We start from the raw sequence: 565,538 nt of genomic DNA, 5'->3' as shown, positions 1-565,538 counted from the left end.
CTCCCTCACCTGAACACGGGGCTGACAACACCTTCTCAGGAGTTAAACGAGACCCTGCCTAGTCCCACCTTCTCTGCTGCGCTAGTCGTCCCGACAGAGGCGCTGCGTTTGACGCTCTGGCTAAACACCCAGTGAACCAGCCTCATCCTCTCCCTCCTACAGGGTTAGGCCCTTCACCTCTCCTGCCCGGTTGCCTAACTGCAGGGATGGGGCCGGGCTGGAGCGTCGCACAGTGAGTGCTGGTGGGCTCTCTGGGTAGACAGGAAGGAACCAGGGCTCCGCCCCAGCAGATTTGGGGCTTTGGGGGCAGAACTGAGGCTCAGAGAACAAGCCCCCTCCTGTCCCCAGCTTGTGCTTCTGCAATGGGAAGCAAAGCTGGCTCCGGAAGCGGGGAAGGAGAGGGACCAGCCCTCAGGGGGTGAGGGAGGTGGGCGCAGGGGAGAGCAGACCCCTCCTCAGGGCACGGGACCTGCCAGGATGCAGTGGGTTAAGTCAGCTTAGGACATTCCCACAGCTCGGGGTCAAGAGGATGCTTCCAGGGAGGGAGAGGATGGGCCAGGGTGGGGGCTAGCTGCTCATAATTCCTCCAACAATTTGAAGTTTTAACTGTTTTACTTTGATAAAAATGTCAAATGTTTTAAAATATTTTAGCAAATCACAATCAAGGGAAGTTAAAGGATTTAGTTTGGAGTTATACATCTACGGAGCCCTGTCTCCCACCTGGACCCTCACCTCCTTTCTCACTCACCCCTCAGGAGTCCCAGCTGAGGGGGCAGGCTGAAGCTAGGAAGGAACCGGCTGGGACTGGCCCCAGGCAGGAAGGGAGGCCGTGCTTACCCTGGAAGGGGCCCGGCGGTTCCCGTGACGCCAGCCCCAAGGGGCGGGGCCTCATGTCTCGTGCCCATGGTCCCCGGTCCTCAGAGTAGCGCATGGGTGTGTAACAGAACAAGCGGAGTGGAGGCTCGCCCATCTGAACCCTGCTGTGTTCAGGGCCCGTCCAGTCCTCCGCAGAGACGAACGTACTGACCCCACCAGCCTGCCACGAGCTCCCTCCTCCCCACCTTCCCCCACGCCTGCCATCAGGGCCCCACAATTTACTGCTGTAATGACAGGCTGTCTTCCCAAGTGTCCCCTGTAAAAGCCGTGCCCTCCCCAGGGAGAGCAGCGCGTCTTTAGGACACGATGCTACTCTTGTGCCTGGCACAAAGCACGAGGCCAGGACTCGGAACGGACTTGTCGACAGTGCAAGGGCATCCTCGAGGGCCCCAGGGCCGCTCAACAGGTCAGCGGCTCGACCGCTGGGTTAGCACCTGTCAGTGAGGTCTCTGCCCAGCTGCAGGACAGGGAATTTTCAGCACCGTGGAATGGACAGCTCCATGGCTAATGCCCACCCCCTGCATCCCACCCCCAGTCCAGGCCTGGGCAGGGGTCAGCTCGTCAGAGAGACAGACCAGGCCCCTAGCAAGAGAAACCAAGATAAAGAAAACCCAGGCTTGGGCTTCTCTGGAGGCACAGTGGTTAAGAATCCGCCTGCCAATGCAGGGGACACAGGTTCGAGCCCTGGTCTGGGAAGATCCCACATGCCGCAGAGCAACTAAGCCTGTGAGCCACAACTGCTGAGCCTGCAAGCCACAACTACTGAAGCCCACGCACCTAGAGCCCGTGCTCTGCAACAAGAAGCCCATGCATTGCAATGGAGAGTAGCCCCCACTCGTCGCAACTGGGGAGAAAGCCTGCACACAGCAACAAAGACCCAACGCAGCCAAAAATAACTAAATAAATAAACTAAGTAAATTTATAAAAATAAAAAAAAAAAAAAAAAGAAAACCCAGGCCGGGCTTCCCCGGTGGTGCAGTGGTTCAGAGTCCACCTGCCAATGCAGGGGACACGGGTTCGTGCCCCAGTCCGGGAAGATCCCATATGCCGCGGAGCGGCTGGGCCTGTGAGCCATGGCCGCTGAGCCTGCGCGTCCGGAGCCTGCGCTCCGCAACGGGAGAGGCCACAGCAGTGAGAGGCCCGCGTACTGCAAAAAACAAAAAACAAAAGAAAACCCAGGCCATGTTAGACTCCACTCTCAAACAGTTGTGCCCAACAGAAATAGAACTTTCTAGCAGCCACATTAAAAAATGGAACGGGTGAAATTAGTTTTAATAATATCCATATATTGAAAATATTGTCATCTTAACATATAGTTAGCACAAGAATTACTAATGCGCTATATACGACTTCCTTTTTATTTTTTTTTGTACTATGTCTTCAAAATCTGGTGCGTCTCTCACACTGACGGCACATCCCCGTTCAGACAAGACGCGTATCAAGACACGTATCAGTGGCGGGGGCAGTGGGTGGCGCGGGCAGGAGATGGAGGTCAGCGGGCCGGGTCCGCAGGGTCTCAGGGGCCAGGGAGGGACTCCTGCCCCCACCTTGAATGAGACGGGAAACCACGGGCGGGTCCTGAGCACAGGGCACTGCGGCTGCTGAGCGGCCAGCACCGGGCACCATGGCCTGGGAGGTCTGCGGGGTGATTCCCAGGACAATGGGGTCTAGTCTGTGCTTTCTAAGCAAATGGTTGCCTCTTCATAGCCACCGGACGTGCAAGGTAAAAATTCCCGTTGCAGTGATCATGACTACAGCAAATATTTACTGAGGAACCGCCAAGTGCTTTGCCAACGTTGTTTCATGCAGCCCCGGAGCAGCCCTGCTCTTATTCCCACGCTACGGATGAGGGGAGGGTGGGGAAGAACCTCGCCCAGGCTGCCTCGGCTGGGACGTGTGAGCCCCGGTGGACGGCCCACCTCTGTGCACAGGGCGGCACACCGCACCCTCCTCTGGGTCCGTCCCACGAGAAGGGAGACTGGCGTTCACACCAGTCCGCCCCCAACCTTGTAAGTGAGAAAACCGGGGTTCAGACAGAAAGGGTGCCCGCTCAGGGTGCAGAGCGGGGTCTGGGGACCGGGCCCTGGCAGCCCCCACTTCTGCAGCAGTGCGCTGAGTGACCAGCCTCCCGCCGCCTCCCACCACAGCCAGCTGCAGCCTCCCGGCCCCTCCCCCTCCCCTGCCTCCAGTACATTTTTTCCTTTTAGGGCATTAAGCACAGAAGTATTAAAAGGGATTGTTCAGGCCGGTTAATTAGCTCAGAAGAGTCCTCCTCGGCAGCCCAGGTCACAGCCGTCCCCCTCTCTTTATTAGCCGAATGGATGCAGACAGCAGGGCCCCGATGGGAATAAATTGAATCCGACGGCAGAGAGGCTCTTGTGCGAGCTCTTAACAGGAGAGAGCCGGCCTCACACTTCACTCGCCAGCTTTTCATAACCCCTCCTCCTGCTGCTGCCCAGACGCCCACTCCTGGAGCCCCCGTCGGGGGAGCAGCTGGCCCCAGGAGAGCCCCACCTGTGCCCTGAAGTCCAGCCTTGGGTTGCAGGGCAGCCCCAATCTCTGAGGGACATGCTATCCGGGAGGGGGGAGGCCCCACCACAAGGCCAGAGTTCCTGGCTGTTCCCCTCACCGCCCCGCCCCAACTAAGGCTGCAGAGACCCAGAGCCCAGGGGCCCGTGTTTCCTGCCCTTGGAGGAGGGGCCCAGCTTTGGCACCTGCCCATCACCTTGTCCTGCCAGCACCATGCTCAGGACGCATCTCGGTGCCCACCTCCGTGATGGGCGGTAGAACCAGGGCTCTCAGGGCAAGAGGCTTGTCCAGGTGGCACAGCCGGGAAGGGCGGAGCAGGGAACCAAACGCAGCCGCCGACCTGTGCGTTGGGCCTGCCTCTTCCCTAACAGCCCGGGTCGGGGGAGCCGTCACCCCACGCTGCGGAGAGGAAAGCGCAGAGCGGACCTTTCAGCACCTTGGACAGGGCTGGGCCTGGCCCCGCAGCGGAGACCCCACCAAGCCCAGCAGAAGCAGGCCGTCAGGAGGGCAGCGGCGCACCCCACTCATACGCACCCTGCTCCGGCCACGTCCACCTCCCTGCTCTTCTGCAACGTGCCGGCAGGCTCCTGCCTCGGGGCCTCTGTTCTGCTGCTCCCTCTTCCCCAGGGCTTTGCCCCGCTGGCTCCTCCTTGTCACTCGGGTCTCAGCCCCTTGTCACCTCCTATGAGAAGCCCTCCCTGACCGCCTGAGAGTAGACACACAGCCCACACTGGCTGCTGACACACTCTCCTGCTGACCTTCCCCGAGTTCTCTCTGGAACGGTCTCACCCCAGAAGGAGGGCCCCCGTCTGCCCGTTCTCGGCCATGTGCCCGGGCCTGGCAGTAGCCAGCTGGTAGTAGCCACAGTGTGAATATCGAGCATGTGGGTCTGCTTCCACGTGCAAACCCTGAAGAGATTTAACCCACTGCATGAACACAGGGCCTCGGGACACAGGTCCTGCTGCCACTCTATGGACCGGGGAGCGAGGGCTCCGCAGGGCCATGTCCCCAGTGCCTCTCGGCCAGCTGTCAGCCCAGAACCTGTGCCCTGGCCCCTGCTCTGTCCTCCCCCAGCTCAGACCTTCACAGGCCTGATGGCCAAAGGGGACTTCAGGCAGATGGCCTAAGAAAACACTCCCGAGATCCCAGAAAAGTTCAAGAGGGCAAACCAAGGAGTTTTATGCCCCCTGGGAAAACGGATGGTTCTCTGTGATTCACAGCAGGGAATCCGACTCCGGCCCCCCCAGTCCCTCCTCTCGCCTCTTCATGCTAATCCCCCAGCCCTGTGCTGTTCCTGGAAGGCATCTTGCCCTCCACGTGCTGTTCCCTCCTCCCTTTTTCTATACCGGTGAACTCCTACTCAACCTTCAAGGCCCAACTCCACCTACCCGCAGTCATCCCACCCCTTCTCCCCTGAACGCAGACTCTGCCTTCCACCGTGGGGCTGGAACAAGCTGGATATTCATTTCCCAGCCTCTGTGGCAGCTGAGGGGGACACAGGCTAGTCCTGGGGGTGGAGACCCCTGGCAAGTGTGCCCTCCCCATAAAAGAGCCTCAAGGGAAGGCGTGCCCCTGCACCCCGCCTGTGGTTCTCGGCCGGGCACAGATGCATCTGAGTGCTGTGCTGAACAGTGCCTGTGACTGTCCCACACACCTCAGCGTGAGCCGCCTGCCCCCCCCCCCACTCATCCCCACAGACACCGACGTGGGAGGGATACCCAGTGGTGGGCACTGCAAGGGGAGCTGTGCAACCTCAGAAACCGCCAGGCATCAACGCTGTGCTGTGCACCGGGCCGGGGGTTAACTGCCCACACACTCAGCTTGCACGGGTCTCGCTCGCCCCCGAGAAGCATCTCCTCGGAGCGCTTACAAACCACCCGGAAACCGGTGACAAAGAACCCGCTCCCCACGTTCTCCAAGCAGCTTCCCACGGAAGTCAGAGCCACGGACCCAGGGCAGGCGGAGGAGAAGCTGGCGCGGGGCTGGGAGGGTTTCTGCTCCCCCAAGAGGGGCGGCCGCTGCCCTGCGGACAAGAGCACCTTGATTGCCTCCACGGGGGCTGCACTGTGGGTGACGGTTTGGCTGAGACAGAAAAAAGGAGCTTGCCCGGTTCAGCTGCGGAGGAGGGGCAGAGCCGTAGCAGCAGGCACACGGGGGCCACTGAGCCGGGCCCAGGACACCTACCCCCACCGGATCCCATCACAGCCACGTTTGATGGACGTGGCCCATGCTCAGCGCCAGGCTGCTCTGATCAAACTCAGCAAGACTTGAGCACATGTCTGACCCCCGCGTGTATCAGGAAGGGGGGCCGCGAGGGGGGTGGGGGAGGGGAAGCCAGGAGAGCACGGAACACTGGGGAACCGCTTCGAACCCTGCACTGTTCTCATCCCCGTGACCCTGAAACTCATTCCCACACCCCGGAAAGTTATGTGCCCCAGAAAACGTGTGTGAGGATGCTCCCAGCAGCATTGTTCTCGAACAGAAAACAATTCCTGGAAGCAATCCATACGTCTACTCACCACAGAGCCGACAAGGAAACAGGGCACCTTCAAACAATGGGATTCCAGACAACGCTGAAAGTGACGGATCTCTGGGTACACACGTCACTGCGAAGGACCCTCAGAAACAATGGCACCCAGGAGAACCAGGTCACAGAAGAGTACACAGGCCCAATTCCGTTTACATGAAGTTAAAATCAGCCAGAAAGCCTGAACGACACGCTGCCCGGGTGCTCCGCAGGGCAGGCTGCACGGTGCACGGAGGGCGTTAGCGCAAACTCGACGACGGTCGGCACGGTTTGGGGGTGGGAGGTGTGATGGGGAGGGCACACGGAGGCCCCCACAATCTGGAGACGTTCTGTTCACTACAGGCTCGTTTACTGATCGACGACACACACATACATTTTACACACTTTTGAACGTGTGACGTGCTCCACAATAAAATTGTTTTAAGACAAAAATGTAAAATTGGGGGGCGGTTTAAGGAAGAGGAGAGGAGACGGGACCCGCCAGGCAGACACACACACGCAGACACAGCTGGCAGCCGGAGCAGCTGAGCCAGGCCCGGCCCTCTTCTCCCGCCCCGCTGCCCGAGCCCCACAGTCACCGTCCCCGCCCCTGCTGCTGCCGCGGCCTGCTCCCTGCCAGGGCCCTGTGTGAGCTCCCGCTGTGCCCTGCACCTTCTCCGGCGTGATGCCCTTGAGCTGTGGATGCCCGCCCTGGCCGGGCCCGCGCTGCACGCACACCCCGCCAGCATCCCGGCGACGGCACACTCAGCAGCGTGGAAGGAACGCCTTCTGCCCTCCTCACAGCACCTTGCCGATGGCTGGTGTCACCAGAAGATGACACAACTCTCCCGGGAGCCCCAGCAAGTCACTGGTGGTGCCTCTGAAGCCACACGACCCACAGACAACGCACCTGGACGGGGACTGGAGCCTCCCACGGTGCCCGTTTCAGAGCCAACCGCCAGCAAGGAGGGGAGCCTTCAGAAGACCAGGCTGAAGGCAGGAGGCCAGAGCCGCCCCCCAGCTCAGCCAGCCACCCGGGGCCCCCAGGACCTACTGCCCTCCCCGCTGCCCGCGCCTGCCCACGGCCCTCAGGCTGCAGGCAGAGGAGCCAGGCTGGCGAGGCCTGGGTCACAGTCACGTGCTGACATGACGTGAGTGTGGCCCAGCCAGCCTCCGGCTGCCTCTGCTCTGCACCAGATCAGCATGTGGCCCAGACTGGGACCCAGGGAACAGGCAGGAGGAGGACACTGGCTGGTGCCCACCCTCGGGGAGCGGGGAGCTGTCAGCCCAAGGCATCCCGACTCCACTCGGCCGCCAGCCGCCCCCTCGTGGCCCGAAGCTCCTGTCAACGGGGCCCTGCAGGCTGGTCAGCCCCCATCCCAGGATGCCCCGGTCAAGGGACCACTGGGGATTGGCCACTGGGAGGACGGCCCCTCCCAGCGCTCAGGGCCTGTGCTGCCAGGCTGGACTCGACCGTGTGTGACAGAGCCCGTGCCCTCTCAGGGGTTGGCCCCCACCCCACCCCCTTCCAGGGCCGGGGGCGGCAGCTTCAGGGCAGAATCTGGGGCCTTCTGCCTCTTGCCTGCTTCTGTGAGGACCTGCCCAGCACCCAGTGACCCCGACACTTGAAAAACTAGCGAACTACAACAGGCTTAAGTCCACAGACCTGAAGGCACTGCTCAAAGAGAAACGTCACGTGTGTGTCACCCTTGTCACTGCTGCCCGGACCAACACTTCAAGACAACACTTCTGTGCCGTCTGCTCCAGGCATCACTCCCGCCGCTGTGCCTGCCTCGCAGCGCCATGTGGATGGAGTCCCCCCGTGCGCTCCTCCGCAGCCGTGCTCTTCTGCGTCATCTTCTGTCTGAGATGCCTCTGGGCCGCGTGGGACAGCAGCTCACCCTGCCATCGCTGTGTAGACACCGTCGCAGTATTAGATCACAATGATCTTCCCCTTTTGCTGTTTTTGAACATCTGGGTTGCTTCCTCTGGGGGGCTATTATGAGTAATGCTCCTAAGAATACTACTGTCCATGTTATTTTGGTGAAAAAAAACCCACCCATGGGCACAGTCCTATGGGTAGATACCCCTATACGCAATTTTACAAGAAACGGTCAGTTTTCCAAAGTGGCCGCACGGTTTCACGCTGTCACCAACCATGAAAGAGCTCCGGTCACTCCTCATCCTCACCCGTACCTGTCACTCCTCGTTTTCAGGGACTGAGATGTAATTCACATACCACACAATTCACCCTTAGGAAGTACACAGTTCCCTGGTTTTCAGAATATTCACAACGTTGCACAGTCACCATCATCACCATCACCACGGCAAACATTTCCATCCCCTTCCAGAAGGAACCCTGCCCACTCCCGCCCACCACCACCCCGCCCAGCAGTGACACCAGTTGCCTCCTTCCCCAGCCTGGTCAGCCACTCATTCCTCTGTCTCAATCCTGGATTTTTTTTTTTTTTTTTTTTTTTGCGGTACGCAGGCCTCTCACTGCTGTGGCCTCTCCCGTTGCGGAGCACAGGCTCCGGACGCGCAGGCTCAGCGGCCATGGCTCCCGGGCCCAGCCGCTCCGCGGCATGTGGGATCTTGCCGGACCGGGGCACAAACCCATGTCCCCTGCATCGGCAGGCGGACTCCCAACCACTGCGCCACCAGGGAAGCCCAATCCTGGATATTTTATACAAATGTGGCCTTTCTTTATTTTTTATAAATTTATTTATTTACTTTTTGGCCACGTTGGGTCTTCGTTGTTGCTGCGCGCGGGCTTTCTCTAGTTGCGGCGAGCGGGGGCTACTCTCCGCTGCGGTGCGCAGGCTTCTCGTTGTGTTGGCTTCTCTTCTCTTATTGCAGAGCACCGGCTCTAGGCACGTGCGCTTAGCTGCTCTGTGGCGTGTGGGATCCTCCCGGACCAGGGCTCGAACCCGTGTCCCCTGCATCGGCAGGCGGACTCTCAACCACTGTGCCACCAGGGAAGCCCCAACGTGGCCTTTCTTCACCGACTTCTTTCACTTAGTGTCTGTAGGTCTGCGGTGCTGTAGCACGAATCAGTGCTCGTTCCTTTTTACGGGCTGCATGATATTCCGTTGTGTAGATCTACCACACTCTGTCCATTTGTAAGTTGATGGACATTTTTTTTTTGGCCACGCCGTCTGGCATGCGGGATCTTAGTTCCCTGACCAGGGGTCGAACCCACGCCCCCTGCACTGGGAGCACGGAGTCTTAACCCCTGGACCGCCAGGGAAGGCCCCAAGTTGATGTACACTGGGGTCGTTCCCACTTCTCGGCTGTAATGAATAACGCTGCTATGAACATTCCCGTACAAGTCTTTGTGTGACATTTGTTTTCAATTCTCTCAAGTATTGCTATATATCTAGGAGTGGAAATGCTGGGTCGTATGGTGACTCTGTCTAACTTCTTGAAGACTGAAAACCACCAGACTGTTCTCCACAGCGGCTGCACCATTTTCCATGCCCACCAGCAGTGATGAAGGTTCTGATTTCTCCACATTTCCACCAACACGTGTTATTTCTTATCTTTTGAACTATAGCCATCATCGTGAGCATGAAGAGGTATTTCACGGTGGCTTTGATTTGCATTTCCCTGATGGCTAATTATGTGAGCATGTTTTCATGTGCTTATTAGCCGTTTGTATATCTCTTTTGAAGAAATGTCTATTCAAGTCCTTTGCCCATTTTAAAATTGACTTATTTGTACTTTTTTTTACTGTTGAGTTATAAGAATTTAAAAAATGTATTTTAGATACATGTCCCTTAGAAGACGTGTGATTTCAAAATATTTTCTTCTATTATGTGGGCTGTCTTTCCACTTTCTTTATAATGTCCTTTGAAGCACAAAAGTTTTAAATTTCAATGAAGGCCAATTTATCTACTTTTTTGACTGGTTGTTTTTGCTTTAGGTGTCATATATAAAAAAACACTGCCAAATCTAAGGCCACAAAGATTTACACCTATGTTCTCTTCTATTTTCATAGTTTCAGCTGTTACATTTAGATCTTTGATGCATTCTGAGATACTGTTTGTGCGTGCTGTAAGGTAGGGGTCCAGCTTCATTGTTTTGCACGTGGACCTCCCATTGTCCCAGGATAGTTTGGGAAAAGATGCACTTGCACCTCTGTTGAGAGGCAGTTGGTTGTAGATGTAAGGATTAATTTCTGGACTTCCAATTCCAGTCTATGCATCTGTCTTTATGCCAGTGCCACACTGTCTTGATTACTGTAGCTTTTTTTTTTTTTTTTTTTTTGTGGTACGCAGGCCTCTCACTGTTGTGGCCTCTCCCGTTGCGGAGCACAGGCTCCGGACGCGCAGGCTCAGCGGCCGTGGCTCGCGGGCCCAGCCGCTCCGCGGCATGTGGGATCTTCCCGGACCGGGGCACGAACCCGTGTCCCCTGCATCGGCAGGCGGACTCTCAACCACTGCGCCACCAGGGAAGCCCTTGATTACTGTAGCTTTGTAGTAAGTTTTGAAACTGGGAAGTGTGAGCCTTCCAACATTTTCTTTTTCAAGATTGTTTTGCCTATTACAGGTCTCTTGCATTTCGATAAGAGCTTGTGGTGGTTAATTTTATGCATCAACTTGACTAAGCTATGGTAGCCATGGTACCCAGGTTTTGGCCAAACACCAGACTAGATGTTGCTGTGAGGGTGTCTCTTAGACGTGGTTAACATTCAAATCAGTAGGTTTTGAGTGAAGCGGATGACCCTCCATAATGTGGGTGGGTCTCATCCCAGGGGTTTAAGGCCTCAAGGAAAAAAGATGGAGGGAGGTCCCCTGAGGAAGAAGGAAGTCTGCTTGCAGACGCCTCTGGACTCCACGTGCAACATCAGCTCTTCTCTGGGTCTCCAGCCTGAGGGCCTGCCCTGCGGGAGGCAGACTTGCTAGCCCGCACGATCGCGTGAGCCAATTCACTAACATAAATCTCTAGATAGACAGATAGATAGATAGGTAGCTAGCTATCCACCCTACTGTTTCTACTGCTCTGGAGAACCCAGACTAATACAGAATTTTAGGACCAGCTTGTAAACTTCTTCAAAAAAGGCAGCTAGGATTTTCACAGGGACTGTGTTCAATCTGCAGAACCAGTTAGGGGGGACTGACATCTGCACAATATGAAGTCTTCCAATCCATGAACATGGGATGTCTTTCCATTTCTGTTGGTCTTTTTAAATTTCTTTCAACAATGTTTCGTAGTTTTCAGTGCACAGGACTTGCACTTCTTTAAATTTATTCCTGAGCATTTTATTCTTTTTGATGCTACTGTAAACAACGTGTTTTCCTAATTTCATTTTGGATCGCTCGCTGCTAGTGAAGAAAAATACATTCGATCTTGTATCCTGTAACCCTGCTGAACTTCTTTTTTAGCTCGAATAGTCATGTGGGGCATTCCTTGGGGTTTTCTACATGCAAGATCATGTTGTCTATGAATAGGAATTGTTTTACTTTTTTCTTTACAAACGAGATGCCTTTTATTGTGTTTCTTGCCTAATTTCCCTGGCTAGAACCTCCAACACAAAGCTGAAGAGAAGTGGTGAGAGCAGACAGATACATCCTTTTAGTTTTAACCATCCTCCCGGGGTGTGGCAGTATCTCACTAGTTTTAATTTACATTTCCTTGATGTCTATGACATTTTGTTTCACTTCCCCATCAGATAAAAAACTGGAGCCTGCACCTCAGTATCTGCACACCAGTATGTGTTCTAGTGTCTATGTAATGTCTAATTTAGGCTGCATTTTCTGAGGCAATCCCAGTGTTATCTTCCTGCACCCCCATGGCTTGTTGGGGTGCTCCCAGGATGGATGCACCCCTCTCTGGGGCCTCTGACTGGTACTGTGCCAATGGCATGGCCCACTGGGACCCTTCCTGAGGGACACGGAGCTCCCGGCAGTGGAGAGGGACTGTGGAACCATCCCAACCTGTCACGTGGGCTGCCCTCGCGAGGTGGGTGGCCGCATGGACTTGGGCTGCTCAGGCCAGGGTCCAGCCACAGCCACTCACCAGGCTCCTTAAATGGAAGGCAGGACTAAGAATGCTGCCCACCCCTGAAATGCTTCCTGCCACGCAGCTCGGTGGGGAGGACAAAACGGGTGAGCCTGTATCAAGTGCTCAGAGTGGCACCAGGCACAGAGCAAACGCTCAGTGACAGGTGGATTGTGATGGCCGGTGACGGAGCGGGTGACGGAAGCAGCGGCGACTTCATGCCGATTATAAGATGCGCGGAAGTTCCCTGAAATCTTTGCTTGGTCCAAGCACGAACGATGGGGTGGGCGTGCAGCTCACCGTGGAGAAGCGAGGTGTGGGGGAGGGGTCTGTCAGGCCGGCCTGGGCCCCATCCTCCTGGCTGCCACCTGGCCTTCCTGCTGGGAGGGGGACGTGGACCCCAGCTCAGAGGCCTGGAGTATCTACAGACCGTGTCCACTCCTGCCATCCTGTCTCTGACCCTGGCTTTGCAGGATGTGTTAAAATCTGCTGGAGCGAACTGAGCCTCTTTGCTCTCCTCCTTCAGAATGAACGTCACTATCTGAACTACTGTAGGCTTACACGCACATTTTAGAACAAGTTTAAGTTCTTTGAAATCCTGCGGCAGAAACTTCCCTGGCGGTCCAGTGCTTAAGACTCCACGCTCGCAACGCAGGGGGCACAGGTTCGATCCCTGGTCGGGGAGCTAAGATCCTGCACGTTGCATGGCACGGCCAAAAACAAAAGGATAGCTATTATCAAAAGGACAAGAAATAAAGCTGGCGAGGATGTGAAGAAAAGGGAACCCTCACGCATGCACCGCTGGTGGGAATGTAAACGGGCACAGCCGCTGTGGAAAACAGTGGGCAGCTTCCTCAAAAAATTAAAAATGGAACCACCATATGATCCAGCAATCCCACTTCTGAGCATTTATTCAAAGGAAACAAAACACTAATTCATAAAGATATATGCATCCCTAGGTCTACTGTAGCGTTATTTACAATTGCCAATATATGGAAACAACCCAAGTGTCCATCAATGGATGAATGGATAAGAAAGATGAGATATATATATATATATATAAAATCCTGAGGCAATTCTGTAATTTTCGTGTGTTTGTTTTGGAAATTGGACCTCAGGGGTGCAGGGCTGCATTAACCACCCTCGTCACTCTGTAGCTGATTAGCATGGTCGGGCCCTAGAAGGTTCCTCCCTTTCCGGCTATTAGTAATTGTCCCCTCCCCCTGCCACTCAAGGTGACCGGTCTGTGCTGGACGGGTGTGCTCTGTACGTGTGCTTTTAAAGTGAGCGCTGCTCTCCCGTGGGTATTTTAATTTATGCAAACAGTATTACGTTTGAGCCTCGCGCTGTGTGTTTTTCCCCACCAACAGCTGGTTTTAGGATTGTTCCATGTTGTCAGGGGACCGGCCTGTCTGTGCGACTCTCTCCTAACCACCCCCATCCCCGCAGGACCCTGCAGGCACTTGTCTGCCCGCAGGGCGTGAGGTCTCAGGGATGGACGTGGACCAACCGGGAGTGGCCGGCTGGCTCAGGCCATGGGCGAGCGCTCTCCCCGACCAGGTGCCGTGAGAGCTCCCTCCTGGTGCTGGGCCCACCTGCTTCTCACCTGAGGTCCCTGCAGCCCCCCAGCACACGCCACACATCCACTGGCTCCCGTTTTCATTGGTTTAGCAGGGGAAACTGACACGTTCTCCTGTCGTCTGAACCCGTGTTCCTCTGAGTGGTGGTGAGTCTGGTTTCCTGTGGTTCCCGACTGGGCCTTTGCCTATTTTCCTCCGCTGCTCTAGTTCATTTGCAGGACTTTCCCCGCAGACACTATGCGGTCAACGCACGTAGCGACCAGCACAGATCCAAGTCCCATCAGGGTAGACGTCGCAAAGATCCTCCCCAACCAGCCGCCTGTCTGCGAACCTTCTTCAGTGACCTTCAGAGCAAAGAAGCCCTTATACTGATGTCAACACACTCACACCTTTTGTTATCTTACAGCCTGTTCGTCTGCAATTAAGTTCCAGAAGACACATCCAGCCCCTAGTCACACAGACACTTACCCAGAAGGGTTTGAACACAGTTTTGAGGACAACTGATACTCTTCAATGTTAGGTGACCACATCCATGCTGAAAGTCCAGATAAACGCCAACCACATTTAGCTGAAGTTACTGAAGGAATGAATGATCCTGCAGCCACCCCGTCAGAGACCACAGGTCCTGTTCACCCCCTGCCCTGGACAGCCCCGCTGAGGCCAGGAGACCTGCACTCACCCTGAGGCAGGTCCTCACACCTTTGCTCAAACAGGAGTGACGGTGTATCTTGGAGGATGTCCCCAAGGTGATGGGGACATCGTGGGGACAAGGAGCTAGCTGGGCCGTGGACGGGAGACAGTGTTTAAAAACAACACAAAGGTCATTGTAAGCTGTGCTCTGCATGTTGACCCCGGCGTGTTCAGGAGTCTACCTGTGTGAGCAGCCTCTGAGCTGCACACTTAGACGTGTGCACTTGCTACCTGTGTGTAATACCTCAATTAAATGTTTCCGAGCTCCCGCCACGAAGGGTCAGGACAGGGGACAAAGCAGAGCCTTCCAGGAGACGGTGGAACAGAGACTCCTGCATGCAGAGCCAGAGACGGCCTGGGATTGCCAAGGGTTACGGCATCCTAACCAGAGGCAGCTGATACTGGGGGTGGGGGAGTCAGGCCGCCCTGGACCCCAGACTCAGCTCTGCCACTCACGAGTGTGATCCTGGGGAAGCCGTGTAAGCCCTGGGGCCTCAGTGTCTCCATCCACAAAATGGGTGGTGCCGGCAGGCCACGCCCCTCGCTGTTCCCTGGACCCGTGTCACAGGCATCCTGGGTGACCACAGGGAACCAGCTCACAGACATGCCAAAGGCGTGAAGAAACCAAGTGTCGGCCTCACGGGGAGCACTCACTGAACGCCCGCTCTTTCTTCTTCCAGAAAAGGCCTCAGGTACACATGCTTTACAGCAGAGTCTCACTCGCTTACCCAGGCCAGGCGTGACAGGGGAGAGCTGGCAGGTGCAGCCCCCCTCGCTGCAGCGAGGTATGGCCCCAGGTGACAGACAGCAGCCCCCAGAGCAAGAGAACCATCTTCTTTCACATACAGCTGGAATCTGGAACTTTCCATGAAATCTCCATATTTTTCCATTTTGCCAAGCCACTGAAATTGCTTAAAACGCTGTGTGAGCCACACGAAACTCATGCCTGGGCTACCAGTCTGCCATGTCAAAACATGTCTCCACCACCCTCATGTAACAAGGGGCAGACAGAGAGGCTGGTCAACTTGGCCAGGGTTACACAGTGAGCAAATTAGGCAGTGGATGCGTGGGACCTCAAAGCCATCCATCGTCCAGCCATCCATCCGTCATCCTTTATCCATCATCATCCATCCATCCATCCACCCATCCATCCAACCATCCATCATCCATCCATCCATCCATCCATCATCCATCCATCCATCCATCATCCATCCATCCATCCATCATCCATCCATCATCCATCCATCATCCATCCATCATCCTTTATCCATCATCATCCACCCATCTATCTATCCATCCATCCATTATCCATCATCATCCATCCATCTATCCAGCCATCCAGCCAGCCAGCCAGCCATCCATCGATCATCCTTTATCCCTCATTCATCCATTATCCATCCATCATCCATCCAACCATCATCCATTACCCATCCATCCATCCATCATCCACCCACCCATCCATCATCCATCCAGCCATCCATTCATCCATCCATACATCCACCCATTATCCATCCATCACCCACACATACATTATCCATCCGTCCATCCATCATCCATTATCCATCCATCCATCCATCATCCTTTATCCATCATCATCCATCCATCCATCTATCTATCCATCCATCCATCATCCAGCCAGTATCCACCCACCCACCCATCCATCATCCATTATCTATCCCATCCATCATCCATCCATCATCCATCCATCCATCCATCCACCCATTATCCATCCATCACCCATACATACATTATCCATCCGTCCATCCATCATCCATTATCCATCCCTCCATCCATCCATCATCCATCCATCATTCATCCATTATCCATCCATCATCCATTATCTATCCCATCCATCATCCATCCATCATCCATTATCCATCCATCATCCATACATACATTATCCATCCGTCCATCCATACATCCACCCATTATCCATCCGTCATCCAAACATACATTACCCATCCGTCCATCCATCATCCATCATCCATCATCCATCATCCATCCATCCATCCATCATCCATCCACCCGTCCATTATCTATCCATCCACCCATCCACCCAGCCATCCATCCATTCATTCATTCAGCAGATATTTGTTGAGTGTCCACTGCATGCGCCAAGGATGGTGCAGTGGTTAAGGGCTGGGGCTCTGCAACCAGCTGACTACGCTCAGATCCCAGCTCTGTGCACAACTGCATGACTTGGGCATGTAACTCAATCCCAGTGCCTTGGTTTCCTTGTTTGTAAAATGGGGAGACTAGTCCCTTCGTATTGAGCTGTCTGTAAGGATTAGAAAAGTGGATATTCAGAACAGGGCCTGGCACACAGCAAGCCAGTGCTAACTGCTGGTGTTTAATGAATACCCACGTGAATGGTGAAGGACCTGTCACTCCACAGAAGGCACGTGACAGTCCCGACTCATCGTTGCCCACTCCTGAATCATGCTGGTGGGTCCTGGACTAGGTCTCCTGTCCCTTCTCCTGGGGTCCCCAGCCCAGCTCCCTCTTTGGCCCCCGCTGGGGCTGGGGCCCCCACTTCTGCTCCCTCTGCCTGTCAGCTCCCCTCTGACATCCCGTCCTCCCCTCCCGTTCTCACCTCCTCCCAGGAAATGTCGCTGCAACAACACTGATAAATATTCATGAAAGCAGCAAACAAGCCAGTGAACAAGCACATTAATAAGCACGTTTTAAAACCCGGTGCTGGACAGGTGGCCTGCCCCAGCCGAGGCTGTGGTTCACACACATGCACACGCTGCACGTGCTCACGCCCACTCACAGAGGCCAGCTCCTTGCCCAGGATGGCCCAGCAGGACAGTGGCAGGTGGGGAGCAGGCAGCGTGCCGCCCCGTGAGTGGCCTGCGGCTGTGAGCAGAGGACAGCTGTGTGCAAACGCGCTGAAGGGCCCCGTCTGCTCTGCTCCTGCCTGAGGTCTGTCCCACAGGCCCGCGTGCTGACGGCCTCAGCACACCTGCGGTGCCTGCAGCATCCTGGTGGGGTTTCTCAAGGAAGGACAGTTCCCATCTGGGTTCAAGGCCGGATTGTCCTTCTCCCGGGAGCTGCCAGCAGGCGCCTGTGTTTGGGGTGGGGGCCTGGGCCCTTGGAGAAGGCCTCCCCCCTGGGCCTCAGTTTCCTAAGGGACCCTAAGCTAGCACCCTTTGTGTTGAGTCCCTAGTTATCACTCTACCCCACAGAAGAGGAAGCCCAGGCCCAGGCTACACGTAATGCTCAGAAGCCCCCGCTCTACAGAAACCCACACTGCGGCCTCCCCAGAGCACCCCAGCGGCTCACGGAGAGGCGAGGCAGGGAAAGCCTCCTGTGCGCGCGCTCCTCATTCCTTCTCCGCGACAGCGGCACTGGGCTGGCTAGCAGTTTTCCTGGGAGCCGACCTCACGGGGTCTCGTGTTGGCCATCTGCTGGGGTGGGGGGGCCTCTAGAGGAGGGGGGTGAGGGAAGGGAGGGGCCGGAGAAAGACACAGAGGGACGGGTTCCAGCTCATCTGCCTCTGCCGATGAGGTAGGGGTGATGGAGCCTGAATCGCCCCACGGCCGTCCCACCCTGAGGCCAGGGGACTGGAGTTTTGAACCCCGAACCCCATGTCAGTCAACCATTGGCTGCAGGCCACCCATCCCACAGGGAAGGGGGAGTCACGACCCCCAGAGGCCTCTCGGCAAGGGGGCCATCAGCCCAGAGCCATGGGAGAAGGCCCACCACTGACAGCGCCACCTGCGTTCTCTGCAGCGCCCGTCCTGTGCCCGCTGCTGCCGTCCTCAGGCCCGGGCTTCCCATCAGCCCAATTAAGGCACTCGGTCCAAACCGCCGGAAGACCCCAGGCCCCAGCGGACAAAGCCTCCCAGGGACTGAGGCTGCGGAGAAGGCCTGGCCCTCCTGTCCTGGAGGCGGAGCTCCCCTCTGCGGAGCTGGGAGCCAGCCCAGGGTCGTGGAGGAGATGCCCAGCAGCTGCCCCCAGGGAGCGAGGACCCTCCCACTCCCATAACACCTCTGGCGAGAAGACGCAAAGGACATCTGGGGAGAAGACTGCAGGGTCGCTGACAACGTGGCCCGGGGCCGGCCCAGCAGCTCATGGCCAAGCGAGTCTGACCCCTTGGGGCACCTCTCTCTCCTTCTGGACGAGGGCCATCTCCTGCCCGCCCCAGACAGGACCCAGCTTGCCTGTCCCCACACCAGGCCAGGGATACTCCAAAGCGCCAGAGTGTGGCTGGGCCCAGCGCCATCAGCCAGGCGTCCAGGTGCTTCCCCGACCCCTCCGGCCCCAGGACCCGCCCCTGCACTGACCCCTCAGCCCCCCCCCCCCACAGCATCCTCCTCAACACAGCGGGAAGAGAAAAGGGGCCTCACCGAGCCCCACTAAGCCCTGCAAGGGGCCCCATCCCCTCCCCAAAGCCCACCTTCCCCCACGACTCCCCTCACTGGGCCTGAGCACGTGCCGCCCCTGCTCTGGGCCCTCCCAGAAGCCTCCTGGCACCTACGGCGCTGGGTTCCCTTGGTGGCATGCCCACGGGTGGGATTTTGTGTCTGTCTGTGTTATCTGTTTCGTGTCTGCCTTCTGCCTCTCGATGTCCCGCCAGAACACAAGCTCCAGGAGGGCAGCACCAGGGCGGGGGTGTCCCTGCGGCTCCCCCAGCACCCAGCAGCCCACCTTATGTGGAGCAGCTGCTCCGAAGTGAGCAAATGGGAGGGGCGGGGGCGCCCTCCGTGGACAGAGCACCCTCCCACATCCCCTCCTGGCCACTGTGTGCAGAGGGGGAAACGGGCTCCCCAGGGGGCAAGGTGTGGCCAGAGCCGCCCAGCTGGGTCAGCGTGGCCCCAGGATGGCCCCTGCAGGGTGGGGCAGGGGTCTGCGTGGGCAATCGGAGCAGGTGGCTGTCCCCGATTTCTTGGGACAGTCCTGGTTGGTGCCTGTTGCCCTGTGTGACCATCAGCGGTGCCTTCTTTCATTCACAAAAGTGGCCGAGTCCCATGGCAGGACGACCCTGTAAGACCAGGTCCTGCAGGCCCACACGGGCACGAGGACCAGGGGCTGCCTGAAGGCCCCAGCGAAGGCTCTGCTAGGGACCCTGCCATCCAGTCTGACGGTGTCCGCAGAAACCGCGAGCACGCCCAGCGTGGAGGTGTGGGCTTGGGCTGCCAGGGACCCATGGAGGTGAGCCAGGGTGAGGCCGGAGCCCAGAGAAGGGGCAGGGCAATCAGGAGGCCACGGGTGGAGGGGGCCAAGGGAGCTGGAGGGGTGCAGGCTGTCGTTGGGCTGCGGCTCCAGGGGACAGTCCCCCATCCCCATGTGGAAACGGGGCCTCTGCACCGGGGGGCGGGGGGTAAGCAAACACACACACTTCAGTCACTGCTCACTAGGTATGCCTCACTCACACACACACGGTTTCAGATACACACACACACACACAAACACACCTACGAGGCACCAACAACAGCCACGCGAATAAGCATACACACTGGAACAAGCAGACATGTCACAAAAGCAAGTGCTGAGAGACACACAAATTCAGACACACACACTGACACACACAAGGCACATATGTACTCGTGCTCACAGAAATAAACACATACACAGGCACATACCTGCATTCACACAGAGACGCAAGAGCACACACACACGTGCAAACGCACATGCAGAGCTCAGTCACAAGGCCAGATGGACCCGACACACAGACCCACACCACGCGCACACGTGTACAATCTCCCTGCATCGCGGTCTGTCTCACCACCGTCAGGAGTCTGGGCCCAGAATACAGCGCACCCCTCTCTGGCCCCCGCTCCGCTTCCCCAGTCAGCCCAGGAAGCAGGGGCTGCGGGAACAGCCAGTTCAGCCCGGGCCGGGGGGCGCCTGCAGCTGAGAAGCACCTGTCACTCCGAGGACCCCTCTCAGCTGGCGCGGCCCAGCCACGATCGATCGCCGGAGCAGCCCCGGGGACATGGCCCTTCCCCGCTCCTCCCCACACCAGAAGCACCTGGAAGTGCATTTGTCCATCTGGCAACTATCTCCTGGGCACCTCCAACGCTGCCCTGCCGGCACTCACCAGGTCCAGGGGCGGCACCGTGGTGAGCGGACAGCCCAGCACTCGTGGAGCTGATGGTCCAGTGCAAGACACGCGCTTGGCAAACCAGCACGAAAATAATCCCCGAGCGCCACCCTGGGAGGGACACGGCCCTGTGGGAGCCCCAGGAGGGCCTCTGACCAGCTCTGGGAGTTCGGGGACCTTTCCGGGCCTGAAGCATCTTGATCTGAGTGAGGTGGGGGGAGGAGGATTCAGGAAGGGGCTAAGGCAGGTCGAAAGCCCCAGCTGGTCTGCAGGGCGTGACACAATCCCTCCCAAAGCTGCAGTTGGGGCAGGCTCTATCCGTCCCCACCTGCTCTCGGGGGCCCTCGTGCTCAGGCTCACAGCTCTGGTGCTTTGAGGCCCAGGAGGCTGCACGCCAGCTCTGCAAACCGGGACGGAGATTTTGAACCGGGAGACCCACTGCAGGGAAGTGGAAACTGAGGCCCAGAGACCAGCAGCACCAAGGCACGCAGCGGCACTGCGGGAAGAAAGCGCCCAAGGAGTAGAGCCAGCTGGTCAGAGCCCAGGAGAGCAGCTGGTCCAGCCCCCTCAGCGAGCCCCATGCGGAGCTGGGACAGAGACCCCGGCTGCATGGGGGGAACCGCAGAGCCCCACTGTGAAGCGGCGAGCGTGCAGGGCAGGGCGGGGTCTGTGGCCAGTTTTGCAGTCAATCCATCCATCAATGGGCCACACTGGAGGAAACAGATGTGGAAATGAGACGGCCCCTCCAGACCTATGGCTGACGTGTGGCTGACAAGAGCTGTCTTCAGGGGATGACAAGGACAAAATGAAGCCCAGTGCTGGGGGTGGGGGGCATCTGGGGGCACAGATGTCCCAGGGGTGGGGCTGGAGGGCACTGTCTGGCCGGCTCACGTGTGCGGCGGCTGCGGTGACCTTGACCTGGCGGTGGACGGGGTGAGGAGTACCCTGCCCAGTCCAGCCGCCTCCACCTCCTCCAGGGCCGTGGGGGGACCAGGGGCAGGAGGGACCCACGGGTACAGATGTCGCTTCTCTGGAAAGCTGGCCTTGGCCAGATGCAGGCTGGTCGCAACATCAGGCCTAGCGGCCCCGGGTCCAGGACCGCAGGACGGCACTCTTGGGCTTGGCAGGAGCCAGAAGCCCAGACTCTGTGCTTCCCAGAGTGACCGAAGTCCAGGCACCAGAGGGACACGAGTGGAGTGGACATGGCCCGAGCTGGTCCCCTGGTAGCTGCTGACCCCCTGGGGGCTAAGAGCATCGTTCTGACAGTGTGGGGCACAGGCACGGGAAGAGGCAGGGGCTGGAGGTCTGCAGGACAGAGCCCACGCCAGCAGCCACCTGAGACCCTGGGGGCAGACGGTCCAAGGGTCCGGGGGTCAGAAGGTCAGGGAAAGGCTGAATTAAACACCAGAAATGCTCCCAAACCACTGGCAAGCTGCTCCCTGGGGTCTTGCCCACCAGGACCTCCTGGGGGCCTGCCAGGACAATGCCGGCCCCTGTTCCTGCCCACATTGCTGGGCACAGAGGGTCCTGGGGAAGGAAGAGGCTCAGAGGCCAATGTGAGGGTGGGGAGCTAGGGGCTGCAGCAGGTGCTGGGGAGACCAGCTTGCCGACCTCAGACCCCAGCAGGAAGAGAAAGCCTCTGGCCAGTCCATCCCTGGGGGCCGGTAAGGGTCCAAGTTCCCACGGGGGGAGCTGCCCAGAGAACAAAGAGCTTTTGTTGGTGGCTGTACTTGTCAGGATGCCCAGGTCAGCCCTGGGTCCACCTGGACAAGCGCAGGAGGGACGTCTGTCCCGGTGCACCTCAGCTCAGCCTGTCAGGCTCAGGCGGGGACACAGCACCCAGGCACACGGCCGAGAAGTGGCTCGTGGCCCCCTGGTCCCCCCAGACCCGCCCAGAGGGGAGCAGCCCTGCCTGAGGCCACCTCCCCACGTGATGCGGTGGGAGTTTGGGAGAAAATGACAGGGTGGAAATTAGGTCAGCATCTTCGGAGCAGGAAAGAAACGAGAAACCGTGTGACGGCAGAGACAGTGGTAATGGGGAAACTTTCTTCGATTACGTGAAGGCAGTGGGAGGACAGCGGATGAGCCAATGACAGACAGCGGGAGAGGGGGTGCTTCATGGGTCCCCTGCCATCAGTTATCCACGCTCGTGGCGTGGCTGACAGCGAGGGCCCCGTGCCCTGCACGCCCGTCTGTGACAGCGACAGGCCCGGGCCCCGCCCAGGCCACAACTGGATCCCCGGACGGCCAACCAGAGCACTGCCCGGGCTACACGCACGCTTATACACGCACGCTTATACACGCACGCTCCAGCGCACAGGACCCTGGACACCCAGACCCAAAGACACACTCACACGCTCACTCCCAGGCACTCACTAAGCACCCAGACACCAGCACACACACGCTCACAAAACACACCCAGACACGCTCGTGCACAGACACACACGCCCACGAGACACAGACACACATGAACACACGGGACATGTCACACACACACGCTCGTGCTCACAGACACACACCACTCATAATCACATGAAGACACACACGCACACAAGTCACACCGGGACACACCCCTAACAGGTCCTGCACACATGGACATGGTGACCAGACCCCTCCCACTCGGGGCACGTCCACACAGCCACACACTATGCCCCCGGAACACAGCCCTCTTCACGGGGCCCACGATGGCCCTGCAGGGCCCCCCCGGCCCCCAGTATCCCAGCCGTGCAATGCCGCCCCTCCCTGCCCTGTCTGGGATAGACCCCATCTCACCCTGGCGGATGGGAGGACCATCCTCAACACGGCTCTGCCCTCACGCCCACCATCCCGTTCACCGAAGCTCTGCGGCCCCAGGCAGCCTCACCCGGGCCCCCAGGCCTGGGCCCGCCCATGTCCACTCCCCGGTCACCGGCTCAGCAGCATGTCCTGAACGTTCCAGGACCGAGCTCCACCCGGGGTCACTCGTAAGCAGCGAGGCCAAGGCCCCCTCAGGAGCCGCAGTGAGTGGAGCACACGCGTGTGGCACGTGAGAGGGGATAAAGGCCACAGAAGAGCAGAGCGGAGCGGGTGGGGGGTCAATGGTGGTCCTGAAAGGCCTCAGGGAGGAGGCGGCGGGGGCTCCGGGCAGAGAGAGCGGGGGCGGGGCAGGGGGGCAGGAAGTAAGACCCCAAAGGAGCAGACGGCCCTCGGCGCGTGGCCACTGAGGACCTGCCGGCCGAGCCCAGCAGGAGGCCGTGGCATTAACCCAGGGCAGCTGGGAGGTGGCCGGGTCCCGGTGTACCTCGGGGGGGCCGTGAGATGGTGCCGATGGGCTGCTGGGAGAAGCGGAGGAGAGGGAGGGGCAGGGCTGACCTCACCACCATCCGAGATGAGGGAGACTGAAGGGTGGGTTGGGGGGACGCGAGAGCTCCAGGAGGTGACTCTGGAGTATCGGGGTGGCCCATGGGGTCACGTCCCCACACGGGGGCAGCGGCTCAGACTCACAGAAGGAAACAGAGGGGTCGAAGCTGCCGTGAAGAGGCGGTGGGGCTACGAGCCCAGGGTGCTGGCAAAGGCCAGGAAACAGATCCTATGGGGCCTCCGGGCACCTCGATGCCGGGAGCCTGAGCCCCAGAACCGTGAGAGCGTTCTACTGCTCGACCCACCAGGTCCGTGGGCAGCTTACCGCGTGGCTAATGCAGACACACCTGTGCAGCGGGGCTGCTGAGGGAAAGCTGCGTGCACAGGGCGGGTCCCAGGAGGAGCAGGGGACACTGGGGAGCTGCGGGGCTCTGGGAGGTGTTGGAAGCCCCCGAAGGAGCCTGTGTAACAGATACAAGAAGAGGCCACAGCCTGACCCGGGGCCCCACGTGGAGAGTCAGAGAGAGAAAGACACCAGACAAGGCTGAGGGGGGCCTTTCTCCTGAGACCAAGTGGAGAAGGTGCTTCAAGGAGGAACGCGTGGGTCGGCGGGGCGTGGTGCGTCCACGCAGCGGAAACCGCTCAGCACACTGCGGTACATCTCAGAACCACCTTAGCGAGAGCAGCTCACACGCGAGAACACGCCCCAACCCCACTTACCAACCCCAGGGGACGCAGAGCATCGCTGGGGACAGAGAGCAACCGCGGGGCCTGGGGACCGTCCTTTCATTCAGACCACACAGCTCGCTGCCCGGGAGACCGCCAAACACACGTGCTGGGAGCGGTCCTAACAGAACCCCCCTGTTAGTGCCTCAGCCAGACCTCCAAACAGATAATTACAAAGTAAATGTGCGCGGGGCCCAAGGTGCCCGCCCTGGCCTCGGCCGAAGCTGCCACACCCCTGCGAGCCAACGCCCCCGCTGGAAACTCAGGCAATTTCAGCTGGATTTCTGTCTCTTGCAAGCAAAAAAGTCCCTAATAGTTGTCTTAAGTAGGGAAACCCCCAAAGAGGCTGCGCTTGACTGTTGTCTCTGACATCTAGAAAAAAAAGGGCTAAAGAATGTGTCTGAAGAGCTGAAATGAGTTCAGCTAACAACAGAACATGTGAACTTCCCAAACCTTGACATACATAAAAAGCAAATAAAATAGCAACAGACTCTTACGTGGCTAAAAAGCAGAGACCAGAAAAGAAGATGACGGAAGTCAGCCTGACATTATTCATTACAACACGCGCTGAACTTAGTGTTTCACAACAGGTATAAAGCAAACCCAACTTCAGAGTCCACCTTCTCACACTGAGTGAAACAGAATCAAACTAAAGCCTGTTCACGGCAGACACGTGCAAAGCGAAGTTACAACAGATCAAAATACACCAGGATGTAAAATCAGAAGGAAAGCGCGGGTCGAACACCAACTTCAGATACGGCCACATGTAAGGGAAAAAGCGCTCCACAGACAAGAGGGCCAAACCGTCACGAGCTGCAACGCAACAACTCACAGCACAGTCAAGTACAGGGAGTGAAAACTCCCAGAAACATGAGAAGGGCAAAAATACTCCACTGACTGAGAACTGCAACTCCCTTCGTCCAATCTTCAGAGACCACACGGGCAAAAGAAAGCAGTAACGGTTCTGAGTAATATTAGTAATAACATCGCGTGGGGGGGCTGTGTGAATATGGAGGGTCATCAGGGGTGGGGCAGAGGGACGGGCGTAGAAAACTTTGAACCTTGCAAACAGAAAACTCGCCTTCCTTTGCAACACCCCTGGAACAGACTGTTCGGACCATCAAAATGCCTCAATCAACCCTGCCAACAAAAAAACAAAAATGGAGAAGCTGTCCAGTTCTCTGTCCTCAAGGCCATACAACTGAAGAGTTCATTCTTTACTACAGAAACTTTCAGAAAGAGCCTTCAGAAAAGTTCAAGGAAGAGTTGAGTACTTATCGAGACGTGCCCTCTTCCTTGTTTGGAAGGTTTAATCTTAATGTGGCATTTGTATAAATTCAACCCAAACTGACCTCTGAAGATGACACAATTCAACTCGAGACCCAGTTGGGATTTTTATCTTTTTGACTTGGAAAACATCATTGAAAAGTGGCCCGGGAAGATTCAGTTCACGGATGGACAGGGAACTGCTGAAAAGACGGCCACTGAGGAGACGCTGGGTGTCTCCGGCGTCGCAGCTCCTTACGAGGCCCCGAGGACACGCGTGCTGGGGACGCTGAGCTGCAGACCCCGCTGGGGGGAACGCGGGAGGCCACGGCCCTCCACCACCTCCTGGCTGAGGACCGCCGGTCAGGGGGGGCAAGATAACGTGGTTCTGTTCCATAACGTCATCTAACCACAAGGAACTAAGCTCCAGGAAAAAAATGAAAAATTAACTTAAAAATAAGCCATAAAATATAGCTGAGCGTACAAGATGGGGAAAGCTTCCCTGAGCACAACACGAAAAGCAAAGATCACAAAAGAGCACCAGGGGTGACGTCGTCAGCATCTCAAACTGCTATCAAACGGATGAAGCAAACAAAGTGGAAAACAGAACGAAATGAAAAAGAGAAAGATTATTTGAGGAAATAATCGTAATATATGTGTCCAGGGAAAGGGTTAATATCCTTTACATGTAAATAATCAAGGAAATATTAACATACAAATAGAAAAATGCGCAAAGAACATGAACAATTTCCAACAGAAGAAATACAAACACCAAAAGGCATCTGAAAACCTGTTCACCCTACTTAGCATTCAAGCACATGCAAATTAAAGCCAGCTAACGCCTTCACCTATAAAATCGGCACTTTATTATTGCTATTATTATATTCAGTGTTAGCAAGAGTGTGGGCACAGGGGCATTTATTCCTTCTTGGTGGAAACAAAGTGGTGTAGCTTTTCAGATTGTGATTTCACCTCCCATACCCACTTTGTGTCCCTTTTGACCCACCCATGCTTCTGGTAGAAATTCGTCCTAAACAAGTAATTCGCTACAAGTCTCTTTATCGAGGTCCTCTTTTGAGTGGCAAATAAGAAGCCTAAATCTCAACTAAGAGGCAATCGCTGGTTATATAAAATCACATATTTTCACGCAGCGGCATTCTACGCAGCCATGGAAAATGACGTCGTATGAGTAGGTACATCAGTGTAGTATTGTTACGTGAAAAGAACAAGAGGTGAACTAGGACATGCCCCCCACATCCGTTTCTGTAAGAAAAGTAAGAAAGGCTGTATGCTATGAACATCGATCACCCACCGCTGGTGAGGCTGTGGGGGATCCGTATACTGGCTACGTGGCGGTTATTTCCATTTAAAAATGTTCCTACCATAAATATACATCAATTGTGTAATAAGAATACATGTTTTCAGGAGGAACGGTGAATGACTAGATTATCACACAATCACAGTCACACCCACAGCCAGGAAAGTCTGGGCTGTAGGATCACATTCACTGACATGAAAAGATGGTCAACATCCATCGTTAAACGGAAACAGTCTGTTACAGAACGGTGTGTGCACTGTAATCTCCTTTTGTTTAAAAATAGAAAATATGTCTATTTATATGCACAGACAATGACAGGAGATTATAAAATGAAATATTGGGAATGAGTATCTCTGGAGGGTGTGATGGGCTTTTTGTTTTCTTTGTGCATTTCTGCATTTTCCAAGTTTTCTGCAGCTATAGTGTATTAATTTTATAATTAGAAATTATATTTACCTCTAAGAAGATATTTACATCCCTGCATCCCATAATTCTAAGGTTTCTGTGCCGAGGAAATGACCCCTCCCCGTACTAGTCTCCTTAAACCAGCCATCGTCACTCAGGAGGACGGCGTCCCCGGGCGCTGGCCATGCCTGGGAGCTTCTGGTTGTCACCCTGGGGATGGGAGCGCTCTGGCATTGACTGGCTAGACGCTGCTGAACATCGCACGACACGCAGGCTGGTCCCCACAGCAGACGACGGTCTGGCGCCAACGTCAGTGCTGAGGTCGAGACCTGCCTTCAACCATCATTTCTTCTTTTACTACTTAAAGGACAAAACATTCCCCCACGCAGCCCTGCGTCTCTGCAGACGGTCACACTCAGAAAAGCCCAGCAGCTAAAGGCACTTGAAAGGGGTGTGCAAACTGGTCCTCCGCCCACGAAGAAGCCTCGACGGCTGGCTTGTAATCCGGGACGCTTCTCAGCCTCACCAACCAGCAGCCTGCACAGCCAGCCCCTCCCCCGGGGCTCTCCACTCATCCCCGCAGCTCTCTGCCTAAGGGTCCCCCTTTCTCCAGCCTCTGACTCTACCCGCTTCCGCTCAGCCTCTGGACCCTGCACCACGCAGACACACAGAGGCAGGTCAGGGAGGCAGAGACAATAGTTTTTCTACCTGGGTGCAGGAGGGCCAAATAAAGTACCTGGAGACATATAACCTAATGAATAAGGAAGAAACTAAGCTTTGCTAATATTTATTGCATGGACTGACTTTAGAATGTGCACGTAACTCACACACAAATATACAAATGTCAGGGCTGCGGTGCTCAGAAAACAGCTTCTGGTGAGCTGTGCACACCGGTGGCTTGGAGGTGGCTGGCGTGGAGGGGCAGAGGAAGGAGGTCTCTGCTCTTTGGGGGCTGACTGGGAGAGGCGGTGAGAAGACAGACGGTAATAACTCTTGACCTGTCACAACCTGGCTCTGAGCGTGAAGCTGCAACGCCCAGCACCTGGCATCAGCCGGCCGGACGCTGGGCTTGCTTCCTGGCGCACACGGGGCTCCGTGGGCAGCAGGGGTGCAGGGGTACATTTTTTTTTTTTTTTTTTTTTTTTGCAGTATGCGGGCCTCTCACTGCCGTGGCCTCTCCCGTTGCGGAGCACAGGCTCCAGACACGCAAGCTCAGCGGCCATGGCTCACGGGCCCAGCCGCTCCACGGCATGTGGGATCTTCCTGGATCAGGGCACGAACCCGTGTCCCCTGCATCGGCAGGCGGACTCTCAACCACTGCGCCACCAGGGAAGCCCCAAGGGGTACTTCTTGGGGAGAACTGGCACCCTACTGCAAAGACACTGGCTCACGGGAGGTCATTCCAGGGTCTTTGAGAAAGAAAAGGCTGGTCTCTTCAGATGGGGAGAAGAGGCTGTTTTCAGACAAGGGGCCCTGTTCTCCTCCTCAGGGCTCCCCTCCTTTCCAACCAGCGCCTGGCATTTACGTAGCAGGTCTGTTGTGGCTGCTAATTCGATGTAGGCTGTAATTCTGCGACCCCACGATCGAAGCTGGAGTCTCGTTTCGGCTCTATCAGCCCCGTCACTTCAAAGGAGAAGGGACTGCTTTCGGAACATGGTGGCAGCTCTCTAACTCCTTGACGTGCCTTCAGCTGAGATTTTAAAGCCCCGAGCTTTTCCACTTTTTCCTGTAAACCCCCCTGAACCATCAGAAGCAGCCAGCCGATTGCAGAGTTCCTGCCGTCACTCCCCATACAGCCCGTCACTACAGCCGTCTCGCCTCCCAAAGCTGGGGCATTATCCCAGGAACCGCATCCGTCTTTGGAAGGTGACACGATGGCCCACGAGTTGATGTGGGGACAGAGTGTAAGTTCCACGAGAGCAGAGACCCTGCCTTCACTTCTGCCCGAAACCTGTACCAGGTACACAGTAGGCACTAAATAAGTGCAGAAACCCAACCTGAGCTGGCCCATCTGCGCTCACGTAACCGGGAGGGCGGCCTGACCCAGCGACCGAGAAGCGCAGGGAGCCCCCTGTGACCACCTCGCTGGCCTCTGCTGCCGACACGGCGGCAGCCTGCAGGGGCCCTGGGGTCCTCCCGACAGGTGGTGAACTCGCTTCTGTATGGAAATTTCCAGAGGGACCCTGATGGGCCCGGCTTGAGCCCAAGACCCTCCGGGAGCCCACACTTAAGTGGCACACGGGGTCGAGTCCCAGGCCCACCACCTCGGAGGCCAGGGCTGGGGTCCCACAGAACCTGACGGGCTGTGACGGTGAGCAGCTCCCAAGGAGGGCCACCTGCTAAATGAGAAGGGAAGAGGAGGTACTGGGCACACACGTGCGTGCGCACACACTCACCACACACGTGCACAGGGGCACACATACACACACAGAAAGGAAGAACTGGAAACAACTTATTCACTGATTAAGGAACTGTTAAAAAACTATAGTATATTCTTAAAAAGACTGCGATAAAGGTACACAGATTTAGAGAGATCTCAGAGGCATACTGTCAACTGAAAAACTCGAATTATAGAGTAATAATATAACGTGATCCCGTTTATTTTTTAAACTACAATTATATATGCATATGTATGCGCATTTTTAAAAAGGTCAGGACAAAAACAGATCCTTTAAGAGTGATCACCGCAGGGAGGGCGGTACAAAACGGCAGAGGGGGGCTGCGAGGGCTTCCGGGCTCGCCCTAACCCTTCTCCACCGCTCGACCTGGCGCGGTGAGCAGCGTTCAGCTCTGCGTTTAAAGCTGACGTGGGCTTCCAGGTGCGGGGCCCCCGCCTTCGCGCCCCGGCCTGCCCCGCGGGCCTCCCGTCTCCCCATAACCCACTTCTGTCAGCCAGGGTTGGCCAAGGGAGCAGGGCACGTTTCTTCCGACGCCACAGAGCTCTGGGTTTGCTGTTCTTCCTGCTGAAAGCAAGCCAGCGGGCCTCTTCCTGCTCTCAGGACGGACCGCAACCGAAGACAGGACTGCGGCTTCTGGCGGGCGCGGCCATGGGGGCGCACGCCCGGCACCTGGACGCGCCCCCTTACGTGCTTGCCCCGTGCAGGCGTGGCCGGGCACGGGACGCGGCGTGGGGACGCGCAGGCTGGAGCGCAAACCTGACCTACCCCGTGGAGGGCTAGTAAGCAAGGAGGCCAAGGGCGAGGCCCAGGGCAGGCCACCGGGGGTCCGACCTTCACCTGGAGGTGCAGGCGGCAGCGGGCTGCCCCCAGGGGTTTAAGCAGGAGGTGAGCTGTGTGCTTCTCCGAGATCCCTCCGGTGGGGGTGGGGGGTGTCTGAGGGGGCTTGCGGTCTGGTTCCCCCACTCCCGGGTAGCCCTGGCCCCACCCAGGAGGCCTCTCCAGTGCCCCTGGGGTGCCGTCTTCTCTTGACTTGTGTCCTTACCTACACACTGCGCCCTGGCCCCCCTCGCTTCCCACCTGACACAGGACTAACCCAGGAGGACTGGGAAGCGTCCAGGGTCCCGAGGAGCAGACACCTGTCATCTTCACCTGCCCAGCACCCTTCCCCCTTCCTGTGGCACCAGCCCGCACTTCCCTTCAAAACCCCCTTTCCCTCCGTCAGCCAGTGGCTCAGGTGCAGCTGACCCTCAGCGCCTTCGGCCCTCTGCTGCGCAGGAGACGCTCTCTCCCTGCTCCGCTGTGAGCCTGGAGCGGCCGACGGCCAACTCAGCCAACCTGGAAGAGGATGAGCAGAGCCGAGCTGGGGGAGGGGGCGTGAGCTCAGCACCTCTGAGCAGCAGAGCGTCCCTGCAGCCTGAAGCCTGACGACATCCACCCTTGGCCTTTAAGCAACTCAGACCAACATAAAATCACTCTCTGCTCAGGCGGTTCTGTGGTGGGTTTCTGCCGCCTGCTGCCACGTGTCTCCGACAGATCGTGCCCCCAAGCAACCGCTCTGGACCAGGCTCCCGAAACCTGAATGTCAGAGCGTCCGCTCAGTCCCTGCGGTCCTGACGATGCTCGGTCTTCCCAGATCACTTACAAAAAGAGGAGAGGGGCCTGGGCCCCCAACAGTGCGGATTTCTGCGCAGCCCAGGGACTCCACGTGGGAACTGGCTGTGGGCCAGCTGGGAGCACGTTTCAGGGACCAGGTCACAGCAGAGGAAGGAGGGCAGCAGGAGGGAAGGAGGGGTCTGCCCTTCACCAGACGAGAAGCCCAGAACGCAGGACACCCAGCTCAGCAGGGCCCCCAGCCACTGGGCTTTCTGGGCCTCTTTGGGGAGCGGAGGCCAGCATCTCACCCCAGGCCCCCCGCAGTCAGATGAGAAACTCTGGGCTCAAAGGAGAGACAGGACTTCCCAAGTCACACGGCCAGTCAGCGTCAGACCTGTGGCTGGCAGCTGGGTCCCAACCCTACACCTTTCTGTCCCCACTCCTGGCCCAAGCCCTGCCCGCCGCTCCTCCGAGGCAAGCTGAGGGCCTTCCTCCCTCTCTCTGCAAGGACTCCCGCTCCCATCCCCCACCCCTCGTGCCCTTTTCACACTGCAGATCCCATGTCCAGGGCAGCAGCTCTGGGCCCCCAGGAACACTGGGCACAGGGGCCTGACCTGGCTGCTCCCTTCTGCTCATCCAGGCTGGGTACCCAGCACCAGGTCTGGGACACAAGCGGCCTCGACTGCAAACCCAGGCACAGGGGTGGCCGGGGACCCTGGGCCAGCTGGCTTTCGCGGCAGAATAAGCCTCCCAAACGGGGAGGCCTGTGCACGCGTAGACGGCCACTTACTGAGCTCGTGATGTGGGCTCGCCCCCTCGGCGCCCGGCGGCCGAGGGCAGCCCGAGCAGGAAGCCCTCCCGACACAGCCTTGCTCTCCACGCGTGTCCCGTCCTCCGCAGGCCAGCCTGGCCGGCGCACGCGGCAGTGGGCAGTGCAGGAGCCGCGGTGGCAAGTACAGGCCTCCTGAGACCTGGGCTGGGAACCAGAACACCGCCACTTCCGCCACATCCGCTGAGCAACGCGGGTCCGGCGGCCCGGAGGCGGGGGAGGGGGCCCTATGGGAGGGGCGGCACCACAGGGCAGGGGAGCAAGGGTGCAGGAGGGACTGGGATCTTTCTGTGAGCAGTCGACCACAAATTCCAAATACCTGGCGAGCATCAAGGGTGTGCTTTCTGCAGAGCACCTGCATCAGGCTCTAACAAACCGATTTCGGTTCCATTTTGCACAGAAACATGACTGAGGGCCAGATCCTCTCAGGGCTGCCAGCTCGAGCCCTCTGCAAGACACAGCTAAAGCCTGACAATCCCCTTCTGCAAACACACAGAAAGAGGAGATAAAATCCAACAAAGATGCCTCTAAAGGCAAGAGGAGCTGGTAGAAAACGGGGGGTGGGGGGGGGGCGCCAGGAGGCAGACCCGGGAGAAGAGCGAAGCAGCCACAAACACGGGGCGAGCGGCAGCCGCACGAGAAGCGTCGGTGGGAGGCGCGGCTGTGCGAGGGGCGACCTGGTCTCGCAGGAGCAGGGCTCAGGTGCCAAGGCTGCTGCAGCGGAAGCCGTGGCCTTGGGCAGATGTGGGTGGAAACTGAGACCCCTCACAGGGCAGAGGCTGAATGTACAAACAGACCACGGCCAGACCACATACGGAGACAGAACTCGGACCCACCGTCCGCAGCAACCAGCCCAGGGGAACGGACCGCCACCTACAGACACGGGCCCAGGGGGCCAGCCTGCCACCTGCAAGTCAGACCACAAGCTCCAGCAGCCAGTCCAGGAAGCCAAACAAGAGCCTGTCATGACAGGCCCCAAAGAGCCAGGACTGCATCAGTCACGCACAGCTTCCCTGACCTTGTCCCTGCTTCCAACCGAGCCCCAGCCGGAGGACCTGCCTGACCCCGAGGGTGTCATCTCCAGCTTCCCGGGCCAGAGGCACGCCTGGAGCCGTCCCTTCTCCTGGGTGAGGCTCCCACCCCTCCGCCTGCCTCTGCGTCTCGGCCAAACGCAAGGGATGGTGGCCGACTCCCCCGCCACAGAAACCTCTGTGTAAACGGCCTTTGCTTCTTCTCATGCAGACGGCCTTCATTTATTTCCACGGAAGAAAAAACTGCCCCACAGGCCGGACCACTTCCAGACAATCGTCTCCAGATATGTGACCCAAATAACTCTCTTCCAGCAATGTAAGGGTGTTACATGAAAAACCACTATTACCACATTTACTCTCAAGAGACTAAAGGAAAAACCATAAGATCATCTTCATATATGTAGAATAAGCACTTTAATATGATTTAATGTCCATTCACACAAAAACTCTTAAGAGGAATAAAATAGAACTCCTAAGAGTGATACAAAGTGTATACAAAAAAACCCACTACAGAGTCACGATTAATGACGAAGTATTAGGAGCATGATCCAGTAAGAGCCAGGAATGTGGCAAGGACACCCACTATCACCACAGCTACTCAACGCTGCACGGAAAGTCTCAGCTTGTGCAGTAGGACAAGAAAAAGAAATTAAATGCGTAAGGACTGGAAAGGAAGCAGTGAAAGCTTTCATCGTGCACAGATTGCAAGATCAGCTCCACTGAAAGTCCCAGGAACCTACAACCACCTGGTGCAGCTGATGAAGGACACAAGGCCAAAGCACAGACATAAAGCACATCTCCAGACCACAGCAGCCGCCAGTCAGAACGCTTAACTCAAAAAGGCACCAAGAACAGTAACACCACATTTATACAATTGGAAAGAACTCGAACAAAAGCTGTGTATGATCTTTGTAAAGAAAACTGTAAGACTTTATCGAAAAACATAAAAGACCAAAGTAAATTAGGCAGATAGGCCACGTGCACGGATGACAGGACTCAGCATCGTAAAAATGACAAGCCTCCCATGTTGATCTATAAATTTAATTTAATCTCCATTATTTTATTTATTTATTTTTGTCTGCGTTGGGTCTTTGTTGCTGCGCGCGGGCTTTCTCTAGTTGCGGCGAGCGGGGGCTACTCTTCATTGCGGTGCGTGGGCTTCTCATTGCAGTGGCTTCTCTTGCTGCGGAGCATGGGCTCTAGGAGCGCGGGCTTCAGTAGTTGTGGCATGTGGGCTTAGTAGTTGTGGCTCGTGGGCTCTAGAGCGCAGGCTCAGTAGTTGTGGCGCATGGGCTTAGCTGCTCCGCGGCATGTGGGATCTTCCCACACCAGGGATCAAACCCATGTCCCCTGCATTGGCAGGCGGATTCTTAGCCGCTGTGCCACCAGGGAAGTCCCTATTTAATCTCAGTTAAATCCCACTAGGGAATTTTATAGAACATGACAAACTAATCCTAAAATTTATGTGGATGAACGAAGGACTAAGAATAGCTATGACATCCTGAACAAAGGGGTAGGGACCTGCCAAGATGGCTATTAAGATCGACCACAAAGCTTTAGTACCTAAAATGGGGAGATGTCGGCACAGTAAGAGGACACCAAAGGGACAGAGCAGGGAACCCAGACGCAGATCACACAGAAGGAAAAGACCTGTAGACAGTGGGGTAGGTGACAGAAAACAGACACGGTTATCCCTGCAGAAAAAGAAGGAAACTTTAATCCAAATCACGCAATATTTTAAAAAGATACATTACAGAATTAAACTGCAAAGAAGAACTTTAAGGCTTATTAAAAAACATGAAAATATCTTTATGTTTTCTGGTGGGGATTTATTGAATAAGACACAAAATCACAAACTACCAAAGAAAAGACTGAGAACTTTGTGTACATTAAAATTCAAAGCTGCTGTAAGACAAAAGGCACAATAAACAAAATGAAAACACAAGCCCCAAACTGGGAAAGATATGTGCTATGCACATAACTGACAAAAGATTATTGTTCAGAATATGTAAGGAACTGCTACAAATCATGAAGAGGATGCCTAACAGCCCAGCCAGAGGACAGGAAAAAGACAGAAACACGTAGTTCACGGAAGAGGGAAGGGGGTGGCCAGTGAACAGGAGGAAAGGCAGTGGGGCTGTAGGAACCAAGGAGATGGGGGCTAAAGAGCATTTCGTGGGGCTTCCCTGGTGGCGTGGTGGTTGAGAGTCCGCCTGCCAACACAGGGGACATGGGTTCGAGCCCTGGTCCCGGAAGATCCCACATGCCGCGGAGCAACTAAGCCCGTGCGCCACAACTACTGAGCCCACATGCCGCAACTACTGAAGCCCACACGCCTAGAGCCTGTGCTCCGCAACAAGAGAAGCCACTGCAATGAGAAGCCCGTGCACCGCAACGAAGAGTAGCCCCCGCTCCCCGCAACTAGAGAAAGCCCGTGCCCAGCAATGAAGACCCAACGCAGCCAAAAAAAAAAAAGGAGCATCTCGTGCCATTCTCTGCATGTTTACTGAGCACCTACAACGGGCCAGGCATTTTCCTGCCACTGGAAGTCTGGGATTCCCAGACAGTCCCGCCTTCTATGCAAACCCAGGCCGGATGTGGGAACTCACCCCCCGCGTACGTGAGCCTCAAGATCACAGGTCTGTGGACCTAAGGGAGCAGAGGAGGCCTTGTGAGCTTTTAGACTGGGTGGGGTGACCGCTACCACACCCCAAATCCAGACCTTCGAGTGTGAGCTTGGGGCCTCTCTGCATGAAGGGATGGGGCAGGCCGTGCTATGACCTTGGCAAACCTTTGAACTATGACCCCAGCACCGAGACTTCAGTACGGGGGACTGCTGAGTTCAGGTCGGAGCTGCTATGGCTTCCGGTAAAGGCCTGGACTTCGGGGGCGGGGTCGCCAGTCCTCTGGGGGCTGCGGGGGCCCTGGCACTTCCCTAGAGTAATGTGCAGGGCTCAGCTCCTCAACGCTCCAGAGCCTTCCTCCCCGGAAGCGGGAAGGCCACGGCTGCGCTCAGCTGGGCAGTGGTGCAGGCTCTCTCCCAAATCACCCACGCAGTGGGAGGACAGCTGGGACGCAGGTCCCCATGGGTCCAGGCCTGGGGCTCCTGCCCCATACAATTAAATGAATGTCTGGAAACATCGGCCACTGGTGAGAGTGCAGAGAAAGTGGAGCTCTCCTGCACTGCAGACAGAGCATCTGCGGGTCCGCCCTTTTGTGATACCAGGGAGCGAGACCCTGAACCCACGACCCAGCAGCTCCACCCTAATTCTCACACGTGTAACAAGGAGACACCCACAGACACTGTCGCTGCAGCTTCGTTAATACAGAGAAAAGTGGGGAGCGACCCAGACGCCCACCAACCAGGTAACGGAGCGCGAACTGTGGGGAGCGACCCAGACGCCCACCAACCAGGTAACGGAGCGCGAACTGCGGTCTTTCACTGTGTGGAATATCATGCAGCAGCTCAAGGGTCAAACCTAAGACTCACGCTTAGAGCAGAAAGAGTAAGACGCGAAAGGCGGAACTACACATTATTTAGCGATGCAAGAACCCAGGCAGTCAGAGAATAAGGGTACGCGTGGACAAGAGAAATACCAAACTCAGTACAGAAGGAGGAGGGTGGGAAAGAGACTCAGGCGGCTTTTGGCGAGGTTCCGCTGCTTCAAATCACACACGCACACACACACGCACACACTCTCTGAAACACACAGAGGCAGAATGCGGACAAACCGGGTTTTGTTTACTAGTGTTTGTCATTTTATTCTCAACGCTTTTTGTGTGCCTGCAGCATTTACAATTTAAAACATTTAAGTCCGTTGTGAACACATGTGGGACCTGGTGGGTGCAGTCTCAGGACACTGGGGTGACGTATCTGAGAGTGGACGCCTGTCCCTCGTGTGCTGGCAGCGCCGCGGTCCAGGGCTGAGCTTATCAACCCGCCTCCATGAGGGCTCTACTGTCATCACAGGACAAAAAGGGGCTGGAGGTTGTGTGGCCAGAGCAGCTCATCAGACACTGGACTTTCCTCGCTGCAGGACTTCTCAGAGCCTTTAACAAGCCAATATAGATGGTGTGTCTCCAAGAATGGGGACCCACTTCCTGCAGAACAGTGTGGAAAACGCCAGTCCGAGGACAAGCGTGTTCCCACATTTCCCAAAACACCCAGTCTTCTGTGTGCTGGGATTCCTGCATCACAAACCCCAAGGCTGTCAGGTTTCCCTCCAGTCCCTTCACAGTGCTGACCTCACATGAACATTCCCAGCAAATTCAAAGTCCATCAACAGATAATGAGTGTATCTGTACGATGGGGACCACTCGGCAGCCAAGGGCATGAACCTCAAGGGAACTGTGCTAAGTGAGAGAACGAGACAAACAGGAGTACAGACCGTCTGCTCTACTTGTAACAATTTCAGGAAATTCAAACCAACCTGTAGTGGCTGAGAGCAGACCAAGGCTACGGCCTGTGGGCGGGGGAGGGGCAGGAGGGAAGGAGGGCAAACCGACAAAGGGACGGACACATGGAAGCTCTGGGAAGTGGATGTGGCTATGGTCTTGATGGGGTGGTGGTTTCACGGGTAGGTACTAGGTCAAAACATCAAACTGTACACTTCAATTACACATACTTCATTGTGTGACAATAGCATTTCAATAAAACTATCTTTAATGGATCAGCTAATGTAGGGCCTGGCAAGGAGAGGGGGTCCCCTTGCTTTGGGGCCGTGAAAGACCAATTTGTCTAAGCTTCTCCATTCCCTAGGATGGCGCCTAACTCAGTCACTCAGTGAGGAGTGGCTGAACGAATGGACGGACACACAAAGGAATACACGATGAATAAGCAGATTAGCCCCGGCCTGAGTCAGCAATGGCAGATGGCTCTCAGCTGAGGGAGCAACGAGGGAGGACAAGCTCAGACCCCCACGTAAAGCCAAGGGCCTCCCGGAGGCCAGGAGGATGCAAAGTTGGCTGCACACAGCCCCGGGGGGTGGACCTGGTTATGCCACGCGGGGACCTGTCATGTGTCCCCCAAACTCACATGCTGAAGCCCTAACCTCCAATGTGACGGATTTGGAGGTGGGGTCCTTTGGGAGTCATGAGGGTCAGATGAGGCATGAGGGTGGGGCCCTCTTGGTGGGATTAGTGTCCTCAGAGGAGATACGTGTTCACTCTATCTCCTCCATGGGGGGGACACAGGCAGAGGTGGCCTTCCGCACACTGGGAAGAATCCTCACCAGAAACTGAATTTGCCAGCTCCTTGACCTTGGACTCACCCGCCTCCACCCTGTGAGAGATGAATGTCTGTGGTTTACGCCCCCAGTCTAGGGTACTCTGCTCTGGCAGCCCGAGCAGACGGATACAGCACCTGGTGGCTTTGCCCACCCAGCACCCTTCTGGTAACGGTACCCCAATCTCTTGGGGGAAAACCACACCCTGCTTTCACTTCATGTAGTATGAAAAGAGCCGAGATTCTCCCATCCACCCTCAGCCCTGTCCCCACTCCCTTCCAAGAAGAGGCACTGTAGTCTAGGCCTGAACTTTCAGAGTCAGACAACTGGCTCCATGATGGACACAAGACCCTGGGTCGACCAGAGGGTCAGGCTGGGATTTGAGGGCCCACTTCCCCGGGTTTGGGAGCTGGTGGAATGGAGGCTGTGGCCATCGGGACCCAGAGTGAGGAGAGCCTGCCTGGGAATGAAGCCACGTAGAAGGAAGGAGGAAGACGGGGTGTGGCGGGACCCACTCCTGACGGTGCCAGCCTGGACCAAACAGCCTCACCAGAATCTCAAGACTTTCAGCCACGTGTGCTATCACGCCTGCCCTCTGTTAAGCAAAGTAAGGTTTCCTTCGCTCGCAGCCGGAGGGGTCCTGACAGACACAGGACACGCTGGCCAGTGCAGGACGATGCCGCATGGTGAGCTGCCTTGGAGCAGTGTGCAGAGTGCAACCCCTGCTTCTCTCTGGCCTTGGGCTTCGTAAAAGTGAAGACCGCTATCCCCATATCAGAGACCAGAGGCTGAGGCCCAGAGAAACAACCCAAGTTCAGGCTGAGGGTGTAAACCCCTTGCTCCCTTCCACGGCGGCAGGCGTCCCCCGGGCAGCTTCTCCCACGACCTCTGCTGAGACACGACCTCTGCAGTCTGGGCCCGCCGGCCCCTCCCAGAACCTCCTCGAATCTGTGAGTTCTCCCTCTGCCCTTCCCGACAGCACTCGGGAGTGTGCTCAGACCCCCACGGCCCCTGTGTGGAAGCTTCGGGGGAACGTGGGTCCTTATCCTAGACGCCCCCCCCCCAGGCCTCTGGATGCTGACGCATGCCCAGACCCCAGACGCCCACTCAGAGGTGGGCTCATCCCACCAGGCAGGCAGACCCACAGGGCTCCCTCGACTCCATGCGGAGGATGTGGCCTCCCTGCAGGTCAGCCCCCAGACCCGAGAATCAGGTGGGCCTGGAGAGCAGCCACTGTGAACCTTTCCTGGACCCCACCCAGGTGTGGGCAGATGCGACCAAACCAGCTGTGTGGCTGCAGGTAGCAGATTTAGTCTTTCCTAATGGACTGACATCCTTGGGGAATTAAGTGCAGGATGTACTTAATAAAGTCATTCTGCCACCAGCTGTGCAGGATAGGAAGATGACAGGGAGAAGCGGGGGTTTATGCTAGGAGGTCTCCAGAGCGGGACAGCTAGTTGCCAGAGCCACAGACTCCTCAAACCTCAAAGAGAAAAGGGCCCGGGCCTGCAGACAGGGGTCTGCAGAGCACAGGACTCATTAACTGGAGCAGGTACAGAAAACGAGGAGCTGGGAAGCAGGTCTTTCCTGACTTTCCCCGCTCAATACAGCTAGACTCCTGTTCTGATATCCAAGCAGGTCTCTCTGGCCTGAAAAGAAATGGGAAGAAGGAACACTCACTGTGGTAAAGAATGCACCACTATAGCACCAATGCATCTCTGCAGCACTGATACCTCACTATAGCACACATGCACCACTATAGCACCAATGCATCTCTACAGCATGGATACCTCACTACAGCTCAGATGCACCACTATAGCACCAATGCATCTCTACAGCACTGATACCTCACTACAGCTCAGATGCACCACTATAGCACCAATGCATCGCTACAGCACTGATACCTCACTATAGCACAGATGCACCACTATAGCACCAATGCATCACTACAGCACGGATACCTCACTACAGCTCAGATGCACCACTATAGCACCCATGCATCTCTACAGCATTGATACCTCACTACAGCTCAGATGCACCACTATAGCACTAATGCACCACTATAGCATGAATGCACCACTATAGCACCAATGCATCTCTGCAGCACTGATATCTCACTATAGCACAGATGCACCACTATAGCACCAATGCATCACTACAGCACTGATACCTCACTATAGCACAGATGCACCACTACAGCACCAATGCATCACTACAGCACTAATGCACCACTATAGCATGAATGCACCTCTACAGCACTAATGCAACTCTACAGCACTGATACCTCACTACAGCACGGATGCACCACTATAGCACCAATGCATCACTACAGCACTGATACCTCACTACAGCACGGATGCACCACTACAGCACCAATGCATCGCTACAGCACTAATGCACCACTATAGCACCAATGCATCTCTACAGCACTGATACCTCACTACAGCACGGATGCACCACTATAGCACTAATGCATTGCTACAGCACCAATGCATCGCTACAGCACTAATGCACTACTTTAGCACTAGTGCATCACTACAGCATCCACTTTCTCGCCTTCCAACGTGCTGCTGCCTAGCCACTGGGGGTGGGAAACCAAACTGATTATAACTGTATGTGAAGTAAGAGTCAAAAACCACTCAGAGATGTTACAGCAGCAAAAATGGCTAAGGACCTCCAACATTTCTCTCCTGCATAATAGTGATGAGAATCCTGGCAAATGTGGTCGGAATCAACATCTCAGAATTCTGGGGTTTAACCAAAGGTGTGCAGCAATCTAAAGAGTGGTTTTCACTGACTCTCAGTAAGAGCAGAAGGAGCTTTGTGCCTCCTAGCTGGTCCTAGTCCGTCCCTCCCTGCCTGTAGCTCCACGATACCTTGGAAACCAACAGCCCACCACTGTGGTGAAACCCAGCAGCCAGGCAGGCGGGGGGTGGCAGCACAGTGTGGGTGCTCCTTTAAGGCCCCATCATCATTTGGCCTGTCCAGTGGCTACCCTGAAAACCCCACTATCAAAACTGTCTTCATTTGAACTGACTCAGAGCCCACCCCGAGCAAACAGCCTGTCTCCTGGAGTTATTTGCAGAAAACGTCAAAGGCAACTGTTGAATGTCGCAGATGCCTGAGTAACAGCTGAGGCAAACAACAGGTTAACCAAAAAGCTTAAAAGGAAAAGCTAGGGAGCGACATGTCCACAGGGACACTGAACCTACAGAGTCCTGGGATTCTAGATGACCATGCAGGTGTGCAGGACTGTGTGGATGTGCAGCGCCGTGCACTTGTGCAGGAAAGTCCTGAGGAGTCCCTAAGCTCTCACCTCTGGCCGACTCAGAGAATCTGCAGGGGCAGGAGGTGAACGCTGAGATGGAGTTGAATACTGCCCGGCCAAGAGCTGAGGCCCTAAAGCACACACACAGCCCTCAGCAGGCACTGGGAGACGCACTGGTTCCGTGAATAGAAAATCTCTGTCCAAACATAGGCTGACCACTAAGCTAACAAAATGGAGAATTCAGTAACCACACATGACAAAGAATACACACATTACAGAATTAGTTCAGAAAAGTCACAAATAATTTTTTTAAAGCCACGACCAAAACAACTTCTGTGATGGCAAGAGAATATGATTTCCAGAGCTGATACATTAGATTATTTTAAATGTCCATTTTTCAACAAAAAATGAGGAGACATGCAAAGAAAGAAGAAAGCAGAAAGAAAACAAGTCAACAGAAATATCCCTGAGGAAGCCCACAGTAGGCTTACTTGACAATGGCTTTAAGTAAGCTATTTTTATTACGTTCAAAGAGATAAAAGAAACCATGTTTGAAGAACTGAAGGAAAGTATGAGAACAATATCTCACCAAATAGGGAATAAAAATAAAGAGACAGAAAAAAGAACCAAATGGAAATTCAAATAACAATAATAGAAATGAGAAATTCACTAAAAGGGCTCAAGAGCAGATGTGAACAGGCAGAAGAAAGAATCTGCAACGATGAACTTCCTATTTGGTAATCAATTGAGATCATCTAATCTGGGAAAGAGAGAGGAAAAAGAATGAAGAAAAAGCCCCAGCAGCCTGTGGGGCGCCCTCAGGCACATCACCGTAAATAGAATGGAAGAAGCAGAAGAAGGGGAGAAAGAAAGGAGCAGAAGGAATAGGCAAAGAGAAAAATGATTGAAACATTCCCAAATCTGATTTTAAAATGCTAACCTACATCTCCCAGAAGCTCCACAAATTCCAAGTAGGATTAACTCAAAAAGATCTACTCCTAGACACATCATAATCAAAGTGTCAGAAGTCAAAGACAAAGAGAATCTGGAAAGCAGCATGAAAGAAGCAACTCTCCATATACAAGGAATTCTTAATATTATTAACAACTCATCAAAAGCCATGCAGACCAGAAGGCAGTGAGGTGACATATTCCAAGTGTTAAAAGAGACTTCCACCCAGAGCCCTATAATTATTCTTCAAAAGTGAAGGAGAAATTGAGACATTCCCAGTTAAACACAAACAGAGAATTCATTATCCCACAAGAATACTAAAAGGACTCCTTCAGACTGAAATGAAAAGACAGAAATTTGAATCCACATGAAGAAACAAAGAGTGTCAATAAAGGTAACTGCTGTACATAGGTAAATACACAAGATGGTGTAAATGTCAGTATAAAATATCAATTTTCCATCTGTAGTATTTTTTTCTCTTAGCTGACTTAAAAGACAACTGCATAAAGCAATAATTATATGTTGATGGGCTCAAAGTGTATACAGACATCATCTGTATAACAGTAATGGCACGAAGGAGGGAGAGGAAATAAAGCTATATTGAGCAAAGATTTTGTATACTATTGAAATGAGTTGGCATTAATCCAAACTAGATTGTGGTAAATTAATATACTGTGTTCTCCAGACAAGCCACTAAGAACATAACTCAGAAAAATATAAAGGAAAAGAAACAAAGGAACTAAAATGACACACGAGAAAACATCTATTTGACACAAAAAAAGGCATTAGTGGAGGAATAGAGGAATAAAAAACAAAGAGCAAAATGGCAGAAATAATTATAATCTTACCTAATCGGTAATTATATTAAATATAAATGGATTAAACCCTCCAATTAAGAGACAAAGACTGGCAGAATGGATGTTTTTAAAAAAACATGATGTCTACAAGAGACACACTTTACATTCAAAGACACAAATAGGTTGAAAGTAAAAGAATGAGAACCCCTACTTCACAATACATAGAAAAATTAATTCAGAATACCAACTGAGTCAGAGGTTCTGAGACAGAGCTAAATGTAAGAGCTAAAACTATAAAACAATTAGAAGAAAACACAGGGATAAATCTTGGTGACCTTGGATTAGGCAGTGGTTTCTTAGATATGATACTTACGGTACAAGCAACCAAAGACAAACAGATGAATTGGACTTCACCAAAAATTTAAAGTTTGTGCTTCAAAAGAGGAAAGTGAAAAGACAACCCACAAAATTGGAAAAATATTTGCAAATCATATATCTGATAGTGTCCTAGTACCCAGAATATATAAAGAGCTATTACAATTCAACAATAGGAAGATAAATAGCTCAATTAAAAATGGGCAAAGGATTTGAAGAGACATTTCTTCAAACATATATACCCAGCAGTTTTCTCTGTGGGTCTCATGGCTCTCAGCTGTGTGGGCCACAATCTCCATTTCAGGCCAGCTGAAACTTTATGATTTTTCCCATTGTTCCCAGCTGTCTCGAAACCTCCAACCCACTCGGTACTCCATGTAAGATGGTGCGTCCTGCTGAAATCAAAGTATGAATGAGGGTCCTGGTCACTCACTTCTGCCTGCTGGTCCTTTCAACCCCTCCAGAAACGCTGCCTTTCCCACTGCGAGGTGGACAATGCAGGTGGGACATAACAAGCCAAGCACGAAAGTGCACGTCCTTGGGGCTCGGGAGCTTATCCAGGCCAGCCCAGCACCCTAGAGTCCACGTGCCCAGTCCCAGAGACATGAGGCCAGGTCACCCGCTGCAAGGGTGTGCCCACACACCCCACCCTTCTCTGCTCAGAAGTACAGATTCCTGCTTCTCCCAGAGCAAGCCAAGGAGCTGGGGGGACGGACGAAGTGGGGCTTTCACCCGACAGTGGCCGGCGGGCTGTCACTCTATCAAATGGCTCACGCCAGTCCTCCCTGGAGCCAGCCCCCCTTCTCCCACATGCGGCCCTGCCTGCTCACCCAAGCTCCGCCTCCTCCCTGACACGCGCTGTGTGGTCACCGTGTGCGTCGGGGGCTTTTTGGTGGGAAAAGGGTGCCAGGCTCCCCCCGGCTCCAGCCCCAGCCTCTGACCCCCTGCCCCCCTCCCGACTGAAGCCCTTCACTGTACCCGCTGACAGGCGCCCTGTTCCTCGTACCCGAGAGCTGTCACGTCACCCCGGGCCTTCGGCATCACAACCACCCATCACGCAGCCGCGGGGAAAGCCTCCGGCGTACCTGTCTCATTATTTCTTGGCCCAGCTGGTGACAAGAGTCTCATTTAATCCTCATAACCACACCGAGGACAGGAGCTGCCACCATCCCGTGAGCAGATGTGAAAACTGAGCCTTGGACATTGGAGGAAAGTCTCCGGGGACCCAGCCACAAAGAGGCCTGGCTGCCCCAGGGGCACGGGGGTCCCACAGGGGCCGAGCTTGTTCTGAGATTAGTTCCTTCTCCCCTTCAAGGGCTCACCCATCAAGGGGCCACCCGTCCTCACCCGCAAAGACCAACAGGAACAGGTCACACTTGCAAAAAACAAAAAGACTAGCCAAGTCCCTTTTCATGATGGATTTGATTTTACTGAATGTGTCTGAAAACTACTGCCTCAATATGTCATCAATGCAGAAATTCCCAGTGAGATATCCTACATCCTCTTTGTCACACTGAGTCTTTGAACCCTGGTGCCTGTATGCAGATCCGCTGCATCTCCCGTGCTCAGGGGCCGCTGGAGGCCGGTCTGGACCCAGAGCCCGCCGTGCGCTGCAGGCTTCGCGGCAGCAAGCAAAGCCCCTGCGCAGCCTGGCTCACAGAGGCCTAGGCGACTGTGCTCCTCCTGCTTCCCTTCCTGCTGCTCTTCTAGGGCGTCTTGGTTGTAAGAACTGATGACTCTGCGGCTGTCAGGCCCTGATCAGCGGCTTTTCTCCGGTGCCCTCGGCAGCGGCAGCGACTCTGCTCCTCCATTTGCACACAGTTGAGCTCCTTTCTACCTGGCTCTAAGCAACCTGCTTTCTGCTGACAGGAGCTGTTCCTTTTCTTAAAGCAGCAACACAGATGTCCTCCCTAACGCCTGAAGTTACATGGAGGCGGTCTGCGTTTTGTTTTTGCAAAAGGACGGGGTGATTTCCTCAGGGGCTCGGAGCGGTTGGAGAAGTGACCAGGAATCTGGGCCACCCCTGGTCTTTTCTTTCGAAACTGCCCTATTGAGGGCGAGGCGGAGTCTGCCTGGCTTTGTGGCAGTGGGGCAACCCCCTTCTTTTCCCCCACAAGCAATGCCCACTGTGGATGTCTGCCTGCAGCCCAGGACAAGGACACAAGGACAGGGAATTCAGTATTGGAGACCAGAGCCCCAGAAGCAGCAAGGCCTCACGTGCCTTGGGATGGGGCCAGCCCCTCCCTCCACGCAGGTGGAGAGGGAGGCAAGCCCACCCGTTCCCGGGGCAGGGATGCTGTGGGCCGCTGCCAGTGAGATGCCCGCAGAGTCGCACGGCACTGACAGAGCTGCTTATTCTCGTTCTCACTCACCGACAAAGGCTCTGCTTGGCCAAACTTCAGTCAGGCTCCTGAGACCACCCGGACCCGTCCTGCACCTCCTTGTAAAACCCATTTTTAGCAAGAAAACTGCTAAGTCGGTTTAACCAGGGACCCCCACCCTCGATATCTGCCGGCCCTGGGATCTGACTGGGCTCCACCCTCCGCCGCTCCCAGGGGGTGTCTGATCACCTGACTTGAACAGTTCAGCCAGAACTCCCCACCCTGAGCTTCCTCACCCCCAAGCTGCACCCACCCTGCTCCTTGGCTGTGAACCCCCAGTGGTCCACGCATTCAGAGTTCAGCCCAGTCTCCTTTCCCACCGTAAAATCCCTACACCCATCGCAACGGGCTGGATACAGCCTGCCGTACCATCTTTAACGAGTGTCACTGAATTTTTTTTTTTTTTTTTGCGGTACGCGGGCCTTTCACTGCTGTGGCCTCCTCTCCCGTTGCGGAGCACAGGCTCCGGACGCGCAGGCTCAGCGGCCATGGCTCACGGGCCCAGCCGCTCCGCGGCACGTGGGATCTTCCCGGACTGGGGCACGAACCCGCGTCCCCTGCATCGGCAGGCGGACTCGCAACCACTGCGCCACCAGGGAAGCCCCTGAATATTTTTTTCTTAACATCACCTCGATACTTCCTAAGCCCTGAAATCCTGACTTCAGCTGTTGGGCATCCTTTACGAAACTCTACGCAGGTAAAGGCACAGCTACTGAAGACAGATGCTCTTCGGCAACCACCCAAAGCTTCCCGGTTCCCGAGAAGCACATTCTGCAGGGATGCTCCAAACCGCCGTGCGTCAAGGGCAGAGGCGGGAGGAGGGCTCTGGGCGCTGCTGGACACGGAGCCCCGCCCACTGCTCCCAGAGCACCAGCTTACCAGCCCCTCCTGGCTCAGGCCTCGCCCTCCACCCAGCCCCTTCCAGTCCCAGCTCCCCTCAGATTCGGAACTCCTCACTTGGTTCCTGTCTGCTATCTATTCCTCCAGCCCGGACCCACCCCAGGGTTTCCTAGAAGCAGAGGCTGAGCAGAGCCTCGGAGGCAGTGAGGGCCAGGACAGGGCTGGGCCAGGAAGACAAGGGCCAGAACACCGTCCCAGCAGGAGCCGCATCCCAGTGTGCTCGGGAACGAGTGGAACCGCAGCACACGGAGCAGTCCCCAGGCAGAGGGCTGGCCCTCTGCCCCCCGACATCCATCATCACTGGCAGTGGGGCTTCGGAGCAGGGGAGGGAGAGGCGACCCCCAACAAGCAGCTGCCCTGAGGCTGAAGGCCATCTTCCCAAGGCAGGGGGCTGCCCAGAGTCATCAGGCCTCCCAGCAGCTGACCCCCAGGCGCCTCATTACCCGCCCCACCTGGTCCCCTGCACAGCTGAGCCCACCCTCACAGCCTGCAAACAGGACCTTGGCCCAGACATCCCCTGGACACGTCCTGGACTCCAAGCCTAACGTGTGGTCCGCTGAACACTAGCTTCTGTTTGCTACTGAGGACAGGCAGGCGGGGGACAAAGCCCAGACAGACAGGAGGACTCAGGACAGGCCTGGGAGAGCCCAGCCTGGGCAGCAGACACTGTGGCAGCTGAGCAGCTAAGTGGTTAAGGATCTGACCCTGGAAACTGGGTTTCGTCAGGTGGGGAAACCGTCCTGTCAGCAGAAAGCCAGGTGGTGAAAAGCAGGAGGGCTGCAGAGACCCAGCACGAGTTACGTGGCTCTGAGGATGGCTAAGGGCCCAGAGGAAACGCTGAGACCATCCTGAGAACAGTCCAGCACCGCCCAGACCTAGCACCTGGACCCACAAGTTACCCCAACACAGGACGAGGCCGAGTGGCAAAGACCGCGGGCCCTGCCGTGCACCCCGACCGAGAGCCCCCATCCGGCCGACGCCCGCGGGGAGAGCAAAGCAAAGCATGGAACCGCAGGGCCGCGCACGAGATCTGAGGGTCCTGACAACGCGACCGCTAGGAAGTGCTAGAAAATGCTAGAAAAGTCAGCATCTCATCAGGCAGTGACTGAACCGGCTGAGTTTCGTGGAAAAAAAGGTACTTACTTTACGCGCAGGTGTTTCTGTTTCTTTCAATATTCTTCTATATTACAGTTTAGATTAAGTTGCTAAAAATTAGTCTTAATGACTTAGTGTCATTCTGGGTGCAAGTGACAAAATCCCCACTTGAACTTGCTTGGACAAAAGGACGGTTATTAGATTGAGGACATTATGCTCAGTGAAATGAGGCAGACACAAAGGACAAATGCCGTGTGATCCACTGATACGAGGCTCCAAAAGCCCTCAGATTCACAGAGACAGAAAGTAGATGGTGGGGGAGGGGAGGGGAGGGGGGAGGGGAGGGGGAGGGGAGGGGAGGGGAGGGGAGGGGGAGGGGAGGGGAGGGGAGGGGAGGGGAGGGGAGGGGAGGGGAGGGGAGGGGAGGGGAGGGGAGGGGAGGGGAGGGGAGGGGGAGGGGAGGGGAGGGGAGGGGGAGGGGAGGGGAGGGGAGGGGAGGGAGAGGGGAGGGGCGGGGAGGGAGAGGGGAGGGGAGGGCAGGGCAGGGGAGGGCAGGGCAGGGCAGGGGAGGGCAGGGCAGGGCAGGGGAGGGTTAGTGTCTGATGGGGACAGAGTTTCAGGTTGGGAAGATGAGAAAGTTCTGGACATGATGGTGCTGAGGGCTGCACAACAATGTGGACGTGCTTCAGGCCACTGAACTGGGCACTTAAAAATGGTAAATTTTACCACAATATTTTTTAGCTAAAAAATAAACGTTTTTTAAAAGATAGACAAAAAAAGGATAGTTCTTAGAAAGATCCAGGTATCTCATGCAAAGCGGGGTGGGAAACATCAGGAAGAGGGGGTCACCAGCCATGGGACCTGTGCCTGCCCCCCCCCACGGGATGGTCCCCTCTCTCCCCGGCGACCAGCTTCCTCCATGTGGACATGTGGCTGCTGAAGGACTGCCATTCCTGCTGAGTTCCAGTCCTGACACGTCCCAGGGAAGCCCTCGGGGGGGGGGGGGGGCCAGACTCAGGCTGAGGACCCGCCCCGTACCAACCACGCCCAGCGTGGTGCGCATTACAGAAAAACATGCTGCCCCCTTTACAGCCACAGAGAAAGGGAAGGGACAGGCAGAGAGTGCTCAAGATGGCAGTGACAAGCCCACCAGGTCTCACGTGAACAGGCCCCCAGCCAGGACCAGGGACTCGCACTGCTCCAGGGGACCAGCGGCTTAAGTCTTCAGAATGGAGGACACAGGAGCGTGTGTCGCATGGAGCTCGGGCTGCAGGGCTTGCCGGTCCTGACCCAGGTGAGCTCCAGCGTCTGTGGAAATCGCGTCCGTGGGCCCGGAGGGTGTGTGCATGGAGGCCGGTGCCGCAGGGGGGCGGACGACACAGCACCACTCACACCCTCCCGTCCAGTTCTCTCACCTCCTGGTCACCAAGAAGCCCACCAGCAGGTGTCACCTCAGCTTCCCCAGTAGGGACACCACGGGGCGCCACGGGGGTTAGTGAGATCGGGGCGTGACATCACCCTGCGTGGGGCCTGGTTCCTTGAAGGGCTGTGCCCGCACCGTGTGTGACCTCCCTACTAGAACATAAGCCCTGTGTCCAGGGCCTCCATGAGCTTGACAGATAACTGACAGATATGAACAGGCTTATTCTCGCCCCCCTCCCCCTCCACTCGGTGACCTCATCACCCTCACAGGTGAAGGGAGCCCACAGGCCTATTTTCGTAGGACGCACTTAGTGTCTTATAAAAATCTGAGTAAGTTGCCAACATTTAAAAATGGGAAGTCTTTGTTTAAAAATCAGAATTACCAATTTCTTTTGAAATATCTAAAGATTTAGCCCCCTGGGTAGCACTCCTGTGTGGGAACAGGTGCCTGGACATGAGCATGGTCCCCATCTAGTGGGGGTGCTTCCCAGGCTGCCCCAGGCCCCACCGTTCCCTGTAGTCTCATCTCTGCCCACCTCCCCATCAGTGTTATCTACTGGCCTCTGTAGGCATCAGACAGTGTAAGTCCTGGACTCAGGTGTCATCCACGATTAGCCCAGTGTGTGCGTGCATGTATGTGTGTGCACGTGTGTGTATGTACGTGTCCCCAGAGTGCCCTCCAATACTCATCTCAGGGGTCCCCTCTCCAGGAAGCCTTCCCAAGTTACCTGTTAGTTAACTGTCATCCCAGCACAGTGGACCCCCTCAAGGTGGCTGGCGTCTCCGTGACCCCAGAGTCCAGCATGAACCCTCTTAGATGGCCCCACAGCTCACCCTCGAGATCTTGCCTGGGCAACCCCACGTCGCCCACTGCTGGCCACCTCTGAGTTCGCAGAATCCTGCCAGCAGCTGAGGAGCTGTGCTGGGAGACTCAGGGTTAAGGTGGCCCTGACAGGAGGGTGGGGGTCAGGAGCGGGGAACCAGGATGAGGTGAAGACTGCATGGCAAGGCGGGGCCCCCAGGAAAGCAGCCACAGGGAGGGCCGCCCCGGGGTGATGCCAGGAGTGCAGGGCTGCTCTGTGTGCCCTCCAGGCCCTGTCCCCTTCTGTTCTTTCAGGAACCCCTGCCCCCCAACTCTCAGTGCTCATGGCCCAGGTGGAACTGACCCAGCGCAGTTCCTGACCCACACCTACTCAGCCCATGGCCACAGTGACCAGTTGAGGGTTTCAGCACATAGCCCACTGTGAACCGTCTTCAGGACTTTACAGCAACTACTGGGAATGAGACACTTTCTTTCTCGAGGAAGGCTACTGGCCTGAAGTTACCACTGGTCCCCTTGGCTACCACACGGGGAAAGCCTGCCTGAGAGTGAATATGACCCAGAGGAAACCAGAACTGAGAGGCAGAGAGATGTCATTTGAGCACCTGGATCCAGCCATGCCTGAAGCCATCATCCTGGACTTCTAGTTACACGTGCCAGTACGTTTCCATTTTTGTTAGAGCTGGTTTGAGTATTTTGTCACTTACAACCCAGAGAGCCTGAAAGAACACAGGTTCTATTATGGGTGATTTACACGGTCCTGAAGGACTCCAGAGGGATGAAATGCTTTCAAAATTCAAAGGAATCTTAATGATGGTGTTTTAGGCATAAGGACAGGTGGTCGTTGGTATAGATCAGGGGTTGGCGAACTTTTCAGCAAAGGACCAGACAGTAAATATTTTTGGCATCGCAGGGAGGCCACACAGCCTGTGTCACAATTACTCAGCTCTGCCATTTACGGTCTCGTGGAAGCGGTGTGAAGGGGTGTGGCTGTGTTCCAACGACACTTCGTTCACCAAAAGAGGCAGTGGCCCCCGCTCTGCATCTCCAACTCTGGTGGAGAGGCCTGCCCCGCCTGCTGGTTCTGGATGAGAGGTCAGTGAATGGGCATCCCCTCCTTCTCTCAGCCCCTGGGCTGCGTGGTGGTGGTGGGGGGTGGGGCGAGGGCACGACATGCTCGTGGCTCCCCCCCCGTGCCACCTGTCCTTTGGAGGCTCACTGTGCGCCTGGGCTTCTGTCTCTGTCATGCTCCCAAGCTCCCAGCAGAGTGCAGAGTGTGCAGGTGGACAGACCTGAATTTGAACCTCTGTCCCTCCTCTCAGGAGCTGTGTGACCTTGGCAGGTGACTTCCCCTCTCTGTGCCTCGCCCGGCAGGAAAGAATCACAGCCTCCTCCTTACTGACCCCTCAGGGCCACTGGACGAGGAACAGGGCTGCCAAGGGCAGTGGACACCTACCACTCGTGGCTGCCCCAACCTTCTGCGCTCTCTCTTATGTTCACTATCCATTCCTCCACCATCAGCTCCCTGGAGCACACATCCAGTTTTCCAAATGGGGATCTTAAACACCCGCTTCCCAGCCTCCCTGGCTGCAGCGGTGTCAGCCGGGGTGAAGGCTCTGACACTGGCCCCACGGGTTGCTTCAGGCCACAGGCACGGCCTGGCTCCAGCACCAAGAAGGGAAGGCGTTATGGAAGCTGCGATGCGCCCAAGCCCAGCATGGGGCCAGGCTCTGAGCAACCTCTGTCCTGCTTCCAGGTCCAGGGTAAGGCAGGCACGGAACCCAGACGTGACCCCAGGCCAGCCTCCTGCAGCTGTCATCTCGGGCCCGGCACTCACCCTGGGGAGCCCCGCCCCTTTTGCCAGACAAGGGTTATAAGCAGCACCTCTCGGGGTTGCCCTGGTGGCTGAAGGATGGAGAGTGTAAAGCGGCTCATTTGAGGTTTCAGAGAAACAAGCCCTCTGGAAAGGCTGACAGTACAGCAGACGTCTGCTTAGCAGCTACTACGCGCCGGGTGCCTGCGTGGCTTCCCAAGGCGGACCCGAGACAAGGACTTGGGTGCAGGCGGGCCCCTGGAAAATGACCCAGAAAATACAAGAGGGAGAGGCGGCGAGAGCAAGTGCGGGAGCTGGCACAGGGTGTGACCGCGGGCAGGGCCCCCGAGAGCCCGTGGACAGCATGCCTCAGAGCGCCCGCCATGGGGGTAACCACTCGGGTACACGGCCAGCTGGGCTCTGACGAGGGGCCAAGGCCGTGCGTGGGGAGGGCTGTCTTCTCCACAACTGGTGCTGGGAAGACTGGTTGTCCACAAGGGAAAGGATGAAGCTGGGCCCATACCTCACATCATGTACAAAAGTTACCTCAAAAATATTAACTCAAAAAGACCTAAACGGAAGAGCTGAAACTGTAAATCTCCTAGAAGAAAACGCCAGGGAAAGCTTCACGACACTGGATTTGATGACAGACTCCTAGATGTGACACCAAAAGCACAGTCAACAAAAGTAAAAATAAGTAATGTGGACTGCTTCAAAATTAGAAACTTCGGCGCATCAAAGGACACAACCAGTGGCGCAGCGGTTGAGAATCTGCCTACCAATGCAGGGGACACGGGTTCGAGCCCTGGTCTGGGAAGATCCCACATGCCGCGGAGCAACTAGGCCCGTGAGCCACAGCTACTGAGCCTGCGCGTCTGGAGCCTGTGCTCCGCAACGAGAGAGGCCGCGATAGTGAGAGGCCGGTGCACCGCAATGAAGAGTGGCCCCCGCTTGCCGCAACTAGAGAAAGCCCTCGCACAGAAACGAAGACCCAACACAGCCATAAATAAATAAATTTTTAAAAAAAAAGTTTAAAAAAAAAGGACACAACCGAGTGAAAAGGTAAGGTAACCTATGGGACAGGAGAGAATGTTTGCAAATCATATATCTGATAAAGGGTTAATATCCCAAAGTACATAAAGAGTGTCTACAGCTCAGCAACAAGAATAACCAACAACCTGATTAAAAAATGGGAAAAGGACTTCAATAGATGTTTCTCCAAAGAAGACACACAAATGGCCAATGGACAAATGAGAGATGCTCCACATCCCTCGTTATTAGAGAAATGCAAATTACAGCCATAAAGAGACGTCACCTCAGAACCATTAAGGGGCCACTGCCAACAAGAAAGGAAGGAAGGAGAAGAAGGAAGGGAGGGAGGGATAAAATAAATGTTGGTAAGGATCTGGAGAAATTGGAAGCTTTGTGCACTACTGATGCGGATGTAAAATGGTGCAGCCACTGTGGATAACAGTATGAAGGGTCCTCGAAAAGTTAGTTAAACACAGAGTTACCATATGACCCAGCAGTTCTGAGTGCAAACCCAGAAGACTCGATAACTGGGATTCAGATATCTCTACACCCACGTTTACAGCAGCATTATTCACAAAAGCCAAGTGACCATGGAGGGATGAATGGATAAGCAAAGGTGGTCCATTCACACAACGGAATATTATTCAGCCTTAAAAAGGAAGGACATTCTGACACGTGTGACAACATGGATGAACCTTGAGTACATTGTGCTCTGTGAAACGATCCTGCCACAAAAAGGACAAATCCTGTCTGATTCCACTTACAGGAGGTCCCTAGAGGAGTCACATCCACAGAGACAGGAAGTAGACGGTGGGGCCGGGGGCTGGGGGAGGAGATGGGGAGTGACTGTTTAATGGGGACAGAGTTTCAGTTTTGCAAGATGAAGATTTCTGGAGACTGGTTACACGATAATATGAATGTACTTAACATTACTGAGCTGTCCACTTAAAATTGGCTAGGTCTGGTACATTTTACATTATGTGTATTTAACTACGATTAAAATTTCTAACAAGCAAACAGTAATCAGACAGTATATCCTTAATGAAATAAACCTAAGAACTACATGAGGAAATAAGGGAGAGCTATACAAGAAAAAATAAAAATAACAGATTTAAAAAAAGAACTGCCGCAGTGGACCGCAGTGGGGGGGAGCTGGGCGCTCATCTCCCACCTCCCGTCCTGCCTTGACTGAGGGCTAACCTTCCAGGCCACCCTGTCCCCCGGCTGTTAAGCCCGTGACACAGGAGCGCAGGAGCAGAGGGACGCAGGAACGTGGGCGGGTGGGACGCAGAGGGACGTAGAGGGACGCAGTCCCGGTGCAGCCCAGCCCTGGGGCCGCAGAGGTGGGGCGAGGACACCCCTGGGGTTACCGTACTGCCCATCAGTCCGTCCTCGAGAGAGGCTGCCGTGCTCCTCCCACTGTTCAGATGAGGACCCCTGATCAGGGAGATTGGGTGACTTGCCCAAGGCCACACGGCCAGGAGCTCGTGGGCTCAGCCTCCGCTCTGTGGTGCCCGGTGGATAAGACTCTGGCGTTTGGGAGAAGGACCCCACTGGCGTGGCTCACAGGTGCGCCAAGGATGAAACAAAGGTGGGCCATCCACAAGGAGGCGTGTTTCCAGGAAAGGGCAGCTCCAGGGCTCATGTCTTGCTCTGTTTGCAGTCAACAGATCAGAAAATAACAACCCAGCAACTTGGCCCAAACCACCCCCGTGTGCCAACTGCTACCCTCTGTCCCTCAGTGTGAAGGCACAGACCCACCCCCGCCCCTGGACAGTCAGCTGGCCATCCCGTGGTGTCCGCGCCAGCCCAGCTCTGCCCACCAGTGGGAGGCAGACAGGCTGAGTGGGGCTCCTGGGAGCAGTTCTTTGTTCTTAATTAAAGCGTGCCGCGGCTAGGGGGTAGCCAGGGCGGGTCAGTGCCACGGGGGCTCCTGAGCGGGCTGTAATTAAACCTCTCTCCTGCCACTTGGAAGCTCCTGACGAAGAGAGACCCACACAGCAGTGCTAGGAGGTGGCATTCCTTCCACTGAGGGGGGCAGTGGCATGAGGGACAGGTAGGGTGCAGCCCAGTGTCACCCACTCCCACCCATGGTGGGGCTGAGCTGTTGGGCCCCAATACCCAGGGCAGTGGTGGTGGTTTCTGGGGTGGGAGGTGGGCATGCAAAGGGTCTGGGGGTCTGGCGGGAGGCTGAAGCCCATGTCCCTGTCCTTTGAAACGAAAGGCTTTCACTTCAGTCTCCCAGGCCTCCTCTGGGCCTCAAAACAGCTGGCTCGAGAGTCAGTGATTAAGGAAATGTAAAGATGCAGAGACAAAGCATAGCTGTTGGACCGGGCAACTGGTAACAATGTAGACTCCGGACCAGCCACGCAGTAGAGTCCCCAAACTCGCAGTTCCCTGAAAAGTACAGACAAAGGCCCGAGACCCCTTCCTAAGCTGTCCTTACAGAAAGCCGGCCCCCAGGTGAAAGCTGCTGACCGCACGCACGCAGACCCCAGACCACTTCAAGCCAGAAGGTTCGTGATGCTCGAAACTGCACCTTGATGCCAGCCGCTCTGGGAATTGTCCATGAGCTCCTCACACACCTGCAGCCCCTCCCTCACACAGCCTTTAAAAACTCTCCCCTGAAAACCATCCGGAAGTTCGGGTCTTCTGAGCAGGAGCTGCCCGATCTCCTTGTCTGTCCGTACGATAAATGCTGTACTTTTCCTTCACCACAACCCGGGGTCAGCAGATATGGTTTGGCAACAAGGGTAGACCTCAGCCTTCAGAAGCGGGGGTCTCCCCACTCCTGGCCTTAACCCAGCCAGGGACTTCCCAGAGGGAGGGCTGGGGCCTGCTATGTTGGCAGGGGGGCCGGGGGTACACACACCCCTTGGCCTCGGCCTGGGGTGTCCAGGATGGTGGTCACTGCAGTGCAGGTCAGGCTCCTGAGGTCAGAGGCCAAGTGGGCGAGAGGGAGTGAGTTTAGAGATCACCTTTCCCCAGTGCAGGTAGGAAGAAAGGAACTGTGCGTTTCCAGAGCCCACCTGGCTGGGTACTTGGTGTGGGGGCAGGAGGCTTTCCCAGAGGCTGGGGGTCAGGAAAAGTGATAGCCATGCCAGGTGCCCGTGCCTCCTCCTCCTCAGCTCCAGGCCTCCCACCCTGGGCCCCGGACCTCCCCGTCCCGGGCCCTGGGCTTCCCCATCCTGGGCTCTGGGCCTTCCTCTCCTGGGCCCCGGGCCTCCCCGTCCTGGGCCTCCCCCAGCTCACAGAAGTATTAAGAGGCCTCTGTCCACTCAGGGTGAAGCACTGCTGGCCTCGTGCCCACAGGGCCAGCCCGCTCAACCCGGGCCCGTGTCCCAAGTGCCGAGCCGGCTGAGTGGCTCCCATGGTTTAAGGGAAGCCAGAAATCAGGATTTTTATGCAAACTACACGGAAGTCTGTCAGCCCCAGATTATCACAAACAAACCTTGGGAGGAAAGACACGGTGTCTAGCCACCAGGTCCCAGCCCCAAGCTCAGGAAGGATAACTGTCCAGGATGGGGAGGGCTCAGAGGGTGAACCAGGGACGGCAACCCACCGCGGGGAGGGGACCCGTGGCTCAGGGAGGCTGTCGTAAGCGGGGGGACAGGCCCAGGCGGCGGAGCTGCAGCCCCAGCACACCGCTCTGGTGACGGTCAGCACAGGCGGGGGGGGGGGGGGCTGGCCCGAGTCTGAGCTGGGTGCTGGGTCGGCTCCCCACTGGGGGGAGTGCCGTCAAGGCCCATTTCACGGACTGGCCCACCTCAGCCTGCTGCTCCCTCTACAGCAGGGGAAGGGAGCCCTCGCTCCCCGAGGTGGCAGGTGCTGGGGCCTATGGTGACTGGCCAGCGCCCAGGTCACCAGGTGTCACACACTGGGGCCATCTCCCCGCTCTGGCCCACAGCAGATGGTCCACTCAGGTCGGCGTCCCCCCCCACACCCAGCCTGTGAACCCAGACTCCCTCTGCGTGTCCACCCACAGTCCTGGGCTCCCCAGGCACTGCGTCAGCATTGCCCACTTGACAAGAGATGGCTTGGGACCCTGCAGCCCTCAGCCGGGCACAGCAGGTGCTGGCAGGGCCTTTGAGCTGGGTTTCGGATCAGAAAGCAAGCTGACGGAGGGCAGCTGCCTGTGGGCTGGTTGGTAAGGAAACCATCAGAGGAGACTTTCCAGGCCTATTGATCAGCGGAGAGGAAAGGACCTGGGGGAGCTTCCCGGGTAGAACTGGGGCGGGGTGCAAGGAGAGGCTGCGCCAGAGATGGTGGCGTTCGGGCAGCAGCAGTGTAGCTCAAGGGTGGCCTCCGCCGGGATACCGACCACACCTACCCCCGGCTGCGGTGAGGACGGCCCGCGCCAGCGATGGGAACACGCTTAGAGCGGAGCCCAAACTTGGGCGTTGGTCAAGGGCCTCACTAAGCCAGGCTGACCGCGCCCGGGGCTCCCAGGTGAGGGAGGTGCCGAATCAGCGAACAGCATTGGACCATACGCACGCATGCGCGCAGGCAGCATCCCTGTGCAGGGTTCTCACCCCGCTTTGCCAGAGGGAGCTGGCGGGAGGCCTGGGGAGAGAATGGGCGGGCCCTGCGGAGGAGCGAGGCGTCTGCGCTGCTGAGCGCAGCACAGGCCTCCTCTGGGCACAGGGAGCTGGGACCCAGGGCCCGATCACACCTGGCCTCCTCTGCTGTCGGCCCACAGGTTTGGGGGCCCCAGGGGGGTACAAGCTTCAGGCGCGGCTCAACAGCACCCTCGGCACCCACCTCAACCTCCCACCTCCCGGGCCAGCCTGTCCCTCCTGCCGGCTTCTCCTCGTGGCGGACGGGGCCCCTACCTGCCCCAGGCCCAGAGTCTCCAACCTCACGTGTGGGAAGAGTCCTTCGCACACCTGCCTGCCCCCCTCTGAGCCGGTCACTGCAGCCAGGAACCACGTGTTCTGACCCGGTGCCTGGCAGACAGGGAGGATGCCAGGGCACCCACCCCTCCCCAGGGGCATCCTGACTGCAGGCTGCAGGAGGACCTCAAGGCTTGCAGGGTCGTCAGGGCCTCAGGCTCTTGCACCTGCCGCCTGCCCCAGGGCCCGCACCCTTGCCCCGCCCCCTCAAGTGCATCCCTTCTTCCTGCCATGCACTCTCACTCAGTTTCCGTGGTCTTTGCCTGCCTGACGTGCACAGTAACTGCCCCAGGCGTTCGTGGGGTCCCCCCAGCTCCCAGGCCACATGGTTTCCTGGTGCGGCCTTCATCCCCAGCTCCCACGTGTGACGTGCCCTGGCCGGTGGGGGCGCTGCGCTTCCTTGAGTTGGCATTTGGTCACGGGCACGTGACCCTGTCAGAGCCAATCAGGCACAATCCCGGGACGTAAAGGGAAAGTTTCCCACTTTCTCTTTTTTTGCTGGAGGGGGTGAAGAGACCACAGTCAAGCCCTGGCCTGACCTGGGGGGAGCTGCCCCAGAGAAGAGCCGAGAGATGGAGAGAGGCCTGGGACCCCTACAGAAGCAGCTGCTCCAGCCACCTCCAAAGGCCCCCCCTGTTCTGCCCTGGGGCCCCATATATGCTTTTCTTGGGCCACTGAGTTAGGTTACCATCCCTACTGTCCCTGGAACCAAGAGTTCCACCCAGAGTCGTCTCCGATGCTCTGGGTCTCAGTTTTCCCACATATAAAATGGGAGGGACAGAGATCCTCTAAAGCCCTCCCCAGCTCCAATGCATGGAAGGCAGAAGACCTGCGATCCGGGTTGACTTATCAGGACCCTTTTGGTTTCAACTGGCATAAGCAGAAAAAGGAGGAACAGATTGGCTCATGAAACTGAAAAGTCCAAGGAAAAGCTTCAGGTACGGCTTGATCCAGGCGCTCACCCAGTGTCATTAGAAGCTCATGTCTCTCGTCTGCATCCTCCTCGGGGTTGGCTCACATTTCAGGCAGTGCATGCCCGGCTCGGCAGCTCCAGGCTACTGTTTAACCCTGGGCTACACCAGACCCCTTGCATGCTCTGACTGGCTCTGCATGGCTCACAGAAACCAACCAACCAACACCCACCCACCCCCACCCACCCCCAGAGACGAGGATGCTCTTGGCAGCCAGCTTGGTCACATGGCCGGGCTAACAAGAAGATGGAGGCTTGAAACCCCACCAGCTGGGGTGGGGACACTTTTGAGAAGCAAAGGTGCCCACAGACGCCCTCCACACAGGCCCCCCTCCTCCTAGGTGACTGTGAGGTCAGGATGGTGTGCAGGCCACCCAGGGTGGGGTCCCTGGAGCCTCCCACCCCCACCCACGGGCTCCCAGGTTTGCAGGGCAGGATCAGAGACGCCCAGCACGGTGCTTCCTGCTTCGCAGGAGCTGCCCAGAGCTCTGTCTCCAGGGACCCCGCTAAAGAGATTACTGGCCTGTCTTTCAGTGAAACCCCGGGCCTCTGGGCTGGCTCTGCTAATCCCACAAAGGATAACAGGCCCCTAATTAATTCTCCGAATCTGATGGCAGCGCCAACGCCAGCCCGTCCACCCGCCTTAATGAGTTTAATCGACTGGACTTGATGATTTTATTTGAAACCCAGGGCCGCAAATTAAGCTCTTAAAAATGCACTTGAACTTGACTGGCAGCAGTAATCCTAACGAAGTCTGTTTAATCCTTGGGCTGCCTGGTCAGGAGCTGCCAGTACGGGACCGGGGGCTCCGGAGCGCCTGCCACGTGCACACAGGCTCCCCCTTCCTCAGCTCTAGGCTGGGTGTCCTCTGCCTTCTGACTCCAGGCTCAGGAGGGGGACCCAGGAGTCAGGAGGCCCCTGCCCCACCCTACTGTCACAGGTGAACTCCTACACATGCTTCAATCCCCTGCCCAAACCTCTCCCCAGGGATCCTCCCCACATCTTCCATCAGATCCACGTGCTCTCCCCATCCCCAGGAGCCACAGCCACATCGTGCCCGTCACCGTGTGCTGTGTCCTGTGCGCTGAGTGCTGGTGGTCAGCTCTGCACAGAGGGCCCGAGCACGCCTGTCCTGCTGCAGGAGATGGGTCCCAGTGTGGCCGCACGGCTCCCCCTCCCTGTGCCCACAGCCTGGGCCATGTAACGGCATAGAGTGTCCATCAAGGAGTGGAGTCCACGTCTCCACCTGAGAGTCTGGCCTGTGACTCACTCTGGCCACTTGATGGGGGCGGGGGGGAGTGGAGATGACACTGTGCCAGTGCTGAGCCCACAGCCTCTGTCCCAGGGCCAGCCTCTGCCCGAGGACAAGCCCAGCCAGCCTGCTGTAGAGTGGGAGGTCCCGTGGAAGACATCCAGCTGTCCCCGCAGAGCTGACCTAGACCAGCCAGCCCCAGCAGGCCTGCACCTGATCGCTGGTGCTCAAGCAAGCTCGGCCCAGCCCAAGACCAGCCCAGACCAGTCCACACCGGCCCACACCAGCCCAGCTCAGCCCACGACCAGCCCAGACCAGCCCACACCGGCCCACACCAGCCCAGCTCAGCCCACCCTCCTCCACTTGGAGAAACGGTAAGCGCTCCGGCTGAAAGCCCGATGTCCGCCCCAGCAGCACACCGCCACGCCTCCCCGGCAAGCGGGCGCTGCCCCTGGCTCCAGGGAGCGCCCCGCCTCAGCACACTCTCCGCCCGCCAGGGCCAAGCCAACCCCACAGCCCAGCCCGCACTGGGGCTGGCCCCTCGTCACGCAGACGCGCCAGCCAGGTCCCCCAACTCATCTCGGGGAGCAGGGCTGAGGGCACGCGTTCCCTCCCCACAGGAGGCAATAGGCTCTGCGTTCACATTAAGCCTCCTTCTGCTCCGTGACTGGCCCTGCAGATTCAGAGGTGGGCATGTCTGAGTAAGACACGCACACACGTGTGCAGGCACATACACCAACAAGGTTAAACAAGCTTGTCATCCTCCGGTCACCGGACAGCTCGTCCTGCCACTGTCTGCTAAGAACGTGGCTTGAAGAGGACAGGGAAAACCAGCTTCTTTACCCATCAAATTGGCAAATCTCCAGGTGTCTGCAAAGCGCTCTGTTGACGAGAACACGGGAAACACACACTGCCTACACTGCTGCTGGGGGCGCCCCACGGAGCACCCTGTGTGAGGGAAGCCGGGGGATGCCATCAAACGGACCCCGCGACCCCACCTCCAGAGCGCCCTGCGGACGCACCTGCCCACCTGCAATGGCACCTGGGCGAAGGTGTCCCCGCGGCGTTCGTGGCAGCAAAGGAACAGGAACAGTCCAGCATGTCCACCCTTGTTTTTAAACTGTGTAAATGCATTATCTGTTTTTAAATAACAAAGAAAAAAGCTGCAGAGGACAAGAGAGTGGACATGTGCTGTCCAGTGCCAGGGGACACCGCTGCCCACTCACTGACCCCTACTCCTGCCCACCCCGCTCCTCAGCCCCGCCACTGCGCATGTCTGCACACCAGGGGCTCCTCACCTGAGTCCTGTGAAAACCCAGAGCAGCGTCTAGTGCTAGCCAGGCAGCGTGACGGCCCTAGGCCCCCCGGGGCTCCCAGCACCGCCCTCCTGCCTGTGAGGCCGGGAAGCACGCAGCTTTGATGAAATTGTCAAACCCCACGCACCTTTCGGGAAGAGGACCAGGATGGGGGGAGTTGGGTGTGGAGTGGGAAGCTTCGGGGACACTCCCTGCAAGGTCGGGGCATCGGCGGGGGAAGGGGGCGCTCCAGCCAAGGCAGACCAGCCCCCCGACCTTCAGGCCTCCACCCTGTAGTGGTCAAGGGCGCTGGCCCATGACACGGGCAGTGGGCAGGCAGAGGGCCAGCTCCCGGGTGCCCGTGTCCCGAGAGGTGCTCCCGATGTGGTTCCAGCAGCAGCGACCTGCTCACCTGCAGGCCTCAGTGCGGAACCTTCCCATCTCCTGGGGCCGGGCTCCACACGCCTCCAGGCAATTCTGCCACAGGCTCGCAGCTGGGAGCCCCTCTCACCCGGTCCTCTGTCCGTCCATCCGTCCATCCGTGACATAACCAGGACGACCCAGTGGCTGTAGTTCGGGGAGTTCCGCAGGGTCCACACTCAGAGGGAGGGGGACGGGTTGCAGGGGCGACAAGATGGCCAGGGTGGCAGCAGGGCAGGTAGAGCACTGGGCCAGAGTGGAGGGCTTTGAATGCTTCTGGAAATCCCCCCCTTTGGGGCTGTGGGCTTTTGGAGGAAGAAAATAGGATTTTACAACTTTTAAGCTCATTATCTGTATGTCACTTTATTGATGTCTGTGGTATGAACTGACCTTACTTGCATTCTTACTTAATCTGCCCTCTTCCAACTTCCTTCCTGGTTTTATTTGAGGATGGCTGGGTTGCTTTTGTGTTACGATGGTGGGTTGGGGGGGATCGTTTAAAGTATTGTTCTTTTATTGTATTTTTATGTTCATTTCCAGTCATAACAACTCAGCCCTTAATTCTCATGTTCAATCTACAGCTTCATCTACTTAAAACATCATGTCGTGGGTGTTAACTCCAACCTCATTCATCTTTGCTCCAGCACCTCGCTGGTTTCTTCCTTCATCTCTTTACCTTGAATCTCATTTTCATATCTTTTGTGATTTTTTACGTTCTAAAGGTCTCATCTTTCCTTAAACCCCTTGTTTCAAAATCTTACGTTACACGTTATAGCAAGATCCATTCTTTTACTGTTTCGCTTAATTCTTTATTTTACCCTCACCAGCCTCCCTCCGAGTCACCTAATCTGCATCCCCTCTTCCCACTCTGTGCCTCAGGGGCTTCTTCACAACCGCAGGTCCACCTGGGACCAGGACGGGACTGGCAGGGAAGCAGGGCGGTGGGCGGAGCCAGCACGGCAGGTGGGCGGGGCTGTGGGCTGCACCAGCACTGAGGGGCCACGGCTCCTTCCCCTCTACCAGCAGCACCTGCGGCCTGGGCCCCTCTCTCTGGGAAGAGGCCCCCATGGTTTTCTAGGACTGAGGGGCCTCCACCACCACGCCCAGAGGACACACTTGGGTGCACATCCTCAAGCCCAGGCTCGCCCGCCCATCCATCGTTCAGATGTGGCTGTGGGGCAGGGAGGCGGATGTGCCAAGTCCTTGACAGACAGCCGGTGGAAAGGAGCCTGAGCCCACGGGGGACCCGGCCCAGCCTGCCCACGCCCTGACCTCGGAGTGGATCTTCCTTCAAAGGCTCAGAGCAAGATTCTCTCAAAATGCAACATCCCCAGGCTTCATTTTTAAAGTATTTGGGTCAGTAAGGCAGAAAAGGGGGGGACACCTAAATTCCATCACTGAGCACATGCGTCCAGAGGAGGACGATGCAGCCTTGCAGAGCGAGGTCGGCCCACCTGAGTTAACGTGGGAAAGGTCTGCGCGTCAGTGCACAGTCGTCTTGGGTCCTTCCTTCCTCTCCTCATGGTCCTGGCGGCCAACTGCAGCAAGGCCAATCCTAAAAGCTGATCCCCACCCCGTGCCCCAAGGCGTGCGTGTTCGTTTCCTATGTTGCACGAATCACCACGAATGTAGCGACTTAACACCCATTACGATCCCTCAGCTTCTGTGGGTCAGGTACCGGCCTGGGTTAGCTCGTCCTCTGCCCGAGGGCGTCCCAGGCAGGATCAAGGTGCTGGCCGGGTCCTCCTCCAGCTTCACTTGTTGTTGGCAAGATTCATTCCTTGCAGGTGTGGGACCGAGGTCCCGGCCCCTTGCTGGCTGTCAGTGGGCACAGCCCCACTTCCTCACGGCCCAGGAGAACGCTCTCCAGCTGCTGGGATGGAGCCTGCTGGACTCAGCATGGTCGGGGAGTGATCATCCTACACACCCCTCTGCCACGTAATGTAACCTAATCCAGGGAGAGCTATCCCACTGAATCACAGGCTCCGCCCATTTTCGAGGGAAGGAGATCACACAGGGGGTGTGCCCGTGGGCACAGGCATCTCGGGCCGTCTCAGAATTCTGCCCGCCGCAGCCTGCAGGTGTCTCGGCATTCCTGAGGGCTCACCATCAACAGCCCTGAACTCTTCATTAATTATGAATTTTCGCCTAGCAACCATTGCCAAGCAACAACTCTTCAGAAAGAAACGCTGGAAGGATCTGGTGGTTGCTCCATGGTCGGGATGAGGAAATGAGTGTCGCCGGGTGCTGGGCCGGCCTGCATGTGGGCAGGTCTCTGGCCAGGCTGGGCTGCCTTGAGAAATGCCCATTACCAGCTCTGGAGGTCAGGTTCTCACCTGTCAAACTGGGATCACGTCTGAACTGTCTTACTTGAAAGGATGAGGGGAAGCCAAGACGGGATAAAGGCAGAGCCACGGCTGCACGTGGGAGGGGCCCCGAGGGTCCCCAAGTGCATCAAGAGAATGACTGGTCCCAGCATGAATGTTCTTTCTTCGACACTCGCTCAGCACCCGCTCTGTGCTGGGCCCTGGGCCCCAGTGATCCCTCATTCTCTCACTTACTCATTCAGTGACTCGTGACTAAGCACCTACCATGTGTCCGGCATTAGGGCACAGTCTCTTTTAGGGGAGGGGAAACAATGGACAAAATAAGTAATTATATAGTATGTCAGTCGGTAGAGGTTCAGCGAAGATAATTAAAGCTGGAAGCGGGGAGAGAGCGTTATCAGGGGGACATGGGGCTGTAATTTTCAAGAGTGGTCAGGGAAGGTCTCCCTCGAAGAGGGAGCTTTGAGTAAAGACCAGACAGAGGTGAGGGAGCAAACATGCAGTGCAGGCACCTGGAGAAACAGTGTCCAGGCAGAGGGGCCAGCTGGTGCAAAGGCCCTGAGGCACATGTGCCCTGCCTGATGGGCCAGAGGCAAGCAGGAGGCAGACCTGCCCGGAACACGCTCTGCTGGGGCACCTGTAGACAGAGCCCAGGAAACCCCGCAGGGAGTGAGGAGCAGTTGGCATCCTGGCCCAGGTGCACCTCCGCTTGGGAGGCAGCCTCCCCTCCCGCCAAGACAACCCCGAGTAGGATTCTGCCAAAAGGACGGCAGGTGTAGGAGGAACGCTGTTCACCGAAAACAGAGGAGCACCCAGAAACAGACCCACATGTCCGTGGAACCTCGTTTTATAACCCAGGTGATGCTGCAAGTCAGCAGGAAAAGACCAACTGGTCAAAACACAGGATGTGCTCATGGGTGACCCACACGAAACTCAGAATAAATCAGAGCCTGCCTCATACCCTGAGCAGGAATCAGCTCCAGGCGGCGAGAGGCAGAAATGCAGAACTTCCAGGAGGCTGGCCAGGAGCGTATCATGACTTCAGGTTACAGCCGCTCCTCCAAGGAACAGAAAACAGGAAAGACAAAGTCAACTGCATCAAAATGACGAGTTTCTGTTCACAAAACCCCACAGAAAGTGAAATCACTAGCCACAAACTAAGAGAAGATATTTGTAACACGGGCAACTGCAAAGGATTAATATCCAAAATCTATAAAGGAGGCCAGAGGTCAAGAAAGAAACAGTGTCGTAGAAAAACGGGCCTTTCACACAAAGGAAATCTCAATGTCCAACCAGCCTTATTAGTAACCTTGGAAATTCACATGAAAACTACAGATCCATTTCACACCCATCAAACGGGTAAAAAATAGAAACTGGACAAAAACCCAGCGCGCTGGAAGTGGAACACCGGAGGTGCTGGTGGGAGAGCAGCTGCCTCGGCCCCTGGAAGACGGTGGTGCGCGGCGGCCACCGTGCTGCGCAAAGAGCCCCCGTGTCGGCAGCCGGTGAGTCGAGGTGTGGGCCGGGCGTCTGCTGCCGGGAGACAGCAAGGCCTCCCTAGGATGTTGCTTTGCGATGAAACTACTGATAAAAGCTGTCAACTTTCGGCACAAGTTATAGAACCGGGCGTTGCTTTGGGGGCCGGGGGCTCACAGGGCCTCTGCAGGACCACCTACGCCCCTGTGTTAGCCTGAGAGTGACGCACAGGTATTTGTTCTGTTACAAATGTAGATACACGTATGCGCTATACACACACTCTGATGTAACGCCACATAATTTCATAAAACAATTCAGAACAAAGATGACTGTAATGTGCATTTGCTACTCTACAGTTTGAGAACATACAGGAGAAAAGTTTTATGAGGCACTACGTCGGCCACTCACTGGTGACACCCATCGGGGCCCCTCTGCTCCGAGCCTGGACATCGGGGCATCGCAGAGCAGATGCAGGGAGTGTGGGCATCCCTCCCACCTCTAGCCCCTTGCTTCTTCTTGTGTGGTTTTTATTTATTGAACAAGCTGTGCGCTTTGGGCATCTGCTATGGTCCATGAACCTCTGCTGGTAACCTCTGGGTATGCACGCCCACCCTACAGACAGTGTAGTCCCACTGCATCAGGTAACTTTCCACACAACACCCACTAAACTAAAAGTAGGGGGGGAGGGCCGGTGCTGGACTGCCAAAAAGAACACTGTCCAGTGTCCACTCCTGGCTATGTTGGGGAGGAAGGGCAGAGTCCATGAAAGGGTCCCCAGGAACAAACCCCTGCCGGAAGGGGCGGGATGAGAAAGGGGAGCCCCCTCCAGACACTGAGAAGAATCAGGGCTATGGGGGGGGGAAGGGCGGGGCTCAGGGTCATAGGAGGCAGGGAAGGAGAGACCAGATGACCAATTTAACCGCGGGTGACCAGCATGGAAAAGGGAAAATATTTTTAAGAGTCAAAATGGAAGAAATACCTGTCAAAATCCTGCAGCAACATTTGAGGAGAATAAAATTCATATTTTTAAAATTCTCTGATTTGTGTAGAAATTCAAACAGAGCCAAGAGAGCAGCGTCTTCCCCGGGGCCTCTGGGGCGGGTTTAATGAGTGGGCAGGAGTGGCATGTAATTACCTTGTGGTTGGTTTGTGTGTAAACAGCTCTCCAGAGCCAGGCCGGCGCAGCGAGCGACAGCCCTCGTGTGCCTCCGTCCCCGGCCCGCTCCCCGCCCTCTGAGCACAAGGGCTGCTCTACGGGAGAGGTGTCTTGGGGTCTGCTGTGCATGAATCCTGAGTGAGAGGTGCTAAGAGAACATCAACAGAGGCACACACTGCTCGGGCACTAGTCTGTTGTGTTGAAACGTACAGATTTTAAATATCACAAGATTTTTAGTAAAAGGGAGAGAGCTCTAAAGGTTCATCCAAAAGAGGAGGGTGAAATAATTACACTACTTCTGTGCTACAAAGTACTATATGGATGTTAAGAAGGATGGGGCGGTGGGACTTCCCTGGCGGTCCAGTGGCTAAGACTCCACACGTCCACTGCAGGGAACACGGGTTCCCCCCCTGGCCAGGGAACTGAGATCCCACGTGCCTGGGAGCACAGCCCAAAATTTTAAAAAGAAAAGAAAAAGAAATAGGCAGGGACAGACCCACGTGCACTGACGTGGAAATACGTCAGGGTGGAGAAAAGAGCAGGTCTGCTGGACCCCACAGGCGGCAGCTGTGCCAGCAGGGTGGTGCCGAGGCCTGGCGGGAGGGCCCGCCGGGGACGGAAGGGCGACGCAGGGCTGGGCGGGGGCCCCCACCTCCACGCAGCCCCCCAGTCCGGCCGCCCGGCGGGAGCTCCGGAGCCGAGACGGGCAGGGCCGGAGCCTCCTGCTGCTGCTCCTGGCCCAGGCTCCCCAAGAAGGCACCATCTTGCCTTAGCACCAGGGAGCCCCTTCTAGAACGGGAATCCAGGGGGCACGCCACACGTCGGCGCACATGCTGTGGTCACAGTCTGTGGGGATGTGCCCACACAGGCGTGTTCTCTCAGTCTGTAATCACCCACGTACATCGACAAACACCGGACATGGTACATTCCTAACAGTTGACAGTGTGACATCTGGGACGTGGAAAAGTGGCAGAAGGTAGTGAGAAAATGTCACCTTTTTTCTTTTCCTTTACATGCGGCTGGAATGTTCGAAGTATTTCTCTATCTACTAATTTATATTTATAAAATAATTGAGGGACTGGGGTTAAAGGTGGTGAGTTTCTTTCTGCTTTCACCCAAGACCATACTAAAAGAATTTCAGAGGTTTAAAAATTTAAACCCATAAAGACATAAGAAACATCAGAGGGAACATCAGTGGCTAGAGATTTTCTCGCCCTTTGGAAGGTGTGGAAAAGGACACCTGACTTAACAGGTCAGGAAAGTCCCGACCCCAAGGGACAGTGAAGAGACCTGCTGAGACTGAGCCCGTGTCCCCACAGAGGCGCGAGAGCCCCAGCAGGAAAGGGAAGGGGCGCCAGGAAGAAAACCAAGGCTGGACTGGAGTCTCTACGCATTACAGCAAGTCCCTTGAGAGGCCCACGCCCGACACCTGGCAGACGCCAACCCCCCCCCCCACCCCCCACCCCCCCACCGGGCAGGACTGCAGACTCCCTCTGTGGGTGTGCTGAAGGGGGAGGTGAGTGCATGAGGCCACAAGGATGAGGCCCAGGGCTGATGCAGAGTGGACATCCCCACCAGACTGCCCCTCCACCCCACACACAACACCAGCAGGTGGAGGCTGCCCAGCTCCTCCACCCAGCAGAAGATCAGACATCTGGCCTCCCCCCAATAAAACAGCTGCTCCGGACCACTCACCAACCAAAAGCCCAGCCCGAGAGCACAGAGCATCCAATTAGCTCTTGACTGTGAATGGAAAGCCAGGGATGACCAGACATATGCAGAAAGCCCCAAGATGCAGGACAACAACAAAATGACCATAGAAAAGAGAACTGAGGCCAACAAAGTAAGGTAGGAAACAGGACACCCGCAAAGAAAGGCTAATTAGAACTGCAACGGAGACAAAAGAAATGCTGCATCCAGTCCATAAAACGACGGCACTATGCTCGGTTTTCTTGGGGTTTTTTTTTTGTGGGACGCGGGCCTCTCACTGCTGTGGCCTCTCCCGTTGCGGAGCACAGGCTCCGGACGCGCAGGCTCAGCGGCCATGGCTCACGGGCCCAGCCGCTCCGCGGCATGTGGGATCTTCCCGGACCGGGGCACGAACCCGTGTCCCCTGCGTCGGCAGGCGGACTCTCAACCGCTGCGCCACCAGGGAAGCCCTATGCTCGTTTTAAAAAACACCACCACCAAAAGCTGGTGACGGTGTGGAGCAACAGGAACGCTCATTCGCTGCTGGTGGGAACGCACAACTGTAGAGCTCTTCTGGAAGACTGGAGGTTTCTTACAAAGCTAAGTATAGTCCTCCCATATAACCCAGCAACCACGGTTCTAGGTATCTACCCAATGGCGTTGAAAACTTACGTCCAGACAAAACCTACTGCTATGTTTATAGCAGCTTTATTTATAATTGCCCAAAATTGGAAGCATTCAAAGTATTTGTCAACAGTTGCGTGGCTAAACAAATGTGATACATGCATACAAGAGAATATTATTCAGTGGTAAAAAAGAAGGGAGTGGGCTTCCCCGGTGGCGCAGTGGTTGAGAGTCCGCCTGCCGATGCAGGGGACGCGGTTTCGTGCCCCGGTCCGGGAAGATCCCACATGCCGCGGAGCAGCTGGGCCCGTGAGCCACGGCCGCTGAGCCTGCGCGTCCGGAGCCTGCGCTCCGTGACGGGAGAGGACACAGCGGTGAGAGGCCCGCGTACCGCAAAAAAAAAAAAAGAAAGGAGCTATCAAGCCACAAACACAGAAGTATATATATGGAGGAAACTTAAATGCCTATTGCTAACTGAAAGATGCCAGTACGAAGAGGCTACATACCACGTGATCCCAAATCTATGACATTCTGGAAAAGGCAAAACTACGGAGACAGTACAAAGGTCAGTGACTACTAAGCACGGGCGTTTTTAGGGCAGTGAAACTGCTCTGCATGGGACTGTAATGGTGGACACACAACAATATGCATTGTGAAAACCCACAGAATGTACAACAGTAAGTGTGAACTATGGACTTCAGTTAACAATAATGCACTAATATTGGTTCATTAATTGGAACACGGGCACCACGTTAATGTAAGATGCTTATAATAAGAGAAACTAAGTGTGACAGAGGCAGATGATAAGGGAACTCTCCAAACAATTGACTCGATGTTTCTGTAAATCTAAAAGTGTTCTAAAAAAAAAATCTAATAATCAACTTTTTCAGATGACAGCTGCAAGAAAAAATGAACTTCAACCTCACCTGTTATATAAAAATTAACTCAAAATGGATCATGGGATTTATGTAAAAGGTAAAACCATAGAACTTTTCAGAAAATAAAACAGAAGAAAATCTTCATGCTCTAGAGCCAGTGCTTACACCTGTCACCAAAAGCATGATCCATAAAAGGAGAAACTGATAAACTGGAATTCATCAAAATCAAACAGTTTTGCTTGCAAAGGACCATATTAACAGAATGAATAGAAGGGCTACAGACTGGGAGAAATATTTGCAAACCACAAGTCCAGCAAAGGACTAGTCTCTAGAACATATAAAGAACTCTCAAAACTTAGCAGTAAAAAACAAACAATCCAATTAGAAAATGGGCAAAAGACATGAACAGACATTTCACTGAGGAAGACAGACAGACGGCAAGTAAGGACACAGAAAGATGTGCAACATCGTCGCCATGAGGGAGATCCAAGTTAAAACTGCAACAAGACACACCTACCACAATGGCTAAAATTTAAATGGTTAGAACATCAAATGCTGGCGAGGATGCAGAGAAACTGCATTGCTTTGACATTTCTGTGAATGGGTGCAGCCTCTCAGGAAAACAGCGGCTGTTTCTCATAAAACTAAACGATCGTCAATTGCACTCTGGGCATTTGTCACAGAGAAATGAAAACCTACGTTCCTGCAACAGTCTGAATAGGAATATCCACGGCTTTATTTACAACAGTCAAAAACCGAACCAACTCAGATGTCCTTCAACAGGTAAATGGTTAAACAGACTGTGGTCCACCCGCACCGTGGAACCCTGCTCAGCGATGAAGGAACAGACCACGGACACACGGGACAACCAGGGTGACTCTCCAGGGGATTACGCTGAGTGGAAAAAAGCCCATCACAGAAGGCTTCACACTGCGTGATTCCATTCACATTCACTCCTGAAATGGCAAAATGATAGAACCGGAGCACAGCCAAGTGACTGCCTGGGACCAGGGAGGGAGGGAGAGGTGGGTGTGGCTGTAAACGGGGAGCACAGGGACCCTGGTGGCGGGAGGTTCTGCACTGTGACTGCATTCACGTCAGTACCTTGGTCTTGATGCTTTCCTGTGTCACCGCTGGGGGAAACTGGGTAGAGGGCACATGAGATCCCTCTGTATTATTTCTTATAATTGCATGGGACTATCTCGAGATAAACAGTTTAATTAAAAATGTAAAGCTATGACAGCTGTTTTTTAAACATCTACATGAGGACTGGAACATAAAGCTGAGGAAATCTAATAGGAGGTAGAACAAAAGGAAAGGGAGTTGAAAATATGAGAGAAAAAAGAAGTCCTAGAGAATCAGTCCAGATGGCCCCTCACTCACTAATCGGAGGCCCAGAAAAACAACCGAGAAGATACGGGGAGACGAACACTGTTCGGATGCCGGGACTGGGAAGCCACGCAGAACCACCTCACAGTCAAGAGTCCCAGAAGGCTGCAAACTGGAGATGCCGGGTTCCCTGGAGACGGGTCTGGCGGCTGGATGGCACGGTCCCCACCGACCTGTGCAGCCAGGGGACCCCCTTCCCCACCCCAGAGAAGACAGCAGCTGTACTCTCTGCAGAAGGTGAACCAGAAGCTCTCTGGGGCAGACGGGCGCCTCCTTACTGAGAAAGTGGGGAGCAGGAGAAAGTCTGCACACGGGGTCACGAGACCCCAGACCCCTGCCTGGTGCACTCACAGCACATGCGCCAGGGGGAGGGCGTGGGGTCACCACCAGGAGGGGCACCCATCCACAAGCCCCTCCCCAAACACACAGTTTCATTCATGTGCTTTTAACTGTGTTTAAGTATAATCCATGCACGGTGGTGTGCACACATCACGTGTGTCCGGCTGGATGGATTTTCGCTAACCCAACACACCTGTCACCAGCATCCCAGAAGCCCCTCATCCCCTGCCAGCCCCACTCTGTTTCAAGGACAACCACTGTGCTGATGTCTGGTGACACAGATTCCTTCTGCTGTTTTTATGGTTCTGTAAGTTGAATCGTGTGTGCACGGCTTCTGTCGAACATCACATTTGTGAGAATTGCCTGTGCGGATGTGTGTACAGATCACACTCTCACTGCAACACAGTATCCGTTGTGGAATCCACGGCTTCATCCACCCTACTGTTGATGGGCACTGGGGCAACTTCCAGTTTCAGCTCTGACTAACGCTCGTTATGTGTTTCATCAGCTTTGAGTGCCTCCCTTCTAAATATGAACAGACGGGCGAGGATCACCGGGAGAAAGCTTCAAACACGGAAAACAGAGAGCAAAACAGAGGGTCTCAGAACGGAGTAACATTGGTTTCCACACTGAGAGGACTCGCGAAGGGCCAACGAATGAAAAAGGACCCCAACTAAGACACATCAGTGCCACAGACGCGCGCGTCGGGCCAGCTCGGGGCCCACAAGCTCAGGAGGCCAGGGGCGTCCACCTTCTCCGCAGCAACACGGAAGCTGGACGATGCCCAAATACTGAGGGAAAACATACTCCCACCTGGAGTTCAGGGTAAGTGGAAAATACGCATTTTAAAGAGTATGTAAAATACAGTATTTCTGGACACCAAGGCCTCAAAACTTCTGCCTTCCCACATACACACTTATGAAGGAGCCCCGAGAATGCACTCGGCTACACGAGGGCACAAGCCGGGGAGGGAGAGGCGCGGGGACCCCAGACCCGGGAGGCACCCAGGACCGAGGCGGCCACCAGGTAAGCACCCGGGGCTCCGGGGCTGTCATCATTTAAGTTGGCGGATTACCTGATGTGTTTGAATAATAATACAACAAAAGCAAGGAGGGCCATTCCAGGGGAAAAGTGCCTAAGAAAACAATGGGGTCAGGGAGACTGTGAACACATCCACACCCAGAGCAGTAGAACCTCGGGACATTGACTTAACCCGAGATGTTTCAGGTTAAGTGCAGGACACGAAGGGGGCGTGTGCATGAGGCAGCAGGGTATAAAAAGCGGCAACCTGATCCTAGAAAGATGACCTCAGCGGACTATGCCTAACACCCAAGTGCCCAGCATCAGCAGTTCTGTCCTTGAGACCAAGGAGGACACACATCTGAAAGGACTGCGAAGAGTTGTCGCGGGGGAGGGGGCTGGGTAGGTCAGGGCACAGGGCTTTTGTTCTAAGCTTGATACGCTACAGTCTGAATTTTGAAGCTACACCCATTTTATTAGGTTTAAAAGTAAGTACAGGAGAAGTCTCTATTCACAGTTCAATACAATCACGTAAAACCAGTATAAAGGCCCTTTACCTGGAAATTTGAAAGCTCTCTCTTAAGCAACATTTGGATTAAAGAAGAAATCAAAACCCACATTTGGAATATCCAGATATACTACAAACAGTACCTCGGAGCTAATGTTCCTCAGAGGAAAATTCATAGCCTTAAATATTTATGTTAATAAACAAGAAGCAATGAAAATAACTGAATTAAATACCCCTACAATTCTGATACCAATTCCAACGTATGTGTTTTGTAACACAACACCAAACAATCTCCAACACCAGCTGGGGATCCTGCAATGCAACTCAGTTCCCACACTCTCTACCTGGAGGGAACGTCAGGTTAAGGGCTCAGCCCCATGAGATGCCCCGGGCCCCCGACCCCAAACGCAAGTCCAGGTTGTCACCTGTGCTTCCGTCCCGCCGGCTGTAGACTGGAGGTTCCCACGACCCCCGCCCGGCTTCGGTTAATTTGCGGGCATGGCTCACGGAACTCAGAGAAACCTGTTACCCATGAGATTACGGATTTACTGTAGAAGGAGGTGACTCCGGAACAGCCAGACGGAAGGGACGCACAGGGCAAGGCAAAGACAACAGGTCACCAAACTTAGACGTCACTCTGGTCTCGGCTCGCCCAGCAATGGGGTCTCAAGCCAGACCACCAGCACCTGCCTGGGAGGCCCTGCCTCCCCTAAGGGGCAGCGACCGCGCCATAACCAGCCTGCTTTCTGCCTGTGTAGTTCCTTCCGCCTATAAAAGTCCTGCCTGCTCAGCCCCTCAGCTCCTTTCCATCTGCTAATTGCACGCTGCCCGCCTCACAAATCCACAGTACAGCCAATCGACGCTTTCAAATGGACTCAGCTGAATTCTGTTTTTTAACAGGGAAAGGGCACGGGCTTCACGACCCTCCCCAAAGCCACACCTGTCCGTGAATCACCACACGCCCACCCGCCAGGAAGCTCTCCGAACCCTCTCGTTGGGGGTTTAATGGAGGTCTCATGACACAGGCATGGCTCATTAAGCCATTGGCCACCGGTGAGTGGACTCCATCTCCAGCCCTCTGCCCTCCCCTCCACGGTGCGGGGCGGCAGCGGGGGGGGGGGGGGGGACTGAAAAAATTCCACCTCTCTCATCATCACCCCACTCTTACGGGACCGTGAGACTTTCCAAAAGTCACCTCGGGGGCAGAAAGACATCCTCACCCCTGTCTTCACTCAGGAAACTCCAAGGGTTCTAGGAGCTCCAGGCCAGGCATGGGAACAAAGAGCAAACACAAACTTCTTACGATAAATCAGAGTATCACCAGCCCACTTAAGAGGTGAGGAAAGGACAAAATGACCCTGGCGGGATTTTTTGGTCGTCCCGCCCGTGAGCAGAGCCCCCCGAACAGCGGGGCTTACCTTCCAGCCCCCCGGGCGTCACGGTGCGAGCTCGCGGGGAGCTGGTGCCTCTCCACCTGGACCGGGAGCGGCCGGCAGCCCCGTGTCGGCCCCGGGATCCTGTCCGTCGGTGTCACGGCCCCGGTCATCCTTCCCGGTCGGAGCGGCCGGACTGGGTGGCGACACAGGTGACTCTGGAGGCGCCGGGACTTCGTCCTGGCTCTCTGGGCCACCCGCTGAGTTGTAACGACACTCGAGAGGTCCCATGGGGCGGACCGGCGCTGCAGTCAGGAGCTGCCCCACCTCCGGCCACACCAGCAGCGACGCTCCGAAACGGCGCGACTCAGAGATGTTTCCGTCTTTAGCACCTGTGGCTTGGAGTGACTGGTCGCGGCGCAGCAGTTAACTGGGAAACCAGGGCCGAGGCGCACTCGCTCACGGGCCGCTGCCCCGGGCCTAGGAGTCGGCAGTGCGGGAGGCGCTGCCCCGGGCGCCCGCGGCCCAGCGACAACAGGCGGCCACGCCGCAAGGCCGCAGCCCGCGCCACGGAGGGTCAGAGCAGCCCGCTGCGAGGACGGGCGGCGACGGCCCAGCAGCGCGTGTCCAGCCGCCAGCACCGGGCCAGCGGGGCAGGGCTGCGTGGCGCACTCGAGAAGGTTCTGTGAGCCCAGAGCCTCCCGGGGGGCTCTGGTTGCCTTTTACTCAGTTTGCTCCGCGGACTCCGGAAGGTTCTGGGAGCCCTAACCCTAACTGCGAGGACAAGAGGTGTGGCCGGCGGGCGGGCGCCACACCCCAGAGCCGGGGTAGGCGGCCAGGGCGGCCCAGCGAGCGCCGGGCTCGACTCCGGACAGGGTGACTGGAGGTCCCGACCGCGGGGGCGGGGGCGGGGCGGGGGGGGAGGGCGCGCGCGCGCGCGCGCGCGCTGTGCCGCGGGGGCGGGGCCGCGCGGCGGCAGCAGGAGGTCGCACGCAGCCAGGTGCCCGGCCTCCCGCCTCCGGCAGCCGGGATTTCACACCGCCGCAGCTGCTTTCAGGGTCCAGCTGTCCCCACGGCATCTGGCGACCCAGCTGGGGGGGGTCCTGAGGAACACGCTCATCCACTCCCCCATGGGGGGGGGGGCCCCAGCGCGAGCTCTCAGCACAGACGTAGATTCGGTTTAGCAGAACCTTCCAAGCAGGAGCAGAAATCGGCCTCTTCAATTTACCTGCACAGAACTGGCCGCTTAGCAGTTTGCTGTTAAAGGCTGAGAACTAACGGTGCAGCCGCCAGGGCTCTGCAGACCCAGCCTCGACTGCGACGGGGTGATCCTTGGGGTGGAGCAGGGGCCGCAGAGGGGAGATGCGGCGGACCACGCCCGCCCATGAGAAGGCAGCCCCACAGCTCAGTCAGCTGCTGCCTCTGCGTCAGCTGGGTGGTCGTTACAAATACCACACGAGGGGCGGCTTAAGCAACAGACGTTTATTTCTCTCAGTCCTGGAGGCTGGATGTCGGAGATGCAGGTGTCAGCAGGGCTGGTTCCTCCTGAGCCCGCTCTCCTTGGCGTGGAGATGCTCTTCTCCCTGTGTCCTCACACGGGCCACCCTGTGTGCGTGTCTGTGTCCCGATCTCCTCTTATAAGGACACCAACCAGACTGGATTAGGGTCCACACCGATTAACTTATTTTAAGTTAATCATCTCTTCAAAGCCCAGTCTCCAAATACACTCCCATTCTAAAGTACAGGGGGTTAGGGCTTTAACGTATGAATTTGGGGGGGAGACACAGTTCAGTCCATAACACTGCTGTTTAACTAGGGGTGCCAGATTTAGCAAATAAGAACACCACGACACCCAGTTAAATTTGAATTTCAGATAAGCAACCCATTTCTGTAGTTTATCTGGGATTCAAATTTAACTAAGTGTCCCGTGTTTTCTCTGGCAACCTTATGCTTAACAAACCACTCCAAACTCTGTGGCTTAAAATCACAAGCACTAATTATTGTTCACAGGCCGGCAGGCCAACTGCCTGGGGTCAGCTGGCTGCAGGCTGGTCCTGGCTGGCCTTTGCCTGGGCAGCCAGCCTCTCCTCCACATGGTCTGTCATCCGCTAGCAGGTTGGCCCACGTTTGTTCCCGTGAACCAGGACAAAGTGACCGCTGAAGGCCCTTGAGGCGTGCCTTCAGAACTGGCACACCAACACTTCAGCCACATTTTCTGGGTCAGAACAAGTCACGGGGCCAGCCCAGACTCCAGGGGTGGGGGGGTGGACCCTGCATCCTCAAGGGAGGGGCAGCCTAGCATGTCACAGGGAGGAATAAGGATGGGGGACCCTTTTTTCTTTTTTCCATTTTATTGAAGTAGAGTTGGTTTAGAATGTTGTGTTCATTCCTGCTGCACAGCAAAGTGACTCAGTTATACATACATATATATATACACACACATACACTCTCCTTTATGTTCTTTTCCATTGTGGTTTATCACAGGGTATAGTTCCCTGTGCTATACAGTAAGACCTTGTTGTTTATCCATCTAAATATAATAGCTTGCATCTGCTAACCCCAAACTCCCAATCCATCTCTCCCCCACCCCCTGCTTGGCAAGGCAACCACAAGTCTGTTCTATGTGTCTGAGTCTGTTTCACAGATATGTTCATCCGTGTCATATTTCATATTCCAAATATAAGCAATATATGATATTTTTGTCTGACTTACTTCACTTAGTATGATGATCTCTAGGTCCCTCCATGTTGCTGCAAATGGCATTATTTCATTCTTTTTTATGGCTGAGTAATAGTCCACTGTGTACATGTACCACATCTTCTTTGTCCATTCATCTGTCGATGGACATCCAGGTTGCTTCCGTGTCTCGGCTACTGTAAATAATGCTGCTATAAATGCATGTATCTTTTTCAGTTAGAGTTTTCTATGGATATATGCCCAGGAGTGGGACTGCTGGATTATGTGGTGGCTCTATTTCTAGCTTTCTGAGGAACCTCCATACTGTTCTCCATAGCGGCTGCACCAACTTACATTCCCACTAACAGTGTAGGAGGGTTCCCTTTTCTCCACATCCTCGCCAGCATGTTGTTTGTAGATTTTTAATGACGGCCATTCTGACTGGTATGAGGTGCTACCTCACTGTAGTTTTGATTTGCATTTCTCTGATAATTAGTGATGTTGAGCATCTTTTCATGTGCCTATTGGCCATCTGTGTGTCTCTTTGGAGAAATATCTAGGTCTTCTGCCCATTTTTTGATTGGGTTGTTTGTTATTGAGCTGTGTGAGCTGTTTGTATATTTTGGCAATTAAGCCCTTGTCAGTCACTTCGTTTGCAAGTATCTTCTCCCAGTCTGTAGATTGTCTTTTCGTTTTGTTTATGGTTCCTTTGCTGTGCAAAAAGCTTGTAAGTTTGATTAGGTCCCATTTGTTTATTTTTTGCTTTTATTTCTATTGCCTTGGGAGACTGACCTAAGAAAATTTGGGTATGATTTATGTCAGAGAATGTTTTGCCGTGATCGCTTCTGGGGGCTTTATGGTGTCCTATCTTATATTTAAGTCTTTAAGCCATTTTGAATTTATTTTTGTGTATAGTGTAAGGGAGTGTTCTAACTTCACTGATTTACATGTGGTTGTCCAACCTTCCCAACACCACCTGCTGAAGGGACTCCTTTCCCCATTGCATATTTTTGCCTCTTTTGTTGAAGATTAATTGACAGTAGGTGTGTGGGTTTATTTCTGGGCTCTCTGTTCTGTTGATCCATATGTCCGTTTTGTGTCAATACCACACTGTTTTGATTACTGTAGCTTTGTAGTATTGTCTGAAGTCTGGGAGGGTTGTGCCTCCTGCTTTGTTCTTTTTCCTCAGGACTGCTTTGGCAATTCTGGGTCCTTTGTGTTTCCATGTAAATTTTAGGATTATTTGCTCTAGTTCTGTGAAAAATGTCATGGGTAATTTGGTAGGGATCACATTAAATCTCTACACTGCTTTGGGTAGTATGGCCATTTTAACAATATTAATTCTTCCAATCCAAGAGCATGGGATATCTTTCCATTTCTTTGAATTACCTTCAGTTTCCTTTATTCATGTTCTGTAGTTCTCAGCATTACGTCTTTCACCTCCTTGGTGAGGTTTATTCCTAAGTGCTTTTCTGAGGTAATTTTAAAAGGGATTGTTTGTTTACATTCCCTTTCTGATATTTCATTGTTAACGTAAAGAAATGGAACCGATTTCTGTATTTTAATCGTGCATCCTGCTACCTTGCTGAGTTCATTTATCAGTTCTAGTAATTTTTGTGTGGAGTCTTCAGGGTTTTCTATATATAGTATCATGTCATCTGCATATAATGACAATTTTACCTCTTCCCTACCAATTTGAATACCTTTTTCTTCTTTTTCTTGTCTGATTGCTGTAGCTAGGACTTCCAATACTATGTTGAATAGAAGTGGTGGGAGTGGGCGTCCTTGTCTTGTTCCAGATTTTAGTGGGAAGGCTTTCACCATTGAGTATTATATTAGCTGTTGGTTTGTTATAAATAGTTTTTACTACGTTGAGATGTGTTCCCTCTTTACCCACTTTTATAAGGGTTTTTATCATGAATGGATGTTGAAATTTATCAAATGCTTTTTCTGCATCTATTGAGATGATCACGTGGTTTTTAATCTCTTCTTTTGTTGACGTGGTGTACCACACTGATGTGTGTACGCTGAACCATCCTTGTAACCCTGGATGAATCCAGATTGGTCACAGTGTATCATTTCTTTATGTGTTGTTGGATTCAGTTTGCTAATATTTCATTCAGAATTCTTACATCTATATTCATCAAAGATACTGGTCCGTAATTTTTCTTTTTTGGTAGTGTCTGTGGTTTTGGTATCAGGGTGACTGATGGTGGCTTCACAGAACGTCTTTGGGAGTAGGACAGGGACACTCCTGCACTCAATCTACCCTGGCAGCCTTGGAGCCGCCCGAACTGACTCCATGGTGACTTCCGCGTGGGATGGTGGAGCTCGGGCCCAGAGCTAAGTGGGAGCCATAGTCATGGGGTTGGGGGAATGGTCCTCAGTGTAGGAGGGCACATGATTTCTCCAAAGCCCAGAGCTTCTGCTCTGAGATGGGAAGTTATCAATCACAATTAATAACGGGCATACCTTGGAGCTATTCCAAGTCTGGTTTCAGACCACCTCAATATAGCGAATATCTCAATAAATCAAGTTGCGTGAATTTTTTGGTTTCCCAGTGCATATGAAAGTTATGCTTACACTATACTACAGTCTATTAAGTGTGCAATAGCATTATGTCTAAAGAAATGTACTTGCCTGAATGAAGACATACTTTCTTACTAAAAAATGCTAGCCATCACCTGAGCCTTCAGTGTTTTGTAATTCTTTTGCTGGTGGAGACTTTGAAACGTTGCAAGAATTACCAAAATGTGACACAGAGGCACAAAGTGAGCAAATGCTGTTGGGAAAATGGCACCGGTAGACTTGCTCCAGGCAGGGTTGCCACAAACCTTATTTGTAAAAAGCACAATGTCTGAGAAGCACAGTAAAACAAGGTCTGCCTGTACAGGGTCCTGCACAACCATGGGAGCAGGCTGTGGAAACAGATAATCCTGTCTCTGAATGGGTGACATCTCTGCTCACCTGCAGGAGAAACGGATGCCAAGGCACTGGCTGAAGACGGGTGAGGCGTCCACACGGAAGCGCAGCCGTGCATGTGCAGAGACTGGGCATCCCCGCGTCACTCATTCCACGGACATTTCCTGAGGGCCTACTGTGTGCCAGGCACTGTTCTAGGTACAGAAGACCCAGCAGGGACCAAGACAGACAAAGCCCCTGCCTCACAGGGCCATCAACAAGACAAAGAAAATGATGATGACCTATGCTTGGGAGACAAACAGCAGAGCAGAGGCTGAGACAGCTCTGGGGATACGGTTGGTCAGAGGTCTCGCTAGAAGGTGGCACCTGATTAAACGGATGGAGAATTCAGACTCACAAACCTTAAAATAACTAGACTTGATGCTTGTTCAGTTTCTAGAATCCAGCGGTCGTAACCCGGGACCCCGCGCCAGGGCAACAGCCCATCTGCTCAGCACGCCGGCCCTCCCAGCGGGTCTGTGAGCCCCTGTGCACGGAGCCGGGGACATTCCTTCTCCTGACTCCAAGCCAGCCTCCCTGCAGGAGGGGTGCTGAGAGTCAGTTGCTATGGAACTATTTCAACTGGCAGGGATCTGGAAGTGAAGAGCAGCTGCCTGTCCGCCTTCAGGGCCCCACCCGGGAGATTCAGGGGCTTAATCAGGCACGCTGGGAGCTCGCCCTGCAGTGGCGTGGCCCTGAGGCTTAGCAGCTGCTCCCTGACCCAGAGCTCCTGCCATAAGGTAGTCCGAGGCTTCACAGCCTTCTCAGTGATGTCCAAGCAGGATGCCCAGCTGTCCGCTGACCTCAGTGCATGGAGGCAGAGGGGACAGTCTCACCCAGTGGGGAGTTCAGCTGAGGGGCACTCCAACTTCTCAGCTGCTCGTGGCCACGGCGGCTCTGGACAGATGCCCCCGACACCACGCACGTATGGGCCAGGGGCTGCAGGCAGAGAAGGGACTGCTGGAAAAGACTCTCAGATTTCAAGAAAAGCCACGGTGGAGCCCTGGTGGTTTATAAGCAACTGTCAGAGGCTGGGGCTGGGCAGTGACACTCCTGGACAACATCTGTGCCTTGGTGCGGCTCACCCAGAGAAATAATGGTGGTCTGTGGGGTGGCCAACAGGGAGCGCCCTGGCCTCCCCCACCATGCTGCATGAGTAGGGGGTTACTAGGAACAAGGGAGGGAGAGAACTGGAAGCGCATGGGGGAAGCGCATGGGGGAAGCGCATGGGGGATGCAGGCTCCCCAACCCCCGACCTGGGAACCATAAGCCCCGCCCCCCACGACCTTCCTCAGAGGCACTGGGGTCGGAGCTGGTGCAACTCAAACGAAAGGCAAAATGCAGCTCAGGGCAGCGTGGTCACGGGTGAGGCCCCATGGCCATGAGGGCCCCTTACACAAAACAAACACCCCAGCAATGCCATGAGAAAGGTGTTGAATGAGGGGAGCAAAGCCCCAGCACCATGGCTGGAAAGGCCAAGAAACGGCCTCTGGATGGCCCCCACTGGAAGTGTCGATATCCAGAACATTCTGCCATAGCTGCGGTGTGACGACCAGGCAGACATGGGATGGAAAGTGCAGAACACCAAAGATGGAAAGCAGACGCTAAAGTAGCCACTAAAGAAGATCACCTTCGAGGAAAGACAGCCAACTTCTTGAGAGGAATGACGGAGGCCATGACAATGGCAGAAAATAAGAACAGAATTGTGTACCTGGTCAAACTATCTTTCAAAGGAAAGGATGAACTAAAATGAAGATAATTTCAGGGAAAATAAAACAGTTTTTTCTTTGCACAGGCAACAAAAGAGAAAATAGACAAATTGGACCCCATGAAAATTAAACATTTTTGTGCATCAAAAGACAGTATCAACAGAGTAACAGGCAACTCACAGAACGGGAGAAAATACTGACAAAGCACGTGCTGATAAAGGATGAATACCCAGAGTACAGAGAGAACTCCTGAAACTCAGCAGCAAAAGTCCCACTGAGAAGTGAGCAAAGGACGTGAATAGATCCTAAGCAGATACGCACATGGTAATAAGCAAACGCAGAGATGCTCAACATCACTAATCACTGGGGAAATGCACATCAAAGCCATAAAGAGACACCACCTGGTTACAAAGGCGGCTATTTGTAAAGGAGGAAAACAACCACACGGAAAAGAACAGGTGTTCACAGGGAGGGGAGAAATCAGCACCCCAGCACGCTGCTGATGGGGACGTAGTGGCGCAGCCGCCGTGGACGCCATTAGAGCAGTTCCTCAAACAACGAAACACAGAACCACCATGGGACCCAGCAATTCCACTTCCGGGCACGTACCCCAAAGAACCGAGAGCTGGGTCTCAAAAGAAGTATTTGCTCTCTCACGGCATTATTCGTTCACAGCTGAGAGGTAAAAGTACCCCACGCGCCCATCCTCAGATGAAGGCAGAAACAAACGTGGTCCATACGCACAATGGAGTATCAGTCAGACTTACAAAGGAAAGGAATTCTGGCTCATGTGACAACATGGATGAAGCCTGAGGATGTTACGCTCAGCGACGTGAGCCAGTCACAAAAGGACAAACACTGTGTGATCCACTTAGATGAGGCCCCTAGAGGGGTCAAATCCACAGAAACAGAAAGGGGCTGGTGGGGGCCGGGGCTGGGGAGGCGAGGGGAGGGTTAGTGTCTGATGGGGACAGAGCTTCAGGTTGGGAAGATGAGAAAGCCCTGGGCCTGACGGTGCCGACGGCCGCACAACAGTGTGAATGTGCTTAAGGCCACTGAACTGCACACTTCAAAATGGTTAAGATGGTAAGTTTTCTTATATGTATTTTACAATTTTAAAAAAATTAAAAGAAACAGAGTTTATCACGAAGTGGCAGTGTGAGGGCCTCAGGGTCCTGTTTTCCTGAGCTCATTCTCCTGTCTTTCCCAGGTACCACTCTGCCTGCTTGCTCTAATCTGCTTCCTGGCTTCCATCCTTCCCCCCGAACCCAACATCAGATTTCCCATTCTTTTATGAAAAGTTAAGCATCTAAAACACATCAAGAAAGTGGGAAAAAAATTAAAAAAAAAAAAAAAAGAAAGTGAAAAGAGGGAATTCCCTGGTGGTCTAGAGGTCAGAACTCAGCATTTCCACTGCCGTGGTCCTGGTTCAGTCCCTGGTCCGGGAACTAAGATCCTGCAAACAAACTGTGTGGCACAGCCAAAAAAAAAAAAAAGAAAGAGAAGAAAAAAGAAAGAAAGAAAAGAAAACTCAGAATGGGAGAAAAAATTCTGCACATCATGTATCTGATGGTGAACTTGTATCTATAATATATAGAGAACTCTTACAATTTAATAATGAAAAGACAAATAACCAAACTTAAAAATGGGCAAAGGATCTGAGTAGATGTTTCTCTAAAGAAAATATATAGCCAGTAAGTGGCCAATAAGCATACGAAAAGATGCTCAGTGTCACTAGCCACCAGGGAAATGCAAATCGAAACCACAATGATACACGACTTCACACCCACTTAGGCTGGCAATGGTCAAAAAGGCATACGATCACCAGCGTTGGTGAGAACCTGGAGGAATGGGGACCCTCGTGCACTAATGGTGGGCACGTAAAATGGTGCAGACACGGTGGAAACTAGTCCGGCAGTTCCTTAAATAACTAAACACAGAGTTACCATATGATCCAGCAATTCCACTCCTAGGTACAAGCCTAAGAGAATGAACGTATATCCACATGAAAACGTGTACACAAATGTGCACAGCAGCATCGTTCATAAGTCAAGAACTGGAGGCAACTCAAAGGCCCTTCAACTGATGAACGGATGAACAGTGTGTGGTCCATCCATGCAGTGGAATATCATTCAGCCATAAAAAGGAACGAAGCACTGACACAGGCTACCACAGGGAGGAACTCTGAAAACATTACACTAGGGGAAAGAAACCAGACACAAAAGGCCACATGTTGTGTGACTGCATTTATGTGAAGTGTCCAGAACAGGCAGATGGATGGAGACAGACAGCAGATGAGTGGGGCAGGGGCTGGGAGTGCGGAGAAAGGGAGGAAGTGGAATTTAAGGAGTATGGGGCCCTTCTGGCGCAACGACTGGGTTCTAAAAGGGATTACAGTGGTCACACAGCTGTGTGAACATGAAGCACTGAGCTGTATACTCTGAATGGTGAACTGTGTGGTATGTGACATGCAGCTCAGCAAAGCTGTTTAGGAAACAAAAATGAGCATTTCCTCTCCTGCCCAGTTCTCTCCCCGAACTTGCTGAGATCCACCACAGCAGTAGTTAAGACGGACACCTACACACACACACACACACACACACACACACACACACACACACACACACACACACACACACACACACACACACACACACACACACACACACACACACACACCATGCTCTTTTCATCCCTAGAATCCCTAGAAAACTGGTCTAGTCCTACTCTGTGCAGTGGAAACAGAACACAAGCCAGAAATGTAATTTTAAATTTTCTAGTGGCCACATCTGAAAAGTTAACAGAAACAAGTAAAACTTAATTTAATATCATCTTATTTAAGTCTGTCTCTCCAACAGACTATCATTTCAGCACATCACCAACGTAAACAAGTTACTGAGATATTTTACGCTGGGTGTGTACCCGCAGCACGTCTCAGGCCAGGCGGCCAGTCTAACTCTCCCAAACGACCAGCGGCAGAGCGTCAAGCAGCGTGGGGCTCGTTCCCTACATCCCACGTGACAGATCCATTTGGGCAAAGCCGTAAAAAAGAACGTGTTGGCTAATGTAACTGAAGGCCACGCAGATCTGTCTACAGGTGGGGCTGGGTCCAGGAGGTTTGTCTCCCTCTCCCTCATCTCTTGGGTCCATGTTTTTGAGTTGGTGTCACTCTTAGGCAAGTTCATGAATTCTGCCCCCCCTGCCCCCAGAACACCCCACATTAAGGAGTATTCTCCCTTTTTAACAGTCTCAGGGAAAACCGTCATTCCTATCAGGTGACATGCTGAGCCTGACCCGAAGGGATGCTCTTACTGGCCAGTCGGGGTCATGTGCCCATCAGAGGCGTGGCAGCCCCACTGGAGCATCCCCCCAGGTGAGAAGCGAGGAGCAGCTCCAAAGACCAAGGACTCAGGCCACAGGCAGAGTCCAACACCCGCGCCCTGAATCGCAGCCCAGTGCAGCCTCTGGGGTTGAAAACGCACACAGCTCTGCTGCTGTTCTGTTAATGTAATTTCTTAATTGTCCGTAACTTATCTAATCTTGCTCCCAAGCTTCTGCCCTGCTGAGAAGTAGAAACAAACCTTAAACGTTCAAACGTCTCAATCTGTGGTATTTAAACGGTGTCTTTTGGGAAAATGGCAAGTCCAGGTCGCAGTTCAACTCCCTAACAGGCCCTCCCTCCTTTTTGCTTCTTCCCAGGAGAGTGGTGGGGTCTGAGGCAAAGCTGACAGGGCTTCCTGACGCTGGGAAGGGGAGGTCTGTTCCTCTGCCGGCCTCCAGTGCCAGTGTCTCACGCGCTCAGGGCCTCCCTGTACAGCTGCACAGGTTGGGCACTGCACAACTCCATGGGGAACCGTCAGCTCAGACTGGAGTGCAAACAGGTCTTCCTGTAATTGTGTGGGCGGCAGCCCCGATCCCACTCACCTCTGGTCCTCGGCCTCAGTCCTCACTGAACGCCGCGGCCCGCGGGCAGGTGCTCCTCTGTCGTGGCTCCGGATGCGGCTCTGGTCCCCGCCCCCGCCCAGCAGCCTCCTCTTGCTGACTGCAGGCTCCTTCCTGCTGCTGCTGCCGGGCCCCTCAGCACCTCTGTGACCCAGGCCGCTGTCCCTCAGGCCTTCATCCTACCCCTTCCTCACCGGCTGGAGCAGGGGCCTCAGTCGGCCGGCCCCCAGGCCCGCGCCTGCGGCAGGGACCCTGAGTCCTCTGCACACTGAAACTCTGCTTGTGCCACGTGAGGAGGCCTACGGGGTTTAGGGCCCCTCCCTTCAGGCTGCGGCGGAGCGCGGAGGGGATTCCTTGGCTCGAGGCGGCCGCCACCCTCCAGGGTAGCGACTCGAACCGTCGGCCCGCAGGGTCCGCTAGAGCTGTTCTCCCCCTTTACCGACCAGGAGGCTGAGGCCGAGACACACACCGGCTCGCGGTCGCACGGCACTCGGTAGGAGACCCGGCTTCCAGGCCAGGAGGGCGGACTGATCATTTTAGAGGAATGTGTGTCTGAGAAACTCTATCTGAGAAATTCATTCAAGGAAGAGAAAAGAGGCTCTTTCTTGCCCTAAAAGCTGCTCCGCGCCCTCCCCCGCATCCCCTCCGCGGCGCCACACCTGTGTGTGTGATGTCGCAGGAGCGACCAGCCCACAGGGAGATACAGGCAAGGGGCGGGACCGGATGGACGAGGCAGGAAAGGCCCTTGGGCCGCGGGGCGGACGCCTGAGGGCGGCGGGGAGGGGGTTGCAGGGGGCTTCGGGGCACAGACCTGCCATCCAGGAGGCTGCGCCGTCCTCCTGTCGGGAAGGAGAGGCCGGAGGGCCGCGGCGCAGAACCTGACCGGAAGCGGAAGTGCAGGGTGGGAACTCGGGGGCGGGGCGGAGGAGGGCGGGGCCGGCACGTGGTAACTTCGCGCAGACCGCTGCTGGTGGTTAGAATTTCGTATTAGTTTCACTTTCATCGTATTATTTTTATGGCCATTTCCTATCGAGGGCAGGCGATACCGGTCATCCAGTGACGACAGCGCCATAAAGTTTCCGTTTAACAAATGTCTTCGAGTTAAAACGGGACAAGTGTGTTTAGAGGAGGCGGTTTGAAGGACCCGCGAAGGGAGAGGCCGCCGGGGTGGGGGCGGGGCCGCCAGCCGAGGCCTCGCGGGCCAAGGAGGGCGGTAACCGGAGCCTCGGACCCAGGGCCTTAGAGGAGGAGGACACAAAGCCAAGGGGCCTCATTCAGCAAACCACCTGGGAAAACTCAGTTTTGAGACAATTGAGATTCAAATATGCAAATACTAATTTTGACAATGTCACGGCGTTACATAAGGAAAAAGTGTTTATCCACTAAAAGTGAACAGGGCAAGGAACACGTGCTGGGGGGTGGGGGGATCTTCAGCTGGGCGCAGCAATGATGCCTGAACAGCCGATTTCTGAAACTAATTAGACCCCAAGCAAGCCGGTGGACAGACAGCTCTGTCCCCAGGTCCTCCTGTGTCCTGAATGCTACCAGCTTATAATAGTCGGTGTGGTCTGGGCTGTGCTGCAGAAACAACAGTTCTCCAAATGTCTGTGTCCTGCACAAGCTCACGCCATGCCCCCAGTGCATGCTGGCTGGCGGCCCTGCTCTCTGGAACCCTCACTCCAGGAGAGAGATGTCCGGCGCAGATGTGACCCGAGCATCTTCCACTGACACCCCCACAGTCAGAACGAGTCCCAAGGCCCCACCCAGCCATTTTCAGAAACGCCACACATGCCATGAAGCAACATCACCTGACAGGCTACGGGGTCTCCAGGAGGACCCGGAGGGGTGCAGCAGGGCCAAGGCCCCCGGAGACACACAGCCTCCAGATGCGAATCAGAGCCTGCCCTCCTTGCTTCCCAAAGAGCCTAGAACAGCCTCTGCTCCTCTTGGGCCTGAGGCCCCCTCTCAGCGGGGACGATCCTTGGCCTCACATGCTGCCCACCCCCCAGGCTCTGCTCCCTGATGGAGCACGCCTGGGTCGCCCCCGCCCAGGGGACAGTGTTCCCTCTCGGGTCTCCACGCTACTGCCCCTCCCCAGATGGCTCTCCCTGTCTGTCCAGCTGGCTGCCACCACATTCCCCCTCTGCAGTCACCTGGGTGCTACCTAGCCTTGCTCAGAGTCCCTGCTCCGCCAGCCACCCCATCACCAGGGCTTAGCGCAGAGCTTGGCACCCAGAAGGGCTCAGCCCGACATGCTGGACCGTCAGCCAGCCTCACCGCTGCTGCCCGGACACTCCCACCCCGTGCCCTGCCCAGAGCGGCTGGCGAGCCCCGGCCTTGACAACTGATGACTAACAGCCGGGAGGAGCCCACGTGCACGGCAATCAGAAGGCGCCACCCGCCCTGCCGCGTGGCGCTCCCTGCATAATCACACTTGATCACCGTGAGCGCTGATTGCGCCCAGAGACGGCGCCTGCTCTCAGGCTGGTGGGGCTGGGGCCCTCGGCAGCCTAATGAGGGTAATTGAGGCAGGGCTGATTGTGCCGGAAAGCCGGAGGGGACAGAGCTGTGGGGACAGGCTGCGTCACACCCCAAACAGGTCCGTGTTTGCTAAATCTGTTTCCGATGCAATGTCATGCTGATTACACTGATTTCCTTAGTGATTGAGCCTGGTGCCGAGCTCACTGCCTGCAGCCCTGGCTGTCAGGATGGGCCCATTCTGGAGCAGGAGGTACTGACGATGATTTATGGTCCACTGTCAGAGCTCTTGGGTCGGAGACACTGCAGGAAGGCAGGCTGGAGTGCCGCTGGGCTTCTCTGGGGACCTCTCTCCTGTGAGGCGGTGGCCGGCTTCCACTCCCACGAGGCCACTCCCCACCATGCCCCTCAGCTTCCTGTCTGTCTGGGTCACTGTGAGGTCCACACAAGTTCACTGGCCACGACAGTGGCTGAACCACGAGTGGGCCGTCAGCCTCATCACTGTAGCTGCCTGTGTCCGCCTGCAGAACAGGCACAAGCAAACGTGCAGGTCGCCCTTTGGGATCCATCACGCTCATCCCGTCCACACCCAGGCCTGCCTCTCCCAGTTGTCACCTCTGATAGCCACGCCCCCCCCCGGGCAGGAACGGCTGAGCCTATCGGGCCCTGGAGGAAACAGCCAGGGACAGATGGGGTGCTGCCCAGAGCCACACGCTGGGAGAGCCTGCACCGACACCTTCTCCGTCAGGGCAGGAAACCACCTACCAGAACCTTCATGGGACGGATTGATGGGCCTGTGCTGGGAGGGCCAGCACTGCCCAAACTGGGGCCCTCAGCTGCAAGGTTCTGAGTGGGGTGCTCCTAGCTGAGAAAATCTGGCACGCGCAGCTCCAACGCTGCTGCTCAGGGTGGGGACCCAGGCCAATGTCCAGGCTTCCCCAGGCCCTGGGGACTTTAACACGGTCTCCAGGGACCGACTGCTCTGAGCCGAGGCAGAACACCCAGGGGACCTGAGAACACTGTGTGGGCCCAGGTCAACAGGACCCCCTGGGTGGGGCTCGGGCCCTGTGTTTTCAGTCTCAGCTGATGGTTCCCCGGTGGGCCGGGGGCCCGGAGCACAGGAGCTCTGTGATGCCACGCCCCCTGAAACACAGCTGGCGGAGGATCTGCACCTGTGGTCCTGGGGAGGCCCTGCTGCACTGGCCACGTCCTGAGGGCAGGAGTCCCGGCATCTCGGGTAATGCTGAATGCTGCCGCGGGGGCCGGGGGGGGGGGGGGGGGGGCGCGGGCTGTGCCTGCTGCTCTGCTGGCCGCGTGGCCCCAGCCCAGGACCCTCCCCCTCCCCCACCCCTGAGTAAGGAGAGCCCAGAGCCACGAGTTTTAGCAAAAATGTTTATTCTCTCCTTAATGTGTGTGTCTTTACAAGTACTAAATCTGAGACAGTAAACTAGGAAACGGCCGTGTATTTACACAGCCCGCGAGCCACGCCGCCCCCGGGGAGAGGCAGCGGCAGAGGGGCCGCTCAGGCTGCCGAGCCATCGCTCTTCTTTTGGGTGGGGGTTTGCGGCGTCAAAGGACAGCTAATCGTGGGCTTCGTCTTAAAAATATCTCTCTCTCTCTAAATATATCTATTCTAGCTTGTGTAGCACCAACGGCGTGAGCCCTCAGCTCCAGCACTGGCGGCAGAGCCAGGCGGGGCTCGCTCAGCAAGGGCAAAGCGGGGAGGGCGGGGGGACCTCTCCCGTGGGCCTGGGGCCTGGGGCCCGGGTCGGGGAGTGCGGGCAAGCTCGAGGTATATGGAGAGGCCAGGCTCCCGACCGAGGCCGAGCTGTCCCTGGCGCTCCTGAGACGCGTGTGAGCGAGGGCGGGAGGGGGCCCGGGGCGGCGGGCAGTAGCAGCAGTGTCGGGGCGGGCAGGCATCCTGGCACACCGCCCCACACCACAGTCCAGAGCCCCGGCCCTGGGGCTGCAGAGGGGCCTTGGGGGCCACCCACCTGCACAGAGCAGCGCTCCCATGCCACACTCCAGCCACCCTCAGGCCAGAGCCGGAGCTCGGGGTCCGAGTGCCCGGCAGGAGGACGGGGATGTGACGGCAGGCGCCTGGGCCCAGTGCCGGAGGCGCGGTGGAGCCAGCAGGACCCTGGAGACGAGCCAGGAGGAGGACTTGGCCCGAGTCCAGCCCCGGGAGAGGAAGGTGCGGCCGTGCTGCGGGGTGGGCTGCAGGCGTAGGTCAGCGATCGGCTCGTGTGTAAACAGACGGCGCTAAAGTGCTTGCGCAAGCACTCCGTGAGGCCTCGCGCCCGCAGGGCCGGCTCCCCTCCTGCGTCACCACCGCCCAGCCCGCCGCCCGTGGGGCAAGCACGGGGCCGGGGAGGCCCGAGGAAGGGGGGCTGGGACTGGGTTCTGAAGACGGCGGCGCAGCGGCCCAGGAGCCCCCTGACCCGAGCGGGGCTGGAAGAACGGGGGCTTCGCTCAGAAGCAGCTTCAGGGAAGACTCGGGGGGAGCGAGACCCACACCCGGACGGAACCCTGCCCCGGCCAGCGCCCGCCCGGCCTGAGCTCCCGCTGGACACCCGCCATGCGGGGGGCCCGAGCCCTGCTCAGTGCCCACGGGGCCCAGGGACCCCTGCACCCCGGTTCCAGGAGCTTCCTGAGTCAGGAGGGGGCGGATTTCACCCCTCCTCCCGCGAGGGAGCAGCTCCTCAGCTGACGGAGGTGTGCGGTCTGGCTCACGCTGCTTGGGGGGGTACCCAAGACGGGCGGCCGGGGGCGTGGGGCCGGCCACAGCTAGCTGTCCCTTAAAGTCCGCGGGAATCTGTAGTACCGTCGAAAAAGTGAATTGAAAAGGGAACAGGCCACTGCCTTCACAAGTGACTGATTAATTAAAAAACATGAAAAAAGGGCCTAACCACCTCTAGTATTCAACACTTGCAGTTTTAAAAAGATCAAGTCAGACTAAACGCTAGCACAGTCATGCAGGAATCCACGGCCCGCGTCCGGGAAGCTCTCGGCCCGAGAAGTCCTCTCCTTCTCACGTCAAAACGAAAACAGGACGACCCGCAGGTCGAGGGCGGAGGCCTCGGGGGTGCTGCAGCGGGGAAGCTCTGGCCACTTTCTCCACGACCATTTGGTATTGCTTTCCCGCTACCTTAATTCTCTTATTCTAAAGTGTAAAATTTCTCCTTCTCCAGGTAACTATACAGGACCCCACTGGGGCTGGAGACAGGCTAGAACCACATATATATGTATATATATATATGGATATATATGTACAGATTTTTTAATTAAAAACGCGCTGTTTTGCTCGCTGAGAGCAGGACGGGCAGACCGGCTCTGCAGGCCCCCCGGTCACTGCGTCCTGCTCCCAGCCAGGCCAGGGGGTGTGGTCCGAGGCCCCCGTGGCCCCGCTGCTCAAGCAGAGCACAGCAGGACCCCCTTGCTCCCCTAAAAGACGAGCAACAGCCCCCAGATATCCCTCCACTCCGAGGGACCAGCACGCTGCTGAAGGGCCAGACTGACGCCGCTGGGAGGCGGGTGGGGGCCGGGGAGCGGGGAGGAGGGTGCTCGGGGCTGCTCCCGGGACCTCCACAGCCAAGAGCTCAGCCCGGGACGGGGGCGGGCGCGGTGGGGGGAATAAATAAGGGGAACGTGCACGCATGACCCGCAGCCCCAGGCCCCAGCGGCTCCCAGAGGAACAGCCCTGAGGACGGAACGGGATCCGAGTCCTTCTGGAAGTCACTTGGGCCCCGCGTGGAGCCGTCCTGCAGCCCCTCCATGGGAGGGAGCCGGGGGCCTCTCTCTGGGCGAGGTCGACGTGGCGCTCTGGCCTCGGCCGCGGAGAGCACGCGGTGAATCGGAGGATGGTGGCGGCGGTGCACTGGTGCGTGTGGTGTTGCCGGAACGTGGCAGGTGGGTGGTGACGCCTGGACCCACTTCAGCTCGCTGTGGCTGGGCCCTGGGCATTCAGCCTCCCCGTCCGGCCGCCAGCCACGCCCCAGCCCTCAGACTCTGCCTAGGGAGCCACGCCCCAGCCCTCAGACTCTGCCTAGGGAGCCGGGCACAGCTGACCCCCTCCCAGCCCCTGGGCCTGGCCCTCCTGGCCTCGGCAGCCCAACCTCTCCCTATAGGAGAACTCCTGCTTCACCCCCGGGGCCTCAGCAGCAGTCACCCACTGTCCTGAGAAGGCCCCCGGCCACACCTGGGCTCCCCAGCCCCACGGCAAGCAGCTCTGGGCGTGGAAGGTGCTGCAGGGCACCGTCTCACCAACACCAATTAAGAACCGGGACCCCCGCAGGCGGGAAGGGGACAGGGGCGGCGAGGGGGGCCAGGACTGCACACCCGGCCCCCAGCGCAGGGCACCTGGTACGGTTGGGGCGAGGCTGCCTCCGTGGACCTCCCAGCTCCGGCTGCTGCACAGGGCCGCCCCCGAGGGCCCTCTCACTCTCCTGCTGGCCAGGCAGTCATGGCCGATGGCTCAGCTGCTCAGGGCCATGGTGTCCACCACCTGCTCCAACTTGCTCCGGAGCCGCTGCCGCCGTGCCTGCTCGTCCTTCTCCAGGGCCGTCAGGATCTGTGGAGGTGGGAGGCGGGCATCAGGCCTGTCCGGGGCTCGGGGTAGCACACAGCGGCTGTGTCCAGAGTGGGCTCCAGGCTGAGGCCACTTTGTCCCACCCACTCTCAGCTGAGGGACCTGGGCCTGGAGCCGGGACCCCCAGACCCCGCGACCCCGGGGTCTCCATCCGCCCCTCATCCCCCAAAACCACCCGAACAGGGCTCAGGTCCCCGCCGGCCCTCCAGGCCCCCGAGCCCCAGGGCCTGCCCCCTGCACCCGCGGGTCCTGCTGGGCTCTGTGCTCACACCCCAGTCTCCCGCGGCGGCCAGTCAGCCCCCAGCACGTGGCCGTGCTGCCGTCTCCCTCCACAGCCCCATCGCCCCGCGTCTCTGCACCCCTCATAGCACAGCCCCTCGGGAAGCACCGCAGCCCGCCACCCCCATGCTCTGACCTGCCACCAGGTCTCCTGCGCTCACCGCCCCATCCTCTCAAACCCACACAAAAGTTGGAGCTGGCGCCTGAGCCCTCCAGCTCCTGACGTGGTCCCTGCAGCCGGGCAGCCCGGCCACAGCCCCTGCTCCCCCGCTCCCCGCACCTGGCAGTCAGGCTCCGTCTCTGAACCCCAAAGGCCGTCTCCCTCGGGAGCAGCCCAAGACCCTACAGCCTGCACACCCGGCGACGGCCCCGCCACCCCCTCCTCCCAGGACATTCTGATTCAGCCTCGCACGGCCTCTGCCATTCTGCATCCGGCCTGCTCTGGCCTCGGGGCCTGGGCTCTGGCCGGGCCCGCCCTGCCCCTCCGGCCCTGCGCTCCGTCCATCCAGTGCAGCCCACGAGTCAGTCGTCCGTCCCGATGTCTCAGGGAGGCCCAGCTCCACGCGCGCCCGGCTCCAGAAGCAGATCGGGTGCCGAGGGTCGAGGATGGCCTGTGCCCTGCCCTGGAGATGCGCCCAGACCCATCAGGCAGCCCGGGCTGGGGCGGGAGCACGCTCGGTGAGGCTGGCGAGCTTACCTCGTCCTTGTACTTGCTGATGTAGGAGTAGATCTCGTGTAGGGCACTCATGCTGTTGAACTGGCTCAGGTGCAGCCGCGACTGTTCAGCCAGGTACGCGCTCATGTCCTGGTCGCTGATGGCGGGCATCTTGGCGATGTCCGCGTAGTACCTGCAGCGGGCGGGCGTGCGGGCGCGTGAGCTGGGTCCCGGCCCCTCCCCCGCCCAGCCCCGGGCCCGCGCCCCCACCTCTCCACCCAGCTCTTGTAGTTGGGGATGTCCTTGGCGTAGAGCAGCTTGTTGGAGGGCGAGTCCTTGCCCAACTTGTGCTCGGACGTCGAACAGGAGTCCATGAAGGTCTGGGCCACCACCGACAGGCAGGCGTCCGTGATACTGCTCTTGTGGATGTCGAAGACGAACTGCGGATTCTTGATCACGTTCACCCAGAAGCGCAGGGGCAGGCTGCGGGCAGGCGGGCGCACGGTCGGACGGGCCTCGGCGGCCCTCGGGCCGGCGGGGAGCGGGGGCTGACCTGTGGCCTCACCGTCCTCCCGGCTCTGGCCTTCACGGTGACCGTGGATTTCCATGCAGCCGGGGACACAGGCCCAGAGAGCTGGGCCGTGAGCGAGGGCTGCTCCTGCGGGCCAGCCCCTCCCCACGGGCCCAGGGCTGCTCCTGCGGGCCAGCCCCTCCCCACGGGTGTGCACACCCACAGGCTCTCTCGCCCTTGGGCACCCACTGTGCTCGGCTGCAGTCCTCCAGGCCTGAGTGCCTGCTCACGGCTGGGCCGGCTCCCCTCGAGTCTTGGTGACAAGACAAGGAAGGGGGCCAGCAGACGCAGCCCCACTACAGCTGACCCCGACCCAAAGGCCACCTCTATGACAACCCTCAGCTGGGCCAGCGACAGCCTCTGGCCACGTGTCGCTGTTTAAACTCAAATAAAGTTAAAGATTCAGGGGCCCGGCTGCACCGGTTACGTCAGATACCCCTAGTCACACGTGGCCACGTGCGTGGCACAAACCTAGAACTTTCTATCACCCCAGAAAGGTCCCCTGGACAGTGCTGACCTACACGTGCCCGGCGGACCCCCTCAAGGGCCGCGGGCAGCGCAGGTGGAGCTGCAGGCCCAGGGTGGGTCCGCTTGGAGAGGACCTGGGCTGCATCCCAGGTGGGGGGGCAGCAGTGTACAGGGAGGAGCCGGGTCGCGGGGAGGAGAGGCCAGAGGCACAAAGCTTGTGAGGACCAGGCAGGCCCCGCCAGGGGCCCGGGCAGCTCTGGAGGCAAAAGCCGGACCGGCAACGAGGGGGCGACGGGACTGAGCCCCAGGAGCGTTTGCTGTCGCTGCAGCCAGCACGGGACGGGCCTGCCCCACGGAGCCCGCTTCTCACGCAGAAGCCCACACACCTGCACGCAGCCGCGCACGCCCAGAGGCACGCACAGACACACGTGTGTACACCGCCCCCACCCACATCCGGTCCCACAGGTGGGTCAGCGGATGCCCCCGATGGCTGAGTCAGAGAAGCCCAGACGGAGAGGGACCAGCCTCCTGGCACTGCGGCCCCCAGCCGAGCCGGGCTGCCCCCAGGTCCCAGGCTTCCTGCTCCAGCGGGGACCTCGGCCCCGCCCCCGCCCCGCCCCCACCCCAGGCCGGTACCAGTTGCTCTTCCAGGTGTGGCGCACGTCCGCGTCGTGGATCTGGTGCTGGTCGGCCTGCTCGTCCAGGAAGTCGAACATGTACTTGATGGCCAGCGGCAGGGCCGAGCCCCGGTGCGCCGTGCTGAAGATGGTCTCGAAGAGGTCGTCCACGAACTTCTGCAGCGTGCCCTGTGGGGGGGCGGGGCACAGCTCCAGCGGCTGCCCCGGCCCCGTGTGGCCCGCCCGGGCCCCCGCCCTCCGCCCACCTTGGTGGCCAGCAGCCGCGTCAGGTAGATCTCGGAAACCATCTTGCTGCCCCGGTCGCCCTCTCGCTGGTCCAGGTGGTCGTGGTTCTTGACCAGGTGCCACAGCTTGGTGCCGCTCTCCAGGTCGGGCGTGATCATGGGCGTGCGCGAGCGCAGGCTGTCGGGGCTGCTGGCGGTGCGCAGCATGCTCTCTGCGGGCACCGTGCCGTCAGCTGCTGCGTCCCGCCCCCCCCCCCCCCCGCCCGCCCGGCACCAGGTTGCTGGGCAGGCGGCTCCCCGGTGTGAGCCTCAGCTCCCCCCCGACAGCTGGGGTCGTCCGCCCCCACCTCCCTGGGTTTCTGGGGACGGTGCTGCCCGGGGAAAGGCCGAGGGTCCCCGGGACAGGCTGTAACCAAGCCGTCCCAGGCTGCCGCAGCAGCGCCCAGAGCGGCATTCTGTCCAGGTCGGTGGTCTGCCCGTTGCCCCCACCGGCCCTCTGCCCCTGCCGGCGCTCACCGTATCTGCTGAGGGACTTGGTGAAGGTGGACGAGTTGGAGATGTTGTAGGCAGACGTCTGCTTGGGCACCAGGGCCACCGAGGACCCATCCGTCACCTACGGGCAGGGGGCCGGGTGATGCGTGACCCACCACCCGCAGCTGGTCTCTCACCTGGGCCTCAGCCTGCCCCCCAACTCTGGGCGACCCCCACATGTGACCGTGCCCTCTCCTCCTGGAGTGTGGCCCCCAGCCCTGAGCCCCGTCGTGGAGAGAGGGGCCCGAGCCATGGCCGCAGGTTGGGGGTCACCTGGTAGTGCGCCAGCGTGTTCAGCCTCTTCCAGTCGTTATCGATCTTGGTGGTGACGTCCTCATCCTGCAGGATGATGCGGGCCATGCGGCCCTGACGCCACTCTGCGGGGGAGGGGAAGGCTGGAGTGCTGCCCTGCCCCTTGCTCCCTGCATCAGGACAGGCCCGGGGGGCAGGGTCCCAGGGGCCCGAGTGAAGGCTGGGCAGCAGAGGGACAGGCCCGGCCCAGGGCAGAAGCCCAGCCCCTCGGGCAGCCCCCCGCCCGCCCAACCCTGGGCAGCCCAGCCTTCCGGAGCTCCTAGCCTGGCACTCAAGGCCTCCCTCCATCGCGGCCCCAGCCTCACCCACCAAGGGACCAGCCCGGTCCAGCCCGGCTCTGCCCCCCAGGCCCTTCCCACTTAGCAAGTGCCCCTGCCCACGCCCCGCTCGTGAGCCATCTTGAGAGCCCCCACCCGCTCCAAGGGCCCACCTGCTTCCTAGAGCGCACGGGGACCCCACCCCTGCCCCCACCAGCAGGGGCGCAGTCCTCTCAGTGCCACCCTGCTTCCACCACCCCGGGGAGCAGCCTACAGACCCAGCCTGGGTCACGCACCCCTTCCCTCCAACCCTCCGGGCCAGCGCCCAGTGCTTGGACGACGCGACAGAGCCCCTGCCGGGCTCACCCAGGTCCATGTCCCCGGCCTTGGGCCGCTGGGAGTAGGGCACGCCCTTGTACACGGCGTCCAGCAGCTTCTCCTTGACCTGCGTCACCGTGTCGCAGTTCAGCCCCTTCACCGGCACCTCGGGCGCGTTCTCGTTCTCGGGGTTCACGCAGTTCAGGGTCTGCAGGTGGGAGCGCAGGGCGTCAGCCCCCTCCCCCTCCCTGGCGGGCGGGGAGGGGCGGGTGGGCGGCGCTCACCCGTCAGCCCCCTCCCCGTCCCTGGCGGGTGGGCGGCGCTCACCAGCGTCTTGTAGTCGATCTGCTGGCGGATGAGCTTGTCCTCGCTCAGGGAGTAGCGCGCCTCGCCCGTGATGGCGTCGATGGGGCCCTTCTCCATCTGCTGCTTGATGGCGCAGAACAGCAGGAAGAGCGGCTCCCCGGCGCACTCCTGTGGGCGGGCGGGCGGCGTCAGGCTCCGCCCCAGCCGCTGCCCCGGGGCCCCCCCCCCCCCGCCCCCGCGGAGATGGGCATGAAAATCCCGGAAAACGACCTCAGCAAAGGGGCCAAGCGGGGAGGACCAAGGCCGGTCAACCCCAGCTGAAGCCTCGCCCGGTTCAGGCCTCGGCAGGACCACGGCCCAGGCGCCACTCTGCCCAAAGCAGCCAGTGTTGCATGTGGTTGAGGCGCAGGCTCCGGTGCCGCCCCCACGGCCCAGGGGACTACAACGGGTGTGACCATCATCTATCAGATGGGGGGGCCCCCTCAGCTAGGACTCGCCTGCAGGAGAGGGCCGCCCCTCCCTCCAGAGCACGTGGCCGACGCACTCACAGGTGCAAACGCACCAACCCAGGGCAGGAGGCTGGCAGGGCGGCTGTCCGGGCACTCGGGGAAGGTCTGCGCTGCCCATCTCCGACCACGTGCCGCCTCCCGCCCCCACCGCAGCCACTGGGAGCGTCCCCACCTCAGGGCCTTTGCACCTGCTCCCCCTACAACCAGAGCTCTCCCCCTCAGGTCTTCACTGCCCCTTCCAGACCCCACCCGACATCCCTTTGTCAGAAAGGCTCTCCCGGGCCCTGGGCCGAGCCCGCTGGCCCTCACTGCCATCACGCAGAGCCAGCCCTCTTCGATGGTCTTGTTTGCTTCCCTGCCATTTCCCCTCTGGAGTGGAAGCTGCCTGCCGCAGCCCAGGGCGTGCCTGGCCCCGCCCGCTACATCCCCAGTGCCCAGCACGGAGCGGGCGCGTGGGGGGCTCTACGGACGCTGCTGGACAACAAACACCGTTAACAGCTGCGGAAGGAGGACTCCCGTCCCGCCCCCGCCAGAGGGCTGCCCCGACTGCAGTGACCAAGCTGCTGCGTGCCCTGCACAGCTGAGTCCCCACCTCAGCCGGACACAGGCCCCTCTCGTCTCGCCCCCCCCCCAACGGAGCTGGGAGCGAGTGTGGCCCTAGCAGGCAGCTGCCGGCCTGCTCCCTGGCCCACCAAGAGTGGCTCTGCCCGGAACCAGATGCTCCAGGCAGCTCGTTAGCATCTGCGGTGATTAAAGAAACAGCTGCCAGGGAGTGGCAGTGAGCACAGGTCATCCGGAGACCCTCCAGCAACACGCCCATCTCTGAAATCGTTTCATCTGCAAACTTGGCTGCATTACATCAGCTAGGACAGAGGCCCAGCCGTTAACAGCTGCTTCTCCCTGCAGACGCCACGAGACTTACTCCCCTCAGAAGAAAAGGGGCACCTCAGGAGGTCAGAGGGTGAGGTTACACAGCACATCACGAGAAGCCAGGATTCGAACCCAGACAATCTACCGCTAAAGCAGCTGGTCCTTAAAAGCCAAGCGTCCTTACAGAACATGCAGGCTGAGCAGGGTGTTCACTCCCAGCCTGGCTGGCAGGCTCTGACCCACTCCCACAGGCCCGCCCAGATGCCGGGAAGCAGGAACCGAGGAGCAGAAAGGCTCTGAGACTGGGAAGGCCCAGAACGCAGCCCTTCCCTGCTGGGCCCACTTCCTGCCCAGGGAGGAGGGCGACCTCGGTGACTCTCAGGCCCAGCCGGAAGAGATGTGCAGAGACTGCCAGTGAGCCTCCAAGTGAAAAGGTGACACGAGGACAGGCTGTTCGATAAACGTTAGAACAAGCCCTTCTCCAGTCGGGAAAGAAAATCGAGTGAGATCCCTGCCTCGCGCCGTATACTAACAGAAAACATTCCTCGGCGTAACACGAGAGCTGTAAACGACAGGAAAGTTCAACATTCCCTTGGGACTTCCCTGGCGGTCCAGTGGTTAAGATGTCACCTTCCAGTGCAGGGGGCGCGGGTGCGATCCCTGGTCGGGGAGCTAAGATCCCACATGCCCCAAGGCCAAAAACCAAAACATAAAACAGAAACAATCCTGTAACAAATTCAACAATGACTTAAAAAAAATTCTCGTAAAAAAATTTCTTTTAAACTTCTTTTTTCAAAGAAAGCGGGCCTCCTCTGAACCCCCTCCTCCAGGTTCCCAGAGACGACTTAATGAGCACGTGACCAAGTCACGCGGTCTGCAAACAGGTGCGCTTTACAGGAAAGGCACAGCTCTGTTACTGCCACCTGTCCTACACGACGACAACGTCGTCGTACTCTGGGCATCACTGGGCCACCACCCACTGGGCGAGCCGCACCCAGCCCGACCCCCTCCCCTCGGGACCTCGCGCCCACCTCAGGGCCTTTGGTCCCCATCTGGCTACCTCCTGCCCCGCCTCATGCTCACATCTCACCACCCCATCCACGCTTTCACGCCCCTGTGGACACCCCGCCCCCTTCCCCATCTGCGCCCCTCAGCCCAGCCAGGACTCTGTCCTGAGCACTCTGCGCCGCAGCAGCTGGGCTCAGCATATCCTCCATGGAGGACGGAAAGCCCCACCGCCATCCCCGCCTCGGGACACTGCAGCGAGCGGAGCCGGCAGAGCCACACGGAGAGCAGACCCAGGCCGCCTGCGTCACGAGGCTCCACGGCCCGCTCCCTCACCCACCGTGGAGCGCTAACCAGGGGCCACCATGCGAGGACCGGGCCCGGCTGCCAAGCCTTCGGGTTTTTCAAGGGAAGCCAGACAGACATCTGGGTCTGATGACCTCCCAGTTCTAAAATGCAGGCGACCCATCTCGCTGCTCACGGCCCTGACAAAGTCCGCCTGGACCCACGTCTAGCCGGCCTGCAGGCTGTACCCGTTCTGAGAACAGCCTGGCTCCCCGGGGTCTGTCTGGGGGTCGGGGCTCTCCCAGCCCGAGAGGGAACTGTCTGGGCAACAACAGTGGAAGCCCAGGCAGCTGCCCGCCTCCTCACAGCAGGGCCAACAAGACCCACCGCCCCCAGGCGCCTCCTCAGGCTGGCCCACACACACGCCCCTGCCCGGGAGCTCCCTCCGACCTCAGGTCTGGGCCACGGGCACTGCGTGAGCCCCACCGGAGCCTGGACGCACGCCCCAGCTCCGTCACGTGCAGCTGCGGGACCCACGTCGGACCCCGGCGGCTGAGTGAGGACAGGACGGCCTCCAGGAGGGGCAGGGAAGAAGCGAAGGGACAGCCGCGAGCCAGGGGGGGTCCTGCCGAGGTCCTGGCCCCTTGGTGTCTCGGCTGAGAGCCCACCAGTCACCCCTGGCCTCCCACCCCCACCTGGGGCCCCCCGCGGCCCACCCACCTTGAGGAATTTGTACAGAAGGAAGGTGAACCAGTTGGTCAGCATCTTCTCTGCCACCGACTCAGTCCTGGGAACAGAACACACGCAGGGGCGGCCTCAGTCCTACCGCCAGGCCCGCCCACACCACCACCTCGCCACCCCACCCTCCCCGGGGCCAAAGGTCAGGCCTCGGCCTCAGAGCAGGTGTCGCCTCGCGCCGAGGGGTCCCAGACGAGGCAAGCCCCGGAGTGGGTCCCCAGAACTGCAGCGGCGGCGCCTGGGCTGCGCCGGTGGGCGCACTGCCGTGGGGGCAGGCACGGGGCGCAGACTCACCGCCGCAGCAACAACTTCGGGTGGTTCTTGCTTTCCAGGTTCTTCTCGATGAGGTCGGACAGCAGCTGCTTGAGCACGCCCGTGGCGTACTCCATCTCGCCCTGCAGGGCCGTCATGACGAGCGAGGCCACGTTGCCGCGGTCCCGCATAGAGAAGCTGCGCTGGGCCTCCAGCGTGCGGATGAAGGTCAGCAGGAAGTGCTTCTTGGTCAGCAGCTGCCCGAACAGCGTCAGAGACTTCTCCACGTTAGCCTGCACCTGGGGGGCCGCGGGCCTGCTCAGACCTCAGAGAGCATCGGCCCCTGCTGGCTGAGGGCCCGTCTAGGCTCCGGTACAAAGGGCGGGTCCCTGAGCTGCAACTGTCCTAGCAGAATGGACGGGGCCTGGCAGCTGCGTGAGAAGCCACAGCAGGCAGAGGCCCGGGGCACAGCAGCGTGCGGGGGCAGAACGGAAGCCTGCTCCAGCCACCCTCTGTGTGGCCCAGCTCGTCCACCGGGCACCAGGAGTGCCCGACAGCCCCTCCCAGCCGGCACCAATGCAGAAACCACCCTCCCCCTTCACAGAGGACACTCAGGTCCAGAGAGGGGAGCAGCGCGTTGCAGCCACACAGCATTGAGGTGGGAAAGGGCCGACGGAATGCCAGGCACGGCTGGTTCCAGGTCCCCGCTCACTCTTATCTGCCCCCAGGCTTGTCATAGCATGACACAAGGCTCCCAGCCCAGGCAAGACAGGTGACAGGTACCAGAAAGGACACACAGTCACAGCTAAGAGAACGGTCAGACCGGCCCGGCAGACGGCAACGCCGGGAGAGACACCTGATGGCGGATGGGGAAGCCCCAGCATGGCAGACACCCCAGCAAACAAGCAAGCAGTGAGCAGCCCAGGGCGTCCTGGGCCCGAGCCAGTGTGACAGGAAGGCCCGCTGAGGTGCAGCTCGAGAGGGAATGTCCCACCACCACAGCCACGTGAGGGGGCTGACTCCCCAACATCCGCGGGGTGCAGGACGCGACACACACGCCCCCCACAGAGCGCAACAGAGCAGACTCGCTGAGCCCCTACCCGTTCCGAGCTGGGGGCCCTGGGCGTCTGGCCGGCTACTGGGCAGCCCAGGAGGACAGGGGTGCCAGGCGGCTTCCCCTCGGCAGGCTCGGGGGCCGCGTCGGCCGCGCAGAGCCCAGCTGAGCGCCCGCACCTCCCGACACTCATGGCAGCAGCCCCCCTGGCTCAGTGAAGCTTGGCACCCAGGCCCACCCAGGAGCCAGGCCGGACGAGCTGCAGGTGGTACACAGTAAGCTAGGGGCCCAACGAAACAGAGCTGGGCCCTGGGGAGCCCAGGCTAAGGGTGGTTTGCTGGGGCAAGGCCCCCCACACCCGGCCCCCCTCCCAGCAGTCTCGAGCCCGCCCCCAGGACCCTGCCGCCCCAGCACCCAAGGAGCCCCCACAGGCAGAGGCAGCGCCTCTGGAACCCCAGCCAGCAGCCCACCTCCATCTCCTTGAGCACTGGGTGGTCCTCGATGCCGGGGAAGAGGACCCGCATGGCGTACGTGCGGTAGTCAAGGAACGGGATGCCAGCACCGTCCAGGTCGTTGGTCAGCTCGTGGATGTCCGTCTGCAGCTCCGCAAAGGCTGCGGCCAGACGAGGTGTCACGGCAGCTGCCCCGGCCCCCGTGGCACCCCCCACTCTCCCCCAACACACTCAGGGTCGGGCCAGCCCCTGACTCTGCCACTCGCCAGCTGGGTGAACTTGAGGAAGTTCCTGTGCCTCCGTTTCCCCAGTCCTGACACAGAGGCTGAGCCCTCCACCCCTGACCTGCTGCAGAATTCACCAAGACGAGAGCAGAGGCAGTGCCGGGATGGGGCTGGAAGGGGCCTCCACGTCCCGATGGGGCAGAGCAACTGTGGCCCCCTGGCTCCAGCCACAGGAGCGGGGATGAGGCTGGCTGGGAAGGGGCAGAGCCCTGCGTGCCAACAAGCAAGCCCTCCCGGCTCAGGCCAGGGGCCCCCTGACACGCCCGCCCACTGCTTTCAGAACATTCCTGAGCCGTGAGGTGTGAGCCCTGCGGCAGCCCAAGGATGCACTGTCTGGTCAGGAGCCGGCCCTTCCCCCCCCCCCCCCCCCCCGGGCACTGCTGCCTGGAGTCTGGTCGCCTCCACCTGGCTGGCCCTGGGGGCCCGCACACACGCTGCCAGACACGGGCATCACAGGTCAGTCCAGACAGGACAGGCAGACGGTTGTCCTTGTCCCAGGAAGGCCCAGGCCGCCGCCTCCCACCCAAGCCTCCAACACGTGCCGGAGCCCCTCAGGGCGGCAGTCTGCCAGGGACTGAGGGGGCGCTGGGACACGGGCCTTTGTCTTAAGACGGGCCAGGGTCCCGGGCAGACCGGGCACCCCAGGCCAGTGGAATTAGGGACCACCCAGAACGAGGCCTGTTAGGCATGAGGTCCCCCAGGCGAGGCTTCCGACCCTGCCCAGCCCCCTGCCCTCATCCCCGGGCGGGACGATGCCTGTCGTCTGCCCCAGGGCTGCCAGCGTTCACTCACGGACCCTGCAGGACACTCAAGGCCTCCCCTACCCCGGCTCCTGACACGTGAGAGACCGCCAGGCACCACCCGCACCGCCCTCTTCACCCCTCGTGACAGCGCTGGACCCTGACGGGGCTCCCAGAGGCACAAGTGAGCTGGGGCTCAACTAGAGCCCCCCGCCTCCAGCTGGCTGGGGACACCCAGCCCTGAGGCCCATCTCACGCCAGCCAGAGAGGCCAGCCGGGCTCAACAGAGACCAGCACGGGCGCGGGCTGCTGCCTGGAGCCCACACAGGCACACAGGAGCTGAACCCCCAGGGCCCCTGCGGCCCCGGCCTGGGTGCCCACCACTCAGTGCCCACCCGCTGGCCTCCCAGCAGCCGCGACCCCAGTACTCAGCACCGGCGGGTACGGCAGCACCTGCTCCACGGGGACCAGCCCTGGGCCTACGGGTCTCCCGGACACAGCGGTCCCCGGGAACAGCTCTGTTCCAGCTGGAGGCCACCGTCCTGGCCCTTCCCGCCGACCTGCCGGCCCACCGTTCAGATTTCCGACGCTGCCTGCGGCCCCTGCCCTTCTCACTCCCTGGGCCGCCCCCACCTGCCCTTGGGGTCCACCTCTCAGTCGGGAGCTCCCGGGGGAGCAGGCTTTGGGGAAGGGGGCATGTGACCAGGTGTGGGGATGCCGAGCCTGTCCCCGTGGCCGTCCTAGCACCACGGGGAGGGGGAGCCGCAGAGGAAGGGGGTCCTGGGAGCGGAGTGAGGGCCTGGCTGGGCCCCAGACCCCGGTGAAGCCTCCCCGCCGAAGTGGCCTGAGCTGGTTTGCGTCACGTGCACCCCAGGGTGAGACAGACACACGCCCGACCAAGCACCCCGAGGGCAGAGGCAGCCCGGGCCCGGGTCTAGGTGCGCACAGGGAGCCTGAAGACGGGCCCCTCCCTCAGTGCCCCCCACCGGCCGCCGGAGGCGTCCCCGCACCTGGTGGTACGTCCGTCCTACAGAGGAGACTGAGGCACAGAAACGCCGTGTGCCCATCTGGGGTCCCACGGACAGGCTGGGACGCAAAGGGGGCTCTCTGGACAGAGGCTGCGTTTCAAGCAACGCCCCGTGATCGCGCCCAGTCGGGCCCCAGCCCGGCACAGCGAGCTCCGCCCCCCCGGCGCCCCCCACCCCGCACCCCTCCCCGCGGCCCCCACCCACCTTCCTTGCACTCGAGGGCCACGCGGGACTCCAGGTTGTCCATCTGCAGCTGCAGGCGCTTGAGGGTGCGGTCGGCGTCCCGCGACTTGCGCTTGTAGGCGATCAGCACGGCCACGATGACGAGCAGCAGGAGGCCCCCGCCCCCGCCGATGCCCACGATGGCGGGCAGTGTCAGCAGGCTGTCCGAGTACACCTGCAGCACCCCCGGCGAGAACTCGAAGCCGCCGGCCCGGACCTGGGGGCGCAGGCCACTCAGGGGGCGCCCCAGCCCCGCACGGTCGGCGAGGTGGGGGCGCGGGCACCCAGGGCAGACGCTAGGGGCACCAGGGAGGGGCTCCCTCTGGGTGGGAGGCAAGTCTGGGGCTTGCTCAGAGCGGGGCCGCCCTACGTGGGGCCCAGGAGGCTGGAGCTGCCAGGACGCGTGGACGCACCGTGACCTTGTGCTGCCCGGTGAGGTTGGGCGACTCGCAGAGCAGCTGCGTCTCCGACACGGTGAGGGCGCAGGGAGTGGAGCCGATGAGCACCGTGTAGTTGAGCCGAGAGTTGCCGGGCGCTGGTGGCAGGAGGTTGCGGCCCTGCGGGGCAGCGTGGGGTGAGCGGGGGCTTCGCCGGCCCCCCGCGCCGGCCCCCCGCACAAGCCCCGCCCCGCCGAGCAGCCCACCTTGAGGATGAGGGGCGAGCTGGGCTTCAGCTCCAGGAGGCCGGTGGGGCTGAGCGGCTCCAGCACAGGGTCCGGGTAGTAGAGGAAGGTCGAGGTGTTGAGCACCAGCAAGGCCCGGACGTCGTCCATGACGAAGCCCAGCTCGTCTGGCCGCTCGCCCAGCTCGGGCGGGCTGCGGGCAGGGTTGTCCACCGACGGGGCCCGGCACACCATGGTGGTGTCGTTATACACCTGGCAGCTCTGGGGATGCAAGACAGGGACACTGGGCTGGCTGACCCGTGCAAATCCAGGCTGTGGCACCGCGGGGCTGCGGCCACACCCGCGCACGGTCCCCACCCCTCCCAGGGCCTCCAAGTGCAGCTGGGATGGCAGGAGCTGCGGGGGCCGGGCCCAGGGGGACTCACGTTCTCCCTCTCGACGCCTCCGTACTTGGCCCGGATGCGGGGTTCCCGGACGGTGGCCAGGTTGGTGCCCGTGACCGTTAGCAGGGTCCCTCCGCTAAAAGGTGAGGGAGCTGGAAGTCAGGGGTGGAAGTTCCGGGGCCCTCTGCCCCGGCCCGGCACAAACGGGAGGGACCAGACACACCACCCGGCTCGCGGCAAGACAGCGAGCGGGTTAGTCTCTCAGCACCACGTTTGGCGGCAGGGCCACAGCGGGGGAGCGGAGGGCCTGGTGCAGGAGCCCCACACCTGGTGCTGGTCTTTGGTGGCTCAGGACAGGGGCGTGGGGCTCAGGGTGGGCGGGACGGGGTTCGGGGGGGCTCAGGGCGGGCAGGACGGGGGCCCAGGCGGGCTCCCACCTGTTGATGCTCCACTCGGGGTCGATCCTCAGGATGGTGGGGTCCTCGGTGTAGTTGTATTTGACCTCGGGGTTGGTGAGCTGAGCGCGGTTGATGTTGATGACGATGGGGGCACTGCCGGGGCTCTGCCCGGGGGGCGTCAGGCATCGGATCTCCCGGGAATTCCTCCTGAGGACGCAGGTGCTGGAGCTCACCTCCGATGCCACCGAGCGTCCAGGCTCCACCACCAACAGGCTGAGCGCGAGTCACCAGCCCGCCCGCTGCATCTGCCTACCTATGGCACAGGCCACGGCGGGCCTGTCTCCAGGCGGGGCCCCTTCCCGTCAGCCCCTGCGAGGGGCCGGGTGCTGTCTGTGCCTACCTGGGCCGCAGCCTGGCCCTCTCCCCCATGCTGCCCTGCGTGGGCGGGAGGCTGTCCTAGGCTCAGCGTGGCTGAGGGGCGGGTCCTGCCTCACCAGCTTGCTGTCCAGGTGGCCCCACCCCCAGCTCCGCCTCCTTGGCAGCGTCAACCGGCAAGCCTGCCCGCGCCCCAGCTTGCGAGAGCCTGGCCCACGGGTGCCGAGAGCAGGCCTGCCGGGCGGGAAAGGGCTCGCGGGCCTCACAGCAGCCCCGCAGCGGCCCCATCAGTCACCCGGGCAGCCGCAGGGCCCCTCCACGGGCGGGGCTCCTCCACGGGCGGGGCCCACGGCTTCAATGTCCTGGGAGGGCTGGAGTACCACGCTCAGCGCCAACTGCCGCTCCGCGGAGGGACGCACACGACACACGCACCCCCCGCCCCCATCATCCCTGATCTGAAAACAGGCTAATCGTGGGCCTGGGCCGTGAGTGGATGAAACGAGCTGGCGGGGCTGCGGGCGCTAGGTCCCCCCCAGGGCAGCGGCCAGTCAGCGCCGGCACCTGCCCCATCCCCTCAGTGCCTTCACCACAGCCGCCAGGCCCGCGCACAGCAGGCTGCAAACACCAATAATTAGTCTGATAACAGGTAATTACCGCAGGAAAATATTTAAAGGCCCGCTCCATTATCATCCCTAATCTAAAATTATCCACTTCAGGGCTCCGAGCTTTTGTCAAGTTTTCCTCTTTCCCTCTTAAGAATTTTTCTAAACGCCCTTCTCACGGTCCACAGGACTCCCCCAAAACCCAGGACAGAGCGGCTGTGCCCGCCCCTCAGACCCAGGCCCCACCCACCACCCTGCCCTCCCCGCTCCGGGGTAGCCTGCCTGTCTCCATGGTAACCTTCTCCGCCTCTAGGTTTCCATAGCGATCACCCCAGCCCAGCTCTCCACAGCCCTCCAGCTTCCCAGGCAATGGGAGGGGGCACCAGCCATCTGAACCCACGACCACAAGGGGAAGGCAGCCTGTGCCTGGGGTCCCCACTGCCCGTCCGTCCACACCCCGTACCAGGAGAATGAGCAGGGCCGGCCGCCGACAGACACAGCCACATCGCTGCCTGCGTTCAGGTGGCTACCCTCGATGCCGATCCAGGTGCCCCCCGAAAGGGGCCCGCGCGCAGGGCTCACACGGTAGAAGGTCGGCGTCTAGGGGGAGAAGGGACCTGCTGCAGCCCCAGGGAAGCGCCGGCATCTCCAGCCAGGCCCAGGCCCGCGCTCACTGGGTGTGAGACACCGCCCATGGGCGCGGCTACGGCGCACGGGGCCGGCATCAGGCCTGGGGGCGGGGGGGGGAGGGGGCGGGGCCCATCACTCGAGGCTGCCCGTGGCCCGGGCCAGCCCCACAAGCGAGCCCTCAGGGCCAGGCGGGCGGGCTTACCACAAAGGTGAAGCGCTTGGGCGACAGGGCGCGGTAGTGGGGGGAGCAGTCCCGCACGCACACCTCCACCAAGGCATCGTGGGCCCGCAGCGCGCTGGCGTCCCCGATCTCGCAGACGATCCTGCGGGCACAGGGGCCTCAGCAGCCGTGGGCGCCAGGCCACCGCCAGCCCCGCCCCCCCCGGCCAGCCCCGCCCCCCCCCACCCCCGCCGCTCCGCCGGCCGCACTCACTGCTCGGCGCTGATGTACTCGCTCTCCACGGGGCTGCACAGCACCTTGCCCACGCGCACGCCCAGCCGCACGTCCTCAAAGCGCAACCCCAGGTTCTCGCCCGTGATGGTGAGCCGCGTGCCTCCCTGCCGCGGGCCCGTCTCAGGGGACAGCTGTGGAGGCAGAGGCTGGGATGCGGGCCGGGCGCTCGGAGCGCCCCCCGACGCCCCCCAGGCCCGGTAGCCTGCCCACCTTGAGGATCTTGGGGTCGGCGCAGCGGCTGCTGCCGTGGCGGGCGTGCATCCAGGCGGCGGGCGAGTCCGCGGGGCAGTGGGGGCGCAGGGAACAGCGGCGCTCGGCCACACACCAGCCGCACTCGAAGCGAGGGTCGGCCTTGAGGCAGAGACCGCAGCTCTCCCGCAGGGCCGGGCACTTGTACAGGTGGGCTGCAGGGAGGGGCTGGGCGTCAGCGGCCACCCTCGGCCCCGCCCCCCAGCCGCCCCACCCAGCTTACCCTGGATGTTCTGCGGGTTGTCGATGACGAAATGGCCATTCCACACCACGGACAGGTTCACGGGCAGGTCACTGACGTCGTTGCCCTCGTAGGAGTACTGTGGCGGCAGGAGGAGTGGTCAGGCCACACGGGCCGAGCCCGGGCCGCTGCCCAGGGCCTGTGTGTCCCTTGCGGCCAGCTGCGGGACTGGCCGCTGGGGGCCCGGGCTCAGCAGGGCGGGGTCTGGGGGCCAGTCTGGAGGCAGGCTCCCCACAGCGCTGCCCGCCTGCGGGCCCGCGGAGGGGGCCCCAGCCAGGTCCCCCTCTGCACAAGGACGGCCACGGCCCTCACCCTCCAGCGGCTATAGGGGCACAGCCTCCAGGGTGAGCCCCCGCCAGGAAGCCAGGACTCCCCGTACCCCTTGGACACACGTCAGGGTTGCTCTGTGAACCTCGGCTTCGTCTCCAAACGGGCTCAACGAGCCCTCCTCCGGGACTGCCCTGAGGTGTGAGACGTGTGTCCCCTGTGCCCTGGCACCCCCGACCCCAGGCTGGGCTGGGCTCAGGGTCTCAGCCCTCCCCGGAGAGCCCAGGCCCGGACGCCCAGCTGTGTCCCACTTTCTGCAGTTGAAGACTTGCGCTCCACCCCAGGGCAATTCATCATCATCTTATCTGCAGGAATGTAATTGGATCCTATCAAACTCTCTGACGCTCCCTTTTCCCTTTACACAAGGGCTGCAAGAAAGATAAATGTGGGCCTGGGGGGGGGGGGCGGGGGCACAGGGACAGAGGTGACAGAGGCTCGGGGATGGGGGAGAAACCGAGACAGCTGGCCTCGGGGACGCGCAGAAAGGAAGGAGAGGGTGCAGGCAGTCAGGCCAGGGGAGCCAGAGTGAGGCGCAGGCGGAGGGTGCAGCGGAGAGGAGGCAGGACTGGACAGGCCGGCAGGCTCGGGGAGCCTCGGGCCCGGCCAAGGGGCCGACCTGCGCTGGGAGACTGTGGCGACCGCTGGACCCCAGCCCCCCCGCCAGCACAGAGCTGGTGGGCCAAGGGTCCACTGCCTCTGGAATGGAGCCTGACCTCTAACCTTATGCCCCTCCCCAGGGTTCTGGGGGCCTTGCAGGTGGCCCAGAGGTACCCACTCCCTACTCAGGGCCTTGGCTAGCCCCGGGAAACCCACTGCTCTCCTGGACAGATAGGCAGACTGAGGCCTGCTGGCAGTCACGGGGCGAGCCGGGGGAGCGAGACACAAGCCGGCCTCAGGACCACCAACCGGGCCCTCTCCCCTCGCCCACCAGGAGGTTCTGGCCCTGCAAAGACCACCATCCCTAATTCGTGGGAGGAATCAGATTTGAGGCTCCGACGGTGACTGCCTCTTGGCACGTCTGGGTCGGGGGAATGCACCGGCCACCGTGCACGGCTTCTGTGTCCGGACACAGTACGCCTTAAAGGAGCCGGCGCCGTCACCCTGACCTCGGCCCCCAGGGTCACTCCCCCGCGCCCTCACCCCCAGCCCCCTCACCCAGGTCCCCAAGACGGCACGCAGAGCCACGTCTGAGACACGCTCCCTCCAAACGCGGGCGTGGCTCTGGACGTGGCCCCTGCAGCCTGCTCACCCGGCCCGGCTGAGGGGCTGGCACGGCCCGGGGGCCAGAGGTGCCCCCTGAACAGGGCGTGGCAGACCCGACCACGCGCAGCCCTTCTGCTAAAGCAGGAACACGACCCACCGAGGAGTTCTGGCACTGCAGGCTGGAGCTGTTGAAGCGCAGGGCGGCGACGCGGGCCGGGCCCCCCGGGAGGTGGAACAGGCACTCATAGCCCCGCTGGCCCGACTGCGGCTGCGGCAGGTTCCGGGCGGCCAGGGTGATGGGCTTCACCACACCCACCGGCACGTAGATCTGGGTGGAGGGCAGGATCTGCGGGCAGTCCTGGGGGACAAGGCTTCAGCTGAGCCGGGGTGGAGGCTGGCGGGCGGGCTGCGCGGAGCCCGAGCTCCTCCAAGACAAGAGCCCTGCGCCCATTTTACACGCCGGCACACTGAGGACGTCGATGACGGCCAGCCGGGCCCGGGTTCCGGGCTGCACACTGTGAGCTGGGCAGGCCCGCCCCGGGGCCCGAGTGCCCTGCCCCAGGGTCCTAGGACCCCACCAGAGGGGCCCCATCTGGAAGCAGCCGAGAGGCCCCTGAGGCAGAAGCAGAAGCAAGCTCTCAGCTGGGGGCCCGGGGAGTAGGTGAAAATAGCCGGAGCGAGCACAGAAGCAGCCCGGCCCCCGGGACCAGCGCTTCAGCAACACTAACTAACGCAACGGCCCGGCTTCCCTGCAGCAGGGCTGCAGCGACCGTGGAGGAGCCGGCCCGCGGGAACCCTGCGGAAGGTGCTTTAAATAGAGACGCTGAAAACGGACTGCGATCCCCATGCCCCACGGCAGCTCCCGAGGCACCACGGGCCGGCTCTGCAGAGGTTCTGGGGGCCCCTGGGGGCACTGGGGGAGCAGAGCTAGCAGGGCAGGACTGGCAGGCTGACTACTGACCACCGGGTCTGCGGCTGCCCTGACGGCCACCTGCACACGGGGCACTGACCGGCACGTGGGCTGCGTTTGGAGCTCAGGCTGCAGCCCTGTGGGAGTTGCCGGTGTGCACGGTGGCCACCTGAAAGGGCACCCGTGCCAGCCCCCAGCCCAGGGACGCCCCTGCTGCCCCTCCACATCCCTCAGCAGCCCCAGCTCGTCCTGGCCACCAGGCCCCGCTCCCACTGTCCCCCAACCTCGCACTTCCCTCTCCACTGACACCAGCTCTGCTGCCGGGAGGCCAGCACCGCTGTCTGTCCCCCTGTGGGTCTTGGGGTGCAGGCTCCACGCCCCTGTCGGGCCATAGCCTCCCCGTGGCTGGGCCTCGGCACCTCATGATCCCAGCCATGGACGGGCGTCAGCCCGGGCCTGGCCCCAGCCTCCTTGAGCGGCCTGAGACCAGGCTGAGCCAGAGGCAGCCGGGAGCTGATAAGCAGCGTGGACGCAGAGGCTCTGCCGTCCAAGAATTCGGGGCCTATGAGCGAACAAGGCACCGCGACTCTGTTTTCATAATTCAAGTTAGGTTCTCCTAACCTAGAACCCCTTCTTTCACACAAAGCAAGGAAGTGTCTGGAAGACTGACCTCCATTCCGCTCGCAGGGGCACCGGCCTCAGGCCCAGAGCCTCCTGGTGACAAGGCTGCCAGGGGGAGCACGCGACCCCCTCACTCCTGATCCTGGGGAGGCCGGGTCTGGGTGCAGGCCACCCCCCGGGGCTGCTCTGCTCTGGGGGTGCTCCACGCGGGACCCCTGCTGGGCCACCCCGTCCCCACCGTGCTCTGGTGGCCACCCCAGCCAAAGCCGACCGGGCAGACGCGGGAGCACAGGGACCCCGTCCCATCCCGGGCGGGAAGCAGAGAAACGCTGGGACTGGGACCCTGCGGCCTGAGCACGAGCTGGGGAGGGGTCGCCCCGGGGACCAAACCTGAACCAGGGATGGGGGGACTGTGGAAACGCCACGCTCCTTAGGGGCGTCCCCACGCGACCTGGGACTGGCTGAGGAGGGACCGTCTGTGAAGCCCATCCCCAGACAGCCCCCCTTGACCCCGACCAGCTCCCCGGCCCCGCCTGGCGCAGGCGGGCTCCTGAGCAGGGTCTACCCCCTGCCGCTCCCCGGGACGCCCACGCCAGCCCTCCCCGAGGGTCCCGCCGGGCGGCCTGCTCCGCTGGAACGGCTCGAATGGGCACAGAGCTCAGAGGCGGCCAGGGAAGACCGGGCCCCCAGCTCACACGTCCATTCTGCTGCCCCCGCCCCCTGCCCCACCCCCAGGACCCCCGGGCCAGCTCCTCAAGCAGGCCGCACACCTGGGAAGCCCACCTGCCCGCCCCATGTCCCCGCCTGCTCCTGGCCCGCCCCCGCCATTGCCGTCTTGTCCCGTATCTGTCCCGTACGTCGTCACCAGGGAGTGGAAGAACCAAGGCCCGAGGGAAGGGGGCGGGGCGGCCAGGGCAGGTTCTGTGACGGGCAAGTCCAGCCCAGATGCAGCCCCCAAGCGCCCCATGGCTGCTGGGACTCACACCCTCCTACCCCATCCAGCCAACAGACGCGCTATCTACCGGTGAGGCAAGGCCTGGCATCAAGGCCTGGCTCCGCACCCGAAGGCTGGACACGGGGAGCCCTGCCTCCACCCCCTGCCTCCACCCCCTGCCGGGCAGGCCTGGCTCAGGCCTGGTGCTCAGCCCCACTGCTCGCTCGGCTCCGAAGCAACGGCTACCTGATGGCTACTGACGACCACGCAGCCCTGCAAGCGACTCCGGGAAAGACCAGCCGCCTGCACCTCGCCCAGCCAGCTCCGTCCACGTGGACCCAGCCAGACACGCTCCCAGCTAGCTCCCGGCGCACTGGGAGGACGGTCCCTGCCCCCATCGTCCCCGGACGTGCCCTGGGTGTGAGGTCCCCAGGCCGATACAGCCCCAGAGGGCATCCCCCTATACCTTCCGGCCAGCATCCCCACCACCCCAGGCGGCACCCAACTCCTCCACACCTCCAAACCCAGCCCACGGGACGCCTTACCTCAGACACGTTGACGCGGCCCTCCAGGAAGGCACAATCGGCGGCGTTGTGTGTGCACACGTGGCGGTACTTGCACCAGTGGCAGGGGAAGGAGCCGCTGACGCAGGACAGGCAGCTGCAGGCAGAGGGCGCGTGGTGAGGCCGCAGCCCGGGCCCCCACCTTGCTGCTGATCAGGGAGCCGCCCCAGGGCCTTTGCACAGGCCGCTCCTCACTGCTCAGAGCTGGTCTGCTTCTGCCTGCCGGGGCTCCCCTCCCTCCTCCCTCCATTGCCTGACAGTCCACCCCGGCGCCAGCCAGCAGAACCTCTCAGAGAAGCACACGTGTAAAGCCGGTGCCAGGCCACGCGTGACCATCAGCGCTGGAAACGCGTTAGTGCAGCCGAGGAGCACGTTTTAAAGTCCACCTTGTTCTAATTCGCTAACATTTAAACGTAGGTGTTGAGTGGCCGCTGCAGGCTGGACGGCCGTGGTAGACGTCACCTCCCCGACCAGAAAGCAGGCTCGCCTGGCAAGGGCCTGATTCGTTCCAACGTGTCTCCAGGGCCTGGACGGGCCGCACAGCCCGCACCTCACCTCACCTCACCGTCCCTGTAGCTCCACATAACCCACCGCCCTGCCTCTACAGAGACCTTCGACCCCTCCAAGCCTCGGAGCACAGCCCCTGCCCCAAAGATTCCAGCCCGCCCAGCACGGGGAGGCTGGACCCCAGTGCCAAAAACACCCAGGCCCACGGTGGGCGCCCCACGAACAGCCAGGAGTGCGTCAGCCTGCAAGTCGGTTGACAAACGAAAACACGATTGAAAAATTAAGCGCCTCGGCTCGAGGCTGACCCCCTCCCGGCCCAGGGCTCTGGCCGCTGCGGGACACGCAGGGGGCCCTCAGCAATTCCTGCTCTTCCTCTGAGGCTGGCGCGCTCGCAGAAGACCAGAGGCCCAGGGAGAGCGCCCACACCCAGCTGTCCGTGCCCCAGGGGCTGCCCGACCCAGAGGGGACCCGGACCCCTCCTGCCCCAGAGCAGCAGGTATCCAATGCCCGAGTCCCGGCTGGCCGTGCCCTGCCTGCACGACGCAGCAGCGCCCCCAGCTCCCTGCCTTGCTCTGGTGCCCGCGGCCCACTCCCCACTCGAGGGGAATCAGCACATGTCGCACCCCAGCTGCCGCTCCCGCCACCCGGCCTCAGGCCTCCCCCTCGAGGCCCCGTCCTGGCTCCTGTGACCCGACCAAGTGCTGCCCCGCGGGACTCTGTGCAGGAGGCCAGAGACACTCACGACTGGTGGACGCTGCAGTTGTAGAAAACGAAGTCCACAGACGCGAACTTCTTGCCCGTCTCCTTGGACTTCAGGTAGAGCTTGACCACCCGCTGGTCTCCTGTAACAGTGGCACAGGTTCCGTCACCAGGGCCCCGGGGCAGCCGAACCCAGGAGGCCCGCGCAGAAAAAAAGGCCTCGCCGAGGACCCTCCCAACGGCCAAGGGCACCGCCCCCGCCCCCACCCCCGCCCCGCCTTCCCCTGACGCCCTCCGCGGTCACCACGGGACGCCCGCCCACTGTCCCAGTGACCGTCTACCCCCGACAGGAGGCCCCCCGCGCTGCCCAGGCCGGCCCACTCGGCCTCACCCTGGCCCCGTGTGATGGGCGCCACCTCCTGCGCGGAGGGGGAGTGGCAGTGAATCCGGCCATCCTCCAGGACGCCCTCAGACTCGGTGAAGTCCTCAAAGGAGCAGTTGACGCCGGCTGAGAGGTCGGGCACATTCCAGGCCTGCAGCACGAGCTGGGTGGCAGGGGAAAAGGGTGACTGGCCAATCCCCCTGCGCCCCCGCGCTGCCCCACCCCGGCCCCAGCAGCCGCGCTCACCGGAACGTGAAACGTGGTCACGGACACGTTGCGGGGCTGCACTGTCAGCTGTACACACTGCAGCAGGTCCGCGGCGAAGCGCTGGGGCTCAGCCGCCCGCTCGCAGGCGTCCCGGCGGGAGCAGCTGTGGGCGGAGGCGTGGGGCGGGCTCAGGCGAGAGGCCAGCGGAGCCCCTGGCCCACCCTGCACCCCATCCAGACCCGGGAAGCTGGGCTCCTGCCACTCAGCGGGCCACGGGAGCCGGGCCCCCAGGCCCCCTGCCACCCCCACGGCCTGCACGGACTCACGTGCTGTGCAGGACACACCAGCCGCAGTGGGGGTCCCGTGACCCCAGACACAGCTCACACGACGTGTACTGCACACAGCTCTCCACGGGCACCCGCGTCACCTGGCAGGAGGGGCCTCAGCATCAGGTCCCCTCGGGCCTGTCCCTGTCCCCCACACCAGGCAGCCCCGTCTCGGGCCTTCCTCACGCTTTGTCTCTCCAAGGGCCAGTCCTGGGTGACCCTGACCCGGCCGAGCCAGGCCAAGCAGACCGGGCCAGTCTCCAGGGAGCGAGTCGGTGCGGGCGACAGCTCTGGCCAGTCCCTCTCGCTCTGCTGCACTCCGAGCTTCCCAGGGGAGCCGTGGGCTCTCCAGCCCCAGTCCTGAGCCCGGAGGCCGGCAGGGCACCGCTTACCCCAACCTCGCCGGCTTGGCCCGAGACACAGAGCGACCGAGTAATAACCCGATGGCGGGAGGGGGCAAAGGGGAAGGGAGCCGGCGAGGGTCACCAGGTGGAGCAGAAGGGCAGAGGCTGGCTCCAAGCAGGCTGGACCAGAAACACGGCACGCGACCTTGACGAGCCGGCCAGGTCAGAGACCGGGAACGGGGGGCCCCAACGGACACCCCAAACCCCCCAACACCACTCCCCTGAAAACGCTCTCGCTGGGCATCTGCTCCCGCGGGTGTGCAGTCGTCCAGGGACGAGGGGCAAGCCTGGAGGCTGGCTGCACAGTGACGGCCCCGCCCGCTCTCCGGGGCACCCACCTGCTTCTCCGTCATGGCGTACAGGTACTGGCGGTCGGGGCTGAGGACCAGGTCACGCAGGATGGGGCTGCCCTCTTGGGCCACCACGCTCTCGTAGGCCAGGGCCGGCCAGACGCCGGGGTTCGCCAGGTCCACCAGCATCTGCGGCAGTGAGAGCCACGTGGTGCTGCCTCAGTGCCTTCCAGCCGCTGCCCACCCCCAGCCCAGGTGTGGGGTTGGGAGCGCCCCAAGCAACCCCCCCCAAGCCCTTGAAGAATGAGGCCGAGGCCTCCCCACCACGCCCAGGAGCTGGTGCGGCCCAGCCCCTTTGCCGGGCGTGGGGGTCTCTGGGGGCTGGAGAAAACCACAGCCCTCCAGCCACCACCCGTCCCGAGCCGCACAGCCACGTCCAGGGCAGAGGCGGCAGGAGCCCGGGGCGGCCTTCCCTGGGGCCAGGCTGGGCATCCCCATCGCCGAGGGGGGGCTGTTTGTGCAGAGGGGAGGGGGCACGAGGGGCGGCGGGCCCGCAGGGACGTCCAGTGCAACTGAGGAGAGAGACCGGGATCCTCCCAAGTGGGAGGCGGGGGGGCCGGGGCCGAGAGAGCGGGCACCGCCAGCACGAAGGCGGGAGGGGGGCGGACGGCGCAGGCATGAGGAAATACACGGTCTACGTCCCAGACACGCGGGGGCTCACTCAGCCAGCTCTCGCCCGCTGCGCGCCACGCTGCAAGTATCTTTAGCTGCTCTTACCAAACAAAAGTATTTAATTAGCAGCGAGAGCCGGGGGGCTTTCCAGAGACAGGACTCGTGGGGCGGCCGGCTCAGCCCGCAGGCAGGCTCCCAGGGCCGCCAGCCCACCTCCACCTCGGCCCAGCGCCCCTCCCTGGCGCCTCACGCTGACTGGACAGGGCAGGGCAGGCCTGACCGGCCAGGCGAACACCCCCGGCTCGGGCCAGCTCCATGGCGGCTGGGAGAGGGCGGCCGGCCGGGGAGGCCAGGGGGAGGGGGAGGGGAGGGCCGCATTCCTGAGCGCCCGCGGCCACCCCCCCACTTCCGCTCAGCTGCCGCCCCGCCGGGCAGGCAGGCTTAAGTCAAACCAGACCCGGAAGAGCCGAGTCCAGCGCCTGCCGGCAGGGGAGGAAGCCAGGACTGGGCCAGGAGGGAGGAGGGGGGCAGGGGGCGTGCAGCAGCCCAGCCTCAGCCCCCCGGGTAGGGCCTGGAGGAGTGTGCCCGTCCAGCTGTCCATCCGCCACGCACCCAGCCTGCACCCCCCCAACCCCAGAGCCTGCTGCCCTGCTCTCACAGGGAGCTGACTGGGCCCTGGCCACAGAGGCCGGGAGGCCGGGAGGCTGGCCTCTGCACCCACACCACCTGGGCCCAAGCCCTAGTTCAGGCGCGTCCCGGCTGCGGGGCCTCTGCCTCAGGGTCCCCCACGCACCCCGGGCGACGGGAGCCTCCCCCAACACCAGAGCCACTGCGGGGACTAAATGACCCAGCAGAGGGTGCCCGGGGGGCCAGGCCCCGAGGCAACCCCCAAAACCCAAGGGCCGGCCACAGAGGCGCAGCAAGGCCAGGCTGGACCACAGCCAGGGAATGGGCACTGGACGGCCAGAGGGCAGGGCAGGGCACCAGTGGGGACCCAGAGCTCCAGACTCATCTCAACACAAATGGCCCCAACCAGGGTCCTTTGCGCCTCTTCCCTGCAGGCGCCTCCACCCGCTGCAGCCCCCCTGGAGCCCAGACCTGACACCCCCGGGGCCCGGCCTCTCCCACCCGCTCAGGGCCGAGGGTGCAGGCTGGGGCGTGGCCGCCGCATCAGCGGTGCCCCCACCACCCCGTAGGGGACAAGGGGGACAGTTCAGGGAAGGGGGCACCCAGGGGAAGGCACAGTCCCGGGCAAGGTGGGAGGGCGGCCAGCCCGTCTCTAGAGTGCCCCCGCCCCCAGGCCCGCCAAGTGCCGCGACTCGACAGGTGGCGCCCAACAGCTGCGGCAGGAGTGTGCTCGTCCAGCTGTCCATCCGCTACGCACCCCTCTACCACCCACCTGCCCTCCACTGGGCGGCCCCAGCCCTTACACTCGCAAGGCTCCCATTTCCGGAGGGCACAGAACAAGGGGCGGGGGAGGCCCGGCCCACTGGCCAGTGGGTGGACATGCCCCATTCTGTGCGCCGCGCAGCCCCGTCCAGGCTCCGCAGGAGCCCCGCACACACACATGACAGACCGGCTTTCGGCCAGTCCTCGGGACACACCTGCCACGGAGCCTGGTTTTCGGGCTGCAGGGCCCAGGCAGCACCGAGGTAAACGAAGGCCCACAAGGACCTGCCAGAGAAACCCCGGGCTCCAGACCGCCCGCTGCAGCTGGGGACGCGGAGTCTGCTCCAAAAGTGGGAGGAGGGGTGCGGCAGGCCAGCAGGAGGGCACTCCGGGGAGAAGGGGCGCGCAGGGCGGGTACGGGGCCCAGCAGCTGGCAGGACAGCGGGACACACACCACTGGCAGCGCACGTGCTGACGCCACACCCCTGCCCACAGCGGTCACTCGAGGGCCACCCACCTGGGGCGGCCCACCCTGGGCAGGAGACTCCTCATTCCCTGGTGTCCTCCCTGACCTCCAGCTGTCACCTCTGTGCTCTGCAAACCTTCCCCCCACGACCACCGGAACTCTCCACTACCAGCTGAGAGCTCTCCCTCCCCAAACCCAGCTCGGTCCCCCTGGCTTGAGCGGAGCCGCCCAGCCGCCCTGGCACGCCTGCCGGCCCAGAAACCCACCCAGCCCGGCTCTGACCCAGACCCTTGGACCCTGCTCCCCTCTCCACCGGGGTCGTCCCTATTTTTCTGTACAAGGGGGAGTCCCCTGGATTCTGAGCTGAGGCACAAGGGCTGTCAGTGCCCCCACGAAGGGTTTGGGCCCCAGCAGCCTCTGGGAGCCAGGGTCAGGCAAGGCACTGACCACGGGCTGGGTACCTACCGCCACCACGGGCCCACTGCACCCCACAGACAGGCCAGGGAATGGGTTCCCCTCAGCATCCCCAGGCCAGCAGGACCCTGGGGCCCAGGGCCCAGCAGACAGGAAGTTCTGCACAGGGGCCCCTGGCCCTGGAGGCCCCAGCCCTAGGCTGGGCCAGCTGGCTGACCCATGCCCACCACTGCGAAGCCCTGGCCAACGGCTGCGGGCAGGCAGCTGATGGCCCGGCCAGGTCAGCTGTCTGTCCAGCCCAGAGCCAACAAAGGGTCCATTCTCTGGGCCGAGGGCGGGTGTGGGCACCAGGGAGGATGTCTGGGCCGTCCAGGCTGCATGCCAAGGCCGGCACGCGCCCTAGCCCCCGGAGGCAGGGGGCTGCCCAGCTCGGCCCCTACCGGGAAGGGCAAGTTCCCTGTCCTGCCCACCCCTGTCTATCTGCAAAGTGGGGCTGCCCTGGCTGAGCGAGACTCCTGGTCTCCGGACGAGGATGAGGGTAGGAGTAGGACAGGCCCTTGGGTGGGGGGACAGGCAGAGAACGGGCAGCGGCCAGCAGGCCACCGCGGTGCTGGGACTTCACGGGCACCCCCTCCTCCTGTAGATGCAGCGGCCAAACCTGCTCCCAGCCCCCAGGAGGCAGCGTGGTCCCGGGAGGGGCTACAAGGGACGGGAGCCCCTGCCACCCCTTCCTTCCTGGACGGGGCTGAGGCCGCCCGATGGGTCCAGCTCCCAGACCCCTCCCCACCCCCTCACAGGCCACCACAGCATCCCCCCTTCTCTGACGGGGGGCAGGTTCCAGGCCCCTTCCTGGGTCCGTCCTCAGAAAGGCCAGGAAGAATCTGATACCGGAAAAGCAATTAGCAATTTCCTCTTGGCAGTAATTAGGTAATTAAAACATGATTTGCAGGAGGCCTGATGGTTGTAATTGGGCCAGATACACCTGGTAAGGTTGGGGCGTGGGGGCCCAGGAATCTCATCCTTCCTATTCTCAACCCTCAACACGCAGACGGGAGAGCAGGGACCAACCAACGCAAGCAGTGGTCCTCCCTGACCCTCAGTTTCCTCATTTGCCCACAGACACCCCACTCACAGAGCTGTGAGAATTAAGAAACTCACGGCTCCTAAACACAGAAGGGCCAGCCCAATTGGGAGGTGCTTGGAGGGGGGCCCCCACAGCTGAGCCCTGCCAGGGGGGAGGAGGTGACGGCTGTCCTGGGGAGTCTGTCCCCCTGCTTCTGGAGGCTGCAGAAAGTTGGGCCAGGAGGCAGCAGCAATCGTACAGCCTTCCGTCACACGGCAGTGACACGGCCAGGGTGCCGCAGCAGGCAGCAGTGACCACCCGGCCAGACGTCCTTGTCTCAAACCCGAGACCCCCCCATCCACTCTACCCCACCTGCACCAGCAGCTGACACACCTCCTCCACTTTCCCAAAACCACCACTGCCCTCCAGCTCCGTCCCCAGGCCTGACCTCTGCAGCCTCTGATGACCACTGCAGGGTCACCAGTGACGTGTCCACCACACCCAGAACATCCTTCCCGCGCACTGCGCAGCTCCTTGGCCTGTTCTGGCCTCCGTACCCATCTCCTGGGCTGCCAGGGGCTCCCACACCCCACTGCAGATGGGCCCTGGAGGGCAGATCCCTGTCTGCCCAGGGGGCAGGGGTCCTGCACTTTGTGGGTGGTAACCTTGGGCCGTGTGAGGCCACCCCCACCAGGCTGGCCCTGAGCCTGGGCACTCGGGGGACCGGGCACAGGAAGGCCACTGCCGGCCTGCACCCAAGGGCATCGTTCTTTCCAAAGGTGCCCCGGTGCTGACGCCGGGCCTAAGCCTGACCAGCCAGACCCTGCAGGGAGGTGGACCTGGGGCAAGACCCCTGTGGGCAACCCCGCTGGCCGTCACTGCATGTGCCCTGGTGCAACACTGGCTCTGGGGTGAGGGCTGAGGTGGGTCGGACAGACCCACAGGGTGACCAACAGGTCCCTGTGCCCGCTGGCTCAGCCTGCCGCAGCCAGCCAGCCTCGAGAGCCAGAGACCACATCACGTCCCCCAGGACACAGCAACATCGCGGGGCACCATGCGATGCCACTCGCGGGTTCCGGGGACCCCCGCCCTGGGTGGGCAGGGGCAGTGCACCCACGGGGCCCCACGGGCACAGCAGCTGAGACACGCAGGAAGCAGGCGGCTGAAGCCCCTCCACTCCCCACCGACGACTCCTCGGGCAGGGAGCACCGCAGGGACCCAAAAACTGTCCACGAGGTGGGCTGCGTGCTGACCGCTGACCCACCCACCGCCGGGTGCTGGAAACGGCAACACGGACAGAAACAACGTCACGTCCACCCAGAAGAAGGCGACGTCGTCAAGAGTGTCTGGAGCACAGGACGCCCCCACGGCACAGGACTGACTGCACAGCACAGGTGAGTCTCGCAGGGTGCTGAGCAGAGGAAGACAGACGACGTCCCGGGGGACTCGGGCCACGGCCAGGCCCAGGGACGGATGGTCAGGCCTTGAGGGGACCCACGGGAAGGGCAGCGCCCGAGTAGGCGCCCGCCGTGCTCTCCTGTGACACCTCCCGGGCCGGGCGCTTTCCTGAGGGTGAGTAACCTTCAGAGCGGATGCTGGAAATCTACGCGTCCTCCAGACTCCCGAGACGAGCCCCAAGGGGGTGCAGGCAGCAGGCCGGGGAGGCGGCCCAGCCAGGCCCTGCCAACATCTCTCAACAGGTCAGCGTCCCCAGCGCCACGGGGCCTCCCCCACCCCCCACCCTCGCACAGGCCTGGGCTCTGGGGAGCAGGGGTCTCCACAGACGCACCAAGCAGGACGTCGGCCCGGGACGGGGGCGCAGCAGGGACCCTGCGGACAGGCCGCCCTGACGCAGAGACCTACCCACAGCCACTCAGCTTCCAGGGCCTCTGAGTTTCAGAATCCTGGGGCGGGGCGGGGGTGGGGGTGGTGCGTGAAGGGAAGGGCTGCCAGGAGGCAGCTTCTAAGACCAAGATCTCTGGAGGGTAAGGGACGTTTCCCTCCTGGCAACCCAGGCCCAGAGCGCTGCACTCGGCAGGCACGCGGAGCACTGATGGCCGAGGGGCCGGAGACCAGGCCAGACCAGGCCCGCTGTGGGGACAGAGCACTGAGACCGCAGCCCGTGGTCTCTCCTCCCTACGGGATCACCGCACAGGCAGCAAGCAGTGTGAACCCACTGGTGGGCCCAGCCTGGGAGTCCAGCTGCGCGGCCCCGGGGCCCACCCCGCGGCCCGGTGCCCCGTGGGCCCGTGATGCACCCCCGCCACTCAGGCCGGCCCACGATGCTGTCTTAAGACGTAGATTAGCTGCCGACACTTAACCATCGAGACGTCACACAACACAGATCTTCAGGTTCTCTCGGAAAACCGGCTAACTGGGGGGACGGGGCCACGTGCCTGCCTGGTACGGCCACCAAGCGGCAGGGCCAGCTGCGTCCCCAGCGCAGTCCGGCCCTGCAGCAGTGGCAGGACAACCACTCTCACCAGGCCCATGCCGCCAGCTGTGGACTCGCAGGGCAGGCGCCCCGGCAGGAGTCCACAGGCTGTTCTCCAACCCCCCACTCCCCCGCGGGCACCCAAGGACCCGGAGGCCACCAGGCAGGGGAGGCGCAGGAGGGGACAGGCAGGGCGGAGGTCTGGGGGTGTCAGCACAGGAGGATGACGGCCTCGGTTGGGGTCGGAGGGGCAGGTGGCGGGCGGGGCCTCTGGGGAAGGGCAGCGGACTCGGGGCACCCCAGCCAGCCCTCAGCGGCTCAAGCGGGCAGCGCTTAAATTAATCAGCTGCAATTTTACACAACACCGTTTGGAGATGGCCCAGAGCCAGCCACGTCCCTAGGGCTGCCCAGTCGCTTTTTAAAGCCCGGGAAAGACCGGACGTGGGGAGGATGGGGTGTGTCAGCGCAGCGGGCCTGTCCCTGGGTGCAGGCGAGCCCTCAGGCCCAGGCTCCCGCTCGGGGCAGACAAAGGACACGAGACAGGGAGCCAGGGCTCGCGGCTCACGTGGTGGGGCCAGGCCCCGGCAGGAAGGGCCTGGATTTCAACCCCGGAGACAGAGCCGAGGGCCCAGCCCGCCCCAGGCTCGGAGGAGGCAGCCAGGCGGGCCAGCAGGGAGGGGGCACCGTGCCGGCTGCAGCGCCCCCTGCCCCGGCTCCGGCCCCCGGACCACGGCCGCACCCACCCCCGGGCTGGGTCAGGATGACACGAGAGGGACGAGGCAGGGGTGGGAATTCTGCTGCCGAAGGCCAGGCCCGGCCAGGGAGACGTGGGCGCCCGCAGGGAGCAGCGTCCTTCAAGCGGGCCAAGGCCAGAGGCCTCGCCTGGGGACCTCAGGAGGTCCAGGAACCGGTGGGCCGAGGGGAAGGGAGCCCAGGCCTACGGGCAGAGAGGGGACACCCCTCCCCCCCGGCCCTCACACCGCCCCAGGCCCCAGCGCGGGACAGGGAGGCCCGGAGAGAAGAGGACTGGGCCACCCACGAGACCTGGTGCCCACGGGGCAGGGGCGCGCAGGGAGGAGGGGTGCAGGGGGCAGAGCCTCAAGCCAGCGCCGCCCCTGGGCGTGGCCGACCCCACACACCCGGAAAGGGCGCCGTCCACTCACACGGTGTGTGGTGCCCAGCTGGACGCACCTGGTGGACGCACCAGGACGATGCCCTGGTAGGCAGGTGCGGGGGAGGTGCGGAGGGGCGAGGGGACCGCAGCTGTGGCTTCCTCACTCCCGAAGCAGCCTCTTCTCACAGGCGGGCCCAGGCCACCCCCGTGGTCCACTCTCGGGGCCTCAGTTTCCCCTCGGTGGGACTGCGGCAGGGAGCGAGACCGGCAGGCAGCAGAGGGAGGCTGCGCTGGACTCACGCCTTCCCCCAGCCTCACAGGGTGGCTGGCTACCGTGGGACAAGACGGTGCCCGGCCAGCTGCCCGCCAGCCCACCCGCCATCAAGAGGGCCCCTCCCAGCCCCTGGAGTCCGGCCTGCGGCCAGGTGACAGGCTCTAGGGCCCCGCAGGAAGGTCTCCAAATGTTTCACCTGCAGCCGAACCCCATGGGGGCTCTTGCCGCAGTGGCGCACACCCACGGGGGTCCACGGTCCCTCTCCTCTGCTCCCCCAGCCCTGCGGCGGCAGCAGCGAGCTGTGAGCTGGGTGAGGCCCCACCCCTAGGAAGGGAGAGTGCCCTTCAGCCAGGGCGCAGGCAGGATCCGACACCAGGGCCGGGACGGGGGGCACAGGGGCTGGCCCGGAGGGTGGCAGGGGCCTGAGCTGGGCTGCCACCACCCCAGGGGCCCCCAAGTCCTGTGAGCAGAACTCCACAGCACCCGGCCCGGGGGGCCCTCGGTCAGCACAGCCCCCACTGCCCGAAGCCCTTGCTTCAGGCTTGTTTCACAGATGGGGAAGCTGAGGCTAGGGGCAGGGCCCTTCCCAGAGGCCACAGAGCCAGCCGGCGGTGGGACGTGATTCCCAGGGCACCCAGCATGGCAGGGACAGGAGACACCCCACCCCGCACGCTCTGGGAGCAGGCAAGGCTCTGGCTGGCCCCGGGCCCAGGCCCACCCCCGGGCGCACGCCGGCTGGGGAGCTGTGTCAGCAGCAGCCTCCGCAGGGCTGTTATTTCATGCACGAGGCCCCGCCCCTGCGCTGATCCTTGGGGCTCCCAGGCACCCCCACCCCGCTGTGGCCCAGGAACTTCCTCCACAGCAGGGCGGCCCTCCCCTGGCCTGGCCCCTAACCACCCACCAGGTCGCAGCTGAGCCGTGGGGGGCTGCTGCCCCAGGAAGCCCGCCCCTGCCCAGCTCAGCCCCAGCTCCGCTCAGCCCAGCACCTGCCGGCGGGGACAGAGACCTGGAAGCACGGGACCGGCCCGTCCCAGGGGCCCACGAGGGGCCCAGGAGCTGACCTCCACCCCAGAGCACCCCAACACTGGCGCTCCAGCGGGGGCGGGGCGCCCCCTTGCCCTGCCCTCGGCCCTGCCATCTCCCTGCAGGATGCGGCCTCCCTCCAGGGCAGAGTGCTGCCTCAGCAGACACCGGATCCGGGAGGGGAGGGGGCCCCACAGGCCTGCCCCGCCCCCGCCGCCCACACCCGTGGGGAGCAAGGCCAGCAGCTCCGGCAGCTCTGGCGTCACCGGGCCCCGACGCCCAGCCAGGGCCTCGGGCCGGACGCGGAAGCAGCCCACAGGGAGCGCTCAGGCCCGGACCCGTGAGCCCCTGGAGGTCCCCGCCCCCGTCCACGGCACAGAGCGGGGCAGCTCGCTCGCCGGCCCAGGCTGACCTTGCGGATGCGGCCGCTGCGCGTGCCCACGAACACCACAGTGCGGCCCCGGTAGTCGTAGGCGGCTACAGCGGTCAGGCCGTCGTCCTTGTCCACGAACAGGGGCGTCCCCTCGATGGTGACCGTGCCGCCCAGCGGCTGGTTGAAGTCCTGCCCGCAGAAGTCGTCGTCGATCTGGAGGGGCTGCGGGAGCGGGGGAGGGTCGGGGGTGAGGCCAGGAGCCTGGGGCCTGCGGGGCGGCGCAGCCAGCACCGGCCGGCCCCCCTCCCCAGGCTGGGGCGGGGGCTCAGGGGCCGCTCTCCAAGGCCTGCACAGGCCACACGTGGGGCAGCGGCCTGGGCGGGGGGGGGCAGGGGGCAGGGACTCCTGGACCCACTTGACAGATGGGGACACTGAGGCCCTGGAAGCCGCTCGAGGCCCAGGAGCAGGCGCCGGGGGTGGGCACCTCTCACACACACCAGGCACAGGCCCTGCGTCCACCGCTGAGCGGGGAGCAGGCAAGAGGCAGCCTTGGGTGTGGGCAGGGAGGGGCCAGGCCTGCTGCACAGTGAGGCCGCACAGGCGGTGGCCGGGGACTGGTGGGGCACTAGGACGGCTTATTCAAGACAGGACACAGCGTTACACCTAAAAGGCAAAAGGAGGGGCTGGCTGAGAGGAGATGGCTACGGTCAGAGAGGAAACAATCGATAGCGTGAGGTTCCGGAGAAGGGCCTGGGAGGGCAGGGCGGACGCCGGGGGCTGGGGGAGGGAGTCTGCGCGGCTCCCCTGCAGCAGGCTGGGGGTCTGAGGTTTGCAGTGCGCGAGGTCACCAATGCAGAAGGAGCACAGGAGGCGGGGTCAGGGCTGGGCCAGGGGAAGAGGGGCCAGGGGAGATGCGGGGGGCAGTGGGGACCAGGCCCAGGCAGGGGGGACCAGCCGTGGCACAGGGCGCGCAGAGCACACGGCGATCTCGGCAAGCGCTGGCCCTCCGAGCCTCGGTCTCTCCACCTATACAATGGAGAGCAAACGCCTTCCTCGAGAGGCCGAGGGGAGGATGGGCAATGCACCAGCCTTGTGTACCCGAGGCCGACGTCTGGAGGGCAGCCCTGCTACGATGGGGCCCTGCCGCACACAGCAACAGATGTGAGAAAGAAGGGCCAACCCACACTGCTCTGAAGACAAACCAGGACGGAAGTGGGAAAACTGAGGCCGGGGGGCGGGGGCGGGCTGTCCCTAGGCCACCAGCGCGTCCCAGGCAGCAGCATCAGAGGGTCTAAGGCCTGGCGCTGGAGGTCCTCTACCCAGCGACCCTGAACAAGTCCCTTACCCTCTCTGAGCCTGGGACCTTACTCAGAGAAACAATGGGTCCTACTGCCTGGGGGTGTGCAAGAGACACCCCTCAAAAAGCAGCTGGCCCCTAGAGGACCCCGTCAGGGCCTAGAGATGGGACTGCCGGCTCCTGAGCGTCCAGCCCCCGGGCATTCGGGCCGCTCCCAGGTCAGGTGCATGGCCAGGCGCCCAGCGCAAGATTCAGAAGAGCCTATCAACAGGACCCAGAGGGAGGACGGTATCTGGTGTCCACCTGCCCCTGGTGTGGCCCCAGCTCGCCCCTTACTGGCCGTGTACCCTGGGCAAGTCACCCCGCCCCGGGCAATCCTGTCTCTGAAATGGAGACAAGATGGGGCCCGCAAAAGCACCCACAACGGCACCAGGCGCGTGGTCAGAGGGGCTCCGTCCAATGGCCGCGGGGGCTCGTGGACTCGTGCACGCGGTCACGCCACCCCGTCTTCTAACGGGCAGGACAGCCGCAGCCCAGGTGCAGCCCTGACCCTGGGAGACGGGCCAACAGCCGCCCCCAGCGCAGGGTGAGCGCCACGCAACGAGCGGTCGGCGCCTCGCTCCGGGACCGCGGGACGCTCACCGAGTTGATGCAGCCCAGCTCTTTGTTGAGCAGCCAGGGCAGCGAGAGCTTGCCCTCGCCGCGGTAGCAGGACTGGATGCGCTCCTTGATCTTCTCCTTGATGGCCCTGAGGGTGAACAGGCACAGCACCGACTCCCGGGGCGGCTTCACGCGGTTCTTCTGGCCCTGGGCAAACACGGTGAACAGCACATCCTCGTCCTCGGCCAGGCCCAGCTGGCGGGCCAGGGCGCGGCCAGGCCGGCTCAGGTAGGCGTCCTGCACCAGGCGGTACTCCACGCCCGCCTGCTCGCAGCCGATGGGGAACTCGACGTAGGAGTAGAACTTGGGGTCGTCCACGCACAGCCGCACGATCTTGGACGTGAAGAAGTGCTCGCCGGCGGCGTCAGGCGAGGTCAGCTGCGTGTCTAGCTGCAGGGTGAGGTAGTAGACGAAGTGCTCGCTGCGGAAGCTGTACACGTAGTAGATGTCGAAGGCCGGGAACTTGGACAGCGTGTCCGAGGGGATCTTCAGCTGCGAGGACACGAACTCGTCCTGGTACACGAAGCCGAACATCTCGGCATCCTCCTCGTTGGCCATGAGCCGGCGGCTGGACAGCGTGGGGAAGTACTCGGACTTGCCGTCGATGGGCGTGCCCACGAAGAGCTTGGCCTGCGCCTGGCCGGGAGGCCCGGCGATCAGCACGCCCGCCATGCCGCCCGCCTCGCGCACGCCCGACAGGTAGTGCTCCTTGCGGTGGTGCGGCTCGCCCAGCTTGAAGAGGTCGTCCAGCCGCAGGAACTGGCAGATGCCCTGCGAGGCGCTGCCGCAGGCCAGCAGGCGGTTGGCGGCCTGGTCCAGCAGCAGCAGCTTATTGACGTTGTCGGTGCTGCCCAAGCCGTGCGGGCAGGACTGCACGCTGGGCGGAGGGTAGCACTTCTCGTTGTCTTCCACGGGGCCCGTCACGTGCGCCCGCAGCAGCGTCAGGTTCCCCGACAGCTTGTAGATGCGGTTCACGGCGCCCACATACACCTCGCCCGTCTGCTCGTGGACCACCAGGTGGGTGAGGGCCCACTCACCGGCCGTGAAGTTGCGGAAAGGGGGCTGTGGACCCCCGCCCGCCCGGGGCGCGGCCCCCAGCAGCAGCAGCAGCAGCGGCAGCAGAAGCAGTGGCGGCGGCAGCGCCCGTGGGCTCAGATGTGGCGGCAGCATGACGGGCTGCGGCCTCAGGCTGCGGCGCTCAGGTCCTGCAGGGATGCGCATCACGGGGCCGGGAGCCTCAGCCCTGCGGGGAGAACGGGGGACAAAGTGTGTAAGCGCTAGCAGCCCTCGCGTGCCCCCCCACACGCACACACGTGCCGTCACGGAGCTCCACGCGCCCGTCCTCCCCTGGGACATCCCACTTCTGGGGCGTGACCCACCCCTCCAGGAAAAGCCCGAGGTGCAGGAAGCACACCTCCCCGCCTGGAACCCTTCAAGTGGCTACACCGAGCCTAGGACCTGCGGGCAGCACGGGCCACACACGCTCCATCGCTGCCTGGGCCACCGTGGCCGGGTGGAGGAGAAAAATGAACCCAGAACAAGAAGGCGGGTGACAAGGGTTCAGGGTCTAGATCGGGAGCCCCACCGACACCCAAACCTGGGGGCCATCACCCCGACTCAAGCCTCCCCACGCCTTAGGGAACAAGACCCCCAGCCCCAAGCTCCCAAGGGGGGTGACCACCTCTCTGCCCGAGGCCCTGGGCAGTCCTGCTCTCAGCTAGACAAGGACGCTCGGGCGGGGCCAGCAGAAGGGGGGCCAGTCACACTGACCCCAGGGCCGCTCCCTGCTGACCCCGGCCCAGCCCCCAGCCCTGCACCTCCCACCCATCATCCCCACCCCCAGCCCACCGGTGCCCCCGCCCCGTGCGTGAGGCCCCCGAATCCTGCCCTGGCCCTACTTCCTCTCGGAAAGTCTCAGCTCCCCGCAGCCTGGAAGTTGGCAGTCGGGCACTAGGGTAAACCTAGACCCTGCTGCTCTGCAGCCACGTGGCCCCGGTGGGGGCTACTCCTCTCTGCCAGCCTCGGTCTCCCGATCCGTGCAATGGTAATGACGACAGCTCCTCTCCCGGATGAGGTGGGGTGCCCGCTCAGGGCCAGCAGGGGTCCCGCCCTGGCTCTGCTGGTCACACCCCCAGACGGGCTTGCTGGGGCCTCACCCCACTCCTGGATGGAAACCGACCACAGCAACGCCGGGTCCCCACTGCAGGCAGGCACTGGCGCGCGCAGCACACGCTCTTTGCCCCCAGACGACGCCTCTCGTTTTACAGGTGGGGAAGCCGAGGCCCAAAGGATAGGTGCCTCCTGCCAAGTCCAGGCTGGGAACTGGCCCCAGAGCCTGTGGGTCTCCGGGCCCCCACGTCTGCCCCTGCAGCACAGGGCTCCTCTGGCCTCCTGCCCCTCTCCTGGGGTGCTCTTCCCTCCCTGCCCACAGCCCTCGACCTGCTGGCCGAAGGCAACAGCCGTCCCTCTCAGTCACCCAGTTTAATTTGTGGCAAGGTGCTTGCTAACGGTTTTGTTACATATTGTTCCCCGATGCTCTCCCCACCAGAGTGGCAGCTCCACGAGAGCAGGGCCTGGCTCTGTGGTTTCCCGCTGAACCCCAGAGGCTGGCCCAGGACCCAGCACTTGTGAATGAAAGAATGAACGACTGGGTCCTGCAGAGCAGGACCTGCTCCCTCCCTGTGTCCTCACTCCCCACTCACCGGATGCCACTGAAAACCTACACCTCTGCTCAGGTGGTGGGGAGGGGGGATGCTGAGGCTTAGGAAATGCAGGCCTTTGGCCAGGATCCCGCAGTAAGGGGACAGGGCTGTGCTGCCCGCAGGGGCCCCCCCAGCAGGCTGTCAGCTGCCTTCCTGCAGATCTCCGCCCAGGAACTATGGCCGCCCAGGAACTATGGCCGCCCGGTACCTCGCAGGCGGCCCCTGCCCCCAGCTCAGGAGCCCAGGGCAGACCTGGTGGCTCCTCCCGGTGGCGGTGAGGCCTGGGCTGACAGCCTGGGAACTCCAAAGAAAGCATGAATCACTCACCGTTTATCAGTTCAAAGAAGGCCTGCAATTACCAAGGGCTGGGCTCTCCCCTCCTCTGGCATAATTATACCCGTCTTAACGCATTTACGGACCCTACTTTTTATATTAAACGGGAGGAACCCAGCTGAAGAAGCACCATCCAAACTCCAGCCTGGCCGGGGGCCTGCTGCCCCTCCCCCAACAGAGCTGCCCGAAAGGACCAGCCAGAGGCACGGGGCTGCAGCCAGGAAAGGGGCACCAGGCCTGGGGCTGAGTCCTCCCGGCCACCACCTCACAGGGGCCACTGAAGACTTTGGGTGACTGCCCCTACCCAAGAGGGACGGGCCCGCAGCTCCGATACACCCAAGGTCACCCAGCTAGTTCTCAGCACTCCTACAGGGACCTGGACTCCCACAGGCCTCCGGTCTGCCCAGGAGAAAATGCATTCACTCCATGCTGGGCTGGGGGAGGGGAGCAGCAACAGATGCGCGCTCCGGGCTGGGGTGGGGGGGGCGGTGAAGCAGCAGCAGCGCTGGGGTCTGGGGAGCCCCTTCCACCTGCCCCAGAAGGACCAGGCCCCAGAGCTGGCGGGGGAGGGGCATCCTGGGCACAGAGGAGCCAGAGCAGAGGCCGGGGGTGGAACCTGCTGGACCACGCAGAGGGTGGTGAGAGTGACCGCAGCGCCCGGCACAGGAAGCGGGCTGGGCCTGGCCAGCGAGCAGCAGACCGGGAAGGAGAAGCGGCCTGGTGCCGGGTGTGCCGACTGGAGGTGCGCAGGGCAGGGAAAGGCCAGACGGGCCGGCACAGTGGCCTCCACTCCTGCACAGGACGGGCTCAGCTGCCCAGCAGAGCGTGGAGCGAGCGTCATCCCCTGCTCTCTCCCGGGCCCAGCGGCCACCACCACTCCTCGCCCTGAGAAACAAAGGCCCTCAGAGGCCTCTTCACGGAGGAGCGGCCCCAATCTTGCGCCCCCCCCCCGCCCCCCGCCCCACCAGATCTGGATTCTTCTGGGGCACAGACAGGTTGAGGTGTGGGGGACCGAGAAGACACGGCCCTCCTACCCAAAGGTACCTTGTCAGCAACTGGGACCAAGAGCTGCCCAGTCACCCCACCTCCCCCAACAGAGGCCCTGGGAGGTGGTCCCCAGCCGCCCGCTCCCCCTCCAGGCCTGCCCTATGGGACCAGCATGCACAGGACCAGGATCCAGGGCCGCTGGAGTCCTGCTTCTCAGAAAAAGCACCTGCCCTCGGGCTTCCCTGAGGGTCCTCTCCTCCTGACGCCATACTCCAGACGCTGGGACCTTTAGGGGTGCGGGGGAGCTTAAAACACACAAGCCACAGCCAGGAGCCAGCAAAGGGCTGTCTGCTTTGTCCAGAGCCCTCATCCGCTCCCACCCCCAAGCACACACCTCAGCCACACCGGGGCGGGCCAGGCCTCGGCAGACCTGTCTCCCCCGCCTGAAATGCCCTTCTGGGGCCTCCAGGGCCCCCTCCCAGGCCCACTTGCTGCCCGGCCCTGAAGGGAATCACTGGCTTCCAAGTCCGCCTCTGGCACAGGACCGGGCATGCTCTGGGCTGCCTGGCGCAGCACCTGGTCTCTCCTGCACACCCCAAACCAGCAGGGAGCCAGGGGACCTGCCTAGGGTGAGCTCCCGAGGGCCCAGGGCCTCCAGAGGGCCGGAGGAGCAAAGGCTGAGCCCACCCCCGCGCAGACCCAGAGAACCGGCCTCAGCTCGGAAGGAGGTGGAGCAGCGCGGACGGCCGCGCTACCGGAGCCCAGGCTCACGGGCAGAGGCTCGGTCCACGTCCCCCAACACACACCCCTCTTTCTTTCAAGGGGCGTGGCCCCAGCACCCCACAGATGAGCCAGGGGCAGCTCCCGGCTCTAGGCAGCCACCGGAGCCCCTCTGGCCCTCTCGCCCCCTTCCCGGGATCCCCTAGGGTCTCGGAACGGGCGGGGGTACCCGGAGCCGCAATCCCCACCCCGAGGCCGCTCGATCGCGCCCCGTCGCCGCCAGCCCCGCCGCCCACCAGGCCCGGGGCTGCGCAGCAGCCCTCGGAGCGGCCGCGGGAAGCGGCTGACCCTGGAGAGGCCCCGCGCGGGGCGGCGAGGAGGCCGGGCGCGCGGCTGGCGCACCGCCCCTCCCAGCCGGCGCGGGCCTGCGGGCCTGGGCGGACCGGAGCCCACTCCGGCCGCGCGGGCCTGCCGGCGCCGGAGATCCAGCGCACTCCGCCGGCCCGGTCCGGCCGCAGAGCCCTCCCGGCGGCGCGGCCGCGAACTTTCTCCCTGCCCGGCCCGGAGGAGGCGGCGCGGCCCCGCGAGCGCGGCGGGCAGGGTCCCATCCCGGCCCGGCGGGGACGCGCGGGCTCGGCGCCGCGGCCGCGCCCGGACACGCGTGAACCGGGCCAGAGACGCAGGGACACGCGGGGCGCGGACACGCGGGGGCGCGGACACGCGCGCCGCCGCCCCCCGCGCGACCCCCGCCCGCCCGCAACCCCGCGGAGGCCGCCCCGCGCCCGGACCCCGGCTCGAGGCCGCCCCGCGCCCAGACCACCGTGGGACCCCCGCCGGACCCCCGCCCGCCCCGCTGCGGGGAAAGTTGCACCCCTACTCACGGGCTGCCCCGGGGCGCGCCCGCCGCCGGCCATCGCCGCCCGCCGCCCGCGCCGCCGTCCGCCCCGCCCCGCCGCGGGGCCGCTAAAGCCTCGCAGGCCACCCAGGCCGAGGCCGCCGCGCCCGGGATCCACTGCGTGGCCGCCGCCGCTGCCCAGCATGAATGGGGCGCCAGCCGCGCGGATGCGGACCGGCCTCGCTCTCACCGCCCGCGGAGCGTCGCGCGCATGCGCCGCCCGGGCGGGCCGGGCCGGGGCGGGGCCTGAGCGGGGGCGGGGCCTGCGCGGGGCGGGGCTCTCGGGGGGCCTCCAGGGGGCGCTCGATCCCCGCCGACCGCCCTAGCCCATCGCTCGCTTCAAAGGGCAACGCCGCTGCCAGGAGCTGCCGGAACCTGGTCCAGATACGGCCGAGGACGGCGCTTACGGCTCGGGGTCCTCAGGGGGCGGCGGGGCGTGGGGCGCGCGGTCCGGGACGAGGCCGGCGGGCTGGGCACGGGGCCGGGCGGCGGGGCGACGCGGGGCGGACAGTGGGTCCGGGGGGCGCGGGTCCGAGCTCGCCTGGGCGGCTGGGCAGACGCGATCCCCGTGGCCGCGCTCCCGCAGCGGTTCGCGCGCCCCAGAGCCGCCCGAAGGTGAGGCCACAGGGACACCTGGCCGAGGGGGGGCGAGGCGGCCGGAGCCATGGAAACAACCAAAGGGCCGGGGGCCCGTGCGGGAGCACGAGCTGGGGCGCAGCGAGGGCCGCGGGGGTGGCCATGAGCCGGGAGGTCACCCCTTAGGAGAGGGACCCCCGCAGGCCCGGGTGAGCCCCCGCCCCTGCCCGCCTCACGCAGCCGCGTCCCGGTTTCTGAGCTGGTCGTTCTCCATTTCCTGTGGCTCCGGCGTGGCTGGCTTGTCGGGACGTCGCGCTCGTCTGGGGAGGCGGGGACGCGGCCGCGTGGCCGACGGGCAGGCGGGCCGTTCGCTCTGCTCTGCGGCGTCCCCCGAAGGTGCGCGGATCCCAGCGTGGCTGGTTAAGCACAGCAGTCCCACCGGTTCTCAGAGCCTCCGCCGGGCCCGCACCCGCCAGCTCCAGCCCCAGGAGTGTCTCTGAAGACGTCCCAGGTTACACGGCTTCCTCCACCCCTGCTCCTCACCTGTGGTCCGCTCCCCAGAGGAGACCTGATGAGGCAACACTCCGCACCACGCAGCACTATCAATCCAGGTGGGCCCCGCAAAGGCACTCCAGACAGTGGAGCAGACTGTCTTCGTGACCCTGGGCCAGGGAAGGAGTTCTTCAACCCCAGATCAAAGATATATAAAAGAGAATATGGGTCAATCTGACTATCTTAATATTGGTTATTTTTGTTCATTAAAAGTTAGGAAAGGAAATATCAAGATAAGCCAGGACTCAGGAAAACACATCTGCAACACACGTGCACTTGACAAAAGCTGCGTATCCAGGATTTATGAGAAATTCCCAAGAATCGACAAGGAAAGCCCACAGTCCAGCAGGGACACAGGGCTGAGACCCCAGCACCGCAGTTTGTTGGAGCAAAGATGGCAAATTGTTGCTCCTAAAAGCCTTGCACAGTGGGTCCCTGCCCCTGAGGAGGCCGGCCGGGTGCAGATGGAGGGGGAACCACAGCGGGGGCTCATGCGGGATGGGGACTGCAGCTCAGGCGCCCCCCCATCCCACCTCACAAGGAGGGAAATGAGTCAGCGGGCGCTGGGCTCTTCCTCCTTGGGTTTCCTGTGTGGGTTTCGCTTCTGTCACCCTCCAGGAGGGCAGGCAGTGTGTGGTGAGGCAGGGAAAACAATTCCTAGAACCAGAAACATGGGGGGGGGGGGCGGGGGAGGAGGGCCTTTCCGAACCTCTAGTGTTCCTGCCTCTGGAGCCATGCCAGGGCCGTTTCTGCTTCTGTGACTCAGAGCTTTGTGCAGAAGTAGACTTGGGGGGCCTCTCCCCTTCCCGAGGCAGAACCCCACCGCTGATGTGGCAGGAGGAAGAGGCTCGGGGTAGCCTCAGCCCCTTGCGGGTGGCCCTGACTCCTGCCTGGCCTTCACCCCCACCTGTCACCTCCTGCCCCGAAGATGCGCCGGCTTGCGCCCGCCCCTCCCCACGCAGCTTTCCACACAAATGGAGAGAGATGCGGCTGGAGGAGGGTCTGCGAGGAGGGAGGACGCAGGGTGGGGCCCGCCCTGGGCAGACCCTCCAGGGGCTTGCTTCACACACGGAGCCCGCCGCCCTGCACCCATGGCGTGTGCACGCACGGACACGTGCACGTGTGCGAATGCACACCCGGGGCTGGCCCTGGGTCCCCGTGGCTACCCTCGCCCACCCCGTGGGGTGGGTGCCGCCAGCCTCAGCCCCCCGGCAGCTGCCGTGCACACGGGGCGGCCGCAGTCACTGCCGCATTCTGGGAAGCCCACGCCGGCCGCTGGGTGGAGACGGGAGCGGGGGTCTGTCGGGGGTCTGTCGGGGGGCCGGCGTCACAGTGAGGCCGATGGAGGGATGTGCACAGAGCGGTCCCCTAGAGCAGGATGGGGCTCAGCCTGGAGGCGCATCCCCACCCACCCCGCCCTCCCCAGCGGGTGCTGTGGTCCAGGAGACAAGCCTCACCTGGGCCCGAGCTCCCAGGGCCGCTCAGGTGAGCAGCAGGGAAGCGTGGTCATGGTGCCGCCTCCCCATGTGTGGGCTCTGCAGGGCCCCCCCCACCCAGCCTCTGTGCCCAGTGGCCTTTGTAGCTCCAGGTGCTTCTTTCCATTAGGTCCAGAATATTCCCAGAATGGACCCTCATGAAGTGGGCTGGATCACAGGGCCCCCCTGAACCAGTCACCTTGGCTGGGGGTAGAACCTGACAGTGGGCTGGCCGGCACAGGGAGCTCTCCAGAGCCGGGGGTGGTCCCCCAGAGAAAGTCCAGGTGCAGGTGTTAAAACAAGGAGGCCAAAGCAGGACAGGCAGGGCACGCAGGACCCCGTGGTGTCAGCGGACCACCGCCTGCCTACCTTCTCCCCCACGTGCCCAGCGTTCTTGCTCCAAAGATGCCTTCACGCCTCAGGCCTGTGCCCACGCTGTGCCCTTGACCAGGAGTGCCCCCACTGCAACCTTTCATCTCTCAAGGCCCAAGTTCCCTCCCCCACTCCTCCAGGAAGCCTCCCTGACTACAGCTCCCTCCCCACCCGTGAGCCCTCTTTGGGCTTTCTGCCCCACTCAGGACCAGCGGTGACCAGCCTGGGCTGAGAGTCCCGACCCTGGGGACAGAGCCAGGTCACTGTCAGCACTGCACTGTATAGAAGACAGCAGCAAAGCTCCTGCCCACCACCACGCGGAGCCCTGGAGGCCTCAGCGTCACCTTGTCCCGGGGCTGCAAACCGAGATGACTTCAGGGGCCGATCAGGTGAGGGATGTAAACAGTGAGACAGGCCGGACCGAGGGGCTGGCTGGAGGGCACCTGCCCCGCAGATAGCAGCGTGGACGTGCTATCAGGCAGGGCGGAGGGAACAAGATGCACCAGCGGGAAGAGCCCGGCCAGGGGTCTGTAATTGGTGCAGCGCACGCCACGCCCAGGAGGTCCAGAGTGGGTGCTTGTCGCCTTGGGGCTCACAGTCAGCTCACGGATGTTCCCAAGGATGGACGCCCTCGGCAGGGCCGTGGCCTCTGGAAAAGCCACCCCTCCGCCCTCCCTGGGACACAGTGGCCCTTGCAACCCGCAGCCCAAGGAGTGAGAACCTGGGGACGGGGAAGCAGCCCAGGCCTTCTCACTCTGCGAAACACCGTGGGCTGAAGCGGGAGGCTGGACTCCCACCCAAAGTAACGGGCAGCCCCCAGTCTGCCCACCCACGCAGGGTCAGAGGAGGCCAGCCGCGAACCCCAGATGGAGGTGCAGCTGAGGAGCTCAGCACATGGCCCCCAAATGTGCGGGACCCCATCCAGAGTCACCGTCAGAGCAAGTACCATGGAGCCTGCCTGGGGGCGCAGGACCGACAGCTGCCAACACGCAGGTGACACAGAGGGAATGGCTGGCAGGAGCCCTCCCCCCAGGAAGCAACGGGGAGAGGGTCGGAGAACCGGGGCTGCGCTGAAGCCGCCGCCACTCCCGCCACCGGAGGTCTCAGCGCAGAAGACGGCGCACCTGGGACAGCTGCGACGTGGGCGCAGACGTGCAGACAGGGCAATGGGGAAAGGCTGCGCGCGGGACTGGGCCCCTCTCCTGCGGAGCGGAGCCTACAGCCCACAGCTACCGCTGAGCATCAGACACGCGCTGACCTACGTGCCACCCTGCACGCGCTCCAGCCACGGGAGGCAGCAAACAACACAGATGAGAGGACAGAGTCGACCCCAACGCTTCACAATCCACCCTTTTGGAATCTCTCTGAAACGACAGACTGGTGGTGCTGAACAGAGTCGTGGCTTGGGGGGCGGGGAAGGCTGGTTCTGTATCTCCTTCGCGGTGACCGTTCCAGGAATCCACTTGTGATGAGGGACCCAGAGCTCACACACACCTGGTGTGGACGTGGGCGTCCTGGTTTCCACGTTGTATGACAGCCTCCTGAGATGTGAATGCTGGAGGCCAGGAGAGGGTATGGGGCCTCCGCACTATCTTCCCAACTTCTCGTGAAGCTACTGTTACTGTAGGTGATGATGATTTCACAATCAGAAGGTAAGAGGTACCCCTGCTGTTGCTCTGACCCAGGCCCAGCTCTGCTGCCGCCACCACCTCCGGAAGCAGAGCTGGCCCCGTGGACGAGCAGGTTAGACGGCACATGTCCCACCGGCAGAGACCCCGCAGGTGTCCTGGGGCTGCCCTGCCGCCGCCCCCCTGCCTCCAGCCGCCCTCGTCTCCTGGTCTCCAGGCTCAGAGCTCATGTCACCTCCTCAGGGACACTACCGGCTCCCTGTAGGCTGGCCCCACCCACTCAGTCACGACAGCACCAACGCCCTGGTATTTCCATCGTGGGGTGGGGCGGGGAGATCCCAGGAAGCCAGGGCCTCGTCTCAGGGTGGGGACACAGGTACCAGTCTGCGTATTCACTCTGCCGCACGACAGATCGCCCTGAATCCGGTAGCTTCAAACAGCACCGTGTGCCGCCTCTGAGGGTCTCTGCGGGGACGTGGGGGTGCAGCGGGGCAGGCCCGGCCCTCCAGTCGGCTGGACAGAGCCTCCCCAGCATTCAGCCACAGACCCGCCTCCTGCCCCGTCCCACGTGCCCCTCGGTGGCTGCCTGCCCCGTGGGCACAGTCGGCCTCAGGGTGAGCACAGCAATGGAGAGGTAAGTTGGAATTTCTGGGGAGGCTTTGAAACCACCCACGGTCCCCTCGGTGTCACCCCTTCTGGCAAAACCCTCCCCTGGAGGACGTCCCTGTGCCACTAGGGCCCCATTCAGAAGAGCACAGCCTTCAGGGGCAGAGACACAGGCTCCGCTCCCATCACGTGCCCACCCCTCGGTGCGTTTTCTGGGTCACGGGGCAGATGGCATCGCCCCCAGGGTCGCTGTGGGAACCACAGAAACACAGGGCAGGGAGCTCTCCCGACAGCTCTTCCATCCCCAGCCCAACCCGCCGGCCAGGGGGGGGGCTGTTACCGTCCCTTTCCACAGCGAGGAACCCAGGCACAGGAACCCGTGCCCAGGGGACGTGCTGAGCCCGCTGGGCACCCCCTTCCTGCACCCGCCCCGCTTTGTCACAGATGGAATCTCTGATTTCCCCAATCTACCACGAGCTCTGCATGTGATGCTGTTCCTCTGCGCCCACGAGGTCACCCTGCTGACCTTGCCCGTGGCCCCGGGGCAGCCCCTCCTCTCCAGGGAAGCCTTCCTGAAGCACCAGCCCACCGCCTGGTCGGCAGCAGCCCTGGGCTCGTGGGCTCTGGACCTCAGCGTGGACATCACCATCTGTTTCTGGGCCTGGGTCTCCTCCACAGAGAGCCGTCACAGGGTCCCTGGCAGGGAGTGTGACAGAGCCAGCCCGTATCTTCTGTGTCCTTGGTGGGGAGGGCAACAGTCAGCCATGCTGCTTCCCCATCCTGGGCACAGGCCTTGCAAGGAGCAGGGGGCAGCAGAGAGGGGCCGGTCGGGGGCTGGGCCCGGAACAAATAAGCTGGCTCACTGGAAACCCTCCAGGGCCGGCAGGGCTGTTCTGGGACAAACACCAGAGGTGACATTCAAAATGTTTAACAGCCAGAGTGGACACCAGACATAGACAGAGGACAGGACAAGCCTTGATGAAAACCTCGCTTTGCTTCATCCAGCAGCACATTCACTGACTTGCTTCTCTGAAAGGTCCAAGGAGGTCTGAGCTTCAGGCATGGCTGGATCCACAGGCCCAGACATGTCACCAGGCATCTCTCTCAGCTCTGCCTGCCTCTGCAATTCTCAGGTGTGCTCTCCCTACCTGTTGGCCAAGACAACCCTGGCAGCTCGCTGGATCTACTGGAGTCGTGTGACTGAACCCCCCTCCCCCTTGCTCACTGTAACGTTAGGGTCAGGAGGGGGCAACCCCTCTGGCGACAGCTGCTCCAGAGTCCTTTACCTTCCAAGAGGTCTGGCCTTTCGAGGTTTTTTAACAATTAAAACAGGCCTTTTAATTCTTAAAATATTATGCTCATGGTAAAAAGAAAAATCCAAGTGGTGCACGGAAGGACCCCTAGTGAAAAGGTATGGGCCCCCAGGTCACCTCCTGGGAGGGAAAATTGTCCCCAGTTTCCCGCGTCCTGGCAGCAACATGCACAAGGATATTCTCGCCTCTCTGTCTGCTGAAAGATGCACCTGTACACCTGCTCCGAACCACCTTTGCACGTCTTCTTTTCTCACTAACAGGGTTTGGAGACCGTCCCACAAGAGCCGCCTCAGGACCCCTCCCTCTCCCTCTCGGAGGTCACACAACTGGATGCACCCACTTCCGAGGCAGACACGCCAGGCGCCCCGTGAGTCACTCTGCTGTGTGACTCTGATAGGACAGCAGAGGGGGAGGATACTGCTGGACTCCTGTAGGTCTCCAAGAGGCTCCGCCGCTGGCCCTGCTGCGGGAGGGGAGCCCACCTGGCCACAGCCTGACGGCAGCCTTGTGGGACACTGAGCGGGGGACCTGCTGGGCTGCACCCAAGCCCTGGCCACAGAGACGTGGCTGCGAGCTGCCAGGGTCAGGTGGGAAGTCCTCTCCGCCCGGCTTCTCGCGCTGACAAGATGCCTAAGGTGCGTCCAGGCAGTTCCGGGAGCTCCGGTTTGTGCTTCTTCGTGGAAGCACGGACCTCAGGGCACCCATCGCTGGCCCTGGACACCTGGGTGGTTCCAACGCCGAGGCTGCCACCGTGCCAACAACCCTACATCGCCCTCACGGCGACATACGCCCTCATCTCGGGGTGTCGACCCAGCAGAAGCACCCACAGCTGCGCTGTCTGGCCTCCAACTCCAGCCATCGCGTGGGTATTTCTCTGCAATTCCCTGATGCATCCAGGCTGTGGGGCACTTTTTCATGTTTCCCGGGCTCCCCAGAGGTTTCTGACATTCCTGTGTCAGCTCGAGGGTGGTCTGTTGTCTGCCCGTAACCCCCAAGCTGGACCTAGAGGGAAAGAGAAACTCTTTGGAAGGCAAGAGTCCCTGGGCCCTTCCTGGAGCCCGAGGACGAGGGCAGAGAGCAGGGCTGAGGTGGAAGGAGACCGGCCGGATCCTGACGCCTCTGTCTAGGCTCCTTGATCCAGCTACGCCTGAACCGTCCTCTGGACTCTTCCGTCACACAAGCCAGCACTCTTCTCGCTTGTCAAGTCGAGTAGGGGTTTGTCCCTCGTGCTGCAGGGTCCTGGCTCGTGCAGGGCAGGAGTCGGCGCCCGTCTGGGTCCACCCTGCCCGGACTCCTGCGCTCCAGGAGCCTGGAGTGTCATTCCAGGGTGACGTTCTGGGGGCCACCAAGCCCTGGGGAGGAGGTGGACTGTGGTGGGGAGCCTCCGAGTCCCCGGGCTCCACCAGCCCTCCCTGCTGTGGCCTGCACCCTCCTCATGGCCGCGTGTGTTTTGAGGCGGAATAACCGTGTAATTGGTTTATCCGTTCCACGGCCAAACCTCAGCAAATATGTTTTTCCTAATTAGTTCATGTTTATTTAACGGGAACAACCGGCCCATTAAATTTAATGAGGCAGGTTGTCAGGTACGAAGCGGAAGTGTCTTCCTTAAGCGCGACCCGGACCTGGCAGGGCTGGGTCCCGGGCCGGGGCCGCGCGGAGCTCCTGGTCTGGGTGCCGGCAGACAGGCAGCGGCGTGGGTGTGTGCGGGCAACCCTCGCTCCTGGCCCCCCGGCCCCACGTCTTCTCCACTGCGTGGCACCCTCTAGCCTGGATTTCATCCGGTCCGTCTCCCCAGCGACCTCCGGGCCCCCGGGGGAGGGTCTCCCGTCTGCTCAGCGCTGCACCTCCCGTGCCAGGGCCATGACTGCCAGAGTGGACGTTCGCGGCCAACGCTCGTCTGAGTAGCTTCAAGACCCCTCCTGCCGCCTCGGTTCCCCGCCCCCCAACCCCGACGTACCCTGGACCCTGCCTGGTCTCCCCACGTCCCTCCGGCAGGCTTCACACCCCCACTGCCCCCTTAGCAGGCGGGAAGCTCTTTGCTCAGGGAGATCCAGGCTCTGCTGAGGGGTCGCCCCTGGGCCCGACAGCCGGCGGGAAGCGAGGGCCGGCACCCTGGACCCACGCCCAGGCGCGAGGCTGCACCCGCCACCTGCCTTGGGAGGCTTCGAGCCGGCGGGGCGAGGCGAGGCGGGGGGCGGTGGTGTTAGAACAACGTTCTGGTCCGTGTGGAACAACGGAAAATACAGTGAATTACGAAAGCCCTAACAAAACACACCGTAACCCTAAACCCCCGAGGAAAGCACGGGAACGTCTCGGTGGGCACGCCCTGGCCTCGCTCCTTATCTCCACGTGTGTACAGGTGGTGTTTGTTCCTCCAGACAGCGGGCTCACGCAGCTGCCACGACTGAGTTTTGAAACGGACTCGCGCTCCAGGCTGAATCGCCGTCAGTGGCCACAGAGCTGGTGGGCGGAGCACGTTTTATTGAACACGTCCTCTGCTGCTAGGCAGAGGTTACTTCCAGCGTGTTGCCGATGTCACTGACACTATGATACACCCAGTGGGGCCCAGCTCCCCAGAGGAGCCCCCTCCGGCCACTGCCCGGGCCTCTCCCGAGGGCCTCGCCAACTGACGTCCGAGGTCGGCTCTCCCGCTGCACCAAGGCCTGGGGCACCGACCAGGTGTCGACGTTGCTTCCCAGCACCCGGATGTGGTGAGGACGGCAGGGTCAGCTCCTCGGGCCTCCCAGGCAGAGAGGAGCCTGCAGGACTTCCATGAGGGACTGACCTTGGGGTCGGCACCTGCCCGTCAGGGGAGGGAGCAGAGGGCGGAGGCGCAGCTGGGCTGCTCTGGGACGCGGCGCGGCGGCCCGGCCTGCGGGCCGCTCCCCCAGGCAGTCGCTGGATGCGGCTCTGGCCCTCCAGTGTGACTCCGGCCAGGTAGTTCCTGAGCACAGCGACTTCCCCGAGGGAGCGGACTCGGGTCAAAGGCTCGACGCCGGCGGGGTTCTGGGTGGCGGGCCCTCTGCTCTCACACTTGCTAAGCACTGGCCGTGGGCCGCTTGTCACACGGCCCCGGGAGAAGCGCCTGTGAAGGCTGCAGGGCGGGAGGAGGGGGCCGTGGGCCGCGGCCACATCCCTTGTGGTTCCAGCTCCCTGAGCCAGCTTCCACTGGGTGACCTGTGCCCTCCCTTCGTCCCTCCGGCCCTGGGTGACGGGAGCTTCATGCTCTGCTAAGTTCTGGGTTATCACAGCATCCCATCCGAGGTTTTAGCTCCTCTACCTCCAGGGCCAACACCCTGGACTCAACTCCTCTGTTTAAAGACTCAGTGCTTTCTGGCTCCTGGTTGGACCCTGGATGTCACAGCCAACGTCATGACATTTAATCCCCAGCCCCAGGGTAGGATGGGTATAACTCCCCAACAGTCACACAGCCGGGGCCTGGGCCCAGAATGCCTGCCTCGAGGTCCACACCCACTGGACACAGCCTCACCTGTGCCACACTCTCTCAGGCCCCACTTCCTGCCACGTATGGCCACGTGCAGGGGCTGGAGCCACGGGCCCACACACGGGCACGTCGCGCACAAAGGCCCACACACGTGCACACAGAGCCCGCACCCTGAGCGCACGCAAGCCCCCACCAAAGTGACGCTCGGACACACAGCCCTACGGCCACAGTAGGGGAGGCCACGGAAGCTTGGCTCCGGCGCCGGGGGAGTCCGGGGAACGAGCTGAGGTCCAGGAGGGAGCCAGGGGCACGAGCAAGTGGACAGCACGGCTGGCTGCCTGTGAGAGACACAGGCACCAGTGCACACGTCTGCCCACACACAGGGACCTACACACACACAGGCACAGGTGCACACGCAGGCGCTCCGAGGCTGCCTCCTGGGTGGGAGAACAGGGCCTGAGACTAGGAAGCTGGACGCGGCCCTGGACGCCACGGGCTCCGACCGAGTCTCAGAAGGGCCTCGGCGGCTTCCGGCTGCAGGGTGGCTCTGATGTCACTTAGGGTCAATGAGCCGTGACCTCGCAGAGGGCCGCTCGCTGGGCGCCCTGCCACCCACCGGGCTGCTGTGTGTTTGACTGGCCCCCGGTGTGCTGGGGACGCTGACCAGGACCTGTGGCTGGGCATCTCCTTGGCCAGCGTGCAGCTGGGCTGACTCGGCTGTGGGCAGCTTGTCCAGCCCCCCGGACACCGACAAGCCCCGCGGACCTCCAGCTCCGCACGTGAGAGCCGGGGGAGGCGCCGGGGCTGCAAGGCCGGCATCAGGAGCGCCGGCTCTCAGCTCCAGAGAACTGCGGCAGGAAACCAGGCTCACCAGCCGGGCGTCCCCCTCCTGCTGCCCACACAGCGCTGGGCGGGCAGGTGCAGCCGTGCGGTCAGGGCGCCTCAGGACGGGCCGGTGGGCGCTGACCGAGCAGAGCGCACCCCAGCCCAGCCGTCACCTGCCCTTCTCGAGCCGCATCCCGTCACCCGCCCTTCTCGAGCCGCATCCCTTGCTCAGTCTGCAGAATCACCCACACCCAAGCCAAACACCCAGAAACCACCCAGGTCCCCCCCTTGCCCAGTGAGGTCCCCCCCTTGCCCAGTGAGGTCCAGTCCTGCCAGCTCCAGCGCCTGAGGCTCGGCCTGCTCTGGCCCCGGACCCACCGCCGGACCCCCTGAGGGTCACTCAGGACCCCAGGTGTCTACAAGGCTCTCCACTTGAGCCCACCTCCCCCCAAGGCCAAGGCGACACCCCTCAGAGGGACTGGACTGCGCTGGTCCCTCAGGAGCACCTCCTCCCGGCCTGGCACCCACCCCCGGCCCTGCGCCCCAGCTGTACTCTCTGTGCACGGTCTGTGCCCCGCCCCCGGCCCCCATCTGGGCCCCCTCTCTCCCAGCCTCTGGCTGTCCCGGAGCCCTCCACCGGCGCTGGACTCAAGCTCCGCCTGTCAGGAAGCTGGCCCGCTCCCCTGCTGCGTCCCGACGCGGAGCTGCTCCCCTCGCGCACCTCCACCTGCTCTGGGCACGGCCAGGCCCGCACCCGCCTGCCCCACTGGCGCCGGCGGGTGCCCGTCCTCCAGCCTGACCTGGGGCCGCGCTCCGGGCACGGAGGCGGCAGCAGGCCCGCCTGGCAGCCCAGACACGACTGAAGACGAGGACGCCTGCTTTATTTGTCTGCGGACAGGGGCACACACGCTACTTCTCCAGCACGGGGGCATCCGGCGCCTGCGGTCTCTGCACTGCGGTCCCACGGCGCGTCCCCTCTTCAGGCCCCAAGTCACTGCCAGGCCCGGAGTGGGCCTGCGTCAACCCTACAAAGGAGAACAGAGTTCAGGCCCCCAGGAGCGTGCGTGTCCCCCAGGCTCGCTCCACGAGGGCCCGTTTCATGGAGAGGGTCCTACCCCGTGGGTCCCCAGGCCTGGACGCGGCCTCCTCACCTCCATGCCTGGTGCCCACACAGCACGTGCCCGTGGCCTCCCGCCGGCCTCCCGCCTGCACCCTGTGCACACGGTCTTGCCCGGAGACGCAGCTCTCCTTCGCCCCTCGAGGTCTCCCCTCTGTTCTCTTCTCAGCTCAGAGTGAAACCGCCTGGAGAGCCCTCACACCCAGGCGCTGGCCCGTGGGACACAGCACCTCGTGGGGCTGGAGCTCGCCCCGCAGCCCTGGGGGGGAGCCTTGCGTCTAAGACCTGCTCCCTCCCTGCTGCCCGGCAGCTCCCAGGAGCAAAGTGCTCTCAGGGACCCTTTAAAGCCGGAGGCTCCTGAGGTGAGACTGGCGGGACCTGGGACCTTGGGGAGCTGGCAGGGAGGGTCAGGAAGGAGGTCCACGCCTCAGGCCAGGGCCTCTAGGACAGCCTGCAGTGCCCCCAACGTGGGGCTGGGAAGCGTGTGGCACCCGGACCACCATGACCACCTCCACTCACCAAAGGCTGGGCCCCGTCAGGCCAGCACAGGAGTGGCTGCCCTCTGCCCCCTCAGCTCTCCCCCTTCCACAGGGCAGCCCGGCCCTTTCCACGACCCCGACCCTGCACCCTGGCCTCTCCACCCCCCGCTGCGCAGAGGTCAGGACGGGTGGCCCCCCTGGACAGCAGGGCCTGACTTCACCCAGGGCTGACCTCGGACATGGCCTAGCCGCGCCCACAGACCCCTCCCCGCCCACCGCCGCGGAGCCCAGGGGGGTAGGAGGCCGCAGCTGACGCCTACCTTGTGCGCTGAGCCGACGCAGTGCTGGTAGGCCTTGGCCAGGTCCGCACACAGCAGCACCTCCTGTAGGTGCTCGCGGTAGCAGCGCAGGATCTGGGCCTGCAGCCCCGAGCACACGGGCTCCACCCTGCGGGGCCTGCGGAGAGGAGGAGGCAGTCTGGGGCAGCGCCACGGGCCAGGCACGGGGGCCACGGCATCCGGTCGCCCCCAGAGAGGGACCGAGGTGGCCCTTGGGGGACCCCCCCCCCCGCCCAAGGCCTCCAGGGCGCCTCCCACCCGGGTGTGGGCCACCATCGTCTCCCCCAAAGCTGTTTTTCTGATTTCAAAACTAATACATGCACGATGAGGAAAACTGGAAAAACACAAAATGTTTAAAAAAAAACTAAGGTGTTTTCAGACTCTCACTTCCTAGAGAATATCACTGCAGCATTTTAGAGGAATTTACTATTTTTTCTTTCTTTGTTCATCAAGGTAGGTTTAGAACCTAAAGCTAGACTCTAAACGTACTCATCTGAAGAATGATTTTATGTTCTCTTTTTAAAAATACGAAACAAAGATGAAAAAGGGAAATAAAGCTTATTCTCATCGGTCACCAGGGTCTTCTTCCTGACGCCTCGCCCGCCGCCCCTCCCGCCCTCCCCTCTCTCCGGACCTCACACATGCTCCCCTGTACACGCACCCTCTCACGCTCACACGCGTGCACACAGCTGTACACTCACACACGTGCACATATACACACGCACATGCACTCACGCCCCCGAGCTCCTGCGTTCACGGGTTCAGGCCCATGCTCCCCGCGGCTCTGGGCGGGGTTGCCGTCTCTCACCGCCCGCCCCGACCCCAAACCAGGCAGCAGAGGACGAGGAGGCAGGTGGCCGGCCCGGGTCCCACACTAGGATGCAGGGGCGCCGGGACACACACTCACAGGGTTTCCATGGTTTCTGGCAGGTCCACCAGGAACCTCGGAGCCGCGGCTAAGCCTGGGCCCCGTGTTGCCCTCCCAGGCTCGGGCGCCGGGGAGGCCTCGGCAGCGGAAGGACCCCTGCTCCCGTCACCCGGGGCCTGCAGGTCGACAGCTCCCCGGCCCCGGATCTACTTTCAAAAGTCCAGCCTTGCGGCAGGTGCTGGGCTGGAATGCTGGTTTTAACACAGCTCAGCCTCCCACATCCATCCGTTAGGACCAGGAACAGAGGGCTCAGCGGCTCTCGTTACCCAGCTGCGGCTGACACGCCCAGCGCCGCCATCCCGGCAGCGATGCCCACAGGACTCCGGGCCCCGCGCGTGGGCTTGGTCCTCAGGCCTGCTGACCACACGCTGCAGCCCCCTCCCTTCCCACCGCCGCCCCCCACGCCCAGACAATCCCTGATCAGCCAAGATCCATGGCGTGGACGGAACTGAGGGTTTACAAGCTGAACAGGCAGGAGGCGGGGTGGGGAGCAGCCGCCACGCCCGCGCTCAGGTCCACGGCTCCAAAGGTCAAGGCTGTGCTGGGAGAAACGGCCCCCTTTCCCCGAAGGCCCTGCCCACCACCCAGGATTCCACTGGGTCCTGAGGGCGCAGCCAGGGGACGCAACGGCCCTACAGCGCCACACGGCCCTGCTCCTGTCTGCACAGCGCACACGGGCTCGGAGGCTTCCTACCTGAGGAGGACACGTGTCTCTCCTGGGCGCTGACCTTCGCACAGGAGAACAGACGGGCTCCCAGGCTCACCCTCTCCTCCCGGGCCCTGGGGTCCCCTCACTGGGTTCCGTCTGCCGCTGTAGTGGGGTGACCGCCTGGCTGCCCAGTGCTTGCAGGATGCCCCTCCCTCCGCGTTGAAGACCCTTCTGCCACGGACACGTCCAATGGTGGGCCTTCTAAATGCCTCCGGACGGGCATCTCCTCTCTGCTGCCCTCGCCTGGAAATAGCTCCCTCTGCATTTCCCTCCGGGCTCCTCCATCCCACCTGCCCTTGGCGGGGAGCCCCCGAGGCCGCATCTTTCGGGCTCCGTCCTGGCACCCGCCGGCTGTCCTCCCACACAGACCTCCCGCTCGCCCGGCCCTGCGGCCCCTGGAGCAGCAGCTCCCATCCAGCCCCGCTCCCGACGAACAGTCCCCCACCCGCGGCCCTTGAGGGTGCGGCCAGCAGAGCTGTCGGAGCCGCAGATCTCATGGAAAGAGGCGTCGTCGGGGGCAGGACGGCCGGCAGCCTGGCCAGTGATGTGGGGCTCGTCCTGGAGCCGCACCCTCTCCAGACCGACGGCGGAAGCGACTCACCCGCTGGCTGTAAGTGGGCAGAGCAGCGGCTTCTTAACTCTGCCCCCCACCTTCTGTCTTCAGGTCCCTGGACCACGGCCCCTGTGCGTTCTGAGGGCAAACCTCTCAGAGGACCCAGGGGGCTCCCAGTTCAGGAGAAACAGAGGGAGGGGCCGAGCAGAATCCAGCCCCTCACACCAGGGTCACCCGTGGGCCTGCGGACACCTCTGCGCTGGCGTTTGTCAGCCACAACACGAGGAGACAGGGTGTCAGGAAAACGTCAATCGCGAGAAATTTCACCTGTCTGCCTGCAAACGGGCCGTGAACGGCACGGGGCAGGGAGCAGGCGAGACTGGGTCACACAGCTGGGGCCGCGGCAAGCCCGTCCACTGCATGCAGAACGGCTCAGGCTTCATCGGCTGCCTGGAAGGTACCCAGGGCAGTGACCTCTCCAGGGAGGGAGAGAAGCCCTGCCCCCCCCCCCCCGCGCCCCCAGCTGAGGGACATGTTAGGATTCCCGGCTGGGAGGCTCTGGCCCACTCAGAGGTCAGCTCCCCTTGCTTGCCAGCCTCTCCTCCTCTGCACGAGGGGCTGAGACGCCAGACACGAGCCTGCAGGGTGAGGGGGGCGGAGAGCGGGGCAGGCCTTTGGCAGAGAAGAGTGACGACAGGAGGCGTTGGGGCTGGGCCCAGGTGCGGTGCTTCACAGCTCACGGCTCACCCAGGCCCGACGGTGCTCCCTTCCCAGGAACCTTAAGGCACCCATCGTGGGGTCCCTTCTCCAAGGAGCCAAGAGACCCCAAGCAGGTGCCCTGGGGGCCAGTGGGGGGCACACAGGTTTTGGGGGCTTTGCCACGTGCTGCTGCGAGTTCAGTGTCTGGGGCGAGGAGGGGCCACTGTGCACAGCAGACCAGGACCGGCTCGTGGGGTCAGTTCTCAACACCCACACGGCCGCCATCTGGCGGTGTCACAGGTACTCAGGGACCCAGCTTCCGGCCCTCCTCTCCGACGGCCCAGAGACCACCAGGCGCTGTGGGGAGTGAGGGTCTCACACGGGCCAGCTGGCCTCGGCACCGTGGCCACCTCTGGGAATGGAAACCGTGACCCCAGTGCCACCTGTGAACCGAGCTCTACCCGCTGGTGGGAGGGACACGTTTCCAGAAGGAGAGCTGTGATAAAAGGCTCACACGAGCCAGGAACCAACCCTCCCCTCCCTCCGTCCAGGAACCAGCACTGCCCAGCAACCCGGCAGAGGGAAGAGCTGGCCTGGGCGCTCCGGACCACTGCCCCTGCCCCTGCCAGCTTCGGGAGACCGGCCATGCCGCTCTCACTGACAGGCACCCCGCGCTGGGAACCCGGCCCCCCCACCTGCGTGGGCACAGAGGGCCCTCCTCCCTTGCCTTTGTCCCAAACACCCTAAACTTCTCCCCCAGGGCCAACCCCAGTCGATCCCAACAACACACACCCCAAACTCCAACGCTCGGACCCCCCACCCCCGGTTCCCTGGAGACTTCCAGCCTAGCACGTCACCCCCAACCCGCCGATTCCTCACCACGTTCACCAGCAAGCGCCAGGGAACCCACTTCCCGCCTAGTTTCCATCTTGGTGAGTGGAGTCCGTCACTCCAGTGACCTGCCTAGTCAGAAACCGGGGGCCGCTCTAGACGCGCCCCCCCCCATAGATGCCTCCCTCTTACCTTCTAACTATAACGTTCCTGCTTCCCTGCAAGCTAACCGAAAACCGCAGACGTATCCACTGCAGCTCCCAAACAGCAGGGCGGTTGCCCTCTCTCTCCCTGGGCCTGACCCACCCCACCTGGGTGGCTCTCGAGGCCACTGCTCGTCCTCCCGCCCCCCCTCTCCTGCATCCCCCCTCCCCGAGGCCTTCAGTCCCCGCGGACGCTCACTCGCTCCTCTTGGCCCCGGGCTCAGGCCTGCGGAGGCCAAACCCGCCCGTGTCCTGCCTCCTCTGCACCCCCTGCCGGCTGCAGCTCTGCGTGGTTCCCAGAGCGCCACCCCTGGGCCACAGTGACCCTTCCAGAAGGGCCCCCTCCCCCTCTGGTGTTCAGGGCTTTGGGGCCCAGCTCTCCTGAGCTCTCCGTGCCACTCCCCACTCAGTCTGGGGTCTGCTTCCTCATCCCCCTGCCCCCCAAGGGCCACCAGCACCCTAAGGGCACAGACACCCCTCCTCGGCATCCCAGCCTCACTACCCCTGCCTCCTACCTAGAGGAGGGGTCCTTCTGCAGGGCCAAGGGCACCCCCATCGGCCACCCCTTCTCTCCCCCAGCACCTGGGTGGTCTGTCCCAGTGGCCCTTCTCTCTCGTACCTTCGCTATTCCACTCTCTGCTGAAGACACACTCATCTCTGCAGAGTCTAGGAAGACCGCAAACCCAAAGCACTTCTACTCATGGCCCTCCCACCCCCAGCCCGCTCTCCTCTCCCAGAAGCTCTGCCCGGGGCTCTGCTCCCACCGCCCAGTCCAGCCTCACAGGTTCTTCCTGCTCAGGGGCCCATCGCAGCCCACCTGTCCCTGGAGGCTGGAGGCCTCGTCCTGACTCCGCTCCGCTAGCGCTCTCCCGCCACGCGTGCCCCCGAGCCCCACGTGGGGCCCCCGCTATTCCCACAGTTCTGCGCCAGACTCACGGCCGGTGTGGTCACTGCGGGACGAGCGGCCCAGCGGGTGCCCACAGGGACCCGACCCCCTCATCCTCCTGCACCTCATACACTGGGCACGTTGTCCCCGACATCCCCATAGCCCACCCTCTCCACTGCGAGCACTGATTGTCCTAGAACATAAAGCAGCCCACGGGTTTCTGCAACTCCAAGGAGGTTCACAAACCCATTTCTGGGGTGATTACAGCTCGCTGGACCCTGTGCTAAGCAGTCCCTCCTGTCCGCGTCTGTCCCTTCTCTCCGGCCCTGCTCTCCCCCTCCTGAACTCGGGAGGTCCCCTGTCCGCGGCCAGTCTGTCCCCACGAGGGCGCAGGGCCCGGGGCGGCTCGGGGCTGCAGGGGGAGCCCATGATGGGTGTGGCCTGGAGAACCACCCTGCCACCTTGCCGCGAGGGCACCAGGACGGAGGGGGACGCAGCTTCGTGAGACAGCAACTGCACGTGCTCACCCGTCATTCACCCGAGTCACACAGCAAGGCCACTGGGGAGGGACCTGCCCTCTGCAGCCCCCAGCATCTCCCCTTCGCTCCCAGCTCTGCCCTCCTTACCCCTAGGGGCGGGGGGGTGTGGTCCGCATGGGGGGTGGGGGAGCCCAGTGAAAGGGACAGGGCTGAAACCACGCCCCTGCAGGGAAGACACGGCCATGGCCCTGGCCCCAGGGAATTGGACCCTCACACCGTCTGAAGTTCTCGGTCCGCGGCTGGGAACCGCTCTCAGCTCTCCTGTGGCAGAGCTGGACGCTCGTCTGTGCCGGCCCAGAAGGGGCGTCTGCGGCAAGGTGTGGAGACAAGGCCCTGGGAACCCGCTGTGCACGTGAAGGCCAGCGGGTAGGGGCACCTCCCCCAAGACACGCCCTTCCTGGAGACTCAGAATGTGACCTTGATTGGAGATGGGGTCCTGGCAGGTACAGTTAGTCAGCATGGGGTCACGGTCGGGCAGGGAGGCCCCTGATCCAACGTGGCTGGTGTCCTCCTAAGAGGAGGAGAGAGACACTGACCACGGACACAGACCAGAGGAGAAGCCACGTGACGCCGGAGGCAGAGGCTGCAGTGATGCGCCTACAGGCCAAGGACGCCAAGCCTCCCGGCAACACCAGAAGCTGAGCAAACGCCCGGGAGCCCTCCAGCTTCAGAGAGAGCCGGCTGTGGGCCACAGCAGCCCCAGGAAACAGGCAGCCGGCCATGCAGGAAAGCGCTCAGTGCCGACGGGCAGAAGTTAGTGGCAGGCAGACGGCTCACCAGTCACCTTCTGACAGACAGAAACACGCATCTTGTGTGACAGAGGCTCCGCGGTAAATGGCTCAGGTGGGAGGCCTTTCGTCCCAGGTTGCATCTCAGGCCGGGCCTGAGGTCCAGGTCATTCTGAGGACCAGTCCCTGCCAGGTTCTAACCCGGCACAGCAGCCCATCCTGCAGGTGGGGACACCAGTGTCAGAGGGGTTAGGTGACTTGCCCAAGGCCACACAGCGAGACACAGAGCCAGCATAAGAGCCCGGTTATCTGGCTCCACGCTGCGTCCATTTAACTCCATGCCAAGTTTGGAAAATTCCCCCAAAATTCCAAAGAAGAAAGAACCAAGGGTACAGAAAAGAAGCAAAAGACACATGGGATTCAGGCTCCCAGGGGAGCCAGAAGTTTGCCAACTGGAAGGGCCGACACCGGCCAGCGCGGCCGCAGGGGCGCCCGTGCCAGCGCGGGGCCGGGCCCCCTCCGAGCTCACGCAAGCCCGGCTGCGCACAGGCCCGAGCGCGACGCCGAGCACGTCCCTCTGTGGGCCCTGCTTCTGACCGACATCTCATCACCTCAGCCTTCTCCCATTACCACCGCTGGTGTGGAACTGGGCCATTAGACATCTTCCTGACACTTCATCTCAGAGATGCGCTGGCGGGGTGAATGCACAGAGCAGGCTTTCCATCACGGCTCGGAGGCGAGGTGCGCAGGTGCCACGGAGCTGCACATCCGTCTCTGTCAGGACCAGCTGAGCCGTGGGGCGGGCTCCGCGGCGGCCTGGCCAGGGCCCAGGGGCTGACGAGACCAGCTGCTCGCTGAGGACCCGCTTCGCTGGCCGCTGCCGACCACGTGCCACTCAGCCCGGGCGGGTGGGGCCCAGAGACATGCCGTCGCTAGAGGCCACACGGGACCCCCCCGGGGGGGGGGCAGCTACTCTGGGAGCCCAGGCCTAGCAGAGCTCTGCTCCCGAGGAAACGAAGCGCAAACTGGCCCCCACGGCTGCTTAGCCAGTGACAGGATTCCTCCCTGGGACTGCCACTGCACGCACACATGCACTCGTGCACACGTGCACGGAACAGGGAGGCTGCTCCTGGCTTTGGTCCTTTGTGAGAAAGCCACAGGGGAAGCACACGTCCCCCGCAGGAGCCTCCTGGTTCATCACCAGACGTGTGGGGTGGACGCAGCCCAAGGAGGCGTGGGTCGCGGGGGTCTGGGGTCCACACCAGGACCACTGGAGCCGCAGAGCCACCCCTCACAGTCCCTCAGCGGCCGGGGGGCTGGAGGCTCCAGGGGAGGGAGCGGCAGCCGCAGCGCCTGAGGACCCCCAGGACCCCGTCTGCCGGCATCCTCTGGTTTCCCTTCCCCGAGGCCTCCCTGTCTCCTGGGCAACGGCACCTGCTGGCGGGTGTCCCCCCCGGTCTGCCTCCCCCACCTCCTTGTGACACACCTGGGGGGGCCTCTTCAAGCCCTGCTGTGCCCCCTCCTCCCCGTGCAGGCCCGGCCACTTGCCTGCTGCCCAGGGACGGGCCGGCACCTCCTGCTCTCATGTAAGTTCTCACCGAGGCCCAGACCCCGCAGGGACCCCGGCCCACGTCCCTCTGCTGCAGAGCCCTGGCCCCAGGAAGAGCGCGGTGCCACAAACACTGGCTCAGGCCTCCTGCCTGTCCACGCCTGCCTGTCGGTCCACAGTACACGGAGCGGCCGAGGCCACACGGAGGCTTCGCCTGCGGCGGGGGTGACACGGCAGGGGCGACTCCCCAGGCTGCTCCTTGGCCCCCAAGCCCCCGGGATGTGGCCGCCTTTCAAGGGCCACTTCTGGGGGGTGCTGGCTGGTGTCCCGGTGGAAGGGTGCCGTCAACGGCGCCGTGTGAGCCGTGGTCCTGCGTGCACCCCCTGCCAGCCTCCGTCCTCCCGGCCCCTCTGACTGGAGCCAAGTGTCCCCGATCAACTGTGTCACCTCTGCTCACCCACGAGGGGCTGGCACGGCGCCCACCTACAAGGGCGCCCAGCGGCTGGGGCCACACCTGCGCGGAGCGGCCCCATTGGACTGGGAGTGCCCCGCGGGCAGGGACCAGCTTACTACCTCTGCGTCCAGGCCGGCGCCGAGCTCAGCAGACGACCCAGCCCAGGGAGACCGTGTCCCCCTGGCCGTCCAGATGTCTGCCTGGTCCAGCCTGTTGCCTCTGTGGCCTGTGGGTGGGCCCTGGGCCTGCTCTCCAGCTGCCTCTGGATCCACTTCCTGGGGGAGCCTCCCCGTGCCCAGCCCCGGGGGTGGGGCCCTCGCAGCAGCCAGGAGCTCAGGGTTGACTGGAAACCAACAAACCAAGGAGCTTCCCTCTGGGCTGGGCCGGACCACACAGCCCTCCACACGCGGCAGTTAGGTTGGCGGAGAGCATAAGCCTCGGTGCAGGACGGGAGCATTTCCCAGCCCCCGAAGAGGTCTGCGTGTGGTGTGCTGTGCTCTGGTGACAGGGGACACGGGGGCAGAGGCAGGAGCTAACCTCCGACGCCGTCAGGTGAGACTCAGGCACAAATACCCCCTGGTGACGTGAGCAGGCGCAGCTGCTCCTCCCTGGGCCTTCCCTGCAGTGACTCTGAGGCTGGGCTGTCCCTCGTCCCCGCTGTGACGGGACCGAAGCCGAAGCCTGGAGCCCCTGGCACTCCCCACCCCTGGTCCTGCCCGGCCCTTGCGTCCGGCCCCCACAGGCCTCCTGTCGTCACGGGAACTGCCTCCCCGGGGCCTCCTCCCACCCGGCCCCTGCGTCCACTGACTCAGACCCTTCCCGAAGTCCTGCCCGCCGCCGGCCCAGCAGACCTTATCCCTCCCCCAGCCACACAGCTTCCCCCGCTCAGCCTGCAGAGACGTGTCCTCAGCTGAAACCTGACACATAATCTCAGTGAAGAAACAGATTAGTGCAGAGCTGGCGCGGTGCGGTCTTCGCAGGTCCGTCCCCCACTCTACGGTGTCCCAGCACATTTGGAAACCGCAGGGGCCTCTTCCTGGCTGACCCGGGGTGTTCTGAGGGGCGTCTCTGGACGCTGGGGCTGATTCGCTCTGTGGGCCACACCCCCGTCCACTGTCGCCGACGCAAGAGGCGCAAAGGGCCTCAGGGCGTCACCCATCCGTGCACCTCACACGTCGCCGAGGGCGGGGAGGGGCCAGAGTCTCCATGCAGGAAGCACTGGGACGGTCAGCCCCCTCCTAACCCCAATCTGCGCTCTGAACCGCAGCTGACCCTCAGCAGCATCAGAGTCGCTTGCGGTCCCCGGAGTCCAGCAAGACCCTGGCGCCACCAGACCCGAGGAGAGGGAGACAAAGCCAGGAGGCGGCGGACGCGGCCCCCAGCCGTGCAGTGCTGGGCTGGCTGTGCTGCCCGTCAGCCTGGAGTCACCGAGCACAGTGCACGAGGGTGGGCGCCCTCCTGCCCTCCTGCCCTCCTGCCCTCCTGCCGGAGGGGCCGCAGGGAGTGGGTGGTGCAGCCCAGGGCGGGGAAGCGGCCAGAGCAGTGGTGAGGGCGGCTCACACTGAGCACAAAAGGTCGGTGACGGAGCAAGTGAGGGTGTAGCACGTGGAGGACAAGGGAGCCAGGCCCGTTGAGGAGGGAGCTCCACACATGGCGCAGCCGCAAGAACCCGAGTGCCGGCACCCGGGGAAGCCGTGTGGACTTCCCGTGCTCAGACACACGTACGTGAGTGTGCGGGAACTCACACACGTAAACGTGCGTGCCTGTGCGGGAGCACCTGGGAACACTGACAGCCCAGCAGCAGCGAGCACGCCCAGCGCCCAGACCTGGGCCTCTGAGCACCACTCCGCAGTAAACAGAACAGAGTGGGGACAGTTGATCCCAGGGCTGGGGCCGGAGCACCTGTGCCAGAGAGGGAAGGCCACCCAGAGCGCGAAGCCATACCTCGAAAGGACAGAAGAGACTGTCTGAAGGCAGAATCCTGGGCCACGTGAACAACAACATAAACGAGGGAATTTATTACAACCCAACAAGGCACTGTGACTCCCTGACTCTTTCCTAACATAAACAAACACGCGAACACCTCAGCGGGGGAGAAGGGAAACTCCCTTTAATTCGATTCATAAACGTAGAGGAAACGATGTAAGTGAACAACCGTCATGGGCCACCCCGACTGTGGTGGCTGGTTCAGGGGACAGTAGTCCCTGGAGGCCGAGGCTGAGGCATCAGGATCTGGACACACCCTGGAGAAGCTCCCACAGAGCAGGGATCAAGCACAAGGGGACACAGCCTGTGCAGAGAGGCCAGGCAGGCCCACCGTGACCGGCTCACGGTCCACATCCCTAGTGGAGGGATGGGACCCACCAGGAAGGGCACGGCACCATCTGGGGGGCCTTCCTGCCAGGAACGCACAGCCTGAGGCTGGCCATGAGGAAACATCGGGCGGACCCAGGCTGGGGTCACCCTTCAGAAGGAGAGGCCTGTAGCCTGTTAGACTGTCAAGGTCACGAGAGACAGAGAAAGACCAAGGAACTGTCCCCACTGGAGACTGATGGTCACGGAGGTGCAGCACAAACTCCTGGGCCAGAAAGGAAAGGGCTGCGGCGGGCAGCCGGGGAGGGGGGGGTGCCTGTGGCCTGCGGCTGAGTCAGCGAGGGTTTCCCGACCGGAAGAGCTGTGTGTGGTCACGGAGCACGGTCCTGGGAGGTACACGGTGGTCTAGAATACTTAGCGGCAACAGGTCACCATGTCAGGAAAAGACAGTGTTTTTGTCTAGAGGGAGGCAGTGAGGACGCGGCAGGCTCTAGTGTGGCCGATCGGGTACCTGGCTTAAGGCAAGTGTTCTTATTCTTGTGACCTTTCTATGGGTTCGAAATTATTTCAAAATAAGGCAAAATAAGGATGGCAGTTTGAGAGGACTGAATGTATTCAAAAAGATGTATTTATCCCAAAAAAGAGCCCACCAGGTTTTCCTTTTTTTTTCCAGCTGGGAGTGGGAGAGGGAAAGTTTGACAAAGTGATTCTAAATTCATTTGAAAAAGCAAGTTGGAAAATAATCACCAAGGTAGAAGAACTTGCTCTGATGGATATTTAATATTTGAACTTAGTGTAGCTGCGTAATATGTTTTATACATATCTAAAACGTGCAGGCTTGGCCCCAGAAAAGAGTCCAGAAACAGGCCCAAGGACGTTAGCGCAGGATTGGGTGGACTTCTACATCACTGCTGATGGGACAGAGGGCTCCCCATTTGGGAGAGAACCAAGGTGGACCTGCACGTCACACCCCACACCTAAGAAACCACAGTGGGGTCATGTGCAGCACGCCTTAGTGGGGAGTAACTCAGAGCGGTACTCATCCTAAAAATATGGGTATGGTGGGAAGGAGGGCCTTTGTGATATAACCTAAGTCACAAACAGAAACATTAACAACAACAAAAATGCACTGGGTCCCTATCCCCCCATCAACTGCCAAAGGGCAAAAATTAAACTCAAAGAAGAGTCACAACAGAAATAAAAGGTTAATAACACTGTTACACAAAGACCTTTTAAAAAGAATTAATAAGGAAAAAAGGGCGAAGGCCATAAGTAAGTAATTCACAAAAGAAGAAATGCAAACAGCTAGTAATTTCTGGAAGGGTTTAACCTCACTGATCCTGGAAGAAATGAGGAAGTTTAAAAAAGAGAGGTTTTGGGGCTTCCCTGGTGGCGCAGTGGTTGAGAATCCACCTGCCGATGCAGGGGACACGGGTTCGTGCCCCGGTCCGGGAAGATCCCACATGCCGCGGAGCGGCTGGGCCCGTGAGCCATGGCCGCTGAGCCTGCGCGTCTGGAGCCTGTGCTCCACAATGGGAGAGGACACAGCAGTAAGAGGCCCGCGTACCGCAAAAAAAAAAAAAAAACAGAGGTTTTGTTTGTTTGGTTTTGGTTGTGAGATTGGCAAAGATGTTTTTTAGAAATATTGTTAAAATCCTGTGCTTGGGGAAACGGACACCGTCCAGCATCACTGTTTGGAGTGAAAATTGGTACAGGACCTCCACTGTTCTGGAGAGCCAGTAAGTAAAATGTAAACACGTAAATATACACATATAAATACAGTGTGTGTGTGTGTGTGTGTGTGTGTGTGTGTGTGTGTGTTCTCTGACCCAACAATTCCCTCTACAAGCATTTAAATAAGTGCACGACGACAGATAAACCTATTTGTTGCAGTTATCATTACATTGGTAAAAAAAGATCAGAAAACTCCCCAGGATTCATCAATAAGTGATCGATTACATAAATTCTGACCCTCCAGAATAACAATGTGGTATTAAAAGTGAACATGTAAATGCAGATTTACCGACATGGACACAGGCCCACAGAATGCGGACGAGGGAGGTGACGTGTGTTTCCACGAGCCCACTTATGTCCAACTGTGTGTGTGCTCAGCTCAGAGTGACGTCCCCACAACTTAAGCAGGGCGAAATCTGGGCTTTTTTAACTTTTTAATACTTTTCTGCCTCGTTTGATTTTTTACAATATTCACGTCTCGTTTTTCTAAGCAGAAGACAAAACTATTTTTCATTTTGAAAAACTGTAAAGAGACATAATCGTCTGGATACTTTCATCACTGATGACTTCAAGATGCTACAGTAAACAGCAAATCAAACCATGTGCAGACGCCACGTCCACACGTTATAGATCTGGATGGACTCTACAAGTGCACTGCAAGTTATCATGTATATCTGAACACACACACACATAATCAGAGGAGACGAAGACAGGTGGGTGTGGAATGCAGAGCAAATGGGTACGTGCACAGAGTAGGAGCTAAATCTTTGCTGAATTAGGAGCAAATAAAGAAACGCTTCTCTCTGAAAAGTCTGAAATAGAAACCAAGATGCTCACAGCGTCAAAGGAATGCACGCCTATCCTGGTGGGTCTGTTACGGGACCAGCCGTAGGGCTCCGGCACCCCACCTGCCCCATCGCTGCTCAGGAATGGGAAGGATGTGACCCTTGCCTTCACAGGTGTCACGGGCACCCTCTCTCCTTGCCCCTGGCGCATGCACCCGCCCCACCGCGCACACGCAAGCACACACACTGAGAGACAGGCTGGTACAACAGGCTGAAACGAGCGTGAATCAGGGCAGAGACACTCGGCTGTAACAGCAATCAGCCGCACAAGGACAGGACGGCAGCCTGAGCTCGGCACACTTCATCTGCTACCGCTAGAGCCATCATCCTGAAGCACGTCCACTCCCATCAGTTCAGAGCTTCCCAAGCCTTCAGAAAGGGCCCAGACCCCGGCACTCATGCCCTCTCCCCTCGGGTGGACTCAGCGGACGCGGGAGGCTGGCAGGACCAGCCTGGGCAACGGGCCTCTCCTGACCACTGACGCTGTCCCCTTGGGAAGCCCGTTCACAGCACGACTCCCCATGATCCTGTCCACAGAACGAGTGAGGTGACATCGTCCAGGTGCCTGGGCCACAGGCAGCATCCGCTGAGTGCCAGGGCCTCCCTCCCTCTGCCTCGCAAGCCCACAGGAGCTGCGGCCCCCGCTCCGGCTGGGCTCACCGTGCGAGGTGTCGTGTGTGACCCACTCTGCACAGGCCAAGCACACACACACCGCACGGGAGGGGCCCAGGCCTTCCTGATGTGGAATCTACGTGGGCTCCTGGGCCTAGCACCGGCGACTTCCTGCCACATCGGCCCCAAGCGAAAGCCGGAGCCCAGCTGTCCCCACCCGACCCAGCACTGTTTGGCCCTCTCTGGAATGCATTTTCCCTCCCAAACGGTTCCGTTTAATCTGTGTTAGAGATGTGCTATGCTGCACAATCACCCTTCGTAACTTTTCTTAATTCCTCAAGATGCATTCTGCTACCTTTGAAGAAATAAACACAGCTTCCCTGCTCATTTTTACCATACGGAAAGGGTCATAAATTTTATATCCAAGACAAATGGCAAGCTTTCTATCATAAAAACCCTATTTCTCCTGTTATAGCTTCAAGCAGACATTTGGCCTTTGCTTAAATAGGCATTTGGACTGAGCTGCACATGGTTTTGAGCTGATACACAGAAGCTACAGCAACAAACCCTGAGAGCAAAGAGCCTTTTGTCACCATGGTTCCCACCCTACACCCTCCAGCCAGGCCCCAGACGTGGCCGCACCTGGTTTCACCGCGCGGTGTTGCCCTCCTTCTGGGATCTCAGCCGGGGCCCTGAGGACTAGTTACCCTGTAGGTCAGTGTCTGGAGGACTTGACATCGTGAGACTGGGTCAGGGCGGATGGGGCTGCCTGCCCGGGAGTGCTCATACCTGGCTCAAGATCACCTAGTGGTCAGCGTGGCACAGGCTGTGCCGGGCCTCAATGCCCGGTCCCTGGACGGAGGGAGGGGGGCTCTGAAGAGTGAGAGGCACAGGGGAAGGGGCATCACAGGGAGACCAGGGCCCCCTCTGCTTCACGCCAACACTGCCGTCCTGCCACCAGAAACCAAGATCCAGGCGGAAACAGCGCCGACGGCTGCGGCTAGCATCCTGCATCACCCAGGACACGGTGGGGGACATGCAGTCACCTGGGAACCCCAGAGCCACGTTCAAGATACACGCTCTTCCCAAAACGACTCCCAGATCTGAGCAGTCGTGTCCTTCAAACAAGGAACCATGTGTCATAAACACATTTTTCTCATCTAGGACCGAGGTGACCGTATTTTTTTACTTTTAAACCATTTTATATTTCTAACCCATATTTAGAAATTCGTACCTGCCTGAGGTAGAAGCTCGTTCACCTGACGAAGGAGACAATGTCAAAGGAAAGAAGGGGGCAGCACACCCCCTCAGCGCAGCTCTGACAAAAGCAGGGCTGTGACAGTGATGCCCTAGGGGACAGTGCCAGCCCTGCCGGGGCCAAGGACCCCGAGGTGACGGCTATGAGCCAATTCACCGGTCGGGCCGCCTGCAGGACAGGTGGGGAGGGAAACCGTGTGTCAGCCCAGGCGAAACTCCTGGGCAGTGGGACAACTGTCCTCACGAGACGCCTGAACGGCGGTCCATCCACCGCGGGAAATTCACAGAAGACTGGGACGGCCGGAGTCAGAGCGCCACGACCGCGCCAGGAGCGTCTCGCAGGAGCTGGGGCTCGGTCTGCCGGAAGCGCGGCATGGACCGTCAGTGCGGTCCAGCTGACCAGGCGGTGGCAGCGAGCTAGGACGGCGCTGCGGCCAGCGAGGCGCTGTCCACGGGCCCTGTGGTTTCGGGGGTGCCTCCACACGGTGGCTCACGGCCTCCCCTCATTTGTGCGTGTGTTGGGTGGGGGCAGGGGGCAACAGCGGGAGTGATGGTCTGGGGACACTTTAAAGAGTTCCTAGGAATCACGGCCCAGCGTCTGCACCCTCAGCTTCCCGGAGACTGGACTGTGGAGAAGCCTTGGGGTAGTGGCTCTCGATTCTCTGCGGTCTGACCTCACCAGGAACACAGGGCCTGTCCTGGACGATACAACCAGGATCCACTCCAGCCTGGACCCACAGCCGTGCAGTGGGGGCAAGGGAAGCCCCAGGGTGGCACGTGGCCAGCCCGTACCACACACGCCGCTTCTCCGGAGGTGGACCCTCAGGACAGAGAGCTCCTGGGTGGGGTGGGTGGAGCCCCCGCCCCTTCAGACCCTGCAGCCTTTCCTCCAGGGGTCTGGAGGCTGCCGGGATGCTAACACGTAACCACGAACCTCTCACGGATGTGCTGGCAGAGGCTGCAGAGATCACCCTTCCTGGAGCCCCCGCCCTGGTCCTGCAGCACCTGGCACCCGGAGACGGTGCGGCGTCCCGGGAGGTCAGCAGAGCCCTGCCCTTGTCGCCGACGAGGGACGGGAGCCCGGTCCACGGGGCCCGGATCTGAGGGGCTCTGAGACCTACACAATGACCGCTCGACTGTCCCGAGCCCTCGGCAGGGCTGCCTCTCGGGAGGACAGGGCGTGCGGTGCTGGCACAGATGAGCACGCGGGACCCTAAGCAGGGCTTTCTCTCGGGAAGCGGAACAGGGAGGCAACAGACCCAATTGGAAGAATAAGCCCAAGGATGACGCTGCTCAGTGGTAACCCCTTCACTGACTGAAAAGGGAAGATTCCTCCACTGTAACAGCATCTAAGCCCCAGAGGCTGATCTAAAACGTGACACTCCAAGAAAAACGAACGTGGCACAAAGAACGGAGCCTTTCGGGACAGTGGCTTTACTGCCGAAGCGAGTCATTAACAGAGCTGGGATGCAGGGCCGTCTCGTCTTTGTCGAGGGGAGGGATTAACAGACTGTCGTCTCTGAGCCCAGCTTCCTGAGTCACAGGTCTCTGAGCAGTAAGAAGGCACCGGGCGGAGGCCAGCGGCCCCTGGGGGCTGCGGCCACGTGGGGTGGGGTCCGCCGGGGACCTCACAGCCCGCAGGACAGGCTCTGAGCCCACCACCTGCGGTCCTCAGGAGGCTCCCCTGCCCCTCCTGGCTGGGGGCCCCCAGACGCTGTGCCCGGTCAGGAGTCTCCTTCCTGCTGGACCCTGGCCTCCCTCGTGGCGCCCTAGCCTGGGGGTCTGCACGGCCCCTTCTCATCTCTCGGTTCTGCTCCGGAGTCAGGGACAGTCCCCAGAGTCTCAGCCCCCCTCCGCCCGCTGTCCTACTGTATCCCCCTCGCAACGCGTTGCATAACTGACCGTTTGTGTGCCGGGGGCCCAGCTCATGTGCAGGGGCCTCGTGTGTCTGCCAAGAGGGAGAGTCGCCGGCTGGCGGTGCCAAAGCGGGTCCCACGTGGGCTCCCCACCTCCACCTCAGCACTGGCGCCGTCTCAGCCTCTCCCAGATGCTGCCAGGCATCTTTCTAAAACACGAATCCCTTACAAGCTTTCTCACGGCTTGCCGCTGCCTGCAGGACGCATTCCAATTCTCTCACACGCACAGAAGGCCCTTCACACCTGCGACCAGGCCGCCCTTTCAGCCGCACCCCTTGACACCTGCTTCCCCCCACGCAGGTCCCTGCTTTCTCCGGCACCGCGCCCGGGTCTCTGCCCACACGGCCCTGACGGCAGAGCCGAATCAGCCGGGAAGCCCCGCGGCCTCTGCCCGGGAGGGCGTCATTCACGCGGTGGTGAAGCAATGATCACACCGAATATACCATGCGGGTGCTACGGTCCGGGGCCCGGGACACAAAGCGGCAAACACGGCTCCTGCCCGCAGAAGCCTGAGGGCCAGTGGAGCACGGTGCGGGGACAGAAGGGGCGCCCAGCAGGGGTCTCGGCCCCAGGTCCACCCCGGCGATCCCAGAGGGCGGTGCCGCCTGGGGAGATGTGTCCGTGCGCCCTGACACGTGGCACCAGCCATGGGAGAGGGCCCAGGTCACCGCCACCTAGTCCTGTCTGCAGAGAGAAGCGACGACGGAGAGCCCTACGGGGGCAGCGAGTCACATGGCAAACACACCCAGCCGTCTCTGTGGATGTGGCCCGGGCCGGGGCAGGCGACAGGGAGAGGCCCTGAAGGGGGAGCCTCCCCGCTCGAGGCCAGTCACGAGCAGATCACAAGGAGGCTCTGCCCAGAGAACCTGGTGGCTCCCATGGTCCGCGGGCCATGGGAGCCAGTCAGCCTGCCAGCCTGCAGCGACGTCTCTGCCGGACGTCTGTGAGTGGGCACCGTGGCCCAGGAGGAAGGAGCAGGTCTGGACCCCATCGGACCTGGTTCGGATCCCGCGCTACCCCTGCCGTGGGTCCTGAGCACCCGTGGGGACCACTCGGCCCTCGCAGGAGCCTGAGCAAAAGAGGCACCATCCCCGCCCCGTTTCCCAGTCCAGGAAGCGAGCCCGCAAGGCGCCGGACGCGGCTTCGGCCCCTGCCACGCACTTCACACCAGGAGACCCTGAACCACACAGGCTCCAGCACAGCCGCCGCACGTGATACCCTTAAAGAAACGGATTACCTGCACTCTGTCTTCTGAATGAATTATTCAATGGGTTTTGATTTGTCAACCTCTCAAAGAGCCAGGTACACCCGTTTAAACCACGTGTTTTGGTAAATTTCTGAACAGACGACGCTCCTTTTAACAGGTTAGGTAAGGTAAGGAAGTCAGAGACAGAAACATCCTCTGAATTCAGGCTACTACAGCAGCACCTGCACTAGAGGATGTTTGAACCCGTCTCATTCAGGATTCAAGCCCACAAGCACCGTCTCCACAGACAATCACCGTTCCATCATTAGGTCCCTGACAGATGCAGACGGGGAAGCTCACACACCTGAACACCAGCCCCTCCCTCAGCTGGGCCCGCGTCAGGCAGGAGCCCGGCCCAGGTGAGGTGGGCAGCCCAGCAGCTGTGTCCTCGCGGACCAGACCTCTCTGGTCGCAGTCCCTGCAGCACGGTGGCTCGGTCCCAGGAAACAGTTAATAACCTGCGTCTTTCGGCTCCCCTGTGCTGGCCTCTTTGAGGGCCGCCCTCTGCGGGGCCGGGGGCCGTACGAGTTTCCTGCCAGGGGCGAGCCGAGAGCAGCTCTGGACGACTCCCCCAGGAAGAGGACAGAGGTTATCATAAAAACTAGATGTGACAATAAATGCAGGATGTTCCCCGGGGTCTTAATCTCTTCCTTCAGGAAACCTGAGCAATTCCGCCTTCCGTGCTGTTGTGAGGTAGAGGGTATGTGCATGCATGCGTGCGTGCGTGCGTGCGTGCGTCCTGGGTTACTTGCTTCTGCCCCAACAATGGAATCCTTCCGAAGCCAGAGCCCCAGCCTGTGGTGTTGGCCTCGCCGCCCATATGCTCCTCCTAAGGCCAAGTGCTTGCTGACCCCCGAGGGTACACTGGGCCTGGCAGCCTCAGGAAAGCTCGAGAGGCCAGCGTGAAGTTGGGAGGGTCACCGTCCGTCAGCGTCTAACACGGCCAATGTGACCCACGGCGCTGTTTTCTGCTTGGCAAACTCTAACCCCTTCCTCCCCCAGCCACGGGGGAGTAGCTGGTGGAAGAACTACGCTCTCCTCCAGGAAAAAAAATTTAAAGTTGGACTTTAAACATCTGTGTGAAGGCTTCTAAGGACAAGACGAAGCAGGACTCGATGGCCAAGGCTATGAGGAGAAGGGAACCTGGAGGTGAGCGTTCATTCCTGGAGCTGCCTCCCCGCCAGCCCCCTGAGTTTTCGCCAATTCTTGGTGCTGGGCAAACAGCTTCTGCTAAAAGGCAGAGAAGCCAGCAGGGTCTCTGGAGCTCTCTCGGGACAGTAGAGGCACAGCATGGCTGGGACTCAAGGCATCGGGACTCCAGGGAGAAGGGAGGCACACTCAGGGGTCTTCCTCCTTTAAAGCATTCTTCAGATCCTTGAGCTCAGGAAGCCTCATGGCAGGAAACTCAGAACCTAAGTAAAAAGCCACTGAAGGGCGGAGTAGAATTCTCAGAAGTTTCATAGAGTTGAGGAGGCAAACATAGGGCTTTCGAGCTCGCCAAGAACAAGGAGCCCTGGACAGCCAGACCCTAGGGACAGGGGTCAGTCAAGAAGCCTGAGCTCCACCAAGACTGCAGGCAGGACCCAGTCAGCTCAGTCCATCAGGGTTTACGTGACCTGCCTTGACACTGGCCCATCCAGGAAGGGGGTGAGCACCTCTGGGGAAGCCTCTGTACCTTCTCTATAATGCCTGGCATTCAATCAAGAATTACCAGGCACACGGAGAAACAGAACCACGAGGAAAAAACAGGCAACAGAAACAGACCTGCAGATGACTTCAAAATAGCTACAATTAATACGTTCAAGCATTCATAGTTCAAATGCATATATCGGGAGAGAGGGCAGGCTGGGCCTGGCTCCAACGTCCGGGGCTCTGGCTTCTGCCCAGCCCCCTCATCCACGCCCCCAGCAGCCCAACGCCAAGGCCCTGAACATGCTAATCGCCTCCTGCCCGGGGCCCCCGCACCTGCTGGCCTCCTTTGGAGAAGCCCCCTCTCCGTCCTTGCTTGCTCTGGCCCGCGTCTCGGGTCCTGAGGAGTCAGTTTCAGTGTAGGACACCCCCACCCCGTGCCCGCCCGGATCTGGGGTCTGGGTCGGGGCCTCAGACTGGGCTTCTTCACTCGCTGTCTTTCACGGCTCATCACCGCCATCAGCCATTGTTTGGGCAAATGGTTTCTGTGCAGTTAGTTTTTTGTTTTGCTTTGTTTTGTTTTAATGAATTTATTTATTTACTTTTGGCTGTGTTGGGTCTTCGTTTCTGTGCGAGGGCTTTCTCTAGTTGTGGTGAGTGGGGGCCACTCTTCATCGCGGTACGCAGGCCTCTCACTGTTGTGGCCCCTCCCGTTGCGGAGCACAGGCTCCGGACACGCAGGCTCAGCGGCCATGGCTCACGGGCCCAGCCGCTCCGCGGCATGTGGGATCTTCCCGGACCGGGGCACGAACCCGCGTCCCCTGCATCGGCAGGCGGACTCTCAACCACTGCGCCACCAGGGAAGCCCACAACAGCTTTCTTAGTGAACTCAGTTTACATATTAAATCTGTTCCACGCCATGCCATGCTAGGTGTGGTGAAGGGACGACTGAATAAACGACCACCATCACTAACCTCTGTCACGCAGGCACGGCAGCAGCCACTGACGGCCCACCGTGGACCTGGGCCCACCCCCAGGTCCACCGTCCACGGGGGTCTCACCTGCAGACAGGAAACCCAGCAGGAGGCAGGGCCGAGGTCTGAGTCCAGGTGTGTCCACAGGGGCCTCCACGGGACAGCAAAGCCGCCGAGACAAACAGTGAGGCCCAGAGGCCCCGAAGCTGTCAAAGCTGGGCTCGGCCCCCCACGTCCAGGCGCGGCTGCGGGCAGGTGAGGGAGCCGCCCAACAGCAGACGAGGGGCACCGACCCTTCAGTCACACACTCTACAGGAAGCGCCGTCCAGGATGCCGCCGCACGTCCAGGCGCGGCTGTGGGCAGGTGAGGGAGCCGCCCAACAGCAGACGAGGGGCACCGACCCCTCAGTCACACGCTCTACAGGGAGCACCGTCCAGGATGCCGTGAGCAGACAGAGTCCCCCCTACACCACACACGCCATGGAACCACCGACAGCAGACGAGGGGCACCGACCCTTCAGGCACACGCTCTACAGGGAGCGCCGTCCAGGATGCCGTGAACAGACAGAGTCCCCCCTGCACCACACACGCCACCCGCCTCTGCCTTCAGAGGGCACGAGAATGAAAAAGGAGGTGACAGTCAAATCCGCCCGAGTCCCCCCTCAGGATGGGGCCACATGGTGGGTGACACAACGCGGCAGCACTGACGGCAGAGCCCTGGCAGCTCTCCAGCTCCTTCCCCTGCAGGTAGGTTGAGATCCAGGGAAAGAGGGCGGGCGCTGCCCACTTCTGGGGGTCACATTCCTGGGTGGCTGTCACCCAACCTCTCCCTGTCACCCACTGCCTGTGATTCCGGTGAGCCGGAATCTCACCTGGGAGAGGTGGGGACCCCACCGGGGCAGCGAGAACGCTCCGTCCTTGGGGTCCCAGGTCTCCGTCGCTCCCCGGGGAGTGGGAGGGTCCCGCTCCCAGCTCCCGTCACTGCCCCAGGGCTGAACTGCAAGAGAAGATTCTCCTCCCCACACCCTCCCTTCAGTCAGCTCGACCAGGACCCGCAGCACCTCCCCGGCTTCGGGGGTCCCTGCGGCGCCAGGTCTGGACGGGATGTGCCCCCTCCGGGCACCCCCACGGCTTTCAGCAGCGGCCTCTCACCCCTGGTCCCCCAAACCTCCATACGCCGTCACCTCGAGGTGGCAGAGCCAAGCTGGTCCCCCCTGCACTGGGCCGGGGGGGGGGAGGGGCAGGCACGGGGGCCCCAGCTGATTGACAAAGGTCGACGGGTCCCCAGGGACACCTGCACACAAGGGACCGGCTCTCCCTTCCCCACGGGGCCCCTGCAGACCTTCCTGGACCTGCATCCGAAGCAACAGGCGCGTCTGCAGCGGACAGGCTGCCGCACCCCTGTTCCTGACGCTCGGCTCCCAGGCCCCCAGCGCAGGAGCAGGACAGGCGGACAGAACACTGGTGCTCAGCCCTGTGCCGCCCGACCCTGTCCTTCCGGAGGCAAGACAGCCCCCGGACCGAGTGTCACGCAGAGGCTCCAGGCTCAGGGCCAGGCCACTCCGGAACCCGCCCAGGGGCGGGGGGGCCAGCAGCACCCCTTCTTGACTCCCTCAGGGGCCTGGGCGCAGCGCCCAGCCCGGCTCACAGGACACGCAGGACCTGGTCCTGGAGTGGCTGGCTCTGCCCCGACCCCCGGCGCGGGGATCTGAGCCCCTCGAGAAGCTTGCAATCAGGCCTTGGGGCAGGGAGATTTTACAGACGCAGGCGGAGTTCAGGAGGAGGAAGCTCTTACTTGATCGCACCCTCCATCTTCGAGGCTGCCTTGTGGAACTGCTGTGAAGACTGTCTGTACGTCTCGACATTCTGCAACGAGAAAACGGACCCGACGGGTTACCAGACGGAAGCTTCTCTCCGGCCGCAACCCCACCCACAGCCGTGCTGAGTCCACACATGCCGGCTTCCTGGCCAGGACCGCAGGGAGGGCCCAGCTCCTCATGGACCAGCCGCGGCCGCCAGGACACATGGAGCCCCTGGCTCAGGGGCCACACCCCCGCCACGAGCGAGGCCCGGCCCGGCCTGCCCCGCCGTGTAAAGTTTTATGGGCGCACGGCCATGCCCACGATTTGTGGCCGCACGGCTGTGGCTGCTCCTGGGCTACGACAGTGTCCACAGAGGCAGCGAGGCCCACACAGCCTAAGACAGCCACTATCTTAAAGAAGAAGTTTGCCGTTCCTTCGTCTGGTCCAACCCCACCTTTCCGTGGACTCTGCTGCCCAGAGATGTGAAGCAACTTGCCCGAAGCCACACAGCAGGCAGCGGTGCCGGGACCACAGCCCAGGACCCACGCACTCACCAGCACTGCCAGGCAGTCCCAGAGGCACGTGCTGCCCTCCTTCCGAGGGCACCCCGTGTGTGCTCAGGGCCGGCAGTGTGGGGACGGCAGCAGGACAGAGCTCGGCTGGAGCCTGGGGCCACCGCAGCATCCTTCCGGTCAGTCACGCCACTTCTTTGTGCCCCAAGGCGAGTGGCTTCAGGCCACCCAGGCCCAGCACCCCGCATGCCACGTCTCCAGAGGAGACCAACGTGAACACAGCTGCCCCCCAACACCAGCTCCTGGCCGAGCCCCGTGAGGCTCACGGGTGGACCCAACATCTCCAAGGACGCAGGCTTGAGGACGAAACCACCCAGAGGAAGCCCGACACGGGGCTGGCGTCGGACGCCCCAGCAAGATGCCCTGTGGAGCTGCTGGGCCCACACAAGCCTGGGGTAGCCCCCTTCCCACCACAGATGGGCAAACGCAGCTTCAGGGCTCCCGCGGGGGCCGGTCAGTCAGGCCCTGCAAGCAGCCAGTGAGGCAGGTGAAGGGACCCGCGGAAGTGGAGACCCCACGGCCTGTCGGCCTCCAAGCCCGGCTCTCCCACTCCACCTCCACTGAGTACACAGGGAGCCTGGCCCAAAAGGAACGAACCAGTCGGACCAGAACAGGTGACAGGTGCCCAGATCAGAGCCGCGCGGGGCAAGCGCCGTACCCCATGGGCCCCATCATCCACCTGCAGGGAAGGTAACCACGGCAGGCGCGGGGAGCACGTCCCCGAAGCACCTGCAGGGCATCGAAGGCGGAGTCTGTACCCGGGTTGGGGGGGCGGAACCAGGCCAGCAGCCCTATCCTGGTACCACGGCCTCTGGGAAGGGCCAGCTGGGAGGGACGCGGAAGGGTGTTCCGAGGCGCAGCTCAGCCCACGAAGGGCAGGGGTTCTGCTCTGGGCTGTGCTGGGGCGAGTCCACTGCCGGGCTGCCACCCCCAGCTGCAGACTGAGGCCACCCCGCCGCTCCCTGGCATGTTCCCCACCCCTGAACCAGGGAGACAGCCGAGGCCCCTCTGATGGTCAATGGGAGCTGCGAACACCCAGCGCACAACAGGCATGAAATAAACGGGGGCTCTCCCCACCCAGCCCGGCTGCCCCCCTCCACAGGGACGTGCTGACGCCCAGCCGTCCAGCCCTGACGATCCAGCCAAGAGATTCCAACTCCACCTCAACCAGTGGATGGTCAACCAACACTGACCCTGGGGAGGGAGTAAGGACACAGGTGAATCAGGCCCGGCCCTCTCCGCTGAGCAGACGCTCCCCTGGGATGTCCATGTTTTAACGCTCTCTGCACGCGGCGTCTGCTCTTTGGGTCACTTCCTCCCTCGAACCCTGTCTCCTAGCCGTCAGGAGGGCAGCCCTCCCCGCGGGGCGCCGAGAGGGGCGGGCTCACGGGACGAGGGTACCACCCACACGCCACCACTGCCTCTTCTGAAGTCACAGCCCCCAGCCACGCTGCCCGTCCCCTCCCGCAGACAGCCTCGCGGCTGAGGCCTGCCCTCCTGGGAGAGCAGCCGGGCGGTCCCTTCCCGGGGAGCACCCGCAGCCCAGACGGGACCCTGCACCTCCACGCACCGCCCGGCCGGGGAGACCTGCGTCAGTGGCTGCACTGACTGCGACCTCAGCCTGAACCTGTGGTCGGTGAGGCTAGTCGCAGGAAGTGCCCGCGGGCCAAGAAGTGGTGGTAACCCCAGCGCGGCTTCCTCTACAGCCTCAGGATGACTCAGAGGACAGCCCCCGCTGCGCCCTCTGCGCATCTAGCCAGCCTGAGCAGGTCAGGCACCGCCAGCGACCCCCTGCCCCCCAATGCCCCCCGCACGCGCCCACCCGGCTTCCTGGGGCCGTTGGAAGGCCTCAGCCAGTGAGAGCAGGGCCCTCGCAGACTCCACCAAGGGGCTTCTGGAAGGACCGGGGGCCCCCCACCGAGACCCTGCTGAGCGCTGGAGGTCCCACGGCAGCCCGGCCGCAGGCAATGGGGCCGAGCAAGGCTCCACTCTTCAGGGTGTGAGGAGTCGTGGGGCGGCCGCGTGGACGACACAGTGACCCCCGCAGCCCCGCTGCCCCCTGCTCCCCCCAACCGGTGATCTCTCCCCCCCTAGATTCAGACCCCACGATTTCAGGGCCCCTCCTCCCCCTCCAGCTGCTGCGAGCGAGTCTGAAACCAGAAGACCCGATCTCGATTAATTAAGCCTGCCATTAAAAATTAAATAACGTGAGCGAGAAGGTGTGAGCCTTATCTCAACAGGCTTCAAGAGTCCCAGTGTTTCTTCAATTACTTCCCAGCAGTTTTCATATTTCATACTGTCTGATTTCTCCAAGGGCCTGGATTCTGGAGATCAAAAGAGAGGGCAGGGGGAGGGGGGAGGCTGGGGACCGAGGCGGGCTGTCCGTCCCCACCGCAGCCAGGACGGGGGGGCCCCTAAGGCAGAGCTCGGTCTGCCGGCCCGGAGGGGAGCCCCAGGAACGGTGAGAGGCCGCCGGGCCATGAGGGTGGGTGCAGGCCGCGGGGGGGGGGGGGCGTCTGGCTCCCTGGCTTCTGTGTGAAATAAAGACGGTCCCAGAGCATCCTCCATACAGCGTCGTGGGAATTGCTACAAAATGCCGCTGAAATGGCACATATAAAACGCTTAGAGCTGGTGGGGTCAGGCACAGAGGAAACAAAAAATGTCTTAAAAGCTTAACACCCAAATGCGCGTCAGCCAAGGGAAAGAGAGGGGCATCTCCTGGAGGAGGCGCGCTCCACCATGGGAAGGGTTCTCAGCCCCTCTGCCTGACCTATCCCCAGAGCCGCCGGCGCTGCCGGCACAGAGCGGCCCCACCAGGAGTGGCTGAAAAAGGGGAGCAGGCGCAGATCCGCTAGGGCAGATCAAAAGCGTGAGCAGGACGCGGCGTCTGTCTGGTCAATGGAAGTCTCTGAGCTGCCGCTCCGTGGACGCAGCCCCACCGGGAGCTCGCAGACCGGGCGGGGACGAAGAGCAGGCTGGGGGCCAGGCCCAGAGAGGCCGCAGGGGCCACATGAGGATCGCGAGCTTGGACCCCTCCCCCAAGTGAGAGCAGCTCAGCAAACACTTCGGGAATGTGTGAGAGAGACAGTCACTGGTTGTGCTCCGCGGCCGTGAGCACTGAACCATCAACCGGGGACACAGGGCCCACGGGGTTCAAGTGGACCCCCATGCCAGGCGCTGTGGCTGGGACCAGTCACCAGACTGGCCCTTCACACCCAGAGCTATGCTTCCGGTAGGAATGTCTATCCCTCTGCCGGGTGCAGACAGATGGTCAGAGGCAGACGATCCCGCCCAGGGGCCAGAACCTCGAGGGAAAGAGGCAGGCCCCAGAGCCGACCCAGCAGCTTCCCATACGCGCATGCCTCCGGCAAGGGATCCAACATACCGAGGGCCACACAGACCGGGCTCAGAGCAGACACACGGTTGTGCCTAGAGGCACCTGAAGGCCCAGAGCCGGGAGAGTTCCAGCAAAATCCGTGCAGCTGTCGGAGCCGGGGCCGGGGCTCAAGGAAGCACCAGAATCTGCAGGGAGCAGAGTGAGGATGGGAGACCCCAGACCCTGCGGCGCTTCAACACGTCCAGGCAGTCATCGGGGGTACGGAACACTCACCAGCCTAGTTACCAAAGGCTCTCCAAGCCCACGGGAACGCAAGGGCACGTGGAGAACTGTAAGAAGTCCGAACAGTCAACATAAAGCTTTGAAAGCTGCTGGGCGTGCAGTCGGTGACACAGTAGGTGAAGGGACAGAAATTCCGTTTTGTTGAGGGACTGAACAGCTGGCTCTTCGTGAAGCCGGTTCAGCATCTTTGCCCCTCCCGCGCGTTGGTGCCGGCCCCCTCCCCAGTCGCCAGACCCCACCCCGACCCCACTCCTCCCTCGCTCTGCTCCTTCCCCCGACCCCCTGGCGCTGCCCTTTCAGCCAGTGTTATTGCTAAAAATGACCAAGTGAAGCTGGCCGGCTATGCCCTACTCTGCTGAGTGGAGAAGACACCCCTTTCCAGACTTGCTCCGGCACTCACCCAGGATGGGTAAGGGCCAATCCTGCCCCCACTGCCTGCCCTCAGGGATGTCCACTGAGATCCTTTCAACCCCGGGGTCCCTTCCCTCCACCGTTTCCTCATCCCCAGGCACACCGTCCAAACTCATCCACGGCCACCTCCCCCAGGGCCACACCCAGGGCCTCCCACCCTCCAGGAGAGCCTTACCTGGGATCCCAACTGCAACCTGACAGCCCTACCTAGGGTCCTCAAGCACCCCCAGGACAGTCCCGCCTGTGATCCCCCCTCTACCCCACCCCCCCGGAAGGCCCCACGTGGCACGCCTGCCCTCTAACCCCACTGACCACGCCTTTACCCTCCACCCCTCCCACACCCTCCTGTCCTCACTTCCGCTCCCTCCCTGGTCCCCTGCTTTGCCCTCCCTGGGCCCTGCTTCCAGCCCCTCCCATCACACCCTGCGACCCTCAGCTCTCACCCAGGTACCTCTGCACCCGGTCACACTCCAGGCCTGGCTGATCCAACCCACCTGCCGTGTCCACCCCTAGGCCCAGGAGACCCCACAATGAACTTAGGCTCCAACCTCAGGTGAACCTTCTCCACAGCCTCTAATTCTTGAAATTCCAGGACAGCTGCCCCCACCAGGCCTGTTTCCCAGCCTGAGTTCCTGCTGTGGGCAGATGGCCGCTTCTCGACCCCAGAGACATCGGAGGCTGCAGCCGGGCACAAACAGGAGTCTTTCCCCAGGGCCAGGGTGCCTCTGCCTTCGCCCACCCCCGCCAGGTCCCGGGTCCCTCGGGCAGCGATGGGCCATCTCTGGGGCTCCGAGGAGGCAGTGACCAGCAGGCCGTGGCTCCTCTGTTTCTTCCTCTCATTTATGAGTGCCTACTGTTTACAGCAGTAAACGAGAGAGGTGCAGCCCTGGCCTTCGCAGAGCTAGCCGCCAGGTTCCGGCAAAACAACAATTCTACTCAGGAACCAGTGCCAAAAAGACACGGCAGGGTAGGGGTAAGGCACAGCCAGGAAGGCCGCGCTGCGGACAGCGTGGGTGGATACCTGAAGGACATGAAGAGGGAAACGAGGTTCGGGGGAGGCTTAGGCTGGGACCACCGCGGCGCGCTCTTGGAAAAGCAGGGCAGTGTGGCTGGAAGTCGGTCAGCTGATGGCTGGACCGGGGCCCGGCCACCTCACACAGGGCCTGCTTCAGGGCTGGCAGGAAGCCGGGGGCTGGACAGGGGACAATGCGGTCTGATCTCCATTCTGGAGGGACCACTGACTGCGCCCTCAGAGTCGGGGGGGTCAGGACCGGGGTCAGCTCCTGGGGGGGGCGGGGGAGGGGGGCTGCGGAGAGTGCAGAGGAAGGGGCCAGGCGGGCAGCACAGCCCTCACAAGGCAGCCAGCCAGGCCTTGTGCGCTGGTTAGCTGGTGTTTACTCTTCCAGACACACGTTTGGCTACTTGAATATCTAGATTGTGAAAACAAAATACAGAGCACAATAGAAAATAGAAAGGAATTTTAAAAATGAAGGGACATGAATTTTAACTCCACCTTTGTGACTTACCGGTAACCCGATCCCGAGCAAAGGGCCCCAGAGTCAAGGTCTCAGGACCGCCCCCCGCGGGCAGTGACTCAGGCCACAGGGGTGTTGACCAGGCGCCCCGGGAGGCAGGCTCCGCAGGCACAGGTCCTCAGCACTGAGACTCGGCCCTGGGACCAGAGGGCGCTCCCGGAGGAAGCCACAGGCTGGACGCCCCGCTTCCCAGAACCTCGTCCCCCAGCCCCGCCCCCGAAAGCCGAAAGCCTCCCCGCCCTCTGGCCAGTCGGGCGTGCGGCCCACGCGGCCCGGCCCATCCGGGGAAGGTCGGGGACCCGCGGCGGCAGCACCGCCGGCTTGTCCGGCACGGGCGGACCGCTCCAGGCCTCACCGGCGCCACCGAGCACGAGCTCCCAGGGGACCTGAGTGCCTGGGACACCTGGGGGGCGCAGGTGCACGAAAGCAGGGCCCCCACGGGCACCACAGCCGTTTCCTAAAATCCCTCCGCGGCTCCCGCTGTCCTCACGCGTCCCCGAGGCCTCGCACCCGCGGGCAGCTCGCTGTGGCCCTCAACCCTGGAGCCACGGGGCCGCCTGAGCCCAGCCCGTAGGCCGCTGGGTGGTCCGGGGTGGGGCCCCAGCGTCGGTGTTTAAGGAAGATCCGGGGGTTCCCTGGGCACCCAAGGTGGGAAACGCTGCTCCAGGTCCCAGAAACCCTGAGGTTACGCCTGCTTTGTCACTGACCAGCCTGTGCCTCCGCCTGTGGCCCCTGCTCCACAAAGAGCTGGGAAATCTTTTATTTCAAAATTAGAAACTACAGCGGGACACTAAAATGTGGTCCTTTGTATTAAGTGTCCTAGCTGCTTGATACTTTGTGGTTTGAGAAGTTTTCAAAGAAAATCAAAGGAGGAAAGAGGGCTGAAAAAAAGGAAGAGGAAAAGGGGAAGTCTGGCGACCGTCGCACCCCCGTCTCACGGGCCCCCTTGGCTTCCAAAGTAATTGGAAACACGTTCGGCACCGTTGTCAGTCCTGCGGAAATGCCAGACCTTTTGCTTCTCCTAAACACAGGTGACTTTTCTTCACGGTCGTCACCTCCTCTGATTCCAACTTCTAATTTTAGAACAGTTTCAAAATGTTGGTAGACAGCAGGCTTTGCGGGGATAATATAGCTCAATGTATATGAGGTACAAATTACCTAAATTAAAAATAATTCTCTCCTTTATTGCAAAAATGACTAACTCAACTCGAGTACCGTAAAGGTTCTTGCTAAGTGCTTACTAAAGGTTCTAAGAGACTCTGGGAAAAGAGTTCTTTTCTTTTTGACTTCACCTACAGGAGAGGGAATTCGCCTGTGACGAGCCCCTACTGCACGCCAGTCCCCAAGTGCCGTTACACAGTTCACGTTGTTTGTCCTGCAGGCAGAGCCTGAGGCTGGGAGCTGGACCCACCGGGCGTGTCTGCCCAGAGCCTCCTCCGTGGAAGGATTAGTCCAGGCGCTTGACACAAAGAGACGAACAGATGCAAATGAGGGTTTTGGTCCTTCTACAGAACGAATACCTTGATGAGCTGAGACATGAACGAACACACACCTGAACCACCGGTACGTGTTTGCTCTCCGGGCTGTGCAAATGCAGACAGGAAGTGTCACAGCACCGAAGAAATCCGCACAGGTTCTCACGGAAGCCTAAAGTCTGGGGGCTGCAAAAGGGGATTTTTTAAAAGGTCCTATTCTCATACCCGCAAATAGAGCCCAACAGCTCATGGGCTGTAGAGACAGCTCGTAAGCACGAGCTCCTAAATGAAACAGGCTTGGAGTCGGGTGGTGCTGGGCTGTGCTCAGAGGAGTGGGAGAAGACCAAGAATAAACGAATAAAAACACCAGAAATAAGTAAGGTGCATTTAAAAAGATCGTCCTCTGGCCTGAGCCGCACACGGCAGCCGCCCTCAGGGGTCAGGGGGCCATCTGCACGAGGAGGGACAGAGGCCAGCACAGCTACTGGGGACATTTGCTGCTGCGTGGGGGGGAGTGACACCCCCTCACAGCCACCGGGGGAGACAATTCCTGACGTGTCACCCTCGGGGGCAGCAGTCAGTGCTGAAAGAACGGGAGCTGTTGTGACCACTATTATTACCAACAAGTGATCTGTTGAGGAAATTAACCTACCAGCTTCTGGAACCACGGATCGGGAGCAAGGGGGGGTCAGTGTTCACGGCAGCGGGACCCCAAGGCTGCAGGACCCCAAGGCGGCGGCAGCTGACGGCGGGGGGGGGGGGGGGGGCTCCAGGACCTGGACCCCCAGGCACTCTGTTCTCCCAGGGAGCTGAGTCCACCGGCCACAGCCCTGGGGCCCGGCAGCTCCCGGCACGAGCTCCGGGCGCAGAAGGTAGAACGGCCCCAGGCCAGCGGCTGGCAGGCGGCAGGGGCGGCTCTTGTCCCCCCACCAACCCCAAGCCTCGGGCTGGGGTGGCCAAGCCAGGTCACGTCCCTTCCCGCCACCCGCAGGTACCGTCGGGGGAGCAAGGGGGGCATGGAGCCCAGGGCAGGCCCCACTGCCCTCCCTCTCTGCTCTGACTCAGCACTGATGCCCGGCCTCCGGGGCCATGCCCAGGGCCCTTCGGTCCAGCCTGATGCCCTCTGCTTCCCCCAGGACCGCCCTTCTGGAAGATGCCACGCAGCCACTCCTCCCCGCCCGCTGATCCCGCCCAGGCCGCTCTGCTGAAAGGGTGAAGTTTTGCACCTGAAGGAACCTCGACCCTCCTGCAAAGAGCAGCCCTGCAGCTGCCTTTTCTTCCCCTTCTTCCTTTAACATCCTCCTGTTTCCTTCCATCCTCCTGGAAACCTTACTTCTGCTGCTCAGGAGGAGAGTGTGGCACAGGCTTATTCCAGCCCTGCGTTCAAACCTCGCACCTTGGAGAAGAGTGTGACAGTCACCAGGTGCGCATCACCTGGACTCACCGCTCGCTGGGGCTCTGCCCATCCACCCACTCACACGCTCTTTCTGGCTGAAGCCACTTGACCTATCGACATTTTAGTCATCATGACCTTTGGCTCCCGAACACTTCAGCTGCATCTCCCAAGAGCAAATTAACTCTGATCCTCTGAGTAAACACTAAACAACTACCACAGTCGGGACCCTTCACGTCAACAGGATAATTTTCTAATACATAATCTGTATCTGACTGTTTCCAACTGCCCCAGGAAACGCCCCCACTCCGGGACGCAGGCGAGGGTCACAGGTCGTGCCTGGCCGACATGGCCCTGCCCGCCCTTCAGTCTAACCTGCTCCCACCCCCGCTTGGCCTTTCAGGACATTGATATGTTTCACGAAGCCAGGACAGTTGTTTCAGAGAATGTCCCTCAGTTGGAACACTTGTTTTGTCATGATTAGATTCAGGTTAAAATTCCTGGCGGAGAAATGGCAGAGGTGAGGCGGCCGTGCAGCCGTGTCCCCCATCGACACGTCAGTGTATGAGGTCACGGGACACTCCTCCTCTGACCCTGGTTACTTTGCGGCTGCTTCAGAGTGACATCACATGGCTTTGGAGGTGGGATCGTGAACACCCGGCACACTGGCGCCTCGCTCTCTGGGAGGAAGCCTGGAACGGCCCACCCGGAAGGGACACGTAAATGATTCGGCCAACAGTCCAGCGAAGCCCCAGCACGGCCACATCAACTGCCAGGGGTGGGGGGGAGAAGGGTCCAGATGGTTCCAGCCCCCAGCCACCATATGGCCCCGGCAAGGCCCCTGACTTCAGGAAACAGAGCCGAGCTGTTCCCGTGTCCTGTCTGAGCCCCCGACGCTCAGAGCCCGTGACCCTAACCAACGGCTGCTTGATGCCTCTGAGTTTCGAGGTGATTTGCTATGTAGGAACGTAGACCTGCGACCACACCCTTTCCCTTGACAACAAACACGTGACCTGAAGAGCGATGCTGTAAGAGCATGATTACCCTGCTTCCCAACAGTCATGGTTTTCGCTGAATTGATTATTATTACAACAGTGGCAAATGGGTGACTGTCTATCGTTCTCGCCACATTTATTAGCTGTTGTTCCTTCGTAAAGACAGTTTTCCTCTCCTTTCCTCCTTTTGATCCTGTATGTTTTTATGTCAGTTTGGACTTAGATTCTCTTTTTAAAATCCAACGTGTTATCATCCATTTCTGTCATCATTATCGTGTCGCGCAGACAAGGTGTCCGAACTCGGCTCGTGGGACCTCTTTCAGGCCGTCTCCTGGGTCCCGTTTAGACGCACATGCCCTCACCACGTTCTGAACGCTCCTCACTTTTTCACAAGATAAGATGTTAGCCACCCCAGTAGGTACGCAGCGACGTCTAACTGCAGGTCTAATTTGCATATCCAATAGCTAATGATGGTGAATGTCTTCTCATGTGCTTATCTGCCATCTGCATATCCCCTTGGTGGATTTTTCTAATTGGATTGTTGGTTTTTACTTACTTATGTTTTGCTGGTGCATTGTGACAGTATTTTCTATGTTCTAGACACCAGTCCTTTGCTTGGTGTGTGGTTTGTAGATATTTCTTTCCCCGTCTGTAGCTCCCCTTTTCATCTTCCTCACAGGGCCTTCCACAGAACGAAAGTCTTTAATTTTGACGAGGTCCATTGTAACGTTTTTTCCTTTTATGGATCCTGCTTTTGGTGCTTTTAATCTCAGTACCAGATGTTGTTAGTACATAGCAATCTGTAATGCAGTTGATTTTCGTGTGCGGGTCTTGTGTCTGGTGACCTGGTTAAAAGCCTTTATTAGTCCTGGGGTTTCCTTTTCTTTTTTCTTGGATTCCTTAGGTCATCTATGCAGATGATCGTATCCTATGCAAACAGGGACGGTTTTATTTCTTCCTTTCTAATCCACAGCCTTTCATTTCTCTTTCTTCTCTTACTGCAGAGGCTAGTGTCTCACTGGTGGCGTAACTCTAACCCTGCTTTAAGTGAAAGTGGTGACGGCCACCTTGTTGCCATGGTGGGGCGGGGGGCGTTCAGAATCTCATCCGTATCTCTGGTGTCGGCGGTTCTGGTACATGCTCTTTAACAAGTTAAGGTAGTTCCCTTCTATTCCTGTTTTTCCAAGAGTGTTTATCATGAATGGGAGTAGATTTCTGTCCAATACTTCTCTGTATCAATTAGTATGATCATATGTTTTTTCCCTTAGCATGTTGATGTAACAGATTTCATTGATTTTCAGACACTGACCCAGCCTTGCACACCCAGAATAAACCCCACTTTGCATAACATGGTGTATACGCACATACTGTGTAATTCTTTTCATACATGGCTGGATTTGGTTTGCAAATATTTTGTTGAGGATGTTTGTGTCTAACTTCACGAGAGACATTGTAGTTTTCTCTTGTCTTTGGTTTGGTAACACTGCTTGTCTGACAAAGTACTGAATAATACTGGCCTCATAAAATGAGTTGGGAAGTTTCCCCTGAGCTTCTATTTTCTAGAAGAGATTGCGTAAAATTGGTTTTAATTCTTTTTGAACTGTTTGGTAGAAATCTCCAGAGGTGCCGTTTGGGCCTCGAGATTTCTTCTCCTGGAGTCTTAAAGTCATGAAGTCCATTTCTTCAGTAGTTACAGGACTTTTCTGTTTATCAGTTTCATCTTGGCTGAGTTTTAGCAGTTTGTGGCTTTCGAAGAGCTGGTCCATTTCTTCTATGCTGTGGAATTTATGAGCATAAAGTGGTGTCACTTCATTCCCTCCCAGTGGCCATGGAATCTGTGGGGGTCCAGCCTGCTTCACTGTGACGGGGGTGACCTGCGTCTTCTCTACACCTTTGTCAGTCTTGCTGGAGGTTTATCAATTTTATCCAATTGTTCCGAGAACCAGCATTTTGTTTCATTAATTCTCTTCAGTGTTTTCCTATTATGATTATATTTTCTGTTCTTATCTTTTATTATTTCCTTCCTTCTGCTTGCTTTGGGTTTATTTTGCTGTTCTTTTTCTAATTTCTTGAGCTTTTAATTTGAAACTTTTCCTCTTTTCTAATTTAGGGATTCACTGGTATAAATTTCCCATTCAACCCTGCTTAAGCTATATCCTATATATTTTGATATGTGGTTTCCATTCTTTCAAATTTGTTAAGGTTACTTTTAGGGCCCAGGATATAGACTATCGTGGTCCCACAGGTGCTTAAAAAATATATGCATTTTGCTATTGTTGGAGTATCCTTTATATGTCAGTTAGATCCTGCTGGTTGGTTGTGTCATTTAGACCCTTTATATCCTTGACACCCTTCTGTCTAGCACTTCTATCAGTTGCTGAGAAAAGGGGATATTGAGGTCCCCAAACTATTATTTTAGGTTTGTGTGTTTCTTTCTGCCCCATCAGTTTTGGCTTCACATGTTTTAGGCCTCTCTTCTTCGGTGCATACACACTTAGGATTACTATGCCTTCCTGGTAGACTGATCCTTTTATCATCATATAACACCCTTCTTTGTGTCTAGTAATTTCCTTTGCTGTGAAGTACTTTATCTGATATTAATGACCACGCCTATGTTTTTCTGGATCAATGTTTACATGACACATTTTTTTTTTCTTTTTTTTTTTTTGCGGTACGCAGGCCTCTCACCGTTGTGGCCTCTCCCGTTGCGGAGCACAGGCTCCGGACGCGCAGGCTCAGCAGCCATGGCTCACGGGCCCAGCCGCTCTGCGGCATGTGGGATCTTCCCGAACCGGGGCACGAACCCGTGTCCCCTGCATCGGCAGGCAGACTCTCAACCACTGCGCCACCAGGGAAGCCCGACACATCTTTTTTTCACCCTTTTACTTTCCATCTATGTCACCGTATTTGAATTTTCTTATAGACAGCAGAGTTGTGTGTGTGTGTGTTTGTGTGGCAACCTCGGCCTTTTCTCTGGTATATTTAGACCATTTGCCTTTAAGGTGATTACTGACAGTTAGAGCTTAAGTCTTCCATCTTATTACATGTTTTCTGTTTGTTCCCTCTGTTCCTCCTCCACTTCTCTTTTCTTGTCTTCCTGTCAGTTAAACATTTCATCAGATTCCATGTTGATTTATTAATAGTGTGTTTGAGTCACTGCTTCACCTAACTTTCTCAGTGGCTGCACTGAGCATTACAATACACACATGTAATGTACAACCTGCTGCTGCTGACGCTCTACCGCTCAGGGTCAAGTCTGCAAGCCTCACTTCCACTTAGGTTCCTCCAGCCTCTCCACTTTTTAAAGTCTACTTTGAGCATTTTTTGCACATGCATTTGCCTCACATCATACAATGTTATATTTTTTGTTTCAACAATCAAATATGATTTTAAAAATTCATGTGAAGAAGGATAATCTGTTGTATTTATCTGCATTTTTATTTCTCCTTTGTTCTTTCTTTCTTGTTCATATTCCCAAATTATTTCTTTTATCATTTCCTTCTGTTTGAATAACTTACTTTGCCATTCCTTACGGGTACACTGGGCAGCCACAAATTCTCTTAGCTCTCTGTAATCCGAGAACGTCTTCATTTCCTCTTCGTTCCTAAAGGATAGTTTTGCTGGGTGTAGAATTCATGGTTAACAGAGTTTTTTCTTTCAGGACTCAGGAAATATGCCACTTCCTCTGGCCTCCGTGCTTTTAGATGAGGTTCCACCATCGATAAAATCGGCATCACCGCGTACGTAACGCTGGTTTTCTCTGACGGCTTTCCAGTTTTGTCTTCAGTTTCCAGAAGTTTCATGATTGTGAGTCTAAGTGTGGCTTTACCTCTGGGAGTTCCTCAGCAACTGGATTCAGAGCCTTTACCGCACTATCGTGTCCACTTGGTTCCTCCAAGGCACTGGGGCTCCTGCTGACCCTGCGGGGTTGCCTGCGGAGCAGGAAGTGCTTCCCCAGGCTGTGCTCCCCCGCCAGCCACTTGTTGGGGAGGGGTCCCCCTGCCACTGTCAGGCATCTCTTGCCTACAGGACCCAAGGAGCACTGCCCCAGCCACTTGTGGGCAGGACATCTCCTGCCGGCCAGCAGCTCACCAATGATCTGGGTGGGAGCCAGGACCCTCTGGTCCACAGGACAAAGTGTTCTTCCCAGGCCAGTGCTCCCTGGCTGCCCCCAGCCCTGCTGTGGCAGGATCCCCCTGGTGTGCCGTCGAGCCATTTGGGGTCTCGGGGGAAGGAGGGAGTCTCTGGCCCCAGGGATGAGGAACACTTGTTGGGGATGCATGCCGGGGGCTCTCACCTGACCCCCAGTGTGGCTGGGAGGGGCTCTGTCTCAATCTGAAGGACTCTGAGCCGACCTGCGAAGCCATCTGCCACCAGGCTGGGGCCAAAGACACTGGCCCTGTTTGCCTTCTGTCACTGGGAGGGGGTTGTGAGCACGTGGGCCACCGCGCTGTTCCTCCATCCCAGGGTCCCTCGCCAGCTCTCCCTCTCCCTTCCTTTCAGAGACCTGTGGTGCCTCTCAGCTTATTCCAGGGTTCCCAGCTGTGCTTGGTGGGGAGAGCAGGGAGAGGGGAGCCCAGACGTCTTCCCTCTGGAAGTCCCTCTCTGTGGGGCGGTATCTGTCTGATAGATGGCTGGGTTCATTTATTTCTGCTTGTATTAATTTTTAACACCATCTCTGTCGATTTACTTTTCAAATAAGCAAAACATTAACACGGTTCAAAAGTCAAACTATTTATAAAGAACATACTCAGAGATGTCCCACACCCTCCCTGTCTTGCCAGCCCATTCCCACTCCCAGCTGTAGGTAAAAATCTCGTTAGTTTCTGGTTTATCCTTCTTGAGGTTCATTTTGAAAACTAAGGAGATTCGTACACTTCTGTCTTTTTTTCTCATTTCAATACAGGCATGATTTTGGCCTCAGAACCTCAGTCAGCAGTTAATCATTCAGAGCCCAGCAACTTAAAGTCTTCGGAATCTCTGTGCTTCCCTTTCAAACCCCCTTCAGATGCCTCTGATTCCATGTAAACCCCCTCCCTCCTCTCTGCTCAGCTCCTCCAGCTGTTGAGTCATTTGTCTACTTTCCCGCTTCACATCTTACTGATCCACTTTCCTCCAGACTTTCCTCATAGTTCTCATTCTTTCTTCCCTCATTAACACATCTGAGAGGCGATCTCAAAGAAACAAGGCGCTGCCTTGATGGGAGTTTGCGGTGAGACGATTTCTGCCAAGCGAATCCTGTTCCGCAGGAAGCCCCTCCCCTCGGGCGCCCTGGGGAAGGGGAGTCACAGGAGAGTATCAAGAGCAGCCTGGACAGAGCCGCCTGTGTGCTCAAGGTCACGTGCTCAGGGCAGAGGGGTGTTGTCGGCAACGCTGTTGATGAAACGGAACGTTCGCGACCGCACGTCATCTGGCGGGGGCCCCGCTGCCTCACAGAGCCCCACAGTCCCGGCAGGTCAGCTCAGCAGCTTCTCACCAAACTCACGCTTCACACCAACTCTCCCCCAAGCACCTACTGCTGCTTCGTATCGCTAGAGCTCCCCAGGCCCCTCCCAAGCGCCCCAGCCACAAGGTCAGCAACGCCGCTCCTGGCTCCAGGGGTTACCGGAAACCTGATGGGAAGGGGTTCCACTCAGGACCACTGGCAGCGCCCTCCGATCGGCTTCTCAGCCAGATGACACGTGTTCCTGGGCGTCGACAGGGAAGTGGGCCGTGGGAGCAGGTGCCACAGGGACACTCGGGGCAGGTGTCCGCAGGTACCGCTGTTCTAGGCAAAGCTGCCAGCTGGTAACCAACAACCAGGTGCCGCAACGTCGTCTGTTTGTTTCAGTGACGCCTGGCATTCTCGACAGAGGCCATGAGCACGTCCACAACACTTGCCAAGTGTGATCCTCTGAACAAGAGATGGGACGGCCTGTGTTCCTCCTGGGACGATGGCAGGAACCCGGCTCCACGGGGTCCACACGGACAGCCCTCGCGGAGACAGTGATGGGCCGGAATCTTTACGTCCCAAAGCATTTCAAGTAAGACATGAAGTCCTTTCTTGAGCCATTTAACTCGGGTAAATAACCTAACCTCCCTCTGCTTGAGTTTAGAGGCTGGTATTGTGAGACCCTAAGAGCGCCAAGACCCCTCCAAACTGACTTTGGTGTATTTAAGAAGGCACCAGGTAAGAGGCCACCAAGAGCCCCAGAACCTTTACATTCCACACCTTCCCACATGGTCCCCGGGTTCCGAGTGCCCAGGATGGCCCCGGCCTGGCTGCCCTGCAGTGGGAGCTGCGCCTGCCCAGCCCCACGTCCTCCGTGTCTGGCGATGGGCCCGAGTTGCCGCTGACGGAGGTGGGAAGGCCTTCGCTCTGCAGGGACCTGCGGGCTGGCTTCGGGTGGGTAGGCACACAGGCCACAGCCCCAGGACCTGTGCTGGGTGTGTGTCCACAGAGGACCCTTCCCTCCCCCGCTTTCTCTGCTCTGGATTTGCAGGTTTGCTGCTGCATGTGTAAGAATCACCTCCCGACCTGGAGCTCAAGCTGGGGCAAGAGGCCGACCCCCATCAGAGGCTGGGGACGCTGAGCTGGGCCAGCAGATGGTGGAGTGGAGTCTGAAGGGCGTGCAGGGCCCGACCAGGTGACGTTCAGGGCCGGGTGAGGAAGCACGGTGCAGACACGGCAACGAGAAATCTGGACGGGACAGAGGGACGGTCACTAAGGCCTGGAGGCCATCAGGGACAATGCCCTCGTGTGGGTGACAGATGACAGAGACGTGGATGCAGAGGAGGGGAAGTGTGGGGATGGATGGAGTGTAGGAAACACACAGACAGGGAGAGGAAAGAGCCCGGAAGACCTTGGCTTTCCCAGCTGCGGGGCGAGCTCACAGGAAGACGGTCCACGTGGAGACGTTAAGCCCTGCACACAGAGCCGCTGCGGTGGCCTCACGTGGCCCTCACACCCGCCACCGCCTCGCATGCCTGGCCATCCTATGCGCTCGGCCACTGCACCGTCCCTGCCACTCAGCTCTGCGACCGCTTCCCCCTGACTCAGTGACCACGCTCCTTCCTAAGGCTCCCCCCAGCTCGACTGCACTGTGACCGCCATCACTGACCCTGAGGGAAGGACGACGTGCAGGCAGACCCTCTGCTGTAGCAGGTGTAACACCAACCTGGGCACTTAGCGCCACAGGCTGCCTTGAGGGGACAGCTCCTTGGACAGTCACCTCCAAGTGCAGGACGTGGCATCAGACTGTCCAGGAGGACGCAGTCTGGATGCAGAATAGGCAGGGCCACGTGGCCATTTCCTTTCTGGAGCATATCTGCCTGCCCGTTAAAAAGATAAATCCCAGCGTGAACAAGGCACCCAGACCAGGATTCTGGAGTCAGCCAGCCCCAGACGTACATCCCACGTCTACCACTTAGGAGGCCGTGGGGCCGCGTGCAAGCTGCACGTGGTCCCTGAGACGCAGCAGGAAGGGCCACGTCCACACACGGGGCCTGCAGGAGACAGACAAAGCCTTGGGAGGTGCCTGCCCCCCGGGCACAGGTAGCAGCTGTGCGTGGGCACTGAAAAGCCAGGGTGAGAGCAGTGCCAGCGGCTGGGGACCAACTGCAGCGGCCGGTGAGGACGCCAGACACCTCCACGGCAGGAGGACAGCTTCAGCGGTAAGGTCTTTAAAAACACTCTTCCGAGAGATACAGTCACAACTGATCCTGATATGAGACCCGGGATGCAGAGCCGGCCTCAGCCCAGTGCACCCGTGAAGGCGATCTCCTGGGAAGGGCACAAAGGTGACCTCTGCCCTGTGCTCCCGACAGGGCACAGGGGCCATGGGACGGAGGGCCAGGGCCGGGGAGTAGGGCCAGGAGGGCTGAGACCCCGGCGGGCTGAGCTGCTGGAAAACGCCGAGCACAAAGCCAGGGATTTAGAATTTCATTAGGAGAGACGGGGACCAGGGGGACAGGCCCGCGCTGCCGAGACGCGTGCAGTCAGCAGAGGGCGGAGAGACAGAGCCCTGAACTCCCAGCCTCCACCCAGGGGGCGGAAAAGAGTGAACCCGGGACGGACACCTGGGGCCGGCCGCAGGCAGCGCCGGCTTGCGAGATGAATTCACGACCCCGCCCAGGCGAGTCCCGCTAGCTCTGAACTCCCTGACGGAGACTCTTGTTGCTCTGGCAACTCAGAATTCAGAGAAAATGGGAAGACACCAGACAAGACCATGTCCACTTTAGCAAAGGGAGAAAAGGTGGATTTGGGGAAACCTAAGGTTGCTGGCCAGTCACACCCCCGACGGGATTCTAACGTCTGAGTCTTAGAAACAGAAGTGCAGGCAACCAGGGTGGCCACAGATGGAACACAAGGCAGGCTGACCCACTTCTCCACTTCGGTCTTAAGTGCCAGGGACAGGGCCCAGGTCCTTCTAGGTCTAAGAGCACAGCACTCACCGCTGTACCAGTTGACTCTCAAACCACTGAGCTGCCTTAGGGCCACTTTCCTACACGTGAAAAGAATCGGATTGGATCAAGGGTCCTCCTGTCTCGCCTTATCGGAGGCAGTGGTCCCACGAGCCCAGGGATAAGCAGCCCATTCCTGCTAAGAAAGGCCAGGCCTCAGGGCATAGCTGTGCTCAGCTCCAGGGTCCCTGGGTGACAGCTTCCCAAGGCGGCCTGGCCAGGCGGCCCCCTGGGAGCACGGGCTGAACCACCATCCTTGGTACCCATCCTCCCCACGGTGGCCGCTCCACTGAGTGTGTGACAGGGTCGCCTTGGGCTGTAACTCATTTCCCCAAAGCGTGAGGCTGGGCCCTCTTCCTGCAGCCCTGACCAGCAGCCACCTTGTCTTGTGAAGTGGACTTCCCTGTTTTCCTGGAGAGGCTCAGGGACTCCAGGCGGGGCTGCTTCGTGCCGCACTGAGAAGGCTGCAGGCGTGGCAGGGTCACGGCACGGCCGCTCCTCAGGAAAAGCAAAGCCCAGGCAGAAAACACGGAAGCCAGGAGAAGCACCACCTGCTCACAGGCAGGGCTGGGATAGCGGGGACTGGGGGAACCTCTAGGCGAGGGAGCCCGGAATCCAGGGTCCTCCCTTTCTCCCTGCCTCACTCTTTGAAACTACACCCCAAAAGTGCCCTCTCCACTTGCAGCTGCTGAGTCTGGAAAAGTAAGACTATACTGACGGAGCTGGCAGGCCCACGGGTCACAGGACGGTCTCAGGCGTCCCTCGTCTGGGGCCCTAGCCCTCAGCGTCCCCTCCCCTCCCACCCTGGACTGTGGGCTCCGTGTGGCAGGAAGCACCACTGCCCGGCGCTGAACACAGCCAAACTAACACGGGATGAACGGGTGGGTCCTCCAGGCGCTCCGGGGGCTGCTTTACGCAAACAACCACACATCCCCCAGACAGCCGGCAGCTCGGGTTTGAAATTCCCATTTCAAAGACGAGGAAACGGAGGCTCCGGAATTCAGACAACTTGCTCCAAGTCCCAGGCTGCTGTGCTGCTGAGGCGGAACCAGCGCTGAGCTCTGCTGGACCCCAGAGATGCCCGCCCCACCCGCCTGGCCCTGGGCCCAGCGAGGCCTGGAGAAGAGGCCATCCCTGGAGATGAGACTGCCTCAGACACACCCACTGCTGCTGGAACGCAGCCTGCAGCCTGCAGGGGAGAGAACACCGGAGAGGACGGCGGAGCTGGTGTCCAGCCACCCGCCGTCAGTGCACGCCGCCCTCTGCCTGCCGCCTGAACGGACATCACGCCAGCTTTGCTTCCTGGGCCAAGACCCTGGCAAGGCCGCTGTGAACGCGGCAGCTCACCTCTCTCCGCGGGAAAAGGAAAACCCTCCTCGCTCCAGCCTGGCGGCCTGGGCACCGGGAACAACTGCTCAGAAAGATCACGAGGCACAGGCGCCCAATCAAAAATGCTCCCCTCACTCAGGAATAACCGTCACGGGCACAGAAGGGTCACCAAGTCCCCGCCCCTGAACACGGGTCTGGGCTCCGCGGGCTCTCCTGCCCGTCGACGCCCATCACACGCTGGGTCCAGACGGCGTCCTCCAGGCAATGGGCCTCTGCGCCTCCCACCCCGACCTTCCCCACCCCGACTGGCTCCCAGCTGCTGAGGGGTCGAGGATGATCCAGCCGCTGTTCCAAGTCTGCCCCGAACAGCTTTCCACCATCAATTTCCAAGCGTAAAAGGAAACCAAAAAAAAAAAGAAAAGAAAAAGGAGCTTGATGATTGGAAGGTGCAGAAGCTGAAAATGTCAAAGTCTGAGCATTCAAAAACGGAGGCAGAATTTATATAAAAATACAATAGCAACGGCAGCTGGAGAAGATTCTCCGTGGTCCCAGCAATTACAGGAGCAGATCTGTCCCCGGAGAAGGCCCACTGGGCCGGCCCAGCCTCTCTCCCCCTCCGCCCCACCTCCCTCCAGGGACCCAGCTCCTGTTTTGCAAAATGCTAGCGTTTAAGCATCTGCACACCTCTTCTGGAAGTTTTCAGTAATGCTCACAAGCACGCAGGCAAACCTCACTTAAAAGAAGGGGCCCATCTGCCTATGTGAGGAGCTGGACCTGACCCAGGACGAGTGGGAGGGCGGTGGGAAAGAAGCAGAGCACGGGCCGTAAGGCGGAGAACCAGAGGAGAGTCACCCTCCGGGCTGCACGCCTCACACGCCTGGCGTCCCCCAGACACCAACAGGTGACCCCCTTCTGTCCCCACGGCAGGCTGCCATCAAGCCTGCAAGACACCGCCAACCTCAAAGCTCCAAACCGAGACAAGGGGCCCCAGGACCCGCGGGGACAGCAGGCACTCGGTGGCTTGGCCACGGTCTCAGGCATAGGGAGAGCCAGTGTTAACCTGCCAACCATCGCCTCCCACGTTTTCAGGGTCTCTTTGAAAATTCCTTCATGATCGACAAACTAAGCCCCCCAAACAGGAAGCAAGTTACAAAGTCACCAAATGAATTTTCGTTGTTGCAGATTTGAAAAAGGGCAGATGATGTGCCTCTGAAACGCGTTCGTTTCAAAGGCTCATCTTCAGAAGAGTTGAGATGGGCCCTCTGATCCCTGACCCCCAGGAGAAAATCAGTAACGGCGCTCGTGTATTGGTACTGCGACGGTCGCACTATCACTACCTCTTCCCAGCGCACGGGGTCAGTTTCCTGAGCTCGCCCGGAGCTCGGGGCCCGGCCGCCCTCCCGCCGGACCGCTCACCTGCTTCTCCAGGCGCCCGAGCTGCTCCTTGTATAAGGCGTCGCGGCGTCTCAGCTCCGCCTCTCGGCTCTCCAGCTCCCTGGCCTGCAAGGAGAGCAGAGTCCAGTCAGCCGTTGGCGACCTACGAATGGAAGCCCACGCAGTGCCACGTCGCTACCGCCGTTAAGGGGGAACCCTGCAGCACTGACCAGGGCAAGCGTGTGCACACACGCCCCACGGTCTCCAAAGGCAGGCAGGATGACTAGGGCCCCATCACAATGCAGAAACAGGGCAGCTTAGGTGACGGCCCCAAAGCTCAAAGCCACGAGAGGAGCTGGGGTGGAGCCTGGGCAGAGAAGGGCCTGGACGGAAGCCGTGCAGCCTCAAGGCGCGCAGGCCAGAAGCACTGCGCTGTCCCCATAGCACACGCGCCGCCGACTCACTCCCTGAGCTCTGAGCAGCAGGCACGCCCAGATGTCCTCCTTCTGCTGAGCAGACCACCTGTCTCCAAGGGCCAGGGAGCTGAAAGGTGAGCAGCCTTGGAACCCAGAATCCTAGGCCTCGCGGGACAGCTGCCCCTCGGCCTCTTGACGGGAGCACACGGCCGAGGACCCCCACAAGGTCACAGCAGGCTACCCGGGCCAGCCCCCTCCCCGCCCTCAACCAGCCGGGGGTCCTTCAACAAGTCCCTGACCCCAAGCGCCAGCCCACGCATGTGTGACACATAAACCCGGAATGACTCCCCCCCACGGGCTGTGCAGGGGTCAAAGGAAACCCCAACGGCAAGGCCAGGGTCACGGTAGGCCCGCGCACAATGATGCTGCATCAGACGAAGCAGGAATTCACGTCCTCCTGACGGGGAGGCCCATGTCCCCGGAGCCCTTGGAAATTCCCTGAGTCAGGGCCCCTGGCCTGCCTCTGCCTGAGAAAAACGAGGGCTGGCCTGGCGCAGGAGCTGTAGAAAGTGCGTGCAACGCAAACTCCCGGTGTTGGCGCCTGGACCAGAGGCCGTGCCGGTGACGCAGGTTTGGCAGACGGAGGTGCCCACTCTGCCGAGCGGCCACCGTCCGGCCCTTGCCTGGCACACAGCAGACAGGTGGCCCTCAGGTCAGAGCCAGACGTTAGCGGGTGTTGCCACGTGACACACACATCTGTAAGGGGGCTGGGGCACTGGGGGTGAGGGGAGCTCCTGTCCTCATGGAGCTTAGATCCCAGCAGAAGAGACATAAAAATAGGACAACTGCAGATGGACACGGGCTGGGGAACCACAGACGGACAGCTTGCAGGGTAGCGACCGTCATTCTCCCTAAGACATTTCCCAGTCGGCCTTCTGGGGAAAAACACTGCATAAAGCACACTGTCTCCAACACAAAGGTAAAATGTCACCATTATGCATGCCCGCTCTCGGGTCACAGTCTTTGAAGGGGGAAGTGAAGGGAACTGTCAGATGAGCACGCTCGATGCACCTGCCCTGCTCCAAACACAAGGCAGATAACAAGATGCAAACGTCCAACAGAACAGACGGGCACAGAGGCAGGTAAGGCCAAAGCCACAGCCTTGGGCAGAGGCGGGCGTGGGGCCAGCTTCGCCCCCGGAGCCCAGGGCTCCCCCAGAATAAGAAGCTAACCTGAGGACCCCATGTCAGGCCGTGGTTCTCAATCTGCCGGAAGCTGGGTTCAGCCCAGAGGCCACAGCTCCAGCGCTGTGAACCCCAGGCCACAGCTGGGCGGCGCGGGGACTGGCTGGCACTTGGGGCAGCTGTAGGCTGCCACGAAAATGCTCGGCAGGGAGACAAGGAAATAGGAGAGAAACAAAGCCAACAAGACCAAAACCAAAACTTGTGCTCAAAACAAGCCTGCAAACCAAATACGGCGAGGAAGCGTAAGCTTAGAAAGGCTGCCCGTCAAACCAGCAGCTGATGCGAATTCGCTCCAGACAAAATTCACAGGATGGGACGTTATGACACGGCTTTTTAAAACTTTATTATGCAAAATTGTATTACTGTACTAAAATAATACTAAATAAACATGGATATTATAATATTAAAATATATATTAAATAATGTAAAATAAATATAAATTTATAATAAAATTTAAAAAAAAACAGATAGCCATCACTAAGCTTCAAAATGATAAACTAGGGACTTCCCTGGTGGTCCAGCAGTTAAGAATCCGCCTTCTAATGCAGGGGACATGGGTTCGATCCCTGGTTGGGGAACTAAGGTCCCACGTGCCACAGGGCAACTAAGCCTGCACGCTGCAACTACTGAGCCTGTGTACCACAACTAGAGAGAGAAGTCCACGCACCACAGTGAAAGATCCCACATGCCACAACGAAGATCCTGTAACACTGCAACTAAGACCCGATGTAGCCAAAAATAAAGTTAATTAATTAATTAACTTTAAAAAAAAGGAAATATTAAAAAATGATTAACGGGAATTCTGTTTCACCTACAGCACCCACCCCTCCCTCCCCCCAGATTCCTTACAGCAGGTCATTTCATCTGCACGTACTTCAATATACTTCTCTAAAAGATAGAGACTTTTATTTTCCTATTCAGAACCAGTAGCATTGCATACCAAAACAAATGAATTCCTTAACACCATCAAATATTCAGCCAGTGTTCAAATTTCCAATTGATAAAGGATTTTAAACATGTAAGTTTAAGGTGCTCAAAAAGATAAATGAACTTCTGATTTAAAAAGAAGCAATGAACCTGAAACAGGCAAGCCCCCAAGTAGGTAAATATTATAAATGTCAATTTCTTCAAGGAACAAGGAATCAAATGCATGAGACAAGCCCCAAGCTGAGGGCAGTTAGGGGGAAATTAGGAAATGGGGACGCAGTAGAGAGATTTGGCCCTGCAACCGGGACAAGGACGCACAGCAACAGACGAGCCAGAAAACTCGAGGGCAGAGCACGGGCCGGAGTCCAACCAAGGCTGCTCGGGGGACGGGGACGCACAGGGACGGCAGGGGAGGAGGGGAGGCCCGAGCGGAGGAGGCGGGGCGGAGGAGAATGAGGGGAGGAGAGGACGGAACAGAAAAGACCAGGCAAGGTTGCGGGAATCAGTATAAGTAATCAGAGATCACAGCTTTTGAGATGGTCCCCCGGGATCCCACGTCCCCGGGCTCGGGCCCTGGAGTGACACCCAAATCCTGATGAGCGGCTATGACTGGAGCGAGAGGGGGCAGTTCCAGGGGCAAAGGTCGTGCTTTCGGTCTGGCGCCCACCTGCTTGTCCACACTCATGGAGTCAGCTTCCCTGGTGTCGTGGGCTGCCCTCCGGAGATGCCCCTGTGGCACGGAACTGAGGGGCCTCGGCCCAATGGCCCGAGGGCCTTGGGACGGGACCGCAGCCATGAGAAGCCAGGGGCAGAGGCCCAGCCAAGCCCAGTCCCAGCCCCGAGGACCCGTGAGGTATCCAGCGTGAGGTGTCCGCAGACACCGTGAGGTCATACGTGGTTACTGCTTTAAACCACTAGATGCGTAACTTGTTATTTAGCAACAGATAATGAATGTAGACCACGAACCAAATAACCTCAGCCTTAAAGGAAAAAGATTACCACTTTGGGTAAAAGGAAGAAAAAGGAAATCCAACTGTATGCCACTCACAAGGGACCCAGTCCCCACACTAAGGGTCTCCCAGAACAAAGGAAAACCCTCCCTGGCACAAATGTATACTGCAGTGCCCAAAAGGTTCAGCATTCAAGCAAACATTTAAACACACACACACACACACGAGACAATAAAGATGTACCATACAGAGGAAATACTCAATAGAGCCAGATGCAACAAAGGCCCGGAGTTAGCCCAGAGGGACTTCAAAGTCACCAGGGTTAACACGGCGGAGACTCTAGCAGGAAAGGGTGGGCACCGCATGGGAAGTCGTGGAGACTTCCTACATTACTCCTGAGGAGACGCCAGCCGCTAGCCTCACAGAGAGTCCCTTGCATGTGATGAGTGGCTTCTGCTGGTTTCAAGATTCTCTCTTTGACTGTGGCCTCTGACAGTCTGGCTGCGACGCGTCTCAGTGTGGGTGTCCAGAGGTCTCCCCGTGCACAGCCCTAGCCAGAATGTGGCCTCCAGCTTCCCAGCAAAGCGCCGGAGCCTTCCAAAGCCTCCCACATTCCTCTCTTCTGTAGCTCTGCTGGCCTAGTGCTTGGGCTCCCCCACTGTCTGCACCCAGCTGTCCCGCGCGTTCAACAATGGCCTCTGACGGCAAGCGACCCCAGGGCGCCCCTGAGTCACAAGTCATGTGAAATGAAGTCAGCCTTGCGAGTGGGGTCCTCCAGGGAACCCCTAGACAGGAAGAAGGGCGACCCCTGGGAACGGGGCTCTGAAGGGCCCCAATCCTCGCCCGCCCCGTGCCCCGTGCGCTGGCTGCCGCGCTGCTGGGCTTTACCAGGGTTGGGCCTGCTGGCTTTCGACGCCACTGCTCAGGCTGGGGAAAGGAGGGTGGGGACAAGGACAATTTGAAATGCCACAGACCTCACGCTCCTTACTGGGATCCACCCATGTTTCCTGGACAAATGCCCCTGGATGGCCACAGTCTTCGGTTAACTTTCAGTTCTGAAAAAATAGGCTCTGTCCGTTTTCATTGCTTTTATGGAAGAGAGGGTTTTCAGAGGCCCCTCCTCCACCTTCACTGACACCACCCGAACTAGAACAGAACCAAACAAAGACGCAAGGAATCGTGGGCTCCTTAGCAAACGGGACAGAGCAGAGGAAAGAGGCAATGCACCTGGAAACAGATGATTAGAGATTACTCACATTGAAACCCAAGCAGACGAAGCATGAAAAATAGAATGAAACAGGGCCCCCAAGACCTACAGGACAATATTAAACGACAGAGCGTACCTTTAACTGAAGTCCTAGTAGGAAAAGAGAAAGATGGGGCAAAAAAAGGGAAGAGATAAAGGCCAAGGATATTCCAAAATTAATTAAAGACCACAAATAGATCTGAGAAGCTCAGAAAACTCCCAAGCAGGGTGCTTTTGTGAAGTTCCTAAATAATTCCTGAAGTAACAGAATCCTTCTTGAGCACAGATTTTTTTAAAAGTGATTTCCAGAATAACTACTAAAAATGTAACCAAAGAAAGCACAAGTAAAGAGTCAGTAGAGGAGATAAAACGAAATGCTAAAATGTACTGATTCATCTCCACCCTCTCCCTCAAAACACATCTACAAGAAAGCAGCAACAGAGGAACAAAGAACAGACGGAACAAACAAATAACAAATGGTCAATTTAAATGCGCTCACACCAACAATGACATTGAATAGAAACAGACTTACCCCTGTATTAGTTCCCTCTTGCTGTTGTGAGAACTTACCAGAAACGTACTGGCTTAAAATACTACACATTTATTCTCTTACAGTTCTAGAGATCAGAAGTCTCGAATGGGTCTTCTTTGGCTACAGGCGTGGGGTCAGCAGGGCTGTGTCCTTCTGGAAGCTCTGGAGAAGAACCCGTTTCCTCGCCCTTCCCAGCGTCTAGGGGTCGCCTGCATTTCTCGGCTCAAGGCCCCACGTCGCCCTGACCTCTGCTACTGTCATCACGTCTCCTTCTCTGACCCTCCTGTCTCCTTCTTTCCCTGGTCATTCCCTGATTTCCCTTTCTCCTAATCTCCCTGACACTTGAGATCACACCGGGCATCCTTGGATAATACAGGATAGTCTCCCCACCACATATTCTTAACTTAGCGACATCTGAAGAGCCCTGTTTACCATGCAAGAGAGTACATTCACAGGTCCTGGGGGTTGGGAGGTGGACGTCTCTGGGAGGCCGTTATTCTGCTTACCATACACACCAATGCAAAGGCAAAACCCCAGCTATATGTTATTGATAAAAAATAATACAAACAGGTTTTAAAAAATGGGAAAAGGTGTATCGTGCACACCAAGCACAGTAAGTCCCCCACACATGATCCTTCAAGTTGCGAACTTTCAAAGATGCGAACGTGCGTTCCATCAACGTCAGGTGTGAGTGAAATGGCAGCTCGCCCTCCGTCTCCTATTGCCAGCAATCCTTCAGCTCTACCATCTTCCACTCCTCTCCCTCCTCCAGTCAGTAACTTTTCTTGCCTGTTCACTTGATGCCAGCCCCTGTGTGCCACCTGTCGTACTGCACTGCTGTACTTTTCAAGGTACTGCAAGATTAAAAATGTTTTCTTTACTTTTTGTGTTTTTTTATGTATTATTTGTGTGAAAAGTATTATAAACCTATTACAGTACCTTATTATGTAGCCGATTGTGTTAGTTGGGTACCTAACTAACTAAGGCTAACTTTGTTGGACTTATGAACAAATTGGACTTAGGAATGTGCTCTCGGAACAGAACTCATTTGTATGCAGTGCACTTGCTGTATTAAGAAAGCTGGTACAGCTATATTAATATCAGATAAAGGAGAATTCAAGACAAAAAAATATTACCAGATATAAAGAAGGGCAGCTCACAATCATAAAAGAGACAATTAGTCAAGAAGAGATAACAATCATAAACGTGTATGCGCCTGGTAACAAAAATCCCAAATACATAGAACAAATTGGACAGATTAAAGAAGAACATAAATAGATCCACGAGCATAGTCAGAGAATTTAACGTCTCTCAAGATACTGACAGAACAACTAAACAGGGAGGGCTCACAGGGCAGGTGGGTTCCAAGGCAGCAGAGTACGAAGAGAACATGACCAGGAAAAGGCGAGGCCCTGCGCGTCCGCCGCGTCTGGTCCGTCGGCCCCGCGCTCTGCACCCTCGCTTCCCCTCAGCAGCACCCAGGTGCTGGGCGGACGGTACCACCTCGATTGTAACAGAAACAGCGATCAGAGACGACTCCTGAACGACAGGGCCGAGTCAGTAAGAACAGCAGTGACCACGTAGCAACGGTTTATAAACAATGACTCAAGTGCTCCTTCAACTCACCCAACCATCCGGTGAGGAGGGAACCATTAAACCCACTTAAAAGGCAAGAAAACCGAGGCACAGAGTGATGCAGCCACCCAGAGCCACACAGTGAGGTCACGCAGAGCTGAGATGCTGAAGTCAAAGACTTTAGCTGTCCCCAGAGGGACAGAGTCCCAGCACGCGTGGGTCTCCACGCAAACCGTCCTGGAAGGTGCTCCCATCCCCGAGGTTTCTAGGAGGGCTCCGGCCTGGGAGGGGAAAGGTCAGGAAACTAAATGTAACCACGTGCACGACTCCGCTTACGGTGGCTGCCTAGGGGGCTGGGCAGAGCGACAGGCCGCGTGGGGCTCCTGCTGGGGAAAGCCCGAGACTGCCCAGCCTCCTCCGGGAAGGCCACCCAGCGGGGGCCACTGGGTCACAGTCCTGACCTCTCCACGCGGCACGGAGGACGGGACTGAAGCTGTGAAGTCAGCGAGGGTCACTGCTGAGAGGATGAAAGATGGGAGGGAGGGAGGGAAGGAAGGAGAGGCCCGCTCATGGCCATGAACTGCCTGGTCCTCCTCTGGTCTACTGGGTGGTGTTGGTTTGGTTTGGTTTTCAATTGAATTGGTCACCAGCGTTTACCAAACTGGGATTTTTACAGAAAAACATCTGGACTTCCCTACGAGAAACTGGAAAACAGGTCATGAACCCAGCGTGGACAGCAGTTCTGCCCGGGGCCGTGTGTCCTCCTTCCCAGAGCCAAGTGCTGGGCCCGTCTGCCGGTGCCCTCCCCTCCCCGGCACTGCACGACCCTCTCTGGCCTTGCTTCTCGCCACACCAAGGCCCCGCTGCTTCCCAGTCTCTGCCTGTTCAGACTATCAGCCACCACAGCGTCCCGGCGGCTCGTGTGTCCGGAGCCCTCCCGGAGCGAGGCACACACCAGGGGGATGGCAGGCTGAGGACATGCTGATGAGCGGCTAGGATGCCGGACAGATGTGGGGAAGGGCTGTGAGGACAGGGGCAGCCAGAGGTGGGGGGGGGTGACCACTCAGGCCTCTGAGGAGGCGACACAAACGCGAAGGCTTCCCGGGGGAACAGGCTGCTGCGCTCGGGCCCGGGGAGAGGAGAGAGGTCAGCTGTGCTGAAAGGAAGGGGGCACCCAAGAGCTCTAAGCAGGAGACCGATACGATCTGACATTTATTTTTTAAACCCAGTTCATAAAAGCCGAACCGGAAGGCTGCTGCCCAGGAAGACGTCCTGATTCCCTCTTGTCGCGCATGGTGACTCGCGGGCAGGCGCACAGAGCATCCCCTGCGGCTGTGTCAGCTGTCGCCACACAAGGGCAGTGAGGAGAGGCTCACAGAGGAAATAATAGGCAATCTTCTAGCCGAACACCTTTTAGAAAGTAATGATGGAGAATAAACCCCCGCCTGGGAGCGAGGCAGGGGCTGTCTTTCAGCGCAGGGTAACAACACGCCGCTTGAAATAAGCCGGTCGGGCAGAGGAGTGCCTGCGCTCAGATCTGCAGGCTGAAAAGATTGGCGGGGGGCGGGGGCCGCATTCGCCGCTCCACACGGCTGCAGGTATCAGAGCTCAGAGACACGGCTTCAACACAACGGTGCCTGGGCCATGGCTCTCGCACAGAACCAGGCCACGGGCAGAGGCGCCGCGTGCACCGGGCAGAGCCGGCCACCCCGTGCCGAGGTGTCCAGAGCATCCTCCTGGCCTGATGTGAACTGAAGACGTTCTCAGAGGTGAACGGGTCGGGGGCAGCAGCCCCTGACTCACCAGGAACGGGTGGCCAGGGGCCTGGTCACACCCTGAGCACGTGGCTGTCAGCAGGCAGGCGGGCCAAGCTCCTAACCCGCCAGAGGGATCCGGGCTCCGTGCAGCACTGTCCCACCAGCCCCGCGGCTCCCACGACCTGGGCTGAGACCACAAGGACGCGAGAACTTGGAAGAGCCGCCCCAGCGCTGGCGTGGGGCCTCCGTGGCACAGCCCAGAGGCCAGGCTACGGGGGACGGCGGCGGCCACCCTGATGGCCTTCGAGACACACGATGGTTCGGGGCCAACCCGAAGTCTGCTCAGACCCTGAAGGCCCGCCCACAGCCTCTGCCTGGCCACGTCGTGGACGACGGGGAGGCGGCACTGAAGGACCACTCTTCTGTGACCTCGACTCGACCACCTGCAAGCGCGCCCCCTTCACGGGCGCCAGGCTTTCCACGGCTCTGCTCTTGCCCTACCGTTCTGTGCCAGAACGCCTCTTTCTGCGTCCTGCCTGCCAGCCTGGCCGATTCTCCAGGCTCTGCCCACATGCTCTTTCTTCTTGGACTCTCCAGCCCCCCGTAAACTCCCGCCGTGGGGTGTGTGGGCAGGGGTGTGCCGTCCTACTTCTACGTGGGGCAGGTGTGCTGGGGATGACTCGTCGGGGCGGGCACTGGATCGGGCCCCGACAGTCACCGTCCCCCGAATCCGGGCCCCCAGCCTCCCTCCCTGCTCACAACAGCGGGGCTGGTTTCTGTGGCTGCAGTCAAGATCTGACTGTCGTATCTTCTCTTCCCTCGGCATCCAAACACGACGGCTTCTCCCATCTGTGCTCCCGGGGTGCTTAAATAGATTTTATAGTTATTCTAATTATCGTTACGCCAAGCGATCTACTACTGACCCCCCGCAAACATCCGCGCTCTGTGGGGGAAGCCGCAAGCCCCTTCTGTCCCTCCGGCAGCGCAATAGATTTTATAGTTATTCTAATTATCGTTACGCCAAGCGATCTACTGACCCCCGCAAACGTCCGCGCTTTGTGGGGGAAGCCACAAGCCCCTTCTGTCCCTCCGGCAGCACAATAGATTTTATGGTTATTCTAATTATCGTTACGCCAAGCGATCTACTGACCCCCCGCAAACATCCGCGCTCTGTGGGGGAAGCCGCAAGCCCCTCCTGTCCCTCCGGCAGCGCAATAGATTTTATAGTCATTCTAATTATCGTTACGCCAAGCGATCTACTGACCCCCGCAAACGTCCGCGCTTTGTGGGGGAAGCCACAAGCCCCTTCTGTCCCTCCGGCAGCACAATAGATTTTATGGTTATTCTAATTATCCTTACGCCAAGCGATCTACTGACCCCCCGCAAACATCCGCGCTTTGTGGGGGAAGCCACAAGCCCCTCCTGTCCCTCCGGCAGCGCACCTAGCATGCAGGCACTGTCCATTCGTCCTCAGAACTGAACTTACACGTTCACATTATCAGAAGCGTAACTCAGGCCCTTACACAAGGGCCAAACCTTCAAGAATCTCCTGGGAGGTTATCTACTTGCTGTCCAACAAACAGCTCATGCCATGATTGCCACTGTCCACGCGTGGATGCCGACGGCAGGGCCGGCCTGGAGCCCAGGGCCTCTGGTCGTGCAGCCACGCTCTGGGCCTCCTTAAGAGAGGTACTGAGTTTCTGGAAAGAGCCAGAAGGTTTCGGTACCGGGGCCAAGGACGGAGGTGAGCTGTCCCAAGGTGGGGGCAGACCCAGCCACAGAGTGTGCAGTGGGCACCCCGACCCCAGGGGGAACCTCCCTGCTCCGGGGGCAAGTGCGGGGTTTCCGCCCCGCTGAGTGCTGAAGGGGTGCGGTGTGTGTACACACGTGCACGCATGTACACCTGTGTGCGTGAGCCTCCCGTCACACCCCCGGCCCCCCCATGGGGACTGTGTCTCTGGGCCTCGTCTGTCCCACTAACCTCTAAGCCCGGGAAAGCGTGACTCGAGGGCTGGGTCTGTAAGCTGCTCGACCCACAGCGACGACGTGGGCCCCCCACCCTCCCAGCACCGCACTCCGCGGGCCTGCCCCACCCGGCCCATCATCCTCTCACGGGCCTGCGGTGGCTCTGCTCACCTGGTCCCACACCAGCCCCCCTACCGGGTCAGGCTGCCGCTCGAGTCCTGTTCCCAGGGACCCGGGAAGCAGAGGGAACAAGCCAGTGCCCTTGTGGGGAGCTCAGCAACTCCAGGAGCCGGAGACCCTCAGTCGTCCTGTTCCCTCCTCTCAGCGAAGGAGCAGCAGGGGGAGGGGAACGAGGGAACAGGAATGGGGCCCAAGGGACCCCGCCCGCGCCATGGTGAGGGTCTCGGCAATGGGGAGGCACTGAGAGTTTCAACAAGGGACGTTAATACTCAGAATCGCCCGTTGCGAAGGCCAGTCTCCGGCGGTGCTGGAAGCCGATCGCAAAGAAGAGGAAAACCCTGTGGCCAACATCCTGTTTAGCCAACCAGTGAGGAGGCCGGGACCCAGGGCGTGTCCCTGGCCTGACCTCCGTGAGAAAAGACTACAGACAGGGAAGGACAGGTCTCACCCGGGGGCCGCGAGGGGCGGGGAGGGCCCGGCGCGCGGCCTCCAGGTCGCTGGGGCGATGGCCCCTGCACAAAGATGGAGATGGGGGTTCAGCTCATGGGAGCAGCTGTCGGGGGGGCCCGACTAAAGCTGCCCGCACGCCTGTCTTGGCAGGCCCCCTTCCAGTCCCCACCTGCGGCGGAGCCCTACGGCGTCTGCGGACACAGACAGCCCGCGGCCCACGTGGCAGAACTGCTCCTCCCGGACGCAGCGCCCTGACAAGCTCTGGACCAAACAGAGGAGGCAGCCGTCTGAAGGGCCTGGAGAAGAGCAAGCACGGCCAGGAGGCTGCTGCTGAATTCTGCCTCTGTGCACCAGTGCCAGACAGAAACGTGGAGACAGAGCTCTGGGTGGAGGCGCAAAGGGGCCACAGCGGGCTAATGCCCTCAAGACCGCGTGTCCCTCCCGGAGGGGGAGCGAGGAGCAGGGCGTGCTCAGCCCGTGGGCAGTCCTGGGGTCGGCTGGCATCAAGGTGAAGTTTCACCTTGACGAAGCGTCATCAGCCTTCTGCTTTCAGCACGTCTGGGGGTCTATGTGCTTGTGGTCAGCATCTTTCATCTGGTGGGTCAGCTTCCTGCAAAAGCAACTTAGGAACGTGCGTCAGGCCTTTCTGTCTGCATCCGTCAGGGAACTGGGAGTTCGGTGATTCTGTGATGTGGCAGGATTGTAGTCTCAGCTGTTCCCAGTTCCCCAGCCCAACAGCTACTCTTTGTTTCTCCATTTTCACATTTCCCATCATTCACTCCTCCGTCAGCATTTACTTCAATAGACAAGGACACGAGGGCCTGGACACGGTTTCATGCGGGAGGAGGGTCGTTGTCATGTGGGAGGAGGACACGGCAGGAGGGGCCGCCATTCCCACGAGTTTTCAAGAACTGGTCCCATTGGTGCCACACTGGGAGCCGAGAAACCGAAGAGAAAACGAGGACTCTATGTTCGGGGCCGCGCTAGAGAGTGAGGAGAGCCCCGAGCCCTGCACGTGAACTCTGCCCGAGCTCAGGCTGACCCGACCCTGACCTGCCCGAGCTGTTCAGTGAACGCTCGTTAGAGGGAACTTGAGGTTTAAACACCTGTTTCAGCAAAGAGGGACCGAAATGTCCACGGTCCACTGTCCAGCCCACAAAGCTGGAAAACAAACACGAACCAGCTAATCAGACCCAACGTAAGTAGAAGAGAGGAGACAAGAGAACAGGAGTGGAAATCGAGGAGACAGAAAGCAAACAGTAGAGAAAATCAACCAAGTCAAGAGTGGGTTTTGGGAAAAGATCAATAAAACTGGTAAGTTCCTGGCTGGAACCCGAGAAGCGGGCGTGTGGTGACAGGTCCCTGGGACGCAGGAGGGCGTCGCCAAGGGTGCAGAGCAGGCCGGCAGACCTCCACCGGCTCCCCCCAAGACTGAACACTCCGTCTTCTCGGAAGGACCACACATGGCCCGGCGGGGACCACCCTGAGCAGAGGCCCCAAAGGAGAAGACGCTGGTGTCATGTCCCATACAGGCTCCAGACTGACAGGTCTGGGGCCACCATACCCTTCCAACACACATCCTTTTATTTAGGCCAGAGCTGGTCTCCAACCAAAGAATCCTGACTGTTACCAGGGCCACAGGCACCCGGTTAGGACACAGGGGATGACACGGCAACCAGGGGACAGGGACCAGCAACTCCGACAGGAAGAGGGACAGCAGGAGCTGACGCCAGAGGCGGCCCTGACGCGGTGGCACCTGCGCCCCAACTCAGACCAGTCCTTCCCCTCAGCCCCCAGAGCCCAGGCATCCGGAGAGGCGGGCAGGCCAGAGCCAGAAATGACAGGAGAGGCGGCAACAAGAAATCTCTTGGGCCAAGGCGCTGCCCGGAGGTTCTGGGCTGGACACAGCAACCCTTCCTGGCAAGGAGGTGCTCTCCCAAAAGGAGCATAGGGGAGGCGAGCGCTCCCGCCTTTGCCCATCCCCAGGCGGCCTGGGGAACCGAGGGTCTCACGGGAGCCAGCACAGGGAGCCTCGGCTTCAAGGGGAGGGCAGACCCGACTCCTGGCTCAGCAGCCTCCTTGCTTTCTCCTCTGCAGGCTCTAAGCCCGTGCTCTGCGCATAAACCACACCCCTGCTCACAAGCCCGCCGTTTAGCTACGAGAACGGTGGATCTCTCATCATCAGGCAGGCAGAGGGCAGCAGGAAGTTCAAGTCCAGCCTGGGTGCCATCCTTCCCTGATCCCCTGAGCCCAGGAGTCCTTCCCTATGGACTCCCAAGAACTCCAGGATCCCCCCACCGTTCCTCACTGACTGGATCCCATCTGGGCTTTTCTGCACAAACTGGCCCCAGGGTGGGAGCAGAAGCTGGGCCACGCCCTACCAGGGCGTCACCTGGAGAGCTGGACAGCAAGGACAGAGGCTGCTGTATGTAAATTATACCTCAATAATCTCTCCTTTAAAACGATCCGTTATAATTCACCACATTAATGGAACAAAGGGGAAAAACACATGGGCCTGAGCAGATTCAGAAAAGTATTTGATAAAATTCAACACATACTCATGATAAATTCAGCAACTTAGCCCAGAAATCTGACAAAGGGTATCTATAAAACCTGCACTAACACCAGACTTAACGGTGAAATACTGATCATCTCCCCCTATGTCCACAACTAAGAGAACAGCACCCAGATAATAATTTCTATCCTAAATTGTACTGGAGGTCCAGTCAGGGCAACGAGGTAAGAAAATAAATGAAATTCTTAAAAATTCCCATCCTTGAACTGGAAAGGAAAAAGTGGAATTGCCATGACACTCAGATGACATGACTGTATGTAGAAAAACCTAAGGAAACTACACAACAATACGTGGACTAATAAATAAATGTATCAAAGTTGCAGGATACAATGTCATAAAAATTAAATAAAAATTAATCACATTTCTATATACTAGTAATAAATAAAAATAATTAAAATGAAAAGCAATACCATTTTCATTAGCATCCAAATATATAAAACACCCAGGAGTAAATCTAACAAAAGAGAATCTAAGATCACTGCACAGAAATCTAAGAAGCATTGCTGAGAAGGCCTAAACACAGAGAGAGAGAGAGAGAGAGAGAGAGAGAGAGAGAGAGAGAGATGGTGGGGGGGAGAAACTGAAGACTCGATAACGTTAAGATTTCAACTCTCTCCAAATTAATCTACGGATGTTAACCTGACAAACTGATTCTGAAACTGATACAGAAATGCAAGGAACCTAGAAAAGCCAAATAATCTTGAAAACAACAAAACTGTAGGACTAATACACAAGATAATCAGACCTACTATAAAAGGAAAGACACTGATTGAACAGAACAGAGTCCAGAAACAGCCATCACACAGAAAGGTAACTGATGAACGACAGAGGTTTCTCTTGCAATCCAGGGAGGGAAGAGTCACCTTTGTAATAAATGTATATCCCTACCTGTACCTTATACAAACTTTAATTCACACTGGATTAGAGACCTAAATGAGAAAGATTTTTAAAAATTGAAAGGTAGCATCAGTACAATCCCTATCAAGAGCTCAGCTGACTTTTTTCTTTTGCAGAAACATAAAAATCCATCCTAAAATTCATACAGAATCTCAAGGGACCCTGAACAGTCAAAAGAGTCAGGAAAAAGAACAAAGGTAGAAGATTCACTCCTCTTGATTTCAAAACTTACCACAAAGCTCAGTAATAAGACAGTGTGCTACTGACATGAGGATAGATGTGTAAATTAATGGGAGGATTCAGAGGCCAGAAATAAACCCTTATATTTACAGTCAACTGATTTCAATGAGGGCGCCAAGCCCATACAATGGAGAAATAACAGTCCTTCAACAGATGATGCTAACACAACAGGACATCCACATGCGAAAGAAAGAAGCTGGACTCCTACCTCACACCGCACAGGAAAACTTAAAATGGATCAAAGACCTACATTTAAGAGCTGAGACTTTATACTCTTAGAAGAAAATATAGGGATAAATCTTCAGGACTTTGAATTTGGCAACAGATTCTTAGATATGACAGCAAAAACACAAATAACTAAAGAAAAAATAGATCAGTTGAACTTCCTCAAAATTTAAAACTTTTATGTTTCAAAGGACATCATCAAGAAAGTGAAAAGATACCCACAGAATGGATGGAAATATTTGCAAATCATTTATCTCACAAGTGGCTTGTACGCAGAACTCTTACAACTCAAAAATACGAAGGCAAATAACCTAACTTAAAAAGGGCAAAGGGGGGCTTCCCTGGCGGTGCAGTGGTTGAGAGTCCGCCTGCCGATGCAGGGGACGTGGGTTCGTGCCCCAGGCCGGGAGGATCCCACATGCCACGGAGCAGCTGGGCCCGTGAGCCATGGCTGCTGAGCCTGCGCATCTGGAGCCTGTGCTCCGCCACGGGAGAGGCCGCAACGGCGAGAGGCCCACGTACCGCAAAAAAAAAAAAAAAAAAAAAGTGTGACAAATGGGACTTAACAAAAGAGATTATTAAGAAAGTGAAGAGGCAGGCCCCAGATTGGGAGAAGATATATGCACGTTATATATTTTCAACAAAGGACTAGATTCAAAATATATAAAGAACTCCTACAAACTGATAGAAAAAAAAAAACAATTTTTTTTAAAATAAGTAAGATATGAACTGACATTTCACAAAAGAGGCTATCTATATGGCCAATAAACATTTTAAAAGGTACTCAACCTCCACAATCGTCGGGAAATGCAAATCACAACCACTGCTTCTCCACCAGAATAGTTCCAACTAAAACAACTGACAGTAAGAAAGGGGGGTGGGGACCGGAGCCCCGGAACTCTCACGCGCTGTTGGAGGGAACGGAAATCCATAGATAGAAGCACTTGAGAAAACTGCGTGGCAGCTCCACTACACTTAAAGACTCAACAGAAACGAGTGCCTATGTCCACAAAGCACACGTATGAAAATGCATCGCTCATCAAGGTCCCAAACTGGAAACAACTAAATGTCCACATGCAGCCTGGTCAGTGAGCTGTGGTTTCCACAGACAAATGCTACCCCGCCACGGAACAGGGAAAGCACAGCTGAGCACAGCAGACAGGGAGAAAGGGCACCCAGGGAGGGAGGGCAGGCCGACCCATGGTGGCCGAGGCTGGCCAGTGTCATCTGTGGGGAGAGCTGACCGGGAGGGGGCCCAGGGGCCGTCTGTGATACAGAAGTGAGCCGGGTCTTCATGCAGGTGCTACCGCACCTGGGGAGAGACGTGTGCTGACTGAAGGCCGCTACACTTCTTACTATGCCTCAATAAAATATATATTTTTTTTTTAAATACCCTGACCAAGTAAGAAGGCGGCCCGCTCATTAGAAGTAAGAGCTTCCAGCAGAGGAAGGGCGGCTCCCTGGAGAAGGGGTCCCGGGCACAGACAGGACAGTGGTGCTGCCAGGGTTGCCCGCCACCCCAAGAACACAGCTGGCAAGTGGCAGGGCCGGCCTCCAAGCTGGCTCTTTCCACTGCGCCACACGGCCTCTCGTGACGAAGGAAGGCCGGGGCCGGCCTAGAAAGGCTCCTTCCGTTGGTTTTTCCTCGTGTCTCCCTCTAGGCGGCGAGTCCTCCTCCAGAGCCAGGCCTCAGGGACACGGCCGGGGCCTGGGCCTGAGGGGCTCCCTGTGTGGGGCTCTGGGGCTGCTGGGGCGCACATGCCCTGTGCACACGCTCACGGGCGAGCGGCCTCCGACACGCACGCGGGCGTCCGTTTAGACACCTGTCTGCCCCAAGAGGCCTCGATCAGGGGTGGCCACTGTGATCTCAGGACACTCGGAGGCGAGGGCTGAGGAACACAGACCGCGAAGGCACGGCCAGCCGGCCTCCATGCGACCCCGCCGGTCACCGCCTGGCTACAGGCTGCAGCCTGGGCGGGGGCACAGGGGCAGGCGAGCCCGTGTCGCTGCTGCCTGCGTGGCCTCTTCACAGGAGGGACCTGAGGGGCGAGCATGTCTTGTTCTCTGCTGGAACCGCCCTCAGGCAGCACACAGAGCCTGGCCCTTTGGCCTCAGACGGTGGACCAGGGAAGCCAAGCTGCCCAGGAACGGGCCTGGCCTGTTCTCAGACAAGGGCTCAGAGATCACCCTCTGGGCAGCTGTCAGAGCCCAGGCCCACGTCCCCACACCTGATCTCAATGTGTTCTGGAAAAAGAGCCTAAACCCGGAGCCTGCAAGCCCACCTTCCCATTATGATGCCGTGGGGCAGGGTAGGGGGATGGGGTGTGGCTCAGAGGACAGGCGGGCTTTACAGAAAGGGCTGAGCCAGCAGAAACGGAGGCTGAGAGACAGCAGAGCTACCTGGACCACACCAGCAGCTGCAAGCTGACCTGCCAAACTGAACCTTAAAAATACATCCTCGCACCTGCCCGGCCTCCCCAGGGGCCTGGGAGCAGACACACCACAGCCGCAAGGCCAGCATCCCAGTCTGCACTCACAGAGGCCTCCTCAGACCCACTGGCGATGCCAAGCCCGCTGCAGGAGGGCCAGGCTGTCACAGAGAACGGATTGAGACAACAGGTAGGCACGGGGGATGGTGGGGCCAGGCCTCCATCTGCTGCCCTCCCTCCCCGTCCAGGAAGCTCCAGGTCATGAGGCCTGCCGGCACGGAGCACTGAACAACAATGGCCAATCTGCTCACATCTGCAGGCAGGAGAGTTCATCTTCCTAACTGGTGAGACGTGAAGGCCACCAGGTTGCCATGGTGACTTGCATCCGAGAACACTGGGCCCACATGGATAGGCTATCACTTCATATGCCTTCGTTTTTTTCCTCTTAGAAACTACATTCAATATAGAGTCACAACCAGTACAGGTAATAAACATAGTGAAAGGCAGGCCGGCTGTATCCGAGGGTATCGGTCACCTGTGCAAGACCGACGTGGAGTCTCCAGGGATGCGCACGCCCTGGGCAGGCATCCACGGAGCCCGAGAGGGGCCGGCGTCAAACGCCCCAAAGCACCTATTCGCGGACAGGAGAAACTCGTCCGTGATCCCCATGGCAAAGGGCCTCCCACATGCATACGACTCCAGGGGAGAAGATCCCTGAGTCAGGAGGGTCGGGAAAGGGCTCCATGGAAAACAAGAGGAGCACAAGCTGGAACCCCGCCCTCTGCCAGCCGGGCTCCCCAGGCCGGCCCACCCACGCTGACATGGGTTAGGGCGGGCACCGGGCTCCGCAGGCCACCTGCTGGGCAGGGGAAGCCCCGCTAGGAGGCAAACGGCCCAGGGACAGAGCCCAGGCCTGGATGACCAACCTCAGCGTGCGCCACGGCCGCCTGGCGGCACTGACCCGGCCCAGGGGAGGGGGCGTGCAGGGCGGGAGGGGCTGCACGCGGCCAGGCCGGGAGGCTCTCCTCCTCTGCGAGCAGCACAGATGTGGAATCGCAGTCAGCTGACGGGGAGAGGAAGCCTGGGCCTTTTTTGGTAATTCTCAATGCCCTAGAAGTGGCTTTCCAACATCTGCCTGGAAAACTGTTCATTAAAAAAAAACAAAGCCAGAGGAAAATCTATCTGGCAAAACCCCAAGGTACAGGACTGCAAAGAGAAAAGAGAACTGCTCTCCACGGGCGCTGCCGCTTCTGGCTTTCGCCCACTGACCCGGCAGGTGAGGGGGCGCGCAGGCGACCTGAGCTGGGGCACCGGGTCCACCCCGGGGCTGCACGCAGCCCAAGCCACATGCCACCCGTCTGCTCCCAGGACAGAACTCAGGACCCAATCCCCTGGGCCCAGGAGGCCTCACGCCTGCTTGCCACTCACCCTGAGCTGAGAACCATTATTCATCCCTCAAGGGACTCACGTCCCCTCCCCTCCCCCCTCAAGATAAGATGACTCAAACCAAAGAACCCCCAACCTCTGCCTGAAAGAGGACACAGCTTTCCCAGAGCTAAAGCAGAAACGAAACCTCACAACACTGGACTCCCGAACCGAGCTGGATCTTCAAGGCTTTGCCATTCTCCCCTGCCTCTGTGCGCAGCTACTCCAGAAATGGTCTGAAGAGATGAGCACATTTGATATGCCCGATCCTTAAACCAGCCGGGGGAAATTCTCCAGCTTCCTGAAACACGATTTAAAAGATGAAGGTTCGCTGAGTGCCGAGTACACATCAAGTGCTTTCTACACGCTTTCCTGGCTGACGCTTTCATCGGGGATGGCGCCTCACAAACGGCAGAACCGGGGCTCACACCCAGGTCCTCCTGTGCTGAGGTAATTCCCATGCAGGCCCCGCCGGACTGTGAGCTCCCGGTGGGCAGGACACACAGCCAATGGTCACTGTGGGGGCCACAGCCCTCGGCCCCTCAGGATGGGCACACGGCTCTGGAGCTAAGCATGACTGGAACACTTTCAGTTGAAAAATAATAATAATAAGACCAGAGGACCAAATACATTAGCTGACGTGCCTCTCCTGACTTACCTGTTCTCCACATTTCAACCCAATCAGACTCGCTGATGTCTAATTCACCAAGCACTGCGATAGGGACCAGATTTATGGAGGTTAACAGGACAACGCCTCTTCCACGACACTGCAGTTGGGAAACCAAAGGTGAGCACAGCTAACCTAAAACAAGTTTGCTGTGGAAACTACAATAGTAGGAAGCATAAGAGCTGTCAGATCTCACTGGTGATTCCAGAACACAGAGGAGAAGGAGTTTCACAGCATATATATGTGTGTGGGTGCCACGCGTGTATATATATACAAATTATTCATATAAGTTACATTATCTATTAAAGAATCACTACCATTTTTTCCCCGTTTATTTCTTATTGGGTTCATTACTAATTTTGCTGGAATGCTTCCTCAAGTAATTCTTTCAGGAAAAGTCTGGATGCTATAAACTTCATCCTTTCAAGTCTTTCACATGAAAACGTTTTAAAACTATAACTTTTAAAAGTATGGTTTAGAGTAAAAATTGGGGGAAAAACACACAAAACACAAAAAACCATTAGAGTCCAAGAAAGAAAGGAGAAAACTTGTGATTCGGAAAAAGATTTGCAGAAATAATGGTTAAAAACTTGCCAAAGTTTGTGGGAAAAAACCTATAGTTTCAAGAAGCTGAGTGAATCCCAAACAGGGTGAACCTAAAAAACTCCCCTCCCAGATAAATCATAACCAAATTTTTGAAGACTGACGACAAAGAAAGAAATCTTGAAAGTAGCCACAGATAAATGATGTTACCTACAGGAGAATGATTCAAGCAACACTGGGTTTCTCACCAGAAACGGTGGGGGCCAGAAAGGAGTGGCATATTTTCCAAATGCTGAGAGAAAAGAAGCTGTTAACCCAAAAGTCCACATCAAAATAACTTCTGAGTAAAGGAAAAACAGACCTAATCAGTAAAGAATCTGTTCCCAGCACATCTGCTCTAATTGTTAAAGGAAGTTTTTCAAAAGGCAAAGAAATAAGTTTGAAAGAAAGAGAGAAAGGGAAGGGGAGTGAGGGCGGAAGGGAGGAAAAGTTGGGAGAAACTTGGAACTTCAGGAATGAAGAAAGTAATGGAAAAGTAAGCAGGACAGGGATGCTTCTCCTCTTATGTTTGACATTTGAGAGTAAAAAACTGTAACACTGATGTGGTTCTCAGTATACACAAAAGTAATATTTAAGACAACCATTTCATTAAAGGGGGAGGGAGAAGGGACATAAATGTGGTAACGCCTCTACATCCCACTTGAAGTGCTACAATGTTGATACCAGTAGACAGACTGTGGCAAGGAGTCTATGGAATCCATAGCGCAGTCACTAAAACAAAAAAAGGAAAAAGATATACTCAAAACTGCTTTAGACGAATTAAAATGAGGTACTATAAAATGTTCAGGTAACCTACAAGAAGATAGGAAAGGAAAAACATGGAAATGAAACACGGTGGATACAGACAAAAAACGATAAGCTTAAATCCTGATATATCATTAATTATATTAAATTTAAATGATCTAAACACACCAATTAAAATAAGAGAATTCAGAACAGCTTTAAAAATGACCAAACTACATGCTAGCAAAGAATTTTGTGTAGGTAGATTAAAAGTTCAAGTACGGGGGCTTCCCTGGTGGCGCAGTGGTTAAGAATTCGCCTGCCAATGCAGGGGACACGGGTTCGAGCCCTGCTCCGTGAAGATCCCACATGCCGTGGAGCAACTAAGCCCGTGCGCCACAACTACTGAGCCTGCGCTCTAGAGCCCGCAAGCCACAACTACTGAGCCCACATACCACAACTACTGAAGCCCGGGCACCTACAGCCCGTGCTCCGCAACAAGAGAAGCCACCGCAATGAGACACCCGCGCACCGCAACAGAGAGTAGCCCCTGCTCGCCGCAACTAGAAAAAGCCTGTGCGCAGCAACGAAGACCAAACGCAGCCAAAAATAAATAAATTTACTAAAAAAAGAGCAATGAAAAAAACTATATATTAAAGAAAAAGGTCAAGCATGAAAAAGATGTATCATGCAAATAGTAATCCATAAAAGCTAAACAGGCTATATTAACATTGAACAAAGAGATTTCAGAGCAAAGAACATTACCAGAGAAAAAGTGGTTATTACATAATGATAAAAGGGTCAATTCATTAAGAAGGCATAACAATCCTAAGTGTGTACGCAAAAGAGAGCTCCAGAACACATGAAGCAGATATAACAGAACTGAGCACAGAAATAGCCGATTCTGGAATTACAGTCAGGGACTTCAACACAACTCTCTAAGAAACTGGAAACAACCACTAGGCAGAAAATGAACAACAATACAGAAGGGTCAGCAACACCACAAACCAACAGGACCCATCTGAAATGTACAGAACACTTCACCTAACAAAAGAATAAACACTAGTTTCAAGAATACGTGGAGCCGTCACCTTTAGATCATAAAGCAAAGCTTAACAAATTCAAATTAACTGATACCATACAAAATATGTTCTCTGACCATAATATATTACCCCAGATTTCAATAACAGAAGAGAACAGGAAATCTTCAAAAACTTGAAAGTTAAGCACCACACTTCTAAAAAACCATGGGACACAAAAAAGTTTTTTAATGATGCAGTGTTTATACAGAACCTAAGAAAAACAAAATGACAACACATCAAAATCTGTAGGCTACATGAAGATGTTAGAACTCTTGCGCATTTCTGGTGAGAACGAAAATGGTATAACTACTGTGGAAAACAGCCTTGTGGTTTCTCAAAAGCTTAAACATAAAACTACCGTATGATTCAGCAATTTCACTTCTAGATATGCCCCCAAAAGATCTAAAAGCAGGGACTGAGACACTTTCACACAAATGCTCGTAACAGCATTACAGTAGCTGAAAGACAGAAACAACCCACATGTCCACCAACACCAGGATGGATAAATGAAATGTGTTCAATACATACAATGGAGTATCATTCAGCCTTTAAAAAAAAATGAAACTCTGACACCTGCTACAACATGGACAAACTTTGAAAACATTATGTTTAGTGAAATAAGTCAGATAAAAAAGAACAGATATTGTATGATGCCATCTTTATAAGGTGTCTAGAATATGTAAGTTCATAGAGACAGAAAGTAGAATGGAGGTTACCAGGGGCTGGGGGAGGAGGAATGGAGAGTTACGATTTGATGGGAACAGAGTTTCTGTTTGGGGTGATGAGAAGATCTGGAAATGGACACTGGCCATCGTTGTACCACACGGTAAACATACTTAATGCCATTGAATTACACAATCAGAAATGGTTAACCAGGGCTTCCCTGGTGGCACAGTGGTTAAGAATCCGCCTGTCAATGCAGGGGACACAGGTTTGAGCCCTGGTCTGGGAAGATCCCACATGCCGCGGAGCAACTAAGCCCGTGCGCCACAACTACGGAGTCTGCGCTCTAGAGCCCACAAGCCACAACTACTGAGCCCATGTGCCACAACTATTGAAGCCCGCGCGCCTAGAGCCCGTGGTCCGCAACGAGAAGCCACCACAATGAGAAGCCCATGCACCGCAAGGAAGAGTAACCCCCGCTCCCTGCAACTAGAGAAAGCCCATGCGCAGCAATGAAGACCCAACACAGCAAAAAACAATAAATGAATAAAATTTAAAAATAAATTTATTAAAAAATGGTTAACACGGTAAATGTATATTTTACCATATTTTTTAAAACTCTGTGGGCTGCAGCTAAAGTAGAGCTCAGGGAGAAAGCTACACCCTCTGCGACAGGCAGCACCCAGTGACCCCCGTCTTAACGATATTCACAGCATCGTGTAAGGCCCTCCCCTCGCTAGACATGGGCTGGACTGAGTGGCTTGCTTCTCACGAAGAGCACACAACAAAAGTGACCAGTGTTACTTTCCTGATCAGGTTACAAGAGCTGTGACTCACTCTGGCTCTTCTCGCTCGCTCGCTCTCCTGAAGCAGGCTGCCGTGTTGTCACCACCCCAGTGGAGAGGCCACGTGCCACGAAACTGAGGGCAGCTTCTGGCCAGCAGCCACCAAGGCACTGACTCCTGCATGAGTGGGCCTGCAAGTGGGTCCTCCTAAGCTAGTCTTGGGATGCCTACAGCCCTGGCCAACACCCTAAATGCAGCCTTGGGAGAAATCCTGAAGCAAAGGACCCAGCTAAACTACATCAAGTTTCTTGACCACAGAAACTGAAATAGTAAATGTCATTTTAATCCATTAAGTTTGGGGATAATTTGTAACTAACACAGCACTAAATGCTTATATTGAAATAGAGGAATGGTCTCAAATCAATACTCTAATTTCAAAAAGTAGAAAAAAAGGACAAAAAAAGCTCAAAGTAAGCGGACAGAAAGAAACAGACTAAAAACAGCAATCAGTGGAATTGAAAACTGAGAAACCATCAAGCTGAAAGCTGGTTGTTTGAAAAGATTAATAAAATTGATAAACCTCTAACAAAACTACAAAGGAAAAAGGAGAAGAACAAATTACCAACATGAAGAACAAAGAGGAGATATCACAACAGACCCCTGAGACATTAAGAGGATAAAATAATACAGTAACAGCTCTATACATATAAATTCAACAACTTAGATGAAATGGACCAATGCTTCAAAAACTACAAACAACCAAAATTCATCCAAGATGATACAGATAATCTCAATAGTCCGGGAACTATTAAAGAATTGAACTCATAGTTAACCTTTTGAAAAATAAATCTCAGGCCTGAATAGTTTCACTGGCAAATTCTTCCAAGCATTGAAAAAAAGAAACATCACCAATTCTATAAATTCTTTTCCAGAAAATAGGAGGCATACTTCCTAAATCATTTTATGAGGTCAGCATTACCCTGATACTAAAACCAGATTAAAATTTACAAACAAAGAAAGAAAAGAAGAAAGAAAAGAAAGAAAGGCTACCAATAATTAATAACAATGAAAACAGATGTAAAAATCCTCAACAACATATTAGCATATCAAATTCAGCACATGTGTGTACATAGATATATGTGTACACATACACACACACACACACACACACACACACACACACACACGGCAAGACCAAGTGGGGTTTATTCTAGAAATGCAATACGGGTTCAATAATCACAAAAATCAATGTAAACAACCACATTAAAAGTCTAAAGGAGGGCTTCCCTGGTGGCGCAGTGGTTGAGAGTCTGCCTGCCAATGCAGGGGACACGGGTTCGTGCCCCGGTTTGGGAAGATCCCACATGCCGCAGAGCGGCTGGGCCCGTGAGCCATGGCCGCTGAGCCCGCGTGTCTGGAGCCTGTGATCCGCAACGGGAGAGGCCACAACAGTGAGAGGCCCGCGTGCCACAAAAAAAAAAAAAAAAAAAAAAAAAAAGTCTAAAGGAAAAAAACCACATGATCATATCAATTGATGAAAAAGCATTTGACAAAATTCAATACCCCTTCATCATAAAAACTCTCAGCAAACCAGGAATAAAAGGGAACTTCCTCAATCTAATGAATAGCATCTATAAAAGATCTTCAGCTAAAGTCATAATGAAAAGACTGAATGCTTTCCCCCAAAGATCAGGAAAAAGGCAAGGGGGTCCACCACTCTCACCACCCCTATTCATCATAGCACTGGAAGCTTTAACCTATGCAATAAGGCAAGAAAAATTAAAAGCAAATAGATTGTTAAAAGAAGAAATAACAAGCTATGCCTATTTGCAGATATGCCCATCTAAGCAGAAAAACCTAAGGACTTAACAGAACAACTCCTGGGTTAGCAAGGTCACAGGATAACATACAAGGCCGTCACATAAAAATCAATCTTATTTGAGACTTCCCTGGTGGTCCAGTGGTAAAGACTTCTAATGCAGGGGACACCCAGTTCTATACCTGGTCGGGGAACTAAGATCTCACGTGCCGTGGGGCAACTAAGCCCGCGTGCCACAACTACTGAGCTCATGTGCCTCAACTAGACAGCCCAAGTGCCACAACTAGAGAGCCCACGTGCTCTGGAGCCTCTGTGCCACAACTAGAGAGAAGCCCAAACGCCACAACTAGAGAGAAGTCCACACACTGCAACTAGAGAGAAGCCTGCACGCCACAACAAAGAGCCCATGCTACAATGAAATATCCCACACGCCTCAACGAAGATCCCACATGCTACAACTAAGACCCGACACAGCCAAAAAAACAAAGAAAAAAAATCAATCTTATTTCCAAATACTAGCAATGAACAACTGGAGACCAAAATTTCAAACTCAATAGCAGTTACAACAGCTCCCCCCTTCCCGCAACAGACACACACACCCCACACACAAAATGCATGTGGATGTGTATGCTGAAAACCTCAAGGCACTGATAAACATCAAACATGATTTTAAAATTGAAAGAGATATTCTGTGTTCATGATTGGAAGACCTAACATTATAAAGATCCCAACTCTCCCCAAAATTATCTATAAGCTTAACGCAATCCCTATCAAAGTCTCAGTAGAACTTTTTGCAGATATAGACAAATTCTAAAATGTCTATGGAAAGGCAAAGCAAATCCAAGAGCTAAAGTAATTTTGAAAAAGAACAATAAAGTTGAATCAAAGTATCCAAGTTTAAGATTCACCACATAGCTAAAGTGATCAAGACAGTGTCATATAGGCAGATGAATAAACACAGATCAATAGAACTGAAGAAACAGCTGAAGCAAATACGATCAACTGACTTTTGATTAAGGTTCAAAAACAATTTGATAAAGAAAGAATAGTCTTTTCAACAGCGTTAGAACAAAGAAATGAAACTCAAATTAAACCATTCATTATACAAAAATGAACTCAAAACAGATTATAGATCTAAATGTAAAACGTAAAACCATAAACCTTTTAAATGAAGATACAGGAGAAAAATCTTCATGGCCTAGAGTTAGACGAAGAGCTCTTACATATGACATCAAAAGCATGATCCATAAAAGAAAAGAACTGATGAACTGAACTTCCTCAAAGTTAAAAAGTTTGTTCTGCAAAGACACTGGTGAGAGAATGAAAAGGTGAGGCACAGACCTCGAGGAAATATTTGCAAATCACATATCTGATAAGGGGCAATATACAGAGGACTCTGTAAACTGAACAGTGAGGAAACAAACCACCCAATTAGGAAACAGACAAAAGACTTGAAAACACACCTTACCAAAGAGGATCTACAAATGCTAAAGGAGCACATGAAAAACTACACAATGTCATTAGCGATTGGAGAAGCGCCAGTTAAAGCACAGTGAGCTACCCCTTCACATCGCCTGGAATAGCTAATCATTTTATTTACTGACATTTTTTATTTTAAATACTGCCGGTACCAAACATGGGAAAGATATACGGAGACTGGCTCACTCACACACAGCTGTTAGGAATGTAAGATAGGACAGCCACTCCGCAAAAGAGTTTGGCCGTGTTTTATAATGTTAAACATACACTCACCAAATGACCCAGCAATCCCCCTCCTGCGTATTTATGGCAGAGAAGTGAAAGTCAGGTTTACACAAAAACCTGGGCATGTATATACGTAGATGGTGGCTTTATCTGTAACAGTCAAAAACTGGAAACAACTCAGATGGCTTTCAAACAGGTGAACAGGTACACAATCCGATATATCCATAAAATGGAACACTACTCGGCAATAAAACGGACCAAGTTATTGATGCACGACAGCAACTTGGATGGATCTCAGAGGCGTTATGCTGAGTGAAATAAAAAGCCAATCTCAAAAGGTGACACATCTATAATTCCACTTACATAACAGCCTCAAAATGACAAAATTATGCTCACAGAGAAGAGACAAAGGTTGCTAGGTCAGGGTTGAAGGAAGGGGGATTTTGTGGGGTTGATGGGACAGCTCTGTGTCCTTGACTGTGGGGGTGGTTACGTGAAAAAATATATGTGTGTATGCGTGTATGTATATGATAAAAATTTATGATAAAATCTGACAGCTCTACACACCAGAAGAACAGTAATACTGGTAAACAATGAGTACATATGAAAGCTGATGATTCTGAAGGAGGTCTGCGGTTAGCTGAGGTTTTACTGCCGCTGTAACTTCCCGGCTGTGATCTCTGCACTATGGCAGTATCCAGCGGGTGGGCCCATCAATGATGTCTGTGAATGAGATGAGATTATCCTGGATTATCCAGTGGGCCCAGTGTCACCACACGAGACACTGCTTTCAGAAAAAGCAGACAACTTTTACCAGCTGGTGGTAGAAAAGAGGATCGGAGATCAAAGCACGAGAAGAAGTGGATGTCTGCTGCTGGCTTGAGAAGAACGGGCCTTGTGGGGAGGAGCTGGATTCTGCCAACAACCAGAGTAGCTTGGGAGCACTTTCCTTCCCCAGAGCCTCCAGTGAGCACCAAGGCTCCGGATGACACCTTGGTTGTGGCCCAGTGGACTCGAAGCAGAGAATCTGGCCACCACGTCGGACTTCTACCAACAGAGCAGCAGTGCTGTTTCCAGCCAGGAAGTGAGTGGTGACTTTTTACAACAGTAACAGAAAACTCAATACAGAGATTTTCAACTGGGATGCTTTGGGGACTTTTGGCAACATCCAGAGACAATTTTGTTTGTCACACCTTGTGGGGGCGCCAGTGGCATCTAGTAGAAGCCAGCGGTGCTGCTAAACATCACACAGGGCACAGGACAGACCCCCTCCCCAACAAAGGCATGTCCAGTCCCAAGTGTCACTGTGCTGAGGTTGACTGACCCTGTACTGTGATGCATGTAAGGTGTCATCACTGGGGGAGGGTACATGGGGATCTCTGCACAGTTTCTGCAACTTCTGTGTGAGCCTACAATTGTTGCAAAATTTTAAATTTTAAAAATTAAATATAGACATAATCACAAGGACAATAGAAGGAGGCACAGCTTCCACACCACTGGAAGTAGGTAAAAAAAATAAAGTGCTTTGGGAATCTTGGGCAAATATAAGCTAAGGGGAAGGAGTCAACAGAGAGGAAAAAATTAAAAACATAAGCAAGACACTAATGAAAGAAACTGAAGACCACACAAACAGATGGAGAGATACACCATGTTCTTGGGTTGGAAGAATTAATATTATTAAAATGACCATACTGCCCAAGGCAATCTACAGATTCAATGTAATCCCTATCAATATACCAATGGCATTTTTCACAGAACTAGAACAAATAATTTTAAAATTTGTATAAAAACACAAAAGACCCTGAACAACCAAAACAATCTTGAGAAAGAAGAACGGAGCTGAAGGAATCATGCTCCTTGACTTCAAACTATACTACAAAGCTACAGTAATCAAAACAGTATGATACTGGCACAAAAACAGACATATAGATCAATGGAACAGGATCGAAAGCCCAGAAATAAACCCATGCACTCATGGTCAGTTAATCTACCACAAAGGGGGCAAGAATATACAATGGAGAAAAGACAGTCTCTTCAATAAGTGGTGCTGGGAAAACTGGACAGGTACATGTCAAAGAATGAAATTAGAACATTCTCTAACACCAAACACAAAAATAAACTCAAAATGGATTAGAGACCTAAATATAAGACCAGATACTCTAAAACTCCTAGAGGAAAACATAGGCAGAGCACTCTTTGACATAAATTGAAGCAATATTTTTTTGGATCTGTTTCCTAAAGGAAAGAAAAGCAAAAATAAACAAATGGGACCTAATTAAACTTAAAACCTTTTGCACAGCAAAGGGAACCATCGACAAAATGACAAAACAAAAAGACAACCTATTGAATGGGAGAAGATATCTGCAAGTGATATGACCAATAAGGAATTAATATCCAACATATATAACCAGCTCATACAACTCAACATCAAAAAAACAAACAACCTGGTTTAAAAATAGGCAGAACTCAATAGACAGGTTTCCAAAGAGGAAATGCACATGGCCAACAGGCATGTGAAAAGATGCTCAGCATCGCTAATCATCAGGGAAACGCAAATCAAAATGACAACGAGCTATCACCTCACACTGGTCAGAATGGCCATCATTAAAAAGAACACAAATAACAAATGTTGGAGGGGGTGTGGAGAAAGGGAAAACCTTGTACACTGTTGATGGGAATGTACTGGTGCATCCACTGTGGAAGACAGTATGGAGGCTTCTCAAAAAACTAAAAATAGAACTTCCATATGATCCAGCAATCCCACTCACGGCTGTGTGTGTGTGTGTGTCTGTGTCTGTGTGTGTGTGTGTGTGTGTGTGTGTGTGTGTGTGTGTATATATATATAAAAGACACTGATTTGAAAAGATACACACATCCCATGTTCACAGCAGCATTATTTACAATTGCCAGACAGGGAAGCAACCCAAGTGTCCATCAACAGATGACGGATAAAGAAGATGTGGTATATATCTAATAGAATACTACTCAGCCATAAAACAGAACAAAATTCTTCCATTTGCAGCAACATGGATGGACTTGGAGGGCATTGTGCCAAGTGAAATAAATCAGACAGAGAAAGACAAATACTGTACGATCTCACTTACATGTGGAATCTAAAAAATACAACAAACTAGTGAATAAGACAAAAAAGAAGCAGACTCACAGATCCAGACAACAGACTAGCGGTTACTTGTGGTGAGGGGGAGGGGCAGTATAGGGTGGGGAGGCTGAGGCACAAAGTATTGGGTGTAGGACAGGCTCAAGGACGTGCTGTACAACAGGGGACGAGAGCCAATATTTCATAATAACTGTAAATGGAAAGTAACCTTTAAAAATTGAATTAAAAATTCAAAAAAATATATATATAAGCAAGAATAAGGACACTGGCGGATGAAAGTCCCAGGAGAGACCTTCCCTAGGAGCCCATCAAGATCACTGGTCAAGGGGCCGGCTGAGCGCTGAGTCACAGGCAGCGTGCGGAGGGAGGGAACGCGAGCGCTGAGTCACGGGGCCCCGCGCTCCGCGAACCACAAACCCAGATTCGGTTCCTCAACGACAAAGCCAAGCTTGTGAATTTGACCCCAGTGTGTACCCAAGAGGCCGGCCAGCACAGCTGACGGGGGCCCCAGCCTGCACCCCAGCCCCCCAATATCTCACACGTGACAGCTGTTGACCGAAAGGAAGCCGTGGCTCCACACGACGCATCTTCACTGGAAGAGCCAAACCAACAGGACGTGGGATTGCCCTGGGGGCAGGGGTGTTGGAGGCGCGCCCCCGGTCTAAGGGTTTCTTAAAACACAAGGTCTTTCTGACACTCCTCGTCCAAAATGCAATGAGGCCGCCCAGGAGCGCCAAATGCTGCGAACGGCGTGACGTAACGGGACACCCAGGAGCAGCCCGTGTCAGGGACGCGGAGCCTGCGAAGCCCCACACGGACATGCACGGTGGTTTCTGTGAGGACGGAGGCCAGAGGCCGGAGGGGCAGACACGCGGTGCCCGCTCGGGCACTCCCTGCTGTGACAGCCCAGGGCTGAGGGCGGGCCTCTACTGCATGGGCCTGCCCAGCTCCCGCCCTGGGTAAGAGCTGGCGGATGAGGAAGGGGGAGGAGGGGACACAGTCAGCCCAAGGCGCCGCCCTCCGCTGCCGAGGGTGCCACTGGCTCAGAATGTGAGCTGCTGGAACGTGAGGGGGCAGCCCGGCCAGGCGGGCGCAGAGCCCCTGCCCGCGTCTCACAGGACTAACCACCTGACGGTGCCCCGCCCGCCCCGGGTCCACTCTCTTCTTTCAGGCCTCCCCCTTCTTCAGCTTTCCCTTTGCCTCCGTGAGCCTCCCAAAACCCTTCCAGGATCCTTCCAGCAAATTCAGGCTCTTGCCGCAGTTAGCCAAGGCAGCCTTCTGTTGCTGGAAGAGGACTTAGTCAAAAGCAGCATCAGGCTGGAGTCGGAAATGGCTGGTGTCCCCGTCTCCAGAGCAGGTGGCGACGCCAAGGAAAGGTGAGGCCAGCAGCCCGCAGTCAGAAGGCAGAAGCGGCACCAGGTCTCCAGGGGAGTGGGCACCATCCAAAGACCAGGAGAGATGGAGGGCCCGGCGTCACCGCAGGCAAGGGCAGGAACAGCACAGCAAGCAGGCAGCCCCTTCATTATTCAATTACGCACTCTGTGGATCGAGAATTAATGTTCACGGGTTCTGGTGAGTGACATAATTACAGTTTAAAAAGGGCAATTAATCACCGGCTTGTTCCCTGCCTCGCCGGGAGCCGCTGGCTCGTGGGCACTGGCACAGCCATGGGAGAACCAACACGCAGATGAGCATGGCCCGGCCGGCCTCCCCGGCCGCTCCCGGCAGCCCCAGCCAGACCAGGCGGGGTCTCCACACCTGCCTCCCGAGTCCCCCTCCCCCTCCGCCACCCAATCCCCGTGCAGACAAAAGCACGCCCTTTCCCAGCCTGCACGCAGCGATCTAAGGGGCCGGGGTAGGCGTGGGCAGAGCAGGGGATGGGGGCAAGGACGGAAGGCAGGGGGAGCACCGGGCAGGGGGCACCTGCTGTCCACCCGAGTCACCCTGGCCGCCCCAACCCTCCGTGGTGCCCAGACGCTCAGGCAGACTCCACAGACCCGGGCAGAGGCATTTCTGCTTTCTTCTCACGGGCAGACTGGGACATGGAGTTCTCCCAAAGGACGCACTCCTGGGGGAAGAATCTTTGAAGCAAAAGCCCCAGGGATCCAGCTCTACTGCACGGAACTTGTGTCTGAAGCGACCTCTGCCTGCCTTGGGCCACATCAGAACTTACTGTTTCCCGTCCCCGAGCTCAGAGGTGGCCACGCCAGCTGGAAACGTCTCAGAGCATGAATACCTGCCCCAGCTTCATCCCCCACGTCCCGGCAAAGGCCCGCAGCTGATCTCAGGAAACACAAGCCCTCTGTCAGCCTTGGAGACAACTGTGACGACCTCAACCAGCCATGGTCACCCACTGTCCCCTGCCAGTGATGGTCTGAGGGGGTCCCAGGTCCCAGGTCCAGCCAAGGAGATGCGCACGTAAATCGATGGACAGCATCTCTTGATGCCAGCATCAAGAGACAGATCGATGCCCCTGCCCCGTCCTGCTTGAGACAGCGGCGTGAGGACTCGCGCCCCATGTGACCGCGGAGGTGCCACGGCCTACAGCCGTGGAGAAGCTGCCACATCTTCTGTGCGGGACGACAACACGCGCCTGGGCCGCCCAGTCTCCCGCAGTCACCTGTCCCCTGCAGCCAGCAGCAGCCCTGACTGCACGACTGCGCCCGGAGCACAGCCTCCCCACGTGCCTAACGAGCCCAGAAGGGCTGAAATGTCCGCACAGATACAGGACAGTCAAGGGCCCCTGCACGTGAGGCCACCGCACGTCTAGACTGCCAGTCTGGGTCGAGGATGACCCTCCAGTGCGAGAAGGAACCAGGCAAAAGGTAGGGGACCACTGGTGCTTTTTCCGGTATACTAGTCAATGACCCCACAAGAAATCAGTATGTTCTACCCCAAGACGGGGGACCAGGCGGCCAGAGGAATGGCTGAAGGGGCCTTTTGTACTTTTTGACTTTTGAGCTATGTCACTGTATTATCTATTCAAAACTAAAATTATAGGTGAAAAAGTGAATAGAAAAAATAAAAGCCCCCCCTTAACTGTTTCCCTAACTCTTATCATTCAGGTGTTCCCTGGTGATTCCTGCAACATCTGCGTGCACCTTATTTAGTGCTCTTCTTAAAATCTACCTCCGGTTTTTCGCTTACGTTGGTTTTAAAACTTTATGTAACTAGCAAAAATGGGAAATCACGATCCCTCGCCCTGGACGGAAGCCATAGCGCAGACAGAATGAGGAGACATCCTTGGGTTCTCGGGCCTGACACGCACACCGTGAAAAGGGGCACCTGTGTACCAACACGAGCAGCATATCAGGATTTTGTTTCTTAAATAATCAGACGTTAAAATAAAAGTGAAAAGGAAAATCCCAGTCCCTACGTGGCTGTCTGACTGCAGCCTCAGCGCCGTGGGCTCTGGCGGGACTGGACCGCACAGAGAGGAATATTCCCTTGCACTCTCATTATCAGGCCCTTACTGCCTGCACCCCTCCCATGGGAGTCCAGCGTACATCAGACACCGCCTGGATGTGGAAGGAATCAAAGATAAAGAAGATGTGACTTCTTGCCCTGAGGAGTTTATAACCTAGTGGGGCAGAGATAAGATAAACATAGAAGTGCTTCATACCCACATTTATCTAGTATGAAATCAACTATACATGCCCAGCAAAAACTAAGTCGTTTTATTTTCAGCAAGACGCCAGGACACTTCAACAAGGGAATGAATACTCTTTTCAACAAACGGTTGAAAAAAGGTCTGGGACAACTGGACACCGAGACTTCTGTCTGGGAAGAGTGGAGTTAGACCCATTCCTCACCCAAGTGGATCACAGACCTAAATGTAAGAACTCAAATTATAAAACTCTTAGAAGAAACACTGGTGTGAATATTCGGGACTTTGGATTAGGCAGTGGGGTTTCTTAGATGTGACATCAAAAGCAATGAAGAAAAAAATAGACAAACTGGACTTCATCAAAATTTAAAACTACTGTGCTTCAAAGGACTCCATCAACTAAGTGAAATGACATCCACAGAATGGGAGAAAAATTCTGAAGAGCATATATCTCATAAAAGATCACTATTCAGAATATACAAAGAACTCCTACAACTGGACAACAGAAAACAAGTAGCCCAATTTAAAATGGGCAAAGGATCTGAATAGGCATTTCTCCAAAGAAGACACACAAATAGCCAATAAGCATGTGAAAAGATATTCAACACCATTAGCCATTAAGAAAATGCAAATCAAAACCACAATGAGATACGCGTTCACACCCACCAGGACGGCTGTGCTCAAAACAACATGACAACAAGTATTGCTGAGCATGTGCAGAAACTGGAACCCTCCTACACTGCTGGGAGATGTAACAGTGCAGGAGGCCGCTTCGGAAGACAGTCTGGCCAGTCCTGAAAAGGTTCAACACAGTTACCCTTTGACTCCGCAATTCCAGCCCTAGGTACACACCCAAGAGACATGAAAACACGTTCACAGAAGAACTTGTACGCAAATGTACGTTACTCATAACAGCTAAGCAAGAAGCTAAGAAACAACCCAAATGTCCAGCAACTGATTAATGGATACATAAAATGTGGCATAACCACAAACAGAATATTTTTTAGCAATAAGAAGGAATGAAGTACTGACACGTGCCTCGGCATACGTGAATCCTGAAACCAAGGCAGACATTATGCCCACATCCTGACATGCCCAGAACAGGAAGACCCCACGGACAGGAAGCAGGAAGTGACTGCTAATGAGAACAGATTCTTTAGGGGGTGATGAAAATGTTCTGAAATTGACTGTGGCGGTGGTTACCCAACTCTAGGAACATACTGAAAATCACAGAATTGGACACTTTAAGAGAGAACTGTATGGCATGTGAGTCGCATCTCAATAAAGGTGTTGAGATCGCCACTCTCCCCAGCACACAACCGCCTGGGAGAGGAGCCAGGCGAGCCTGCTGTGGGGCCGCCACATCTGCCACATGGCTGAGCCCTGCCGTGGACACCAGCTGTGGGCTAGCCCTGTGTAAGCAGAAGACGTACCTCCCTCAGGCCACCTCAGCTGCCATGTGTCTCTTGGAGGATGACTGTCTCGTTACACTCACAAATGCAAGTCTAGGGTTGAAGGTCAGCATCCTTCCGACAACAAGACCCCAAACCCCAGCCACCATTTCACCCGGTGCGGAGCTAAAGAACAGCGATTCGCCTCATGTGGCAGGAAACCCAAGTGCAGCCCCACGCCCAGCCCAGGCCGCCCTCCTCACGGAGGGATTTTTACCATGTGTGGTTTTTACCCCGTGAGCTGAGTTGGAGTCTAGACTGGAAAATGCAGCTCCACTAAATGGAAGTCATAGACATTCCTCAGCTGACCTGCGAGGGGCCTGGGCAGGAGAAGGCCAGCCGGGCCGCGGAGTCTGCTCCAGACCAGGCAGGGGGGTGGCGGGGAGGCTCAGAGAGGAAGGGCCAGGAGGGGCCAGGACCGTGGGCTAGAGCCAGGCTCCCAAGCCCAGCCTCCTGGAGCGCCAGCTTCCTGATCCATAAAATGGGAATAATACCAGATTTAACTGAACCTAAAACACCTGCAACTGTAAGATGAACCATATTCTATTATCGCCAAGAAAACAGATGAGTGATAAGATATCACTGATGATAAAATGCATCCCCAATTCAGAGATGAAATGTGAAACAAATTTTCACCTCAGAATTGATGACAGATGGTAATGATAACTTCTCACAAAGTTGATGTGAGATTTAATCAGTAATTATATATAAACGAAATACTGCTGCTGCTGCTATCAACCTTAACTTAACACAAATTACTGAGCCACTACCAAGTGCCTCAGCCCTGTGGGTAACCAACATGGTCCAGTCCTTACAAATTCACAATCTACCCAAGTAGGATGCACGGATGTGGGGACAGGAGGAGACGTGTGTGCCCGCTCCCGCCACGGGGGTCTCGGTCTGACCGGAACATAAAGTCTCACCCTCCAGGACTGGGAGGTGACGGGGAGACAGGTCCTAAAGCAAAGGGAGAAGCAGATGGGATTAAAATTACCCTTGAAAACCTCTTTCATCCCCTGTGAGATGCATACGTGTCTTCACGTCTGATCCTGTATGACAGCACACGTGTAGCACACGCACGGCACACAGTACAGCATTCATATGCAAAAACTGAGCAGGGGCCACACTACACCAAAACACGTTAACACCAAAATTCGTCACTATCGCGACATGTTCGAACTACAGACGGAGCAGAAGGACTGAGACGGTGGGCACAGCAGAGCCGGGTCTTCCACCCACACTCAGCAGCGGCCCTGCCCACAGGGGTCTCAGGTCCCAGCCCACCCTCCCACCCGCCTCTGATGCTAGGCCTGGCCAGCTGCCCGCTGTGCGCGTCTCCATCGGGGGACACCAGGAGGAGTAACCCAGTATACATGGAAGGACGGAGGGGAGGGCGCGCCCCCGGCTCTGTTCTCCGCTGCCCTGCCCATCACTGTGCCCCTCTACCAGCAGCACAGCACTTCCTATAGCAGCAGTTGACGCTGGTCTGCAGCTTTCCCCAAACCTGCAGGACAGACTTCCCGCACCCCCTCCGCCGGACACAGAAGCCCCAGCCGAGCAGCACCCTCCCCGAAACGCTGGGTTCTCGCAGGGCCCCGTTTTGGTGACAGAGGCCTCTCCCCGACCCCAGCCCGCGCGGCAGGAGCTGCCTCCTTACACCTCCGTGTTCCCGTCACACCCTTTCAATAACCCAGACACCAATTCTTGATATACGTTCTCTGTTCAAATGAGGCCTGTGGTTTCCGTCTCCTGGCTGGACCGTGACCAACACAGCAGCTGATCACCCACTCAGTTTTCAGTTCTCTCTCGCTCAGAGGACATGAAGAGGCAAATCACGAGAGAAGAAAGACTTAGGCCAACAAACGTGAAGAATATTCAGTCTCCACTGGAAACCAAAGAAACAAAAAATAACACTACAAGACACCAATTTCTGCGTCTCACAGCAACACGTGTTATGCAGGCCGAAAATCCCCAGGGCTGGCACGTGACCCTCCCACACTGTGGGCAGGGTGCAGACGGGTATCACCACCCTGTGGACAGGAGTTCACAGCAGGTGCCAAGAATTTGTACCATCTGAAGCTTAAAAAGTAAGACACTGCAGGAGGAGACCGGGTTCTTCCTCTTCCTTCTGGTAAGACAGCTAAGGACTCTGAACATTCCACACAAAACAAACATGACAGGACCCTGAGAGGTGGAGAGAAGGGGGCGTGTGGCTGGGGCCTCAGGACACTCACACGCACCCAGCAGTGTGTTTCCTGTGTCCTTTTTTTTTTTTTTTTTTTGTGGTACGCGGGCCTCTCACTGTTGTGGCCTCTCCCGTTGCGGAGCACAGGCTCCGGACGCGCAGGCTCAGCGGCCATGGCTCACGGGCCCAGCCGCTCCGCGGCATGTGGGATCCTCCCGGACCGGGGCACGAACCCATGTCCCCTGCATCGGCAGGTGGACTCTCAACCACTGCGCCACCAGGGAAGCCCTCCTGTGTCCTTTCTGCCCCACATATCCTGGACTGGTGCTCAAGGGGATACCAGTGGGAGTGACCGAAAGCCCCCAGGAAAGCCTGTTCTTTCTACCAAAGGACCAGGAAAGCAGCAGCCAGGCAAGACAGAAACTTTCCGACGGTAACTGCCCAGCTCCAGCCCCACCCTCGCCAGGCTGGGCCCCCCCACCTCCAGCTGCGGGAGGTGCGGGGGGAGGCGATCAGAGAAGACCAGGTGGGGAGGCTGATCTCCACACACCCCCACCCCGCCAGCTGTCACAGAGACCTGGTTGCAGGAATCCAGATAAAATGACACAGAACTACACTTACACAATGTATCCGCTTCCCAGTGTCGATACCGCACTACAGCTACACAAGATGTAATCTTCGGGGAAAACTCCATGAAGGGTACATGGGGAACCTCCCCATTATCTGTGCAACTTCCTGTGAATCTATAATTACTTCAAAATAAATGGTAAAAACAAAAAAGCCACTGCAAAAAAGCATGGGAGAACTTTCTGGGGAAAAGGACACGTCCTATAAGCTGACTGAGGTGACTGTTAGGTGGTTGTTACATGTTACGTTTGCCAAGGTCATCAAGCTGATACTTAACGTGTATGGGCTTTACTGTATATAAATTACACCTCACTAAAGTTATCTAAAATAATGAGCTATTTAAATATCTAAATCCCTATCAATACTAATAAAATAAACAGAAGAGACAGAAAATAAAGCTCTTTTTCTAGAACAATGCCAACTAATAAATGTAGAGGAAATTGTAGAAATACAAAATGACAATTTTGCAACCACCAGCATATTGATTCAGACAAGAATTGTCAATGGCAAGGACAGTGGTGGAGTAAGCAACTCCAAGCTCTCATCTTCCCACAAAAACTCTGAAAAATACACAGAAACTCTCAGAACCAGCTTTGTCAGAACTCTGAAAAACAGCCAAAGGTTGACAGCAACCAAGTGAACGCTGAATCAAAAAAAGACAATGTGAAAACAGTAGCAAAGCTCTGTGGCATTCTCAAGTGCCCTTCCCTGCCCCTCCCGTGGCAGGTATAGCAGCCCACATTTCCAACATGGGGCCCTGGACCCAGGTTCCAGAGGGAGCAGATCTTATTTGTAAACTATTGGGTACATTTGTTCTAACCCTGTCTGGGGCTGCCTGAAGGGCTGATGGGAGACACATCTCTCTTCGCCTAACTCAGAACTCAGGCTGGAAAGGCAAAGGCGTTGCTGGGGAAAAGAGTACAGTTCAGGACAGACAACAACCACCTGGGAGGAAGACCTAGAGGAGAGTCTTTGAAACATTAGGACGTTTAAAAGCAACCATGTGCACAGAAATATCTGGGCCAGTGATAAGACACATGCTCAGGAAAGACTTGAGAAGCCTCTAACCTTTTACCCTGGGCTGATCTCTAGGCTCAGGACAAGTTGGTTGACTGCTGAACGGGTTCCCCAGCACAGAGCCAATCTGCAAAGAGTGGGAAAGGGCTTAGGTTTTGTTTTCCTTTTCTTTTTTTCTGGCGTATTTTGTTTCTGTTTTAATCCCTTGTCATAAAAGGAAATTTCTATCAAAACATTTGCTGAACACAAGCTAAAGGAATAAAGGTTTCAGTGACTACACACAAGGATACAGTCTTCCAAAAATAATTTAGAAAAGTCACTAAACAAATAGATTACTATGGCCTTAAAAAAATCAAAAAAATAATGCAAACCCCAGGAAAGAGGAAGAATCTGATTTCCAGAGTTACGAGATTATCATATTCAAATGTCCAAAAAAAAAGTCAAAAGGCATACAAAGAAATAAGAAAGTATAGCCCATTCAAAGGAAAAAAATTAACTGACAGAAACCATCCCCAAGAAAACCCAGACATCAGACTTATTAAACAAAAATCATTTAAATATGTTCAAAGAGATAAAGGAAAACATGGACATCTAAAAAAGGAAATCAGGAAGATGATATATAAACAAAATGAGAATATCAATAAAAGATAAAGGAACTATAAAAAAGAACCAACCAAAAACTCTGGGGCTGAAATGAAATTCATGAGAAGGGTTCAACAGCAGGCCTGAGCAAGTAGAAGAAAGAATCAGCAAATGTAAAGATAGGACAAATGAAAGTACTGAGTTTGGGAAGCAGGAAGAAAAAAGAAGGAAGAAAAGTAAATAAAATCTGAGGAGCCTGTTGAATGCTAACATCTGCATTATGTGAGTCTCAGTAGGAAAAGAAACAGACAAAGGGGCAGGAAGAATATTTGAAAAAGTAACGGCTAAAACACCCCAAAATTGATGAAAGACATGAATCTACAAATCCAAAAAGCTTCAAGTATGATAAACTCAAAGACACCCACACCAAGTTACATTATAATAAAACTACTGAAGAAACAAAGAGAAAATCTTGAAAGCAGCAAAAGAGAAGAGACTTGTTATACACAAGGGATCCTCAGAAAGATTCACAGCTAATTTTTTATCAGAAACCATAAAGGCCAAAAGACAATGTGAAACACACATTCAAAGTATTAGGGGGGGAAAAAAGCTTTCAACCAAGAATTCTATATCCATCAAAACTGTCCTTCAAAAATGAAGGAGAAATTAAGACATTCTTAGATTAACAAAATCTGAGCCAGTTCATTATCACTAGACTTACCCTACAAGAAATGCTGCAGGGAGCCCTTCAGGTTACAATGAGGGACACTAGAGGGTAACTTGAAGCTGTATGAAGAAATAAGACCTCCAATTAAGGTAAATACATGGGCGAATATAAAAGCCAGTACTATCATGTTTCTGGTTTGTAATTCCATTTCCTAAGTGATTTAAAAAGCAAATGTCTTTAAAAATTATTATAAGTCTGTTATTGGGTATAGAACGTATAAAAATATAAATGTGAAAACAATAATATAAAGGGGGGACAGAGCTGTATAGGAGCAGTTTTTTTAAACTATTTTATTGCAATAAAATATACATAATATTGGGTTTCCCTGGTGGCGCAGTGGTTAAGAGTCTGCCTGCAGATGCAGGGGACATGGGTTCATGCCCCGGTCCGGGAAGATCCCATATGCCACAGAGCGGCTAGGCCCGTGAGCCATGGCAGCTGAGCCTGCGCATCCGGAGCCTGTGCTCCGCAACAGGAGAGGCCACAACAGTGAGAGGCCCGCTTACTGCAAAAAAAAAAAAAAAAAAAAAAACATAATATTTAACCTTTAACCAGATTTAAGTGCACAATTTCAGGGGCAGTAAGTACATTCAAAATGGTGTACAACTATCATCCTATCCATTTTCAGAACTTTTTCATCATCCCGAAGAAAAGCTCTATATTGATTAAGTGATAACTCCTCCTCTTCCATTCCCCCAGGCCTTGGTAACCTCTGTTTTACTTTCCATGAGTAGGAGCAGAGTTTTTATATGCTATTGAAGTTAAGTTGGCATCAATTCAATTAGACTGTTATAAATTTAGGATGCTAAATGCAATCTCCATGGAAACAACAAAGAAAATATCTAAAGAGTAAACATAAAAAGAAATGAGAAAGAAATCAAAATGGCTCACTACATAAAAAAATCAATAAACCGCAAAAAAGGCAATAATGGAAGAAATGGGGATCAAAAACAGCAATAAATCATACAGAAGACAAATAGCAAAGTGGCAGAATTAACTTCTTCCTTCTCAGTAATTGCCTTACATGTAAATGTACACTCCAGTCGAAAGGCAGAGACTGGCAAAATAGATGAAAAACACGATCCAACTATACACTGTATACAAGAGAATTACTTTAAATCCAAAGACACATGGGTTGAAACTGAAAGAATGAAAAAAGATACAACATGCAAAAGTAAGAAACTGGATGGCTATAATAATATCAGAAATAAATAGACTTTGAGTCAAAAATAGTCACAAGAAACAAAGAAGGATATAAATAATTGACCCTTATTGATAAAAGGGTCAATCCATCAAGAATAGATAGCAATTATAAACATATATGCATCAAATAACAAAAGCCCAAAGTATATGAAGCAAATATCAACAAAATAAAAGGGAAAAATACAAAAATGTATAGTAATAGTTGGAGATTTCAACACCTCATTTTCAATAATGAATGGAACATTTAGACAGCACATCAATAAGACAATAGAGGGTTTGAACAACACTGTAAAACAATTAGACCTTATAGACATATGTAGAACACTCTACTGCAGACCTTATATTAGGCCACAAAACAAATCTCAACAAATTCTGAAAGACTGAAATCATAGAAAGTATCTTCTCTGACCACAATGGAATGAAGCCAGAAATCTATAAGAGAAGGAAAACTGAAAAAATGCCCAAATATGTGGAAATTAAATAACACACTCTTAACCAATGGGTCAAAGAAGAAAAAAGAAGGGAAATTAGAAAATACTTTACTATGAATGAAAATAAAAACACAACACACCAAAACTTATGGAATGTAGTGAAGGTACTGCTCAGAGAGAGATTTATAGCATACATGCTTACATTAATAAAGAAGAAAGGTCTCAAATCAATAATCCAACTTTACACCTTGAGGAACTAGAAATAGGAGAGCAAACTAAACCCAAAGCTAACAGGAGGAAGGAACCAGTAAAGGTTAGAAGGAGAGGTAAACACTACTATGATCCAGAAATCCCACTCCTGGGCATATATCTGGAGAAAACTATAATTCAAAAGAGATACATGCATGGGACTTCCCTGGTGGTGCAGTGGTTAAGAATCCACTTGCCAATGCAGGGGACATGGGTTCAAGCCCTGGTCCGGGAAGATCCCACATGCCACGGAGCAACTAAGCCCATGAGCCACAACTACTGAGCCTGCGCCCTAGAGCTCGCGAACCACAACTACTCAGCCCACGTGCCACAACTACTGAAGCCCACGTGCCTAGAGCCCATGCTCCACAACAAGAGAAGCCACCGCAATGAGTAGCCAGTGCACCGCAAAGAAGAGTAGCCCCCCGCTCGCTGTAACTAAGAAAGCCCGCACACAGCAACGAAGATCCAATGCAGCCATAAATAAATAAAAATAAAGTTATAAAAAAAAAGATACATGCAGCCAATGTTCATTAAAGAACTTTACAATAGCCAAGACATGCAAGCAACTTAAATGTCCATCAACAGTTGAATGGATAAAGAAAATGTGGGGTGTATATATATGTATATAATATATATATAATGGAATATTATTCAGCCATAAAAAAGAAGTAAGCCAAAGCCAAAGCCAAATATGATAAGATATTGTTTATATGTAGAATCTGGAAATGAAGACACAAATGAACTTATTTACAAAACAGAAATAGACCCACAGACATAGAAAATAAACTTATGGTTACCAAAGGGGAAGAGGGGGGGGATAAATTAGGAAGATGGGATTAACAAATACACACTACTATATATAAGACAGATAACCAACAAGGACCTACTGTGTAGCACAGGGAACTATATTCAATATTTTGTAATAACGTATGACGGAAAAAAACCTGAAAAAGATTCTCTCTCTCTCTCTCTCTCTCTCCCCCTCTCCCTCTCTCTATATATATGTGTTTATATCTATCTATCTATCTATATAGACATATACACATATATATATATACAGACACACACACACACACACACACACACACATATATACATAAATAACTGAATCACTGTGTTGTACACCTGAAACTAACGTGACACTGTAAATCAACTATACTTCAATTAAAATAAAAAAGTAGAGGTAAACAAAATGGAGAATGGAAAAAAAATAGATAATTAACTAAAAGTCAGTTCTTGGAAAAGATGAACAAAATGGACAAACCTTTAGCTACACTGACAAGGAAAAAAGGATGTAGATACAAATAACTAAAACAAGAAATGATAGTGGGGCCTGACTACAAAATTTAAAGGAATTATAAGAAAGTATTATAAACAACTGTATGCCAACAACTCAGATAACCTAGAGGAAATGGACAAATTCCTAGAAACACACGAATTGCTTAAACTGAGTCAAAAATAAATAGAAAATCTCAAAAGACCTATCACAAGAAGAGAGATTCTGTCAGTAATCAAAAACTTCCCAACATAGAAAAGCCAGGACCAGATAGCTTCACAGGTGAATTCTACCAAACATTGAAAGAATTAACTCCAATCCTTCTCAAACTCTTCCAAAAAACTGAAGAGGAGGAAACACTTCCTAACTCTTTCCATGAGGCCAGCATAACTCTGACACCAAAGCCAGATAACAACATCACAAAAAAAGATATAGGCTAGCGGAGCGGCTGGGCCCGTGAGCCATGGCTGCTGGACCTGCGCGTCCGGAGCCTGTGCTCCGCAACGGGAGAGGCCACAACAGTGAGAGGCCCGCGTACCACACACACACACACAAAGATATAGGCTAATATCCCTTATGAACACAGAGGCAAAATCCTCAACCAAACACTAGCAAGCCAAACCCAACGTCACAGTCTAAGGATTATACACCACGATCAAATGGATTTATACCAGAAATGCAAGGATGGTTCAACATGAGAAAAATCAATCAATATAATACATCATAATAATAGAACAAAAGGGGAAAAAACATGTAATCATCTCAATTGATGCAGAAAAGGCATCTGGCAAAATCCAACAGTTTTTATTATGAAAAGGTATTTTTCATAATAAAAACTCGCAGAATCCTAAGTTAGGAATAGAAGGACACTTCCATTTGCTAGTAGTTCCAATAGCTAAAGCTATTATTAGTTCTAAAGCTATTAAAACTAATAAAATGATTTCAGCAAAATTGTAGGGTACAGGACCAACACTCAAATATCACCTGTATTTCTATACACCAGGAATGAACAATCCAAAAATAAAATTGAGAGCAATTTCATTTACAAGAGCATATAAAAGAATAAAATACCTAGGAATAAATTTAAGAAGAATATGAAAGAATTATACACTGAAAACTACAAAACAGTGCTGAAATTTAAATGACTTCAATAAATGGAAAAGCACCTCATGTTCATGGTTAGAAAAAATTAATATCGTTATGATGTCAATACCAGGACTTCCCTGGCAGTCCAGTGCTTGGGACTTTGGCTTCCAATGTGTGTGTGTATGTGTGTGTGTGTGTGTGTGAGGGGGTTCGATCCCTGGTCGGGGAGCTGGGATCCCGTATGTCTCGCAGCTGAAAAAGCAAAACATGGAACAGAGGCAGTGTTGTAACAAATTTAATAAAGACTTTAAAAGAATGGTCCACATCAAAAAAATCAAGAAAAAGAAAAAGATATCAATACTAACAATTTAATAGTATCCTCCTAAAATTCACATTCACCAAAACTTTAGAATGCAGCCTTACTTGGAAAGATGTAATTAGTGATGATGAAGTCACAATGGATCAGGGTGGGACCTAAATCCAGTATGACTGGTGTCCTTACAAGAAGAGAGAAACATGGGCATAGAGACAGAGACACAGAGGGAAGACTGTCATGTGAAGAGAGAGACAGGGATTGAAGTTATGCAGCTGCAAGCCACGGAACATTAAGGATTTCTAGCAAACACCAGAAGGCAAGAGAAAGGCATGGAACAGATTCCTCCGGAGTTCTTTCAGACACAGCATGGCCCTGAGAACTCCTTTATTTGTTTTTTAAGCCACCCCGGTTTGTGGTACTTTGTTACGGCAGCATTAGGAAACTAATAAACCACCCAAAGCAATCTTCAAATTCAATGCGATCCCTACCAGAATTCTAACATCTTTTATTTCCTATTAATGGAAAATCAATCCTTCAATTCACATGGAATTGCAGTGGGGACTGAATAGGCAAAACAATCTTGAAAAAGAAGAACAACATAAAAAGACTCACACTTTGCAATTTCAAAACTTCCTACAAAGCTACTGCAATCAAAAGAGTGTGGTAGTGGCATAAGGATAGATGGTAGGCCAATGGAAGAGAACTGACAGTCCAGAAATAAACCCATATACGTGTGGCCATTGATGTTGGGCAAGGGTGCAAAGACCATCCAATGGAGAAAGAACGGTCCCTTCAACAGATGGTGCTGGGCCAGCTGGATGTCCACCTGCAAAAGGATGAAGTTGGACCCCTACCTCACACCATATAAAAAACTAACTCAAAATGGACCAAGGATCAAGACCATAAAATTTTTAGAAGAAAACACAGGGGTAACACTTCATGACCTTTTAAGTGTTAATAGATTTAGATGTAACACTAAAGGCATGAGCAACAAAAGAAAAAATGATAAGTTGAACTTTATTGAAATTAAAAACTTTCTGTATCAAAGGACGTTATCAAGAAGCTGCCAAACAAAAAACAAAAAATGTTTGCAAATCATATATCTGATTAGGAACTTGTATCTAGAATATATAAAGAACTCCTACAACCCAATAATAATTTTAAAAAAACCCAACTTAAAAATGGGCAAAAGAATCTAAAGAGATATTCCTCCAAAGAAAATATATAAATGCCCAAGAAGTATATTAAAAGATGCTCAACATCAGAGAAATGCACATCAGAGAAATGCACATCAGAGAAATGCAACTCAAAACCACGACGAGATACCACTTCACACCTACTAGGATGGCTATAAAAAAACAAAACAAAACAGAAACGGCAAAGAATAAATGTTGGTGAGGAAGCGGAGAACTTGGAACCCTTATACATTGCTGGTAAGAATGGAAAACGCTGCAGCTGCTATAGAAAACAGCATGGCAGTTCCATGCTCAACATACTAAAAATAGAATTCCCATATGATCCAGCAATTCCACTTCTGGGTATATACCAAAAGAACTGAAAGCAGAGTCTGGAAGAGAGATCTGTACACCCACGTTCACAGCAGCATTATTCACAATAGCCGAAAGGTGGAAGCGACCAGGTGCCTGTGACAGGTGGATGAATAAACAAAATGTGGTCTACACATGCAATGGAATATGATTCTGCCTTTAAAAGGGAGACAATTCTGACACCTGCTACCACATGGATGAACCTTGACGACGTTACGCCACATGAAGCGAGCCCGTCACAGAAGGACAGATCCTGTGTGATTCCACTCACTGAGGCCCCTCGAGCAGTGAGATTCATAGACACAGGACGTGGAGTGGGAGTTGCCAGGGGCTGGGGGAGGGACTGGGGAGCAGTTGCTTCATGGGGACAGAGTTTCTGTTTAGAAAGATGAAAATGTTCTTCAGACGTATGGTGGCGACAGTTGTATAGTATTGTGAATAATCTTAATGTCACTGAATTGTACACTTAAAATGGTTACGATGGCAAATTTTATGTTATGTATACTTTACCAGAGTAAAAGAATGATTTCAAAATGTGAAGAATGTTATGAATAGAATGGATAGAAAATCACTGGATAAAAGGCTGGAAGCAGCATATTCCAGAGTCCCAAAGCGTGACTCCCAAGACTGCTAGCTCACCTCAGGGGAGAAAGTGCTGTGAAACAGAGAAATCTGGTCCACCCATCTCAACCAACAATCAAACTTAACATCACCCACACGTTGAGGCGAGGTGGCATCACGTGCCCCTGAGCTGATTCGCCAAGAGGAACACGAGCTCTGACCTGAACCTAATCGTGAGGCAATGACCAGTTGCACCAAGTTCAGGGACGCGCTAGAAAACCACGGCTTGGATGCCTCGGCACTGCCAGCGTCACGAGAGATTGCCCAGTGCCTGGAGGCCGTTCTACAGACAGAGGGACACCGCGGAGGCACAGGCACACGTAACGCAGGCCCCTTGACCCGACCCTGGGTTTCAGGAGCCAGTCTTCAAGGACGTGACTGGGCTGCCCAGGAAACATGCCCCCCGCTTCCGTGTCAGGTACGAAGCACGGTCACCTCGCTGCTGTTGGGGAGAAGAATGTTCTCATTCTCGGGAGATGAGGTCCCTGATGATACGGATGAGAGGACAGTACCTGCAAGGACCTCACAGGACCCAGCGGTCAGCTCAGCCGTCAGCACAGCGGTGCAGGGAGACCCAGCACCAGCCCGGCAGGAAGCGAATCGTGTTGTGAAGCGAATCGTGTTGTGAGACACGGCCCCTGAGAGAATCGCCGCAGGGAGCGGCCAGAATCAAAGCCCTGGCCCAGGGAGAAGCAGGATGCGGGAGCCGGCAGCAGGGCTGGGCTGCGGGACGGAGGAGCTAAGCAGCTGCAGAGCCAAGAGGATGAGCAGAGAACTCCACAGAGCACCTGAGACCACGACGGAGGCAAGAAGGGAGCTCGCTCTTCTTTTTTTTTTACATCTTTATTGGAGGATAATTGCTGTACAATGGTGTGTTAGTTTCTGCTTTATAACACAGTGAATCAGTTATACATATGTTCCCATATCTCTTCCCTCTTGCGTCTCCCTCCCTCTTACCCTCCCTATCCCACCCCTCTAGGTGGTCACAGAGCACCGAGCTGATCTCCCTGTGCTGTGCGGCCGCTTCCCACTAGCTGTCTACCTTACGTTTGGTAGTGTATATATGTCCATGCCTCTCTCTTGCTTTGTCACAGCTCACCCTTCCCCCTCCCCGCGTCCTCAAGTCCGTTCTCCAGTAGGTCTGTGTCTTTATTCCTGCCTTGCTCCTTCTTCTTTACTGAAGACCCATCACAAGAAAAGGAGCTTGAACTCCAATGTCAGTGACTCAGGCCAGACAGACGGTGGCCTTGCCGGGAGAAGGCGCCCGGCCTCAACCTGAGCCAGGGTCAGAGCGGGCTCCCTCGGGGGCCTCCAGAGGACAGCGTGCCAGCTCGCCTCCACAGACAGCCACCTCCTCGCCCAGACACCACCTCGCACAGTGGCTGGAGAATGAAAGCCAAGTGAAGTAAATATGTCTGCCAGGAGCTGGCTTAACAGAGACATGAAACGCACACCTTGAGTTAAGAGAGGAAAGTCACCATCAGAGCAATCCTGCATCCATCCCGTGAGGCCCTTCCCCACACACCACCCTCTTCCCGACTTGTTTCCCGAGAAGAAAGCCGCCGCCTTGCCCTGCGCCTACTTCCAGGCGGGATGATCGACAAGACACGGTGGAACGTGCTTTGATTTGCTCTGAGAAATGCGATGCAGTTCAACACCACAGTGATTTGTGATGCCATTTACATAATTAAACATACAGTGGCCCGGGGAGGTGAGTGTGGTTTAACGGAGCTACAGAAGAGCTAAAGATAGCAGACGGCTGCAGGCTGGAGGGGACCCCGGGCGGCGCCGCTGACGGGCACGGACGGCCACAGGACGATCTGGTGACGCGCCGAGGGTCTCCTCTATCTAACCGCGCCTTTTAATCAACGTTAGAAGGCTCCTGGTGGACGTGAAGCAGCAGCTGCTGGCGGCCTGTTTTACTGATGACAAACTTAAGGTTACAACGGGGCCACGGATGGCTTTTGGAAGAGTCCACCCAGTCCTGCACTGCAGCTCCTCAACTTACTGACAGCCTGTCTTCCCCCGAGAGACCTGATGGGAGGCTCATCCGAACCGGAGTTGGGAAGTCAGAGGGCCTTGGGCCATAATCAGCCTCGAGGCTGGTCCTGTTTATACCACAGTTTCTTTCTCCTCCAACTCCTTCCTCTTCTCTTTTTCAGTCTGAATACTTGCTGACATTTAAAAGTTCCCATAAGCCCCGCATCTCCAGCTCGGCACCCCTGGGCCCACACTCGGGGCAGCGGGCGGCTGGGAGGGGCCCCGGGAGTCCTCACCGCACCCTGCTGTGTCCCGTTGCCAATTCTCACTTGTTTCTGCAGCCTGCTCAGCCACTTCTGATCTAAACTTTCCTTAAAATCGGCTCAGGTTTCTGGCGTGTGCCACCTCATGGTGTCCCCCCCAAGATGCCCTGTGCTCAGTCAGACCAGCATTTCCCATTCCATCTTGGAGAAACCCCTTCTGGCCCTGGTCTGAGTTTGGTGAAGGAGTCCGTGCGTTGTAGACAACGCAGCCTTGGCCTGCCGGGGCACAGGGGCCCCACTGTCAGCACTGTCCCCACAGAAGCTCTGCTTCCCTCTTGAGGCAATGCCCTCAAGAAAAGTAGAACTACAATTTTATCAAGGAAATCATAAATACTGTTTGATGTTTTTTTAGATTTTTATCCATGAGGAAACAAATGGGAGGAAGAAGTAGAGACGTGTAACCACTAGCCAGTCTGCAGGAGCAGAAGGACACAAACGAAACACACGTCACGCCTTCTTGCCTCGCTTAACAGGATACACGCAGGTAACCAGACTGAGATAAACAAGGAGCTATGATGGGACCCAGCGGGGCAGCCGGGGAGGACGCAGCACCTACTGAGTGCCTGCAGCAGGCCCCCACCCTGCCTCCAGTGCCCCCTCCCCCGCTCGGTGCCCAGCTCCTGGCCTCCCGGTGAGTCCTCTGAGTCCCCAGAGCAGCTCCGCCCCACTCGCCGTCCCCTCCACCGGGCAAGCTCTGCCCCAGGTGCTCCCCGGTGGCTTCCTCGCTTCGTGCCCGCCCCTGCTCATAGGCTACGTCCCATAGGAAACAGCACACCCAAGAGCCGCGCAAGGGTGATGGAAGTGTTCTGCAACTACGCAGAGGTGATGGTCGCACAAGAATGTGAAGGCAGCAAATGCAGTGAATTAACTTGAAAATGTGTGACCTGAATTCCACCTCAGAAGAGAGAAAAGCACACCTGTCCTCCACTCTCCAACCCAACGCCCTGCACTCCTTCTTTGTGACACGGCCAGGGGGATGTCGCCTAGAGCCCAGCCCTGCTGCAGGGCTCTGGGCAAGGGGCCCTTGAGCCTTAGAGCGTCTGCAGAGCCTGTCCCTACCCCGGCAACAGGAGGGTCTGCACACACACCTGCCGGGACGCACCACAGCACCCAGCACCTGAGCAGATCACAGCAACGAGGGACTAGAGAGGCTTCGTTTCCACTTCATACATGTAATGACAGCAAATTCTAATACGCTGAGTTCACGAATAAAAGAAACGACCGGTATTCTTGCTTTAGACTAATGGAATGTTCCTTTTTTTCCCAAGCCACACAAATACATCTGCATTTAATGAGACAGTTGTGTCCACCTGTCAGGTCTAAATGATCAGGCTGCCAAAAAACAGAGCTACAGTGACTCAAATACAGATATACTGCAGAGTTCTTGGGGAGCTCAGGGAAACTACCAGACTTCAAGGAACGGTGCGAGAGACACTTCCTGAGGCCACGCGTGCAGCCCAGCCTCAGAGATGACCCCAGCCGGCGTGGCCAGCCCAGAGCCCAAGACACAGGCCAGGGGCTTTCAGACACGGGCACCAGCTCAGGTCCTTGGACAGGACCGACACCTCGTCTGGGCCTCAGTCCCCTACCCAGTGACAGGCTGGGAACCTGCTCCCAGCTCCGATGGTCTGCAGTTGCACGCCCCTCCCCGCCGAGGTCCCTCCACCGTGAGCCAGCCAGGGCGGCCGTGCGGAGAGCCGGAGCTTCCCGTACCCTTCCCCTCCCCAGTCCCCTCCTGGTGCCCTCTGTGCCTGACGTCTGCCTGCGCTTACCCTGGCTCCCCCTTTGGCAGGGTGTCGTACGTCTGCTCAGGGGCTCCACTTCCCTGCAGGCTCCCTTCCCCAGGAGTCTAGAAGATGACCACTTGTCAGACCCAGGAAGGCTGGCCACAGACTCACTTCCTCCCGGTGGCCATCTGCTCGTCCACTGTCAGCTTCTCTCCTGGGACCCTTTCAAGGGACAGCCTCCAAGATCAATTGGAAGAAGGTACCTACCCTCATCTCTCCTAAACGCGTCCTTCTAGAAAAGTGGAGGACGGATGCTGCGGTGGCTTAAAACAAAATTCATCTGGAGGCACATAGTCCCTAAGGAGAGAGGCATCGGGGCTCCAGCAGCAGTGACACAGGCAAAAATCAATCTCCCCTGGACACCAATTAGGGAGAGCACACGGGATTGTCATCTGGCAGCTGAGCCGCTCGAAGCTGCCCACTCTGGAGAGGAAACGCCAGGAAGAATGTTCCTGGACGGGCTGGCCTCCTGCCCCAGCTCCCTCCTCCGCCAACAGCCAGCACCTCGGAAGGAGCTCAGCCCAGGGGGGCCACGGGGTGTTCCGGCACAACGTGCACAGGGGTCTGAACACCCGCCATGGGCCGCGAAGGAGACGCCGTGCGGGCCTGACCCTGAGCCGGCTGCTGGCACGTCTCCTGAGGGAGGCTCTGAAGGGGCGCCCTGCCCCGGCACAGGTGGAGACACTGACGCCCGCAGACACGGCACCAAGGCCGCACAACTGTCTGAGTAACACAGGCGGATGTTCTGGGCTTTTCTGTGGCTCAGACCCCCTCTCCGGTCCGGGCAGACTGTGGCTCAGAGACCTGTCGCTGTGTCAGCTGTGATTCTTCTACGGACGGACATGGCCTAGGTCCCTGTCTTCGTGTCCCTGTAGATGGAGGTTAAAGCCCAGGGCCACAGGGACGTCTGTGCTGCCAGGAACTCCCCACCCAGAACGGGGACACCATCCCCCACCCCCAGGGAAGACGCCCCGCTGGGTCTCTCGGTTGGCCCCAGGTCTGGGGGCTCAGACTCGAGACACACGCTGGAGTGCTGTGGCCCACTGGGGAGAGAGAAGAAAGCCCAAAGGCCCTGATTCCCCGCCGGTGTGGAAGGCAGCCCACGAAGGCTCTGGGCAGAGTGCCTGCCTGCTGGGGGGCAGGGGAGGTGGGAGAGAGGCAGGAGCTGCTGGTCTCCAGGCCCGACAAGGCCCCGACTCACAAGCTCTGCAGTGTTTGCCCAGGACCCAGCCCGGCGGCCAGTGGCCTGGAAGGAGCTACGGCAGGTGAGCAGGGGCCACAGCCCCCCAGCTGAGCACCTGCAGACCCCTCCTCTTCGGCCTCTGGGAAAGGGCGGCAGGAGCCACCAGGATCTTGGTTTCAGCAGGGAAGTCGACGTTCGGAGGCCAGCTGGAGGGTCCTGAAACCCAACAGCTATTCGCCGTGGGAAGTTCCAGTCGTTGCTGTTAGCTGACTTCCCTGGGCCTTGAAAAATCCCAGGGCTGCCAAAACCGCAGCATCTGTCCACCCACAGCAAAGTCAGAATCTGCTCGTTTTGCAAAAGGGAGCTGAGAAGAAGGCACGTGCGGTGGCCTGGCCCTGCAGGAGGCGCTTGTGGAGGGAGCCCCACGTCGCCCCCGAATGCCGGCTGGGAAGAGCACCGGGACGAGGACCGCAGACTCTTCTCTGGCCCCAACCTCAGTATGTGGCCAGGAAAGCAGTGACTCAGCTGCTCCAGGAGCAAAGCGGCGGGCAGCTGCGAGCCGGAGCACAGCTCAGCCCAGCGGGAAACCCCAACACTTCCCATCCCTCATCTGGTCCCCACTGTCCCTCCTCTACAGGACGCCAGCGACTTTCTGGGTGAGAAGACAGCAGGAGAAGAGGGGAGCCCTCCCCCGGGCAGCCCCACTGGGAGGGAAGACAGGTTGCACCCCTGTCCCTCTGGGCAGCCCCACTGGGGGATCGGGACCCACCCCCAGAGCAGCACAACAAAGGGAGGCCCGGGGACGGACACAGGCCAAGGCCTAGCTCTCCTGGCAGAAGGTGAAGGGGGCAGGGGAAGGTCAGGCAGGACGAGGGGCCTTTCAAGCCCCTCAGCTAGATCCAGGCCCTCCCCCTGCCCAGGCCTGCTCCCCGCAACCGTCCTCCCAGCCAGCGCGGCCCAGGACTGCCACCTTGTGGGCCGAACATGCACGACAGGAAGAGGCTCCAGGACTCGGCCTCAGGCTCCCATCACCAAGGGCACTAGGATGCTGGCTGTGGTAACAACCACAGTCATTCCGCCTGCTCCAGTGACGGATGAGAAGCAGAATGGGGTCGCTGGGTTCTTCCCCACCTTACCAAACCCGCACAAGCAGCACCGACCTGAACCCCCAGCCCCAGCAGCACAGGCAATGCAACGGCAGGTACCAGGTACCAAGTACCAGATCTGTCTGGTCCAAAGCCTGCCGTGAACTCTTCGGAACAGAAACCCCTTTCCAGGGCCTCAAAGGAGAGAGCTTCACGAGGCGTGAGGGGCGCATCTGGGGCGGGGGGGACAGCAGGAACTCATGCGCCCCCCCACCCCCGCCCCCACTGAGCCACGCGAGAGCAACGTTCGGTCTGCCGTGTGCCGAGTACCCCCCGGCACCTTCCCCGCATTATCTCGAGACTCTGCAGAAAACCTAGGGACTGACCAGGCACGACCACCGCCCCCTTTACGAGAAGGGACACGAGAGATTAAGTGACGACCAAGGAGCACAGCCAGGACGCAGGACTTGTCCCAGGCAGTCTGGTGCCGGAGCCCAGGCCAGGCCACAGCCTCCAATGTCAGCTGCTGGACGTAACCAAACAATTAAAAATGCTCCACACTAAGATCCTAGACACTCAGGACTGTTCTGGCCAGAGCCCAGCAAAGGAGCAGAATCCCCAGCGCCCCCAAGGGAGCAGAGACAGGAATCAAGTTAGGGCAACACAGGCAAACTCTTCTCGGGGAGAAAGAGCAAGGGAGTGCCAGGACAGGCCGGGGGCAAACACCAGCCCCACGGGGCCGCAGGGTGGACGAAAGGGAGAACCACGATCCCTTCTGCAGTCCTGGAGGCTCCAGGGAAAACCAGAGGGCAAGAAAGACGAGGCCACCCTCCATGTCCACCTCTCTCTGCCAGCCTTCCAGAGCCTCTGGAGGTCAAGAGGGCTGTGCTGGGGTCAGCAGAGCAGCAGCCGTCCTCAGTCAGCTGCGTCTTCCCAGGAGGAGGGGGAAGCCTGGGCCTGGACACTGCCGCCAGAGCCCGCGTGAGCATGGGAGGGGGCTGAGCACCTGCCACAGGGCTTTCCGCTTGTGGCCACAGGCGGGGCAGCGCTAACCGGGGCGCATGAGGCTCAGGCTAGGGCAGGAGAGTTAGCACGAAAGCCCGTGGCTCTACTCGCTCAGGGGAGGGCCTGGGAGGGAACGAGGGGCTGAGCCAGGGCCTCGCACTGCAGAGGCTGCCGCCCTCAGCCAGGCCAGCTCCGACGCGACCTCAGTCCCGCCCCTCGCGTCCCGCTCCAGCCCAGGAGGACTTCCCCTGTCTGACTCCACCTGACCTGCTGGAAATCACCGTTCCTCTCTGAGACCTGGCCGGGGCCCAACTGTGGGCAGGTGGCCCGGGAAGAGCCGCGGGCCGCAGCACACTCAGCCTCCCGACGGGGCCTCTGCACAGCAGGCCTCTGCAGAAGCCCCCAGGCAGCTGCCTGGACGGCCAATGGCCACTGGGAGGGACAGCCAAAAACAGTGCACTCTTCGGGGACACCTCTGCTCCCGCGCAGTCGTGTGGAGTCCAGGCGGAGCTGGGGGCACGGGCCTGCCGCAGGCGCCGCCGGATGTGCAGAACAGAGTGCTGTCACAGCAGCACAGTGACAGCGAGTGACCGAGGGCCCAGGGCCAGGGCGAAGACGGCTGCTCTGCACACGCTCTGCTGGAGGGCTCCGTCTGGGCAGTACCCACAGCCGTTAGGCCCTGAGCAGAGGGCAGGGCACAAGCAGATGAGGGGGGCTCTGTGGAGACCCCAGAGAAGGTCTCCCGCTGTCCCCAGCCTGCAGCTAGGCACGGCCACGCGGCCACCCTGGGCAACAAGGCTCGTCCAGGAGGGCGCCTGGATCTGGCCCTCAAACTACTGAGTGGGCACGTGCACTATGGTCCCTTCCCCCTCCTGGGACAAGGAACTGCCAGACCACCCCCCACCCTGCACTGTTACCGGGAGGAGCGCATGCCCCTGGGGGCCTCCTCCTCACGTACCTGCTCTCTGCCCTCCTGCACACCGGGACCCCCCTGGACAGCTCGCCTACTTGGGAATGGGGACAGGCAGGAGGCCAGAGAGGGCGCACTCCCCAGGCCCCCCTGGCGGCACTGAGACCCCCGCACAAGCCTTCCTTCTTCCTCTCCCTCCCCCACCTGTCCACTCCTCCCCCCCCATTCCTCCCACCCACTGGCTGCCGTCCGTTTGTCCAGGCCGCCATGGCCTCTCAGCAGGACTGTTCTCCATACAGCAGCACCTTGTGAAAACCTTCCTGGGGGCCCCTACTGCACCCAAGCTGCACGCCCCCCAGGCCCACAAGCCCCTCCACGGTGGCCCGGCCCCGTCCCCACACTGCGTTGGCAGTGCCCCAGCTCACCGACCCCCGGCCCCAGGCCCCGGGCCCCGCCCCTCCTGTTCCTCCAGGCCTTGACTCCCAGGCCCGCCCCCCAGAGAAGCCCTCGCTGACCCCACAGAGGAAACGTGAAGGAGAGTCACCAGATCTGCTGTTTCTGAGAACGAAGTATCAATGGCCGTGAAAAGCAAACTTCAAGGAGTTTGAGAAGCAAACTCTGATCTCAAGACACTGCAGCAGAGGGCGGGGGCACTTCAGACAGCAGGCGGAGGGGACATAGCAGCTCCAAGGGGAAGAGAGGGAGGCGAGGCGAGGCCAGGACGAAGAAAGCCCAGCCAGGACTGGGCCAGCAGGTGCGGACAGGGCTCAGCACAGCGCCGGGTGGGGGGCACAGGGGCCCCTGGAACAGGGCAAAGACAGGGGCGAGCCAGCAGCAGTGACGGAGTCAGAGCCCAAGACCCTCCGGCCCAGCGTGACCCCCTGCGGTGGCCCTGGGAGCCCAGGCCCAGGTGCACAGGAAGCGGGTGTGGGGCCAGACAGGAGGACAAAGGGAAGGAGGGGCCGAACCCTTCCGGGTCGGGCAGACGCCTGGGGTCAAGGTCAAGGTCAGGAGAGCCACGAGACAGCAGAGCAGTAACAACGGCTGGGGAGCTGCGGAGCATGCGCCTCACACCGACGGCGAGGAAGGCTTTCAGCTCACGCCTGGCTGAGAAACGGCCAGGTGCAGTTTTTGCAGAGGACCGACTAAGCGCGGACATCTTCCTAGAGGCTAAAATACACCTCGTTTAATCCCCACTACACCTCTGAGCTGCGGGCATCCTCACCACCACCGTATGGGGGGGAAACTGAGGTGCAGGAAGACCCCAGACACGGAGCAGAGAACGCAGCCGACCCAAGCCTCCAGCGATTGCTGCAGTACCACCCCTGACCAGAGCAAGACCCAGACCTTCCGGTGAGTCATCTGCTCCCGGGCTTCAGACCCCAGTCATGAAACCCGGGGCAGCACCAGCTGGTCTCAAGGAGAAGAAGGAGACAAGGTGAAAGCGAAAAAAGAAAACGGCTCCGGAAGCTTAGACCGCCTTAGAAGATGAGCCAGTGGTCCCAGTGGCCCCCTGCAGTCATGAAGGGGTTTCCACTCGGGCTGGGACCAGGGCCAGAAACTGGGCCAAGCGACCCGGCCTGAGGTGAGGCTCTCGGGCAGGTACCTGGCCCCCGGCGGCCCCCAGTCGAGGGGCCCAGCAGCGGCTGGGGCTGGGAACCCTGAGGTGCAAAGCCCTCCACTCTGGAGCGAACACCAAGGCAGCCCCGCAGACAGCCTAAGGGACAAAGGAAGACGGGGTACCCACCACAGACCAGCTACTCCAGGCTCAGGAACCCTCCCCGAGGAGGGCAAGCACACGATGGGCTCCCGTGCCAGCCCGCAGCTGCTTGACATTCCCCAGGGCGCCCACAATGTGCTTCTATTTATGGCCAGCGTGGCAGTGGGAAGACAAGGGCGGCCCTGAGTCCACCGGCCGGCCACAAACGGCTGTGCTGCACACCGTCTGACACCCAGAGCCTATCCGTGCCGTCATCCGTGGCTGCACACCGACAGCCCAGGGACAGGAGGGGAAGGACAGAGCGGCCGTGCGGCAAGGGTGCAGGCCTGTGGGCAGATGCCGCCAGGTGCGTTAGGGGAGGGCCCAGAGGGCAGAGTTAGCAGGAGCAAAGGGATAAGGGGCCAAGCCCAGGCTAGAGGGCAGCAGGGCCGGGTGGCCCAGGGGCATCATGGAAAGACCTCACACAGTAACCAGCCCCCCTGACCCCCCGGTCCTAGCAAAGCACAGGGCGCCAGAATCCTCCCTTAGAAAGCCTACTGACTCGTCCAGCAGCGGGAGACGCTGCCTGCCGTGGGGAAGAACGCAGGCGGCAGGCTCCCTCAGCCTCTCGAGAGCCTGGGGCCCAGGAAGCACTCCCACCTGGGCTTCGATGAGAGCACGGCCCCCCCACCCCACACCCTTGGGAGTCAGGAGAGCGCAGGGCCCCGTGGGAGCCTAGGTCGGCTTCAGAACGAAGGAGCCCAGGTGAGGGGTGCCGGCTCCTCGGGAAGGAGGACGGGACCTCAGCCCCCGTGCAGCGTCCCCTCCACGCAGAATCACCCCCACTGCCGCCTCCAGATGCAGCTCCTCCTCCCCTCATCCTGGGGGAGGTGGGCCGGACGCAGAGGGTGCAGGCACCCCTGCCCCCACCAGCCAGATGGCGAGCTGGATGCTGCGCCTGCTCCCAGCAGCTCCAGACGCTCCCACTGGACACAGGAGGAAATGAGGCTGGCGCAGGCTGTGCCGTGTCCATAGAGACTCTGCACCCAGGCCCCCAGGTCCCGCAGCAGGGAGCCTTCCAGCCCACCGCCCGACCAGTGCCCAGCCCCTTCCTTGATCTGGGGGTGTCAAATGTCCACCTAAAATCACCACCGCAACTCCGCTTCCAGCCAAAGGTGGCCCTAAGACCCCGTTCTGCCGAGGAGGCCCCTAGGGAGGCTGCCCCTCCCACATAAAACAACAAAACCTCACTAGGAAAGGCTTTAGGCCCTTCCTTCTTCCCAACTGGAAAACTGCCGTGATGCCTGGAGGCACAGTAGCCACCCTGCAGCCCTGAGGAGGTCGCTGGATCAAGAGGGAAGGAGGACAGGGACCCTGCTCCGAGCCACAGCGCCTGCCAGGCCTTCTGCCCAACGACTTGTCCTTGAAATAAACACACCCCCACCGTTGAAGCCACCGCACCCGTTTGGCTTCTGTTACAGCCAAACTTGTCCTGATGGGCGCACATGCCGTGCTGACCCAGACACTCACACAAGACGGGGACCTGGCTTGGCCACTGAGCAGACATGGGGGTTAGTGAAGACCTGGGACTCTCCCCTGTCCCACTGCTGGGTTTGTCAGCCAAATAACCTCCTTCCCATTCTTTACCCTGCCAGTAGCCAGCAATGGCATCTACCCGCGAGGCAAACACGGTCTGCTAATTGACAAATCTGAAACAGAAAGGAGCAGGCGGAATGGCAGCTCCCCAAAGACTATGTGAAAAAACCACATCAACACACTGAAAATAACCCATGGCCTTCCCCTCTCCCCAGCCTGCTGGCATCCTGGAGCAGGCGTAGAAGCAGGCAGGCGCCGGCCCAGCTCCACCCCAGGGGCAGAAAAGGGACACAGGCTGCTGCCAGGACGGGCCAGACGGAGGGCTGGCCCCTCAGGACCCACAGGCCAGGCGGAGGGCCGGCCCCTCAGGACCCACAGGCCAGGCGGAGGGCCGGCCCCTCAGGACCCACGGGGCTCAGGTGGAGGGCCGGCCCCTCAGGACCCACGGGGCTCAGGTGGACGGATGGCCCCTCAGGACCCACAGGGCTCAGGTGGAGGGCCGGCCCCTCAGGACCCACGGGCCAGGCAGGCGGACAACCCCTCAGAACCCACGGGCACGGAGTGCACACAGGGGTGCCGGGTATCCCCCGCTGTCAGGTTCGCCCAGGCCGCAAGAGACCCACTGAAGACAGGGAGGCCCCAGACTCTGAGCCAGGCCCTGGGCCTCACGAGGGATGACGCGGGAGGTCAGTAAGTTGCCACCTCAGCCCCAGTGCCCATCAGACGGCCCAGGTCAGCCTCCGGGGCTGCGTTTCCCCAAGGGAGGCTGCGTCCCGGGCCCTGGGGGCCCATCAGGCACACAGATGCCCAGGAGCCTGGCTGAGGCCAGCAGCTGAGTCCCTGGAGAGGCCTAGGAGGGAAGCCTGCCCTCAGCGCCCTGGATCCAGCCCACCACTGGCTCGGCGCTCATCTCCGGCGCTAACGGACGTGCCTGGTGATGCATGCCCTGCTACTAAGACGCAGTGGCACCAGGAAGGCACCGCGTCGGCCATCTGCCCCACGAGGTCAGCACTAAGGAGGGTCTCCAGCCTCTGGCGTCACCAGCAGAGGCCCCTCAGACCCGGTAGATGGCTGGGCTGCGAAGCCCCTGGAGCCCCAGCCTCTCACCCAAAGGCACCGAAGGCACCTTGCTGGGCACCCAGAGCGTCGGCCCCACTTCAGAGGGAAGGGCCACCCGCTGTCCACTCGCCACAGGTGCCCCCTCCTCCCTGCTCATGCCCCGCCCGCCGCCTCGCCTTCCAGGTGGTGAAAATGTGCACAACAGCTGAGGGAAAACAGGACTTTTCCACCTAAGGACGCACCACGGTGCCCCTGTGGGCTGGACAGCCAGACAGGAAACAAGAGCCCAACGAGCTTCCCGGGTGACGCCGCTGGCCCGCCCTCAGCTCTGCGGGGCCCACGGGGCTCCCGGCGACGGGGAGGCGCCTAGACGGGCAGCAGCCTCCGCGCTCGGGCCGGACAGTGAGTCCAACGTGCCTGGACGGGGTTTCCTTCCACTCCCGCCACGTGCCTCCAACCTCACACGGCCAGGCCCCAGGGTCCGGCTGCACACATGTCAGGTCCCTGCGGGGGCCAGGGGGTGCACCTGGCCATCCCTGCCCGGCTCCGGCCACAGTCTACCCTCACCCGCCCCCCAGCGCCGAGCCCTGCTCGCCCAGCTCCTCCAGGCCTGGCTCCAGCACAGAGCGGCCTCTCTTTCCTTGCTCTCCTCAGCGAGGGGCTCCCGATTCCCTTTGAGGCCGGGAAGTCTGACCAAGGCGTCCATCTGGGCAGGAGCTGCATCAGGACCGGTCACCTGCAGCTCGTGTCACACAGCACAGCCCCTGCCCTCTAGGACCACGGGAGCCGCGTCACCCGTGGGATACACCACATCTCGCGGAGCACAGCAGCAAAAAGGGCCGAGAACTGGGAGGTCCCCGGGCTCCCAACGCCGGTCCAGGAGCCGGCTCTGGGCCTGCTGCACCAGCATCACGGGGGCTGTTAGCAATGTGGATGCTGGCGTCAAATCCACTGTTTCCAGCCCAAGATCCAAGTACGTATATTTTTACTAAGTCCCCAGGTGGTCCTGGCGCACAGCATTGGGCAGCCGGGCCAAAGGCGCAGAGAGCAGAGGGTGCGGGTGGGCGTCTGCCCAAGGCCATGCTGAACCGGGAGCCCTCCCTCGTTCCGCGCCCCGCCCGCCACGCCCACACCACCCGTGCGGAAGGCCCAAGGCATCTGCCCCCAAATAAGTGGACGTATGGAGGCAGGAAATGCGCAGATCTGTCCTAAGGTCAGTTCCGTGGACTCTGTGTCCTGGTCCCCAGGTGGAGGTGAAGCAGAGAAGAATAAATTTTAACTTTTCCAGCAACGCACAGAGTGCCCAGGGATCGGGGGAGCACAGTGACGGGCCCCCACTTGTGCCAGGCTCCCTCCTCGGTCCCCGCGACCCCTGCAGCGTCATGACACAGGCCTGATGTGCTGAGGGCCAGCCGTGAACCTGGCGCCAGCTCTTAGTCCGCATCTGGGTTCACGCCCTCCCTCCACCCCCAGTTTGTATAAAGTATATGCGAAATAAAACCAAAGGGTTTTTTTGGTGTGTAACCAGCTTAAAATATGGTTGAACCAGTTTTCACACGAGCCTACCTATAGTTTTCCTTTCTCTAAGAATTGTCATATCCTTTAACCACAGGCCGAGTGATTTTAACTTTGACCTGAACAAGGAAAGTAGGAACCCAGGAGGCCTCACGCTACCCCTTCTAACTGACTGCTCCAATTCCCTAAAAGAATGAAGTGCACCGCCACCCCCCCCCACCAGCTCCACCACCGCCCTCTGAGCAGATGTGACTGGGGTGGAGGGGGGTGGCCGCGGGCAGGGCGGGGCAGCCCTTACACCAGGCCTGTGGAGGCCCCGCCTGCCTGCGGAGGGACAGCCCTGAACACCAGGAGCCCCCTGGGCCTGGGCAGATTCCTTTTGGCTTGACCTCAGCAGCAGACTTTCTTTCTACTTCTCCCCTCCCGCACCTCTGTGCGTCTTGTTCCTTAGATGATCAACTCCCGAAGGGGAGGCACTGTGCTGGGATCACGTGGTCTTCTGTGCAGCCACTCGTGAGAACACTGAACTACCCTAAGCACAGAGCCTCTCGGGGACAGCAGCTGCATCAATAAACTAACCCAGTGCCTGACATACGACAGGCACCCAGAGAACATATATATAACGTCATAAAAGAATCGCTCACTGGAAAAGAAAAGAGATGGAAGTTTGTACTTTCTATCAGGTGTACTGCAGTTTCACACTCCTAATAATACGCTCAGGAATCCAACAGGCAGGGTCGTAAGTCTCGCTCTCCCTAAAGGAAGGCTCTGCCAGGCCTTCGCTGCTCCATCCCCTGGGTTTGTAAAGCTCTCGCACCAGAAGACCGAGGCCAAGAAACCGCTCTGTTCTTTCATATTCCTCTCTGGAACGTGGGATCTGGGCTCCAAACTTCCTCCCCGATTCAGAGGGAAGCACACGTCACACAGGCCCCGCTGACGCCCAGGCCTCCACCCCAGCTACACCTGAGGCTCCGCAGCCCTCGTGCACCCGAGCAGGACTCTACGGGGCCCTCCCAGGGCAGGCCCTTCCCCTCCTCGGCTCTAGTTCCTCTCAGAAGCACCCAGAAAACAGTATCTATTGCACACTCCTGAGTTGTTTTACAGATGTGAAAATCCCCACCAAATGGAACATGGTAACTACTTGATGACGAGCAGCCCCCAGGCCTCCTGGAGCCTGAGGACTGACGATATTAGCCCGTGACCCCACCCTGCTACCCACCATCAGCCAGTGCTCCATCAGAGAACTGCGCACCCGCTGATCACACACCCTGCGACTCCCCTCCCTCACCTGGCCTTGAAAAGCACTTTGCTGAAACCCTTCGGGGAGTTCAGGAGATTGTGGTTGAGCCATCTGTCTCCTCGCAAGAAACCTTTCTCTGCTCCCAGCTCCGCTGTTTGTTCGGCCTCACTGTGCTCGGGCACAGGAACTCGGGGTCAGACACACGCACGCGCAGGAACACGCATCAACACTCGGCAGCTCACCGCAGCGCCGCTGGGCAGGCAACGGGAACACTTCGGTCCTCAGGAGTAGGTTATAAAAATTATTACCTTTCCTTGTTATTAGTTTTATGAACTTTTCCCAGTAATGAGCTCAATTATTCCCTCGTGCAGAAGAGGACTGAAAAGTCCATACTGTAAACGTCAGAGCAAAGAGCGTGCTAAATGTCAGCGCGCTCAGCACCCTCTAGACGAGGCTGCAGGTGCAGGGTCGGGGCACGAGCCCGGGGCCCAGGCTGGATCCAGCCTCAGCACTCCGCCCGGCAGGCTCCCTCGTCCCGCCTGGCGGGCACTCGGGGGAGGAGGGAAAAGCCGCTCTGCTCCCCTCAGGTTCTTCTCCCCGTCTTTCTGCTCTTACTTTAAACCCTCCAAAGCACAGTTCTGAGGCTACCTCCACTAAAGAAGCTGCGACCACACCGACCAAGTGAAGGTGACGGCGGCGGCCTCGCTCACCTCTGCCCGGGCAACGCGCAGAGCAGGCCCGATCGGCCTCACCTCGCCTTCCACACCAGCCACGTGTCTGTCTGTCTGCTCAGCCCATGCCCAGGGCACGTGGAGGTGTGGGACGCGGTCCTCCCGATCAGTAGCCTCCCACTCGCCCAGCACTGCAGGCACGTGGAGGTGTGGGACGCGGTCCTCCCCATCAGCGGCCTCCCACTCACCCAGCACTGCAGGTACGTGGAGGTGTGGGACGCGGTCCTCCCCATCAGCGGCCTCCCACTCGCCCAGCACTGCAGGCACGTGGAGGTGTGGGACGCGGTCCTCCCCATCAGCGGCCTCCCACTCACCCAGCACTGCAGGCACGTGGAGGTGTGGGACGTGGTCCTCCCGATCAGCGGCCTCCCACTCGCCCAGCACTGCAGGCACGTGGAGGTGTGGGACGTGGTCCTCCCCATCAGCGGCCTCCCACTCGCCCAGCACTGCAGGCACGTGGAGGTGTGGGACGCGGTCCTCCCCATCAGTGGCCTCCCACTCGCCCAGCACTGCAGGCACGTGGAGGTGTGGGACGTGGTCCTCCCCATCAGCGGCCTCCCACTCACCCAGCACTGCAGGTCCTGCACCAGGGCGCGACTGGCTGCCTGGGCCACGTGCCCAGACCCTGCCTGGACCAGAGCAGGGAAAGAGGCCACTGCAATCCCACCCAGGGACACACGACAGGAAGCAGGTGAGTTCCTAAAAGGGAATGGCGGCGCCAACTGCACAAGCAAGTGGGCACTGATCAAAAGCAGGGCCCCAACAAGGAGTCATGGACACCTGCAATGTGAAGGCAGCCACGGGCCCCGCGGGTCCTCAGAGCTCTGGCAGGGGGCACCGTTCCCCCAGACATCCGGGCGAATCCAGGCAGGATGTGTCTTCTTCCCTCTAAACATACCCTTCCTGCCAAGAAACCCACACCTGGACCGGAGGCAGGAGGGAGGGAGGCTGTGAATCCCTTTTGCTGTGGTGACCACATTCCAGGTGACAGTCCACCCCTGCAGGCTGCCGTGGCTACTGGGTAACTGTCCCAGGCACCAACGTTTTTGCTCCATCCACACCGATTAACCCTGCACGTCCCCAGCCAGGGTCCTTCCCACCAGGTTGTCGGGCTGCCTGCCTGTCCTCACCAGGGGTCTCCCTGTGTCACGATTCTCCACCAGACGGCCACAGGTCAGAGCACAGCACCCATTCCTACAGCTCCTGGGGCTCCGTCTCAGTTTCGGCGTTGCTGGGCAGGCCCCTGGTCCACGGCCTCCTGCGGTGCGTGCACGCAGCTCGCTCATCCTCACTACGTCCAGTGCCACCTCCCGCCCGCCCGGCTCAGCCCTGCTGCTCCCTCGGCCGACACCATGGCCTCTGCATCCCAGGCACGTTCTCTTTGCCTCCGGCTCACATTCACTGTAACGGTTTGGCCGTTTTCAGTTTCTGGTTCAGGTCTGTCTTCCCACTAGACTGGACATTTCCCAGGGGCAAGGATCCTACATGGCTGCTCCTTCCTGAGGGCCCAGTTCAACCTGCGTGTCTCACATGCTTGCTGCGTGATCCGCACACCTGGGCAGAGGCACCCCCTCCTGGGAGGGGCGTCCAAGCAGAGCCCTCACACCATCCAGCTTCCTTCTGTGGAGCTCGGGGAGCTCCTGGTGTCCTGGCCGTGGCCCGGGAGCACGTGGTGTCAGACGCTGCTACAGCTGTTCCCCACCCCATTCCCGACGTGACATCACGGTTTATAACAAGAAAGACGTATTTGGTCTTTGCCCACTGTTCCTGGCACGGAGCTCCCAAAACCCTTGGAGTTTCCTCTGCTGAGAGGGATGAAGGTGTCTTTCCTTATGCTGATGAACAGACTCTGGGAAACCACCCAAGGATGGGGCTGGATGCCAGTGGAGCCGCCGTGTGATCAGAGGCCTGGAACGTGGGTCCCAGCCCCTGACCTTCCGGGAGGGCAGGGGGGCTGGAGGCGGAATCAGTCACCAGTGGCCGTGATGTAGTCAATCACGCCCGCATAAGGAACCCTCCACAGAAACCCCGAAGGAGCGGGTTCAGAGAGCGCCCAGGCTGGGAAGGCGTGGAGGCTGGGTGGGGGGGGGGGGGGGTGCGGGGAGGGGCGTGAGAGCTCGGGGGCCTTCCCCCACCCTCCCCAGAGCGTCTCTTCCGTCTGGCTGCTCCTGAGCCACGCCTCTTATCAGAAGCCAAGATCTAGTAAGTCAAGTGTTCCTCTGAGTTCTCTGAGCTGCTCTAGCAAGTTAATCCAACCTGAGGAGGGGGCCGTGGGAACCTCTCATCTACAGCCGGTGGGTCAGAAGCACACGTGACAACCTGGCTTCAACTGGCATCTGAAGTTGGGGGAGAGGTCGGGGGGGGGCAGCCCGATGGGACCAAGCCCTTAACCTGGGGATCTGATGCCACCGCGGGTAGACAGTGTCACAACTGAGCTGAACTGTAGGACACGCGGCTGGTGTGGAGAATTCCTTGGACGTGTGGGAACACCCCACACTCCACCACTGAGAGAATTAATACTTCCTGACAGTCCTAGCTCTCTCCGGACGCCCACCCCCACCTCCCCGCAAACGTGATTAGAAAAGAGCCCCAGCTCCAGCCAACGGAGCGCTCCCGGTTCCCTGTGCCGAGGGCTGGCCCAGCCACAGGCCCTGGTGCCGTCCAGGCAGAGGGATGTCAGAGGATCTGTGCTGGGGCTTCCGGAACATCCTCCTCCTGCTGCTGAGTGTGACTGGGTCCGCAGGAGAGGGTACCCGGGCCGTGATGACGTGGTGGCCCCTGGGGCACTGTGACCTCTCTTGCTGTGACACGCAGCCTGCACCCACAGCAGAAAGACCTGATGGTACCTCCCATCGGTTAAATGTACCCAGAATGGCAACAGCCAACGCGGTGTGCTTCCGCGATCTGCCAGCACTGCTGGGCCCGGCCTCACCACCTCCTCTCGAGCCGCAGGCAAGCCCGAGTGTGACCACCAGGACAGTCCAAGATGCTCCCTGGGGCCGGAGGATGCGCCCCAGCCAGCGGGCAGACAGCTCGGCTCCGCACCCAGGGTGACTTCTCCTTCTGTTTCTGGCTTGTTGCAAGGCCCCAAGCCCACAGTACTCTCCCTCTGCACCCTCCTGGAACACATGTCCTCACAGCACTTACACCTATGAGGTTCCGGGACCCAGCACCCAATGATCCAGCTCTCACTGTGCAGACCTGAGGCCACAGGCCACAAAGCAAATCAATGACAGAGCCGGGGCTATAAGAACCGCCCCCCCGCTCCTGGTCCCTAGAAAGACACCCTTTCCACAGAGGAGAAGCTGGGACTTTGGACCCATCAGGTTCCAGGGCCAACCTCTGCTTCCCAGAGCCACTGAGCCAGGAGGCCAGCCAGGGACCCACACTCACCAGCTGGGCGGACCGATGCGTCTCCGGGTCCATGCCGCCCTCCCCCTGCCGCAGGGACGCGCTCCGGGGCTTGGCAGCCGCCTCTTTGTCCCTCGTCACCACCTGGAGCAGCTCGTCCTGGACCACGGCCTGCCCCCTGTCACACCTGGGCCAGGGAGAGACAGGAGACGCAGATGCAGACGCAGCTCGCTTCATCTGCCAGGGACCAGGGACGTGAAGGCTGGTGGAACGCTGTGGCGCCAGAGAGGGTCAGGCACCAGTGACAGTCCCCTGGGAGTGGTGTGTGCAGGGACAGTGTGACACTTTCTCAGCCAGAACAATACAGATTGGGAGCAGAGGGCCTGACAACCAGGTGAGGAATCAGACAGCCAAACGCCAAATGAGAGATCCTCGGGGCACGGGATCAACCCTCACTCGAGCTGCTCCTTTAGAGGGGCGGGGCGAGGGGGGAGCCCACCTCCCCCACCTGCGGGCAGGAAGGTTCAGAAGCAGCAGTCTTGCTTTTGAACATTCAACTCTCCATCCTGAACGTGTCCCTATCCTTGGACCTGTTTCCAGTCTTCCTAATAAAATCATCTTAGAGAAAGAAAAAATTTACTGGTCCTGAGATGTTCTCAGAAGTGTTATTTATTAGGGTGTAGAAAACGCACACAGTGAAGGGGCCGCGGCAGGTCGGCCTGGGGGCACGTGACAGACGTGAGGCCCTCCGCGCCACGCTGCCCACCATGCCATGCGCGGCTTTAAAACTGAGCACCCACATACGGCGCCTTCAGCAATAAAAACGCTTACGACGAGGTGCAACAAATGGAAGATAATTAGAAGACTGGTAAAAACAGCAAGATACAAAATTTTACATGACTTTGAAAAAATAACCCTAAACTAGAGGAAAGAAGACATTTGAAAGAAACAGTCCAAAATACTAACAAGGGATGATGAATCTATGGGCGGTTTTTTCCTTTCATATATATTATCCTAAGTCTTCCATTAGCATGTGTTACTTCAACATTTTTAAAATGTTTAAAAGCATTTTTTTAAAAAGGTTCTGGTCATTTATTTTTGGGAGGTCTCTTGGGATTAAGGACTGGAAATTCTCAGAAGGTGGGGTCTTGACCCCTGACCACGGAACAGCCATGGCTGGGCTGACCTGCAGAGGGAGCCGTCCAGCCGTGGTTGACCGGGGGTCCCTAAGCTAACTCTGAGTCCCTGTTACAGAGGCCACGGCCTGGAGGCTGCAGACGAGGTCCCTCAGTACCAGCCGACAGCTCACTGAGTCAGCGCTGTGACAACTCCACGCCCCGCGTGGGCCCCGCGGACCACACCCCAGGGAGAGGGGCGCTCAGCTCTGCCTTCCCCGAGGCCTGGAGTCTCAGGGTACACTCTGGGGACCTCTGGGCCCGGCCACTGGCCTACCAGCCCCCGGGCAGGGAAGCTCTTGGGCTGTGGCCTGTGCTGGGAGAGGCCACCCACACCCTGGAGCCTGTCCATGGAGGCAGCTCCTGCAAACACAGCGGCACGCACCAGGCTAGCAGCGCGGCCACTCGGCCATTTAGTCCTGGCCCTCCCACACCCGGGAGTGTCTTCATCTGAACACTGGGACTAGTGCCACCTAAATCACAGGCTTGGCATCCCACCTAAATAAGATGGCGTTTGTGACGCAAACACTCCGGCCTTTAGGAGAAGGTACCCGGTGAGGAGGGCGCGTTGGGCCGGGGCGCAGGGCCGGGGTGAGTGGGCCCTCGGCTTACCTCCTGAGGAGATCCACCTCCGCCCCCGAGGGCCGCCGGCCACCGCCACTCTCCGGCCTGGGCGATTTAGACTCTGCAAAGGGGGAGAAGAGGAGGTCAGTCCATCAGCAGCAACCCATGGACGGACAGAGGCACAGTGTCACCCAGGAGAGGGCCCAGGATGTCACCCCATGGACAGATGTGCCCCAGGCAGACACAGAACACAGCCTTACTCTGTGGTTAGGAGAGGGGTGGCCCGAAGGCCCCTCTGCCCGTCTCCTGCATAGGACGGCTTGGTCGCTGGGTCAGTGTGGACACCTGAGTGCGGTGGTCCAAATCCCCCTTCCTCCCTCTGCGGCCACTGGGAATCCAGGTCCCTTCCCCAGAGGCCAGACCGGCTGAGGGAAGCTCTGCTCTGTCCGAGCTGAGAGCACAGCCCCGGGGTGTCGGCTGGCTTGGCAGGGCGGGGGCCATGGGGGGAGACTCCTCGTGCCTGGTTTCTCTCAGACCCCTTTCTGTAGGGTTTCGATCCTGAATGTGGCCAACGCCCCACTTAAGGACATCTATGTCACCTTTCACCTGCTTCACCTCTAGTGTCACTGGGCCCTTTAAGCTGTCGCAGTAGGTCTACCTTCCCATGGCCGAGAACGTGGGGATCTCCGAGCAAACCCAATTCACTCTCCTCTCCCACCGCGCGGTGACACTGAGGTTCTGCTCCTCCCCACTGCCCCAGGCTTCGGCGTCCCCGCTCCGCTGAGGACTTGGTCACATGCCCTCCACCCCATCGCAGGCCTCCACGCTCAGCCACTCGGGCCACACGAGACCCGGCCGGGGAACCAGGCTTTGGGAGGCAGACGGGATGGGGTGCTTCTCCCAAGACCTTTTCAGCTGCTGACCTCGGAGGCTGGGGGGCTCAGCCCCTCCGGAAGGGCCCTCGCCGCGCGCAGCGCCCCGGGACTTCCCCAGGCCCACGCCTCTCCCGGAAGGCCGGGCAGGCGCGCTGGGCCGGGGAGGGCAGCCCTCGGGGCCGCACCAGGTCCTCGGCCGGGAACATGCAGGAGGCACCGCTGCCTGGTGTGGATGTGACGTGAACGCTCCCTGGGCTTAGGGCCTGACTTACAACAACTCTAGTGACGTAAGGTCTATCACGTTTATTTCTGCTTTCTATACAGTTTTCCTTTTTCACGACTACAAAAGTAACGCGTGCACCCACCGCAGAGCCTGTGGCCGGACCCCCGCGCCCACGCTCCGCGGCAGCCTGCAGGTTCAAGCGTGTCAGCCCTCCGTGGAGCTGGCTCTCGTCACCTCTCTGACCGTTTGTACACATTCTCCGTGCAGCCGTCAGAGGGCTTCAAGGACTCTTTACATGTGAACACTGCTCCCCCCTGTCGGCTCTACTCCCTAGTTTGTCACTCTTCGTTCATTCATTTCTTCTAAACTGTCTCCAATCGTTCAGTCGCAGCCCCACTCCTCCTCTTCATTTAAGGTCCCTTCGCCTGACACGGGGTTGAGAGGCTGCCTGCCGCTCTCGCTGTATGACTGCACCTCTCCCAGTTCAACTTGTGACTTCCTCCGACACGCATTTGGCGTACGGTTTGGCACAAGGGTTTAATTTTAACTTCTTTTTCTATTTTGTTCTGTCACTAAAGTAAAAGCAGACACTGGATTTTAAAAGTAAAAGTGTTTTAAAATTCATCCACTTCAGGGCATTCCGCCCATGCTGACAAATCCAGCCCTGAGAACCTCCAAACTCACTCACCCTCAAACAGCAAAATACTTTGTTAAACCAAAACCGAACGACAGATGAACCACTCTTCTTGCTTTCTAAACTGCTCAAACGTAGCAAGACTGAAACAAATGCTTCTTTTCTCTTCCAAGGCTGAACCTGACGTGGCCTGACATATTGCAGCCATTTTCGCCCTCTGCCTCTCCCCTTCCTACAGCTCACTCACGCACGTGAGGCCTCTTCAACCCTCTCTCCAGCCGGCCGGAGAGACGGTGAGGATGACCCCCCAGAAAGGACGAGGGCGTCTTCTGTGGGCTTCTGCTGCGTGTCGCACTGTCGCGTGACACTGTAAGCCACAGGCTTGCGCACGCGGCTCCTGACGGGAGCTGGGCTGCCCTGGGGGAGGGTCCCTGTCTCCCTGCCTACGTGTGCCAGTGCGCACCTCGTGACCGCATCCCTGGCCGGCACTCAGGACATGCCGGGTGGACAAGCAAGGTGCGGCCTCCTATGCACTTGCACCCGAACGGGGCCGATGGGCAGAGAAGACAGCTCCAACGTGAGGCCGCAGTCACTCACTGTGGGTCGGGACGGTATCCATGCCCCCACACGGCCAGGCCCCTCCAGCCCGTCAGCGTACAGCTCACACCTCAGGTTACAGCAGGGGGACCCAGATTCTCATCAACGAGCTCTTCTCATTAATCAGCTGTCACGAGGACTTTTCCTGTTTGTAGTGTCTTAATATTTCCGCACCATACGTTCTCCACTCAAACGCTAGTGTTCCTTGGTGTTGGTTAACAGGAGTCACTTGGAGAAAAGCACAGGTTTCTTCACCTGTGACGGACACGACAGTGGGGAACAAAAGCGCTTCCAGTCCGGCTCAGGCAGCAGCTCCACAGCGAGCTGGGGAAGGAGCCGGGGGCACGGGGTGGCGACCCTCCTGGAAGCCCCACGAGCACCGTCCCAGGAGCTGGGCCAGGACCCCGGAGCGTGAGGGCAGGTCAGAGCTCTGGGACTGGCGCCAAGGTCACCCACTAACTGCTTACGTGCAGAGAAGCTGGAACAGTGGGGAACTTCCAGCCCTGGTCATGGTCACAGAGGCTCTGACTACACGGCGCTGCAGTCCTTGAACAGGACAGCACCTGGTTCTGGGGCCACTCTCTCGTGGGAAGCGCTCACGTCATGCACCGCCCGCGGGCTCAGCCGGCAGCTCATCTCCAGGAGGAGCGCCCACTCCGTCCCCACGCAGAACTGCCACCCGGCCTACCTTTCTCCCGGCCTTCAGAGGAGACAAGGGCGGCAGCTGCAGGGGTCAGCGGCCCCACTCTGGAAGGCTGGCCAGGATCTTTCATGCGGTTGACCACGTTTTCAGACAGCTGTGGGAAGGATTGAGGGGAACAGTTAAATGACAGAACCCTCTAGAAGTGAAGACTCCCCTCTACCCATGCCCCAGATTTCTGAGCAGACTAATTCTGCAAGACCAACTCCAATAACGTAAGGAATTCCACACAGAAACCTCTCGTGCTGGCCTGGCACCCGCCAGGTCAACGCCACGCCCAGCCTGGACTCCACGGGCCACAGCGTGTCCCCCACTGGCTTCCCGGCTGCACCTTCTGCTCCCACACACTCAGGGGACCCCGAGTTCCCCTTCTTCTCTCCTGCCCTGAATCCGTTCTGCTGAGAACCACTACAGCCCCACCCTGTACAGAGGGTGGACGCCTCCAGCTGTGCAAACCTCACCCTTCCCTGTGGGCGTCCCAGGGTCCCTCTACGGTGGGCTCTTCCAGACAGCACCCGAGTTAAGGACCATTTCTCCCAATCCTTTCCCTGTTACAACAGGCGCACCTCTTAGGAAGCGTCTCACATTCTATGGGCCTCGTCTAATGGCCTGTAAACACCCTGAGGGCCGGGGCCGCCTCTCCTTCCCGTCTGAGTCCCACCAGGGCCACCGTCACAGCAGAAAATCCAGCACGGCCTGGCTCATTTCACCCTGGCTCCCCCAGTGACGACCGGATGATCAAATCTTTCCCCCATTGTAGAGGAGTGAAATGGGTACGAGGGTGTCATAAAACACTTGACTGAAATGAAACAGCCAGCGAGGGATGAATCCAGAATAAAAGCCCCTAAGAGTTGACATCAATAAGTATTTATTAAGTGCCCAGTATGTGCAAGGCATCGCAAAGCACAGCGAGGGGAGACGTTAAGATGACTTGAGGACCGAGTCCACCATCCGCAGCTCCACTTCAGGGATCCAGGCGAGGAAAGTGCTCCCACGTGTGCACAGCAGCGCTGGACTCGCACAGGAAAAGGAGACAACATGATAGCAACGACAGGCAGTGGTGAGAGAAATGATGGTGCGCCTCCTACGAAACACCGCGGAATTGTCGAGAAAGGACAGGTAAGACGTGTGCCTGCCAAGGAAGGATGCCACCGCTGACCCGGAAGTCAGAGGACACTTTGTATCTCGACTTTGTAAAACAGATACACAATTATAAAGACGCAGACCTGCGATATATACACGTTGACCTTGGCACACACACATTCCCCATGTACGCATCCACTCGGGGCACACACCAGACGTCCCGGGGCGTGTCCTGCACACGGGACAAGAGCGGCTGGGCCAGGACGTTCACTTTCGGCACTTCTGTGTTTCAGTTTTTTACCATGAACGTTTCTTTCAGCAAGTAAAGATTATAATAATAATAACTGAGTCCCTCTAGTATTTAAGACAGATACAAATCAAATAGGTAATTAATGATTATAGAACAAGAGAAGACCAAGCACACACAGCAGTGGAAGAGAATTGAGAACCCACAAATAAACCTATACATCTGTGCTCAACTGACTGACAAGGGTGCCAGGACCATTTAATGGGGAAAGAATAGTCTCGTCAGCAAAGGGTGCTGGGAGAGCTGGACATCCACGTGCAAAAGGATGAAGTTAGACCCCTACTTCACACCATATACAAAATCTGACTCAAAAGGGATCAGAGGCCTAAATGCAGGAGTTAAAACAATGAAACTCTTGGAAGAAAACACAGGCGTAAATCTTCTTGACCTTGGCTTTGGCAGTGAATTTGTAGATATGCCACCAACAGCATGAGCAATCAGAGAAAACATATACTGAACTTCATCAAAATTAGAGTTTCGTTTTTCAAAAGACACAATCAAGTAAGCTGAAAAGACAACCCACAGAATCTGCAAATCATATATGTGACAAGGGACATGTATCTAGAATATATAAAGAACTCCCACAACTCAATAATACAAAGAAAAACAACCGAATTTAAAAATGGGCAAAGAATCAGAACAGTCACTTCTCCAAAGAAGATACACAAATGGCCCATAAGCAAATGAAAAGATGCTCTCATTCTCATGAGAGAAATGCAAATTCAAACCACAATGAGATACCACTTCACACCCACTAGAATGTCTATAACCAAGAAGTCAGACAGTGACAAGTGCTGGCAAGGACATGGAGAAGCTGGAACCCTGATACACTGCTGGTGGCAAATAAATGGTGCAGCCACAGTGGAGAACAGTCTGCGAGTTCCTCCAAAGTTCAACACAGAGTCACCATTAGGCCCAGCAATCCCACTCCCGGGTACCCACTCAAGACAAATGCAAATACACATTCACAGTGAGTTGCACGTGCACATTCACGTCAGCATTATCTGTGATGGCCAAAGGTGGAAACAACCCAAGTATCCATCAACTGATGGGTAGGTGAATAAAAATAATGGAATATTAGCCATAGAAAGGGATGAACTACTAACACAGGCCACACCATCGTGCTCAGTGAAGGAAGCCAGACACAAAAGGCCGCATACATGTGTGAAACGCCCAGAACAGGCAAATCTCTAGAGACAGACACTAGATTGGCTGCCTGGGGTTTGGGGGAGGGGGGAAACGGGGACTAACGGCAAAGGGTGAGAGGTGGATTTCTCCACCTATCAATATTACAGGGGATCTCTATTTCAAAACTATGTGTCTTTAAAATCTGTGAAGCATGTTAGTGGTTAAGCGCTGGGAGAGAATAAAACACAGTCCGGCAGGGCCGGGTGCACACGGGGTGGCAGGAAGACCCCTCAGAAGAGATGGCACTAACAGGAGACCACCGCCCTGGAGGGGGGAGGCCCCGCCACAATCCCATCTTGAGATCCAAGAAAAAAGGATCTAGTTCCGAGCAGAGGGGAGGACGAGTGCACAGCCTCTGAGAGGGGCCGAGTCTGGCCTGTCCGAGGGCCTGACAAAGGCGTGTGTGAGAGGGAGGCTGCACCAGATGACCAGGCCGGAGAGGCACACCGAGATCCCAAGCCCAAACGTGACCCAAGGGCGAGGGAAGGCGCTGGCCCGAGTCAGCAGCCAGCTAGCCCTCCACGGCCACCACTGCGGCCACTCACGCGCCGCCTTCCGAGCACCCTCTGAGCGCACCCTGCTGCTCTCGCGCTTCCTGGCCCACGGCTCCCCCGCGCAGGCTGAGCACCGGCATGTTCCAGACCAGCTGGGTCTGTCAGCGGCCCCTGGGGCCCAGACACTGACCCCGGGGAGGCGCTGCCCTCCTGTGGCTCTAAGAAGATTCCTCTGCTTTGCCTGCGGCTGTTGCTGTGGAGATTTTGCTGGCTAGTCCTCCAGTTTTCTGTGAGCTGAAATTAGATCCACAGATTTAAATCCGAGTATCTGGACGAGAAGAGTCCTGGAGGCCCCCCTAGAAAGGTGGCAACCACCGACGCCCACGGGGCCAGGCAGGTGACAAAAACAAACGAGGCGGGCCTGGCAGCAAAGCGGGAGTGCCAGGACAACGTGGCGAGGACAGGAGACAGCACAGCCCCGGAGAGGGTGGCTACTTCATAGCTCCAGCCAAGGGGCGCCCCCTGGAAACGTGGACCAGACTTTCAATTCTTCCCCCAAAAAACTGAAAATTGAATTGATGTAATGCCTCCAAGTTTTAAGTGTTGTCGATTAATACCACAAAGTTTCTGGGCTGATGGTTTCATCCAAGAAATATGGAGCCAGTAGCTTAAACCTCTGCCCAGCGAGGATCTTGCTGACTTGAGCCCGGTTCCGGGTCACATGCTGGGGCCACAGACCAGGAGACGAGGTCCTGCTCACGGGGCAGAGCTCCCCCCACCCAGGACGGTGACCAGCGACAGCACAGAGGGAACCCCTGAACTGGTCGCAAGGCCAAGGAGGAATTTAGCCAAGGAAGGGAGAGAGAGCCCTGCAGACAGAGGCGCACAGCTCGAAACAGCACGGCAGCACGTGCTGCCCGTGGGGACGGGTGGCGACAGGAGAAGGTGGCACCAGCACACAGAGGGCCTCGGGAGCCAGGCCCAGGAATCTGCATTGAACCTGGAGACAGCGGGAAGCGCGTATGGGTGGGAAGTAAGCGGGTCGCACCTCAGCTTTAACCCTGAACGATCACTGACACCACCAGCTGGGGGGGCCGTCTCTGAGAGCGAGGCCGCTGGGCCTGGAAGGGAGGGACCTCCACTGGGACTGTCTGGATTTTATCTCCACTGCCTGAGAGCTGCTCAAAAGTAAAATGTACCTTTTAAAAACACATTACCCTGCTAGTGCCAGGAAGCACAGATTTGTGGCAGGCAAGCATGTTGGGAGAAAGAACAACTTGTCAGATGGGCAAGGGGAAGGTGGGGCGGGCCTGAATGAGATCAAGAGTTCCTGAGGGTAAAAAGGAGAGGATGAAACAGAAGCAGCTGGAAGGGAAGACACAAGAGTTGACATCAGATGCAGAGAAAAAGGGCACGTGGGATCAGCTTCCTGCGTGGGGACCAGCTGGATGGACCTTCACACGTCAGGAACAGGGAGAGTGGGAGAGGCAGTGGGGGGATGCAGTGAATCACAGGCGCCCAGGAGACTTGCAGGGGGACATGGCCAGCAGCATGGGGACACCTGTGGTCTGGGTGTTTAAAACCCGGAGGTCAACAGCTCACAAATGAGGACAAAAGAGATGACCGGGGTGGAGTGCAGGAAGGCAAGAGGGTGGAACCAGGCAACGCTCTGCAGAGACGGCAGGTGGGATCCTGGAGACCAGGGCTGCTGTGGAAGACATGCGGTGACCTCTCTCCAGGGTGGAACCCACCGGGTCCAAGACCCTTATGTTTATGATCAACTGATGTTCACCAAGGTCCCAAGGTAATTCAAATGGGGAAAGGACAGTCTTTTCAACAAATGTAGTTTGAGAAAATTAAATATTTCAAACAAAAAAGATGGATTTAGAGCAGACTTCACCAAGCTCTAGTGCTCGAGCCAAATCCAACTCAACACTTGATTTTATAAATAAAGTTTTACTGGAACATAGCCACACCCGTTCATTTACATATTGTCTGCGGCTGCTTTCACCCTAAAATGGCAGAGTGATTTGCCAACCCGATTTAGAGGCTTACTTCACATCATACACAAAAATTAACTAAAAATGGATCACAGACTTAAGTATAAAAGCCAAAACTCTTAGATGAAAACATATGAGAAAATTTCTATAACCTTGGGTTAGGCAAAGATTACTGGGATATGATGCCAAAGCCCAATCACTAAAAGAAAAAAAATAAGTTAAACATCATCAAAATGACAAATGTTTGCACTTCAAAGACACCATTAAGAAAATGAAAAGACAAGCCACAGATTGGGAGAAAATATCTGCAAGTCGTAATATGATAAAGGGCTTATAACTCAATAAAAAGGACAAACAACCCCATCAAAAGCTACTAAAAGTGGGCAAAAGATTTGAATACACATTTCACCAAAAAACAAATATATCTGGGCAGGAAATAAGCACATGAAAAAACATTCAACATGAATAGTTATTAGGGAAACACAAATTCAAACCACAATGAGGTACCACTTCACACTCACTGGAATTGCTACAGTCAGAAAGATGATAACAAGTGTTGGTGAGGGTGTGGAGAAACTGGAAGCCTCCTATCCTGCTGAGGGGGATGTAAAACGGTACAGCCCCTTCAGAAAACAGTTTGGCAGCGTCTCAAAAAGTTAAACCTAATAATTCACCGAAGTCATAAGCAGAATGACCCATCAATGCTACTCTTACGTTATCTATCCAAGAGAAATGAAAACAAACGACCACAAAAAAACCTTATGCACAAATGCTCACAGCAGCATTACTCATAATAGTCAAGAAAGGAAACAACTCCAATACCCATCAGTCTGACTGAATACACGAAGTGCAGAATATCCATACAATGAGATGCTATTCGGCAATAAAAGGAACTCCTGATACATACCACAACGTCCAGGAGCCAACGCCAAGAACACTGTGCTAAGTGAAGGGAACTGGACGTGAAAGACGCACGATGTACTTCCATGAAATGCCCAGAAAAGGCAAACCACACAGAGGCAGAAGGCTTAGTGGTTACCTGGGGCCGGGAGTGGGGAGTGACTGCAAATAGGTACAGGGGAACTTTTGAGGCCTCGTAAATGTTCTAAAATCCCACTGTGCTCAACTCTGTAAATTTGCTTTAAAAGATTTACAGCAACTCTGTAAATTTGCTTTTAAAAAAATCCCTGAAATGGTGAATTCTACATGTAAAATACTTTTCCATAAAGCCATTTTTTAAAAAGTCACTATCATCAGATAAAATCTTTCCAAAGCTCCACCCCTGAATAGAGAACCCCAATGTCGCCTCCAGAAAAACGTGTGAACAGCCCTGCATCACCCGTCTAGCCTCATCACCTGGACAACTTCCTCCACCATCCCAACCTCTATGCGGCTGCCAAGCACACAGCCTGTGGAGCCGGAAAGTTTGAGCTTCCTGCTCTACCACCAACTCGCTGTGACCGGGGGTTCCTTCACCCCCTTGAACCTGCTTCCTCACCTCTGCATGGGGATGAAATCTCCCAAGGTCAGCCTGGGGCCCGGGTGACGCAGTGCCCTGAAACTACTCAGCCCAGAGCAGAGCAGCCTTTCCCCGCTGGCCCAGGCCCGTCGTCACCGTCAGCTCATCCAAGCAGCACTGTCTGACCAGCCCACCTGCGCAGGAAGCCCCATCACTCTCCGCATCCTTTTTGTTTTCTTCGTGGTGCTTGCAATTCTTATTCTTCTGCCTCGTCTTTCTTTCTCTCGGTCAGTTCCCCCTCCTGGGATGAGGCTTCCATGAGGCAGGGCCCTGTGCATTGTCCCCTGTAGTCTCTGCCAGGCCAGGCCCAGTTCACAGTGAGCGCTTGCTGAGGTGGCGGTGAAGCGGTACCCACACGTCGGGGACGCCTGGCCTCTCTGGTGTGGGCACACGGGGAGCTGTCCCTTGTGTCCCTCGACCTCCTCTGAGATCTTCCCTTCAGCAGTGGTCCCGACTTGCCTCCCGTGGCAATGAATGATGGTAAAGGTGGTATAGCCCTGAGGGTGAAATGAGCCTGGGGACACAGCTAGAGCAGCAGCCTCGGGAAGTGACCTGGGAAGGGGAGCGGGAACCGAGTGGATGGAAGAGGCAAAGGCTGGAGAACAGCCAGGGGTCTGCAGGTTGACATGCAACCAACTTCAGCTGAGTCACCAAAGATGGCTGTGCAGGGGCAGAGGGGACAGTCACACACGGGATGTTGTGGCTACGTGTGTACCTCCTCTTACTGGAGGATGAAATGAAACACACTGGTTGAAATGAAATCTTTATGTATTTCACACATGCTTGCTCTGAAAAAGAGGTGAATATAATTGCAGCTTTTTGCATTAATTAAATTTCTTTTACCTTCCTCGGAATTAGGGCTTGAACTCACTATGTAAACTTATGCAAATGAGTGTGCAAACTAGCAAGGTCCTGTCATTTCATTTTAAGGAAAGTAGAATGCTTTCCAGGACCAGGTCGGGGGGATTAAATACAAGAGGTCTTTAAGAATATTTAACTTTTGGACTTCCCTGGTGGCACAGTGGTTAAGAATCCGCCTGCCAATGCAGGGGTCACGGGTTCGATCCCTGGTCCGGGAAGATCCCACATGCCACGGAGCGACTAAGCCCGTGCGCCACAACTACTGAGTCTGTGCTCTAGAGCCCACGAGCCACAACTACCGAAGCCAGGGCTCCTAGAGCCCATGCTCTGCATCAAGAGAAGCCACCGCAATGAGAAGTCCATGTACCGCAATGAAGAATAGCCCCCGCTCTCCACAACTAGAGAAAGCCCGTACGCAGTAACAAAGACCCAACGCAGCCATAAATAAATAAATTTATTTTTAAAAAATAAAAAAGAATATTTAACTTTCTCTGAAGGAGCAGGCAGATGTTCTTCTTTGGCACACACCTCCTATACCTTCTATTAAATTAACTTCTCGTTTGGCTCAACCAATGATCTTTTCTAGTGATTTTCACTCACCTGCTTACAGACAAGGTGGACTTCCCAACCCTCGAGTCACTTTGCTAGCAGGAAAAACCTTACATCAAACACTGCACTGCCATCACCTCCTTTCTCTGGTCTCCCTCTCTCAAAACAGGCACACGAGTGGATGGAAAGAAGGATGGAAGGATGGAAGGATGAAAGGATGGAAGGATGAAAGGATGAAAGGATGGAAGGATGGAAGGAAGGAAGGAAGGAAGGGGTCTCAGAACATGGGGCAGTGCCCCCAACTGTATGCCTCTAGACAAGTTCTTTATTCTCTCTGATGAGTTTGCCCAAAGCTCCCTCTAGTTTTAACAATCTCTGGTAGCCTAACCACCCTGTCAGGACAGCTAGAGGCTGTCACAGAATTTTCACACTGCCTTGCATATCACTGGGAGTATGCAGGGTAGGTTGGAGCCGTGAAAAAAGGCTATTTCTTGTACGCAAAAAGATCTGGGTTAAAGTCCCAGAAGTAACACCTTGGGCAAACTCCTTAACCTCTCTAAGCCGGATTCTCCCTTTTTAAAGAGAATTTGTACTTTGCAGAACTGCTAAGAGAACTAGAAATAAAACGTGCCTGTCTGATATAAAACCCAAAAGAGATGACGCTCGTCTGTCCACTTAGAAGACGTTCCCACCATTGTAAAGCAATTATACTCCAATAAAGATGTTAAAAAAAAAGACGACGTTCCCTTAGAAGACCCTGACTGACTGAACTTTCCGACACTCTCCGAAGCAGGTGACAACAGCGGGAGAGCGCCCACACAGAGCTTGGGGCATCTTTCTAAATTCCGATTCGGCTACGGCCTCTCACCTTCCAACGTGAGCGGAGCCGTCCTCGCTCCATTTTGACTTTGCCCCAAGCCAGGTCAAGACTGGATAACACCTAGCAAGTACCAAATATGCTACGTAGGCGTACTAAGAATAGAGGCTCCCACAAAACACTCTGCACTTTTTCTAGACACGTGCACACACATCATCTCATCCAAGGCAGCACCTAGGATTATCACAGCCTGCCCCCGTTTTTTAAAAGATGTGGTGATTGAGACTTAGCAGATAAGTTGTCACCCCAGGTCACACAGCTAATGAGCAACTATCTAGAAGTCACACCTCCTGATGCCCATTTCTTCTTTTTTTTTTTCTTTTTGGCCACACCACGTGGCATGTGGAATTTCCCCAAGCAGGGATCGAACCCTTGCCCCCTGCAGTGGAAGCACAGAGTCTTAACCACTGGACCGCCAGGGAAGTGCCCTGATGTCCTTTTCTGAGCCAGCTCCCTAATTAACTAATTCACCTATGCCCGGCTCTGTGCATCCCATGGACACCTGGTGCCTGCTTCACCGGGGTTCGTCCATTTAATCACTCAGCAAAGGTTTACAAAGCACCCACTACGTGCAAGGCAGAGGTGCAGGAGAGAGCAGAGCACTCAATGAAGAGTCCCTGGAGTCCCGCTGAGCGCAATCCCAGCTCCCGGCTTGTTACCTAGGTGACCCTGGATAAGCACCTCATGTCTCAACGCCTACCCTGTCCTCCATCCATAAAATGGGCGAACAGAATCCGACCTCTCGGAGAGCTGTTGAGAGTTAAACGACAGGGTACCCGTCAAGGGTTTAGCACAACCCATGGCCCCCACTAAGCACGCAAGCGTGAGCCGCTTTTATTCTTCCTCTAGAGTCTGGGGACAGAGTCTGCAGTCACACAAGAGCCTTGGCCTCAAGCAGCTTACACTGCGGTCGGAAACACACAAAGAAGTAAAGCATCAACAGAAGTTTCAAATGGAGATGAGCGAGCGCTACGACAAAAACCAGTGTGCGACCGCGGGGATGGGCAGGCACTCTGGACTGAATGGTCAGGAAAGGACCCTCACGTGAGACCTGAACTACAAGAACGCAAGAGCGGATATAAGGCAAACTGGGGGCGCGTGCGGAGATCGCGAGCCGAGCAGGCCGGCACCTCGAGGGACAAGGAGGCCCTGAGGCCAGCGAACAGGGAGCGGGGGCTTGGGGGGGACTGGCACGGGAGGTGGTCAGCCAGGTCAGCAGCGCGGCTCCGGAGCCCAAGGGGGGGCGGCTCGTTGTCCTCGTACACGCTTGGGCGTCCGCGGGCGGCGAGGGCACAGGATCAAACGTCCAAGGCGCACCCGGGCAGGGGTCCAGGTAACGAGGCCCCGCCCCCCGGTCTCCGTCCGTCCTCCCACCCTGAGGAGGCCAGGCCTGCGGCGCCCTCCGAACTCGCGGCCCTCTCGCGGCGAGCGCCGGCAGACGCCTCCACGCCCGCCCGCCGGCCGCCCGCTCACCCGGATGCCCTGCAGCACCCGGACCCGCTCCTCCTGGTCCATCCCGAGGGACGCCCTTCGGCCCTCGCGGCTCTCGGTGATGCCCATGGCGGGAGGGGGCTCCGGTGCGCCGGCGTTTACGGGCCCGGCGCCACCTGCCAACAAGGCCGCGTCCTATTGGCCGAAGCTCGAGGCTCAGCCAATCGCGGCGCGGGCCGCGCGGCATTGTGGGGGCTGTAGTCTCGCGGTGGCCGCCCACTGAACCAGGAGCACGAGGCGCAGCGCCCAGACGGCGCGTGGCCAGATGGCTGGCCGAGGAGCGTAGCCGCGGTGACCGCGACACCACCGTCGAGGAGGCCGCGCTGGGCGGGCGGAGGCGCTGCAGGTTTGCGGTGAAAAGACGGAGAGCCTGAAGGCGCTGAGGAAGACAGCGGCGTCGCGGTGCCAGGAGAGAAGCTGGCGGGAGGCGCCCCTCTGGGGGGGAGGCGGTGGAGGAAGAACTTCGTGCAAAGGCCCTGAGGCAGGAGGAGAGCGAGGGCCCAGCGCGGGCCCCGAGTGCGGGAGGGTGCAGAGCAGACCCGGAGGCGGGCTGAAGGTCAGAGTGGAGAGGGCTTTGTCGGCGGGGCCAGAGCTTGTTCTAAAGGTCCGGGGAGGACAGTGCACGGCCCTCGGCGTTGAGGAGACACGCACCGTGTATCCAGCGTCGTGTTCACGCCTGTCTCGCGGGCTCACACGTGTGATGGACGCGGTGACTGCGGCTCACAGCCTCGGCCACCTGAACCCAGCCCCCTTTTGTTCTCTGAGCTGCTGACTCGCGTTGATCTGACACAGTAGGCCCGGAGCTGAGTTTGGGATCTGGAACTGGGGAACCCCCGGCTGCTCCATGAAATAGTAAGGGTCATTTGGAGCCTTTTCGAACCTGGAAGGGAAGCGGGGAGGAGCAGAGGGTGGAAGAGAAAGTGAGATGCTCTGAGATGAGACCAGCTTGGGTGAAGAAGACGGTGGACACCGGGGGTGGGGGGGAGGATGGCAGGGGGGGGCGCGAGAGGATTTTTATCCTCTAGGATAACAAGAACATCTGCCAGATTCCTTCAAAATACTTTGATTTGGAAATCTTCCTCCATCTCTTCCCTATAAGTAGAGCCTGAGTAGGGGATTCTGGTGCAAATGGTTTACTGGGGGAGTGCCTCAGGAGAAAGCTGAGATGCCGTCGGAGCTGGGCTCTGGAGCACAAATTATGTCTAGAGTTGGCCCGGCTCGGAGGCAAGGGGACTGGCCTTCTGTTCCCCACAGCATTCGGTCATTGGCAGCCCAGTGAAGCGGGCATCTGTGAGCTCTCAGCAGTCCACACCCACAGCAGCCAGGGGATGGCCTCACGAGCCGGACGGGGCAATTTTAGCATCTACTTCATGTTCCTCACGTTTTTCAAGGTCTCCCGAATACCCTGTGACTGTGGAAGGGGTTATAAAAATTGAGGAAAGGGATGGATTTCACTTCTGAGTTGATGAAATAATTAACCACTGGACTAATTCATCAAAACAAGAGTCAGGGCCACAGGTGACTACGAGACTGTGTGTGGTCTCCCCTGCTCCCACCATGTGCAAACTCCTGGGAGAGAATTGGAATCCCACAAGACTGAGAGTGGGGTTACACTGACACCAGCATAGCTGAGCCTCATGACAACCCAGCAAGTCGTGTATCCCTACTTCACTGAAAAGAAAACCAAAGTGCAAAAAGGTGAAGATAGTGACATTATAAATCCAAAGAAGGGTGCGGATTTTTTTTTTTTTTTTTTTTTGCGGAACGCAGGACTCCCACTGCCGCGGCCTCTCCTGCCGCAGAGCACAGGCTCCGGACGCTCAGGCCCAGCGGCCATGGCTCACGGGCCCAGCCGCTCCGCGGTATGTGGGATCCTCCTGGACCGGGGCACAAACCCGCGTCCCCTGCATCGGCAGGCGGACTCCCAACCACTGCGCCACCAGGGAAGCCCAAGGGTGAGGATTTTAGTAAAAGCAGTGGCAGAGGAGAGAAAGGGAAGAGAAGTTCATGGTTTCTGAGCACTTTCATGGCACCGGGCTCTATGATGCAGACACAGATGCTTTGCATGCAGTTAATCCATGACCAACTCATTTAGTCCTGGAAACCATCCTGAGAGAGTATTACCCCGGTCTAAGGCCCAGGAAATGGAGACTCTGGGGAGGTAAGGTGTTAAGACAGGCCCACTATTTGCTGCCCAGTACCCATTCTCTCCTTCCTTACGACAGAACCCAGCTTCCTTAGGTGTAACAATGTGTCTGGTTAGAAGAATTGCTACCTAAGTTCCCACTGGCCAAACTTGGGACAACTTGAGCATTATAGCAATTTGACAGTTTGAACCTATAACATATTTAACTTTTTAAACAATGCAATAGTCCATGCGTTAAAAGAGAGGGGATGTAAAGAAGGGGGGCGGGTCTTCTTTACAAAAGAATGACAGCAAATCAGTGTGAGATTTAAAAATCGCCACTTTGTGACCCTCAGTGAATTAACTGAATCACAGAAATCAGTGGATCCTAAGCTGCTGAGTGACAACTCCCAAGTCTCCCACAGATTTCTGAACACTCATAAAGAGAAAACCATCACATTGATGAGGCCTGGAGGTCACTTCCTTAACTAAGTGGCTGGACTTAGCATCACAGAGAGTGGGACAGCATGACGTGATGCCCCTCCCCAGGAGATGTAAGGGACACACAGTGTCCCCTTTGGAGTGTCGTGGCCAAAAATGCGTGACCTGAATCCAATCGTGAGGAAACAATCAGACGAATCCAGAATGTGAGCTCCTACAAGACAGCTGTCCTGGACTCTTCCAGAAGGCTAATGTCGTGAAAAAAACAAGTTTCAAAACATGAAAGAAGCATAACAATGAGACACAGCCGTGAATCTTGATTATATCCTGGATTAAAATGACAGTAACAGCAACAAAGCTATAAAAAGGTACTTGGAACAATTGGGAAAGTTTTATATATGGAATAGTGTCCTAGGTGACATTATTGAATTAAAGTTAATTTTCTTGTTTTAGGGAGATGCATTTGGACGTATTGGGGGAGTGTCATAGTGTCTACCACCTGCACTCAGATGGTTCAGGGGAAAATGTTAACAATAGGTGAATCTAGGTGAAATATGTATATTGGAATCCATTTTATCTTCCACTGTTTCTATGGGTTTGAAATTTTTCAGAATAATAATCAGGAAATAAAATTCTGCACTTGGGGAAATAAAAAATACTTCCCTCTCTGGACTCCCTTCTCCTTTGTAGCTGGAGCTGACCGTGTGACCTAGATCTGGTCAGATGGCTCTTGAGCAGTGTGGTACCCGGAGAACAGTGCAGTCAGTGCTAGAGAGAGCAGTGAGATGGGATGCAAGGCTGAGCTCTGCCTCCTGCTAGACCTGTGCCTCTCAGTTTCCTGATATAAGAGTGGTGCTACCATTTCATGGAGTGCTTGCCCAGAGCTTGGACTTAGTGAACTCATTCAGCAATAGCTATTATTATTGAGAGGTTTTTTTTTTTTTTAAGTAACTTGGCAACCAGTATAGGGCATGGGGGAGGGGGAGTTGTGTGAGCTGGCGTCTCTTAAATTGGATCCTCCAGAAGCAGAAAAGAAGAAATGGGCTGATAGAGTAGAAAAGTCAGAAAAGGAATTTTCTTTGTCCATGTTAAAAGCCAAAAGGAAGCTTTTCCTATAAGATCAAGAAAGAGACAAGGATGTCTGCTTTCACGACTTTTATTCAACACTGCACAAGAAAATGAAATAAAAGATTGGAAAGGAAGAAGTAAAATGATCTCTATTTGTGGAAGACATGATCTTGTATATAAAAATCCTAAGGAATTCACACGCGCGCGCACACACACACACTCAACAGAGCTGGTAAGCAAATTCAGCAAGGTTGCAGGGTATAAGAACAATACACAAAAATCAGTTCTATTTCTATATACTCACAATGAGCAATCCAAAACTGAAATTAAGAAAACAATTCCACTTACAATAGCACCAAAAACAATAGAACACTTAGGCATAGATTTAGCCAAAGAAGTACAAAGCTTGTAGCCCGGAAACTAAAAAACACTGTTGTCTAGGAAGGGGGCTGGAAAGGGACAGGAAAATAAAACTTGGAATAGTGGCTACATGGTTTATACATTTATCAGTACTCCCTAAGCCATGCGCTTAACATCTAAGCATTTTACAATATGTATATTATACCTAAGTAGAAGTTGAAAATATTTGAGGTGGAGGTTTAACCTAATGTTTTATTTCTCACTCAGGCAAAATGTGGTTGTGCGGGACATGGCATTCCCGGCCACCAGAGAAGGCCCTCTACCTGCACGTCTGGAACATGTGGCTTCCTCGGCTGACTCAGCAGGACGAGCGAGCCTCAGAGCCTAGAGAGCGGAGCCCCAGCTTTCCCTGCCTCGGCAGCTGTCACCCCCATTGACATCCACTGGCCATTCAGGCCCACTGCCCCTCCCACCTGCAAGAGTGGGGAAGTGCTGTCGTCTGTGAGTAGAAGGAGAAAGGCACCATCTAAACACTAGACCATCAGGCACAACTGGTGAATGAACAGCTCACTGACCCCTTACTGTTTCCTGAGAAGGTCCACGCAAGAAAGATGTACTGATAATAACCGAGAAATTCCAGGCGCTGAAAGCTCACATTGAGACAAGATGACAGCCCATTCCGCGCACAGGTGTCGCGATGACAGCGCGCGCACGCCTCCTGCCACACGGCAACCATGTTCCATGGGTCTTCTGTCCCACGAAGGTGTTTCCTGGGTGCTACGATGGTGGCCCGGCGACGCGGGCATGTTTGTACCTTTGAAAGCGAGTTGTTGCTGCTCGTCACTCGCCTGCCTTTCCCTTTTGCTGTGTGCTGACACACGCTTCCTCTGGGCTAAGGTTTGGAGACCACTGGGGAGGGGTGGAGCGCTGATGAGAAGGGGGCTGGAGTGACGGATACTCTCACGCAGGAGGCTCGGGTGGGCCCACGGCCTGGGAGCCACCCAGAGGAGCCACTGAGGGAGTGGGGCCCCAGTGCTGGGGAGCATCTCCGAGTTTTCTGTGACTCTCCACCTCTGAACCTCAGGCTCTTCATCTGTAGGGTGGGGGTGATTCAGGCCCTGGTAACTACCCCCTACAGGCCTGGGAAACGAGAGTGGCTGGATGCGGGGCCATCTGTAGCGTTCCGGACGTTTGGGCTCGCGTTGAGGCTTTTGCTGAGCGTACTGTGAGCCGGATGGCTCCTGAGAGGTGGAGGATAGGGGCAGAGCCAGCTCCGTTGAAGGAGAGTGGGGTTTGGAGTGAAGCAAGGAAGGCAGAAACCTGGTTGAAGAGGAAACTTGGGAAAGGCGGTTATGATTCCAAGTGGCAGATGGATAGATATTGTTCAGTAATAGATGGCAGGACCCTCTCTTTCTTTCCATGTAATACATTTTCACTAAAGTTTGCCTCAGTCAGCAGTGCCTTTGAATTGGATTAGGTAGTTTCGTGCAAAGAGTTTGTGTCTGGCCCCAAGCAGGCTCAACGAACGTCCCCCAAATCCATCCTCGGACCATCAGTAAGGACCCTTCAGAGGATAGTTGGCCAACGGTGGCCCTAGGGAAGGAAGTGGCAGGGCCCTGAGTAGGAGGAGAATGGGCTGTGGCGGGGAAAACTCCGGAAAGGCTGGTTGGATCACGAGGACAGAGGCCTTGAATGCTGGGTATGTCCTTCTACCCTGAGGCATGGCAGTGGAAGACTCTTGACTTGGGGGCTGTGCTTTGGGAAGCTCTCTGCAACCCCTCAGTGGAGGACCTCTTTGCAGTAGCTGTGGAGATAGATGGCTGATGACAGGGCCCACCCCTGAAGCACAGCCTTCACCACCATGTATCTGAGTTTGAGGGAGACTGCAGCACCCTCCCCACTGCCCTGCCCTGGCAGACACTGGTGGTCCGGGAACCTCCTGTCTCCAGCCTTGTGCTTCCACAGGGAGGGACGGGCATTAGCGTGACACTCGGGTAGAAGTCCCTGCGGGGATTCGGCATGTGACACCGTGGCAGCTCTCTCCTCTCCTCTCTGAGGTCTGCCTGCCTGCTTGGAGCGTGTGCTTATGCATGTGGGGGACTCAGTGCAGACAGTCCGGGTCCGTGGAGGATGGAGGCTCTTCCCATCTGCCTGCCCAGCAGGTTGGCCGCATCTCCCCTCGCGGTGTCGGTGTGGAGATGCCAGCCTGGGCTCGGAGCATCACACCTGCCCACCTCTGTCCGCCCAGCTGGAGGGAGCAGCTGCGGAAGGGCGCTCTCCCTTTCAGCACAAAGGAATCTCTCCCAGAAGCCAGTCTCTGCTGGAGTCACGCTGGCCACCCCAGCCAGGGCCTGCCCCGGCAGAGGGGGCAGGGTGGCCACGGCAGGTTAAACCTGCGCGGATCACTCCCCAGGCCTGAGGGAACCAGCCGCCGGCACCGGTAAGCAGCCCCCTTGCGGTGCCCCCGCTCAAGCACCCCTTCCAGCCGCTCTCGGGACCGGGCGGCTGCGTGCATAGCACTCGCTGCGAGCGTGCCCGGGAGGGACAGGGCGCACCGGCCGCCGGGAGCCTGCGCCCCAGCGCCTCCCCAGGACGGTCACCCCCTGTCGCGGTTCTCCCGAGGGCAGCTTGCTGCGCGTAGGCGGCCGCGGACCGTGGGCGCTGCGAGCCCAGTGGGAAGAGAGAGACGTCGGCTCAGCAAGGCCGCGTGGGCCACGGACTGTGCCGGCGTAGCCGGAGCGGAGTCCGGTCAGCCTATTGCGGCCTCCTGGCGAATCAGTCTGTCTTTACGCGCCCCACCCCCGCACACGCATGCACACGCAGGTACGCACGCGCAGGTACACACATGCGTGCGCACGTGCCCGCCCACGGCTGTAACCTGAGCTGGGCTTCCCGTCTCCAGCACAGGCTCTGGCCCTGCTCCTGGCCCTGCCCCAGCTCGGGGCCCCGGAGCAGCCTGAGCACCGCCACGGGGGCCTCGGGGGCCAGCAGACCTGGACCTGCCCCTGCGGCCCCGCCCGCCCGTGATGCCGCCTCCCCAGCCAGGCCCAGCCCCCACCTCACACTGCTGTGTCTTATTTTCTTCCCTCCCGAAAAGACTCTCGGGATCTTTGCTGCTTGTTTGTTTACCGTTGGTCTCCAGCCAGTACCACCCACAACACGCACAGTTCCCCAAACAGAAGCTTCGGAGCAGAGGGACTGTGTCTGCTCCATTCATCCCTGAATTCCGGGCACCTGGCACAGGGCCTGGGACGGGGCGGCGCTCAAGGCATCGGTGACTGAGTCACTGACTGGCTGAATGGGCTCCCCTGCTGGTAAGCGAGTTTGCTCCAGGTTCAGAGAGGCAAGAAACTGAGTAGTTAAGAGTGAAGATTTTCATCTCAGTCCCAGCTCGGCTGCCCGTGTGGTCTCCATAAAAGTTCCTTCACCTCCCTCTGCCTCGGTTTCCTCATCTGTAAAACAGGCATAAGCCCTACCTGTAGCGCTGATGTGGGATTGCATGAGTTAATACATGTCATGGACCCAGAACAATACCTGGCAAAGAGGAAACGCTCAGTTATCACTAGTTATTGTTGTGCCACGCATCAACCAAAGAAGCCTGCCAGCCGAGGCTCAGACAGGGGACGTGGCTTGCCTGAGGTCACACAGCAGGAAGGAGGCAGACATGAGATCTGAACCCTGGTCCAAACGTCTCAGAAGCCAGAGCCCTTTCTAGCGTCCCACCTGGCTGTGGCGCCTCCCTTGAAGCGTGGCCTGCCTGGCCCTTGGGTGCGGGGCTTGGGAGCTGGGGTGAAGGCCTGGGAAAGGGGGTTGGGGTGGGGGAGGGCAGACCGTCCTGGTACTGGCTCCCTGCCCCACTCTCGATCCCTTCCACCCCCTGCAGCTGCACCCACTCCCCACCATGGGACTCTCACAGAGTTTTATGAATCATTAAAATGTACTCACAGACTTTAAGGAAATAACACTGGGCTGTGATAAGAGCTACAAAGCGACAGGATTCCTCAGAGAGCTCAGTGGTAAAGCTGGTTGCCTACTTGGCAAGATGGTTTTCCAGCCTTTTGCGTCTATTAGCAGGGGAAGGGAGGGACCGACCGGGGAGTGCCCCGTGGGCTCTGAGCAGCCGCAGGAGGCTCCTTCAGAGCAGGCTCTGCCTTTTCTGCATTCAAGGTCCCACACGGAGCAGCGGCCACACCAGAGCGTTGGGGGGGACCGTTACCTCCCTCCCATCATCTCCGTCACCCCTCTCAGCCATGCTAAACAAAATACCCTCTAAGTAGAAGCCTTGTGTTTGCATTGCAAATGGAGCTTCAAAATAGCCTCCCAGGTTTTCACCAGTGTGATAGAGAAGAACATTTTGTTTTAATTTTAGCTGCAATTCTCTGACTATTACTATATCTAAAGCTAAGCATCTTTACATTTGTGCTGGTCCTTGATATTCTTTTATCTGTGAATCACCTTCTCATATACTTGGCCCACCTTGCTTTTTTGTTCTGTTTTGGTTTGGGTCCTTTCGTTATTGGTTTGCAGGAGCTTTTATATGCTCTAGATGTCACTCCTCTTTTCGAATGCTCTATTTTCTCCCATCTACCACTTGTCTTTTAACTGTAGGTCATTTTTTGACAAACAAGTTTAAACTTTTTTCATTCAGATATCTAATTCATGCTCTTTTTTGGGTTGTAGATTTTATGTATTAGTAAGGAATTATCTCCTACTGAACTTGTAAACAGTTTTTTAACGTTTACCTTTTAAAACCATTTGCAGTTTATTTTTTATTATGCTATGGGATTATGCTGGATAGAATGTTTTCATATAAATAACCAATTATGTAGATTTTATATATAGCCTTTATCATTTATTGAATATTTTGTTTTGACACTGAATTTAAAAAGCCAACTTCATGATACACTATTTTCCATATGTACATAGTACACTGCTAGATTTGTTTCTCTATTCTTTAGCTTTCTTATGGCAACTCACCACGGATTTAACTACTATAACTTTATCAGATATTTGGATATCTGACAAGGAAAGTCCCCTCATTGTTTTTCTCTTTTAACTTTTCTTGACCACCTCTGGAGATTTCCCTTCTCGGGGAAAGAAATCATCTTGTCATATACCATTAACAGTCTATCTGAGATTTCAACTGGGGTTCCATTGGATTTATAGATTAATTTATGGGAGAGCTGATATAGCTAGCTCTTCTTTTTTTTTTTTTTGCAGTACGCGGGCCTCACTGTTGCGGCCTCTCCCGTTGCGGAGCGCAGGCTCCGGACGCGCAGGCTCAGCGGCCATGGCTCGCAGGCCCAGCCGCTCCGCGGCATGTGGGATCCTCCCGGACCGGGGCACGAACCCGCGTCCCCCGCATCGGCAGGCGGACTCGCAACCGCTGCGCCGCCAGGGAAGCCCAAGAATGAGTTCATTTTTCATTTCACTTGATAATTGGTTTTTGCTAGTGTGTAATTAAGCTGTTGGTGTCTTCTGCGCTGATCTTATATGTGGCTGCGCTGTTAAACTCTCTTATGGGTTTCGCCAATGGATTCTCTTGAGAATTTTCCAGGTAGATCATCCTACGGTCTGCAGATAATCTCAATTTTGTTCCTTTTTTCCAGTACTAATGACATTCTCCCTCGTAGTATAGTACTGGCTAGAATCTCCAACAAAAAGGTTGAATAGCACAACGATACTAACACCGACTCTTTTTATTTCATTATCAAGTGGTGACGATTACTGTAGAGTTTCAATGCCCTTTATCATATTAAGAAAGAACCTAATTTTCTAGCTGCTTTGTTTTTTATCTTGAAAGTATATACGTTGAATATTTTCAAAAGTGTTGTTGTTCTCTATGAAAATAGTTATGTGATCTTTCTTGTACTCTAGAAAAGCAGTGATTTAAACCGGTAGATTTTTATTCTAAAGTTGAACACATACCTGCGTTCTTGGGATGTCTCTTAATATACTGCCAAACTGAATTTGCTAACTTTTAAAAAATAAAAATCAATTTAATTTAAAATATAATACTATAAAAATGTTCTGTTCATCATAATTTAAAATGAAAAACACGGAACACATTCAATTAGTAAAAACATAACATTTACATATTTTTGAGATTTTTTTTAATGAAGGGAGAGAAACAAAAAAAGGTTAAAAACGAAAGTGGAAAAAAGACACTTTCACACAAACATCTAGACACAAAGAAACTAAAAATGTGAAACTAAAGAAAAAAGACAAATTCGAGAACAAAGGCCAAGAGACTCACAAATAGACATATAGCTGGACATATAGATGAAAAATAGATAGATGTATACACAATTATAGAGAGAGATGGGGGCGGGGGGAGAGAGGAGGGAGGGAGGAAAGCAGAGCCGGGAATATACGCTGAGGCTGCAGTAAGGATAGAATGATTCTTAGGCAGAGTGAGCTTATGGGCAGCACCCCATCGTCTGTATGGCACTCAGGTTTCCGTTCTATACGGCATTTTATCTTGAGTGTTTTGCGCCCGTGTTTATGAAGAAGACCGGCATATAGCTTTATTTTCCTGAGCTCTTCTCCTTTGTCTCTTCATCTGTTGAAACATCTATTTCATGGACCAGCTGCATTGCTTTTGTTTGTATTTTATTAATTTCTACGTTAGCTTTAATCCCATCATTCTACTTCTTTGGATTGTTTAAATGGTTTTTAAATAGTTTCTTTATTTGAAAGTTTAGTTCATTTAGCTTTAATCCCATCATTCTACTTCTTTGGATTGTTTAAATGGTTTTTAAATAGTTTCTTTATTTGAAAGTTTAGTTCATTTATTTTCAATCTTTTTTTGTTTTCTAATAAATGCATGTAAGTCATACTTTTTCCTTTGAGCATTGCTGTGGCAGAAAAACAGATTCTATGATATGGTGCATCTGTGATTGTTCAGACATTAAATAGTTCATACATTATATACTTTAATTTTCCCTTTAATTCAAGAGCTATTAAAATGTTTTTGTTAACTTCTAGTTTTATCCTATTTCAATCAACCTAAGTAATAGCAGCTCTTTGTAGTTTATTAAGATTTCCTTAACGGCCTTGCATAGGTCAGTTTTCCAGAATATTCCATTTGTGGTTAAAAGAATATATAATCTCTGCCAGTTGAGCAGAATGGTAATTAGATTAAGCTCATTACTTATTTTATTCAAATCCTCTTTTTACTTATTCATTTCTATGAGTTTTGTCAAAATTGCCCACTAAGACATTGAGGATCTAGTTTCTTTCTATTTGTAATTCTGACAGGTTTCCGCTCTATGTATTTTCAAGTTGTGCTTTAAGTGCAGTAAAATGATCATTAGTTACCCTGTGGATTGTTCTCTTTCTTCAGCATGACATACCCCTTTCTTTTTTTCTTTTTTTTTTTTTGCGGTACGCGGGCCTCTCACCGTTGTGGCCTCTCCCGTTGCGGAGCACAGGCTCCAGACGTGCAGGCTCAGCGGCCATGGCTCACGGGCCCAGCCGCTCCGCGGCATGTGGGATCTTCCCGGACCGGGGCACGAACCCGTGTCCCCTGCATCGGCAGGCGGACTCCCAACCACTGCACCACCAGGGAAACCCCCCTTTCTTTTAATATTAAATGTTTTGACCTTGAATTCTATTTCATCTGAATTTAATATGACCATCTTTTTTTGTTTTATTAGCATTTTCTTTCATTTTTCCTGGATTATTTCTTTTAGATATGTTTCACATAATTTGTACTTTTATCCAGCCAGAGTTTTTTTCTTTTAATTAATGAATTTAACCCACATCTATTGTGATGACTGATATTATTAGAATTGTTTGTTCCATCTTTTTTTTATTTTTGTGTGTTATACTTTTTGTTTCTTTCTCCCCTTTCTTACATTTTGTTATACCGACTAAATTTTCTTAAAATTTTTTTCACCCTTTAAAAATACTTAATTAAGGTTATATTTATAAAACACTATCTGTAGTTAAATCACCCCAAGTCAGACAACACGTGCTACTTCCCTCTGCTCCATTTACCAGTTTCCTAGAATTTTTATTCCGTGATCATTTTTTTAATTAAAGTATAAAGACATACTTTACATGCCCACAACTTAAGCGTACAACTTGAATTTTTCAAGGTGAACACATCCCTGCAAACAGGACCCAGAGGGGCACAGAACATCGCCAGTTCTCGATAAGCCTTTGTTGAGCCTCCCATCATTGCCGCCACAGGTAAACCACAGCACCACTTCCGTCACCGCCGCTCAGTGTGTGAAGTCTCTCAACCTGTATGTTTGAATCACAGTGTCTGTTCCCTCGTGTATGGCCTCTTCTGCTCAGCCTCACGCCTCTGAGACTCCTCCACACAAGAGCACGTGGCAGTGGTGCTTTCCTCGTCCCTTCTACAGGTGTGTCACAGGTGGTTTCTTCTACGATGGTGAAATCTGTGTTGGTCCCAATGTGTGGGTGTTGCAAACAACGCCGCCGTGAACATTCTAGCATCTGCCTTTTGGAACAGGTATCTATGCATTCCTTTTGGATACACACCCAGGACAGGGCATGACTGTTTAGCATTTGAGGACGCTGTCACTTTTCCAGGTGGTGTATCACGTTGTTATTTTAAATGTCTTATTTTAAACAGACAACACTCATTTACTCTTAAAAAAATAGCTTTTATTGCTTTATTTGATCACCATTGTACCCTATCGTTTTTATTCTTGCTAGAGCTCACCACCCAGCATTTGTTTGTTTTTAGAGAGTGTCTATGGGCCTTAAATGGTTGGCTTCTTTCATGCCTGGAAATATCTCTATTTCGCCTTCACAATGCATGATAGCCTTGTAATACTGAATAGTTAGGCTTCATATAAAGTTATAGGTTCCAAGTGGTTTTCACCCAGAACTTTGAAGATACTGCTCTACCGTCATGCTGATACCTTGAGGGGCCCGTCAGTCTCAGCATCCCTGCATTTCTTCAGTTTGGGGGGGAATTTCCCCTATCACTTCTCGGAAAATCTCTTCCCTTCCAATCTGTCTACTCTTTCTTTCCAGAACTGCTACTTGATGGCTTTTACAATTTCTTACTCTGTCCTTCGTGTCGCTTGACTTTTGTTTCATGCTTTCTATTTCTTTGTACTTTTATGATAATCCCTCACTTACGTTTCCTAGAATGTGACTATTCCATTTTACAGCCCATCCACTGAGCTTTTGTTTCTCCTAATTTAGCAATCAAGTTTTTAATATCTTTTTTTTTACAAAGGCAATATCCTCGTGCATCTCTCTGAAGCCATCAATTATACTTATTCAAAATTCCTGTCCTGCTGGCTCTATAAATTTGACCCCTCACTCTTTTGTAGTGTTACTATTTAGAGAACACGATGGAAAGCCTTTCCCATTACTCATATCCAGTCTCGAATCATCACGCAGATTTGCAAACAGATCCGAGCAGTTAGCGGCACTGGTGCTGAAATGGAGCCCGATCAGAGGGGCTCCTGTCAGCCGTGTCTGGTGAGAATAGTGGCCCCCTTCGAACCTACAGACGCTTGCCTTCCACCCTCCTTTCTCTCCCCTCCCAGGCACTCCTTCTCACTGCTCCAAAATGGTAGCTCATTTCACCCCTGGTTTACAGGTTGGCTTGGGGCCCATAAGGGAACTGGTTGGTGGGTCCTTGGGAGTCAAAGTTAGGTTGAGGTGTCCCCCCTAGGGGAAGAAAGAGGAGGAGAAAGCTAGGACGTGTGGAAATCCCTCCGAAGTCCAAGGGTGGAGCCAAGAAAATAACATCAGTTGACCCATCTGCAGAAGGATTGGGAAAAACAGGAAAGCCCAGCATGGGCACAGGTGAATGTGGGAGGCAAGTAAGGACATTGGCCCCAGGTGGCACCTGTGCGTGCTGCAGAGTGTTCAGGGCTGACCTTTCTCAGCCACCCGGGGACCTGCATGTGGGCTGGGTGGGGTTGGCCCAGAGCTTCTCAGTCGGACGGACAGAAACTTGCAACCCCGCCCCACTCCTGCAGGACAAGCCCCAGATGCCACTAGTTGGATTCCCAAGTCCTCCCCTTTCTGGATTTCATAAGATTCAGGCTCCGTGTCTCCTGTTTCTCTGAGACTGGGATAAATACAGTACAGTACCAAATTCACAGGCTTTGTAAACGGAGAAAACTCAAGATCCTCCTCCAAGCCCAGCCTTGATAGCTTTGCAACTTAAGAGTTTCAGTCTCATGTGTGTTATAAACAGCTTGTTTGCCAGACCTACGAAATTCACCCACACTCCCTGGTTGCTTGAGTTTTCTTCCCCGGGTCTGTAGATATCCTTCATCACAACTTGACGAAAGAATGGTGCTTTGAGGCCTGTTTCATAGGTTTTCTATTCTACAGGTTTGCCGCCCACGACTACCATTTGTCAGACTCACAGAGCAGTAGTATGTACGCATTCCTGTTGGCTGAATTTATGTCGACGCTAATTCTTGCAGCTGTTAAAAAAGGAGAACGGCAAAAGCAGGGAGGAGCACACAGACCCCTCCTCTCAGAGGATTCTCGCTCATCACAGTTTAAAGGCAGGAAGCACAAATAATGCTGCAAGATAAGAAAATAAAGAAATAAAACCACCAGGATGCTAACAATCGACAATTACTGTTCTTCCAAATTAGATACTGGAACTTGCAGAAAGCAGCCATATCGCCAAAAACTATCATTCTGCATCTTTAACCAGCAGACGACACCTCTACAGTCGAGGAATAAAGTGAATTCTTTTAGGTGAAATCATTCCTGCAAACGAATAGGAACCAGATCAGAGGCCAACGTGCAGGCTCCAGTTTTATGCGGCCATTAGCAGTCCCTGGGAGGAAAAGGGAAAGAGCAAAGAGGGACACCCCAGGACACAGCCAGCTTTGTCACCTCCCACTCACGTTCCTGAGACAGCCCTTCCAGGGAAACGGGGTGGCTGCACTTTGATTATTTCACAGCTGGAAAGCAGCTAAGGATGTGGCCTCAGAGCCATCATCAGCTCGTTCACTCTTGTTCTCTGAGCGCGGTCTACAACCAGCGAGCATCCCTCCAGCTCCCGTGTGCTAAAGGACACAGACGTGTTCAAGGAGAGAGCCAGAGCCTGAGACAGTAGGGGCCGAGACAAGAGGTGATAGTGCAAACCGCACCCCCAGAGCCCCCGTCCTGCACCCTCGCCAGGGTGGACCTTCTGTTCTCTGCTTTCACTCCTACTTTCCGTGAGTGTCAGCCACGTGCCAGCACACACCCAGCACTGATGACACAGTGGTGACCACATGGCCTGCTCCCAGCCCTTCCGCTCTGGGGGAGGGGGTGTGCCAGACAATCAGAAAACCACACAAGTGTAGCGTTACAAATTATGGTTTGTGCAAGGGCTCTGAGAACATGTCACAGTCTGGGCTGATGGCAGAGTGTGGTCCAAAACTGTCTGCAAGGGGCCCTGGGCCCGGCTCCCAGAGGGCGTGGCATCTCCCTGCCCAGGCCTCTGGGGAGAGGTGCGATGCCATGCGGGCGGCCTACAGCTGGGGGCTGTGGAGGGGATCCCACGCTTCCCCTGGCGGGCATCCTTCTCCTGCCTTTTCGCCCCTCGCTCACTGTCTCCGCCCCTCCCCAGCCCCACCCCTCCCACCTTCCGTTCTGCATCTCCCTTGGCCACTTAGTAAGATGTGGGCTCCAGCAACTCACGACTTCTCTGGGCCTCAGTTTCCTTGTCTGTGTAATGGGGACAAGCCAAGTAGCTCAGAAAATCAGAAGGCTATCGTGCGGTTTCAATGAGTCAATACAGGCCAAGCTGCAGCACACTTTCTGTCCGTCCTTCCTTACGTCGCTGCCTGTGCACATGCCTTCTTGCGCAGGGCGGGGCTCTCGGTAGCCGACCAGGACATTCCTTGAGAGCAGAGCACGCCTCCGCTCTTCCGGTTCATCAGGGAGTCCACACTAGGCATTTCTGCTCTATGGAACACCATGCGCTCATACCTGTTTCCTCCGTGAACTCGAGACGGGCTTGACCTGTTTAAGAGGAGAAATCCAGACCCGGAGCGAGGGTTGCTGAACGGGGAGACATCCTGCGGGGGGCGGCCCCCGCGGTCCCGAGGCGCCCAGGTGCGCCGGCGCGGGCGGCGGGGACGCACCTGCGCGCAGGTGCGCGGAGAGGAAGCGCCTCGCGCCGCCTGCTTCCCGGGCGGCCACTGCCACCTGACGGCCGGCCGCAGAAGTGACGCCGGGCGGGCCCCCACGCGGGGCCGTCCTTGCGGCGCTGCTCGGCAGGCGGACGCGCCTCGGAACGCGCGGAATCCCGGCAGGAATCCTCCAGCGGTGCCAGGCCCCGGGCCCTGCTGCACGGGCGCTGACAGATGAGCGCGCCTGCGGCAGAGGAATCACCTCCGGGAACCGACCGCGGAGAGCGCGGCCAGTCCGCCCAGCGGCCGGCGAGCCCTGGTCCCGCGCTGCGCTCCAGTCCGCCGCTCGCTCTGGCTGACAGCGGCTCTGCATCTGAGGCCGCACCCTTCGGGGCCCAGTTTTCCAAGAATCCCCCGGGCCGTGCGGGAACGGTACCTTCCGGGCCTGAGGCCGACGTCTCCCCGCGGGGACCCGGGGCTGGCGCGGTGGGCAGGCCTCCCCCAGCGGGCTCCGCCCTCCCCGCGGAGTTACATTCGGGGCCGGGGCCGCCTTTCCCGCTGGGACCTGAGGGAGGCCACGCGCTGTCGGCGAGAGGCTCTGCTTTCAGTAACAGCAGAGCGTCCTCCGCCCCTTCCCTGGAGGGCTGGGGGCCGCGGTGCGAATATGCCACCATCCCCTCCTGACTGTTTACTAAGGACTCTGGAGCGTAGGCATTTCCAAGGCAAAGAAACTGTTGACACCTTTTCTAAAAAAAAAAAAAAGCAGTCGGACCTGCCGGCCCGACTTCCGTTTATGTAACTTAAAGAAGAAACTCAGAAGGTTCCACCTGAACAGGCATTTCCGTGACTCAGACCTCCCCCCTACCTTTCCCGGCTGCTTTCTGGAAAGATCAAGGCCAGGAAACGGGCGGGGGTGTGCAGCTCTCCCTTCACTTGAGAGACCCAGCCTGACCCTCTGCTGCCTCCATGCCTAGGAGGGGAGAGTGAATCTCTGCTCCAGCGGGACCTGAATCCCACTCTGGTGGGTCCCTTGGCTCAGGGGATCCGTGCTGGGCTGACCAAAGGCTCCTCCACGTGTGGAAAACACGGAAAGAAGCACAGCAAAGTCTGAACGACGCAGAACGTCCGGAGTACCGCCGGAGGAAATGGTCCATTCGCGCCCCGTGCACAGGGGAAAGGAAAAGAGAGCCTACCGAGAAAGAGAGGTCCCCTTCTGCTACCTTCTGAAATCCTTGTTTTCTTTCCCCGTGGGAGACTGTTGGCAAAAGAAGCCCCGGTTTTGTCCCCTCCCTGGGCGCATGTCCTCAGTGATGGGACTGCAGCCCGTCCTGTCACTAGAAGGGCAGGGTACCTCCCTCTGGCCCTTTGGTCGACAGGAAGTCACAAAAGAGAAGGTGTTCTGGTTCCCAGCCAAGGCCTCTGGAGGCCTTGCATGCTTCCTGTCTCTCAGAGATCTCTGGGCCTGCCTGCTGCAGGATGAGTCACCCAGCTGTCTCAGCTGAATCTCCGGATGTGCTAGGAAGCTGCATGGAGAGGAGTGAGGCCGCCCATTGACCCAGGGCTGACTCACAGCTGACACGGCAGCAAGCCCTGCAGAGCCCAGCTCAGGAGGGCAGAACCCTGCCACCTCAGATCACGAGCAACACTGAGGGTTGTTGATGAAGGATGGTTCCTTACGCAGCAACAGCTAACTGACACACCCACTGCCTTTATTTTTCTGCCCGTCCTGGACCCACACAATGTCACCCAGCTGGGTAGCCACGTCTCTGGGTTATTCCCCCACTCTCTGCCTTCTGGGGCTCGGTGATAGGAAAGCATCCTCCCACTAAGGAAACTTTACAGACTGGGTAAAGTTTGGGTGTCCGCAGAGGCCGGGCTGGTGAGCCCTCTGCACTGAGGGGCAGCAGGGGGCTGCTGCCCAGTCTCCGGTTTTTTCCTGAAGATTTTCCTCCTTCTCTTTGAAACAACTGCTCTGTGAGATGGCGGATTGGCTTCCTGCAACGGCTTCCATTCAGTAACCTCCTAGGGTGGACTCACCTTTTCCTCCTGGAGCATTTCTTCAAGGATTAGCTCCTCATTTGCGTGAAGGGGAGCCTCAGATAACTTCTTGAGAAATGCTCTGTGCAGGGTCAGCCTCCTGAGTCCTTCTATGTCTGAAAACACCTTTACTTTGCCTGTAAACATTGGCTTGTTCTAGATGTCTAGGTGCAAAATTAACGTTCCTCACAAATTTAGAGGTGGTGTTCCTTTTCCCCCCAGCACCCAGAGTTACTGGTGAGGCGTCTGATGCCAAATGCATCCCCCCTGCACCCACCTTTTTTGGAAGCTCGTAGGATATTTCCATTATCCTTGATATTCTGAAATTTTGTGCTGCCGTCATGTGGGTCTTTTTGATCCGTTATGCTGGGCACTCAGAGGGCCCTTCTGGCCTGAAGGCTCATGTGCCGGGAAGTTGTGTCCTATTATTACTATTATTTTCCTATTTCTGTCCCTTTTTCTCTGTCTGTATTTTTGGAGCTTCTATTGGACAGACATTGTAACCTCATGGATTGATTTTTTTTGGTTTCTTCTTTCATATTTTCTGCCTCTTTATTGTGCCATATTGTGGGAAATGTTCTTATACATAGACACGTGTGTAGACATAGAAATATATAAGTGCAGATAATAATAATTGTGTAATATTATATTATGTATAATTCATATCATACTTATATAATATACATAATAATTTATATTATATACAATATTTTTATATATAAATAAGTTTTGGCAACAATACATCAAATTTCTAAGAGTTCTAGTTTTCTAATTGGTTCTTGTTTTATTTATTCGTATTTTCTTTATTTAACAACTTAATTCACATGCCATGAAAGGCACCCATTTAAAGTAAATTCAAAGGCTTTTAGTATATTCCCAGAGTTATGCATCCATCGCCACAATTTTAGAACATTTTTTTCTCAAAAAATATCCTATAACCCTTAGCCATCACTCCGCATACCTCCCTATTTTCTCCCCTGCTGCCCAACCCGAGGCAACCACTAATCTAGTTTCTGTGTCAATGTCTTCCTGGCTCTATCATCCGATTTCTTGAATCTGACTTCAGTGAATTAAGGACTTACAAGGGATAAGAGGTGATTAATTAGGCTGTTTCCTGCCCCAGGAGACAACTATGGAAGAAAAAGGCGAATATATGTTGAAAATTAAAGGATAGAAAATGATATGTTTATAAATACCAACAAAAGAAAGTAGATTTGGCCACAGTAATATTTGGAAAAATAGAATTTAACGACTGAAGAGTTAACAAGGACAAAGGAGGATATTTTATGATAAAAAATATACTCCATTAAGAAATTATGAGTCATGAATTTTTCTGCACCTAACATCATAATCCTGAAATATTTTTATATGTTAAGATGCTTTTCATTGCAAGTAACAAAAACCACAACTCGAGCTGGCTTACATGATAAAGTGAATTGAAGGGAATTGCAGTGCTGACTCTGGAGAAGGCAGTACCCCAGAGGGAGGGGCCCGAGACCCGGGTCTGCCCCTCCTCTGACATCCGTGTGGCCTTGGGAAGATCGTATTCTCATCTCCATCCTTAGCTGTCTCACCTGTGAGGTGGAGGCAATGATCTCTCCTTTCTGGGGCTGTTGGGAGGAGTAAATAATGAAACTTCACACATGTACTGATTGTGTGCTCACCAGGTGCCAGATGCTGTCTTAAGCACTTTATGTGTCTTGACTCTTGTAAATTCACATCAACCCTTTGAGGTAGGAACTGGTATTAGTCTCATCCTATGACTGTTGTCTCGGACCGCTGACTAGGAAGCAGTGGGGCTGGGATTCTGAGCAAGGCTGTCTGGCTTCAGAGCCTGTGCTTTTTCAGAGCTTAATTAAAATACAGTTTCCTAAAAACAGTGTCATAGTTCTGAAAGGCCCACCAGTGAAGCTTTGATGGATCAACTAGATGTAAGGCCATGAACAGGATACAAAGGAAAACCCAGGAAGCAGGGAAGCAGAAAGAAATGTGTTATCCTTTCTCTCAATGACCCAGCCTCTGGCCAAGGAGAGGACTGGAGGCCGAGGACGGGAAGGGGACGGGATGGTTAATCGTAAGGAGGCCTGGCTGTGAAACTCTTAAATTTTGAAAACTAAGGTTAGAGGCGTCCTCAGGGCCAAGTAGATAACAAATTTGGCACAAGGGTGTTGAGGACAATAAACCTAAGTTGAAGCTGTGGGCAGCCCTTTCTCCTTCTTACTATCGTATTTGTAGCCATAAAGCCAATTGCACAGTAAGGTAGGCGATACTCAGAAAGGAACGTGCAAGGGGCTGTGCGTGAATGGTCAGCAGGAGACCTGGACTGACCTCGGCCTGCCTGAGAAATGACCTCAGGCATCTCCCTCTCATACTGTCCCCTAGAAAAAGCTAGATTTGCCCGGATGAGGGAGGGCATCTAGGCTGAGTAAACAGAAAATGCAAAGACCCTAATGCGGGACTGTGTTTGACATAACTGAGGCACAGGGAGAAAGCCAGTGTGGCTGAAGCACCGTGAACCACAAGGTGTCAGGAGGTGACCCCTGAGAGGGACCAGGCCACGCCTGCTGGTCTTGTGGTTGAATGTCTCTCTTTATTGGGGTTTAACACATTCATCCTATGGCCGCAGGGTGCTGTAAGTCATGGTGAGCAAGTTAGCCCTGAGATCCCCCACCCAGCCACCCAAATGATGGATACAGGATTCCTGTTCCGGCACAGATGACTTCAGGGTCCCTCTATTAGGGGTGCCTCCAGAATGCTATGCAGTAGGCGCTGAGGGGTAGCGACCTAGGAAATTCCTTTAAAAACTTCGTAGCGATAAGAAACACAGTAGTATTTTTATGTACTTTGCTGGATATAAGCTTTAAAAAATAGCCGCCTTTCCTAAAGATCGTTTTATTTATTCACTCTTTCCAAAGACTGAGACATCCATCCTCACTGAAGACCATGTATCTATTTTTAAGGTGGCCTAAAGGGGTTTGTGGAGTGGAAGTAAGAGTGGAAGTAAGTCCTCCACAGGGGTCGCCCCTGGGAGATCACACGGAGACTGGGCGCTCCCGCGGTGCGCATACCAACGTTGGGATAACTAGACCATACAGCTTGGCACCCGCCCCTTTGCGAAGGGCAGGCGAGTTCCCACAGAGCCCAGGCAGAGACCTAGTTCGCATGCGCCGGGGGCGGGGCGGAGCCGGGGCGGGGCGGGGCGGGGCGGAGCCGGGGCGGGGCGAGGCGGGGCGGAGCCGGGGCGGGGCGAGGCGGAGCCGGGGCGGGGCGGGGCGGGGCGGAGCCGGGGCGGGGCGAGGCGGAGCCGGGGCGGGGCGAGCGGCCGTTGCAGGCTGTGGGCGGCACTCGGGGGTCCTCGCTTAACCTCCGTCCGCTCTCCCGGAGCAGGTGTCTCCTCTTCGGGCAGGCCCGGCCCAGCCGGCAGTGACACCGCGGCCCTGGCGCAGCTGCCGCCGCAGCCGCCGCCGCCCTCGCGGGCGCAGACGTCCCCGGAACCGCCGAGCGGCGCCGCCCCCAACCGCCGACTGGGCAATGTCCGCGGCGTATCCGTGCCGCGGTCGCCGCCCGGGCGCCGGGCCCGCCTGTCCACCCCCGGGACCAGCCGCCTGTCTTCCGCGGCCCGCGAGGAGCTTCGGCGCCGCCTGCTGGGCCTCATCGAGGGCCACCGAGTGGTCATCTTCAGCAAGAGCTACTGTCCACACAGTGCGCGGGTAGGCGGGCGGGGGCTTCCGGGCCCACTGGTCCGTCGCCTCCGCGGCCCCCCACCCCTGCCCGGGTCCGCTGGTCCGTGTCCGCCCGCTCCCCGGGCCTCGGGCCCGTCCGTTCCGCCCTCGCCCGCGGACCCGGTCCGGAAGGCTACACCGGCCCCACCGTCCTCGGCTGGGCCACGCGGTCCTGCCTTCAGCCTCCGGACGGGCCTGCGGGCGAGAGCCGCTGTCCTGCCCTGGCCGCGAGCCTGGTGGACGTGGGCGGGGGATCCGGAGGGAAAAGGTGTCACGGGTCCTGTCCTGGGAGGAGAGCAGCGGGGAGAGGCCGGCACTGGTCCCGTCCCGACCGCGTGCCCCTGGTGCTCTTGGCGCCTCAGCGGCAGTGTGGGCCGGACTGCACGCGGCCCCTCGCTGCACCTGTGTTGTGAGTTTGAGCAGTGATCCTCTGGAAGCCAGACCCATCGGTATGACGGCACCTTGCATATTTGAGCTGTACTTCACGTTACTGAGAGTCAAAATAATACGCGGAAGATGCACAAGCATAAACTGTTGGGATAGGTGCGTGAAATTATGATTTTCAGTCTTATTTTCAGATTTCCATTGACTTATACGTTGTTCAGGCAAACGTGTATCCCGCACGTGCACCTTCCAGTGTCTCTAGGAAGACCACACTCCGGCAGGAGCCTCCTGAGCCCCCTGGTTCATATACCACCCCCACCCCCACCAGGGTGACCACTAGCCAGAATTACTTGCTTTTCCTTACAGTTTTGCCGCCAAACATATGTATCATTAAACCGTACTTTGTGCCTTTGGGCTTGTTTTGGTACTTTATGTTAAGTAGAATCATGCACTTTTTTCCTTCAACAGTTATGTTTTAGAGATTGATGCATGTTAGTACCTGTAACTGGGGTTTGTTAATTTTCATTACTGTACTCTTCCCTAGGATGACTCATAACCACAGTGTATCAGTTCTGCTGTTTCTAGTATTTTGCTCTTCAGTACAACATGGTTATGCCTATTCTTACCGTATGGCCCGGTGCACGTACACAAGACTCGCTATTTTAGAGTAGGCATTTTGAAGCTGAACGGCTGGCCCACAGAGGAAGCATGATTTCTTCCCTAACGAGGTGATACCAGAATGTTTTTCCACGTGGTCTTACCACTTACCCTGCCACTGGCAGGGTATTAACAGTTCCCATTACTCTGCATCCTTGCCAACAGTTGATGTATTTTATTATTGGATTCTGGCGTTTATGAGATGGTATTTCATTGTGGCTTTAGCTTTGCATTTCCCTGATAACGCTGAACATCTTTTCGTGTGTTCACGGGTCATTTGAGTCTCCTCTCCTGCCAAACGTTCAGGTATTTTGCTTATTTCTCTGTTAGGTTGTTCTCTTTATTTATTGTTACTGATTTGTAGGCGTTCTTTATGTATTTTGGATACTAGTCGTCTGGTGATATGTGTTGGGAAATCACCCAGATTTGGCTTTTCTGTTTGCTCTCTTTTCGGGATCTTTTGGTTAACTGAAGTTTGGAAGCTTAACATGGTTGACTATCACTCTTTTTCTTTTCTGGTTTGTGCTTTTTGTGTCTTATTTAAGAAACCTGTTTCTACTCTGAGGTCATAAAGATACTCTCCTGCATTAGCTCCTGAAAGTTTTAGAGTGTGCTTTTCACACCCCGCTTCTTTAATTCCACCTGGACGTGAAGCTGAGGACGTGTGGGGATCCAGTTCTTTTTTTCCTTTATAACTTGTCAGTTGTCCCTGCTTCATGTTTTGGAGAGTCCGTTCTTTCCACGGTGGTTTGAATGCTCACTCATCACCTATCAGGTTCTCACATATGTGTTGGTCTCTTTCTAGCCTCTGTCTTCTTTCTCTACGTATTTAAGAGTCCTTTGGAGCTTAAAAAGCAGTCAGAACTGTGCCTGGCCACTGCTGTGTCACTGGGGCCTAGAGTAGTAGGAGGCAGGTAAGTGAGTTGAGTGAATAAACAGCCTTAGATTGTTCTGGTCAAACCTTTGCTGGCACAGAAAATCTTAGGACAGATGATTTTCTGTTCTGTGTGCGTCACCCCTTCCAACAACATGGCCACTACTTTGAGTCCTGTTAGATAATTGGACAGCTCTGTTTACTGGAGTTTTTAAACAATTGAGCCCAAATCTGTCTCCCTGAAACATTTGCTCACTGTTGGAGGTGATTGTCGCTCCAGCGCACAGAGTTAGGAGTCTGGCTTCTACTTGGATGGTAGATATTTCAGTATTTTCCCTGAGTGTTTTTCTTTCCTGGCCAAGCTTTTCATGTGTTTATGTCATTTGTCTTTACATGTGACCCTTCACTAAATGGATTGTGCAGTAGTTTGACCATGAACCGCTTAAATGTGTCACCCAGACTGGACACCGTATTCCGCATCCCTACCTGTGCAGAGTCAGGTAGAGAGGTTTGTTCCTTTATTGGGCCGCTAATGTCATTCAGCAAGTGTAACTGGGTGCTTAGTGTTTTGCGCTGCAGAAATGAATAAACTGTGGCCTTGCCTCCCAAGAACTCGTGGTCTAATGGAGCTGTAATCAGCCACTTCTCAGGTACCCAAAGAAACGCATGTGCGAGACAGGTGCTGTGGGAATGAGAGGCAAAAACAGCTGCTTCTGTGGGGATCAGAAAAATTAAGGACGTGATGTTTAAGCTGGTCCTTGAGGGATCAGGTGGATGTAGGCAAGGAATAGCATCTAGCTGAGGAGTTCCTATAAGCAAAGGTAGGAGATGAGGCCATGAAAATAGTGGGGCTGAACACAGGGTGTATGAAAGGGAGTCAGGAGAGTAAAGTGGCAAATGGCCGAACTTCAGTTTCTCAGCAGTATTGATATCTAAAAATGCGTGGTAGTAAGTGTGGACTTCACGATGTCAGACTTGTGAGGCGTGAAAGGGTCTGACCTGTGACCTGGAATCTGGCAACAGTGTGAGGAGTGGGCTGAACGTGCAGGCACCTGACCAGGCGGGAACTTCCTGTGAGCCACGGGCAAGACCATGGCCCAAAGGAAATAGTGAAAAACACGCCCTCATTTTTTAGCCCCTTCCCCACATTAACTGTAAGCCACGTTTTCCCCAACCCTTAATTCATACATCTGTGGATTAAAATGTATACTTCCATTGGTTAGCTTTTTTGTTCTGTAGTAACATACAGGTAACGTAAGGCTTACCGTTGTAACCATTTTAAGTTCGGTGGCGTCAGGCACATGCACGTCGCTGTGCAGCCATCACCCCCAGCCAACCACAGGACTTTTCTCATCTTCCCCAGCTGACACTCTGTCCCCATTAAACAGTAACTCCCCATCCCTCCCCAGCCCCTGGCCCCACCATCTGCTTCCTGTCTTAGGAATCTGACGCCTCTAGGGACCTCATAGAAACGGAATCGTACAGTATTTGTCGTTTTCTGACTGGCTATTGTAGTATGGGTCACAGTTCCCTTCCTTTTTAAGGCTGAATACTATTCCACTGTCTGTATAGACCATAGTTTCTTTATCCATTCATCCATCAATGAACAATTGGGTCACTTCCACCTTTTGGCTACTGTGAATATTGCTGCTGTGAACATGGGTGTACAAATATCTGTTTGGGTCTCTTTTCAATTCTTTTGGGCTTATACCCAGAGGGGGAATTGCTGGCTCATATGGTATTTCTATATATTTTTAATTTTTTGAGGAACCACCATACTGTTTTCCATAGGGGCCATACTATTTTAAATTCCCACCAGCAGTGCACAAAGGTTCCAGTTTCTCCACATCCTGGCCAACACTTGTTATTTTCTGTTTTTTATACTGTTTTTGTTTTGATAATAGTTATCCTAATGGGTGTGAAGTGATATCTCATTGTGGTTTGATTTGCATTCCTCAAGTGATTAATGATGTTGAATATCTTTTCACATGATTATTGACCATTTATTAACGGACAGTATCTCTTTTGGAGAACTGTCTATTCAAGTACTTGATCAATTTTTAAATTGGGGTTTTTCTTGTTTGTTTAGTTTTAGTTCTCTCTCTACATATTTTTTTTTTTAATTTTTTTTTTTTTTTGCGGTACGCGGGCCTCTCACTGCTGTGGCCTCTCCCGTTGCGGGGCACAGGCTCCGGACGCGCAGACTCAGCGGCCATGGCTCACGGGCCCAGCCGCTCCGCGGCATGTGGGATATTCCCGGACCGGGGCACGAACTCATGTCCCCTGCATCAGCGGGTGGACTCTCAACCACTGCGCCACCAGGGAAGCCCCTAGTTCTCTATATATTTTAGATGTTAATCCCTTATCAGATATGTGATTTGAAATATGTCTCCAATTCTGGAGTTGCCTCTTTACTCAGTTGATAGTGTCCTTTAATGCACAAAATTTTTAACTTTCATGAGGTCCAATTTCTCTGTTTTCTTTTGCTGCCTATTCCTTTGGTGTCATATGCAAAATACCACCAAATCCAATGCCATAGAGCTTTTGTCCTATGTTTTCTTCTAGGAGTTTTATAGTTTTAGCTCTTACATTTACGTCTTTAATCCATTTTGAGTCGACTTTTATATATGGTGTTAGGTAAGGGTCCAACTTCATTCTTTTGCATATGGATATCCAGTTTTCTCAGCTCCGTTTATTGAAAAGATTGTATTTCCCCATTGAATGGTCTTGACACCATTGCCAAAAGTTATTTGACCTTATATGTGAGGCTTTATTTCTTGGCTGTGAATTTTCTTCTGCTGCTCTTCATGCCTGTCTTTATGCCAGTACTGCACTGTTTTGGTTACTGTAGCTTTGCAGCAATTTTTGAAATCAGGTAATGTGAGACCTCCAACCTTGTTCTTCTTTATCAAGAATTTTTCAGCTATTCAGAGCTCTTTTGAGATGCTATATGAATTTTAGGATGGATTTTTCTATTTCTGCAAAAATCACTGTTGGGATTTTGATAGAGATTAGATCACTTTGGGTGGGTAGTATGGAAACCTTAACAACATTAAGTCTTCTAATCTGTGAACATAGGATTTCTTTCCAGTTATTGGTATCTTCTTTAATTGTTTCAGCAGTGTGTTGTAGTTTTTAGTGCACAAGTCTTTGCCTCCTAATTAAGTTTATTCCTAAATGTTCTTCTTCATAATATTTTAAGTGGAATTATTTTTTAAATTTCTTTTTTTGGATTATTCATTATTAGTACATAGAAAAATAGCTGATTTTTGTGTGTTGATTTTGTATCCTAAATTTTTTATTAGTTATAACAGTATTTTGTACAATCTTTAGGAATTTATACATATAAGATCATTTTGTCAGTGAACAGAGATAATTTTACTTTTTTTTTTCCAGTTTGGTTGCCCTTTATTACTTTTATTTTTTGCCTTATTTTTCTAGCTAGGACTTCCAGTACTATATTGAGTAGAAATGGCGGAAGTGGGCATCCTTGTCTTGTTTCTGATCTTAGTGGAAATGCTTTCAGTCTTTTTCCATCAAGTCTGACGTTAGCTGTAGTCTTTTTTATATGGCCTTTATTATGCTGAGGTAATTTCTTTCTATTCTTAGTCTTTTGAGTGTTTTTATCATGAAAGGGTGTTGAATTTTCTTAAACGCTTTTTCTGCATCCATTGAAATGATCATGTGGGTTTTTTTCTCTTCATTCTGTTAACGCGGTGTGTACTACATTAATCTATGTTTGTATGTTGAACCATCCTTGCATTCTAGGAATAAATCCCACTTGATCATAGTGTATAATAGTTTTAATACTCTGTTGAATTCCTATTGCTAGTATTTATTTTGTCGAGGATTTTTCAGTCAATATTTATGAGGGATATTGGTCCATTGTTTTCTTGTGATGTTTTTGGCTTTGGTATCAGGGCAATGGTAGTCTCATAGAATGAATTTGGAAGTGTTCCCTCTTCAAATTTTTGGGAGAGTTTGAGGAGGATTGGTGTTCACTCTTCTTTATATGTTCAGTAGAATTCACCAGTGAAGCCATCTGGTCCTGGGCTTTTCTTCATTGGGAGGCTTTTGATTACTGATTGAGTCTCCTTACTAGTTACAGGTGTATTCACCTTTTCTACTTATTCATGATCCAGTCTTAGTAGGTTCCATGTTTCTAGGAATTTATCAGTTTTATCTAGGTTATCCAATTTGTTAGTGTTAGAGTGTTCAGAGTACTGTCTTGTAATATTTCTGTAGAAACAGTAGTAATGTTGCCTCTTTCATTTCTGATCTTAGTTGTTTGAGTCTTCTCTATTTTTTTCTTAGTCAATCTAGCTAAAGGTATGTCGATTTTTTCAAAGATCTTTTCAAAGAACCAACTCTTGGTTTTGTTAATTATTTTCTATATTGTTTTTCTATGTTTTGTTTATCTCTGCTCTTATTTCCTCTCTTTTGCTAGCTTTGAGGTTAGTTTGTTCTTTTTCTGGTTAAGGTGTAAAGTTAGGTTGTTGATTTAAGGTCTTTCTTCTCTTTTAATGTAAACATCTATAGCTGTAAGTTTTTCTCTTATCACTACTTTCACTGCATCCCATAAGGTTTGGTATGTTGTGTTCTCATTTTCACTTGTCAAGATATTCTATGATTTCCCTTGTGACTTCTTCTTTGACTTATTGTTTAAGAGTGTGATGTTTAATTTCCACATATTTGTGAATTTTCTAGTTTTCCTTGTGTTCTGATTTCTAGTTTCATTCTACTGTGATAAGAAAAGATACTTTATATATTTTAATCTTTTTGTGAAGACTTCTTTTGTGACCTTGGCTCTGATGTATCATGGAGAATGTTCCATGTGTACTTGAGAAGAATGTGTATTCTACGCTTTTTGGGTGGAGTGTTATGTAATGTGTCTGTTAGGTCCAATTGGTCTATTGTGTTCTTTCAGCCCTCTGTTTCCTAACTGGTCTTCTATCTGGTTGTTCTATCCATTTTTGGAAGTGGAACATTAAAGTCTTCTACTATAATTTAGTTCTATCAGTTTCTTTCTTCAGTTTGGTTAGTGTTTGCTTCATATATTTAGAAGCTCCGAGGTTTGGTGGATATATTTTTATGATTGTTATGTCTTCTTGGTAAATTGACATACAATGTCCTTTTAACATATAATGTGCTTTTTGGACTTCCCTGGTGGTGCAGTGGTTAAGAATCTGCCTGCCAATGCAGGGGACATGGGTTTGATCCGTGGGCTGGGTAGATCCCACATGCTGTGGCGCAACTAAGCCCCTCTGCCACAACTCTCAAGCCTGTGCTCTAGAGCCCATGAGCCACAACTACTGAGCCCACGTGCCACGACTACTGAAGCCTGTGCAAGCTAGAGTTCGCATGCCTCAACTACTGAGCCTTCATGCTCTAGGGCCCATGTGCTACGACTGCTGAGCCTGTGTGCTGCAACTACTGAGGTCCATGTGCCTAGGGCCCATGCTCTGCAACAAGAGAAGCCACCACAATGAGAAGCCCACGCACCACAATGAAGAGTAGCCCCCGCTCACCGCAGCTAGAGAAAGCACGTGTGCAGCAACAAAGACCCAATGCAGCCCCCCAAAAATATATATATAATAATAATAATAATAAACTATATAATGTCCTTTTTAGTCTCTTATACCAGTTTTGGCATAAGGTCTATTTTGTTTTATATTAGTATAAACATTCCAGCTCTCTTTTGGTTACTATCTGCTTGGCAAGTGTTTTCCATCCTTTCAGTTTCAGCCTGTGTGTGTCCTTAGCTCTAAAGTGAGTCTCTTCTAGACAGCATAATGTTGGATCCTGTCTTTTTGTCCATTCTGTCAGTCTATGTCTGTTGTTTGGGGAGTTTAATCCATTTACATTTAAAGTAATTATTGTTAGGGAAGGACTTGCTTTTGCCATTTTGGTATTTGTTTTCTGCATAGCTTGTAGTTTGGGACCCTCATTTCCTCTCTTACTGTCTTCGTTTATGTTCAGTTGATTTTTTGTAATGATACTTTTTGACTCTCTTCTTGTTTCCCTTGTGTATATTTTGTAGATATCTTTGTGGTTACCATTGGAATTACGTATACCATCCTAAATATATAATCTATTTTAAACTGATAGCAGTTTAACTTCCATCACATACAAAAACTTTACTCCTTTACAGTTCTGACCCCTCCCCCTTCATCCCTTCATGTTACGTCACAGATTACATCTTTATGTATTGTGTATCCATAGACTTACAGTTGTTTTCTGACTTACGTCTTTTAAATCCAATAGAAGAGTAAAAAATGTAATTATAAGCTAAAATTACAGTAATACTGGTCTGTATATGTTTACCTTTATGTGAGAACTTTGTATTTTCATATGGCTTTGCATTCCTGTCTAGCATGCTTTCATTTCAACTTGAAGGGCTGCCTATAGCATTTCTTGCCAGACAGGTCTAGTATTAATGTACTCCCTCAACTTTTGTTTATCTGAGAAAATCTTAGCTTCTCCCTCATTTTTGAAGGACTTTTTTTGTTTGTTTTTTGGCCAGATATAGAATTCTTGGTTGATAGTTGTTTTTTTTGTTTTTGGTTTTTTTCTTTCAGAACTTTAAATATATTGTCCAGCTCTCTCTGGCCTATGAGGTTTCTACTGAGAAATCCACTTACAACCTTAATGAGGATCACTTGTGGGTGACGAGCTGCTGTTCTCTTGCTACTTTCAAGATTCTCTCTTTGTCTTTGGTTTTTGACGTTTTGATTGTAATGCGTCTTGGTGTGAGTCTTTTTGTGTTTATACTTCTTGGGGCTTCTTAAAATTTATTTTATTTATTTATTTATTTTTGGCTGCGTTGGGCCTTCATTGCTGTGCGTGGACTTTCTCTAGTTGCAGTGAGCAGGGGCTACTCTTGTTGTGGTGCACAGGCTTCTCACTGTGGTGGCTTCTCTTGTTGTGGAGCACGGGCTCTAGGCACTCGGGCTTCAGTAGTTGTGGGACGTGGGCTCAGTAGTCGTGGTTTGCAGGCTCAGTAGTTGTGGCACACGGGCTTAGTTGCTCCACGGCATGTGGGATCTTCCTGGACCAGGGATCAAACCTGTGTCCCTTGCATTGGCAGGTGGATTCTTAACCACGATGCGGCCAGGGAAGTCCCCTTCTTGGGTTTTTTTGAGCTTCTTGTATGTGTATATTCATGTCTTTCCTCAGATTTGGAGAGTTTTGGGGCATTATTTCTTCAAATAAGCTCTCTGCCCCATTTCTTCTTCTGTGGCTTCCATAACGTGTATATTGTGGAATGGTGTCCCTCAAGTCACTTCCTCCGTGTTCGTTTTTCTTCTTTCCTTCCCCTCCTCAGACCTAATCTTTTCCAAAGGCCTGTCCTGAAGTTTGGTGATTCTTTCTTCTCTCTGGTTGAGCCTGCTCTTGAATTCTTCTAGTGAATTTTATAATTCATTGATTGCCTTTGTCACCTTCAGAGTTTCTGTTTGGTTATTTTTATCTCTTTGCTGATATTTTCATTTTATTCATATATCATTTTCCTGATTTCCGTTAGCTCTTTGTGTTTTCCTCTTTGAGCATATTTAAGACAGTTGTTTTCAAGTCTTTGCCTAGTAAGAATGAAGTCTGTATGTGTTCAGGGACATTTTTGGAGATTCATCTTTTCCGTTTCTTTGTATGCATGTGATCTTTTCTTGAAAATTTGGCATTATGAATGCGGCCACCTCTCCCAGTCTTCACAGACTGGCTCCGAGTTAGGGCAGACCTGCCCTCACCAGGGCAGCGTGGAGGCCTAAGCACTTCGGAGGCCTTTTCTGGACACCTTCCCTGGGTCTGTATGTGTGCTCTTCACTCAGTCTCAGTTAGGCTTCACCGAGACCAGTCCTTCAGGCAGCCCTCACGTGGGGGCGAGGGCCTCTCTGCTCTCTCCACGTTGTGAGAGCGACGGGGGGCCCAGGCTGCTGCTCCCCTCTTACTGTGCGGAGCAGCACTGGGGAGATGGAAAGCACCAGAGAATTCTCTGCCATTTAAATGGGGCTCGCTCTTCACTGAGCATCCCTTGGTTGCTGTAGATCTCTGACCGGTTCCCAGAGCTTCGTTGAGTTACCTTACTTTGACATCGTTTAGCTCCTTGGATTTAGATTGCAATTTTCCATCAAATTTGGGATGTTTTTGTGTCTCTCTTCAAATGTTTCTTCTGCCCTTTTCTTTCTGTCTCTTACTGGTTCTCACACCACGCATACACTGTGCTTAATGCGGTCCCGTATTTCTCTAAGGTTCTGTCCTTTTTCTGTATCTCTTCTCTCTGTGGCTTGAGGCTGCATGATCTCCACTGATCTGTCCTCAGCTTTGCTGATTCTGCCAGTTCAAGTCTGGTGTTGAGATACTATAGTGGAATTTTGATTTTAGTTATGGTACTCTCCCATAACTTCCAGTTGGTTCCTTTATATAATTTCTGTCTCCTTATTGATGTTTTCTACTGGATGAGACATTAGCATCATGCCTTCCTCCATATCTCCTGAAGCACGCTTTTCTCTAGTTCCCTGAATGTAGGTACAGTGGCTGCTCTGCTGGTTCATCATGCTCTCTGGGACCTCTCAGGCAGGTTCTCTCGCTGCTTTTCTTCCTGCGCGTGGATCCACTTTCCTGTTTCTTTGTATGTCTGGTAATGTTTTTTGTTGAAACCAGGACATTTTAGGTAATACATGATAGCAGCTCCAGATACCGGACCCCTCCTTCTCTGTGGCTTGTTTTTGCTTGTTTATTTCTTTGTAGTGCGGTGGCTGGATTATTGGGGGAAGTTTGTTTCCACCTGAAGATGGAGCCTCCCATGCTCCTCAGAGGTGCAGCCCTGGGTCTACGCAGCCACCCTGGGATAACAGGGGTTTAGCAGGGCTCTCGCTGCGCGTCTGTGTTATATTTTCTGACCCTGTCAGTGTCATGCCAGGTGTTAGGCTCCACTAATTGCAGGTTAGTTGCTCTGCTGTTTTTTGACAATGCCCTGGTGTGTAAATTGTTCCCTTTGCTGATCTAATTAAATCTGGGCCCCTTTGCAGCTGTAGTTTTTGAGACAAGTTTGCAGTGTGTTCCGACTCTAGAAGGATTGTTGTTCGATATGTCCCTCCCTGGCTCTCTGGTTAACCAGCTGGCTACAGAGGACGGAGCTACCAGCCTACCCTTAACTGCTCACCACTGAAATCTCCATTGTTTCAGTTGCACCTTTAGACGTGAACTTCCCCACAGCGTGTTTCAAAGGAAGTCCTTTCCTTTGGGTGGAGTTTCGGAGCTCTGTGATCTTGTGGTTTACCTCTTGCCCTGAGCAGAGTCTCTGAGCCCTTGCTCCAGAGCTGGGCTGGGGACAGCGTCCCCTTGTCTTGGAGGGACAACCTGCTTTATGAGCAGCTCTGGTGAGGCGGTGGCCTCTCTCAGCCTGGAGCCTTGCCCCACCAGTGGGCTGGGGCCAGGCGGATCAGGGCCCCGGCGTTTTTGCCTGGGATAGAAACTTGGATTTATTAGTAGGGGTGGTTGAGGAAGGGAGCTTTTCCCGTGTTGCTGGCCACGCTCCCTGGGAATATAGCCTCTGCCACTCACAGCTGTGGGGAGAGTGGGAAATGGTGGTGGCCTGACCCTTCTGGTGGCTGGGATCTCAGGGAACAGGCAGCCCCGTTCCCTTGGCCACGTTCACCTGAAGTGGAGCTTCCATCGCGCTGACGGGGGCAGAGGAGGGAAGGCGCAGGTCACGGCTCAGGTGCCTCAGACTCTCCCGCTCTTACTGACATCTAGTAGATTTTCTTCAATAAATGTTTCCTTATTTGCTGTGTGCCCTCAATTTCGAGATGGCTCTTTTTAAACAAGTTCCACCCGTTGTGGACGTCTGCCAGGGAGCAGGTCTGCCAGGTTCCTCACGCCTCCATCCTGGAATTGGAGCCCCTGGGCTTTACCTTGAGGGCTGAGGGCGTTGAAGGGTTGGAGCCCTGCTGAAAGCTGACCTCATCAGCTGCAGCTTAGAGAACCCCTAGGAGAGAGCTGAGAAGCCCCCGTGGTAGGTATCACTGGCAGAGGACAGCCCCTGTGGGGAAGTGGAAAGGTGACCTAGCTCCGCGTAGAGGACTGTCGAGACTTAGTAATTAACTGGTGGATGAGGAGTTAGTGAGGGGAGGGAGGCACTGCAGGACAGGGAAGCACTGCAGTGACTCACAGTCCGCGCTCTGCAGAGTTCTCAAAACGCAGATCAGCAGCCAGGGCCTGCGTCCGCATGTCTGACTCCTAGCGATGCCCGCGCTGCTGGTGCCCCGTTTGGGTAGCAAGGACCTAGGGTTTTGTGTTCAAGCAACTGGCGAATGGCGACAGGGTGGAATTGTCCATTTCCTTGTCTGTTTCCCCTGCTGGAGGGCAGGAATGGTGTCTTTCTCATTGTTGTATCTTGAGTATGTAGAACAATGGGTGACCTCTATAGTAGGTGTGTGATGGTTGAGTGTTTGTTGAATGGCTTAATGACTGTCGACAGATAACGCAAAGAGGAACAGTGATGTGGGAACAGATGAATTTTATTTGGGGCATGCTGCACGTGAGGTGCCTGTGGTCAGCCAGGTGGAGAAATATTGCTTGTCCTGAGTTCAGAAAGGGGATTTAGGCAAAAGTTACTGATTTGGAAATCGAGAATGCAGATTGTAAAGGAAGGAAAGAGGTGGGGTGAGGTTTTCCTGGGAAGATGCATAGAGGAGAGGGGAGAACATAGACCAGAGCTTATGTCGCTGAAGAACATCTGCTGTGAACACCCCTTGTCACTGTGCCCATATTTCATAGCTCTGTCTAATCTTCGTGAGAGTAAACCTTAGGTGCATTTTTGTTGCAGGTTAAAGAACTCTTTTCTTCCCTGGGAGTTGACTGCAATATCTTGGAACTTGATCAAGTTGGTAAGTAGAATGATTAGTACACATTGTTGTTTGTAATAAAGGTCAACGAGATTGACTTCTTTCCGTTTGCCTCATTCAGTTTCATTTACTCCTGTCTCTTTCCGTTAGATGAGCTGATTTCATCTACGTTCAACCCCGCAGAGAATGAACCTGTATATGAAAATAATTTGTGTAGATTTTTTTTGTTTATGTTTTTTGCATTTGAGGGGGGGAGGGACTAGAAGGAAGATGTATAAGCCGGTAAGCTGGAAGTCCTTCAGGCATCTCAGATGTGTCTGCCAACTTTCTAGCACAGTACATTAAGCTGTGATAAATGAGGTGAATCTGCCCCTGTTTCCTGAGTGTATCACCCCTGAGGGGCAACGCGTCAGCTTTATGCTTTTGAATTCCTGCCATCTGTGCACTTTACGCGTGCATGTGTTTTGCAGGAGTGGGAGACGTCATGGTGAACAGAAACCTGATCTGAGCCTTCATGACTTCACCCTCCTTTTAGCCAGGTCATTTTAACAAGGGAAGTGTTCTAGAGTCTCTGAAACTTTTCTAACGCGTATCCCGAGTGGGGCGCCTGGAGTACTTGTGGCCCAGTTCTGCTTTCAGGGAATATGATCATAAAGAGTTTCCAAATGTAATTGCAGGAGATGTTTTCTGAGTTACCACTGTTAAGGCGGATTGTGCTTTACGTTTGCTCTTTAGAGAGGATTCTTATCTGTCTCTGCCCACTCACTGGATCATAAATCAAATTCTGATCTAGAAGTGTTTATTTTAAAAGGAGTCAGTAGACTGGTCTTGATTCTTTAAGGCTCCTTCTGGATCCCTGAGTGTTTTCCCCTGTCGAGTCATCATTTATAAAGTTGTATGGCGTGCTGACCTCTGTGGGTGTGCAAACGTGGGTGTCTGAGTGTCCTAACACTGCAGCTCAGCTCACAAAGGCTTAGAACCTTTGCAGTGCTTTACATATTTAATCTTTTATTCCTTAGATGATGGGGCCAGTGTTCAAGAGGTGCTGTCGGAGATCACTAATCAGAGGACCGTGCCCAATATCTTTGTGAATAAAGTGCACGTGGGTGGATGTGACCGAACTTTCCAGGTAATGATAGTATCGTGTGTTCTGGAATGCTGTTTGTTCAAATTTTGTCTTAAAAAAGACATTTAAAAGGGGGAGGAGACGGTTTTTAGAAGTCTATTCATTTGTGTCTTTTGGAGCTTGTAAAATCAGAAGCCTGTAGGGCGGTTATCAGATAATCTTGACCGCTTTAATGGGAATTAGCGTTTCTACGGATTCAAACTTCAGAAGCTGAGAAGGAGGAGGTTCTGAGTGAGGTTGCAGGACAGACAGGCCAGCGGCGCTGCTCTCTTCCTCCTGATGGGACAGAAACAAGGCCTCTTCCCTCCTCAAGGTTTAGTGATATGAGCTCAACACTAACCTTCTGGTCCAGGGTGCATGGAACGCCTACCAAGGCTGCTGACCCTGCGAGCTTCGCAAAGCTTTGCTTGTTTGATTCCTAGAATGCAGAAATGAACAGGAATCATTCGGTTAAGTAGAGACAGATCAAAATTGTTATTTATTAAATGAGGTCTGTATTTTAACTAGTTGTTTGCCTTTATTAAAATTCTGCTCTTGTAGCCTTTATGTATGTATGCAAATGGTAATAATCAGTGATTGATGAAATACTTATATTTAGATTTCAATTAAGAATTATATTTTTGTCGGGAGAAAAGATTGTCTACGTTGTATGTTAACCTGGGGTTGGCATTGTTATCTAGTAACAGCCTGCTCTATGTGTCCTAGAAGCTATAACCCAACTCACGTGGTGGTAAGTACCATAGTTTACAGCCTCTAAACACCTTTGGAGTTGCTGATCTTGCCAGTCCTAGCTGGGAAGATGCTGTCAGAGCATGGTCTGGGGCTGTAGAGATGTCAGTTCTACTTCGAGACTGCAAGACTCTCCCTTGGACAGCCGCTGTTGAGGAGGTGGATTTCCCTACGGGCCCCTAGGAAGCAGGAGGCCACCCGGCTTTGGGACCGTGCACGAGGCATCTGGAAGCAGGAGGCCACCCGGCTTTGGGACCGTGCACGAGGCATCTGCTGGGTCTGTGGTCGTGCGGCACTTCCACTGCGCTCCCAGGATGAGCCCGTTCGAAAGCCAGTGCGTTGGGACTGAGCAGCCGACTTCGCGCAGACAGAACTCTTGTTTAGTCACATGTGGAGCCTCTGACCTCATCTAAGCTTCTTCTGACCACCAGGAGGGCCAAGTGGACAAGAGAATGTGCTGCAGGGTCAGCCTCCCGGCCAGGAAAAGCAAGTTGTTTGTGTTGTATAGGAAGTTGCGAGATTTAGGTCAATTTACGAGAAACCAGGAAAAGCTTCAAAGTGCATGTCCTGCTGCCGATGCATGAGAATTGTTCTCAAGGTGAAGACTAGCACAGGTGGACAAAGCATAGAGGGCCTCGAACAATGGTGCTTGGCTATTTAACTGCACTTAGTTATTCTGTAACTCAGCTCTACCTGCTCGCCACTCGAAAGCCAACACCGAGAAGCAAGTGTTAGTAGAAAGGAAAGTTGCTTTAATCAGAAAAGCCAGCCATCTGGGGAGAAGGCAGACCCACGTCCCAAAACCAACTTGGAAGATTCTGCTTGGCCATGAACGTTTTTAAAGGGAAAAAGGGGAAATAATCTCAGTTAATCATTGAGACAGGAGGTCGGATTCTTCGTCATCTCTCCATCGTGTGCAGACCTGCCGGCTTCTCCTAAGCTTCCTTTGGGTGCCGTCTTGCCCACGTGGTCCACCTGCAGATGTGCTAAGGGGGACGATGGGCATAGAGAGTCAGTCATTCTTTACCTACTTAATCGTTCATTCTTACTCCTTTTAATCCAGGAAAGGAGTCGACAGGTCAGGCGAGGTACTGCATGCATTCAGCAGAGCAGAAATCAGGGGCTAGTTTAAATGTTACCTATGATCTCAGTTTTACAACTAAGGTCTGAGGAAAGCAGAGGCGAGCAAACGGAAAAGGGCAGAAGAGCTGCTTACAAAATGACCTTGTCTGACATGGATGTAAGGCCATGACCTCCCCATCATTGGACACATGCCTCACTATCGGGTGATAACCAACAAAACATATGTGCTTTGGCATCCGTTCTAACTAGTTGGACCCAGCTGAATGCCATCCAGGTAAACTGACAGTTCCAACTTACAAAGATTGTAGGTCAACTGTTTCCAAGAGTTTTATAAAAGAAATTTATGCCGATTAAGCATAGGGTACAAAGAAATAGTTTGAAAACAAGTCACACTGTGTTCTCTCCTTTGGTTAACCCTCAGGCACATCAGAGTGGTTTATTACAGAAGCTCCTTCAGGAAGATCCAGCATATGATTACGACCTCATTGTCATTGGTGGTGGCTCTGGCGGCCTTTCGTGTGCTCAGGTATGAAGAAAATGACACCCGAAGATGATTTTCCTGGTGATTGCCATGAGCATTTCTTCTGCTACTTAAAAAAAAGCCATTTATGATGTTCCAGTGTACTCTGTTGTTGTAATAGTTGGTTTAATGAAGGGGAAAAACTGGGTTTCATCACAAACACCGTCATCGTTTAGGGGAGCGAGAAATCGGGGGAGTGTCAGGAAAATGACAAGGTCTCTATCTGTGGCTTTTTTCGTAGGAAGCTGCCGCTTTGGGGAGGAGAGTCATGGTGCTGGACCTCGTGGTCCCGTCGCCCCAGGGCACATCGTGGGGTGAGCTGCTCTTCCCACCATCGTGCGGTGGTGGTTCTCTGTAGGCTCAGTCTCCCTCAGTCCTCACAACAGTCTCGAGTATAACCCACCTGTTTCAGGGGTGAGGAAACTAAATCTCCAATCACATTGTTAACAAGAGGAGACACTGGAAGAATAATAGGAAAATAATGAAGGAAGACTGTGCGAAAGGGGAAAATTCCGTGACCCCAGTGTTCCAAAACTTCTGCCAGAATAATGTTTGTACACACGCGTGGGTGTTTTCACACAGTTGTGGTCACGCAGTGGTGTGTGCACCCCGTGGTGCTCGCCTGCGTTGGCCATGATGCTTTTCTGTGTTTCTGCATTGATTTTATCATGGACCCCAGTGGCTGCAGGATGGTTAGTTGACTTAGTGTGTGTGGTCATCCCAGGTCCGTTTAATGCAATGCACAGCAAGCTCCCAGCCTGGGACTTTGCTGTAGACAAGAGTGCTTGCCTGTCCACGCTCTTTTCACTGTAGCACAGAAGGCATAGCTTTTGTGCTGGGTGTTTTCTGTCTGTGCTTTGGTCCATCCCCGTTGTCTGTACCCTGCGCTCCCCACAAACTGGTGGATTGGCCGCGTGCCCTCTGGCTTTTGCTGGGGCGTGGCCATCGGGGTAACGGGAAGAGCAGAGGAGGAAGCATACGGCGGGGTCTCCAGGCCCGCTGGGCACTGCAGGCTGGTTCTCCCCCGTGGTCCAGCTTTGGGTGGCGGCACTGGCCCCGTCGCTTACCCCTTCACAGGGCTGGTGGCGGCCCCCCTTGCACCCACTGCTCTTCCTGCCACACCCTGTAATGATTTCTGCCCTCTCCTCAGTTCCCCAGCTGGAGTGTCACCTGTTTCCTGCCAGAACCCTGACAAAGTGGGAAAGTTGGTTTTTGTTTTTGTTTTTGTAAATAAATTCATTGATTTTATTGATTTTATTTTTGGCTGTGTTGGGTCTTGATTGCCGCGCGCGGGCTTTCTCTAGTTGCAGCGAGCGGGGGCTGCTCTTCGTTGTGGTGTGCGGGCTTCTCGTTGCGGTGGCTTCTCTTGTTGCGGAGCATGGGCTCTAGGCGCCCGGGCTTCAGTAGGTGTGGCGCGTGGGCTCAGTAGTTGTGGCTCGTGGGCTCTGGAGCGCAGGCTCAGTAGTTGTGATGCACGGGCTTAGTTGCTCCGCGGCATGTGGGATCTTCCCGGACCAGGGCTTGAAGCTGTGTCTCCTGCATTGGCAGGCGGATTCTTAACCACTGCACCACCAGGGAAGCCCCGGGAAAGTTGGTTTTTAAAGTTCAAGTTTACTCAAAAAAATTTAGCCTAGAATTTCATATATTAAAGGTAGTTCACCTCAACTTTGCTCGTATGGTTGGGACGCTTGTCTTTCTTCTTCCTTCCTCTGCCCCCGTCCCCTCTCCTGTCCAGAAAGAGTCCGCTTAACCTGGACACCAGGAGAGATGTGCTCTCAGAGGGCTCTTCTGTTTCTAGCCCCATGTTGTTGAAGGATCCACAGTAGATGTTACCTGGCAGCTGGCAGTGGACCTGTGCTGGCTCCGAGGAGGACTCAGGTTCGCAGAAGCAAAGGCTGGAGGCTGCAGTGTTGGCCTCAGTGCAGCGTGGGCCTAATTAACCCGACGCGGTTCTGACCACTTTGTGGGTCAGACTCAAGTGGAAGTTTTGGACTCTGTCCCCAGGTTCACGTGCACGTCCATGTTTTGCACATCCCTGGGCCTCCTTCATGGACCGTCGGTCAACAAGTTTGGTGAATCCTTTCGTGTTGTTGTGGGGCGTGATGGTGACCCCATGACCGTCGAGTTTGTCATTTCCACGTTTTAATAACACCCACTCTGCACGCACGCACACACACACAACGTTACAGCTGTGACTTTCTCTCTCAGGTCTCGGTGGTACTTGTGTGAACGTCGGCTGCATCCCGAAGAAGTTGATGCATGAAGCCGCCCTTTTGGGCCAGGCGCTGACTGACTCGAGGAGGTTTGGCTGGGAGTGCGCTCAGCAAGGTGGGTGATGGCGCGTAAAGAGAGCGGTTGGGAGGAAAGGAGAAGGAACGAGCTCCTTAGGAGTCCGTGCTGTTTACGTTGCTGTAGTTCAGTCTTATGGTGGGAGTGCGCTCAGCAAGGTGGGTGATGGAGTGTAAAGAGAGCGGTTGGGAGCAAAGAAGGAAGAGCGAGTTCCTTAGGAGTCCGTGCTGTTTACGTTGCTGGCTGCGCTGTGCAGCTTATGGGATCTTAGGTCCCCGACCAGGGATTGAACGTGGGCCCTCGGCAGTGAAAGCGTGGAGTCCTAACCACTGGACCGCCAGGGAAGTCCCTGTATTTCAGTGTTAAATTAGTTTAATAAACACTTGTGACGAGCCCACCGTGTGCCAGCCAGGCCCAGAGAACTCAAAGGTGGTCAGTTGAAACCTGCTTTCGTGGGCCTTAGTGCTTAGGGAGGGAGCTGTTGCAGCCTCGGCCATTCCAAACCCTTAGCAGAGTGTGAGAGGGAATAATCACTATTTTCAGATTTCTTTCAAGTATAAAGAAAACAGAATAGCAAGGGGCATTGTGTGGATTTTATCCATTACTGTGAGGACATTTGCTTTTTTATTAGTGTTTATGTATGTCTTTGGTTAGTGAAAAATGGAAAACAAATTCACCAATAAAAATCTATTGGTGGGACTTCCCTGGTGGTCCAGTGGTTAGGACGCTGCACTTCCACTGCAGGGGATGCGGGTTCGATCCCTGGTTGGGGAACTAGATCCCGCATGCCGTGCGGTGTGGCCAAAAAAAAAAACATCTGCAAAGCACCTATTGGTGAGGCTCTGAGGATGCAGAGATGAGGAAACTGTCACTCCTGCCCTGGAGCAGCACAGCCTGCTGGGGGAGGGAGAGGGGAGGGGGGAGGGGAGCGACTTAGTGGCCGTAATTGGCGCTGAGGTTTCCAGCATCAACCTGAGGGGCACTCAGGAGCCTTGAGCCGTGGAGGTGGCGGAGGCGGCCCTTGAGGTAGGGCGCGGGGCGGGGAGCAGCTCGCCGCACAGCACGCGAGCTGCGCGGGCGTGGCCGCCATCGCTGGCCGGAACCCCCGGGACCACGGGCGTGCGGTCTGGGAACGTAGTAACCAGAAGGGCCATCGGGACTGCAAGACCTTAGGAGACTTGTCCACTGAGGTCCTAGGAAGGGTGACATGACGTCTGGGCCATAATCCCTGCCGCCGCCCGAGCCTCCGCACACTGTGACCTCTGCCCCTTCCCTGTGCTCTCCAGTGGGCGGGGCCCTCGAGAGCGCTGGAGGGGTCCAGGTCCAGATGTGACCAGAGGGTGAACCCCCGATGGGTGGGTTTGCCTTTGGGGACCTCCCGCAGCTTGACGGGAGCCCTGGGCTGCTGTCTCCTTGGGGACCGGCATCGGCAGATGGGATGGATCCAGGAAAGAAACCCCACCCAGAAGGTCCAGGGTGAGGAGGAGTCTTGATTCCGTCAGCCCCACCCTGGCTTCGACGGGAAGTGGGTGAACTCGGTCATCTAGACGCGGGGCATTCACTGTCACAGCCCCGCCGGGGACCCGGGGGGAGTGGCCGGGGAGGTGTCCCGCACCTGTCCTGGGGGCGCTCCCGGTGCCTCGAGACCCTGGGGCCTGGGTGCGAGATGGCTGCCCCCTGCCCTCCTCCGTGGGCTTTCCTTGTCTTCACAGCTCTGCTTTTCGCGTCTTTTGTATTTTAGAAGAGGAAGAAGTATAAGCCGTAACTGGCGTCGAAAGGTTTCAGTTGCTGGTCATCTTCTGTTCACTTCTTGACTCTTGAAGCGATAGATAGGGTGGCTCATGTGTACGTGTGACTTAGCCGTGACAGTGCAGCCCCTTCACACCCCCTGGTGATTTCTCCTCAGTGAAGCACAACTGGGAGACCATGACCGAAGCCATTCAGAAGCACGTCGGCTCTCTGAACTGGAGCTACCGGCAGGCTCTGAGGGAGAAGGCGGTGGCCTACGTCAACTCCTACGGGGAATTTGTTGAACACCATAAAATCAAGGTCTGTTGGGGCGTTTTGTCCCGTTCATTGCTTTCCTTGCTTCTGCCATGCCTGCCGTGAACCCAGACTCCGTGTTGCACGTTGAGGGCTGCAGCTGGTGTGCGTGTGCACAGCTGTGCACGCGTGTGCTTTCCCCAGTGTTCGTTGATTCCACGTCTGACTAAAGTGGAGACATTGCCTTTTAAAGAATTCTCAGTTTTAACTTATTTGCCTTTTGGTTTCATTGCCATCTTGAAAGAGAAAATGTTTAAACAGTTCAGAGTTCAAAATTCTAAAAAGATCAGAATTTTAGGTGTGCAATTCTTTTTTAAAATGAAACCTTAACTAGAACTCCGGTACATATTATTCCTAAAAGCACTAGTAAAAGCAGTATCAGAATTAGTGTATTTTATACATTTATATTTGTAATACTTGTGTGTTGTAAGATCGGTACTTAAGGGGAATGAGACTGTTTTGATGATCACAGACATGTAACTGGAGAATGAGAGCCGGTCCGATACCATCCTCAACACCTGCTCCCCCTCTGCCCTCTGCTTTGGTGGCACAGTACTCGATGGCCTGGACAGGACTTGAGGTCCTTTCGTGGTCACCTGTTGTCTCTAGAAAGGTGTCAGTGGTGTGTTGGGAGCTGAGAACCTCACGTGGCCACAGGAGGCTGGGGCGGGAGCTCCAGTCGGGGGGCTTGTTTCTCAGGCCGTCCCCTGCCTGCCTTCTCCCCGCCGCAGCCTGGCTGTTCTGTTCAGGACCCTCCTCCAGGCTGCCCTCCTTCCATCCCACTGTTTTTTCGTTTTCTAATGAAAATGGATTTACGATTTGCTTGTGTAATTGAAAATAAACAAACAATGAACAGCTTTGTGGATTCCGCAGAGCCTGGATTTCGGGACGGCGCACAAGGTCTTCAGAGTGGGCGCCCTCTTTCCTTGTTCCTTCCCGGCACTGGCTGCTCCCCAGATGCCAGCTGCTCTGCGGCCTGAGCACTTGGCCACGCTCTGTCCTCTCTCCAGTCACCCGCGCGGCCGCCCTGCCTGGCCTTCCAGTCCCCCACTGCCCCGCACCGCGGCCGTAGTGCCCAGGCTGTGAACACGCCTGTTTTCTGTGCAGGAGGTTATCACAGTGCGTTACCATCTTTGCATGTGTATTCCCGCTGACAGGAACCTCCGTAGTAACTACTGCGTCCCGGGTGTCTGATATTCTCTGGTATTTGATGAAAAGTGAAGTTTGCTTTGCTCTTTTCAAGGCAACCGATGGAAAAGGACAGGAAACGTATTATACTGCAGCAAAATTTGTCATAGCAACAGGGGAAAGGCCGCGCTATTTGGGAATCCAAGGAGATAAAGAATACTGTATCACTAGGTAAGATTAACTAGGCCATCCGACCGTAAGCTGTAAAGAGTATGTTTCTGTGTCTCCAGTGTATTTACTCCCTGTCTTATTTCACAAAAGATTTGAACTAATGACACATCAAAGTACATAACAAATGCAAAGCTAGGCAGTTAACATAATGGAGCAGAGAGCGTAGGCTCGGTAAATGATAAGGTCACAGGTGCACACAGGTGTGTTGCAGGTCTCCTGGTAGGTGCTCTGGGAACGGGTCTGGGATCTGGCTCTACAATTTCTAGAGCTCACAGGGAAGCAGTGATACTTCACTGCTTTAGGGTTTCGTGTCTGTATGGCAGTAATGAAGCAGGTGACCAGGAGAAGCACAGCTGTCCTAATACTGGCATGTAATAGGAATTCTCATTGGACGGTTGTAGCAGGACATACGACCTTGACATATAAAGCTGGACAATGAATTTCAAACTTTTTTGAGCAGGTGCACTTTAACAAATACGTTTTTCACTGTGTGGTTGCTCCGGTGAACACACAACACACACTCCAGACAAAGCCGTGTTTCTTCGTATTACATAGAATATGGTCTAATATCCTCTATTCCATTTTATTATTTACAAAATCTTGGCCTGTGACCCACTGGTTTGATTTTGAGACACTGGGCTGGACATCCCCCTCCACAGTGGACGCGCATTCCACAGGCTGTCTGTCCCCTTCAGCGCCTGTTCGTTCCGGCCCCGCATGGTACCATCCCGCCCGGAAACCCCTTCTCTCTTCGCAGCGATGACCTCTTCTCTCTGCCCTACTGCCCGGGCGCGACCCTGGTGGTGGGCGCATCCTCCGTGGCGCTGGAGTGCGCAGGCTTCCTGGCCGGCCTGGGCCTGGAGGTCACGGTCATGGTGCGCTCGCAGCTCCTGCGGGGCTTCGACCAGGAGATGGCCGAGAAGGTGGCTGCCTCCATGCAGCAGCTCGGCGTCCGATTCCTGCGCAAGTTCGTGCCCGTGGAGGTGAGTTCCCAGCACCTGCCAGCCTTCGCTGTCGCCTCGCCCTCCCCGCTCCCGCGCTTTCCTGTTGCCCTCGTTAGCTCTGCTCGCCAGGGACCCTGAAGATGGTGCTCCCACCCTGGTCTCGGCGCCCGGCCGCCCCCTCCCCCTCCTCCCCTTCCCCCTCACCGTCCCTCCCCCGGCCGCACGTCCCGTCTCAGTGCTGAGGCCTCTGTTCAGGCATCCTCCCCAGCTCCGCACCCATTTATGCAGCCGCCTGCTGGGCATCTCCACTTGAATTCCTCTCAAGCATTTTAAATTTAACAAGACGAAATAAAGCTCTTGATTTCCCCACCGAATGTACTCCCTGCTGTGTTTCCGGCCTGTCTCAGTGCTCGGGAAGTGGTCCCCTGGAACACGCCATTTGTTAAGCCAGTGCCTGGAAAGCATCCCTCCATGGCTCCCCTTCTGTTGTCTCCAACTAACCCAGCAACTTATCTCTCCCTCCACGTTGTCCCTTGGGACGGCCCTCTTTTCTCTGTCCAAACACCTAAACACACACGCACCCTGTGGTCCACCTATTTTCTGTCACCTGTAGAGATAATCCTTGCACTGTTCCTCCTCACCAGGTTCAGCAGTTGGAGAAGGGGTCACCCGGGAAGCTGAAGGTCGTGGCTAAATCTACGGAAGGGACAGAGATGATTGAGGGCCTTTACAACACGGTGAGCTTCTGTCATGTGAAAAGTGGGTGGATGAACACGCTCATAAGTTAGTGCAGATGAAACTCAGGGGAAAATCATACCAGCGTCAACTCTTTTCTTGATTCTTCGTGAGAGTCTGATACGTATGGAAGGTGGTTGTGCTGCTGACATTTGATAGTTTTCAGTGGTACAGGAAGCATACGATGGTAATATACGTGTGTGTGTGACTATGCAGAGAACAAAGTCTGGAAGCAGGTATACCTGCTTTTAGTGCTTACTTCTGGGGAATTAGATGTCTTATACATTTCTGCATTTGAATATTTTTGCAATAAACATTGAATATACTTTATAATCCAAACAACAATAAAGGTATTTTCAAAAACAAACAGTGTAAAATCTCCAGACAGTGTGACTGGTCCCTGGACTTTTGGGTGGCAACGATTCTAATTTAAACTGATGATATCTAGAGACCATTTCTTTTGTGAACTGTAGTTTATACCTTTAACATAAACTGTACACTTATGTTTCACACACTCTTATAACATGATTCTTTTCAATTAAAAGTAGATAACGTGGAGAGGCTCACCAAAGCCAAAAATATGTAAAACAAAAACAAAAGTAAAAATCAGCCTCTGTTCAGATTTTGATTAGGATTGCAGTGGATGCGTAACCAGTGGGAAACACTGGACTTCTTTGCAGTGTCCATTCTCCCAGTCCATGAACATGGTATATCTCTCCTTTGACTTAAGCCATCTGTCATAGTTCCCAGCAAATTAGTACATTTCTCTGTAGACATCAAGAAGGTCTTCTGTTAGATTTATTGCTAGGTACTTACATATTTCTGTATAGTTACCAATGATGTTTTATGAAAAAAATGTCATTGTCTTTCACTGTTTGTTGCTGATATATAGAAACGCTGCTGATGTGTGTGATTTGAGTTAGTATTCAGTAAGCTTGCTAAAGTCATATTTGGCCATGTGTCCTTAGATTATGTGGGGTCTTCTTTGTACATGTTCATATCAAGGGTTTTGCTTCCTCCTTTCGACTGTTTCCCTTCCCTCCTTTTTCTTGCACAAGGGCACCAGCCATGGCCTCCAGTGCAGTGTTAACAAGAAATGCAGAGCCAGGTGCTCCCGTCTGTTCTCAGGGTCGGAAGGAAGGCTTTCGCTGTTTCATGGTTATGGAGTAAGGTGTTCCATAGGGTTTGGGTAGATATTCTTAATCACGCTAAAGAAATCATTTTCTATTTCTCGTTTGCTCAGTGGTTTCATTTGTTATTTGGGTTTTGTTTGTTTGTTTGTTTTAAAAGTCAGGAGTGGATATTTAGCGGTAAGGTTGTTTTTTTTGTAGCTGTTAATGATTTTTTTTTCTTTAATCTGTTAGTGTGTTGAATTACCTTGGTTTTCTAATGTTCAGTCAACTTTGTATTCCTGATAAACCCAACTTGGTAATGGTCCTTTTTATATATTGTTGGATTTGGTTATTTAGAATTTTTGCATCTATACTCAAGAATTGTATTGGCTTATAATTTTCCTTTCATGTACTGAACTTTTCAGATTTTGGTATCAAAGTTATTCTAGCTCATGAAAGAAGTTTGGAATATGTTCCTTCTTTTTCTGTTCTCTGGAAGCATTTAGTAATATTAGAATTAGTTCTTTGTATGTTTGATAGAACTCACTGATGCAACCACCAGGGCCTAGAATGTTCAGTGAAGATATATTCAATTTTCTTTAACAGTCAATGGACCTTTTAAAGCTTTCTACTTTTTTCTATATCAACTTTTGATTTGTTATATTTTCTCAGAATTAGTCTGTTTCATCTAAGTTATCAAATGTATTGGTATAAAGTTGTGCAAAATATCTAAAATTGTGAATTGTTTATTTTTGTAATGATGTATCATTTACATGTAGTGATATATACAGTTCAGTAGGCTTTGACAAGTGTACACGTTTCTGTAATGCACACTCCTTTGAGAATAACAGAGCATTTCTGTGGAGTCGGAAGGCTGTCTTGCGCCCCTTCCCAGTACCTTACCCCAGCAACCCTGATCTGGTTCTGTCACCAGAGACCAGCTGTTCCTATTTAGATGTCACGACGTGGAGCCATGTGGTGCGTGCTCCTCGGGGCCTGACTCGGGATCCATCCGTGTGGCGTGTATCAGTGGCTGGCTCTTTTCACCGTACGAACTGTCTGAATGTACCACAGGTCACTTTCCTGTGGAGGGATGCCAGGCTGTTTGCAGCTGGGTTCTTGTGACGAAAACTCTGTGAAGGTTCTTGCGTGAGGCCTTCTGTGGACACATGCTTTCCTTTCTTGTGGGTAAATACCTAGCAGTGAAATTGCTTGGTCATTGGGGACTTCCTGTGTTTAACTTTTGGGGAAACGGCCAGACAGCTTCCAAATGATTGTCTCAATCTATATTCCCACCAAGGATGCATGAGTTGTGGTTGTCCTGTAGCCTCACCAACATTTGGGGTTGTCGACTTTTTTGTTTAAGCCGCTCCAGTGCGTGTGTAGTGGAATCTTGTTATAGGTTTAACTTGCATCTTCCTAGTGACTACAGTGATGTTTGGCAACTTCTTGTGTGTTTTTTGGCCATTTAAATATTTTCCCTTGTCAAGTGTCTGTTTGAGTCTTTGGCGCATTTTTGGTTGGGTTATTGAATTTTATTTGGAATTGCAGGAGTTCTGTGTGTGTTGTGGGTACATTCCTTTTTCAGATGTGTGTGTGTGAATATTTCTTCCCATCTAGTTGTCCATTTAGTTTTTTATGGCATCTTTTGATGAGCAATAGTTTTACATTTTTGCTGAAGTTCAATTCATCAGATTTTTGTTTTATGATTCAAGTTCTCTGCGTGCTCTACCCAGAGGTTGTGAAGGTATTCTACATTTTCTTCCTGAAGCTTTATAGCTTTATCTTTTATGTTTAAGCCTGTAATTCATCTTGAACCAATTTTTGTTTACAGTGTGAGGTAGGAATTGAGGTTCTTTTTCTTCCATGTTGATACCCAGAGCCATCTGTGAAAAGACTTCTCTTTGTCCACTGAATTGCTTTGGTGCCTTTGTGATCATGTGATGTTTAACTGTGGGTCTGTTTCTGTCCTCTCTGACCGGTTTTGGTCATTGAAGCTTTATAGTAAGTATTAGACCAGGGAGGGTAGGCTCTCTAACTTTGCATAGGGCCTTTCCATATGAAATTTTTTTATTGAAGTATAACTGATTTACAATGTTGTGTTAGTTTCAGGTGTACAGCAAAGTGATTCAGATATATATATATGTGTGTGTGTGTGTGTGTGTGTGTGTGTGTGTATGTTCTTTTTCAGATGTTTTTCCAATTACAGGTAATACAATATACTGAATACAGTTCCCTGTGCTATACAGTAGGTCCTTGTTGATTATCTACTTTATACATAGTAGTGTGTACCTGTTAATCCCAAACTCCTAATTTATCCCTCCCCACCTTTTCCCCTTTGGTAACCGTAAGTTTGTTTTCTATGTCTGTGAGTCTGCTTCTGTTTTGTGAGTAAGTTCGTTTGTATCATTTTTTTAGATTCCACATATAAATGATATCATATGATACTTGTCTTTGACTTACTTCACTTAGTATGAAAATCTCTAGGTCCATCCATGTTTCCAATTTGTTAAAAAAAAAAAAAAAGCCCCGCTGGGATTTTGATTGCGATTGTATTGCTTATGTAGATGCATTTGGGAGAACTGACGTCTTAACGACATTGATTTTTCCAGTACACAAACCTCATACATCTTTCCATTTATTTGCGAGTTCTTTAGTTTCTCTCAGCAGCTTTTTGTCATTTTGCTCTAGAGGTCTTTCATGTATTTTGTCAAATTTATCTCTAAGTATTTCATATTTTTAAGCTGCTGTAAATGGTATTTTAAACTTTAAATTTTCAGTGGTTAGTAGGTAGTACATAGAAATACAAATGATTTTTGTATATTGACCTCCTTAGGATTTGTTCTGCATAAAACACCAGTTTTGCTTCTTCTTTCCAATCTGTGTGCTTTTATTTCTTTTTCTTGCCTTGTTACACTGATTAAGACATCCACGACAGTGTTGAATGGAAATTGTGAGAGTCCCGCATCTCAGCAGTGAGGCCGTCTTTCATCACAGCTGGGATGTGAGCTCTCGGGTTTTTGCAGATGCCTTTTATCAGGCTGGGGAAGTGTTCTTTTATTCTGAGTGTGCTGAGGATTTTATTAAAATCCTCGACGGGTGTTCAGTTTTGTCAAATGCTGTCCCCACATCTATTGGGATGACTGCGTTGTTTTCTCCTTTATTCTGTTAATGTGGTGAATTACACTGATTGATTTTTGTATGTTAAACCAGATCTGTATTTTTGGGACAAAGCCCACTTTTTTATGTTGCTCTATTTTACTTGCTGACATCTGTTAAGGACTTTGCATCTATGTTCCTGAGGAGTGTCGGCTTCTAATTTTCTTTTATCTTCCTGCCCTTGTTTGATTCTGTGTCAGATGATTGTGCCGGCCTTCTACAAAGGACTTGGGACGTGGTCCCTCTTCTGTGTCCTGGAGAGTTTGTGTATCATTAATGTTATTTCTTTTTTGAAAAAAGATTATTGATTTATTTTATTTATTTTTGGCTGCATTGGGTCTTCGTTGCTGCACGTGGGCTTTCTCTAGTTGCGGCGAGTGGGGGCTACTCTTCGTTGCGGTGTGCGGGCTTCTCATCGCAGTGGCTTCTCTTGTTGCGGAGCACGGGCTCTAGGCGTGCGGGCTTCAGTAGTTGTGTCACGTGGGCTCAGTAGTTGTGGCTCGTGGACTCTAGAGCTCAGGTTCAGTAGTTGTGGTGCACGGGCTCAGTTGCTCTGCGGCACGTGGGATCTTCCTGAAGCAGGGCTCAAACCCGTGTCCCCTGCATTGGCAGGCGGCTTCTCAACCACTGCGCCACCAGGGAAATCCTTAGTGTTATTTCTTAAGTGTTCCATAGACTCTACCAATGAAGTCACGTGGTGACTTCTGGAGTTAATTTATGGGAAGTTTATACATCGTGGATTCAGTTTCTGTAGTGAGTATAGCGTTCCTTAGTCTGCTAGGGCTGCCATAACAAAGTGCCACTAGGTGGGGTTTGTCTCGCCTCTGGAGACCAGACCCCTGAGATCCAAGTGTGAGTAGACTGGTCTCCTCTGAGGCCTGTCTCCTGGGCGTGTAGACGGCCGGCTTCTCCGTGTGTCCTCACGTGATCACCCCTCAGTTTTTGTTGTGTGTGTCCCCAAAAACCTCTTCTTATATAAGGACGCACGTCAGACTGGGTTTAGGCCACCCTAATGGCCTTGTTTTACCTTAATCACCTCTGCAAAGGCCCCATCTCCAAATACAGTCACACTCTGAGGTTCTGGGGGTTAGGGCTGCAACATGGGTTTGGGGAAGGGGCACAGTGCAGCGCATGACGTAGGGTTACTCAGACTTGTATGGGTGCAAGTTTGGTAAATTCTGCCCTTCAAGGAATCTATCTCATCTAACTGTCAGGTTTATTGGCGTAGGGTGCCCCTAATATTCTGCTGCTGCCCTTTTACCGCCTGCAGGGTCCATAGTGAGGCTCCCTCTGTCATCCCCGATATTGATCGTTTGTTTTTGCTCTCTCTCTAAATGTAGGTTTTGTTAGCAATTGGCCGTGACTCCTGCACGAAGAAGATCGGGCTGGAGAAGATTGGTGTCAAAGTCAATGAGAAGTGAGGCCCGGGCGTCACCACCCAGCGCTGCCCGGGGCGAGTCCCGGCGCCGCCCGGGGAAAGTCCCGGCGCTGCCCGGGGCGAGACCCAGCGCCGCACGGGGCGAGTCCCGGCGCCGCACGGGGCATGACCCGGCGCCGCACGGGGCGAGACCCGGCGCCGCACGGGGCGAGTCCCGGCGCCGCACGGGGCGAGACCCGGCGCCGCACGGGGAGAGTCCCGGCGCCGCCCGGGGCGAGTCCCGGCGCCGCACGGGGCATGACCCGGCGCCGCACGGGGCGAGTCCCGGCGCTGCCCGGGGAGAGTCCCGGCGCTGCACGGGGCGAGACCCGGCGCCGCACGGGGAGAGTCCCGGCGCTGCACGGGGCAAGACCCAGCGCTGCCTGGGGCATGACCCGGCGCTGCACGGGGCGCGGTGTTTCTACGCATCAGCTCATGGAGACTCTTATCTAATTACTAACATGCAAAGTTTCGATGCTTTAAATTTACTTTATAAGTACTGTGCCAGCTCTGTATTATCAATTTTTTCATTAATTAATTGATAACTCTTCATGTTTTCCTTAAATATCTCATGCGTTAAACAGTTATTTAAAAACAATTGTGGGAATGTATTCACCTACTTTCTGTGATTTAGAATGAATTTGTATGTCCTTGATCAGGCACAGAGAAAAACTTCAAAGCTATGGGTTTGACTCTGGGGGAATCTAGAGATACTTTGGCACCCAAAAAGTGGGCCTGGTTTTCAGACAGAAGGGTGTTTCTTCAGGAGCCGGAGGTGCCCCAGTTGTCTGAGCCTGAAGACACTTGATGACACAGTTGCCTGAGCGCTTAGCGGGGTCTTTCTCTCTGAATCAGCCTTTCCCTGGACAGGCGTTCGTGTCCAGCAGTGCAGCGTCGTCGTAATACCTTTTTTCTTTCCAAACATAACAGGACTGGCAAAATCCCAGTGAGCGACGCGGAGCAGAGCAGCGCGCCCTATGTCTACGCCGTCGGGGACGTCGTGGAGGGCAAGCCTGGGCTCACGCCCGTCGCCGTGCAGGCGGGCAGGCTGCTGGCTCGAAGGCTTTTTGGGGGCCGTTTAGAAAAGGTAAGTTTCTTACTGCTGTTTCTGAGATAATGTCTAAAGCAAAATCATGATTTGAGGGCAATCGGTACAGCTGGCACTGTGCGCCTGTTTTGCCGGGGAAGCTTCCCCCTAAACCGTTTGCAGTTCCGTACCGTTTACTGGTGGTTTTAAATAAGTATCTTATGCGTATCTTAACGTGCAAGCCATTGTACTGGGTGACGTACGGGGGGCGCCCAGGTAGGGACGTCCTGTCTCCTGACTGGAGGGGTCTGGAAACAGGTCCCGGGTGGATGCTGCTCTGTCACCGGGTGGCAGGGCCCTGCGGCCCGGGGCGGACGGGGCCGGCCTCTGCGCCTGCCCAGCCTGTGGACCTGGTCTAGCCACCCTGCTCCTCCGGGCTCTGTTTCAGCCGACGCATGGCTGACGGTGCATCTGGCGCCCCCTGCAGTCTCCCCACCTCCTGCAGTCTCTGGTCACAGACGAGCCTCTTGCTCTGCGGGCTCTGTCTGCCGGGGCCGACGGCGGTCTCGGGAGCCCCCAGCCCTACGCGTCAGGAGAGCAGGGACCCGTGCGCTGCTGGCAGATGAGGGGCAGCGGGGGAGGTGGCCGGGCCGCATGGGGGCGGGCTCAGGGGGCCTGCTGTGCTGCCCCAGCCTCAGTGCAGAGAGAGGCCTGGCATGTGCTGGCAGAGCGGGGGTCCCGCAGCTGGGAGGGAGGAGTCTGGGAGCCAATCTGGTGTCAGATCATCAAGAATCTGGGAGGCTGCAGTGAGGAGCTTTTATGTCCCCCAGCGTTTCATTCAGAAAGGCGTCAGACTGCAGAAGGTCTGGTGCCAGTCACCCTGTGGACCTCCCACCCGACCGCACAGGTGTTAATGCCCCCTGCCTGCATTTCCGAGTACGTGGATGTTCAGCACAAAGACTGTTCTGCTGCGCTTCTGGAAGTGAGTGGCAGGCGCTTTGCCCCCAGAAAACGCTTTCGGCAAGCGTCCCCTAAGAGCAAGGGTGCTCGCCTCCATAACCACAGCTGCGTCTCCGCGCTGATGGAGTGCATCACCACGGGCACAGGTGCGCGTCGCCCGGCACATCTGGCTTCCCAAGCCCTTAGGTCTCTTCTCATTCGCTAGAGCCCCTGCCTCTATTTACCTGTTTCTTTGCTTTATTTCTCATGATGGTTTTATTTTTTTTTTTTTTTTTTTTGCGATACGCGGGCCTCTCACGGTTGTGGCCTCTCCCGTTGCGGAGCACAGGCTCTGGCCGTGCAGGCTCAGCGGCCATGGCTCACGGGCCCAGCCGCTCCGCGGCATGTGGGATCTTCCCGGACCGGGGCACGAACCCGTGTCCCCTGCATCGGCAGGCGGACTCCCAACCACTGCGCCACCAGGGAAGTTGTCATGATGGGTTTTTTGACGGATCCAGGCTACTCTTCTTGCAGAGTGTCTCACGTCCTGGGTTTCTCTGATGCTTTGCCCGAGCTGGTTCAGGTGGGATGTTTGGGGCCCGGCTTCTTCATAAGGAGCTCCGTGTGCTGTGTTTCACCACCAGGTGCCCAGCGAGGTCGTGTGTGGAGACCTCGTGGGCACACGGAGGCGTGGGTGGGTGCAGGTGACTGGGACCGTGGCCCTGCTGGCCTCGGCAGGGGCAGGGGTGTGAACGGATGGGGAGCTGTGCCCTCCCCAGGGCATGAGCACCGGGCTCTAGGAAGCACAGCAGTTGCCTGAGGTCCTGAGAAGCGGATCCCAGGGGCGATGGGCAGAGACGTGAGAAGACTGGGCAGCGCCGTGAGAAGACAGGGCAGCGCGTGTGCAGAGAGAGGTCAGAGGACCAGGGCGGAAGGAAGGCTGCAGGTGGGGTGAGGCACGGGCCCGCTCAGGTGGAGGTCGGAGTTCAAGGTGTGGGACGTGCTTTAGGTGAAAGGGGAAGCTGGGAGTTTCCTGTTGATTTTCCTCAGTTGATGTGAAGCAGGAGAAAAGCACCTGCTGAGAATGAGGCGCCCCCTGTAGGCCACGGGATGCAGGGTTGACGGCCAGACTGATGAGCAGCTGAGGACCTAGGAGAGGTCAGGAGCTGCTGCGTGCAGCCGTCTGCGCTTCTGTGGGTTTCTGTAGGCGTGCTGGGAAAAGAACAAATGCTTGGCTGGTCCGTGATTTGCAGGTCATGGAACACGACGTGTCGGGGCCGAAGGTGAGGGTCAGGCTGGCGCGCGGTGTCCACGTTGTCCACCGGGTGCAGGGACGCCCGGTGGTGTGTGATTGGCTTTTCTTTTGGGCCGCAAAGCAGCGCCTCGCTCAGGCCGTCACATCGACGGGGTTTCTCATGAGAATCCCACAGTAACCTGGAGGGAGAACCAGGCTGGGGTGGGGCTGGGCTCGAGGCTGCTCTGGGCCCCGAAAGGGTGGGGTTCCTGGTTGGCTACCCCTCTGGCTGAGCATTTCTTCCTGTCCAGCCACCACCCAGGGGCTTCACCACTGGGGGCCTCTCCCTTCGCCTCTAGTTCATATCCTACAGAGGGAAGAAGTGCATGGACGTGCAGCGCTGGGTCTTGCCCCTTGCCCCTTTTCCTCTTGCAGTGTGGGCAGCCGGTCGCTCCCTTTGGGTTGGAGTCTCCCCTGAGCTAGTCACCTGTGAGCTGTTGGCGGGGTGGGGGAAGTCGTGCGCTGGGCACCGCTGCCCTTGCGGAGCTGTGGGCGGGAAGCACAGTGACCTTCCTCTCTGGCTCTGCCCGCCCCCTTTCTCGGTCCCGCACACGCTTTCTCTCTGTGCGGTCAGTCTCCAGACAGGCGTGCGCCTGTGCTCACACTCGCGCCCCGGGATGCAGGGCTGCTGGGGACGGCGTGTGGGGCTCAGGGTCTGCAGCCTTCCCGTGATGTCCTCCTGTGCTCTTTCCCAGGCTGATAAGGGCCCTGAAGGGTCCCGTCTCCGGGCCCCGCGGTGTGGCGGCCCTCCACGCGCGTGGCCGTCTCCCTGGGGCGGGCTGGGCCGCTCACCCTGCCCTGCGCGGCTGAGCGGCTTCTCCGCTCATCCCTGCAGGGGCGCGGTCATGTGCACGGCTGCAGTGGCCCAGGTCCCAGTGCAATGGCAGCACGTGGTCCCTGCCCCAGAGTTGGGGCGCGCCCGTCTGCTCAGTGACTCAGTTCCCTGAAACGGTGGCAGTGAGGGTCACCTGCACGGGACCGTGCTTGCTGATCTTCCTCTTACAGATGTGCGTCGTGTGGATTTTCCCTGTAAGAAGCACCACAAAATAAAAGACCGTGGCTGGTTTGTCTTGCAGTGTGACTATATCAATGCCCCCACCGTGGTGTTCACGCCCCTGGAGTACGGCTGCTGCGGGTACGCGGAGGAGAAAGCCGTGGAAGTGTACCGGAAGGAGAATCTGGAAGTAAGGTGGTGTGACTGTGGCATGTTCAGACCTTCTCTTTTAATCCACGGTTTGTCTTCAGCCACTTTTTATTTTGTAGTTTTGCAAGTTACCATAATGGTTGTATTGTAGGAAATTGTATTCCTACTTCAGGAAAATTGGAAATTAAATAACGTAAACCCCGTCTGTAGCGAACTGTAATAATCACACAGCTGGGGAAAGAAGGACACGCTGCGTGCATCAGGGCTCCGAGCTGCAGCAACAGGCGTCTGCCTGAGGAAGCTGACGGGAGGGTCGCCGTGCGACCTTCGGGGGCGCGGGAGCGTCCGAGGCCTTGGGCAGGGGTGGGAGCCAGGAGCTGGGAGACGCGTCAGCTCCTCTCCCTGGTGGGGGTTTGTGCGTGTGTGCGGGCAGTGCTGTCCCTGGAGGAACAGAAATGCACGTAGCGGCAGAATGCGGCCCTTCCCTGCTCCGAGTTCACCCGTAGTTCTGGCCTTTGGAGGAGCTGACTGACTCACTGTTGTTCGTCTCAGTTACAAATTATGAGGGACGTCCGCTGGTCCGGGCTGGGTCTGCCGTCCACCCCCTCCCGCTTGGCGTGACGGGAGCCAGACACAGGCAGGACCTGGTCCGGGACCCTCCGCCACCCGCGGGCTCAGAGGAGGGGCAGGTCCGGGGCTGTCGGCCTGCTGGGGGCTCCTCAGACGCCCCGAAGGTGCTCTCGCCTCCCCTCCACCCCTGCCCGTCTGGTCCTAACTGCCTCGTAAGCAGGAGGGGCGGGGAGGTGAAAAGGGTCAGAGGTTTAGGACCACTCGATGTTTGAAGCCAGTGAGTTGAAGTCGCAGGCCCTCCCCTGGCTGCGGGAATCCTCTGAAGCACAGCGCTGAGGCTCCCGCGCCGAATGGCCGAGTGACTTCCTGAGACTCGCTTTTACGTTTCCGGGCTGGGGGACCAGGATGATGACAGACGCTGCTATTTTAGGTGGTGTTTTCGATGGGAAATTCCCATTTTAGAGGACTTTATTTGATCAGTGTTTATAATTCACTTCTGGTAATAATGAACCACCCATTTGCAGTGGTGAACTTTTACCTGGGTCTTGGAAAAGTGATGGTAACAATTATGGATTTAACACTTAGTTCTAAAACTTTCTGAAATCAATGAGCAATTAAGCTCGGCAGGCACGTGAGAGGAAGGATGCAGGAGGCTGCACCCCAGATAAAGGGATGTCTCTGTAGGAAGGTTCCCAGGTTTGTGGGGTTACTTTAAGGTCTCTTTCCTAAGGCTCACTGCGGATCAACTCACCTAGTCTGTACATTTATTTATTGCATTTTACAGGACTGAAAATTTGATCTATTAGTATTTTTTTAATATTCCAACTATAAAGAGGAATGAGGAAGCCTCTCATAAACACACATATAGTTTCTTTTAAATGAGGAAATTAGGTGAAAAGCAGATGAGGGTAGAAACAATAAGACAGCGTAAGAAGAAAGATTAATTGGTTCACAGAATTCATGCCGTGAAGTCCGGGGCACTCTCATCTCTCTGATAATGCACTTGTATGCAGAGTATCTGAAGAACTCTTACAACTCAACAATAAAAAAACCCCCAAATGACCCAGTTTTTTAAAGGGCAAAGAATCTGAATAGATGTTTCTCCAAAGAACATACACAAATGGCCAATAAGCACATGAAAAAGTTCTCAGTATCATTAATCGTCAGGGAAACGTACCTCCAGACCTTAGTGAGATACCACAGGGATGACCTGTAAAAACGTTCACCATTTCTGTGGGGTCTTTTCACCTTCTTGACGGTGCCCTTGGAAGCACGAAAATCTTTCATTCTGATGAAGTCCAGTATGTCTTTTTTGTTTTCTGTTGCCAGCCACATGGACTTTTGGTGTCACTTTTGATAAATCAGTGCCTAATCCAAAGTCGTGAAGGTTGATGCCTATGTTTTTTCTTCTAAGAGTTTTACAGTTTTCAGCTCTTACGTGTGGGTCTGTGGTCCATTCGGAGTTATTTTCTGCACACGTGTGAGGTAGGGTGCGACTTCCTTCTTTTGCATGTGGATGCCCATGTCTCTGGGAACAGCTCCTTCCTAGTAGAGGAAACACCGCCAGTGATCCAGCTGCAAATTTGAGTATAATTGGGAGAGTGGGGATGAGAGTGCAGGGGCCAGGGAAGAACGGCTTAAATCCTCCTCAACAGGGCGAGTCAGTAAGTGCAGCCGAGCACGGAGAGTCGCGTGAGAGCAGCGTGAGCGTGTTGTGCAGAAACACGGGGGCGACCGACCGCGCGCGCAGGACGTGCAGGTGGCTGTGTTGACTGATTAAAGGGGGCGCCGGGGCGGCCCAGGCGGCTGGGTTCATCACAGAGCTTGGAAAATCCGCAGATAGTGAGCATAATTTGATTAAGAGATTAAAACTTTTAAGAAAGACAATCATGGGAGATTCCTTGTTCGTTTTGGCCTCTTGCCACGCGGCGTGGGGGATCTCAGTTCCCCGACCACGATCGAATCTGCGCCCTCAGCAGTGAAAGCACCTAGTCCCTGCACCGCCAGGGAGTTCCCAAGGGTGATTCTGAATGAGGAGAGTACTGGGGGGAGACCAGTCCTGTCAGAGACTGAAATGTATCGTCTAACTACCCAAATTAGACTTGTGCCGGAGTGGCACGCAGGTGGGCAGAAAGATTAGTGGGACAGAATTTGGAGCCCAGATTGATTCAAGTGCTTAGAAGAGTTAACGTGTGGTAAAGGTGGTATTTTAAATCTGTGGGAAAGGGCATTCATTTAAGGGTGCTGGAGTCTAAGGGGACAGCCTTCAGGGAAAATATGAAGTTGGGTCCACACTTCACACCCACTTTGAACCAGAAGGATCAGAAACTTAAATAAAGTAAAATCTTGCAAGTACTAGGAGGAAAAACACAGCTCACACACACGAGGAAAGGAGCGGGAGGGTGTGGGAAGAGGTGTGGGTGCAGGGGCTCAGGGCGCATCAAAGCCAGGAGCCTGCAGTTTCAGCAATCCTGTTTAAAACCTTGGAGTTTGCACCATTTCTTTTCTTAGCCTTAGGGGTGTATTTTAGGAATACTGTCTTGAGATGAAGAAGCATTTATCTTCTGTTCCTAATAGCCACAGAGATTGACAAGTTTGTATTAAACTTTGAGGAAGAGTTTATTTCTCTTCTGTTAAATACACATTAAACCTAATGTTTTTTGTTACACGTAGCTGTGAACTATGATGTGTTTTAAATAAAATGTCATTTCAGCTACGTATGCATTAACCACTGATGCTTCCTTAACTTTTAAAATGGTTACTTCTGGACAGTGGGATTTTTTTTCCCACTTTCTTTGTAATTCTCTGCCCTGTGTTATTCTTTTAATAACCTTGTATCATTGTTATAAAAACAGTAAAGACAGTATTCCAACCGTAAAATACATAACCCTATTAAAGAACAGAGAGCCAGTACTTCTATCCCTCCACTGCAGGGATAGTTGAGAACACATTCTCATCCTGGCAGCGCACACACATCCACCGCCTTCTGTGTGGACTGATTAGGCGGAGGGCTGCCAGGACGTGTAGCTGCCCCGAGGGGATGAGGGGATGGACGGACGCTGTGTGGTCCGTCCCTGAGGCCTGAGCAGGTTGGGAGGCTTCGAGGTACCCTGGGCTCTGGCGGGGGCAGTGTTCCACATACCGTGGGTGGCTGGACTGTCTTGTGGCTTCTGCTTCTCCTAGATTTGGTTTGAATGTGAACCTCACAGGAGGCGTGTGAACCGATGGAGGGCAGGACCCAAGGCTTTCTTTACTGTCTCAGCCCCACAGGGCCTGGAGCGTTGGCTGCTTGGAGAGTAGCCCTCTAGGCGCTTGAGAAGCGAAGTTAGTTAATGGGAGATGTTTCGGGACGGACGGCAGAGCAAAGCAAAGGTCACACACTCTGCAGATGGCAGTTAGGAGCTCGCCCAGATGCTCCCGTCAGATTCATAAGCTGGGATCATGCAAGTTTAAACTTCTGAGAGCTGGTACAGGAATTGTCGTCTTTGTATAAGGAGGAGCCTGTCAAGCGGCGGTCTCCATGGACACCGACCTTGGCCTCTCTCTTGCAGGTCTACCACACTTTGTTCTGGCCTCTCGAGTGGACAGTGGCCTGCAGAGACAGCAACACCTGTTACGCGAAGATTATCTGCAGCAAATTCGACAATGTACGTCATACGGTTGGAAGCAGGAAAGTTCTAATTGCAAAACAAATCTTTTATTCTAGTATTTGGGTTTGTATAATCTCTTTAACGATAGCTCTAAGGGCCAGGTGGAAATCCTTGAAACTGTTACCCAGGCACTGTGTTTGAAGAGTGACAGTTGGGCAGTGACTGACCTTTTCAAAGTCATCGGAATGTGTCACTCCAGAGCTGTCTAACTTGGCAGTTTAGAACTACACGATCTGTGACAATTTGGGTCATCAGTGATGAAATGTAAGGAGTATGTTTGTGTACATTTGGAAGTACAGGCATACCTCGAAGGTATTGTGGTTAGGTTCCAGACCACTGCAATAAATCGAGTTTTGCGTAACATGAGCCGCAAGATTCTTTGGTTTCCCAGTGCTCATGAAGGTTATGTTTACACTATACGGTAGTCTATTATGTGTGCAGTCGCGTTATGGCTAAAAAGACAATGTACGACCTTAATTTAAAAATATGCTAAAAAACCCTGACCGTCACCTGCGCGTCAGCCAGTTGTGGCCCTTCTGCTGGCGCGGGGTCTCGCCTCCAGTGCTGCCGGCCGCTGACTGGTCAGGATGGAGGCTGCTGAGGCTGGGACGGCTGCGGCCATTTCTGAGAACAAAGCCAGCATGCAGTTCGCTGCACTGATGGCCTCTTCCTTTCATGAGTGATTTCCCTGGAGCAGCAGTGCTGCTTGGCAGTATTTTACCCACAGAACTTCCTTCAAAACTGGAGTCAGTCCTCTCAACCCCGCAGCTCCTTTATCAACGAAGTTTGTGTCACATCCTAAGGCCTTTGCTGTCGTTTCAAGTATCTTCACAGCCTCTTCACCAGGAGTAGATTCCGTGTTAAGAAACCACTCTCTTTGCTCATCCAGAAGAAGCGGGCCCTCATCCGTTCCCAAGTTTCATCGCAAGATGGCAGCAATTCAGTCCCATCTTCAGGCTCCACCTCTAGTTCTGGTTCCCCTGCCGTTCCCACCACGTCTGCAGTCCTTCCTCCATGAAGTCTCGAACCCCTCAAAGTCATCCAGGAGGGCTGGAATCAGCTTCTTCCAAACTCCTCTTCATTTGGATATTCTGACCTCTTCCCATGAATCACAAGTGTTCTCCTTTTATTTTCCTCTTAATTTTTATTGGCCACGCCATGCGCGTGAGGCACGTGGGATCTTAGTTCCCCGATCAGGGATCGAACCCGCGCCCCCTGCACCGGAAGCACGCAGTCCTAACCACCGGACCGCCAGGGAAGTCCCGCAAATGTTCTTAATGGCATCTAGAATGGTGAATCCTTTCCAGAAGGTTTTCAATTTACTTTGCCCAAATCCATCAGAGGAAGCACTGTCTATGGCAGCTACAACCTAACAAAGTGTATTTCTCAAATAATAAGACTTGAAAATCCAAATTACTTCTTGATCTACGGGCTGCAGAAAGGATGTTGTGTTGTCAGGCATGAAAACAACATTAATCCCATTGTCCATCTCCATCAGAGCTCTTGGGTGACCAGGTGCGTTGCCAGTGAGCAGTGACCTACTGCCCCTTTCTTGTACTTTTGTCCAAATTTCCATTTCTGGAGTGTCACCCCACCACTCACTGTCTTCCTGGAGCGATGCTGAAAATCACGGACAGGCTTCCATCTCTCAGAAGCTCCTCACTTTCATTAATAAGTGGCTTCCCCCTCTCTGGGCCGCGCCTTCTCCCACTTTGCTGCACGTGCACCCCTCAGAGGTTCCCGTCCACGGCCCCCTGGATGCGCAGCTCACGGGGTATCCGTTTGCCCACCTGCCACGGGAGCCCGGAGAGTGGGGGGCACAGACTCCTGCCGCCTGTCATGCCCTCTCTCTTCACCTTGTGCACTTTAACCCTGAAGCTCTGGATGAAGAAAAGTGATGAGAAAACACGGACAGAGGAAGCATGAGCGCTGGGAGTGCGCGGGGACGAACCCGCGTCCGCCGGGGCTGCATGCGCGCAGGGACGAGAGCCGCGCGTCCTTACGGCTCGCGGTCCCTAGGGTGGGGTGTCTGCCGAGCCGACTCGGAGCCGGGCAGCCTGCGTCCTGGGCTGGGAGGAGCGCCTGCTGCCTCCGAACTTAGCCTTATTCCAGCACCGGCTGTTAGTCGGGATTTGTCGTGCTGTCATTTAGCGCTCTCTCAGTGTAACGCGGAAACGTCCCTCGTACTGACAGACTCCTTCGCGCAGCAGGTAAACTGCCCGTCCCGGCGAATCTGAGCGCGTGTTCACACGGGACGTGCATTTACTGGCTCACCCAGCAGATTCTTGCAGGGCACGGTTTCACGGTGCTGTTCTCTGCTCAGTTCAGCATTAGAGGTGCTTTTCTCTGGGAGTTGCTGTCAGTTTCAACGGTGAACTTGGGATGACAAGATCCCTCTTCAGATCCTTAACCTACTGGCTTCCCTTTGGAAGGATCGGGTGATAGGATTTCACGTCCTTGGACCGAAGGCCGGTGAGATCACCCAAGGATTTGCAGCCGCCATGAAATGTGGGCTCACGAAGCAGCAGCTGGACGACACCATTGGGATCCACCCCACGTGTGCACAGGTACGGACACGGGAGCTTGTAGATGTGGACTCGGTGTGGTTTGGAAAGCTGTGATGAAGCATGTTGTCAGTGGACAAATCTTATATTCATAACTGCTCTGTATGCCTTAAAGGATGATGTTGGTGTCACGTTCGGGACGTGGTTTCTTAGAGCAGAGCTCCAGTACCGACAGCTAAGTGTGAATTCGTGTTGTTTCCTTCCCGTGGGCAGGTGTTCACCACCTTGGAGATCACGAAGTCCTCGGGGCTGGACATCACGCAGAAGGGCTGCTGAGGCTAAGCCGCTGCTATCGCTTTCCTTGTCCCGCTGCCGTTTCTGTGAAGACGGCGTGCTCTCGGGTAAGCCCGGGACAGCGTCGGGGCAAGGAGGCGGGACAGCAGCAGTGCCGTCCACCCGCCTGGCTGACGGGGAGGGGCAGCCGCGCTGCGTCCTTGACGTCTTAGCTCGGAGCCGCCAGGTGAGCCAAGACTGACGTCTTCCCCATCAGCTCCCCCGACAGAGCTTTTAATCACACAACTCATCTCAGTCCATGTTCCCGGTTGCTCCTGTTTATATCCCCTTGCTTTGCTGAGTCCACGGAAATACTTTCTTTTATGAAACTGACTATAAAGTGGGCATCTTCAGTGCATGGGCGTCTGGGACGCCCCCGTAGCTGCCGCAGAGCACTAGTGCGCCACCTCCTCCCGTGGGCACATGTGCAGCCGCCAGCAGACCGTCTCGCCCTCTTCTGGTTCCCCACAGTGACCACCTGGCCGCTCTCCTCTTCGTGTCACTGGACTGAGCAGAATATCTCACGTCAGAGAGAGATGCTTGGACTTCTCATGTTGATCTTAAGAATAATATTAAAAAGTTCTCAATACTGTATTATGTGAAACGTAATTTAAAACTTTTTTTTTTTTTTTTTTGCTGTACGCGGGCCTCTCACTGCTGTGGCCCCTCCCGTTGCGGAGCACAGGCTCCAGACGCGCAGGCTTAGTGGCCATGGCTCACGGGCCCAGCCGCTCCGTGGCATGTGGGATCCTCCCGGACCGGGGCACGAACCCGCGTCCCCTGCATCGGCAGGTGGACTCTCAACCACTGCGCCACCAGGGAAGCCCTAGTTTTAAACTATTTAAGTGGTTCTGTTCTCAGTCTGTTTCCTTACAGTCGGGTTCAGTAAGTGAAAAGGTCATGTTGCGAGATTCCTTTTGAGTTTGCACCCCTGTCAGCATCTAAAAGGCCCTTGAGGGGGAGGCCCACCCGGGGCCCTTTGGGAACCTTGTTTTCTTGGGAGCAGACCGCCCAGCACCAAGTTGAGGGTTCCAGGCGGCAGTGCCCTTCTGGGCCGTGCGCGGGCCGCCGGCTTCTGTGCTTAGAACATCCGGGCCTGCGTTTTAAGAGACGCTCTAAGCCAGGGACCAATCGGGGAGCAGCATCTGTGGGCGGTGCTGGGGCGGGGCTTGGGCGCCCAGCTTAACGCACACGGGGCCCACTTACAGACTCTCCTTTCCACTGGGGAGGCGGGTGGGGCGATCGGGTCGTGTGTGCCCAGGGTGGCACGGCGAGTCGGGCAGGGGCCGGGCTCCCACCTGGCACGTCCACGGCCAGCCCAGCCCTTCACAGACCCAACCCCTGTGTGAGCTCAGAGGGGCCGACAGGGCCCTGGTCCCCAGCCCGTGCCGACGCTCCGCGGCTGCCCCTTCTAAGCCGTAGTCCAAGACGCCGTGGCCCAGAGAAGAGTCAAGGGAACCTAAATCAGGCTTAAGGCTGTGGACAGCCTGCTGGGAAGTCCGGCTCCTGCACAGCCCTGGAGGCCCGTGTGGACCCATCCACCTCCCTCCCAGGCTCCTGGGAGTCTCCTGACAGCACAGCCGTCTCTGCAAACCTCCTCCTCCGTGTCACTCTCCCTCTCTTCCGTGACCGCGAGGTTGGGCCCGCGCAGACCTCTGGACCAGGCTGGCGTCCCCAGCACTGCTCGCCCGGGGACGGGACACCACAGGCCCCAGGCCAGGCGTGACCTCCCGGCCCGAAAGGCTGCCCCCACCTCAGGGCACAAACAGCTCCGGGGAGGTCCCTGCAGGGCTCCCCTGGGACCAGTCGGCAGGTCAGACCTGCACTGTCCTGCGTCCCTCCCTCGGCAGGTCCCTCGACTAGAACCCCCATCTCGGGGCTGCTCTGGGGACCCCAGCTGACACGCTCCCCACGTGTTCACTCGCAGATAAAGGCCTAGGACATCAGGGCAGGAGGAGGCCTTGCTTTTTACACCATTTGCCTCTCCTCTCCTCTAGTCCCCACTTGGGACACAGGCGCCCTGGCCATGCTCGCCGTTGCTAGTCCGGTGGCGACCCTGACCGTTCTGAGCCTGGCGGGGCCTCCATGGGGCAGCAGGCCCCGGAGGTGCGCCCTAACCAACCGTACTCCCCTGCGTTGGCCCAGCCCGACGGTTCCAGGGCTGCGGCTAGGGCTCAGTCAAGGTCAGCCAGAAAAGGAGCTCTTCTGCCGCCAGGGCGAGTTGTTTGCTATTTCTAGGCCTTCTCTTGCGCTTAGTCTGAAGGAGGGCTGGGGGCTCTGCCACCAAATGTGTAGGCGTGGGTGCTTCCATCCGGGGTCCTCGAAGCTGGAACGCCCGCCAGCCCAGCCCTCACGCAGCTGCCCTCACGGCCACGCCCCGGCCAGCAGGGCTTCAGGCTTAGTGGCTGCAGTGTCACTGATTGTGACCTCAGGGGCTTCTGATGCTGCAGTGAGCCTGTGGGCCTGGCCCCTGGGGCCCTGGGCCGGTGCTCGCCTTGTGCATGGCAGCCAGGACCATAGCCAGCGTCATTCAGGCGGCCCGGTGAGTAGCTGGCCCCTTGGGGGGTTCGCTCACCCACTCCTTTCTGGCTGCAGGCTCCCTGCTGGGGGGCTGGCTTGGGGGCGTGGGCAGTGCCCCTCACATCGGCATCTTCCTGGGCAGGGTCAGTGCCAGGCCCTGCGATCCGTACCCTGACTGGGTCCCTGCTGGGAGCGGGGAGGCAGCCCGTGTGGCTGGGAAGGGCAGCCCCAAGTCGGCTGGGGGAGCAGCAGTGGGACGGAGGCCTGCCCCGTACCCGGCAGGGCCCTCCTGCCCCACGGGAAGCAGGCTTGGCACAGTTTGCAGGGCCAGGCCCAGGGCTTGGAGGGTCTGCAGGTGGGGCCCAGTGGGCGTGGGGTGCCGTCGCCCAGCCCCTCCAGGACTGCACCACGTAGCCCAGACGCAGCCCGGACCCCACCTCTTCCCCACGTGCTGGGGGAGGGGGGATGCAGGCAGAGCAGTTAACCTTTTGTGTGTGTGTGTGTGTGTGTGTGTGTGTGTGTGTGTGGTACGCGGGCCTCTCACTGTTGTGGCCTCTCCCGTTGCGGAGCACAGGCTCCGGACGCGCAGGCGCAGCGGCCATGGCTCACGGGCCCAGCCGCTCCGCGGCATGTGGGATCCTCCCGGACCGGGGCACGAACCCGTGTCCCCTGCATCGGCAGGCGGACTCTCAACCACTGCGCCACCAGGGAAGCCCAGCAGTTCACCTTTTAGAGCCTCAGTTTCCTTACCTGAAAAATGGGATGATGGTAATATGTCCTCCATCAGATGCAAACATTAAACAAGGTCCTGCACGGAGCTTAACAGGTACTTCACCTCCTGTGCGGACCCAGCCCCGTCCTGGACCAGGGCCCTCTCCTGGCTCCTCGGGGGAGGGCGGCTGAAAGCTTTACCTGATAGCAAAGGGCTGGGGGCCAGGGCCACGGACAGGTCCCTGGTGTCCTCGTAACAACCCTGGTCCCACGTCGGAGGCCGCAAAGGCCCCCTAGCCTGCGCTGGTGTAGAGCTGCCCCGTCCACACGGCCCTTTGCCGGCGGCAAGTCAGGGTCAGGAGGACTCCTTGGTGGGGCCCGGCCTCCAGGACGCTGTGCTCGGGGCTCACAGGCCAGGGCTTCCCGCGTGGCCTTGTCCAGGTGCTCTGTGCCCAGTGGGGCCATCCAGCCTCACGGCCAGCACGCTCTGTCACAACGCCGGCGCACCTGCCCCAGGCAGCCCTCGAAGCCCTCCGGGGGAGCAGCCTCGCCCACCTCTCCACCTCTCCCCCAGGAGAGAAAACCCAATCCCCACTGGGACAGCGACCTCCTGGGAACCCAGACCCCAGGCTTGGGAAGGGGCGCCTTGTTTCCTGGCGGCTTTGCTCCAGATTTCAGGAGATCCATTATCATGCAAAGTGTTGTCATGGAAACCCAGCTGCTGGGACTACAGAAGGGTCGGGTGGGCAGCCCCAGCCTGGGATGGGGGCTGGGCTTCAGGTCTGACAGGGAAGGAGGAGCCAGCAGCCAGTGGCTGCACTGCTGCAGAGGGGTGTGGCAGGGGGGAGTGATGCTGGAGCCGGACGGCGTGTGTGTGTGTGTGTGTGTGTGTGTGTGTGTGTGTGTGTGTGTGTGTGTGTGTGTGTGTGATGCTGGGGCCGGACGGCGTGTGTGTGTGTGTGTGTGTGTGTGTGTGTGTGTGTGTGAGTGATGCTGGGGCCGGACGGCGTGTGTGTGTGTGTGTGTGTGTGTGTGTGTGTGTGTGTCCGCGTGTGCTCGCGCTTGTCTGTGGTCAGACGCGGTGCTGGGGGGACCTGACCAGCCTTCGCCCTCTCCGCCTGGTTCCTGGCGGCTCAGCCAGTCCCACGACGGGGGATAGGTGCGTGCTGCTGTGAGATGCCTTACTTGGGAGCGGCTCCCGCGGCTCGGCAGGGGTGGGAGGTGAAAAGCGGGGAAAGAGGCACTCCACGTGGCGTCCCCACGGTGGGCAACTCCGCCCAGTCCTGCCAGGTCCTCCGCGGGCCGTGCTGTGGGGAGCGCGCCCCGGAGCTGTCCTGGTCAAGGGGCCGGGCAGCCCGGCTTTCCTTCCCCACCCCGTCCCTGCGTCGCCAGCGGGGCTGCTTCCAGGGCACTGGCTCCCGGGAACCTGTCTGGCCCGGCGCAGTCAGACCCGCCCGTCAGGTACGTCCGTGGGTGGCTGACAGCATCCACCTGATCCCCACCTGGAACCAGGGCCTGGGCCGGCGCTTCGGGACCTCCCACGCTGGGAGCCGCCGCGCCTGTGGAGCACGGGGTGCCGGCAGGTGGCCGGCATCGGCCCATGAAGGTCACGCACGTGCGGAGGAGCTGGTCAAGGGGCACGTGAAGCCCCAGTGGTCAGGGCTTAACCCCAGCCCTTCTCAGCCCTGACTTGGGTTACCCTTACTCTTGGGTGCCTTAAAAGAGAACCACTCGTAACTGCTGGGCAGGGAAAATGACCCAGCGACTCGAAAACCATGTGGCAGTTCCCTTTAAAACTAACAATGGGCCTCCGTCAGCCTGGTGACTGCACTCTTAGGCGCCTACAACAGAGGAACAAAGGCTTGTCTTCGTGCAGAAACTCGTACGTGAACTTCTGCAGCAGCTTTATTCGTAACACCTCCAGCCTGGGAACTGCCCCGGGGTCCCGTGGGTGACAGTCGGTCCAGCTCAGCCCTGGGCGGGAGCCCCCGCACACCCAGCCCTGCGACGGCAGGAGGACACCAGTCTCCGAAGGGCGCCGGCCGCGCGATCCCACCCGTACAACCCCGTGCAGCCACGTCCTCACACAGAGGGGAGCAGATCCGTGGTGGCCGCAGCTGGGGTGCGGTGGAGGGAGGCTGTGGCTGCCAGCAGGGGAGCGGCTGGGAGCCTCCTGGGGCCGGTCAGCCGAGCGTCCCCTCGACCGTGGGGCGACACGGAGCCGCACACGGCATAGAACCGCATCGAGCTGCACGCTCACACACACACTCATCCACATACGAACATCCGTACACCCTAACACACAGACGCAGACACACTATACACACAGCAGAGCAAGCATCCTGGAGCAGGGTGCTGAGCGGGGCCCCGGCTCACCGGCAGCTCACAGCCCTCCCCTCGCCCCGTCTCCTCGGCAGACAGGGTGGGCGGTCAGTCAGCGGGAAGCCATGCCGTCCCGGTCCCGACTGGCTCCTCCCGCCTGTCTTGCAGCTGTGGCTGAAGGGCGAACCCCAGCTTAGCCCCCTTCTGCGATGGACGTGAAGGCCCCCAAGGGGTCCCACCAGGGTAAGAAGAGTAAGAACAGGACCGAGGAGAAGTTTGCCAGGAAGTTTCCGTACAGGTACCAGACCCTGAGCCCAGGCCCTGAGCGCGGACCCTGACCCCTGACCCCAGACCCTAACCCCGGGCCCTAAGCCCAGGCCCTGACCCCGGGCCCTGAGCCCAGACCCTGACCCCAGGCCAAGCCCTGCCTCCCCGCAGGTACCCTAGGAACGCACTCTGGGGCACAGAGCCGGAGAGGGGCGGTCCTCTGTCCACAGGGAGCTCCCTGACCAGCTCTGCGCTCCATGACGGTGGGGGTCCACCTTCGCCCCCATCCCACCCTGAGCCAAGGGCCTCCAGAGAGGGGCCCAGGGCCCCCGGGCCCCCCCAGAGCCATGGCCAACCGCTTCCTTTGGTCCAGTGGCCCTGACACCTGTTCACTGCACCTGCTCCTGTGAGGGTGTGATGGGATCCGGCTGCGGGGGGGGGGGGGGGGGGGCGGGGGAGGAGTTTGCAAAGCCCCAGGGCACTCAGGAGCCAGCAGAGACCGCAGTGTGCTGAGCAGGCAGGCAGGGCCTGGGAGGGAGTGGGAGGACCGCCAGCTGCCCAGAGCAGAACCTTCAGGGCACACGGCCTCCTCACGAGCGCCCGCAGCAGGCTGGGCTGGACACCTCACCTCCACCCTTGTTCTGTCGCCAGGCCCCAGACTCTGTCCTGTGAGGCCCAGTGTGGCAGATGCACGTGGCAGAGTGGCCCTTATGTGAGGCAAGGGGAGACTTACACCTGGGGCCTGGGGCTCCGGGGCCAGGCCGCTGCTGCAGGGCCGAGACATAGCTCTGGGCCAGCTGCTGGCCCAGATCTCAGCTCCACTGCTTCCTAGCTGTGTGACCTTGGGCAAGTCACTTAACCTCTCTGTGCCTCAGTTTCCCCATCCATAAAGGGCAGAGCAATACCTACCTCCCGGCATGGTTATCAAGCACTCAGAGCGCTGCCTGGAACATGGAAAGTTCCAGGCGAGCGAGAGCTATTCCACGTGGCTGGGCTGCAGCCCCCCAAGAGGCCAAGTGCTCCTGTAGGTTTTCCTGGCTGACGGAGACCAACGCGGAGCCCCTGCAGCCCTGGGAGGTCACGAAGACGAGCAGCTCGCTGCGGAAGCAGCTGCCCCTGCAGAAGACGTTGGTGCCCACGAGGTCCGTCCCGGTCAGAGGGTGAGTCTCAGGCCGGATGTCACCGGCGCTGCCTGCGGACCGCGCCACCCGGCCTTCCACCTGGTCCACACACGAACACACCACGTACAGGCTGAGGAAACTGGGGCCCCGGGGAGACACTAGAGCCCGCGGTCCCTCCCGCAGCCGGCAGGGCAGCTCAGGCGGGCCTGGCCTCACCTGGGGCCTCGTCCACGGGTGGGGAATCAGGGCCGAGCGTAGAGTGGGTTGGAGGGGCCGGCAGGGGACCCGAACTGGGCAGCGCGCGCGCGGACGCACATACACACACACCGGGGGTGGGGGGACGACACGTAGCGAAACACCCAGACACCCTGGTAAGGACCCTGCACGTGCAAACCTAAAGACGCACAGACACACCCACTCGCCCTGAACCGGGACTGGCACTCAGGTGTTAGACATAGAAGGGCCTCCCCGCTGCCCCCCAGGACCCCAGCCCCAGGCCCACGGACTGCGACTCCTCCAGCAAAGAGACGTGAGTGGGCACGCAGGTCCTCAGTGCTGAGGCCGGTGTCTGTTCCGAACCGGGAGGCCCCTGGCTCCACACTCCGTGTATAACCCTGGCGAGTCACAAAGATACACACCATCCCCTGAACGGACACCCCGAGAGGCAGCGCACACATGCACACCCGCACACGCACCCCTACGGAAGCGCAGATGGTGCCCATCCCCCACCCACGCTGGCCCAGGCTGCGGTCCTGCGTCTCAGCACCCCTCCCTCACTGACAGGCTGGGGGCTGGGGGCACAGGTGTCGCTGGGTCTCAGCTTCTGTGAAGGGGCAGGCAAGTCACGGTCCTGTGCTGGCAGTCAGGTTGTGCGTGGCCGGCTCCTTTGTGCTGGACGGAGGGAGTCTGAGGCCTGCCCCCCGGACTGCCCTCCCTCACACCCTGAGCCCCTTGCAGTGGGTAGACCACCAGGTGCTAAAGGCCAGCGCTTATTTGAGGGGTAATGGGAGCCACTGAAGTCTGGGAAACAGGAGTGGGAGGGTGGCCTCACGTGGAGCTGGGGAGGGTGGTCCAATGGCGGAGTGGGGAGCCTGGTCCACGGGGAGCAGGGAGCTTGGTCCAATGGGGAGCTGGGGAGGGTGCTCCACTGGAGGAGGTGGGGAGCTTGGTCCAATGGGAGAGGTGGGGGGTGTGGTCCAATGGGGGGGTCCAATGGGGGAGGTGGGGAGCGTGATCCAATGGGGGAGCGAGGAGGGTGGTCCAATGCAGGAGGTGGGGAGTTAGGTCCAATGGGGGAGGTGGGGAAGGAGGCCCAGAGGGGGAGGGGGGAGGGGAGGGGAGGGGAGGAGGGGGAGGGGAGGGGAGGGGAGGAGGGGGAGGGGAGGGGAGGAGGGGGAGGGGGGAGGGGAGGAGGGGGAGGGGAGGGGAGGAGGGGGAGGGGAGGGGAGGGGGAGGGGAGGGGAGGGGAGGGGAGAAGGGGGAGGGGAGGGGAGGGGAGGGGAGGAGGGGGAGGGGAGGGGAGGGGAGGGGAGGAGGGGGAGGGGGAGGGGAGGGGAGGGGAGGAGGGGGAGGGGAGGGGAGGGGAGGGGGGGAGGGGGGAGGGGAGGGGAGGGGAGGGTGGTCTCGGAAGGTGGCTGGGGAAGGTGGTCCCCGGGGGTAGGAGTCCGCACACGCTGTGATGTGGTGGCACACGCTGTCGGTCCCTCCCAAGATGGGCAGGCATGGGGCAGAGCGCGGGAGGCGTCCGGCTGCTGGATGCCTAGGCGGGTGGCTGTTGAGAGGCGGCGTGTCCGCGCTGGGAGCAGAATCTTGGTTGCGCCCCGGTTGACTTCTCTGAGGGGGGTTGGGGAGGCTCCCGAGGGTCAGCGCGGCGCTCTGTGTGGCTTCTCTAGGCTGGGGGCCCCGGATTTCCCTCCACTGTGCAGCCTCCGGCCGCCACCGTCACCACCAAGCAACGTCTGGGAGCTGGTGCTGCTGAGCCGCCGCTTCCCCGGGTCCGCGCTTCCCCCCACCGGCCGATGCCGCCCGCCCCCGCGAGGGCCCCTCCTGGAGCCCAGCTCTGCGCCGCCTCTCTCTCGGCCACCCGCTCCCCGGGCGCTCAGGGCAGCGGGCTAAGGTGACCTGTGGGGAGGCGGGCAGCCCTGAGGAGCCCCGGAAAGGTCGCCCCGCGAATACACGCTGCAGGTTCCCACCCCCTTGGAAGGTCGTCTGCATGTCCGGCTGTGTGTTCTCATCCATAAAAGGGGGTGACGGTCAATTCTGCAGCGAGTGAATATCATTTCCAAGAATCTACCCCAAAGCTATGCTCACACATGTAAGTAAAGATGTTTGGACAATGATATTCATTCCAGCGCCGCGGGAAATAGCAAGTGATTGGAGACCACCTAAATATCTGTTAATGGCGGCTTTAAATCCTGCCACAGCTGCACCGCGAAGCATTAGACAGGCATTAGAAAGAAGCAGTCCTTTACATGCCGATCTGGAACAATCTACAAAGGACGTTCAGATATTTTTTAGAGCACAGCAGAGAGTGTCTAAAATGCTGCCATCTGTGTATATTAGAGAGCGGCGTGTGGGTGTATGTGTGTGCGTGTATGAGCGTGCACGTGTGTGTGGGCATGTGTACGCGGGTGCGAGTGTGGAGCAGGTAACAACTTTTGGGTAGAAAAGCTGGGGACTTGGAGACGGGCATACCGTTTTCTAATGTTTACTGCGTGAACCTAACAGCCTCGTTGTGGGTGTTTCACAATTCTAAAGAGAGGACTTGAGGAATGGAAGAGGGGCTCCCGGCCCGCTGCAGTCCAGCCTGCGGAACCCCCTGGCATTCGTAGGGGCAGCGTGTGTGGGAGGGTGGCTGCTGAGGATGTAAGGGTTCCCCTCTGTTCTACTGAGACAGGGGCTAGGACGTCATCTCGGAGCCTTGGGAAAGCACTCAGGCTGGGACCCTCACTGTAGCCCTCCCCCTGGGAGAGAGGAGGGGGTGGGGACCCTGGGGAGGACCAGGGTGGCCGCCTTAGCAATGTGGACAAGTGTCCATCTCTTTCCAATAGATGTTTGGTTGTTTCCACTCTTTGCTGTGGTGGGTGAGGCTGCTCTGAGCCTTCCTGTCCGGTCCTGTCCCCTGGCACGTTGTCTCCAGAGAAGACTTGCTGGCCAGAGTGCCCCTGAGCACCCACCCTCACCTGCAGGCACCGCACTGTTTCCCGAGGGTCCCTCTGCACGTGGCCATGAGCAGCTGACAGACAGAGGCTCCTTCAGCCCCACCTCCAGGCTGCACTGGCTGTGGCCCCAGAGCGTTTAGGAAACGGAGCCGGAGGGCGCGTGGGGCAAAGCTGGTGGTTCTGTCGTAGAAAAAGCTCAGCCAGTCCCCTGAATCCAGTCCTAAAATGTGCTGCTCCTCAGGGGCTTCTCCCCTGCGAGTTCTCGCTAAAGAGAGAACGTTTAGGGAGTAAGGAACTCTCTGCTGGTCTCGCTGTGTGCCGAGCATTCGTACACGAGGTCCTCAGAGAGGAAAAGGAGCTTTGGAAAGCACCTCACAGACAACGCGCGACACGCTGCACGTCTGACGGCAGGAGAGGCTGAGCGGGGTTCTCGGTGCAGAGTCACCCCACGGACCAGAGAAATGACCACGGTGGCCCGTGTGGCGCATGGGGCGTGCTGCCAGGGTGCAGCGGCAGCCGCCCAGACCTTGATTGTCCTGGTGCCCTGAGTGCCAACAGAGCCAAACGCACAGCACAGGGCTGAGGACTACTAAGGAGGAGGTCGCGGGTGCCGGCCCGCCTTCCAGGAGTTTCTCCTGCAGTCACACGCGTGCGTAGGACCAGGTGTGTGCAAGGACGCAGGTGTGCCTAAATGCCTATCGCTGAGGGACCGGTGAAATAAAAGCAAGTCTGCAGTGGATCCTCCCCAGAGCGGGTCTGGAGACAGGGATGTGGATGCAACTAGTTCAGTTGGGGGGAGGTTCCAGGAAGCGCCACCGAACAGCAGGGAGAGCCTCACCGCAGGCACCTGGGGCTGAGTCCCGGGAGGCCTCTGCAGTTTCCCACCTGAGGGGCAAAAGCTGCAGGGCGGGCCCCCGTGTTCCACCAGACGGGGCTGACGGCTTTTCGAAGGGCGCTCCCTCTGCCTCCGCTGCAGCTGGAGAAGCTTCAAGGCGTGCTCCGGCGGGTGGGGGGTGGGGGTGGGGTGGGAAGGGGGGCTCTGCCTGGAGACGGAATGTGCACCATCCCTCCAGCCCAAAGAGCCAGGGGGTTATTTTAGCAAACTTTTCAACCCTGGAAATAGGCCTCCCAGGAAGCTGCTTGAATGACAAAAGCCACAAAATAAAAGCGAAAACAAAACAAAAAACAGAAACCGACACCACTACTACAAAAATCTGGGAAACATTTTGCTGACAATGAAAGCTCTAAAAAGCAAAAGAACACTGAAACTTCTTTTAAACAAGTCTTTGTAAACCAGTCTGCCTACATCCCTTCCATCCCTGGGAAGGTGCTGGCCGGCACCACCCAGTTCTGGAGACTGAGGAACTGGGAAAACGAGACAGTGGTGAGCAAGGTAGACGCTTGGGACCTTCAGCTGGTGATCTCAGTCCCTTTAGGATCTTATGTCTGGTTTTAGTAGAATCCCTGACGGGGCTGCCTGATTGAGAGCCCCCTGGGCGCCCTCACGACTTGTCCAGCTCTGCCCATGAGACCCTGCCTCTCTCGGGTCGTCCAGTGACCCAGCCAGGACCCAGCTCTGGGAGGCTGGCTGACAGCCTGTGCTCTGGGAGGACAGGTGCTCTGGCACCAGCCAGAGAGCTCGGAGCAGGCAGATACCCCAAGGCAGGCGAGGGCAGGGCACAGGGGAGGGCCGCGTGGGGGGCTGTGGAGGGTGTGACGTGGAGACACAGGGCGCGTGCACTGCTGCCCCCCCCGAGGGAGTGACAGCACGCAGTGTCACGGCACATCAGGAGGGTGACTTGTAATTGTGATGCCCCTGGGGTGTGGCTTCTGGATGGAGGTAACTCAGCAAACAGGTCGCATCACAGGCTGCGTGGGCGCTGAGCGAGCTTGGAACAAAGCTGTGTGTCATCGGGGCATCGACGGCATGATGTAACAGTGTGTGTGTAGCTTCTGAGGGGGGATCCTCATTGCCAAGCAGCCCAACACACACACACACACACCCCACAAAACCCAGGGCAGGAGACAGCCCGACGCGCAGGGCGTGGCTGAGCTGGTTCAGCTTTAAGCCTTGACCCAGGCAGAGTGAAAGGATAGGTTTCCCCAAGTGTCCTTGTCGCCCCTTGAGCCAGAATGCAGCAGGCTCCCCATGGTGCACCCCCTCCCTATCCCGCTCCCCACATAACCTCGGGCACCTGTGGGCTGCTGTGAAGGTGACCCAGGCTCAAGATCAGACAACCTCATGCCCCCAGAACAAATGGCAAAATGAGACACAGAAACTCTGAAGTGTCAGAAAGTAACAAAACACATTTACTTCAAAAACGTGACCTCCCCAGCTCACCAACGCCGTATAAAGTCTGCCACGACGTTGCAACCTCGGCTCTGTGGGCTCAGGAAGACCGAGCAGGACAGAGACCAAGGGTGGGGCCGGAACAGGGCCCTCGGAGCTCCCGGCTCGGGACGCCCAGGTGGCCGGCAGCTCAGGATCGCCACCTGGGCGGAGCTGGCGACAAGGCTGGTCCTGCCCTGGGTCCGGCCCGGGAGGGGGGGCGGCCTTCTCTCCTTGTCCAGGGCTGTCCTCACCAGGGCAGGTGAGGTGGGGAGGGCCCCGGGATGGGCCACAGGCTGCGCCGAGCCAGCGTTCTAATCTTGCGCCACGGATAGGTTCCGGGACAGAGTGGACAAAAAACAGGCGCTCATGGGCTTCCGTGGTGGCGCAGTGGTTGGGAGTCCGCCTGCCGATGCAGGGGACGCGGGTTCGTGCCCCGGTCCGGGAAGATCCCACGTGCCGCGGAGCGGCTGGGCCCGTGAGCCATGGCCGCTGAGCCTGCGCGTCCAGAGCCTGTGCTCCGCAACGGGAGGGGCCACGACAGTGAGAGGCCGGCGTACCGCAAAAAAAAAAAAAAAAAAAAAAAAAACAGGCTCTCGCAACCTAAAAATCTATTATCCCATCCTCAGCCGCTTAGGGGTTCTGGAGAAGCACCCGCCGGCTGGGGCGCTTCGAGGAAGCAGGCGGCAGGCACCCAGGGGTCCAGCCACCCCCCGCGGGGAGGTGGGCTGCACCGGGGTTGCACCGGGGATGCGGTTGGGCGGGGTGGGCGGGCCGAGGGTGAGAGAGCGCGGGAGCGGCGACTCTCCGGGCGGAGTCAGGGCCCCGCAGCCTGCGCAGTCTCCGCGCCCCATCCCCCCGCCCGCAGGGCTAGCGCAGCCGCAGGTAGGAGGGAGCGGAGTAGTTGAAGAGCAGGAAGTCCATCCTGTAGAGGCCGTAGAGGCGCTGCTGGTAGAAAGGGCTGATGTCGCGGAAGAGGCGCGCGGCACGGTCGCGCGCGGCGGCCTGGGCCCTGGACGGCGGCTCGGGGAAGCGCAGGCCGGGCGCGCCCACCAGGCTCAGCACGAAGGCTGCGTCCTCCGCCAGTGTCTCGAACTTGCCCACGACGTCGTAGCGCAGGCGGCACGGGTGGCAGAGCGCGTGGGCGCGCTCCCAGTGCTCGTTGAAGGGCCCGTCGCGGCGCGTGCGCGGGTCCAGCAGGTAGGCCAGGAACTCGGCGAAGCGCACGTCGTGGCCGCGGACCAGCGCGTCGGGGCCCGGGCGCGGCCGCAGGCGGCGCACGATGCCGGTGCCGAAGCGGCGCTGGAAGGTGGTGCCCCAGGGCCGCTGCAGCTTGTTGCGGTAGGCCGAGGCCAGGCGCTCGAAGGGCTCGCGCACAAATAGGAAGGCCAGGTAGGCGCGCAGGCGCCGGTTGACCTCGGCTGGACTGAAGTCGGCCAGCGAGGGCAGGCGGCCGGGCGCGTGCGCCTCGTGCGCGGGGATGGCGCGCGGGTCTCCCGGGCCGCGGCCGCTCAGCGCCAGCAGCACGCGCTTCCAGTTGGTGCAGGCCACCTTGGGCACGTAGCAGTAGAGCAGGCCGTGCGCGTCGTCCACCAGCACGTGCCGCAGGTCCTCCGGCCGCAGCAGGCGCTGCCGGCGCGTGTGGTGGCTGCAGGCGCGGCGCAGCAGATCGCGCCGCTGCCGGTGCACCTCGGCCAGCGCGGAGCGCGGGCTCTGCGGGGGACAGGACGGGGGTGGGTCAGGGCCGCGTGGCAGTCAGGGGGCCTGGATGGGGGGACATGAATCTACCCGGCCTGAGGCACGTGCAGGATGTGACTGATCGCGTGCACGGCACTCTGGACCCCGAGAGCCGGAAAATGGACGTGCGACGTCAGAGTCAGCCTGGTAAAGAAGTCTGACATCAGAGCGCCAAGCGCCGGGGCAAACTGAGTATCTGCTCACCGTTCCCTAAAACCGGGGTGGGGTGTAAGACCAGAAGCTTATGCAGTAGTAACGTCCGGAGGATGGTAATGAGACCTGTGCCGTACCCGGGGCTGCTGGTCTCCGAGCATCTTGCGATGGAAGCAGTGCGTGTCCCGATGGCTTAAATTGGCCTCAGCTAGCTTTTCTGTCGCTTGCAGCCCCATGAATACCAAGACAGGCACTGCTTTCTCCATTTTACAGAAGAGAAAACAGCCTCAGAGGAAGTGGGTTGCCTGCAGCTGTCAAGGAGAGAAGCTGGGACTCCACCTCGGGTCCCTCAGTATTCAGAAGCCGGGGCTGTGCCCACCGGTTCGGGACGGAGTCCTACAGCCACAGCCCTCATCCCTGACGGCCTAGCTGACCCTCTGCCAGGGTCTAGTCCTTACGAGCTCTGTGCCCTTCTCAGGGCCCTTGGCCTTCCTGTGCCAAGGGACAGTGCCGTAGGTAAACGGGGATAATGACGCCCTGTCGCACAGGATTGCCGTGAGGCCTGCGTGGGCTCCCAGAACTCGAGTGCCCGGTGCACGGTCAGCACTTGTTGGTCAGACCGTTTCTCTGCTGTTGTCTGTCCAGCTGCAGGATGCCTTGACACGTAACGGCCACTGGGCCCTCAGGCTGCGAGGGGGCCCGACAGCCCCACTGAGGCTTCTTGTTCCTCAGAAGCCTGCTGAGAGGCTGGCCTGCCCTCCGCTCGCCATGTGGCCCAGGGCAAGCCTGTCACTCTCGCTGAACCAAGGCCTCCCACCTGCCCCCCAAGGGCCTGGGTGCCGTGGGCTCAGCCCTCGGGGCTTCGGTGAGCAGCTGCCTTCCCCAGCCCAGTGTGGTCCTTCTCCCCGGCTCCCTATTGCCCTTGCCCTGCTATGGCCCTCGGCCACCGCCACGTACTTGGTGCCCCTGTCCTTCTGCAGGCCCCGTGTCCCTTTCTCAGAGAGGGTCGGTCTCCATTTACACTGTGCCCTCCCGCCAGAGCTCAGGGCAGCCTGGACACAAGTCAGTGTGGGCTGGTGCGGGAAGCCATCAGATGCCATCCTGCCCCCGCAGGACCGTCAGCGCCTCAAGGGCAGGGACCCAGGTGACCCACAGGCGCTCGGTAGTGCTGAGTGTGCCTGCTGGGGTGTGTGTGAGCTGGACGTGTGCTCCCAGTGGGCACAGTGTGTGGTCCCTGCAGGTCCCCCCGTTGGTGAGGGGGTGCCTGCCTGTCTCCCTCCGTCACAGCAGGACGGAGATCGGGGGTCCCTTGGCTGCCGCCTGTTGCCGTGGGTGGCGCACAGCCTGCTGGTCGTTCTGTCCGCCACGTGGAACAGTGCTGCAGAGAGCGTGGCCTCAGTCCACAGCTGGAGACCCCAGGTCTCAGCCTGCCCCACGATTTGCCCTGCCGCAGCCCAGCATTCCCTCCCAGACAGAGGCTAGCTGTGGCTGCAGCCCCACGGCAGCAGGTCCACGTGGGAGCTCGGGGTTTCCCGTGGCTGGAGGCGGAGGGAGGGACGGGGCGTCTGTCCGCCTACCTGGTCCAGGTCGTAGAGCATCTGCAGGGGACTCCTCCTCTTGCCGCCAAGCCAGCTGGAGCCCACGGCCCTGTTTTCAAACGCTGGGGGTGTAAGGAGAGGGGCGTTCACTGCTGCACCAGACAGACTGGCCGTGTTCCTGGGGACTTGGCCAACTCACCTCGGCACATTGGATCCACCTATGGGACTCAGTTTCCCGCCTGTGTCCCGCCTGCCTCTGGGGGCACTGACAGGGCCCGTCGTCCACCAGGGCAGGGTGCTTGGTGTCACTCCTGCCCCCACGTCCTGCCCTCCGGGAATGCCCTGAACCCCCAGCCTCTGCCACCTCCATCTGCCTTCATCTCACGCCCCACCTCTGCCAGCCATGTGCATGGAGCCCTGAGGGTTAGGGCTCAGCAGGCTGGCTGGGTCCAGCCTCCCCTGGCCCCGGGCACAGGCAGACAGAAAGGGCTAGGCAGCAGCGGACATGGTACAGCCAAGCTGCTGGCTCTGGTGGTGAGCAGGTGACCCGCAGGGGACACCTACAGTGGCCTGTATGTCCCCTGCTGGGGTGTGTGTCGCCTCATGGTAAATGCAAGTTTTGCTCTCGCCCAGACTGGCAGCCTCCGAGGGCAGGGATGCTCTCTGTCTCATCGCTGCATTCCTCAATCTTCCCCAAACTACCAAACACATGTTTTTCTTAAATATGATTATAGTTATTAATAAACTAATAAATTATAATGCAGTCTTTAAAAAATCACCCAAATTGGCAAGTCTCTGGCTAGACTGACCAAGAAAAAATGAAGACGCAAATTACTAACAATGGGAATGAAAGAGGAGACATTAGTAGTGGACCTTACAGAAATAAGAAAGGGTTGAAGAATACAGTATAAGCACCTGTACAACGGCAGATTTAACCTATGAAACTGACAATCTAGAAAGACACAACTTTCTGAAACTGACTCAAGAAGAAAAAGAAAATCTCAACAGACATATAACAAGTAAAGAGATTAAATTAGTAATTTTAAAAAATTTCCAGAAAAGCCCAGGATCAGATTGCTTCACTGGTGAATTTTACCAAATATATAAAGAAAAAGTAACACTAATCTCTACCAAACTCTTCAACAAACAAACAAGCAAACAAAACAGAAGAGGAGAGAGCACGTCTCAATTCGTTATATGAACCCAGTATTACCCTGATACCAAAACCAAAGATGTCACAAAAAAAAGAAAACTATATACCAATATCTCTTATGAATATAGATGCAAAGTCTTTAAGGAAGTACTAGCGAACTAGATCCATGAACAGGTGAAAAGGGTTATACACCATGACCGATTGAGATTTACTCCAGAAATGCGAGGTTGGTTCAACATAAAAGTATCAATCAAGGTAATACACCATGTTAATAGAATAAAGAAAAAACCCCACATGGTCATCAAGAGATGCAGAAAAAACACTGCACAAAAGTCAGTACCGTTTCATGATGAAAACACTAAACTAGGAATCGGATGGAACCTCGTCAAACTGATAAAGGCCGTCTGGGAAAACCCCACAGCTAACACACTTAATGGCCATAAAAAGGAGTGAAGCGCTGACACCTGCTACCGTGTGGATGCACCTTGCAACCTGACACTGAGCGAAACGAGCCTCACGGAAGGCGCTAGCCACGTTGTTTGACTCTGTCTGTACAAAACGCCCAGGACAGGCAAATGCATAGAGGCAGGAAGTAGATGAGTGGTTTCCAGGGACTCTGGGTGGGATGGGGGGAGGGGCAGGCAGGCAGGCACTGGGAACATGGGGGGAAGGGCTAGTGGCTAACGTTCTGGGTTTGTACAGCTGTGACAGTGCACAGCTTTTGAATATGCTAAAAACCACTGTACACTTTAAAAAAGTGAATTTTCTAGAATGAGAGTATTATCTCAATAAAAATAAATAGTATTGACCGTAAAAAGTAATATATGCAAGAACATGTGTAAGTCTGGTTTACAAATTTAAATACATTCAATGGATACTAAGAAATTATTGAATTCGTAATAATATGGGATATTCATAAGAGGAATGTCTTTAAGAATTCAGGATCATATGAGAAAATAATATATTCATTAAAAAAACGAACGGTTCCAAGATCCTTGGCTTTCAACCAAATGAAGGGTCTTAAAATGCTGCCAGGATTCAAGGCTTTTCCTTAAGATAAGTCTTTGGCAAACAAGCAGACCTGGAAAATCTGATGCACTGATCTGTTGGCCAACTGACCACAAGCAGTGGTTCTCCAGCTTAAGAGTGCACGGGGCCTGTTGAAACACAGGTGGCCTGGCCCCGTACTCAGAGCTTCTGGCCCTCGCAGGTGTGCAGCGGGGCCCGTGAGTCTGTTTCTGACAGTGCAGGCGTGCTGCTGCTGCTGCTGGCGCGGCAGTGCACGTTGGGAACCGCTGAGCCGGAGCAGTGTCTGGTGAAGGTGGTTGGATGAACCAGTAAATGACAGGCGGACAGGCCGTGCCCCGGCCTCCAGAGCCCTCTGTGTGTACCTGAAGTCCGCTGTCCAGGCCACCTGCCAGGCCTCTGGCAGCCTCAGGGCCCCTCCCCACTCCAGTGTCCCCAGAACAAGGACCACGCTCTGCTGTGACCAGGGCACATGGAGGGGTGAGGCCCTCAGGGCCTGCCCGGGTCTTGGGGGTCGTCGGTGGTCCCAAGACTTGAACCTCCGTTTCCTGGCTGCCGGCTGGCAGGGAGGCCTCCGGAGCTGCGGACACCACGGCAGCCCAGCACCACGCACAGCCCTGGGAGGCGGGACTCCGCCTCACCACTTTGCCGAGGGGATAGTGGAGCCTCTGAGAGGGGAGGAGCTTCCCTCAGGGTCACGGCTGGGGATGGAGAAAAGGCTGGTGCCCACCGGGGGGCAGGCAGAGGAGCAGACCTAGGCCACCTGCAGCCCAGAGCCCCATGACTCGGAAGCACGCAGCCTTCCGGAAACACCAAGCGTTGTGTGGGGCCTCTCGTTTCCTGGCCGGACCACAGCCTGCAGGAAAGTAGGTCCCATCCCAGACCCCGGGAGCCAGTGGGTGGAAGGCGAGAGGCCCAGAATAGCCGAGGCCAGTGATTACATGGCTGGGCCGCCGCGCCGCGCCCCGCCCAGCTCCGCCCCGGCCCGCCCCGCCCCACCCCTGCCACTGCACAGAGCAGGAGAGCCGCTCTGGCGGGGTGCGCAGGCTGGCCACGGAGGGGGGTCGAAGGGGAATGCGCTAGCGATCCTTGGGCCCAGCCCCGCCTCCGTGAAGCTGGAGGCCTGGGCTCCGAGGGTAGGGGCCATTCCCAGAGGGCCACACGGAGGCATCCTGCTACCCCCACTCCCGTCGCCAAGCCCTCCTGCCTGTGTCCTCAGCCCTCAGCCCCTCCACCAGCCTCCAGGTCTCAGGCCTCCCTGCTAAGGGCGCTGTGGAGCAGACGGGCCAGAGGGTTAGATGGGCAGGCCCAGCCTCACGGCCGGGGAGGGGCCTGGGCCAGCCCAGAGCAGCCACAGGCAGAGCCGCAGGCGGTTCTCCTTTGGAAAAGGAAACGAAAATAGGTTCTAGAGAGAGAAGGGGGAGAGGGTGGCGGAAGGGGGGGGAGGGACTGAGAGGGGACGGAGACAAAGGCGGCTACACAGGGGGACAGGGACGGAGGCTGGGAGGAAACACAACAGCAGGATGTCGGAAAGAGCTCAAAGCAAACTAGCTGGGTGTGAAGGGGCGGGAAGCAGAGGGGGCGAGCTGCCCGCAATCTGGGGGCGCCCAGGGCCCACGCCCACGGGGTCCAGGCCCGGGAGCCGTGCAGCCCCAGACTCACGAGCAGGCCTGGGTCCCGGCCCAGTGGGCCAGCGTGAGGCCCAGCCTGACAGCCCAGTGCCCGCTGCACGTGGGCTGGAGTGTCCTGGGCGGCACAGGAGCCTGCAGGGAGGCCGGGGAGCCGGGCAGGAGGTGCTGGGTGGGCGAGAGCCTGGCACCGTGCCCTTGCTTTGCTCACTGACACGCGTACTCCTGGGGGTAGGAACTATTGTTATCCCCACTTGACAGATGGGGAAACTGAGGCTTAAAGACTTAAAGAAAACTGCTGAGGCCTCATAGCAAGTAAGGGCCTTAAGCAGGCCTGACCCCAGGCCACGGCGTGAGTACCGTCCTTTACTGCCATGCCCTCGAGGCCCACCCTGCCCCGCACACTACCCCGCCCATCCTCACAGCGCCGCAGACAGCGCCGCAGGCCAGGGGGTGGCACGCCGCAAGGGGAAGCTGAAAACAGAGAAACCGACAAACCGTCCTTGGCCCGCCCACCCTAAGGACAGGCCCGGCGCAGCCGCACCCGGGCCACTGAGGCTGCACCCGTGGGGGAAGCTGTGCTTGGTGACCCCCTGCCCGGGGTGTAGAGGTTACGACGCGGCTTCTGGTTAATAAGTTCCAGCTGGGCCAGTGTCGCAAGAACAGATGGGCGGGAGTAGCGCTGTCTGGCCCATTCGGTCCCCTCATGACCTGCAGGCCCGGGGCAGGGATATTCCCTCCAGAGATCAAGCCCTTCACAAGAAAAAAGCAATCCTGCCGCTTTTTTTTTTTTTTTAAGTAGCCACCTCTCCACTTGTATTTAAGATTCAGACTCGACACTGAGCTCCACAGCGCCCAGAACGGAACCCTGCTTGGTCAGATCACTCCCAGTACAGCTGCGTCCCCTCTGCCCGGGACAATCACAGGGTTTATCCCCACCACCGTGTGATGGTAAAGCCCTCATGGCTTCTCGCTGGCTGATGGCAAGTCCCAGTTCCTTCCTGGGCCTCTCCAGGCGCAGCCCCACCCTTCCCTGCTCACTCACTCACTCAGCTCCAGCCACACTGCCCTCCTGCTGGTCAGTGGACACATTAGGTGCGTCCCCACCTCAGGAGAAACCTCTACACTTTAGGGTCAATCCTTCTCATTCAGATCTCAGCTCAAATGTCCCACCAGAAAGAGGGCCTCTCCAATGAACAGCCTCCCGTTAATTTATTCACAGCACTCATTACTGCTGAGATCATCTGATTTGTGTGGGCTGATGTCTGGCTGCCCCTCTGGAAGGTCAGCTCTGCAAGGAGGGCACTGTCTTGTTTTCTTATAATCCCTGTACCTCAGCTAGTGTCTGCGAGTATTTATTTAAAGACTGATGGCCGCCTTCCTGGCCATGGGGCAAGCATCCCAATTCCTAGCCTGTCATTCAAGGCCACTCACCAACCTCCAGTACCTTCTTGGCCTCCACTTCACTGCTCCCTCTCCCGAACCCTTGAGGGAGCAGCACATCCCTTAGCACACCAGGCCATTTCACTCCTTCATGCTTGTCTGTGCCACTCCCTCTGCCTGCAGTTCTCTTCCGTTGTTTCCCACCTGGTAAACTCCTATGCAGCCTTCAAAGCCCAACCCAAATACCTCTGCCCTGTACAGTAGAAAGCATAAGGGTTGGGATTTAGACATGGATTTAAATCCTGGCACCCATACTTCCTAGTTGGGTGGCCTTGAGCAAGTCACTTCGTTTCTACTGATCTCAGCGTCTTCCTCTGCAAAAAGGGACGACCCGTCCCTACTCTGGAGCCTTCTGTTTTGCCAGCTGACTTTTACTCTCTGGAGGCCTGGAAGGTGCCTTAGAGCTCTGAACCCTTTGGCAATTCGGGAGAGTGGGCAGCAGTGTGGTGAGCATCTACTGATTGGGCTCCCAGCAGCCACACCCCCTCCTTTTGGTCGCCCACCTGATTCCCCTCCAGACACAAACCTGCTTGTTCCCTCCATGTGGTTCTGATAGGCTCCCACTCCCGTAGCTGCTGGGTTGGGCATGTGAGCAGGTCTGGCCAATCAGAGCATTCCATCCCTTTCTGCCACAGCGATTGGCTCAGAGGTGGGCACCATGTGATCCAATCTAGGCCAATGAGATGCCTCCTTGGGACCCTGGCTGAAACCACGGGTGAAGGCGCTGCCCGCTGGCTGGGGAGCGGGGAGTGAGGCCACCACAGAGAAAAGCCAGACCTAGAGATGCAGGCGTGGTTCGAGCCGCTGACGGCAGAGCATCTGGCCCAGTGAGTCTGAGACACTGCCCTCTGGGGGCGCCCCGTCTCTGACCCGTCACCTTCTGTGATTCCAGGGCCAGGACAGAAAGGAGACGGGGGTCCAGTCGGGCGCTGGGGCGCCACGGAGCAGGCGTTGAGAGACCTGGCGGGCTGGGGCCTGCGGGGCTCCGGGGGAGGCGGCGGATACAGGGCAGCCGGGGGCAAGCTCGGACGCCTGCACTGAGGAGCTGCTGCTGAGGCCTCAGAGCCCCTGTCCTCACCGACCCCCCCAGCCCTGGCACGTTGGCTCACCAGGAGTCACTGGGCATTTCTGCATTTATTCTGCATGGGACCAAATCCTGGTGTCTCATTAGAAACGGTGGCTGCCTACGGGGCCCTACACTGCACGACTGCAGGGGCTCCGAGACCATCGTGGACCGTTGTCCCCTCGGCCTGGGTCCCCAGGTGCTGCTGTGCCTGAGAAGGCAGCGGACGGACAGCGGGGACAGAGCCGCCGTCCCCACCCGAGCCTCCTGGGTCCTTCCCCCTGGAGCCCCTCCAGGAAGGCTGTTGGGGGAGAAGGTCCCTGTTACCCCACATCACGCTCGGACCTCGGCCAGGAAGCGGGGCCCTAAGGGACGGGATATGCCCCAGAGGACAAGGAGGGCAGCAGTCCAGCCCAGAAGGGGGGGGCGGGCCCCCTGGAAACAAGCCCCCCCCTACACACACCCAGGGTCCCCTGGAAGTGGGCAGAGCCCCAGCCTGGCTCTGAGAGAAACACCCCTGATTGCCAACCTCAGGAAAGATGCTCAACCTTGTGAACCCGGAAGGGGATGGAGGTCAGGACGGGGTGGGGCAGGGCGGGCTGCAGCACCTCCCAGCAAGGCCCCTGTGGACCAGCAGGGGTGGGGAGCTAAAGCAGCAGCATCACGGCTCCCCCGGGTGTGCCTCCGGGGCCAGAGGGGACAGACTGCAGGTCTGGGTTTTTGATGTTAAAACACACGCTGGGAGGGCAGGTTGTCAGCGAGTTCTGTCCCCAGCCCAGATTGACGCTGGCACAAGCGAATACGTGGTCAAGGGCATCACACAGAAGCAGTCACCGCACCAGGTAAGCCACAGGGAAGCCAAGGGTGGGCGGGCAGGGGGGACAGTGGGCCTGTCAGTGGGGCCGGGGCGAGGGTAGGGCGCTGAGGGCAGCAGTGCCCCAGGCAGCTGCCCCCCCTCCTCTGGCATCCTCCTCATCCCCAGGACCCTGACCACTAGGTCAGCATTGGCCTGACGGGCACCAGTTGGGCTGCTCCAGACCTACCCACTAGAAAAGGGGCAGCAGAGCCCGCTTCGGGGGTCTCTGGCCCACCTTGTGGCAACTTCTGCCGCTTTGGAGACTCACCTGCCTGGAGGAGGGGGCTGCAGTCCCTCCTGGGCCCTGGAGCCCTAGCCCCCTGCCACAAGCCACGTGCTCCACCCGCTTCCAACTCGGGCTACGCTGCCAGGACACACTCGGAGATGCCGCAGGCCCACCATTAGCACAGCCTCACTGGCTCCTGGGGTCAGGGGCTTCAGCTCAGGGCTTGGGGGCAGAAGAGCCAGCAGGGTCGGCTGGCTTGATTAGCCCTTGCGTGTCCAGGTCACCCTCACAGCTCTGATGGCTGGCAGCAGGCCATGGGGAAAAGTCTGAGAGTGCAGAAGGAACAGAGAGGGGCTCTGGGAAGCAGAGGAAAGGCTTCCAGGCCTGGGGGCGCTGGAAGCAGGGTTGCAGAAGGGTCTGCCAGGCCGGACGCAGTGAGGCCGCCCTGCTGGGGGAGAGGGTCATGGCCAAGGGTATTCATGAGGCAGGTTCGGCTCAGGTGGGGAACGGCCTGAGCAAAGGCTAGGAAGGGGGCACGGGAGGCACCCTCCTACCCTGCAGGAGAGGGAGGAGGTCAGAAGGAACAAAGTGCAGGCCCTCTCTCCCCCCACACCCGAGCCTGAGCCCTGGGGGCCAGGAGCCACTGTGCCCTGCCCAGCCCTAGGTCCTGGTAAACATTTGTCCAAGAAAGAGTGGGTGGCCAGTGTCATGACCGCAGACACTAGACTACAGCCCACGCGATGTGGGGGGATGCTCGGCTCAGCTAGGGCATGGGAACCCCCTCCCCAGGAGGCAGGAGCACCACCCCCATGGCCCCCCAGCTCTCAGAACTGGTCGGGGGACGGAAAGACTGACTGCGGCTCCCTCCCGTGGGCCTGGGGAGGCGGCCAGGTCTGGGCAGCTGTGTGCAGACATGGAGGGGACGGTGTGAAGAGCAGGGTGACTGGGCAGAACCCTGGTGAGCACCGAGGAGGCCTCCCAAGCCCAGCTCACCCCGACCCCAGCCCAGAGGCGTCACAGAGGTTTGAGGTGAGCAGGAGAAGGAAGCCCCTCACCCCAGGATGCAGGGGTTACCAGGCCACCCATGTGACCTCTGGCTTGACGAAGAGGCTGGGAGCCCCTTTGCTCCCATTTAACTGCACTGCCCCAGAGACCCTGTAAGGAGGAACTCGAGCAGCCCATTTTACAGATGGGAGTACTGAGGCCCTGGGCAGGGGGCGGGGATAGGTCACCCAGACCCAGCCAGGTGGGTCCATGCTGCCCCCAAAGTCTCCTCAGCCTCATCTCTTGAGCCACCCTGACCCCACACTCCCATGGTCCCCTCCCACCGGGGGACACGGTTACTTCCTCCCCGGACCCCCTCTGCAAGGCTCCAAAGGAGTGATTCCAAGGATTCTAGCAGAGCCCAGGGCGGGTGGGGGAGGAGATACAGATTCCCCCAACACACACTCTCACATTCATTCACACCCACACCAGGAAAAGGCAAACAGAGCAGAGGTCAGAACGGGCCTCTGGCTGGGCGCCTCCAGCCCCAGGCCGCCCACGGGCCCCTCGGCCTCTCCAGTGAGTGAAGACTCAGCGCATGCCCGGCTCGGAGCTGGAAATCCGCACAGCGGTCACGACTGGCTGCCTGTTTCCCCCACCGGACCATGAGGTGGGTGCTCAGGACCCTAGTCCTTCCCGGTGCGAAGTTAAGGCGGAGCAGGGGCGCCAGGGCGCAGCGCGGTGCGCGGAGGGGCCACCTCCGGACCGGGAGCGTCAAGCCCGCCGCCCTTGCGCGGCCGCAGACCCGGAGGGGTTTCCGGGCGCTAAGCGGAGTGAGCGCGAGGCAAAGGAGGCAAACTTCCCGGGTGGGCCTAATGCCCTCCGCCGCCCACCACTCACCTGGTCCCTGGGCCCCGGCTGGTAGGCCCGGACTGTCACCTCTCACCTCTCCGGGCCTTGGGAGACCCACTCCCGAGGGGACAAGACCCTTGCGGGGAGCCGGGACAAGGGCGGGGCGTTTAGAGCCTTTCTGAGCCCGCCCGCCCCGGTGCCCCAGCCCGGGAGGAAACCGCAGGTGCCCCCGCCCGGTCGGGGGTCCGGCCGCTGGTGGGGCGGCTCTGGGGCCGGCGGGCACTCACCCGGGCGCAGGAGCAGGAGCGCGGCGCCCAGACACGCGGCCACCAGCGCGCGCCGCCGCCACCAGCGCCTCCCCATGCTTGACCGGCGCGCGCTGCTGTCCGCGGGGTCCGGCCCGGCCCGCACCCGAAGCCGGCCTCCCGCCCCGCCCCGCCCCTGGACCCGCCCACGGACGAGTCCTCGGACCAGGACCCGAGGCCCGCCCCAGAGCAACTCGCCCCAGGCCCTCCCGCTGACCCGCCGACGGACGAGTCCTCGGACCGGACGCTCACTGGGAACCGGACCCGAAACCCAACCCCCAACCCACCCCAGGGCCGCCCAGGGACTGGTCCTCGCTCCTGGATCCGGACCAGGGACCGCTTCGGGACCCTCCCGGCGGCGCGCACCACTGCCCTCGGCGCGGGGGCGAGGGCTCTGCTCGCCAGGGGCGGGGTGGGGGGGCGAGGCGGCGACTGCTGGGGACCAGGCAGGTGGGCGAGGCGGATCGGCGGGCCAGTCTGCCCGGCCCCTACCCAGTTCAGCGGGGCAGCCGAGCAGTGGTCCAGGGCGCCAAGGGTGGAGACTGGGTGGAGGGAGCCCTGTCGCCGGCGCGGCTCTGTCCTCTTCCGCTCGTCCGGGGGCGCCATCCTCTACCCGAGGCCGAGAAGCCTTGTCACATTGGCGGATGAGCGGGCCGGGGGAGCACGGTGTCCCGTTGCCTTTTTGCTGCGTTACGTACCAGGGGTCCAGGGGCTGGCTTGGGGCACTAGCCGCCTATACGTGACTCCCCCGGAACCCCCCTTCCCGGAATCAGGCCCAAGGGTGTCTCTTTCTCCTCCCAAGCCCACCCTGTAGCCTTGTTTTTACACGGTGGTCTGTGTGTGCTGGTGTGTGTGCTTGAGACAACACTGAGCAGTGTGAGTGTGTGGGAAAGGCTGCGTTTCTGAACTGCTTTTGAAGAATCTGCTGATTCCAACCCTGGTGGTGCCACTTACATGCTGTGTGAGATCAAGAAAGTGGCCTAACCTCTCTGTGCCCCAGTTCCCTTTGCAGTGGCATAGTACTAGGACACACCTCATCATGTTGTGGGAACTGAATGAGACACAGGAGGTGTTTGGCACGGCGTCTGGCACTCAGTGAGTGCCATCTAAGTACTTGACGTTGGTGACGATTTTATTTTTACAGTTACTCTCTGTTTCTGGCAGGTGACTCTGGTTTCTGTTAAGGTGCTGATATAAAAATTCGTTCCCGGTATGTGTAAGTTTTAAAGGTCTATTTAAAGGAGAATATTAAATAAATAATAGTTCTGCTGTCTTAAAGATTATGGCTGCAAATGCTATGATAGGTCTCAAATGGCAGAGGGGCAGGAAACAGTTCACAGACAAACCAGAAGTTCCCTATTATGACTTTCCAGACAAACGGGACAGAGAGCCTTGGCGAGCATCCAGTTCACGCCCAGAATGGCCTGCGGGCAGGGCTGCTGCTGCTCTGGGCCCAGGGCCTGGATTCCCGGTTATCTACACCCCCAGCCGGCCCCCAATCTCCCCTACACCCGCATTGGGACCAGAGTTCTCTGTAGGGTCCCAGCCCCTGGCGTCCTTAGGAAGGAGTCTCGGTCCCTGTGCTGCCACCTGGTGGCCAAAGTTGAGGACAACATCTCAGCCCATTCCCATCCAGGAAAGTCCCTGGAGGCCCCTGGGGACCCAGTGTTGGGTCCTGGGGTGGGAGGGTGAGCACACCTCGCCAGAGGCCCAGGGCCTTGGCAGCTCCCCTGAGAAGACGCCAGCTGCGACCTCTGCCCTCTCACGGGAGTTCGCATGCATTCGATCCCTCGTTCAACAGGCACTGGGTACCCACTGGGTGCTGAGGCCCTAGGGGAGAACAGGACAGGGCGCCCTCTGCCCTCGTGGGCTACAGTATGGATGGGGGAGGGCATAGGAAAAGGGGCGAACATGTGCGATCACGGCAGGTGGTAAACGTGCTATGAAGAAAATAAGGGTGGGGCAGAGGGAGGTGTGCAGGGCCAGCCTCGGAGGTACCGGCAGCAGAGGTGCGTAGGCGGCGAGCTGCAGAAGGAACAGCCCTTGCGGAGGCCCTGAGGCGCCCTGCTAGTGGCTGTTGCCCTCAAATTCAGGCGTTAAACATTTCAATTTCGCTCACAATTTAGTGGGTGAGGAATTGGGGGAGGGGCTCCGGTGGGTGCTTTTCACTGGGGATCTCATGCTACTGCGTCAGACGGCAGCTGGGACTGGTCGTCCGGAGGCCGGCCCAGGCTGGCCGACCCGATGGCTCCGTCACAGCTGGGCAGACACCGCAGCACTCGCACTCCTCACGCCCCAAGTGGGGTCTGGCTCCGGGGGTTGCTCCCACAGAGCCTCAGGCTGCCTCCTGTTGCTTCCCCGGGAACTGCTAGGGCCGCCCCAGCCTCACTCAGAGAAGCACCCGAGCGAGGATTTGCCGGCATGTTTAAAAGCACCAAGGGCGTAGAGATGCACATGCTCCTTGAACAGGAAGCAGCAAGGGGGCTCTGAGGTGGACAAGGTGGATGCGAGAAGTCGGAGAGGCAGATAGGGCGTCCACGTCCCCAGCCCGTCGTGGGCCACGGTGTGGGCTGTTCTAACTGCCCCGCTGCTGATGGACTACAGGTTGGCGGGAGGAGGGGGGAAGGCGGGAGGCTGGGCCGACTCTGGGAGAGGTGAGGGGTGTGGACCAGGGTGCGGTGGTCTCAGGGCTCCGACTATACTTTGAAAGTAGAGGGGTCAGAGGTCAGGGTGCCTCAGAGAAGCCACCCAGGGCGGCAGAGTGGCTGGAGGGGAAGCAGGCACTAGGTTGATGGTCCAAGGGACAGAGGTCCTGCCTGGCTCGAGAAGGCCTGACGGGCCTGCTGGTGACACGGCAGAGATTGGGGCCCAGTGTGGCCTGGGTGGTACCAGGAGGGCAGGGCTGGGCTTTCGGTGCTGGTCGCCAGGTGCTAGGAAGAGAGGCTGGCCAGGACAGGAGTAGCGGCTGGGAGTGACGGGAGGGGAGACTGAAGCAGGCACTCGACGCTGAAGAGGACAGGCCACGGCCAGCACCAGGAGCCCGAGGCCTGAGGCCCAGGGAGGCACATGCTGAGGGCCCGCCTGCCTTTCTTTTTTTTTTTTTTTTTTGCGGTACGCGGGCCTCTCACTGTTGTGGCCTCTCCCGTTGCGGAGCACAGGCTCCGGACGCGCAGGCTCAGCGGCCATGGCTCACGGGCCCAGCCGCTCCGCGGCATGTGGGATCCTCCCGGACCGGGGCACGAACCCGTGTCCCCTGCGTCGGCAGGCGGACTCTCAACCACTGCGCCACCAGGGAAGCCCATGCCTGCCTTTCTTTACTCCTTGTTAGTTTTACATTTTATTTATTTGGTTTGTCCATGGAGCCAAATTCAAAAACTCCACAGTTCTCTTGAATTGATGTGAAATTCAGGTACCATAAAATTACTCATTGAAAAGTGTACAATTTAGTGCCCTGACGATGTGGAAAGCAGCAGTCTTACAGGGAAGGGTCTCCTTTCCTCCTGTTCGCTCCCAGTTCCTTGTGGATCCTTCAGAGACAGTTCACGCCCACGTGTATACGTTTTCTTTGCTTTCTGTGCTATTACATTGCTCTGTTCCTTGCTTTTTTGATAGTGGCAACAATGAGAAAAATAACATCTTATCCGGTGCTGCTTCTGCACAGGTGCTGTTCTAAGACCTTCACGTGTGTTACCTCGTTTAACACTCAGATCCCATGAGGTAGCTACTGTTACTGGTTTCATTTTACAGACCAGGAAACTGAGGCACAGAGAGGCTAAGGAACTGACCCAAGGACCTACAGCTCGTGAGTGGTATAGCCAGGTTCCACTTACCTGTCTGCCATATTTAACATCTGTGAGATCCCAGTGGTTTTAAGTAGCTTTTAGGGTGTTTAAAAATCAAACTGTTTATTTGGGGATCCTTGTAGATTCAGGTGCAGTTGTAAGAAACAGTAAGAGAGACCCGGGTGCCCTGTTCCCCCGTGGTAGCGTCCTGCTGTCTGTAGCCCGAGGTCACAACCAGGACACGGATACAGTCCCCCCTTCGGTTCAGGACAGCGGAAAATGTTTTTAGTTGGTTGCCAACATTTAAAAATGAGATTTCACAAAAAGTGTGAGATTTGTGGCTTCTCTTGAGCCGTCGCCCAGAAGCAAATCCTGAGTGGAGGTCTCGGTACAGCCTGTCCGTTGGGGGCATGGGATGGGGATACCCGCGGGGCAGCTCAGCCCACTCCTGCCAGGGGCTCCCCAGAGCTGCTGCCTCCACCCATGCCCTGCCGCGGCGAGGGCGCTGGGGTATTTGCCCACCGCTGTTGCTGGTGGAGAGCTGCTCCCCAGCAGATGGGGAGGGGGCTGGCGATTCTCCAGCACTTCCAACCCCCCCTCTGAGCGGGAGGTGCAGGTACCGGCTGCTGGCGGTCACAGCTGCGTGACCTGCAGGCCCAGGCAGGGGCCTGTCCCCAGTGCCCGTAGCGGTGCCGGGCCAGGACACTGCCCGGTCCCTGGTGTCGGAGAGAGCGTTGGATGGACGGCTGCGAGCCTGCGTGCGTGTCTGCTGCTCACCCTACGAGGCAGCCTCCCCGCCACCTGGACACAAGAGTACGCTCGCTGCCCGGCCGGAGATCTGGGAGGCCGAGGGGCGGCTGGAGCCAGACCCCTTGGCTCCAGGGGCCCAGATCCCAGCTCCACCAGGACTAGCTGTGTGGCCTTGGGCAGTTTCCACACCTATGAAACGGGACAGTGGGCCCCGCAGGCCGGTGAGGGCACAGGGTGCCCCGGGTGACGTGCGGTGCTCCGAGGAGTAACCGTCCGGAGGCGTCAGCCGTCCTGCTCTCGTGCCAAGTGCAGGCCCCACGCCGGGCACCCACCTGGTGGCTGCGTGCCTCCCACCCCTTGCGTGGGGCCGCAGGGCCGGCCTGCAGCTGAGCTGGGTCCACAGCCAGGTGTGCTGCCTCCCCGGGCCCCCGGGATTCTAGCGGCCCCTGGACCTCAGCCACCCCACCCGGAGTGCGGGGCGAAGAAGCAGCACCTTCCCACAGGGGCGCTCGTGGGATGGGGCTCGCTGAGAGCCTGGGAAGGAGTGGGGCGGCCCGCACCTCGGTGGGGGCTGAGGAGGGTGTAGCTGCCGCTGGCCGGGCTCCCGCCACCCCTGTCACCCAGGGGGCAGGGAGGAGGGATACGAGGGCCACCACACTCTGTGCCGGGCCAGTGTCACGGGCCCCCCATCATCAAGACACAGACCCCACGTCGCCTGCCTGGTGTAACTCCCCCATGAGACAAACCCGAACACGAGAGCGCTCCCCATGCTGTGTCCTAGAAGACACGCCCCTCAGGGCCAGCACCCCACTAAAAGGACAAAGGAACCCTCACCCAGGCGTCCCTGGCACGGAGCCCGCCTGTCCCAGGACACCGCCCCCAGGTCAACACTGCGTGCCGCCCGCCTGGGGCCGTGACCCTCCGACCTCCGACCTCCGACCTGCGCACGGCTCCTCCCGGAGGCCCGGGGGCCAATGAGGGGCTGGAGGGGGTGGGCCTGGGGCCAGAGGACCCCGCCCAGCCGGACCTCGACTGCCCGGTCCCGCCGCGGCCCCCGCAGAGTGGGCCTCCGCCTCGCGTCCGCCAGACATGTCCAGCCTCCAGGCGCTGTGCTCCGGCCTGCCCTTGCGGCCTCTCCCAGAGAACCGGGGACGCCGGGCCGGGGTGCCCCACGCCCCGGTCAGGACCCCCGGCCTCAGCCCCGCTGAGGAGCAGGTAAGAGCCGGGCCCCCTCCCGCAGGGCCCTTTGCCCTCTGGGTGCACCGGCTGGGCAGTGCCCACGTCCTGCTCTGAGCCGTGTGTGCCAGACTGCTTCACACCCCATATCCCTCATTCTTTGCCCAGGGGCCGCCCTGGGGGATAGGAGTCCGGCCCCCATTTACTGATGGGGAGGGGCCCTGGGGCTCACGATCACCCAGCCAGCAAGCGGGGGCCTGTGGCCGCCTCCAGCCCAGGAAGGCGAAGTGAGCGCAGGAGCCGGACTGCAAGTCCCGCGCCAGCTTCCGGAGCCTGAGCCACCAGGGGCCCCCCTCCCGGCCATGACACACAGGTGTGCGCAGGCGGCTGGAATGAGGCCGAAAAAGAGCTTTCTCCTGTTTTCCTTTACTGAGGATGGCTTGACAACTTCAGGAACCCTGGGGGAGAGTGGCGAGTACAAGTGAGCGCAGAGATTAGAAGAGGGGTCCCGCCACCCGGACAGAGGCTGCCGCCCTCCCGGGGCGGCCGTGGGAGGGGGGCACAGGGCGTGCAAACTGGAGGGGCTGCCGGGGGATCAGGCGGCCTTTAGAGTTTCCACCCTGGTCACCTTCCTGCTGGGCGCCAACGCCTCGACCTTTGGCGTGGGGACCCAGAGGGCTCTGCCGCCTGCGCATCCCAGGGGACACCCTGATGGGCGGTGATGGGATCAGCTGAAGGGCGCGGGCCCTTGGAGTGGGGTGGCATGCGGTCTGGGGAGTCTGAGCTGTGGAAGGGGCTGAATCTTGGGTGTGGGTGCCCGGGGCGTGGGGATCCTGCAGCCTACTGGTCCTGGGGGACAAGGAGAAAGAGGCGTATGGCTCTGTGCCCCTCCCCCTTCCTGCTGCTCTTTGGTCTTTGACCCGGGTTCTGCTGCAATTCCCTGGGCGGTAGGAGGCCACTCCGGGGCTCCTGGTCGGGGCTGGTCACCAGAGAGACCAAGCCGTGGTTGCATGTCACCATGAGGGGCCGGGAATGGAGTTACTGATCCATCATGCCCACGCCTACCAGATCCCCCAGCTCCGGGGCTGGCAGTGTCTGGGTTTGTGAACACGAGGAGGTGCGGCGGGGCGCCTGCCCCTTCCCCCGCCCTCGCGAGGGTTGCTGCTCACCTGTACCCTTCATCACATCCTTTGTTATGTAATGAACCGGCGAACGTGTTCCCCTGAGTTCTGTGAGCCATTCTGGTGAATTATTAACCTTGAGGAGGGGCGTGGGCTCCCCATTCCTAGCTGGTTGGTCAGGAGCACAGGCGACAGTGGGGCGTGTAATTGGCGTCTGAAGCGGGCCGTCTCGTGGGGCTGAGCCCTTAGCCTGTGGGCGGGCTCTGGGCGGACTGCGGTCCACAGTGTCCCGGCTGGACTGAAGTGTAGGACGCCATCCGGGTCGGAGGAGTGGTGGGTGTTGGAGGGCCCACGCGTCCACTCCCTGCCGGGACCTGCGAGAGGACACGAGAGCTCCTCCTGGACAGGCCCAGGCCCAGGGACGGCTTCCTCTGCGGCCGGCTTTACGTTTTCCTCTGGCTGGTTTTCTGTTTTATTTAAACGTCCCTTTGAATTTTGACATAAGCTTTTAAAGGTAGTTTTAAGAGATAAGTCAAATATTATGACGTTTCCTAATCTTTTGGTGTCTCCTTCCAGACGCTTTTTGTGTGCGCACAAGGTGTGTGTGTCCATCCTTCTTAAAAGCATAAGTGGAAGCTTTCTTTTGAGGCTGTTCCTTGTGGGTGCGTTTGGAGCTGCCCCATGGTTTGAACTGTTGTTGTTTTTCGTGGTTTGGATGAACAAAGACATGCTCCACTCTTCGTTCTTCTTTAAGTGGATTTCTGTTGAAACGCAGAGGATGGACTGGCTGTCGCGTTTCAGTCACTGTGGGACTGTAGTGCAGAGGGAGGGTCTCGTCACATCCCGTTAGAAACGTCCTCGGCATCCCCGCTCCCCCACGTGCAGCTTCTCTTACCGATAGTTCCCCAAAGCGTGCCCCACCCTCAGGGGCTGTGCTGGACCTGAGCTGCCAGGTCTGAAGACCTCCCCCCACTGCTGACCATAATCCTCCGCTTCTTGAGGGCGGGGTTCTGTGGGGCTCACTTCCGGGTCTTCAGTGATGCCAGAGCTGTTTGTTGAATGAGTGAACAAGACCATGTGCTAAGCGCCCGAACCAACACCCTCTAAGAGTTCAGCGGGCAGGAGAAACCTAGGAAAGCTTCTTGGAGGAGGTGGTCTTGGCACCAGAGGCAAGGTTCCCAGACTTGGAGATCTGAGAGGCGAGGCATCTGGGACAGAAGGAGGCGGTGAGTGGAGATGCAGAGACGGGCCTGTGCAAAGTAGGCTGGGCTGGACGAGGCCCCGCGTAGGCCCAGGCTGGGTGCCGACCTCAAGAGCCAGGCCCAGCCTGGATGCCCACCAGTGTGCACTGTGTCAGAAGCCCATGAAGGTCTCGGAGCTGGAGTGTGAGCTGCTGCTCGGCATGTGCCCACAGAGAGCGAGGGCTGGTGCAGAGCTCCTAGGAGGGCAGGTGGACAGGGGCCCGGCGTGGAGGCCATGAGTGTGCAGACGGTCATCCTGGCAGCTGGCCCCCCAGTGGCCCATGTGTGCCAGGTGCCGGGCGAGCAGCCCTGTGAGGTGGGGGCCATCTGCTCCTTTTACGGAACAGGGGGCTGACGTTCAGAGAGGTGAGGTGTGCTGGCTGGAAGAGACAGGGCAGGGATTCTCGCCTCAGAGCCTCCTGGAGCACCAGCCCTGCTGCGTCATTTTCCAGCCTCCAGAGGCGCCTGCGTTCCCGGGCTCCTGGGCCCACCCTCTGTCCTCAAAGCTGGCAGCACAGCACATTGAAGTCCCTCTTTCTTACTCTGAGCCTCCCCTCTCCTCTCAGAAGGACGCTCGTAATTCCTAGGGCTGACCTGGAGAGGCAGGGTCATCTCACATCTCTAAATCCTTCCGTCATCACATCTGCAAAGTCTCTTTTGCCATGTAACACAACATATTCCCGGGGAATAAGGTGTGGAATCGTTGGGGGCCATAATTCTGTCCCCCATCCCATCAGGCACCCAGAATGTTCCAGCCCAGTGGCTGAACACGGGACTTTTATGAAATAATCCCATGACCCTAAGGGTACAGGCCACTGAGCTTGTCCGCTTCTTATGCCTTTGAGGTCAAGGTCGGGGAGATGGAGGTCTCTGGAATTCTGTCCAGTTTATGTGCGTTAGATGCTTCTGATTTTGCCAGTAAGAGCCCACTGGTAACTGCATTCTATGATTAACAGGCCACAATCTCACCTGTGAAATTCCACGTGCTACACAGCAGACCCTCCGGGGCAGACTTGCCGTGGAGCTGAGGTGGAAGCAGTGCGGCATGAGCGCCAGCTGACCCCGGGGGTGAATCCCCAAGTATGGCCCCCACGGGCTCTTCCTGGCAGCATTTGAAGTAAACTGAAGACTTTTTAACAAGGAAGCTGCAAAGCTGGGGAGGGGGAGAAGCAAGAAATGCCCCCGGCTCTGGCTTGGGTGTCTTTACAGGAACAGGAGGGCGCGGCGCTGCACTGTGTGCTAGGCCGTGCGTGTTATCTCATTAGTCCTTCCAGCAACACGGCCAAGCTGGCGCCCCGAGAGATGCAGAAACAGGCGGGCGGCCTCCCGGGCTGGTCCAGCCGGTGCTTAGCAGGGCCCGGTAGGCAGCTGTGCCTGCCTTTCCGAGCTCATTGGGAAACCGTCCCGCCTCTCCACCTGGCCTGTCCTCATGGGGCCTCCTCTGCTGAGGCTGCCCCTCATCCCCCCGGGGGGCAGGTCACACGCCTGTCCGAGTTGCATTTTCTCGTCCTGACCCCGAGAACTGCCCCCATTCAGAGCTTGGGGTATTGAATCCAGGCCAGCAGAGCTGCTGCTTTAATTCTTTCACTCAAGGAATAGTCACTGCAGGCCTGTTACGTAAATTCAGACACAGAAGATAAAGCTATTGAACAAAAGTGTAACAGAAGACAACTTTGCTGAACTAGTAGAAATGTGAAATTTCAGATACAAGGACAGTTTATCGTTGAAGGAACCCAAAGAAACCCCAACGTACAATAGTCCACGTGAAGACATATCCAGGCTAGTCTTCTGAATTTCAGGGAGAAAGAGAAATTCAGCAAATCCTGAGATGGAAATTGTCCACAGGGAGAAATAGCCCAGCAGCTGGGAAGGGGGCTTCGGGGGTCGGAACCAGTATTCGTTAGAAAATGAAATAAAAGGAGCTACCGTTGGGTAGGACGTATTAGGGCCCGTGTAGTAAGGTCACGCGTCCCGTGGAGCGTGTGTGCGTGACACGTTGCTTTTGAAACTTTTCTGTAAATGTTCAGTTTCTCTTGGCAAGCTCTGACTGGAAGCTGTACACTGATAGAAAGAACCACCCAACCTCTGCGTCGAGGTGTAACCTGGACCCCAGAGGCCCAGGCCGAGGCGACGGGCACGACCCTGAAGGGCCCAGCCCTCCTGAGCTCTGGCGCACGCCTAGCCCTGCCTGCCCTTGAAGCCGTGTCCCTGGCCTTCTGCAGCATGCCCTCCCCACGCCGGCCTCTTCCCCTCCCGCCCTGCTGCTGCGCACGGCTCGCTCGTGCCTCTCCGGGGGTCCCGGACCAGCGGCAGCAGCTGGGATCCCGTCAGAGACGTGAGTCAGAGACGCTGCGGGCGGGCCCAGCCCTCCGATGCACCTGACCCTCTGCGCGATTCTCAAGCCGCTGGAGTCTGAGCACCGCCTGTGGACGTATTTCTAGCCGCCTTTCAATTTTTCCAAGAGAGCAGGGATTACGTGCTTTATTCCACGTGGACCTTAGAGAGGGACTCGCTGTGCAAACCCTGTCAAGTCCCCGTCACTCCTGAGCTGGAGTTCCCCTCGTTGCCCTTCTTGCCCTCGGCTTCCTCCTGAACCGCCCTCCCCCTCCTCTCTCCTCCCACCCCACGTGCCCCCAGGCCCCCAGTGACACCCTTGTCGCGCAGTGCTGGACCTCAGGGCACACGGGGCAGGCTGTCCTCCTGGCCGGGTCCCGGCTCTCTGTCTCCCGGGCTGGCCCTGTGCCCTGCCTGCCCACGTGCCGGTGTCCTCAGGGCCCAGGCCGGGGCCATAGGCTCTTCTCCCGTCACCTCTGCCCGCCCGTCTTCTCTGAGGCTCACACTGCCTCCGCCTCGGTGGATGTGTGTCGAATGAATGCGTTCACACCGGCCCCTCGTCACGCCCCCAGAGCAGTTTGTTCTCCAGGGTCAGCTGGTTGAAGGCGTGGCCTCGACGTCCGCCCCCACACAGGGTCGTCACCCCGCACCCCCAGCCGCAGGCTCCTGCTGGGTGGTGGGAGGGGGAGCGCTGTGAAGGGTCCGCCGGGACCCTGGCCCTGCTTGAGCTCAACGAGACTGATGGGAGGCAAGGAGCCAATGGTGAAGCGTCCGAAGACGCAGAGCCTGTGGGAGAGAAGCGTGGAGGTGCTGAGAGTCAAGACCGCACGGTCAAGGCGGGCCCCCAAGGACGGGCGCCTGGACTGGGGCTTCGAGGAGGGGGCTCCCAGGGGGGCAGCTGGCACGGGGGCTGGGGCAGCAGGAAGGGAAGGGGCCGGACAGGAGCACGAGGGCCGTCTGGAGAAGGCTGACGGGGGCAGGAGTCGCGCGGCTCTCCACGGTGTGCGATGAGAAGCCTTAGATGCTTCTTCCTGCTCTTGGGCGCCTGTCGCCGGCTCCAGGCACTGCCCCGGGCCTCCCGGAGCTGTGTGCCGCCCGAGGCTACCGGCCACGCTGGGTGCTGCTCCGCACTTGCACAAAGAGCCTCCGGGCCTGGCTTGTCAGCCTGCCCTCCCCCCGAGTCTGCACCTGCCGCTGTAGCCACGGGCCTCGGGGCAGCCCCTCTCTGGTCCTTGCCTTGGGTCAAGCAGCCTGGTCCCCCGTTGAGCAAGAAGAGGGAGGGACTCGAGGGCTGCCGAGGGAAGCAGGAAGGGCAGTCAGGGAAGGCTTCCTGCAGGAGGCATCACGGTAGGCTGGCCCGGGGTGAGAACCAGACAGTCTCCGGACAGGGCCCTGGGTTTCTGAGTGGAACAGAGGCAAATCCAGGTGGGGAGATCTTGGCCTGGAGCCCGCACCCCCGCCATCCTCACCCCTCTCCCCTTCCCCCACCCCCAGCTGGCGCTGAGGAATGCCCTTCGGTACTTCCCCCCGGACACCCAGGAGCTGCTGGCCCCCGAGTTCGCCCAGGAGCTGCGACTGTATGGGCACATCTACATGTACCGCTTCTGCCCCGACATTGAAATGAAGTGAGTGCTGGGCCACAGATTCACAGGGGCCCAGAGTGGGAGGCTCCCTGGAGGGACCCTGCTGGGGGTCAGGACACAGTGAGGGGGAGGTCCAGGCTGTTCCCACTAGGAGGCCCATGGACGCGTCTGCCCTGGGCCAGGCTGGGGGCTGCTGCCAGGTCCTGGCAGGAGGATCTGCCTTCCTCACCGTCCCCAGGAGATGCTGCCCCTGCCCGGGCATCACACTCTGAGCACCATTGTTCTTGGAAATGCCGGAAGCGCAGACTGTCGGGAATGACCCCGCAAAGCGGGAGCCACCTGCCCTCGCTCCTGTCTGGGGCTGCTGGCCTGGCGCCCACTGCAGAATGCGTGCCCAGGAGCACTGATGGCCGAAGGAAAAGACGGATGAATCGAGTCCACCTGCAGGAGGGGCCTCAGCTTTGCTTTGCAGTCCGCTTTATCCCAGTCGGAGCCTGCCCACTGGGGACGGAGGGCAGCCTGGGCGGGAGGGGCCCGGCACAAAGCAGGAGGGCGGTTGGAACCACCTCCTGCTGGGAGTTCCAAGGCGCCTTCTGCGGGATGCCAGGGCTTGCTGTCCACCTCTGCGCCCAGCCCAGGCTGGGCCCAAGCTTTAGCAGGAAGGAAGCCTGTGCCCGCCCATCGTCAGGCCTGGCAGCTGCGCCCCCTTTGCAGGGCCTACCCAGTGGAGCAGTACCCCTGCCGGACGAGAGCGGCTGCAGCTATCATGCACATGGTCATGAACAACCTGGACCCTGCCGTGGCCCAGGTAAAGGCCAGGACACGGGGGCCAGGGACCAGCAGTGGAAACGGAATGGGAGAAACGCATGAGATGCTCTCAAGCTTTTTATTCAGAAATAATGATAGATTTGAGGGAAATCGCAAAGACCGTGCAGAGAGGACATCATCCCCTTCTCCAGGGTGCCCCCAGCAGCTGCATCTTCGGTAACTACGGTGCAGCATCAGCACCACGACACCAGCGTTGGTACAACAGACACACGTGTAATTTTACATTTTCTGATAGCCACATGCAGACTGAAAAGAAACAGATTTAATACTGTAGTTTGTCCCAATATATGCAAAATATTATCATTTAACACGTGACCATCAATGTAAATGTTCTGTAGTGTTTTTCCTACTGAGTCCTTGAAACCAGGGGTGTGTTTTACCCCTAGAGCTTGTCAGACGGGCTGTGGCTCAAGTGCTCAGTGGCTGCACGTGCCCTTCCCGGCGTCCTCGAGCGCCAGTCCGTACCTCTGACACCCGTATTCAAGGAAGGTTAGGCTTCGGGGGTCCCTGAGTATTTTACTGGAGGGTGAAAGGGTCCTAGGATGTGACCGCTCCAGGTGGTGGCGGGAGCTTCCTCAGACCCAGCTCTGACGCTCACCCCAGGCTGAGCACTTACGCGGTCACGGGTGGGCCACTGTCCCCGGGCCTTGCCCCTTCTGGCTCCTCCCCTGCCCCCCACTCGTCCTTCGGGGGCCATCGGCCACCTGGCCCCTGAGCCCGGCGCAGGCAGGGGCCTCCCTTCCAGGCCCCCATCTCAGACAGCATCGTGTCCTCCCCAGTTTCCCCAGGAGCTCGTGACCTACGGAGGAAACGGGCAGGTGTTCAGCAACTGGGCTCAGGTACGCTGGATTGTGTGGCCTAGCCCCGCCCTGACCCCAGGCCTTTCTTCCCCCATGTCCTCTGACCTGGAAGCACCTTACAGACCAGGCTCAGGACTCGGGCTGTGCCTCCCCGATGCCTGAGATCCCAGCCCTGGAGGCTACTTGGGGACGTCGGAGGTCCTGAGGGAGAGCCACTGGAGGGTAGAGGGCTGCGGGCAGGACGGCTAGGGCCTGGGGGGGGGGCTTGGGGCTGGTGCAGGGCCCCCGCTCACGGAGCCCCCGTGTTTCTCTCTCCCCGCAGTTCTGGCTGACCATGTCCTACTTGTCCCAGATGACAGAGGAGCAGACGCTGGTCATGTATAGCGGACACCCCCTGGGCCTCTTCCCCAGCAGCCCCGGGGCCCCGAGGCTGGTCATCACCAATGGGATGGTGGGTCCCAGGGCAGCGGGGAGGGCCAGGTGCCCGCACACCCGCCGAGCCATCGTCCCCAAGGGCACGGCGCTGCCCCCAGCCCTCAGCCCAGCCCTCTTGTGCAGGTCATTCCCAACTACTCCTCCAGGATGGAGTACGAGAAGCTCTTTGCCATGGGGGTTACCATGTAAGTACTGTTTCAGCTTATGTTACGGCCTTCGCCAGGCTTTATTATGAAGCAACGCAGCAACAGTAACTGCAACTTTGCAAAGCCCTCACAGTCAAAGCTCTACAGCACGGTTTCGCATTTATGTATTTTCTGCCAGTTTTCATAGATATGCCTACAGTTTTCATATAGGTGTGAGCCTACAGTTTGAATCCTACTTTTGCAACAATTTACTATCGGTTTCAAACATACAGAAAATTGACAGGATTAATAGGGAACACCAAGATTCTGTGATTAATATGCTACTAAACTCACGTGAGCGCCTATCTGTCTGTCTACGCATCCCTATATCCACGATCATTTTTTTGATGCGTCTCAAAGTATTGTTGCCTGGAATTCAGTATTTGTCCATAATTTTTTTTCTTTTTTTAATGTTTATTTATTTATTTGGCTGCGTTGGGTCTTAGTTGCAGCATGTGGGACCTTTAGTTGCAGTATGAAGACTTTCTTAGTGGCAGCATGCGGGCTTCTTAGTTGCGGCATGCGTGTGGGATCTAGTTCCCTGACCAGGGATCCAACTGGGACCCCTGCATCGGGAGCATGGAGTCTTAGCCACTGGACCGCCAGGGAAGTCCCCACAGTTTTCTTGGTCTTGAAGTGAAATTTCCATGTCACGAATGCGCAAACGCACACGTCACGTGCTCCGTTCTGTGAGCTCTGACGACGCGTGTGTCTGTGCAGCCCCTGAGCGCGCTGTCACATTAACGCTCCAATGGGAGGTGTTCCCTCAGACGTTGTAGAAGGAGCCACAGCGAGAAGGGAACCTCCTCCTGCCCGGACGCCCCAGTTCACAGCGTCTCCTGTGTGCTGCCCGACATCCCGTGTGCGTGCAGACGCTCGGCGGGGGCGACTCCACAGCCAGGGGCCACGCCCTCCGCACCTGGCCCCTCCTCGGGATTCGGGCTGACTTGCTGGGTTTCACTGGCGGTGCTCAGTTGCGCTGTTATTTATTCAGCTCACTTGCCACCTGGTTTGGGTTGTTCCCAGTGTTCTGGGGATGTAAAGAATGCGACAGGACAGCCCTGATCTGCACGTGTTTGTGGGTCTCTGGGAGCGGGGCGCTGGCGTCCTGGCCACCCCGCTGGGCCTCAGGCTGAGAGCCTATGAATGATTGTGATCATGGTCGCCGCCACTCGTTCTAGGGTTTACAGAAGCCTCCGAGCGAGGGGCCCTTATTAACCCATTTTGTGGAGGAAGAAACTGAGGCTCAGAAACCCAATTACCCTTTCCTTCGTCGTGAGTAGTTACTGTTATTATATAATAAGTTGCTGTTACTACTATTTGTTACGAGGCCTGACGCCCTCTTCTGTACCAGGGGGAGCAGAGGGACGGTCGGTGTCTGGTCGGCCTCCTGAGTGTGGCCATGGACCAGCCCCTGTGCTGCTGTCCTGCGGGCTCAGGAGAGAAGTTTAAAGGGGCAGAGCTTCAGAGTCAGACCTGGTCTGGCTGCCCCTGAGTGCTGACCCCAGGCGCCGTGAGCAGTTGACCAAAGAGAAGATGCAAATCACCACAGAGGTGGGAAGGGGTTACCTGGAGAAGGGATCTGAGAACCGCTGACCAGGGCAAACCTTTTCACCAGCAGGCTGACAAAAGCGGAGCTGGTCCCCTCCGTGGTGGGGGTACGTGGGGGAACAGGCAGCCACGGGCTGGGGTGTCAAGGTCTGTACGGCAAGGCTGGGGTGCGGGAGGGCCACATCCAGTGACTGCGGTCAAAGCCCCAGATGGAGACAACTCTGACCCCATGATTCTACCCCCAAGAGTGAACTGCAGGAGCAGCAGCAGTGGATCAGGTGCGACGAGGGATGGAATCAGAAGGCCTCCGAATCGCTTCCCAGCCCTGCCGCGTGTCCCTGGGCCCCCTGGGAGCTCGGATCTTACCTGTAAAGGCGCCACGGGTGGTGGCCACCAGGGAGCACGCCCTGCGGCGGGGTCTGATACTTTCACCCGCCTCCCTGGTAGATGTCTATCGTATCAGCACGACTCTCTTACATCCTGTCATATTCACAGAAACACGCAAGGCAGGGGTCATGACTCCCCATTTTTTGGAGGAGGAAGCAGAGGTTCTACATGGTCCAGTGCTTTGTCCCAGTTATGGGACAGGCTTGGCGTTCAGATCTGCGAGAATCAGGATCCACCCTGACCCAGAGGAGAGAAGGTCCAGAAAGTGGCTGGGGGACAGCAGCCTCGAGGGTCTCCTGACCTCAGTGGTCCTCAGGGAAGAGTAAACCTAAGGCAACAGCAAAATTTCCCATCACATTGCCAAAAACTCAACTGTTGGATAAGTATCATAGGATGCAAACAGGAGTGCCTGTGCCCTGCTGGTGAGTCACTCTGGAACGTGACGCTGTCTATTAGTATTTTAAATGTTTGCACGGTGCCCTGACACCCTGTTCCTGGATTCTACCCTGGAGGGCACGGCAGGGCCAGGGAGGTCGCTTACCGTGGCCTTGTCCTGTGGCCCAGCCGAGCCACCCGGCTGACCGACAGGGAGAGGGGACATCCTGTGCCCTCTGATGGGGTTGACTGTGGAGCCACGAAAGGTCTGCGGGTGCTGACGTGGAAAGGCCCGTACAGGCCTTGTGTGTGGGGGAAACACAGACCCAGAAACAGTGCCTACAGAACAAGGCCATTTATGCAAATAGCAATGATCGCCCACACAACACTAACGCCGTTTGCTGGCCTCTGCCCTGCGTGCCACACACGAGTCTAGGTGTCCGCTGACGGGTGGCAGAGCTCCCCTCCCCGGCCCCGGTGAGGGTGTCTGCACATCCCGGGACCAGAATCCCGCAGACTGTCCGGATTCGGGGTGTTGCCGGGAGGCCGCGGCCCGTTCCGCTCTGTGTTCCCCCGGCCCCGGGTCTCCTCCTGCAGGAGCGGCTCAGCTCCCCTGGGTTTGGCCACCACAGGAAGGCTGGTGACTCGTCCTCCCCTGGAGGTGCCGGGTCATGTCAGCTCTTGTCCACGTGGCTAAATGTTCCCCGGTGACTTTACTTTAGTTTTTAAGAGAATGAAACCTGTCTGAGGGGGAATGAAAGGTCTGAGGGGGACCAGAAATGGGGGGCTGTGGCCTTTTCTATAGCTTTCTTTTGTCTCTGAAGGAGAAGGTAGTGCTGCACTTGGGGTGATGACAGTGCGTTTCAGGCCCTGTGAAGTGGGGCGCCAGGCACCGGCTCACCCCGCTTCCCCCTCTGTGGGCAGGTACGGCCAGATGACAGCGGGCAGTTACTGCTACATTGGTCCCCAGGGCATCGTCCACGGCACAGTGGTGAGAGACGGGCCACGCCCGCCCACGGGCCTGGGGGTGGACAAGCTGGCGTGGATCGTGAGCCCGAGTCCTCGCCCTGCAGCTCACCGTGCTGAATGCCGGGCGGCGGTACCTGGGCGTCCAGGACCTGGCCGGGAAGGTCTTCGTCACCTCCGGGCTCGGCGGAATGAGTGGGGCTCAGGCCAAAGCCGCCGTCATCGTGGGGTGCGTCGGCGTGATTGCAGAGGTGAGCTGGCGGGAGCGCCTCCCTGCCCCCCCTCCAGAGCCCCCCACCCCCGCCTGCCCCCTCTTTTCTCGCCCTCACCCCCCAAGCCTCCCAGCCTGGGTCCCCAGGGCAGCGAACGCCCCTGCCTTCCAAGTGCCCGTCACCTGCCAGGGCCAGTGCCTGCCTACACTCTGCCGTGAAACCGCCACCCTGAGGCCTGGCTTCCCTTGCCCTGGGGCCCTGGAGTACAGCCTGTGAATAAGTGAGCCAGGCTCCCCCATATCGGACAGAGCGGTCGGTCGGTCGGTGGGGGGAGAGCCGGGGAGAGCGCAGGAACCTTCCCTCTGGCTCTGAGTTCCTCCGGCAGGAAGAGGGGCAGGGAGCGGAAGAGAAGGGGCGGCCGGGAGGAAAGCAGGGGGCACGCGCCCGTGGGATCTGCATGTGGCTGACAGTAAGCCTGTGACACGCACAGGTGTACTTGTTAGGAGCCCACCTGGCTGCAGGTGACGGAAAACCCGACGAGAGCAGCTGACACAAAGAGGGTTTTATTTTTCTCGCATAGCCAGCAGGGCTGGCATTGGCTCAGCAGCTCCACGTCAGGGTCAACATCTCCAGCTTCTCTTGGGCTTCCTTGTGCACACACAGTGGCTGCCCCAGCCCCAGCCATCACATCTACATTCAAGGCAGGGCACAGGGGAAGTGCCGGCTGTGGCTGACTCCATTTTAGCAGGAAAATAATGCCTTAGAAACTGCTTCTTTTACTTCAGCAGTCAGTATGGGATCATACGGACGTTCTGATCCGCAAGGGAGGCTGGAAGCGGTGGGAGGGCAGTTGTGATTAGGTAGGATGTGATTCATCCCCTGGGGCCGAGCATGGCGTCACCCTGAGCGAAATCCAGGTTTGCTGATGCGAGGCAGGAGGGGGAGTCAGTACTGACAGCAGCTCGTAGGGTCTGCCTGGCTCTGTGGGAAAGGGGGTGATCTACACCCGTGCCTCGTGGTCCCAGGTGGATGGGGCGGCCCTCATGAAACGCCACAAGCAAGGCTGGCTGATGGAAGTGACCGACAGCTTGGACCGCTGCATTGAAAGACTCAGGTAGAGTGTCCGGCTCGGGGGGAGACCGGGCTGGGACCGTCTAAATTTCTGCTTCTCGCTGGTCCCTTCCGCGAGCGTGGGGGAAGCCCGTGTGCATCCGTGGTGCCCATACCTGTGGTCTAACAGACTTCAGTAGTTTTCTCGGTGACCCCAGCGCTCGGCCACAGTTTTGCAAAGAGCATGTCTTGCGTTTCTCCCCGTGGTGCCTCAGTGCCCAGCCCAGAGCCTGGCACACAGTAGGTGCTGCTTGGATCTGCTCAACCCCTGGGAGGTGGAGCTTCCCTCAACAGGATCCCGTAGGGTTCTGCAAGGCCCGTCCTCCTCCCCAAGGGGGCTACGGCTGGTCCTGTGGCGCTGGGCCCTCCCCGCTGCGTGCTGTCTCCTCAGCTATCTCAGTGGGGCGGGGCAGGGCTGCCCCGGAGGCCGCTGATCAGGTGCCCTTTCCGAAGCATCCTCTCAACGAATTTGCTCTGCAGAACTGAGCCCCATTGGGGAGTTCACCTCTGCACAGGGGGCTCCACCTGCTGCAATTAGACTCGCCCAAGGTCTCCAGGGGGCTTATGTAAAAATGTTCAAAGACACACAGAGTGTGAGAAATATTCCCATTACCAGGACTGGGTACTTTTTGGACATAGATCTTTGAAAACTGGCAGAAAACTCTCACAGGAGAAGTTCCAACCTCCTAGTGTGGCCTGAAGGGTCTCACCTGATCTGGCCCCAGTCCTGTGGGTGCATCTGGAGCACACGTGCCCACTTGCACACCCGCACGTACACACTCCCATGCTCACACACGCTTTCAACCACTGTGACATTTCTGTCATCTCTAAATTTCCCTCTTCCATATGCCGGCTCCCTCTCGTCACACACAGTTTGGGTCCTTAATTCTGCGGTCACACGCATGAACACACACACAGTCCACATCAGTGTCACAAATGCCTGAAGCAGCCGTCTGGTCCCATTTCTGCTCCCTGAGCTGCGGAGATGCAGAGATGGGACCCTCCCATGTCTGTGGGGTTTTCATGTATTCAAATCTGTTTCCCCCAAACATGCTTTCATTTTTTGTCCTTTTATTTTTCCAAATAATGTTTGTTTATTTATTTATTATTATTTTGGCTGCATCGGCCCTTTGTTGCTGTGCGCGGGCTTTCTCTAGTTGCAGCGAGTGGGGGCTACTCTTCGTTGCGGTGCGTGGGCTTCTCATCGCAGTGGCTTTTCTCGTTGCGGAGCACGGGCTCTAGGCGCGCGGGCTTTAGTAGTTGTGGCTCGCAGGCTCAGTAGTTGTGGCTCGTGGGCTCGAGAGCACAGGCTCAGTAGTTGTGGCTCACGGGCTCAGTAGTTGTGGCTCACGGGTTCAGTAGTTGTGGCTCGCGGGCTCAGTAGTTGTGGCTTGTGGGCTCTAGAGCACAGGCTCAGTAGTTGTGGTGCACGGGCTTAGCTGCTCCGCGGCACGTAGGATCTTCCTGGCCAGGGCTCGAACCCCTGTCACCCACATTGGCAGGCGGATTCTTTACCACTGTGCCACCAGGGAAGTCCCGCAAATAATGTTTAGAGCCACCTTTTGTGACATCTGCTACTTAAGGATCGCCTTGAGTGGGTTCTACAAACATCCCTTTTAGAGTCCTCGCAGCAGCAGCCCTAATTCTACTGATCGAATTCTACACCTTGGGGGGGGGAGGGGTGGTCACCTTTGCCAGCCAGTCCTCCCGAGGGCATTCAAGTCTGCTGTTCCCCTCAGGCCTGGGTCCTCAAAAGACACACCTCATGGGTCCCTGCATCTCAGGCCTACGCTCACACGTGGTGCTTTGGGTGCCTCCTGGGCCTTCTGCATCCCCACCAGCTTGGGGCCTGTGTGTTGGGGGTGGGTAGCCGTGGGCAGGTGCGGTGGGGCCATCTGTCCTGCCCTTGCCCCTTCCAGGGAAGCGAGGAAGAGGAAGGAGGCCCTCAGCCTTGGGTACCATGGCAACGTGGTGGATCTTTGGTAAGTGGGGGGAGTTGGCAGCCTCGAGGACACCGGGTGAGCCCCCCCAGCCAAGGTCCCGGGCCAGGTGCTCCCGGGACACAAGGCTTCCAGTGTCAGCTTGAGGCTCTGCTCCCAACCTTCATGGCCCGGATCCTGGCCGAGCTCACGGCAGCCTTTGCCCAGCCGGGCAGCCCTCCCGCCAGGGATCTTTCCAGAGGGAAAGCAGGATGAGCCTCCATGCCTGACGACTGGGCGTGTGGGCTGGGAAACGCTGCGTGCCCCCCTGGCTGGACCCTGAGCTCGGGCCCCGGCACTGCCTGCCCTGCCCTGACCACCTGAGTCTCCCCAGGGAGCGCCTGGTCCGTGAGCTGGACACGACGGGGGAGCTTTTGGTGGACCTGGGGTCAGACCAGACGTCCTGCCACAACCCGTTCAACGGTGGCTACTACCCCGTGCAGCTGGGCTTCGCAGAGGCCCAGAGCCTCATGGCCTCCGACCCTGCTGCCTTCAAAGCCCTGGTCCAGGAAAGGTGATGCAGGTCCCAGGGCTGCTCGGGGGAGGGATGGGGGTACACATGGCCTGCAGGAACTTTGGACTGGGAGGCTCTGGCCTCTGCCCAGTTCTCCTGGGGCAGCTGTGTGGCCTCGGGCAAGACCCTTAACCTCTCTGGGCCTCTGTCTCTTCCTCTGTCACACGGGGTCATGGGCTCCCTGGCCTGTGGGTATGCTGGGAACAGACTGGGGTGACATTTGCAAAACACTGGGGGCAGCTTCCAGCACGTGCGAGTGCTGAGCAGGTGCTGGTGGAGGGGAGCCTGAGGCGCTTCTGCAAGAGGCCGTTGCTTATTCAGCACTGAGTCTGGTCCCGGCGCCGGGCTGGCTGGCTGACGACCCGACCCACAGGCGCTAGCTTAGGGGCTGCCTGCAGGGTCCTGAAGGGTAGGGGGACCTGAGGAGCCGGCACGGACCGGGGCTTCCAGGAAGGAGGCGCCGGGGCAGGAGGCAGCAAGGGGTGGAGCCAGGAGGGGTAGGGTCAGGTGGGGGTGGAGCCTGGGGAGGAGCCAGTCAGGGGTGGAGCCAGGAGGGGCGGGGTCAGCAGGGGTGGAGCCAGGAGGGGTGTGGTCAGCTGGGGTGGAGCCAGGAGGGGTGGGGTCAGGTGGGGTGGAGCCTGGGGGAGGAGCCAGTCAGGGGTGGAGCCAGGAGGGGTGGGGCCAGGAGGGTGGAACCAGGAGGGGTGGGGTCAGCAGGGGTGGAGCCAGGAGGGTGGAACCAGGAGGGGTGGGGTCAGCAGGGGGTGGAGCCAGGAGGGGTGGGGTCAGCTGGGTGGAGCCAGGAGGGGTGGGGTCAGCTGGGGGAAGAGTCAGCAGGGAGGTGGGGCTCGTGGGGTTCGGCTGCGGTTTCAGCCCCGGCGGGCGGTGCTGAGCTGACCACTGACCGCACCTCTCGCAGCCTGAGGAGGCACGTCTCGGCCATCAACAGGCTGGCCCAGGAGAACTTCTTCTTTTGGGACTATGGCAACGCCTTCCTCTTGGAGGCCCAGAGAGCAGGTGAGCGAGAAGGGAGGAGGGTTCCCTCTCTGCAGGCCTCGTGGGCGGGGCAGTGTGGCCCGCGGGTTGACTCCACGTGTCCCTTCTGGAAGCTGGCCCTGCCGGGGCCTTGGTCTCGCTGGGCCTCGGTTTCTCCAGGTGACGCTGGGTCTCCGCGCACAGGGGCTGACGTGGGGAAGACGGGCGCCGACAGGACGGAGTTCCGCTATCCCTCGTACGTCCAGCACATTATGGGGTGAGTAATGGGCCCTTCCAGCGTCTGTCGTAGACATGCAGGTCTGAAGATCTCCTCCTCTCCCCACTGCTCAGGCCACGTGCTGAGGCCTGCATTCGGCCCCAAGTGGTCACGGCACCGGGTCACGGGCTTTCCACCCCAAAATGCAGGGGGAAAGGAGCTGAAAACGAGAGACCCTGTGCAGGGCCTCAGGGAGAGAACAGGATCGGCCACGCCCGAGCCACGAGTGGGCGGCGGAGGGCCTGATCCCTGCAGCCCGTGTGCTTCCCTGGCCACGTGGGCCGGAACAAGCAGGGACCAGGGAGCGGCCGGAGGGAGAGGACAGGGTGGAGTTCGGGCCTGAGCCGCTGGGTCGGGTGGGGTGGGCAGCAGCCCCGGATCTGCACCGGAGGGGACCCCCGGGGGGCGAGAGAGGCCCGCGTCCTTCTGAGGTTCACTGTGGGAGGGGAGGGGCCAGAGTTGGGCCAGGGCCACTGGGGTGTCCCCAGGGGGCAGTGGGAAGGGAGCCCAGCAGGGGCTGGGTGGGCGCGGGAGCCCAGGGAGGCCCCTGCATTCCTCTGCCTGGAGTCCCCTCGGAAGGTCAGCCCACTTAAAGCAGATTTGGCTTTAAGTTTACTGTTTGTCCCAATATTTAGTTTCAGTTGCCTGGTTTTCAGGTTGTCTCCAACAGCAACTTAAGGAATTTCTGCTTGTCTGTGTCCCAGCTCCCTGCTTCTGCAGCCAGAGATGGTACAGCTCTGAGAGGGGAGCTGGGGGAAAGGACACCGAGGGGACAGAGGGGGCTGGGGGAAGTTACCGTCCAGTTCGTGGCTTGGGGGCTTCCGGCAGCCATCGTGGACACCGACGCCCACTCACTGCACAGGCCCCCACGAACCACCGCCTGGCGCACAGCCCTCACCTCCTCAGTTCTGGAGCACCTGCGGCCTCGCCGACCATGGACCGTGGTGACCCCAGCCAGGGGTGCAGCCAGCCTGGAAGCCCCCAGCTGACGAGCCTTTTGCCCTTGCAGGGACATATTCTCCCAGGGCTTTGGGCCTTTCCGCTGGGTGTGCACGTCCGGGGACCCGCAGGACCTGGTGGTCACGGATCAGCTGGCCACGTCAGTGCTGGAGGAGGCCATTGCTGGTGGAGGTGAGGCTGTTGGTTGGAGATGCTGGCGCACGGTGACCCCCAGAGGCACCTGCCTGGCGGTGCTGGGCAACCTGGACACGTGGTCCCCTGCCTGGCCCCGTGGGCACAGGACACATCCTTGGGTGGTGCCTGTTGATGGTGTTCTGCCTCCCTGTAGCTGCCCCTGTGTCCATCTGCTCCATTCCCCCGTGTCCAGGCCCCTCTGCGTCTCCGTGTCACAGCTGCTCCAGGCCATCTGTGGGTCCGTCTGTGGACACAGACGGGTGCCTCTGCCCTGCAGCCTTCGCGAGGAGGGTCTGTGCCACCCCCCACCGTGGGGCAGGGGCTGCCGGTGCCGGTGACACCCTTTCCCCTCTCCCTGCAGTGAATCCGGCTGTGGAGCAGCAGTACGTGGACAACATCCGCTGGATCCGGGAGGCCTCCCAGCACCGGCTGGTGAGGGCTCAGCCTGGTGGGGGCAGGGTGGGCAGCTGGACTGTGCCCAATTAGGTGATGTCCCCACTGGCCACCTCACCCAGGGGCCGCTGGGCAGAGAAGCCCAGGACCTTTCAGAAGGGGGCCTGGGCTCCGGGGCAGCAACCAGGGTCAGGCAGGTCTTTCCTCCCCTCACTCGCCTGCTGGGCCCTGGAGCCAGGTCTCCCGGCTTCTCCGCTGTGTGACCTGGGGTGAATGGCTTGGCCTCTCTGAGCCTCCCGTCCTGTCTGCGCGGTGGAGATGCTGGAGGTGGCGCGTGCCCCCTGGCTGTGGTGTGGGGCTTGGAGCAGGCCCTCTGACGCTCTGCGGGGCCAGGGCTGGGGGGATGGGCGTTTCCGTGACTGTGAGCGTGACCACCAATCGGGTGACTCGAGGTGGGGACTGGTTTACACGGACCCGTCAGAAGGGTGTCTCTGAGGAGCTGCCTTGTGGATTCAGGTCTAAGTGGGGTTGGGGGCTGGGTGGGGGGAGTGACAGTGGGGGAAGCGGAGGGGTCAGCCAGTGCACAGGCCTGAGGAGACAGCCAACCGGATGCACCAGGGCAAAGTGAGCAATGGGCGTGTGGGTCACAGGCCTCTGACCACAGACCCTGATGGCCGGATGCCGCCACCACGTCTGGACCAGTGGGTCCTTGGCCTGGGCTTCAGCCAGGCCTCCCCCGAGCTCTGAGCCGCCTGTCCTGGGCTTCCTGGTCCAGCCCTGTCCACCCAGGCTGCCGCCGCCTCCTGGCCCAGCGGTCACAAATGCATTTCTCCACAAAGCCCTTCGTGCCAGCTACCTGGAGCCTGAGATGCCCACGGCCGTCGCTGTTGGACTTGAGGGCCTGGGCCTGGGAGGGTGGGGAAGAGGTGGAGATGGGGGGCCAGTGCAGGGAGGCCCGGAGAGGAGGGCCACGACCACCGAGAAGGGGCCGGCAGGGTTGCAGGGCTGAGGGCGTGTGGGCGGCCAGCTGGGCGCCCCCCCAGCCTGCGAGCAGGACCCTCTCTTTGTGTTTGAGTTAAAGTTACCTGGACATGGTGTCTTTCCCCCTTGTTTCAGGTTGCCCTCCCCCCTCCCTCCCTCCCTCCCCCCCACTCCCTCCCTCCCTCGTGGCTCGTGAAAGTTGGTGATCACAGAAGGTTGTCCTTTTAACATTTTAATTGTTTCTTTTAATGTACACTCTTGACAAAGTTGGCAGTCCTGAGTCAGTTCCTCCCATTTTCTGTTTGTGGATCCGGGAAATCTGAAAGGCTGCCGTGCTGGTTTACGGTACAGTTTTTCCAAAAAGATTTTGAGGCAGCTGGCGCAAATAAACCAAGCCCTTTGGGTGGAAAGCGGGAGGCCGAGGAAGCCACAGGCTGACTGAGAGGCTGGCGTGCTCGGGCCTCTTGTGGACGCCCCCCCGCCCGCCGTGCTTCACCCCATCCCTGGGCAGCTGAGGGAAACATCTGCACCCCCTTTGGAGAGTCCAGGGTTTCTCTGTCTCGGCACTGCTGACATCTGGGGCCAGGTGAATTTGTTTTGATTGTGGTAAATATACATAACATAAAATTTACCATTTGACCCATTTTGAAGGTACAGCTCAGTGGCATTAAGCACATACACTGTTGTACAACCATTGCCACCGTCATCTCCAGAACTTCCTCATCTTCCCCAGCTGAAGCCCTGTCCCCGTCAGACACTAGCTCCCTCTCCCCTCCCCTCTCCTTCTGTGTCTGGCTTATTTCAGTGATATCCTCAAGGTTCATCCACATGGTCACATGTCAGGATTTCCTTCCTTTTTAAGCGGAATCGTGTTCCCTGTGTGTATGGACCACACCTTGTCTCTCCATCGCCGGCCGTGGACGCTGGGTTGCTTCCCCCCCTTGGCTACTGTGAATGACGTTGCTGTGAACATGGGCGCTAATACCTCTTCGAGCGCCTGGGGGCTGGAGTTTCTTGGTCACGGGGACCATAGTCTAGCAGCGTCCCTACCCATGCCAGCAGCACCCAAATGTCCACAGTCATCCCCAGAGGTCGCCCGGCTGAGAGCCACTGTGCTAACGATGACTGCTGTGCTAGCAGTAACAACGGTTCATTTTCGGGAGCCTTTGTCTCCCGCAGTGAGTGCCCCCCAGCTCCAAAGGGGCTGCGTCCTGGTGGCGGTGCGCAGGGGCTCAGCCTCCCCGGCCCGTTTCCTCACCTGTGCAACGGGGCCTGTGATGAGCACAGTAGCGTCTTCCTCACAGACTCACTAAGGAGATTCTGGGTGCCAAGCCGGAGCAAGGCAGACACGTCAGAACCGCCTCGTGGGGTGCTGAGGTTACTCTGGTGGGAAGGGTCGAGCGGGGTGACGCCCGCAGGAGGTGATATCCCCGGAGACAGGCGAGTCAGGGTCCCGGAGGCCCCTGGGGTTAACCCTGCGGGGATGGGTCAGGAGGGACATCTGGGGGCCCAGCCTGCACGTGGACGCGCGGGGCAGGACGTGAGTGCTGGACTCTAGAGCCGCCTCTTGCCTCCCTGGAGGCGGCCGTCTGACTGCTGGTGGCCGTGTCTCCCGAGCGTCCCCACGTCGGTCAGCTCTCACCCTTCTCTCCGCAGGTGGTGGGCTCCCAGGCCAGGATCCTGTACTCGGACCAGAAAGGCCGTGTGGCCATCGCCATGGCCTTCAACCAAGCCATCGCCCGTGGGAAGATCAAGGTGGGCTGTCCTGTGCTTGGGAGGGGCTCCCCTGCCTCCCCACCAGGCCAGCCCAGGCCCGGGAGGGAGGAGGCCCGTCCTCAAACCCAGGCTCTGGCAACTCGGTCCCTGCTGTGTGACTTTGGGCAGTCAGGGGCCCTCTCTGAACCTCTTATCAGAAAAGAGGCTCCCGTAACCTCAAAACGTGGCTTTCCCACGAGTGTCTCATGTGGCTTTGTTAAATTGTCCCTTTCAAACCATGACAACCTTCCCTGCTTTTCCCCATTTCCCTCCTGGTCAGCGCTGCCCACCTCGCTCGGTGCATGCGCACTTCCTGCTACGGTGCTACAGTGCTGGCAGGGCAGAGACAGCATCTTAGTCCTTCCTCCCTCCCTCCTTCCCTCCCCCTCCTTCCCTCGTTCCCTCCCCCTCCTTCCCTCCCCCCTCCTTCCCTCCCCGTTCCATCCCCTCCCCCTTCCCTCCCTCCTTCCCCTCCCTCCCCCTCCCCCTTCCCTCCCCTGTCCCTCCTTCCCTCCTTCCCTCCCCTCCTTCCCTCCCCCTTCCCTCCCCCTTCCCTCCCTCCTTCCCCCTCCCACCCCCTTCCCCCTCCCTCCCCTCCCCCTTCCGTCCCCCATCCCTCCTTCCCTCCCCCTTCCATCCCCCTCCCCTTCCCTCCCTCCTTCCCCCTTCCCTCCCCCTCCCCCTTCCCTCCCCTGTCCCTCCTTCCCTCCTTCCCTCCCCCCTCCCACCTCCCCTCCCTCCTCCCCCATCTCTCCTCCCCCCCCAACTCCTTCCCAAGCGCCCCCTGGTGCCAGCCTTGCTGCAGCACTGCTGTGCAGAGGACAAGGTAGACAGGGTCCTGCCTGGTGCTGGTGGAGGGACACTTGGACATGCAGGCAAACGTATCAGTTCAGGGGATCTCAGTGGTATCAAGCTCTGTGAATGAGGTGACATGTGGGGCGACAGGGGTCAGGATGGCCTGCTGCCTTGCAGACGCAGAGCGGAGGCCTGAGTATCCAGAAGGTGCTGGAATACTGCACAGGTGGTTCATGGCAGAGGTGAAGAGGGGGAGCATACTTGGCCTGTTCAAGGGCAGGGCAGCTCCTCGGACGCTGAAGCCGTGAAATCCCGGTACCTCTAGTGCCGTCGAAACACCAGGCTGTCCCTTACAGCCCTGTGACATCGGGGAGGGGTCCTGTCCTCTCCGGGCCTCAGTTTTCCTCTATAAAGTGGGTGTGGTGACAGTGTGGGTGGGGTTGAGGAGACTCGGACCCAGCACCTGGAGAGCACATGGGGCTCCAGGTGGCTAGAAAGTGCGTCTCTGGGCAGCCACGGGGGCAACAGAAACCCTGCACTTCCTCCCGCTGAAGGTTACTTTTCAGGGGAATCCGAAGGGCACCGGGTGTGCCCTGCCCCTTGACCTCTGCCCTGTGCTGGGCAGTGGACACGGGTAGCTGACCTCTTGTGTCCTCCCGCACTGCAGGCACCGGTGGTCCTGAGCCGAGACCACCACGACGTAAGCGGCACAGACAGCCCGTTTAGGGAGACCTCCAACATCCGTGACGGCTCTGCCTTCTGTGCGGGTGAGCACAGCAAACTTAAGCTTTGTCTCTGTTGGATTTTATTTAACGATCAAGTGATTCATTCAGTCGGTTGTGGTGTTGCCAGGAAGGTGCTGGCCTCTGAGAGGCATGGCACGGGGTGGCCAGCCCAGGACGGAGGGAGGGGTCCTGGGATGCGGGCTCAGTGGTAAACCAGGGCGGGTGCCAGGTGGCCCAGCTAGGTGGATGCCCGAGACCCGGGTGCACCTGGGCCGCGTTCAGGGAGGGACTGCTGCTGCTGCAGCCACCGCGATTGTTATTGTCGCCCCATAGCTGCTGCGTTCCGGTCCTGGGGGGCCTTCTGGTTCCCAGCACCTGCAGCTCCTCCCATTATGGACGGGATCCCAAGGGAAGGAGGTGGACGGTCAGGAGCACCCCCCACATCACTTTGTTTTGAGGGATTGGGTCCACTCCGTCTAAGTTATGGAATTCATGCATATAGAGTCGTATTCCTTCATTATCTTCTTCACGTCTGTGGGGTCCGCTGTTCTCTTCCTGATGGTGGTCGTTTGTGGCTTCTTTCTTTCTTTCTTTCTTTTCTCTGGCTGCTGTGGGGCTTGAGGGATCTTAGTGCCCCGACCAGGGATTGAACCCATGCCCCCTGCAGTGGATGCAGGGAGCCCCAACCACTGGACCGCTAGGGAAGCCCCTGTGTCTTCTTTCTTTTTCCTTTATGAGTCTGGCTAGAAGTTTATCATTTTTATTGAGATTCTCAAGAAGCTTTTAGTTTAAATGATTTTTCAAATTGCTTTTCTGCTTCCAAATTCATGGATTTGTACTCTAATCTTTAGTATGACCTTCTTCCTATTTACTTTGGGTTTAATTTGGTTTTCTTTCTCTGGTTTCATGAGGTGGAAGCTGAGGTTACTGATTTTAAACCTTTTTTCTTTTCTAATAAGAGTGAATTTGAATATTCCTCTAAACACTGCTTTAGCTGCATCCCACAGATTCTTACATAATATATTTTTATTATCATTCAGTTCAAAATATTTTAGATTTCCTTTGAGACATTCTCTTGGACCCATGAGTGATTGAGAAGTATCTTTTTAAATTTTCAAGTTTGGGGAGATTTTTCTGGTATCTTTCTGTTACTGACTTTTGATTTAATTCCACTATAGTCTGAGAGCTCACTGTGTATTCATTCTGTTCTTTTAAATTTGCTAAGGGTTGTATTGGTCCATCCTGGGGCACATGGGAAGAAGGTGTCTTCTGCGGTAACTTGGGGGCTTGTTCTTTAAATGTCAGTGAGTTCACGTCAGTTGGTGATGCTGTTCCTGGTGTGTAGGTCCTTACTGACTTTCTGCTGACTTGTTCCATAAATTACTGACAGACGGGTGATAAAGTTCCCAACTGTGTGTGTGGATTTGTCTGTTCTCTTTTCAGTTCTCATCCACTTTGCCATGTGTTTTTTATTTTTTTTTTTGCGGTACGAGGGCCTCTCACTGTTGTGGCCTCTCCCGTTGTGGAGCACAGGCTCCGGACGCGCAGGCTCAGCGGCCATGGCTCACGGGCCCAGCCGCTCCGCGGCATGCGGGATCCTCCCGGCCCGGGGCACGAACCCGTGTCCCCTGCATCGGCAGGCGGACTCTCAACCACTGCGCCACCAGGGAAGCCCTGCCACGTGTGTTTTAGAGTGGTGTTGTTAGGTGTGCCCTTGTTTAGGTTTACTGTCTCTTCTTGGAGAATTGACCTGTATCATCGTGTGATGTCCCTGTTTATCCCTGATAATACTGCTGGCTCTGATGTTCTCTGATATTAATGTGGTTTACATTCGTATCCTTTGGCCACGGTGACAACATACCACAAACTCAGAGGCTGGAAACAGCACAAATGTGTTCCCTCACAGTTCCGAAGGTCTAAAGTCTGAAGTCAGTTTCTCGGGGCGTAAGTCGAGGTGCAGGCAGGGCTGTGACGTCTCAGGACGCTGCAGGGGAGAATCTGCTCCCTGGCCTTTTCCAGGTCCTAGAGCTGCTTTTCTTGTATCTCATAGCCCTGCACTAGGACGAAAGTATTCCTAGGACCCCCTCCTCTTCTCTGTGGGCACAAGTGGGGGTTTGGAGGAAGAGCCCGCTGGAAGGTGCCGACCCTTCTGTCCGTGTCCCCAGGGGCCTCGGTCTCAGGCACGCTGAGGCTTGTCACTCAGCGAGTCCTTAGACACGAGTGGGGCACGGGTTCCGTTTCCGTGCAGGTGCCTGCCTCCGCACAGAGTTCTGGGCAGGTGCCTGCCTCCGCACAGAGTTCTGGGCAGGTGCCTGCCTCCGCACAGAGTCCTGGGTAGCTGGCCGCCCCGGGACCTCGGGCCTCTGAGGGGCCGAGGACAGTTGGTGATCTGCAGTTTGCCCCCAATTTAGCGTGTTTGCTCTAAGGGTGGGCCTGACGCTCTTTGTCATCTGAGCTGACACTGCCACCACATCCCTTTGAATTCCTTTGTCCTCCGTGCCTCTGGGGCGCTGTACCTGCCACCGGAGAGAAGACAGCAGGGGCAACAGTGCTCGTCGGGCACTTGTTCATTGTCCTGCTTTGCTTGGCTCTGAGAATACAAATTTCCGCTGTTCCTGCAGTTGCCCTGCCTTGTTCCCATCCGTCCCTCAGACCCTGGCCCAGCCTGGCTGCCTTCCTCGGGCGCTGACAGGGCTCTGTTTCCACAGACATGGCCGTGCAGAACTTCGTGGGAGATGCGTTCCGGGGAGCCACCTGGGTTGCCCTGCACAACGGCGGGGGTGTCGGCTGGTAAGGAGGTTTCTGGGGGCCGGTGGTGCAGCTGGGGCTCCTGTGGAAGGCTCAGGGGTCTCCTCCAGGGTCCTGGGCTTGCTTCCTGGAGCTCCCGCTACCAAGGGCTCCTCGTGTGAGCTGGAAATGGGGGCCTTGCCCAACACCCCACCTTTGGGGTCTCACCCGTCGCGCGGGACACCAAGGCCCGCCGTGGACGCCGTAAATCACCCTTTCCTGTCGTTTTCATGCTGCTTTCACAGATATTTTTCAGGGAATGCTCAGCACTCTTCTGGCCCCGTCCTTTCACTCCGCCAGGGGCTGGGCTGGGAGGCGGGGACCTGTGTTCTGGGCTCCCTGGGTCCTGGCCCCTCTCTACCCAGCCAGGCCTGTTTCCAGCCCACGCCACGAAGGAGCTAGGGCTTCTGGGAGGTTCCCTTCTGGGCGACAGATACATTTCCCTCGTGGGGACATCCCTATAATTCTGCACCCAGTTCCAACCCGAGGGGGTTTTCTGACACCAGCTACGTGTCCTGCAGTTCCACTCAGTTCCAACACTGTCAGCACAGAGATAATGTCAGATCCCACGGCTGAGGGCTCAGTCCCACAGGGCTGTCCCCCACCCACCTGCCGACTCCAGTCACATGTGCACAGTATTACCCGTGCTTCCGACCCACCAGCTGCAGATCAGGGGTCCCTGCAGCCGCTTCCTTGGGTTCCACTGGTTTGCTAGAGCAGCTCACAGAACGCAGGGAACCCATTTAGTCACTGGGTTTCTGATTTATTACAAAAGCTATCAAAGGATGTGAATCCGTAGCCGGATGAGGAGATACACGAGTTGAGGACCCAAAGGGACCCTGTGGGGCTGGGACCAGGCACGGCAGCACGTGGAAGCGTTCTGGCTTCCCAGCCTGGGCGCTCTCTGAACCCGCTCCTTCGGGGTTTCTGTGGAGGGTTCCTTACGCGGCTGTGATTGACTACATCACGGCCACTGGTGACTGATCCCGCCTCCAGCCCCCCTGCCCTCCCGGAAGGTCAGGGGCTGGGACCCACGTTCCAGGCCTCTGATCACACGGCGGCTCCACTGGCATCCAGCCCCATCCTTGGGTGTTTTCCCAGAGTCAGCTCATCAGCATAAGGAAAGACACCTTCATCCCTCTCAGCAGAGGAAGTTGCAAGGGTTTTGGGAGCTTGTGCCAGGAACGGTGGGCAAAGACCAAATACGTCTTTCTTGTTATAAACCGTGATGTCATATTTGCTGCTAAGAACGATGTATAACTAACGTTTATTGCAAGTGGACCGCATGGCAAGCATTTGAATCCCCTCTCTCACCCACTCTTGGAAAAGAAATGCATCTACAGATGCGGAAACTGAGGCAGCAGGCAGCTGGGGCTACACCTGTGCGCGTGGCCTCTGGGCGGGGGTGGGGGTGGGGGGGTCGCCTGGGGAGCTCTGGTCGCGTGGGATTCCTGGCTCCTCAGAGCAGCAGGGGGCGCTGTGGCCCCGCAGAGGAAGACAGCTGCCCAGGCCCGGCCACCTCTGAGCTGACCTCTGAGCCTGTTTTGGCCGGATCAAGCCTGGACTTGCCCTCCAGAGCCAAGTCCTTCACGCTGCAGCTTCCAGAGCGTCCCCGGGGGCTGGCTTGGCCTTGGGCCCTTCGAGGCCGGAATTCCGAGCTGCAGCCCAGTCAGGTGGCTCTCATGAATGGAAAATGTGATCGGATCGCGTGTCCTTTCAGAGACACAGGCTGGAGAAAACCAGGACGGGAGGGAGCGCCTGGTGTGTTGGCACAGGGTTTGCTGAGTCATGCTGCAGGTGCAAGAGCAGCTCTGAAGGGGGCCGGAGGTGCTGGTGGAGCCAGATCTGGACCCAGATCTGTTGTCCCTGGATTCGCGACATTGGTGACAGGACCGCAGAAGGCAGGACGGAGCCCCCGAGAAAGTGTGCAGGACACGAGGCCTCAGGACAGTGCTCGCCGCTGACTCTGCGCGGGGCTCCCAGAGCGGGGTCCCCTCTCACTGCCAGGCTGCCCTAGGCTCTGACGGGGCGCGGCCGGCGAGGCGCTGGCCCCGAGGCCCTCGGTCATGGCCGCCCTCGAGGGCTCCTTTGGAAAGTGCCTCAGATTCACCCGGAATCCATCAGACACAGACATGCATGATTTAATCCACCAGATACTGCTGCAAACCTTCCTGTGAAGATCAGCGGGAAAAATCTGTCCCATGCCTGTTCTTCCTTCCGTCTCCAGCTATAGCTTTTGCCTTCTTGTATGGAAAAGCAAGTGTCTAAGTCATAAGCCACCCTGATACCTCTCAGTTTGCTTTCCCGTTTCTGAGCTGGTCAGTGTCGGCACTGGGTTGCTCTGCGGCCCCCGCTCTGCCCAGTCTGCTCTGACTGTGTGCTGGGGTGCGTCCTGTGCTGCCCGCCCGCGGTCCCTCCCATCTGCTCCTTTTAGACAGGGCGCAGAGCGGGAGAGTCGGCCGTCAGTCCCTGGTCTCGGCAGGTTGGACGGCTGCATAGAGCCTGTGTGGTTCCGTCCCTCCAGGGAGGGTCCGGGCCTTCCCCTCAGTCCCTGTGTCCCTGCCTTCTGTCCTCACACCCGGTCCAGCCCCGGGACCTCACATGTTTGAGGAATAAATGCACTGTCTTTATCTGGATAAGATGCTGTTTCCTCACTAGAGCATATCTCGAACCCGGCTGTGCATGGGGCTCCCCAAGGAGCTTGATTCTCCTGGACAAATGGTCACGGTAGCAGCATGCTTTGCGGGCTAGCGGTGGAGATTAGTCGCGGCAGCTAAGGCTCCTGTGGTGCGCGACCTGTGCACGGGTGTCTCCAGAGACACTCGTCGAATCACCTCGATGGTCCCACCTATGAGGCAGCAGCACCGAGAATGTGACTCTGCCTGGGGTTCCCGGCACAGCCACCCGCAGTCACTTGTGAAGGAGCCAGGACAGGCCCCGCCCTGCCGAGGCCCCCCTCCCGTGAACGTGAACCGTCACTGTGTGTGCACCGTGGGCGCCACAGTTCCCGGCATGAAGATTCCTGTTTGCATAACCTCTTCAGCCCTGGCCGGTATCACTGCCTGAAACCCAGGGCTTCCGGGCTGCTGGGCCAGAGTTACAGACTCTGCTGTTTTGCTTTGAGTCGCTCTCCCAGGGTCCTGTTCCTGAGGTGCGTGCTCTTGTTCATCTTATAATGTTGAGTGCTTCCTTCCTAGTACATCTGGCACTGACTCTTGGTACATGTGACATAGGGTTCTGCTTTTATGTCCTTCTCAACGGGACCGTTCTCTGTCCAGCAACTGCTCCGGGACACAGGTCCTCCTTTCTTGCTGTCTTCCTGGGCCCTGGACTGCTCCAGGCAGGGTTTGCAGAGGTCCCCTGGAGCTGGGCACCTTTGCTCTCTGACCATCTGGGCTTCGGGCTACCAAAACGAAAGATGTCGTTCTAATCTCCAAAAGTCCTCTCTGGTCAAAGGACTGTGGCTGCCGCCTGCTTTGTCCTCTGACCCCCGGCACCAGCCTCTGACAAGCGAGTGGTGATGACCTTGAATCCGTGCAGAGCCCCCTCCACCACAGGGGCCACGGGAAGTGCTGGGAGCCCTCTCGCGGGCATAGGGCGGCCGGCTGCAGGGACGCAGGCCCGGGCGCAGGAGTTCCGCTTCCGCTCCCTGGGTGCGATGGGGCAGAGGGTCCTCACCCTCTTGGTGGGAACTGGCTGAGGTTGTCGGGAGGGTCCAGCTGGGCAGAGAAGGGGGTGAGGCCGGAGGGGCCAGAGCATCTGAGAGCTGAGCCTGGCAGTAAAACCTGGCAGGAGCTGACAAGATTGAGGGCGTTTCGTGTGTGTGTAACCGAAAGGGGCTGGAGGGTCAGGGATGTGAGCTGGGCAGGAGCCTTGGAGAAAGACGTGGAGGGTGAGGATGGATCCCGAGGCTTCAGGAAGGACGCAGTCTCCGTGGCTGATGGGGAGGAACTGCGGGGCAAGCAGCGGGAGAGGACGGGCACTGGCACACGTGGGTGATGAGAATGGAAATGACAGCTCTCAAGGGACGAGGGACCCCAGAGCACGTCAAACCCGGGAGAGGAGGTGGTCCAGCAAATGCTGGGCATCCGGGAACTCGGCCCTCAAATCAAGTAATCAGGACCCCGAATGCGAGTACAGGAGGACGAGCGCGAAGGACGGCAGGAAGAGAGCCACGTGGGGGCCCGGAAGAGGTGGCCCCGCCCCCCACGGAGGCGACACGTGGGGCCCGGAGTGGGGCCTGGGGTCTGTGGGTGGAGCGCGGAGGCACGAGGGGCAGACTGCATCCCTCGGCCGTTAGGCACAGGCAGGCTCCGGGCTGCGGGGCTGTTTCCCCAGACAGCGCTTGCCAAGCAGGCCTGCCCCTCGCAGGGTCAGACCCAGCGTGACCTGGGAACCTTTTGCCTCTCGCAGGGGTGAGGTGATCAACGGGGGATTTGGCCTTGTGCTGGACGGGACCCAGGAGGCTGAGCAGAAGGCCAAGACGATGCTCAGCTGGGACGTCTCCAACGGAGTGAGTGACCCCCGGGCCCCTCCCCGTCAGTGGCCCTGCCCCCCTCCCAGAAAACAGTCCGGAGGCCCCGCTGCTCCTGTGTCTCCCCTCCAGCCACCGCCAGGGTTTCCCTCCTCTTCAGACGGGCTCTTTCCCGCCCAGCCTGTGTCCGCAGGGGGCCCGAGCGGTGTCGCTCGCGTGCCTGCTTGTGCGTGCGCGTGTGGTGCGGGGCTCCAGCCGTCTCTATGGCCACGCGGGCCTGAAGGGGGAAGCAGCACGAACGCGAGGTCAGGGGGTGATGGGGGGTATTTGCAGATGGGAGTGGAATGGGGAGGGGCTTGGGAGCCCTGCGCTAGGGTTAGACTTGGGTGGCCCAGGAGAGTGGAGGGGCGGAGCCCCATCAGAGGGGGCTGGTCCTCGTCCGGAAGGCGGTGCGGCAGTGAGGGAATGGCTGGGGGAGGTGGGCAGTGGCAGGAAGGCAGCCAGAAGTGGGGGGAGGGCCGAGGCCACCGTCCAGGGGGCCCTGAGGACGCTGGGCCTGGCCTGGGGCCCCTGCCCGGGGTTGGGGGGCGGAGTTCGGGCAGAAGGATGGCGAGTGTCACGTCGTCATAGGCGGGTGGGTCAGTTTTCTGGCCAAGAGAGGAGGAGGTGTGACCTGGGAACGCCTGGTGGGAACCCATTGACCCGCCGACGACGTGGCACCGACACTGCACGCCCTCTCCCCGCCCCGCCGGCAGGTGGCCCGCCGCTGCTGGTCCGGGAACCCGAAGGCCTACGAGATCATCTGCCAGACGATGCAGGAGGACAGGGGCTTGGTGGTGACGCTGCCCCATGAGGTGGCGGATGAGCGTGTGCTCCAGCGGGCCCTGTGTCTGTGAGCGGGACCGAGAGCCCTGTGGTCCCCTCACCACCTCGGCCCCGCCCTCACCTCACAGCCCCCCGGCTCCCTCCGCTACTCCCCGTGCTCTCCTGGGTCAGGAGCTGTGCTCACGCCCTCTTGGGGCTCACCACCCGGAGGGAGTGTCACTGCGCCCCCAGCTTACAGCTGAGGCCAGAGGGCGGGGACCTCTGCGGTCCCCACGCGGCTCCCTGGGGCCCGGGAAGGCAGTGGGGGTCTTCTTCAGGGCTGGGTGCTCAGGCCTGGCGCCGAGTGGGCTCGGGGGGCTGGTGCCGTGAGAAGTGGCCGAGCGGGGCACTGACCAGTCCTTGGGGCCGCCTGCTGTCCCTCCTCCCGCCAAGGGCCAGGTGCTCCTTTGGCCAGGCTCTCGCCCATCGCCCCGCCTTCCCCCGACCGACCGACCGACTGGCGTGGGACCGCCAGGTGACCAGGCAGAGACGGCCTGACCCGGGCCGGCGGTCCACGCCCGAGACCTGCGACCTCGCTGCACAGAGAGGCCAGCTTTGAGCATGTTCTCATTCTCCTTGGTTCCCACGACAGGCTCAAATTGAGAAAGAGACTGGGGGCCGGTCTCCAAGGAGCCGCAGAAAACTTGACACCCGCCCCCCACATCTCGCCGGGGGGCCGAGTCCTCCCCACGGGCCATTCCACCTTCGCCTGAGCTAACAAAACCCCACTGTTGTCTGGGCAGCAACGTGCGCGTAAAAAGTAGCTGATTTCCCAGCCTCCCTTGTAATTAGGAGTGGCCGTTGGCCTGGTTCCGGCCCACGAGGCGCCGTGGAAGTCTGCTGGGTGGGTCTTCCGGGAAAGCTGTAATAAAAACGGACAGGCGCGGCTGCATCGCTCTTTGCTTTTGTCCCTTCTTCCTGCCGGAACCTCAGGTGTGATGCCTGGGAGCACCGCAGCCCTGCTGGGAAGTGACCGTGAGGCTCACCGCGGCACCTGGAGGCACGTGGAAAGGCAGAGGCGCCTGGGCTCCCGGCAGGCCCGGATGGCCTCCCCTTCTCCTTGGTCCTCACCTGCTAAAGCCATCCTGGGAGGGCTTCTCTTCCACACAGCGAGCACGGGGTCCAGATGTCGTATCGCCGCCAACAAGTCTCCACGGAGGGCACCCTGCTGCGTGTATCTGTGCGGACATTCCCTGTTCCTAGGGAGAGACAAAGAGGATATGTCCAGTTTGAAGACCGGGCCCTCCCGTCTTCCTTTCCCATCCAGCACCCTCGCTTATTCAGGACAGCCAGGCTCGGCCAGCCTCAGGGCAGGGTCTCAGGAGGCTTCCGGCCACGTGTGAGGGCTGCACACCCGCCCTAGGCGCCCTTCTGAGGCCGCCAGTGAGCAGTCTCCGCCCCTGCCTCAGCTGCCCGCAGGGAGAAGGGACAGCTGACACCCAGAGCGGAGCCGCCACCGGGCCCAGGGGCAGTCAGGGCAGTGGCCGCAGCCTCGGTCACCAGCCACTGCAGCCGCTGACTTTTCAGCGCACCCAGGAAGTTCAGGGCGAAGAGCAGGGTGAGACTCTCTGTGTTCTGGGAAAACGGGCAGCACAGGCCCTCAGAGGGTCAGGTGTTTTCTGGAGCAGTCGTTTATGAACCTGGATTCTCACCTCTTCCCACAATTAGAAAAGCATTAAAACCATTAACTTAGGTATTTGCTCCTTCCCACCAGCAGCAACCTTCCGCCAGCCTTCTTGAAGAAAGGAGAGGTGTGTAGTCCGCTCAGAAATGTTTTCATCAAAACAGTGAAGGTAGAAAACAGTCGGCCCTGATGGGCGTGAGTTCAGCTGCCTTCGAAACTGGGGCTTGTGAAAGTCTCCGGGCCCCTCCCGGGGCCCCCTCTGCTCCCTGGGAACCTGGACCCCCCCCCCCCCCCCCCCCGCCCCGGGAACAGAGGCTCTCCCTGCCGGCCAGCGCAGGCCGGTGCAGGAGGGCTCAGCTCTCTCGCCCTCGGCTTTCCAGAGGGGGCTCCTACCCTGGGGGCTGGCGCTGGACTTGACCTGCACTCGCGTTCTATTTGGCCTACCCTCTGTAAAAACTTTTTGACATCGTCACCGATTTTTAGAAATTGGGAAATTTCACTTAAAAAATCCAGATTTTGAGTTACTTAAAGAAGTCAAGAGATTAGGTGACGCCACGCGCTCGCCACCGCTGTGACGGCAATTAGCCGGAGGCCCCTTGGGCCTGGGCTTGTTTCACCCAAGTTACCACAGCCCTGCAGCCTCTGCTGTCCTCCAGCGGCGAGGCCAAGTGTGTTTGTTGTTTATTCTTGGACAGGAGCTGCTGTTCCCCACGTTTGTGTCACCTACATGGCCTCTGTTGGGATTTGAATCTGTGTCTGTATTAGGGCTCTCTAGAGAACCAGCAGGAGGTATACCCGTACCTATATCCATATGTGCTATAGATAGATGTCCACGTATAGAGGTAGATGCCGTCTATGTCACGTGCGCCGGAGGCCCAGGGAAGCCGGGGGCGCAGTTCAGCCCCAGCACCAGGGCCAGGGAGCCCGGGGCGCCGATGGTGTGAGTCCCCGCCCAAGGGCGGGAGATGAGAGGAGGGGTCCCAGCTCAAGAGGGAGGCAGAAAAAGGCAAGCTGCGTCTCCTCCCACCTTCTGTTTTGTTCGGGCCTCCACTGCTTTCATGACGCCTATCACTTTCTCTGGGGATCCCCCCCATTCAAATCCTAATCTCATCTGCAAACACCCTCGTGGACACACCCAGAAGCAAGGTGTAAAACGGCCCGGTCCACACGACGTGTAAAATTTACCGTCACGGCGATCTTTGATGGAGAAATTAACTCTGTGGTACGATGATTTACAAGGAGAAATATGTGTTTGGTCTTCAGCCCTGTTTCTGGCCCAGAGCTCCTAAAACCCGTGGAATTTCCTAAGTGATGAGAGAGATGAGGTGTTTTGCTATTCGTAACAAGCCCCTTTCTGCCACACCTGAATTTATGTTTCCGAATTTGGGGCCTCACCTGAGATGGGGCTGGTCGCCCGGGGACCCAACCTTGTGACTGGAGAGTTGAACTTTCAGTTTCCCACCCGCGACCTCCAGGGAGGGGAGAGGGGCTGGAGGTTGAATCAATCACCGATGGCCAATGATTTCATCCATCTCGCCTGTGTAAGGAAGGCTCCAGAAAAAAACAAAAAGAAGGGGATGGGGAGAGCTTCTGGGCTGGTGAAGCCCTGCAGATCCGGAGTGAGCGGCACACTCGCAGAGGGAGCCCGAGTCCTTCCCCAGGTCTGGCCCTGCGCGCCTCTTCCATCGGGCTGTTCTTGAGTTATGTCATTTCACGATAAGCCAGTGATTTAAGTAAAATGTCTCTCCGAGTTCTCTGAGCTGCTCTAGCAAGTTAATTGAACCCAAGGAGGGGGTCATGGGAACCCTCCATATGTAGCCGGTGGGTCAGAAGCACAGGTGCCAACCTGACTTGCAATGGGCATCTGACGGCACTCTGGCAGGCCTGAGCACTTGAGCTGCGGGATCTCCTGGTAGATGGTGTCAGATGTGTCAACTGCCTGGTGGTGTTGGGGAAAAAAGCACATTGGAACGCCCGGCCCAGCCCAGCCCCACTCCTGCCACAGCTCCGGAAGGACTGCGTGCTACCGTTGACCGTTCAGAGTCCACAGTGAGGCCTTTCAGCCTATCAGGTGCTGGGAGAGCAGCAGCTAGGCTGGTGGGGTTTCCCCCCAAATGCAAATATGACAAGTGCACGTGTGTCCTCCGCTTCTCCTCCCCCGGCTGCCCCAAGCCCTTTCTACACCCACCTGCTCGGAGGGCAGGGCCTGGGTTACTGAGGGTGAACGTGCAGTGTCTGCGGTGCTCCTAATGCCCGGAATCCCTCTAGAATGTGCCTTTCTGTCTGTGCCTGAGACGTCACCGAACCACCACAGGCAGTCAAGCCCAGGGAATGAGCTGCCCCTCTGCTCCTGCCTGCTTGTTGCAGGGTGGTTGGGAGGGCAAGGAGAGTCCTTGGCAAACGTTTAACAGGGCTCATTTCACCCATTTAAAAATGTTTTAAAAAATACTGTCAGCCTGGGCTTCCCTGGTGGCACAGTGGTTGAGAGTCCGCCTGCCGATGCAGGGGACGCGGGTTCGTGCCCCGGTCCGGGGGGATCCCACATGCCGCGGAGCGGCTGGGCCCGTGAGCCATGGCCGCTGAGCCTGCGCGTCTGGAGCCTGCGCTCTGCAGCGGGAGGGGCCGCAACGGTGACAGGCCCGCCTACCGCAAAAAGAAAAAAAAAAAAAATTGTCAGTCACTCTTGAAAGGTGAAAAATCAAGCAGTGGAAACATCCATATTGCCACCAAAGGTTTTTCATGAAAACATTTTTTCTTTATTGTGGTAAAAAACATATAGAATTGACCATCTTAACCATGTTTAAGTGTACAGTGGTCTTAAGCACATTCACGTTGTTGTGCAACCATCAACACCCATCGTCTCCAGAACTTTTTCATCTTCTCAAACTGCATCTGTGCCCTCATTACACAGACCTGCCCACACCGGCCCTTCCGCCTCCCCAGCCCCTGGCACCGACCATCCCACTTTCTGTCTCTAGGAATCTTTCTGTCTTTAGGGACTCACGTGAATGGAATCATGTACTGCAGTGTTTGTTCTTTCATGACTGACGCTGACGTACTTCACTTCGCATAATGTTCTCAGTGTTCGTCCATGTTGTCCCATGTGTCATCATTTCCTTCTTTTTTTTTTAATACTGAATAATATTCTTTTGAGTCCATAAATCACATTTTTATTTATCCATGCAACCATCAGTGGGCAGTGAGGATGCCGCCACCTGTGGTGAGTAGTGCTGCTGTGAACATGGGTGTGCAAATATCTGTTCCGGTCTCCGCTTTCAATTCTTTTGGGTTCATACCCAGAGGCGGGGTTGCTGGGTCATATTGAAACCACACAACTGAGATGGGATTCGAACCCAGCCAAAACCCAGATTGGGACTCAAAGCCTCGGGCTGGGGACTCAAACCCATGGTCTTTTAAGTAAGATGGTACACTGGTCTCAGGACTTGGTGACGCTCGGGTTCTTTATGTCTCAGTGCAGAAGGAATTCAGTGAGAGCCAAAGTGATAGGTAAGAAGTGGATTTATTTAGAGAGCTACACATTCCATAGACAGAATGCAGACTGTCTCAAAAGGTGAGAGCGGCCCTGGGAGAAACACTCCACAGACAGAGGGTGGGCCAGCTCGGAAGGCGAGAGGCCCCGAAATATTGGGTGGTTAGTTTCTATGGGCTGGGTAATTTCATAGGCTAATGAGTGGGAAGGTTATTCCAACTACCTTGGAGAAGGGGGAGGAATTTCCAGGAATTCGACCCCTGCCTGCTTCTTGGCCTTTTATGGTCAGCCTCGGAATTGTCCTGGCCCCTGTGGGTGTGTCATTTAACTGATGCATTACAGTAAGCAGTCCACTGGAAGTTAGATCTTCTGTCATCTTGGACCTAATGGGTTCTCACCAGTTTTTGTCGTATCCACAACCTTTTAAAGGTTGTGCCCTGCGCTCTTCCCTCCTGTTTCAAGATGGTAATTCTATGTTTAGGTTTTTGAGGAACTGCTACACTGTTTTCCACAGTGGGGAAAACATATTTAATTATAAAAATTAAAGACACTCATGATCTAAAACAAAATGAAGAAGTGTCAAAGGGAGTGAAGTGTAGAGTGAAAGAGCCCTTTCCCACCTCGGTTCAGAGCAGTCAGGGTGCTAGCAGTGTCTGTGTCTTTCCAGAAACTTCCCCAGGATATGCAGGCACGTGAACACGCCTACAGTTTCCCCCCTAAATAAATGGGGTTCTCCCCAACAAGGTTCTGCATGGACTTCTAACAATATACGTTTCATGGAGACATACAGAACATAAAAGTCACCATTTTAAAGTATAAGCGTTGGTGTTTTTTGTAGCCTCACGGTGTTGTGAACTCATCACCACTAATTCCAGTACGTTCCATCACCCCGAAGAGAATCCCTTAGCTCTTAGCAGTTAGTCCTAATTTCCCGCCCTCCATCCCCTGGCAACCACTAATCTACTTTCTGCCTCTACGGATTTACCTATTCTGGACATTTCACATGAACGGTGTCACACAATATGTGATCTGTTGGGTCTGGCATCTTTCCCGTAGCATGTTTTCAACGTTCATCCATATTTTAGCGTGTATCAGTACTTCATTCCTTTTTATGGCTAAATAATATTCCTTTCTATGGAAAGGCCGTATTTTGTTCACCCCTTTGTCTGTTGATGGACACTTGACTGTTTCCGTTTTTTTTTTTTAATGTAGCATTATGCTACTGTGAACATTCACATACAAGTTTTTGTGTGGATGGGTTTTCATTTCTCTTGGATATATACCTAGGAGCGGAATTGCTGGGCCATAAGGAAATTCCATCCTTGGCTTTTTGAGGAGCTGCTGAGCTTTCTTCCACAGTGGCTTCTCACCATTCTACATTCCCACCAGAAATATACGAGGGTTCCACTTTTTCCACACCCTCACCAACACTTGTTATTGTCCATTTAAAAAATTATAGCCATCCTAGTAAGTGTGAGTGGTATCTCACTGTGGTTCTGAATTGCATTTCCCTGATGAGTAATGTATGATACTGAGTTTTGTTTCATGGGCATATTGGCTAATTGTATTTCTTCTTTGGAAAAATGTCTATTAAGATCCCTTGTGTATTTTTAAATTGGATTGTCTGTTTGTGATTAAGTTACAAGTTGTAAAAAGTACATTCTGGATAGTAGATCCCCATCAGATATATGATTTGAAAATTTTCTCCCATTTTGTGGCTTGTCTTTTCACTTTCTTGTTTGTGTTCTTTGACTCAAAAGAGTATTTAATTTTGTTGAAGCCCAGCTGGTTTCTTTTCATTGGTTGTGCTTTCAGTTTCACAGGTAAGAAACCACCACGTGATCCAAGGTCACAGATGTAGTAGTTTTATAGTTATAGCTCTTACATTAGGCTTCGGATCCATTTTGAGTTCGTTTTTGTGTCTGGTACGAGGCGGAGGTCCAAACCCATTCTGGTGTATGTGGATAACCAGTTGTCCCAGGACCATTTATTGAAAAGATTGTTTCCTTCATTGAATGGTCTTGGAGCAATTTATTTTTGGCACAAATTCTTACATATAAATGTTTCCTGTTCTTTTCAATATTATTGATGTACCTTATTTTATTTATTTATTGGCCGTGTGGAGAGACCTAAGTTCCCCAACCGGCATTGCAAGCACGGAGTCCTAACCTCTGGACCACCAGGGAACTCCTGAAGTACCTTATTTCTTCTTTTTTAAAAATAAATTTATTTATGGCTGCATTGGGTCTTCGTTGCTGCACGCGGGCTTTTCTCTAATTGCGGCGAGCGGGGGCTATGTTGTGGTGCGCGGGCTTCTCATTGCCTTGGCTTCTCATTGGGGAGCACCGGCTCTAGGTGTGCGGCCTCCAGTAGTTGCGACATGCAGGCTTAGTTGCGGCAGGTGCGATCTTCCTGGACCAGGGATCGAATCCGTGACCCCCGCATTGGCAGGAGGATTCTTAACCACTGCGCCAGGGAAGTCCCCCGAAGTACCGTATTTCTGAAGAACTTTTAATAATACAGCATTCCTCAATTTAACACACATTTACTGAGCGTCTCCACTGCTAGCATCTGGGCACACAGCTGTGAATGACCCGACAGGGTCACCGTCCTCACGGAGTCTTCACTGGAACAGGGACGAACGGAACAACTGCAGTTGAGACTTGTCTGAGGGGCGGGGGGAGGGCACTCGGAGCGAGCCCCCCAGGCTGGAACCCGCTTGTCCTGAGGGAGGAGGGGGAGCGGGGCGGGGGTCCGGTGTGGGGAGCAAGGACAAAGCGGGGCCGCTCGGGGAGGGGCCGCACCGGACCTGCGCTTTGTTAGATCACGGGCGCGGCCGGCGGAGGACCGACCGGGGGCGGGGGCACGGCAGCCGCGGGGTCATCGTCCCGGAACGCGCGGGTGAGGCGCGGTCGGTCCGGGCGGGGACGAGATGCGAGGCAGCGCTCACTGAGGCGGCAGGACCGCTCGGAGCTACAAGCCGCCGGACCGTCCCCGACCCACGGTTCCGCCGGTTCCGCCGCGCGACCCGGCCGGGGTCGTAACCCCAGCCGCCAGCGACCCACCCTGCACCGCCCACCGCGCGGAGCCCTGACGTCACGCGGCCTGGCAGGCCCCGCGCCCCGCCCTCCGCTCCGCGCACGCGCGCCTCGGGCCGGCGCCGGCGCGCGCCGGGTCGCACTCCGCGCCGGGCTTTGGCGCCGACTCGCGTGCGTATCGCACGGCGTCGCGCTCCTCGTGCGTGCGTGCGGGGTGGCGTTTCCGGCGAGGCGGTGGCTGGACGCGCAGCGGGCCAAGATGGACGCGCCGGCGCTGCTCGCCGCTGCGGCCCCGGCCCCACGCGGACCCCAGCTCGGCGGCGGCCCCGGCCGGACCCGCAGAACCCCGGGCTCAGCGCACCGCCGGCTGCTGCTGCTGCGGGACCCAGAGGACGGCGCGCAGGGGCCGCGGCGCGGGGAGGCCCGGCCGGCGGGCCCCGGCGGCGGCGACTCCTTCGTGGTGCTCCTGGAAGTGGCGCGCGGCGCGGCCGAAGCCCCGGGGCGGCGGGAGACCGAGCCCCAGCCCGGCGCCGCCGCGAGCCCGGCCGGCCGCCCTGCGCAGGTCCCCGGCGCCGCGCCTCTCGTGGGCCCCCGGGCCGCCGGCGGCCAGGACCTGCTGGTGCACCTGGAGCGTGGCGTCCTCGCGCTGGCTGCGCCGTCCCGGCGTCCGCCGCCCGGCCAGGAGGCCGCCAGCCCGGCAGGGGCCCGCCGCGCGTCCGCCGGCCCCGGCTACCGCTGCCCCGAGCCGCAGTGCGCGCTCGCCTTCGCCAAGAAGCACCAGCTCCAGGTGCACCTGCTGACGCACGGCGGCGGCCAGGGCCGGCGGCCCTTCAAGTGCCCGCTGGACGGCTGCGGCTGGGCCTTCACCACGTCGTACAAGCTCAAGCGGCACTTGCAGTCGCACGACAAGCTGCGGCCTTTCGGCTGCCCGGTGGGCGGCTGCGGCAAGAAGTTCACCACCGTGTACAACCTCAGGGCGCACATGAAGGGCCACGAGCAGGAGAGCCTGTTTAAGTGCGAGGTGTGCGCCGAGCGCTTCCCCACGCACGCCAAGCTCAGCTCGCACCAGCGCAGCCACTTCGAGCCCGAGCGGCCCTACAAGTGCGACTTTCCCGGTGAGCGGCGCCGGCGGGGCCCGGAGACGGGAGTTTGAGGCAGGTCTCGGCACTTAGGAAAGCTCCGTCCGGCGTGTAGGCGCGTGCCCCGGGCTGCAGGGACGCAGGGCCACGCGGCCCAGGCGAGGCCTTATGGCGCCGAGGGGATGATCGCGGAGGTGCGGTGCATCCACTATTGTGACGTTGAAAGCGTTGTTTCCTTCGGGCTTCACAGTTGCGCGTAAAGTTCTGAAAGTCGTCCTTATCTTCAGACGGAGAGACTCTGGGCGGGTGGATGCTGTGGGCGGAGGGGTCTTTCTCTGCTGTGAGTGCCCTGAGCTCTCTACTGGGATAGGCAGCTCTAGCTGCTCTCGGGGGGGAGTGTGTGTCTGCACGAGAGAAGGTTCCCGCCTGGGAAGGAGGGGCAGCGGTGCGGGGGCCACGCTGCAGAGCCAAGGCAGAGAATGGGGGCAGTGGGGCGGGTTGGGGGCAGGGTGCCCGAGGGCCTCCCAGGTGCCCTTCCTTAAAAGAGAAGCGCGAGTGTGTGCCCGGCGACCCTGTTGATGCGTCATGGACGCGGAGTGCGCTCCTTAGAATGTGTGTTATGAAGTGCACTCACATGTGGGCTTTTGAAAGGGCGGAAGAAAATTCACGTTACCAGGTTCCCGTGATTTCTTCCCACGTGCCCTGGCCTGTCCTGTGCGCCCCGTCTCCGTGGAGAGCATGGCTGTAGGCCACTGATTCCGAACGCTTGGTCCTGCACTCGGAATCTGGCGGCGGTCTGCGGACCGCCCTCGAGTAAAAACCTCAGGGGCCTCCTTCTGAGCGTAGTACCAGGAGGACCGGGGTCCAGCCTGCTTCTGGGCACGGGGTCACCCTGGGGGTTTTGAGGTGAATGGTACGCGGGGTGTTGGTTTGAGGTGGGCGGCAGCAGGAGAGGGACCAGGGAAGCTGCGTGAATGTTCCGGACCAGAGGGTTCTGAGGGGTGACCCAGGTAGACGCAGTGGGGCGCTGAGGAGGCTCCAGTGGGAAGGATTGCGAGCTGGGCCGGGAGGCTTGACTGTCGGGTGGGGGAGGGTGCTTCTTGCTGAGCCTGTTCAGACCTCCCTGCCGGAGTGTGGGAAGGCACCTAGGCCCGAAGTAAGGGATGGCCGGGGCTGCTGGGCACAGACAGGTCGATGCCCGAGAGGGGGCTTGGAAGGCATTCAGGAAGATCAGCGTTTCCCGGTTGAGCGTCGCTGTGAAAAGTGGGGTTCCCTGCGCTGTCCTGCAGAGTGCTGTGCGCACCTGGCAGCACCGTAAAGGCTCTGAGAAGCGCTGCAGCGCAGACTCCTGGTCAGCGTCTCGTAGCCTCGTGTTTTCTGCCCTGTTTGAGCACTGAACCTTTCTGTCAAAGGAGAGCTAGTGATGTGCAAAGTCTGGTGGCTCAGCCGGGGTCGATGATGCAGGTGGTGGAAAAAGGCCATGTGAGCGAAGATGACCCCAGTGACCCTTGACAGAGCAGGGAACCCCCAGGAAATGGACCAAAGGGGGAGAGAAGCGCGCTGCCAGAGGCCGGGCTGCCAGCCGCCAAGGACGTCCAGGGGACGTTTACGAGGGTGGGGGATGCGGCCTCACTCTCACAGGTGAAAAAGTCCCAGGTGTTACTGCAGTCGTTTGCAGCCCTTCCAAGCTCAGCCCGACCAGGCGGAATCTTGTTCCTTAGTCTCTGATTTCTCTCGTTGGGTTTCTGGTCTCACACGGGTGACCTGGGCAGTTGAGTTCCCACCGTGTCCACAGGGTCTGAGCTACAGAACTGGGGGCACAGCTGTGCTGGAGGACTTTCTCTTGATCTGGTGCTGTGTCTCCCGGTCACATGGGGACAGGTGGCCTGTGTGCACCGTGGGCTGCTGCTTTCGCTGCGAAGGTTTTCGCTGTCTGGAGATGCTCCTCAGTCGTCCTCCGCGTCTGCCCCAGTGCACGCAGCACCCTGGGGTGGCGACTGGTTGAGCTGAGTTGTGTGATTCTCGTCACGCCGGTGAGCAGGGTTTGTGTTTTCTCTGCTCAGGCTGTGAGAAGACGTTCATCACGGTGAGCGCTCTGTTCTCCCATAACCGGGCCCACTTCAGGGAACAGGAACTCTTTTCTTGCTCCTTCCCCGGATGCAGCAAACAGTATGACAAAGCCTGTCGTCTGAAGATCCACCTGAGAAGCCATACAGGTGAGAAGCCGGGGGCGCCTGGACCCCCTCTGCCGCCAGCGCAGCTCACGTTTGTAATCACGTGGTGTGATTCTTTTCCTTTCTAAGGCGAGAGACCTTTCATCTGTGACTCTGACAGCTGTGGCTGGACCTTCACCAGCATGTCTAAGCTCCTGAGGCACAAAAGGTAATCTTTACGTTTTGGTTGAACTGTCAGTTTTGAAAACAGGTGAGTTGTTTGTTAGTAGTAGAAGCCTATGGGTGGAATAATCTTTGGATTTCTTTAAGTTATAAAAAACAAACCAACGTGGATAACTTGGAAAATTCAGAAACCTTATAAGAAGAAAAGCACACAGAATCTGATCCCCCAGAGTCAGTGTTTTCTGTGTGTACTTGTTTTTAAGTTCAACTGGTATACTTAATATGCAATTTGATACTTAAAAAAAATTAAGCTTATAGACTAAGGCTTCGTCGTGTCTTTACAAACTTCCCGCGGCAGTGATGACGCCTTGGAGGACTGGGCCTCTGTGCAGGTGACACTCGGCGCCTGGCCTGTGTCCCTTGTTCGGTCTCTCAGCAGCTGTGACACTGAAGCTCTTGTTCTCCTGTTTTTGTTTCGTTTTGTTTTATACATTTATTTATTTTTATTTATTTTATCTTTGGCTGCGTTGGGTCTTCATTGCTGCGTGCAGGCTTTCTCTAGTTGCGGCGAGCGGGGGCTTCTCATTGTGGTGCGTGGCCTTCTCTTTGTGGTGGCTTCTCTTCCTGCCGAGCACGGGCTCTAGGTGCGCCGGCTTCAGTAGTTGCAGCCCGTGGGCTCAGAAGTTGTGGCTCGCGGGCTCTAGAGCACAGGCTCAGTAGTTGTGGCGCATGGGCTTAGTTGCTCCACAGCATGTGGGATCCTCCCAGACCGGGGATTGAACCCATGTCCCCTGCATCGGCAGGCAGATTCTTAACCGCTGTGCCACCAGGGAAGCCCCTTGTTCTCCTGTTCTGCATTGGGAGCCAGGGAGGTTGGGTGGTTTGTCTGTACTTGCCCAGTTGGGATCTGAGGTGTCTACTTAGAAAAAGGCTGTGTGTTTGTGAGGTGGTGTCCCCTGTGGTGTGGACAGCCCGTGTAGGAGCGGGGTTGCTGAGCGGCGGAAGCGGCTTCATCAGGGTCTCTGGGAGGCTGCTCCTCCTGAACGGAACGGAACACTCTGCTTGTGAGTGGTCACTGCCTGCTGCTCTCTGTCCCGCAGGAAGCACGATGAGGACCGCCGCTTCCCCTGCCCCGTCGAGGGCTGCGGGAAGTCGTTCACCAGGGCCGAGCACCTCAAGGGCCACAGCGTCACCCACCTGGGCACCAAGCCCTTCGCGTGTCCCGTGGAAGGTAGGTGTGAGCCGGCCCCACGGCCGCCTGGACGCTATGCGTGGAAGTTGCTTCGAGGTGCGTCGTGTCAGCTGCGCCGTGAGGTGGGCTCGGCTGGTTTTAGCCGGTGGCCGGGTCTTGGGAGCAGTGTGTCGGAAAGAGCAGATTCAGAGTGAGGCCGCGGGCCTGGGCCCTGCGGGGGCGCTCTGCTGAGTCCCCTCTGGGTTTGACGGTTGTGAGGATCCACTGACGGAACGTGTGAAGAAAGCCCATTTCGGCACGTGGCGCGTGTCTCGGACTCCGTAGCCGTGGCTCCTCACGCTGGGACTGGACAGCACTGAAGCCGGGCTGGCGGTTTAGAGGCGCGATTCCGGGACGGCGGGCCGGGTCCCTCGGGCTGTGAAGTTGAACGCTGGCTCCGCCCTCCCTGAATCAGTGACCTCAGGCAAGGCTCTCTGGGCTTCAGTTTGCTCACCTGGAGAAGGGGGTACCAAAGACCCACTTCCAGCTGAGCAGTTTCTGGAATGTAGCCCAGGTGGTCTAAGCAGACACAGGCCCGCCTCTCCCCAGGGCTCCGGTTGGGGCCACAGGTACGCAGCTAACGTGCAGGGTGCTTGGCGCACAGAGGAGGTCACCCAGAGGGTTCTTGGGGTGGGGGAGTGGCTCCCGGTAGGCAGGGGCGGTGGAGGCAGAAGGGCCTGTGTGGGCAGCAGGCTGAGGGCTCTAGGCGGGGTGATGGGGCCACAGTGGAGGTTTGGGCTGAGTCTGGGGTCCTGGGCAGATGGGCCGGTGCCTGGACGGGCGCTGGGAAGGGAGGGACGGCGTAGACGGCAGAGGCGGGAGTTAGAATGCATGGTGCCTGGCGAGGGTTCAGGAGCGGGTGCTGTGGAGCGGGTGGCGGCTGGGTCCGCGTCTCAGTTGAGACGGGGACACGGGGCACAGGCAGGAGGTGGGCGCGGACGCGCTGCGTTCCAGGTGCCCGCGGGCTTGGCTTTGCTGACAGGTGCTCGGGAGGCGGCGCAGGTGCTGCTGGGGCCTGAGAGGCGGGCTGGGGGCGGGACAGGTGCCGCGAAGGCGCCTGCGTGCGGCTCCCAGCCCTGCCTCTTCTCTGCTTCTGTCCAATGGGGCTGGTGGGGGCCCCGCTGGTCAGGGAGTTTAATTCAGGGCCGAGAGGACATCAGTAACCTGCCGCTGGCGGCAGGTGGAGCCCTGGGAACTGCGCTGCGTGCGGGTGGGCAAGCGGAGGGCGCCCCGGGAGGGGCCTGAGGAGGACGCGAGGGGCCAGGTGGGCACTGGGCCAAGAGAACACCAAGTTTGGGAAAGGAGGCAAGTGGGCCGGTGCGAGGGGCCGCGGGCGGCTGGAGAGACCTTGGGGCGGGCTAACCCCTGCGGCGATGGCGGGGGCGGGTGGGCGGGGCGAGGCTTCCCTCCTCCTTGAGGGGATTGAGGCAAAGAGGAAGGGGCAGGGCTGGCGACGGAGGAGGCAGGATTTTCCTTTTGGTAAGTGCATCCTTGAGAGCCCTGCGCGGGTCTGACATAGAGGGTGACCGGCGGCGCGTGGTCAAGGGGGCGGCGGTGAAGGCGGGCTGGCGGAGGCATCCCAGAATCCTTTGTCACACTTGCTGAGAGCTGACAGTTCTCGAGTCTGGGTGATTTCACCATTTTCTCTGGTTTTGTAGGCGTTTGGAACATTCTTAATAAGAAGTTAAGAAGCCGCCACTCCCCGCCGTTCCCATAGTAGTAGCAGGAGGAGGAGAGGATGGGGAGTGCAGCACGGCAGGGAGTGTGGACGGGGGCGGCCTGAGGGCGGCGTGTGCCTGGTGGCGCTTCTCTGGGCCTCCAGCCTGCCGTGGAGCCCACGGAATGTGGGTGCGAGCTGGGCAGACTCCTGAGGAGCTGGGGTTTGGAGGGAAGTCTGTCTTTGACAAGTTGCTTCTGCCCTTCCCCTGGCGGGGTGGTAACGTGGTAGAAATGTGTGGGGCTGTGTGTGAATATCCTTAATTTGTAAAGCAGTAACGCAAGTCTCAATAGATTATGTTGTAATTAGGAAAACGTAGTCGTTGACATACATGAAAAAACGGTCATACTTCTGATCACCAAAGGAAATACAAATTAAAATGATACCTGCGTTGTTCCCTGTTGAATTCGCAAGTATCTCTACAAGTAGAAACTCTGCTGGCGGCAGCATGGTGACGTCCCTGTGGTGGTCGACCCCGCCCTCGGGAAGTCTCTGTGAGGGTCCCAGCTGGGAGGGGGTGTGGAGCACGCGTGGCGACAGGGCCCCCGGGGGCAAGACCAGAGATGTCTCTTCTCTGTTGTCTTTCCCAAGTGCCCTGTCCTGAGCCTGACCTGAGCCTGACCTGGCAAACGGGTGTGAAGTTTTGTTTGAAAATGAAATCAGTTCAGAACTGCTCTCAGGGGTAGCAGAGCCCTTACTGCCGTGGCCGTTTCCTCTCTGCGTAGCCTCTTTTCCTGCAGTAGCCCTGCTCCGGCCCCCAGCGACCCCGTCGCCTTCCCTGACATGCTGTAGCGTGATAGCGCTGTGGCGTCCTTCCTGGGCGTCCTGAGTACCGTGGAGGCCCCGCTTTACAGAGGGGGTCGAGACGGCCGTACACGGGTGGCCTGGCAGCCCCTCGGCCGCACCTCCTTGCTGTGGTGGCCACGCCGCCCGGCACCTCAGACGTGACCTGTCTCCTGAGACCTTCCCTCCTCTGCTCCCGGCACGCTGGGCGGCCTGACCCCGGGCTTTAGTCCGCCTGTGTTAGGACAGCCGGCTGCTTATGTGTCCCTACCAGGTGATGAGCTTGTGGCCGTCAGGAACCCCTCTTCCCTCCTGTGACCCCGCCGTGCTGAGCTCCAGCAGTGGGACGTTGGGGCGTGAAGGAGGGCGGCTGTATCTCTGGGTCTGCCCCGGGTGTGTGTCTGCTCTGCGGACTGGGGCAGGGCCAACTCCGGGCTCCCCTCCTGCCTCGATTCCCGGCCATCTGCTCGGCCTGTCTGGGCAACAGCTTCTCAGGGGCGTAATGAGAGGAAGTGGCGGGTCTCTGGGGTGGTCTCCAGCCCCAGATGTCACGGGGTCGCAGGTTTTCTTCCAGTAGCAGCTTACTGGAGGCGGTCAGCCTGCTTGTGCAGGTCACGCGTCCTGTCCGCGGCCGATGCGGGGCTTCAGGCTTCCTCGTGATGCTGCCTGAGGGCGCTTGCGGGGGGCAGAGCGGGGACGTGCCCTGTCTGGGTGCTGCCGGGACGCGGACCCTCAGGCTAACGCGTCCCTCTCTCTGCCCAGGGTGCTGTGCCAGGTTCTCCGCGCGGAGCAGTCTCTACATCCACTCCAAGAAGCACCTGCAGGACGTGGCCGCTACGAAGAGCAGGTGCCCGGTGTCCAGCTGCCACAGGCTCTTTGCTTCCAAGCACAGCGTGAAGGCCCACGTGATCAGGCAGCACCACCGGCACCCAGGTCGGCCCCGCTCACGGCCCTGAGGGCGCCCAGAGTCCACGGGACGCGTGGCAGGGACCGCAGCTGCCACGCCGCGTGGCCCCGTGGCCTCTCTTCTGCCGCTTCCCGCCTCTGACCCTCTCGCCCGCCCGCCCTCGTCTCTGAGGGGCTTCCACGGGGTTGGCCCTCGTAGCCTGGCCTTCTGAGTCTCTCCCTGTGACCTCGTCCTGTATTCCAAGCCTGCCCCCCATTGCGTCTGACTCCTTCAGCTCCTCCTGTCCACCCCAGTGCCTGGGAGAGTCCTTGGAGACAGGACAGAGCTGTTCCTGGACGTTCTGGGGGCAGAGCGTGAACCACGACGAGCCCAGAGGGGCGACTCTGGGCACATGGACCTGGCCGTCCTGCTACCTGGGGGCCTGGGACTGAGAATCCTGCCCCGTGCACCGGCCCCTGGGCGGGCCTGAGGGTCTGGGTGGCCCGGCGGCTGCCTCTCCCTAGAGCCGTCCCAGCACCGTGCTCTGTGGCCCGGCAGGCCTGCTGCTCCTGGCAGGGCCTGGAGGGTGAAGTCCTAGCTGTAGTTACCTGAGCAGCTGCTGCCAGGCCCTGCTTGGTGCCACCTTTGTGACAGGCCTGCCAGCCTCAGGCATAGCCGCTTCCCCGCTGTGATCCTGGGAGGGGCACCACTATGTGAAGCACGTGTTGGGTAGGTGACAGGGGCGGGTGGTCCCAGGCCCTGCATTTATGCTGTGACACGGTCTCGTGTCAGGTAGGTGATCGGGGGTGTGTGTCTCAGGCCTGGCGTTTACGGTGTGGCACGGTGTCGTGTCGGGTAGGTGACTGGGGTGCATCCCAAGCCCCACATTTATATTCTGACGTGGTCTTGTGTGGGGTAGGTGACGGGGGATGGCCCAGGCCGGGCATTCATGATGTGACGTGGTCTCGTGTCGGGTGTGTGACGGGGTCCCAGGCTTGCCTCCTGATAACTAGGGGCTTGGGAGCATCTGTTTATTGTGGGTGGCTGCGCGGGTCCCCCTCACGTTGGTCCCAGCTGGGGCTCGCATCGGCAGGGAAGTGCTGGGGTGAGGTCGTGGTGTGGCCTAGTGCTGGACGCTCTGTGCAAACGTTTGTTTAATGATTTTTGGATGTTGACCCTTGCACGTTGGCAGGTCTCTAGTAAACATTTGTGGAATCAGCAAAATGCTAATAGGAAATTGATGAACACACTGGTACCTGTTTGCCTAGATTATTATTGATTTTCTCATAGGGAGCTGAATCATCAAGGTTATCAAGGAAACTTTTGAAAAAGAGACATGTTTCCAGTTTTAATTATTTCAGAGGGTCACTGCCCTTTCAGAATGTTTCCTTGGTACCAGGTGACTATTGAAGCAATGGTAGATTGATCCACTTCTTAAACTTTGAAGCAGCATGACAGCTGCAGGTGATAGGTTCTGAATTTGGTTGTCGTTTATTTACTTTTGGGGGGATGGCGGCTAGAGTAGGTTTCTTTCATAGGTTCACAGTAGAAGCATCGTAGGCACCTTGACGTGGGTCCACAGCCGGACAGTGTGAGCTTGGGATTCGCTCAGGGTTGGGAGGCAGGGATGGTGCCAGGCCGGGCCTGGGCGTCGGAAGCCGCAGGAGAGGGGCGGCCAGGGCCTCGTCTGGCAGCTGTGCCCCAGTCCTTTGTGCTTCCGTTTCCTGTTTGCTTGGGCCCGGTGAGCCCTAGGGCTTGGGTGATCGGGTGTTCTTGTGTATGAACCCTCAACTTGAATGTTCACTGAAGCTTCTTTACAGTGCGTTAGTGTTCAGTATCCTCCCAAGGGTAATCTGATTACTTAAAATCTTAATTGAATAACAAATAATCAAGTATTGGGAGAGCGCTGCGGCAGCAATGAAGTGAACGAGGGCGGCTTGTTGAGGGCCAGGCCCTGTGTCTGCCGCTGAGGGGCACAGACGCTGGGACCCGCGGCAGTGGGGGCGGTGGAGCCTGGAAACGGAGCAGCTCCATCCAGGAGGCCGCGGCCAGGCCTGCAGAGTGCGGTGTCCGACCTGCGCTCTCCGCAGCTCCCGGGGGCGCCCTGCTCCAGCCCAGAGGCAGGCGGGCCGGCAGCCCGGATCTTCCCCGCTGTCCGTCCCTGCCCTGCGCCCTCTCGTTCTGGAGAAGCTGCTTGTCGCGAAGTGGGCAGAGAGCTGGGTGGGACGTGGACCCGCATAGCTGATGCCAGAAGTGTCAGGGAGCCAGGGTTCAGCGTGGCCCGAGGCCTGCAGGTGTCTGCTCCGCGAGGGTGTTTGGTCTCCTAGGGTGGCTGCTCGTGGTGGAGTGAGCTCAGGGTGTGAAGCCAGGATGACTTGGGTTTGAGTCTTGCCTCTTCCGTCACTGGGCGGTGTGACTTTGGGGAGCGTCGTTGACCCAGGTCACGCCCGTCATCTGGGGAGATGCCTGTGGGCTCGAGGCTCCGGGCAGCGTGGACAGGGCGCCGGGCGTGTCCCCCACAGTGCCTCGCTGCAGAGCGTGGCCGCCTGCAGGGCCAGGCACCGGCGGCAGGAAGAACCATCCTTGTCCCCTCGGTGGCCGCCTGCTCACGTCTTGAGCACATACAGAGCTCCCTGGTCTCTTGAGGGCCTGAGGTCACCAGAGTGTTCCTTCCTTTTCAGACCTCTTCCCTCCGCTGGGAGCTCCAGGCGTGCTCGCGCCCAGCAGTGACCTCAGCAGCCCCGGCCAGAGTGAGTTCAGCAGCGTGGACCTGGCGGTCCTCTTCTCCGACACGCCTGGTGACAGCGGTGGTACCCCCAGGACCTCCGACGAGGCGCTCCGCACTGGGATCCTGACTGTCGACGTGACTTCTGTGAGCGCCTCTCTCGGGGGGGGCCTCCCTGCCAGTCAGGCTGCCTCAGGGCCCATGGGCCCCCTGGTCTTGGTGGCCCACAGTGACGTCCCACTGGGCCCGGACAGGCCCCTCGTCCTCGGGACGGCAGCCACGGTTCTCCAGCAGGGCAGCCTCGCTGCAGGTGACGTGCAGGCCGTGGACCCAGGGGCGCTGGGCTGTCTGGTGGCTCTGCCCATGAAGAGCTTGAGTCGGGACCCCCAGGCTTTGACCTCTGCGAGCGGCCCCCAGGGAGACAGCAGTGCCCCGGAGCTGCTGGTTCCCATCAAAGTGGAACCAGACTCGGCCCCCGACCCCGACGCCGTCAGACAGCAGGCGTGGAGCGGAGGGGCGCCGCAGCCTGTGGAGTCCAGCCCTGCAGAGGAGCTCGGACCTCGGAAAGACGCGGGACTTGGTGCGGGGACCGGCGGCTTCTACTTGGTATGAAGCGCTCTGTTCGGTCACGTCTCACACCCGTCGTGCGGTGTTCTGGATCAATCTGCGTGCAGACGTTTCTTAGGGGTTTGCGGAAGGATGGAGCTCCCGCCTGCAAGTCTGGAAATCTGAGCTCCAGTCTCGAGTCTGGAACGGACTGGGTTTTATGACCTTGAGCAAATCACTTAACGTGTCTGAGCCTTAAATTCTCGCTTATTTCTAAAATGAGGGGCTTTGGCTACATGATTTCTAAGGTCTTTTTGAGTTCTGTGATTTGATGATAACGTGTCTTTTCTTGAAAAAAGCTGAGGTATTTCATAATGTTGAAACGTTCTGCATTTGAGCTTATCACGTAATAGCAGATCCTCAGATGGAGTCGTGGCCAAGAGGAATTGTGACATCAAATGTTTCTTAAGGCTTAACGGAAACTAAAACGCAAAAATTTTTAATTTGAATTAACAACAAAAAAAGGGAGTGGTCTGGGAGCCTTTGTCTCTGGAGGGTTATAAGAGCACTTCTCCAATTGCGAGACTTGGCAGTTAATATATTTTAACTATATTTATGTCAGTTATACATTTAATATAATTTAAAGTAATTTAATCAGAGGTTCTTAAGAGAACGTCTTACCTCAGCCTCAGGTGGGAGTGATCGAGTAGGTTTTTCTTTGTGGTGCAGGTTAAATGTGATGGCGATGTTTATATTCAGAAAGTTAAATCTTATTTTACCGTGATATAAAGAAAAGTTACTCCTTTGAATCGGCGTTCTCTGTGACGGATGCGGCAGTGGCCGAGGGCCGGCGGAGCACGAGACTGACCCTGACCCTGACCCTGTCCGTTCTCTCACTAGCTGTGTGACGTGGGCCAGCCTGGCGTCTGTGAGCCCAGAAGGCGCGTGGCGAAGGGGCCGCAGGTACGCCCGAGCCTCTCTCTGTGGGGATGGGGGTTCCACCGTGTCCTCGCAGTGTGTCCGCAGGGCTACGGCGCTCCCAGTCCCGTGTGCGTACGTCAGGTCCCTCGGAAAACGCCCGGTTCAGTGATGCACTTACCGCTCTGCTTTGCCGGGTGGGACCCCGAGTGGAGCAGCTGCCCTGAGCAGCCTCCGTGGGGGACACGGCCCGGGCCCCCGGGGTGGCCCAGCGGGCGTGGTGTGACACGTCCTGCAACCCGGGGAGGGGCCGCGGTCAGTGAGTCCTGGTCACTGAGGACACACGGGTTCCGTGTGTCAGACAGCAGAGTGGCCTGCAGTTCACTTTCTGTGTAAAATATTTTAGTATGTTTTAGACTTTGAAGGAATAAACTTCGCTTCTCTGGATAATAAAATCACGTATATGGTTCCAACTCAAAGTCCGTGCAGCTGTCGCTGTCACTGGATGTGGTATTTGATTCTCTGAGCCTTTGCTGGGGTCTGTTCAGGAAGCAGACCCCGCGCTCAGTAGGTCCCCCGCTCCCCTCCCTCTACTGTTTGGGTCCCGTGACTGATACGCTTTTCTTTGGTCTCAGGAAGGCGGGGGCTCAGCAAGAACTGATTCCCGAGCCATTCAACTAGCCAAGGAAAAAAAGCAGAGAGGAGCTGGGAGCCACACAGGTGAGGCTGTGTGCGGGGAGGGGGCCGGGCGCGTCTCGTGGAGCCCCCCAGGGGGCGTGTGGCGCTGTGGATCCCCAGTGCAGGAGCGCTTCTGATTTTAAAGTGTCGGCATCTTGTTTGAATTTAAAGAAGGAACACTAGACAGGACCTGCTAGTTGGTGACCTCCTCCGTCCATCCTGAAAATGGGGTAGTGGGCACAGTGCTTAAGGGAAACTGAGTCAGTCCTTTTGTGAAGGTGACGCTGAATTCTTCAAATAACGTTATTTTGTAGATTTCATTGTATAAAAAACATTTATCTAAAATATATTTTAAAACATCGAAAGGTATGTAGGATTAGCAGTATACTAGTTTACATCTTGTTTTTCTTAACGTGACAGTGTCTTATTTCATGTAATGGTAGCGCCCTCCTCTCTGGGGCGGTAAATAGTGCCCCCTGGTGAGCGTGGGCCCTGTCAGCATTCGTGCCGAGGAGGGCCCGCCCTGCGGTTCCCGAAGGCTGGGGCGGGGAGGGGGGTTATTGTGGGGGGGGCTTCAGAGATGGCGGTGGCAGGTGGTGGTGGCGTCCATGAGGGCACAGTTGGTGAGGGACCGGGGCCTCAGCTCCGTGGAAGTGGAGCTGCTCTGGGGCGGCATCCGTAGAGACAGTTTTGTTTTCATTGTTTTTGTAATATTTCAGCGTTATCTTTTTAAAAACAAGGGCACTTAAGAACATTCCAGGCACTGTCATCACCTCTTTAGGAGTTAGCAGCACGTGTTTGCTTAAAGTCAGCACCTAGCCGGCGTTCCCATTTTCAGTCGTTTCAGATGCCACGAATGCTTTTATGCCTGTTTATTCTAATCACCCAAGTAAGGCCCGTATTTCCTGTTGGTTGTTGCAGGTCTGGGGTCTCTTTCACACTCGTAGCCCCGCCCGTGTGTGTGTGCGTGTGCGTGTGTGTGCGTACGTGTGTGCGCTGGAGGCTGGGCAGTTTGCCCCGTCAGGTTGGCGGGTCTCACGCTTCAGGGTAACAGGTCACTGTCTCCGTGTTTCCTGTAAACCAGGCGCTCCGGCTGGAGGCTTTGCTCTGACTCGACTTAGAGTCTGTGGGGCCCTGACGGCCAGCCCAGCCGCGGACGCCCCGGGTCTGGACTGCTCATTATCAGGCTGTAGGAGGACGCTGATGTCTTTCCCATTTCAAGCTAGAACACTTCTGCTCATACGGGAAAGTCAGCAGAAATGTCTACACTTTTCTCTTAGTCAGTTTTCAAAATAACGAGCTAGCTGGTTTCTTTGCATCCTCCAGGGGTGGTCAGGGTACTTTATACACGCTCATTGACTATCGACTTTCCAGGGAAATAGAAATCTGGAACCCGTCCAGCGTGCAGCCTGCACACGTGACGGCAGGGGAAGAGCTTCTTCTTGGGGTGTGCAGGCTCACCTTTGCTCACCTTTGCCCCGCGTGACCTGGAAAGCCCTCTTGTGTCCCGTAACAGCCAGGAGATGGGGGAAGATAAATAGAGACCCGCAGCCCCTTTCCAGAACCCTCGGGGCCAGCTGTGTGTTTCACTGACCCTTTACTTTGGGGGCATTTTAGACTTGCAGAAACACACTTCCATGTGTGTTGTCCCCAGTTGTGGTGCCCTTCACCCACCCTCCCTCGTGTGGACGTGGTCCGAGATCATGTGTGTCCGCAAAGCTGGGGAAGGACCAGGGCCACGGGCCACTGATGGGCTCGGGCCTCACGTGCACGTGGCGGTCCCCTAGGGCCCTCTTCTACCCAGGGTCCTGGGTCAGCCCCTCGGCCTCTTCCTCTGTGTCTGCCCCTCGACCTTCCAGATGCTCCTGTCGAGATGCTGGCCCTTCAGTCCAGGGCGTCGCTCCCTTCGGGTCTCTCTGGTGCTTTCTCTTGATTGGACCAAGGCTGTGTGTTTTGGGGGGCCCAAAGTGAGGTGCCCTTGTCCCTGCATATTGTCGGGGTCCATGCAGTAAAGTTATTGGGGCAAAGCTGACATTGGCCCCTTGGTTAAGGTGGGGTCCGCTGTGTCCTCCATGGTGAAGTCCCTGCTTTTCCCTTTGTCGGGATAAATGTCTGTTTTGAGGTGGCTACTTTGGGCTGGAGTGCAGACCTGCAGGATTACCGCACTCTCACACCTCCAGCAAGTGTGAGGGTCCCTGTGACTCTCTGGGGTCACGAATTCTCTAGAAGGGCTCAGAACCCATGGTTATGCATTATCGCAGCAAAGGGACACACAGTACAGCTGGCTGCAGGCAGAGGACACTCCCAGCGAAGCTGCCAGCCGCCCTGTCCCTGGCGCTGTGGTCAGTGCTGACGGCCCCACCCCCTCCGGAGGCCGAGCTGCCCCTGTGGCCCAAGGCTGCCACCCCGAGTCACATTGTCAGACTGTCTGAAGGGGCCTGTCTGCCAGATGGCGCGCTCCAGAGGCCTCGAGACTCCTTCCCAGGGGCTGGGCCACGGGGCGAGGTTAGCCCGGTCCCACGCTGCGCCGGGTCCGTTCTCCTCACCCGCCCGCTTGTCCGCAGGTGAGGACAGCTTGGCCTGTGCTGTCATCACTGTGGTGGTCTAACGGTGGTTTTCCATTTCCCTCCACTTGTGCGTGTATTAATTAGAATTTTCTGGAAGGGAGAGTTGTCCCTTCTCTCCCCTTATCAGTCCAGTCAGTTATATCAGTACAGGCTCGAAGACACTGACGTTATCCTTCAGCGTAATGTCATTGGTGCTGGGTTATAATCGATACTGTATCAGTACAGGCTGGAAGCCACTGACGTTATCCTTCAGCGTAACGTCATTTGTGCTGGTTATAATCGATGCTGTATCAGTACAGGCTGGAAGACGCTGACGTCGTCCTTCAGCGTAACGTCACTGGTGCTGGTTATAATCGATGCTGTATCAGTACAGGCTGGAAGACGCTGACGTCGTCCTTCGGTGTAATGTCATTAGTGCTGGGTTATAATCGATACTATATCAGTACAGGCTGGAAGACACGTCGTCCTTCAGCGTAACGTCACTGGTGCTGGTTGTGATCGATCCCTTCCGTGTTGACTTGGCCGCTGGCCGCTCTTCTGGTGGATTCTTGTGCCCTCCTGCCGGGCACGCCCCTCACTTGTTGGCACCACCAGGCCCAGCCCTGGAGCAGCCGCTTCTCAGGGCGTCCGTTCCCACGCTGGGTGCAGGTTGTGCTGCTGCCTGTTGCCCCAGGGCGCTGCTGCCTCGGGACGCCGTGCCGGGAAGCAGATTCATGCGTGTGAGCCCACGCTGCTGTGCTCCGGATTCAGAGTGTGTTGCGTTTTAGGGTGGGAGTGTGGCACACACACTCTGTATTTCTCACCACGCCTAGTTCTGGTGTTGGCTTTTTAGTGAAACGCGTTCACTTAAGTGAGTCAGTAAGACTGTGAAGTGTCTTCACGTGCTTTTGGGTCGCGTGTTGCTCCTACATTCTTTTTGGCACCAAACTTGGGAGAAACCTGGGTTTGGGGACCTCCTGGGTTTCGGGATGTGGTGTAATAGGTCCAAGAGTAGAGAAGCTGCAGCAGCAGGACTGCTGGTGGAGTCGAGTCGTGTAAGCACTGTGGCTTCGCGGTGTCGCCGCGGTTCAGTGCAGCGCACCCATTGGTTCTTAGGGAGTGCGTAGTCTGAACGCTTTGAAAAGTGGACATAGGGTCTAAAATCCAGCACTGTTGCCATTGGGTTGCTATTGAGTGCTGAGGCTCCCCCCTCAAACCTAGAATATTTTCTCAACGTAAAAGAGAAACTTTTATTCTTGAAGCTGACAGCAGAATAAGCTTAAAAAAAAATGTACCCAACTTCAGAACTGTGAACGGATGTGCACTTTCTGCTCTTTAAGGGCAGGGAAGGGAGGAAAGCATGGTGCCCACTGGAGGAGGTGTAACCAGCAGAACACACACGTCTGTGTGACAGTGAAAACGTAAATGAGTGGGACTCCCCCACTGTTTTGACTGAGACAGAAAGCAAAACCCCAACCACACGATGTCCAGAAGAGACATATTGTGGACGGGAGTATTTAGAAGGTTAAAATTAAGACAAGATAGAGCAAAACAAAAAACAAAAGTTACAAAGTAGGGGTTAGTACTAATATCAGAAGCATAGAATTCAAAGAAAACAATTGGGACAGAGAAGCCTTTTCCTACTTTTAGTTGCTGTTCACACATAATCGACGGTCTTACCGTGACTTGTGACCGTTTGTATGAATATTTCTATGAAAACTTACAGTAGCGAACAATATGAAGTAAGCACAGAGGGAACTCCAGGAGAACTGGATAAAAACCTAGCAGTATTGGAATTTGTTAATTTAATTATTTGCAGAACAAGCAGAAAAAATAAAGATGTAAAATATGTTTACCGTGGGATTAGTAAAGTTGTTGTAATAGATTCTACTCCATGACAGTGGAATATTTATATAAATTGAACTGAACAAATTAGGCGTCAGGAAAACCATAGCAAAGTCTAGGAAAAAACAGCTTGGTACTACATGTTTTTGACCGTAATGTGGTAAAACACAGTAATAATCACTTGGAAAACAAAATAAAACTTAGTAAAAACTCTTGGGTGAAAGAAGAAATAGGAGCTGGTCAGAGACTTCCAGGAGGAGCAGGTGGCCGTGTGGTGGCGTGAACTTGAGCAGGCAGCCTCTCGGGCCCCAGCCTTCTCTGTGAAACAGGCAGAAGAGCAGCTGCTGGGGGTTCCCGAGGGGCTGGGGGTTCCAGAGGGGCTGAGGGTTCCCGAGGGGCTGGGGGTTCCCGAGGGGCTGAGGGTTCCCTAGGGGCTGGGGGTTCCAGAGGGGCTGAGGGTTCCCGTGGGGCTGGGGGTTCCAGAGGGGCTGAGGGTTCCCGTGGGGCTGCGCTGGGCTGAGGCGGGTGCAGTGCCTGCAGCCCTGGAAGGTTGGCGGTGGTTGTTCTGTGTGGGAGGGGCGGGTGCGCCGAGCAGGGCACCTTCCTCTTGAACAAGGAGGAGGGGCTGAGTCTTTCAAGACGGAAACAGAACAGACTAAGATGAGTCAGAAATCCTGATTTTGACACTTAAGTGTGAAAACCTACTCAGATTTTTAAAAAAATCTGTGTGGGCCAAACAGAGCAGCCTTAAGTGGGTACAGCTCCTGGGCTGCCATTTGCTACATCCGTCTGAGCAGTTTTACAAAGGATAAAGGGGAAGCGTAAGTGAATTCCACAGATTCAGTGGAAAGTAAATAGAAATCCTCTATACTACGTGATTATAAGTTTGGAGTCCTTGCAACGAGACGCGTGGTTTTCCGAGAAGACAGAAATCATCATGACTCAGAAACCAGGGGTTGGACGCCGTGGATGGAGTGGAGCGAGTGTTTCCAGGGCTGAGCTGTGGGCGGGTCTGCCCCCGGTGGAGGCGTGGTCGGTGCCCTGCCAAGGGGCCGTGGGAACGGGAATCGCCCGTGGCCTGGGGTCTCCAGGATGGTGACTTCTGAAAATAGAACACCGCTCCCCAGATAACACACTTGGGGTTCGGCAGCGCGTTTGGTCTGCTGTCCCACAGCGGGTTAGGGAGCCTGAGGTGATGGCGGTAGGAAGTCTGCTACTCAGGTCTCACAGGGAAGGGTCCCTGAGGAACGGTACTGTCTTCTCAACAGATCCTCTCTATTCTAAAAATTGGTTTCTGTTCCTGATGGAATGGAAGGAAGGTTCTGTAGCCAGAAGCCATCCCCACCCTAGGCGTCCTGCTTGGACGCACCGCCGTCGTCCCCTTGTGTCAGTGTGGTCCCAGAGCTTCTGGCCCTTGAAATAAACTGAGAGGAATGAGTGAGACCTGCAGGGAGGGGATAGACGGTGACTCAGAAGAGAACCCGAAGGATCCCCGGAAAGTGATGGGGCTGAGGTGTTACCCAAGTGCCCCGTTTCAGCCGCAGGAGTGCCCTTTGTGGCCGCAGCTTGGAGGAAGGACAGTGGAGAAGGCGCCCTTCACAAGGAGGACATTTCCCAAGTGGGCGGGACCTGAAAGGGAGGGGACAGAGCTGGCCTGAGACGCTGCGGGGAGGAGGCTCCTGCGATCACAGTCATCAAGGAAGACAGTCAGGAGGGGTGTGGGCATCACGAGGAGCCGGCCCACGAGGCTTCGCAGGCTCGCGTGGGGCAGAGGCCCCGTGTGGGCTTGCGCGGGTGAAGGGCCGTTCTGGCGAGGCCCGGGTCCGGAGGGTGTGCTCAGCACGGGCCCTTTGTCCAGAGCAGCTGGCTGGGAGTGTTTTGGGAACGAGCTCGGAGCCAGCAGGAGGCCAGGCCGCTGGGGCCTCTGGGTCACTGTCAGAACTGGGCTTTCATGAGAGCGTGATTAGAAGAGGGATGTGGTATTTTCTAAAGGATTCTTCCACCTGTCCTTGTGAAAGTAAGCCATAGGGACACGGCGCAGGCAAGGAGAGCAGGGGCTTCTTGGGGTCCCCCACCGAGGTCAGCATGGTGCTGGTGTGGGTGCCCCGGGCCGGCGGGGCCGGGCCGCTGAGCACACCCTCTGACCAGCGGCGAGGGCAGCTCTGCCCGTTCCGTGAGTGCGTGAGGGCCTCGGGGGACCCTGCGACCCAGGCAGGACGCAGATCCGGGGCGGGGGTGGGAGCGGGACTGGAGAGCGTGCAGGGAAGGCTGTGGGTCTCGCAGGGCGCTCACGGTTCATGCTCACAGACCATCCGTACAGCCGTGGGAGCAGATTAAGGAGAGCAGCGGGCAGGGCTGTGTGTGCTTCAGGCCCCGGCTTTGCGGTTGGGCGGAGGACTCCCGTCCGCGTAGACCGCCCCCTCCACCGGCCCTGGGCCTGGCTGGCCGTGCGCCCAGCAGGCCTGCCTGCGCGGTGCACGGCCCTGGCTCGCTCTGCGGGTCCATCCACCTTTCTGGGTGGGTCCTCACCTTGCCCTTCCCAGTGGGCCCAGCTTGGCCTTCCCGTCCTGGGAGCGGGGCAGGAGGAGGGGACCAGGACCTCGCTCGCGCTGTGTTCCCTAGCCCGTTCCTGCGGGGCGGCCCTGCCGTGGTTGTGGCCCTGTGTGCTGTCCCCCTCCTGGACTCTGGGGCGGCAATGCCCGCCTGAGGTGCTGCCCAGGAGCTGTGCTTTAGTGCACCGTCACCCACGTCCCTGTTGCCTGCATGGAGCCCCTCTGGGTGCCACACCACAGCATCCCTGCGTGCCACTGGGCCCCGACCGACCCCCGGCGAGAAGCGCCTCTGAGGGGCAGTGATGTTGCAGCTGCTTCTGTGACCACAGACCTCGCTGAGGGCCCCTCGGCCCCTTGGTGTTGGCAGGGTGCCCCTGCTCCCTCATCAGCGCGTGTGGGTGTGGGCTCGTCTGTACGTCCCTGGAAACACACACGCCTGTACTTGGTGCACGGCCAGCAGCGTGAGCTTCGGCACACGGGTGCCCCGTCCCGCCCGGTGTCCCACAGAGTTCCTCGTAGACGAGGGCTGGTCCTATGCCCTGTGTCCTGGGCTCCCCCACACCCCGTTCCCTCTCCACGTCCTCACGGCAGCCTGAGGCGTGGCTACTGATGCCCCATTTTCTGCGTAGGAACTTGAGGGGGACGGACCCCACGGTGCAGGGCTGCAAAGTCTTCAGGGGCCCGGCGGCACCACGTCGCACGCGGAAAGGCCGTGTCTCACCAACCGCGAGTGTGGCGGATGCGGTGCTCCTGGGGAGCCAGCACGCGGCCCGGATGACGGCGTCTCTCGGGTTGGGGTCGGGGTGGGCACTGCTGTGTACTCACCGATGCTGAACAAGGCAGTTGATGGAAGTCCTTATGGCTGATTTTTAAAAATCATAAAACCTTCATCCTTAGGAACCAGAGAGATTTCCCTTACTAGTAAGCAAGTCAGACTGGCAGCGTCGTATCCCATCACAGTGGGGAAGAGGCAGCCGGGCAACAGCACAGGGGCGTTAGGCACATCTGCGGAAGTCTGGAGGAGGGTGGGTACGTAGGGAGAAGCGGTGATTGCTTTCCGATGACGGTTATAAACCCAAGGGAACTGACTCCAGTCATTACAAATAAGAGGGAAGGGTAGGTAGCTGATTGCACAACGAACTTGCAAATATCAGATTCGTAGCTTTTCTATTAGAATAATCCGAAAAAAAGTAACGAAAGACGGATCTCACTCATAACGGCATTAACAGTAACAAGGTGTCTCGGGACCCCCCGTGACAAGGACGCCAGGCCTGGATGAGGCCTGCTCAGGGCCTCCCCATACCTGGCTTGAAATGCTCTGCCTCTAGTGTTGATTTACATCTTTTATTCAGTTCCTTGAAAATCCCAAAGGAACCTGAAGCCCCCCGTCAGGCTTCAGCTCCTGTGGAAGATGAACTTGTGAGACTCTTGGTGCGTCTTCAGGAAAGAGAAATGGTGGGAGGGCCCGTGGGACACTGGGCGCAGAGCAGAGCGTGGGGTCCGGTGAGTGGCTCTGGTGACGCTGGCTTAGTCGGGGAGAAAGGAAGTGGCTTCTTACTTGGCCTGTGCTCCACCGCCCCGGGAGACCACGTCCTTCGTTTTGATGGTGGTCGTTTTCCATGTGTATAAACTGCATGTATATCCTTATCTGGAAGAAACGATACAGTACTCTGCTCTTTCCTGTTAATAACGTGAATGTCTCTCCTTGTGAATGATCTGTTTTTATAGTGCATCTTCTCGACAGCTGTGTAGGACTGAACACGTCAGTGAATTCAGCCCCAGTGCCTCTGCGTCCGTGCTGTGTCCTGTCAGATCTCCTTCCTTGCAGGAATGGAGGGAGCAGTCCCTGCAGTTTCTTGCTGTGTTCTGTGGCTCCGACGAGGAACCCGTGGAGAGTGACCACGTGGTCCCCCCACCCACTGGGCATGGAGGGCAGGTTCTGTGGCGCAGGGGTGTGCTTGCGAGGGCCTCGCGGTGGAGCTGGGGTGAGCGCGCACGTGGTCCGAGCTGGGTCTGTGCTGCCGGCCTCACCTGGTCTCGCTGGGCCCTGGGAGGGCAGCTGGGGGGTCCCGTAGTTCACGGATGGGCCAGGGGTCCGGCGTGCAGTGTGGAGTCCGGCTCACCCTGCCATTTGAGGCCCAAAGAGGATGGTCTTTTGAGGTCTGCTTAGTGGAAGCGTATCTGCTGGATGGATTTACTCTTCTCTCCCTTCCTTAAAGTCACCCAGCACAGGTCAGCATTTTGGATAAATGTGGAGAATACTCAGTTCAGTGTGAAGATTACCTGCCTGGTAAGAGTTTGTGGATTTCCACCGTGGAAAAGGAAGTTTGATTTTTCTTTTGATCGGCTTATTAATTAGATGAGTCACGTTATGTTTAGCGCCACGGCATCTTTTACTGGTGAGGACTCCGTGTGGCGACCCTCGGTTTGCGTCCGCGTGCCTTCAGGCACCCGCAGAGACGGACCTCTCCGTCACGCTCAGGCGTGGGGTTAATTTGTGGTCGTCTTGAGTGTCGACACAGTACCCGATGGCACAGTCTGTCGTTTGGGGTCGTGTAACAGAACACCCACCGCGATGGCTCGAGCAGGGAGTCTGGGCAACGCCCGCTCCGTGGGGGTCAGGGTCCCCTCCTTGTGGTGCCGACAGCGGTGCTCTGCCTGGATCTTGGGCGTGAGAGGGGCCTGCGGGGCCGCAGCCTCCATGCGTTCTCTCCTAGCGTCAGGTCAGGGGCCACTGCAGGCTCTCCTGCCCCTTTCCCTCCACAGACGCCCGCTGTGTCTCCACCAGCCTCACCACGCCCCTCGGGAGAGTGCGGAACAGGCCAGGGTCTTCCCGAGCCCCTCGGCCAGGCCCTGTAGGTTGGTCCGGGGACGAGCCCTGTACAGGTGGATGTGGCCAGTTCGCCCGCCCACCCTCCGGCAGGCCTCCCAGGGGCGCGTGTCGAGGTGCTTGGAGTTGGGGCGTGTGGTGGGCCCGTGGGGGTGCGCACTTCCCCGGAGACCCTCAGCTTCCCAGCCCCCGCTGCTGCCGTGAGTTGAGCTGCTGGAGAAGAGGGTCCAGGACAGTTGGGCGGCACAGGCGCCCGCACGAGGGCCGCTTTCGGCTGTGGGCCTCCTGTCCCGGGCCCGGTCGTTAATCTGGATGGGGGCGGGGAGCCCCGGGCGAGAGCGAGCCCTTCATGCCAGCGGCAGCGATTCCTGTAAATGTAGCCATGGGGTCTGTGGGGTCACCAGATTCCCAGACACTGGATTGAAGGTACACGTTGAAAAGAGGACTTTTGTGATTTCTTTCAGGTTAGGTGTGTGCTGATACAGTAGTTAAAACTGACTTCGCTTGGTCTTATTAACAGTGATATTCTAGTTTTACTCGCTTTTTAGCAGTGTGGACCCGTCTTCCGTTGAGTATGAAGGAAATGCGGAATCGTGATGTGTAGACACAATTACTGGGGTTTATTTCTGATTTGTACATGTGATTTTTACTCTCCCCCTAGTTGAGGAGCATACGTGCCCACATTCATGAATGAAAGCAAAGCTTTGATCATAGCTCTCATTTCACAGGTAACTTAGAGCGCGACCCACACAGCTGGCGCTGAGTCACTGCAGCGTAAATAAGGAGAAATGGCTCAGGTTCATCTCATCTTTATGCTGTATGACTACATGATGAATATTAGATTTACATCATTTAAATCTTGCCTACTTTTAAAACTGACTTCAAAAGATGCATTATCTGGTGCCTGCCTTAATTTAACTCCATAGTGGTTTCATGATATTCCTTGAAGCATGTCTTTGTATGTTCATTTGGATTGAAAAATGAAGTCGGACCCTTCAGCACAGTAAGGCTGACCATGTTACATGGGCTTCGTCCAACATAAATGAGCTCAATTTTCAGCTGAATAGTTGGGATGAAACTAAAGCACACGAGCATTTTATTAAGACTTTTTTTTAATTGGCAACAATGTATGTTTACCAGTCTCAGTGCTCAGGCAGACACGAGCCACCTGGGAGCAGGCCGGCAGTGCTCACGCAGACACGAGGCACCTGGGAGCAGGCTGGCAGTGCACTCCTCTGGATGCATTTTTCAGTGTAATTTTCCTTTTAATATTTTATAATTATCAAAGTTTAATGTCTTATTTTGACTGGGTTTGCGTTTCTGATAATTGCAATGGTAACTCACTTTTTCAGGTGAAGAATGTTCACTTCTAGAAAATATATTTAAGAAAACTTTAAAAATAAGTAAAATTTCAATTTATGTACAGATTTGTATTGTGGGGAAATATCTAAGGGTGATAAAAGGCTTCAAAGCATAACGATGATTCAGGTAAAATTCCAGAGGTGGCTGGAACAGCACAGGCCCCAGGAGGACAGGGGGAGACATCGAATTCCTCCCTGTTGAAGGGGAGGGAGTGAGTCCTGCTGGGAGCAGCAGGGGCGTCAGGCTCCTGGGGCAGGCGGAGAACGGGGGCTGGACCCAGAGGACATACATGGAGGGGGGTCGGCAGTGAGACCCCGGGGATGGGGCCCGCAGGCTGGCTCGTCGGGCAGCAGAGCCAACCGTGCCCGGCAGAAGGGAGACAGAACCTAAATAGCTGGCCAGCCTCTCGTGCTTTTCATCTTTGACTTGAGGTCAGTTAGGTGTTTTCCTGAAGACATGTTTTCTGGAAGTAGCAAGTCGTTCAGCCTCACTTGTTCTCTTGGCGTTGCTTAATTCAACATTTAATTGGGTGCTTCTGTTAAGTGAGCTTGTATGCCGCCATGCTGCTCACCGTAAGGTTGTCTTTGTGAGGCCGTTCCATGCCTGTGTCTGCCCAGCAGTGACAGCGCCTCCACCCCTGGGTGCTCGCTCTGCGCTGGGCTCGGTCCTGCACCCTGAGCACATCCACGTGGTCCATCCTCCCCACACTCTGCAGTGGGAGCCCCAGGCCAGAGCTCAGCTCACCTGTCCAGGGTCAGGGAGAGTTGGTGGTGGAACCAGGCTTGAATCCAGGGTTCCTGTGTCAGAAAAACCCTTTCTGGGTGTTAGAATATTTTCTTTCTTCTTTGTGCTTAATTTTTTTAAAAAGCATGTTGTTATGAAACCAGGAAAGTGATGATTTTTGCGAAGGAAGCTGGACAGAGCCATTTAGCAGGTGCTGAGGTGCCGGCAGCGGGGCGCGGGGGGGACGCAGCCGGCTTCCCTCCCTTCTTTTTCCGTGAGCTTGGTCATGCTCCGTGTGTCAGGGACCCCGCGTGCCCCAGGCTTCGAGGGTGAAGAGGAATCCACCCTTGAGGACTGTGTGGCCTGAGCCGTCTGTGCGGAAGACACGAGAGCCTTGCTCAGCTTCTAAGCGGAGGCCTGGTCTCGGCCTCTTCCCTCTGGCTGAGCGGCTGTGAGTCTGGGGGCCTTGTGTGTTTCAGGAGCCGCGGGGCCCGCACTGAGCACAGGAGAAGGTGGCGTCCCTGCCGGCCCGGGAGCCTGGCTGTGGGGCAGCCTCGCAGTGCCCGGTGTGGCTCTGCCGTGCGCCCAGGTCCAGCTGCTGCAGGTAAGAGCCCGTGAGCTGTCCTGCCCCGTCCTGCCTCCCCCCTGTCCGTCACTCCCCACGCATTCCCCGTGTCCAGCCCCCCTGCACCCTGCCCTCTGCACTCTATCCCGCTCCTGCCTGAGGTCCTGTGGCCGCGCCGCAGACAACTGGCAGTGCGTCCGGCTCCCTGTGCGGCCGGGCCCCAGGACTTGGCCCTGTCCCCACGGGGCCGGGTGAAGGCAGCGCGCTCGTCCTGTGCCAGGGCGCAGCCGGAGGGCGTGGCCTGTGCGGGAATGGTGCTGGGCTCGTTTCCCTCATTTTCTCTGCCGCACTGAGGCCCTCGGGCAGGGCTGCGCCCGGGCCATTGCGGCTGCTCCCACCGCCGTGGTCCGGGGACGCTGTCACCTTCAGCCTCGCTTTCCAGGGGCTGGAAGATGATTTGGAAGGGTTTTGGGAGAGAAGAGGTCTAAACGCTGAGGATGTATGGCTCTGACGCAGCCTCTTTGAGCACCTCTGTGTACTCGGCTCTCGGGCCGCAGGGCCATGCAGCTGGGCCTCGAGCTGGGCTTGGGGGAGGGCTCCGGTCACTGCTGGGCCTCAGGCCGCCCCTGGAAGGCGGGTGCGCTGGTTCTGCTGCGTCTCAAGGTAGCGGGACTCCTCGGGCCAAGGTGACTGAGCCGTGTGCGGTTGCCTTCCCAGGATGACCCCTCAGGGCACGTGGTCTTCCCGTTGGCGCCCGGCCCGCAGCCTCCTGTCTCCCAACCCCTGCTTGCTGTCATGCCCGTCTACGTCCTCCAGGTCTGGATGCCTCTTTGCTCTTTGGGTTTGTTGAGACTCGTGAAGCTTCCGGCTTCCAGAGGTGTCTCCCTGAGGTGGCCTTGCATGGGACTCGCTGGGTGGGTTGCCAGTGTGTTTTTCCACTTTGTGGAAGAGGTGGCTAAGGGATCGAGACATAAAAGGTGGAGCGTACAGCTGGGATTCACTCGTCATGGTAGATGGGGTGGAATTTAATACGGTCTTCAAGGGTCCATACGTTTAGAATTGTGGAAGCTGGGTGGGCCAGATTTTAGCCTGTGGGGAAATAGGCTAAGCTGAGTATGAGTGGCAGTAGATAATTGAGATCTGGGTATAAATCATGATGTAGCTTATCCAATTTCACAAGTGTATGTAAGCAACAAACAGTAATTTTGGTTTTCTTATATTTGAATTGGGCTGTTCGACATTTTCCGTAACGTTAGAAGTGAATGTTGAACGGAGCGCGGGGTGGGGGTGAACTGGAGGGCGTGCGGTCACAGCGTCTGGACGGCCTCACGGCCGTCCCCTCCATCCGTCGGGCGTTCCTCATCTCAGGGTCGTGTACAAGTGAGCAGGGGGTCGCTGTTCCCTGGTGGCAGGCTGGGTGGTGGTGGTGCGGCCACGTGGCTGGAGCCCGTCTGCACTGATGCCGTGGACGGCAGCTTGTGACCGTGACTGGGAGTGGGGGGGGCGCTCCCAGAGCGAGTGGGGAGGGTCAGAGGTCAGGAAGGACAGTCTCATCTCTGAGGAAACGCAGAGCAGAGGACCGAGTTCACCTTTGCTTAGTGCTTAGTTTTGTTGATACTAAAATGTTTTCCTTCAAGGAATATATGCTTAAAATAGGGGGAAAACGAGCGTTTTCAACTAAGGGAGGCCAGGGGCGCGTGTGGGCCTGCGCTGTGCTGCGGTTGCCGAGCTCACCACTGTGCTTGGTTTCGCAGGAGGTGCTCCCTGCAGCTGGAGGGGCCACTGGGCCCGAGGACATGTGGAGCTCGGGCAGCACGGTCGGCCTGTGGGCCCTGCAGTGAAACCAGCTCTGCCTGGGCCGAGGGCGCCACTTGGAAGGCTGGCCTCGTTCTTCAGAGACTTTGGGTACATTTTCGCAAGTGTTTTTCTTACGTTTATCAGGGAGCTGTTTGGGGCCGTACCATCCTCTCAGGGCAGAGCGTGCCTTTTCCCCGCTCGGCTGTGCACGCAGCCTGCATCCGCCTGGGCTTGCTGCGTGCCTAGGGAAGAGGACGGAGCCTCCGCGGTGGCCTCTGACGGGCTTCAGCACTGGGCACAGCGTCTGGCTGAGAGCGAACAGGCTGTCCCCGCCCTCGGTGGGGGTTGCGGTTGAGCTGGGGTGGCACCGGGTCTAGTGGCCCAGGTGGCCTGGTGTCAGGGGAACGTGACGGGTGACGAGGCCCCCGGGCCCTGTCGCAGCCCCTGCACAGACCAAATATGGAGTTAAACCTTTAAAGTGATGAATTTGAGTTCTGTATTTGGGTAGTAACATCTAATGGCAATTGGACAGCGGTTTGTACAGCCACGTTTTGAGCACGGAGGTGTGTGCATTGTTGAGGGTGACCGTGTGTTTTCACGGAGCGAGGTCTGTCCTGCAGAAGGAGACAAGTCAGTGGGCCGGACACGGTGGGCTCTCAGAAACGGTGTTTTGCCTTGTGCCTTTCGAAGTGTTTTTGTTCAGATGCTGTTTTGATTCTCAGGCTTGGGAATCATCCCAACTCTGCCCATTCTGTTTGTCTCTCTTGAGTTTTTGGGCTTCTGGTTCTGATTTCTACCGTGACTCCTCTGTGTCCTGCATGGGGGAGGGGGTGTTTCCATCTCTCTCTAGATGGTGCTCCCTGAAGCCCCGGGTCGTCCAGTGGCCCCTCCACGAGGAGCCAGGCCCGGCGGCCTCCTGTCCTGCGGGAGGGGAGTCCGGGCCGTGCGGCTGGACCTCTGTCCCGCACACCCCCAGTGGGTGTCCCCCTGAGGTGCTCAGGACTTCCGTTTCCTGGGCATTGAGGTCCCTGCTGGCATTGGGCCCAACTCCTCATGTGAGTGAATGAATTAAAAGTTTTTGTACAGCTGCACGTGGAAAGTTGACATTTTTCCTTTGATCCGTAGTAATAACCCACCGTCCAGCTTGCTGATTCCCCGTCCTGTCTTTCTTTGTATTGGGACTGACCCCACACTCACCTCGGGGTGCAACTGGGGTTCCAGTTTTATTTTTACACTCCTCTGATCGTTAAAATAAGCCGAGATTTGTTCTAATGAAAGAGCAAGCACTGACAGGAATGCTGGGAGCAGAAGAGGGGGTGGGCACGGCCCGGCCCTGTCCTGGGAAGGGCTGAGCGACGACAGCCCTGAAGCCAGGCTCAGCGTCCCGAGCTCGGGGACAGAGGGTGTCCTTCCTGCTGCACTACAGCCGGGCTGCGTGGGCTCCAGACAGTGCCCCCCCCCCGCCCCCGCAAAGTGCACAGGTAGCCTCTTGGTTCAGCATCTTCAGGCCGTAGCACCCTGCCCTCCCCTCCACACGGGCACGCACCCTCGCCGGCAAGCGCTCCTGACCTCAGGCAGCAGCAGCTCCAGAGTGTGTGCGCGTCCTCGGCTGACTGGCAGAGGCCAGGGTCAGCCTCTCTGGGGGTCCGGCTGGGAAGAAACCACACCCTGTTTCCATGGGCACGAGGGAAGGTTCTCCTGGGCTCCTTAGGAAGGTCCAGATGCTGGTTCTGGGGTGCCATCCAGCGCCGTTTCGCTCCTCAGTAGCCAGTGGGCGAGGAAGCAGAGTGCCAGGAGGCCGGTCCCGAGGAGGTCCCCCAGCCCCGTGAGGTAGGGGATGCAGTGGTCATCCGGGTCCAGGGCCCGGTTCCACGTCAGCCGAACCGTCGCTTCCGCCAGGTACAGCAGGATCGTCACCTGTCACGAGGTGAGCAGACACAAGGTGATGATGGCCGAGGAGAAAGCCCGTGTCACCAAGAAACCAGCAGCTCGCAAGAGCGGACACCACAGTGGACACATCCACCCCAGGCCCTCCCTGGGCTCCTCTCAGGTGTGCTGCGCAGCTCGGAGGCCGCGCACCACCTCGGAGACTCAGACGGACTTCCCGGAGGCCCGCCTGGGGCAGCTCCGGACAGCTGGCCCTTCGTGGAGGCACCTCAAGCCCTGGTCAGGTCCCAGGTTCCCGCAGCCACTGCTCTGGACAGTCTCCCAGGCTCCCCAGCCTGTCCTTCAGGGTCACGGACACGCTGACGCCACCCTCATGGGAGTGCCCACCGGAGCCCACCATTACCCTGCAGAGGCCCCAGCCCTCCCAGCTAGAGTCTCGGAAAACGGCCTGACTGAAGTCCACACGTGCCTGTAGCAGTGCGTCTTAATCACGCCCTTGGGCTTGGATGGACTGACTGGACTTCAGAAGGTGGGGACTGTGTCCTGCGTGTCCAGGGACCTCTCCCAGGATGGGACCCCAGGGGCCATCGTTACCTGGACCAGGCCCGCCAGCAGGTAGAGCCCCACAAAGGTTTTGTCGTTTGGAACTGACTGGCCTTCCACCAGGTAGATGATGGAGAAGAAGATCAGGTGGCCTGGAACCACCAGGAAGAGCAGGACGCGGGCCGACGTGGAGTTGATTTCTGGAAGAAACAGAGCAGGGGAGGCAGCGTGAGCTGCTGGCAGTGAGGCGCCCACGGCCCCTCTTCCTGCTGCCCGTGCTTACGGAGCAGCTGCGTGTGCAGCGTGTCTAGCGACGGGGATGAGGCCTGTCATTCCCTTGGGAGCTGACGTTGTAGGGAAGAGAGAAAAACCAGCATCAAGTAGCAGACACAAGTGTCATTTCAAACCTGACGGGTACTAGGCGGAAGGCTGACCGGGCTCAAGTGGTGGGGAGTGGGGGTGGGACGCCGAGGCCCCGGGCGGAGGAAGGAGGACGCGCAGGGCTTCGGGGCGCCGAAGGCTCCGGCGTGGGCAGCCCCTCCCTCACGCAGGACCTGGGGACGCCCGTCAGCACACTGTCCTCAGTGTCTGTGCTCATGGGTTTGAGACGCTGCGCGAAATGGGATTTCACAGTTTACAACCGCCGTGAAACCACCCGTGGGGACACGACAGCTTCTCGGGCAGAAATGAGGAACTGCAGTGAGAAGTCCGTCTCCGTCTCCTTCTGAGTTAACCATAAAGCGTTTCATCAGCTAAAGAAAGAAAAGGAGGACAAATCAAACGTAACTACGAAGTCTACCGTAAGATAACTTGTAGCGAGAGGGTGAGGACGCACAAGAGCACCAGAACGTTCATGGTGAAAATTCAGATGAGGGCTAACTTGAAGAAGATGAATTTTTTTAAAAACTTACAAAGGCAAGAGCAAAATAGTTATTACTATTGGCAGCCGGCATTAAAACTCAAGAAAATCTACAGAAAGACTAAACAGCGAGAATTCAGTAAAATATGTGCTGCTACAGACTGAATATCTGCTTTCCCCCCAAATCCGTAAGTTGTGACCTGACCCGCAATGATGGTGTCAGGAGGTGGTCAGGTGCCCCCATGAGTGAAGGGCCCCCGAAGACCTCCCTTGCCCCCTTCTTCCCTGTCTGTGGACCAGGAGGCCGGGCCTCACCAGTGCTGGTGCCCTGACCTTGGGTGTCCAGCCTCCAGAGCTGTGAGAAACGTGTTGTTTATGAGCCCCCAGTCTGTGATTCTAAGACAGGTGCACGCTGAAATACATGCAGTACAGGGTAAAGAGCCTTTCTATATACAGATGACAAGTCAGAAAATATACGGGGACTCCCCACTTTAGACAAGGTGAGGCAGACACACTTCCTGTCCCTCTCACCACTCATCCAACAGCCCTGGACGTCATAGGAAACGAACATAAGATTCTGCAAGGTGGAGGGACGAGGCGGGCTGGCCAGGGCTCCGCGGCCCAGGGAGCAGCACGAGGTGAGGTCCCTGAGCTGCTGCCTTGCATCCCAGACCAGATGCTGGGGAGTCAGAACGCGAACGGTCAGTGGCCCCGGAAGACAACTCGGCACGAGCCCTCCCCGTCCCGTCCTGGCCCCGGAGGTGAGAGGCTGGAGTTTGGGGGGGTAGCCAGGCCCCCTCCCTCCTGGCCAGGCGGGGGCAGAGGAATAGGACTTGAAAAGTAACAAAAGACACGACACCGCGTTGGGTCCCCAGTTCTCAGAACAGACTCTGTGGTCCTTCCTCAACCTTCAGGCCCAGCAGGACCAGCGCCTGCCCGTCGGGGCCTCGTCCCAGCCCCCCGCCCCCGCCCCCGCTCGTCCGCAGCGGGGATGCCTCCCCCCAGCCTTTCCGAGGCCCTTCTGCGCACAGCACGACTTGGAATCCCGTGTGCGTCTGCTCTGCTGGAGCGTGTCTGTCCCCAGGGGTAGGATCGGCTCCTCCATCTCTCACAGTACCTGGAGATGGTCGGTGTGCCTCTGGCTGAGCAAACGGACCGGTGAAGGCCACGTTGGCGCATCGGGGCTGGGCTGAGGGGTCTACTGCCACAGACACCAGATTCTTAAAGAAACGGCCACGTGGCCTCTGGAAGACCCCAGACCCACCTGAGCTGCAGAACGTGGAGTGGGGGTTAGGCCAGCGTTTTTTCATCCAGAGGGGCAGGACCCCAGGTGTGCTCCACAGGTGCAGGTACGTGGAGATCCGGCTGGTCTGAATGGCCACCAGGTTGCCACCAACACCTGCAAAGAGAAAGAATCTGGTTTCTCCTTTTTTATACCAGTCTCTGAGTTCTATCCCTTATTTTAAGTCCAGCTCCTCCAGGAAGCCTTCCTTGACTGGTTCAGCCCTTGATTTCTTTTCTTTCCCTCCCACTTGCCCACAGATCTCGTGTCTGGCACCAGGTATCAAGGTAGTAGCTGCATCACCTTGACAGCTGGCAGCTCTTAAGGAGAAGGAGGTGTGATGGGGGGGGGAGGGAGGGAGGGAGGGAGGGAGGGAAGTGGGTGGGGAGGTCTCAGGAAGCCACTCAAGGAAGGAACTTTTCACCTCAAGGCGGGAAGGAGAGGAAAGAGGGCCGAGAGGGAGGGGAGGGAGGGTTGTGTGGCAGCCGAGCTGGGGCTCATTGAGGGGGGGCTCTTGGCGTCCTGGGGAGCTGACCGTGGCCAGCTCTGCTGGGGCCCCAGGCCCCGGTGACAAAGGCCCCTCGGAGCCCCTCCAGGCAGAGAGCGGGGCCTGCCCCTGGCAACTGTCCCCTTTAGAGGGCGGTTGGGTTGCCCACTGCCTCATCCCTATGGAGGATGACCCCTAACTGGGCCAGATGTGCCCCAGCTGCTCCAGAGGATGCAAAGAATGGCCATGGGCAGAGGGTGACTGCAGATCTATTTTGCTTGCTTAGCCCACGATGATTCATAAAAACAAAAAAAAAGGAAAAAATAAATTGGCGGCCTTTCCACATTAGGCCCTTAATCCAGGTTCCTGTCTCCCTGGGGCTCCGTTCCCGCCAGCCCGCAACCGGCCAGCCACCACGCGGGTCGCCCAGGAGCCCGCCTCGCCTCCCTGCTCAAGTCATTCGCGGTGCTCACTCAGCCCCTACAGACACCGAGCAGAGGACCCCAGGGGACTCTCTAGGCCTGTGGCCTCTGGGCCAGCTGCTGCTGTCCTTGTCAGTGGCCGGCCTGGCACTGGGAGAGGCCCTGTGGACTCGGCTGGGTGCAGGCCTGGCACGTACAGGACACTGTGCAGACGGCCTGGGCAGTGGGTTGTCACACTCCTTCCTCTCCGACCAGCCGGCCCCACTTACAGAGCCTTACCAGAAACTAGACACAAGCGGGGCTAAATGCCCAGAGTTAAGCCTGGAAGGTGAACCAGTGGAGGGTCCGGAGGAGACCCAGGGGATGGAGGAGATTGAGGCAAGCTGATTCCTGCCCACCCCACCGTGCACCAGTGTTGTCACGCCTTGCGTTTTAAGGAGAAGACAGGAATCCTGGTTTCTCTGTGTAAATGCTTGAGTTTTAAGTGTCATCAGTGAGTCTAAGTTAAAAGGAAAGCCACGAGAGGCCCACCCCCCGGTTCTGAAGCCACACTTGGCCCCAGGTGCCAGCAGATCCCGGGTTAAAGCCTTCAAGGCTCTGGGATCAGCTCTGGTCCTGGGGGCCCGTGAGGGCAGGTGTGACCTGCAGGAGCGGGGGCTGCAGCAGCCTCCCGGGGCCGGGCCCGGACCTCCGAGATAGCTGCCCTTCTGGCCCCACCACCCAGAAGCCAGGTGACGGGCCCCAGTACCTACCACAAATGATGGGGGCAAATACGGCCATGCCTCGGAACTGCTGCTTGGAGATGGTCTTGTTCAAGATGAGCCCCCCGAAACTGCGGGGGGGAGGGCAGAGATGGCAAACGATTAGAGTGGACGCTGGCCAGCCCTCACCACGCAGACCGCCGTGTCAGCCTGTCACCTGCCCAAAACATCCGGGGTGGCCGAGCTGGTCTCCCGTGTGCCCTGATGCCGCACGTGGCTCCCACCTCTGCTCTGAGTCTCGGCTGTTGCAGAAGGCCCCACCAGACCCTTTCCGAGGCCACTTAGCTGGCTGGGCCTTGCCACGTGACAGCCCTGAGGTGCGCTCAGCAGGAAGAGGGGCCCATGTGACGTCTCCCACCCCTGCTCCCCGAAGCTGCTCAGCACCTGGCCCCACCAACCCTGGGGTTCGGTGAAGGCCTGGAGTCCACGAGCTTCTGGAAGCAAAGACATCTCGGCCACAGCCTCCGCTCCCCGAGTCACTCAGGAGAGCACATGGGAAAGGGCTGGGGTGGCCCCCGTCAGGGTCCACAAGCAGAAAGGGCCCCCAAGGATGAGGCTGGAGGGCCCAGGGCCCCGGAGCACTGATCCTTCAGCCCTGTAGGTCTCACCAGTGGCTGGGCTGCGGGAATGGCCTTCACAGAGCTGTGGCCGTGAGGCCAGCTCAGCGGGGCCAGGCCAGCGCAGCGGGGGAGCGGGGCCGTGGTGGGTGCTTGTCTCCTGTGAACAGGGCTGCCCCTCACAATACACCAGGTCCAGGGTTCTTGGGGGAAATGAGGAGCGAAGAGCGTGGTGGAGGCGCCCGAGGCCACGGCTCACCCCACCCGGATCCCAAGGCGTCGCCACCCACGCACCTGCTGACGAGCATCGCCAGGACGATGGGGAACCACCCGAACTTCAAGATCTTCACGACGGGCGGGTTCTGCTTGGCGATGAGGATGCACAGGGGTGTCAGGGCCGTGAAGCCGATGCAGACCAGCGGTGTCAGATAGCGACTGTCTGGGGGGAAGAGAGGGGGCGCGTGGGCCGTGGGGCTGGAGCTCAGGGTGGGGCCCAGGCTGTGGCCTGGGTGGCGGAGGTGACAGGTGTGTGGGGACTCAGGGCCCCAGAAGCCTGAGGAACGGCTCCCGTCCCCTGCACCTCCCGTCATGCGGCTGAGGGGCTCCTGTCCACCTCGATCCCCGCCGCACCTGCCTTTGCTTCGCTGACGCCCCTGCAGCTCTCCCGACCCACGTGCCCTCCTCGGCCTGCTCTCAGCCTGGCCTTGCTATTCACGGCTCCGTTTACGGGGTCGTGACCGTGGCCAGTGCCGCGCTCGGCACTTCGTGTACCCAACTCTCCTGCTCTCACCGACCCGCTCGGACGGCCTGGGAGGAGGTGGCCGAGCAGGACACGTCCGTGGGCAGCAATGCTGGCCCTGCTCTTGCTGAGGCCACCCCAGGGGGGGGACCCTTCGGCACCCACGTTCTCACAGGGGCTCGTGTCCCTGTGTCACCTGCTCCAGGCGGCAGGAGCCACGAGGACGGACCTTAGCCTGGATCAGCCTCAGGAACCTGGGCCCCTGCCGGAGCCCAACACACGGGGCACGTGTGGCCACTCACCCGCCCGCCTCTTACCCGCACACATGGTGACTCACCAGCCTTGTGGAGAAGCGCCCGCCAACCCCGGCCACGCCCAGAGCGGAGGCCCCCCACCCAGCGCGCGGGCCTGGCCTGGGGCCCCTGCCCTTTTCCGCAGGAAACAGGTGTGGCCATCCTTGTGCCCTGAGCGTCCTGGGCAAGAGATGGGCCCAGAGCCTCGGCAGGTATCTGCTGGCCTGGACGCGGCAGCTGGGAGCGTCACCGCTCAGGGCCGTAGCCTCCCAGCTGCTGTGGCCGTCTCCCTGGTGACAGCATAGGTGCAGTGGCCACAGGCTCACCCTCGTCAGCGAGGACCCACCTGACTGCTGCCCAGCCGGGACCCCCGAGATAACCCAGTGTCTCACTGCAGGGATGGGTGACCCAACAGGACTTGACATCCAGGGTGTGTGTGGAGTCATGGGGCTGGGTGCAAAAAGGGAGGAGGGTCCGGGGAGGCCGGTAACTCAAAATTACTTTGCAAATCAGATTCCATAACTAGTCCGTGCACAAATCTTTGAAATTCAGAGTGTTTGAAGAATAAAATTAGGGCATCTTACTGTTAGATCTTCACCTCCACTTCGTGAACTTCCAGCATCTTCCCAAACCATCCCTTTCTGTTGCTGCAGGCCTTTCCTGGATGGCTGGAGCTCGTGGAGCTGTGCCACCCTCACTGGGAGCGTTTCCTGGGCCACTTCTGTTGCCCACATGTAAAAACCGGCAATTCCTTAAACCTCTGGGTCCATGGGCCCACCATGCCCCACGTTTAAGCTTCATTGCTGTCCACTCCACCCATGAAGCCGTGACCGCACTTGGAACTGACATCTGCTAGATCTGGACAGGCGTGCAGCCATCCTGGGGGGGGGGGGGCCACACCAGGTGGGAGGCCACAGACGGGACACTTGGAGCAGGTGCTCAGCTGTGCAAATGCAGTGAGGGAGCCGCCGGCAAGGCGCTGCCGTGTGTCCACAGCGGCCAGGGTGTGAGCCAAGCTGTGTCCCCAGGCGGACCTGGGCGACGTCGGGGGGGGGGGGGGGGGGCGGTGGCCACAAGGTCTTGTTCCCAGAACGTGTGCAAACGCCCCGTCGGCGGCTGACCACGTCACAGGCCACCTTCTGAGGAGCCTGGCTTCTGCCTCCTTGGCTGTGACACTCCTGCCTGGAGTCGCCTCTCGGGCAGCTGGTGTGTGTCCGGCGTGAACTGTGCCCCCCCGCGAGGAGGTGCTGAAGCACCCAGACCAGCCTCTGTCAGAGGTGGGCACTGACAACCTGTACATCTGCTGCCCGGAGACACTTGTCCCCATGGTGCACTGGAAAAGCCGGTGGCACCTGGGGGATGACCCCCATCTGCCCAGTGACCCCAGGCCTCGCCTATGAAAGGACAGACCCCAGCCTCGGGCCCTACCTCTGTGCTTGTGGAAGAAGCTGCTGACGAATGCCAGGATGGACAAGGTGATGAGGTCTCCCAGGCTGGCCGCGATGGGCGTTGCAATGTTGTCCGGGTTGACCCCGAGCTTCCGAGCGCCGATCACTATGCAGACCATCAACGTCCCTGCAGGGGGAGGGGACAGGTGGCCGGTGAGCGGGGGGCAGGGCCGCCCAGGAGCTCGCTGCACCCATGGAGCCGCCCGCTCTCGGGGTCCCTCCCTGCACTGGGGTGCAAGGCTTGGACTCTGCCCTGTGTCTCGCGGGCTTGACGCTGTGGAGCAGCCCAAGCACCCTGATGACTCCCTGAACCGTCGGGGAGACGCAGGCAGGTGGTGCCTGGGCTCCCAACCTTGGGAACTACAGGTGTGATGCTCGCAGCCCTCCTGGCAGGAAGATGGACCCCAAACTGCTCTGAGCAGCAGGAGCCCCGGGCGGGCGGCGGGGGCAACTGGCCCATGAGTGGTTTCCAAGGGGCAGAGCCTGCGGGGAAGACGGCAGGGTGGGGTCTGGGACAGTGTGGGGCAGCAGTGCAGGTGGTCCCTGGAGGGAGGGAGGGAGGGAAGGGGCGGCACACAGAAGGCAGCACGGCACTGGGGGCCGGAGGGGCTGCCAGGGCCGAGCATGTGGCTGCGAGTGCAGGGCGACGTCCCTGCTGGACCTGAGAGGCCCTTCCTCGTGGCCGCTACGCCTCCCAGGACCTGCTTCTGTTCTGACTCGGTTCTGAGGCCACTGTGACGTGCTTCCACCCCCCATGCCACACTGCCGGGGACAAAATCCAACAGCATCTTGTGTGGCCTTTAAGAAGACACTTTGCATCTTGGCCACGGCTGCTTTAACACTGGACTCAGTGTTCTGTAACTGAAAGTAATCACGGTTATCACGTTGGCACCATCGAATGCTGCTGGCCACATCTGTGCTGTTTTGTGACCAGGTCCCAGCAACTTTATTCTTTCGCAATGTCATTTGTAAGTGAATTGACACTGCCTGGCTGAGCCGGTGGTCTGGTGACAATCCCACAGGGATGCGTAGAGGACACCACCAGTTTGAGATCACTTATTACAAACCACCAGCACCACCGCCCGGCTTTATGGCTCAGACAGGCCAAGGTCATGCTGTGACCCACCAGCCACGCTTCCCGAGTCCCCCTCCTCTTGGGACAATCCCGGCTATGTCCTTGCCACTGAGGTGCACCCCATCTGAGGCCTCAGTCTTCTCATCTGTAAAACAGGAGCTAGGATGGCCCCCGGGAGCGGCACCGCCTTCTGGAGACTTGGTGTCTCCTAGGCTCTGTTCTCTCAGAAGGTTCAGCCCTTCCTTGGCCCAGACGTGCAGGCATGCAGCAGGTCTGTGAATCTGCTCCTGGGCTTCCGCGCTCTGGCCCTGCCCCGACCTGGGCTCCTGCACGGGGATGCAGCCGCCTGGTAGGAACCACAGCCGCCGAATAACCAGCTGCATCCTGCTGGGGGTCAGGCGAGTGAACAGTCGACTTGACAAGGCTACCCCTCTTCCTGGACCTGCGTGCCCTTTGCACGATACACACAGACATGGTCCAGAGAGAACCAGTGTGACCACTGTCCATTCAGAAAACCTGGGAGCTGACCAGTGCCTGGGTTAAGTGTGCAAAGAACCACGGGCTCTGCACTCGCACCACTTGCTTGTTGGTGGAGGAGCGGACAGTACACAAGTGAACAAGCGTGTGAAGCAAACACAGCGTGACTGCGAGCGAGTCAGGGGAGGCTGCGAGACTGGAGTCACGCGTGTGCTCGCGCACCGAGGGATCACCCTGAACTAGGATGAGCCCCGCAGCGTTGGGCCCCCAGCGTGTCCCGGGCTCTGGGACAGAAGCTGGCACATAGGCTCGGGGAGTGCTGAGTGGTGAACAGATGCGCAGCCGCGGGGCTCCCTGCTGATGCGCGTGAGCTCCCCCCGGGGCCTGAGGCAGCGTGGCAGGAGCAGGGTGGGGACAGCAGATGGTAGAAGAGGACACGCAGGCCCCTCTCAGAGGAGCTGCCGTCGTGCAGGGAGCTGAGACATAAAGTAAGGGGAAAGAGAGCTTCAGATATTCGCAAGGGCTCCAAAAGGAGCGTGAAGCGTGGTGGCCTCCGGCGGGGGAGGGGGCGCAGGACCTGCCTTGCCCCAGGCCCCGCCCAGGCCCTCCCGGTGGCCCGTCACAGACAGACGTGTCTCCGCCCCAGCAGAGGGCAGGGACCCCCTCGCCGCCCTCCAGGTCAAGGTGGGTGTCAAGACCCAGCGGTGCCCCGACCCGCGCAGGACCCCGAGGGCTGCTCACCCAGGGCGCAGGCCGCCAGGAAGGCAGTGATGACGCTGCTGGCGCACAGCACCTCCGCCTCCGCCGCGTCCAGCTCCTGCCCTGACGCCGCGCCCAGGAGCAGGGCCGCCACGGCGGCCAGGAGCCCCATGACGGCGGCCTGCACCTGCGGGCAGGAACCAGACGTTAGGCAGGTCTGCTGACCTCGCCGGAGCGCAACAAAGCCAACACCCCCTTCAGCCCGATCCCTGCGGGAACCGCTGCCCCGCCCCGTCCTTCCCCGTCATCTTGCGTAGGGTCCTCGGTCAAGGGCCCCCCGTGTTTCCTCACAGCCCCTCTAACTGGTTTGGACAAAGTGCTGTCATCTCCAGCAGCACAGACAGTGCCCCTGCCCCCCCGGAAACGCCCAGGACCCCCGGGAGACACCAGAGCTGTCGGAGCTGAGGCCCCAGCGCACACGCAAGGCCAGTCAGCCTCCGCAGACGAGAACACGCCCCAGCTCACACACGGAATTCCACTCAGGGTCCCCAGATTTTTCCTGGTACCTGACAACTCATTTTAAATTTAACTTTCACAAAAATGAGCAGATGCTCAAGAACAGCCATAACAACTTTGAGAAAGAAAACGGGAATTTTGGCATTTTCATTATGAGTATGTATTTTAAAGCTATAGTATTAAAACTGGGTGGCTTGGCAGAGAAATAGACAAATAGGTCAGCAGGACAGAACGGGGTCCAGGAATTGAACCGTGAATATGTGAAAATTTTAAATGTAATGTATGAAAATTTAATCATGAATATATGAAAGTTTACTGTGCCAAAGGTGGCATTTCAAATCAGGATGGAATACATAAGGTAAGAGAAACCGGATATTTGCTTGGAAAAATAAAATAGATTCTGACTTTATACCGTTCACACACATATACCTAAACATAAAAACATAAAGTGTGAAACGGATGAAAGTATTGAATAATGTGTTTCAGATTTTGGATTAGGGAAGGCCTCCTACTAAAGATGAAACATATAAAATCCATAAAGAAAAATACAGGTAAGATTTACAAAGTCCAAGCATGACTTCTGTGTGATAAAAGACACCACTAAACAAAGGCAGGGATAGCCTTGGAGAAAGTATTTCCGTCTTACATAACTTAAAAGATTAGTGTCCAGAATAATGAGTCCGTTTTACCAAATCAACAATAACCATCATGATAAGAAAAAGATAACGTGATAGAACAATGCATAAGGGAGATGACAGGTAATCCACAGAAAGGAAATACAAACGGCTAAGAAACACACAAAAGATGATCAAATCCCTAGTAATCAGGAAAATTTAATCCCCATTGGAAGGTTAGGATTAGGGTTATTTGTAACCAGGGCTGGTCCTCCTCTGTTAAACAGTAAGTGCTGTTTGATTTTCTTGGCACTGGGGTCTCTCTCTGCTCATCGGATAAATGGATGGGTGGGGTATACCTCTTACCTGTCGGATGAAGTAAAGTTAAAACTCAAAGGTCGACAGTACAAAGTACACACGGACAAACAAGCGGGACAATGGTTGTCTTACACACTGATGGTGGTAAAACTGATACAGGAATTCTGGGAGGAAATTTGTCTAAGTTATCTAAATACCTGATGATCTAGCATTTTCCCAGGGAAACGTGCACATGTGGACAAAGAAGCACATAATCACGATGGTGATTGGAGCCGCTCTGTACAGAGTGACGTCCGTTCGTTAAGTCACTATTAAGAGAAAAGTGCTATTTACAAAGTTACACGTACAGTATAGTATGTTTTATGCATAGAAACATGGGAACTCGTGTGGTCTGTGTCTGTGGGCACATCCATGTGTCTGCAAACACAGAAAGGGTTTAGAAGAGTCCTTCCCATGCTGGTGAGCTTATGAGGAACTAATAATTGAAGTTTTTTTTTTTTTTTAAATAAATAAATTTATTTATTTATTTTTGGCTGAGTTGGGTCTTCGTTGCTGCGCGCTAGAGCACAGGCTCAGTAGTTGTGGCGCACGGGCTTAGCTGCTCCGCGGCGTGTGGGATCTTCCCGGACCAGGGCTCGAACCCGTGTCCCCTGCCCTGGCAAGCAGATTCTTTAACCACTGCGCCACCGGGGAAGTCCCATTTCAATTATTAATACTAGTGCTGGTATTGCACCAAGGAATCCGATATTTTGTAATCCTTTCGGGAAACATCTAGAGCCTTAAACTGTTCCTACCTTGTGAACCTGTAGGAAGTTCTCTTAAGAAACCTACGCAAAAGGAGAACGCTCTCACTGCAGTATAACTTATCGAGTAGGAGCCTGTAACTGCAGGTGCCCCGCAGGGCGATGGGTCTGTGAGTGGACGGGCCGAGCTCGGCAGGTCTGCACAGGCCCCGCAGAGCCAGCCCCTGGCTGCCCTTCCCTCTTACCCGTGAGGTCCTGGCACACGTACCACTCTTGGGTACATTGTCGTGATAGAATACACTGAAGTTATTTTAAAAGTTTAAGTATGGAACTTACTGCACCCTTTATGCTTTGATGTTAAGCTTTTTAAAAAATGGAGGAGACCAGTTGCATCCACGCTGTGACAGGACCACGTGCCAGGCCAGGGCCTGCCCACAGCAGGACCTAATCAACACTGGTTGAGGAGGATTCGGTAGGAAAAGAAACGCAAAACCAGTGACTGTTGCCAAGGCGTTTACCACCCGCCCTTGCAGACCCTCTGCCGGGGCCTCATGAGAGCTTTAACCTCCAGGGGCTTCAGCCACAGGCTGTAGTCCCGGCCCCTGTGAAGCACCTCGGTGGACGAGGCAGACATCTAAACACAAAACTGCGTCCAGGACGGCCTGACAGCGCCCGCAAGGCCCGGAGAGGCAGCCAGTGCCAGGCCGGAGCCGGGTCTGAGGAGAGTCCCCACCGGGTGATGGGGAGGGGAAAGGACATCCCAGGAGGGGAGGGGGCCGGGCCCACCCCTGGACAAGGGGGCCGGCAAAGGGGCTCCAGGGGGAGGAGGCCCCATGAGCTCGAGGATTAGAAAAGGCCAGGCAGGGGCCGTGCAGAAGCGCAGTGGAGCCCAGGTGCCTGGATGGGGAGGCCAGGGCAGCGGGGCTGGGCTCCAGGCGGCCCAGGGGAGGGTCCTCGGAGTGGCCGGATGTAAGGGTGAGGAACACAGGCAGGCTGAGGGCTGTTGGGTTTCTAGCCGGGTCAGACGGGAGTGTTGCTCACTGGGCACGCGAATCCCACCCGACGAGCCACACAGCAGCCCATCTTACAGATGAGGCCCCTGAGCTGGGCCACCCCAGAGCGAGCTTCCAGCCCAAAGCAGACGGAGTCTGGGACTTCAAAGAGGGGTGTAAGGAGGGCAGGCGATGGGGCCGGATCTGGGGACACTGCTCTGGAGATGCCCAGCGGAGAGGGCAAACGGACTCCGGAGCCCAGGTGAGAAGTCAAGGCCCCTCCTGAGTCTGTGTCCTGCCCAGGGCAGCCTGCTGGTCAGTGACGGTCTCGCCTGCACGCCAGTGTGACCTGGGCCCAGTTCTCGGTGTGGCCACAGCCTGCCCTGGCCAGAGGAGCCCAGGAGGCTCTGGATACAAACGCTTCCGTCCAGATCCAGGCCCAGCCTACTGCTGCCTCGGGCTTCCTGGCTCCGTGAGACACCCCCCTCCGCCCCGCGGCCCCACAGTTAGGAGGAGACACAAGTTTGCGACGCGCATGAAGCATAAGGGACAAAGGCGAGGGTCACCTGGATGAGGGCGAGGTTACTGCTGATGACTCGGTGCTGCTCCCGGGGGCCATCGATCTGCCCAGTGTTGGCCTAGGATGGAAAGAAGGGCAAAGGGTGAGTCGGGCGGCAGCGCCGAAGCCAGGCCCACCCTTCTTGGAGAGGGTCTCAGGACAGGCCAACAAATGCCCCCTCACTGCTGCCGGAGCCAACTGTCCTGCCAGCTTCCAAAACGGTGACTCAGGGCTGGAGTGGTGGGGACACAGGCCCAGCTCTTCCCCTCACAGGTGTGCCATCACACATACACGTGCACACGCGGGCACGCGTGTCACCAAGAACCTCAGCCGTGGACCATCCGGCCGGTCCATGAGGGGCGCCGGGCTCCCCCCGCCCTGCCATCCCTCCTCCCCGCCCACGAGTCGCAGCTCACGTGACCAGCAGCCACTCACCCGCCTTGGCAAAGTGTCCTGCTTAAGAAACGTCCGTAAGGCCCTCTTCTCTTGGGATAAAAAGGCGAGATCGGAAATGCAGCTTCTTCCTTTAAAAGGGGTAGCTGCTCCTAACGCCACAGCCTTTGCCAGCAAAATTCAGGATGTAGGTAAGAAAAGGCTCCAAAGCAAATGTGTTTTCTCGGCTCCCGCTGCACTGAGCTCACTACGTTACTGAACTCTGAGGAAAACACGTAATTCTCTTTCTTACTTGATGTTTTGGCTGCGCCGTGCGGCTTGCAGGACCTTCGTTTCCTGACCAGGGATCGAACCCAGGCTCCCTGCAGTGGAAGCATGGAGTCCCAACCACTGGACGGCCAGGGAAGCCCCCAGAATTACTTTTCTTTGTACAAGTAAGGGGAGGCTTCTTGTCTTTGGGCGCCTGGGACACATCAGGTCACCACTGTGGAGCCCCAGTCAGCTCTGGCTTCATCCAGGTGGCCTGACACCTGCCTCGGGTGTCCTCCCAGGAACTGGGGCGCAGGTGGAGCAGAGCCGCGAGGGACCCACCGAGGCCACACCCGCTCTGCCCGCCCCCCGCCCCCCGGGCCCCCTGCGGCCCAGAGATGCCGGTGCCCGTGTGTTGGTTCCGGTCAGTCAACCAACTGCAACGTACCAAGGTAGTCAGAGGGCTGGTGCTGGCCCACGACCCCCAGTACGAATCAGAAAGGGAGTCCTTCCTCAAGAAGCCTCACTTCCACCAGCTGGGAAGCGTGTAAAACACGTGCACACGTCTAGAACCCGTACAACCCACGAAGCGGCATGGAGGTGCCTCCTGGCGCCAGAGGCCAGAGACCAAGTCCAGGCTGAGCAGGAGAGGGAGCGGAGGGGAGGGTGCCTGGAGATCCCACAGGGACGACGGCGGGGAGAGCCGGGGGGAAGCAGCTGCGGCTGTCAGGGAATTAGGCCAGGGGACGGCAGCGGGGCTGACGGGCACTGGATTCCCGTCCAGACACCGGGGAGCGTGGGTTTCGGATGAGTTATCCCCGTGGAGGCTGAAATCGGCCAGGATGGTGGCGGGAACTGGTGTGCAGATGAAGACCCTCAGAGGGCCCATTATCCAGGGCCGTGGGGGACGGAGCCGTGAAGGAGGGAAGGAACAGGGCCGGCCAGGAGGGTGAACCTCGGGCAGGGGCCCTCAGGCATGGGGGGTCAGGTCTCCATCAAGATACAGGGACATTTCTTTCCCCTAGAACGACGGTCCTGGAGAGGTCAGGCTAGGAGCTAGAGGCACAAGGCCAGCCCTGGCACAGGCTGGGGCCTTTCAAGACTCCAAGGCAAAGGAGTGGGAAGCTGGAGCGTCTCTAGACCAACCCAGATTCAGCTCAGCAGAAGCAGCCCGCAGGCCCTTCCTAAGCGTGCGTTTGGATCACACTCAAACGTCTTCAGCCTCTCTTAGTCTCACGAGCCCTTACAGCTGCATCAACACACCTCCCTGCCCTGCGGTTCTGGCTGCAGCTCGGCCACTCGGCCTCTCCTTCAGCGACAGGCCCAGCTGTGGGAACCACCCCTCCTCCCGTCCCTCAGGTGAGGACGACTTCCTGCCGCTACCCGGCCTGGGGAGCCTTGCCACCCACAAGCTTGCCGGTGGACCCCTCCTTAATTCTGCTCAGCTCCTGACCCTGCACCTCCTGTTTGCTGCCAGGTCCTGACTTGCCCAGCGAGTTAGAGCTTCACAAGGTCATCTGGCCCATTCACAACAAAAAATACTTACTGGATTAACAAAGAGGACTGACCCTTGCTGTCCTCCTCCTTCCTCAAACTGGAGGGTAGGGAAAGACAACCTTCTAACTTTTTATTTCTAAATAAATGTAGACTTTTTTTTTGCAAGAGTTCCAAAGTCAGCGCAGAGAGTTTCCCATATACCTGTCGCCCAGTTTCTACTGACCGTAACACCTTATAGCAGGGGTCCCCAGCCCCTGGGCCGCACAGCACGAGGTGAGCGGCGGGCCACCGAGCAAAGCTTCATCTGCCACTCCCCGTCGCTCACACTACCACCGGAGCCATCCCTCCCCACCCCCGGCCGTGGAAAAATCGTCTTCCGCGAAACCGGTTCCTGGTGCCAAAAAGGCTGGGGACCACTGTGTTATAGGACCACAGGACAGTCATCAAACTAAGACGTTAACACTGGCTCAACACCACCAACTAGGTGACAGGATGTATTTGCACATCCCGGCTTTCCCACCACTGTCCTTTCTCTGTTCCAGGAAGTAAGTCCGGACCCCCCACTGGCTCCTTGGTCTCCTCCAGGCAGTGATGGGTTCTCACCTTCCCTCGTCTTTCTCACCTTGACACCTCAAGGAGCGCTGCTCAGGCATTCTGCAGAAGGTCCCTCAACGTGGGCTTGTCTGGTGCCTCTGCATGACTAAACTGAGGGTGCGGGTTCGGAGGGAAGAGGCTGCCGAGGGGAGGTGCCTTCTCCGCGTGCGGAATCCGAGGCGAGCGACACCACGCGGCTGACCACAGGCGCCCTGACCTCGGCTGAGGTGCGTCTGCCGGGATTCTGCCCTGCAGACTCGCTGTTTTCCCTTCCCCGCACGCTATCAGCTAGAAGCCCCTCATCAGGTCGGCCCTGCGCTCCAGGGGAGGGGATTAAGCGGCTGCTCCTCCGTGGAAGCAGATCGAAGCTTTGGGGACAGTTTCTGCAACTACCAGAGCGATTCACAATTCCTGGGGGAGATATCTGAAGCTATGCACACATCCTGTTTCTCCTGCAAGTTCCACCTGGTGCTACTGCAGTGTCAGCGCCTCTAGGTCCTCTTACGGATGGAGCCAGGAAACGTACGTGTATGCACCCTAACCCCGCTGTGCACACACGCAAATTTAGTTTCGTCTCCCTCTGTACGTCCTAAACAAACGTGAGTTTACAAGGGTATCTCTGACTCCAGTCCAGCATCACAGGGCTCATCATGGCAGTGAGCAGACAGCCTTCAGACACACAATGGAAACAAGAAGAGGCTTCTACAGTATAACACAAATTCAGAGGAAGTCCTTGGGCATAGAGAGCAGGCGAGTTAGGTGGACAGAGGACCCACGCCCAGAAATGACGGCAGGACACGTTTCCCACCCAGGAAGGAGGCCCCGGGGACGACGGGCACCTCGGACAGGTGGCGACTTGGCTTCAACAAGAGGCGCCTCTCCTCTCGCCCGACCGGCTTGTGCCGACGATGGGATGCTTGGCTAGGCAGAAGCAGCGAGGGTGTGTGCTGGGGTCACAAGCAGGGAAGTGTCCAGAGTGGCCACAGTAAGAGGGACACAGACCGGTGAGACCAGTGAGCGGCCTGTACCTCCAGGGAACACACTGTGATGCCCCCCAGCCATCAGGGGCTCACCTGCTCTACAGAAGGAGATCCACAGACTAGGAGGAAACCCAAATAGAGGATGCTCGAGTGACCAAGAATCCCTGTCTCCTGAAGGCCACAGTCATGCCAGACTCAGCAGACTCCACAAACGGAGGCAAAAGCCTAAGGAAACAATCAAACAGAAGCCGAGTAAGACTCTAGGACAGCTAAACCAGGGGGTGGCAGAGTCCTGCCTTCGCACAGGGAGAGACCGTCTGGGGTTCTAGAAAGCACACTCGGTTTCTGAATGTAAAGTAAAAGACGGAGACAAGCAGGACTCCTCACAATGACCTCAGGAGCACAGAGCTTGAGAGCGAGATTAAGAGGAAATGAGTGAAATGAAAAATGGAGCGCAGGTGTTTTCCCAGAATGAAGCACAACCAGACAGAGATGGAAAAAGGCAGAGCCAGAAGCTGCATGTGGATACGTTAAAGTTGGAGAGAGGGCGGGAATGTGAATGCTATCAGAATATAAGAAATCACAAAAAACAGGATTTTCATAGAGCTGAAGACAGACATACGTCTTTAGATTGAAAAATCTAACACGTACGTAAGGTAAGGAAAAACGGCCCATGCCCGAAATGCCGTGGTGAAATTTCAGAACATGGATGATACAAAAAAATGCAAAAGAAGTTCAGATACGGGGACTTCCCTGGCCGTCCAGTGGTTAGGACTCTGCATGTGCACTGCAGGGGGCACGGGTTCGATCCCTGGTTGGGGAACTAAGATCCCGCAAGCCGCACGACACGCAGCCCCCCCGCCAAAAAAAAGTTCAGATAGGAAGATAAAATCAACAGACTACCTACAAGAAATGAGACTCAAAGAGACACGAGGCCACCATTAGCAACACCGGGTACAGAGGACACGGCAAGCCTGTCTCAGTTGAGGGAACATACCTGTGAACACTGCCTCGCTATCCGGCCAGGCTGGGGTCAGCTGTGAGGATAAAGGCCCCGTCACATTTGGGAGTCCAGACAGTTCACCTGCCAGGACCCTCCCCTGAAGCAGGTCCTGGATGACACATGCAAACCAAACGAAAGATACATTTAAAAGGAAGCTGGTGGGGAGAGACATCAGCCAGAGGGCGGACAGGGAAGCCCAGCCCGCGCTCCTTGGAGGAAACAGGATGAACCACACAGACTGAGCACAACAGCTCTGTGGGAGGGTTAGAAGCCAGGCCAGGCGGGGCAGCAGCCGAGGAGAAGCCTCACCCACGATGGGAGGAAAGGTCGTTGTCGCCCTTGCCCCTCCCCCGGCACAGCCCCGAGGAGACAGGAGGCAGCAGGCAGCCGTCCAGCCCCTGGGCCTCCCTGGGGACAGAGGGAAAGAATCGACTTGTCTGTGACCTTCTGGCTGGTCTAGGGGCTCCCAAGAGATGGGCTTCTCTCTCACCCGACTCACAGATCAGACCAGAAGCTAGCACAGTTTATGTATCAGGTCAGGAAAACAGATTTAAAGTCCGGAAAGAAAAAAAAAACCTGTCAGCAAGTAATTCTGGCAAAAACTGTCCTTTGAAAATGAGGGGGGATTTAAGACATTTCTAGATAAATTAAAGCCGACAGAGTTCATTACCACTAGGCCTGCCCTATGGTCAATGTTAAAGGGAGTTGATGGAAGGATGATCAAAAGTCAGTCAAATATATATATTGAAAAATATAAAGTTCTCCGGTAAAAGCAAACACACAGCCAAATATAAAAACCTGTGTATTGTAATTCTGGTTCATAACTCCACTTTTATGCCTTTGTAGGATTTAAAAAACAAAAGCATAAAAATAATTAAAATCTGTATCACTGAGTACAAAGTATATAAAATGTAATTCATGATTGATTAAAATCTATATTACTGGGCTTCCCTGGTGGCGCAGTGGTTGAGAGTCCACCTGCCGATGCAGGGGACATGGGTTCGTTTCCCGGTCCGGGAAGATCCCACATGCCGCGAAGCGGCTGGGCCTGTGAGCCATGGCCGCTGAGCCTGCGCGTCCGGAGCCTGTGGTCTGCAACTGGAGAGGCCACAACGGTGAGAGGCCCGCGTACCGCAAAAAACAAAAAACCTATATTACCGAGTACACAGTATATAAAATGTAATTCATGATATCAATAACATAAACGGGGTAGAGCTTTAAAGGAATAGAATTTTTGACTCATTTAAGTCGGTAGCAGTTTAAAATAGATTATTATAACATTAGGATCTTATACGGATTCCCCAAGGTACCCACAAAGAAAACATTTACAGGACATACACAAGAAAAATGAGAAGTGAGTCAAGACCTATCACTACAAAAAATTAACTCATCAAAAAAAAAAAGAACTCATCAAAAAGACAGAAAGGGAGAAAATGAGGGGGAGAAAAGCTATGAGACATACAGAAAACAAATACCAAAACGGCAATAATTAGTCCTTGCCTATCACTAATTACTTTAAATGTAAATAAACCTCCCAATCGAAACACATAAATGGGTTAATTTTTAAATATACAAGATCCAACTACATGCTGTCTACAGGAGGGTAACTTTAGATCTAACGACACACATGGATTGAAAGAGAAAAGGTGGAAAAAAGATATTCCTTACAAATAGCAACCAAACAAGAGGAAGGATGACTGTACTAATATCAGACAAAATAGATACTAAGTAAAAACTGATCCAAGAAACAAAGGAGGACATTATATACTGATAAGAAGACTGTGTATATTGATAAAATATATATTGATTATACATTGACAAAACCACCAGGAACACGTAACAGTTATAAACATACACAGACCAACCATCGGAACTAAATATAGGAAGCAAACGTTGACAGAATTGAAAGGAGAAGTAGACAGCTCTGCAATAATAGGAGAAGACTTCAATTCTCCACTTTCGATAATGGATAGGACAACCAGACAGAAGATTATGAAGGAAACAGAGGACTTGAACATGTCTATAGACTAACTGAGCCTAACAAACAGATACATGATACTCTACCCAACAACTGCAGAATACATATTTTTCTTAAGGGCACCTGGAACATTCGTTGAAAAAGAAGAAAAATCTCAAATCAACAACCTAACTTTACAACTAGAAAAGAACAAACTAAACCCAAAAGCTATCAGAATAAAAGAAACAATAAACATTAGGCCATCACCAAAAAATCTACAAACAATAAATGGTTGAGAGGGTGTGTAGAGAAGGGAACCCTCCTGCGCTGTTGGTGGGAATGTAAATTGGTGCAGCCACTGTGGAGAACAATATGGAGATTCCTTAAAAAACTGAAAATAGAACTACCGTATGATCCAGCAATCCTACTCCTGGGCATATATCCAGAGAAAACCATAATTCAAAAAGACATGTACCCCAGTGTTCATTGCAGCACAATTTACAATAGCCAAGACATGGAAGCAATCTCAGTGTCCATCAACAGAGGAATGGATAAAGAAGATGTGGTACATATAAACAGTGGACTATCAGCCATGAAAAATAACGAAATAATGCCATGTGTAGCAACATGCATGGACCTAGAGACTGTCATACTAAGTGAAGTAAGTCACACAGAGAAAGACAAATATCATATGATATCGCTTATATGTAGAATCTAAAGGAATGGTACAAGTGAACCTATTTATAAAATAGAACTTCAGTCACAGATGTAGGAAACAAACTTGTGGTTACCAGGTGAGAAAAGGGAGGGGAGGGATAAATAGGGAGATTGGGATTGACATATACACACTACTGTATATAGAATAGATAACTAGTAAGACTACTAAACAGCACAGGGAGCTCTATTCTGTACTCTGTAATGACCTATATAGGAACAGAATCTAAAAAAGAGTGGATAACATGTGTATGAATAACTGACTCCCTCTGCTGTACAGCAGAAACTAACACTGTAAATCACCTATACTCCAATAAAAAATAGAGGAAAAAATAAATATTAGGGATAAATAGAAAAACAATGGAGAAAATCAACAAATGCTGTTTCTTCGAAAAGATCAACAAAATGATCAAACCTTAAGCTAGATTGATTAAGGGAAAAAAGAAAAGACTCACATAACTAAAAGTAGAACTGAGAAGACATTATTACTCAGTTTACAGAAATAAAAAGTACTATCAGAGAGTACTTTAATGATTATATGCCAACAAATTGGACAACCTAGATGAAAAGGATAAATTCCTAGAAATACACAGTTGACCAAGTCTAAATCATGAAGAAATAGAAGCTCTGAACACACCCATAACTAGTAAGGAGATTGAATTGGTAATCAAAAACCTCTCAATAAAGAAAAGTCCAGGACCAGATGGCTCTACTGGTGAGTTTTACCAAACATTTAAAGAAGAATTAACATCAATCCTCCTCAAACTCTTCCAAAGCAATTGCAGAGGAGGCAACATTTCCAAACTCATCCTATGAGGACAGATTTACGCTGATACCAAAGCCAGACAAAGACACTACAAGAAAACCACTGAGTAATATCCCTTATGAATATTGACACAAAAATCCTCAATAAAATACTAGCGATACTAGAATTCAAGAGCACATTAAAATTACTGTACACCATGACCAAAAGAGATTTATTCCTGGAATGCAAGGCTAGTTCATATGAAAACTGATCAATGCAGTATACTCTATTAACAAAATGAAGGAAAATAAACCACGCCATCATCTCAACTGATGCAGAAAAAGCATTTGACAAAATTCAACTTTCCATAATAAAAACATTCAACAAACTAGGAATAGAAGGAAACTACCCCAATATAATAAAAGCTATATATCAAAAGCCCACAACTAACATAACACTCATGGTGAAATACTGAAATTTTCCTCTAAGATCAAGTAAAACAAGGATACCCACTTTCACCACTTTTATTCAACACAGTCCTGGAAGTCTTAACCAGAGAAATTAGGCAAGAAAAAGAAATAAAAGACATTCAAATTGGAGAGAAAAGAAGTAAAATTATCTCTACTCACAGATGACATGATCTTATATGTAGAAAACCCTAAAGACTGCACAAAAACTGAACTAAAAGCAATCCATCAGTCACAGAATATAAAATCAACAACAGAAACAAAAAACACCCACCTGTGTGTCTCTTTACTAACAATGAACAATCTGAAGAAAAAATTAAACAATTTAACTTTCATTTACTGTAACATCAAAAAGAAAAAAACACTTAGGAATTAACTTGACAAAGAAGGTGAAAGACTTGTATGCTCAAAATGTCACTGAAAGAAATTTTGAAAGACACCAATAAATGGAAAGATATCCTGTGTTCATGGACTGGAAAACAATATTGCTAAGATGTCAATATTACCAAAAGCAATCTACAGGTTTAATGCAATCCCTATCAAAAACCCAATGGCAAAAATAGAAAAAATTCGTTTAAAAATTCATATGGAGTCTCAAGAGACTCCCCCACCCAAAGCCAAAACAATCTTAAAAAAACAAACCAGGTTAGAAAAGACAAGATGGTGGAGTAGAAGACCTTGAGCTCCCCTCCTCCCATGAGCACACCGAAAGCACAACTAACTGTTGAACAACCATCAATAAAAAAGACTGAAACATTACCAAAAAAGATATTCTACATCCAAAGACAAAGAAAAAATCACAGTGAGACAGGAGGAGGGGCATACTTGCAATCTAATCAAATCACATACCCCCCAGGCTGGGTGACCCACTGACTGGAGAATAATTACATCACAGAAGTTCTTCCATGGGAGTGAGAGTTCTGAGCCCGACATCAGGCTCCCCAGCGTGGGGATCTGGCACTGGGAGGAGGAGTCCCCAGAGCATTTGGCTTTGAAGGCCAGCAGGTCTGAATCTCAAGAACTCCACAGGACTTGGGGAAACAAAGACTCCATGCTTGGAGGGTGCACACAAAGTCCCTTGAGCACCAGGTCACAGCACAAAAGCAGCGACTCCAAAGGAGCCTGGGTTAGGCCTACCTGCTGGTCTTGGAGGGTCTCTTGGGCAGCTGTGGCTCTCTCCTGGGACATAAAAGCTGGTGGTTAACATATCCAGGAGTATGCATCTGGAGGCTGATATCTTGCTTGGGACGTTAGCACCAAGACCTGGCCCCACCCAACAGCCTGTAGGCCCCAATGCTGGACGCCTCAGGCCAAACAACCAACAGGCAGAACACAGCCCCACCCATCAGCAGGCAGGCTGCCTAAACACTTTCTGAACCCACAGCCACCTCTAGACATGCCCCTTGACATGGCCCTGCCCACCAGAAAGCCTGTACAAGCCTCTAGACCAGGCTTACCAACTAGGGGGCAGACACCAGAAGGAAGGAAACTACGATCCTGAAGCCCACAGAACTGAGTCTGAAAATACAGGTCAGAACCTACCCTGGGACTAGCTTGTCCCTGGCCCTTGGGTGACGAGAGGGGACGGCACTGCTGGGACACAGAGAACATCTCCTACAGAGGCCACTTCTCCAAGGCTGAGGAATGTAACTAAGCTACTACATACATAAAAATACAAATAGAAATTTAAACAAAATGACATGGCAAAGCAATATGTTCCAGACGAAGGAACAAGATAAAACCCCAGAAGAACTACTAAGTGAAGTGGAGATGGGCAATCTACTCAAGAAAGAGTTCTGAGTAATGATCATAAAGATGATCCAAAAACACAGGGAAAGAATGGAGGCGCTGACTGAGAAGTTACAAGAAGTTTTAAAGAAAGAATTAGAAAAAATAAAGGTTGAAGAATACAATAAACGAAATGAAAAATACACTAGAAGGAATCAAGAGCAGAATAAATGAGGCAGAAGAATGGTTAAGTGAGCTGGAAGATAGAGTAGTGGAAATCACTGTCTCAACGTAATAAAGAAAAAAGAATGAAAAGAAACAGGGACAGTTTAAGAGGCCTCTGGGACAACGTCAAATGCACCAACATTCAAGTTATAGGGGTTCCAGAAGAAGATGAGAGAGAGAAAGGGCCTGAGGAGATATTTGAAGAGATAATAGCTTAAAATTTCTCTAACATGGGAAAGGAAACAGTCACCCAAGTCCAGGAAGCACAGAGTACCAGACAGGATCAACCCAAGTAGGAACATGCCAAGACATATAGTAATCAAACTGACGAAAATTAAAGAGAAAGAGAAAATATTAAAGGCAACAAGGGAAAAGCAACAAACAACAAAGGAATCCCCAAAAGGTTATCAGCAGATTTTCAGCAGAAACTCCACAGGCCAGAAAGGAGTTGCACGATATCTTTAAAGTGATGAAAGGGAAAAACCTACAACCAAGAATACTCCATCCAGCAAGGGTCTCATTCAGATTCAATGGAGAAATAAAAGCTTTACAGACAAGCAAAAGCTAAAAGAATCCAGCACCACCAGACCAGCTCTACAACAAATGCTGAAGGAAGTTCTTTAAGCAGAAAAGAAAAGGCCACAACTAGAAACAAGAAAGTCGCGAATGGAAAAGCTCACCGGTAAAGGGAAACAGAGAGTGAAAGTAGGAAATCATCCACACACAAGTATATATCTAAACCAAAATCATGAGAGCAGAAAAGTATAAATGCAGGATGTCAGAAATGCATTGGAAATGAACATATCAGCAACTTAAAACAATCATGTATATATACAGACTACTATAATAAAATCTCATGGTAACTGCAAACCAAAAATCTACAACAGATATACACACAAATAAGAAGAATGACTCCAAGACAGATTGGTGATCTCTTAGAATGATAGGTGTAAGTGGCCCCTTGTTCCAAAGGTGCCAACTCACCTATGCAGGACATATTAAGAGTTTGTTTGGGAGATTAGTTCAAGATGGCGGAGTAGAAGGATGTCAGCTCACCCCATTCTCATGAAAACACCAAAATCACAGCTAATTATTGAACAACCAATGACAAAAAAATGTTGTAACCTAAAAAAAAAAAAAAAAGATACCCTACATTCAAAGACAAAGAAGAAGCCACAACGAGACGGTAGGAGGGGTACAATCATGATAAAATCAAATCCCATACCTGCTGGGTGGGTGACTCACAAACTGGAAAATAATTATATCACAGAAGTTCTCCCATGTGAGTGAGAGTTCTGAGCCCCACATCAGGCTTCCCAGCCTGGGGATCCGGTAACAGGAGGAGTAGTCCCCAAAGAATCTGGCTTTGAAGGCCAGCAGGGTTTGAATGCAGGACTTCCACAGGACAGGGTGAAACAGAAACTCCATTCTTGGAGGGCACACACAAAGTCCTGTGCGCACCAGGACGCAGGGGTAAAAAGCCCCTAAGAGACTGGACCAGACCTACCTGCTAGTACTGGAGGGTCTCCTGCAGAGGTGATGGGGAGGGCAGCTGAAGCTCACTGCAGGGACAAAGACACTGGCAACAGCAGTTCTGGGAAGTACTCACTGACGCGAGCCCTCCTGGAGGCCACCACTAGCCCCACCATATAGCCTGTAGGCTCCAGTGCTGGGTCACCTCAGGCCAAACAACTAACAGGTAGGGAAAATAGCCCCACCCATCAGCAGATTAAAGTTTTACTGAGCATGGCTCTGCCTACCAGAGGGACAAGACCCAACTCCACCCACCACCGGTCCTTCCCATCAGGAAACTTGCAAAAGCCTCTTTGATAGCCTCATCTACCAGAGGGCAGACAGCAGAAGCAGAAAGAACTATAATCCTGCAGCCTGCAGAACAGAAACCACAACCACAGAAAGTTAGACAAAATGAAACGGCAGAGGAATATGTTCCAGATGAAGGAACAAGATAAAACCCCAGAAAGTCAACTAAGTGAAGTGGAGATAGGCAACCGTCTGGAAAAAGAATTCAGAATAATGACAGTGAAGATGATCCAGGATCTCAGAAAAAGAACAGAGGCAAGGATCGAGAAGATGCTAGAAATGTTTAACAAAAACCCAGAAGAACTAAAGAACAACAAACAGAGATGAACAATACAATAACTGAAATGAAAAATACACTAGAAGGAATCAATAGCAGAATAACTGAGGCAGAAGAACCGATAAGTGACCTGGAAGACAGAACGGTGGAAATAACTGCCGAGGAGCAGAATAAAGAATGAAAAGAAACGAAGAGAGTCTCAGAGGCCTCTGGGACGACATTAAATGCACCATCATTTGCATTATAGGGGCCCCAGAAGCAGAAGAGAGAAAGGACCTGAGAAAAGGTTTGAAGACATAATAACTGAAAACTTCCCTAACATGGGAAAGGAAACAGTCACCCGAGTCCAGGAAGCGCAGAGGGTCCCAAGAAGGATAAACCCAAGGAGGAGGAACACACCACCAAGACACACAGTAATCAAACTGACAAAAATTAAAGACAAAGAAAAAACTTTAAAAGCAACAAGGGAAAAACAACAAATGACATACAAGGGAACGCCCATAAGGTTATCAGCTGATTTCTCAGAAGAAACTCTGCAGGCCAGAAGGGAGTGACATGATATATATATATAAAGTGATGAAAGGGAAGAACCTACAACCAAGAATACTCTATCCAGCAAGGCTCTCATTCAGATTTGACAGAGAAATCAAAAGCTTTATGGACAAGCAAAAGCTAAGAGAATTCAGCACCCCCAAGCCAGCTTTCCAACAAATGCTAAAATAACTTCTCTAGGCAGGAAAGCAACCAGCAGCTTAAAGTAACCACGTACATATATAGACTGCTATAACAAAACCTCATGGGAACAGCAAACCCAAAATCTATAATAGGTACAAACACAAAAAAGGAAACACAACCCAAACAGAACACTAAAGATGGTCATCAAACCACAAGAGAAGAGAAAAAGAGAGGAAAGGAAGAAAAAAGACCTACAAGGACAAACCAAAAAAATTAAGAAAATGGCAATAGGAACATACATATTGATTATTATCTTAAATGGATTAAATGCTCCAACCAAAAGACACAGAATGGCTGAATGGCTACAAAAACAACACCCGTATATATGCTGTTTACAAGAGACCCACTTCAGACCTAGGGACACATACCAACTGAAAGTGAGGTGATGGAATAACATACTCCATGCAAATGAAAATCAAAAGAAAGCTGGAATAGCAATACTCATATCAGACAAAATAGACTTTAAAATAAAGACTATTATAAGAGACAAAGAAGGACACTACACAATGATCAAGGGATCAGTCCAAGGAGAAGACATTAACAATTGTAAATAGATACGCACCCAACAGAGGAGCACCTCAATATGTAAGGCAAACACTAAGAGCCATAAAGGGAGAAATCAACAGTCACACAATAATAGTGGGGGCTTAACACCCCACTTTGTTTTTTTATAGCATGCCTTTTTTAATACCTATTAATTGCTTTTTTAAAATTAATTAAGTTGTGCCAGGTCTTAGTTGCAGCCAGTGGGCTCCTTAGTTGCGGTTCGCCGGCTCCTTAGTTGTGGCATGTGAGCTCCTTAGTTGTGGCAGGCAGCCTCCTTAGTTGTGGCTCACAGGCTCCTTAGTTGCAGCATGCGAACACTTAGTTGCGACACGCGTGAGGGATCTGGTTCCTGGACCAGGGATCGAATCTGAGCCCCCTGTATTGGGAGTGTGGAGTCTTAACCACTGGGCCACCAGGGAAGTCCCAACACCCCACTTTCATCAATGGATAGATCATTCAGAAAGAAAACCAATAAGGAAACACAGGCCTTAAATCACCCATTAGACCATATGGACTTAATTGATATTTACAGAGCATTCCATCCAAAAGCAGCAGAATACACGTTCTTCTCATGTGCATGCAGAAGAGTCTTCAGGATCTACCACATGCTGGGCCACAAAGCAAGCCTTGGTAAATTTAAGAAAACTGAAATCGTATCAAGCATCTTTTCTGACCACACGCTATGAGATTAGAAATAAACAAGGAAAAAACTGTAAAAATCAAACACGTGGAGGCTAAACAATATGCTACTAAACCACCAATGGATCACTGAAGAAATCAAAGAGGAAACAAAAAAATACCTAGAGACAAATGAAAACGGAAAAAACAATGATCCAAAAGCTATGGGATGCAGCAAAAGCAGTTCTAAAGGGAAGTTAATAGCAATACAAGCTTACATCAGGAAACAAGAAAAATATCAAACAAACCACCTAACTTTACACCTAAAGCAACTAGAGAAAGAAGAACAAAATCCAAGTTAGTAGAAGGAAAGAAATCATAAAGATCAGAGCAGAAATAAATGAACTAGAAACGAATAAAACAATACCAAAGATGAAAGAAACTAAAAGCTGGTTCTTTGAAAAGATAAACAAAATCGATAAACCACTAGCCAGCCTCATCAAGAAAAAAAGGGAGAGGGCCCAAATCAATAAAATTAGAAACGAAAAAGGAGAAGTTACAACAGACACCACAGAAATACAAAGCATCCTAAGAGACTACTACAAGCAACCATATGCCAATAAAATGAACAACCTGGAAGAAGTAGACAAATTCTTAGAAAGGTACAATTTCCCAAAGCTGAACCAGGAAGAAAGAGAAAATGTGAACAGACCAATCACATGTACTGAAATTGAATCTGTGATTTAAAGACTCCCAAAAAAGGGACTTCCCTGGTGGTCCAGTGGTTAAGAATTGGTCCTGCAATGCAGGGAACGCCAGTTCGATCTCTGATCAGGGAGCTAAGATCCCACATGCCGCAGGGCAACTAAACCTGTGCGCCACAACTACTGAGCCCGTGCACTCCGGAGCCTGCGTGCCACAACTAGAGAGGAGCCTGTGCACCACAACGAAGAGCCCACGTGCTATGAGGCCACTATAGCACCAATAAAATATATAAACAGCTTATACAGCTCAATATCAAAAAAACAAACAACCCAATCAAAAAATGGGCAGAAGAGGGCTTCCCTGGTGGCACAGTGGTTGAGAGTCCGCCTGCCAATGCGGGGGACACGGGTTCGTGCCCCGGTCCGGGAGGATCCCGCCGTGAGCCATGGCCGCTGAGCCTGCGTGTCCGGAGCCTGTGCTCCGCAACGGGAGGGGCTGCGACAGTGAGAGGCCCACGTACCGCAAAAAAAAAAAAAAGGGCAGAAGATCTAAAAAGACATTTTTTCAAAGGAAGACACGCAGATGGCCAACAAACACATGAAAAGATGCTCAACATCGCTAATTATTAGAGAAATGCAAATCAAAACTACAATGAGGTATCACCTCATACCAGTCAGAATGGCCACTATTAAAAAGTCTACAAATAATAAATGCTGGAGAGGGTGTGGAGAAAGGGGAATGCTTCTACACAGTTGGTGGGAATGCAAACTGGTACAACCACTATGAAGAACAGAATGGAGATTCCTTTAAAAACTAAAAATAGAGCTACCATATGATCCAGTAATCCCACTCCTGGGCATATATCTGGAGAAAGCCATAATTAGAAAAGATACATGGACCCCAATGTCCATGGCAGCACTATTTACAATAGCCAAGACACGGAAGCAACCTAAATGTCCATTGACAGAGGAATGGATAAAGAAGATGTTGTACATATATACAGTGAAATACTACTCAGCCATAAAAAAGAATGAAATAAGCCATTTGCAGCGAAATGGATGGAGCTAGAGATGATCATACTAAGTAAGACAAAGACAGGTATCACATGGTATCACTCATATGTGGAATCTAACTAAAAAAAATGATACATGAACTTATTTACAAAACAGAAACTGACTCAAAAACATAGAAAACAAACTTATGGTTACCAAAGGGAGGGGAGAGAGGGATAAATTAGGAGTTTGTGCTTAAAATATACATACTACTATATAGATAACCAACAAGGACCTACTGTATAGCACAGGGAACTATACTCAATATCTTGTAATAACCTATAATGGTAGAGAGTGTAAAAATAAATAAATAAAAAAATATACATATAACTGAATCACTTTACTGTACACCTCAAACTAACACAATATTGTAAATCAACTATATTTCAATACAAATTTTAAAAAAAGAACAAAGTTGGAGGCCTCATACTTCCTGATTTTAAAACCTATTTAAAAGCTACAGGCTTTGAAACAGTGTGGTACTGCCATAAAGACACACAGACCAACGGACTAGAACAGAGACCCCAGAAATAAACCCTGGCATATATGGTCAAATAATTTTTGACAAGTATGCCAAGACAGTTCACTGGGGAGAGGACAGTCTTTTCAACAAATGGTGCTGGGAAATCTGGACAGCCACGTACAAAAGGATGAAGTTGAACCTTTACCTAATACCATATACAAAAATTAACTCAAAGTGGATCAAAGATCTAAACATTAGAGCTACATCTATAAACTCCTCAGAAGAAAACAGAGGGGAAAATCTTATGACATTGTATTTGTTTATGATTTCTTGGATATGACTCAAAAAGCACAGGTAAGAAAATAAAAATAGATAAACTGGACTACATCAAAATTTAAAACTTTTGTGCATCAAAGGACACAAGCAACAGAGTGAAAAGAAAACCAAGAGAAAGGGGGAAACTATTGGCAAATCATATATCTGTTAAGGGTTAAGTTCCAGAACCTAAAGAACCCCTAAAGCCCAACAACCAATAAACCCCATTAAAAAATGTGTATAGGACTTGAACAGACACTTCTCCAAGAAAATTAAAAATGGCAAAAAGCACATGAAAAGATGTTCAACATTACTAATTATTAGGGAAACACAAATCAATATCACAGCCATTAGGATGGCTACTACTTAAAAAACAAACACCCCCCCCAAACAAAACAAAACAAAAACCCAGGAAGTAACAAGTGCTGAGGAGGACGTGGAGAAATGCACACTTAACAACAGTTAAGATGGTAAAATTTATGTGTATTTTACTAAAATTAAAATAAAATATCTTAAAAGACCCTTTCAGGGGGGTGAAAAGTCAAACCAGAGAATGGGAGAAAATTTTTGCAAACCACATATATGACAAAAGACTCATATATAGAATTTATAAAGAGCTCTCAAAACTCAAGAGTAAAAACAGTAATGTAATTAGATATGAAAAGATGCTTCACTCAAAGAGTTATGTGATGGCAAAGAAGCACATGAGAAAAGACAACCGTTATTAGTCATTAGGGAAATGTAAATTAAGACCAAGATTGAGATATCACTACATATTTATTAAAGCAGCTAAAATAAAAACTAGATGATACCAAATACTGGTGAGGATGCAGAAAAACTGAATATCTCAAAAACTGCTGGTGAGATTTCATAAAATTTTCTGGCAGTTTTTAAAATATATTTTTTAAAATTTTATTTCTTTTACTACTTATTTTGGCTGTGCCAGGTCTTAGTTGTGGCATGCGGGATTTTTTTTTTTTTTTTTTTTTTTTTGCAGCATGTGGACTCTCAGTTGCGGCACTGCAGACTTACTAGTTGTGGCATGCACGTGGCATCGAGTTCTCCAACCAGAGATCAAACCCGGGCCCCATGCATTGGGAGCACAGAGACTGACCCTGAACATGAAATTCTGATTCATACCCTTTGTTCACGTTGCTATTGAAGGGTCTGTCTTCGTGCTGATGTAAAAGAGCTGCTTAGATACTTGAGGATACAGATGCTCTGTTAATTTTGTATAACTCTTCCCCTTGTGGGTTATTCCCCTTTTAATTTGTGCAAGGAAACCGTACGGGTAGAATTGTGTCCCCCCAACAGAACTTGAAGTCCGAACCCCCAGAACCTCGTAACTGACTTGATTTGGAAATAGGGTGGTTGGAGATGAACTTAGTTTATACGAGGTCACACTGGGGTAGGGTGGGCACCTAATCCAACGTGGCTGCTGTCCTTACGGAAAGGGGACATTTGGAGATATGTGCACACAGGCAGAGCCACGTGAAGACAAAGACAGAAGTTGGGGCAGTGCATCTACAGGCCAGGGAACAGTGGAGATCACAGCAGACCCAGAGCTGGGGAAAGAGCCTGGAGCAGAGCCTCCTATAGCCTCAGGGGGAGCCAGCCCATCCCAGCTTCCATCTCTTGGAGAGCTTGGAGACCAGAGCTCTGGAGCTTGGAGAGCTTGGAGACCACACATTGCTGTTGTTTAAGCCACTCGGTCTGTGGTGCTTTGTTATGACAGCCCCAGGGAACTAAAATTATTACGTAGCTCGCAGTTTAACTGAGACAAGGCATCGTCTTTCCTTTATGAGTTCTGCACTTGTTCTGCTACTTAAGAAAGCATTTCTTGTCACCAACTCTAAAAATACTGATGTGTTTTTCTGGTATCACGCTTTACTTTAAATTACTCCATGTATTCAAAATATACATTTAGGTATGACATAAAATAAAAATTACTTCTAAAGAATTAGCCAATTATCTCAGAACCACTTTTTAATAATTCACCCTCTTTTCACTGATTTAAAATGTCATATTATTATACAGTAGATTGTATTTGTAAAGTCTGAGTTTATTTCTGGATGTTCTGTTTTGTTCCCTGATATATCAATTGAGACTGGCTGCAAAATATTTTTCTTACTATAACTTTATATTATGTTGTGAAATCTGGAAATCAAATTTCACCATTAGTCTTCTTTCTCTTTTTCCTACCAATATTTTCATGGTTATTCTGACTCATTCCTCCAGATAAACTTTAGAATAATACTGTCAAGGGCTTCCCAGGTGGCACAGTGGTTGAGAGTCCGCCTGCCGATGCAGGGGACACGGGTTCGTGCCCCGGTCCGGGAGGATCCCACATGCCGCGGAGCGGCTGGGCCCGTGAGCCATGGCCGCTGAGCCTGCGTGTCCGGAGCCTGTGCTCTGCAATGGGAGAGGCCACAGCAGTGAGGGGCCCGCGTACCACACAGCCACACAGCCACACACACACACACACAAATAATAATAATAATAAAAATAATACTGTCAAATGTTCCCCCAAATCTCTCTGGCATTAACTGCATTAATTTTATAAACAAAAACAGGGAGAACTGGTAACTTTACAACATTGATTTTTCCCATCAGAAACTCCGTCTCTCCCTCCAAGTTTCTATTTCCCTTTATGGAGTTTTGTCATTTTATTTGAATGGGTCCCACACATTTCTTTTTGAGGCTTCAGGATGAAAAAGTTTTAAAATTGGTTCACAGTTTGAAATGGTACCTAATCAAACTTACAAGCTTTTGCACAGCAAAGGAAACCATAAACAAAACGAAAAGACAACCTACAGAATGGGAGAAAATATTTGCAAATGATGCAACCAACAAGGGCTTAATTTCCAAAATATACAAACAGCTCATACAACTCAACAACAACAAAAAACAAACAACCCAATCAAAAAATGGGCAGAAGACCTAAAGAGACATTTCTCCAAAGAAGACATACAGATGGCCAATAGGCACATGAAAAGATGCTCAACATGGCTAATCATTTGAGAAATGCAAATCAAAACTACAATGAGGTACCACCTCACACCAGTCAGAATGGCCATCATCAAAAAATCCGCAAACAGTAAATGCTGGAGAGGGTGTGGAGAAAAGGGAACCCTCCTGCACTGTTGGTGGGAATGTAAATCATTTACACAGTGTAGCCACTGTGGAGAACAGTATGGAGGTTCCTCAGAAAACTAAAAATAGAGCTACCATATGATCCAGCAATCCCACTCCTGGGCATATATCGGACAAAACTATAGTTCAAAAAGATACATGCACCCCAATGTTCATTGCTGCACTATTTACAATAGCCAAGACATGGAAGCAACCTAAATTTCCATTGATAGAGGAATAAAGAAGATGTGGTACACATATATAGTGGAATATTACTCAGTCATAACAAAGAATGAAATAATGCCATTTTCAGCAACATGATGCAACTAGAGATCCAGTGAAGTCAGTCAGAAAGACAAATACCATATGATATCACTTATACGTGGAATCTAAAATATGACACGCGAATCTATGAAATAGAAACAGATTCACAGGGAACAGACTGCTGGTTGCCAAGGGGGAAGGGGTTGGGGGACGGGTGGAGTGGGAGGTTGGGGTTAGCGGATGTAAGTTTTTATATATAGGATGCATAAAGAACAAGGTCCTACTGTACAGCACAGGGAACTATATTCAATATCCTATGATAAACCATAATAGAAAAGACTATACAAATAAAAAAAGAATGTATATATATGTACAACTAAAAAAAATTTGTTCATTGTTTGAAAGATATCTCTCTCCAATTTTTTCAATTCAATTTTGCAATTCAGTTGTATTTTGTAATGACCAATTTTGGTGTGTGCAGAAGTATGCAGTTACACATGTTAATGTCTATTTTAAATTTCATCTAGATATTTTGAAACCAGATCACTTTACTGAGATTATTAGTTTTAAAACTTTTCTACTTGATTTGCTTAGTTTTCCAAGAAGATAAGCATATCAATAGCAAATAATAAGTTTTTCTCCCTTTTTTTTATTTAAGGGTCCTAACCACTGCGCCACCAGGGAAGCCCCTGAACGCTTTTATAAAGGTTCTATTGCACTGATAATGGGGCTGTTCTCCTCAAACAGGCTGTGATGATGAACTGTTCCAATCATTCTTTTTTCCCCTCCACATTTAATGCATTTAAAAAACATTATAACAGTAAGAAACAATCACAGCACAGAAGTGTTTAATATGCAGTTAAGCACCATGGAATAAAAATGTAACTCAAGGCACAGTGCTTAAGAAGCCGCCTGCCAATGCAGGGGACACGAGTTCAAGCCCTGGTTTGGGAAGATCCCACATGCTGCGGAGCAGCTAAGCCTGTGTGCCACAACTACTGAGGCTGTGCTCTAGAGCCCGCGAGCGACAACTACTGAGCCCGCGTGCCACAACTACTGAAGCCCATGTGCCTAGAGCCTGTGCTCCACAACAAGAGAAGCCACGGCAATGAGAAGCCCGTGCACCGCAATGAAGACCCAACGCAGCCTAAATAAATTAATTTTAAATTAATTTATATTAAAAAAAATGTAACCTGAAATGCCACCATGGCAGGGATTACCATCAACATTTCTTCCCTCTCACCAACCCATCTAATCACACTTACGTGTGTGCACACGTGTATGTGCACACACACGGACACCATGTCACCTGCCACTTAAGACAGTTCAATGGCCTACAAGACTGCACGGTCTGGCCTCTGCTGTGACAAATTACCACAAACTCAGCGGCTGAAAATGATGCAAATGTCTTCTCTTTCAGTTCTAGAGGCCAGGGGTATACAGAGGGTCTATGCAGGGGGGCAGCTGTTTCTTTCCGTTTCCAGCAGGTAGAGCTACACCTGGCTCACGGCCCTTCCTTCATCTTTGCAGGTGGTGGCGAGCATCTGCTCCCCCAACTCTGCTTCCTTCTTGTGTCTGACGTTTCCCCCCAACCCCACCTCTCCTTGGTAAGGACCCTTGTGACAACACCGGGCCTCCTGGACAATCTAGGATTATCTCCTACCACAAGGGCCTTAACTTAATCATGTGCAAACACCTCCACGTAAGGGAGCGTTCAGTCTCCACGGGTCAGGACGTGGACATCTTTGCGGGCTGCTGTTCAGCTGGCCACCCCTCACCTCTCTCTCCAGCCTCGGGCTCCAGGGACGCCCCCCCCCCCCAGCACCCCAGCTGCATCGCCCACCTCTCGGTGTCTAGAACACAGCGCATCAGGACGTTTTCACAGAGAAAGGAGACCATCCCCATAACAGAAGGAAAGGGATTTCCACGCCCTGGGAAGGTGAGCAGAGTAGCAAAGCTGGGAACTGTGACAGAGTGCCCAGAGGAGGACACCCTGCTGACGAGGATTCTAGGACATTCGCCACTGCTTCTGGGTCACGTGTGGAACCAGCCTCAGGCTCCAGCATGAACAGGGGACACAAGGGCACAGCGCCCCTGACATCTGGGCCTCATCCGCAGCCCAGCCTCCGGCCGAAAGGCAGGGTGATGGCTGGGAGGAGTGACCAGGTAGAGCCACACGACAGGAAAACTCCCAACGACATCAGATTTTCAGAGTCCAACCCACCCACCCACAAGCTCCACGGGGAGACCTGGAGGTCAGATGTGCAGACGTCCACTCACCGCGGTGGAGAGGCGTGAGGCCAGTGTCATCTCCAGGTTGCCCTTCAGGCCCACCAGGGGCGGCACCAAGGTGAGCAGGTCCTTCACCTCCGTGAACACGGGCCAGTGCTGCGGGGAAAGAACTGGGGGTCAGTCCAAGCACACGTACCGCGCCTCTCAGGAACTGCTCGAGAGATACTTCGACAAGTCCTCGTTCCCTGTAAAATGAAAAAAACTACCCAGTTTCTTAAATGGCTTTAAACTAAACAGAGTAATGATCAACCATGAACAGTGGCCCAGGGAACCCCTTCCTTCCCTGGCTGCCGGGAGACTGGGTCTGGGCCCGTGCCCATGGACGGGGAACTGCTTTGTCCTGCGTGCACGTCTGTAGAAACAGGAATGAGCCCCCAACTTCAAAGCTGGGGATTTCTTGTGGGATTTCTCACGGGCGAGCTGGCTGGACGATCTGGGCTGGGCAGGGACTCCCTGGCCCCAAGGCCGATGGGTGGGGCCCAAGGTCACATGGGGGCCCTGGATTTGTGAAAACTGACAGAATGTGTCTCTATCACTTGTAAATAAATAAAAATGTAAAAAGAAGGAACAGGAAGCACAAGCACGCTTCAAGAGACCGCGAAGACGTTTCTTTGTGGAGGGAAACTGGTCCTGCCTGGTTAACGTGCAGTTAGACTGCCCCTACCCCAACTGGTTTTTCACACCCCAACTGATCCGACTGGCTGCTTTCGCCTCCCTGGGCCTGAGCTATCTGTGACCCTCCACAGAAGCTGGTCCTAGAAACCCTGCTGCTCTGCGAGCTGGGAGGCAGGTGGCGTGGGGTCTGGTTCCCCATCCCCAAGACAAGAGTCCCCCTACCCCAGGGGCCCAGAGGGTCATCAAAAGAGCCACCCCACAATGCATCTTACAGGACCTGGAAGCAAAGGGGCGGGCCAGGCCCTCTGAAGACCCCTTTGTGTCCTGAGATCTGGGAAGTTTCGCAGACTCACAGTTACGGTTCCCTCTCCTTTACCTTTTCTACAAAGCTGGGAAGTTGAGAACCCAGTCCCAGCTCTGGTGGAGTTACAAGCCTTCCTCTCCGAAAAGTGCAGAAGGAATGTGTCACCAGCCAGTGGGGTGCTGCGTCCTGTCCAGCAGAAGCCCCTCCCACCTGGGAAGCCCCCTCCCAGGGGCTGGCGCTCTCACCCTCCTCCCACGAACGCACAAGACCGAGTACCCAACCCCCAAGTAAACCCCCTTCTCTCCGCCCCCTTCTTCCCCCGGCACCACTGAACTTGGCCGCCGCACCTGAGACCGATGTGTGCGGGGTGACTCCCCGTGGGAACCCCTCCCCCGCTACGTGATGGGCACACCCATGTCTCCACGTGGCTGACGGGGCCTCGTCCTGTCCTGTGCTGACCTCTGACTGTCCCATCTTGGCCTCTGCTGAGGGCTCCTCGTCTCCCTCCTGATGATTTACATTTTTCAAACGTAAGGGACTGGAGGCATCTCTGGTGGCGCAGTGGTTAAGAATCTGCCTGCTAATGCAGGGGACATGGGTTTGAGCCCTGGTCTGGGAAGATCCCACATGCCGTGGAGCAGCTAAGCCCGTGCGCCACAACTACTGAGCCTGCGCTCTAGAGCCCATGAGCCACAACTACTGAGCCTGCACTCCAGAGCCCACAAGCCACAACTACTGAGCCTGCACTCTAGAGCCCACGAGCCACAACTACTGAGCCTGCGCTCTAGAGCCCGCAAGCCACAACTACTGAGCCCGCACGCTCCGCAACAAGAGAAGCCACTGCAATGAGAAGCCTACGCACCACAACTTAGAGTAGCCCCTGCTCGCTGCAACTAGAGAAACCCTGCGCACAGCAACAAGGACCCAACACAGCCAAAAAAAAAACAAAAAACAAAACACAAAAATGTAAAGGACTTATTTTCTTTCTCCAGACAGGAAGGCTGCAAAGGTCTAATAACCATCTCTGCTTCTTCAACATGGGCACAGACATCTCAGCACCCACAGTAACCTTGAATCTGTGGGAGCGACTCACCCATGAATGTTACGCTTTCAAAGGAAAACCCAGCGTCAGCCGTTGCCAAGATCCTGTGTCCGCGGCCGAGAAAGTCCCTGTTCCAGGATATACGGAGCCAGGCCGGGGGAGGTCAGGCTGCCCGCAAGGAACCTGAGGCCCTGGCACATGCTCCCGCCCACACTTCCCTGGACTCACCCCATCCACTCGGATCTGATTCCGCCAGCAGTACAGCAAGGTTGTGACCCCCTGCCCTCTAACCCTGACTCCCCCTCTTGCCTCGGTTCTCCCTTCTCTCCAAGTCCTCTCCCTTCCAAGGCCCAGGCCCCTCCCCACCCCACACAGGGGCGGCAGGAGGTGAGCCTGCGAGCGGTGGTCCTGTCCTCCTGCAAGGGATCGCCTGGGCTGGGCCACAGGCACGGCCGAGGGTTGGGAAGGGGCTTTAGACACATCAGGTCTGACGACCATGAGGGGCTACTCAGAGACAAAGCCAGCAAAGGTGGACGGTGCCAGGAGAACAGAAGGCCAGGGTCCCAGGGACAACAAGTCCAAGGGATGAACAGGGCTGGAGCTGCCTGACCTGCAGACCTCTTCAGGGAGACCCTGAATGGGTCGGGATTTTGGTCACCCACTCCCAGAGCACCCTGACGGCGGCTGGCTCCACAACCCAGCTCACGCCTGCCCCCGGCCGCGGACAGCCCTGGACGCCCCACAGGTCCCCCGCCCAAGGCTCCACGCTGACCCTGCTGCATGGGCCCCGTGCGCTGGCTCTTGCACTTGGGGCGGGGGGTCTCTCAATCACGCCTACAGTCCCCAGCTCTCCCCTGCAGCCTTGAGCAGCACCTCTGGGTCATCTCAGACCCCAGCAGCCAGGGAGGGCATGTCATTCCACCCCTTACGACCCTTCACTAATTCCAGTTCTGGGCACACAGGTCCTGATGTTCCGCAAACACAAAGGCAGTGCAAATCGGGGCATGAGGAGTGGGCGGGGCTGCGAGCCCTCCATCTGGCAGGTTAACGCACCCCTTTATCCCGAGATGGCTCACCAAACTGCGTGCTCACTGGCTGTGCGATTTTCTCCACGCCTGTGCTGGACGCCAGTGAAGCAAAACGTGATGTTTGTTTTAGAACAAAGAGCGAGGACAAAGCGAACAACGCTTCACCCTCGGCGGCCGCCCCCCGCCCACACGCTCGCCCCCTCCGTGGTCTGCGCACAAGGGCCCCCTCGCTGGGACGTTCACTGTTGCTCATGCACCCAGGAAACGCCACCTCTGAGGCCCAGCGAAGCGTCTGCAGAGTCTCCGACCTGCCCCTCCTCCCTTGCTGCCTCCGCCCCCTGCCCGTTGTCTGCAGGGGGCCCAACGGCCACCAGACACGCCAGCCAGGAAGGTCAGCTTCCGCTCAGGATTCGACCAAATTCGCTCAACCAAGGAGGAACTGGATGACAAGTGGCTCTGTCCACCTGCCCGGCGCTTGGCTCTCGGCTGCTTCGAGCAGCCAGCCTGTCTGGTTCAGTCCTGATCGGGGAACAGTAATCACATGTGCCTTCACGGTCCCTGGTGCCCACGTGTGCATGTAAACCCCAAAAAGGTCTGGAATGACACCACGACTCGATAGTAAGGGAGCTACGGCGACTGAGGCCGTGGTCAAAGAGGGTTTAACCTCGCTGCGATGCTTGTTCCATAAAAAGAAATACTTACACTTACTTGTGTAACTGAAAAAAAAGTTTTTGAAAACACGAAACTGATACTCTGGCCACTTACTGGGCCTCAATCCCCAGGCCCAGGATCAGAGACTCCCGGCCCCAAAGAGCGTAGGTGAAACCTGCACCCAGCCAGGCACAGAGCCGCACCGGGGACCGTCCACGAGGCGCGGCTGTCGGGCCAGGTGGTCTACCTCACTGCGGGCTCGGAAGCCCCGAGGCCCGGTGTGAATGGCTCTGGTCAGGTACCAGCCTGGGTACCGCTGGAGCCAGGAGCCCCCTGTGATGTGGGCTTCCCTCTGGGAGCCCCAAGGCTGCTTCCTGCACTGCCGGAAGGGGTGAGCAGGGAGGTGGTGAGCACCGGAAGCCAGTAAACAGAGGGCCCTTGACCCTCATGCACCCTGTCTGCAAAGTGGGGATGAGGAAAGGGCTGTGACGTACAGAGCTGTCCCATCCTCCCAGTCGCTGGCCCTCCCGAAGCTGACGGCTCAAGGCCAAACCTGCAGACAGCCTGCCCCATGTCTGCTCTGGGCCCACCTCCCAGACGGAACCCGCACACGGTCAGGAAAGGCGCTGCACTCGCCAGCTGGACACCCTCCAGACCCGGCCCCGGGGCACCTCCGCTGATGGTCAGGCATGACCCCCTCTCCCCCAGGGCCCCACCAAACCTCCTGGACTCTGTCGAACTCTTGACCGTCTGTTCTCGGCCCTGAGGCCCCATAGAAAGGGTCATGGGCGGGCAGGTCGGGGACACGAGGCCATGCTCCACGCAAGGTGCGGGGGAAGGTCAAGGAGGGAGATTCAGGGTGGACTCTCCCAGTGTCCGCAAGGCCCAGGGAGGGTGACAGACCCTGGGGCAACTCCAGGGGAAGCAGCAGACAGGAATCCGGGTCTCAAGCTGGCAGCACATGAAGAAGTACCCTGTCCACTGGGCAGGGCGGCCAGACGCCGCCCCAAGAACCTTGTTCAGAGCCGGGTACCCGGGTAGGTGTCGGCCGCCCCCTCCAGCTCACAGGCAGGGGCACGGCGGGATGTGAGAGGTGACCGCCCCTCCCCCCGCACGCTCACATACAGGCCCCAGTGGATTGAGAACACACTAACTCCGTAAAGGACCCAAACACGGCTCCTAGAGCTGACCCAGGGCATAAACAGACCCCCTGGGTCTCCCAGCAAACACCTCTCCTGATAGAGACCCCCGCATCTGCATCCCCTTGTGCGCCTGGACCCCCGCCGCGCTCAGGACCCCGTCCTCCCGCTGAGACCCCCCTCCAGAGATTCTGGGGCTGGAGAAGCGGTGCCCGGCACCCTCGTTCGGGCCAGCACACCAACCTCACAACGTTGCCCGGCTTGCAGATGGAGAGGCTGAGGCAGGATGCCTGAGCCCCTCGGGTAGGGAGAGACCGTAGGAGCAGTACTCAAGGCCCCCCAGGCCCTGCCTAACGGGTCTGCGTTTGCTGGAAGGAGAACAGTTAGAGCTCCTAGGCTGAGGAGTCTCATGCAGGCTGACGGTGGAGGGTCATCAGAAGCCTCTGTGACTCTCAGACACTGAGGTTCCAGGAGGACACTCCTGCCAGCCCCCCGAGCCCGGTCCCCTGCCCGACCCAGGGGCCTGTCCTGTGTGTGATGCCTGGTCCCCCACCCCGGGGCCCATGCTGCCCCCCGCCTCGCCATACGCACTTGGACGGTGTTCATCAGCAGGCCAGCCATCACCATGCCGAGGCCAGACAGCAGAACGGGCACCACAACCTGGCCCACGATGGTGAAGGTGGTCTCGGGGAGGACGCCGCGGGGGCATCGGGTGAACTCACAGCGGAAGCCTCGCAGCTTCGTGCCCTGAAAGCAGAGCTCCAGGTCCAGCTGGGTGACCACCATGGTCAGGCCGGTGACGCATTCCCTGGATGTCCAAGCCTGGGCGCCCCCAACACCGGCCTCCGCCCACACCAGGATGCGTTTCCTAAGGAGTCCACCCGGGCAGAGCTGCCAGGTGCCCCGTGCTGTGGACGGTCCCGACTGCCCCTCGGCCGAGGGCCAGAGCCAACGGTGAGGAACAAAGGCCGGGTGACTCAGCCTCGCTCAGGGCTCCGCCACTCCTGCTGTCCACTCCCCGAAGATCAGGTTCTCCTACGAGAGTGGCTGCCGTGTCCGGTGGGACCTCCCTCGGCTGGCCTCCCACGAGGAGGCTCCCTGTCCCCTGGAGCGACCTTGACAGCGTCCAGCTGTCCGGCCCACGCTGACTCGGGCTGGACCAGAGAGCCGGAGCCACGTGAGGCCCGGCCTTGGTGAGGCCGCACGGGGCCTGGGGACATCTCAGCCTGAAGCACCTGCTCCTCGGGCCAGGTCTGAGCCCCTGAGGACTGTCACCCCTCAAGGTCGAGAGACCTGCAGGTCCCCAAGAAAGAAGCCGTGCCCTGCGGCCACTCGACCTAGGTGTTGAGGGGCTCACGGCCACAGGAAGAGGCTGTGTTCACAGAAGGAATGCAGCCCTGCTGTCTCTCAAAGGACAGAGACTTGTAAGATGCTTCTTAGGGGCCCAGGCTCGTGCCAACAGAGGTTAGACCAGCCTTGAGCTGCCGTCCCGACCCCGAGGAGAAGGGGGTCTCTACGTGAAATAAATGAGTGTGTCCACTGTGCATCCCACAGGTGCCGGGGACAGTGTCCAGGCCTGAGGGCGGGGTGAGCAGGGTCAAGGCCAGAGCCAGCAGGAGCCCAAAGCTGCGGGCTGGATGCTCGCTCACGCCTCCTGCGCACCTGGGCCGGTTCCCCTCCTTCGGAAAGTCCACCCCACGGTCAAGCCCAGCCCTCAGCCTGGAGTCCAGCCCTCACCACCCTAGATCCCACTGAGCTGGCCAAGCCCGATTCCCTCCTCGCCAACTCCAGCCAGACCCTGACGACCGTTTCCCTCGCGCCCTCAATGTTTCACTGCATCCTTCCTCGTCCCCTTCGCTTTCTCATGAAGCCCCTCCCAGGAGCCAGACAGAAGGAGCCCCACTTCCCAGCGAGGGCTGGGGTCTGTCGGCCCCTTGTGTGTGAGTGCAGGAGATGCTGCCCCCGTCCAGTTCTGGGCCCCGATCCTGGGGTCCTGACAGCTTCCACTGCCCACCTCCGGAGATGCTGGCGCTCAGGACCCCGCCACCCCGCAGAGGAGAAGCTCGGGTGTGTTCTGGCTGCGGCCCCGTGGGCAGCCAGCAGCAGCCGTCCTGTCACAGGAGGGGCTGGTCCTGGACTGTGTGTCCCACCAGCTGCTCGCTGAGTGGCGTCCAAACGAAAGATCTGAGATCAAACTGACAGCCGGCTTCCCGCCAGCCACAGAGTCAGGCGCGGTTTGCTGCAGAGCAGGAGCAAAGGGGACCTTCTCAGATAATGCAGCAACTCCTAACCTCCCTGCGCAGCCCAGACTCTCCCTGAGCTTTCAGGCCACAGCTGACCATCCGTGCCCTTTCACGTGCGCACACGTCACATTCCGTCCATCACCAGACTCTCAAGGCACCCCAGAGCCACGCACCAGGAAGCAAAGGTCCCGGTTTTGCAAATGAGAAGCTGACGGCCCCGCGAGGGTTTGCCCATGACCACCCCCCAGTCAGGCTCACAGGCGGGGCCAGGACCTCGACCCCCGACTCCAGTGCCCACTGCCCCCGCTGCTGCCTGCCTCTGAGATGAGGGTCCGTTTGTTCACACAGGAGTCTGAACCAGCAGGAGGCTGAGAGAAACAGCACATTTCCAAGGAAAGTGTGGCAGAAGTTGACGCGTCTAAGGCCGCTAGCTCGTTTAAGACAGACCCCTCTCAGCGGGCCCACTCTGGACACTGGCTGCCCCAGTCCCCAGGCCCACATCTGGACAGGCCCCCCAACTAGCGATTTCCTTCTCCTGGCTTCAGCACCTCCTCTGATCTCTTTATAGTTTTAAATGCGATCGAATGTCATAATACAACATAAAATCATACACAGTGGGTCCCTGAACCACTCTCATCAGGACAGAAAATGTGGAAATAGACAACCACTTGCACGATTACATATGGGAAAGATCCCTAATTAAGCAGGTTATAAATCATTACAAAAATGTTTCTCTTTTTTTTTTTTTTTTTTTGGCGGTACGCAGGCCTCTCACTGTTGTGGCCTCTCCCGTTGCGGAGCACAGGCTCCGGATGCGCAGGCTCAGAGGCCATGGCTCACGGGCCCAGCCGCTCCGCGGCACACGGGATCCTCCCGGACCGGGGCACGAACCCGTGTCCCCTGCATCGGCAGGAGGACTCTCAACCGCTGCGCCACCAGGGAAGCCCCTGTTTTTCATTTTTGTTTAAAAACTAATGAGAAATAAGTACACACACACACACAAGCAGTGAACAATTTAGTAGGTTATATACCAAAATGCTAAAAGTGGGTACTTTTAGGTGGTGGGATCCTAAGTGACCTTTATTTCATAACTTTCTGTATATCTATTGTGATTACTTGCTTTTATAACCATCAAAAAATAAACTGTCACCAAAAACAAATAAAAGATGCCATCACGTGTGGAAGAGTACTTTCCCATATGCAAGCTGAGAACAGCATATGTCAACACAGCTCACTGGCTCACAGTCGAGGAGATCGGGAATGTGACTTTCACAGGAGCTCAGCAGCACAATGGAAAGTCCCCAAGGGCCTGAGCTGCATTCAGGGGCTGTGCTGGGCCTCGGGAGGAATCTGGGTCAGGTGCCAGAGGGCTCTGGGCGACCTCCTCCCGCCGCCCCACCAAAGGGGTCTCAGCTCACGCTGCTCAGAACCACCAGGCGCTCCGGAAACGCACCGAGAGCTGCGGCATCAGAACCTCCCCAACCCCTCAACTTGCGGGACAGTTAGGAAGTGCCGCGGAGGGCGGGCGCACGGCCGGGCCTCAGGTCCGTCTCGGGGTCCTGGGTGGGGACAGCTTTTTCCCAGGAGCACAACTTCCCAACGGCCTCCCGCCCTCTCGCAGGTCACCTGGGCTGGTTCTGAGTGAAACGGTCACTCTTAAAGGCCTGAATCCCCCCATCCTGTTGAGGTCCCAGAGGTCAAGGCAGTTACGTTCTCAGCAACAGGAAAGGTCGTCTTCATTTTTGCTTCCAACTCGGCCGGCAGAACGCACCTGCCGGTGACCATGTGGGACCGAGTGCCCCCGCCCCGGCCGGCCAGCCCCCTCACCACACAGGCCTCAGCCCAGAGCCCCCTCCTCAGGGACGCCTTCCCGGCATCCCCCTCAAGGCTGCTCCAGCCGTCACCCAGCTCTGCCCCTTCGTTTCCCCATAGCCCTTGCCACTGCCTAACCCTGACTCATGCCCCTGTCGCTCCCTGCTTGGCTGCGACGGCCAAGAGCAGGCCCGGCACCCCGTCCACCGCGGCGTCCGGCACAGCGCTGTGTGTGCTGTGTGGACAAAAAAACAAGCAGCATTGTAGAAGCAGACAGAAAGAGACCCATCAGCCTTCCACGAGTTGAGCCGTGTAGGGCCCACATTATTCCTATGATGTGCTGCCTGAACACCTGGTAAAGCCAGCAGGGCCTGGGGCAGCCCCACTGCCGCCGCCCCGACCCCCAAGGAGCCCGCAGAACGCAAACAAGTCAGTCACAGCCCCACGGGAACCGGTACGTGTTCCTACAACGCCCGCCAGTACAGCCTCTGGCAGCTGGCGCTCCTGAGCGCAGCCCTGAGGGCCCCACGTGGGAGGCACATCCTCCCCCGGGCCTGGTGTGTGGGGCTGATGAGCTCTGAGCTCACCTGTCCAGATGCAGGTCCCTCAAGAGAAGGCCGTCACTGCAGCTGGCGTCACAAACAGGACGGCCCGCCCCTGACCACGCACGCCCGGCAGCCTGACCAGCTGCTTTCCGCTGACTGAACAGCTCCCGACACGGTGAAGGCCGCCAGGGACGGAGCCCCGCTGGCTGGCTTGTGCGCGAGCCGCCCCGGGGTCACCACCTCCCTGAGGCCGGAACGACTGTGAACGGACCGAATCAGGCACCCCTGCTGCCAGCCTGACTTACAAATTGGCTGATGTACGGGGACCCCGTGGCACCCCCCTCCCCGGTTAAAATTGTTAAGGCGGCCCAACGCAGGCCACCACGTTGAAACTGGCCCTCGGGGTTGAACCTGGTCTCGCGAGGCCTACTGAGTGAAGGGGGTACCCGCTGCTCTCCACTTGACCGCCCAGCTCCGTTCTTAAACCTGGCAGAGACAAACTGCCTTGCAGTGGTGACCTCAGCCGTAAAGCTGGGGTCCCGTGCTGTGGGCCCCACACCCAACATCTAGTCTTGTCGGGACACTGACCGCACCCAGGCAGCAGCCGGTAAACGCTGTGCCCTGCGGATCTGGCTAGCACGCTCCGCTCAGCACCCACTTCAGCTCCCTCGGCATGTTCACCTTCGCTTCTCCCAGGCGGGCCTGCAGCCGCAGGCTCTCTGCAGGTCGGGCCTTTGCTGCACCTTCCGCGGGGCTGGCGCTACACGATGGCCGCCCCTCTACAGACTCATGGGACACCTTCCCTGAGACACCCGAACACTCACAGAGGAGCCCCCCACAAAGAGGATGGGCTGCCACCGCCCTCGCAGAGCGAGCCTCCCCTTGCTCAGACCCCTAAGACCCTCTGCTCACCGGGAGCAGCTCATCCTGACGTGCGAACACAGCCCAGCACCTGTGCAGGCTTTGTGGCTTCTGGAGGTGACCGTCTTCACGTGCAAAGTTTACTCCTGCCCATGTAGGCCATACTTGCCGAGCAGCCTGCCTTGAAGGGGCCCCTCCAACAAGAGGCTCCATTAGAGCCGGCAGCACCCCCATCGGGCCCCAGAGACACCTCCACTGAAGAGAACCCTCAAGAGCCTCCAGGGTCCCTGGACCACTGAGAGCTTTAAGCTGACGCCAGAAACTTCCCCCGGACTGCGCCGTCCACCAGCTGAGCCACGACGCAGGTACACACCCTGCTCTCCTGGGAAGGGGGCCCTCGCAGCCCGGCTGCCCGTGGGCCTTGGGAGGCACAGTGACCAAGGAGGGCAGCCTCAATACGGGGCGGGGAACCAACCCTGGGCCTCTGGCACATCCCACCCACAGGGGGCGGCCTCCCTGTCCTGAGTCAGATACCACAGACCAGAGGAGGTGACCCCCAAACCTGGGCTCCTGGGAGCCCCCGAGATCAACTGGGTGGGCCCAGTGGGGTCTGTGCACTTCGTGGGTGTCACGGTGGTGCTCGGCGGAGGTCACCACCCTCCCGTCCTGACTAGATGTCCCTGGTGCAGGACCCGAGCCACCCAGCGGTCAGCACAGGTGCCTAACCTCCAGGCAGCGCCTCAGCACCGGCCGCCCGGCTCTGTGCCTTTTAGACGCCTGGGCCACGGCCTAAGGGCCGTCTCGTTTAGGGAGGGAACTCTGGGAACCCCGCCTTCCGGACACTCCTGCACTAAGGCCACAGGCCTGCCGGGACCCTCGTCCTTCCACTTCTCAGGGGGACAGCCACCCCCCAACCCCCCTCGCCCGAAGCCGGCGCTGGGCCGAGTGGCCCTCCCGCAGCTCCGGCTCAGTTCCAAGGCAGGAAGAGGAGCCCCGGGCGTCAGCACTGCCGCAGGTACCGGCGAACATGGACTCGCCCCGGGGGGAGGCACACCCACACCGGCCCCTCAATCGCCTTTACTGGCCACCAAGGGGTCCCTGTAAGTTCTGCGTCCCGTCAAGAGCCCACTCCCTGGAGGTCCCGGTCAGCACCGGGTCTAGGCTGGTATCAGGGCGTCCAGGGCCAATGGGGTGCAAGGCCGTGTGTGGCTGTGGCATGGGGGGAGCAGAGGCCCCGAGTGGCCTCCACTCCGTGCCTGAGGGTAAGTAGCCCTTCATATCCAGGGGGCAGCGGGCAGCAGGCTTGGGCGCCCCCCCAGCCGGCTCACCCTGCACCCAGCGCTGCCCTGAAGGCCCTCCCTGGCTGTGAGCGCACGTGAGTGCTCAACACGGCCAGTGCTGTGTGCTCAGCTGCCCCCCAACCCTGGGGCAGGAGGTGATGGACAGGCTGACCTCACCCACGTGTCACCCAGTCCAGCCTCAGCTTCTTCCCTCAGCTCTCACCCCTCGCCTCTGCCCTCTAGCCGCCCGCTTGCCCTCCCAGCCTCTCAGGCCACCCTGCATCTTTGCTAAGGCATGACCCCTGTAGGACCCGCCCTCCCTCCCCTTACGCCCACCCAAACTCGGGGCCCGGGGCTTCTGACCCCTCTGCAGACCAGCTCAGTGTCCGCGGACGGCCAGCCTGAACTCTCACTGCGCGCAATGCAGAGCGCAGACGCACGACACAGTGGGGCTTCCTCCTGCCTGAGAGGCGCCATCTGACCTGTGGCCTGTGTGGCCTGCAGGGGCCTGGGGGGCAGGGCAGCTGCATGAGGGGCAGCCGCTGTCGCTGAGGAGGACGCAGGCTCGGAGCCTCGAAAGACAGTGTGTTAATCTAACTACAGAAAAAAGTACACGCACAGCAAAAAACCACCAAAACCAACGTCAAAAGATAAATGGGAAGCATATTTACGATCCGTATCACAATGGAAAGGCCAATTTCCTTAAAATGTAAAGAGCCCCGAAGTATCAATACAAAAACAAAAACCACTCCTCAGGAATACGGACAAAGGACGTATCCAAAGATACTCAGCCTCACTCACTCCTGATGAGAAATGCAAATCCCACTACAGTGAACACCGCTGGCGGTCCCAGTGACGGCCTCCGGGGATCCCGGCCTCTGAATCACGACCCCCAGGGTGAGCTGACCTCAGGGACTTGACGCGTCCAGTAGCCGGCAAAGATTCTAGCAGATGGTCTCCTTCTCCGACCCCACGCCTGGATGAAGCTGCCACGCTGGACATGCCCAAGGGGAAGGGATGAAGGCCTCAGCACGCTGACCCCTCGGCTGCAGCATCACGACACCTGAAGCCGAAACCAGCTCTGCTGACTGCTGTCCCGCAGCAGCCGTGGGGCACAGAGGCTGCTTAAGCTCTGAGCCCCGGAACAGCTAACTCCCTGGAGCAGAGACCACAGCATACAGTGTATGATCCATTGCCAGGTGGTGAAAGATCACAGAGGCTGAAGATAACACCGTTAAGGGAGGTGGGAGCAGCCCCACATCTATCCTGGTTACGGACGCCTATGCCCTTTGACCCAGCAGCTCTACCTGCAGCAATCCATCTCACTCCTTCACCCAGACGTGTCAAGAACGTGGCACTGTCAGCAGTGCTGCTCTAAGTTGTTAAGGGCTGACTTGTGTGCCCCTCCCCAATCCCCAGCATCTCAGACTGGGACTGTATTTGGAGACGGGAAGCTGGAAGTGGGGAGGTGGCCCATATCCAATAGGCCCTTATAGTCAGAGGAGACTCAGAGAGACAGACAGAGGAACGACCACGTAAGGACACGGGGAAGAGACGGCCGTCTACACGCCAAGGAGAGAGGCCCTGCTGACGCCTGGATCTCACACATCCAGCCCCCGGGACAGGAGAATAAATGTCTGTTGTTTAAAGCACCCCATCTGTGGTACTTTGTTACAGGAGCCCGAGCAAACTAACACAGTTGTGAAACTTAAACAAACATCAGAGGAAAAAAGGTGAATAAACTCTGGTGTCTCTGCCTGATGGGATACTGAACGACCATTAAAGAAAAAGGAAGCTCTTGGTACTTCCCCGGTGGTCCAGTGGTAAAGAATCCGCTTTCCATTGCAGGGGACGCAGGTTCCATCCCTGGTCAGGGAACTAAGAACCCACATGCCGCAGAGCTTGTGAGCCTCAACTAGAGAGCCCACGCCCTCTGGAGCCCGCGTGCCACAACTAGAGAAAACCCGCACGCCGCAACTAGACAGAAGCCCGTGTGCTGCAACTAAGACCCAACACAGCCAAAAATAAATAAAATAAAAATAACTAAATAAATCTTTTTTAAAAAAGGAAGCTCTTAACATATTTACAAAGAATAGCCTCTGAGATACACTGTAAAGCGAAAAAAGCAAAACACACAACAGTTTGTATGTGCCATCACATGCGTAAAAGGGTGAGAGGAATGCAGAGGCAGACGAGAAGGTGCAGGTCCTGGCTGCCCTGGAGAAGCGAGAGCCTGGGGACAGGCAAGGAGCACGTCCTGTCCCTGTGCACATGCTGACCTTGCGGGCACGTGACTGCTTTACTTTTCCAGAAAAACAAATGTATTAAAAAAAAAAAGTGCAGCCTCTGGGCTCACGGAGTCTCATTCAACCGAGGAGGTAGAGGCAACGCCCCAGGAAGTGATGTTGGGGGCGGCGTCGCAGGAAAGGCTCCGAGGGACACGGGAAGGGGAAGAGGAGGCCCAGGTGAGGCCGCGGAGCAGCAGGACCCACCCCTCGGACCATGACTTAAGCCAGCTGATCACGCTGTTTCATTCCCTCTGCCTACATGTGGCTTTCACGTGGGATGTGCCTCCCATCTGGCCGGGGAGAGGCTGGGGAGTTAGTCCCCAGGTAAGTTTCCTTGCACTTAAGGAGGAACCAGAACACGGTCTGCTTTTCTTCCTCTGGACACGACATGCCTCTAGGACAAAGCTGACCTGTGGAGGCTGACTAGCAGGATTTGGGAAGATGCCGGGTCCTCGGACACATCGTTGGCTGGCGGTGACACCACTTTCCAACCCCAGAATCGTCCTATTCTGGAAACCTCGTTTTGGGAGATGACATATTTTCTTCCTACTTACCCCACTGTAAGTCGGGTTTTCTGGTACCTGTGGCTGCAACCATCCTGATACAGCCAGGTGAGCTCAGGATGTTCAGATGCATTTTATGAGGTTGGGTTTTATCCCAGAGGCAGTAGGCAAGTGCACAGAGATTTAAAACTTGGGGAGAGCTGTATCGTGGGGCTGCTTGGCCGGGCCCTGCCCCCAGGCATGGGAAAGAAACACTAGAACAGGTATCTCTAATTCTTATCTGAGTTGCAGCTTTTGTGTAAGTTCTTAAACATCAGCACAGAACTACCTGTGATGGAGTATCGAGGAGAATAAGAACGTCGGCCACAAACTCGGCCACAAACCCTCGTGGGCGAGGCCCAAGTCCAAGGCCCCGGCACCGCATGTCACAGCCCTCCCGGGAGCCCGACCTGGGCAGTTCTCCCTCAGTTCTGGTTTAAGAGGAGAAAACCAGGAACACAGGGCAGCCTGTGCCAGTGACAAAGGTCAGACGCAAACCCAGCTGGTTCTGCTCTGGAGTCTGGGCTCCAAGCCACACGGTGTTCTGTTACCTGCCGCTCGAAGCGCAACCTATAAACCAGCGTGTGCAGGGGACTCACATGTCTGTATATTTACAGACAAGTATGTATGTGTATCAATCAATGTGTGTATAAACACGCACATGTACGTGACCTACACACGCGTGTCCGTATGTAGCAGTGAGCACATGTGCGTGTGCAGGGGATACATGCTCAGTGGTGTTATACTGAACACACAATGAAATAGGCTTTTTGAAAATCGCGGCACAGAGAACAGACTTCAGGGAGACAGAGTCAGGAGGGTGGCGAGGAGGCTGGCGGCCTTCGGGTGGAAGAGGGAATTCTTGGGGGAGGTCTGCGGCATGTGAACTTCTGGCACGCGGAAGCCAGGCCCCAAGGCGCTCTGGAGGCTGCAGCGGTGTGACTCACCACGGGGTAAAGAAGGATATGGGGCTGCGGGGCACCAGGTCACTGGAGGAAGGAGAGGGCTGAGGGGCCTGGGGCTGGGTCACACCAGGGCAGGGACTCTGGCGTGACACGTAGCCATGCTGGGGTCTGAGCAGGTCTGGGAGGAACCTGGAAGGGCAGCTGGCCGTCACCAGTGCTGTGACGCTACGAGGAACTGGACTGCATGGGCTGGAAGGGTCACTGAGGACCCCAGGTGGCAGGGGAGGGGCAGGCAGGTAGTGGAGTGAAGTGGGTGCAGACCGAGGGACGGTGGGGACCGTGGACACCGAGATGACAGTGACTACTAACTGTGGCTGTGAGGGAATGTGGGTGCAATGTTGGAAGAGTTGCCAGATTTTCAAGGGAAAACAGGAACTTGAATTTTTATGTGACATCTCTTGATTTTTAAGTGCTGGTCTTAAAAATTTTAAAGCACCAGCCTTACAGCTAAGTGGCAGACTGGGACTCAAACCCTGACTGGTTCCAAATCAGTGAGGGGCAGGCCTAAGTTCCCTGGGCACGGAGTGCCCACAGCAAGAGGGGCAGAGGCTGCCGCTCCTCCCGGCTCACCATTCCAGACAGTCTGTGTTCTCAGCTCCTTGCCAACCAACAGCGACGACCTGGCCACTAATGGCTTCAAGTATTCTCAGGTACCATGCTCTTCCAGGGAGGACTTCTGCCGATCATGCTGATGAAGGAATGGGGCTTTTGATACTCAAAGAACAAGAAAGGGAGGGTGGGCTTCCCTGGTGGCGCAGTGGTTGAGCGTCCGCCTGCCGATGCAGGGGACGCGGGTTCGTGCCCTGGTCCGGGAAGATCCCACATGCCGCGGAGCGGCTGGGCCCGTGAGCCATGGCCGCTGAGCCTGCGCGTCCGGAGCCTGTGCTCCGCAACGGGAGAGGCCACAGCAGTGAGAGGCCCGCGTACCACAAAAAAAAAAAAAAAAAAGAAAGGGATGGTACACTGATAGCTTTGTTGTCTGATGGGTTACTCCCAGTTCCTCACGCTATGGGGCCCTGTTAGGGTGTAAATCAAGGGGCCTGCGTCCCCTCATAGGGCGACGACAAGAGAAGTCAAGCTGCCGGGCAGAGAATGTCATCCCTCAGGAAGCACTAATTGGAACAGGAGTGGACACTCGACAACAGGGTCAATTTTTGGAGACTGATGTGGGTATTGACCAAGAAATCTCTCTCCTCTTCTTTTTTTTTTTTTAAAGATTTAAAAAATATTTTTTAATTGAGATGATTATGCTGACATTTGTTTCTCATTCCACATCATCTTCAGCCAAGCTCTGAGCACTTCACAATTCTCTAGTTGTTGGGAGCTTAGTCAGAAGCATCTGGAACACTGGTGGTGGAAGAGTTTGCTGCAACCCTTGCAGTAACTGCTGTGGATGTCCACACACAGCAATTGCGTTTGTCAGATGGTCCACACCCTTCTCATATTCGCCTTGAGCAGTAACTCTTTACTAAGCTGTATTTCTTTGAGGAAGAATTTCTGAATGGCTTCAGCATCTTTAAGGTCAGGTAACTTGGAAAGTGCAGCTCTCTCCTTGGCAAGCTTCTGTTTCTTTCTTTGTTCTCGCCGCCTGTTCCTGAAGTTGGGGTCACTCTGCCTCTTGCAGTCGAAACAAATGCAGGACCTGCACACGTGGGCGGCAATGGCGCTGTTCTGGCCCTCCATCTCCTCTTCAATGAGTGGGGTCGGCAGCGGTGGGGTCCATGATGAAGCAGCTGGCCTAGAACCCTCTGAGCAGACTGCGCCGCTCTGTCCCAACGCCCACAGTGAGGGACGCGGAAAGCTTTTTTTTTTTTTAAGAGCACACTTACAAAGGATTGACTGCCAAGGGCCACCCTCCCCTCTAAGTACAGAATCTTGCGTGAAAATGAAACGGAGCTGACAGATAAAGAGCCAGTAACCTGATACCATTTAAGTACCTGGATCATGCCAGGCCTGAAATCCAGCCCCTCAGATATTTCAATTATATGAGCTAATAATTGTCTCTTAAAGCTTAACCTGGGTTAAAGTTAGTCTCTGACATCAGTAACTAAAAGAATCTTGCCCAAATTTTAGAAAAATGGTATTTGAGAAGGTCCTGCCCCTTGCCCCCAAGCTGGACACAATGTGTACCTGCCTACTCCCTAGGCTGACACTAGACAGTACCCCACCCCCACCATCCCCATTTAGTCTCCTCTTACCTGGAAATAGTTCAAAAGGATGCCTGCCCCAGACAGTCCCAGGCCTGCAAACAGGAAGGGCACTGTCACCTGGAGGCCAATGGACAAGGTGGTCTCCCTGCTGAGCTCAGGCCCCAGCGGTTTAGGGGCCACCCTTTGGCTCTCAGGGACACTCAGCAGTCCATCTTCCGAGGCTTCAGGGAGTCTTCCTGTGCTGAGGCCGTGCAGCAGGCCCAGCTCCTCTGGCCTCCGCTGTCGGGTCTCCGTCCCGTCCATCTGAGTACAGCTGAGCCCCTGGCAGCCTTAATCTGGGAGACATAAAGCAACAGGGGTTGTAGGGCAGAGTTCCTGACCCCCATGGGGCTGACAGCCTGTAGGTTTTCACAGCCTTCTGTCCAGCAGAGGCTGCATCATTCTGTCTAATCCACAGCCCTTCCCTTGGAGCCTGCTCCACATGGCCTCCTGCAACCCGGATTTACAACAGTTTTTAATTTAATATGCACATGTTTGGGGAAAAGTACATACAGAAGTGAACATTAAATATATATGAACTGGAGTCAGCAAAACTGGAGGTATTAGGACTTCTGAAAATTCTTTTCTCCATAAAAGCAACAAGGAAACTAAAACTGTCAGAATCTTCTTTTTCAGAACTATGGATATTAATCAAAGGCTTGCAGCAACATATTTCTTCAAGAAAAAATGCTGAACCTCAGCATAAACAGCCACAGAATGATGCCCATGACGTCTGTAATGTTTGAACTTGCCTTAGTCCCACCTCCTGCTCTCCAGCTCTGCAGCAGCCTTAAACACCAACTGCCTGGAAAGATGAGAATGGGCCAGAGCTTTCTCCAAGCCTCGTTCCCAAGGAACTGTCACTATTGGACAGCAGGTAGCTCACCAGAAGACGCCAGCTGCAGACTCTCTGTATTTCACCTGACTTGTGGTTTGCTTCGTATAAAAAGCCTTTTCCCTTTTTGGCTGCCTGAGGCAGTAGATAATAGTTGGGGTTAACAACACACTAGCCAAAAAGCCTAAAAGGAAAAGCTGTGGAATGAGATGCCTACTGGGGTTTTGAAAAGGTCCCATACAATCCCAGGACACTAGAAGGCCACTGGCACTGGGCTGTGCACATGCTCAGGAAATACCCGAGGAGACCCAAGCTCTCACCTCTTACTCATCTGGAGGCTCAGTACAAGCAGGAAGTGAAGGCTAAGGTAGGGCTACCAACTACCTGAGTGAGGGATGAAGGGATGCCCTGACATGCACACAGGGCCCCTTTGGCAAGGACTGGGAGACCCGTCGGCACCAGGCCTGGCGTTCAAGGAATTCTCCATCAATCACTAAGCAGAGCCTTCAGTGCCACATACAATAGAGAAAACAGACTAAGGAATTAGTTCGGACAAGTCATGAAACAAACAACATCTACAGTAAGCAGCAATAACAAACGACCCTGAGAAGCAGAGGGGAGAATCTGATTTCCAGAGGTGCCCCATTATTTTATTTTAAATGTCCAGACTAACTAGAAAAAAGCTTTACATCAGCTATTTAAAATACGTTCAGCCTTTCTGCTCGTGGACACCGCCGAGTAAGCATCATTGACGTCTCCTCCCCCCTCCCCTGCCGTCATGTCTAAGTCAGAGTCACCCAAAGAGCCCGAACAGCTGCGGAAGTTCTTCATCGGAGGTTTGAGCTTTGAAATAACCTATGAGAGTCTGAGGAGCCACTGTGAGCAGCGGGGAGCGCTCACAGACTGTGTGGTAACGAGGGATCCAAACACCAAGCACTCCAGAGGCTTCGGGTTTGTCACATACACCACTGTGGAGGAGGTGGGTGCGGCCATGAGTGCAAGGCCACACGAGGTAGATGGAAGAGTTGGGGAACCAAAGAGGGCCGTCTCAAGAGAAGATTCTCAAAGACCTGGTGCCCACTTAACTGTGACAAAGATTTTTGTTGGTGGCATTAAAGAAGACACTGACGAACATCACCTAAGGGATTATTTTGAACAGTGTGGGAAAATTGAAGTGATTGAAATCATGACTGATCAAGGCAATGGCAAAAAGAGAGGCTTTGCTTTCGTAACCTTTGATGACCATGACTCTGTAGACAAGATTGTCATTCAGAAATACCACACTGTGAATGGCCACAACTGTGAAGTAAGGAAAGCCCTATCTAAGCAAGAGATGGCTAGTGCCTCATCCAGCCAAAGAGGTGGAAGTGGTTCTGGAAACTTGGGTGGTGGTCGTGGAGGTGGTTTTGGTGGGAATGACAACTTTGGTCGTGGAGGAAACTTCAGTGGTCGAGGTGGCTTTGGTGGCAGCCGCGGTGGTGGTGGATATGGTGGCAGTGGGGATGGCTATAATGGGTTTGGTAACGATGGAAGCCATTTTGGAGGTGGTGGAAGCTACAATGATTTTGGCAGTTACAACAATCAATCTTCAAATTTTGGACCCATGAAAGGAGGAAACTTTGGAGGCAGAAGTTCTGGCCCCTAGGGTGGTGGAGGCCAATAGTTTGCCAAACCCCGAAACCAAGGTGGCTGTGGTGGTTCCAGCAACAGCAGGAGCTACGGCAGTGGCAGGAGGTTTTGATTACTGCCAGGAAACAAAGCTTAGCAGGAGAGGAGAGCCAGAGAAGTGACAGGGAAGCTCCAGGTTACAACGGATCTGTGAGCTCAGCCAAGCACAGTGGTGGCAGGGCCTCGCTGCTACAAAGAAGACGTGTTTTAGACAATACTCATGTGTGTGGGCAAAAAAACTCGAGGACTGTATTTGTGACTAATTGTATACCAGGTTATTTTAGTTTCTGTTCCGTGGAAAGTGTAAAGCATTCCAACAAAGGGTTTTAATGTAGATTTTTTTTTTTTTTGCACCCATGCTGTTGATTGCTAAGTGTAATGGTCTGATCATGACGCTGAATAAATGTGTCTTTTTAAAATAAATAAATAAATAAATAAATAATAAATAAAATATGTTCAAAGAACTTAAGGAACCACGTCTAAAGAAGGAAAGCATGACCCATCGTGTACAGGCATCCTCAGTAAGATTAACGGCTCTTTCTCATCAGACATCACGGAGCCAGAAGAAATCAGGAAGCCACAACTTGTTGAAAGCGCTGGAAGAGCTCTATGGGCAGCACAATTATCCTTCAAAAATGAAGGTGAAATCGATTTCCCGATAAACGAAAAGAGAGAATGTGTCACTAGCACATCTGCCCTAGGGGAAATACCAAAGGGAGACTTTGAGGCTAAAATGAAAGGACCCAGACAGCTGTTTGTCCACATGAAGAAATAAAGAGCATTAGCAAGGGTTAACTAATAGGCATATTTTACAAAATAGTGTAAGCGTTATTTTTTTGTTAGTAACTCTTTTCTTGTATCTGATTTGAAGACAATTGCGTAATGCAGTAGTTATAAATCAGTGTTGATGGGCACACAATGTAGAAGGACGCAACTTGTATGACAGTAAGGCCACAAAAGGGTGGGCACAGAGCTATATGCGAACAAAGTTTGTATATATTAGTAAATTAAGTTGCTATTGAGTTAAAAATAACTATGTTATATATATATATCTTATAACTATCTCATATATATAAATACAATGATAAAGGTTAGGGCACACTAGGAAATACATGAGATCTAGTACAAAAGAAGGCAGTAATGGAGAATAAAGGAACAGAAAGAACCGTAAGACATAGAAAACAAAGCACTCCAACCCAGCAACAGCAAAATACATATTATTATCAAGTACACATGGAACATTCTCCAGAATGGACCACACATCTGGGAGAAAACAAGTCTCAAATTTAAAAGGACTGAAAGCATACCAAGTATGTTCTCCAACCACAATGGAATGAAATTAGAAACAAATAACAGAAGAAAATTTGGGAAATTACAAATATGTGCAAATTAAAAAACATGCTCAAATAACTGAAGGGTCAAAGAAGAACACACAAAAGAAATCAGAAAATTATTTGAGAGAAATAAAAATACAACATACCAAAACTTATGGAATGCTGGGAAGACAGTGTTTAGAGGGAAATTTATATCTGTAAGTACCAAGGTTAAAAAAGAAGAGCTCAAAAAAAAAAGAAGAGCTCAAATAAATAATCTTTCACCTTAAGAAAAATAATGAAGAAAAGCAGAATCACCACCATCCCCCTGAAAAAACAGTAGGAAGTAATAAAGATTAGAGTGATAATAAGTGGAACAAAGAATAGAAAACAATAGGGAAAACCAACAAAGGCTGGGTCTCTGGAAAGATTGAAAAAATGGACAAACCTTTAGCTGACCAAGAAAAAAAGAGAAAAGACTCAAATACTTAAGAGGGGACATTACTTCCAAACTTATAAATTTGAAAATAATTATGAGGGAATACTATGAACGACTGTATACCAACAAATTAGAAAACCTAGATGAAATGGACAAATTCCTAGCAACGCCCAAAGAAACTCAAGAAAAAAAAATTCTTTTTAACTAAAAGACCTATAACGAGATTGAATTAGTAATAAAAATATTCTTATAAAGAAAAGTCCAAGGTCAGACGACTTCAGTAGTGAATATAAAGCATGCAGGTTGGAAAGGAAGAAGTAAAACTACCTCCATTTAGAGATGGCATGATCTTGTACACAGAAAATCCTAAAGGATACACACACACACACACACACACACACACACACACAACTATTACAGCTAATCAACAAGTACAGCAAGGTTGTAGGACACAAAATTGATATAAAAAAGTTAAGTTTTATTTCTATAACTAGCGATGAACAATCCAAAAATTAAGAAAACAGTAGTACCTGCAATAATATCAAAAAGCATAAAATACTTAAGAACACATTTCACAAAAGGAGTTTAAAACTTTTACCTAGAAAACTGCAAAACATTGTTGAAAGAAAGTTTTACAAAGCTAACAAATGGAAAGATATTCCATGTTGTTCATGTGTTGGAAGAGTGAACACTGTTAAGATGGCGGCACTCTTCAAACTGATGTACAGATTCAATGCAATCCCTGTCCAAATTCCAGTGGCCTACTTTGGAGAAAATGACATGATGATCCTGAAATTCATATGGAAATGCAAGGGACCCAGAATCCTCAACAAACTTGGAAGAAAGAACGAAGTTGGAGAACACGCACTTCAGCATTTCAAAACTTAACTATGAAGCTAGAGTAATCAAGACCATGTAGTCCTGGGGTAAGACTAGAAATACAGATCAATGAAACAGAATTGGGAGTCCGTAGACAAACCCGTGCATCTACAGTCAACTGATTTTCAACAAGGATGCCCACACTACTGAAGGTGGAAAGAACAGTCCTTTCAACAAATGGTGCTGAGACGACAGGACATCCAAATGCACAGGAACGAATTTGGTTCCTTACCTCAAATCACATACAAAAACTAACTCAGAACGGGTCAGAGACCTAACCTAAGAGCTAAAACTATAAAACACATAGAAAAAAACATAGGTGAAAACACAGTGACCTTGGATTAGGCTTCAGTTCCTTAGATGTGACATCTAAAGTACAAGCAACCAAAGAAAAATTAGGTAAAAGTGACTTCATCAAAATTTCAAAGTTTTATATTTCAGAGAACACTATCAAGAAAGTAAAAAGACAACCCGCAAAATGAGAGAGGATATGTGCCAATCATATATCTGATTAGGATCTAGTTTCCAGAATATAAAAAGAACACTTACAACTCAACAATAAACCCAATTTAAACATTGGCAAGGGAGTTGAATGGACATTTCTCCAAAGAAGAGACACAATGGCCAATAAGCAAGCACATTAAAAGATGCTCAACGTTAGTTGTTTGGAAAATGCAAATCAAAACCACATTAAGATACCACTTAGCATAATGTTTTCAAGGTGCTTCCATGTGGTTGCACGAATCAGTACTGCACTCCTTTTTACAGCTAAGTAACATTCCATCATGTGGCTGGACCACATATTCTTTATCCTCTCCTCCAGGTGATGGACATCTGGGCTGTTTCTACTCTGGGCTGTTAGGAATAATGCTGCTCTGAACATTCTTATGCAAGTCTCTGTGGACATGGGTTTTCTGTTCTACGGAACTGTACATTTTAAAGGATGAATTTTGGGTATGTGATTTATATCTCAATAAAAAGTATGAATCACTTGTGGAATAAGGGCAAGAAGCAGAACACTCCCAGCCTCCGCAGACTCTGAAATAACCACTCCCCGCCAGAACAGTGCTAACTCGAGACACGATCACACCTCAGCTTGTTCTATTTCTCCTTCACTTTTACCAGCTATGACTACAGCGCTAAACAACAGATGGTCCTCTCCCTTTACGCTTTTTCTGGGGGGGGGGGGGGGGGCGGGGGCTGCACCACGCATGGCTTGTGGGATCTTAATTCCCCGACCAGGCATTGATCCCACGCCCTCGGCAGTGAATTCCTGACAGTCACCTCTCTTACCCATGACTTGTTACCTGAGGTCAACCATGGTCCAAAAGTAATGGAAAATTCCAGAAATAAGTTCTAAATTGCGTGCTGTTCTAAGCAGTGGGACGAAAGCTCGCACTGTTCAGCTCTGTTCTGCTGGGGACGTGAATCATCTCTTTGTCTGGCATATCCACCCGCTGGTCACTCACTTAGCAGCTTTGTAGGTTACCAGACCCACTGCCATGGTATTACAGCACTTGTGTTCAAGTCACCCTTATTTTACTTAATAACGGCCCCCAAGCACAAGCGTAGTCATGCTGTGCCTAATTTATAAATTAAACTTCATCACAGGTATGTGTGTACAGGAAGAAGCAGAGTATACGCAGGGTTCAGCACAACCGTGGTTTCAGGCATCCACAGGGGGTCTTGGGACGTATCCCCCATGGGTAAGGGGGGGATCCCACAGTAGTGTTTTGCTCACTTTGCAAATTAGATCAGTAAGATCACACTCCATTTATTCTTTTCATGTCTTGTTTCTTTCACTGGACATTATACTTCTGAGATTCAGCCACACTGCTGAATCTGTTTCATTTTGTTACATAGAAAGCAACCGCGTGAATATACCACAATCCATTCACCTGTTCTACGCTTGAGGGACCATCCAACTTACTTTCCTTTCCAAAATAAAAACTTGATTGCTTTTATTACACAAGTACCGTGTTCATGAGAAATAAGATTTACACAATACAAAAAGGTATAAATAAGTTTAATTCCTCAACGTTACTGCTCCAAGATCACTAATGCTAAGTCTAGTGTACATCCTTCCAATGCACACATACTCATATAAACACAGTGTACACATACACATATCCTTCGAATGTACACACAGTGTACACATACACATATATATATGCCATGTACACAAACACATATATACACCATGTACACATACACAATGTACACATACGCATATCCTTCCAATGTACATATACACGTATACACAATGTACACATATATATATATACACAATGTACACATAAACACACACTCTCACACTCATACTGTGTTTTTTTTTAAATCAGTGTTCTGGATCCGGGGTGTCTTTAAATATGAAATGTATACACCCTTCCACCTCTCTCTTCGGTAGAGATGCCTTTATGCCTTCTCGTCATCCTCGACAGCTGACCCCAGTTTCAGGTGAGGAACGAGGTGGTGGGCTTACTGCACCCAGCTGCTGGTAAACTTTTTCCCCAGAGGATTTCTAGCTTCAGGAGGAGCGGGGGCACGTGGCTACCTGTTTAACACGCAGCCCCTCCCCAGGGGCAGCAGAGGAGGCGCTGGGCAGAAGAGGGGTGCCCTGGGCACAATGAACGGAGGCAAAGGGGAGCCCCTCGTCTCCAGCCTGCAGAACTGCGGCCGGGGCAGGCTCTGCTTGGCTCAAAGAGGCAGCAAACCACTTAACAAGTCTGGGAGTTGCTTACTCCCACCTGCCCTGCACCTCCTGCCAAGCAGCCCAGGGCCGCCCGCTGGTCGGCCCACCCGCAGGGGCTGCCCCACTGGGGAGCCAAGCCCTGGTCCTTCATGGGGGCTGGACCCCGCTTCCACCCCGCCGTGGGCTTCTGGCCCTCGACCTCTAAGCCCGGCCCCTTCCTTTAAACTCCTGCCACACTCTCGGCGATGCTGGGGATCTGAGCCAGGACGCCCCGTCGGGCCGTGGCGCAGAGGCGGTAGCGGAGGCGGAGGGGGGTCCAGGCCTGCCCCACGGAGCAGCGCCCGTGCTCAAAGCCGCCGGCGGGCTCTCGGGTCCCCACTCCGCATTCCTCGTGGAACCCACGGGAGGGAGGACGCTGGGCACAACAGGGTTACGGGCCCAGGGCTTCGGGGCCGTGTCCCTCATCTCTTCAAAAGTAACGACCCCACTCCCATGACTCGGGGGCGATTCTTTACCCCCTTAATCTTCACCAGAGCCCAGGATGGCCCCGCCAGTACTGCCCCACTGCCCCCGCCCACGGCGGACAGGGCCAGAGGCGGCCCCTGTCCCAGGCCCAGCTCAGCTGCTCAAGGCCACCTGCAAGGTGTCCTCACTCAGTTTCCCCCCTCGACCTCTGCAGGGTCGTCTGCTGGGAAGGGAACCTGCTCTAGGACGTGCCTCAAAAACAAGCTCCCCTGACCTCAAGTCACCCGCTAGCTCTCAGCCCACTGCCCTCCCGCCCTCAGGACACAGCCACAGACACACGTCGCTCTGCGCTCCGCACCAACGGCCCCTCCCTGCAAGCGCCCGAGCCAGGCCGGCGGTGACCAGCCCGGCTCCAGCAGGACCCCCAAGCCCAGCCCCCACTCCACGCAGCCCCCACGCCTCACCCCACACGCCTCACCACACGCGCCTCACCCCACACGCGCCTCACCCCCCGCGCCTCACCCCCCACACGCGCCTCGCCCCCCGCGCGTCTCGCCCCCCCCACGCCTCGCCCCACACGCGCCTCACCCCCCACACAGCGCCTCACCCACACGCGCCTCACCCCCCGCGCCTCACCCCCCGCGCCTCACCCCACACGCGCCTCACCCCCCCCCGCCTCGCCCCCCGCGCCTCACCCCCCGCGCCTCACCCCCCACACGCGCCTCACCCCACACGCGCCTCACCCCCACACGCGCCTCGCCCCACACACCTCACCCCCACACGCGCCTCGCCCCACACACCTCACCCCCCACACGCGCCTCACCCCACACGCGCCTCACCCCACACGCGCCTCGCCCCCCACACGCGCCTCGCCCCCCACACGCGCCTCGCCCCCCGCGCCTCACCCCACACGCGCCTCACCCCACGCGCCTCACCCCCCGCGCCTCACCCCCCCCCGCGCCTCGCCCCCCGCGCCTCACCCCCCGCGCCTCACCCTCCACACGCGCCTCATCCCCACACGCGCCTCGCCCCACACACCTCACCCCCCACACGCGCCTCACCCCACACGCGCCTCACCCCCACACGCGCCTCACCCCACACGCGCCTCGCCCCCCACACGCGCCTCACCCCACACGCGCCTCACCCCACACGCGCCTCACCCCCACACGCGCCTCACCCCCACACGCGCCTCACCCCCCACACGCGCCTCACCCCCCGCGCCTCACCCCCCACGCGCCTCACCCCACACACGCGCCTCACCCCACACGCGCCTCACCCCACACGCGCCTCACCCCCCACGCGCGCCTCACCCCCCACGCGCGCCTCACCCCCCACGCGCCTCACCCCACCCGCGCCTCACCCCCCACGCGCCTCACCCCCCACGCGCCTCACCCCCCACACGCGCCTCACCCCACACGCGCCTCACCCCACACGCGCCTCACCCCACGCGCCTCACCCACACGCGCCTCGCCCCCCGCACGCGCCTCGCCCCCCGCACGCGCCTCACCCCCCGCACGCGCCTCGCCCCCCACACGCGCCTCGCCCCTCCGCGCCTCACCCCCCGCGCCTCACCCCCCGCGCCTCACCCCACACAGCGCCTCCCCTCCTATGCGTGTGTCCTTGGAAAAGTTAAACTTCTGCGCCTCCTTAGGGTGGTGAAGACACGCGACTAGCGCATCCGCATCACAGGACTCGTGGCCTGTCCCCACCCCCAGCACAACCCTCAGCGGCGCTGCCGTCTTAACTCAGCGGTTTTAACTCCCCCGCGGCAGAAGCACCTGGAAGGCCGTTAACGGCAGCCGCGCTGGACCCACCTGGTGCTCTCCCGTCACTGGCGGGGGTGGGGAGCGGGGCGCCGGCGCCGGGTGCTGTGGGCGCGGGCCCCGGAGCTACCTGAGCTCCGGCCCGAGGGGCGTCCCCATCCCGCTCCCCAGGCCCCGGCCGCGCGGACCGCCCCCCGCTCCCCAGCCCTGCCTCTTCCGCGTACGTTCTGCTCCACCCGGCTCCCGGCCCTCGGAGCCCCGGGCCGCCCCTCCGCGCACCCCGCCCCGGGCTCATCGGGCGCGGAGCCGCACTCACCGGATAACCCCGGGCGGCGGCGAGAAGCGGCTCCGCTGGAACAGCAGCCAGGCCGCTGGCGCCACGGAGGAGGCGGGACTGCGGCCTTCTCCCAAAGCCCGCCCTAAAACCCGGAGTCCCCGCCCCCGGGCCCGGAGTCCCCGCCCCCAAACCCCGAGCCGCGCTGCCCGGCCCCCTCCGCCCGGCCGCGCGGACCGGGACTCTGGGCGGGGTCTCGGGGGCGGGACAGGCCCTGGGGCGGGGCTGGCGGGGGAAGGGACGGCTGGGCCGCGCAGATCGCCTTCCCCCCTTCCCGGGCTGCAGGGCCGCGGGTAGGCCCGGAGGAGGGGCGTGAGGGGCCGTTTTCCCCCGTCGGTGTCGTCCCGGAAACGCTCGGGCGGCCCGGGGCAGTAAAATGGCCCCACGCCCCTCGGGCCGGCCGCGGGCATGCGCTGCATCGTGCTTTTTTTTTTTTTCATCTACATCCTGGGCCCCGCACACACCTTCTTTTCTCCCGCAGTAATTTTAAAGCATCCGGCAGACATATTTCACCTGTAAATACTTGAATCTTTATCTAATCGATAAGGCCTGTTTTCTGAAACATTTCCATAATACCAGCATCACACCTGCCAAAGTTAATAATACCCAGCGGTTCAGCTTTCCTCGATGCACTCAAAACTATCTTTTGACCGTTGCCCTGCTCTAAGCTCTAAGCCAAGGTGGCAGGAGGGATGAGATTTTGGAGGGAGTCTCAGGCAGAGCTCAACTGCAGGGTTCGCTAGGAGCCTGCTCAGGGTCACAGCCAGAATGTGGTCCCACGGAGGGAAGTCCCAGGCAGGGGAGGGGCCATCAAGTGCAGATGGAGGCCAGATATTTAGCAAGACTCAGTAAATACTGCACTATATTATTTCAACAAAAGACAACTTTGCGTGTGACACACAGAGTTCTCCAGAGTCACAGACACACGTGCACTCTGGTTTTCAGGACATGTGGCCTTCTTGATCCATGTCTGGTTTTGGAGCTCCCCAGGAGCCTGGACTTCAGAGGGCCAGCCATCCTTTGGCCCCTCCTGCCCTCCCCATGAAACAGGGTTCATGTCACCTGTAGCCAGGAGTCCTGCTCTCAACTTTGTAGACCTGCTCCAGCTACCTGGGACCCAGGAATTCCCACTGGCTCCAAGCCCCTTCCGCTGATGTGCCCAGATCAGCAATCCAAAGAAGAAACGGGTCCAGGAACACGGGCTTCCCTTCCCACAGGGCCACTGGGAAGTCCAGTGGCCTCCCAAGTTGCTATGGAGGTACATTTGTCAAGGCCAGAAATTAGAATGACCCCCTTTTACAACTTGTTTGTTTTATTTGCAATTCCTATGAATGCAAATATGCCTTGTGTGGGCCCCCAATTGTACTCTTGCCCTGGGTTCTGTAAATTTTGTGGCTGTCTTGGTTCAGTATAATTATGGGCACAAGAAACATTTCATTTTATTCTTAGCTTTACTACAAGAAAAATAAACCAGCAAAAGCATAATGATAAATGGCAACTTACAGTTGACCTCCGTAGTAGAGAAAGCACGAGAATGTAGCGCTCTTGCAAAGGGGCAGACGCAGCCAAGCTCCAAAGGATGGCTGCCGTGCCAGGATGTGGGGCCCGTTCTCTGGGGCCTCGGCAGGTGGCAGGCAGCGTGCACCAGTCCTGCAAGCTGGCTCGTGCCCAGTTTGCCCCTTCGCTTCCCCTCTCACTGGTGTTTACAGGTGCCCAGAGCGCTGGGTGTCCAGAGCCCTGGCCAGATTCCAAGCAGTGAGTAGCTTTTGCGAAGAGCTACTCTGCCCAAACTGTAGTTTTTGGATGGAAATGTAAGAAATGCAGACACGAAAGACGTTTGCAAATCATACAGTTCCATACAGTGTTAGGGGATATTATGGGCTCAGCTGTGGCTTCAAAATTCACACGCTGAAGCCCTAACCTCCAGCGTGCCTGTATTTGGAAATGGGGCCTACAAGGAGGCAATAAAGGTTAACTAAGGTCATGGAGGGGGGCCTGGCTAGGACTGGTGTCCTAACGAGGAGCTGCGGCCCTGTGATGACCCAGCAAGCAGGTGGCCGTCTACAAGCCGGGAAGAAGAGCCTCGCCAGAAACCAACCCTGCAGGCACCTTGATCTGGGAACTTCCAGCCTCCAGAACCGTGAGAAAATAAACTTCTGTGGTTTAAGCAGCTCAGTCCCTGGCGTTCTGCTATAGCACCCTAATCTGACTAAGGCAGGGGTTAATACTTCACAGCAAGCTGACTTTAGGAAAGCTATGAACCTCAGCTTTCTCATCTGGAACGTGGGGATAGTACTAGTGCTGCCTCACAGGTCGGAGGACGACAGGAAGGTCCTTGTGAAGCCCTCAGCACACGAACGGGGAGCCCAGTAGGTGTTTGCTGCTACTGAGTTTATTGCTATCATTAAAGTTCTGACGGATGAGTCCAGGCACCCGGATGGCCCACTGGGGGATGTGTGGGGCACAAGGAAGGCCTGACCCTGCCTGCACCTTTCCTCATGTCTGTCCCAGGTTCCTGCTGTCACTCTGCCACCACGGCATCCACCCTTGTTCCCAGCCAGTCCTTGTCTTCCCCAAATGGCCTTCAGTTTGGTGGCAGCAGCCCTGGCGCCACCCCCTTCCCTCCTGCCCTCCATGCCCACCCAGTGTCAGGGCCGGTGGGCAGACCTGCTGGGCGGGGGCCCTTGTGACGGGCTGGCCAAGCCCTGCCCTCCCGTGCAGACTGACCCCGCAAAGTGACGGGAGTTTAGGGCCCTCGGCCTCTTCCCACAATGAGCCCACCTGCCCTGCAGTGCCGCTCAGCTGTGCCTTCATCGCCCCCGGCCTCCTGCCCACCCTGTCCCACACAGGCTCCCTCTGCACGGCCTCCTTCGGCCTCTGCTTGGGAACTGTTGCCCCCGGGGGGTGTCAGGCACGGGTCCTCAACCTCCTTCCTGTGATCTCCCGACGCCTCTTAGCCACGTCACTGTGCTATACTAGGGAGGGTATTTTTGCCTCTCACACCCCAAATTCCTCAGGGGACTGTTGGTTCGTCCTTGGATTCCCGCCGGGAAGAGACCTGGAGATGAGCTTGTCTGGGAGGTGGTCCCAGGAAACCCGCTGGGAGGGTCGGGGGTGGGGGGACCGGGAGGCAGCCGGGGCGCCTGGAGCTCAGTCCTTGGAGATCCCACCCAAAGGCCCTGCCAACTCCTATCCCACCAGGCCTCAAGTGAGGGCTGCTTCCAGGACAACAGAGCCCTGGACCTTCAGGCCAGGTGGGCAGGTGGCTCACGAGGGCAGAGAGACGTCCCAGGAGTTCCTGCAGGTCCCACAGCCAGGCTGCAGGACATAAGATACCCAGGCACGCGCTCTGGGCCCCTGTGCTTTCTGTGTGGCCCGCGGACCCCCTTTCTCGGATGAGGAAACTCCCAAAGGTCAAGGCCACGCCTCGAGAGGCAGAGCCGGGCTTCAGACTCTGTTCTAAGGCCAGTCTCTCCATTCCATCGGTCTGTCTCTTTCAAACAGATGACAGTGAGTGGATGAAGGGCCGCACTCTGATTAACCCAGGGCTTCAGGTAAGAGTTCACCGCTCTACGATGGTCTGGTGTTTGGTACTAAAGTCATAATATCGCATTTCCAGGTGAAACAGTAAAATTCCAAGGAATGCAATTTGGTCTCTACTGACTCTGAAGCCTTGTCTAGGGCCCTCAGGGATCCCCCCCGTGGCTCTCGGATAATCCAGGGCCGGCGCTGCATCCCCAGCCCAGCCTGCTCTGCTCGGCAGAGGCCGGCCCTGCGCTTCACTCAGACGACCCTCGTGGGCTTCTGTGGGGACATCACGGAGACCCAGGAGCGGAAGGGGCTGCGAGGCCGGGGGCTCGGGCCTTTGTGTGCCCAGCTCAGCGCCCTCCTGCCAGGTGCTCAGGAGCTGGGCCTGGGGGGCAGCAGGGAGGAAGAAACGGGCCTGCCCTCCAGGGTGCCCAGCAGGGCTGGGTCTGGGGCGTGGGACCTCTCGCCCTGCTGGACGGCCTCCCCACGGCAGGCAGCCTGGGGGTCTTCTCCACCCTACACTGCCGAGGCCCGAGCAGGCGGCAGCGGGACTCACCTGCCTGAAATGCGGGCACTCGGGTGCACCTTGGAGAAGTTGCCGGTTCTCCCTCCAGGTGGGGCATCAGGAGCGATGGTCCAGCTCCCAGGACCCGGCTGGGCGGGGCCGCCGGAGGGAGCAGCCACGGAGAAGGCGCCTCGGGGCCCCGGACCTGCAGGGCCCGAAGTGACGGAGCCACCGCTAAAAACAGTCCTGCACTTTGAAGAGATCTGGGGTCAGCGAGAGTCTGTCCCCGACCCATGAGATGCGGACGTCCCCTCCCCAGCGTCTCCCAAAGGCCGTGCCCCGACTTGGAGTCTGGCCCATAAGAAAGACGTATTTGGTCTTTGCCCACCGTTCCTGGCACGGAGCTCCCAAAACCCTTGGAGTTTCCTCTGCTGAGAGGGAGGAAGGTGTCTTTCCTTATGCTGCTGAGCTGACTCTGGGAAACCACCCGAGGATGGGGCTGGATGCCAGTGGAGCCGCCGTGTGATCAGAGGCCTGGAACGTGGGTCCCAGCCCCTGACCTTCCGGGAGGGCAGGGGGGCTGGAGGCGGAATCAGTCACCAGTGGCCGTGATGTAGTCAATCACGCCCGCGTAAGGAACCCTCCACAGAAACCCCGAAGGAGCGGGTTCAGAGAGCGCCCAGGCTGGGAAGGCGTGGAGGCTGGGTGGGTGGGGGGGGGGGGGTGGTGCGGGGAGGGGCGTGAGAGCTCGGGGGCCTTCCCCCACCCTCCCCAGAGCGTCTCTTCCGTCTGGCTGCTCCTGAGCCACGCCTCTTATCAGAAGCCAAGATCTAGTAAGTCAAGTGTTCCTCTGAGTTCTCTGAGCTGCTCTAGCAAGTTAATCCAACCTGAGGAGGGGGCCGTGGGAACCTCTCATCTACAGCCGGTGGGTCAGAAGCACACGTGACAACCTGGCTTCAACTGGCATCTGAAGTCGGGGGGCGGGCAGACTTGCGGGACTGAGCCCATAACCTGGGGGATCTGATGCCCTCACAGCTCTAAACTGTTGTGTACTGTGTAGAGACTAGGCACAGATTTACAGGTGAAGAGTGTGCATCTTCTTCCTTCTGGCGGTGAGCGACAGCTCAGCTCCGTGAGTCGCCTCACTTGCCATTAACATTAAAGTCTCTGCTGGGAGAGTTTCAGTTTTGCAAGATGAACAAGTTCTGAAGGTGATGCTGGTGACAGTTGCCTGGCAACATGAGCATACTTAACGCCACTGACCTGTACGCTTGAAAGGGGTTAAGACGGTTACGTTTTATGCTAGGTGTACTCTACCACAATTTTATAATTTTGGAGCCTTTCGTAAACGCACAGGCCCTGATCAGGCCTCACCCACTTTGCAGTTGAGCCCCCTGGTTCTACCGCGAGAGCAATCTGAATTCAGGTTAGTTGCCGGAGCCTGAGCGAAGCCCAGCTCTCCCACCTCTATGTACCGAAGCACATAATATTCTATTTAAAATCCCTTTCTTTTATTTCTCATCTGTATTACAGTGAGGGCAATATATTAATTTATTTAGATTACATGTATAGGTGGGTAATGTGACCTGCAAATCATTAGAGGATATAGAAAGGGTGATATAAAAATATTTGTAATATAAAATGAAGATATTGGGATGGGCAGCATTGAGAATACTGACTTAACTATTTCCCTAGGGGTTGATACTTCGGATGCTCTAAAAACGTATGGCTTTACTGCAGCCTCCTGTAGTCTAGCCCCTCCTTCCCTGCCTGAGTCCTCTAGTCTAACCTGCACTGAAACATTGACTCAGAGATTTCACTTCTTAAAGCTGTCCATACCAGTTAGCTTTTGCTGCACGAGAAACCACCCTGCCACTGCAAGGCTGGAAGCAGCAGTCACATTCATCCCACGATTCAGTGGCCAGTGCTGGGGCTGGTCTCCTCGGGTCCTCACCCGCGAGTCTGCGGTCAGTTCCCGGCCACTTCGGTGGCTGTGCTCTGGGGCCCAGCGACACTGGGCCCGTGTCTCTCATCCTCCACGAGACTGGTTCAAGCGCGGAAGCTGTGTGTGTTCTCGAGGCTGAGGCTTGGACCAGGCACCGCCTCCCATCTGCCACACCCTACTGGTCAAAGCGCGCCACGAGACCCGCCCGATTCAAGGGGTGGAGAAGCAACCCCGTTACTTGGTGGAAGCAGCTCCCAAAATCGTGGCCGTTTTTAGGCCTCGCCACGTGGGTCCCATCTCATTCCCTCTCCCTTGCAGGTCTTTGCTCAAATCCCCCTTTATCAGAAGGGCCTTCCTGAGCGCCCCGTATAACATGGCAGCACGCCACCCACTCTCCCCCCAGACAGCACTCCCCATGCTTCACTGCTGTGGTTTTCTCCAAGCACTTATCACCGGATCACATCTACTATATGAACTAGAAAGCAGACGCCTGGCCGCCCCACGTGTCCCCTCCGTGTCCCCTTGAGTACAGAACCACCTCGTCTCTGGGACCATGTCCTCTGGAGGGAAGGAGGGGAAGGAGCTTACACAGCATTCCCGCCTCACCGCCCCCCACCCCCAGACCCATGGGGCCTCCTCCCTTCGAATCCTCTTTCCTTTACTATGTGGAGCAATCCTGTGACCATGTTTTGATACTGAACATCCCCACCAGCCCCAATTTTACCACATAGGAGATTTTTTCCTGAATAAATGCAAGGCTTGGCCTCCGGTGAGTTCCAGCTCTTCAAGTCCGATCCGCGGAGAGCCGAGAGCGGCAGCGTGAGCAGTGGGCAATGCCAGCCCCGCTCCCACCGAGCCCTACGGCTGGAGCAGGGGTGCCCACACCCCAGCTGCCCTGCAGGGGTCGTAGTGGCTGTGGTTGGACGTGTCCTCAGCTCACCTTGCGGAAGGTCCTGAGAACAACTGTCCGAAGCCTACTGCTGTCGATGAAAAATTAATCAATGGTCAATCTGGGAAAGAAACAGAAGATTTAATTCGAGCCAACCTGAGGATTACAACCCGGGAGACGGTTTCTCCGAAAACTCTGAGGGCTGTCCTGAAGAGGTGCGGGGGGAGGCCAGCACGTGTGATTCTGACGAAGGGCTACGTGCGGCCAAGCACGCGGCTTGGTAGGAGGTCACTGCTATCCACGAGGGACAGATACCTTAATGGTTTTAGTGCTTTTCTAAGTGTGGGAAGAGGTGAGAATCCACGTTCATAAAAATATTCTCCTGAAAATATCGAACTCTCTGAGGGTCAGTTCTGACAGTTTTCCCCGAGCCAAAGTGCCTCACCCTGAATTCCTTTCAGCATGTCCTGGAAGTCAGCGACTGTGGTGGTTGATGACTTCATTCTTGTGGGACTGGGTGGTGGGCAACATTCTTTAGGTCACAACCCCCTCCTTTTTGTCTTAATTTTGACCAAGGTTTTGTCTTGAGGCATTTCATGACCAATTTACCCCATGGCACTAGGAATGCTCATTCCCAGGTCAGGCGAGGATTTCCTCGATAGGCCACTCAATGTGCTGTTACTGGACTAGGCCCTGCTAACAGTAGCCCAAAGCCTCTGGGCCGCCTGTCCTACTAGTCTGTTATGGTCCAGGAAACGGTTCCCTCTTGTAGCTTCTTCCCATATCTAGAGTTACGCTGTTACAATCACTGATCTTCCAGAGCTATGAATTTGACAATTGTTTTAGGTCACCTAGTCGTCATTATTTTTATCGGGTTTGGTAACGCAAGAAACAATAATCTTGTAAAATAGGTAGCATACAAGTAATACAGCTAGTGACATTAACACGGTCATAAGTAAGTATTTGAGCTAAGAACTTCTTTTAGGTGCAGCCCAGTATCTCCCCAGGTCGTCTGACCAGTCTGTTCCGCACCAATCACTACCTTTAAGGGAAATGATATAGTGGCCTTGCCCATAAAGTCCACCAAAGATGTCTGCACGTACAAGATGAGTGGTGGGTCATCGTGACCTCTTAGAGGATAAGGAAAGGAATGTTACCTTCTAAGGAGTTCCATGGCTGTCGCCAGGAGGAGGAACGTGGATTTCTGTGGCCGAGCAGATATTTCTGCCATTGGGGAGGTCAGGTGACACCCAATGCAGACGCCCATGCACACTAGTGGGGAGGGAGGAGGCCAAGGGCAGAGAAGAAGTTTAATTTTTTCTTGTCTTGCCTTAAAATACGAATTTAATTTCATCACCACCCTGCGTAAAATCGTGTAAGACAGCGGTCATCACATTGTAAAATGTGTTTTAGGAGGACTCGTGAGATGAATTCCGTTCTCTTCTCCAGAAACACAAGCTTGTTTCTGTCGCACAGACACCGCGAATTAGGTCACTGATCAGGTTTCCTCGCACTCTCGGCAGCTGGAAAGCCCTGACTAAACTGCGCTCCAGCTTTAGGAGCGGATAGGGTTTCCCTGCAGGCAGTGTAGGCGCCACCGCGTTCCTGCTCACCTTCCTAGCGCCCTTCTCTGCCCTGATTCACCCACGCATATGTTAATTGCATTATTTTTCTAAGCTGCCTTGAACTCGTCTGTCAACTCGGTGAGGACAAATGCATTTAAACATCATAAAAAGGGAGGGGCAAGTTCACTGTCTCCATGTAAGGGGCTGCTGGTGGGTCCCCTCCGGGCGCCGCCCAGCCTTATCTGCTTGTTGGGAAAACGCCCACCATCAGGCCGCTTCCAGCCCGCCCCAGGGGAGGAGGGAGGGAGTGACAGCCTGAGCCCCGACTCCCCTTGCAGGCCGAGCCCCAGGAGGGGCAGCTCCACGTCCGCTGGAGCTCTGTCCACTTGACTGGGCTCTGCGGCCACTGCCCGGCTGCAGAGGACGCTGGGAACTCTGCATCCTTCACGCAGCCATGTGCCCGGGTACAATTTGGCAGTTCTATGACTTAGGAAAGAAGGGGACAAAGGGAAAGAAATGGCAGATAACATCACAGTCTTATCCTCCTTACTGTGAGATACTAGAAAATACATGTTTTCTCTGCCCCAGCTCCTGGCACAGAGCCCCTGAACCCTTGTAATTTCCTACATGATAAGAACACTGGGAACATCTTTTGTTCACTGAGGCGACTCTCGGGGGCTCCTGGTGGGGTTGGTCACCAGAAAGACGAGGCCAGGATGAGAAGCTTCCGATTCTCAGCTCCTCTCCCGCCCCCCACCATCCTCCAGAGAGGGGAGAGGGGCCGCGAATGGACTTAATGATGGATCACGCTTACACGAAGAAGGCACAAAATACCCCAACAGGACAGGGTCCAGGGGCTGAGCACAGCCACACCGGGAGGGTGGCACCCCCACGTCCATGGGACAGAAGCTCCCGTGCTCAGACCCTCCCAGGCCTCGCCCTACGTACTCCGGCCGTTCACCTGTTTCCTTTATCACATCCTTCAATGAACTGATACATGTAGGTGAGTGTTTCCCTGAGTTCCGTGAGCTGCTCTAGCAAATGGACTGAACCCAAGGAGGGGGTCGTGGGAGCCTCTGCTGTGTAGCCACGTCAGACAGAAGTTGTAGGTAACCTGGGGGCCCTGCTTGGGATTGGCACCCGGGGGGCAGTGTTGTGGGGCTGAGCCCTCAATCTGTGGGGTCTGACACCAGCTCCGGGCAGCAGTGGCAGAATTTGGTTAAATTGCAGGACACTCAGCTGGTGTCACGGGACCAGCCCCCCGACATCTAGTGACCAGAAGTGACCTGTCCTGTGTGGAAGTGAAGGAGCCTCACTGAAGAGACAGACCCAGGCGGGAGAACTGGGTGCTTTTCTTACACACTTGCCTGTGGCTTCTGAAGGATTCCTGAATCCCTTCTGGAGACAGGATTCAGGACAAAGCCAGGCGCTGCCTCGCACCTGAACCAGAATTCTCAAGTGCAGCTTAGTCGCCCGGCCAGCCAAGCCCTGGGCCACGGGGAGGAAGGTGTTTCCTAGCTCGACCTGGGCGAGGACGGGCTGTGCTCCAGGCCCTGCCTGCTCTTCTGCCTGCGGGGCTGTTTTCAGGGAAGCCAGGCTGACCCCTGGGGACCCTGCAGGATCCCACCTAGCAAGGGGGCAGGAGAGCAGCCGCTGAGGGCCAAGCCGGCTGCAGAGCCCGGACTCTGCCGTGGACGCCCTGGCCCTGGGGTCGGGGGCTTGGAGGCGAAGCAACGGGGACCCAGCAAAGGGGCAGGAGTGGGAGTGTCACTCCAGTTAGGAGATAATAAGGCAGGTCCATGTCCCCTCAGACAGGGCCGGTCCCCTCCACCGTGGGTCCTCACGAATGGCCCCAGGCAGGGGACAGAGTCCAGAGACGAAACACATTTCTCCCCTCTGTGGGCCATGAGACTGGAGACCCGGCACCAGGCTGGGGGGCTGGCCCTGCCTCGGGCAGGTAGGTGGGCATGGGGCGGGGTCTGGCTCCGGGGCTGCGTCGCCCCTCGAGGAGGGGTTGCTGGTTCTTCCTGACCCCTAAGAAGGTCGGGGGAGAAGAGAGGACACAGGGAGAGAGGCCGCCCCAAGGCGGAGCGGGGCCCGGGGGCAGCCTGCTGCCCAGACCAGCCCCGGAGCAAGACCCCTGCCTGCTCGGAGTGGCTGGGCTGTTCTGCCGGCAGGCGTGCCCGAGGTCCTCGCTCCCGGCATCTGAGAACGACGACGTCCACTCACCCCCTGGTTTATAGACGGGTGAAACCGTGGGCCAGGGGAAGGGTTAAGTGACCCACACGTGGGGCGGGGGCAGGGAGGGTGTGTGCAGGTAGCGTCTAGGGAGCAAGGAACCAGCTCCTCATGGCTCTTCTGCCACTGCCCAGGGAGGTCGGGACGCTGAGGGCCGGACGGACGGAGAGGAAGGCCGCATGGCGGGGGCCAGGAGAAGCGGGGAGGCCGCCGGGCCACGGAAGACACAGCCAGGGCGAAGGGGGAGGACGCCCATCGGGGGAGGTCCTGGACGGGTCTGCTCGGCATGGGGGGAGGGTCCGGCCACTTGCTGGGGAGGCGTCCGCGGCCCAGCCTGCTTCCTCCCTGGCGTCTCCCGGGGTCACCCCAACAGACGTGCGTCCTAACTTCATCTCAGCACCCGGTTTCTGAGGCGGGAGCCGACACCCCGCCCAGGAGGGCGCCTGGCTCTCCTGAGCCCGGCCAGCTGGCCCAAGAGCAGGACCCACTCGGAGGGCCTGGGCACACAGACACGCCGGGACGCAGGGTGCCAGCCAGAACCTTTATTCGCACGGGGTCACTTTCTGCCCGAGACGACGGACGCGCTGACGGGACAGGATGGGGGTCCCAGATGGGGACAGGGGTGCAGGCAGGAGGCCTCCACCACGTTCAGGGAGGGGCTGTGCACTGCGGGGGGCGAGCCCACAGCCGCGGACACATCCTGAGGCCCTCCTCAGTACTCGAAGGTAACCGTCTTGACCCGCAGGTACTCATTCAGAGCCGCCTCTCCTGCAAGACACCGCGAGCCCGGGAGCAACGTCACGGTCCCGGCAGCGCTGTGGTCTCATGACCCCGTTGGCCCCGTAGCTGAGAAGAGCACTGTGCTCTCCTGCACCTTCGCACCCCCCTGCCCCGCTGCAAGCCTGACGTCAGAGTTGATCCCCGACTGGTCCTAACCCCCAGCTTCTGGCTTCCACAGTGGCGGGATGCGGGGAGTGGGACCCAGCCTACATTACAGAGTAGCCAGGGAAAGAGGGGTGCCGGGCAGAAGTCCTCTTCCCTGGGCAGGCAGGCCCAGTGACACCATCTCTACACTGGGACTCACGTCACCACATCGGGCACGCTCGGCCCCCACGGGTTCCCCTCTCTGAAGCCTCAGCCCTGACCGTGGTCCCAGGTCCCGCAATCCGGCCGTTGCCTGCCTCCCTGGCCTCCTGCCCGCCCCTGGGCCCACTCCAGCACTCGGCCTCTCTCTGCAGCTCCAAGACCAAAGCTGGTTCCCTCAGGACCCGCCGTCCCCTCTGGCAGGAATGCACGAACCTGGGCCTTCACGGCAGCTCCTCCAGCCACTCAGGTCTCAGCCCAGAGGATACCTCCTCAGGGAGGCCCACCTGGCCCCCAGCTAAAGCCACCCTCCAGCCTCCTGTTCAGATCGCTCTGTCTGGACGGCTTCCAGCAGGATCTGGCTTCCAGCCCCACTTATCACCGATCCCCTCCCGGCAAGAAGTGAGCAGCCATCTCGTCAGCTCCACCCCTGGCCCCTGGGACCGAGCGGGCTCTAACCGACGTTTGTTGAATGGATAAAGGAAAGCGGGCACGATCAGGTTACCCAGGTCTTTGCCAAATCCCGACTGCTTGAAGCCTCCGAAGGGAGCGGCCACGTCGGTCTTGTTGTACGTGTTGACGAACACGGTGCCCGCCTCTAGCTTGTCGCTGACGTACAGGGCCTTGCTGATGTCCCTGGTGAAGACGCCAGAGGCCAGGCCGAACTCTGTGGCGTTGGCCCGAGACAGCACCGCATCCACGTCGCTGCAGGGAAAAGCCAGGAGGGCCTCCGTGAGGAGGGCGAGGGTCCAGCCCTGGACGTGGGACCCAGAGAGACCTGCGCCCCCCGCCCCAGGGGGGAGCCCGACACGGCCGGCACAGGGCACAGACCGGTCAGCCCCACTGACCAAACTGCAGATTCACAAGCGAAACAAACAACGGTTGCTATTCCGGCCACTGAGGTTTGGCTGGCTCATGACGCAGCCAGCCGGGGGTGCTCAGGGCTGAACCCAGCACGCCGTGGAGACGCCCAGAGAGACGCGGAGGACACTCCTGGTGGGCCCAGCCGCCCTGCGGTCCCCTGGGGTCCCCACCCCCGCGGCTGCGAGGAGTCTGTGGGGTCCGGGCTGCGTCCACGGCCCCCACCCGTCTGAGCTCCCCTCCCGGCCCCGCAGCTCACGTGAAGACCCCAGTAACAAGGGCAAGAGTCAGGCTGTCATGAGCCATAAGTGGGCTCCCTACCCGCTGGCAAACCGAGAGATGATCATGACGGGCCCGAAGGACTCCTCCCGGGCTATGAACATGTGGTCCTCCACGTCCGTGAAGACGGTCGGCTCGAAGAAGAAACCTGTGGTGGAGACAGAGGAGTTCGTGACACAGGGTGGCTTTCCTGCCCCAGGCGCACGAGTCCTGACCCTCACAGCCTTTCAACTAAGTGCTGTAAGCACAGTGAGGTGATGCTGGGAGCTGGTCTGTCCACCGCCAGGGCTGCAGCTCGCAGCCGGACGAAACCTGGGTTTTTCTAGTGACCTTTAGTCTGAAAGCACATCTGGATCCTTCGGCCAGTGCAGCCTCCGGAAGGCCCTCCATCGGCCCCGTGGAGGGGGGCTTGGACAGTGGTCCTGGTGGACAGGGCCTCCCAGGACAGCCTCCCCATCCTTCCTGATCCTGCGGGGTGGGCACTGCCTGCCCGGGGGTAGGGGCCGGTGCTCTCGGCCAGACACACCTTCTCCCATTCTGACTGCCGCCCCACAGGCCCTGGCTGCCCCACAAAACCATTTCTGGTGGCAGAAAGGTGTTCTCTGACTACTTCTCCTCTGGACATAGAGCTGCGGGCCCTGAGACCCGCTGGACTAAGCTTTAGTTTGGCCTGATTTAAGGAAAACCAAGAGACTTGAAATTTTCTACCTCCAGTGTTCAGAAGAACAAAAAAAAAAATTTATCTTTAATAAAATATTCCGTATTTTTATAAACTATATTTTAACAGTAATTACAATTTCTAAAACATGAGTTGTGTATGAACACATGTTGACCCCTGGGGTGTGGCCTGTATTCACCCTGCCTGCAAAGGAAATGTGCCCCCAGGTCCCCGTGCTCCGGGGTGGCCAGTCTCTGCCCACACCCCCATCCCCCCTGCGTGCCGGGCCCCGGGAAGGAGGGCTGCACGCCCGGGATCCCTCATTCTCTGGCCTCCAGGTGGGTGGGCCACTGGGAGAAGCCTGTATTCACAGCACTGTCCCCCATGGGGGCCCTCAGGCCAGGGGGTGGTGGGGAGCGGGCCTCATGGTTCCTGGGTGCTGCAGCCCTAGCTGCTCTGCAAAGGTGCCTACACGTCATGTCAGCCCCAGACTCTGGCTTCGTGGAAGCCCAAGTTCGTGGGGGCAGGGAAGAGGGCAAGCAGACAGCGGTGGCACAGTGGCTACATAAGCTCTGTGCAGGTACGAGGTGCCCAGGAACGCCCGAGACCTGCGGGAGCACCACAGCCTGAGCCCGAGGTCACCTGAGTGATGAGGTCACCAGGTGGGGACGCTCAGGAGGCACCTGTAAGTGGAGGAGCAGCCAGCACAGGAGTAGGAAGACGCCGGGCGTACTTGGAGGGAGAGTTAAGGGCCGCAGGTTGGACACAGGTGGGGAGACACGCTGGGGTGAGCTTGCCTCTGTGGAGGCGCTCACCGTGGGAGGGTTTCGGCACGGAGGACACACAGCCAGACGCGGCAGCCGCGTAAGTGCATGACTGGGGGCTCAGGAGGCCCCCAGGACCCCCGTTCCGGTCCAGACTCAGGGGAGAGTCGGCACGATGGTGGCGGGGAAGATCTCCAGGTTTGGGAGAATCGGGCAGTTAATTAAGAGCTGGGGTCAAGAAAGGGAGGAGCCTGGAATCCGTTCCCTCCTTCCCTCCTTGACGCCATCGGGCGGACAGGCTGGCATGAGGCTTGGTGCCGGCACCAAGGGTTGGATGGTGAGGGTGTAGGAAACAGACGTGTGCCTGACAGGGGGAGCAGGAGGTCCGAGGGGAAGCAGCCCAGATCGTCCGAACCTGCTGCTCTGGCTTCTCGGGCTCGGTGACTGGATTGGACCGAAGATTCTGGAGGGGCAGGTGTGTGTGTGGGGTCAGGTCGGGGCTGGGGATGCTGTGACAGGGTGGACTTGGCACCACTGAGACTCAGGGGCCTGGGTGACGTGCAAGCGGAGGGGTCCAGGGCTCAGGAGTCTGGGTGAGAAGACAAGTCCTGGGCCGGTCTGAGCCGCTGCAGGGTGAGAGACCCCCCAGGGAAAGTGTCCAAGCTCAGGACAGACCCGGGGCTCTCCCTACATTTAAAGGACAGGCGGAGAGGGGGTTTCCGGCCAAGAGTGATGGCCAAAGATAGGCAAACCATGAAATCCAGCACCACGGATCCATGGGAGGAAAGAGTTTCAAGGATGCGGAGACGCTTGGGCAACCAGGGCCTCATCTTACCAGCCCCACACCTGACCTGGCAGGTGTCCAAAGAGCCAAGGTGCCCCCCAACCCCAACGTCCCGGATTGGGGGCTGGAGCCTAGGAGCCTGGCCCTGCGACGCCTGCCCCGGAGGCCATGCCACCGCTGCCTTGGCTTGCCCACGTGGCCAGGAGGGCTGACTGACCTGGCCGGGGGACTTGGTTCCCACCACAGACCAGCGTGGCCCCTTCCTTCACGCCGCGCTGGCAGTACTCCACCAGCTTCTGGAGGTGGGCCTGGTGGTTCTGTGGCCCGTGGCTGGTGTCCCGGTCGAGGGGGCTGCCGATCTTCATCTTCCCCACCTCCTCCACCTGCAAAGGTCCTCCCCGTCAGGGTCGCCCGGTGCCGTGGCTCCTGACCAGTCGCCGCCTGACCCGCCTCCCACGTGTGCCTTTTCAGCGACCAACCGCTGGTCCCTGAAGAAAGTCCACACGCAGGGCTCTGACTCCTGGGACCACATTCTGCTTCCAAACCTGCCTTCCAGGCTGAAGCCCCCAGTGCACCCTCCGTGCAAGGAGACCTGGGCCTGGTGCCAGGGGCTGGGATGACGCAGATGTGCAGAGAGGTGGGAGTGGGGGGGGCGCGCGCGGGGGCAGCACAGGGGGGTCCTGCACCCGACCTCCCAGACGGAGGAGCTGCAGGCCACGGGGTGGGGAAACAAGAGAATGACACCCCGTGACAAGGTGGGCAGACAGAGCGGCGTGCAGGGGCTGCACCTGGACTCCCCCTGGCCTGGCCCCATGTCTGTTCACCTGGGTTGAACCGGGAGGGCCCCGCCCGAACACGGGCCCTGCTGCTCACGTCAGGGGAGCCGCGGGGTTGCCGTTTCTCGCCGAAATAATAAAAACCAGGGAAGACTTGTCACAGCGCCCCCGACCAGGTGGGCTCTGCCCGCCAAGGCCCTGTACCCGGTGAGTGGGCAGTTGCCAGGCCCTGCGGCACAACTTACCACCCTCTGCACAAACTGGTCGTGAATCGAGTCCTCTACAAAGAGCCGGCCGGCGGCGATGCAGTTCTCGCCTTTGTTGAAGAAGACGGAGCTCATTCCCTTCGCAGAAGAGGTGACAGGGCTGGGTTACAACCCCCGGGGCGCCAGCCCTCAGCCCCCACTGGGCCCCGGCGCCCCCTCGTCAGGAAGTGGAAGGAGGTAGGTGTCCTGAGCTCCTGCGGCCATCCAGGCTCACCGGCACTGGGCACCATCCCCGGAGACGAGCGGCCACAGGGGAACAAGCAGGAAGTGAGGCCGCTGGGGGACCAGGCCAGCGGGGGGAGCACGAGCGGGCGTGCAGTGGGGGAGCCTGGACACCCCGCAGGCTGGGTGGGCTCCCGGGCATGACGGGGCTCAGGACTGCGCTCCTGGAGCTGAGCCTGGAGACGGGGTCTGCGCCCTGAAGCAGGCGGCAGGGGTGGGCCTCTCGGGAGGGATGGTGCCTGCCCAGGCCCGAGTCCCGAATAAACGTCCTCAGAGGCCCCAGGGAGCCTGCTCTTTGGACCTGGGGAGCCGGGGGTCGGGGGAGGGAGGGAGGGAGAGCCATTCAGGCTCAGCTCTCCTGGAAGAAGCTGGGACTGCACTGCCCAGACACACACAGGCCTGCGGCCTGGCAGCATCGGCCTCTGCTCGGCCGCCAAGACCCCTGGGCCGACAGTCTCCCTCGGTCTCCCCTCTAAGGAGGCTGCAGCCCCTCCACGCGGTGCCGGGCTCACTCCTCTGGGGCACAGCAGCACTTGGATGGGGTGGGGGTGTCTGGGCACCTGGCTGAGCGTGGCCTGACCGGCCTGCTCCCCCTGGTGTGCAGAGGTGTGATGACAGTGACAGTGTCAGGACTACTGACCCACCGCACCTGCCACGTGGTCCACGCCCTTCAGACATGACAGCTGAATCCCGTATGCCCATCCTCCCCCATCGTCCCGGTGAGAGCGCAAGGCCCAGAAAGGCTAAGCGACTTGCCCGACGCTGCCCAGCGAGTCCATGGCGACACTGGGCAAGTGTGGGCGGCCGCTGCCAGCAGGGTCCCGCCCAAGTGCCCAGGACTCTGCTTGCTTCTCTGTGGGACAGGAAACTTGGCCGTGCTGATTTCACAACAGACGGAACCCTGGCTCACGTTTCCCCATCTTTGAAGCTGACTGCAGTTATCCCTGCAGTTGTGAAACTTCTTGGGGGTCTGTTCTGTAAGGTACATGCCACTCCTTGGCCCCAAGGCCTCTTCCTTCCTTCTCTGCGGTCCAGGATGCCTGTGCATCTGCCCGTGGACCCTGAGCCCCGGCCCCCGCCCTCCACGGCCCTCACCATCTGCACGGCCTTGCGGAGGTCGCAGTCAGCAAAGATGATGAGGGGAGACTTCCCGCCCAGCTCCAGGGAGACCTTCTTCACGTTGCTCAGGGCACAGCTGAAGGGAACAGAGAGTTGGCTAGCTGGGTCCCTGGAGCCCGGGACACGGGGTGGCGGGGGGAGCGCCAGGTGAGGCATGAGGGCAGCTCCAGAGCACGCTTCACTCAAAAGGACGGCAGAGGGTCCGGGCTGGGGGGAGCCCCGTGTGACCCAGGCCGCGCCTTCCCCCGTCACTCTCCCCTCGTCCCCCCGCTTCCCCCAACTCCCTGCCGCCTTCCTAGCCCAGCACCCCAGCCCAGCCCTGCCCCAGGCCTTGCTCCCACGGGCACCCCTGCACCCCTCCCCTTGCAGACGATCCTCCAGGTCAGCCTCGCTGTCTTCAGGCCTGACCCCAAGAGGAGGCCACGCAGAGCCACTCTGATGGGCACCCGTGTGGTGCCCGTTCAAGAAGGGGCACGTGGCCCCCACCTCAGGGCTGAGGGGTACAGAGAGGCCTGTGGGAGCCAGGGCAGGGGCAGGGCTGCAGCTTTAATCCCCATGGAGATGCCCCGCCACAGCTGGACCGTCCCGGGAGGTCCCACGCGTGACCCTCGGAGCACAGCAGTCACGGCGGTCAGGTGTCCTCAGAGAAAGGGCTTGGAGACCCTGCAGGTCAGACTGCTCAGCAGCCCCAGCTCCTCTCCCTTTGCACCTGTCACTCAAAGTGCAGACGTCTGCCCAGACCTCACCCCAGAAATTCAGCTGCACTGGCGGGGGGGTTCAGGCACCCTGCGAGGCCTGGGGCAGCCAGAGCTGCAGCTGCTGTCCTGGGGTCCGGCCCCATCGACCTCTCCAAGCTCGTCAGCAGCCTGGACCAGAACCACTGACATGCCAACTTCCTTCACGGGACCAGGGGAAACAGGCCTGGAAGGATCAGAGCTCGGCCCACGTCGTGTCATAAATCAGCAACACGACCCAGCGGGTGAGGCTGACGTCCAAGCACTAAGCCGGGAGCGGGCCTCGGCCAGCGCTGGTCAGCAGGAGAGGGCAAGCGCCTCCCATACCAGCCGCAGGACATGGTAATTTTTGTTTAGTGGCCACTTTAAAAGCAAGCTCAAAAGAATCCAGTAAAATTAATTCTATTTAAGCCCATTAATAATAGTATCATTTCAACTGGTAACCTATATAGAAATTGTCGCGATGCTCTACTCTGCTAAGTTTCCGAGATCCGTGTCCCTCGCGCTCACAGCTCGTCTCAATCCCGCGCAGCTCCGTCCCCAGCAGCCGCTGTGAAGCCCCCGCCCCTCGCTGGTCCCACCCCGCTGCACCGGCCTGACCGAGGGCTCATCAGACTCATGGAACCAGGGTCTGCAGCGGCCCCACACTGTGACAGCCACAGGCTCGGGCTCACGCACAGCACTGTCCGCTTCACATGCAGGACCAGAGGCCATCGGCCCCGCAGTGCTGGCCCCTCCACTCACTCCAACCGCCTACCTTTTCATGATACGCTTTCCCACCTCGGTGGAGCCCGTGAACGCGATTTTCCGCACGTCGGGATGGTCCGAGAGTCTCTGGCCGACCACTGAGCCTGGGGGAGGAGTGGGCGGGGGATAAGGATGGCCACGGTGCCAGGGCAAGGCAGGGGTCCGGCCACCCTCCTCCAGCCCGTCCTCCCATGGCCAGAGCTCGGGGCCCACGTGCCAGGGCCTCGGCACCCCCGGGCTCACCACGCCTTGGTCCCTGGTGTGGGCAGAACTGTGTCTCCCCAAATTCACAGGCTGTAGTCCTGACCCCTGACCTCAGATGTGACTGTACTGGACGTAGAGTCTTTAAAGGGGTGACTGAATTAAATGAGGTCATTAGGGTGGCCTTAAAGCAATACGACCTGTGTCCTTATGAGAAGAGGAGACAAAGACACACAGAGACACAGACGACCATGTGGGGACGCAGAGAGAAGGGTGAAAGCCCCCAACCAGTACGCACTACCCCTCCTGTGGGGATGCCTGGACTCCTGGCCGCCCCACACTCCACGACCCCCCATGCCATGCCAGGCCTGCAGGGACCCTCCCCAACGTGGCCAGCGCCTACTGAGCCTCCTGGACCTGCAGGGACCCCCCCCAACGTGGCCAGCGCCTACTGAGCCTCCTGGACCTGCAGGGACCCCCCCCCCAACGTGGCCAGCGCCTACTGACCCTCCTGGACCTGCAGGGACCCTCCCCAACGTGGCCAGCGCCTACTGACCCTCCTGGACCTGCAGGGACCCTCCCCAACGTGGCCAGCGCCTACTGACCCTCCTGGACCTGCAGGGACCCTCCCCAACGTGGCCAGTGCCTACTGAGCCTCCCGGGCTGCTGTGCAATGAGACCTCAGGGTCACCTCTGCACAGACTTGACGCAAGGCCCCTGCTGACGTCTCCTCCTCTGCTACTCCACTCCCGCTTCCCTGACTGCCCTTCCTCCACCTCCTTGCGCCCCACTTCCCTCCACTCCTACAACACCCAGTGCCTCTGGCTGCACTCTGGGCCCCCTTCTCTTCTCCATTCACCATCCCCTCAGTCACCTCACCCCGGCTCACCTCCTCAAATGCCATCTGCAGGCTCACCATCCTCTCAATCTCTATCTCATGCCCAGCTTCCCTGCATCCAGACCCATCCATCACACCTCGGCCTGCTCGGCACCTCCACTTGGACGCCTTACAGCCTCTCAAACTCAGCATGTTTGAAACTGAACTCCTCAGCTTCCCCAGACCTGCTTCTCCCCCATGTTCTCCATTTCAGTCAGCAACCTCTCTGTGCAGCCAGCCATTCAAGCCAACAGTCAGTCCCCACACCTGCCCTCCCCCAACCCTCCACTAATCAGCCAGTCCCCCCATCGCCATTGTGCACCTGCCTCCACGCCTGTAGAACTGCCTGTGCCCAGCGGCACCAGTGAAGGTCTGGTTCGGAAGGTTCGGAGTAGGACGCTTGCATTCTCTCTAAACAGTTAAGGCTCCATAAGTGATTTTTTTTTTTTTTTTTTTTTTTTGCGGTACGCGGGCCTCTCACTGCTGTGGCCTCTCCCGTTGAGGAGCACAGGCTCCGGACGCGCAGGCTCAGCGGCCATGGCTCACGGGCCCAGCCGCTCCGCGGCACGTGGGATCTTCCCGGACCGGGGCACGAACCCTTGTCCCCTGCATCGGCAGGCGGACTCTCAACCACTGCGCCACCTGGGAAGCTCCTCCAAAAGTGATTTTGATGCTAATTTCATTCCCCCACTAATGTTTTGAAAAACCACTGCCTTGGGGAGAAAATATTTGCGAAAGATGCATCTGATAATGGATTATTGCCCAAAACATGCAAATAACTCAACAATAAGGAAACAACCTAATTTAAAAACGGGCGAAATATCTGAAAAGACACCTCACCAAAGAAGATATTCATACGGCAAATGAGCACATGGGAAGATGCTCAACATCATATGTCATCAGGAAAATTTAAATTAAACCAACAACGAGACGCCCCTACACACCCACAGAACGGCCAAAACCCAGAACCTTAACAAAGTGCCGGCAGCGATGTGGAGCCACGGGAACTCTCGTCATCGCGAGAACGGGGTAGCCATTTTGGGCGGTTCCTTACAAAACTAAACACACTATTACCATATGATCTGGCAATCGTGCTCCTTGGTGTTTACCCGCAGGAGTAAAAAACTTATGTCTACATAAAACCCTGCATAGGGGGCTGGATACAGACATGCTCAGGAAAAATGCCATGGAAGGTCAATTTATTCCTAACTGCCAAAACTTGGAAGCAACCAAGACGTCCTTCAGTAGCTGATGGATAAACTGTGGTCCTTCCAGACACGGGAATGTTACTCAGCTCTGAAAAGGAATGAGCCATGAAGCCAGGGAAAGACACGAAGGAAGCTTAAATGCATGTTACTAAGTGAAAGAAGCCAATCTGAAAAAGCTACACACTGTATGATGATGACTAAATGATATTCTGGACAAGCCAAAACTCTGGAGGCATTTAATAGCTCAGTGGTTGCCAGGGGTTGCAGGGGAGGGAGAAATGAATGGGATTTTTCCTCGTCCACAGAGGATTCTTAGGGCAGTGAATCCATTCCATCTGATACCACAATGTTGGGTAAATGTTGTTTTACACTCGTCACAGAATGTACAAGAGCAAGAGTGAATTTTCATGTCAACTATGGACTTTGGGTGATGATGACATGCCAGTGTAGGTTTGTCAACTGTAACACATGTGGGATATTATGAGGGAGACAGGGCATGTATGGGAATCTCTATACTTTCCATTCGATTCCTCTGTGAACCTAAAACTGCTCTGAAAAATAAAGTCTATTGAATAATAATAATATTACTGTTTTCGGCTATCCAAGAAGTATTTATAAGAAGGTATCATACACTAGGTCACAAAGAAATTCTCCATTTTAGAAAGTAGAATTTTTACAGGCTATCATGGGTTGGATTGTGTCCCACTCAATTTCATATGCTGATATCCTAATACCCAGTACGACAGAATGTAATTTTATTTGGGAATAAGGTAGGTTGTTGGGACAATGGTGTCCTTATAAAAGGGGAAACTTGGATACAGACATGCACAGGAAAAATGCCATGTAAAGGTCAAGTCCCAGGTCAGGGTGATGCTCTACAAGCTGGAAGAGGCAAGGAAAGGTCGTCCCCCAGAGCCGTCAGAGGGAGCACAGAACTGCCGACACCTGGATCTCGGATTTCTAGCCTCCAGAACTGTGAGACGATACATCCCTGTTGTTTAAGGCCCCTGGCTTGGGGTACTTTGTTATGGCAGCCCTAGAAAACTAATATACAGGCTGAATTCTCTAATTATGACATAGTAAAGCTAGAAATATTAGAACAGAATTTTAGGGGGAAAAAGACAGCTGAAAAAAAATCTCTTTTTACTTAGCGGGTCAGAGAGGATACCAAAATTACAATGACATATTTTTTAAGAATAATAAAAACATAAACACAATGTATTCAAAAGGTATGAGGTGAGGGGCTTCCCTGGTGGCGCAGTGGTTGAGAGTCCGCCTGCCGATGCAGGGGACACGGGTTCGTGCCCCGGTCCGGAAAGATCCCACATGCCGCGGAGCGGCTGGGCCCGTGAGCCATGGCCGCTGAGCCTGTGTGTCGGGAGCCTGTGCTCCGCAACGGGAGAGGCCACGACAGTGAGAGGCCCGCGTACCGCAAAAAAAAAAAAGGTATGTGGTGAGAGTCACCACCAAAGGCCAGTATGAGGAGCCCTATCGACAACTTCTCAGGGAAACAACCAAAACTGGTGAAAATCATTAAAAAACAACAATTTAAAGTCTGTAAATTTTCCTAAGGGCAGAGAGCAAGTGAGGAGACATTTATTCAGGAGAGTCTGTGGCACCTGAGCCGTGAACCACTCTCCCCTCTCCTCCAGCCTAAGCAGGTGTGGTCAGCAATGCAGTCCAGGGATGGGGCACCTCTCCAGGAGGGGAGGCCGGCATCCCCTCCGACCCTGAGTTTCAGAGGTCAAATTCTTTGTGAGTATGGCTCCCACCTGCCCTTCTTGTAAGGTGACGGGTCTTTCCCAGGTGTGGCAGGCTGAGTCTCCCGGGACCTCTTCCACCTGGCCCCAGCTGCTGCAGGGGGCCCAGCGCCTGAGGCCGTGGCTCAGAGATTTTGGCCGGGGAAGAGGTTTTCTATAAAAACAGAGAGCTCCAAAACACTCCCCAGAGGAACTGACTTTATTTTTTGCGGTACGCGGGCCTCTCACTGTTGGGGCCTCTCCTGTTGAGGAGCACAGGCTCTGGACGTGCAGGCTCAGCGGCCATGGCTCACGGGCCCAGCTGCTCCGCGGCACGTGGGATCCTCCCGGACCGGGGCACGAACCCGCGTCCCCTGCATCTGCAGGTGGACTCTCAACCACTGCGCCACCAGGGAAGCCCGGAACTGACTTTATTTGAAACTGTATGAGGAAGTTCAATCCTAAGGACATTCTCAAAAACACTGTAGATTTTGGAGGTGAACAATTAAGAGGAGGCTGGTAGCTCTATGGCAGCAATAAGATAGACCACAGGTCATTTAGTTTACCAGAGAGAACCAGGGAAGAGCCCTCTGTGTAAGAACAAACCTCAAGGGCTGAGCAAAGAGACAGGAATTTAACCAGATCAGACCTTGGAGCAGTTTATGCCCCAGGGTACTGGTGAAAACAATAGAGCAGCCAGGCTGCAGTGAGTGGAGCTGAGCAGCTGGCGTGATAACGACAGAGGCAGCCAGATGAGCAGACCGGGAGAGGAAGAGGCCCCTGTACACCCGCTGCCACTGGGCGACTGCACAGCCCACAGCTGTGCTCTCTGGGGGGCGACCTCACTGGCTGCACACTGCAGGGGAAGCCGTCCAGCAAGTCACTAAACAAATAAACAAGAAAATGGTGAACACAAGCTCTGGAGACGGGACAGGGGACAAGTACCCAGAGTTGGTATACTGTGTTACCTAAAATATCTACGTTTTAACAAAAAAATTATGAGGCATGCAAAGAAACTACAGAATGTGACCCATCACAGGCAAAAAGAGCAGGCAATATAAACTGACATTGAGAGGACCCAGATGCCACACTTAACAAAGACTTCAGGGCAGCGGTTATAAAGACGTTCAGGGCTTCCCGGGTGGCGCAGTGGTTGAGAGTCCTCCTGCCGATGCAGGGGACGCGGGTTCGTGCCCCGGTCCGGGAGGATCCCACATGCCGCGGAGCGGCTGGGCCCGTGAGCCATGGCCGCTGAGCCTGCGCGTCCGGAGCCTGTGCTCCGCAGCGGGAGAGGCCCCAACAGTGAGAGGCCCGCGTACCGCAAAAAAAAAAAAAAAAAAAAAGACGTTCAAAGAACTGAACAAAACCACATCTAAAGGCAGCTGCGATACGATGTCTCATCAAACAGAGAATATCAAGAAAGAACAAATAAAAAAAGAACCAGGAGCTAAAAAGTACAACTGAAATGAAAACTCAGTAAAGGAGCTCAACAGTAGGTTTGAACTGGCAGAAGAAAGAGTCAGTAAACTTGAAGACTAATGGAGATAATGCAATCTAAAGAACAGTGAGAAGGGACTTCCCTGGTGGCACCGTGATTAAGAACCCACCTGCCAATGCAGGGGACACGGGTTCGAGCCCTGGTCCGGGAAGATCCCACATGCCGCAGAGCAACTAAGCCCGTGCACCACGACTACTGGGCCTGCGCTCTAGAGCCGGTGAAGCCACAACTACTGAAGCCTGTGCGCCTAGAGCCTGTGCTCTGCAACAAGAGAAGCCACCACAATGAGAAGCCCGTGCACCGCAACAAAGAATAGCCCCCACTTACAGCAACTAGAGAAAGCCCGTGGGCAGCAACGAAGACCCAATGCAGCCAAAAATATATAAATAAATAAATTTATTTTAAAAAAAAGAATAGCGAGAAAAAGAATGAAGAAGAGTTAAGAGAGCCTCATAGAAAAGTGGTACAGCAGTAACAACATCAATATACTCATAATGTAAGTGCCAGAAGGCATGCAGAAAGAGAAAACCACGGAAAAAAGTATTAGAATGAATAATGGCTAGAAACTTCCCAAAGCTGATGAAAGACATTACTCTATGCATCCATGAAGCGGAATGAATTCCACATCAAATAACCACAAAGAGAACCACACCCAGATGTATCATAGTAAAAATGCTGCAAAACAAGGACAGCGGAAACTTTGAAAGCAGCAAGAGAACACTGACTTGTAAATAAGAGAACTGTAAGATCAACAGCTGCCTCATCAGAGACAGCAGAGGCCAGAGGGCAGTGGGATGATACAATCAAAGTGCTGACATTCAGCAAAACTATCTTTCAAAAAATCAAGGCAAAATAAAACATTTCCGGATAAACAAAAAATTAGAAAATTTGTTGCTAGTAGACCCACCTATGAAAAATACTTAAGGAAAACAAGTGACCTAGATGGTAATTCACATCCATAGAAAAAAACAAAGGACACCAGTAAACGTGATTATATAATTATAAAAGACAGGGTAAATGCATATTTTCTTTCCTTTCTTAACTAATAATTCCCAGGTTGTGCAGTTTATTCCAGAGCACACACACATGTACAGAAAATGGAAAACATCTGGGGAGGCATTTGAACGCTAAACCCTTCCAGGTACAGCTCTCCCCGACCGCAGGGCAGCGTCCTCCGCCTCCAGGCAGGCCTCCCCACCACTGCCCCGCCCACCAGGGCACACCACATAGCAGGCCCTCTTTTGACCAAATGCACCTCATGCCCCCGACCACGGCCCTTACCGGATCCTGGCAGGACATTGATCACGCCCTTGGGAATGCCAGCCTTCAAGGTCAGCTCTGCAAACTTCAAGGCTGTGAGTGGGGTCACCTGAGGAGGCAGGACAGGAGGGAAGTGGGCTCCGCCGTCCCCTGCTGGCGGCCGTCCCCTGCTCTCGACACCCCACAAGCCAGCAGCTGCTCCTCTTCTGGAGGAAAAGGGGTAACTTTTCCTCGCCTGGTTCGGTGGTCCACACCCCACCCACTGCTGGGCCTCAGGCTGAGAGGTGCATCTGCGGGTGCTCAGACTTTGTGGGGGCTGGGTGAGTGGGGCCTTCCAGGGACAATTGCTTTGACCTCTCAGCATCCCATCACGCTAAAGGGGGAGGTTAAGGGTCACCTCAGGGGTTAGTAAGCAGATGTACGCAAATTACTGGGAAATTTGTTATGCATGTTAAAATGCCTGAGGAGTGCCTAAACTCAGGGTAAATACTATAAACCAGTATCATTTTGCTGGTTTTTACTATGTTAATACCCTTGATGCCAAATCGCCCCAGAGGAGCTGAGTGAGACCCCCTGGGCCCACCGCCCCAGCATCTGACCTTCAGCTCCTAACTAAACCCTCCAAAGTACAGATGAGGGTTCGAGGCTTGTGGGGTGACCTCACCGCAGGGCACCCTGCTCAGGCCCCTCAGCCTGCATGAGGGCCCCCGTCACACGGCTTCTCTGAGAGGGGCCTGGGTGGTGGACACACAGAAGCTTCCCCAGGATGCCTGGGCCCTGAAGCGCCAGCTTTAACAGCAGACACCCAGGGCTTGGAGCCCGGATCCTGGTTCCCGGGGCCGCACAAGGGGGCTGAGCTGGCGTCTGTGAAAGACCGCTGACCACTCACCAAGCAGCTACACGCACGGCCTGGCTAGCCTGACTCGGCCCCGTGGCCCAAACAACACCAGATCCGCCCAAGGCCGCCTCTGCCCCGTGCGCCGGCCCACAAAGGCCGCCCTCACCCGCAGAGCCCTCCTCCTTGTCCGTCACCCCTCGCAGGTGCCACCCGCCCTCCAAGGCCTCAGGCCCCGCCAGGACGTGCCCGCACCCACCTGGGCAGGCTTGATCACCACTGTGTTCCCCGCAGCCAGGCAGGCGGCCATCTTCCAGGACAGCATCATCAAGGGGTAGTTCCAGGGGATGACAATGCCACAGACCCTGTGGGATGAGGGAAGCAGGCCTTCATCTCTCCGCTCGGCCTGGGTCCCGCGTGGACCTGCCACTGCCGCCTCTCCACTCCAGGGCCAGGCTCCTGATGCGGCATCAATGGCCCTGCAGAGGGACCGCTGACACCTGCCTTCCCAGGCCCTGATGGGGCAGTATGTCCAGTCTGGCAGTAGCCCCTCTTCACAGCAGGGTGTGATGGCAGGGGACAGTGCACATCTTCTGATGGGACACAGTTTAGGGACACAGTTGGGTACGGGCAGCACCAGGAGATGGGGAGGTGACAGCAGGCAGCAGGCACAGGTGAAAACAGGCAGGGGCTGGGTCACAGGGGTGGCCGGGGGGACGCAGGAGAGTCAGGGGTCATGTGTGGACCAGGAGGATGTGAGAGAGGGTCAAGGGTCCCACAGGTGGTTGTGGATGAGGGTCCTCCTGGGCATTAGGCCAGGGTCAGTGCCAAGGAGACAAGAAGGACGCAGTCAGCCTGGGGACCTGACGAAGCCTGCCTGCTATGCACTGAGAGATGGGTCAGTGCTTCCCCTTTGACCCAGAGAAGCCTCTGGCTGGGCAGTGTCTCCATGGAGGGAGCCCCTACGTCCTAGGAGACATACTGATGACACCTGTGCTCCCAGGAGGCATGTGGCCCTGCCTCCTCCTGAGCCCGTAGAACTCGGTGATGGCAGCCCCTCCCTGTGAGTCAGACAGTTAGATGAGCTTGTCCACACGGAGCCCCGTGCAGACCAAGTGACTGATGTTTCATCATCGTCACTGCCGTCTTCTTCATCATCTTCACCATCGTCTCCATCACCATCATCTTCATCTTCATCACCTCCATCATCTTCAACATCATCTTCATCACCTCCATCATCTTCACCATTGTCTTCATCACCATCTTCATCACCTCCATCACCTTCACCATCGTCTTCATCACCATCTTCACCATCATCTTCATCACCTCCATCATCTTCACCATTGTCTTCATCACCATCATCTTCATCACCTCCATCATCTTCACCCTCGTCTTCATCACCATCATCTTCATCACCTCCATCATCTTCACCATCGTCTTCATCACCATCATTTTCATCACCTCCATCATCTTCACCATCGTCTTCATCACCTCCATCATCTTCACCACTGTCTTCATCACCATCATCTTCACCATCATCTTCATCACCATCTTTATCACCTCCATCATCTTCATCGTCTTCATCACCATCATCACCATCATCTTCATCACCTCCATCATCTTCACCATCGTCTTCATCACCATCATCTTCATCACCTCCATCATCTTCACCATCATCTTCATCACCATCATCACCATCTTCACCGTCATCTTCTTCACCATCATTACCACAATCTTCACCATCTTCTTCACCATCGTCACCAGCATCTTCACTGTCAACATCTTAACCATCATCATATTCATCACCATCTTTTTCATTGTCATCATCTTCACCGCCATTACCACCATCCTCTTCATCGTCATCACCTCCATCATCATCAGAGAATGTTTCCCCAAACGATGACGGCTCAGCCGACCCGGCAGTGGGAAGAGCACACGCAGAGGCCAAGGGCATGACGGGTCGCTGACGAGCCACAGGGTTCATGGGCCGGGAGAGCGGGAGTGCAGTGGGGCCTGGGGCCGGCACGGGGCCCCACACACCTTCCTGGGAGTGGTGGGGTGTGCTGAGGGGTTAGGAAAGCCAGTCCTCACCCCACATACACCCAGCACACCCAGAGGGACAAGGCAGTGGAGGGAGCAGGGTGAGAGCCCCCAGGGAAGCGGGAGAGGTCACCGAGGAGAAGGAGGCTGAGGCTCCGGAGAAGAAAACGCAGCACAGACTTCCTGCCCTCAAGACTGAATCATGCCCTCACATCCCGGTGCTGAGGACTTAACTCCAGTGCCCCAGGTGTCACCTGATTTGGAAACAGGGTCATCCCAGGTGTAATTAGTTAAGATGGAGTCTCGCGGATTAGGGTGAGCGCCTAACCCCATGTGACCGCCGTCCTTATGAACGGAGAGCCCTGTGAAGACAGACCCGCAGAGGGAGAGGCCGTGTGGGCGCGAGGGCAGAGCCCGGGAGCACCAAGGTGGCCTCCATCACCAGAAGCCAGCGGGGCAGCCTCAGAAGGAGCCAACTCTACCGACACGTAGCCTGGGACCCGCGGCCCCCAGACTGTGAGATGACCAAAGTCCGCAGCGCGAGTCTCGCAGGCTGTGGTGCTTGGTTACGAAGCCCTGACAAAGCCCCCCACCCGCCAGTACAGGGAGGGCCTCCCCACCGACTCGCCCGGCCAGCCAGGCACCCGGGCAGGGTCAGCGTCCTACTCAGTCCGACGGGATGGGCACCCCGTGCGGGGGCTGAGGCTCAGGGACCTCGCAGACTCACGCGACTGGCCCCTGCACCTGAGGGGGCTCTGAGCAGGGTCCTGGCTCCACACTCCTGGCGCCTCGGCTGGGTAGTTCTTTGCTGGGGGGGTGGTTCCTGCAGCCCCCGTGTCCTGACCCCATGCTCTCCCCCGGCACTGAGCCCCTCCCGGCGGCGTCTGCATCCGCGTGCTGAGCCCTCAGCTCTGCCACATGCCGTCTCCTCGGGTGCCCGTCCCCGTCCTGCGTTAGCGAGTCCCCACACTGAGCCTCGCGGAAGAGACACCAGGTCTCAGCGGACACTGCCGGGTGGCCTCGGCCGAGGCAGGCCTGCTGCCTCCACGGGCCTTTGGACATCGGATGGTAAGATGGGGCCCCTCGCTGCGGGTTTAAAATCCCTCCCAAACCTAGTCTTTCCATGTTGACTGGACGTCTGTCCTCCTCCTTGTGCCGCGGGCTGGTTTCGCTGAGGGTTCCTGTCCCCGCTGCTGTGTAGGAATTCCTTGTCCTTAAGTACACCGGTCATTACACTCTTCAGATAAAATTTGGGGGCGTGCCCTCTCTTCCCCCCATGACCCTGACTGATGGAGGGTTACTGTAGGGATTAAACACAATTACGGTCTCAAAGTCGTTAAATAGTGCCTGGCAGGGAACAGGGGCTGTGGAGGCGAAAGCTGTTTTCACCCTGAGGACAGGCATTTTCGTTGGTTTTTCTCTCTGTTGCATCTCCGGCCCTTGCCATGTCTGGGAGGTAGTGGCTGGCAAATAAACGGCTGTCTGATAAATACACAGAGAGGGGACATCTGAGCCCCCCGCGCAGTCCTAAAAAGTGCCCGGCGCGTGACTCACCCGATGGGCTCCTTCCGGGTCATGGTCAGGTTCCGGTTGGGTCTGGCCTGGTTGATGGGGATGGTGGCACCCTGGAAGAAGCAGCAGCATCACCGGGAGGGGCTCTGGCCCCTCACCCCTTCCCCTGTGGGCAGCCAGCCTGCGCCTGGGACCCAGGGAGGGACAGGGGCTGTGTCCCGATGCCCCCGCTTGTGCAGGACAGGACAGCTGAGGGGTCCAGAGCCGGGTGGAGCAGGCAGCCACAGGGGGTGAGGTGCTGAGCCTGGCTGAGTCCTCAGACAGGAAGCAGGTCCTGCACGGGGACGGCCTCCGGGGCAGGGAAGGGCCTGGAAGGGCCAGGGTGGGGGCCCGTTGCCTCTGGGGGCCTCTGATGCAGGGGCTACCGGGGAGCAGGCACCGGGCAGACCCCCTCCCTTGAGCTCACGCCTGCACTCGGACGGGGCGAGCGCCCAGACCCAGCAGAGACACCGAGAACCCCGCGGCCGTGGGTCTCCCTGGAAGGGCTCAGCCACCACTGCCTGCGGCAGGAAAACCTCCAATAATGGCCCCCAAGTGAGGCCCTGAGCCCTGGGACCTGGCGAGCTGCCCGTACAATGACACAGTATGACAGAGTTGGCCTTAGGATGGGGAGATGGTGCGGGTGGGCCAAGCATAAGCACAGGAACCTCGGGGAGAGCAGGTGGCTCTCCTCTAGGCCTCTGGTTAGTGGCAGCAGAGAGTCAGAGGGGCGGGGTGCGGAGGGCTGGGCGAGGACCAGAGAGACGACTGCAGGAGCCCCGGCCGCAGCCCTGCCCCCTGGGCGCCGCCAACACCCGGTCCTCCCCGGAAGCGCGAGCAAGGCCCAGCCCAGTGACATCCCGACAGCGACCCTTGAGACCCTGGCACAGAACCCAGCCCCGCCCGACCCGCTTCCCACCTGCAGAACCGGGAGCGGATAACCGGCGTTTTCTTAAGGCCACAAAGCTGTGGCGGGTTGTGGCGCGGCCTTCAGAGTGCTGTGCCGCCCTCGGGGGCCCTGCCGGCCCGGACGCCCGTGGGAGCCCCACCTGGATCTTGTCGCACCAGCCAGCGAAGTAGCGGAAGGTCTGGATGGACATGCCCACGTGGGTCTTCAGCGCCAGCGTGTAGACGGCCCCCGCGTCCAGGGCCTCGATGGTGGCCAGCTCCTCCTGCTGCTGCTCCAGGAGGTCGGCCAGCCTGAGCGGGGCGGGCAGGGCGCGGGGCTCAGGCCTGGCACGGCCTCGCCTGCCCTTTTGGGGCCCCTCCTCAGGAGCCGGGCGCCCTGCCAGCACCGCCTCACTCAGGTGCCGGCCTCAGCGTCCGCATCCGTGACATGGGACGGCGGCGTGTCCTTGGCTGGAGGGGCGTGAGCATGGTGCCCCGTCCCCCTCCTCTCCTCTCTCTCTTCCTTCCTGGGATATCAATGGATCCACTGCTTCCTAATTACACCTCCTGCCTCTGCGAGAAGACGCCTTGTCCGGGGACAGCATGCCGGTGTCGAGCAGCAACCACTCCACGCGGCTGTACCGGGGATGAGGGACGGAGCATCTGCACAGCCTCCTCCAGGCTGAGCCCACGTCCAGCTGCCCTCAGTGGTCCCTGTGCCCCCGCCATCACACCCCACAGCGTCCTGCCAGCACCCTCCCGCTCCCGCCGCCCTTCAAACTCTCCGGCCGGCACAGACATGTGCCGGGACAGGCGTTCCAGACTGCCTGCCTCTCCCGCGAGCACAGAAACAGCTGGCCTCCCTGACCTCCCGCTCCTGCTGGGTGCACGGCCCGCACACAGCGTGGGGCTGGCGAGTGGGACTGGGGACTGAGCAGAAGGGCCCATCGTCACCGCACAAACAGGGACGCACCAGGTCACTCTCCGGGTACGAGAGCAAAGGTAAGTCACATTTTGAGAAAAATTATAGACCAAACAGTGGAGATACCGTGTTGTTGGCGTTACAAGGACAAGGGTTCCATCAGCTACAAGGACAGAAGGCCAAAGACATAAATCCATATTAAAGTCAGCATGAGGTGGCCTGTGTGTGTCGGCCCCTAGGTTGTCATGTCTCCTGTCTTTTAAGGTGTTTGCAGCCTGAGACACCTTAGCTCAAAAGCCCGCCAGCGCCAACTTTTACACAGCCAGCTATTTTAAAATGGCCCAAATGTGCACATTTTTAGCCATTGACAAGTGGATGCGTCCCCCAGGAACCTCACCCGACAGCTGTCACCACTGGTGAGACAGGCTGTGCAGTTACAGCCACGGGCCTTCCCAGTCCTCTGATGCAGAGACCCTGGCGTGCGTGCTGCTGGGCAACTTTGCCCGGACACGGGAGCCCCTCTCAGGTCCCTCTCCCCCCGGGAGTGCCCCTGTTCCGCCACTACAGCCTCGGGGGACCTCCCGCTGCGGGGTGCCGCCCGATGAAGCCTGCGGTGTGTTGCTGGCTCTCGTGGCCACTTCTTCTTCCTTGGTCAACCCCCAATCCCTCCATCCGCCACACCTGTGCAAAATGCCATGTGCGTGTGATGTGACTGTGTCACGAGTCCCTAAGTAATTGTCACCTGAGCTGCTTGGGAGGCTGGGGGGCAGCTTGGGTGAGGGTGCCTTCTGCCTGCCAGAGCCTGGTCCCTGCACAGCACCAGGTCGGGGAAGAACGGGCAGGCAACGCTGGCCTCCTGAAGGTCTGCGGGGTGGGCACCGGGAGGGGCAGACGCTGAGGTGCCAGGCGGCTCAGACCCCCTTCCCCGGCCCCTGACCACGGCAGCCCGGGCCACCACCAGACTCTGGGCCATGGACCCAAGGAAGTGTGCGAGCACAGGGCAGCAGCTTTCCACGGACGCCCACCCGCTCTGCAGGGTCCATTCCGGCAGCTGGGTACACAGCTCCCCGGCTCCTGGGGGCGTCTGGTGACTTTCTCTGACTCTCCCCCTGGACCCTTTCTGCCCAGCTTCTCCCGTAACTGCGTGGTGCTCCTGTGATGCATCCACGGGGGCCCCACTTCCGTCCATGGACCAGGGAAATCCTGTCTCGCCCCTCTGCGGGGACTGGGAGACTGGGTCACCAGGAGCTGTAGAGCCCTGAGGCGTCTGCCTACGCAGCTGCTCGGGGCACCTCCCCCAAGGTCCTTGTGGCCAGCGGGCTATTGCAACATGTGCCACCACAGGGCGGCAGAGGGTCTCGGGGGAGGGACGCGGTCTGGCTCAGGGCAGTCCACCAGGGTCCCTGCTCTGCCAGGGTTCACAGCTCTGCCCGATCTCTGGGGCCTCAGATCCCCAGCCAATGCCTTCCTACAACTGATGGCTCCTGAGATACGGCAGGCTGGGCACGCCCTTGCCCGCCCCAAAGCCACCATCTCCATTCTGTTTTGCAAACCACTCTGCCCCCTCTCTCTGGCTGCCTGTGTGGCGGCTGCCCCGGCATTTCTGGCCTCCGGAGTAGAAACAAAAGGCCTTCGGACAGCAAGGCCACGGCGGGGGCCTTCCCGCCCGGCGACAAGCTGGGGACCGCAGCGCGACCTGGCCCCAGCCCGGCTCCGCAGGACCCAGAGAGAAAAACGGGTTCCTGAGGCCGGCTCAGCAGGCTCCCCAACACGGCTCGGTTCACCCGCCAGCAGCCCCCTTCTGGAGACACCACCCCGCCTCCTGGGGCACCTGATCCTCCCCAGTGGGACCGCCTGGCTCGAGGAGGGCGGGCAGCAGCTCTCCTCCGCGCCTCACCCCACCCGGGGTCATGAGCCGGAGCGTCCCAACCCTTCCGGGGACTTCCGACTGCGCCGAGGGTTTAACAGAAGGGGAACGTGAGAGAGGAGATTCTGGCTGCGGGGGCCCGGCAGGGCCAGGACGGCCCGCCCCGCCCCGCCCCGCCCCCCAGCTCCTGGGAGCCCCGCCCCACCCCTCCCCCACCCCGGGCTCCTGGGAGACCCACCCCCCTCCCCGGCTCCTGGGAGCCCCGCCCCCCCTTGGCTCCTGGGAGCCCCGCCCCATCCCCCCCCCCCCCCCCCCCCCCCCCCCCGCTCCTGGGAGCCCCGCCCGGCAAGCAAGCAGTGCCCTCTGGGCCGGCCCAGGAGCAGCTATTAGCCTGCGGTGGCGGTGGCGGTGCCTCGTCTCCGCCCACACTGTTCCCTCCACCCGGGCACCTCCCCCAGGCCCCCGCCTGGGACAGGCCCTCCTGCCTCTCAAGCTACTTCCTCTGAGAAGCCTCCCCTGGGCCTCAGGCCGTGGTCACACTGCCCTTCCGGGACCGCGTCCTCACGGGAGGACGCGAGCGCCAGCCGCGGCCTGAGAGGAAGGCCCGGGACAGGAAGGTGGGTGCGGGCGAGGTCCCACCTGTACAGGAGGCGGCCCCGGTCCCGCGCGCTGATCTTCCCCCACAGCCCGTGCTCAAAGGCGTCCTTCGCAGCAGCCACGGCCTTGTCCACGTCGCTGACCTGGGCCAGGGACACCTGGCAGATGACCTGTGGTGGAGTGGAGCCCTGAAGCCCTGCCTGGCCACCTGGGCGGCCGCGGAGGCGAAGGTCGGCGGAGGGCATGGGCAGGGTCTGCACGACGAGGGGAGATGGGGCCTGCAGAAAGGGCCGTGCTCCTACGTCCCGAGGGCCTTCCCTCTACTCTCCCACTGACCCGAAACAGGGTGACAGACTCGGGCTGCAGCCATAAGGCGGAGGGTCAGCTCAGCGTTTGCAAACCGAGAGCAGAGACCCATAAATTTCGTGAGGCGCAGGCGGGAGGTTTGCTCCCGAAGTGACATAAGCCGGCCCAACGCCCCTGCATTCCACGTCCCGAGGCTGCCCACCTCCCGACAGCACAGGCCCCCATACCTCCCGCCATGTGGATGGGGTGGGAGGGCGGAGGCCAGCGCCTCCTTGCTGGCCACCACAGGTAGGCTGTGCCCTCCCTGCCCACGGCCCCGGCGCCAGGCATCCACACAGCCTCCTGCCCGGGCTTCCCAAAACTGGCCCCGAGGTTGTGGTGGCAGCGCCTGACTTTCCTGCCTGAGGGCACCTGTCTGGGTCCACACAACCTGCCCATCACTTTCTTAAACTCCCCTCAGAGGACCATTCTGAGGCCCTGTCTTCTGCGGTGCGTGTCTGTAGGAAGGTGTGTGTGAGCGTGCACGAAAGTGACAGCGCCACACGTGTGCACTGAGCAGGACAGCTACAGCCAGGGCGTCTTGACAAACCCGGGATGCGAGGCGGGCCCTCCCGACGCTGGGGTTATTCTTGAGGTGTGGAGGGGAGGGAATGGCCTCCGTTTCCTCCTTGGGAGGGCTTAACTGTGCTGCAGACCCTCCAGAGTCCTCCCGCGTCCCCATCACCCTCCCCACCGCATCTCCCTCTACGCCGTTCCTGTTCCTGTAGGAAGGGCTGGAGGCTGACTGCAGTGTTTTCTCGCCCCAGCAGAGGCCCCCAGACTGGGGAGGGGGAGTAGATGGGAGAGGGGGCATCGGGGGCCTGTGTGGGGCAAGGGGGTGCTGGGCCTGCACTCACACTTCCGTCTGTCGGGTTGATGGTCTCATAGGTCTTGGCGCCCTCGGCGTCCACAAACGCGCCTCCGATGAAGAGCTGGTGGGGCATTCGGAGGGTCAGCTTGTTCACGGTCTTTTCCACCTGGGGACGAAGGGCCACAGGCCGGAGCTGAAGTGTGGATTCTTCGCGAAGGGGCATCCTTGATGGGCACGACCCCACCAGAGACACAGGGACCACTCACCTTGCCCCCCCCCCCCCAATACACAAGCAAGGGCCCGGGCTACTCGGTCTCCTTATCGGATCCAGCCCTGCTGCCCAGGGAGCGGTCGTGTGGGCAGAGGTGGCAGCTGAGTGATAAGCAGAGATGGAGGGCCAGACTCCGCAGCTAGACTGCCTGGCTGGAGCCCCGGCTCTGCCACTGACCTTGGGCTGGTTGCGTGGCCTCCGCACACAGGAAGCGCCAGTGGGCAGACAGCACGTGCGGCCCCCAGACATGATGCGGCCCCCGCTCACTGCCCCTCGGGCCTGCAATCCCACGATGAACGCGGAGCCTCTGGGATGCCGCCCCTCCTTCCGCAGTCATTTGTCCACAGCCCTAAGGCCAGCCTGGTGTCCACCCTGGTCACCCATACTTCCTTCATCAGCCCTTGTTCCAAAGCACCAGCCAGACAAACTATCACAAAGCTAATTCCCATAGGAGTTGGTAGTCTACCGAGATACCCCAGGGATGGTTTTTCCACAGTTTCTTTAAAAATTACATTTGCAGTTAGTTACTTCCTCATGCTTCATATATACAAGTTGAATGTAGAGGATCATTTGTTTTCCTTATTGGGAGGACATTCCCAATCCCTTTCTCTCTCTCTCTCTCTTCTGTTTCAACCAACGGAATTTCACACAGCTGACTGGTTGCACAGGTGATAGAAGGGCTGAGAAGCCACGAGTCAAGCCAGAGGCTGACACCAGCAGGAAGCCGCTGCCCTTGCTGGGAGGTGGTGGAGCCAGGACTAGGGGTGAGAGGCACCCGGGGTCCAGGGTGAGCCGGCAGGGCTGGAAGCCACGCCAGGAAACCCACCAAAGGAGAAAGCGGGTGGAGAGAGAAGAACACTGTAAGAGTCTCTCCTTAATACCCTGTCTCCTGTCTTGGGACCGAACCTGTCCCCTATACTGAGTCTTGGACAACAATTTCCTCTGTTGAGTTTGTCCTACCGCCTGGCATCTTTAGGCTATTTGGAATTACCAAGGGAAGCTGGGGTCACTAACGCTTCTGGACATCCAGGCTTCCCCCAAGTGTCACTGTGGACCCACAGGTATGGGTGCCTGAGGGGTGTGCAGGCCGGGCCCGCGTGGGGGGCCCGGGACTCACGTGGTCGATGACGCCCAGGCCGGGCCCGCGTGGGGGGCCCGGGACTCACGTGGTCGATGACGCCCAGGCCGGGCCCGCGTGGGGGGCCCGGGACTCACGTGGTCGATGACGCCCAGGCCGGGCCCGCGTGGGGGGCCCGGGACTCACGTGGTCGATGACGCACTTGCTCTCCTTGTTGCCCCCTCGCATCCTTCTCACTAACAGCCGTATGAAGTCCCCGAAGGTGGTTGCCATGTAGATGTCTTCATTTTCTAACTCCAGGCCGTCACACAGCTCCTTCACTTCCTCAACCAGTCTGGAGGGAAGATGGAAAAGCGAGGGCCTGGAGGAGGCCTGGCAGACCTGCCCGGTTCTAGTGGCAGAGGTGGTGGCTCATCTCAGCCCCCGAGGCGTGGGTGTCAGTCTACAGTTAGGGTTAGAAGCCCAGTCCGTGGATTCAGAGGCTCTGGTTTCAAGTTCTGGCTCCAGCACTTATGAATTTGTGACCTTGGGCAAGTGACCAATTGCTCTGAGCCTAGTTCCTTTGCCTGTAAAATTGGACCAATCATGGCTCCTCTACTATTTCCTGATGAGTAAATGAGACAATCCACGTGGTAATGATTAATAGAAGATTCATAATAATCACTGAAAGACAGTGTGAAAAGAATGAAAACACAAGCCACAGATTGGGAGAAAATATTTCCAAATCACATACCTGATCAAAGACTCGGCTTCAGAATACGTAAATAATTCTTAAAATCAATTCTAAGAAAAAAATCCAAGTGAAAATAGGCAAAAGATTGACCAGATGCTTTACCAAGGCAGAAATATGGATGGCAAATAAGCCTATGAAAAGATGCTCCACATCACTCGTCAACAGGAAATGCGAACCAACCACAACGAGATTCGGCTCCGTACTTACCAGCATATCTGAACTTAAAACCACTGGTTAAGACCAACCAGTGGTGAGGCTGCAGAGCACCGGAACCCCGCCCCCTGCTGGCGGGATTGGAAAACGGTACTTTGGAAGCCACGTTGCAAGCACTTTGGCAGTTCCCTAAAAATTAAACATATACTTCCCAAGGCTTTTAGGTATTTACCGAAGAGGAATAACAGCCCCTTTCTAGACACAAAACGGCAGAGCAAAAAGCTCCAAAAATCCGTCCCGCCACCTCAACAACTATTGGACAGGCGGGAATCGTCTGAGCCAAACGCTTCGGAATTCTCGAGTCTCGGCGACACCCGCAGCTTCCAGGGGAGAACGTGGTGAAGAGCTGGGGTGTGGCAGGAGCTTCCAGACTTTCCACCCCCAGGGCAGGAGGCAGCAGTGGCAGCAGGTGACTCCTGCCGTGGCCTCCTGGAGGCGGGGGTTGGGGGGCAATGAGGACCTCGTCCTCCACACATCTGGGTCGTGGGTTCCAAGTGCTGAGGGGCTGGCCCAAAGGATGGCCAATCCCATACACGCTCTGCATAGTGCGTACGACCCCAGGGATAACAGGAGAAACTTCAGTGATTACACATAACAAGGTACACACACCACGCAAAGAAAAGTTTGGAAAAGTCACAAATGGATGGCTCCAACCCTCCACAAGCAAGATTTAACAACCTCCCCGGAGTGAGAGAATCAGATTCTCAGAACCGACACAGCACTACACGCAAAATGTCCAGTTGGAGCAAAACGTCGCAAAACATACAAGGAAACAGGCCCATTTACAGGAAAAAGAATTTGGAAGAGACCACCCCTAGGGATTATTACCAAAGACATTAAATCAACCATCTTAACTGTGTTCAATGACTTAAAGGAAACTAGGAAAATGATTATGAAAAAAATGAGAATATCAAGAAAGAGACAAATTATAATAGTAAGCCAAACAGATTCTCAAGCTGACAGATACAATAACTGAAATGAAACACTCACTAGAGGCTTCAAGAGCACATCTGAACAAGCAGAAGAAAAGGTCGTGAACCTGAAATTATCCAGTATGAGGAGTAGAAAGAAAGAGGAATGAATACGAATGAAAATGAAAATGAGCCTCAGGGACCAGTGGAACATCATCAGATCACACTCATCATACCAGGTCCAGAGAAGAGATAGAGCAGGACAGAAAAAATATTTGAAGAAATAATGCCCCCGAAGTTCCCAAATCTGAGGAAACACATGAATATACACGTTCGAGAAGCTCAATGGACTCCAAGCGGGATAGACTCAAAGAGAATCACACCTAAACTCAAAGAGAATCACACCAAGACACGTGACAGTTAACCCACTGAGACCCAAAGACAAGGATGGAATTTGGAAAGCAAGAGAGAAGCTAATCACACACAAAGGATCCTCAATAAAATTAAAACCTGATCCCCCCCCCCAAAACCCATGAAAGCCAGAAGGCAGTGGGATGGCATATTTAAAGTCCTGAAAAGAAAAAAGTGTCAACCAAGAGTTCCATATGCATCAAAACTATCTTTCAAGAATGAAGGAGAAATTAAGACATTTCCAGATAAACAGAAGCTGAGGGAGTTCATTGCTAGTAAACGTGCCCTAAAGGGAGTCTTTCAGGCTGAAGTGAAAGGACATTAAACAGTAACTCAAAGCCATGAGGAAAAGTAAAGAGCGCTAGCAAAGGGAACTACGTAGGTAAATAGGAACGCCAGTATTACTGTACTTTTGGTATGGTTCGCAGCTTCTCCCCTTTTACTACATTACGTAATAGGCAAATACATAAAACAAACATTTAACACCTACATTAATGGGTATTCAATGTATAAAGATGTAATCGAGGATAATAACAATATAAAGGGGTGAGGTGACAATATATAGGATACGAGTGTCTACATTTTATTGAAATTAAGTTGGTATTATTCGAACTACATTGTTATAAGTTAAAGACGTGAACTGTAATCGCCAAGGTAATTAAGAAATAGCAAAAAAAAAAAAAAAAAAAAAAGGGAATCCAAGTGGTATAGTACCAGAAAAAGGCAGTGATAGAGACACTGAGGAACAAAAAGCATAAAAGACATACAGAAAACAGCCAGCCAGCAGAAGTAAACCCTTTATCGGTAATCTGGTTAAATGGAAATGGATTGAACTCTCCTCTTAAAAACATAGGTTATGAGACTGGATAGAAACAGCATCCACCCATACACCACCAGAGATTCACTTAGATGCAAATATGCAAAAAGGCTGAAAGTAAAAGGGTCGTAACGGTATTCCATGCAAATAATAATCAAAAGAGAGCTGGGGTAGCCATACTCTTATTAGACAAGATAGATTTTAAATCAAAAACTGTCAAGAAACAAAGGACATTGTACAATGGTTAAAGGGTCAATTGACCAGGAAGATATAACAATTATAAGCATATGCGCACCCGACATCAGGCCACCTAAACGTACGAAACAAATATTAAGATAACTGAAGGGAGAAGTAGCATCGCAAAGATCCATGAGATTTCAACACCTCACTTTCAATAGCGCACAGAATATCCAAGCAGAAGATCAAGAGGCAGACGGGGACTGAACTCTGTGGGTGAGACGGACCTCACACACACACAGGATACTCCACCCAGCAGCACGGCACCAATTCCTCTCAAGGACAGGTCACAGGTGAGGTCACGAAACAAGTCTTAACAAATGTAAGAAGACTGAAATCATACCAAGCATCTTTTCTATCCACGATGGTGGAAACTAGACATCAAAAACTGGAGGAAAACTAAATTCAAAAAAATGCGGCTACTAAACAACACACACCTGAACAACCAGTGGGCCAAAGAAATCACACGGGAAACCAAAAACTACCTTGAGACAAATGAACGAGGAAACACAACATACCAAAACTTATAGGACACAGAGGAAGAGTTCTTAAAGGGAAGTGTATGGTGATCGATGTCCGTATTAAGAAAAAAAGTCTCAAATAAACAACCGGATTTTACACCTCAAGGAATCAGAACAAGAAGAACAAACTAAGTCAAAAGGTAACAGAAGAAAGGAAATGGCAAAGATCACAGTGGGAATAAATAAAATAGAAACCAGGGGGGGAAAAAAACAATAGAAAAGATCAACAAAACTAAGAGTCGGCTTTTTGAAAAGATAAGAAAAGGAGACAAATCTTTAGGTAGACTAAGGAAAAAGAGAAGACTAAAACAAAAAAATTAGATGAAAGAGGAGACGACACAACGGATACCACATGGATAAAAAGCATCATAAGAGACTCCTGTGAACAATTACACATCGACACATTGCATGACCCAGAAGAAATGGATACATTCCCAGAAACACACAACCTACCAACACTGAATCATAAAGAAACAGATAATCTGAACAGACCAATAACAACTAAGGAGACTGAACCGGTGATCGAAAACCTCCCAACAAAGAAAAGCCCAGGACTTTGGGTGGGACTCACCAGGGAAAACCTGGTGAATGCCACCCAACATTTAAAAAGAATTAATACCAATCCTTCTCAAACTCTTCCAAAAAAACGGAAGAGGAGGAAACACGCCCAAACTCACTTTACGAGGTCAGTGTTACCCTGATACCTGAGCCAGACAGTGACAGCAGAAGAAACAAAACTACAAGCTAATATCCCTGATGAATGCAGATGCAAAATTATCCTTCTCTTTATTCAAATTAGAACTTATTACCACTGTGAAAGGGCAAGAGAGACAGTTCACATGAAGTTGAAGACTGGGTGACCTGATCTGTGGTGACGGATCATCCCTGGGGGCCGCCGACTGGGGAGGGGCAGGAGGGATCCCCTGGAGTGAGGCTGGGTGGGGCCCATGTCTTCATCAACGTGTAGCTTGTGAGATACGACATACATCACATAATATATATATTATACATGTGCTATAACGTGTGCGTTACACACGTTAAATCAAAGCTACCACACTGTCCTCTCAAGATCCGTGCACCTCACTGCACGTAAAGTCATTCCTAAAATTTGAAAAGACTTGCAGGACTCCCCTGCCGGTCCAGTGGTTAAGACTTGGCCTTAAAATGTAGGGGGTGTGGGTTGGATCCCTGGCTGGGGAGCTAAGATCCCACATGCCTCGCGGCCAGAAAACCAAAATGTAAAACAGAAGCGATATTGTAACAAATTCAATAAAGACTTAAAAAGAAAATAAGTAAACAACTATCCGTTTCAAAAAATAAAATGAAATAGAAAGAGTCGCAGTCACGACCCTCCGACTGCCCGCGCTCCAGCCCAGCGGGCCCAATGAAATAGAGTCGCAGTCACGATCCCTGACCGCCCGCGCTCCAGCCCAACGGGCCCAATGAAATAGAAAGAGTCGCAGTCACGATCCCCTGACTGCCCGCGCTCCAGCCCAGCGGGCCCACCTGTGCCAGGCCCTACCTGCCTGGCCCCTCCCCACACATGCTGGCTTTCACCGGGGTGCTGGGCTTGTGGCAGTTTTAAAAGAGCCGTGCAGGGCTTCCCTGGTGGCGCACTGCTTAAGAATCTGCCAGCCAATGCAGGCAACATGGTTTCGAGCCTTGGTCCAGGAAGATCCCACATGCCGCGGAGCAACTAAGCCCGTGAGCCACAAATACTGAGCCTGCACTCTAGAGCTCGCTATCCACAACTACTGAAGCCCGCAAGCCTAGAGCCCGTGCTCCACAACAAGAGAAACCACGACAATGAGAAGCCCGTGCACTGCAACGAAGAGCAGCCCCTGCTCGCCGCAACTAGAGAAAGCCTGCGTGCAGCAACAAAGACCCAACACAGCCAAAAATAAATAAATAAATTTACTTTAAAAAAGTAAATAAAATAAATAAAAAAATAAAAGAGCCGCACATTGTTTGATCTTCCTCCCATGAGGGGTGAGTCTCAGTCCCGCCCCTGCCCTTGAATCTGGGTGGGCTTGTGGCCACTGAGACCAGTCAGGGCAGTGGTCCGCACCTGTCTGCTTGCTGGCCTCACGTCTGCAGAGCCAGGAGCCGCCAGCTAGACGTCCAGGTCCCAGAGTGGCTGCTCTGGGGCCACGACACAGCCTGGGGGAGGACATGCCTGCCCAGCTGTCCCAGCTCCCGCTGGTCCACTCCTGGTGGGCCCGAGGCCTGCACACGTGAGTCCTTTCTGGATCCCTGACCCGCATGGTTTCCTGCCACTCCGTTTTAGGGTGACTCATGACCTAGAGACACCTGGGACACCACCCCCACTCCAGGCCTTACCTGACGACGTCCAGCGACGCGGCCCCCGACTTGAAGAAGTCAGTGGAGTCTTCCACCTCCACGACGTTGGGGAGAATCCGTTTCCAGGCACCCTGGAAAGCAGGAGTGGTGAGCACGTGGCTCCCAGGGCCCGGGCGCGAGCGGCGGGGGTGAGAACAGCCCCGGGTGCATGGGCACTGCCCGGCGCCAGGCTGGCCCGTCCACTCCACTCTCTGACGCTGCCAGGTGCCTCATGGTACTGGGGTGATAGCCTCCCTGGGGAAGCAGGAGCCCAGGCTGCTGTCCGCACACCCACCTCACCTTGACCGCAGCTTCGCGGGGGTCCCCACACTGGTCCGGGGGGGGGCAGGAGGACAGATGTGCCGGAGCTCCTCCCGAGACTTGGCCCCCGCCAGCCCCACCTGGAGGGTTGCCCAGTGTGGGTGTCCCCGCCTGACACTGTGTGGGGGTGCTGCCACGTGGAAGGGAGAGCAAAGCGGGGGGTGGTTCTGTGAGTGAACGGGGCCACCGAGGGGGCTCGGGAGCCCTGGGTCTCGTCCTCACAGAGAGGCTAGCTGCCTCTGTGCCCCTCTGTCCCGGGCCTGTGGAGGGCAGTGGTTCCTGCCCCGGGCCTCGTGGACGAGCGTGGACAGGGCAGTGAGAGCCGAGTGGGCAGCACAGGAGGGCCATCCTGTGGGTCACGATGGGACACAACGGGACAACTGCTCTCTGGGCAGCTCCCAGCTGGGCGTTTCAGGGCACGCGCTGGGAGGCCCACACTCAGGCCGGGCTCCAGGCTGTGGCCCAACCAGGACCAGCCCCCGGTGACCCCTAGGCTGACCCTGCCTGGCCTCTCTCAGGAGGCTGCCCTGGATTTGCTCCCACCCCTCATCCTCCTAGAGACCATCAGAAGCCGTCCTGAGCCATCCCTTCTCCCCGGGCCTCCACCCAGGCTCTCACCCTCTGGTGACAGGCTTCCTTGAACCCCCAGCTCACACTTAATCCCGGGCATCCTTCAAGGTCAACTGCTAAATCACCTCTTCCCCCAAACCTTCACTGACTGCAACGCTCGCTCAGCCTGGGGCCAGCAGTCACTGTCGCTGTGTGGGCGCTGCACGCCGGCCCTCCAGGGGTGTGTGGAACCCGAGCGGCCGCATGGCCTCGTCCAGACCCCAGCTCGGCGCCTGACAAGCCGTCAGATGCAGGCAGCCTCCCCTGCCTCGGTCTCCTCATCTGGGCAAGGGGCTGGGGGCAGCCCTGGGAGCATCCCTGGAATGAGGCTGGCAGAGCTCGGGGTGCAGGAGCCCATGCTGCCTCAGAGCCCGTGAGGCCTCTGCTGCACCTCTGGAACTCAGTTTAGAGTAACCCGGACACTCTAGAAGCATCTGCTTTTCTCATGACTGTTGGGCTCACGGCCAGCGGTACTGAGGTCCTAACAGGTGCCACTAAGCTGTTACCTCTTCTGCCACCAGCCTCAGCCATCCCGGTACCACTCGGCCACCAGCTCCAAAAGGCAGGCTGTCCAGCTGGCCCCGTAACCCCAGGGCAGGCTCAGGCCCAGGGCCAGAGCAATTGCTCCAAGAATACTTTTTGAATGAACAGGCTTTTTTTTTTAATAGACATTCAGAACGTTCAGCCTCCACCTGAGGAGGTGCTCGGTGCCCCCCGGACCGGCAGGCTCCCCCGTCCCCCCTTGCTGGGTCCTGCGTCTGCACTGGTCACGAGCACGCAGTGGCCCCGCGGCCGCCGCCTGGCCCTCCGCGGCTCCCCGGCTCTCAGCATTTGCTGTGCCTGCCGTCTCTCTGCACTTGGGTCTCAGCGCAAACCACGTCCCTACCCAGGTGGCCTTCCCCGAACTCCCTTCTGCAGCAGCCCCGGCCTCCAGGCACCTCGTTCCCGTCACCGTTACTGCCCTCTGAGCACATCTCCCGTCGGAAATTATTTTATCCCTTGCCTGGTCGTTCGCCAGCTCTCTTTCCTGTGAGAAGGGACACGCGTGACAGCAGAGACACTGCGGACCATCACACCCCTAGTGTCTGGACGCGTATCTCAAATAAGCGAACCCACGACTGAATGACTGAACAGCTGAAAATCCATCCAGCGCCCTCTGAGCAGCACAGCTAAACACCCTCCAAACCATGCCTTCCAGGGGGAGGGGGGTGGAGCAGAGAGCAGGAGGGCGGTTCTGGGAAGTGGCCGATGCCTGGACTCCAGGTAGGGGGGACACCGGGCCTCCGAGAGGGCAGTGGTGTCCAGCGGCACACGGGAGGGGTGGCCCAGAGTCCAGGGCGGCCGACTGTGACACCTGTGCTGGTGACCACGTGGGGGTCTCCCTCTCGGGAGGCCTTTCCGGAAGGTTCCGGCGCACATGCCCTACGGCAGGACAACTGGGTCCTTCAGCTATTCTATTTGCCCACTGTTGACAGTGTGTCCCCAGAGGAGTTGGACCCAGCAGCCGAATCCTAGGTCCCAGTGGCACAGGAAGGAGGGGCAGGGGGCATCAGGAAGCCCCGTGACAGGACAGGACCAACACTGTGCCCGGGGCCAGGACATACGTCCTTAGAGGGTGCGCACAGCCCGACCCCAGGGGGTGCGATTTGCGAAACGCACCTGCTGTGCACGACCTGCCCCACCAGACGGTGGCCCCGCAGGTGTCTCTTACCCGCACAGCCTCCGCGGTGACCAGGTCCTCCTCCGTCAGCTCGAGGCCAGTGCTGTCTGCCCCCCTGAAGAGCTGCGAGGCTGGGATCATCTTGCCGTCCTCCAGCTGGATGCTCTTCACCAGCAACTGCCAAAGGAAGGCTGTCGGGACCCGAGGCTGCCCGAGCCGTGGGCACACGCTCGTCCCCATCCTCCCCGGAGGCAGGCCCGGGAGCCCAGATCCGGCGAGGAGGCTGCTGCCATGGGGACCCGCTCGAGCTCCTTCCCTGCCGTCCACCCCACCGTGCTCTCAAGCTCAAAAACCAGTAATGCCTGGGCTACCCTATAAAACTGATGCCTACTCGTTAGACTAAAGTAATTCAAGCACTACCTTGAAAGTCAATGGAGAAAACAACTAATCACCCAAGAGCCCAGCTTCCAGAAACTCCCTAGAAACCTGGCACAGGTCAGCAGGTGCCCCTCGGGGCAGAGAAGCAGGTGAGCTCACGGCACAGACCGCGTCTGTCGGGTAACAGTGGTCTATGAAAACAGCACCTTCTGCACACACCGGACGGAACCACAGCCGGGCTCCCGGCTGACTGCCCACCCCTGCTGTCTTCCCAAGATGCTCTGGAGCTTTCTGGAGCTAAAGCCTAGCCAGGCCCCAGCTGGAAGTTCCTGAAAGACGCTTAACCAAGGGTCTCCGCGAAGGCTGCTCCTTTACTTTGCCGGCCTCACGATTCACGGAGGACTTAGCCCAACCCCCTACTTCCTCCGCCTGCCGCTAGTGGTCTACACGTGCACCCTTCTCACTGACCGCCTTGGTGGGTAAGCACGGTCATGGTCATGCAGAGAAGCCCAGGGGCTACGCCTCGCTGCCCCTCACCCTTCCCCAGTGGGGATGGAAACCCAGGCCTGAGTGGCGTGAGGATGCGGGGGCGTAGTCGGCAGAAGCAATTCACAGCGCAGAGCCTGCCCGGGGGGCAGAAGGAGGCTGTACGGCTCCAGAACCTGTATCTTTGCTGAGTGTTTTCCTCTGCCCTAGCCGCTTCCCTCGATAACTCGCAAGCACTAGAACTCGTTTCAGATCTGCTTTGGGAACGTGATCGGAGACAGATACGTAGCGTCTGAAGGCATCAACCACGAATACCTGAAACTCCCAGTCACTGCAGATTGCAGGTAGCCTCGGGCCAGCGGGGGGGGCACCCAGCGTGAGCTCACGCCAGTCCGACCAAAGCTGCCCCACACCCACCTGGCCTGTACGTGCCACCGCTACCAAGCGTTCAGCATCCCAGTGTTTGCTGAAATTCCCCGAAGTGCTCAGAGACCCCTGCCTGTCCTGCTTCTTCTCTGCCCCTGGTACCTTAAGGCCCAGATCTGCCCACCGCTGCGTGGGGTGAGCACTAAGCAGAGTATCGCGGCTGAGCGGTGGGCCTCAGAGCCAGAGCTAGGGCTGGACTCCCAGCTCTGCCACAGGCTAGCCTGGGTGAAGATGGGCAGGTGATTTAACCTCTTTGCGTCAGTTTTCTACTCGGTACAATGGGTATAGTACTGATACATGTCTCATACGGTTGTTAGGAAAACTAACTTAAATCATCCAGCTGTTTTTGAACAGTGCCTGGCACGCAGGGATGCTATAAATATTTAGTTGCATAAATAGTAGCTGTCACTCTGAGCTGCACTTCTCTAAGGTGAGTCAGAGCATGTTATGTGCCCGGTGCGGCTTCCTTGTTCAAAGAGAAGGAAACTGAGGCACAGAGGTCCAATGACCGTGCCCTGGGCACCCGGACTCCAGGTCCGGGCTCCCCGGAGAGGGTCTCCCCAACTCTGACACCCGCCCAGGGCACCCAGCTCGGGTGGGGGCACCGGGGCAGGAAGAGCCCAGGGCCAGCCTTCCCGGGACAGGGAAGAAGCAGGCCGACCCAGCAGTCGAGGGTCTTCCCTCCTGGAGCCTGTCGTCTCCTTTTCCCGTTTCCTCCAGAAAAGCCTGGAGCCTCCCTGTGGGGCCCGAGCCCCTGGACAGGCGTGTGTGGCCTTCAGCCTACAGTACGGACGGGGACGCACAGCAGCAGCGTTACCATTCGGTCGTCATTCCCGAAGAGGATGAGTCCCGCTCCGGTGACCACCCCTGGCCGATGGGCTCCTGGGATGGGCAAAGTTTCTCCCTCGGGCACCAGGCCTTCAGTGCTCAGCGTCGAGCTGAAAAACGTCAGCTTCTGTTGAGGACAGGAAAAGCAGAAGGTGCTGGAGGAGAGAGGCCCACTGTGGGGGGCCAAGAGGGGCTGGGGGGGCTGGGAAATCATGGGGTGGGGGTGAGGGTCAGGGCACAAATGGGGGCACAGACGAGACCTGGAGAAGGCACTGAGGCCTCGGAGGGGCCCTACGTCACCGCACACTGGCCCGTGACCTCCGACCCGGGGGGACAGACACTGACAGGAGGTGTGCTGCAGCATCGCCAAGTGAGGGTGCTGCCTGGGGACACCACCAAGCCCTGGCTACCGTGCAGAGGGTGTGGTGGTGGCGCAGGCAGCAGAGACCCCGGACGGTCTGGCAGCCAGCCTGCGAGCAGGGGTTGGGACAGCCCGGGGCTCCGTGGAGGACAGGGCTGCCCTCGACGGTGCTCGGCCAAAGGGCCCCACCCCCGGGGCAAAGACAAGTCAGGGCTGGGACTGGGGTCTCTGAGAGCTGCTCAAATCCAACACAAATGCAGACCAGCCTTGAAGAGTTCCTGAGCAGACAAAACCAGTTCAGTCACAGGAGCAGAGCTTAATTTAGCTTCTTTTGCAAGTTGGTCAAGACCAACTTGACCTCAGTCACGTCTTGCTTGTGTCTCTGGAAATCGTAAGCAAAATCTGCACTGTTCCTCAAAATGGATATGAAGTAACCGTTAGCCAAATCCCTGTCATTTGAGGAAATTCTTGTTATAACCAGTCACTGCCTCCTCAATTCACAGCTCATCAACAGACCGCGTGTGGTCTGAGGGCTCCCGGTCCCGGAACTGTCTTTTCCGTGTGTGCACAATAAACTTACTTAGCAGTACTTCGCCGATTCATCGGTTTTACTTCTGCTATTTCGGGACTTCTGACAGCCCGGGGCTGAGAGTCGAACAACCAGCACAGCTCGACCCCAGAGCTGCTGCTGCGCCTGGCGGCCTCGCTCTGCGCCAGCCCCTCTCCTTCAGCCGCGGGTCCTGAGGGAGAGGCCGAGGGGGCCGGGGGCACCTGGCTGGGGTTGGGGGTCTGGGCAATGGCTATGTACCGCTTAGTTCAGCCACATTCCGATAGCTGTGCAGCCAGGGGACACACACGGAGCACAGCCCGTCCCGGCCACGCAGGGACACACCTGCCCACAGGCCTCCGTCCAGGCGCCCGGCACCTTGTCGTTCCCGCGGATCCAGTTATGAATGGCCTCTGCTGGCTGATCCCAGTTGATCTGCGGGGCAGGACGTGTGTGCTCAGCGGTCTCTCCCCTCTCCCTGACCATCTGGGCAACACCTCTGGCCTCCCCTCCTGCCCTGATGACCCTGACACTGGGTGGAGCCCTGGGCACGGGCTGGGAGGTCTGGCTTCCTCTCGACTCCAGTCGGAGGCCCAGAGCTGGGCTGGGCCTCCCCCTGGCAACCTGGATCTGGGTGCTCGTGGACCCTCAGTCTTTCACGGGATGTGAACTCCAGGATGGCCTGGGGGAGATAATGTTCTGTGCTCAAGATGGCCAAGGCCCTACACAAAGTGCAGGTCTGTCCCATCCCATCCCTCCCCCCGGCGGCCTCCCCTCACTTACAGGGCTCACACAGATCCCGACAGAGCACCCCGCGAGCCCTGAGCACGGCTACAGCCCAGGGGCCCACCTGGGCTCCCGACCTGCGACAGTCCCGAGGAACGAATTCCCTCTGGTGTCTCATCTCAGATATGAGGAGCCAGCAGCTCGGCTGATTTTTACACCCTCCCCCCCACCAGCTCTTCTCCCTGGGGGCCCGCTTGCCTCTTCCTAAGGAGGAACCAGGAAGCACCCAAACAGACCCTGTTCCCTGCCTGTCCAGGTGCCACTCGAGCCTAGCGCGTGCTTCCTGCACTGGGGCTGCTCTTTCTTCTGGCCTTTAACAGGTACGTCCTGGCTGCCCATTTTCCCCGGCCCGGGTACAGGCAGGCTTTGGGTGGGCAGGGCCCTGGCACTCACCTGGGCTGTTTCCTTCTTCTGAATCCCCTCGTAGGTGGCGCCGTCCTCAGGCTGAGGGAGCCTGGGGGCTCTGCCCTCAGCGATCAGCTTCACGGCCTGAACCTGGGGAGACAAGGGCCCAACATTAGGGCCCCCCAACTCTCAGACCCTGGGTTCACACTGAGTCTGGACCAGGCCACTCACTGAACAGACCCACCTGGCACCACGTGGGCACGTGACGGGCACCCACAGAATGGGTGCTGTAGGGACAGGTAAAATTAGCCCGAATCTACTTCCAGTCTGATCAATGACTGCAAGACCCCGCCCTCTCTCCCACACAAGGCCCTAGGAGATCACGTAAGCTAAAGCCCTCTACGGTGTAACACACACCGACGTCCACGTTTCTGTCTAAAACCTTCCCTGTCTCTTAGGCAGAATGGCCTGGACTGCGTGATGGGTTTGGAGGTCCCTAATAAGTTCAGCAGGAAGCAGTTTCTCTGCTCCAGGAAAGAGGAAGGTTGTGGAGAAGTCAGGGAGGTCGGGGAGGAGAGCCAAGGCGCTGGGCCCAGAGGGAGGGAAGGTGGTGGTGGGAGCCCCCGGAGACCCGAGGCTGAGAAGCCGGGAGAACTCAGAAGCGTCTAAGGCAGGACTGCCCAGGGGGAACTTCCCTGGTAACGGACGTGTTCCACGTCAGCCCCGTGTGGTTTCTGGGGACCTGAAACGTAGCCAGTGAGGCTGATGACCTTGATCTTTAACTACAAGTCATTGAAATTAATTTAATAACCACCAGTGACTAGCGGCTGCCCACTGGACGCCGCCCTGAAGGATGCTCTTGGTTGTTTTCTGTAGGATGAACAAGATGACCCCTTCCTGCCTCTCACGTCAAACCTCCAGCAGGTCTCCCTGCTCACTCCTGTGAACAGGGCCGCATAATGGGGCCCAGGGCTGGGGGCGCAGCCACTGCTGTGCTATGGAGATGTCCCCATCTGACTCCTGTCCTGGCCGGCCTCCCCCACTAGACACACCACCTCTACGGGACCTGCACAACCAGCTCTGACATCAGCCTTTGGGTCAGCCCTCCTCCTCCTGCGCGAATTCAGTGCAGTGACCACACCTGGGCCAGCCTTGGCCAGAAGCCCTCAAGACCGGAACATGTGACAGAGGCTGCCAATCAGAGTGCTCCCCCATGCCGGCCAGTGATTGGCTCGGGGTCATCACATGACCTGAATCGGCCAATCAGAGTCTCCTCTGATTTTTTATTCATAAATTCTAGGGGAAAGAGGGTTTCTCTTCCCCTAGAATCAAGAGGTGTAAAACTTGAGCCACCAGTGACTACTTTTCCTCCCATTTAAGGGCAACCTGAGGATGAAGCTAATCAAACGGAGGAAAGTAGAATCAGGGTGAAGAAATAGAAAGATAGAATCCCGTGACAGATTAAGCCTCTGGATTCAGCCAGGCTTGACGGCATCCTGCCTGGAGTCTTCTATCTTAAATGAGCCCCAAAATGTCCCTTTTTGGCTAAAGCTTGTTGAGTTGCTCTGACAGTTGTAAGCAAGAGTCCCGCCTATACAATATTATATGTCCTAATCCTGCCTCTGAAACCCTGAAATGAGCGTTCTCCCCCTCCAGAATCCTGGCCAGCTCAGGGCAGCAGGCTGGAGCTGGGCGGGGTGGGGTGGCGGTGGGGTGGGGAGGCCCTGGGGGCAGCCTTACCATCCCTTTAACGCCTTCGGGGAAGAGGAAGCGGCTGTACAGCGTGCTCACGGTGTCGTCCGGGAGGATCTCACACTCTTTCTGGAGCAGAAGGTCCCCGGTGTCCAGACCATCGTCTGCCCAAAAGATGGTAAAGCCGCCCTTCTTGTCTCCATGGATGAGGGTCCTAGGGAGCAGAGGAGTGGAACCTGAGTCCGAAGGAAGGAGGAGAAGGAGGCCCTGGGGGCTGCCCCTGTGACCGCCGCCGCCCTGCAGCACACCCCCATCTCCCCAGGGGAGGACTGAAGACGGAAGATGGTGTTTACTGATGCCGACTGCGTGCCAGGTATTGTGCCAAAAGTCTTAACGCCTCGTGTAACTTTATCCTCCCCACTGGTGTAACAGCATCGTACGCCCCTTTTACAGATAAGGAGACTAAGGCCCAGGGAAGTGAGGAGACGTGACTGGAGGTCAGGGAGCCTGAATCCTAATCAGACCAGTCTGACTACAAACCCGCTCTCTTCTCCAGCTCAGATGTCTCCCCTTCCTGACTGCTCCTCTGAACGGCTCCACCCTCCAGATACATACATCACCTCTCGTCTCAGACTATCTTGTTCAGGTGATTCTTTCCTCCATCTCTATCTCTTTCCAAGCGGGGGGCTGCTGAGAGCACCGGTAGCTGGAGGGAGCCCCTCAGCCCACTCTGCCCCGGCAACCCCGCTGCAGGACGGGAACACTTTGCGGTTCACTGTGAGAATGCAGGGCGCACGGCGCTGCCTGACCCCAGTTCTTCCTCAGGGATCGTGCTGTGATCTACCGCGTAGACGCCGTCCAGCAGCGCGCACAGGCACCGCGTGCCACCTGCTCCTCAGGCGCAGAGAAGAGCTCCGGGCTGAGGGACGGGGACGCCTCAGGCAGGTGGGGTGTCTGCGCCCTGTCTCACCAGTTGATGGCCGACGCCCCCCGGTGCCGGGGGAGCAGACTCGGGTGGTAGATGATGGAGCCGTGGCGGGGGGCGCTGATGATCTCCATGGGGATGAACTGGCTACAGAAGGGCAGCACGTTGAGCTCGGCTCCCAGGGCCTGGTACGTCGCCACCACGTTGGGCAGAGCCTGTCCCCTTGCCCGCCAGCGGGGAAACTTGAACACTGGCACTCCATCCTTGTCGGCCTTCAGGCCTGTGGGACAGCGGGTGAGAAACTGCTCCCCACTGCTGCACCCACTCCGACTCGGCACCTCTGCCTGCCCCGCAGGGTGGCTCCCGCACCCCCTCCCCAAGCCTTTCCCCCACTGCCCAGCCGGGCTGCTCTGGACAGCCCAGAGGGGACGGCGCCGGCCAAGGCCCAGGTCTCAGGAGCTGCTGTGCCAGGACTGACCTCAGCTGACCGCCTCCCTCTCCCAGGCGCCTGCCTGACCCCTGGCCTCTTTAGCTGCCCGGAGCAGGGCGCCCTCCCCGCGGGTCGGATGTGCAGTCCGCAAGTCCCCAGGTTCCAGAATGCGGCTTCCTGCCTCTGCCTGCCCCACTGCCCCTGCAGTCACTAGCCGGTTCCTCCGAGCTCCCCTCGGCCTGCCCCTCAGCCCCTGTCCAGCACTTCCCAGCCCTCGGTTCCCAACCCGGCTGGTGTGTGGCCCTGGCTGACCTGACCCACTGTCGGTCCCTCGGCCTCTGTGCCCCGGGTTCAGGGACGTGGGGCAACGTGAGCAGACCAGACCACGCTTGCAAAAGTTGTCCCCACCGTGACCAGGGACATCTGCTGGACACCTGAGGTCAGGTCAAGAAGCAGCCCCAGCCAGGCTCAGAGCTGCTGCCAGGGGTCCCTGAGTGGCCACGGGCAGGACTCAGGCTGTGCTATGGTTGTGGTGGGCTCAGATCTGGAGCCGAGGTCTGGCTGGCACGGGGGCAGCCTGCGCTCTCCATCCGGGGAGACTCTCTATCCCTAAAGCGCCAAGCCCTGGGGCCCGGCAGCCCCGCGAGGCCCCTTTCCTCGTCCGGACCCATATTCTGGATCCGTCAGGCCTGAGAAGGACCCGGGAGGGGCCTGGAGGTCTGTTCCTCGAGCTGAGGGCCCTGCTTCCTGCTGCGCTGCTGAGATGCCCTCGGGAACTTGTCAGAAATGTGACTCCCAAGTCCCTCCCGTCCTTCTGAGCAGAAACTCCAGGGGGTCCGCCGGGGGCAGCGTCGGGGCCTCAGCACTCCGCTCAACAGGTGCCCCCCGAGACGCGGTGCAGGGCACGCTCACGTCTGAGAACGCTGGCCGCAGTGACTCCCGCCTGGGGGCCTTTCAGAGCATGGGTGCTGCGGTCAGGGGGAGCCCAGAGTGGTCAGACTGAAGGGTCCTGGGAGCAGGCCAGGCTTCTCCACGGCTTCTCCAGGACACAGGCCCCACCCTGCAGTCCACTTGGTTCCAGAAAAGCCCAGCGGCCAGCTGGCACCTGAGCAGGATCCGGGGCGGACCACGAGTGGCCGCTTCTGTCCGGGGAAGCCCACAGCCCCACACAAGACCCCGCAGGCTCTGCTCCCACCACCGCCCACGGGGCACCGCCTCTCCGTGCTCCTGGGCCACCCACTCACCTAGGGGGTCCGCCTTCCCATCCTTGTCCGGCACAGTGAACACGCCCACGACCTCGTGACCCTCCTCCCTCAGGTGGCAGTAAACTTCCTGGCCGAACAGGCTCTGTCCGATCACTGCGATCTTCATGGCAGCGGGGCCGGGGCGGGAGGACCTGGGAAAGGAATACGGCCTTGGCGTCAGACAGGGCTCGCTGGGCCAAGGGGGCAGCCCAGCCGCCCCCGCCCCAACCCCTCGGCCCAGCTCTGGGCTCCCTGGGCCGCCGGCCACTGTGGGGAGGCGGCCGCACGAGGAACGAAGGAAGAGGTCCTGAACGGTGGGCCTGTAGATACCGCAGCGTGAGTTGCGTGCGAGCGCAGCCTCGGGGACTCCTCCTTGGAACCTCCAACACGGCATGGGGCGCTGCGTGTGGTGTCTTCCCAGGCGTATCTGAGCATGTTTCTGTAACTAACCAGTCCTGTGACCTCGGTCAAGTCACGTCAGCTTCAGTTTCCTCACTTGTTGATGAGAAAGATGCTCCTCAAATGCTGCCAGGCTCTCCCTGGGCAGGAAGCAGCAATGGGCCTGGACTTTGGCTGCATAGAGACAGATGCCCAGCGGACGGGCCGAGGACGGAAGGTGGGGTGGGAGGTGCGACAGGGGCCACTGGGCTGCATGGGAAGACGCACGGCTGGACCAAAGTGTGCTCATTCATTCACCATGCTCATATCCGTAAAACCTATTATCTACTTGATACGTTTCTTTAAATTATCTATCTACAAAAATATACATTTTTGGAGAAAATTTTATTGAAGTACTACATGCTTCGGACATACAAAAAAGTGTACAAACTGTAAGTATGTAGCTCAATGAATTTTCACAAACTGAACACACCAGTATAATCAGCGCTCAGATAAAGAAACACTCCAGAAGCCCATTTAGATAACAGAGAGGCAGGACACGGGGCGGGGGGGGGCTCCATTTACATAAATGGAATCACACTGCGTGATGTTCTGTGCGTCGTTTCCCCTCAGCGCTGTCCACGTAGCTGTGCTGTGTCCATTCTCATTACTCCACGGTGTTCCCCTGTGAGCGTAAATAAATACGGTCACGTATCCATCCTACTGTGGGTGGACATCCGGGTAGTTTCCAGCTTGAAGCTATTACCAAGACGGATGTGATACAGATTCCGGCACATGGCTCATACTGAATACAAGAATACACTTCCGTTGGGTGTGTACCTGGGAGCGGAATTCCTGGGTCCCAGGTGTGAAAATGTTCGGCCTTACCAGCCTCTGCCAGTTTTCCAAAGCGGTTTTACCAATTTCCATGTGGTTTGCGTTGCAGCCTCCTGTCTGTTCATTTTACTCTCCTGCTGACAGGGACTGGAGCCATGCTGCTGGGGTTTCACTGGCGAGTCCCTGGTGGCTGCTGAAGGTGACCACCTTCTCCCACGTTTATCAGCCACTTGGATTTCTTCTTGTCTGTTTTTTCCACTGGGTGATCTTTTCCTGACTGATTTTGTAGGAGGTTTTTGTTTGCTTGGTATTGTTTCATTTTGTTTTTAAATAATCTAGACTACGAGTCCCTTGTCAGATATATTTATGAGAAACACCTTCTCCAGTTCTGCGGCTGGACTCTTTACTCTGTGGTGCCTTTTGATGAACACAATTTCTTAAACTCTATAGAGTACGCTGCATCAAAGTCTCCCTTTATGCTCAGTGGGCTTTCTATTCTGGTAAAGGAATCTCTGCTTCCTCCAAGTTCCTAGAGATGTTCTCTTCGCCTTCTAAAATCTTTATTGTTTGACAGAGGAGCAAAGGCAACACAATGGAGCAAAGATGGTCTTTTCAGCAAATGACGCTGGAACAACTGGACGTCCACAGGCAAAAGATGAATCTAGACACACATCTTACACACTTCACAAAAATTAACTCAGAATGCATCACAGATGTAAATGTAAGATGCAAAAGTATAAAACTCCTAGAAGACAGCACAGGACAAAACCTAGATGACTGAGTATCCGGTGACTTTTAGATACACCACCAAAGGCACGATTCAAGAAAGAAAAAAATAAGCTGGACGCCATCAAGATTAAAAAGTCTGCAAAAGACACTGTCACATGAATGAGGATGGTGGTCCTGTGTGTGTGTGTGGTGTGTGTGTGGTGTGTCTGATATGTGTGTGAGGGTGGTGTGTATGTGTATGTGGTATGTGTGTGTGGTGTGTGTGTGTGTGGCGTGTGTGTGTATGGTGTGTATGGCACGTGTGTGTGTGTGGTGTGTATGGTGTGTGTGTGTGGCGTGTGTGTGTATGGTGTGTATGGTATGCGTGGTGTGTATGGTGTGTGTGTGGCGTGTGTGTATGGTACATGTGTGTGTGGTGTGTGTGATATGTGTGTGAGGATGGTGTGTGTGTGTGGCGTGTGTGTGGCGTGTGTGTATGGTGTGTATGGTATGTGTGGTGTGTGTGGTATGTGTGTGGTTTGTGTGTGGTATGTATGTGTGGTGTGTATGTACGTGCACGTGTGTACTGGCAGAGAAAACGCCTGGAAGGACTCACACAGAAATATTAAAAGTCACCAGCTAGGGTTTTGGGGTTTGGAAGTCTTTTGATGATGGTAATTCTCTTTTTCTTTCCAGAATTTTTTTTTTTAATTTTTATTTTTTTATTGAGCGTATATTACTTGTGGAAAAATAAAGGGGACAAAGAAGATCCCTTTGGAAGCAGGGAGGCAGGGTCAGGGAAGACACCTGTGGAGCGGGCGGGGCAGGAGCCCTGGGCAGGGACAGCCCACCTTGGGCTTTGGCGCCCGTTAAGTCAGATGGGGGAGGCGCAGAGCCCACGAGGGCCTCCCGCCCGGTTGGCGCCCTCGGTGCCCTCCTCCCGAGGACGCTGTGGGGCTGAGGTGGCACTAGAGGGACCGTCGGGCTCCCCAGGCCCCCCGCCCCAGCCCAGCGGCCAGACCCTGCCCGGGGGGGGGGGGGGGGGGTGGTCCCCTGCTCCGAGCACACTGAATTCCGACTCCGGTACCTGAGGGAGATTCCGCCTCCCCTAGGCAGGTGGCAGGTGAGGGGCCTGGACAGATGCGCCAAGGGCCCGGGCTCTGAGTACACGGAGCTAGTGCAACCCCCAAACCAGGTCGCGGGGCGGGGCTGGGGCTCTGGGGTCCCAGCTCCCCAACCCCCGCCCCCTCCCCCGGCGCAAGAAGGACGGCGGCGCGGGCGCGGGCGGGGGGAGGGCTGGAGCTCTCCAATCACAAGAGATCCTCGTTCCCGGCCCCCAGATCTGGCCAATCAGGGGGGACCATTCCCCATCCCGAAAATGGGGTGAGGGTCTTGGAGAGGGGGCAGGCGGCGCAGCGGGGCAGGACCATCTAGTCACCTTCGGTTCGTCTCTTTCCCTCTCCGGCCTCAGTTTCCTTTTCTGTAAGCGGGGCTGATATCGCCCACCCAGGCCGCCCCGCCCTCCCCCACGCCACCGCTGCGCGATCCTCCACAGGCCGTGCCCCGCACCGCGGTCCTGTAGCCAGGGGACCCCCCGCCAGGCTGGAGCCTCGGCTGCCCCCAGGGGAACCCTGACTCGCGTCCCCGGCCAGGCTCGCGCGCCCCCAGGCGCCTCCGCCGGGGCGCCTGAGCCCAGAGCCCCCGGAGTCCCCGGAGTCGCGAGCGGGGGCGGCCTCCCTCCCTGGGGCGCCGGGGACCGGGACTCACCACGCACGGGAGGAGCGCAGGCGTCGCTGGCCAGAGCGGACCTCTGAGTCCGGGTCCGGGCAGGGGACAGCGCTGGCGCTGGCCCGGCCTGGGCGGTGGGGAGGTGGGGCCGGCCCCTGCCAGTCCCGGAGCTCCGGCCAAGGCCAGAGCCCGGGAGGGGAGGGGCCGGGGCGGGCGCAAAGTCCCGCCGGGTGGGGTGGGGAGGGCGCTCCCGGGCTGCGGGCGCTCCCGGGCTGCGACCCCTCCCGGCTCCACAGGGCTTTGCAAAGGCCCCGTGGTTGTGAGCACCCGCAAGGCTGCCGGGATAAGGGGAAAGCGGCCAGGCGGGTAACTTCACTCACTGGCTCAGCAACTCTCCACGTGCTGTCAAGGTCTTGCTCCGGGAAACCCACCCGTACTCCAGGAGGCTCCTACTTCAAGGTCACATCTTACGGGAAGCTTTCCCTAACCACAGCCCCGCTAGGAAAGACCCCCTCGTCACATGACCACAGAAGGGCTTCAGTGTTCCTTCAGGCACCAGCTCAGCCGCAGTTTATCACTGCTTTCGGGATTCTCTGACTGGCTCCCCCACCGGAACACGAGGTCAAAGACGGTCTCAGTCGCAGGAATTCCCCGGCACCTGGTGTAGTGCCTTGTGTTTAGCAGGTGTTCAATAAAACTTGTGGAGTAAACGGCTGAATGTGAGGAGCCTGGGGTGGGAAAGTTGTGTGAGAACGCTGAAGCTGGAATAGAGAACGAAGAGTGACAGGTGACACTGGAAGAATGGCTGGGAGATCGGACACCCCAAAAAGGTGTTAGGAAATCAGAGAAGAACCCACAGTCTTAGCGGGCGTACAGAGAGGAGGGCAGTTTAAGCAGCAAGTCTGGCAGCACTGCCACCTACAGTAACGTGGAAAGCAGAAAATGTGCAAGGGACCTGGGCTGTCCAGCTGGGGCAATTTCCAGGCAGAATGCTGAAGGTACCTCCTGACTTCTTCTTGCTGCTTATACTAAAATGTGAGAGAAGACAGATAAGCCAAAGGAGGACTGGTAAATAAAAAGGAACCAGAACTTGCTGGTTTTCAAATGTCCTAGCTTCTCTGGATGTCAGGTGATGCTAAAATTAACACACAACTCCCAGGCGAAGGGAAACATAGGCATGGCCATGGCAGGAAAAGAGAGTCTAAAGATGAAGCCCGGTGTATGCTGTTAAGTTCTCAAAAAGGTCAAAGGTGGCACCTCAGGGTATTCGGTTCAACAGTAGGACTTCCGGGAAGCTTAAAAGTTGTCATTCAGGGCTTCCCTGGTGGCGCAGTGGTTAAGAATCTGCCTGCCAGTGCAGGGGACACGGGTTCAAGCCCTGGTCTGGGAAGATCCCACAGGCCGCGGAGCAGCTAAGCCCATGCGCCACAACTACTGAGCCTGCGCTCTAGAGCCCAGGAGCCACAACTACTGAGCCTGTGCACCACAACTACTGAAGCCCGAGTGCCTAGAACCCGTGCTCTGCAACAAGAGAAGCCACTGCAACAAGAAGCCCACGCACCTCAATGAAGAGTAGCCCCCGCTCGACACAACTGGAGAAAGTCCGCACGCAGCAACAAAGACCCAACACAGACAAAAAATAAATAAATAAATGAATTTAAAAAAAGAAAAAGTTGTCATTCAGCAGAAGCCCAAGGTAGAGAAGGGTGTATCTCAAAGAGGTTGAGTGGGTTTGCCAGCTGATCAAAGGACTGAACCTCAATAAGATTCATAGAAGAGACACTTGGTTTTTAAAAGAATTATATTGGCAAAAGCTTGGACTGAAAGTATCAGAGACAGTGCAAAATGAAGAGAGACCTCTGGAACTCCCCTCCCCCACCCCCAAATTCTTCTGGCAGGAAGCAGCCTGAGAGACCACACAGGTGCAAACATAGGGGACCTTTTATGGAAATGAAAGGATGGCTTGCAGAGCAGAATGAAGAGTCCAGAGGTGGAACCAAGAGCACGAGGACCCATTTTCAGGCCAGAATCAGACCGAGCCCTAATGAAGGAGCTTCCAGTCTCTGCCCAGGGGATTTCAGGACTGTATGGATGAGTGACACCTGTGCGCCCCCCAGCCCTGTCCCCTTCGAGTGCCTGTGGTGGTCACGCTGTGCCTGTCCCACTGTTGTGTGCTGGGTGTGGGCAGGGCTTGGGAGTGCAGACAACTGGTCCTTGACTTCACAGGTGTTCAGATTGAGAGCCACTGTACCCCAGGAGCCTCCTCCACATCAGAACCTGGTTTAGACGCAGACTCTGGACTTTGAGCCCATCCTGCTGTGGCTGGGATTTGGGGAGTGCGTATGTTTTGCGTGTGGGAGAACTGTGGGTAATCTGTGGCTCTCGGAGGACCGTGGCAGTTTAGAGGTCTTTAACACACCCCTTCAGGAGAGGAGTGCAGTTCCTCGCACCCTCGAGTGTGGCCTGAACTCCGTGGCTCACTTCTCACACGTGCAACGTGGTGGAGGTGACAGTGTGTGACTCTCCAGATGGAGGAATGGGGCCTGAGGTCAGAGAGTGGCAGGAGGCAGCTCTCCTGCATCCTAGAGCTACGTGGTGCTCTGAGTGCATCACACTGCACCCACCTCTGCCAGCTCAGCTGCTCTGCGGAATGCCCCTGCACTTGGTCCATCCGAGCCTTGCTTCGGCTCAGGGATGGGCTCCTGCAGCCCCAGCCCTCCTCCCTCGGGATCCCACGTTCATAGCAAAACTCGCACCCTGATATACTCTGCCATATGCCTGTCTGTCTTTCCACAATGGCAAGACTCCTGAGGAGGGGGAAGGGTCTCCGTCAGCTGCCTCTAGAGGCCCCCGTGGGCACGTGTGGACGGACGATGCCCCCAACAGACAGAGTCTCTGCTGAGCACTCTGCAGGCCCCTCGGTGGCCGGGGCACAGTGAGGGCTTGCTCGGCCTAGGCTGAGGGTGAGAGGCAGTCTAGGGGTAGCTCAGGGGGTGAGTGCGGCTCAAGCCAGGTGGACGCGTGACCAGATGGAACCTCTTTCTGTTGTGTAAGGATGAGTCAGCTGTCCCTGAGGAACTCAGGAGCTGGGTGCTGTGCGTATGCTGGAAGGGAAACATTAACTCGGGAGGTCTGTGGCCGCATGACCCAGGCTTTCTTTTCCAACTTGGGGCCGCCAGTGTTTCCTTTGCCCAAGTCCTAAGGTCTCCTGTTCAGGTGCAAAGTGAGACCCGCCCCCCCAACCCCTGCATCTACCCACCTTGTGAATTACTCATGGTGTCACCTGATGCCCAGCCCCCATGGGGACTGAGAATTCAGGATGGTTTTCCTCGATATTCCCCCTTGAAACGGGCAACACGGGATTTCACATATTGTCTTAGTTCAGGCTGGTAACACGATACCACAGGCTGGGTGGCTTATAACAACAGACATTCATCGCTTGGGGTTCTGGAGGATGGAGGTCTGAGGTCAGGGTGCCAGCATGGTCGAGTGAGGGCCCTTCTCTGGGTCACAGACTTCTCGCTGTGTCCTCACGTGGCAGAAGCAGCGAGGGAGCTCTGGGGTCCCTTTTCTAAGGGCACAAATCCCCTTCACGAGGGCTCCACCCTCATGACCCGATCACCTCCCAAAGCCCCCACCTCCTAATACCAGCATCTTTGGGGGTTAGGATTCAACATACAAATTCGGGGAAACGGACGTTCAGACCACAGCACAGACAGAGGTGAAGTATGAGTGAACCTTCATACAGCTCCAGGCTTTGAACCGGGACCCACGCAAGGACCTGGAAATAAAAACAAGCGTTTCTGGAGAGCTGGGCCGACAGTCACAGAGTGCACAGCTGTGCTCCTGCAAAGGCCTCGCACAGGGGCCTGTTGACCCCTATGTAAACTCAAACCTTAGTGGGGGGTGGTTGGGTTTGTATCCCCAGCGCCTGCGACAGTGCCTGGGCTGCAGGTGGCCCCCCAGGAGCTCAGTGCAGGGGAGCAAGTGAGAATGGCAGAGGGTCGGGCGCAGTGTCCCTCCTGGAGGTGCTTGTAGCCCAGCGGGGGAGCAGAAACCAAAGACGGGGAAGTGCTGTGATCAGTGAGAGGGGAGACATAAGGAGTGGGGCCTGGGCTGCATCAGGCCCCCTGGGAGGATAAGGCCCGGCAGGACCGGGATGAGTTTAATCAGGAACCCCAGGTCAGGAGCTAGGAAACACGTGCAAAGACAGAATTTATCACAAGTTCATAATGAAACTTTCAGCTCAAATTCAGCTGCAACATCTCACTGAACCCTCTGGTCTGCCCTCTGTGCTGCTCTCCTCCTGGGACGCTGATGGTCACAGTGGCTCCTGCATCCCCCAGCCCCGCACACCGGCTGGGAGGAGCCGTGGTTCCTCTCGCATCTGTGCACTCTGCCCGGTGGCACCGTCCCGCACACACGTGCACGGCAGCGGGCGCGGGCTCACGTGTGGCCCCTGGGATGGCTTTCTGGTGCACGTCGCAGAGTTTCACACCCCCCTGCCCCCCAACCAACAAAACTGTAGCAAACATCCTTATGTGCGGGAACTTTTCTGAAGGCTAGTTTTCCAAATGTTGAACTGCTGAGTTACATGGTATGGACACTTTTGATATTAGCAGATATTACCCAAATTTGCTTTTTGAAGATGTTACAATACGTCACGCTTCCCCCTCACACTGCAGGGTAAGAGAGCCCTGGAAGTTGTCTGGCTTTTTCATTTCTGCCAACCAGAACCTCAGAACCAGAATCTTACTGTCGTCTTAAAATTGCAACTTTGTGACACCAGAGAAACTATCACCTTTACTATGCTTATTAACGTGTGGATTCTGCTTCTATAATTTGCCTGCATTTTCCCTTTTTTCTCTTTGTCAATTTATAGAAGCCCTCTGTATACTGGAAGTAAGAAAAGCTTTTATGTTCTGAAACAAGTTCGTATGAAAAGTGAATAATTTGAGACAGTCTTGAATAATGGTGCTTCAAAACCTTCAGGAATCGAAGGACCAGGACGCCCAGATGGAAAGGACTCGCCTGGCGTCATTTCCATGAACGGAAAAGCAGGTGTCCACACAATTTCAGAGCAGGGAAAAGGGAGGGCACTGAGAACCAAATAAAGAAGGAGGCTTTCTCAGAAGCAAGAACCACTGCTCTCAAAATTATGAGGGAAAATTACTTTCAAATATTTTATTCCCAACTCCAAGTGAGACACAGAGGGAGTGTAAGAACACTTTGAAGACAAGCTAGCACTGAAAGTTACACCCAGACACACACACACAGCACTCTTTCCGAGAGGACACTGGAGCACGTGATCCAGAAAAATAACAAAACAAACCCAGAGACAGCAGGATTTGGATCAAGGAAACAGGGTTCAGCATAGGAAGTAAAAAAGGACAATCTCAGGATGGCCGGCCAGGCCGGACAAGCGTCCGCAGAGAGGGGCTGGGACGGAAGCCCACAGATTGTACATTAGGAGAAGCACGAAAGAAAGAACATCGCTGTGCATGTGACAGACCTGATGGGGCATTTCAGAAAAATAAAAAATAAAGACCCATATATTGAAATTGAGCACATTTTAAAAACTAACTCTAAGAATAACGAAGAGCTGGACCAGGAAGGAAAATCACAATGTCCTACTGTGTCTCTACAGTGCCTAGTGATGCACGGTCGTGACAGGTTCTTCAGTTTATAACCGATTATTAGTTTTACCAACATGTTGCTCTTCCTGTATTGGAAGGTCGGGGGCGAGGGAGAGGGGGAGTCACTGGCGAGGACCAGACCCTCGCCTGCCGTGACGGACCTTCTCCCCGAGCCGCAGTCCTGGACGCCTGCTGTTTGGAAACACTGACCAAGTCAGAGTCCACCGCACGGCCCTGGAAGGCCCACTGCCCGGCAGGCACTGTTCTAGGCACAGGGACAGGGGAGCAAAGCCAGCGGCTGAAGGAGCGCATGTGCTGTGGATGCGGCGCCCGCGTGAGGCAGAGGGGCAGGAGTGGACGGGGTCTGGAGGCCTTCTTGTCCTGTGCTCTTAGCGCTGTTCAAGTGTGTAACCGCGTGCACGTGCTGTTTTCATAAAAACAAACGTTAACAACTGGGTCGTTCCAACTCTTCTCCCTCACTCTCTCCCCTATGGGGACTAGAAAAGCACAATGCAGGGGACATGGTCTGATGGGTCGCGTCCCACGCCCTCGGGAGGGCTACCCCCCATCCCCTCCCAGACCCAGCCCCTGTCCACGGGGGACCAGAGCCACCTGCTGGGTGTCAGGCAGACCCCAGAGCACGCTGGCAAGCACGAGGCTGGGGAGAAAACCCCTGGGCTTGGCGCCGTTGCAGCGTCTTCAGTTACTTGTCACCGAGTGCAGGCGAAGAGGCGGGGAGGCCGGGACAGGGCCCAAGCAGGAGCTGAGGTGAGGCCACCAGACGGAGGCCACCGCTGTCCGCTGCGTGCCAGCTCTCGGGGCTGGGGTGCTGAGAGGGGCGGTGGGCAGGGGGCAGCCAGGCACTGGGCCCTGCTGTTTAGGGACGACCCGACGAACCTCCGCAAGGGTCAGGATCACACACCGCAGAGGCCGGCAGACTTAGGGGCCTCCTTACATCACGCGGGCCTTGAGCCCCCCTCTCCCGGAGTCCAGAGAAGTCCCCACTGCTCCGTCCCCCCCGCCCCTTCCAGCAGCGCTTCCTACACCAAAACTCCTTTGTGGTAACACACGCTCCTAAAACGGACTTTTTGTTTCTGCAAAGCAGAACGGGCACATACATGGCAAGGGGACGTGTTTCTTTATCTCGATAGACATTCACACCTCACCCCTCCTGTGAAAGCGCTGAGAGGCCTGGACCTCCCTCGGATCCACCTGGACTGGCCACGGCCATCCCGGCTGGCCTGGGGGGCCGGCCCAGCCGGAGTCTGTGACCCCCCCTCCCCCGCCACCCAAGGCGGGGCTGGAGGGTGGGCGGGACTCCGCAGGCTCACTGGGCCCTACACAGACGATGGCTGGAATGTGGCGACCAGAACATCCCAATTCAATGTGCGATCAGGGCAGAGTCAAGTGCTCCTTGATAATTAAGCTTAGGATAAGCAGAGCGCAATTAAAAGCAGTTAACGCATCCAAACAAGCTTGTGCGCTTGTCAAATGTAAAAAGGCAAATTCCGTTCAAGGAGCAGTAGAAGCAGAATGCGATCGCCAGGTCGGAGCCCAGGACACTGAAGGGAGGGTCTAAAGTGAGGACGGTGGATTGGAAGGGTGTCTTTTAACCAGGTTTCTGTAACTTCTTTTAAAAGTTAAAGTGAGGGCTTCCCTGGTGGCACAGTGGTTGGGAGTCTGCCTGCTAATGCAGGGGACACGGGTTCGAGCCCTGGTCTGGGAGGATCCCACGTGCCGCGGAGCGGCTGGGCCTGTGAGCCACAACTACTGAGCCTGCACGTCTGGAGCCTGTGCTCTGCAACAAGAGAGGCCACGATAGTGAGAGGCCCCCGCACCGCGATGAAGAGTGGCCCCCGCTTGCCGCAACTAGAGAAAGCCCTCGCGCAGAAACTAAGACCCAACACAGCAAAAAATAATTAATTAATTAATAAACTCCTACCCCCAACATAAAAAAAAAAAGTTAAAGTGAAAGAAAGAAATAATAAAGGTCCACAACCATCCCAGCTCCCTGCAGATGCAACTCCACACTTGTCCCAAGGGCCCGTGAAAGCCAGGCCTTCCCTGGAGGCCTGGGCGCCTAAGACCTGCACCAAACGCGGCCTGCAGGTCACCATGGAAGCGCATCTGTCAAGGTGCAGCTGAAGGATGCTGGTTTGGTTGCTGTGGGAATGCCTGCCCATCTGGACTCGTCTCTGCCGGGTGTTGGCAGCCACAGCTCAGGGACCTCCACCCCACGAGGCAGGCCTGGACCCGAGGGAGATGGGGTGGACGGCTAAGAGCTTCCCCTTCCCGGTGAGATGCCTTTCCAAAGGCTCCTCGGAAGGCTCGTGGCTTGAACAAGCAGAGGCCACCCTGCCAGGAGGCTGTATGGCTCTCCCCTCCCCGTCCCCTCCTCCGGTGCCGCCTTCCCAAGCCAAGGACCCACACGTGTGCGCTTGTCCAGCACACTCGCTCTGCGGCCCCTGGAACGTCGCGCACACACTGAGCTCTCCTGGCACCCCGCCCACTCCTACTCATCCTGCAGGTCGCATTTGTGTCCCCTCCCTGGGCAGTACTGCTCTCTAGGCACCGTCCACTCAGCAGGGCTGTCTGCACCAGTGCCCGGGCTGGGCAGAGAAGCTCACCATACTCAGGTGCAGAGGGCTCCCCACCAGACACACACATAGACTGCTCCATGCATGGGGTCCTGGGAAGCTGAAAGGGCCCAACAGTTATGCGGGGTCAGTTGGGGGCTTACTTGGCTGGAATGTCTACGGACAGTATGCTGGTCGTGGCCAGCGGATGGCCCCCAGATGACCCAGAAGGCCAACGACAATCTCTCCATGGCCTCTTCCTCAGGGGTGCCCGGGGCTGATGACTCGGGTGCTGTCTGGGGGAGCTCGCTGTCACCTCTGAGACCCTCTCTGTGGGGCCCTACTGCAAACAGGAGCGTGGCACCCTACCCGTGGGCTGGCGCATCCCCCAGTGAGCCGCCCGCCGAGGCAGGTCTGGCTGGCCCCACAGGCGGCTCTCCGTTTTGAGGGCTGCTCTGGCGAACTTGATCCCAGAGACTGGCTCCCCGAGCGGGGAGTTTGGACAGGGAAGGGCTGCCCCAGCTCTCCTGCGTTCTGAGGTTCCCCACAGGAGTGACACCGGGCTTGTGAAATTTCTCTGTTGATCAGATTGAGTAAGCCCCACTGAGGTCACTGCTGGGACAGGAGCTGGTAACTGGGGAGGGAGCCGTCCCCACCGGGGCATGGGAGAACCTTTCCCGTAAGGGTTTTCTGAGCTTCCTGGAAATTACTGGTGTCTCTAGTGACAGATGGGCCACTGAGTTTAACCAACGTTTGAACAAACACCCACTGTGTGTTGGCCCTGATGAAAAGGACAAGGTTGCTGTGCTTCTGAGGTTCAAAGTCAAAGACCATTCTTTCTCCTGCTGAAGGTGTGCTGAGCACCTGCTGTGCTGCAGACGCTGTTCTGGACGCCGGGGCTACAGAAGGAACACATCTCAAAACACACCTCGCCCTCCTGGCACTTACATCTGATGGCTGGCGGTGGGCAATAAACAGAACAAACACGGCAGTTATGGAGTGTGTGAGATGCAGAAAAATAAAGTGGGGAAGAGGAAGAGGAGGGCTGGGCACGCTGCCTTTTAAACAGGGTGTGAGAGACGCCTCATGAGACAGTGATGGCTGAGCACAGGCCTAGAGTAGGCGAGGGAGCCATGTGGGCCCTGGGGAAGGGCACACCTGGGGGGAGATACGTCTGGGGAAAGGCACACCTGGGGGGAGATACATCTGGGGGAAGATACACCTGGGGAGAGACACCTGGGGAAGGGCACACCTGGGGGGAGATACACCTGGGGAAGGGCACACCTGGGGGAAGATACACCTGAGGGAAGATACACCTGAGGAAGGGCACACCTGGGGGGAAGATACACCTGCGGAAGGGCACACCTCGGGGAAGATACACCTGGGGAAGGGCACACCTGGGGGAAGATACACCTGGGGAAGGGCACACCTGGGGGAAGATATACCTGTGGAAGGGCACACCTGGGGGAAGATACACTGGGGAAGGGCACACCTGGGGGAAGATATACCTGCGGAAGGGCACACCTGGGGGAAGATACACCTGCGGAAGGGCACACCTGGGGGGAAGATACACCTGGGGGAAGATACACCTGCGGAAGGGCACACCTGGGGGAAGACACACCTGGGGAAGGGCACACCTGGGGGAAGATACACCTGGGGAAGGGCACACCTGGGGGAAGATATACCTGCGGAAGGGCACACCTGGGGGAAGATACCCCTGCGGAAGGGCACACCTGGGGGGAAGATACACCTGGGGAAGGGCACACCTGGGGGAAGATATACCTGCGGAAGGGCACACCTGGGGGAAGATACACCTGCGGAAGGGCACACCTGGGGGAAGATACACCTAGGGAAGGGCATACCTGGGGGGAGATACACCTGGGGGGAGATACACCTGCGGAAGGGCACACCTGGGGGAAGATACACCTGGGGAAGGGCACACCTGGGGGAAGATATACCTGCGGAAGGGCACACCTGGGGGAAGATACACCTGCGGAAGGGCACACCTGGGGGGAAGATACACCTGGGGGAAGATACACCTGCGGAAGGGCACACCTGGGGGAAGATACACCTGGGGAAGGGCACAGCTGGGGGAAGATACACCTAGGGAAGGGCATACCTGGGGGGAGATACACCTGGGGGAAGATACACCTGCGGAAGGGCACACCTGGGGGAAGATACACCTGGGGAAGGGCACACCTGGGGGAAGATACACCTGGGGGAAGATACACCTGGGGAAGGGCACACCTGGGGGAAGATACACCTGGGGAAGGGCACACCTGGGGGAAGATACACCTGCGGAAGGGCACACCTGGGGGAAGATACACCTGCGGAAGGGCACACCTGGGGGAAGATACACCTGGGGAAGGGCACACCTGGGGGAAGATACACCTGCGGAAGGGCACACCTGGGGGAAGATACACCTGCAGAAGGGCACACCTGGAAGAAAGGGACACCTGGGGGAAGGGCATGCTGAGCACAGGCTCTGGGGCAGGGCTGTGCCTGGCGAGCTCCTGGATGA

The 565,538-nt window shown here is 56.7% G+C and overlaps 10 protein-coding genes and 1 pseudogene across 15 annotated transcripts; 5 read left to right on the top strand and 6 right to left on the bottom strand.

The window, feature by feature from the left end:
• Positions 1-93,067: 93,067 nt before the first annotated feature.
• On the bottom strand, positions 93,068-128,930 carry PLXNA1 (plexin A1; the record flags this gene model as incomplete). The annotated part of the gene is made up of 31 exons (XM_082847754.1): positions 127,668-128,930; positions 125,768-125,950; positions 116,555-116,695; positions 115,813-115,913; positions 115,526-115,649; positions 115,289-115,442; positions 114,941-115,040; positions 113,674-113,788; positions 110,821-111,021; positions 109,116-109,212; positions 108,854-109,047; positions 108,623-108,774; positions 108,392-108,512; positions 108,023-108,159; positions 106,622-106,789; positions 106,227-106,320; positions 105,823-106,062; positions 105,593-105,736; positions 105,162-105,396; positions 102,924-103,066; positions 101,442-101,698; positions 101,130-101,196; positions 97,762-97,908; positions 97,483-97,642; positions 96,821-96,924; positions 96,533-96,629; positions 96,038-96,228; positions 95,791-95,960; positions 94,386-94,598; positions 94,158-94,308; positions 93,068-93,163 (listed from the first exon to the last, which is right to left on the bottom strand). The coding sequence occupies exons 1-31, from the start codon at positions 128,904-128,906 to the stop codon at positions 93,068-93,070; spliced, it is 5,736 nt and encodes a 1,911-aa protein (XP_082703880.1). The 5' UTR covers positions 128,907-128,930.
• A 16,070-nt stretch (positions 128,931-145,000) lies between these two features.
• On the bottom strand, positions 145,001-271,429 carry CHCHD6 (coiled-coil-helix-coiled-coil-helix domain containing 6). Its single transcript, XM_082847766.1, has 8 exons — positions 271,309-271,429; positions 260,946-261,054; positions 257,977-258,049; positions 256,232-256,376; positions 189,643-189,726; positions 168,449-168,519; positions 146,031-146,166; positions 145,001-145,139 (listed from the first exon to the last, which is right to left on the bottom strand). The coding sequence occupies exons 1-8, from the start codon at positions 271,393-271,395 to the stop codon at positions 145,134-145,136; spliced, it is 711 nt and encodes a 236-aa protein (XP_082703892.1). The 5' UTR covers positions 271,396-271,429; the 3' UTR covers positions 145,001-145,133.
• A 20,072-nt stretch (positions 271,430-291,501) lies between these two features.
• TXNRD3 (thioredoxin reductase 3) lies at positions 291,502-334,416 on the top strand (the record flags this gene model as incomplete). Its single annotated transcript, XM_082847441.1, has 17 exons — positions 291,502-291,511; positions 292,825-293,147; positions 305,897-305,957; positions 306,935-307,044; positions 309,275-309,379; positions 309,615-309,687; positions 311,582-311,701; positions 313,569-313,711; positions 314,949-315,064; positions 315,822-316,047; positions 316,653-316,745; positions 322,355-322,431; positions 323,362-323,518; positions 326,768-326,875; positions 330,957-331,052; positions 333,488-333,622; positions 333,833-334,416. 17 exons carry the CDS (start codon positions 291,502-291,504, stop codon positions 333,893-333,895), a joined length of 2,016 nt encoding a protein of 671 aa, XP_082703567.1. The 3' UTR covers positions 333,896-334,416.
• Positions 334,417-339,654: 5,238 nt separating this feature from the next.
• On the top strand, positions 339,655-342,948 carry LOC309967001 (uncharacterized protein C3orf22 homolog; the record flags this gene model as incomplete). Its single annotated transcript, XM_082847440.1, has 3 exons — positions 339,655-339,743; positions 340,741-340,872; positions 342,726-342,948. 3 exons carry the CDS (start codon positions 339,655-339,657, stop codon positions 342,946-342,948), a joined length of 444 nt encoding a protein of 147 aa, XP_082703566.1.
• Positions 342,949-346,935: 3,987 nt separating this feature from the next.
• On the bottom strand, positions 346,936-359,359 carry CHST13 (carbohydrate sulfotransferase 13). The gene is made up of 3 exons (XM_082847762.1): positions 359,270-359,359; positions 349,791-349,873; positions 346,936-348,036 (listed from the first exon to the last, which is right to left on the bottom strand). Exons 1-3 carry the CDS (start codon positions 359,343-359,345, stop codon positions 347,194-347,196), a joined length of 1,002 nt encoding a protein of 333 aa, XP_082703888.1. The 5' UTR covers positions 359,346-359,359; the 3' UTR covers positions 346,936-347,193.
• UROC1 (urocanate hydratase 1) lies at positions 358,714-396,668 on the top strand. Of its 4 annotated transcripts, none has more exons than XM_082847758.1 (20): positions 358,714-358,800; positions 371,186-371,316; positions 371,989-372,082; positions 372,882-372,941; positions 373,225-373,353; positions 373,461-373,522; positions 376,760-376,826; positions 376,909-377,052; positions 378,039-378,127; positions 380,043-380,105; positions 380,437-380,616; positions 381,536-381,633; positions 381,796-381,868; positions 382,878-382,999; positions 383,364-383,434; positions 386,033-386,131; positions 387,594-387,693; positions 390,360-390,441; positions 394,852-394,951; positions 395,668-396,668. In XM_082847758.1, exons 1-20 carry the CDS (start codon positions 358,729-358,731, stop codon positions 395,806-395,808), a joined length of 1,977 nt encoding a protein of 658 aa, XP_082703884.1. In that variant the 5' UTR covers positions 358,714-358,728; the 3' UTR covers positions 395,809-396,668. The 4 variants fall into 4 exon arrangements, with proteins under 4 accessions (XP_082703884.1, XP_082703883.1, XP_082703885.1 ...); XM_082847757.1 differs by lacking the exon at positions 358,714-358,800 and adding an exon at positions 364,881-365,034; XM_082847760.1 differs by lacking the exon at positions 358,714-358,800 and adding an exon at positions 365,334-365,476.
• A 7,475-nt stretch (positions 396,669-404,143) lies between these two features.
• On the top strand, positions 404,144-431,522 carry ZXDC (ZXD family zinc finger C). Of its 2 annotated transcripts, XM_082847756.1 has the most exons (11): positions 404,144-405,043; positions 407,071-407,223; positions 407,311-407,389; positions 408,444-408,574; positions 411,837-412,007; positions 414,642-415,291; positions 416,132-416,194; positions 416,785-416,869; positions 429,165-429,289; positions 429,968-430,066; positions 431,005-431,522. In XM_082847756.1, exons 1-11 carry the CDS (start codon positions 404,188-404,190, stop codon positions 431,089-431,091), a joined length of 2,499 nt encoding a protein of 832 aa, XP_082703882.1. In that variant the 5' UTR covers positions 404,144-404,187; the 3' UTR covers positions 431,092-431,522. The 2 variants fall into 2 exon arrangements, with proteins under 2 accessions (XP_082703882.1, XP_082703881.1); XM_082847755.1 differs by lacking the exon at positions 429,968-430,066.
• Positions 431,523-432,268: 746 nt separating this feature from the next.
• SLC41A3 (solute carrier family 41 member 3) lies at positions 432,269-486,858 on the bottom strand (the record flags this gene model as incomplete). The annotated part of the gene is made up of 10 exons (XM_082848653.1): positions 432,269-432,964; positions 433,529-433,677; positions 435,601-435,735; positions 437,280-437,359; positions 438,140-438,284; positions 440,306-440,452; positions 442,619-442,763; positions 446,326-446,397; positions 469,079-469,186; positions 486,604-486,858. 10 exons carry the CDS (start codon positions 486,856-486,858, stop codon positions 432,755-432,757), a joined length of 1,446 nt encoding a protein of 481 aa, XP_082704779.1. The 3' UTR covers positions 432,269-432,754.
• On the bottom strand, positions 485,670-486,391 carry LOC309967799 (mitochondrial import receptor subunit TOM20 homolog; annotated as a pseudogene). The gene has a single exon. The product of its transcript is annotated as a mitochondrial import receptor subunit TOM20 homolog (transcript).
• A 1,349-nt stretch (positions 486,859-488,207) lies between the features above and the next one.
• LOC309966815 (heterogeneous nuclear ribonucleoprotein A1-like) lies at positions 488,208-489,074 on the top strand (the record flags this gene model as incomplete). Its single annotated transcript, XM_082847131.1, has 1 exon — positions 488,208-489,074. One exon carries the CDS (start codon positions 488,208-488,210, stop codon positions 489,072-489,074), a length of 867 nt encoding a protein of 288 aa, XP_082703257.1.
• A 19,091-nt stretch (positions 489,075-508,165) lies between these two features.
• ALDH1L1 (aldehyde dehydrogenase 1 family member L1) lies at positions 508,166-554,945 on the bottom strand. The gene is made up of 23 exons (XM_082848652.1): positions 554,845-554,945; positions 551,155-551,306; positions 549,526-549,760; positions 548,604-548,769; positions 546,912-547,013; positions 546,078-546,167; positions 544,814-544,951; positions 542,758-542,883; positions 540,117-540,208; positions 534,120-534,267; positions 532,631-532,750; positions 531,471-531,598; positions 528,204-528,354; positions 527,158-527,228; positions 523,823-523,928; positions 522,750-522,837; positions 515,956-516,049; positions 514,441-514,540; positions 513,103-513,201; positions 512,299-512,464; positions 509,918-510,023; positions 509,241-509,440; positions 508,166-508,420 (listed from the first exon to the last, which is right to left on the bottom strand). The coding sequence occupies exons 2-23, from the start codon at positions 551,279-551,281 to the stop codon at positions 508,365-508,367; spliced, it is 2,709 nt and encodes a 902-aa protein (XP_082704778.1). The 5' UTR covers positions 551,282-551,306; positions 554,845-554,945; the 3' UTR covers positions 508,166-508,364.
• Between the last annotated feature and the right edge of the window lie 10,593 nt (positions 554,946-565,538).

Source organism: Leucopleurus acutus (genome assembly GCF_964270905.1).
Source record: "Leucopleurus acutus genome assembly, chromosome: 10".
NCBI classification, from domain to species: domain Eukaryota; kingdom Metazoa; phylum Chordata; class Mammalia; order Artiodactyla; family Delphinidae; genus Leucopleurus; species Leucopleurus acutus.
This window is presented reverse-complemented; position numbering and strand designations above follow the sequence as displayed.

Bases quoted from the DNA above. Each gene is read 5' to 3' on its own strand.
- ALDH1L1 (XM_082848652.1), bottom strand. From the start codon at position 551,281: ATGAAGATCGCAGTGATCGGACAGAGCCTGTTCGGCCAGGAAGTTTAC. The intron at 549,761-551,154 runs GTGAGTGGGTGG...GCTGTCCCACAG, and splicing joins TGGGAAGGCGGACCCCCTAG to GCCTGAAGGCCGACAAGGAT. The intron at 523,929-527,157 runs GTGAGTCACGCG...CTCATCCCACAG, and splicing joins ACCCGGAAGGAGCCCATCGG to GGTCTGTGGCATTGTCATCC.
- CHST13 (XM_082847762.1), bottom strand. From the start codon at position 359,345: ATGGGGAGGCGCTGGTGGCGGCGGCGCGCGCTGGTGGCCGCGTGTCTG. The intron at 349,874-359,269 runs GTGAGTGCCCGC...TTACACCCCCAG, and splicing joins GCTCCTGCTCCTGCGCCCGG to CGTTTGAAAACAGGGCCGTG. The intron at 348,037-349,790 runs GTAGGCGGACAG...TGTCCCCCGCAG, and splicing joins TGCTCTACGACCTGGACCAG to AGCCCGCGCTCCGCGCTGGC.
- ZXDC (XM_082847756.1), top strand. From the start codon at position 404,188: ATGGACGCGCCGGCGCTGCTCGCCGCTGCGGCCCCGGCCCCACGCGGA. The intron at 407,390-408,443 runs GTAATCTTTACG...TCTGTCCCGCAG, and splicing joins AAGCTCCTGAGGCACAAAAG to GAAGCACGATGAGGACCGCC. The intron at 416,870-429,164 runs GTGAGGCTGTGT...TGTGTGTTTCAG, and splicing joins AGGAGCTGGGAGCCACACAG to GAGCCGCGGGGCCCGCACTG.
- CHCHD6 (XM_082847766.1), bottom strand. From the start codon at position 271,395: ATGGGCATCACCGAGAGCCGCGAGGGCCGAAGGGCGTCCCTCGGGATG. The intron at 258,050-260,945 runs GTAGGCCGGGTG...CCCCCTTTGCAG, and splicing joins CTCTGAAGGCCGGGAGAAAG to AGTCTAAATCGCCCAGGCCG. The intron at 168,520-189,642 runs GTGAGCGGTCCG...TTCTCGTTGCAG, and splicing joins TCGGGCGCCTGGAGAAGCAG to AATGTCGAGACGTACAGACA.
- UROC1 (XM_082847757.1), top strand. From the start codon at position 364,909: ATGTCCAGCCTCCAGGCGCTGTGCTCCGGCCTGCCCTTGCGGCCTCTC. The intron at 373,523-376,759 runs GTAAGTACTGTT...CTCTGTGGGCAG, and splicing joins TTTGCCATGGGGGTTACCAT to GTACGGCCAGATGACAGCGG. The intron at 394,952-395,667 runs GTGAGTGACCCC...CCCCGCCGGCAG, and splicing joins GCTGGGACGTCTCCAACGGA to GTGGCCCGCCGCTGCTGGTC.